The sequence below is a fragment of the Ovis canadensis genome, chromosome 1 (assembly GCF_042477335.2).
Source record: "Ovis canadensis isolate MfBH-ARS-UI-01 breed Bighorn chromosome 1, ARS-UI_OviCan_v2, whole genome shotgun sequence".
Lineage (NCBI taxonomy): Eukaryota > Metazoa > Chordata > Mammalia > Artiodactyla > Bovidae > Ovis > Ovis canadensis.
In genome coordinates, this window is record NC_091245.1 from 132,820,571 (window position 1) to 133,371,979 (window position 551,409).

The following is a 551,409-nucleotide window of genomic DNA, read 5'->3' on the forward strand; positions in this document are numbered from 1 at the left end:
AAAGTGTTACTGTTGATCAATCAGTCATGTCTGACTCTTTGAGACCCCATGGACTATAGCCTACCAGGCTCCTCTGCACGTGGAATTCTTCAGGCAAGAACACTGGAATGGGTTGCCATGCTCTTCTCCAGGGGATCTTCCTAACCCAGGAATCCAACCCAGATCTCCTGCATTGCAGGCGGATTCTTTACCATCTGAGTCATCACGGAAGCCCAACAATATCAAGAACCAGTTTTTCTACTGTTTTATATCTTAACATTTTTATTTTTTAATATTTATTGTTTTATTTGACTGCACTAAATCTGAGTTACAGCGCATGTCATCTTTTAGTTACAGCACATGGGATCTTCAGTTGTGCCATGCAAACTGTTATTTACAGTATGTGGGATCAAGTGCCCTGACCAGGGATTGAACCCAGGCCCCCTGCATTGGGAGCCTGGAGACTTAGCCACTGGACCACCAGGGAAGTCCCCTAACATTTTTTAAAGGCAAAAATTAAGAAAGTTTTCTTGGTATCATGATAGTCTCATCATTTATCATAACTTCGCAGACTGACTAGGTATATAATGTCCAACAAAACTCAAAGATGAGGTCCTTATAAAATCAAGAGAGATAACAGGCCATGTAGAATATATTATTTTGCTGAAAGTCCTTAGGCATCCACTAGGTTCATTTTTCTGAATGCCCACTTTTCTCCTTCAGTGGTTTTGATTAAAATTCTGGAAATAGATGCAACTCTCTGGCAATACAGCAGGCAAAATGGAAAGCAGACCATATTAATCTGTCACTAAGCCTTAAATATTCCTTCTCTTCTCTTGTCTCATACAAAATGAGCCTCATCTACTATGTATTTTCATTCCACTGCCCCTTTCAGGTTATTGATCTTTGTATTATTTCTGCAAGCACATGGAAAGGTTTTATTATGTGTCTGAATTAAATCTATGATGCATACAGGCTGCTTGACTCAGCCAAATGAGTCTTTAATACACTTCAAAGTGAATCTTTAAAAAAATTTTTTTCATTGAGAACCATTTCCCATTACAACTTTTAAAGTTACTTGATAGCCTTATGCAGTTTTACAGCATGTACTAAATATAAATGAAGGGCAAATAAAAATAAATATTACACATCAGGAGTGCTCATAAAACCACTGTGTAATTGTTCTGTCCTCTAACCAAGCTCAAGAAAGTAGCACCCAAAATCCTATTTTTAATGTTCTACACTTTCTATTAAAACCTTATGACTGCTCCTGAGATAAGACCATATGTTTAAGCCAACATTAGGCAATTTCTCTTTTTCTCCCATTAAAACAACAAAACAACACAAAAAATCCAGAAGCTAAGCAAATTTAGCTTCAGCTTCTTAGGATCAACATTTTTAATTAGGAAGGTAAAGCATTTTAATCTTAAAAGCAAATTATTTATTCCTTGGGGATTTATTTTCCCATAATATATAATACTAAATGTTTTGAACACATTATTTAAAATAATAGATGAGTGTCTTGGCCCCAGGGCATAAATACACATATGATACACTAACAGTTTATTCTCTTAATTATTTACAATGGTTGTGTTCTCTAATAACATTTATGATGTGTTAAGAAAATAAATCAAGGATAATTTAAAAGTAGAAGTCACAAAATATAGCTGAATGAAAATTGGAAACTTGAGTAGTTGAGTAATTGGAAACTTAAGCTCAGCTCTAACACTGATCTTGTGTATCTAACATTGTAAATCACTTCTTCTCCAATTACTATTTTTATAATACTATTCCTATAATATTAATTCTTAAATAATATAATTAAAGTGAGTTCATATTTAATTAATAATCAACATATAGGAATATATAACTTATATACCCACCCAAAAGATTGCCTATTCTGTTAGCAGACAATATAACAATAGCATCTGGGGGACTACAGATAGGAAAACTGAAGAACTAGAGTCCAAATCCGTAATGTATATAGACACAAAGTACAAGTTTTAAAGCTCTCTAGGAATAAATCAATACATACAAAAATTAAATTCTGCCCATGAAGGAATGACTATTTCTGCCCCTAATTTCCTCAAGTTCAAATAGAAAGGTAACTGCAGTTAAAGAAGTGGGGTGGATCTAAGGGGCAAAAAGCTTGTAAAGCTCTGCCTGCCCGGCTTACTTCACTTAGACAATCTCCAGGTCCATCCATGTTGCTGCAAATGGCGTTACTTCATTCTTTTTTATTGGTCAACAGTCCGTCATATAAATATACCGCATCTGCTTTATCCGTTCATCTGTGGATGGACATTCTGTTTGCTTCCAACTCTTGGCTACTGTAAATAGTGCTGCAGTGAACACTGAGGTGCCTTATCCTTTCCAACTATGGTTTTCCCCAGATAGACGCCCTGGAGTGGACTCCTAGATCGTATCGTTGTTGTTGTTCAGTCGCCCAGTCGTGTCCGACACTGTGACTCATGAACTGCAGCATGCCAGGCCTCCCTGTCCCTTACCATCTCCCAGAGTTTGCCCAAGTTCACGCTCATTGCATTGGTGATGCCGTCCAGCCATCTCATGCTCTGATGCCCTCTTCTCCTTCTGCCCTCAGTCTTTCCCAGCATGAGGGACTTTTTCAATGAGTTGTCTGTTCGCATCAGATGACCAAAATAGTGGAGCTTCAGCTTCAGCATCAGTCCTTCCAGTGAATATTCAGTGTTGATCTTCCTTAATATTCAGGTTTGATCTCCTTGCTGTCCAAGGGACTTTCAGGAGTCTTCTCCAGCACCACAGCTCAAAGGCATCAATTCTTTGGCATTCTACCTTCTTTATGGTCCAGCTCTCACAACCGTACGTGATCATTGGGAAGACCATAGCCTTGACTATATGGACCTTTACTGGCAGAGTAATGTCTCTGCTGTTCAACACAATGTCTAAGTTTGTCATCGCTTTCCTGCCAAGAAGCAATCATCTTCTGCTTTTATGGCTGCAGTCACCATCCGCAGTGATTTTGGAGTCCAAGAAGAGGAAATCTGTCACTACTTCCACCTTTTCACCTTCTATTTGCCATGCAGTAATGAGGCCAGATGCCATGATCTTAGTTTTTTAAATATTTAATTTAAACCTGGCTCTCTCACTCTCCTCCTTCACCCTCATCAAGAAGTTCTTTAGCTCCTCTTCACTTTCTGCTATTAGAGTGGTATCATCTGCATATCTGAGGTAGTTGATGTTTCTCCTGCCTATCTCAAATCCAGATTGTAACTCATTCAGCCCAGCATTCTTCATGATGTGCTCAGCATAAAGGTTAAACAGCAAGGTGACAGCAGACAGCCCTGTTGTACTCCTTTCTTGATCTTGAACCAATCAGTTGTTCCATACAGGGTTCTAACTGTTGCTTCTTGACCTGTCTACAGGTTTCTCAGGAGACAGGTAAGATGGTCTGGTATCCCCATCTCTCTAGGAGCTTTCCACAGTTTGTCATGATCTACACATTCAAAGGCTTTAGTGTAGTTGAGGAAACATGGGTATTTTTCTGAAATTCCCTTGTTTTTTCTATGGTCCAGCAAATGTTGGCAATTTGATCTCTAGTTCCTCTTCCTTTTCTAAACCCAGTGTGGACATCTGGAAGTTCTTGGTTAGCATAATGCTGAAGCCTAGCAGGCAAGATTTTAAGCATGATCTTACCAGCATGGGAGACGAGTGCAACTGTCCAATGCTTAGCACATTCTTTGGTACTACCCTTCTTGGGACCTGGGATGAGGATTGACTTTTTCCAGCCCTGTCACCACTGCTGGGTCTTCCAGATTTGCCGACATAGTGAATGTAAAATGTTGATGGCATCCTCCTTTAGGGATCTGAATAGTTCTGCTGGAATTTCATTGCATCCACTAGCTTTATTAACAGCTTCTTAAAGCCCACTTGACTTCCCACTCCAGAATATCTGGCTCTGGGTGACTAACCACATCATGGTAGTAATCCAATTCATTAAGATCTTTTTTAATACAGTTTTTCCATGTTATCTTTCATTCCCTTCAGCATTACTAGGTTTCTACCGTTTTTATCCTTTTTTATGTCCACCTTTGGCCGGAATATTCCCTTGATGTTTCCAGTTTTCCTGAGTAGATCTCTAGTCTTTCCCCTTTTGTTGCTTTCTTCTATTATTAAACACTGTTCATTGAAGAAGGCCTTCTTGTCCCTTCTACCTATCCTTTGAAACCTACGTTTAATTGGATGTACCTTTCACTCTCTCCCTTGTTTTTTGCTTTTCTTCATTCTTCCACTATTCACAAAGCCTCCTCAAATAACCATGACCTCCTTCTGGTATGCTGGAAACACTCTGTATTCTCATCTGGGTGGTGGTTACAGTTAAACAATGTGTATGTATGTGTGCGTGTGTGTGTAGAAATTCAAAACACATTAGTATATAAACATAAACATACATATAAAAATTATCACTTGAGACTTGTATGCCTTGTAGGGTGTATGCCATATACTGCAACAAAAAATTGATAAATAAGTATTTTACATCTTGGTAGCAGCAGTAGGTAAAAGTTTTATCCAAGTTCTTTTCAGTGGAGAAGTTAGAGATGAACTTCCTGATGGTTTGCTTCCTTCCTCATTGTCCAGCATGAAGAACCATGACCCCTTTCGGGTCACTTTCATTCTCTTTAACATATTGGTCTCTTCCTATATGATGTATATATTCATTTCCTGAGACTGTCATAAGTAAATTACTACAGATTCAATGGCTTAAAAGAACAGAAATGTATTCTCTCCAAGTTCTGGAGATGAGAAGGGAAGATCGAAATGTCGACAGGACTGTACGTCCCCAGAAAGCTCTAGGGAAGGATCCTTCCTTGCCTCTTCCAGCTTCCAGTGGCCCCAAGTGGCCCCTGAGTTGCAGCCGTATCTCTTCAAGTTCTGCCTCTGTCCTCACATGGCCTTCTCTGAGTCTCAAAGTTTCTGTGTCTTTTCTTCTGATACAAGAACACATGTCACCGGATTTAGGGCACACCCAGATAATCTCATCTAGATCCAGAGTGATCTCATCAGAGACCTTTTATCTTTTCGACAGGATGGCTTAGATGGTAAAGAATCCACCTGCAATGCAGGAGACCCTGGTTCCATCCCTGGGTCAGGAAGACTCACTGGAGAAGGGAAGGGCTACCCACTCCAATATTCTTGCCTGGAAAATCACATGGACAGAGGAGCCTGGTAGGCTATAGTTCATGGGGTCACACATAGTCAGACATGACTGAGCAACTAACACTTTCACTTTTCAGAGACCTTTAACTTAGTTAAATCTGCAGACTTTGTTTTTTTTTTTTTTACAAAATAAGGCCACATTCACAGGTTCTTGGTATTAGGATATGGACATATTTGGGGGGGAGGGGCACCATTCAATCCACTAAAACGTGTATAGACTAAAATGAATGCAATTCTCCACTATAATAAAGTTAATATAAGGTACATTCTTTGGTCAGTTAAGAACAATGAAATGTATATTTGATTTGTGTGTTTTCCAGATGTAAAAGCAGCTTTGTTTACCTGATCTGACCTTCATAATCAGACTCCCTATAATAAAAAAAAGAGATTTGCTGTGGTAATCAGAATATACAGTTGACACTTCAACAAGGCAGGGTCGAAAATTTCCATTTAACTTAAAAATTACAGTCAGCCTTTTGTATTCACAATTGCTCCATATCTGCAGCTTCAACAAAGCACAGATCATGTAGTATTGTAGTATTTACTGTTGGGAAAAAAAGCCAGTGCAAATTTGTGTTCTTCAAGGGCCAACCGTATTTATTTATCACCTATTCATTTATTTAACCAATTGGAACCCTACTAGCAGGAGGCTGCGTTAAAAGTTTTAGTTCAAAATAGAGAATTAGTTTAAGCCCATTTCAAAGAAAGGGAACATGACATTTAACTTCTAACTCACTAAGGAAAGGGTTCAAAATAACTTCAACAGTAACACCTATGTAAAATGATGGCATGTGATAAAGGATAAAATTCTTCAGGTAAAACTTCCCAAATAACAAGTTGAAACTTTCCAAGTAACAAGTTGAAACTTTCCAAGTAACAAGTTGAAACTTTCCAAGTAACAAGTTGAACAAACATAGAAATGTTTGACTAAAAATATAAAATTAGTCCTTAACTTAGGTTAAGAAACTCTGTTTTCTTCTTTTATGGCGGCTAACTTTTGCCCAGCTTAAGAGATAATAATACGCTATTTTCTATAAATCAATACAACTACTTTTCAAGTATCAAACATTATGTCTACAAGTTTAGAAACAGCTGAGTCCTTCACAAACATGCATTTTTTTCTTTTCTCCCACAAATTACCTTATAATAAATATGTATATTTGATCTGTGTGCTTTATATGTACTTTTTATGTGTATGATATATGTTCCTTTTTAAAACAAACCACTATTGTAATTAAGTATCTGAATTTATATTGGTGAATATTGAGCAATTATTTATGTAAAACAAATATTCTACTAACAAAAAGTCCTGTAAGTAATTTATGGGTATTGTATATTTAATACTGTATATTGTATATTTATGGGTAGTGTATATTATAATTCAATTTACAAAAATTTGATTTTTGTACAACTACTATCCCTGAATAAAATGAGACTCATCTCTGCTACTTCTTTAAAATGCAGTGGTTATCACATAAGAAACACTTTCCGCTTTCACCAACCGGGTAAGTGATCATCACAAACCAAATATCCTTCACTCCTCTTTTGTCTTTTCAGTCTTAAAAAGAGAATTTCACTTTGTCAAATAGCTGCACAAAAATGGAGAACTGCCTTTCATTATTGTGCAAAAGACAAGATTCCATGAAAACTGCTAAGAAGCATTTTCTTGCAAAGCATATCATAAAGTATGGACTTAAAAAGACTTTTGTATTACCAATATTATAATTGGGCAGATGTCTGCTGCAAATATCCATGTCTGCATTTAAAAGCCAGGTTTTCCTGAGAGTCAACTGTTGGAAGCACTTTGGATTATAGCACAAAATACTCATTGATTATTTTGCAAATGAACATTCTAGTTCCTCTGACAATTTTATAGGTGTTTTAGAAGATGGCCTGGAAAATGAAAAGCATAGGCAGTGGGACAAGATGTAGCACCACAAGTAAGAACATAAGGCAGAAGAGCAGCGGCTGAGAGCTAGACCTTGGACAGAAGCCAGTAGCTGTATCCTATCAAGCCCGCATCTTCCTCAAGGCATGCTGGGATTCCAAATGGTTTGGCAAATGGGGGGATGCCAAATAATTAAACAACTACACAGATACTATGTATAAAATGACTAATGAGAACCTACTGTATAGCACAGGGAACTCTACTCAACGCTCTGTGGTGACCTAAAGGGGAAAAAAAAAATCCAAGAAAAGAAGGGATACATGTATATGTATAGCTGATTCACTTTGCTATATAGCAGAAACTAACACAGCGTTGTAAAACAATTATACTCCAATAAAATTTTAAAAATAAATAAATAAAAGGGTTAAGAATATGCAAAAAAAAACTATGCATGGTTGAGAGCTGTGTGAAAGAAACTAACAAGAATGAGTTAGGGAATAATAGTAGAGAGTAGATATTTTAAAGGATAATCTGGAAAGATCTCTCTGAGGTGGTCTTTCTTTCAGACTTCATAACTGGACCACAGTCAAGGTAAATTCTGTTTCATGATCAGAATGTCAACATTTCAGCTCTAAGGTACAGCGCAAAAATGACCAGCTTCTTCAGAATAAACCTGTTACATGCCTCGTGTCCCTCTTAAAGCATGACAATCACTTGGACACCAAAAAGTTGATGTAAAAAGAAGATAATGAGTAGATTCCCGTGATTTGCCTTCTAGTTTTATGAAATTCCAAACTCCCTGTAAACAGCTTACAGAAGTAGGCAGCTCATTGGATTCAGTCCGTAGCAAGATAGTACACAGCACTTAATCCTCACCACGGTATTACTGGTACATTCAAGTCTACAAAAGAAATAAATTTCAGCACTCAATTGCCAACTCTAGTCACACTGACTAGAAACAGGGAAAGATGTACTTACCGAATGTGAAAATAACCTGAATGCAAAGCAGGTTAGCTACTTTGGTGTTAATAAATTACTATGTACTTTAACCAGTGGAGTAGCCAAATGTATGTAATATATGTATATATACAGTTCTAAGCATTCAACAAATTTCAGTCTGTTCTATTAATAGTTTAGAAATTTTGCTTTATTAAATAGGCTGTAGAGTTTCTTGAAGAAAGACCATAAAATGTAGAAAAGCAGGGGAGAAAAGAAAGGAAAAAATAGTATCTCTGTGGTAGATCAAAGGTAACAATGGCCTCAGTTTGCCATCCTTCCCTATATCTATAAACTTTGTCCGTAATTCTATAGCAATCTCCCATCCTGTGCTCAGACGTTTGAACTCCTTTTAGGCCAGTAAGATTGTGATGAGTGTGACACAAACAAGCACATGGAAGGTACTTGCACGAGAGCTTGCTTCTGTCACTATCATAAGAAAGGCATGCCCCGGGTAGCCCTCTTGTGCCAGGGAATGAGAAATAACAAGAACCAGAGCTGAGTTGCCCCAGTCATCCTAGCAAAGCTATCCTAGAAGCCTCCCAGACCTGGAAGAGAGCCTAGCTAAGATCAGCAGAGCCCCTACCCAACCTCCAGCTGACTGCAAACATGTGAAAATGAAAAGTGAATGCATTACTTGCTCAATCGTGTCCGACTCCTTGTGACCCCGAGGACTGCAGCCTGCCAGGCTCCTCTGTCCATGGAATTCCCCAAGCAAGAATCCTGGAGTGAAGTGGGTTGCCATTTCCTTCTCCAAGAGATCTTCCCAACCCAGGGGAATACCTGAGATGAACCCAATCCAGTCCTGATTGGTTGAACCTGCAGACTCAGAAGCTAAATAAACACATATTGCTATATCCCACTGAAGATTGCTATTGTTTATTAGAGACAATTATTACAACAATCAATTTCTGATACACACACTTCTGAAACAGAACAGTTTAAAACTACTTAAATTTTACTTCAGCCTTTTGTCCAATTTATGAACTTTCTAAAGGATAAACATAGCTATCTACATTAGCATAGAGCACTATGAGTTCTAGTTTCTTAGATTTAATCATCACACTAAGCTAATAGAGACACTAGGAGAGAAAAATCCAACGGTGATTCTGATAACAAAAGTTCCCTGCAGTAAATCAGAGAGATTTCTGAGTTGCCATACAGGCAACCAGCAAGGAAAAATTCTAGGATGGGGGTGGGGGTAGGGTGGGGAGCAGACTATCTCATCAAGCCAAGAAAGTAACATGTGTTAAATGTAGGGAGTCAAGTTGGAAATAAGAGTTGGGTTGGAGGAAGGCATTCCAAATAGAAAGAACAGCCTGACACTTCTCTGGCTAACTCAGGTAAACAAAAGAACTTATTGGAAAGCTTCTAGGTAGCTCGCAGAATCAGAAGGAAAGCCAACCCTGCAAGCTTAAGTAAGGATAAGTAAGGGTACCCTGAGAGACTTCAGTAGCAATAACAGGTCTCTTCTGGACGTTTTCCTTAGAACAAGTCAGTATCAACCAACTTTAAGCCTAAACTGTGACTCTGTTCAAAGTTAGAGACCTGGCAAAGATTATCCAAATGTGCCAGGGTTATGGACACTCCCTTCACCCACTCCCTACGCAGGGGAAGGAACGCAGACCACTGTGATTGACAGCTCTCCCAGACCCATGACCTGAGCAGGAGGAGAATCTCTAAAGTAAACGGGACATGTTTCAGGGCGGGCAAAAACAATACATGTCTACTAGAAACAAGAAGAGCAAGTGAGCAAGAATTCTAGCTTATGTGAGACAATAAAGGGGGATAAACCACCTACTTTAGATTGGATTCCAGCTGAGAAGGGAAATGGGCCATGTGCACCAAAAAAAAACCTAATGTCTCTAAGAAAGTTTTTCCATCTTTAGCAAGGGCTGCTCTTCTCTTACCCTAAAGGAGTTTAGCAGCTGGGAGTTCGATCTGGTCATGAAAATGTGATTGTTTCCCAGCATGGCCCCCACTGGCCCACAGGATACTGGAAAACGACCCAGTAAAAATAGCTACTCCAAAGCCTGTGCATCAGAGCATGGGCAAGGGGGATCATATGACTGACTCCAGTGGGTGAAATGAATATGACCATAATTCCTAAGGAGGAAGTCTCTAGGCCCCATTATCTTTTTCTGAAGCAGGTAAACTGAAGTGTAATATGAAACAATTAAATTTAAGGATTTCAGTTGGGAGAAATTTTACGAAGTGAACCTGTGCCCTGTAAAACTGTACTACTGAATTTATCCAGAAATGATTCAACAGGGGGAAACCGTCAGCTACAGTCCCCTGCCACATTTGCAGGACTCAACACAATAGTACAAGCTGGACCCCCTCTTCTATTTATCTAACGATTTTTAAATATTTAAAATTAATACACTGTTAAATGAAATAGGTTCTCTACTCTTCTGCCTTGGCAAATATTCCTGCAGAACAACCTGGGAGGCCTGGTTCAAATGTACAATCCTCTGACCTTTGGGGGCACTTCGCTAGAGCATGAAGTGCAAGAAGAGCCAGTCCCCAGCCTTAGGCCTGACCCTGTTCCATTTTCCTTCCTACACCAGCTACATCCCACATCTCAAAGGTCTTCATACACACACATATAGAAATCCCAGCTCAAGAACTGAAGCTCACCCCCAATGCCCCATACCCTGCCATCAGCCTCTCCTTGGCCACACTTGGTGGCAGGGTGTGTGTACCAGAGAGCTTATATCCTCTTGTGAGGACAGACTCTTAGGAAGGGGTCTGCTGAAGTGAGCCCTGTAATGTGATACCAAACCCCCTTCTTTTTGCCTGATCCTACAGGGTCACTGCAGGCAGGTGGATCATTGCTCATTATTAGCCCCATTAAGGACTGCTCAGCTGTCTCACCTAAGGTCACGCGCATTCCAGGGGCATCCCACATTCAATGACTGACTGATGTGAGACTAAACAGGACTGCCCCACCTGGCCCAATTCTAGGTCCCGAGCTCCCAGGCAGTCAGCTAAGACTTTGGCTGGACCTGTGTGCATGTGCGGTCAGTCACTAAGTCCTTCTTACTCTCTGCGACCCCATGGGCTGTAGCCCGCCAGGCTCCTCTGTCCTTGGGATTTTTCCAGGCAAGAATACTGGAGTGGGTAGCCATTCCCGCCTCCAGGGGATCTTCCTCACCCAGGGATTGAACCTGCATCTCTTGGGTCTCCTTCATCGGCAAGCAGATTCTTTACCACTACCTGCCACCTGGGAAGCTCTGCAACACAGCTCAACTTCACTCTCTGCCCAGTCCCGCTTCCTTCCCTGAGCTTCTCCAGGTTTCCATCTCAAGACCACTTCTTTCTAAACAGGCTGCGTGCTAAGCTCCTCAGAAACTGCTTCCTGAGAAGTCCAACCCAAGCGCTGGCAGAGACCCTGGGAGCAGGTTCAACACTATGTGAGCAGGGATTCCCGGACACTGCAATCCAAAGAGACAGAGCACAGGTTCCCTGGGGCACATTCCCTTGGTCCCCTGGACCCAGCGACGATCATCTGAACGATGAGGAACACTTTTCCACTGGCTCCTCCCATTGAGCATCCATCCTCCTTCAGCCCTGCACCTTTGGGTTCCCCAGTGTGAACCAGCTGGGGGACGCGTGCATTGAAGAAGGCTCTGGGGAGGACTGCAGAGAGACAATGCAAGTGTTGCAGCAAAATCCTGGCAGGAAGAGAAGAATCTGAGCTTCCATGCTCTGTCCACCACAGCTGTGGTTAAAATCAGAAGAGACCTGAGTAAGTGCAACGTGGGCCCCGAGGGCCTCTATTTCCCACGAGGACAGGAAAGGAGACAGCAGGGGGCATGCTATTTACAACTGACTCTCACTTAATGAAGATTTCTCCATCTTGACATACAGCTTAAAAGCAATAATAATTCCTAACATGTATATAGCATGCTCATACATATTTATATGTCCCAACTTCCCACAAGGTAACTATTACCATTACTTTTCAAGGCTTAAAGGAAGGAAAGGAAAATGAATATGTCTTACAGAGCACTGATATAAGAAATATACCTTATGTATCACTTATCTCTGACTATCAGAGACAAAGATAAAAATAAAATTAAAACAATCTGAATATGTCTTACAGAGCACTGATATAAGAAATATGCCTTATGTATCACTTATCTCTGACTATCAGAGACAAAGATAAAAATAAAATTAAAACAATCGGAGGCAGTTTTGCCCAGCATTGTTCTTAGCATTATATTCTGAAGAGTACATGAGAATACAATGAGATAGCACCCTTGTGACAGGGAGAAACTGATATACTTCTTCCAGAGGGAAAGTTGAAAATATGTACCAAACATTATTTTTAAATAGCTATTTATTTGGAATACTACTCAGCCATAAAAAAGAATGAAATTTTTCCTCTTGAACGACAAGGATGAACTTGGAGGGCATTATGCTAAGCTCAGACAGTAAAGCATCTGCCTGCAATGCAGGAGATCTGGGTTCAATCCCTGAGTCAGGAAGATTCCCTGGAGAAGGAAATGGCAACCCACTCCAGTATTCTTGCCTGGAAAATCGCATGGACAGAGGAGCCTGGTAGGCTACAGTCCATGGGGTCACAAAGAGTCGGACATGACTGAGCAACTTCACTTTTACCTTCAAAATAAAATATGGTGCATCCATATGTTATCTTCTGGATTTCTGAAAATTCATATTTTTGAAGAACAGTCAAAGACAAATTAAGCGACAAAGCATCATCTAAAACTAAAACATTTGACAAATCTAAAACATTTGACAAATTTGATTTAGGTGTAAACATCTTCACATACACCACATGCAAGTATGGTAGTGTAAATTTACACATGCATTAATATGTCTGAATAGAAGAAGTAGAAAATATATTAATAATGGATAATTCTGAGTAACTACCAGCATAGTTACCTGAGTTGTTGTTTAGTTACTAAGTCATATCCAACTCTTTTGTGACCCCACGGACTTAGCCCGCCAGACTCCTCTGTCCATGGGATTCCCCAGGCAAGAATACTGGAGAGGGTAGCCATTTCCTTCTCCAGGGAATCTTCCTGACCCCAGGGATCAAACTTGTATCTCCTGAACTGGCAGGCATGTTCTTTACCACTGTGGCACCAGGGAAGTTCAGTTACATAAGTAGTAGTAGATAATTCAGGGCACTTTTAGTTTTGCTTTTATACTGTTCAATATGTCTTAAAATTTTAAATATAAATTCAGAAATGTGTTTTTCTTTAAATAAATAAAGGAAGTAATACCATTTTTTCCAAAATGTATAACCTAAGAGGAAAATCAAGATAAAATTACCATAACTTTAAATATCCTAAAAACAGTTTCAGAAGTTTAAACACATATTACTTCTTAATCTCAATAATTCTTTGTTTAAAGAAAGAGGATTGATAAATGTTCTGAAGATGAATAAGATACCAAATAATCCCCATTCCTTTAATCTGTACCCCTGACATTTTTCATTAACTATCTTCACTGTATTTGGGAAGGCTAAGGACTAACCTCTCTCTTCTAAAACTAGAATTTTAAGTGAACCAATGTGAAGGAGGTACAGTGGTCTACTGAGTCCTTTTAGGGGAAGAACTATAGATTATATTGATTGTGAAAACTCTTAACGGCAAATGAAAAGCAAGGCAGCAAACTTTATATCGAATACCAACTCTTGCCCCTGGCTATAATATAGAGTTAACCAAGCTACTTTGCTTCAGCAAGATCACAGGGTATTTTGTCCACAAAATACTTCTAAGGTTCAGGCAGGGTCAGTGATTCAGTTCAAGTTATAGAATAAGAGACAGCCTCAGGTAAAACTGGAAAACCAACAAAGGTTGTCTTCGGCACTGTATGAGCCACATGTTTGTGCAGAAATGTATCCTTCTTTGGAATTCCTCCTTTCACTCTGGCTGCAAAGTTCCTGTCCTTTATCTGAATACATCCTCAGTCTCGCCCCAGTTATCAAGGCTGAGCCATAATAGATGATGCTTCCTTCCTAGAAGTAGCCTGACTATGTGACACTCTTACTACTGTCTGTCCCTTCAGTTCAGTTCAGTTGCTCAGTCATGTCTGACTCTTTGCGACCCCATGAATTGCAGCACACCAGGCTTCCCTGTCCATCACCAACTCTAGGAGTCCACCCAAACCCATGTCCATCGAGTCGGCAATGCCATCCAGCCATCTCATCCTCTGTCGTCCCCTTCTCTTCCTGCCCTCAATCTTTCCCAGAATCAGGGTCTTTTCAAATGAGTCAGCTCTTCCCATCAGGTGGCCAAAGTATTGGAGTTTCAGCTTCAGCATCAGTTCTTCCAATGAACACCTAGGACTGATCTCCTTTAGGATGGACTGGTTGGATCTTCTTGCAGTCCAAGGGACTCTCAAGAGTCTTCCCCAACACCACAATTCAAAATCATCCGTTCTTCAGCACTCAGCTTTCTTTATAGTCCAACTCTCACATCCATACATGACCACTGGAAAAACCATAGCCTTGACTAAATGGACCTTTGTTGGCAAAGTAATGTCTCTGCTTTTTAATATGCTGTCTAGGTTGGTCATAGGGAAACAGTGGAAACAGTGTCAGACTTTATTTTGGGGGGCTCCAAAATCATTGCAGATGGTTACTGCAGCCATGAAATTAAAAGACTTACTCCTTGGAAGAAAAGTTATGACCAACCTAGATAGCATATTCAAAAGCAGAGATATTACTTTGCCAACTAAGGTCCATCTAGTCAAGGCTATGGTTTTTCCAGTAGTCATGTATGGATGTGAGAGTTGGACTGTGAAGAAGGCTGAGCACCAAAGAATTGATGGTTTTGAACTGTGGTGTTGGAGAAGACTCTTGAGAGTCCCTTGGACTGCAAGGAGATCCAACCAGTCCATTCTGAAGGAGATCAACCCTGGGATTTCTTTGGAAGGAATGATGCTAAAGCTGAAGCTCCAGTACTTTGGCCACCTCATGCGAAGAGTTGACTCATTGGAAAAGACTCTGATGCTGGGAGGGATAGGGGGCAGGAGGAGAGGGGGACGACAGAGGATGAGATGGCTGGATGTCATCACAGACTCGATGGACATGAGTTTGAGTGAACTCCAGGTGATGGTGATGGACAGGCAAGCCTGGTGTGCTGCGATTCATGGGGTTGCAAAGAGTGGGACACGACTGAGCGACTGAACTGAACTGAACTGAGAGGTCATGAATGAGACAAAGAATGCCTGTACAGGGTGAACTGGAGACACTCGGATGAGAGAGACACCCTGGCATAGGCAAGTCTTCGGGGTCACCTTCCCAACAGCTCCCCATCCCGGTAGTGCCAAGCCCTGATTGACAGAACAGTGTTAACAAACCTTTTTACAGCATTTTGTTGGAGTTGATGGAAGCAGTAAAAAGGGAAGAGAAGAGAGACAAGAAATGGGGCAAAAGCTTAGAATTTGAGTTGATGAAATTGCCCAAGAAACTCCACAGAAACAGAAGGCTGAATATTCAACTCGATAGATCATCTGATCTAGAGTTGCCCTTTCCATTACCTGTGGCTTCAGTAAAGTTGGTAACACACAAATGCCTGGTGATTAATGGTCCTCATTGGGAACAACTAGATGAGGAAAAGGATAAGAACTCTCAAAAATGATTAAATGAGTCATTTCCTGAATTTCTTCTGAGAAATTCAGGTAACTCTCTGAGACAAAAAGATTAGGAAAAATGTTAGCCACACTTCTCCCTGGGAGCCTTCTGTGCTGTTCAAGTTTCTTGCTCTTCAAATACCAGGGGGTGTGGGGTGCAGGGGTGGGGGGCGTTTAGCCAATTTCATGTGATTCTCAAAGGTCAAGCTGTCTCAAATGACCCGTGAGCTACAGAAGCTAAGCCAGAACACACATGACAGCAGTGCCATCCCAAAGTGTCACATAATCTCAGAACATGGCCAAAATACTGAGTCCTCATTGGATCAGAGACTTCTATGAAAGTTTCTGAACAAAAGCTATCAGATTATGATAGCCTTTCTTTTCTGTCATTTCACTTAGGCTTTCTGGACTAGAAGTTTTTCTAAGACATATTTGAGCAAGTCTCTAAGAAGTGATGAACCCAGAGCAAGCTGATTAGTACTGGTTGTCATGGATACCTGTAGATAATCTGAATGTATAGCTGGTCATTATGTTGCTTCTTGGTGGTCTTAATGAAGCTACAGGAAACAGTTACTTAATCTGTCTGCTAGCTGGCTGATTCAAACAAACAGCATTAGATGGAAGCACACCAATATTTTTAACACTTTCCTAGCTATTAATACTTCCCAGGTGGTGCAAGTAGCAAAGAACCCCCCTGCCAGTGCAGGAGACGAAAGAGATGCAGGTTCAATGCCTGGGTCAGGAAGAGCCCCCGGGGAAGGAAGTGGCAACCCACTCCAGGATTCTTGCCTGGAGAATCCCATGGACAGAAGAGTCTGGCGGGCTACAGTCCATAGGTTCGCAGAGAGTTGGACACAACTAAACACTTACCTTAGGCATTAATAGCTGCCTTTCTTCTCTCTCCCCTCAACCCAAATAAAATGGATCATTTGCCTGAATCTCCTTAACTCACTAATGACTCACTAGCAACCTAAGTCAACAGAGCTTATATACATGTCTCCCCTATTTCTCCAAAATACCTTGTTAGGTCAAGGATATGAATTTTACACTTGACATTGAGTTTGGCATTTAGGAAATGTTTATAATATTTGTTGAATAAACAAAAGGTCCTTTCCCCCTTATAGGGGTTGCCCTTCCCTTGAAATTCTTCTTCCATGACTTTTTTAAACATGTAGCACAATCATATACTTAGGGGGTCTTTGACTCAATTGTAATTTTATTGACTCATTACTTTCTCTAAATCAACCTCTCCCTGATTAATTTCTTAGGCATCACCTTGTTGATCTTTGTTTCACAAGAATCATCACAACCTGTAATTACCTCATTTCTTTCTGTACTCTTTCATCGATACCTCTTTTATAAGTTATCTGAGAAAAGGAGCCTTGGGTGTAGTGTTTACAGCTTTCTCTTCAACATTCAAAACATAGAAGGCATTAAACTGCTATCAAGAGGGTGAGGTGAATACCAGGTCTGGGTTGACAGAGGAGTTCTGCTGTGGTGCTTTCTGCCAAGGACACAAACTAAGAAATGACCAGATACCCAGGCAGTAGTTTCTGAGTGTGATTTTTGTCACTTTTGCACTAGGTTTGCACTTACTTGCTAGGTCTATGAGGTGTGACACTTGATAAACAGTTTGAATCTTACCTATCTGTGCAGCTGTCTGAACACAGAACAGCCTTGCCAATGGAAGCCCATTGGCTGATGTCCAAATTCATAGAGCTCTTTACATCTGCACAAGAATGCTAAAGGTTTTCCTTTAACACACATGTAAATCTTTGCGATCTTTGACATTATTTTGTCCCGAAAATCCAACCTTTATCGTTTCCCTTTTTTTAAGGGGGAGGAGATTTGGCTGCTCAATCAAAATGTTTCCACACCTTAAAATACACTTAATCTTGTTCTAAACTTCCACCAAACAGTGATATTTTTGGAATGAAACATATTTACATATGAGGGTTACTTACCATCTTAAGTATTTGAATAAATTTTCCTCTAAGCTCTTCGTGTATACACAAAGGCTTTCAAGTATCTATTGAAGCACGTAAATTTTTTTTTTTCTTTTTGGAAACTTCGATTTATCTTGTTCTAAATGCTTTGATTTACTAACATGGCAAATCTCCTTTTAATGAGGTAATTAAAATTCTGGGTAAAGTCATCATGGGAGAACTGGCATTCTTCAAATTCTCTTTAGGACAAAGTTATGGTTTTGGAACATATGTTCACATCCCTTAAGAGTTTAATATTTCTTGATGAAGAGAATTTTTTCCATGAAAATAAATATCTTACCTCAACTCTGCATATAGTTGTTGAATACTCCATGTCAGTTTGCTGTCAAAAGCTAATGTGGAAAAATATTTTGTTGTGGCCAAACACTTTATTTTGTGTTACTTTTCATATATAAATGTCACAGAATGGGTCAGTCAGGGAAAGTAAATTTGTGAGTATTTTTAAAATAAGCCTTGATCTGCTAGAAAGTAGAAAGTGAATTATTGTGTGTGGGGGTGGGGGGGTACTGAAAAATCAGGTAGCCCAATATAAAATAAGATTTCCTATAAACCTTTATCAGTAAACATCCCACATTATGTACATATATTTGATATATTTTTGTTACTCAAGTTCAGTATTTTTATCAGAACCAATTTTTAAGTGTCAGCCAGCCTTCTTTCTATGTCTCGTCCTTTCCAATAAAGCAAGGATCCTTCAGCCTGGCATCAGGGTCTTCACAGTCCATTGCTTGGGTTTTTTTTTCACCTCTTTCCTACACTCAATTTTTCAGGCACACGGAGGAGGATTCTTCAACCTCAGATAACAGACATAAAGATTCGGACTTCTGTGCTTTTCTGTATGATGTTTCCTCTTTGTTCTTCCCAGCTATACAGCCTGCATAAACAATTAATTCCTCTGTGCTTCAACTTGATATATCGTTATCGAATTAATTGTTCATAAGTGTGTCTCCTCATCACTCCACCTCCTCAAATCCTCCAGAACCGAAATCATTCCTTATTCATTTTGGTGCTCTTAGTACAGAGTATCATGTGAGCACACTCTGCCCTATGTAAACATGCAACTGTTGTCTCAGCTTTGTCAGTTTTTAAAATCTGCTCACATATTTTTCTGCTTTGCTTTGATTTTTCCAACTATTGCCAGAAAAAGAAGTTATTATATATAATATAAAATATATATAAGAAGTTATATATATACATATACCAACATATTCAAGGAAATAGAGGAAAAACAAAAGAATGGGAAAGACTAGAGATTGCTTCAAGAAAATTGGAGATACCAAGGGAAAATTTCATGCAAGGATGGGCACAGTTAAGGACAGAAACAGCAAGGACCTAACAGAAGCAAAAGAGATTAAGAAGAGATGGCACGAATACACAGAAGACCTATTCAAGATAGGTTTTAATGACCCAGATAACCACAACGGTCACTCACCTACAGCCAGACATCCTGGTGTGAAGTCAAGTGGGCTTTAGGAAGCATTACTAAGAACAAACTCAGTGGAGGTGATGGAATTCCAGCTGAGCTATTCAAATCCTAAAAGATGATGCTGTTACAGTGCTGCACTCAATAAGTCATGAAATCTGCAAAACTCAGCAATGGCCACAGGACAGGAAAAGGTCAGTTTTCATTCTAATCCCAAAGGAGGTCAATGCCAAAGAATGTTCAAACTACTGCACAATTGTGCTCATTTCACATGCTAGCAAGGTAATGCTCAAAATCCTTCAAGTTAGGCTTCAGCAGTACATGAACCGAGAACTTGCAGATGTACAAGCTGGATTTAGAAAAGGCAGAGGAACCAGAGATCAAATTGCCAATATCCATTGAATCAAAGAAAAGGCAAGGGAATTAAAAAAAAACAAACCTACTTCTGCTTTATTGATTACGGTAAAGCCTTTGATTTTAGTCAAAGTGAAAGTCGCTCAGTCGTGTCTGACTCTTTGTGACTCCATGGACTATAGAGTCCATGGAATTCTCCAGGCCAGAATACTGGAGTGGGTAACCTTTCCCTTCTCCAGGGGACCTTCCCAACCAAGGGATTGAATCCAGGTCTCCCACACTGCAGGTGGATTCTTTAATAGCTGAGCCACAAGGGAAGTCCAAAAATACTGGAGTGGGTAGCTTATCTCTACTCCAGGGGATCTTCCCAACCCAGGAATCGAACAGAGGTCTCCTGCATTGAAAGCTGATTCTTTACCAAATGAGCTATCAGGAAAATGCTTTTGAGTGTGTGGATCACAACAACTGGAAAATTCTTAAAGAGATAGGAATACCAGTCCACCTTACCTGTCTCCTGAGGAGCCTGTATGCAGGTCAAGAAGCAACAGTCAGACCCGGACAGGGAATAAAGAACTGGTTCCAAACTGCGAAAGGAGTTCATCAAGGCTGTATATCATCATCCTGTTTATTTAACTTCTATGCAGAGTACATCATGTGACATGCCGGGCTGGATGAAGCACAAGCTGGAATCAAGATTGCTGGGAGAAATATCAATAACCTCAGATATGCAGATGATATCACTCTAATGGCATAAAGTGAAGAGGAACTAAAGAGCCTCTTGATGAAAGTGAAAGAGGGGAGTGAAAAAGTTGGCTTAAAACTCAGCATTCAGAAAACTAAAATCATGACATCCAGTCCCATCACTTCATGGCAAATAGATGGGAAAACAGTGGAACAGTGACAGATTTTATTTTCTTGGGCTCCAGAATCACTGTATATGGTGATTTATAGCCATGAAATTAAGACACTTGCTCCTGGAAGGAAAGCTATGATAAAGCTGCTGCTGCTGCTAGTCACATCAGTCCTGTCCGACTCTGTGCGACCCCAGAGATGGTAGCCCACCAGGCCCCCCCGTCCCTGGGATTCTCCAGGTAAGAACACTGGAGTGGGTTGCCATTTCCTTCTCCAATGCATGAAAGTGAAAAGTGAAAGGGAAGTAGCTCAGTTGCTTCCAACCCTTAGTGACCCCATGGACTGCAGCCCACCAGGCTCCTCCGTCCACAGGATTTTAGACAGTGTATTAAAAAGTAGAGACATTACTTTGCCAACAAAGGTCCATACAGTCAAATCTACGGTTTTTCCAGTATTCATGTAGAGATGTGAGATTTGGACCATAAAGAAAGCTGAGCACTGAAGAACTGATGCTTTCAAATTGTGGTGCTGGTGCTATAGAAGACTCTTGAGAGTCCCTTGGACTGCAAGGACATTAAGCCAGTGAATCCTAAAGGAAATCAACCCCTAAATATTCATTGAAAGGACTGATGCTGAAGCTGAAGCTCCAATATTTTGTCTACCTGATGTGAACAGCTGACTCACTGGAAAAGACCCTGATGCTGGGAAAGATTGAAGGCATGAGGAGAAGGGAGTAACAGAGGATGAGATGGTTGGATGACATCACCAATTCAATGGACATGAGTTTGAGCAAACTCTGGGAGATAGTGAAGGACAGGGAAGTGTGCATGCTGCAGTCCATGCGGTCACAAAGAGTCAAACAGCACTGAGGGACTGAAAAACAGTAATATACATATACATGTGTGTGTATATATGTGTATATATATATATGCCTATAGGATATACATATAGATATGTATATATAAAACATAAAATGCTGTCTGTTAATATTTGGTGATTTAAATAATTATCAAAGGAACTGATAGAACTTGCACTCCTATGTATTTTTTGAAGAATTCTTACTCCTACATATTTCAAAAATATTATATTGACTGTCATGCAATAGTACGGGGTGAGTTGTTCAACTGAATATCCACATCTTCCCTCTTTTCTTTAAAGCAGAGGGAAATTTAGGTGCATTATTCTGAGGACTAGTTGGAAATATCAAGATTGTTTACTCCTTAATAATTCTTACTAATTTAAATAATTCATATCATATGAGTAAGTCACTGAGCCAGGAGTATACTGGGAAATCAAGAGAAGGAGAGCATATTTGCTGAAAGCCCTGATAAAAACTCTAGAAAGAGGGAAATCTATCCCAAGAAATGCTGTCTATTATTAGCAAACTGTGATTCATATGAAAACAAAATCATATATCAGATTAATTGTCTCTCTCAGTCTGCTAACATAAAGTACCCTTCCATCTTTGTCTCTCTGGTACAATAGAAAATTGCCAGAAATTCAACTTCTTTTGTTGAAGTCAGATCTATTAATACATATAGAAGTGATAGTTTATGGCCATAACTTCATCTTTGATTTCACTGGATTATAATACACTGGTGAAAACACTGGGACTCGGGGTTTAGCGGTGTATGGTAAGTGAGGCTCTGTGAAGCTATGCAAACAGACTGTCTCTGCAGCCAGCGCAACAATACGGAAGGTTAATCTAACTGAGACAACCGTTGCTATGCGTTTTCCAGGATTTTAATATTTACTGAGCACATATTAGAACTACTAGAACTCCTACCTGTGTACTTAAGAATGTGTACCAAGATTTATTTTTCTAAATGCCTATTAAAATAGTAAGTTGCCTAAGTCCACCAATTTCTGGACACTTTCCTTCCATAGCATTGTGTCCACCCTTAAAATAAAAACATTCTTCAAAATTCCAACAAAGAATACACTAAAATAATTTAAGGGAGTTACTGGAAGAATAAGTTTGATGGTGGAAAAAATTCTGTTTCAGACATCTTAATAAATCATTTTTAAATGTTACAAAGGGACAGGCTATAATTTTTTGTTTTGTCGGTATCTAGAAAGAGACAGAAATTCTATGAGGAATGGTTGAAGACAATCTACCTTCTCTCATCACAAAGCACACAGAGCATTTTCCCATCCAAAGTTTGAATTACTATTAAGACATTCCACATCACATATGAATTTTCAAATTATTTGAAGATTAAGTAGTTAACTATTTCAATTTTTTCTACTGCAGAATAAGTAAAGTATACTTCTATAATGAGAAATACCTTTTCAATATTCTGTAAGCAGCAAAGTCATTTTTTATTTTCAGAACATTGGAACATGCAATTATTTGATTTGCCTAGCCTCTTTTCAGATCACTTTTACAGAAAATGACATTTGAAGAAGAAGGGGAAAGAAATAGACATCAAAGAATAAAATAACAATTCTGATAATTGGTGTACAGTAGTTCTTCAGCTCAAAACAATGGAATATTGTACAAGGAAAGATCACCTCTACAAAGAGAGCATAATGATATGCAAAACACTGCCAGCTTGGACTGTGCTCATTAAAGTTGTAAGACTGTAAACCTGTGACCTTTCTCAGAGGTGGCATTGAGCACTTGATGGTTGTTTCATGCTATTTGTGTATGCTTCTGTGTTTAAAGAGATCAGAGTGAAGCCGGAAAGTAAACGCAAAGTGTTAGAATCTACTAATGCCTAATGGGATTTTTTTTTTTTCCCATTACGGAACCAACAAAAAATCCTTAACCTTATTTGGGAGTTACTTTGAGCAAAAATTATATACAGATATCTGTATCCACATACACACACACACCTCATATAATCTATTGGCTTTTTTTTTTCTTATTAATGTGATAGTTGTATATTCTAAAAAGTCTCAGGATGAAAATACTATAATACTACTGCCCTCTCCTCTAGAAACCAGATGATACAACAGTTCAGACTATGGGTTCTGAAACCAAAATACTCAAAATCCTGCCTTTACCACTCAAAGTGTATGAACTTCAAAAATGCTCCCCATTTTTCAGTTTTCTTGTTTAAAATGAGGATAAAACCTACTTCACACAGTTGCTGAGAAGTATCACTTCACATATGGAAAAAGTAGAATATAAATATTGCCTGATATTGTCGTAATAAAAGTAACACTTTCATTCCTGCTCTAAAATATTGTTAGACATTAAATGGTAGACAAAATTTTTATTTATAATTATGTAAAAAAAAAAGGCAATAAATGGGTGATTTTCTTTTTCCAGAGACTAATCACAAGCATCATAAGTGATAGGTTTTCTGTGAACAAGTTTTTTTGTGGTTTTTTACTCTTTATTTTCATTTTATTACTATTTTTCTAAATTTATGTTGGCTGTGACAGGTCTTTGCTGCTGCTGCACACGGGCTCTCTCTAGTTGAGCCAGCAGGGGCTGCTCTGCATTGCAGTGTGGGCTTCCTATTGTGGAGCACAGGCTCTAGGACATGGGCTTCGGTAGTTGCAAGCCGTGGGCTCTACAGTGTGGGCTTAGTATTTGTGGCACACGGGGTTAGTTGTTCCCCAGCCAGTGGAATCTTCCTGGACCAGGGATCGAACCCATGTTTCCTGCATTTGCAGGTGGATTCCTATCCACTGTACCAATAGGGAAGTCTTGTGAACAAGGTGTGATTTGTCACTTATTTTCTATGTTCAATGTTTGCTAATTCACTCATTTATTTAGTTATTTGGAGAGGGAAAAAAAAACCCTGAAAATAAAAGTTTAATTTAATTTTCTCCTCATAAATAAGCTCAATATTAATAAATTTCTATTTTTCACATATGAAATTATTTTAAAATATAATTCATCATTTCTAAAATAGTTACATTATAGTTATTTTAGACTTTAAGATAAAATATATATATTTCCTTAATAACTTATTAGATATTAACATTTATATGTTGGGTAATGTCTTTCTGAGAAATAGAAGAGTTATAAGAATGGGTCTGCAACACATAGTTAAATCAAAAATATTGATTTTCTTCAGGAATTTTTTTAGGACCTATATGGTAGTAAGGTGTTGAAATTCCATTTGAGGTAGACAAAACCTATGAAAAGTCAAATATGTGTAACCTATAGAGCAATCACTAAATCAACTATATAAAGAAATGTAGTAAAACATACAATAGACAAACTCAAAAGAAATACTAAAAACATTCAAAGAAAACAAAAGGAGTCAGGGAAAGAAAAACAAAGGAATAAAAAGGAAGAAATAGGATAAATAACAAATGTTAAAATTAAACTCAAATTTATATATAATCATATTCAGTATAAATGAAGTTTATACTTCAATTTAAAACACAAAAGTTGTCAGAATAGATTTAATGAACTATCCATATTCTGTTTATTCAAATGTAATGAATTTTGCAGTTTAAAAAGTAAAAAGGTAAAGATATACCACATAAACATTAATCAAGGTAAAACAGAGGTGGTATACTTAATACAAAAGTAGACTTCAGAGCAAAGAAATTAACCAAGGCTAGAGGGGAAACCACATAATGTTAAAAGAGTCAATTTACCAAAAGGAACAAAATAACCCTAAATCCGTATGCACCTAAGAACAGAGCTTCAAAATACATAAAGAAAAACTGACAAAACTAAAAGAAAAAATAGACAAATATACAGGTATATTGCAAAACTTCAAAACTTCTTTCTAAGCAGAATGCTGGTTGCCAGGGGCTGGGAGTCTGGAGAAATGGGGAAGTACTAATCAAAGGGTATAAACTTCTAGTTATAAGATGACTAAGTTCTAGAGATCCAAGGTATAGCATGGTAACTACAGTTAACAGTACTACATACTTGAAAACTGAGAAAAGAGTAAGTTGCAAATGTTCCTATCACCAAAAGGAAAAAGGAAAAATGTGAGGTGATGGAGATGTCAACTAACTCTATTGTGGTAATCATTTCACAATATATGTCTATCAAATTATCACATTACACACTTTAAACTTACATAATGCTATATGTCAGTTTCATGTAGATGAAGACAAGAGAAACAAAAACTCTCCCTTCAATCAATAGAAATAGCAGAAATCAGAAAGGTTATATAAGAACTGTCCAACACAATCAATTATAATTAAGTGACATTTGTAAAACATTCCATCCAACAACACCAGAGTAGACATTCTTAAAATTGCACCTGGAACAGATACAAAAATAGACTATATCTTGGATGAAAAAACAAACCTGAGAAAATTTAAAGAATTTAAATCATATAAACGAGGGCGGTCCTAAGATGGAAGAAGAATAGGACAGGGAGACCACATTCTCCCTCACAAATTCATCAAAAGAACATTTAAATGCTGAGTAAATGCCACAAAACAACTTCTGAATGCCGGCAGAGGACATCAGGCACCCAGAAAAGCAGCCCATTGTCTTCGAAAAGAGGTAGGAAAAAATACAAGAGACAAAAAAAGAGACAAAAGAGGTAGGGACGGAGCTCCATCCCGGGAAGGGAGTTGTAAAAAGAGAGAAGTTTCCAAACACCAGGAAACACTCTCACTGGCGAGTCTGTGGCAAGCCTTGGAAGCACAGAGGGCAACATAAGAGGGAGGAAAAATAAATAAATAATTAAAACCCACAGATTACGAGCCCAACGGTAACTCCCCCAGCGGAGAAGCAGCGCAGACGCCTACACCCGCCACTAGAAAGCGGGGGCTGGGCAGGGAGGCACAGGCTGCATTGCTTAGAGTAAGGATTGGGCCTGAATGCCCCGAGGGTAATCAAAGCAAACTAACTTGGGCTAGCAAACCAGACTGTGGGATAGCTACCACGCAAAAAGCTCTAACATAAGACACTGCCAGGACTGCACACATAACAAAGGACTGAACAGAATTAGGCTGCAGACCATCCCCCTCCGGTGACAGGCAGCCAGAGCCAGAAGGGGGCAATCGCAGCCCCAGAGAGACATTATCTACCAAACTGCAAGCAGGCTTCTTTGCTAACTAAGACTTCTTGGGGTTCTGGACAGTCATCTTCCGCCTGAGAAGGTGCACCAGTTGTACACCCAGAAAACTGAGCAGCAGGGATGGGAGAGGTGATAAGTCACAGTGACCACGCTCGCCAAACACCTCATCACCTGAGCTGTTCAGACCTGGGAAAGGCACAAAACGCAGGCCCAACTGAGTCTGCACCTCTGAGGACTACCTGAGTGCCTGAACCTGAGTGGCTTAGACCTGGGAGGTGCATGCAGCCCAGGGCCGGCCTGGACGGTTCCCGGAGGAGCAACTTAGAGCCTGAGCAGTGTGGGCAGGGAGGGTGCACATGCCATGAGCGGGGGCAGGCCCAGTGTGGCTGAGACACTGTGAGCACACGCCAGTGTTGTTTGCAGCGTCCCTCCCTCCCCACAGCACGACTGAACAAGTGAGCCTAAAAAAAGTGTCCACCATCGCCCCTCTTGTGTCAGGGCAGAAATCAGACACTGAAGAGACCAGTAAACAGAAGAAGCTAAAACAGAGGACACCACCTTGGAAGTGACAGGTGCAATAGATTAAACCCTGTAGTTAGTACTGACTGCATAGGAAGGGGCCTATAGATCTTGAGAAATATAAGCTGGACTAAGGAACTATCTGAAAATGAACTGATCCCACCCTGCCCACAACACCACCAGAGAAAGTCCTAGATATATTTTTATTATTTTTATGATCATTCTTTTTTTTAAACTTTTTAAAATTTTTAAGTCCTCTATTACTCCTTAATTTTCATTTTTATAACCTACTATTACTTTTCAAAAAAAAAGGCCCTATTTTTTAAAGCAAACTTCACATATATATTTTTTTTTAATGATTTTTGTGACTTTGTTTTTTCTTCTTCTTCTTCTTTTCTTTACTATTGTATTTTTGAAAATCCAAAATCTACTCTAGATTTTTAATCTTTGCTTTTTGGTATTTGTTATCAGTTTTGTACTTTTAAAAACCCAATCTTCAGTACCCATTTTCACTTGGGAGTGAGATTACTGGCTTGACTGCTCTCTCCTCCTTTGGACTCTCCTTTTTCTCCACCAGGTCGCCTCTGTCTCTTCCCTCCCCCTTCTCTTCTCTACCCAACTCTGTGAATCTCTGTGTGTTCCAGACAGTGGAGAACACTTAGGGAACTGATTACTGGCTGGATCTGTCTCCTTTTCATTTCCCTCTTTTATCCTCCTAGACACCTCTGTCTCCTTCCTCCCTCTTCTCCTCTCTGTATAACTCCGTGAACATCACTAAGCGGTCCAGACTGTGGAGTGCACATAAGGAAGTGATTACTGGCTAGCTTGCTCTCTCCTCTTTTGATTCCACCTCATCTCATTCAGGTCACCTCTAACTCCCTCCTCCCTCTTCTCTTCTCCATGTAACTCTGTGAACCTCTCTGGGTGTCCCTCACTGTGGAGAAACTTTTCATCTTTAACCTAGATGTTTTATCAATGGTGCTGCATAGAAGGAGAAGTCTTGAGACTACTGTAAAAATAAGACTGAAAACCAGAATCAGGAGGCCTAAGTCCAAACCCTGAGAACATCAGAGAACTCCTGACTCCAGGGAACATTAATCGATAGGAGTTCATCAAATGCCTCCATACCTACACTGAAACCAAGCACCACCCAAGGGCAAACAAGTTCCAGAGTAAGACATACCATGCAAATTCTCCAGCAACACAGGAACACAGCCCTGAGCTTCAATATACAGGCTGCCCAAAGTTACTCCAAAACCACTGACATCTCATAACTCATTACTGGACAGTTCATTGCACTCCAGAGAGAAGAAATCCAGCTCAACCCACCAGAACACTGACATAAGCTTGCCTAACCAAGAAACCTTGACAAGCCCACCCAAGTGAGGAAACTCCACAATAAAGAGGAACCACAAACTGCCAGAATACAGATAGGCCACACCAAACACAGCAATATAAACAAGATGAAGAGACAGAGGAATACCCAGCAGGTAAAGAAACAGGATAAATGTCCACCAAACCAAACAAAAGAGGAAGAGATAGGGAATCTACCTGATAAAGAATTCCGAATAATGATAGTAAAAATGATCCAAAATCTTGAAATAAAAATGGAACCACACATAAACAGCCTGGAGACAAGGATTGAGAAGACGCAAGAAAGGTTTAACAAGGACCTAGTATAAATAAAAAAGAGTCAATATATAATGAATAATGCAATAAATGAGATAAACACTCTGGAGGCAACAAATAGTAGAATAATGGAGGCAGAATATAGGATTAGTGAAGAAGAAGATAGAATGGTAGAAATAAATGAATCACTGAGGAAAAAAGAAAAATGAATTAAAAGAAATGAGGACAATCTCAGAGACCTCCAGGACAATAAAAAACACTCCAACATTCGAATCATAGGAGTCCCAGAAGAAGAAGACAAAAAGAAAGACCATGAAAAAACACTTGAGGAGATAATAGTTGAAAACTTCCCTAAAATGGGGAAGGAAATAATCATCCAAGCCCAAGAAACCCAGACAGTCCCAAACAGGATAAACCCACGGTGAAACACCCCAAGACACATATTAATTAAATTAACAAAGATCAATCACAAAGAACAAATATTAAAAGCAGCAAGGGAAAAACAGCAACACACAAGGGGATTCCCATACGGATAACAGCTGATCTTTCAATAGAAACTCTTCAGGCCAGCAGGGAATGGCAAGACATACTTAAAGTGATGAAAGAAAATAACCTACAGCCCAGATTACTGTACCCAGCAAGGATCTCATTCAGATATGAAGGAGAAATCAAAAGCTTTACAGACAAGCAAAAGCTGAGAGAATTCAGCACCACCAAACCAGCTCTCCAACAAATATTAAAGGATATTCTTTAGACAGGAAACACAAAAAGGTGTATAAACTCAAACCCAAAACAATATATGGTAATGGGATCATACTTATCAATAATTACCTTAAACGTAAATGGGTTGAATGCCCCAACCAAAAGACAAAGACTGGCTGAATGGATACAAAAGCAAGACCCCTATATATGTTGCCTACAAGAGACCCACCTCAAATCACGGGGCATATACAAACTGAAAGTGAAGGGCTGGAAATAGATATTCCATGCAAATAGAGACCAAAAGAAAGCAGGAGCAGCAATACTCATATCAGATAAAATAGACTTTAAAACAAAGGCTGTGAAAAGAGACAAAGAAGGACACTACATAATGATCAAAGGATCAATCCAAGAAGAAGTTATAACATTATAAATATATATGCACCCAACATAGGAGCACTGCAATATGTAAGACAAATGCTAACAAGCATGAAAGGGGAAATTAACAATAACACAATAATAGTGGGAGACTTTAATACCCCACTCATACCTATGGATAGATCAACTAAACAGAAAATTAACACGGAAACACAAACTTTAAATGATACAAAAGACAGGTTAGACCTAATTGATATCTATAGGACATTTCACCCCAAAACAATGAATTTCACCTTTTTCTCAAGCACACACAGAACCTTCTCCAGGATAGATCACATCCTGGACCATAATCTAGCCTTGGTAAATTCAAAAAAAATTGAAATCATTCCAAGCATCTTTTCTGACCATAATGCAGTAAGATTAGATGTCAATTACAGGAGAAAAACTATTAAAAATTCCAACATATGAAGGCTGAACAACATGCTTCTGAATAACCAACAAATCACAGAAGAAATCAAAATATGCATAGAAATGAATGAAAATGAAAACACAACAACCCAAAACCTGTGGGACACTGTAAAACAGTGCTAAGGGGAAAGTTCATAGCAATACAGGCATACCTCAAGAAACAAGAAAAAAGTCAAATAAATAACCTAACTCTACACCTAAAGCAACTAGAAAAGGAAGAAATGGAGAACCCCAGGGTTAGTAGAAGGAAAGAAATCTTAAAAATTAGGGCAGAAATAAATGCAAAAGAAACAAAAGAGACCATAGCAAAAATCAACAAAGCCAAAAGCTGGTTCTTTGAAAGGATAAATAAAATTGACAAACCATTAGCCAGACTCATCAAGAAACAAAGGGAGAAAAATCAAATCAATAAAATTAGAAATGAAAATGGAGAGATCACACAGACAACACAGAAATACAAAGGATCATAAGAGACTATTATCAGCAATTATATGCCAATAAAATGGACAATGCGGAAGAAATGGACATATTCTTAGAAAAGTACAACTTTCCAAAACTGAACCAGGAAGAAATAGAAAATCTTAACAGACCCATCACAAGCGCAGAAATTGAAACTGTAATCAGAAATCTTCCAGCAAACAAAAGCCCAGGTCCAGATGGCTTCACAGCTGAATTCTACCAAAAATTTCGAGAAGAGCTAACACCTATCCTACTCAAACTCTTCCAGAAAATTGCAGAGGAAGGTAAACTTCCAAACTCATTCTATAAGGCCACCATCACCTTAATACCAAAACCTGACAAAGATGCCACAAAAAAGAAAACTACAGGCCAATATCACTGATGAACATAGATGCAAAAATCCTTAACAAAATTCTAGCAAACAAAATCTAACAACACATTAAAAAGATCATACACCATGACCAAGTGGGCTTTATCCCAGGAATGCAAGGATTCTTCAATATCCGCAAATCAATTAATGTAATACACCACATTAACAAATTGAAAAATAAAAGCCATATGATTATCTCAATAGATGCAGAGAAAGCCTTTGACAAAATTCAACATCCATTTATGATAAAAACTCTCCAGAAAGCAGGAATAGAAGGAACATACCTCAACATAATAAAAGCTATATATGACAAGCCCACAGCAAACATTATCCTCGATGGTGAAGAATTGAAAGCATTTCCCCTAAAGTCAGGAACAAGACAAGGGTGCCCACTTGCACTGCTATTATTCAACATAGTTCTGGAAGTTTTGGCCACAGCAATCAGAGCAGAAAAAGAAATAAAAAGGAATCCAAATTGGAAAACAAGAAGTAAAACTCTCACTGTTTGCAGATGACATGATCCTCTACATAGAAAACCCTAAACACTCCACCAGAAAATTACTAGAGCTAATCAATGAATATAGTAAAGTTGCAGGATATAAAATCAACACAAAGAAATCCCTTGCATTCTTATACACTAATAATGAGAAAATAGAAAAAGAAATTAAGGAAACAATTCCATTCACCATTGCAACAAAAAGAATAAAATACTTAGGAATATATCTACCTAAAGAAACTAAAGACCTATATATAGAAAACTATAAAACACTGGTGAAAGAAATCAAAGAGGACACCAGTAGATGGAGAAATATACCATGCTCATGGATCAGAAAAATCAGCATAGTGAAAATGAGTATACTACCCAAAGCAATCTATAGATTCAATGCAATCCCTATCAAACTACCAATGGTATTTTTCACAGAGCTAGAACAAATAATTTCACAATTTGTATGGAAATATAAAAAACCTCGAATAGCCGAAGCAATCTTGAGAAAGAAGAATGGAACTGGAGGAATCAACCCGCCTGACTTCAGGCTCTACTACAAAGCCACAGTCATCAAGACAGTATGGTACTGGCACAAAGACAGAAATATAGATCAATGGAACAAAATAGAAAGCCCAGAGATAAATCCACACACCTATGGATACCTTATCTTTGACAAAGGAGGGGGGGGTCATGTTTGGGAACGCATGTAAGAATTAAAGATTTTAAAATTAAAAAAATAAATAAATAAAAAATAAAATAAAATTTAAAAAAAAGAATATACAATTGATTAAAGACAATCTCTTTAACAAGTGGTGCTGGGAAAACTGGTCAACCACTTGTAAAAGAATGAAACTAGATCACTTTCTAACACCATTCACAAAAATAAACTAAAAATGGATTAAAGATCTAAATGTAAGACCAGAAACTATAAAACTCCAAGAGGAGAACATAGGGAAAACACTCTCTGATATAAATCACAACAGGATCCTCTTTGACACACCTCCCAGAATACTGGAAATAAAAGCAAAAATAAACAAATGGGATCTAATGAAAATTAAAAGCTTCAGCACAACAAAGGAAACTATAAGCAAGGTGAAAAGACAGCCTTCTGAAAGGGAGAAAATAATAGCAAATAAAGCAACTGACAAACAACTAATCTCAAAAATATACAAGCAACTCCTGCAGCTCAGTTCCAGAAAAATAAACGACCCAATCAAAAAATGGGCCAAAGAACTAAATAGACATTTCTCCAAAGAAGACATACAGATGGCTAACAAACACATGAAAAGATGCTCAACATCACTCATCACCAGAGAAATGCAAATCAAAACCACAACGAGGTACCACTTCATGCCAGTCAGAATGGCTGCGATCCAAAAGTCCACAAGCAATAAATGTTGGAGAGGGTGTGGGGAAAAGGGAACCCTCTTACACTGTTGGTGGGAATGCAAACTAGTACAGCCACTACGGAGAACAGTGTGGAGATTCCTTAAAAAACTGGAAATTGAACTGCCTTATGACCCAGCAATCCCACTCCTGGGCATACACACCGAGGAAACCAGAATAGAAAGAGACACGTGTACCCCAATGTTCATCGCAGCATTGTTTATAATAGCCAGGACATGGAAGCAACCTAGATGTCCATCAGCAGATGAATGGATAAGAAATCTGTGGTACATATACACAATGGAGTATTACTCAGCCATTGAAAAGAATACATTTGAATCAGTTCTAATGAGGTGGATGAAACTGGAGCCGATTATACAGAGTGAAGTAAGCCAGAAAAAAAAAACAACACCAATACAGTATACTAACGCATATATATGGAATTTAGAAAGATGATAACGATAACCCTGTATGCGAGACAGCAAAAGAGACACAGATGTTTAGAACAGTCTTTTGGACTCTGTGGGAGAGGGAAAGGGTGGGATGATTTGAGAGAATGGCATTGAAACATGTATAATATCATATAAGAAACGAATCGCCAGTCTAGGTTCAATGCAGGATACAGGATGCTTGGGGCTGATGCACTGGCATGACCCAGAGGGATGGTATGGGGAAGGAGGTGGAAGGGGGGTTCAGGATTGGGAACACGTGTACACCCATGGCAGATTCATGTTGCTGTATGACAAAACCAATACAATATTGTTAAGTAAAAAAAATAATAATAAAAAGAATTAAAATAAAGAAATAAATCATATAAATGGTGTTCTCTGAAAATAATGAAATTAATCCAGAAATCAATAACAGAAATGTAACAGGGAAAATTCTACACACTTAGAAATTAAGCAACAAACCCCTACATAATCCATAGGTCAGAGGAAATCTCAAGGAAAATTATAAAGCAATTTAAAGTGAATAAAATAAAAATATAATGTATCAAAATGTGGCATACAGCTAAAACAGTGCTCAGAGAGAAATTTCTAGCAATCATTGCTCATGTAGGCAGCTCTAGCTTTGAAAAATTCCAACATATATGAATTTCAGTTACCATGGTTTAACTAAATAATATTAGTCCCTAATGGCACTTCAAATTTTAGTTACTAAAAACTATATTTTTAGTATATGTTTACTGCAAATAATCACATAAAGTGCAAACTGTTTCTAGCTTTTCAGTCCACAAATCACTGTGTAAACAACAGATGAGCATCATGAGTGACCAATTACTTCTTTCAAAGTCTATCAATAATTGGCCACCATAAATCTATTAATTAGTTCATGTACAGACAGCAAATAGTGTAGTTGTGTTGAATCCTTGTTTTCCAGTGATGAACCCATCTGACATTTTCTAAAATGCATAATCAAAAGAGGAAGCTGGCCAGCAAAGAAGAATGTATTGCAAAGAAGTGAGATGAAGTTTGAAGTCAACATACATGGAATCACAGAAGAAATAGCTGGCTGTGGAAATGCTGACAATATAACCATTCAGGAAGCTCTCGAGAAACCAGAGGAACTCAGTGCACATATATCTTTTGCAAATATTCTCTCCCACTCTTTTTCTTCCAGAAAAGTTTCTCTGAGGCAAGGTAACTTCAAACATTTGCTCAATGTGAAAAGTAAATAAACACTATTAAATTATGCCAATTTTCTGTGTGGATATTGTACTACACTTATATAAGGTATCACTCACCATAGGAAGCTGCGTGAAAGGTTCAAGGGATTCTATGTACTATTTTTGCAACTTCTTTTAAGTCTTCCCTGTTGGATCAGTCGATAAAGAAATCTGCCTGCAATGCAGGAGACCCAGGTTAGATTCCTGGGTCAAGAAGATCCCCTGGAGCAGGAAATGGCAACCACTCCAGTATTCTTCCCTGGGAAATTCCATGGACAGAGGACCCTGGCAGGCTATAGTCCATGGGTCGCGAGTGTCAGACAAGACCTAGCGACTAAACCATCACCATCAGCACCACATAAGTCTATAGTCATTTCAAAATAAAAGGTTAAAATAAATAAACTTTGTGACATCCAAATATTTGAAGGCTTTCCAAAGCTAAGGTATGTAAGTATAGAGAACTTACTTCGCCCTTTCATTAATCCTCTCTAAATACCACATCACAACTTAGAAACAGTTTTGGAAGAGAAAAGAAGTCTCTTTTGGAGGTTTGTGGGGAAAGGCTATCCAAGACCAATAAGAGTTCTTGGCCTTGGTGCCATTGAGTTAGTGGATCTCTTAGGAAAACTGTATTTGCAGTAATAGAGACGCCAACACAAACTGGCTTAACTGAAATGCCCTGGCTCACACAGTGCAGAGGACATTTAGGTTTCTGGTGTGGTTTGATGAGAACTCCAGTCTACAGACATACCTCATTTTTATGCACTTCACTTTATCACACTTTGCCGGTGCTGTCTTTTTTTGGAAACTGAAGGTTTGTGGCGACCATGCATGGAGCAAGTCTATTGACACAATTTTTCCAACAGCATTTCCTCACCTTGTATCTCTGCATCACATTTTGGTAATTCTCAAAATATTTCAAGCTTTTTCATTGTTGTATTTGTTACAGTGATCTGTGATCTGTGATCTCTGATCACTATTGCAAAAAAAATTACAACTTATTAAAGGCTTTATGTTTTAACAATAAACTGTTTTCTTAATTAAGGCATGTTCATTGTTTTTTAGATATATTGCTCTTGCTCACTTAGTAGACTATAGTATGAAAGTGAAAGTCACTCAGTCGTGTCCAACTCTTTGGGACCCCATGGACTATACAGTCCATGGAATTCTCCAGGCCAGAATGCTGGAGTGGGTAGCCTATCCCTTCTCCAGGGGATCTTCCCAACCCAGGAATCAAACCAGGGTCTCCTACATTGCAGGTGGTTTCTTTACCAACTGAGCTATCAGGGAAGCCCAAAGTATACTATAGTGTAAATATAATTTCATGGAGAACTAAATAAATTCTGTACAATGCTTTATCCATGTTTCCTTCATTGTGGTCATCTGGAATTGAACTCACAATATCTCCAAGGTATGCTGTAATTCTCTGTCGTTCACTGAGCTTTACCACCCAGGTGTGCCATCTGTATCCTGAGACTGGCTTTCCTCATGGCAGGAAAGTAACAATAGCAGTTCCAGGCCTCACATAAAGATGAGACACCATCCAGAAGGAGAGAGAACTGTTTTCTCAGGCTTTGAATAAATGCCATGGGCTTCACTCTGACTGGAACAACTCATTTGTCATGTGAACCAATATGAACCAATCACTATGAAGAGGGTGATGAAACTTCACTATGGGCTAAGCCAATCAGAGTCCAGTTCTAAAGCTAGTTGTTGTTCAGTTGCTACAGTGTGTCCGACTCTTTTGAGGCCCCATAGACTGTAGCCTGTCAGGCTCCTCTGTCCATGGGATTTCCCCAGCAAGAATACTGGAGTGGATTGCCGTTTCCTTCCCCAGGGGATCTTTGCAACCCAGGGATCAAACCCACATCTCCTGCACTGGAGGCAGATTCTCTATCACATCCCAAAGCAAGAGCTCAGGCCAATTATCTGGACTAGTGATTAGTCTATTGTAAAGGAGGGATGCAATTGATGCTGAAGAAGCAACAATTGTGTCCACTGCAGACAAAGTCACATTTAAACAGAGGCTGTGCCTGCCTAATAATCATTTAGATACCAACAACTGGAAAGGTCTTGTTCTTCATTCTAATAACAGAACTATGTAATCAAGTATGTGGGATGGAAGATATTTACTTATTTGGTCAACCAATCATTTTAAAAAATGGTTAGAGCATTGAATCATTATTTCACTATTTAACAAGACACCTTGATAGATCAAGTATCCAAAGATTGGTTAAAATTTTATATGCGTGTATATTCAGACTGTGTTTATATAGGTCTATTGTTTTTCAAGAATTTTACTGGTAGTTTTAAAAATTAATTAAGACAACAAGTAACATTCATTTTAACAAGAGTAATCAGCAACTAAGTACTAATATCATTACGTTTTCTCTGTGTAATGTAAATTCAACCCCTTGAGAATTTGAGGAGTTTTGGGGAGTAGGCAAATAGTTTCTTTCTTTTGCAAGCTGACATATAACAGATTTATTACTGCTTTCTCCTCCACCCACAAATTTACTTGTAATTTTATCAGATCAACCGGTTGTTTTGGCACCATAAAGCCAAATATATATTCAAGCTGTTCACCCACTAAATGAACTACAATATTATGGAAGCATTTTCATATGCAAATGAAGTGCACCAAACGGAAAACCAACAGCAGTTTCCTCTAAAATTTGAAAATCAACTTTTGAAATTGATCTTCTTTAACCATCTGGTCATAGCACTAAATGACTTAGTAGAAAAACTGTCTCCCATTTTTATTGGCTTGAGAGAGGGTAAATGTTTGTTTTTAATATGTTTTGTTAATCTTGTATTCAAAGGAACCAGAGGAGAGCCACTGATATTAGTATATCTACTATAGAAAGTTCAGATACCCTCTGTGTACATTTTTGATCTACAATTGTTCTTTTCCACCTACTCCCACTTAATGTTTCCCTGTTATTCTCTTCCACTCACATAGTTCTTTTTAAAGAAAAAAAAGTTTTATACATACAAAAAGATCTTTTCAGTTCTTTATTCTTTTGATTTATTTTCTTATCCTGACTGATTCATGGTTATCCCCCTCCTATATTTTAATTATACTGTGTCATCCTCTACCTAATTTTCCTTAGCTAATTTAGAGCAAAGAATCACGCATATCCACTGAGTCTCTTTTATTCTTAAAATACAATATAAATGCTATTTCTTTGATGATTTCCAGATTAATATATTTTTAAATAATTGAATGTTCTTCTTTACAAATTCACAGAAAGAAATTTTGCTTCTCTTTTTTTGCAAGATTTAGTCCTCAGGGACTAAAGTCCTTGAGACTTCCTAGAACAGAAAAAAGATTGCAAACAATTTTATTTATAGAAAAGGAAAGTCTGTTAACTGAGCAACTGTAAGAACTGTTCATATGTAAGATTTTAGAAATTTCAAAACCACATACTATCTTACTCTTGATATGACTATAGTTCTGTTCTGAATTATTAAAAATGCAAAATTAATTTCCTAAATTAATATAACATTCTATAGATGAAAAGATTAGAAATAGGCCCTCAAGAGGACAAATTTTCACAATCAAAGCTATTTCCTCCTTTGCCAGGTGTCCTGAAACAAAAATATATTGATTCCTAATGACCTTTGATACATTGACACGTTTTCTTACTTGTATAAGTGAATCCTTAACTAGGAAGGAAGGGAGGAGATAGGAAGGGAGAGAGGGAAAAAAGAAAAGAAATGAAAAGAGTAAGAAAAGAAAGTCATTTTTTTGTAAGGATACCACTGTCTTATACTCTTGGGGAGACATATGCCAAGTAATTTAGTATGTATATGACCAAAGGAGTTTACATGCTTTTTGCTCTACTAAAATAACTAAGTAACCCAAAGGCAAAAGGTCCCAGAGAAGGCAAAGCTAATGGTCCTTCTGTTATAAATTCACCTTTGCAGCTGGTCACAGTGAGGAAAGGACTCTGGCCACTGGTGTTCTGCACACACACCATCCAACCCCAACTGAACCTCAGGGGGATACCATACTAGCCCACCCCACCCCACCCCAGCACTGCAATGACATCACACTGACTTGTCTTCAGATCCCAACCTCTACTCCTGTTTCTGCTCATAAACTCTTGTGTTGTCTTCCTCCATATGTAGAAAGGAGAAAATTACAGCACCAATCTCAGAACTGGTATGAAAACTAAATGAGAAAATATATTAAAAACATAAAACACATAGATTTTTCTTAAAAATAAATTTCCATTGATCTATATTTCTGTCTCTGTGCCAGTACCATACTATCTTGATGACTGTGGCTTTGTAGTAGAGCCTGAAGTCAGGCAGGCTGATTCCTCCAGTTCCATTCTTCTTTCTCAAGATTGCTTTGGTTATTCGAGGTTTTTTGTATTTCCATACAAATTGTGAAATTATTTGTTCTAGCTCTGCCTTATGACCCAGCAATCCCAGTGCTGGGCATACACATCGAGGAAACCAGAATTGAAAGAGACACGTGTACCCCAATGTTCATCGCAGCACTGTTTATAATAGCCAGGACATGGAAGCAACCTAGATGTCCATCAGCAGATGAATGGATAAGAAAGCTGTGGTACATATACACAATGGAGTATTACTCAGCCATTGAAGAGAATACATTTGAATCAGTTCTAATGAGGTGGATGAAACTGGAGCCGATTATACAGAGTGAAATAAGCCAGAAAGAAAAACACCAATACAGTATACTAGCGCATATATACGGAATTTAGAAAGATGGTAATGATAACCTTGTATGCGAGACAGCAAAACAGACACAGATGTACAGAACAGTCTTTTGGACTCTGTGGGAGAGGGAGAGGGTGGGATGATTTGGGAGAATGGCATTGAAACATGTATAATATCATATATGAAACGAATCGCCAGTCCAGGTTCGATCATGATACTGGATGCTTGGGGCTGGTGCACTGAGACAACCCAGAGGGATGGTACGGGGAGGTTCAGGATGGGGAACACGTTTATACCTGTGGTGGATTCATGTTGATGTATGGCAAAACCAATACAATATTGTAAAGTAATTAACCTCCAATTAAAATTAATAAATTTATATTTTAAAAAACTTAAATTTCCACTCTCTCTTTAAAAGATCTAGAATAAAATTGTTTTTAAGTCTTTTCCTGATCCATAGGGGGAGGGTGGAGGAAATTTTTCACATGTCAACCATTCATGTCATTCAGATACAGCCTCATTATGATCAACATTATTTGTTTTTTCTTCCCACACAGCAAAAGATACACCTCCAGTATAAAAAAAATGGTGCAATAATTTAATAAAGAGAAAGCCGGTTCCCTTGTATTTTTCTTCAAAAAAAAAAAACCCCACAACTAAGCATTATAATAGCAAACTTCTATAAAGTGCTTACCATATACCATAGACATATATTAGTCATTCAATCCTTAAAACCTTTGTACTATTATTACTATATTCATTTTACAGATAAGAACATTGAGTAAGAGAGAACTTAGTTTTCCCAAGGGCACTAAGCAAAAGAACGGTAGAGATGTGCTTTGAACCAAGAAGAAGCTATGCATTTTAACTACCATGCCCTATCTCCCCATGGATGAGAGTCTTAATTGGTCCATCCTCTCATTAATGCCAAGCATTTTGTTCCTCCTGGATGTGAACCAGTTCTTTTCTAGGAGATGTCTGTGATGCCCCTCTTGAGATGGCAAGTTGCAATTTTTTATCCAGAGGAGAAAACAGTACATATACAACACAGCTCTAGCCTCTAACAATTTGACTTTGAGCAGCAGGACAAAGGGCCTTGGAAACAAACATCTTTGATCATTTAAACTGTATGATTGTTAATAAAAAGTCATACAGAATGCATTCATTTTCCTTTTGCACTCACAATTAAGTAGGAGAATTGTTGCAAAATCTGCAGGAACTTGAAGCATCTTACACAAATACTTCTGGAAATGATACAAATCTAACATTTCACTGCCATGTAATTAATCAGTATCACCTGGTGATGAGAGGTAGTATGATGGTTCTTGAGCTGGATCATGGTGGGTTTTAAATGGCAATTTATTCCCTAAATGCTACCTTCATTATCTACATGTGATGACCTAGGTTTTATGTGCTCATGGTGTTTCTTTTGGGCTTCCCAGGAGGCACTAATAGTAAAGAAACTGCCTGCCAGTGCAGGAGACATAAAAGACGCAGGTTCACACCCTGAATCAGGAAGATCCCCTGGAAGAGGGCAACCCACTCCAGTATTCTTGCCTGGAGAATCCTTGTGAACAGAAGAGCCTGGAGGCCTACAGTCTATAGGGTCACAGAGTTGGACATGACTGAGCAACTTAGCACGCACACATGGTGTGTCGCTCAGTAGCTCAAAACCACCCTTTTGTGGTAGATGCTGTAACATGCTCCCTCCAGAACACATATTCCCCTAGCTGGAACAACTAAAATAAGTTCCCTAGAAATGAACACCTTTCATTCTGAGAGTGCGTTTGTAAATCAATTCGTTCTTAAGTCCAACAAAGTTAGCCTAGATACCAAACTAACACAGTCAGCTACATCCTGCCACTTTTATTCCTGTGTCTGGACATCCTGGGCTTGAAATAAAGATACTGTTCTACTTACTGTACCCTACACAGCATTGTACAGTGGAGCACACAAAAGCACAACCACTTTTGTGGGTGCACAAAAGTGCCAAAAGGATGCACGCACGTGCCAGAAATGAGAACTAACTTACATGACTGGACACGTGAATGCACACTAGCATCTCTGAAAGTTGGTAACTTGAAGGTTGCTGTGTAAGGGACTTACTCTAATGATTGATAAGGGTTTCCAGCTGAGCCTGTTTCTGGGAATTACTTGTGCATAGAATCACTTCACCCAAATTTCTTCCCCCTCCTCTGGGTCAGCCCGCACCCAATGATGGTTAATATTGGGATCTAAAGTCCTTACCCCTTTGCCTCTATTCAGAACACTCCGTGGACCATTCCAGCTCCTCCACATCCCATGGGATCAGCTGAGGTCTTTGCTGGACCCACAGTCAAGTTTGGCTTCACTCTCAGCCTATCCAACTTCATCCTCTCAGAGCTATGGATCCCATAAGCACACCCCGATAAATCTCCTGCCACAAACCTCTGCTTCAGAATCTGCTTTCTGGGAACCTGACCTGAAGCAATTGTTTAACAAAATTAGTCTCCATATTGTGTGTGTATGTGTGTTAAGTCACTTTAGTCATGTCTGATTTTTTGTGACGCTATGGACCATAGCCTGCCAGGCTCCTCTGTCCTTGGGATTCTTCAGGAATGAATATTAAAGTGGGTTGCCATGCCCTCTTCCAGGGGATCTTCCTGAGTCAGGGATCAAACCCATGACTTCTAATCTCCTTCATTGGCAGGTGGGTTCTTTACCACTAGCGCCACTTGGGAAGCCCCAGTCTCCATACTGTCTGGTGCAAGTATGTCCTGCTTTCTGCAGACCATACTGGCCTCATCTTCTGCCTTCCCATGATGAACGATATTTGTATTCTGTGATATACTGGCGGTGTCCCTGGCAAGGACGTTTTCTCAGGTCAATATAATTATGAAAATTGCTTCAGTCAAGCACTGTCATTGAAGGACTTTATTATAAACTCAACACACGAGTTGATCCCATAACATCATCTAAGAAATCTTTAAAATTTCATATTGAAAAAGATAGTACAGTCTACAAAATAAACAGCAATAACTTTACTGGACAATTGGCTCAACCTGTGAAATTCAAGTCTCTTAAGAGTGGCCAGCAGTTCAATGGAAGATTATGATTTCAATGATCATGAAGTTTCATAAACCACTGATGTCAGGCAAAATATGGAGCATATTCTTCTAGATTATGTTGCTTTCCCTCCAATTCTTCACAACTATATGTGCATCTCTTCAGAGCTCTCCATTTTGTTTGCTCAAGATTAAGACATCGTCATTCTAATAAATGGAGAGAGATGACATCAAAGCAAGGTATGCTCCATAGCCCAGAGCTTTGTTAATTACCAACCAATATCAAAGCATCTTCTTTATATATTTTGTGGATTTTGTACAGCACTTTTCTCAACATAAATAGACTTTTATAACCAGAAAAAAAAAAAAAACATTCTGCTTGACAAGAGCTTAAAAACAGGCATACACGTGCACACACACACAATAGCAGCTCTCTAACAACAAAACCTTTTGCTTTTACAAAACTATTCTAGCCTTAGAGCACCGTACTGGCAACTATGAGATCTTAAATAGAGCTATACATGTGGGGTCTACGTAAACCTAAACAATTTTCCAAAGAATCTAAAATCTGAATGTAAGACTAGGATTAATAAATTCTTACTGTACTCACCACCCAAGCTTCCTAGAATCTGTAACTTTGCACTTGCTGATTATTTTTTATTGATTTAACATTATACTTAGAGATATCTCTTCCCTGGTGGCTCAGACAGTAAAGAATCTGCCTGCAATGTATGAGACTCAGGTTTGATCCCTGAGTCAGGAAGATCCTCTGGAGGAGGAAATGGCAACCCACTCCAATATTCTTGCCTGGAGAATTTCAGGGGTGATCTCTATATTTCTTTGGAGCTTTATCTCTGGTCTAAAATAAGGAGAGATTTAAACCCAAATTTGTACTCATTTACTCTTGTTTTACTTACAGTGAGCTGTACTTTCCAAAGACAGCTGCAATGATATGTCCCATCTTTCTAGCTTTTCTTACAATATGACCACGACATCTCTCCCATGAAGTTATAGTGCCTTTCTTTGAAATTGATTGTATCCTTGTGACTGCCTTATCCAAGAGTATGACAGAAGTAATACCATGTGAATTTCAAGGCTAGATCACAAAATGCGTGTGCTTCAGCTTTGGTCTCTTGAGGCTCACTCTTATAGTAGTTGCCATGCTGTGCTGTGCTCATGTCTTTGTGGCCCCATGAACTGTAGCCCACCAGGCTCCTCTGTCCATGGAATTTTCCAGGCAAGAATACTGGGGTGGGTTGCCATTTCCTCCTCCAAGGGATCTTTCTGACCCAGGGACTGAATCCATGTCTCATGTCTCCTGCATTGCCAGGCGGATTCTTTACCATTGAGCCACCTGGGAAGTACTATAAGGAAGCCCAAGAAACCTGAGCAGTGGTATAAGGGAAAATCCTCTCTGAAGGCTAAACTTGGGTTGCTGCTGCTACTGCTGCTAAGTTGCTTCAGTTGTGCCCGACTCTGTGCGACCCCATAGACGGCATACCACTGGGCTCCTCTGTCCCTGGGATCCTCCAGGCAAGAACACTGGAGTGGGTTGCCATTTCCTTCTCCAATGCATGAAAGTGAAAAGTGAAAGTGAAGTTGCTTAGTCATGCCTGACTCTTAGCAACCCCATGGACTGCAGCTTACCAGGCTCCTCCGTCCATGGGATTTTCCAGGCAAGAGTAACTGGAGTGGGTTGCCATTGCCTTCTCCAAACTTGGGTTAGGCTCTCCCTTATATACTTTCACAGTACTGTGTATTTTTCCTACAGATCTATAAAAACAATAGTAATCAATTAATTTCTTGAACATTTATTCATTTGTCATCAACTTCTTCCTCTAGAATTTAATTTCAGGAGGACCAAAACTAGTCAGTCTTATCTTTGTCTGCCTTCTGTCTAGAAGGCCTGCCATGTAATGGACCATCAACAAATGTTGACCAAATTCAAAAAGGGACAAAAAGGGCAAGCAGTTGGCAAGACCTCACATCAGATGTTTGTGACCTTAAGGATAAGGTACAGCTCTTTCAAAGGATTTGAAAGCTTACAAAGAGACCATGACTATTGCGCTAAAAATTAAATGCTAATAACGTTTAAATCTGAGCAAAGCTGGGCATATAGGAAATGTTTATATACATGGCATGTTTTCCCAGATCACAGTTATCTGGCTCCACACCCCTCTTTTTTAGCAGAAGTGCCTTCCGTTTTCAATCCTCTCACAAAGCTTGGAGTCCCAATCAGGGTGCTTGAATCATGCCTGTGGAATAGAGCAGCTCATTTGCATGGCATTGCCTTCATAATCAGCTTCCTTCATGGCTCAGTGGGTGAAGAATCCATCTGCAAGGCAAGAGACACAGGAGACGTGGGTTTGACCCCTGGAGTTGGAAATGGCAACCCACCCCCTCCAGTATTCTTGCCCAGAGAATCCCATGAACCGAGGTGCCTGGTGGGCTACAGTCCACTCGGTTGCAAGAGTTGGACATGACTGAGTGAGTAAATGCCTTCATAATTCTCCTTTCTTGTTCAAAACTACTACAGTGATCAAGTCATAGATCTTGGCGCTACTGCATTTTGACCTGGACACTTCTCTGTTTTGGAGGGGAAGTGGGGACTGTCCCAGGTATTGTGGGATGTATAGCAACATTCATGGCCTCTGCCCAGCAGACAGTGGTAGCAAAACCCCCGCAGTCCCCACCAGGTCCCTCCAAGTTGTGTTAACCAAAAAAAAATGTCTCTGGACATTGCTTGATGTCCCTGGAGAGAAAAATTGCCAGGTGTTGAGAATCACCAGTCACAGAGGAAACACAGAAAAGCTGCCAGGCAGCCATCAAGCCTCTGTGTAAGGAGCAGAGCACAGTTCACGTGGGCACCAAGGGTGTCAGGGCCGACACACTGTGACTGGTGGCCTTCCCCTCAGAGCCAGGTCCAGGCAGGTCCGGCCTGATGATCAGCCACCTTGTCTCATTTTGTTCTAAGTTAGGCACACGTGTCTACTGACCCTCAGTAGTCAAGTGCTCTTCACCCTCCTCTAAGGCTGCACTCTTCAATAAAAGCCTCAAAGCAAAGCTTTTGTACATTAAATATCTTCTGGAGGTTTTATACAATTCTTTTATTCATATTCTATTTTTGCCATGATCCCTCTTCATACGGTCTGGGATGAGGCCAATTGGTCCATCTAGAGTACAAGTCAGAGAAGGCAATGGTACCCCACTCCAGTACTCTTGCCTGGAAAATCCCATGGACCAAGGGGCCTGGTGGGCTGCAGTCCATGGAGTCACTAAGAGTCAGACATGACTGAGCGACTTCACTTTCACTTTCATGCATTGAAGAAGGAAATGGCAACCCACTCCAGTGTTCTTGCCTGGAGAATCCCAGGGATGGGGGAGTCTGGTAGGCTGCCGTCTATGGGGTTGCACAGAGTCGGACACGACTGAAGCAACTTAGCAACAGCAGCAGCAGAGTACAAGTGATACCTGATACATGATATACTATGTATCCTCACTACCCAGAAAGGGCTTCTTCAGGGTTTAAGACATACCCAAATACACAGGAATCCAATGATAAGGATGACTCAGATTCAGCCTCAGACCTTTACCATAATCACATATGAAATAAGTAGTACTCATAGCAGGACAGGGCTATAAATGATTATATTGAGTTTCTGTTCACATCTCTCCCCAAATCTTGCTGAAAACATTGATTAAAAACCATTAGCTAACATCTCTCATGGGGATACCAGACAAGTAAGTGTCATGAAATGAGTGTATCTCCACATTCCTTAAAGTGGCCCAGGCTTCTCCAGTGTTTGCGATCCAAAGGACATTTCCTCAAGGTCAGTTCCATGTTTCAACACATTAAAATTGAGGCTGTTTTCCAAGTCCCAGGAAGGAGAGATTCAATAACTTACACACCTTTCTGCTTTCCTGCTGGTCTGTTCATAGAGGAGGCAGCCTGCTTACAAATTATTGAAACAGAAAAGCCAGATAATGCGTTTTGAGAACAGCCTCAGAAACAGTGCCTGGGTCACTCCCTCTGTGTTTTATGGATGCCTATGCCATCTGGCTGTAAGAGTTCTGGTTTCATGGGGGTGATGCAGTTATGGTCCAGTCCCCACACAGCTCACTTTAAAATATAAGGATTCCTGTGCAAAGACAGATACTCCAGGAAATAGGGGGTGGCCACTGTCTGTGATTTTAAAGCTTGTAATTGCAAATAGTGTCACCTAGGATTGAAAAGTTAGAATGTGGACAGTCTGTCTTCCTTCTCCACATTGCTCTGGAGATGAATTTAAGGGTGTCTTCTGAGGCCAACTGAATCACCACCCTTTGCTTCAGTGGCTATGTGAAATGTTTTAAAATTATTTTACATTGTGTAAAAGTTCAGATAAATCTTTACCTTCTCTGCAGTGATCTGACATTGGAAATCATCTTGCAGCAACAGAATATCGAGAGCGAGATTTGAGGTTATTTTCCGCCATGACAAAATAGGTTATATGTGTTGTTCCTATTGCATCCATGAAAAGGAAGGTTCTAGAATCTCAGATAGGTCATAAATATTCAGGTTATTTATGATGAAACAGAACTCATCATTCACATAGATGCCAATGACTCTGACCTACCTACCCTGTATAATAGGGAATCTGTTTGGTGACACATTTGGGATGCAGAGCATGTGCTTCAGAGGATGATGCAGCTGAGCAGAGTAAAGCCTCAAGTAAGGAGAGAGCACCCTGTTCCTTCCCAAAGGAGACAAGTGAATGAGGGGTCACAGGTCACCAGCCAACAGTGTTTAACAGTGACCTGTATCATCAACAGTATTGAGCTCATCAGCTTTGAGTGAGAAAAGAATTCTTTTATCCTGAACAATTATTTCTATCAGCCACTTAAAATCCCAATCCCAAGGAAAATGATTTCAGGCAATTGTGTCCTTTGATTCATAAGAAGAAAAAAATAGAATATGAAAAATAAAACATTTATTGAGGGATGATGAACTTAGCATAATTTTGAGGAAGGACAAACCTGTGAAAACAGTATCAAAATTGCAAAGCCAATCTACAAAGCAGACTCCAAGTCAGCTCAACTAAAGCTGTCATTTGAGGTGAAGCTTAGTAGCTTCTCTGTCTTATCTATTAGACTTTCTAAGGCTTCCCTTCATAGAACTGTTCAACTTCAGCTTCTTCAGCATTACTGGTTGGAGCATAGACTTGGATTACTGAGTGGTATACTTTGGAAATGAACAGAGATCATTCTGTCATTTTTGAGACTGCACCCAAGTACTGCATTTTGGACTCTTTCATTGACTATGAGGGGGTACTCCTTTTCTTCTAAGGGATTCTTGCCCACAGTAGTAGACACAATGGTCATCTGAGTTAAATTCAACCATTTCAGTCCATTTTAGTTCACTGATTCCTAAAATGTCAATGTTCACTCTTACCATCTCCTGTCTGATCACTTGCAATTACCTCGATTCATGGACCTAACATTCCAGGTTCCTATGCAATATTGCTCTTTACAGCATCGGACTTTACTTCCAACACCAGTCACATCCACACCTGGGCATTGTTTTTGTTTTGGCTCCATCTCTTCATTCTTTCTTGAGTTATTTCTCCACTATTCTCCAGTAGCATATTGGGTCCCCACTGACCTGGGGAGTTCATCTTTCAGTGTTCTATCTTTTTGCCTTTCTTATCTTTCATATCTCCAAGTCAGGCTTCAACAGTGTTAGAACAAAGAATTTCCAGATGTTCAAGCTGGTTTTAGAAAAGGCAGAGGAACCAAAGATCAAATTGTCAATATCCGTTGGATCATCGAAAAAGCAAGAGAATTCTAGAAAAACATCTACTTCCACCTTATTGACTATGCCAAAGCCTTTGACTGTGTGGATCACAGCAAACTGTGGAAAATTCTGAAAGAGATGGGAATACCAGACCACCTTATCTGCCTCCTGAGAAATCTGTATGCAGGTCAAGAAGCAACAGTTAGAACTGGACATGGATAACAGACTGGTTTCAAATTGGGAAAGGAATACATCAAGGCTGTATATTGTCACCCTGCTTATTTAACTTATATGCAGAGTACATCATGAGAAATGCTGGACTAGAAGAAACACAAGCTGGAATCAAGATTGCCGGGAGAAATATCGATAACCTCAGATGACACTACCCTTATGGCAGAAAGCAAAGAACTAAAGAGCCTCTTGAAGAAAGTGAAAAAAGAGTGAAAATGTTGGCTTAAAACTCAACGTTCAAAAAACTAAGATCATGGCATCTGGTCCCATCACTTCATGGCAAATAGATGGAGAAACAATGGAAACAGTGTCAGACTTTATTTTTGGGGGCTCCAAAATCACGGCAGAGGATGACTGCAGCCATGAAATTAAGATGCTTGCTCCTTGGAAGAAAAGCTATGACCAACTTAGACAGCTTATTAAAAAGCAAAGACATTACTTTGTCGACAAAGGTCCATCTAGTCAAAGCTATGGTTTTTCCAATAGTCATGTTTGGATGTGAGAACTGGACTAAAAAGAAAGTGGAGTACCAAAGAATTGATACTTTTGAACTGTGGTGTTGGAGAAGACTCCTGAGAGTCCCTTGACTTCAAGGAGATCAAACCAGTCAGTCCTAAAGGAAATCAGTCCTGAATATTCATTGGAAGGACTGATATTGAGACTGAAACTCTAATCTTTCGGCCACCTGATATGAAGAACTGACTCACTGGAAAAGACTCTGATGCTGGAAAATATTGAAGGCAGGAGGAGAAGGGGACGACAGAGCATGAGATGGTTGGATGGCATCACTGACTTGATGGACATGAGTTTGAACAAGCTCCGGGAGTTGGTGATGGACAGAGAAGCCTGGCATGCTGTAGTCCATGGGGTTGCAAAGAGTTGGACATGACTAAGTGACTGAACTGAACTAAACAGCTTCCCTGGTGGCTCAGATGGTAAAGAATCTGTCTTCAATGCAAGAGATGTGGATTTGATCCCTAGGTTGGGAAGATCCCCTGGAGAAGGTAATGGCAACCCACTCCAGTATTCTTGCTTGGACAATCCCATGGACAGAGGAGCCTGGTGGGCTATACTCCATAGAGTTACAAAGAGGAGGACATGACTCAGCGACTACCACACACAGAATCATATGCTTGACAGTGGATAATAGTTGTTTTTCAAAACTCACTAGGATAAGAATTCCCCTTTTTCCACATAGACTCTTTCCTGAGAACCAAAGCAGGTGAACATCATTAGGAATACAAGGGAAAGAAAACATAATACAGAAGTCATGGTATTTGAAATTGCTAACCATGTTTGGGGTAGCATTTGGGTAGATTTCCGAGCTCTTCTGCTTCTATTTATATTGTCAGCTAAACTGCAGGAAAGTCAATGTGGTGGAACAAATGAAGTAAAAATGGCAGAGAAAGGAAATTAAATAAGCATATTCTGAAATACTCTCAGGAACAAGAGCGGTGCCAAGTAATAAGCATAAACAAAACGTTAAGCTAAAGGTAGCTAAAACTGTCAAAACTTTTCCATATTTATTTAAATAAATAAAATATCCAATTTGGCCATTGCTGTGACCACTACTGGAATGTTTTTGCTGGTACATTGGAAATATCTAGCCTGTGAACTGAAAATTGATAAGCAAGAGAAGAAAATGTGTTCAAAGCCTAGCGGCCAGATGTGCCCATTCTAGTTCAGCTCATGCATTCTCAGCAGGATATTATTATCTGGACTCCGATTGGCCTGCAGAGGTTTGGTGCTCTATCCAGATCTTTCTTTGAGGTTGACACACCCAACTCCCAGTTGCCCAGGGCTCACAGCTACATCCCACACTGGCAACTACTTCTGCGTCCAGAACTGCTTTGCCTGAGGTGACACCTCCTGGGGAAAGTGGTCTCACAGCTACCAAGCTGCTATGGGGACTTAAGGCCAAGCTTCCTTTCCTTCTATTTAGGAGAACCTGAAGGACCATCCCAGCTCTAAAATTCCCCTTGGGGGATTTCCTTGGTGGTCCAGTGGTTAAGACTGGACCACTATAGGGGGCACAGGTTTGATCCCCGGTCAAGGAACTAAGATCCCACATGCCATGAGGCACGGCCAACAGTTTTAAATAAATAAACAGACGATAGGTAGATAGATAAGTAAAATTCCCCTTGGCATCAGCTGAAGCCTCACTTGCAACTGTATTGGAGGTCAACTTCTTGGTCTTCTCAATCTTATCATGCTGACTTCCTTACCGGTGTAATTCCCAAGAACATCTCCTACAAACTTTCTACTGCTGTCTGCAGCACCTTATCTCAAAATCTTTCCAAGGAATCTAGTTTAAGCGGGTGGATGGCAGGAGTGGTTCCAGGAAGAAGACCCAAGACTGGGATTTGGGAGTTGCATCACTGCCAGCTCCCTGGCAATGAGGCAGTAGGTAGCAGAAGGTAGGAAACAGTAATTAGTGTGCTAAAGCAGTGCAGTTGTTCAAATTTTCACTGGTGGAACAACAGATGTGATAGCGGTGGATGGCAAATCACCAGCCAATGTCACGTATCTGGGGCGTGAGAGATGGGGGGGAAAAGGCAACTCTAAGGGTGAAAACGGGTGGCTGCAGAGTGCCATTGAGTCATAACTAAGGGTGATTATTCACTTCAAAGCGGAAGTGAATACGCTCATGGTGCACAGGAGCTGGTTAAACATACTACCAAAGGGATTTCCCTGGTGGTCCAGTGGTTACGAAACCGCCTGCCAATGCAGGGAATTTGGGTTTCATCCTAGAATCTGTGTTCCACAACAAGAGAAGCCGCATGCTGCAACAAAGACCCAGTGCAGCCAAAAAAATGTTTTAATAAAAATAAATAAAACATAAAAGCAGGGGAAAATGTATGCTTGCGAATACAAACCCTTAAAAGTATGTTGGATCAAGGGGTAAAGGACAGGGATGGATCCGAAATCTATTTCAGAATCCAGATATAACGCTCTCTTAAGACCTTGGAAAACAATGCTTCTATACTGCTAGGCTAGCTCTTGGAAATTGAGAGAAAGCAGTAGCCCACACTAAGTGAAGCAGACATGCCAGAAGCAATATAACAGTGGGAAGGATAAGGAATCAAAGGACTCAGAAAGGTGAACACAGTAAAGTTGATATACTACATAGAGCTACTATTTTCTGCAAGTAGGCACATAGAACACTCCCTCTGCTGATGCAGTGAGAATGCACTGGTAAGAAAGTTTCCAGCATTACCAAGAACCTTAGTCGCGGCCATATTCTGAAGGCCGGGGCTGGGATTGGCAACATAATTTGCAAGACCCAGTGCAAAATGAAAATGTAGAGTCCCTTGCTTGAAAAGAATTTCGAGCCTGCAACAGCAGAGGGTTAAACAGTGTGGAGGCCCTTCCAAGCATAGCGTTAGGTGCAGTCATACAGGATATGTGTTCACAAAGCCAGTCACGTGAAAGGCTTATGAGAAAGCTTGTTGTTACAGAAGTGGGGTCCCTCTTAACACTGGGATGATGGAACCCTTACATAATAGAGACCAAGAAGCAACACTTAACCCTCAGAAGCAAATGAGCATGATTACAGCAAGAAGCAAGGTTGGAATAGCCCCGGGAAGCCTGACTTTCAGAGAACAATGGAGATGTTCCTAAGGCAAAATAGATAGGCATCAAGTCAGAGCCATTCAGTACTAAATAATCAAGATAATGAGGAAGCTGAAAGCAACCACTTCCATAAAAACTGGCCAATTTCCAGACAGGAGCCTGTTCTCAGACTCAGAACCCATTGACTAAAGGACCAATTTCCTCTGAAGAATATTATGAAGCACAACAGTAAATATATTCAGTAGTAAGTTCCCAAGACCTTCTTCAAAGAGGCTAATGACATTTATTTAAGTAACTGTGCATTGAGGACAAAGGGATGCCCAGATCTTTCAAGAACTGAAAGATTCTAAATTGGATTGATACCCAGAGATCCAAAGCATCACCATGGTCCCCTTGTTGGGACACATAGAAACCAGTAATCAATGGAGTCATAGCCTACATCGGTTTCACAGTTCATTCACTGGATCCATGGGCCCATCCATTGATCATTTCTGCCAGACTCCAAATATACCACATGGGTTCCTTCATACATGGTGTAAGCCATCACAGTGGAGAAGGCCAAGTGAAAGGTCTGAAACTGATCGTTCCTTGACCAAGATGGTAAATCAAAACAAAAGCACATAGAGGTGGCACTGCCACCTTCACAGTTTAAAGAAAGCAGGGACATCGGTCTCCGTGAGTTCTCAGTTTAATCACTGGTCAGATTTCTCAAGCGCCAAATTAATTATGGTGGAAGATAATAAGCTGCCACCTCTCATCTCAAATCACTGTTCTCTTACTTTAAAAAAGACAGACATACCTCTTACTCATTTCAAGACCTACCATGGTATCTTGCCCCCACATTTACTAGCCTCCAAGCAAAAGAACATTTGGAGAACATATTGCTCTCAAGGGTCAGTCCTTAAAACACAAATTAAGAAATACTCATGGCAAAGTTCTTAGCTAAAAAGCTTTCTAAGTATCCAATTATTTAATTATCCTAAAATTAGTATTCTAAAATGAGATGTTTGTAAGCAGGATGCATGTTCAGTCAGTTCAGTTCAGTTGCTCAGTCATGTCCAACTCTTTGCGACCCCACGAACTGCAGCACGCCAGGCCTCCCTGTCTATCACCAACTCCCGGAGGCCACTCAAACCCATGTCCATTGAGTCGGTGATGCATCCAACCATCTCATCCTCTGTCATCCCCTTTTCCTCCTGCCCTCAATCTTTCTCAGCATCAGGGTCTTTTCAAATGAGTCAGTTCTTCGCATCAGGTGGCCAAAGTATTGGAGTTTCAGCTTCAACAGCAGTCGTTCCAATGAACACCCAGGACTGATCTCCTTTAGGATGGACTGATTGGATCTCCTTGCAGTCCAAGGGACTCTCAAGAGTCTTCTCCAAAAGCATCAATTCTTCGGCGCTCAGCTTTCTTTATAGTCCAACTCTCACATCCATACATGACCACTGGAAAAACCATAGCTTGACTGGATGAACCTTTGTTGGCCAAGTAATGTCTCTGCTTCTTAATATGATGTCTGCTAAGCTGCTACTGCTAAGTCACTTCAGTCGTGTCCAACTCTGTGTGACCCCATAGACGGCAGCCCACCAGGCTCCCCCATCCCTGGGATTCTCCAGGCAAGAACACTGGAGTGGGTTGCCATTTCCTTCTCCAAATATGATGTCTAGGTTGGTCACAACTTTCCTTCCAAGGAGTAAGCATCTTTTAATTTCATGGCTGCAATCACCATCTGCAGTGATTTTGGAGCCCAGAAAAATAAAGTCAGCCACTGTTTCTCCATCTATTTGCCGTGAAGTGATGGGACCAGATGCGAGGATCTTCGTTTTCTGAATGTTGAGCTTTAAGCCAACTTTTTCACTCTCCTCTTTCACTTTCATGTTAACAAGTGTATTTGAATGAAAAAATGAGATCAGACGTTTCTGATGAAGACTAAGTCTGATTTGGCTGAATAACTTGACAACGAGAACTGGCTTTGTTAATTAGATGATGTGGCAACATGTACCATAAGCTGGATAAGCTAAATCTAACAGGTCCACAAGTTTGATAAAAATACATTGTAAACCATTATGCAATACATGGTATGTTGGAAACTACATCCTTGATAAGTAATTAAACTGATGACACATGAGCTTAAAAATACGGGAGGTATACACCTTTTAAAAATTCTTTCAGGAAGTACAATAGCAAAACAGTTTGAGGATAGTATTCTAGATCTTACTAACAAAGAACGTTAGATCTGGAAAGGATATGGCTATGGTACAACTTTATTTACAGAGAAGACAACAGAAAAGTTAAACAACCAGCAACCAACTTGTGAAAGAGCTGGGATTAGATCCTGAGTCCCCTGTCCCTCGGAAAGGGAAATGGCAACCCACTCCAATATTCTTCCTGGAGAATCCCATGGACAGAGGAGCCTGGTGGGCTACAGTCCATTGGGTTGCAGAGAGTCGGACAAGACTGGTGACTTAGCACGCATGTACGCTCCTGGTCTGTAAGGAATGATGCCGCTGAATACACCTCTCTTCTAGGACTTTGCCCTCTACCCCACCCCACGGAGCCATCAAGGAGCCTCCTAAGGCAGAAAGCAGACATTAGTTAAATAAATGAACTGTTCTCTTCAGAACAGAAGTGTCAAGGTAGGCAGAATCTGCCTGATGGCTTATCCTTAACAGACTTTAGCTGTGACACCAGTGGGAAAAAGTGGGATACAGTGTTTGGTCTGGAGAATGAGCCTGAGTCACAAGAATAACTTCATGGGCCACGGGTAACTTCACGGTCCCGGGACAGCCATCGAGCTGGAAGATCGATTTCCCCTAGCCTCACACAACGATCACATCTGTCTTCCGAAATGCATTCCCTGAGCTCAGCCAGCTCCTCTTCCTCCATTGCCAGACTTTAGCCTGACACCTGGTCATGTCTCAAGGTGTCTCCCTTTCAGATTTAATTAGCAGGACGCTCTAGGAGAGTGTGTCCCTGAGAACAATTGGTCATGATTTTGCTTCATAGGCAATAAAATTATATCCCCCATTGATCCAGTCAGAACGTCCTACGACATAGTTCATGTTCTCTGCTTTATTTTCCCGGTTTGGGGGTTTTGTTCTGTTTTCCAGACAATTTCTATTTTTCCGTTCAGCTTAACTGAAAATGTTTACCTGCTTTAAGCTCAGAGGAATGAGAGCATATAAATTATCTCTGAAAGCAGGCAAGGGAAGGCTTTTGGGTTTGTAAGACTCCACTGGCTTTCGTTTGCAATGACTAATAGCGCTAACTAGACCAAGATCCGAAAATGATATATTAATAGTGAAGGAATCGTCCATGTTAACTGGGCATACAATTACAGTGGAACATTTAATAAGCAAAGTATAAGGGCCAAGAGTGCTCACAATAAAAATCACCGAGAGAAGTTCAGTGACCATTGATTTTGAGTGGATGGCATTAATCTATGAGCAATCAATACCCTTTTAATTGGAATTCTGTCATCTCTGGGTACATACAGAACAAAGTCTATTAAGGCAAATGCTAAGTCCTCTTTGTTTTAGAGCTTACAGCAGTGAATTAGAGATGAGATTTTGGATTAGGACATTTATAACACTCACTAGCATCATTTAGCTATGAAATAAAATCAAAGCAGCAGCTCTGCTTATACCAGAGACTCCAAATCTAAAGAGGTATTCTTTCTCCTTCTGTATGTACAAATACTGTCACCAGCCATCCCCCATTCTGCTTGCTTACTATCCACTATTTCAGAGGAAAACAAGACCTTGTACTATAGAGATGGATTTTTTTTTTTTTTCCCCTGCTTGGGAGATTAGATAATAGAAAAACCTATGGACCAGAGTGAGAACTCCAGATTTCATTCAGACGCCATTACTTACTATACCACATGTGCAACTTCTCTGAGCTTTCATTGCGTCAGCTATAAAAGATAATAATATTTACCTCCTCCAGTAATAAGGATTAAATATTCAGTTCAGTTCAGTTCAGTCACTCAATCGTGTCGACTCTTCGCGACCCCATGAACCGCAGCATGCCAGGCCTCCCTGTCCATTACCAACTCCTGGAGTTTACCCAAACTCATGTCCATTGAGTTGGTGATACCATCCAACCATCTCATCCTCTGTTGTCCCCTTCTCCTGCCCTCAAGAAGCATCATACAAGGTATGTGAGTATGATGGCCTCTGCGAATGGACTCTTCTGAATGAAGACTTCACTTGGTGCTCTTAAAAGCTCATGCAGTTTTCAAAACAAAAATGTCCCCACGATTCTGGAAGACCGGGTAGCTCCAGGGACATCATGATCATATCCACTTCCCATTTTCTTGCCTTCTCTACACCTTCAAAACTCATATGAATCCCTGTCCATCCCAGTCTAAATCTATGAGTCTGTTTCTGTTCTGTAAATAAGTTCATCTATATTATTTCTTTTCAGATGCACACACTGCTCTACTGAAAATGGATAACCAATAAGGTCTGTATAGCACAGGGAACTTTGCCCAATGTTATGTGGCAGCCTGGATGGGAAGGGAGCTTCCAAAAATATCACAACATGGTTAACTGGCTATACTTTAATACAAAGTAAAAAATTAAAAAAAAAAAAATCATGTGGTTCCTTAGGCCATTCCCAGAAAGCCAAATGCCCTCTGAGCTCGTCTGACCCAAGCTTGCTGAACCATGCCACACCCTCTTCTAATTTCAGGCAAGCTGAAGGACCAGGACTGGAGGGATGTGACCCTGAAAGGGAGGGAAGAAGCTATAGGGCCTGGCTGACTTGATTCTAGGGAATCAGTCCTGAGTGGACATTTTGAACAGAATCCCTCCCTCTCAAGGCTAACGTTCAGTGGAGAACACGGGAGAGGAAAAGCTTCTTAAAGGGATGCTGCTGCGGCTGCTAAGTCACTTCAGTCGTGTGACTCTGTGCGACCCTAGAGACAGCAGCCCACCAGGCTCCCCCATCCCTGGGATTCTCCAGGCAACAACCCTGGAGTGGGTTGCCATTTCCTTCTCCAATGCATGAAAGTAAAAAGTGAAAGTGAAGTCGCTTAGTCGCATCCGACTCTTAGCGACCCCATGGACTGCAGCCCTCCAGGCTCCTCTGTCCATGGGATTTTCCAGGCAAGAGTACTGGAGTGGGGTGCCATTGCCTTCTCCTTCTTAAAGGGATAAGTTGCAGCAAAATTCCAAAAGCCCTGAAATGAGAGAGCAAAGCGCTGGAAGAAGATACTTGGAGCGTGTTACACCCAAATGCATCATCTGTTCTGACAGGCAGATTTCACAGGGAGCCAAACCTTGACGCTTCTCCTCCCCTGCTTTTTAAAAACTGCTTCCCTGACTAAGCGGTGCAGTCACACCACACTGCAGGTGTGCTCATCGCTGGCATCTCCTTCTCTGGGAGGCTAATTCCTTCAGATGGGTGGTGCAGGTGGACACTGAGGGGGTGAACAGAGGATGGGAGCAGCACATTTCCGCTGTCCCCACCATGGGTCCCAGGCATAGCTTCCCCTTATGCCCAGCTCTTATCACAAATACATTCTACATCATGGAAATGCTACTGTGGCGCGGGGTGGGGGGGTGGGGGGGGGTGGGGGAGGAGGGTGTTGGATTCTTTGCCTGGGGCATTTGTTTCTTTTCTTTGAGGTAAGTAGGATAGCAAAGGGCTTCCCTGGTGGCTCAGACTGTCGAGAATCAGCCTACAATGAGGGAAACCTGGGTTTGATCCCTGGTTTGGAAGATCTTCTAGAGTAGCAAATGGTAACCCACTCCAGTATGCTTGCCCTGAGAATACCATGGATAGAGGAGCCTTGTGGGCTACAGTCCATGGGGTTGCAAAGACTCGGACATGACTGAGAGACGAAGCACAGCACAGCACAGGCTAGCAAAATGATGCCAATTCACTATAGGGTGTTGACATATTCTGTAAACATCGTAGAAGAGCTGGCAACATCATGGGCATATTTTGCACAGTGAGAGTTTCATATATTCTAATTCTGATAGTACACGTGTGCTCAGTGCTCAATAGCTCAATCCTGTCCAACTCTTTGAGACCCCATGGACTGTAGCCCGCCAGGCTCCTCTGTTCATGGAATTTTCCAGGCAAGAATACTGGAGTGGGCTGCCATTTTCCTCCTCCAAGGGATCTTCCCCACCCAGGGATCAAACCTGCATTTCCTGCATTGGTAGGAGGATTCTTTACCACTGAGTCACCTGGAGAGCCAGTTGTGATAGTAGAAGGGAATACAGAGGAAGGTTAAAAATAAATAAACAAAAAACACATTAAAAGTGTTGTTGAGGGAAATCCCCTGGCTATCCAGTGATTTGGACTCTGTGATTTGACTGCCAAGGGCCCGGGTTTGATCTCTGGCCAGGTAACTAAGATCCCAAAAGATGCTAGGCGTGGCCAAAAAAAGTTTTGTTAAAATGGCTGTAAAATATATGAAACACAAAAAAACTAAATTAAGCAAATGTTGAACCATATCCTAAATGGTAAAATAATTTGACAAAGAATGGATATGTATGGGCTTCCCAGATGGTGCTAGTGGTAATGAATCCACCTACCAATGCAGGAGACAAAACAGACACCAGTTCGATTCCTGGGTTGGGAAGTTCCCCTGGAGAAGGAAATGGCAACTCACTTCTTGCCTGGAGAATCCCATGGACCAAGGAATCTGGCAGGCTACAGTCCATAGGGTCACAAAGAGTCAGACACAACTGGAGTAACTTAACACACACACACACACACACACACACGGATACAAGTATACGTATAATCGAATCACTTTGCTGTACACCTGAAACTAACATAACATTGTTAATCAACTATATTCCAATACAAAATTAAAATTTAAAAAAAGGGACCCAATCCTGAAAATTTACCATCTTAGCAGATGAGAAGATGAAACGATAAATATTTATGTAAAATGGTTAATTTAGGTCAAAAGGTGTTAAAACGACAGAAAGTTTGCTTTTAGGCATGGAGAACTGAAATACTAAGGCAAGTGCTAATTCCATTTTCCTGTACATTTGCCATCATACTAAAAGTCTGCCTCTCCACTGACCATGTGTTTCTATTTTAAGCTCAAAACCATTTCCACTGTCTTGACTGAGAGGTGATTTGGAGGTCAAATCAGAATGCCCCACAGAAATGTATTATTCTCGAACTTCTTAAACAGATCGCTATTCGTCTCAAATGTCAACTCCTTTCTTAAAAGGACAAGTGCTAGATTGATGTTGTTTTCCCAATAAATTAAAATAAGTTTGTATCTTTTGTTCCAGATTCCAATCCCTCTCTGCATTATGGCTCACACAGTCAGCAGACCTTCGTTTACTCTTCCAGACTCAGATGGTGACATGGGAGACTCCTGAATTTAGGCACGGAGGCACCAAACGTACAGCTACTCACACTGTAGTCCCTTCTGAGAGAGATTCAGGAACTAGCCAAGTGACTGCTATGCATCAGATGACTGAGAATTACACGCAAACAGGCAGGAAGGGCTGAGAGACATTCTTGCTGTAAATTCACCAGGCACAGCAACATACAACTGGGAGGGAACCCCAGACTCTCAGCTTCTCCTGAGGAGAAAAGGGTTTGGACTCCGCATCAAGATCCCAGACTTATAAGCCTCCCCTGGAGGAATGATCCCCAAGTCCCCCACCTCTGATAGCCAGTAGGGTTTTGCTCAATGAAGTTCCACAAGGTTATAGCAAACAAAGAAAAATTATCAACAAGATACAGGAGAACTCACTGCAACACAGAGCGAGCAGACAGGCCCACCTCCCAGTACTTCCCCGAGTAGGGCTGGACTGCATGTCTTATGAGCTGCTGTCTGAGAGTCTGGCTTCTAATTAGGAGGCATCTGAGTGATGACTGTGGTCTTTCCCAGAGCCTGAATGGGCTGGTGGGTACTTCCCCTCTCCCCAGGGCTCTGGCTCACCCCAACAATGAAACCAAGTGCCCAGTATCTCCCTGGAAGAGGCTGGTCCATATACCTAGTGCTCCGACTTTTACGGCAGCCACTTGAGGGGCTGCTCTCCAAGCGTCCCAGCTGCCGAGCAATGGTGCTTGCATGTGCAAGTCCCACAGGACTACCACAAATAAGGAAACAGTTGTTAAACAGGTGTGGAAGTGTGCACACATACACACACACACACACACACACACCCTGCAGCTCTACACATGGACTCAGTGCAAAGGGGGCAGGACAAACTGGCCATCTCCCAGTTCCTCCCTGGAAGGAGACTGACTGCTTCCTTGTTCTGTTACAGCCTGAGGGTCCAGGCTCTAACCAACCTGCACCATCAGAAGAAAGCAAATCACATCCATAATAAGATATCACCTCACACGTGCCCTCCCCTGAGGCTCAGATGGTAAAGAATCTGCCTGCAATGTGGGAAACCTAGGTTCGATCCCTGGCTCAGGAAAATCTCCTGGAGAAGGGAATGGCAACCCACTCCAATATTCTTGCCTGGAGAACTCCATGCACAGGGAAGTCTGGAGGGCTACAGTCCATGGGATCACAAAGATTTGAACACTACTGAGCGACTTTCACTTCACTTCACATGTATTAAGGTTTCTGTTATCAAAACGGTACTGTCTCTTCAGCCGTGTCTGACTCTTTGCAACCCCATGAACTATGACCCACCAGGCTTCTCTGTCCAAGGAATTCTCCAGGCAAGAATACTGGAATGAGTTGCCATTTCCTTCTCCAGGTATCAAAAGGCTAAGAATTAGCAAATGTTGGTGAGGACTTGGAGAAAGGAGAACTTCTGAGTACTGTTGGTGGCAATGTAAACTGGTGCAGTCACTGTGGAAAACCACATGAGGTTTTTCAACAATTAAAAAGAGAACTACCCTATGATTCATCAATCGTACTTCTGGTATACAGGCAGATCTTCTTCCATTGCATGTTTCTTTACGGTACATTTTTCACAAGTTGAAGGTTTGCGATACTCCTGTATCCAGCAAGTCTATCAGTACTGTTTTCCAACAGCATGTGCTCACTTTGCTTGTCTGGTAATTCTTTTCCCATTTCAAACATTTTTATTTAATCCGTTATGGTGATCTGTGATCAGCGATATTTGAGGTTACTGCCACACTTGTTGAAGGCACAGATGATGGATAGCACTTTTCAGTAATAAATTATTTTTTAATTAAGGTATGTACTTTTTTCTAGACGTATTGCTATTGCACACTGAAGCTACAGGGTAGGGTAAACATAACTTTTATACGCACTGGGAAACTAAAACACTTTATGTGACTCTCTTTATTGTGATGTTTACTTTATTACAGTGGTCTCGAACGAAACCCATAATATTTTCAAGATATTCTTATATATACAAAGGAAACAAAATCAACATCTCCAAGAGACATCTGTTTTCCCATGTACATTGCAGCATTATTCACAGTAGCTAAGGCATGAAAACAACCTAAGCATCTTTTGAGAGATGAATAAGGAAAATGTGATATTAATAGACATAGATCCAGACACAACGGAATGCTATTCAGCTTTAAAAAAAGAAGGAAATCCTGCCATTTGTGACAACATGAATGAACCTAGAGAGCACTATGTTAAGCCAGACAGAAAAAGACAGATACTATCTGTTGCCACTTGTTGAACTCACAGAGAGTAGAACCGTGGTTGCCAGGAGCTGCATGTGGGGGAAATAGGGTGAAAGAGTCAAACTTTTAATTATGTGATAAAGTCTGAGTATCTAATATATAACATGGTGACTATAGTTGATAATATTGTATCAGTTCAGTTCAGTTCAGTTCATTTGCTCAGCCGTGTCTGACTCTCTGCAACCCCATGGACTGCAGCACGCCAGGCTTCCCTGTCCATCACCAACTCCCAGAGATTACCCAAACTCATGTCCATTGAGTCGGTGATGCCATCCAACCATCTCATCCTCTGTCCCCCTTCTCCTCCTGCCTTCAATCATTCCCAACATCAGGGTCTTTTCAAATGAGTCAGTTCTTCGCATCAGGTGGCCAAAGTATTGGAGTTTCAGCTTCAACATCAGTCCTTCCAGTGAATATTCAGGACTGATTTCCTTTAGGATGGACTGGCTGGATCTCCTTGCAGTCCAAGGGACTCTTAAGAGTCCTCTCCAACACCACAATTCAAAAGTATCAATTCTTCAGTGTTCAGCTTTCTTTATAGCCCAACTCTCACATCCATACATGACTACTCAAAAAACCATAGCTTTGACTATACGGACCTTTGTTGGCAAAGTAACGTCTCTGCTTTTTAATATGCTGTCTACGTTGGTCATAACTTTTTTCCAAGGAGCAAGCATCTTTTAATTTCATGGCTGCAGTCATCATCTGCAGTGATTTATAATACTGTAATGCTATAATACTGTATAGTATAATTGAAATTAGCTAAGCAAGTAAAACCTAGATACTTAAGTGTTTTTCACACAGACAAAAAAAAAAGGTAAGAATGCAAGGTGCTGGATGTGTTAATTAACTCAACAGTGAGAATCCTTTCACACTGCCTATGTACATATTGGTTCCCAAACTTGGGAGCTTCCCCCTTTCCTTCCCAGTGCACAGAGGGCAAGGAGATACCAAAGAAAGAGAAAGACAGTTGCTGGCAGTTTAATAAGCATGAAAACTTAGATGCAAGACTTGCCCTGGGCAAAGATGAGTAGATCTCCACGCCTGGGTTCAGTCACATACATAATCCACATGGTCTCAACAATACCTTGCTTTCTCAAGGTTGTGTCCTTGAAAATGATTTCTGCCATGTGAAGGTACATTCTACCGTGTGAAGGTACATGCTAAGGACACAGGGAGGAGGTGAGGAGCCTCTAATTGACCTGGTTCAGCTCACAGGTAAACCAGTTGTCAGTCACACCCTCTTAATGAGCTTCTCTAACAGTATATCAGATTATTACATTGTATACTTTAAAGATATTACGGTTTTATTGGTCCATTATATTTCAATGAAACTGGAAAAGAAAACATTTATTTATTGAGCTTTTGGTATTGCGCAAGGCATGGAAAACACGTATGACCATTTTAAAACCTGAAACTTGCCCTCAAGGAAGTTTCTATCTAAATTTAAAAGTTAAGACAATCGATGAGAGCTTCCCTGGTGGCTCAGACAGTAAAGTTAAGACAGTCAATGAACTGTTACAATCCCAGACTGAAAATAATACACAAAAATGTAATCATAAAGTACTATGATGATTCAGAAGGGAGAGAGATTATTTTGCTGGGGCTCTCTGGGGGGATTTCAAGAAAGAAATGACACTTAAATTAGAAATGACATTTAAACTGGATTTTGAAGCAAAGATAAAATTTGCCGATTTAAATCATGGAGGAACAAGAAGCAATCCAGAAGAGGCAAGGTCTTGAATATAGCAGAGAACAATCAAAAATTATGTTAAACACTGGATTTGGAGGATCTCCTGGTGTAGAAGAAAATGGTAACCCACTCCAGTATTCTTGCCTGGAAAACCCCCATGGACAGAGGCGTCTGGTGGGCTACAGTCCATGGGGTCCCAAGAGTCATATATGACTGAGCGACTGAGCACGCACGTCTCTTTGAAAGAAGACAAAGAATATCTGAGACATGATTTCATCAGAAAGAAGTGGTACCACCAGCATGAATAAATGGTACCACTGATAACCGCTGCCAGGCTACAGAGATGGTTGCCTGTGTGGAAAGTGTTTCAAAGCAGGTAGAAGCAGAAATGGCAATTATTTATATATAAATATGCACACAGAGCGATGGTCGAATGGAGGTATGCATCATCATGACAGAGCCACAGTTTGCTTTCTGCAAGAAATGGTGGAGCGCTCCTGCTGGGGGGTTAGTCAAAACATGTCAAGGGCATCACAGAGAAAGGGGTGAAAAATGCTAGCACTCTCCACTGCCTGGTGGGAATGGGGATGGACCCACACTTTGACAGTATTTCAGTAAAATGTCCAGAAAAAATTTCATAAAATGAGGCCATGTTATTTCACTTCTAGGAGCATAACCTAAGTAAATAACCCAAATATTGGGAAATTCTTGTAGGTATTCATTACTGCATTATTAAAATGAGTCCAATAACTATTCTATATCTGGAGAGTATGACAGTGTTTTAGGTAATTAACTAACGAGGGACACAGGTAAGACAGCAACTCCCCACTCCCTCATTTACTGAACTTGTCCCCAGGTTAGAGCTATGAGTAGGCCCTTCGAAGAACTCTGAGATATGAGACAACCAAGGTAGCTATTTAAAGATTCAATCATAATAGCAAAGAAAAACAGTGCATATTATAATTGAGTCCAACAAGAGATGGACATTTATGTAGAATGGTGTACATTTTTACTGAAGAAACCTAAAGAAGCTCTAAATTAATAGAAGGGCAAACTGGTTCTGGAAAGGAAGACTCAATATTAAAAGCATCAGATTTCTCCAAATTTGTATATAAATTTCATACAATTCCCAATCAAAATTCTAAAAGAATGTCTAGTGAAAAAGCCAGTAAAATTTGGAAAAACAGAATAATGAGGAGGGACTTACATAACCATTCTAAATGTAAAAAATAATGTGTCATTGGCCCCAAATTAGATAGAGATCAATATGAAAAGACAAAGTCTGTGATATTTCAATTAGATGAGAAAATAATTCAATAAAAGATATTGAAACAACAGACCAGGCATTTTACAGATTAAAAATTAAGCTCAATAAAACATGAAAAGCATTAAAAATCATGTAAGTATTAGTAAAAAATATAGCAGAACCTGATGTCTTAATCTTAAAGTAGGGAATACTTTCATAAGCAGAAACAATAAAAGCCATAAAGTAAAAAGACTCCACTATACAAAAATACAAATAGTTTGAATAATCTAAAGAGTATAAAGTTCAAAGACGATACTGATTATAGGAAAATATTTTCAACATTTAAATAGATAAGTATTAATAACCAATGAAAAGCCCCTAGAAATCAGTAAGAAGTGAAATAAAGTCTTCTAAAAATAGACAAAGGAATTCACAAAAGAAATATGTGTCTAACGAGTATTTTTTATAGTATACTGAAATTACATTGTAATTTGGAATATGCAACTTTTTAAAATAACGTTAATATATTTTTTAATTTATTGGCAGAAATGAAAAAGTAGAATAATACTGCATTTTGACAAGGGTGTGTGAAGGGAAACAGACTGTCATTAAGAAGACACCTGGAGAGACTTTTTGAAGTATCGTGCTTTGGTACTTATCAAAATTTTACTTGTGCCCTCTATTATAACCTACAAAATCCACTTTTAGGAATATATGAAATAAGATCTTGCAATATCCACATAGAAGACTGTTCATTGCAGCAGTTGAGGGTAAATACATGGTCAAGAACAGCTGAATTCAGTTCAGTTCAGTTGCTCAGTTGTGTCTGACTCTTTGCAAGCCCATGAACTGCAGCACGCCAGACCTCCCTGTCCATCAAAACTCCCGGAGTTTACCAAATTCATGTACATTGAGTAGGTGATACCATCCAACCATCTTATCCTCTGTTGTCCCCTTCTACTGCCCTCAATCTTTCCCAGCATCAGGGTCTTTTCAAATGAGTCAGTTCTTCACATCAGGTGGCCAAAGTATTGGAGTTTCAGCTTCACCATCAATCCTTCCAATGAACACCTAGGACTGATCTCCTTTAGGATGGACTGGTTGGAACTCCTTGCTGTCCAAGGGACTCTCAAGAGTCTTCCCCAACATCACAGTTCAAAAGTATCAATTCTTCAGTGCTCAGCTTTCTTTACAGTCCAACTCTCACATCCATACATGACCACTGGAAAAACCATAGCCTTGACTAGACGGACCTTCGTTGACAAAGTAATGTCTCTGCTTTTGAATGTGCTGTCTAAGTTGGTCATAACTTTCCTTCCAAGGAGTAAGCATCTTTTAATTTCATTGCAGCAGTCACCATCTGCAGTGATTTTGGAGTAGAAAAAAATAAAGTCTGCCACTGTATCCCATCTATTTGCCATGAAGTGATGGGACCAGATGCCATGATCTTAGTTTTCTAAATGTTGAGCTTTAAGCCAACTTTTGCACTCTCTTCTTTCACTTTCATCAAGAGGCTCTTTAGTTCTTCCTCACTTTCTTCCATAAGGGTGGTGTCATCTGCATATCTTAGGTTATTGATATTTCTCCCAGCAATCTTGATTCCAGCTTGTGCTTCATCTAGCCCAGTGTTTCTCATGATGTGCTCTGCATATAAGTTAAATAAGCAGTGTGACAATATACAGCCTTGATGTACTCCTTTCCCTATTTGGAACCAGCGTGTTGTTTCATGTCCAGTTCTAACTGATGTTTCCTGACCTGCATACAGGTTTCTCAAGAGGCAGGTCAGGTGGTCTGGTGTTCCCATCTCCTTCAGAATTTTCCGCAGTTTATTGTGATCCACACAGTCAAAGTACATGAGTAAATAAACAATATTACAGCTATAGTGTGCAATGCTATGAAAGCTATTTTGTGGTAGAAAAATAGATACTGGTGTTAAAAGTTTACCAAGATACATTTTAGTAAAGCAGAACAATTTTATATATAAATATATACAAGAACAAGAAGTAGACATAGAAAAGCATTAAACAGTAGTTACTTTGGCCACCTGATGCGAAGAGCCAACTTATTGGGAAAAACGCTGATGCTGGGAAAGATTGAGGACAGGAGGAGAAGGGGATGACAGAGGATGAGATGGTTGGATGGCATTACTAACTCAATAGGCATGACTTTGAGCAAACTCTAGGAGACAGTGAAGGACAGCAAAGCCTGGAGTGCTGCAGTACATGGGTTCGCAAAGAGTCAGACATGACTTAGAACTAAACAGCAACTTCTTCAAAAGTGTGGAGTAAAGGATTGGCTTGGGCTTCCCTGGTGGCTCAGATGGTAAAGCATCTGCCTGCAGTGTGGGAGACGTGGGCTCGATCCCTGGGTCAGGAAGATCCCCGGAGAAGGAAATGATAACCCACTCCAGTATTCTTGCCTGAGAAATACCAGGGACAGAGAAGCCTGACGGGCTACAGTCCCCAGGGCTGCAAAGAGTTGGACATGACTTAGCAACTACAAACAACAACAAAGGACAGGAACTGTCACTTACTATCTATATTTTTAATGTTTGATTTTTTAAAAGTGACTACATGTGAAGACCAGCAGAAACAGTACACTCAGAAAAGTTTTTACAGCAGTGACAAGCATTTACTTAACCAAGGTAAAGTAAATAATTCAGTCATTTAAAGCAAAAGTATACTGGGTGGTAGTGTGATCATGGTTTCCTGGAGCTTTCCTTCTGTCAGTTCAGTTCAGTCACTCAGTCGTGTCCGACTCTTTGCGACCCCATGGGCTGCAGCACACCAGGCTTCCCTGTCCATCACCAACTCCCGGAGTTTACTCAAACTCATGTCCATCCCATCGATGATGCCCTCCAACCATCTCATCCTCTGTCATCCCCTTCTCCTCTGGCCTTCAATCTTTCCCTTCTGTGGGTAGGCTTATTCAGGTAAATCAGGTAAGGATCTTGACACTTAGACCAGCCTTGTTCCTCTCTTCACCCTCAGGCCTTTCCTTCCCTGCCTTACGCAATGACGCTCCACCTTGGGTATTTCCTACCATCTAGATCCAATCTTCCTATTACTGATGTCAGATGTCTAGCTCTCTCATCTAGGGATTGCTCTCAATACTGCATAAAGACTTTTCAAGTAACAGGACTGGTAAAAGTATGATTGTTTAACATTTATAAACCAAGGAGGAAATTTTACAAAGAATATACATCAAAAGAAGTGCACAAGCTGCTCAGCTTGGTGCTGTGTGATGACTGAGAGGGTTGGGATGGGGGGGTGGGTTGGAAGGAGGCTCAAGAGGGACAGGGTATATGTGTATGTAAAGCTGATTCACTTTTTCTACAACAGAAACTAACACTCCACTGTAAAGCAATTATACTCCAATTTAAAAAAAATTAAGGGAAGAGAGAGGAAAAAAAAAAGAATTGGATGCATTTCATAGCATGATTTCAAAAACAAATACTTAAATTTTTACTGAATAAAAATAATACATATTTCTCACATGAAAACTTCAGGAAACAGATAAAAAACTTTGAGAAATAGTTCTTTACATTCCAAAAGCAATTAAAGAAAGATTGTGATGACCCAGAGGACTGGGACTGGGGGGAGGTGGGAGTGAGGGGTCATACGTATACTTATGACTGATGCATGTCGTTATATGGCATAAAACAACACAACATTGCAAAGCAGTTATCCTCCAATTAGAAGGAAATTAAAGAGAGAAAATATCTGAAAGGGAGGATTTTATGAAGAGGGATATGAAATTAAAGAAGAAATTAAAAGGTGGTAAAGGTGAAGTGAAAGAGTTCACGAAAGATATCAAAGTTAACGATACAAACACCCTAAAAATAAAAATGATACTGAAACGCAAAAACAATATAAGAGATACCATTTTTAAAAAAGAATTGGAACATAGAAGAAAAACTTTCAAAAAATCCAAAACTTTAAATGCCAAAAGACAAAGAAACAGAGGTAATTAGAAAGGAATATATGGAGGTAGACCAGCGTCAACATAAGCTTGACCAGCAAAGCAAGTCAAACAAATGGGATCAGAATAACACTAAAATGTGAGCTAGAACATGATTCTGAATTAAAGAGAGACCTGATACTGAGGGTCAAACGGGCATACTGTGTTACAGGGGAAAGCAATTTGTTCCAGTAATCAACACGCTATATTCTGGTAAGGCTGCTCGCCTTTAAGAATGGTGCAGCAGAAATCAGCACAACATGGTAAAGCAATCATCCTCCAGTCTGAATTTTAAAAAGAAGAAACATAGAAATAAAGAAGCATTCAGTCAGAAGAAGCAGTTCACCTACCAAGGAGGAAAATCAGAGTGGACTCAGATTTCTTCACAGCAATATTTAGTATCCCCAACCATAGCTCAGCTGGTAAAGAATCCACCTGCAATGCAGGAGGCCCTGGTTCGATTCCTGTGATGGGAAGATCTGCTAGAGAAAGGATAAGGCTACCCACTGTAGCATTCTTGGGCTTCTCTGGTGGCTCAGCTGGTTAAGAATCCATCTGCAATGTGAGAGACCTGGGTTCAATTCCTGGGTTGAGAAGATCCCCTGGAGAAGGGAACGGGCTACCCACTCCAGTATTCTGGCCTGGAGAATTCCATGGATTGTATGTCCATGGGGTTTCAAAGAGCCAGGCAGAACTGAGCGACTTTCACTTTGAAAACTGTGAGGGCAAAAGTTTAGATAGCCCTACTTGTGGCATGAAAAAAACTACTTGATGAGACATTCTCACCAAACAAGTGCTGTAATGGAAAGAATTGAGGAAGGAAGAATTCATGGCATAAAATTATTGGTGATTTGCACTGAATTGATTAGATTACAGAAACAAAGCTGTTATAAATATTGAGATGTGTTGTGTTAGTAAGAATATAGCTAAGGAAAATGGGCAATGGTGGGAAAAAGCAATCAAAAAAGTTACAAACATGCTAATTTCTTAAACTTTCATATCAGGAGTTAAAAGATATTATTCATTCCTGATGTTCCAAATTTCCTTCTGATATTTCCCTTCTGTCTGAAAAATTTCCTTTAGTAAATCTTTAGCTATGATGTAAGGTGGGTTTAACATTAGAAAAAATATGAGTCATCATATATTAATAGATTAAAATTGAACAATCACATGATCATCTCAGTAAATGCAGGAAAAAAATATTTTACAAACTTCAACACCCATTTGTGATAGAAATTCTTGTAGCAAACTAAGAATAAAATAGACCCTTCTCAATCTAACAAAAAGACATTTATAAACAAAATCTAAAAGCTATAAATCTACTAAATATTACTGAGAGGAATTAAAGACTACTAGATGAATGGAGAGATATACTGTGTCCAGAAATCAGAAAATGCAAAATTGTTAAAATGAGATATCAGTAACCTCACATTAATCTATAGATTTGATGCAATTCCAAAATCTCAAGTGTTTCCTGTATAAATTATACACAGATTGTAAAATTTACAAAAAATGCAGAAAGCCCAGAGTAACCAAAAGTAAAGAAAAAATAAAAATTGACAGTCTTTTGAAAAAGAAAAACAAAGTTGGAAATATTAAATTCCCACTTAGTATCAAACTTACACTCAGAATAAAGCTACTGTAATCAAATTAGTCTGGTATACAGAACACTGAGTAAAGAAATAGACCTACACATACATAGCTCACTGAGTACCAACGTAAGGGCCAATGTATTTCGGTGTGGAAAGGACATTTTTTTTTTTTTTCACAAATGGCACTAGAAAGTGGATGTTCACATACAAAAACAAAAGAAAGAACTTCAACACTCATCTTCACACCACATCCAAAATTTAACTCAAAAAAGATCATTGACCTAAATGTAAGAGAGAAAGTTTTAAAACATCTAGAAGAAAACATAGGAGAGAAATTTCATTACCTTTAGTTACACTAGATTTCTATAAAAGCATCAACCATAAAAGTGAGAAAATAATAAGTTGGATTTTAAAAATTAAAGAGTTTGCTAAATGCAGGCAACAAAACAGAAACAGACTCACAGAGAAAGCAGACTAGCAGTCACCAGTGGGAAAGATAGGGGGCAGGGGCAAGAAACAGGCAAGGGTTTAAGAGATGCAAACTGCTATGTAACAAATCAATAAGCTACAAGGCTATATTGTACAGCACAGGAAATATAGCCATCACTTTGAAATAACTTTAAATAGAGTATAGCCTGTAAAAACATTGAACCACTATGCTGCATACCTGAAACTAATATTGTATATCAAATATACTTTAATAAAAAATTAAGTTTGTTCTTAAAAACATACTTAAGACAATAAAAAGATGAACTGTAGACTGGGATAAAATATTTGCAAAGCATACAGCTGACAAAGGATTTGCTTCAATAATATACAAAGAACTCAAAACTCAAAAAGACAAACAATCTAAATTTTAAAATGGGAAAGTTTTTTGAAAAGACACTTCATCAAATAAGATAGATAAATAGTAAGTGAACATATACAAAGATGCTCAACATCATTAGTCATTAGGGAAAGGCAAGTTAAATCACACTGCTATACCACAAAACACTCATTAGAATTAAAAACAAAAAACCAAAACACTTAAAACATTCAATGCTGGTGAGAATGTGGACCACCTAGACCACTCATAGTTGCTAATGGTAATACAAAGTGGTACATCCACACACAAAAATACAGTTTGGCAGTTTCCACTAAAAGAAATATACTCTTATCATACAACTTAGAGATCTCACTCCTAAGAAGTTACTCAGAAGAAACAGCATATGTTCAAACAAAGACATGTATTTGAATGTCATACTTACATTTTTCAATGACCCAAAATTTGCAAACAACCCAAATATCCATCAACTAATGAATATAACCAACTAAGATCGGCCATGCACAGGATTGAGAAAGAGCTATCATAAACAAATTGTTTTATAGTCATGAAATGGAATACTTTGACCACCTGATGCGAAGAGTCGACTCATTGGAAAAGATCCTGATGCTGGGAAAGACTGAAGGCAGGAGGAGAAGAGGACAACAGAGGATGAGATGGTTGGATGGCATCACTGATTCAATAAGCATGAGTTTGAGCAAGCTCTGGGAGACGGTGAAGGACAGGGAAGCCTGGCGTGCTGCAGTCCATGGGGTCGCAAAGAATCAGACAGAGCTGAGCAACTGAACAACAGCAATGGAAGACTAAGTGAATAAGTCCAGACACAAAAAACACTGCATGTTGTATGATTCCATTTACACAAAATTCTGGAAAGGGAAAAAGTGCAATGACAAAACCCATTTAGTGGTTGCCAGAGGGCAGGTGTAGGCAGGGGCCATTGCATAGAGAACCAGAGGGAACGTTCTGGAGTGGAACATGTGTTCTAGATCATGACTGTGCTGTATATTATACAACTGTAAAATAAACTATATTTTTGTATAATTACACAAAAATACAACTTATAAATTGTGTTTTTGTGTAACTACATAAAATAAAACTATAAGCATTTTCAAAACTCAGAATTACAAACTTAAAATTGGAAAGTTTTATTATACTCCTATTTACTTCATTAAAGGTAATTATTCTTAAAAGTTGGAAATTAGAAGGTCATATTCTACTATATGATACATTTTATAATGAAAGTCTAATTTCATAGATAGGATGCTTTATATTATTTGTAGATTATTACTGCAAACTTGAAGAACCATAGGAATCCTCCAAAACTAACAGAAATAATGAGAATTCAGTAACATGACTAGCTATGAAACTAAAACACAAATATATTGAGCTCTTATATGCAAATAATTAGTAAAAATCTATAATGAAGGAAACATCACATTTAAGAATTCACTAATATATGTTTTTTAAAAAATATGCAACTCATATATAAAGTTTTCCTGAGGACAAAAGAAAAAAACTGAGTAACAATAAAAAAGTACCTTGTTCTTGGTTCCAAAACTTTGGATTAAAAGTCTTTCTTTTCCCTAAATCAAGTTACAACTTAACTGCAATCTCAATGAATAATCTCATATATGCTTTCTCACTTTGAATGTGATTAATAAGCTACTTAAAATCATTGGAGACAAGATAAATTATTTGATAAATATAATTGGGATAACTTTAAAGCTTTAGGAAAATATGTTTACACATATACTTTGATCCTTAAGTAGCAGTAAATTTTGTTCACATCATCATATGCTAAAAATAAAATCATAAATTTTAGAGGAAAATATGAGTATTTTTTATTAACCTAGGGTTGGGAAGATCTCCTTAAGTTTGTATAAAGTCCAAAATTCAGAAAGATAAAAACTATTCAATTTGGTTATATGAAAAATTTAACTATCTGTGATGCAAAAACTTACCATAACTAAATTCAAATGATAAATGACAAACTGGGTTTAAAAAAAATTGGCAACAAATGACCAAGAGCTAATTTCCAGAAAAGTAAAATTGCTCTTACAAGTTAATAAAGAAGAGACAAGCAACCAATAGAAAATATGGCAAAGAACATAAAGAAGTAATAGTAAAGGAGGAAAAAGTACCAATGGTGTATAAAGTGAGATGATGTTCATCTTACTTCACTTACACGTAAAGAAATTAATATTCAGTAGGGATGAGGCGTCCAAAGAAAAAGAAAAGCAAGAAGGCAAAGTAGTTACCTGAGGAGGCTTTACAAATAGCTGAAAAAAGAAGAGAAGTGAAAAGAAAGGGAGAAAGGGAAAAGCACACCCAACTAAATTCAGAGTTCCAAAGAAAAGGAGAGACATGAAGCCCTTTTTCAATGAACAGTGCATAACACTAGAAGAAAACAACAGAAGGGGACATGCTAGAGATCTCTTCAGGAAAACTGGAAATATCAAGGGAACCTCTTGCCCAAAGATGGGCACAATAAAGGACAAAAACCATAGAGACTTAGCAGACACTGAAGAGCTCAAGAAGAGATGGAAAGGATACATGGAAGAACTAAACAAAAGAGATCTTAATGAACCGGATTGCAACTATGGTGTGGTTAGTCACCCAGAGCCAGACATTCTGGAGTGCGAAGTCAAGTGAGCCTTAGGAAGCACTGCTGTTAATAAAGCTAGTGGCTGCACTGAAATTCCAGCAGAACTATTCAAATCGCTAAAGAATGATGCCATCAAGGTTTTGCATTCAATATGTCAGCAAATCTGGCAGACCCAGCAGTGGCCACAAGACTGGAAAAGGTCAATTCTCATCCCAATTCCCAAGCAGGGTAGTACCAAAGAATGTGCTAACCATCAGAAAATTGCACTCATCTCCCACGCTAGTAAGATCAAGCTTAAAATCTTGCCTACTAGGTTTCAACATTATGCAAACCAAGAACTTCCAGATGTTCAAACAGGGTTTAGAAAAAGAAGAGGAACAGATCAAATCACCAACATTTGCTAGATCAGAGAGAAAGCAAGGGAATTCCAGAAAAACATCTACCTCTGTTTGACAATGCTAAAACCTTTGGCTGTGTGGATCATAAACTGTGGACAGCTCTTAAAGAGATGGGATTACCAGACCATCTTACCTGTCTCCTGATAAGCCTGTAGGCAGGTCAAAAAGCAACAGTTAGAACCCTATATGGAACAATTGATTTGTTCAAGATCGAGAAAGGATATGACCAAGCTGTCTGCTGTCACCCTGCTTGTTTAATCTATATGCTGAGCACATTATGAGAAATGCTGAGCTGGATGAGTTATAAGCTGAAATCAAGATAGGCGGGAGAAACATCAACAACCTCAGATATGCACATGATACCACTGTAATGGCAGAAAGTGAAGAGGAACTAAACAGCCTCTTGATGAGGGTGAAGGAGATTGAAAGAGCCAGCTTAAGACTAAACATAAAAACAAAACCAAAAAACTAAGATCATGGCGTATGGCCCCACTACTTCATGGCAAATAGAAGGAGAAAAGGTGGGAGTAGTCACGGATTTCCTCTTCTTGGACTCCAAAATCACTGTGGCCGCTGATTGCAGACATGAAATCAGAAGATGATTGCTTCCTGGAAGGAAAGCAATGACAAACCTAAACAGTATGTTGAACAGCAGAGACATTACTCTGCCAACAAATATCCATATAGTCAAGCCCTATGGTCTTCCCAGTGGCCACATACATAAAGAAGAGAGCCAGACTATAAAGAAGGCAGAACACCAAAGAATTGATGCCTTCAAACTGTGGTGCTGGAGAAGACTCCCTGAAAGTCCCCTGGACAGCAAGGAGATCAAACCCGGCAATCTTAAGGGAAATCAACCCTGAATATTTGTAGGAAGGACTGATGATGAAGCTGAAGCTCCAGTACTTTGGTCATTGGACGCAAACAGATGAGCATGAAAGGATTGATGCTTTTGAACTGTGGTGTTGGAGAAGACTCTTGAGTGTCCCTTGGACAGCAAGGAGATCAAACCAGTCAATCCTAAATGAAATCAGTCCTGAATACTCACTGGAAGGACTGATGCTGAAGCTGAAGCTCCAATACTTTGGGCACCTAATGCAAAGAACTGACTCACTGGAAAAGACTCTGATGCTGGGAAAGATTGAGGGCAGGAGGAGAAGGGATGAGATGGTTGGATGGCATCACCGACTTGATGGACATGAGTTTAAGCAAGCTCTGGGAGTTGGTGATGGGCAGGGAAGCCCAGGGTGCTGCTGTCCATGGACTCACAAAGAATCAGACAGGACTGAGCATCTGAACTGAAATGAACTGATGTGAACAGATGACTCACTGGAAAAGTCCCTGATGTTGGGAAGGACTGAGGACAGAATAAGAGGGTGTAAGAGGATGAGATGGCTGGGCGGCATCACCAATACAATGGACATGAACTTGGGCAAACTGCAGGAGATGGTGAGGGACAGGGATGCCTGGCGTGCTGCCACCCATGGGGTCACAAAGAGTCAGACAGGACTGGGCTGCTGAAAACAACAGCAGTAAGGGATGAGGTGCCATTTTCACATAGACAGGAAGCCAATATTTTGTTAATATTTGGCCATGTCCATTGCATGCCTCCTGATGAAATAAGAAATAGGACACAAAGCTTTATAATTAGAGGCAGCAGAAGTTGCCATTTATGGGAGTAATTACCCCATTGAGTGTTAGCATGGCCCCTGCCTCACCCAAATGGTAGGAGATGCAGAGAGCCCTGGGCACCTTCAGCCTAAACCAGAGAACTCCAGGTTCACCTACAAGAGGCTTAAAGAAAGCTTTGGGAAAGCTCTGCTGCAGTGGTTCTCAGACTTCAGTGAGCATTAGAATCACATGGAGGGCTTGCTAAAACTCAGATTGCTGGGCCAGCATGGGAATTTAGGATTCAGGAGGCTTAGGGTGGAACCTGAGAACTTGCATTATACCAAGTTCCTAGGAGGTGCTCCTGGGCCAGGGACTGCACTTTGAGAACCTCTGGTCTATTAAATACCCTTTGTCCTGCTTGCTTGCCATTTCAGTGTTAAACTGAAATAAAAGCAACATTAATCAGAGTCCCGTTCTTCCCTGCCAGTCTTCACAGCCAGACCATCTCTTTGTGGTTTGGCTTAGTTTACCAATTGGAAAAGACTTGGATAAAAATATATATATATATATATATACTTTCCCTTAGTATTAGTGAAAAGATAAACATATGCAGCCGTTTTCAATTTGGCAATACTTCTCAAAATTCACATGCATATATCCTGGGCCCAGAAATTCCACATCTAGGTATTTATCCTTCACATATGCTCCAACCAAAACGCACAAAGAGGATATGTACTAAGATGTTTATTGTAGCCTATTGACAATAGCCTAAAAACTGGAAACAACTTCAATGTCAGTCAACTGGGAACTGTTTAAATAAATTAGGGTACATCTCATGGGAATACTTTGCAGCCATTATGATGAATGTGGTAGATTGATCATACTGAAATGGAAGAATGCCCACAATGTTTAATTAAGTGCAAGAGAGAAACCGCAGAATGGTACATGGAATGAGATCTATTTTATGTCAAAATTAAATAGATATATCTTGGGACAGCCCTGGTGGTCCAGGGGCTAAGACTCCGTGATCCAAACACAGAGGGTCTGGGTTCGATCCCTGATCAGGGAACTAGATCCTACATGCCACAACTGAGGGTTCACATGCCACAGCTAAAGACCCTGGGTGCCACAACTGAAAAAAGACCCTGTGTCCCACAGCTAAGAACTAGCACAGCCAAATTAATAATTTTTTTAAAGATATGTAGAAGATATGACATAAGGATACATATAATATGTATAAAGATATGATTAATACATATACACATATATGTGTGCATGCAAAGGTTTCTGAAAAGATTCTTAGAAACTTAGCCCAGGGAGGGCTTCTCTGGTGGTCCAGAGGTTAAGAATCTGCCTTGCAATGCAGGGGACACTGGTTCAATCCCTGGCCTGGAAAAATCCCCCATGTGGAGTAGCAAGTAAGCCCTTGGGTCCCAACCACCGAACCCATGCACCTTAGGGCCCATGCCCTGCGACAAGAGAAGCCACTGCAATGAGAAGCCTGCGCACCTCAGCTAGAGAATAGCCCCTGCTCCAGCCTCCATACTAGAGAAAGGCCTGAGCAGCAAGGAAGACCTGGAGCAGCCAAAAATAAATAAATAATAAGCATTACAAAAAAAAAAAAAGACCTAGCCCAAGGAAAGGGGGCTGGAGCCTTGGGGAGACCAGGTATGACACTGAAAGACAATTACTTTAAAATTTTCCTGTTTGAATTATTTTACAACAAGCACATATATGCTATCCTGTCTCCTTTATTTTTAAACTACTTTTTCAAAGCCAAATCAAGAGCAACAACATAATGCCTTCAGTGCCTCAGCCAGAAACAAGTTTTATCTCTTGATTATCAATGGCTCTTCAGGACCTCTAATTGGGAACAATTTCTTTGCCGAGTTTCTAATCACTGGGCACCACTGAGATTAATCAAACATTGACTCATAAAGAAAATAAAAATAAGATAGGAAATAAGTAAATAAATGAAGAGGGACCCAGAGGGCTTATGTTCCTGCAACACCCTGTCCTTTGTCCCATTTTAATTCTCTCTCCAACATCTTGAGGAAAAATTAGCATCATGCAATGGAACACAGGACTATTTATCTGCAATGGCCCTGTTGACTCAGCGCTTGCTTCAATAGCCGTGAACCAAGTTGGTAGGACAGCAGCCTACTTCACGTGGCCACCATTTCCATGGATTCTGGAAAACGAACAGCAAAGACAGTATATGTGCCAGTATTATGATGATAATGCACACACCAGGTTTTGCTAAAAATACTGGGGACCTGGAATCCACTCATAGCAAGCAAGAGCGTACCTGCAATCAGCATTAGTTAAGAGTAGCAGGAAATTACCAAGTCGTGAAGACAAATTAATGAATTCTGGACCTGACATTCAGGACTTTCAGGCAGCTGGGTCAAGCTGGCATTTCGATATGCAAACCTACTGCTCCAAGGTATAAGGCCAGCTCTCAGGGGAGAGAGAGCAGGGCTAAAGGTACAATCCAATCTTAAACTTCTCTTTAGAGTTGTGAAAGCTTAAGCCATGAGATAAATATTTATATGCTCTGGATTTTTTAAATGAAAAAGAAAAAAAATCCAAAAAGGTGTAATGGAGCAAAATCCTCTCTCACTCCTCAGCCGGAAGGAATAAAATAAGGCTAAACATTTCAAAGAATCATACATTTTCTCATTCTCCCAAAAGCATATGGGGGAGGTCCTGGTACAATCTCTTAGTTACTCCATAAAGATATTATCCATAAAGTTTGTATCCTTTGGTGGAAAATTCTGTAAACCTGAGTCACTGACATCAAAACAGACTCAAAATGTTGCGTGTCAAGCAACATGAATGAACTAAGTTTCTTCCATCCTGGAACCAGCTGTTCTTTTTCCTTGGCAGGCTGAAAACATCATGTGTTATGTGTCATATGTCAGGTGCCGTGAAATGTACATTTCTATTATGTAGCTGTTTGATTTTGGTCACTCAAAACACCCTAAGTGTTTTCCTTAATCACCTTAAGAAAGGCTCATGGGCTTCCCTGGTGGCTCAGCAGTAAAGAATCCACCTGCCAGTGCAGGAGACACGGGTTCAATCCCTGATCCGGGAAGATCCCACACACTGCAGGGCAACCAAGTCTGTGCACCACAGCTACTGAGCCTGTGCTCTAGAGCCCAGGACAGCAGCCACTGAAGCCCACACCCTGGAGCCTGTGCTCTGCAACAAGAGAAGCCACTGCAATGAGAAGCCTCAGCATGGCCACTAGAGAAAAGGCCACGCATCCACAAAGAATCGTGGCGCAGTCAAAATAAATAAATGAAATGGGGAAAAAGAGTGGCTCAAACTTAATTTTTTTACATCTACCCAACAAGTTAATTTCATTATGTTGTTCAGTCCCTATGTCATGTCTGACTCTAATATAATTTGATTATAGCACTCTTATTTGGGATCCAGGCCAGAACTCAGTTGATTGGAATTGGGAAAGCCACAGAAAAGCAGCTGAACTACAAAGGAATCAGAGACTCCACTAATGCAAAAGGCTTTCTAATTAATAATCCCAGATAAATCTTGTGATCCTGGCTTCCTCTAAGGAACTCAAAGTGCTGTACAACAATTATTGAATGAACCACCCAAACACCCTTGCACATCCGCAGGGAGAATGTACTGTAATAGTCACCTAATGGATTGGAAGAACTGGCACTGCAGAAAGGCCATATGATTTACCAAATATTACAAAATGAGTCAGGATGATAACAGAAAATAGTCCTCAATGACTCTGATCTGGTCACTGGCCCGAGCTGAATAAGCACCTTTGTTGTCTGTTTTAACTTTCTCCAGGTAATAGTGACTAGCAAATGATTTAATCTTCTCCCCATTTACTGCTCCTGATTGGTTCTGTTTTGTTCCTCCTTATTTTTACTCTATAAGAATGGAAATGATGCTAGTAATGTTTGAATAGCATCATTATTTCACAAAGTGCTTTTCTAGTCACTGTCTCCTCTAATTAAGCAAACTCCATCTCGGCTTTCTGCATTTCTCTACACCCTGACTCAAGCTGACTTGAAATTGTCAAAAAACACCATACATGAAATGTAACAGGAAGACTGCAATTTCCTTCCAGCTACTGTTTTCCTGATAGACACCCAATATGGATGCACCTGCCATCTTTTGTCCTTTCATTCATCAAATATTCACTGGGCACCACTGTGCATGAGACAAAGCTAAGTACTAAGGATATGAAGATAATTAAGACAGTGTCTTTAAATGAAGGAGCTAATCGTCTAAACATGGAAATAGATTGCCAATATAATATCACAGGTGTCTGAGTGGAGAAATGAATAAAATGTTCTTAGAATATCAATGAGGGAGAAATAAATCCAACTTGAGGGAGTCAGAAAAAGCTACTGTGCTGAATTGCCTTCATTTCCCTTTTACCCCCAGATTCTCTCTCCACCTGCTCTGGATCTCGGGGAGCCAGTCACTGTGGGTGGCACACTCCCTTGCTTGCCCTCCAGCTTTTGGCAGGTGCGGGCAATGGCTAGTTCCACTAGGAAGTCAGAGGACATGCAGAGATATGTAGGTGTTTATTTTCCCAGATCTTTGCCTGATCAATTATAGTTTGACCATGACCATATTATTCTATCAAAAGTCAGCATGCCTGCCCTAAAGTCACAAGTTCACTCTGGGTCATTGTCCCCTTACTTAGTTCCTCGTCCAGTCCTGTCCTTACTAACTCCAGACAGCTTTGCCATATTTGTCTTGTTTTTAAAGTAAAAGTGTTAGTCACTCAGTCATGTCCAACTCTTTGCAACCTCATGGACTCTAGCCTTCTCTTCCAGGCTCCTTTGTCCATGGAATTCTCCAGGCAAGAATACTGGAGTGGGTAGCCATTCCCTTCTCCAGGGGATCTTCCTGACCCAGGGATCACACCCAGGTCACCCACATTGCAGGCAGATTCTTTACTGTCTGAGCCACCAGACAGCCCTTGTGTTATCTTAACTCTTGATCTTAACTCTTTGTAAATAATTTGTGAAGATTTTCAAGGAGAATGGCTGAATGAGTTTTTAGTGGAGATTTATTAAGAAAGGATGACCCTGGAAGCAGGGGGTTCATAATTCGAAGCTGCTGGGATCTTGAATTCGTGATGATAGTTCAGGATGGAAAAGAAACACTTGGCTTTTGAGATATCTTTGCAAGTTGAATTGCTTGGCTCAACTAGATATTGAGGAGGGGGAGGGAATATGAGTGAAGTAGAAGGTAACTTCCAGCTCTTCAAAAATATGTTTCTTAAAAAATTTTAAAGTTATATTGGTGAGTGATATGTTTTTAATTGAAGATAATTTGGCAAAAACAAAAAAAAATGCTGCTGTTTATTAAGTGCCCTGCCCTTGCATTTGGTAGGAAATCAACAGTGACCTTCAAGACGGTTTGCAACGCAAAATCTGCCACCTGAACACAAGTATTCTCAGGTACACTTCTCTCTCCATGGCCACAGATTCAACTGCCAGGGCCTCTCATGGAAGATGTTCAGCCACCCAAAGCCATGTAAAATAGCAGAAAAGATCACACAGCTTTGGGGTCAATCTTATGCACTGAAGTCAATATATTTTAAAATGATCTATCTGAAATTATCCATCATTCAGTCTAAATATAATGGAATGTGGATGAGAACATATCATATTCTAGCATTTATATGAATGATAACAAAGCTGGCGTTATTATGCTAAGTGAAATAAGTCAGACAAAGAAAGACAAATACCATGTGATTGTTACATCTCCAAGATCATACTGCTCACTGTGGGGCAAGCCAATCAATTGAGGGACAAAGTGTTGGGACAAAGAAAGACGACTTTATTCAGAAAGGCAGCAGACCAAGATTGCGGACTTCCGTCCCAAAGAACCTTTCTGTCTGGGTTTCGATGCCAGTTTCTTTTGTAGAGCAGAGAGGGGAAAGTGAGAAGGTAAAGTAAAAGAAGTGATTGCTATTGTTTAGTCACTGAGTCATGTCCACCCTTTTGTGACCCCATGGACTGCAGCATGCCAGGCTCCTTGTACTCCACTATCTCCCAGAGTTTGCTCAAACTCACTTCCATTGAGTTGGTGATGGTACCTAACCATTTCATCCTTTGCTGCCCCCTTCTCTTTTTTCCTTCAATCTTTCTCAACACTGAGGTCTTTTCCAATGAGTTGGCTCTTAGCATCAGGTGGCCAAAGTATTACAGCTTCAGCTTCAGCAACCCTGAATACTCAGGATTGATTTCCTTTACAATTGACTGGTTTACGTTGTTGCAAATATTTCCTGGTTCCAGTCAGACTCTGGAGGGGATGCATTAATTTCTTCCTTCCTGAAGGCATTCATAGGTGGGTCTGGTCAGCATATTTTCTAAGAGCTTAAACAAAGGTATTTTAGCTTAATGCTCAGACATGGGAGGCAAGTTTCCAGGAGATGGGCCATTATATACACTTTAAGCTACAAGCAGCATCTCTTTAGTGATTAACTTATAACAAAAACAATAGAATACAAACATTAAAGTAAAAGAACCAGATCCAATATGGAGTCAGATTGGTTCTTCCCTTTATGTGGTCTAACTTATACGTGGAATCTAAAAAAGACCAGACTCACAGAAACAGAGATCAGATTGGTGGTTGAGGGTTGGGTTTAAGTGAAGGGGTAGTCAAACAGTTCAAACTTCTAAGTTATATGATAAATAAGGTCTGGGACTGTAATGCACACCCTAATGACTCTAGCCAATACTGTACTGACTATCGAAAGTTGCTAAAGAAGTAAATCTTAATAGTTCTTATCACAAAGGAAAAAACTGTACCTGGGTGAGGTGATGGAAGGAAAGCGACTGCGGTGATCATTTCACAATGCAAACATATATCAAATCATAATGTTTGCATATCTGAAACATATACAGTGTTCAGTTCAGTTCAGTCGCTCAGTCGTGTCAACTCTTTGTGACGCAGTACGCCAGGACTCCCTGTCCATCACCAACTCCCGGAGTACACTCAGACTCACGTCCATCGAGTCAGTGATGCCATCCAGCCATCTCATCCTCTGTCATCCCCTTCTCCTCCTGCCCCCAATCCCTCCCGGCATCAGAGTCTTTTCCAATAAGTCAACTCTTCTCATGAGATGGCCAGAGTACTGGAGTTTCAGCTTTAGCATCATTCCTTCCAAAGAAATCTCACGGTTGATCTCCTTCAGAATGGACTGGTTGGATCTCCTTGCAGTCCAAGGGACTCTCAAGAGTCTTCTCCAACACCACAGTTCAAAAGCATCAATTCTTTGGCGCTATCTCAATAAAACTGAGGTGAGGAAGAACTCCTGTTATTGTTGCTTTCTCTCTAGGGCTCTGCTACTCCTGTAGCCGGTCATCAAGAGGAAATGAATGCCAACAGACCCAAGAGCTGGACTTGCGTGATCAGAGTCGCCCTCCCTGTCCCCTCCCCCGCCCTGGAGATATACATTCTGCCCACCATTTCCATTTGTTGTTAATGTTCAGTCCTTAAGTCATGTCCAACTCTTTGCAACCTCATGGACTGCAGCACACCAGCCTTCCCTGTCCTTCACCATCTCCTGGAGTTTGCTCAAACTCATATCCATTGAGCTGGTGATGTCATCTCATCTCTTCCCCTCATGCCCTCAATCTTTCCTAGCATTAGGGTCTTTTCTAATGAGTAGGCTCTTCACATCAGATGGACCATTTCAAGGAGTTAGCCTCGAAAAAGCAATGTGTTACAGAGACCATCTGGACTGAACACCAGACTGAACACCATTCAGTTCAGTTCAGTTCAGTCGCTCAGTCGTGTCCGACTCTTTGCAACCCCATGAATCACAGCACACCAGGCCTCCCTGTCCATCACCATCTCCCAGAGTTCACTCAAACTCACGTCCATCAAGTCGGTGATGCCATCCAGCCATCCCATCCTCTGTCGTCTGTCCTCTGTTATCCCCTTTTCCTCCTGCCTCCAATCCCTCCTAGCATCAGAGTCTTTTCCAATGAGTCAACTCTTCGCATGAGGTGGCCAAAGTACTGGAGTTTCAGCTTTAGCATCATTCTTTCCAAAGAACACCCAGGGCTGATCTCCTTTAGAATGGACTGGTTGGATCTCCTCGCAGTCCAACCATTAAGGCCTCTATATAGACTCTTAAGATTCTGGCAGGTAGTTTCAGAGATCTACTTGTCTTGCTGGCTGTCCTTGACAAGTCTCATACGTAAGTTCCCTTGCTTATTAAAACTGCCACCTGACAATCTCAAGAGGTCAGCCTCTTTTTTCAACTTCTCCTTGCCCTCTGGCTATGGAGACCAATTTCAGATTTCACCCAGGAAGCTCCCAAGGGAGCAAACCCACAGCTGACCACTTAAATTTTCCATTAACCTCAAGAACACAAAGTGCAAACAAAGTCTGCTTTAATTTTATCATCAGACTATTTTTCACATGGCTGAAATTCCTAGAGAAATGCTTGTAAAATATATACTTACAAATATAGACCTAAGGGAGAGTGAAATTTCAGAGGTTATAAAAAAATACATCTTTCTTTCTGGAATATTAATAATTAGGTATTATAATCAAATTACAAATGCATTCCATTTCCATCAAAAATGGAAATTGGACCTTAACAAATATTCATACTCAAATAAAAACAGGGGCTCAAATAACCTTAACATTTCTTTCATTTATGAAATCAGAGAGAAAGGATTTTCTTAGGTCTGCATAAGAAAATCCTTTTCTTCAAATAAAATCGCACTGAGTCCAGGAAGTAACTTTTTTGGAGGTATTCTGGCACAATGCAGCATGTGAAATGCAGGGGAAAAGAATGACAGGTGCAAAAATGTGCATAGAAGGATATTGATCACACTATTCATAATAGCCGAAAAGCACATGCATTAGTGATCAATAATAGAGACCAAGGTGATGGTTCTTTTGTTCAGTCTCATGTTGTTGTTATTTAAGTCACTCGGTCATGTCCCACTCTTTGCAACCCCATGGACTGTAGCCTGCCAGGCTCCTCTGTCCATGGGATTTCCCAGGCATGAATACTAGAGTGAGCTGCCATTCCTTTTCCCAGGGGATCTTCCTGACCCAGGGATTGAACCTGAGTTTCCTGCATTGCAGGCAGATTCTTTACTACTGGGTCATCTGGGAAGCCTTGACACAGCCAACTCTTATACTAGAGGCACTAATACAACACTGGGTATTGCCTATGGTCTACCCTTTTCTCTGGAGTTCTTGATGCTCTTTCTTGTCTGCCGCCCTTGATCACTGCAAAGGCTTTCCTTAACACTGAATTTTGAAAAGAAAGATTAGTATCGCTTCCAGAAGGCACAGGGGCTTCTTATGCAAATTATCTCCCACCACTAGCATCTAATTCTGCATTCCAAGAGAAAGGGCAAACTTGAAAAGTGACACAGCCCTTGAAATGTGACTCAGATTGAAAACATGTGTTTACATCTTCTGTTCTCTAGCAAAACACTGCTAAAGTGATGATTTTTTTTTTTAATTCACCTGAACAGAAAGGAGATGAGGAGAGGAGACTACAGCCATCAAGCCTGGATGCCAAAAAATAGACAGCAAAGTTGTGACTGAGATAGAGAGAAATAGGTCATACATACAGGTTAGCAATTGGAAGGGCATCGGCTTTCTTAACAGAAGCACTGGACCCAAGAAGAAAGTAAAGCAATGCCTTCATTTACCCTGAGGGAAAATGATGTCCAACTGGGAATTCTATATTGAGCCACAGTCTTTACTAGAGTATGAGAGTAAAATAAAGATTTTTTTTCCAGACATGCAAAATTTCCAAAAGCATTTACCTCCTGTTCAGCTTTCCTCAGGAAGCTATCACAAGTAAGTGTTATCGCTCATTAGAGTTTACTAAGAAAGCAAAAACAGAAACTCGGGCTCCATTTCAGAAGCAGCAACATAATTTGCAGGATGAGACCAGAGATCAAATGAAAATACCAGAATCCTTGCTCCAAATTTATTAAGGGTTTCAAGATGAAGACAGCAAGGCAGAAGCCTTCTAAGTGCAATTGCATGGGACACAGACCCCATGAAACCAGCCCTGGGTCCAATCCAGAACAGGGAAGAGAGAATTCCCAGGATGATGATGAAGGGAGAGCCCAAGACAGTAGCTTTGAAGCTAGTCTAGACAATCACCAGTGCACCCTGGAGCCCGAAAATGGGATCCCAGGTAGTGCCAATAGAAAAGAAGCTGCCTGCCAAAGCAGGAGATGCAAGAGATGCAAGTTCAATCCCTGGATTGGGAAGATCCTCTGGAGGAAGAAATGGCAACCCACTCCAGTATTCTTATCTGGGAGACCACATGGACAGAAGAGTTTGGGGGGCTATACAGTCCATGCAGTTGAGACAGCTGGACACTACTGAACATGCATGCACTTTAGCACCTACTCTAGCAAGAAAGGTATCTTCAAGGAAAAGAATAAATTACTCAATGTGTTGTAAAGGATTAAGAGGACATTTCAACTTCTTGGGGGAAGTATATAGAATTAATGATGGACACAGCTTAAGCAACTTTCCAGTGAAATTCGTTACTGGCAAATGTCAATAGTTTATGACAAACTTGCCACAGAGCAAAGGCACTGTGCTCCAGAGCTGTGAAGACAGATAAATAAGAGAATGACCTCCAAGCACTCATAGTCATAAGGATATAAGTGTGAGTCAAAGCCCATCTTGGTAGAACAGTGGGACTTTTCTTGGAATTTGAGATGACGAGGGGCCTTCTGGCAAAATATAAAACAACATATACAAAGGTATGACAGAGCATAAACAATTCGGAACAAACCTGGATGAACTGAACTATTGGCTAATGACGAATGCCAGAATGGAGAAATGTTCTCGACTTTTCCCTCAACCACTTTCACAAATTTCCATTCCAAGATCAATGTGCTAGAAATATTAAATGCAAGCGAATGATTCCTATTTGGGATCCTATTAGGACCAGTAAAACAGCACATTTTGTTTTGTGCATATTGATTCCAGTGTATTGATTTTAATTTATTTGCTATAATTAAACTTACATAATTATCACAAGGAAATTCAGTGAAGACAGGCACAGGCATTTCTGTCCCACCAGTTCTCTATGTTGCTGTAGATTCTCTGTAGAATTTATTGAGATTCTCTGGTAGCTTGAAGGCAGGCATTCAGGGTCAAAGCAGAAGGCTCCCCAATAGCAAGGGAAGAAAGTAAGAAGCACAATTCAGGGCAGAATTATTTTTCCTTTCAAAGTAGCTTTATTACTGTTCTTATGATACATGCTGGGTTTTGTTTTTTTTTTTTTAAGTTCTATCAGTAAAGGAAATCTTAAAGGAGAAATTAAAAAGTAATCCCAAATCCCACCATTTGAGAGGTAAGGCCTATTTACTTTTACCTGTTATCCTGCTAGACATCTCCCTGAGTGCATAAATACAAAGAGAAGAAGACAAATACTAACACAAATGTTACTCTGTGATCCACTTCATTCATTCTATGCTGCTGGTGCTGCTGCTGCTGCTAAGTCGCTTTAGTCGTGTCCGACTCTGTGCGACCCCACAGACGGCAGCCCACCAGGCTCCGCCGTCCTACATCATGGTATTTTTATATGTCAAAATAATTATTTCTTTATCATTGCTTTAATAAATGCATAGTATATAATCTCACGTATACAATAACTTATTTTAAAAATACTTCTCTTGCTGAGTGTACTCCCAATTTATCTTTACTATAAAAATACCTACAGTAACTTAAGTACACATCATGGGTTCATGCTAAGTCGCTTCAGTCATATCCAACTCTGCAACCCTATGGACTATAGCCCGCCAGGCTCATCTGTCCATGGGGACTCTCCAGGCAATCTGGAGTGAGTTGCCATGTCCTCCTACAGGGAATCTTCCAGACCCAGGGATTGAACCCGAGTCTCTAATGTCTTCTGCATTGGCAGGCGGGTTCTTCACCACTAGTGCCACCTAGGAAGCCCAAGTACACATTAGTCATGTCTGACTCTTTGCCACCCCCTGGACTGTAGCCAGCCAGGGTCCTCTGTCCCTGGGATTTTCCACACAAGATACTGGAGTGGGTTGCCATTTCCCTCTCCAGGGGATCTTCCTGATCCAGGGATTGACCCCTGGTCTCCCACATTTCAGGCAGACTCCTTACCATCCGAGCCACCAGGGAAGTCCAAGTACACATCATAGTTCTCTAATGATCTCCTTCAGGTAAATTCCAGTAAGCGGATTTGTTGGCTCAAAAAGAACAAAACTGCCATTTGTCATCCAAAGTTGGTTTTTTTAAAATCAATAAGTATATACAAATGCCAATAAGTATATGAAAAGATATTCAGCATTATTAGCCATCAGGGAAATGCAAGTCAAAAACCACAATGAGATATTACTTCATACTCACTCCCCCAGACAGATAACTACTAGTGGAGAAATTGGAGCCCTCAAACATTACTGGTGGGAATGTAAACTGGTGCAGCCACTTTGGACAACAGTCCGGCAGTTTCTCAAAAAGAGTTATTTGATGACACAGTGATTGTATTCCTAGCTCCAAAAACTTAAAATTGAGGACTGAAACAGACATTTGCACACCAACATTCATTGCAGCATTATTTGCAATAGACAAAAAGTAGTAACAACCCAAGTTTCCATCAACAGATATATGGATAAACAAAAGTGGTATATCCATAGCTGCCAAATCACTTCAGTCATGTCCGACTCTGTGTGACCCCATAGACGGCAGCCCACCAGGCTCCCCTGTCCCTGGGATTCTCTAGGCATGAACACTGGAGTGGGTTGCTATTTCCTTCTCCAATGCATGAAAGTGAAGGGTGAAAGTGAAGTCACTCAGTAACGCCTGACTCTGAGCGACCCCATGGACTGCAGCCTACCAAGCTCCTCCATCCATGGGATTTTCCAGGCAAGAGTACTGGAGTAGGGTGCTGGAGTGGTATATCCATAGAGTTGAGTATTATTCATCCATAAAATGAAAAGAAGTTCTAATAGAGGCTGCACCATGGAAGAACGCTGGAAACATCATGCTAAGTGAAATTAGCCAGACACACAATGACAGCTATGGCATGACCCTAATCATGTGTAATATCTATAATAGACAAATTCATAGAGACAGAAAGGAGATTAGAGGTTATCAGCAAATGAGTGAATTACTGCTTGATAGGTACATTACTATTTGTGGGAAAGAAAAGTTTCAGAAATAGATACTTATGACTATTGCATGGCATTGTGAGTATAATTAATTCCACTGAATTATACATTTAAAATGGTTAAAATGGCAAATATTATGTTATATATGTTTTACCACAATGAAAAAAATGAAAACATGTTTAAGTTTTAAATTTTTAAAAAGGATTCAGTATGATACATTCTGTAATGTGGATAAACCTTGAAAACATTTTGCAAAATGAAATAGGCTGGTCACAAAAGACAACATATTTATTGTATGATTTCAATCTATATAAAATATCTGGAATTCGCAAATCTGCAGAGACACAGAGTAGACTAGTGGTTGTCTAGGGCTGGAGGTTGGAGATAAGGTGGGATGAAAAGAGGAGGGACTACTGATGGGTTCAGGGTTTTTTTTTTTTAATGGGATGGGGGCTGTGAAAGTGTTCTGAAATTAATTGTGGTGAAGGTTGTGACTCTGTGAATATATGAAAAACCACTGAAATATATACTATAAATAGGTGAATTGTATGCTATGTGAAGTATATCTTAAGAAACCTGTTGGATTTTTTAATCGTAGATTTCTCCATGATGGAAGAGTTGAAACATTTTTTCCTTACATATTAGCCATTTTTGTTTATTCTATTGTAAATGGCTCATTCATGTTCTTTGTTCTGGTGGTTTTGTTTTTGCTTTTATTAAAAATTCACTCAGAGTCTACATGGACAAGTGTTTTTTTAAGTACATTATTTTCTGCTGGAAAATACTGCAGGTGGCATGCCTCAAGCCAGAGGAGAAGGCCAGTTCTGAAGCCGCTGACAGTCTAACAGGTTGAATTGATTTTATCTGCAGCAGAGTAAACACAGCATGGAAGGGCAGCACACAGAGAACACTCCTGGAATTCTTCAGCGCCCTACGAGGTGTTTTACAAATATGACCTCACGTCATCCATCACACCCCTTCACGAAGGAAAGAGGTCAAGTTCCCCAAGGTTACACAGCCAGCTGTTGCAACTGGGATTTGAAACGAGTACTCTCTGCCTTCGAAGTTCTAGTCCATCCTAACTGCCCACTGTAGAGTACTGATCATATAAGCATGACCAGCAATAGGAAGTTGAATGACGCCCTTTGTAATTTCTGAGTTCCGGCACTTAACGACTGCAGTAATGCTGAGCAACAGCTGGCAATACGAAACTGAAACTGCCAAAATGTTCATTTCCTTCACTGCTCCCAGGGACGCCATGTGGAGAAACTTACCAACACAAATATAAATCATTCAAGGTCCCTTGAATGTCCCTGTAGGGAATTACTGATATTAGACTCTCTGGGCTTCCCAGGTGGCACAGTGGTAAAGAATCTGCCTGCCAATGCAGGAGACACAAGAGACACAAGTTCAATCCCTGGGTCAGGAAGATTCCCTGGAGAAGGGAAAGGCAACCCCCTCCAGTCTTCTCACCTGGAGAATCCCATGGAGAGAGGAGCCTGGCAGGCTACATACAGTCCATGCGGTCGAAGTCAGACATGACTTTAGTGACTGAGCACACACACATTGGGTCCAAAGGGTTACAGCTGGTCATTTCTGCCCAGCCAAAGCTCTGATTCAAAACGTAGCAGAATAGGTCAAATGTCACACAGACCAAGAAATGCCAAAGTCACATTTCTGAAAAAAGACACACAGCCAACCAAAGGGCTAGTAAATATCTTACTTGGAAAATGAATGTATAGATTCCATGGGATTAGATTATATATCTGTATAATTAGGGATAGTGTCATATGAAGATCAAATTTCTTCATTGAAAGGAATCTTAGAGTTTATCTCTTCATAGGTTTTGTTTAATAGATGCAGAAACTGAGATCCAGAAATTGTAACTGACTATATTACTTAGAACAATCTCTGCAGAGAAGACAGCAGATTTCTGCTGACTCCAAACCCCTAGACTGGCTGCCTTTCCTCCTCACTCGAAAAAAAAACCTCCCAAGTCAGTTTTCGATGGCAAAACCATATCCTGTGAATTTAATATCTTTTAGCTCTCTGTGCTGTGCTGAGAATTGTTCAACTCTAACTCCCTTTAGCTATGAAGACTGGAAGAGAATACAATTTTCAATATTGCTCCTGTTTTCAAGTCACATGTCCTCAGGTTGCCAAAAGTCTCCCGTCTGTGAAACATGAAATGAAATGCCAGGATGCTATTTTTGATTGACATAGACAGCAGGAAGCAGATTTATATCCATTGGCAAAACTGCATGCTGATAGTGAGAGATTGCTGGTGATGACACAAACGGTACCACACTGCCTTGACAAAGAGTCCACTTTTCCTGTTGACTGTGAGAAGAGTGCTTCCTTTGGGCTCCACTTTCTAAAATCAGACATTTATTTTATTTTTAAATTAACTATAAATGTAGTTGTACAATAAGTGTTATTCAGCAAAGAAGAATGAAAAGAACCACAAATGGAAGTCAGGAAAACATTTGCTTTTCATCAACTTCCATCTCATCGACGTTTCCTTCACCTGGAAATTAACTGTCTTCATATAACTTAATTTTTTAAAATACTTCAACAAACAGATAGTGGCTTCGTTGGTGGTTCAGTGGTAAAGAATCTGCCTGCCAGTGCGGGAGATGCAGGTTTGATCCCTGGGTTGGGAAAATCCACTGGAGGGGGAAATGGCAACCTACTTTGGTATTCTTGCCTAGAAAATCCCATGGAAAGAGGAGCCTGGTGGGCTACAGTCCATGGGGTCACAAAAGAGTTGGTCAGACACTACTGATCAACTAAACAACAACAGTGAAAAAAAAAATATTACTGTATATATACATATTGTACTGTATGTGTATACACACACACGCACACACACACACACACACACAGAGCTATATCTTCTTTTTACCCATTCAATTACCAATTGGTCATTTTTCACAACCATGTAGTTTAAACTACAAATACGAATTTACACTTATCTAGCCAAGAAGAATCTGTAGTATGGTCTTTTATCTTAACTCTGCTTTTATAGTCTTTTATGTTCTAAGGGATTAAACTACTTCTAGACGTCAGTGTTTTTATGTTAGTTTTTTCCCAAGTTGATTTTGTTTCACTCTTTCAGTTCATGCCATTGTTTGCTGACATAGTGAAATGTGACTTCCTGCACAATAACCAGCCAACTGGAGAACATATTATCTGGAAACTAGGAATGCAAGCAATAAAGAACATCAGGACCCACTAAAAATAGAAGGTTTTATCCTTTCAGTTTAGTCATCTTTGTTTGGGAAAAAAATTTCTTACTTCAGCTCATCGTGAGTCTGGGTTTGTTTTTTTAAAAAAAACATAGTGGAGGGAACAATTCAATGTGAAAGTTATTTTTTAACTTTTTTTTTTAACCCATCAAATTTCAGTGTACATAGTTAATAACCACTTCAAATTGCTACGCCCGGAGAAACTACTCTTACCTAATTGCCTGCCAAGACTCATAAAGCACCTCTGTGTCACTGGCAATTCATTGTTCCATTGATATCATAACTCACATTGATATTTTCTGGCTCTCATCTTTTACACTCACTGATGCTCACTTCCTTTCATTTTGCACATCCAGTAGTTCCAAAATTAAGGGCTATGCCTTGGTCAGACAAGTTTAGTGGGTTCTTTCTTCTTTTTTTTGAAAAAAAAAAAAATCATTTCTTTCTTTTTATTTGGGGCTGCGCTGCGTCTTCGTGGCTGTGCGCTGGCTTTCTCTGTTGTGCCAAGTGGGGGCTGCTCTCTAGCTGCAGCGTGCAGGCTTCCTAGGGCGTGGCTCCTCCTCTTGCAGAGCACGGGCTCTAGGCACACAGGCTTCAGCAGCTGTGGCTCACGGCCTTTACTGCCCCAAGGGATGTGCAGTCCTGGACCAGGGAGCCAACCCAAGTCCCCTGCCTTGGCAAGCAGATTCTTAACCACTGGACCACCAGGGAAGTCCCTTCTTGGAGGTTCTTTACAAGTTCTCCTAAGTGCATTTTCTCTTGCTGTACACCACACACCAACATACACACACGTATGCATGCGTGTGCACACACACAGACTTTAAATGGTTGAATGTCATCTCCTCTGAGTGGAAATCTTTCATCACATGTAAAGCATTTCATTTTCCTACTGATCTACAGTGCCGTTTAAAGCTACTCCAAAACCTCCCGATGCGACAGACTGGTGATCAAACCACTTTATCGCAAAATGCCAGAATCTTTACAAGATCACAGCTAATGAGTTCGTTTCCAGCGTGTGTCATGCGGCTCAGTTCCCAGAACCAAATCGTATCTGTCAGTTCTTTTCGCAGCAGCACGCATCTTCTCTGCTTGTGCAGAGTCATGTGGTGGCCAGCACTGTGCAATGGGAAACAGCTCCTATCAGGACACCTCCCTCGTTCTCCCCCAGATGACTCTGCGCGACGAGAAGAAAGAATGTTCACACCTGCCAATTCTGCCAAATTTCATCCTCTCATGCCGCACACCAATTAGTTTTACATTCTCTCAAGGAAGATGAGAGTGCGAAAAGCTGTCTTTTGGCAGCAACGTGATTGTCCTCGACTATCACAGAGGAGGGAAGACTTCATCTTCACTAGGGGAACAGAGGGGTTTCCCAGGTGGTTCAGTGGTAAAGAATCTGCCTCCAATGCAGGAGACGCAAGAGATGCAGGTTCGATCCCTGGGCCGGGAAGATCCCCTGGAGGAGGAAATGTGACCTACTCCAGTATTCTTGCTTGGAAACTCCATGGACAGAGGAGCCAGGTGGGCGACAGTCCTGGGGGTCACAAAGAGTTGGATATGAACTAATGACTGAACACACCCTCAGGAGACTGGAGAAAAGTTTGAGACCTGATGGGAAATGCTTTCTGGACAGAGGAGAGTTTCCTCGGATGTGTCAGTCCACTATAAGCTCAGTAGACATGGCAACCCAGCTCAGGTGGATCAAACTCCTTACTCTTCTCAACATCACTTCCTGGGACATGATGGGACCTGAGCAAAGGTAGAAACTTGATCTATGAGGGCTGCAGGACCCAAGTCTGGCCAGGTTAAATGCCACAAAGAAATCAGTTATACAGAAATCAGTCCACTTCAGTTATAGGGCTGCCACCTCAACTGCAGTTTACAATTCTGTTTGAAAAATGTACTTTTGGATCATTTTCTAGAACATGGCTAAGACATTACACTCCGATTGCATCTGCCTTTGCAAAAAATTAATACAATATTCTGTAAAACTGTACAGCTTACAGTGACAAGCTATTGAATTTATAGCCTGCATCAGCCTCACAGATCTTAAAGTAACTCAAAAGAACCATCTGAATGATTAAATAGTAATCTGTTTGGAAAATTGTTTTCTCCATCAAAGATCATCTCCTAATATCTTTAAGCCAACCAGTTCCTCCCTGGGTTTTTAAGCCCTGATGCTACTACTAATGTGGGAAAATGCCACATTTTTTTCTGACAGTGGTATGAACTTTTTAACTAGTTTCATTGCTTCATTGAGGATCATATTCTTGAAAATTTCAAAAGAAATGTTATTGCTGTCAAGTCAGCACTCAGCATTCATGTAAATGATATGACACTGTTATTCATAATAAATGTATTTTTGGTGTTAGTCCCCACTTCTAGCACAGCGCTCCTAAAACTCTTGGAATTTCCTAAAGGTGATTTGTTAAATTAATGAGGTGACTTTTTCAAAGTGTCGAGAATGGGGTCTGTTGGCCAGGGAAACCAAGCTTGGGATTAGAGTGTTGAAACTTACAGGCTCACCGACCCTCAACTTCCAAGGAGGTGAGAGGGGCTGGAGACTGAATTCAGTCATCAGTGGCCAGTGATGTAATCAATCATGCTTAAGTAATGAAGCCTCCATAAAAACCCAAAGGACAGGATTGGGAGGGCTTCTGGGTTGGTGACTACATAAGGATTTGGGGAGAGTGGTCCTCATGAGAGCATGGAAGCTTCTCACCTTTCCCCCTTCTCTCACCCTGTGCATCTCTTCCACTGGCTCTTCTTGAGTTATATCCTTTTAGAATAAACAGGTAACTCAGTAAGTAAAATGTTTCCCTGAGTTGCTGCGCTGCAGTAGTAAATTAGTCAAACTTGAGGAGGTCACTAGAACTAAGGAAGTCACTTTAGCTGATCAGTCAGAAGCACAAGTGATAAACTGGACTTGCAGTTGACATCTGAAGTTGGGGGACGGAGCAGTGTTGTAGGACTGAGCCTTCACGGGTGGGATCTGATGCTGTCCCCACAAAGACAGTGTCAGAATTGAGTTGAATTGCAAGATACCCAGCTGCTGTCAGAGACTTGTTTGGTGGTGTGGGAAATTTGCCCATATACATACATCTTAGAACTGGGTGCAGAATCAGAGAGGTACCTTGAGGGGAGAAGAACCTGAAACCTAAAGTTGTGAGCTTGTCTATGTGGGGATGAGCCATGGAGGATGGATATAAAGGTAGTGGAACAGCTGGAAGGAAAAGAAAAGAGTGGGCATAAAAACAGGTGGGCACAAAGACAATCTGGAGGAAGGACCAATCTTTCTTCCAATTTATATTTAAAAATCAAACACAACAGAAATAAAATCTTAAAAGTCCAGACACAATGCGCCTGCCGATTCCACACTTAGATGTCATAGCAATGTCAAGTTGCTATCAAGTCTCTCATTAGGGCTTCCCTAGGGGCTCAGAAAGTAAAGAATCTGCCTGCAATGCAGGAGACCTGCGTTTGATCCTCGGGTTGGAAAGATTCCCTGGAGAAGAGAATACCACTCCAGTATTCTTCCCTGGAGACTCCCATGGACAGAGGAGCCTGGCGGGCTATAGTCCATGGGGGTCACAAAGAGCCGGACACTACTGAGCCAATTTCACTTTTCTCTCAATGTTTACTCTGAATTACTCAGCTAGGACCTAAGAAGCAATTCGCAGGCTGACTGCCTCACCTCACCAGTGGAACCTGCAGCCATTTCACGCTGGCCTGTTGGAATGATGGGCAGAATTTTCGGGTTTGAGTTTTCAGGCTTTTCGCCAGCTCTGGCCCCCAGAGAGCAGCCCCTTGGCTCTGGGTTGCTGCATCTCAGTTGTGCAAATGCTCTGGCCCTCTGGAGAGGTCTGTGATGCTGTTTCTTAAGTGAGAAAAGCCTTTCCTGATCTTTGCCAACCCCTCTTCCTCCCATCTAGAGAGCCCTGTGGTCCGGAAGCCTGGGATTGTCCTCATACATCCTGGCCCATGGTGCTTCCTAAATACCGTCTGTACTTCCACTGTAACAGCTGGTGCAACTGCTTGGAGCAGCTCAACTTCCTTTTTTGTGCTTTTGGACAGGCTAAAACATCCATTCTATGTGGAATAGGATGATGGAGCCCATGACCTCAATTCCTCCCTCTCTCCTGATGCTTTAGATGGATTCCAGATGGATTTAGATGGGTTTATTCCCAAGCCCAGGTAGATCCGCCTGCTCAGTGTGGATTTTTTGTCTGAGAAATACCCTTACTTATAGCCCATTTGAGGAGCTCAGGTGATCTACAAGCCCAAAACATACCACTGTCCTTTACCCATCCAAATCGATTTTGACTCCTACCTGCAGGATGCTAATCTTACCAGCTGTGAATATGGCACAAAAATTTGACATCCAAAACCCTCCCTGTGCATTCAGGAATGCTATCATGCATAAAGACAGGAGAGTTATTCTCTCATATCCCTTCAGGAAGGAAGATAGATTTATGGACTTTGAGTGGAATTTTTCCTGACTCTTGGTGACTGGCTAGACAGAAAAAGGGAAGATTTATTTTCTCACTGGCTCTCCTGCGTGCAAGCTCGGTCATCTGCAACCCAGCTAATTAGAAAGGTCAGTGGTACCTTCTGAGCAAAGCAGAGAAAGAAACCTGAGCCAAACTGCGAATGTACCTATTACTGATGACTGCCGCACTGAAGCAATGGGAAGATGGAGAATAATGCTCACACTCAGTGAAGGACCTTTGTGAAACATTTTTAAGACAACGCAGTGAAGGCTACTGTGGAAGAGGTCACCGTCAGCATGCTCAGGGCAAAATTAATAACGCAGCAAGGCTGGTACCGTGTTTCATTGTTCCTGCAGAAGGGAACAGCGGCATTATGGATACAGGAAAAGTATAAGAATTAAAAAAAGATGAAATATTCCTCAATAACAGACCATCACTGAGCGCACAGAAGCTACAACGTGCCACCTGACTCCCTCCTGTAGTGCAATGAGGGGCAGCATATTTCTTGAGCATTGGGTATGTTCCAGACACAGTTATTAAGGTAATTTTCTATACTATAGAAGGAACATATTATTGTCCTCTCTTCATAGGTGAGAAAGCAGAGATTCAGAGATGTTAAATAACCTGCCTAAGGTTACACAACCAGCAAGCGGGAAAGCCAGGACCAACATCTGTCTGTGTACCAAGTGCCCACCCTCTATGTACCAAGTGCCACCCCAAAGAAGGCAGGTGAAATGTCTTTCATGTCAGATCGCTCTTGCTACTTCAATGCTACTCTTTTATCAAAATTAAATACTATTAAAATTATAAAAGCAAGGAGATCAAACCAGTCAATCCTAAAAGAAATCAACCCTGAATAGTCATTGCAAGGACTGATGCTGAAGTTGACGCTCCAATACTTTGGCCACCTGATGCGAAGAGCCCACTCATTGGAAAAGACCCTGATTCTGGGAAAGACTGAAGGCGGGAAGAGAAGGGGATGACAGAGGATGAGATGGTTGGATGTTATCACCGACTCAACGGACATGAGTTTGAGCAAACTCTGGGAGATAGTGAAGCACAGGGAAGCCTGGCATGCTGCTGTCCATGAGTCACAAAGAGTTGGATGTGACTTAGTGATTGAACAACAACAATATTAAATGACTATAATTTAATACTATAGTTATAATTAAATATCAGATCAAATTATAATTAATATCATATGACACCCCTTATATATGGAATCTAAAAAGAAATGATACAAATGAACTTACTAACAAAACAGAAACAGACTCACAGACTTAGAGAACAAACTTATGGTTGCCTGTACACACACTGCTACATTTAAAATGGATAACCAACGAGGACCTACTGTATAGAATATGCAGCTCTGCTCAGTGTTATATGGCAACCTAAATGGGAAGAGAGTTTGGGAGAGCACGCATACATGTGTACATATGGCTGAGTCCCTTCACTGTTCACCTGAAACTATTGCAACATTGTTAATCAGCTATGTGTTAGTCACTCAGTCATATCTGATTCTTTGTGACCCCATGGGTTGTAGCGCAACCAGGCTCCTCTGTCCATGGAATTCTCCAGACAAAAATACTAGAGTGGGTTGCCATTTCCTTCCCCAGGGGGTCTTCTCATTGCAACCTGACACTTTACCAACTGAGCTACCAGGGAAGCTTGCCCTGGTGGCTATTGCTATTGCTAAGTCACTTCAGTCGTGTCCAACTCGGTGTGACCCCATTGACGGCAGCCCACCACGCTCCCCTGTCCCTGGGATTCTCCAGGCAAGAACACTGGAGTGGGTTGCCATTTCCTCCTCCAATGCATGAAAGTGAAAAGTGAAAGGGAAGTTGCTCAGTCATGTCTGACTCTTAGTGACCCCATAGACTGCAGCCCACCAGGCTCCTCTGTCCATGGGATTTTCCAGGCAAGAGTACTGGAGTGGGGTACCATTGCCTTCTCCACCTGGTGGCTATACTCCAATACAAAAAGAAGTTAAAAAAAATTTTTTTAAAGCACCAGGACAGTACCTAGCCCATATTTGTTAAATAAAACAATATACAAATATACAAAATGTGAAGTTATGTAAGTGCATGGATACAAATCCATTCATCCTCCTATGTTATCCAAACAGCTCTATGAGATTTTATTCTATGAGACTGCATTCCAATGCAAGAACCAGAAGTATATTCAGAGCCTCAGCACACTGATTTAGCTGAGAAAACTTGATGAAAAAATGAAATTTCTCTAGAACATATCAGGATTTGAAAACAACAAGAAATTATGCCACCCATGGAGACTGGAATGTTTTAGGAAGCCTTTTGCTACTGATGTGACTACTGTTACTGTTTAATCTGTAACAGAAGCTCTATCAAAAATATCCCAGCCCATGTGAGCTGCAGGCTCAAAGTTCTGCCTTCATTCCCAAGTGATGTGGGTGTGACATATCCCCAGGGATATCTGCCCTAAGTACGAATAAGAAGCTTCTAGCATATTTGTGATTATGCAAATTGTTAGATCTCACTTTGTGGAAATTTTGTTCTAGTTGGCCCAAGGTGGAGCCAAGGAATCTGCATTTTAACATACATCAATTTCTGACACAGGTGGTCTAATGCCTACTGATTAAGAACCACTGGACTAGGGGCTTCCTTGTGACTCAGTACTAAAGAATCTGCCTGCCAGCCCAGGAGATACAGGTTTGATCCCTAAATCAGGAAGATCCCACATGCCTGGAGCAGCCGTGCACCACAACTATTGAGCCTGTGCTCTAGAGCCTGGGAACCGCATCTACTGAGCCCCCGTGCTGCAACCACTGAAGCCTGCAGGCCGTAGAGACCCGTGCTCTGCAATAAGAGAAGCCACCGCAATGAGAAGCCCATGCATCTCAACTAGAGAGTAGCCTCTGCTCGCTGAACCTACAGAAAAGCCCGCACAGCAACGAGGACCCAGCAGAGCCAAAAATAAATAAAAAAATTATAAAAGAAAAAATAATCACTGGACTAGAGGATCATCTGCTCCAGTTTGGGATGAGCCCTCGGGCTCATCATGCGTGTACTCACAGAGCGGCCATCACAGGCTTTCCAGCTGGGTCCCCGGTATTTGAAGTTTTCCTGGATTCTCAAATGACTGGAGCATTGCTTAAATGGAGCCAAGTCTTCCTAAGATAAATCCCAAGGACGTGCTTGCATGAGACGGGCCTTTACAACAGGAGTGTTGAAGTTCTGATAAGAATTTGCTTCCTTTTATTTGCTCTGGGCTAGTCTCAAAATGAAGCTGTGAACTGAAAGAACTTGCGCTTTGTCTCCCACTTCCTACGCCTTCTTCACTTGTAGCTTCGAGATCCAAACCACATGTGGGAAACTGAAGCTTGTTGGCTCCTGAGGATCTAGTGAGATACCCAACCGAAGCAGCCTAACCCTCCTTCCCCTGCTCTGAAATTCTCTGTTTTCTCCATCAGAATGTACTTTGTCCATTTCCCATCTGGTCAGGATCCAGACTAGCATCAGCACAGGGATAGAAATGTGATGCTATATAGTGAAATGAACCTACAGACTAGTATTTTATTTGGAAGCTAAACTGGAGCTAAGAGAAGCGGATTTTGTCTTAGTTCTCACACTCTGCAAAACAAATTTAATAAAGTTAGGATGATGGCGCCATTTGATGTGGGCAATGAAAGATATTCCTTCCTCCACTTTTTTGTTAGAGAGAATAAGAATGCACCCAATTTAGCAGAAATCCACCAACCTTTGTTGACAATTCAACAAGGTCGCAAAAAGTCTTACTCAACTAACAGGGTTTGGAATTTAACATGGCAAAACCTAGACCCTCAATATGTTTTAATTTTTTGAGGGAAAATTCAGGATAATTTATTATCAATAATAGAATAAATATATATAATTAATATTATAGATTTTAATATATTATTAATGTTATATATTATTACATATATTATACATATATATACTCAGTCATGTCCAACTCTTGGCAGCCCCATGGACAGTAGACCACCAGGCTCCTCTGTCCATGGGATTTCCCAGGAAAGAATACTGGAGTGGGTGGCCATTTCTTTCTCCAGGGGATCTTCCTGAACCAGGGATCAAACCCAAGCTATGCATATCATTTTGTAACTGACTAACCAGTCCCACCAGAATAGACAGAAGCCTTAAGAACCACTATATATATATATATTATTATATTATATATTATTAATATAAAATAATAATAGAATAAAACATATAACCAAAATCAAAGATAAGGATCATATTTTAAAAAATATTACTTGATTAAGATGAGGTCCCATGGCATTATTCCCACTTGGACCAACAACTGCAGCATTAGACACAATAGCCAAGCAAAATTCTCAGGGAAAAACTGAGAAAACCAGTTTTTCCACAAAAGCTCTAAAAAGGCAGAAGAGAGTTACTATATTTTATACTATCCTTGATGACTTTATAGTATCTGACATGATTAACACTTAAATATATCAACAAATACTAGCAGTAGGATAGATAAAGGGAAAGAGAGGGACATCCAAAAATTTATTGATATTTTTGCACCATTAGAATCATTCAAACTTTGGCTCTGTCCCTGGATTCCTTCATATCTAGAAGCCTTTGGCTTCTTCGTAATAAATCATTTAGGCATTTAGCCATCACACTTCACGGTTATGATTTAACACTTAAGCCTTAATGGATGCTAAAGGGTTAATTTTTTAAGGCGGCATGCTATTTTAACAGGAATTTTTTATTACACAGTTCAGTTCAGTCGCTCAGTCGTGTCCGACTCTTTGCGACCCCATGAATTGCAGCATGCCAGGCCTCCCTGTCCATCACCAACTCCCGGAGTTCACTCAGACTCACGTCCATCGAGTCCGTGATGCCATCCAGCCATCTCATCCTCTGTCGTCCCCTTCTCCTCCTGCCTCCAATCCCTCCCAGCATCAGAGTCTTTTCCAATGAGTCAACTCTTCGCATGAGGTGGCCAAAGTATTGGAGTTTCAGCTTTAGCATCAGTCCTTCCAAAGAAATCCCAGGGCTGATCTCCTTACACAAGGTCTTTCAAATTCCAAGGAATGACTCTTAGAAACAGCATGCACTATAAAATTAGTAAGATAGGAAGAAACATATCAAAAGGGAAGTAAGCAGTCTTGCAACTTTTAAAATAAACAATGCTATGTTGTCACCTACAGTCCCCAGTGCATAGAAAAAAGCCTTTCTTATTATAGGGCTCCCCACGTAGTCCAATTTCAGCAGCAATCTCTAAGGGGAAGAGTAGAAATGTTGTTCATATTGAAAAAAGATCCATCCAGGGGTAAAGCAAAATTCCAGCTCAAATGTGTAGAATTCTTAATAACACCTAACCTTTCTATCACTTGCACCTTTAGGACAATTCATTTTGCTTTGCCTTGGGCTGAGAGCTGCAGGTTTCTGAGGAGACCTTTGGAGGAGGCTTTGGAGAGTGGAAGAAGAAACATAGGGAATCTTCTATAGAAACTCACTTTTAGGATTGAGACAGGCCCTGGGAAGTTGGTGGGTCTGAACTGTGTCTTTTCGATATACACGCATGTATCTGGAGCTCAGCACACACACAGTGGTGGTAATAAATGGTCCCAGCTGCACGGACTTACAGGTGGCCGCTGCACCGTTTTTCGCTGTGACCACAGCAGGGTTCCGCATCTGTCTCAGCTTTTGCTTCTGCATCTGTACAACGGATACGGTAATAATCCATCTCTCTCGGGCTCTGGTGAAGAAGAAATAAATGGGAAACCTGTCAAGTAAAAAGTTGACAAATGCCCCATCACGGCACAGTTCTTCAGGAGCTGTGATACGAAATCAGATGCTCCTCTCTGCTAGGCATTTGTTGTTTGTTTAGTCGCTCAGTCTTGTCCACCTCTTTGCAGCCCCATGGACTGTAGCCCGCCAGGCTCCCCTGTCCATGGGATTTCCCAGACAAGAACACTGTAGTGGGGGGTCATTTCTTTCTCCAGGGGATCTTCCTGAACCAGAGATCAAACCCATGCTATGCATATCATTTTGTAAATAACTAACCAGTCCCACCAGCATAGAGAGACTCTTTAAGAAAGGCCTATTAACAGCCTCATTGTTTGAGCTTCAATGTAATTGACAGAATCATGAAAGATGTTTTAGAGACTTGTGAGACATTTGAGTGGAGGATGGCTAGAGAACCAGAGCCTCTGGCTGTTTGTCTGCAGAAGAACAGATCCTGAGGGGTTAATTCCCCAACCTCAACCCTCTCTCCTGGAGTTCTAAACCACATTGACCTTGTGTGCCCCAGTGACAGACATCCTGCCCTCTCGTCACAGATAAGATCTCAGTTGAAGGCCGTTTTCTCAGGGAAAAGTGAACCACTGACCCTGTGCTGACTAAGTCAGACCCTTCTCATGGCATTTTGTGTCCTCTTTCTAGCACCTGGCATAGTGGATGAAGAACACTGATAAATAGGATTCTTTGATTCATGCCTGCCTCTTCTGGAGTGCAAGCTCATTAGGGTGCAAAGCATGACTGTCGATTTCCTTGTTATAGCAGCTCAGAAGCTAGTTCATGGTCTGGCACACAGTGGGAGCTAAAAAAAATCTGATGCTTTAATGAAGAGTGAGGAGTGAGAACTTGAAGCCAGATTTTCTGATGCCAAAGCAGGGTTCATTTTACTACCAAAGGAATAGCTCTAAGTATTACCAACGGAGCCCTGTAAAATACAGATTCCCAAGTATCTGACTAGGATACTAGGAGTCTGTGTTTTCAGGCTGCAGCCAGTCAGAGACCAGCTGTAGGAATCACTGCACCATACCCACATGGACGTCAGCTCTAACATCAAACAGTGTACTTACAGAGGGTACAGAGCCCTGTTTTTTTCACTTCCTGCTGCTGCTGTTGTTTAGTGGCTAAGTCACGTCTGACTCTTTGCAACCCCATGACTGCAGCACGTCAGGCCTCCCTGTCCATCAGTGTCTCCCAGAGTTGGCTCAAACCCATGTCCATTGAGTTAGTGATGCCATCCAACCATCTCATCCTCTGCCATCCCCTTCTCTTCCTGACCTCATCTTTCCCAATGAGTTGGCTCTTCCCATCAGTGGCCAAAGTATTGGAGCTTCAGCTTCAGCATCAGTCCTTCCAACAAATATTCAGGTTTGATTTCCTTTAGGATCGACTGGTTTGAACTCCTTGCTATACAAAGGACTCTCAAAAGTCTTCTGTAGTACCACAGTTTGAAAGTTTATGTCACCTAAATTGTCTTTAATCAGTTTTTAATTCAAACCAATCACAGTTACAATGGCATACAAATTTAAATAACAATACTTTGCTTTAAAACCAAATTAGATTTTAAAATAACAACAAGGAGGTCAGAAAAAAAGAAAAAGAGACCAGGAGTCTCTTCATTAAAAGACTTAAGGGCTATGTCAGCCTCCTGTAGTGTGTGAGTCTCATATGGATCTTTATTCAAACAAACTGATTATGGAGAAATTAGTAAATTTTGAACACACACTGGACATTTATGATGCTAAGGAATTAAATCTTAGGTGTAGCAATTTTATTAGAATTAGGTTTTTAAAATAATTGATTTTTTAATTGCTTTATAGAATTTTCTTGTTTTCTGTCAAACATCAACAAGAATCAGCCATAGGTCTTTGAAAAAAATCTACCAAAACTATTAAAGACAGACTTCATAGAGATGAACTATTATATCTGGGATTTGCTTCAAAACAATTCATAAAAGGATGGAGAGTGGATATAGGTCAGATGAAACTGGCTGAGGACTGATAATTGCATAATTGTTGGAGAGATGGGTACATGGAGTTCATTGTACTCCTCTCTCGTTTTGAATATGCTTGAAATTTTCCGTTATGAATGTATTTTTTCAGTTTATTACTCAGCATTCATTCCAGCTCTTACCTAATCATTCGTATACATTGTTCTCATTCAATAAATATCGACACAGATGTTCATTATAAAAATAATAATTATAACTAAAACACTAGGACCACAAAGAGTTGGACACAACTGAGTGACTGAACTGAACTGAACTGAATTAACACATAAGGGGTCCATATACAAAGCATTTTCACTCTGAGTATTTTTACAAATCGTGCCCTGCAGTGTCTGTTAACGTTTTCAGGGCACAGTCCACATCAGTCTTCACTGTTTCCATGGTCTCTCAGTCCTGGATCTCTCATTGTTCATTTCCCTCCAGGACCTTTGGCCAGGAAAGGGCATCTCTGGCAGAAGGAAGAAGTCCACGGAGCACTGTTACCTAACGATACCTTCTCCTCAAGCGCAGGCCAGGATGTACTCTGAATGCCGCTAATGGCAGCTCTGAATGAAGCTATAGGTCTCCCTCAGCCCTGGGCATCACCCACTGCCACGGGCACCCACATCTGGATCTAGTTACCCAGAGCACCTTGTTGTTCAGTCATTCAGTCGTGTCCGACTCCCCACAATCTCACGAACTGCAGCACGCCAGGCTTCTCTGTCCTTCACTACCTCCCAGAGCTTGCTCAAACTCATGCCCATTGAGTCGGTGATGCTATCCAACAATTTCATCCTCTGCCATCCCCTTCTCCTCCCGCCTTCAATCTTTCCCAGCATCAGGGTCTTTTCCAATGTGTTGGCTCTTCACATCAGGTGGTCAAAGTACTGGAGCTTCAGTTTCAACATCAGTCCTTAGTGCGTGTATCTTTCCCCTCTACCCAGGGTTTGGATCAATTCTTCACTTGCCATACTTCAGAAGGACCATTCCAAGGACTCAAGTGATTCACAGAAGATGTTTAAGGGAAAATGAAGTTCCCTTCCTACACAAATGGAGCAGGAAAATCCCTTGGCTGGCTAGCCACAATGAGACATTGGCAGGCAGGCTGTTCCTAAACAGGAGGAAACAGAAATCCTATATCCCCAGCAACAAAAGTATATGCCAAAGTCATGAGGTACCTTCATGAACAGAGGCTGGTACATTATTTTGTTGCAGAAGCTTCTTTGACAGCAAGGCCCTAGGCCCGCCCAGACATGGCAGTCTGAATCCCACACCATGGGTCTCCTTGGATGACAAAGTTTAGTTTTAAGTTATACATAACAAGTGCATATGAAAAAATATGCATCACATTGGGTTTGCTGAGGAGGCAAGAGGTGAAAGTGCTTACCTGTTACCCTCCTTCCAGACAAGTTAAGTGAACATTTCAACTTTGGTTGATTTATTCAGCCAGCTGTTAAGGCATTCTTTTTAAACTCTTGTCATTTACTTGTGCAGCTTTGGCTTTTGGTATTCAAAACATTCTAAAAGCCTGCATTCATTTTCCTTTTCACAAGTTCCTAAAGGTGTCTAGGGAATTTCACTAAGCCCAGTGATTTAAAATTCTAAAGGTCAGGAAGTGTATCACTACATATTTCAACAGTAACCCTGGGTGATGCAAAGGATTGATTATGCAAATTGGCAAGTGCATATTATCTGAGATGCTGTTGCAGAATATTGAACTGAATTCCAGGAAGGACAGGTTCTGGTCCCAGCCTGTCCACTCACAACTGATATTAGGTAAATGATGAAATTCCCGTGAGCCTCTGTAGGATAAAGGGTGCAGCTTAGATGATGGTCCCTCAAACTCCCAGATTCAATGAAATGCTTATTAAACTAATAACCCTTCAGTTTACAGGGATTTGGGTTTCTCTGGGATGATAAGAATTTGAAACATAATAATAAGCCCCCAAGAGGCTACCTTAAGCCAAATCTCCAATATGGCATTCCATCTGAAGCCTTCACTGAAAAACAGCCATTTGCACAGGAGACTCCCTGTCTGAGGGTAGGTTCATCTGGGACACCAAACTGTAACGGAAGAACAAATGTGACTCCATATTGCATCTGCTGATTTTACTTTAATCTCTGAATTCTATTGCTTTTGCTTCAGTTAAGAATGTTGCTATAGCCTGAAATATACAGGATAGTCCATTCTCAAGGCTCTGACTTTTAAGGGTGTAATACTTTTCCATTCATATAGAGACTAAAAAGTTGCACAACAGAGAACAGCATTTGCTTTGCTGGAGGTTTGCAGAAACATCATGACTTGACCTACCAGGGCAGCTGCAAAAACAAATGATTTCGACAGCACGAAGTTTCACCAACCAACCAGGCCACTCCCTCACCTGGCCTTTAAAAATGCTTTGCTGTAACTCTTTGGGGAGTTCAGAGGGTTTGGGGAATGAGCTACCTCTTCTCATTGCGTGGCCCTACAATAAGCCTTTCTCTGCTCCGAACTCTTGACATCTCTGCTTCTGTGACCTCACTATGTGTCAGGCACATGGACTCACATTTGGTAACAAAATCACAGATCAGACATTGATCAATGAACTTAAGATAAGAATATATGACTTTGTGTTTCTGAAAATTAGTTTCCTACAAACTAAAATAGTTTGTAAGACTTCAGTTCAGTTCGGTAGCTCAGTCATGTTCAACTCTTTGCAACCCCATGGACTGCAGAACGCCAGGCCTCCCTGTTTATCACCAACTCCCGGAGCTTACTCAAACCCATCTCCACTGAGTCGGTGATGCCATCCAACCATCTCATCCTCTGTCACCCTTCTCCTCCTGCCTTCAATCTTTCCCAGCATCAGGGTCTTTTCCAATGAGTCAGCTCTTCACATCAGGTGGCCAAAGTATTGTAGTTTCAGCTTCAGCATCAGTCCTTCCAATGAACACCCAGGACTGATCTCCTTTAGGATGGACTGGCTGGATCTCCTTGCAGTCCAAGGGACTCTCAAGAGTCTTCTCCAACACCACACTTCAAAAGCATCAATTCTTCAGCACTCAGCTTTCTTTATAGTTCAACTCTCACATCCATACATGACTACTGGAAAAACCATAGCATTGACTAGACAGACCTTTGTTGACGAAGTAATGTCCCTGCTTTTTAATATGCTCTCTAGGTTGGTCATAACTTTCCTTCCAAGGAGTAAGCGTCTTTTAATTTCATGGCTGTAATCACCATCTGCAGTGATTTTGGAGCCCAGAAAAATAAAGTCAGACACTGTTTCCACTGTTTCCCTATCTATTTCCCATGAAGTGATGGGACCAGATGTCATGATCTTCATTTTCTGAATGTTGAGCTTTAAGCCAACTTTTTCACTCTCCTCTTTCACTTTCATCAAGAGGCTCTTTAGTTCTTCTTTACTTTCTCCCATAAGGGTGGTGTCATCTGCATATCTGAAGTTATTGATATTTCTCCCAGCAATCTTGATTCCAGCTTGCGCTTCTTCCAGCCCAGTGTTTCTCATGACGTACCCTGCATATTAGTTAAATAAGCAGGGTGACAATATACAGCCTTGACATACTCCTTTTCCTATTGGAAACAGTCTGTTGTTCCATGTCCAGTTCTAACTGTTGCTTCCTGACCTGCATACAGATTTCTCAAGAGGCAGATCAGGTGGTCTGGTATTTCCATCTCTTTCAAAATTTTCCACAGTTTATTGTGATCCACACAGTCAAAGGCTTTGACGTAGTCAAGAAAGCAGAAATAGATGTTCTTCTGGAACTCTCTTGCTTTTTCCATGATCCAGCAGATGTTGGCAATTTGATTTCTGGTTCCTCTGCCTTTTCTAAAACCAGCTTGAACATCTGGAAGTTCATGGTTCACGTATTGCTGAAGCCTGGCTTGGAGAATTTTGAGCATTACTTTACTAGCATGTGAGATGAGTGCAATTGTGCGGTAGTTTGAGCACTCTTTGGCATTGCCTTTTTTGGGGATTGGAATGAAAACTGACCTTTTCCAGTCCTGTGGCCACTGCTGAGTTTTCCAAATCTGCTGGCATATTGAGTACAGCACTTTCACAGCATCATCTTTCAGGATTTGAAATAGCTCAACTGGAATTCCGTCACCTCCACTAGCTTTGTTCATAATGATGCTTCCTAAGGCACACTTTACTTCACATTCCAGGATATCTGGCTCTAGGTGAGTGATCACACCATTGTGATTATCTGGGTCATGAAGATCTTTTTTGTATGGTTCTTCTGTGTATTCTTGCCACCTCTTCTTAATATCTTCTGCTTCTGTCCGGTCCCTACCATTTCTGTCCTTTGTTGAGCCCATCTTTGCATGAAATATTCCCTTGGTATCTCTAATTTTCTTGAAAAGATCTCTAGTCTTTCCCATTCTATTGTTTTCCTCTATTTCTTTGTATTGAACACTGAGGAAGGCTTTCTTATCTCTTCTTGCTATTCTTTGGAACTCTGCATTCAAATGGGTATAGTTTCCCTTTTCTCCTTTGCTTTTCACTTCTCTTTTTTTTCACAGCTATTTGTAAGGCCTTCTCAGACTGCCATTTTGCCTTTTTTCATTTCTTTTTCTTGGGGATGGTCTTGATCCCTGTCTCCTGAACAATGTCACTAACCTCTGTTAAGACTTCAGCCATTACAGAAATGTATCCATTTAGATACTCAACATTAATCATAAGAATCACAGCATTCTCTCTTCTGATGAGTATCTAGAGAACTTTAATGCTCACTTCCCACTCCAAGCAGCCTGTGGTACTACAACTACCAGATTATCTTGCCTCTGTAATAAATAATTAGATAATGACCTCTCTTATATGGTCTGCTTTCTTTTCCTTATAGCAAACACTTGCCCACATCACCTGGCCCATCAGATTTTCACACAGCAGTGAAGAACAATACTGTGCAATTGACCAGCATCCCATTTCAAGCCACACTGCAGCACCGCTCAGATTTGGGGCTTTCTCTAAGATCACTCTAAAGCCCCCAACTACCCCAAATAGGCACAGCTTGGCAGTGGATCGTGCAAATACGTCTTCAGGAGCAACCCTCAACCAACAGGTGTGCTCAGGTGCTCAGTCCTGTGACTCTTTGTGACCTCCTGGACGACAGCCTACCAGGATCCTCTGTCCATGGGATTTTCCAGGCAAGAATACTGGAGTGGGTTGCCATTCCCTTCTCCAGGAGATCTTCCTAAACCAGGGATCAAATCTGTGTCTCCTGCATTGACAGGCAGATTCTTGACCACTGAGCCATCTGGGAAGCATCCAACCAACAGAAGACATGAATTAATGGAGCCAGCCTCCCTGTCCTTCACTGGAACATCCCTAACGGAATTCTCAAAGGTCTCCAGTAAAACTGATTACCAACTGTCCACAGAAGAAGCCAGCTCAGTAACCTGGCATTTCTCCCACATCGTGTCTTACTTCCCTACCCCTTCACCCCTGCTTCCTGGGATCAACTCCCAGGTAAACCATGTGTGTCCACATACTGTCTCATGCCCTGGTTTCAGGGAGACTCAGATAAAGCCCGTCTTCTTGATGACAACCGGAAATCATGAGTGAGACACTCTAAAGTTCACAGTCCCCTTATCTAGGATGATGACAATCAAAACACTTCTTCTTTTTGTCTAATAACATCAGGTTTGTTTAGGGACATACATGTCTGCCACTCTGCTGGGGTCAATACAGTCTTCCCATGATGAAGAATTTTATCACATATTGGCTGAAAGAGTTACAACAATTGGCCCACAAATAGTAACATCTGACCCCACTTTTTTTTTTTTGAATCTCTAAATCATTGTTCCTCATTTTCACTGCCTTAGAATATATGCTAGCTGACTTGGATCCACTATTCAGTTCATTCTAAGAGTCAACACCTGCACTTACATTAATACTATTAGACGTATTGCTTAGAGTTGATTTGGGGGAAAAGTAGGTATATTGTCCTTGAAATTAAATCTTTCAAAACAAGGCAAAGACTTTTTGGAATGAACATTCTTGAAACTTTTAAAAATTTACAATAGTATTAGTTAAACATTTAAAGAGTAAATATATTTGCATTTACTAAATATGAAACCAAATTTTGATTGGCAAAACTCAAATTCTCCCAATAGTTCTTAACAGTAATTTTATTTATTACTTTGCTTTCATTTGGACTCTTCTTTAATGAACTGTTATACCTTTAAAGAAATGATTTTTTCACAAAATACTTACAATACCTCACATTTGCATGGTCCTTTCAAGTACTGAAATGACTTTAACTTGAATTTTTTTTCAGTTCAGTTCAGTTCAGTTGCTCAGTCGCATCCAACTCTTTGCGACCCCATGACTTGCAGCATAATTGAGGCTCAGAAAAAACTTTATGAGATAATGATAATACCCACTTTCACAAACAAGGAAACTGAGACGGCATTGCTAATAGGTACCAGTGTCAGAATTCAAATCTAGGTCTTCCAGCTCCAGGTCTTTTATCTCATATAAGTATTAACACTTCCATGAAGAATGCCTCAAAACTCATTTCAAGAATTCCACAGAGTGAAGTAGAAGCATATTTCTCAGCAATGTTACTCAAAAAAAAAGAGACAAACATGAAATCTCACCTTCATGGAATGAACAGCAGAAACAAGTAAATACATCAGTCCATCAAGAAGACACACCGGTCACCTCTGAGGTGTTCAGACTCCAGGAAAGAGAGTTTCATTGAGCATGCAATGCTGATAAGTTCAGCAACCTGATAAAAAAGGAGAGCTTTAAAGGACTTATTTTGGTTTATCAAATCAGTGATCCATAAAGTTAAAAATCTCTCTAAAGTGGGACCTGACATGACAGACTGTGACAATTCTGTGTGGGCTGTTCAAATTTATCACTTTAATGGCATTCTGCATTTGCCTGATTGACTGGAGCAAATCCAGAGACATGCTGATGCTCAGGAAACAAGTGACCATTAATCAAGCACATCGTATGGTATTAACACTAGGGCCCCTCTGTAGGTCCACGGATACCCTATGACTTGCTTCTGTGTGACTACGTTGACTTTGTTATGCTTTTATCTTATTAGCTTTTACATTAATATTTTTTGGAAGTGGATTCCCATCCCTCATATAAAATGTATTTGGTGCTCTGTGACTGGGAATAGTTTTAAAAAATCACTGAAATGAATTAACGCCTCCAAAAAATACTACTTAAGAGCATTAACATTGATAGTACAGAAAAGCAAATCTTTTGTGATCACAAAATCCAGGACCGGTTCTCAGTAACAAATGAAAAAGTAATTGTTGAAACAACAACAAAAAAAGGATGATTAAGTGAATCTTGACCAAAGGAAGAGAAGAAGGTCCTAAAGCTTCATCCTTGGTAGAAATTATATTGGTCACTCAACTCCACCAACTTTAAGCTGTTAATCAAGGCTTTCTTATTCCAGGTGTTGAAATTAACTTTGTGAGCAAAGCTTAGTCTTCTTAGTCTTCATCAAGCGCTCTTTTTATAACTAATACCAAAAAAAAAAAAAAAAAGCTTTCCAGGAATACACTTCATCCTTCTTTTTTAATAACATACTGAGTCACTTAAATATTTTATAAGTTTGACATTTAATTTTAAAATCTAATGAGTTGTTTTCCCTTTCTCTTCCTCTCCTTCTTCAACAATTTAATAATAAATCCAGTAAGTAGGACATAGGGTGCAGTAAAGTAAGCAAGTAGGCCAGTAGGGATTGGGGTGTAGAAAGCTGAACGGTCCAGCTCAGGGTGCCAGAAACTGAAGTGAGTAAGAAGGACATATGTGTGGGAAAGCTACCCAGAGTATGGTGTCACAGCCCAGAGTGCAGAAGCACCCGCATGGGAGGGTCAGCTGGCACAGGGTTGCGAGGCCAAGCAGAGTGAGGAGAGCTTCCATGCAGAGTAGGGAATAGCCGGGGCAATGGAAGCCGGGTTACATATGGGGAAGGTGATCAAATAAGTACACACATTCAATATAATTGGAGCTATTCACTGTTAGAGAAGGAAGATACAAACAAAGAAATGGAAAAAATAGAAAGAACTCGATGGTGTTAGATGTATGCTTAGTCACTCAGTTGTGTCCGACTTTTTGCAACCCCATGGACTGTAGCCTGCCAGGCTCCTCTGTCCATGGGGATTCTCCAGGCAAGAATACAACCCAGGAGTGGGTTGCCATGCCCTCATCCAGGGGATCTTCCCAACCCAGGGATAGAAGCCAGGTCTCCCGCATTGCAGGTAGATTCTTTATCTTCTGAGCCACCAGGAAAGCTCAGTGGTGTTGGGCAGACACTGAAAATGTTGGTATGAGCTCATGGATATTAATATATACATCGATTGATTGGTTGAAGTAAAAAGGAATATATATGTGTATACGCGTGCATACTATCATATATTCCCCTAGTTTTACCCTCTGAGATACTGTGAAAGCAGTGACACCTCAATAGCAATAAGCACATTAAACACCTGCTCTTGGCTTCTAAATACTATTCTCACTGAAAAGAAACAAGACTTCTTAGAAAAATGACCAACTCTAAGATAAACCAGGGAATGTATAAGATAGGCCTCAAAGGTTATGTTGTACTACAAAGTAAAGAAATGCTCAAAGAATAACAGAGAAGCATCAAAAAAATGTATAAACAATCAAAATGGCTCCCATAACAATAATTTAAGCATCAAAATAAATAAAGACAGTAGCGGATTTTGGGCTTCCCAAGTGGCACTAGTGGTAAAGAATCCACCTGCCAGTGCAGGAGATATAAGACATGTGGGTTTGATCCCTGGGTTAGGAAGATCCCCTGGAGGAGGGCATGGCAATCTACTCCAGTATTCTTGCCTGAAGAATCTCAAGGACAGAGGAGCCTGGAGGGCTACAGTCCCTGGGTTCACATAGAGTCGGACACGACTGAAGCGCCAGCAGTAGCAGCAGCAGCAGCAGCAGCAGCAGCAGCAGTGGATTTTAGTCCATAAAATAAAATAGTTGACCATAGTTCATAAGGACATACACAAATAAAGGAATAACTTGAAAATCTGAAGATGACTGAGATGCTTGTGTTGTTTTAAAACTGCCACCATAAGACAGTTACTATTCACAAATGAAAAAAGACTAAGTTTACTGTGAAGAAACCTGGTGGGTATTACTTTAACCTAATTATCAAAGTGAGCATCACCTGTAATTGGACAAGTCACAGTCCTATACCACAGACACGATGCAATGGGAAATAGCAGCACCACTTTGTGATATTCCTTCCAAAGATGCATGAACTCTAGTGCAAGGTAATAGGAGACAAATTGCATTCAAATGGATTAGGGAGTCAAAAATGCTTTGTATTACTCTTTCAGCTTCCTATAATTTATTGATTGTTTCAAAAACTTTTAAGTTTAATGAGTCGTTATAATAAATATTTGGTATAAATTTATAAGGGCATAAAATATATGAACTTTAATTCCCATAAAATGAAACAAATGTGTATAACCTACATAACTAGGTTCTCATTTAAATGATGTTCTCATTCTAAACCCTACTCTTGTTGTTGTTGTTGTGACACCCACCAAGTTGTGTTCTATTCTTTTGCGACCCCATAGAGTGTAGCCCACCAGGCTCCTGCGTCCAGGGGATTCTCCAGGCAAGAATACTGGAGCAGGTTGCCATTTCCTTCCCCAGAAAACCTTCCCGACCCAAGGATCAAACCTGTGTCTCCTGCGTTGGCAGGCAGATTCTCTATCACTGAGGCACCGGGAAGCCCAAACCCTACCTTAAAGTTTAGATCAAAACCAACTGATTAAATCAAATTAAAAACAGGTTAGTTTACTATATGACATAAATAATACAGAGAATGGGGAGAAATGGAACAAATTAAATTTGACTCAGCTATTGCCTATCCCTTAAACCACACCTAAGGAGAAGTTGAGGAAATCATTCAATAGAATATAGTTCTATTTAGCTCCATACTCTTGCAAAAACGAGATTTGTCGCACTTGTTTTGCCCTCTTTGGATTTTTCCATACAGACCTGACTGTGTTACCTCAAATCAAAAGGAAGAAGGAAAGAATTTTATGGCTGAAGAAAATACAGCCTCCTTTCTTTGTAAAAGATTTAAACATTTGTATTAAAATTTGATTCATTAAGTTTCTCTGGTAGCATCTGTCTCATTACACTAGTGATTGGTAACTGGTAAAAACTAATGTTGCAGGTTGTCATTCCAGCTTGCCAAGTCTGAGATGGATGATCCAGAATGGTGCTGCCTCTCCCAAATACTGTTATTGTGGCCCATATGTGATTACAGTCCACCATTTTTCCAAACAGTTTCTCTTAAGCACTTACCATTATCTGGCATGTGTCCTCCTGTCATAGGAGGCAGTGGTAAGCAACGAAAAAGTGGACTGGAAGAGTCCAGAGCAGACTCTGCCACAATCTCACCATGCTATCAGATAAATCACTTAATCCTAGTATGTCTCAGTTCCCACTCCTAAAATACTAGAGTACCAAGCAAGACAATTTCTTAGGTTCCTTTGAACTTGCCTTATGTCTTCTTCATTTTCATTCAAGATATTGGCTTATTTAAATTATAAATGACCAACTTTAATTTCTTATTCATTTTCTCACCGTGCCTAGTACAATTTTTTTGTTGTGGTTTTTTGGAGATTCTTGTTTATCATAGGGCTTCAGACATGTTAACAAATTGTCAGCATCTTTGCCTTAAATTTATAGAGAATGTTTACAATAGTGCAGAAATTATACACAATAAGCACACTGTTATTTTGGTGGTGTTTGAATTTGTGATTTCAGTTTTGCACTCACTAGGATAAGGTACTCTTCATTGGGAGTGATAAAAGCCTCTTTTCAGCCATCTCTGTGTTTGTTTTCTGATATGTACACCTGAAGATTAACCCCAGGAATATGAACCATGTGAAAATTTTAAGCTATTTATAGGCTATCAATCAATCAGTAAACATATTATAGTAGAAATATATGTATTGTAGAATCTGTGAATAGAAACTATATAGAATTTCTATAAAACATATCTTTACTACTTCAAGATACTCTTGAATAAAGTAAAACATTAATAAAGGTTTTATTATAAGTTAACAATTTACTTAGAAATTCATTTTCTTAGAAATTAACAATCTAAGTACTGATTTAGAACAAATGACCTTTGAATCAGGTTATAACTATTTGAATTTTTAACCTTTCTCAACATATATAACTTATGCCCATTGTTTCATTATGTGAATTATTTGCAGAATATAACCTTTTAATGATGTGGTAAAATGAAGATTGTTAAATAATACTATTTATTCCTCATAAGTTAACTTTCTCAGAGATTGAATGTCAAAAATGAAGAGCTCTTTGTAACATCAGGTAAAATATTGCTTTTCTTTTTAACTAGGTATCTACTCTTCTATTGAGAATCCACTTGCTTCAAATGGATTTTGAAAATCCAATAACCCATAAATCCCCAGAGATTCTATAAGAATTAAGTTGACATAGGCACAAACACACTAGCAAGATTCTATCAATAAAGATAACTTACAAAGAATCTGTTTACACACTAAATGAAGGCTCCATAGTGTGTGAGTTCTCATACAGTGCGCTTTATGAAAAGAAAGTCATTTATGGAAATTCAAAGTACTTGTGCTCAAAGCCCAAATTTCATTTACTACGTAAAAATTTTTATTCTAAAATTAAGATACACAATTCTTACAATCATTAAGAGAAAAATAACACCCTTCCAGTAACAGATGTAAGAACCATCATAAATGATTTTATTTAAAGTACTAGAAAAATTTATCCCTATTAATTCATCTCTGAAGTGAGTCAAAATATTCATCAAAAGGTAACAAACTATTTAGCACAATAAAACAAAGTCCTGTTCTTTAGAAGGTTACATTCTAACTACATATTCAGAATCCTAACTGCTCTACTCTGCAAAACTATGCACCCTGTAAAGATACTTAATTTACTAAAATAAAATCAAAGTTGTGACAAATCAGGTATAATGAAAAGATATCTACAAAAGCTAGCTGCTGTGATTACTGAAATACAGATGAATTAGGGCTAGAACAGAATAAAGAAAATGAGACACTAAATTCTAAAGCATGACACAAGATGGTCTGATCTCTCACACGTGGGAGTTCTAGGGTCCAAAAATCTTGAACAGTTTACAACTTGGATGCCAGCACTCAGCACAAGACTCTCAGAAATAGAAGTAGCATTTTCATATTCTCTGGGAAAAACAATTAAGATACAGAACATTTAATGAACACTATTCACCATTAAATTACCATAATTGTAGGGTTGGGCTACTTAAGGGGAGTAGGAGAGAGATTAATTTTTTCCTATGACAATATTGGAATGAAAATTAACTGAAGAGCTTCAGGCAGTTGGGAACAGCTCAGACATGGTTAAATATCTGAAAACCCTAGAAAACCACACAAATGCAGACAGTCTTTAAACTCCAGAAATCATTTGCAAAAAGCATGGAAGTCAGACCAGGAAAGATTACAATACAGCAAACTTGGCTTGCGAGCTCATTTCTGCCTTTTCATGTCTGTAACCACAGCAACGAGCACAGAACTCCAGCACAGAAGAGGTGCTCTCTAAATATTGGTTGAATCGATCAATGAATGAGCCTCAATCTCAAATCTATAGTCCTTTTCTTTTGAAAAATCAGAACAGAACTCCTTGTTCAGTGCCTGACTCAGCAATATGACATTTCCCTTTCTGCTCATTTCCCAGTATCTTGCTCTTCTGAACTTACATAAACTCCTCTGGCCATATTGTCCACAGAAGCACAATATGGCAGGGAGATGTGTTTTCCATCCCCTGATCATTTAGAGAAAATTATGAATCATTTAGAGAAATTATTCAACTTCCTTGCCCTTTGGGAAACCAATTTAAAACATTTCTAATCTTTGTCTTTCCCCAACCAACAGTTTTTAGTCAATGCTTAATAAAATGTGTTGAAGATTCTGTTTTTGCATGATTCATAATGATGAATAAATTCATCAATCTTATTATCACACATCTTTCTGTAAATGTCAAACAGGATGTAGCTGACAAGGTCATGGCCATTAAAAATAGGTTCATGGACAAACACATTTGTTCTTGACAGGAGTCATCTATGTCTAACCTTTGACTTTCTATGCTTCTATTACTTGAATATCAACAATTTTCACATTATTCTGTCACTGTATGTCAAAATTTCCAAACACAAAATGCTTATTTTTTATATATTTAAATGGATATCTTTTATTAATAATACTTTGTAAGTATCCTTTTTCTGAAAATGGTTTATATCAGTTTAGTTTAACATTTTTTAAAAGTTATCCTCACCTGGGACTGATAAATATTTTCACATACAGTCTTCATTTGAGTTTCTGGGAGGCTGAGCCCAAGATAAGGATCATTAAGTCACTAATTCTTTGTAGGAGCGTTTCAGAAGAAACTATTAAGGAAGAAAGCGAAGGAAGCTTCACTTGGAAGGAAGTGAAGGATAAGACACAGGGGGAAAGCAAAGAAAAGATATGGTTTCAGCTGAATTCTAGTCTTAGTTTGATCCTGTAGAGAGTTTTGAAACAAGAGTGACACCACAGACACTGTCCTTCCGTTCAGTTCAGTTGCGCAGTCATGTCCGACTATTTGCGACCCCATAAACTGTAACATGCCAGGCTTCCCTATCCATCACCAACTCCCAGAGCTATTCAAACTCATGCCCATTGAGTTGGTGATGCCATCCAACCATCTCATCCTCTGTTGTCTCCTTCTCCTCTGACCTTCAATCTTTCCCAGCATCAGGGTCTTTCCCAAGGAGTCACTGTCATAACCTTGACATTGTCCTACCTTGAGACAAAAGAGTAGGACTTTCGTATTTCCTTATCAGTCGAGTTGACTGCGTGCTGCCCTTGGTTGGGGGTGAGGGGTGTTTTCCTCCAGGCCATTCCGGTGAGGTCACTTTGTTACCAAATCCAAGACTGATTGCTCTGCTCACTGCACAACAGGCCAATAAATCTAAGAGAAGAGGTGTTGAGGCAAGAAACACAACCTCATTTGGAAAGCCAGCAGACTGAGAAGATAGCAGACTAATGTCTCAAAATAACCATCTTAACTGGGTCTGGATGCCAGGTTCTTTTACAGAATGTGGTTGGGGGGTTGTTGAGGAAGTAAAGTAAAAAGGCCGTTAATCTTGCAAATATCTCCTGGAATGGCCAGCCTTGGGGAGAGGATGTGTTACTTTCTTCCCTCCTATAGCCATCCACAGGTAGACAGCCTACTGAACAAAGGCATTTTGGTTTAACATTCAGGCAGAAGAGAAGAGTTCCCCAAGGTAGGCTATTATAAATAAACAGTATGCTTTTACTGAACTAAAGCCATAGGAAGCAAAGGTTAAAGTAAAAGAAACAGATCCAACATGGCATCAGTTCTTCCGTATAACAAATTCTCTAGCAAATAAGGCAGCTGTGCCTCTAGCAGCTAACATACAGTAGCTGGGATGGGTATGCAAGCCTCCCAGAGCGTTTTTTCCTGGTATTTAATTTGACACACTCCCCCGAAAAAAAGAGATTCCTACAGCTTGGTGGTTGTTTTGCTGTCTTAGTAATACAGGCAGGAACCATGTTTTCAATATGTAAACATTTTACTGAATAAAACGGCAGTGATTTGGCAACCCACCACTGACAACTAAAAAAATTACAAAGCAGATAAAAATAGAAAGCATAAGTGGTGCTTATAATAAAACCTTAAATTCCAAATGTAGCCTATCCTAGGAATTCAGATCTGTACAGAGTACAAATTTCAGTACATAATGCAAACTTTTATTTTATAAAAGAAAAAAAAATAAAACGACTCTCAGATTTTTACTACCACAAGTGGTAGTAATTCCAGAAGCTTCTGTAGCACATTTAAGTCAGCAGCAGACTTACCAGCACAGGTAGAAGTTTTCCTTTCACCCGGGTAAATTCTCTCTTCACTAATGGCAATGGGCTCACTTTAGCAGTGACCCTTCCCATAGAGCACTATATGATCTTACCGTACTATACGATCCTGGAGCACTATATGATCTTAGAGTGACAGAGTTTACTTACTGAACTGACACATATTTAGTGTCTTGCAGGTTTCACCATGCCTTCTTCTCTGTTCATTTTGCATGCCATAGATTGCTTGTTCCTCTTTCACAAAATTGACCATTTTAAATTAATTTTTATTGGAATATAGTTGCTTTACAATGTGTTAGCGTCTGCTGTGCAGCAAAATGCACCAGCCATACATATACATATATGCCCTCTTTTTTGGACTTCCTTCCCATTTAGGTCACCACAGTGCATTAGGTAGAGTTTGCTGTATCATACAGCATGTTCTCATTAGTTATCTATTTTAAAAAAATCTACAAAACAATAAATGCTTGAGGGGGTGCAGAGAAAGGGAATCCTCATGCACTGTTGACGGGAATGTAAACTGATATAGCCACCACGCAAAACAATATGGATGTTCATTAAAAAACTAAAAACAGAACTGCCATTTCACCCAGCAGTCCCACTCCTGGGCAAATAACCAAAGAAAACCATAATTCAAAAAGATACATGCACCCCAAATGTTCATAGTTGCACTATTTACAATAGTCAGGACACAGAAGCAACCTAAATGTCCATCAACAGAAGAATGGATAAAGAAGATGCAGGACATGTATATAATGGAATATTACTCAGCCATAAAAAGAACTATTAAAGGAGCAAAACGAGACTATCCCTTGGGTATATCAAGTGGGTGGAAGAACTGGCAAGAGCTCTTCTCCTCTCCTGTGCTTCTGCACATTTATGACTGAGCCTGTGTTTGGGGCCATTTAGGTATGGGTACCAAGGCTACCCCCTGGTGTCCCCTGTTGCTTATCAGTATGGACCAAAGTATGAGGGCCAAGGCTCTGGAGCCTGGCATGTGCCCAACTTAAAGGGTTTCTGTGGCAGTATCAGGCCCTTTCTATTGTATTTGCTTGTTGTGTCACTGCCTTGACCTAGAGGCAGCAAATGAAGGTCAAAGATAACTATGTATAGCTGTCAAAAAGAAAAAGAGGGACCAGTGACCACTGCTAGCATACAAATAAGAATAAAATGTGCACCTGAAACTAATACAACATTATAACTCAACTATACCCCAATAAAATTGTTGAAAAAAATAAAATGTGGTACAGACCCTGATAGAGTCCTGTATATGATCTTGAAGACCTAGACATATCCAAATTTTACAAGGGAACAGAGCAAACACTTGATCTGTGAAGCAATGAGTACAATGAATAGAATGGGATAGGCTCACAATGCACAGTCTGCAGAGACACATCCAAGATTCCAAATCAAGTATCAGGAGAGGATTTGAGGTCAGATAATAGGTGTGCCCTTTTCATGCATCACGGAAGGTGGGGCTTGAGAAGGATAAGTGCAGACTTGAATGCAGGAGTTGGGACTTCTCTTCTGTAGGCAGTCAGCACTGCTGGGGCACCAAGCCAGGTCTGAAATTCATCTGCCTCCTTTACTCAGAGTCCTTCACTTCAATCTGTTTAATCAAAAATCTTATCTATGACTTATCTCCTTCATCTCATACAGTTCTATCTGTCCAAGCCTTGGCTATGTTGGGACATACTAGAATGATCTTTGGGACTTTTTTAAAGCAATCTATGTGTCACTTTAAAAAGGAGATATTCATAAAATGTTTCCCACTCAACATTTGATGACAAATGAGGCAGGCACAGAGAGGTTAATGGCTTGTCTGATGTCACAGAGCTATTTAGTGGGCAGTTGTACATTATTGCATAATCATGTTCTCTTAAGCATTAATTCCCACTGGCAGGCTACATATTAAGTAAGTATATTGTTCCTTTGAAAATTCTTTATCTTAGACGCAGTTTATGATCCAGCAGTATTTAATTACTTTACCATCTTGTTTCTTATTTACGTATCTCCTTACACTGTTCCCTCTTCATGGAAAGTTCCCCATCTCACCCTGGCCTGTCTCTAAATCCATGTTGTACATTTTCACCTTTCAAGAAGACTTTCCCAGGGATGCCAAAATGGGTTAGGAACATCCCAATACCTATTTATATATGGTTTCTCTTCAAAGAACAGTGAGTGTCTTATCTTTATATTGATAAAGTCTGGTATAATGATTAACAGAGTGTAGGTGCTTACTAAATTTGTAGCGAGTGAATGGATGAATACAAATATATGAAAAAGCAGTGTGAACAAGAAGCTTCTATAAAAACTTATAGACAGTGTGTACAAAGGAGCTAAGAAAAGATGATAGTTTACCTGGATCATAAAAAAGAGGCAGGTTAAGAGTTATATTTATTTTCCTGCATAAGGTAGTCTATAATTACGCTTGGTACAGAAAAATGTAATACCCCAACTGTCAGGTTCCAGCTAGATCTTGAAGAGTCTAAAACCTAAAGAACCCACCAAAGTTGTCTGGTGCCTAAAACATTACCTGACTTGCAATAATTTCTCAGTAATTATTAAGTGAATAAAATGCAGAAAATCTACGATTGTCACAGGAAAGTGTTTTAGGGAGATAGGCTAGAATCACAGACTCAATGTTCCCAGTTATGAGTATCAAAAGAGGGTTGAAATCCAGCAGCTCTACTCCTAAGTATACAGTTAAGAGAAATAAAAATATATGCTCAAACACACACAAAATATACATTAACGTTCATAGCAGCAGCATTCATAATGGCCAGAAGACAGGAGACAACCCAAATGTCTGCCAACTAACACAGGGATAAACAAATTGTGATGTGTGTGTGTATATATATATGTGTGTGTGTGTGTGTGTGCGTATGTGTGTGTGTGTGTATGTGTATATATATATATATATATATATATATATATATATATATATATATATATATATATATAAAGGAATATTCAGTTCAGTTCAGTTTAGTTCAGTTCAGTTGCTCAGTCATGTCCGACTCTTTGCGACCCCATGAATTGCAGCACGCCAGGCCTCCCTGTCCATCACCAGTTCCCAGAGTTCACTCAGACTCACGTCCATCGAGTCAGTGATGCCATCCAGCCATCTCATCCTCTGTCGTCCCCTTCTCCTCCTGCCCCCAATCCCTCCTAGCATCATTATTTTGCCATAAAGGACTGACACATGCTACCACATAGATAAACCTTGAAAACACGCTAAATGAAAGAAGCTTGTTACATAAGAGCATATACTGCATGATACCAGTCATATGAAATGTTCAGAACAGGGAAATCCATAGAGACAGAAAATGGATGAGCAGCAGCTTAGGGTGCAATGAGGGAGTGTAGGGTTATGACAGCTAAAGGCAATGGGGTTTCTTTTAGAGATGATGGATTGACTGTGACCATATCTGCACACATCTGTAAATATACTAATTTCCACTGAATTGTACACTTCACTAATGCTTTGGGGTGAACTGTATGCCATACCATGAATTATACCTTAATCCGTTGGTCAGTTCAGTCGCTCAGTCGTGTCTGACTCTTTGCGACCCCACGAACCGCAGCATGCCAGGCCTCCCTGTCCATCACCAACTCCCGAAGTCCACCCAGACCCATGTCCATCGAGTCGGTGATGCCATCCAACCATCTCATCCTCTATCATCCCCTGCTCCTCCTGCCCTCAATCTTTCCCAGCATCAGGGTCTCTTCCAGTGAGTCAGCTCTCCATATCACTGTTTAAAAACAAGAGGGAGAGAGAATGCTGAAAGCATCTCAGACTAAACCCACCCATAACAATCCTTCCAGTATGTTAACAAGATTCATTTCATTTCAGGCATTTGCTGATGATATTCCAGATTCATTTCTACCCAGCTTATTTCCCAGGCCCCAGTCAGAGCTCATTAATACTCAACCTGTTTAAGCCGGCTACTACATTGTGAACTCTTTTCTTTTTTCTTTTTTTACTGTTGTGTATAAACAGCTGAACCACATAAAAGTTCCTGTCTATGCCACATCCATAGTTTCAATTCCAAACTCACATTTATTGCATGCCCATTATGTGCCAAGCACTTAGCATATGTCATCTCTACGCCTCACCGTAACCCCAGGAAGCAGGTCCTATCACTTCATTTTATAGAGAATGATATGGGACAGAGCTTAGCTAATTGCCATGGTGTCACTATGTGGGAACTGAAAGAACGAGGTTTAAGGTACGTGTGTGATTTACCTGATCTGTGCTCTATTTGCCAGTTTGTGTCCTCAAAGTCTAGCATGGCAGACAGAAACACATAAATGTAGCACAAGGGAGGGAATAAAGAAGGAGATAATGGACTGTCTGATAAAGACAACACGATCTGATGTTCCAGTGTGGAACAGCGCTGTAAGACTCCTGTTTAAAAGCCTGCCCTAATGGCTTGCACAATGACAGAGTTCTTCCGGGTCTGGGACCACTCAGGCGGTCTGCTTGAAGAGGGTGCTTTTAAATGCTTGTTCTAGCTGAGCAAGCAATTGCATGTGCCCAGGTCAATTTCTTTTGAAAAAGACTCACGTTTTTGTTCTCAGTTCTCATTGTCAGCCCTATTCCACCAACACTTGGTAGAATTTGGTGCCAAATTTACTCTAAAGCCGTATTTACTTTCTGTGTTACGATATCCGATTGCTTATATCCTATACAGTGAGCATTGGCACAGAAATCAGAGGCATCACTCATGTTTTATTCCCTAATCTTCATCCTTGCTATTTTTACGTAAGGATATTTGAGGACACTTCTTTTTCTGCTGCTTCTCTTTCTACATTACACCTTTTCCCCATTTCCTTGGTGCATCTTTAGATGCATTCCCCACCTCCCCCAATTGGCAATTTTGAAAGCAGACTGGCCAATTTCTCGTCATTTGCTCCTCTATGAAATGCAAGCTCCTTCTTGCTCGCAATATTCTGGAATACTAAGTTCAGGTCCCAATCAATTAAATCCAGCTTTGTTACCACCTATATGGCAAGCGGTTGTTCATTTTTTCATCCTCTTTTCTCCTCTAAAGTCAGGAACTTCAGCTTTCAGAAAATAAGATCACCTCCACACAAGTGAGAGCAAACATGTAGACCTGATTATTAAAAGACTGACATGAGAACAGGTAGAAAAAGACGCAGGAATCTCTGGAAGCCAAAGTTGGCACAGATTCATCAAGAAATGCATGCCAGACTCACTTCTATTGGATAAGCACTGCTGGCCTGGCAGTTTTGGACTTTAACAGAACATACAACTAAGACTCTCGTGAAACTTTTATAGACAAGCTATATTGAGTTAGATAAGAACATAATTAGATACAGTCATGCCTGGTTGGACAATCTTAATAAAAACCTTATAACTGATTGGTATTTAGTAGCCTTGTCTTCACAAACTTACATAAAGCTGCCCAAGGCAAGTATATCAAATTTGAGGATGACTGCAAATATTGTACATGAAGTGAGATTTTAAAGTTATCTCAGTATTAAAAAAAAAAAAACAAACAACCATCTGCATCACCTAAAAGCCAGGAGGAGGTCAATATCTCAGCATGTGGTTTATAGAAGGAATACAGAAAACTGCTTCCATGCATACTTTTCATCCAAATAAAATGCATGGGGCGCCAGAAGTATAAGGTCAGGCTTGAGTGTGTGGGAATGCTAACATCACTAAGGCTTCTCAATCATGTAACCTATTATGGTGTGGAATTCTTTGGAATGCTAATTCCAACTTGGAACAAGCTCAGTGGTTTTCACTGCCTTTATTACTTTATAAATCTGCCTGTGTGAGGAGCTCCAGTGTGAGGAGTGAGGGTCAATAAACTAATCTTGTACTCTCTGATATTCTGCTGTTTGTAAGAGAATCTTAACATGTGTCATGATTTCACAAACAATAAAGAGTTGTAAAATACCAGCTACATGAAAAGCTAGGGTATGAGATGGCATAGAGCTTCATTAGCTTTATCTCAATATTCACAATGCATATTCTATAACGTGGCAGCAGAAATAGGCTATTTTTATTTGTTGCTTATATAATCAGCCATTCTTATATCCGCGGATTCAACCAATGGCATATTTGGAAAAAAAGTTCCAGAAAGTTCCAAAAGTTTCACATCAAAATAACTAACTAAAGGCTTGGCACAGATGAGCGCTATAACCTTTCTGTTCTAAACACTGTAATCCTAGGTCCTTCTTCAACTCATAGGAACCAGAAGAGAGACGAGATGAAAGACAGCCACAGGGTATTATGAGATAGGGAGGCGGTACCCTGGCATGTTCACATGGAAGGAAAATCATGTTAAATCAAATTATTTTCTACCAGAGGTGTCTAGGAATGAGAGAAAAAGTTCCTAAGGGCCAGCCATCCAACATCTTCTCTTTGAGTGGTGTGAAAGGTGAAGGAGCTCCAGGATGAAACTGCTACTTATACCCGGAAATAGGGTCTGAAACAAGACCTGGCTATGCTGTGGTACCTGGAGACCTAGTCATACACGGAATAATTATCACTGAAGACTAATTCCAGAAAGAAGCCAGCCTGTGAGTGAATGCATATCACTGTGCCTGCCTGAGCATCTTTTTTTTTTTTTTTAATATTTACTTATTTATTTGCCTGTAGGTCTTAGTTCAGGTCTTAGTGGCAGCACGCAGAATCCTCATTACAGCCTGTGGGATCTTTCGTTATGGCCCACAGTCTCCGCAGCACGTGGGGCTCAGTAGTTGCAGCTCACGGGCTTAGTTGCTCCTTGGTGGGATCTTAGTTCCCAGACCAGGGGTCGAAAGCTCGTCCCCTGCATTGGAAGGCAGATTTATAACCACTGGAACCAGTCAACCCTAAAGGAAATCAGTCCTAAATGCTCATTGGAAGGATTGATGTCGAAGCTGAAACTCGAGTACTTTGGCCACCTGATGTGAGGAACCAACTCACTGGAAAAGACCCTGATGCTGGAAAAAATTGAAGGCAGGAGGAGAAGGGAATGACAGAGGATGAGATGGGTGGATGGCATCCCCGATGTGATGGACATGAGTTTGAGTAAACTCCGGGAGTTGGCGATGGACAGGGAGGCCTGGCATGCTGCAGTCCATGGGGTCACAAAGAGTTGGACACGAATGAGCAACTGAACTGACTGACTGACACCAGGGAAGTTCCCTGAGCTTCTTCATCTTGATTAAAAAACACCTCTCATGGACATTTTCTAGGTGTTGAATTGAGACTAACAAGACAGCCATAAAGACTTGAGTTACTCCAGCTCCAATTCTAACATCTTGGTCTCCCTTCTGCTACGTATGGCCTGCATATGGCTTTGGGGGCTGTTTAGAGATTTTGGTGGAAAAGTACCAAGCAATGTGGATTGAATCTGATTTTGTTTTAAATTCCCAGTAGCTTCCAAGCGGTTGAGATTGAAATGGTATAACTGATTTTAAGCAAATCTAGGACCTCTTTTGTTATGAAGGCCCAAAATTAGTAGCGAATTTTATATTCTGCAAGATTTAATCCAGGGTAGCTGTTTGGGCTCTAGAATTATCTGAAACCAAGATTGGTGTTTTCACCATTGTTCCTGTTTATTTCCATCTCATTTTACTCTTCCTCTGTGAAAGGAAGCAAGCCTGCCTGGTTCCCCTTTCTATTCCATCAGTATCTCTTACCAGGCTTCACAAACTCACCAGAGCAAGGTGCTTATCTGGATCCTTGGTCCCATGAGGTTTAGATAACACAACCTGTTTTTACAGATAGTTGGAAAACAGAAATGATAACATTCCTTTCCTGACAGGGCTCCCTAAGCCTTTTCCTTATTTTTCTTTTTGGTACAATAATGAAGGTTGACAGGGCCCCTTGACACCACTAGTAGCAAATGAATTTTTCAATAAGGACTAACAGAGAAAAACTGCAGAAGTTCAGATTTATTTTTTTGACCCAAAGAGTCCTCTCTCTCCTTATGCCTTTGCTTTCTATGTATCCATGCATGCTCAGTCATTCAGCTGTGTCCAGCTCTTTTGCAACCCTATGGACTATAGCCTAGCCAGGCTTCTCTGTCCATGGGATTCTCCAGGCAAGAATACTGGCTGCTGCTGCTGCTGCTAAGTCACTTCAGTCATGTCTGACTCTGTGTGACCCCAGAGACGGCAGCCCACCAGGCTTTCCCATCCCTGGGATTCTCCAGGCAAGAACACTGGAGTGGGTTGCAATTTTCTCCTCTAAGGGATCTTCCCTACCTAAGGATCAAACCTGGGTCTCCTGTGTCTCCTGCATTGCAGGCGGATTCTTTACCACTGAGCCACCGGCAAGTCTCCTTTCTATGCATTCTTTATGAAAAATTTCAGCAAAAGCATATTAAAATTAATCCAATAGCTGTCTCCTTCCTGGAACTCTTCAGGTATGAACTTCAGGTCCTGGCCTCTTCTTAAGGGCCCCTATACCAAAACATTAAAGGCAGCACAGGAAACTCAAGCCTTATCCTGAGGCTTACCTTTGTAAACTTAGCAACACTTCCTGCTTTTCACATAAGAAAACTTAAAGGGAGTCAGTCTCAACTGTGAATTGGATTCTGTCCCATTTCTCCCCCAAACTGGGAAGAAGCTGGTCAAATACTTTCATGTTTGGACTATAAATATTCAAAGACTCTAATCTGGTATCTTCCATATAATACACATTTTAACTCCTACTTTAAACTTTCAGAATGCTTTTTATGGCATCTGTTATGCCCTACTTTAAAATGTCTGTCAACCTAATATTTTTACTCTTTTTCCTTTATTCATTTATCTTCAAGGTCATGCGTGGAAACACCTTTCAGTGGAAAGAACCCATCTGCTTTGGCAAAAATATACACTATAAACCTTCATTTGTGCAAGGGTATAAATAAATAAATAAATATTCCGAGAGTCTATTAAATGCCTTCAAAGCAAAGTTCCCTAACACTGCTTGCAGCATGCAACACTGGTACCAGGAGTCGATGTGGTAAACAAAACCAAAACGGGAGGGGGAGATACAGCATTCAGAAGCTACCCTCTTTAAAATTCAAAGTGCACAGCATCATTGTTAAGGGCTGTAAGCATTCTAAAGAAAAAGGCATTTTATTTTATTTAACCGTTTCTTTCTCAAACTTATTTGATTACAGACTCTTTCCCTGTAGGAACAAATAAATGGTAATACACTGCTATACTAGGGTTCCACAGTACACAGTTTGGAAACTGCGCTAGATGATGCCATTTTTACCTTCAAATTCAAAATTCTTCATTTTTCAAAATTTTTATTTATTTATTTATTGCTTGCTGCCCCGAGTCTTCGAGGCTGTGAGCAAGCTTTCTCTGGTTGCGATGAGTAGGCCCTGCTCTTGTGGGCTTCTCAATTGCGGTGGCTTCTCTTTTCACGGAGCACGGGCTGCAGACCCAGAGGGCTTCAATAGCTGAGGCTCGCCGGTTTGGTTGCACCATGATACATGGACCCTTCCCCGACTGAGGAATCGTACCCATGTTCCCAGCATTGACAGGTGGATTCTTAACAACTGTACCACCAAAGAAGTCCCTACTATTTATTTTTCCAAAAAAGATAATTCCAATGCATTCCTGTATTGGAAAATAATCTCGAGATAGAAATACAGCTCACTTTTTTCTCACACTGTATTTACAGGGGTATCTAAGGTTCATCTCACAAATAGGAAATTTCCAAGTGACTAGTTGGTTCTTACACGCAAACACAAAAGCATATCTTCTTTAAAAAAACAAAAAACCGAAAACCTCATCTGAATTGGCAACAGCTCACCAGCTGGGGGTAAATTATCTATCAATCAAAGTCACATCTTCACTGCTCATCTCTCACTTACTTGCCTTTCCTTGTTTTCCTTTATCATACTTAAGGTACTTCCTCTTGTATGTATTCCTGACCCCTAAATAAAAACTAAAAATTGAATTTGTTATTCCCCTCATTAAAAAAATCATAATCAATGATGTGCCGGTAAGACAAAGCAGGTACAAATCTTCCCTCCGCCATCCTTTTTTGGTTGATTTAACCTCTCTCACCTCATTTGTGACATGGAGGGTCACCCAACAGCACAGACAAGTAAGTATTCTGTGAGATCCTGTGTCTAAAGTCCCCAGCTTAGTCAACAGCAATCTCGACGCTTTAGCAGTCATAAAGTGTCCTCCCATGATGTCTTCACAAACTTTTTCCAGTCATACCTGGAATCTCTGGAATTCCTTTCTATTTTTCCCAAGCCCAACTTTGTCATCCTCCAAATTTCCCTACAACTTCTCTACTGACAGACCTTGCTTTAGAAATGTTAGAATATGTCAGATGATTAGAAAACCTGTAGTGAGGAACAGCCCACCTCCAACCCCAGTTCATCTGACCAAGGTTCCTCAGCTCCTGAAATATTAACACATCTCCCCCACCGCTAACTCCCACTTATCAGGTCCAACAAGAACACTCTTGATGTATTCACATAACCCTTCCTTAAAACATTTGCCTCCTTGAACACCTCTTCCTCACGTCTCTGATTAACCCTTTCCAGTGAAACAGGTCTACGATTCTAATTTTCCTCTGATGAGTTCACGTGTACATTCGCAAGTTGTACCTCCTGATGCACATTTTCACTCTTCCTTTTTACAAATGTTTTAATTGAGATAATTGACACATTGCACTGTATTGGTTTTAACTATACAAGAATGATTTGATACATGGATATACTGTGAAATGCTCACCACAATGTGTGCGCGCTCAGTCCCCTTCAGTCACGTCCACCTCTTTGCGAGCCAGGCTCCTCTGTCCACGGGGATTCTCCAGGCAAGAATACTGGAGTGGGATCTTCCCAACTCAGGGACTGAACCTGCGTCTCCTTCATTACAGGCAGATTCTTTACCCACTGACCCACCAGGGAAGCCCAGTCATCACTGTAAGTTTAGTCAATATCCTTTACCACCACTGCTATACATTTTTTCTCTTGTGATGAGAATTTTTTCAGATCTACTCTGATAGCAACTTTCAAATACACACTGCTGCTGCTGCTACTAAGTCGCTTCAGTCGTGTCCGACTCTGTGCGACTCCATAGACAGCAGCCCGGCAGGTTCCCCCGTCCCTGGAGTTCTCCATGCAAGAACGCTGGAGCGGGTTGCCATTTCCTTCTCCAGTTCAAATACACACTACAGTACTGTTAACTATACTGTTAACTGTCACCATTCACCATGGCTTTTATTCCTGCAGATACTTTTCTCACATAAACATAAGCTCTTTAAGGGGAGTGAATGTATCAATTTTTCACTCTGCCCGCAGTGGAAGTGTAAAAACTTTTGACTGAGCCAATTGCCTGGTGAATCCCCTGGAGAGAGGATACTGGCTGGCTACAGTCCATGTCATTGAGAGTCAGACACAACTGAAGCGACTAAGCACACCAGTACTACACACTTTCATTCCTAAGAGTTATATTTATTATGTTTTAATTAGAAGATAATTGCTTTACAGTATTGTGTTGGTTTCTGCTCTACAACAACTCAAATCAGCCAGAATTATGCATATACGTGTGCGTGTAAATATATATCCACTCCTTCTTGAGTCTAGTGTTACATTTACTTTGGAATAAATTACATATGGGACAGAAAATATTAATTGAGGGATACAGCCAAATTAGATTATAGCAAGGTTGGGGTGGTTACTTAGGGGCAAAAGTTGTATACCAAATAACTGTGAAGCTTTTATTTATTTGGTTGTTGGTTTGTGTATTTGTTCTGTCATTCAGGATATAGTTTATTTACAAAATGTGTTCAGGAATACTCAAGGTTTATCTGTCTGGAATCTTCCCAATCATTTTAGGTATAGGTAACATTTGCCTAGCTACCGCCTTCACTAGGATTCTGAAAGCTGAATCCACTCATGGGAGACTCAAGAACTTCTCTCTAAAAAGGAGACCATGGGCGACAATCCCTAGGCATTAGGTCAGTTCAGTTCAGTCACTCAGTTGTGTCCGACTCTGCGACTCCATGGACTGCAGCACACCAGGCTTCCCTGACCATCACCAACTTCCGAAGCTTTGCCATTCTCTTCCACTGGAGAAGGGAATGGCAAACCACTTCAGTATTCTTGCCTTGGGGACCCCATGAACAGTATGAAAAGGCATGATGTGTGGAGATAAAGAGGCCTGGTTGCCTTGGAGCCCAAGAGCCCTCAGGCTCAATGTTCATCTCACTGTTGAGTGTTGGCTGTGGCACCAGGCCATGGAAATCCTGGTGAGAGCTGGGACTTCTGGCAGCAGCTTAGGGGAGAGACTCTTCTTGACTACATGAATGGGATGTGATTGGTCCTCCATCCTGCAGGAGGTGGTCAGCCCCATGCAATCCTCTCAGCACTTCCAGTAAGCAGGCTTTTCAAGTACTGTGCCCTCTGCAGAGAGGATGCCTGCCTTTCATGTACTTGGCACATGCCCTGGGGAGTGGTGGAGGGTTTCCCCTAATTCTTGGCATATTGTCCAATTCTACATTATTGGAATACAAATGAGCAGTCTGATAAAACAGTAACCTTGAGTCTGCTCTCATTTTGGTGTCAAAAAATTAAATCACTCACAAATCTGGAACTTTTATTAGCAACACATTACTTGGGGACCCATCTAACTTACTCTGGGTTAAAAGTCACTGTAACCACTGGCAGCCCCTGGAAAGATTAATGCAAGATCAATTCAAGGATATTATTATCCTGGTCACCCAGGTGACAGCTATTGTGAACTCCTGTTCTCACAAGAAAAGAGAACTGGTTTCTACTGCAAACTATGCATGGTGCTGGGCGATTTCCATTTGTCACAACACCTGATGAATTTTCAGAAACGGAGTTTCTGGTAGGTTCCACAACTATATGCAAAAGTCAGGTTTTCTCCAAGTCTGAGTCCCTTACGATCAATACACGTTGCTGCCCTATTACCCAAGTCCTCTAAAGAAGCAAACCCATGTAACGCTCATATGGTCTCCATTAAATCTTCTTGCTACTGGATCGATTTTTCTCACTTCTTACCTCTGGGGTTGGCATGTATGGCCTATTTTTTTGTCCACTCTTGTTATTCCATAAAATATAGGAATATTCTTTTTTTTTAAATGTTTTTAATTTTAAAATCTTTAATTCTTACAGGCGTTCCCAAACATGAATCCCCCTCCCACCTCCCTCCCCATAACATCTCTCTGGGTCATCCCCATGCACCAGCCCCAAGCATGCTGCATCCTGCGTCAGACATAGACTGGCATTCAATTCTTACATGATAGCATACATGTTAGAATGTCATTCTCCCAAATCATCCCACCCTCTCCCTCTCCCTCTGAGTCCAAAGGTCCGTTATACACATCTGTGTCTCTTTCCCTGTCTTGCATATAGGGTCGTCATTGCCATCTTCCTAAATTCCTTATATATGTGTTAGTATACGGTATTGGTGTTTTTCTTTCTGGCTTACTTCACTCTGTATAATCGGCTCCAGTTTCATCCATCCCATCAGAACTGATTCATATGAATTCTTTTTTACGGCTGAGTAATACTCCATTGTGTATATGTACCACAGCTTTCTTATCCATTCATCTGCTGATGGACAACTGAGTCCTTGTGGCAGTCTTGGAATTACCATAATTCTTCAAAAAAGTCATGTAAACCAGCTGCCTGCAGCTTAGGTCTCTGGCTAAACATTTAATATTAATATTATTGTCGCATAGAATTACTCCTGAAATACACTAAGCTTATTTGTAAACTATCTCTTATCTGAAGCTGAAGGCTGTCTCTGAAGTAGCTTTGTGTAGTAACTGCAGAGGACTAATTTTAAAGTATTGTATTGGTTGAAGATATATGAACTCTTAGATGCACTAGTGAAATTAAGATCCATTAATGAAGCAGTAACCTAAGAAACAGGGCAAATAAAATGTTGCAACCTCTATATACACGAAGATCTGTTAGCTACATGCAGTTAAGGGTTAATTATTCATTTAAAATTTTCTTTATGGCTGCTCATTACCAAGAAAGAAAAAAAAAATCCTATGATGTGAAAAACTGCACCCACGCTTGAGAGAAAGAATTTTGTTATGAAAACCTTGAATGCTATGCATAGTTTAGACTTCTATAGATACTGAAGGCTGTAGTGGAGATGAAGAACTATATAATGCCCTCTGTCTTGCTGCTGCTGCTGCTAAGTCGCTTCAGTCGTGTCCGGCTCTGTGCAACCCCATAGATGGCAGCCCACCAAGCTCCTCTGTCCCTGGGGTTCTCCAGGCAAGAATACTGGAGTGGTTGCCATTTCCTTCTCCAATGCATGCATGCATGCTACGTTGCTTCAGTCGTGTCCAAATCTGAGACCCTATGGACAGTAGCCCACCAGGCTCCTCTGTCCCTGGGATTCTCTAGGCAACAATACTGGAGTGGGTTGCCATTTCCTTCTCCCGCCCTCTGTCTTAGAGAACGTAAAAAGAGATGAGAGAAAAACACAACTCAAGATCGACTTCTGGGCCACAAAGAGGAATCAGCATGAATTTCTAGAAAGGAAGATCAGTTGAGAAGCATGTGAAACTCTCAAATACGTCACAGTATCTGTCATAACAGCTAATACTCAGCCCACCAGCACCTCTACAGAAGGTACCATAATTTACAACATTATTAGAAATCTGGAGTAACCAAGACATCTGAATATTCAACTGAAAGGCAGTCAAAGAAACCACTCTGGTTACCTGGGAAGCATGCTGGTTTCAAAAGGACGTGAATAAAAGGTGGCAAGACTCTACCCTCAAGAATAAATAGCAGAGTAGCTTAAATGTGAGGATAGTTTTAGGGATTCTGACACGGACTGAAGCGTGCTCCCCCTAAATTCATATGCTGCAGCCTAGTTCCCGGGACCTTAGAATCTGACTATATGAGGGATATGGGGTTTCAAAGGGGTGCTTAAGTTAAAATCAGGTCATCAGAGTGGACCCTAATCCAATCTGAGCAGGGTCCGTATAAGATGAGGAGATTAGGACGTGTCGAAAGAGAAGCCAAGGGTGTGCATTCACAGAGGAAAGGCCCAGTGGGGACACAGCAAGCGTGGCCATTAGTAAGCCAACGACAGAGGCCTCAGAGGCCTCCAGCCCTGAGAGCACCCCGACTTGGACTTGTGCCTCCTGGAACCGAGAAAACAAGTTTATGTTGCTTAAGCCATACAGTCTGTGGCATGCTCTAACAAACTAATACAGATTTTAAATGTCAATATAAGCTTAAGCTTTGCTAAAAATGATCAAAGAAGTAATGTAGAAGAACATTTTCTTTACTTGCAGAACCAGATGATCTTGGTTAAGCTGGTTGCTTGGATAAACTAGCTTCTGGGATCATGATGCAATGTCAAGGAACGATGGAAGGAAAGTAGAATTCCTCAGTTTCTTTCTATTGAGCTGAATGATCTTCCAACTGAAAAGGGCAGATGAACCACTGATCACTGGTACTAAATGTCAGAGAACAGTGTCAGGATTATAGAGCCAGTCCTAGCTGTTCTAAATGAGCATCTGTTCTAGAATGAATTGTGTTCCCATCCCCCTGCTCCAAATTCCTACGTTGAAGTCTTAACCTCTAGTAACTCAAAATATGACTACAATTGGAGGCAGGGCCTTTTTAAAAAAATCTTTTGGCCACGCTGTGTGGCATGTGGGATCTTAGCTCCCCAACACAGTGATGGAGCCCTAGTTCTCTACACTGGCAGTTCGGAGTCTTGACCACTGGACCAGCAGGGAAGTTCCAGAGATAGGGTCTTTAAAGAGGCAATTAAGTTAAAATGAGGTCTTCAGGGTGGCCTCTAATCTAATACAACATGTGTCTTTAGAAGAGAGAATTGGCACACAGGCATGCAGAGATGACCAGGTGAAGACAGTGGGAGAAGGTGGCCATCTATAAGTGGAGACAGGCCCCAGAGGAAATCAACCTTATGAGCACCTTTATCATGGACTTCTAGCTTCCAGAACTGTGAGAAAACAAACTGCTGCTGTTTAAGCTGCCCAGACTGTGATACTTTGTTATGGTAACTCTAGCCAACTAATACAGCTTCCACATTCTGGCTCAGACTACAATTGGTTTTGAAGGAAATCATAAAACTCCTAGAAGAAAACATAGGCAAAACACTCTTTGACATAAATTGTAGCCATATATTTTTTTGGCTCTGTCTCCTAAAGCAAAGGAAATAAAAGCAGAAATAAACAAATGGGACCTAATTAAACTTAAAAGCTTTTGCACAACAAAGGAAATCATTGACAAAACAAAAAGCCCACAGAATGGAAGAAAGTATTTGCAAATGATATGACTGATAAGGGTTTAATATTTAAAATGTATAAACGGTTCATACTACTCAATATAAAAAAATCTGATTAAAACATGAGCAGAAGACCTGAATAGACATTTTTCCAAAGAAGACATACAGATGGCTAAAACTCACAAGAAAAGATGCTAGACATCCTCAGTCATTGGAGAAATGCAATTTAAAACCACAATGAGATATTACCTCATACCTTTCAGAACAGCTAAAGCAAGAAAGAACACAAATCTAAAACAACACAAATACCAAGTGTCGGTAAGGATATGGAGAAAAGGGTGCCCGGTACACTGCTGGTGGGAATTTAAACTGGTGCAGCCACTGTGGTAAACAGAAGGAGGTTTCTCAAAAAACTAAAAACAGAAGTACCACATGACCCAGCAATTCCAACACTTGAGTATATACCCCCAAAGGGAAAATACTAATTCAAAAAGACACACACACTCCAATGGTCACAGAAGCACTATAAGCATTATTTACAACAGACAAGATAATGGCAGCCACCTAAGTGTCCACCAACATGTGACTAGATGATGTGGTGCACACACACACACACACTGGAATATTACTCAGCCACAGAAAAGAAGGACATTTTGCCATCTGCAACAACATGAATGAACTTGAAGGGTATTATGCCAAGTGAAATAAGTCAGACAGAGAAAGACAAATACTGTATGATATCACTCATATGCGGAATGGAAAAAATACAACAAACTAGTGAATGTAACAGAAAAGAAACAGATTCGCAGCTAAAGACAAACTAGCAGTTGCCAAGCAGGGACAGGGAAGAAAGGAAGGGCAAGACCGGGGTAGGGGATTGAGAGGTACAAACTACTATGTATAAGCTACGGGGATATATTGTACAACACAAGAAATATGGCCAATATTTTACAATGACTATAAGTGGAGTATAACCTTTACAAACTGTGAATATTACACTGTACACCTGCAACTTATGTTACAAATCAACTATAACCCAATAAGGGCTTCCTTGGTGGTTCAGATGGTAAAGACTCTGCCTGCAATACAGGAGACCTGGATTCAATCCCTGGGTTGGGAAAATCCACTCCAGTAACCCTGCCTGGAGAATTCCATGGACAGAGGATCCTGGCAAGCGATTGTCTATGGAGTTGCAAAGTCAGACATGCCTGAGCAACTAACACACGCACATACCCCAATTAGAAAAAAAAAAAAAAAAGATTGTTTTTGGTGATATCTGCAGGGCATAGATAACACCCTAAACATAACGTGACAGAGATGCAACTCAGGAGCACTATACATAAAACAGATGGGAGGTTTGGTAGCAAATGCGACCAATGTGAGGCCACCCAATCCAATTCAACACTCACCTGCAGACTGAGGTGGGCAACGGACTCCTTCACATGGCAGTGACCGCAGCAGCCTTGGAGCACTGTGAAAAGACACGAGACACACCACACTCAGAGGAGTGTGGAAGGAACCAGAAACAGGTGCCACTGTGCCATGTGCTGTGGAAGGGAGCGGCTGTGTTACTTTCTGAAGACAGGACCCTGGAGTAACATGAAAACTGCTGGTTTTATTGATGTGGAGGTCTGTGGTGTGGAAAAGACTGGCTTGGCTTGGTCACAGAAGTGCAACAGGGACATCTGAGTGGGAGGTTAAAGGAAAAGGATGTGGCTTTAAGACTTTTCGAGTAACCAGAGCAGTTCAAAGACAATGCATTGTCTGAAGAGCTAGTGAATGTCTCCTAAGCTGGGGCCTTTGGGTCTGGCCTGGAACCGTTGTGGAGATCGAAGCCAATGGGTGGGTAGTCCCTTTCCCAGGGTTTACAGTTCTAACTAGAGAAGTTCTGGTATTTACTCCTCAGAGGATCCTGAAGATAACCTCGGGGCAGGAAATGGCATTAAACACAGAACAGAGACACTGGCTGAAAAGCAATACCAACAGGATTTGAGTGGTGACGAAGCAGGAAAAAGAGTGAAGAGTGATCATCTTTCTGACTCAGCAGCTAATCATCTTTCCTTGGGGAAGGTCTTTTGCAGGGATGGGTGAGTGAGGTGCGTCTCAACAGTGGGAAGGGCATATGCCACACCACAGAACTTGTATTTTCAGAGATTATAACCTCACCTCTCTATTTTTGAGTTTTGTGCTCAATAAAAGTCCCTTAACTCTTCAAAAAATGCTTCCTCCCTGCCAGGACTAGCTCCAGGGACATGCAGTCTGTTAGGTCACACCTGGTCCCATGCTCAGGGCACCAAGTGTGGTTAACGTTCTGCTGTTACCATCTTAAAATTCTTACTTTGGGAACAAAGGGTCCCATTGTTTAGTTTTGCGCTGGACCCTGTAAATTGTGTAGCTGGCCCGGCTCCTTCCCCATCTTTAAGTCATACTCCTATTTGCATGCAGATGCCCTCAGTTGCTCCTATAAACCTAGGACAGAGTAGTGGTGGGTCAACATGTCTGAAAGAAACTGGGTTTTTGCTGTGACTGGGGCTTTTTTCCCTCTGCAGTCCCAGCTACTTGTCACTTACTTGTTGTCAGATTTGGGAGGAGGTCTTCAGAGTCCTAATTTATAAATGGGAAGAATAACAGTAAGGGCCTCATGGGCTTCCATGGAAAGGAAATGACATAAAGCTTGTCAACAAATGGACTTCCCTGGGCTCAGTGGTAAACAATTCCGGGTTCAGTCCCTGGTTTGGGAAGATCCCCTGGAGAAGGAAATGGCAATCCAGTATTCTTGCCTGGGAAATCCCACTGCCTGAGGAGCCTGGTGGGTTACACTCCATGGGGGCGCAGAGTGGAAGTGACTGCACAACTCAACAATAAAAGTAAACAAACAATTCGAGGCAACAAATTATTTGTCATTATTTGTGGAGGACCGTCAAAGGTCATTCATGGGAAAAAGTAATCCACGAGTCAGGCTTGGATACCTAGGGGGCTGAAAACAGAAGACTACATCTAAGGCAGCTGGCAGAGAAACACAGAGTCCTCCGGAAGGAAGCAGGCGACCTCTGGCTGAGCAAAGATCCCACGGCTGACTCCCTGGCTTCTTTCCTTTCACTGCAGGCCGGCTGGGGACCCTGCCTTGGTGACAGAGGCCTCTTTAGGTCAAGAGCAGGGGATACGTTTGGGCAGTTGTAGACCATCCTAGGTTCACCGGACACTAACCCGACACTGGGTGGTTTGTGTTTAATCGAGGAGAAAGTGGCTTCCCAGAAGGTTCATTTCTGTGATTTAGGACAGACACAAGCAAGAACAAGGACAGAGTTTGAGCTATTGGGGTCGAACGGGAGTCATCTTTCCAGACCCTTCCCCTCTTAACTTTCACTTCACCCGCATCTCAGATATTACATCCCTGCCTGATTAAAAAACACCACCACCACGACCCATATGGTCTTCCCTTTCTCAAACCAAAAAAAAAAAAAAAAAAAATTTTTTTTTTTAAACAAAATCTTCTCTCAAGGAGAACTAAATAGGTCGTCGCTTCTTCTCCAGGTCCGGCGCCTTTCTCCTTCGGTTCGGTCTAAAGATAGAAATTCCAGGTTCCTCGTGGCTGCTTTTGACTGGAGCGGGGCGGGGGAGGGGGGTGGAGGCTTTTGCTGTCCTAACAAGCAAAGAAATCCTATTTCCTTTAAGCCTGTCTCGTTCTCTTCCAGAAACGCCTCCCAGACCTCTCCAAACAGAGACAGAGAAAAAAAAAAATCCGAAATGCGGATTAAAACGCACCCAGCAGCAGTCCTTTATAATACACCCCCGAGAGGCCTGCGGGGTCCTATGAATCAAGCTCGCGGGTTCCTACCCGCGGAGAGCGCCCTCGACTTTTCTGGAATCCAGACGTTCTAGGACTCCCCTTTCCCTGCCCCTGCACCATCCCTCCCTCTCCCGACCCCAGCTTTCTCCCTCCTACTGCTCCGGGCCCGGGCGGTCGGGGGCCCGGGAAGGCGCGTGCAGGGGAGACAGGGGAGCCGCGGGAGCCGCACCTGTGGGCGCCTCGGGGGGCGCGGGCCCCTCCCGGCCGAGCGGGCGCAGCTCCCCGGCGGCTCCGCTAGAGGTCTCTCTCGGGTGCCGAGCGGGGTGGGCCGGATCAGCTGACTCGCCGGGCTCCGAGCCCCGCCGCCGCGCCGCCGCTCCGTCAGTTTCCTCGGCAGCGGTAGGAGAGCGAGCACCCGGAGCAGCAGAGCGCGGGGCCACCGGAGACGGCGGCGGCGGCGGCGACACAGGCAGAGCACGGGCGCGGCGGATCCTCCTCGCACGGCAGCTCGCTCGGTGCCCCGCGCAGGGTCGCAATGCTGCCCGCCTTGGCACTGGTCCTGCTGGCCGCCTGGACGGCTCGGGCGCTGGAGGTGAGTGCCGCGCCTCGGAATGGGGTGACGGTGGAGGGAGGTGGAGGATGGAGGGGACCGGCTCCCTCTTTCATCCAGAGAAGCGGGGCGGTTGTTGGGGGGAGCGATCGAGGGGCCCCTCTCTCGGCTCTGCGCCCTACGCCCCCGCTCGCGGGCGCCCTGCGCATCTCTTCCTCCGGCCCAGCCCTGCCCCGGGGACCCACGCTCCGGCCGGCGCAGAGGGATCCGGCGAGGTGTCGGGCCCCGGGGTCCGCGCCAGTCTCGGTGGGCGCGAGTCGAGGAGGAGGCTCTCTTAGGCTCAGATCCTGATTCACTCCTTCCTCGGGGCCGGGGCCCGGGGGAGGCAAGAGACATACTGATGGGAGATGGGGCGGTGGGGGCCGAGAGAACACGTGGGGAAAACCGAAAACGCAGGAGTCCCTGTATTCTGTCCCCAGCTCTTAATCGCTGCCCTTTCCTTTCTCTCGGGCTCGGGGGAGGAGGAGTCGGGACGGCTCGGGGAGGCTGGGCACCCCCCACCCCACCCTTTCGCTTCCCTTGGCCTTTTCCGCCCTGTTTCACCTTCCTTTCCCATCCCCACCACCCCTTCCTCGCCAGACCTCTTCCTCCTTCCTCATCGCGGAGGCTCCCGAGGGCGACCCCAAGGAGGGTCGCGCACCACCCTCCGCGGGCAAACTTTGTGCCTCTCGGCGTCTCCCTTTTGTGTTAAGTTGCGAGAGATGGGAGGGGTCGGAGACCCACAACCACCTCGCACCTTCCCCAAGCCTAGACATCCAGGGCGTTCGCGCGCACCCTCGGATTCACCCGCAGAGGGAGAAGGTCCCCGGGAACAAAAGCCGCGACACCCCGCCCTCGCCAGCCCCGGGGCGCGGTGGTCTGTGCGCCACCCGAGCGTCCTGCCTGACTCCCTTCCCCGCGCTGCGAGTCCGTCCCCGAGGGGGCTGGGGCGCTGCCGGGGGACGCGCTGGCGGCGTCTCGGAACCCCTCATCTTCCCCTCCTTACCCCCATCACCTCCGAGCCTGGCTCATTCTTTTCTCGGTTGCAAAGTCCTTGGGGGAAAAATAGGCGGAGAGTGCGGCGTGCGTCTGGAAAGGGCACGGGCGGGTGGCGGGGCTGCACGAGTTCTCCCCTCCTGTGTATCAAAGAAGGCGTTTGTCGGATCGAGGCGCGGCCCCTTCCCTGGCAGCGCTGGGCACTGTGATTTAGCTCCCCGCGGGGGGCGCGGGCTGCTGGGGAGGGTCCTCGGGGTCATTTTTTTTTTTAGGGTGCAGATAAAAGGCTGGAAATTGAGCGAAGATTAAGACGGAGAAGATGGCGCCTCTGCAGTGCAGCAAAGAAAAGCTGTGGAGGCTGCAGCCTGGGAAATCCACCCACCACTAGGTGTATATAACAAGTCTGCCCCATTCATCCAACTCTTCCAACATTCAGCTGACGCCTGTGCCAAATCACCGTTTTCCTTTTTATCTGAAGATGCTTATAAGTTGTTTGCTTGACAGCTGGGGCAAAAAAGGTCGTAATTTTGCATCGTTTGGGTTCCCGTTCGGTATTTTACCATTCGTCACCTCCCTTCCCCGTTTTTACCCCCAACTTTTCCCCATCCTTGTGGTAATTTTCCCCCAAAAACAATTTCGTTTTCCTGTAATTCCACTGAGACTGTATGACTCTCACACCGGGACAGCGTTTTAGTCCCTAATTTACAAGGTCATTGAACTTTTTCCTCTTCTTTTACTTACCAGTGGCTCAAGAATCACCTCGGGGCTCGTTAAGGCAGATTGTTTTAAGAGTTGGAGAATTTGGTTATTCTGTTTTAAAAAATGCATTTAATTAAGGGAGCTAGGCTTTTTCCAGTACTTAAAATTTACTCCTACAATTATTTCAGTTTTCTTATTGTCTTATTACATGTTGAAAGACACAAATTAAGTAATTAAAAGCCTTTATAGTTGAAACTTTTGTCAAAAAGTAGATGTTTACATTTTTTGAGCAGTATATTTTTCTGTGTGAAAAAGGCAAATATGATTCAGATTTCTTTTTCAGCCTGTTTGATTGCAGTTTTTGCTCTTCCATCTGTTTGGACATTTTCACTGGTTACTGTCACCTCCTTCAAAGGGTGGAGGTGAGATGCATGTTAATTCATTTTGCAAAGCTTTAAGGTAGGCAGTTCACTCTGATGAGGTTTGAGGGGATTTCTGGAACTCAGTCACTGTCCGTTGAAAAGATGTTAATTATAACTTGACTGTCTTTTGTAGGGCTTAGAAAATAGGTCTGCTGCAGGTGACTTGAGACAAGAAATGAATAAGGGCAATGATCACAGGGTGCTCGGCCTCTGGGAAAAGCATCATTACCTGAGCTGATGATTTTCCCTGGTACAGTGACAGAGTATGAGTTAAAAAGGCCCTGACATTTATTTAAACTGGCTTCCTCTTAAATTTTATTTTCCAGTATTGTGGGGTTTAACCTAATTCACAAGTATCTGCTTTGATTGTGGTGCTAATTCAGAGAGTATAGATACCTACTCACACTGGTCAGAACAGCCCTAATGGTGGATGCCTGGGCTCACAATCGGGAAGCTCAGATTCGATGGTGAGCTATAAGGAGTCACCATTTCTGGCTGACCAGTGGGAAGCCATGATAACCGGAGGGCACCCAAGCGGCTGTGGCCATTAGTACTGCAGAGAAGTACTCCAGACAGAATAATGATCCCTGGTTCTGACTGGGGAAATAAAGAGAAACATACGACTAAATAGATCACAAGGTTAAATTAGGAATGACTGAAAAGAAAGGATGTGGTCCATTGACTATTGGTTTGAAGGAAAACAGGACAGACTCACATAGAGAACAGACGTGATTGCAAAGGGGTAAGGGGTAAAGGGAAGGCGGGGGTTGGATTGGGAGTTTGGGACTGGCAGATGCAACCTCTTATATGTAGAAGAGATAAATAACAGGTCCTACTGTGTAGCACAGGGAATTATGTTCAATACCTTGTAATAAACCATATGGAAAAGAAAAAAAGAAAAATGTAGAGGTAATCCTCATGAAAAAGGCTTTCTCCCTTTTGCTAGAGGGCCTCTATTTTATGTTTATGGTGTACTAGAGACTTCTGTGCAGATATTTTTATGAAGATGAAGGTGTCAGTCATTCTTGAAATAAGCAGAGCTATTACGTACCTTTCCTGTGGCTGTTAAACTACCATTGAAGAGTATGGTAAAATTCAATAGAAATCTACGGTCTCTTTCTGCACATTTGATCTAGGTGGGGATATGTATTACTTTAAGAGACTTAGAAAGCATCTTCGATTACTATATTTCTCTAATCTCTGCCTGGTTGTATCAGTTACAAATGCAAAGGTAAACCTTACACATGTACTTAATAAATAAAGCTCTAGGATGTAAGGTTTACTCTGACTTGCATACTGTATTCTCCTGCTCCCAGGAAGTTTGCAGAGTAAATAAGACAGGCACATGATTATAAAAGAAAACAGAAAATGTTAAGTACCAAGAGGAAAGTGCTGATTAAGTGGTATACTGAGTAAAAGTATTAACAGTATAAACATCTGTATAGGAATAAAGGAACCATGGGATGAGATAGTCCTCGAGAATTTCCTGATGATTCCTTTCCAGCTAGATTTGTATCTTAGGTTTGGGGAAGGGAGTTTAAGTCTTTGCATTTATAGTATCTGTTTACATACCTCTCTCCCGAACACATACCCCTGAGGATATGGGCAGAGCCAGTGTGGGATTTGATTTTCCTTGTGTCCCTGTTTATTCATTAGGGCCATTTTAAGTAGAGTCTCTTGGGGCCAAGCTCTGGACTATAGCTCTGGAGATAGCCTGGTGAACAAAAACCGTCACTTGCTTCAGGAAGCTTGCAGTCTAGTGGGAAAGACAGAGGATAAACAAATCATCCTACATGTGTGCTCATGAACTGTGACAGATGGTGAGACGGATGGCAAAGGTGTAGGATACACTCTGGAGAGGAGTGCCTGCTCAGACGCTAAATCGTGTCCGACTCTTTGCCACCTCGTGGACTGTAGCACACCAGGCTCCTCTTTCCAGGGGATTTCCCAGGCAAGAGTACTGCAGTGGGTTGCCATCTCCTTCTCCCTGGGATCTTCCTGACCCAGGGATCGAACGCAGGTCTCCTGCCATGGCAGGCAGATTCTTTACCTAGCCTTGAGCCACCAGGGAGGCCCGGGAGAGGAATAGGGAATTCCAAATAAGGATTGAGGGGCCAAGAGCTCTGATGCAGCATCTTCATTAGAACCTTGACGGAAGAAGTGGGTACCCAATGAACAAACTGATTCACTGGGCAGCAGCAAGGAACATGGGGAAAATAAAATGTTTCTTTTGTTTTTTGATTCTTTTCCTGGTTCTTTTCTACCTTCATGTTCCACTTGACTATGAAATGGTTTTCTTTTCATAGTAGGACCTCACATGCTTGTGGAAGTATTCCTCCATACATTCTTCCATATGGATGGGGTGGGAATTGGTACTCACACCATCTTCTGCAAATCCTTGGGGACGCTGTCACCCTGTGGCCTAATGGTTCGTATCCAGATACACCCTCCTCAGTGCTGGAGGAAGACAGGCAGGCAGGCGGAGGCGGCCAAAGAGATGGAATGAATAGAGCCCCCGTCCTCCTGAATGAGTAGCAAGCTTAAGCCAGAAAATGTATATTTCTTCATTCTCCTTGTATTTGTTAGTAAAAGGAAAGCAAATAGTACCTGAACCCTCAAACTGAATTTGGAAATGAAAACCAGGATGAAGGGGAAAATGTTATGTAACTGTTTCTTCAATTTAATGTGGATGCTTTAAGAAACAACCATTTCAGTGAAGACACTGATGTTTTCCTTTGAAAAAAGATCTCATGAATTTTCCTCTTCAGGTTAAAGGTGAATAGATATGCTCACTGTTACCTTTTTAGAAGTAGACATGCACGATAAATTGGATTCGAATGGGCTGCTCTAGGAATAAAGTAATTCATTAGGAAAAGAAAAAAAAAAAACCAGCCTGGATGTGTTTATGAACTAATAGATCTATGAAAAGGGGATGCTGAATAGTTAGAATGGGGTACAGAGGATTCAGTTTCATGTATGTATTCTTAGCTGAGATGGGAAATAAGAGGCTGTTTTACTTAGACTTATTTTGTGTGGCTACATTTGGAAGAAGCATAAAATACAGATTTAGCTTGAGCATTTCTAGGATTAAAGTATTTTATGGAAGAAGATAGTGGTTGAAATGAACAAAATGAGAGGCTTTTAAAAGCCAGCTCTATGGAAAGTACTGTAATCGTTCCTACACTTATAGCCTTGATTTTGATAACCAATAGAATGTCAGGTCAGAAACCTAGTCGTGGAATTTTTCATGTTTCCTAGGAAGGCAGCATTCCACATTGGTCAGGCTATTGACTATGAGCTAACTCATACTTCAGTTTGTTCCTCTGCAAAATGGGGATAATATTTATGGTTGTTGAAGATTGAGTTAATATGTATGTAAAATGCTTGAAACAGTGAAAGCGTTAATATATAAAGAGTTAATATATAACATGATGGCATCTTATAAGCCCATGTTAGTCACAGTTACTGTTTATGATGTTGATATGATGTAAAATCCTATGCATTGTTGAAAGTTAAAATTTATATGATGTTTCACCTACTGACCAATGCACTTACCAACCAGTTAAGACTGTATAGGAACTTGGCAATTTGTTCATGAGAAGAATGAATTAATTTGATTTAAATTTTAAAAAGGACATTGGAGATAAAATTTGTATCACAAATAAAATTAAAACATATACAAATGTATTAAATATTTGTATTTATTTTGTATTTTAGTTGGCTTCTTTGAAAAGCCCTAAAACAATTCATGCTTATAGAAAAACTTGAACAGTACAGAAATATGTAAAAAACATAAGCAGTTGTTACACAAATGAGTAAGACCTACTTTAAATATGTGCACCCTGGCAGCCAGCTACACATGTCTAAAACTGAGCAAGTTGATATTCTGGCTTGATTATTAACTCAGCTATTGGCTGTCAGCTGTGTGCAGAGAGCTTTGAATAACTTGGTTTAATTCTCAGCATAACCTTCCCTAGAAAATGAATAAACCAGTTTGGCCAAGGAAGATATCAGATGCCAGCAAAAGAATTTTGGTCCTACCTAGACTGGAAGCTTTAAATAATTTTCACCAGAGGACAAGGAAACCTAAAAGCAAGACTGCCTGAGAAGGCAACACTTCTGGAAGAAACCAACTTTCAAAATAAAATGAATTATGTTAATAGCTCGCTCTCTCTATCACTTGGTCTTTTCCAACTCTTTGTGACCTCATGGACTGTAGCCCACCAGGCTCCCTGGTCCATGGGATTCTCCTGGCAAGAAGAGTGAAGTGGGTAGACGTTCCCTTCTCCAGGGGATCTTCCCGACCCAGGAGTCAAAGTCTCCTGCAATGCCAGCAGATTCTTTACCTTCTGAACCACCAGGGAAGCCCATACTAATAGCTGCTGCTGCTAAGTCCAACTCTTGGTGACCCCATGGACTGCAGCCTACCAGGCTCCTCTGTCCATGAGATTTTCCAGGCAAGAGTACTGGAGTGGGGTGCCATTGCCTTCTCTGATATTAATAGCTAGATGATAATAAATTCTATAGAGATCTACTATAAAATTTAGTACTGACCTACTGCTTAATTAAAAGCATACTTTTTAAATCAGCACATTCTGCTCATTATAAAAGGTTTGCAATCCCAGTTTCAAAATTAGGCTGAAGATATTTAAGGATACCCCAAATTGGTGATACTGTGGTTAGGGTGTGATCAACGTATTAAAGAATCAATAAGTGAAGTCCAAATGAGTTTATATGGGGTTTTTGGGTTTTTTTTTTTTTGGTCACTACAATTCATGTATTTCATTTATCACTGCCCTGCTGGATCAAAAAAGTGGGTTCAAATAGGACGATGCAGTTACTGTAGCTATGTTTGAAATCAACATGCTTCTCAAGAGTAGATACAGTAAGAAATGAAAGTACCACAACCACATATGCAGGGTCTGTGAGCAGGGAGAGAGAATAAGCAAGATGAACTTTTCAGAAAAGGGAGAACAACAAACCTATTTTATAGATGAGCAAATCTTAGAACTCTTAAGGTCTTCTTAGTGATGAACCCCGGTGTTTGTATCTTCTCATTTCCATGTGGTCTTTCTCTCTCGATTTGTTTTTTCTTCTCTAGTTGAGGTGGCATTTAGTTGAGAAATTTGAGCAAGAAAAAAAAATTTTAGTAATTTATTTTATTGATATGAAATTGTTCTTTGCTTGAGTCTCTTTCATGGAGAATCTAATACTATGTTCCTATGTTTTCACTTTGCTTCCATAGAAATCTACATTGTATCTCCACTAAAGAATGTTTAAGGTATCCTTGGTGATCAGGACTGGTAAATTACTTTTCATCCTTGCTTCCCTGGTGGCTCAGCTGGTGAAGAATCCACCTGCAATGCAGGAGACCCTGATTTGATTCCTGAGTGGGGAAAATCCCCCAGAGGAGGGCATGGCAACCTGCTCCAATATTCTTGGGAAGGATGTTTATAAGAATAAGAAATCTATACTCTATCAAGAAAAGTCATTTGCATGAAGTGAAGAAAATGCGTTGTTACTCTTGGTGATTTGTTAAATTTCAAAGCTTTAAAGATATATTTTGACCCCAGAGTGACATTTTATGGGAGTACAGACAAGAGGTTACCCTCGATATGCATTTGTCTACTTTAGGCCTGACCTCTTACCCCAAAGTGACCATTTGTTGTTTCTCCTGTCTGCGTATGACTGGGTTACAATAAAATTAACAGGACAATGTAGTTTTTGTTTTAGTCAAAAATGAAGAAAATAGTAGTCTTGGTTGAGGTTTGGTTAGTCTAAAAAAGGACTTTTTCTGTTTGTTCTTATCATTGGACAGCTTTTCAAAAGCACAATTATTGTTTTGTTTTGTAATGGAATTAATAGGCACACATGATAAAGATAGATAACTGCCATTGTAAACACATTGATTTTTTTCATCTTTCAAAAAAAATTCTTTTTATCTACTTTGGAGGTTGAGCCTTTAAAACTGATGCAAACTTATTGAAATCTTTGCTTAATTTTTCAGTGACTAACATAAAAACTTATCATAGGAAAAGCTATATTGGAGAGCTAATATTTCTCATGCTGATGCTCTTAATTTCTTGTTTTTGTTTTTTAGGCAAATAGTTTTGTCATTGCAGTGTATTGGTTTGAAGATGTAAGTGATGAGTTTTTAAGAGACTTACACAGAAACTTGCATATATGTAGACTAATCATTCCAGGAATAATTTATTCTGATACATATTAGATGAATGAGCAACTTACAATCAGATTTTATAGAGAAGTTACTAGTGTGTTTCATACATTGAAACTTAGGTTTTTATGAGCACAGCCAGAGTAGGAAAATTCACTCCTTCATTTAACCAGTGTTTTTGAGGTCCCTCCCCTCATGGGAGTTTACAGTATAATGAGGGGTAGACAGAATAAATAGCAATGGAAGAATAAAAAGTAGTAGAAAACTTGGAAAAAATTAAGTTGGGCAAGGATATCATCAGTGAATGCTAGGTGGAAATCTGCCATGAATGTGATATTTTATATGGTATTATCAGGAAAGTTCTCTGACCCAAATGTAAACTTAGATATCTGGAGGAAAGAACTATTTATTCACTTTGGTGTAAAACCATAACCAGGAACAAGGGTGTACTTTGGTGGTTAGATATTAAAAATAAAATAGAGGGGCAGAGAAGTTAACATTAAACTTGATCACAGACTATTTCCTGTAATTTGTTTCATAACTCACTGCAGTGTCTTACATTTAGTATTTACTTAACACTTGACAAATTTTCTAAATGAAGACTCTGGGAATTTTATACTGTAGTGATAATTATGTTTGATTCTTGAAAGCTAGCTTCTCTTATGTTTAAAAAAGTTGTGAATGACACCTAACTACAAGTCTACCAAAAAAAATTAAGCCTTTTAAATAAGATTTACTCTTTCAGTCTTTCTAAAACATTTTATTGTGAAAAGGATATGAAATGCTGTCAGTAACTTCGTTTGCAACTCTTTATTTCAGACATTCAGTTGACCCAGAAACAAAAATGCCTTGTTCTTGAAATATTTCATCAGTCCTCTGATTGATTGGGACATTTTCAGCTGAAGGTGCTTAGAAATGATTTTCTTTGATCAAGATAGTGAAATTTAGAGAGAAGACATTGTGTACTGGAGTGAAATTGAGTGGCCATCAAAATGAAAATTTCATTATAATTTAGCTTTTTGCAGTTTGCTTCTTTTTTTTTTTGCCATTTTACTGCTAATACTTGCCTTTTACATTAATGTGAACTAGTATCAAAATTGGTTCTTTAAGAAAAAAATTGAAATTCTGTTATTTCTACTCTCTTAAGGAATTGTACTTTTCAAGTTCAAGGGCTTGAAGCCAATCCCACTATATGCTACTAACTTGACAGGTGCTGAAAATCTAATTGAGGTCATTATGATTAACTTTGTGTTTTACCAGGGTTTTCTCAGGGTTGTTTTTAATGTTTTGTGTCAAGTGTTAAATCCTCTTACACCACGGAATCCAGAAAATTTCAATCCAATAAAAGTGAACTAAAATTTTAAACCCTGTAGTTGTTTTGTGCAGGGCGGGTTCTTGGCTAATTGATAAGATGATTGAACAAGAAGGCAGCTTGTGTATTTCTGTTGGTGTGAGGAATTGTGAATTGCTCCAGTTTCAAGAGTAGTTTTGTGACAAAACTGTAATTTTGGAATCCCTGCATACTTGTTCAGTGAAGTATGCGAGGAGGGAATTCTCAGAGGGTGACCATGTGATTAGATGGCTCAAACAGTAGAAGCAAAAGCTACCTTAAGGTAGTGCAAGTTCCTGGAACTTGAAAGTGAAAGTGAAGTTGCTCAGTCGTGTCCAACTCTTTGCGACCAGGCTTCTCCATCCATGGGATTCTCCAGACAAGAATACTGGAGTGGGTTGCCATTTCCCTTCTCCAGGGGATCTTCCTGACCCAGGGATCGAACCCAGGTCCCCTGCACTGTGGGCAGATTCTTTAACGTCTGAGCCACCAGGGAAACCCTCCTGGAACTTGGGACTGAGTTATTAGTCAGCAGGGCCATTCCAGACATCCTGGACAAAGATAATGAATAGGGAGGACTTTCTTAAATAAACAATGTAGGAAGCAGACCCACCCAGTTCCCAAGAAATTCCTTTCCTTGTCTGTATTTGCCATTTGAACATTTCACTTCACTTTCATGAGCCTGGACAAAGGTCAAATTTGTATCTTTGTGAATTTTCTGGGTGGTGCTGTAAAAGGATACAGATGGGAAGTATTCAGCTTCTTGAGAGTATTTCTTGTGTGTGTGTGTTCTTAGTTGTATTTATTGACTTCATAAATAGCCAATGAAGAGAAAAATATTTTAGCTTAAGTTTGTTTTTCTTTTCCTGGAGAAGAAAAAGACTCAGGGTTTATTGCCATTGTTAAATTGTTTATGCTTTTTAAGAAAACTTAAAAGGTAACCTCTGTTGCTGATTTGCTTATTCATCTTAGAAATTAACATGTGAAATGCTGACCCCGACCGGTGCGTTGATTCTTGTTAGCAGATGAGAGGAAAGTTTAATGCAGGATGTTTTGTCTCTATTTCAGATTTTCTTAGGGCATTTGTGATTGACTTCTGGGCTTCATTGTTAGCTCAGCTGGTAAAGAATCCGCCTGCAATGCAGGAGACCCCAGTTCGATTCCTGGGTTGGGAAGATCCCCTGGAGAAGGAAAGGGCTACCCACTCCAGTATTCTGGCCTGGACAATTCCATGCACTACAGTCCATGGGGTCCCAAAAGAGTCTGACACGACTGAGCAAACTTTCACTTCACCTTCAGACATTTTGGGGCTTCTGAGTTGGTGCAGTGGTAAAGAATTTACCGGCCAGTGCCATTTTCAGTGACAGCTAAGTGGTGAGGTATTTTGTTCTGTTTTTTTAAGTATGCCTGATATGGGCATGGGCTTAACAGGTGGTGCTAGTGGAAAAGAACCTGCCTGCCAATGCAGGAGACTGCAGAGATGCAGGTTTGATCCCTGTATGGGGAAGATCCCCTGGAGGAGGAAATGGCAACCCACTCCAGTATTCTTGCCTGGAAAATTCCATGGACAGAGGTGCTTGGTGGACTATAGTCTGTGGAATCACAGAGTCAGACACAACTGAATGCGCGCGCGCGCACACACACACACACACACACACAGAGCAGACAATTTAACAGCACTTCAAGGTTTATTTAAATTGCATCCTAATAGTTATACATGGTTCTGTCTTAAGGAAATGTCTTACGGAAATGTCTAAAATATCCTGGTTTCTCAAAAACTACTCTTGGTTTTATTTTCTGCATTATTTCTTTCTGAACCCTTGGTTTTCTTTAAGTAATCGAAATCTTAGTTCAATTTGATCATCCTAAATCTTGGTTTTCCTTTTATTTTGGGAGTGTCTAGCAAAGAAAATATTTTGTCTCATCACTTCAAGAGACTGCCTTCTGAAATACAGTTGACAATTTGTAGTATCTGAAACAGTTGTTGATTAATCATGAGAATCAGAAAGAGGAGCCAGTATGTGTTTGAACATAAATCTCCCATCACCCTTGAAATTATACTTTTTTCCCCCATAAAAAGAGTGAGTGATAATTTATCCCATGAAAGTTTGAAAATTTGTGTGAATTCTATTAGCTGGAATTTGAAAATTAAGAAAGTCTTGTTTTTTAAATTTCTGAATAGTTTTATAATGGTCACATAGTTTATCTAAGTTGAGAGACTTTATTTTAAAACTTTATTATTTATTATTTAAAATTTCCTCAACAGATATATTTTATTCTGAAATCTGTTCTGCTTTCATATATCTACAAATATTGTACTTAATTACTGGCCATGGTTTAAGCCCAGTCTGAAAAGCTTGTGCCTTTATTTGGCTCTGGATTTCAGAGTTAGAGACTGTTGCTTGCTTTTAAACAATTGATAGTTGATTTTGTAGGCAGTTAGATGGATACTTTTGTTTCAGTTCAGTTCAGTTCATTCTCTCAGTCCAATCTCTCAGTCTTGTCCAACTCTTTGCAGCACACCAGGCCTCCCTGTCCATCACCAGCTTCCAGAGTTTACTCAAACTCAAGTCCATCGAGTCGGTGATGCCATCTAATCATCTCATCCTCTGTCGTCCCCTTCTCCTCCCACCTTCAATCTTGCCCAGCATCAGGGTCTTTCCAGTGAGTCAGTTCTTCCCATCAGGTGCCCAAAGTATTGGAGTTTCAGCTTCAACATCAGTCCTTCCAATGAATATTCAGGACTGATTTCCTTTAGGATTGACTTGGATCTGCTTGCAGTCCAAGGGACTCTTAAGAGTCTTCTTCAACACCACAGTTCAAAAGCATCAGTTCTTCGGCACTCAGCTTTCTTTATAGTCTACCTCTCACATCCATACATGACTACAGGGAAAACCATAGCCTTGACTAGACGGACCTTTGTTGGCAAAGTAATGACTGTGATTTTTAATGCTGTCTAGGTTGGTCATAATTTTTCTTCTAAGAAGCAAGTGTCTTTTAATTTCATGGCTGTGTTCATCATCTGCAGTGATTTTGGAGACCACCCCCCCCCCCCTGCAAATAAAGTCTGTCACTGTTTACATTGTTTCCCCATCTATTTGCCATGAAGTGATGAAACCAGATGCCATGATCTTAGTTTTTGGAATGTTGAGTTTTAAGCCAACTTTTTCACTCTCCTCTTTCCCTTTCATCTTTAGTTCTTCTTCACTTTCTGCCATAAGGGTGGTGTCATCTGCATATCTGAGTTTATTGATACTTCTCCCGGCAATCTTGATTCCAGCTTGTGCTTTCTCCATCCTGGCATTTCTCATGATATACTCTGCACAGAAGTTAAATAAGCAGGGTGACAATATACAGCCTTGACATACTCCTTTCCCAATTTGGAACCAGTCTGTTGTTCCATGTCCAGGTCTAACTGTTGCTTTCTGACCTGCATACAGGCTTCTCAAGAGGCAGGTTAGGTGGTCTGGTATTTCCATCTCTTTAAAATCTCTTAGTTGCAAAAGTCCAAGAAAATTTTCTGAGAATATTCATTCTTGACTTACTCGAGTCTTAGAAATATTTTATTGGTTTGGTTCACAGTCTGCTGTATTGCTAAGTAAACAAACTCTCTAGAAATGATCTCTGCTTCTTTGATCATTTAGAATACATTAATTGATACAGATTGCAAAAATCAGTGAAAAAGTTTCTAGTTAGCTATCAGTGAAACATGCTTCACCCATGCAAGTTTATTTTAATTGTTCCTATTAAATTTGAATATGAGTTTTAAAAAGAAGATGGTGATCATCTTTATGAGGGAATCTCAATTATTACTTTAAATTTATATTCAGTTCAAAGGAAATGGAAAACAATTGTGCCTCTGTGAAAACATGTCCATTTAAGATTATGCTTCAGTCCTATAATCCTACAGCTGATAATTAAGATTTAGGCTTAGAGTAAATGAAGTGGTATTGGTTATTTTCAGGCCCAATGTTGATTGCTATTGATTCATTGTTGGTGAGTAGAATAAGAAAACAATAGCAAAACTTTAAAACAGAGGTTTGTAAATATTATCTGGAGATGATATGCCCCAGGTCCTAATAGTGAAGAACCAGGGAATGGCAACTTCCATTCAGATACCTTCCTGATGTCATTTCATCTCAAAATTCCTCTGGCCCTCCCTTACTGCCAGGCCTAACTCCAAAACAAAGCAGTTCAATAAAAGTATAATGGGACCACGGGTGTAATTTAAAATGTTCTAGTGTCCACCTCAAAGACAAAAGAAACTGGCAGAAGTAGTGCGTAACAAAGAAAGTGAAAGTCGCTCAGTCGTGTCCAACTCTTTGCAACCCCATGGACTATGCAGTCCATGGAATTCTCCAGGCCAGAATACTGGAGTGGGTAGCCTTTCCCTTCTCCAGGGGATCTTCCCAACCCAGGGATGGAACCCAGGTCTCCCACGTTGCAGGCAGATTCTTTACCAGGTGAGCCACAAGGGAAGCCCAAATTAGTGTATTGTACCTAATAAATGTAAAATATCTTTTCAATATATGGTCAATATAAAAATTATTCATGAAATATATTACACTCTTTTTTCATTCTATGTCTTCAAAATTTTACCCGTAGAATATAGTTTAAGTCCGACCAGCCATATTTCATGCAGTCAGTAGCCACATTGGCTGATGGCTGCCATATGGGACAGTACAGCTGTAGAAGGGCCAACTCAATTTATGACTGTCTAGGAAAAGAATCAGGTTTTGGAGCAGATAGTATCCATAGGACCTCCTTTCTATTCCCCCTTGTTAGATGAAGAAACTGGGATCTGATGATGCTGAGTTGTCTGATAATTGCTTGAAAATTATGGGTCTGAGCCCTAATCCCTGTCCTGTGGTTTCTAATCTTTCTTCATCATCCTGTTTCTTCCTTCTTCTTTTCTGTGTTGCTGCTGCTAAGTCACTTCAGTCATGTCTGACTCTGTGCGACCCCAGAGACGGCAGCCCACCAGGCTCCCCCGTCCCTGGGATTCTCCAGGCAAGAACACTGGAGTGGGTTGCCATTTCCTTCTCTAATGCATGAAAGTGAAAAGTGAAAGTGAAGTCGCTCAGTCGTGTCCAACTCTTAGCGACCCCATGGACTGCAGCCCACCAGGCTCCTCCATCCATGGGATTTTCCAGGCAAGAGTACTGGAGTGGGGTGCCATTGCTGTGTCCATTTGAATATGTACTCACATTTGGTGGTTGCTGTCAGTTAAATACTGAGCCAGGAGCTTAAAAAAAATCTGGCCCACTTGAGGAAGGCAAGGCTTGATCAAGACAACTGTTTGGGGGCAGGGTAAATAAAATTACCAGGCATACTGAGAACCTCTCAGTGGAATAGTAATGTGAGGTGATACTGGGCCCAGTGCTCAGTTTTGTTTTTTTGGTGTGGGCACTACTAGAGTACAAGTTGAGTGGACCCTTTGGGAACCAGAGCATGTGACTCAGAAGTCATTGAAATATCATCTACCCACTGAAAGGAAAAGAGGTCAGAAAGGCATTATGTATTATGTGCAGTTTGTTGTGTATGTGAGGTCTGTTCCTGGAAACACTGGGTTAAGTTTTCTTTCTTTTTTCTTCCCTTTTTTTTGGAAAGCTGCCCATGTGTGTGCCCATAATTCCTACCCAATTATATTTGAAGTATGATGTTTTTTGACAACTTAAGCCCAGTGGCATATAAAATAGTTGTTTGCCAAGTGCAAGCATTCTGGAATGGTTACCGCACAGCATTGTGGGTTGGTAAAGACAGGGGATTGATGTACTTCTGGGATCATTGCTGTTAAGTATTTGTTTTACGGTATGAAGAAGCTCCATGAGTGAACTTTTAAAGTTGGAAGTAGTTTTAAAATATTTATCAGCCTGGATATAGTAGATGGTGTGAGTACTTTAAAAAGTTTACATTTATTCAGTGATTTAGGCTTAGTGATTTTGGATATAGTGTTAACTTGACAATTTTTCTATTTAAATCTTAAGACTTTCCGACTGTGGCTAGACTTTACCCACAAGGCGTAATTGATCTTTAAGTTAAGCATGTATTTTCTTCATATTGTGTTCAAAAATAATTGCACTTTGCAAAGGCTAATGTGTGGGAGAATGCCTAGAGGATTCAGGGCTTGCAGGAATGAGCTAAATGTATAAGGGTATCTGTATCTCCTTTGGAGGTTGACTATTAAAATAATTTGTCTTTAAGCTTAAAAAGATCCACTTTTTTTTTTAAACACCAGTTTTCCGTATATTTTTTCATAATACATATAACCAAGAGGTACAGAAGTTTAAAGCTTTAAACTGTTTGGGGGAATCATATTTTTTGAAATTATATATAAGTTAGAGTTTTTTGAATTAGAAAAGTATTACGATTTCATTGTAGGTTCATTGTAGGTCTTGTTCAGTCGCTCAGTCATGTCTGACTCTTTGCAACCCCTTGAACTGCAGCAGGCCAGGCTTCCCTGTACTTCACTGTCTCCTGGAGTTTGCTCAAACTCATGTCCATTGAGTCAGCAATGCTGTCTCATATTCTGCTGTCCCCTTCTCCTTTTGACCTCAGTCTTTCCCCGCATCAGGGTCTTTTCCAGTGAGTCACTTCTTTGAATCAGGTGGCCAAACTATTGAAGCTTCAGCATCAGTCAGGGTTGACTTTCCTTTAGGATAGACTGGTTAGATCTCCTTGCAGTCCAAGGGACTCTCAAGAGTCTTTTGCAGCAGCACAGTTCAAAAGCATCAATTCTTCGGCGCTCAGCCTTCACTATGGTCCAACTCTCACATCCATACATGACTGCTGGAAAAGCCATAGCTTTGACTATACAGACCTTTGTTGGCAAAGTGATGTCTCTGCTTTTTAATGCACTGTCTAGGTTTGTTCGTCATGGCTTTTCCTCCAAGGAGCAAGTGTCTTTTAATTTCATGGCTATAGTCACCATCAACAGTGATTTTTGGAGCCCAAGAAAGTAAAATCTGTCACTGTTTCCACTTTTTCCTCCTCTGTTTGTCATGAAGTGATGGGACCGGATGCCGTGATCTGAGTTTTTTTGAATGTTGAGTTTTAAGCAGCTTTTTCACTCTCCTCTTTCACCCTCATCAAAAGACTCTTTAGTTCCTCTTCACTTTCTTCCATCAGAGTAGTATCATCTACATATCTGAGGTTGTTGATATTTTTCCCAGCAATCTTGATTCCAGCTTGTGATTCATCCAGCCTTGCATTTCGAATGATGTACTCCGTATATAAGTTATATAAGCAGAGCAACAATGTACAGCCTTGACGAACTGCTTTCTCAATTTTGAACGAGTCTATTATTTCATGTCTAGTTCTGACTGCTGCTTCTTGACCTGCATACAGGTTTCTCAGGAGGCAGATGAAGTGGTCTGGCATTCTCATCTCTAAGAATTTTCCAACAGTTTGTTGTGATTGGCACAGTCAAAGGCTTTAGGGTAGTAAATAAAGCAGAAGTAGATGTATTTCTGGAATTCCTTTGCTTTCTCTGTGATCTGAGGGATGTTGGCAGTTTGATCTCTGGTGCTTCTGCCTTTTCTAAATCCAGCTTGTACATCTGGAAGTTATTGGTTCATGTACTGTTGAAGCCTAACTTGAAGGATTTTGAGCATTACCCTGCTAGCATGTGAAATTGTCCAGTAGTTTGAACATTCTTTGGTATTGTCCTTCTTTGGGACTGGAATAGAAGACCTTTTCCAGGTTCCATTGTAGGTAACCTAGAGAAAATATAAAAACATGCATAATTCTACCACCTGTAAATGCCTGTTTTATTTCATGTTTTAAAGCATTTTTCAGAGCATGCTGTAGATTGCATTTTATATCCTGCATTTTATTCCTTTATTCCTTAATCTTCTGACATTATAAGTTCTTTGTAAATGTTATGTCTAATGGATATATGAGTCTGTTTAGGGCAACAGGAGCTATGTAATTGTGGACATGTGCTTTCCTTATTTGGCATTTCCAACCCGAGGTTAGGATGAAAGTAGTGATGTAGGGAGGGAGCTTGCGCCAAATACTCGTTAATATTTTAAAGTATTTATTGAATGATCTAAATTGCTGCCCTCGAGTAGTGTTCAACACAGTGGTCCTTCAGCTGTGAATGACTTAAAGGAAAAGAGATGAGCAAGGACTGTAGAGATTAACAAGGATAAAGAAATAAAGGAAACCTGATCTCGTCATTCAAACAAGCAGTCCTCTTATTTAGTAGTTCCATGATCACTTTTGTAGAAAGAAGTTTGTAAGACACTATTAAACCTGACAAGCAAATGTAGTCAGGGCTTGAATGTAGAAGTCAGTAAAATCGTGATTTCAGTTTCTAGAGCCCCTCATTAGGAGCGCTAATTAGGTAACGTGTTTACACACATGTAAATAAAGCTTCCTCCTTTCATCTCCTTGGTGTTCAAGTTGCTTCTGATTTTATGTGGTTAAAAAATAAGTTGGGCAAATAGGAAACATGTTTTCTGTCTGACTCTGCAGACCCAAAAATGAATATAAAAATATCTATAAATGAATAAAAATCATGCTAATTAAAAAAAAAAAAAGTTGGGAAGATTTATTCCATGAAGTTCCCAAAGGTAAGAATCTTTAGCTACAAAAAAGAAGAAGATTTGTCTTTAAATTTAACAATGTGTGTGGTGAGGTGCCACTTCCATAGAACCCTTCTAGGGCTGTGGAACCCATTCAGCCAGACACATATTAATCTTTGATTTTTATCTACTATTCACATCAACAATTACAGCATACTATATTTCATTTCATAGGTTTTTGGAGTAAGGATTATGTTGTTGGCTGAAATTGAATACTGTAAATAGACAATAAATAAATGTTACCCCTGCAAGCCCAAACTTGTTTTTCTTTATTTTATCATGTCTCCACAATTAACTGCTCTTTATTAAAATGATAGATAGTCTCTCAGACCTAACTGTTTCTTTAGGGTTGTCTCTTCTTTTCTGTGAACCTCTTCTTAAACTCCGTCTCCCTCAACTCATGTAAAAATGTTAACCAAATAAAATGTGTATGCTTTTTCTCCATTAATCTGTCTTTTGTCAGTTTAATTTGCACAGACCCAGGAACTAAACCTAACAGGGTAGAGAAAAAACTGTTTTCCACTCCTACAAGTATTCAGCTGGAGGAATAGTATTAATAAATGCAAAGGCTATGAGGTGTCTGAATAAGTCAATGAATTGTTACAAATATCTCATGAATTATGTCTGTATAATTCATCAGTGATGGCTCACATTCTTGAATCATTTATGAAACTAGTGGTCAGTGTCTTCCATATTGAATTTACTCAGTGTTGGAGAAGAATGCATGTTTTAATCAAGAGGGATTTATGGAAGACGGTCTGTATTCTAAACATTTAAGAGTTCTTCGAGTATACAATAATTCATCTTCGCTTCGCTTTAAAAATTTAAGGCGGGGAGAACTACTGTTCTACAGCTATTTCAGGTTTTTTGTTTTTGTTTCTAGCAAGCATTAGACATTTGGCAGTCAATCATGTCACGCTGTTGTGATTTATTAGTTCTGGAATAAACACCTCTATTTCTGGTATAAGTGAAAATAGATGCTTTCTTGGCTTTTGCAATCACAATAAACAATTATCTAGCTCTTTCTATGAGCCGGGCACTGTTGGAAGGGCTTCTTATGTAGTCAGCAGCTGCCCATGAGGGAGCTACTGCTAAGTTATCCCTTTGCATGAAGTATCAGCGGGGAAGAAGCTTGGAAATGGACGAGGTTCAAGCCCTCTGCCTTCCCTGTCTGTAACCACTGTTCTTTAACCACTTACCTCATCTGCCTCTGGCAAAATGGAGTAACAGAATTCAGCTGGTGTTCCTCTTGGACTAGGCAGTTAGTTCCTCGAGGAAGTAGCCAGGGTTACAGTGGCTGCTTGTTTAGAAAGGTCTCATCTGTTCCACCTTCAGTTCCTGGCAGCATCTCCTCCCTCCAGCCTCACCGGCAGGAACTTCTGAGCCCCGCTGTCTCTACATGGTGTCTTCTCCCCTTCTACATCCTCCCCTTCCATCCCAATCCCACCTCTTCCCTTTCAACCCCAAATAAGATTGTCCAGAGTGTAGACATTGGAGTCATTCCGACCTTGGATTTGAGTCACTACTCCTTCAATAGCAGGAAAATGATTTAACTTCCCTAAACCTAAATTTCCACATCTACAGAGTATCTATAAATAAGCTGGTCAGGAGGAAAAGCCAGTTAGGAATCAGGTACGAAGCATGGAGCCTGACCCTATAGGAAGCCCTGAAAGAATAAATGGCTCTGGTTTCCATTTGAAGTCTCCTTGTAACTTCTCCTCTTCTCGAATCTTTCACAAATATCCTTGATGGTCAAGTCAGCCCCCTTTACCCCAAGACGATGCCAAGGCTGGGGAAGCGACCCAGTGGCCCATGGCACTGCCCTGTTTAGCTTCACATTTCAGGGCTATCAGATATCTGGAAGGCTGCATGTAGTATGTCACCATTTCGTTGATAACATTTTTGACATCTGAAATCAGGAATGACCTAGTCTAACTCCTCATAAACTTGGATCACATTGTTCAAGCTAGAAGTGCTTGTGAATGCAGAAGAAAATCAACTAGGAAAGGAGCATCAAGCCTGCATGTCCGGGATATGACTCTCTCCCCTGTCCACTTTCCTGCCCCTCCAGGCCCTGCCCCTTCCTTGGCATGTTCAGCAGTGACCCTGCACAAGTGACAGCCTTGGCTGCTGGGACCAGCTGGAGGCAGCCACAAAATTCCTGGCTGCTCGCTTCCAAAGATCTCTTGTTCAGTCGCTCTGTCGTGTCCGACTGTTTGCAACCCTGCGAACTGAAGCTCACTAGGCTTCCCCGTCCACTATCTCCCAGAGTTTGCTCAAACTCAGGTTCTTTGAGTCGGTGATGGCATCCAACCATCTCATCCTCTGTTGCCCCTTCTCCTCCTGCCCTGAATCTTTGCCAGCACCAGGGTATTTCCAAAGATCTCTCTTAACCCCTCTGAAAATAAAAAAGAGATTGTCACGTATCAAAGGAGACTGGACAGGAGATAATTGGGAGTTCTTTCTGATGGGACCTGTGGCTTCTAGCACCTGCAGAAGCTTCTGGAAATGGTAGTGCTCAGATTTTAGGTAGAATTAACTGAAATCCCTGGGGACCTGCTCACACGTCTCATAGTGTGTATTAGAAATGTCTCCTTTTCTTCACATTTTATCAATGCGTTTCTCATGTCATACAGACATCTGTTTCAGGGGAAAAAAATCACAGTGCACTTTTGGTGGTTTCAGGTGACTCTTAAATTTTATTAATTGACAAAGTATGAATTGAATGAAGTGTGGCCTGTTTTTGTTTTGGGGAGGGTTATTTTAGAATGGGGAGTTAATCTGGATTTAGGAGGAATTGAGTTTTTCAAGACAATTCCAGGAGACTGCAGGGGTATTTGATATTTTGATTCTAGAAGGATATACATCCCCTCTTCTCCATTTCTTCCTTTTGACCTGGCAGGTATATGGCCCTATCAGATGTTAGTCTGTGCGATCCTGTTACATCTACATCCTGTAGCTGCAGCCAAGTGCTTTGAGGCTGACTTCACATAGATCAATTTAACAGTTGGTGTGTGAACGCAGATGCTCTCTGCTACTTATTTCTAATAAGTGGATCAAGCCATATAAAAAATATTTTTTCTCTTTAAGAAGTCACATGTTCCTATGAAGCTGTAGAGCAATCAACTAAAACTGAAATGCTTAAGACAAATATTACTTTATTGTATTTTAAGGTCTTTGACTGATTACGACACACTCCTCTATTGAGTTTCTAGTCGGATGCTCATTCGTTAAAAATAAAGCTGGTATAAATGGTAGTGTTCAAATGTTATACCACCCTGTTTCTGCCGTTTGACCTTTCACAGTAGCTAAATAAATATTTTTTTGCACTAAGAAAAGAATTAACATTTCTGTGCTAGCCAACTGAATTCAGAATCTGAATGCAAAGATGAGACCCCAGGTAGAAACATGAAAACATACTGATGTCAAAGAGAAACTCAAGCTACACTGTGTTAGAGAAGCAGTTTTAGAGGGAGGGATATTTGTAAGTATAATAGATACTTAGAAAATCATCAGGTAAAAATGAACACAAAAATTCAGGAAATATGTCGAGATATAGAAATTAAAACTACATAGCATATGCAAAGACAGATCAAAAGGACAAAATGGAAGTCACATAAACTTGTCTGTAAATTGGAAATGAATTTAAGATAAAGGTGGTTTTCCACATCAGAGGGAGAAAAGATGGATTATTCAATAATGTTGATTATCTGTCCATAGAGATTATTTACAGTTTCTGTAACAAAAGGTAAATTTCTATATTCTGCAAAGTGTTCTTACAAATTAGTGACAATGACTGTACACGATTCAGACAGAACTATAGTTTGATAACATACATGCACATCTATGTTCATAGCAGCACTGTTTTACAATGGCTAATACATGGACTCAACCTACATATCCATCAACAGATAGGTAAAGAGGATGTGGTGTATATATGTATACAATGGGATATTGTTTAGTCGCTAAGTCGTGGCTGACTCTTTTTGTGACCCCATGGCTTGTAACTCATGAGGCTCTTCTGTGCATGGGATTTCCCAGGCAAGAATACTAGAATGGGTTGCCATTTCCTTCTCCAGGGGATCTTCCTGACCCAAGGATAGAACCCACATCTCCTGCATTGTAGGTAGATGTGTGTTTTTTTTTTTTTTTCCCACTGAGCCACCAGGGAAGGCCCACAATGAAGTATTACCCAGCTATAAAATAAAGGAAGTCCTGCTGTCTGCAGCTACATGGATGGACCTAGAGACTATCATGCTAAGTGAAGTTAAGTCAGAAAGACATACCATATGATATCACTTAGGTGTAGAATATAAAATAAGACAGAAATGAACTTTTGTGCAAAACAAAACCAGACTCACAGAAACAGAACAGACCTGTGGTTGTTGAGGGGATGGGGAAAGAAAGGATTGGGAGTTTGAATTAGCAGATGCAAACTATTATATATAGGATGGATAAACAGCAAAGTCGTACTCTATAGCACAGGGAAGTATAATCAGTATCCTGTAATAAACCATAATGGAAAAGAATTATGAAAAGTATTACATATGAACCTCACAAGAGAAAAATGAACAAAACACTTGAAAGAACTTCTGTCAATATTATGAAAAAAATTAAAACATATGCGAAAAAGAATGGTGTGATGAACCCTAGGTATCTGTCACCCAGTCTCAGAAATTACAAATTTACTGCTAACTTTATTATTATCTTGTTTTCTTGTACACATATCCCCTCCTCATCCTCCTCTTCCTCACTGGGTTATTTTGAAATAAGTTCAGTGGTCTAATTTTATTTATACGTATTTCATTATGAACCTCTGAAAGAATTGAAAAGAAATGGACCGCCCCCTCCAAAAACCAAATAAATTTTAATAAGTAATATTATTTAGGAAAGAAAATAGACATAGCCAATAAACCTATAAAGATATGCTCAATCTCATTAGTAGTCAAAGAAATGCAAATTAAAACAGTGAGATAAGTTTTTTTTTTTTTTAACACTCTGATCGACAGAAAACTAAACAGTCTTGCCAGAGTCAGGAACTATATGACAAAACACATTTTCTCCTTCCGTCAGTGCTACAAGAGCAGCCATGCACTGCTGTATGTGCACACCCCTTGATTTAGCAATTCTGGAATTAGAACGATAGGATATTATATAAGTGCCCACAGATGAGAATGTTGGTGGAACATTATTTTATCATTTGCGTACGTTTTGTTCACTGTGTTGCGCCAAACTGGAATACTATGCCATAAATGAAATATAGTATTAAGTGAGAAGAGAAATTTTCAGAAAGCAGGCATAATAAATTGCATTAAGGGAAGTTTTATTTATAAAATAAAATTTAAGTGCATAGAACATATCTGAAATATTCAAGTAAATCTAACTAAACTTGCCTGTTGGTGATGAGATAGTGGAATGGAAGAGAAAGTAGTTCATGTTTATTTATCATTGTTGCCTTCTGTAATATTTGGAGCTTCTTAACTATAGGCAGACACTTTAGAGGGGTCCCAGCATGATCGCATGTTGGATATATAACCCCTTGTTTCTATCATCCGTTCTAGGTCATCAGCCGGTTTCTAACAGTTGTCTCCTGAGACCTCCTTCCAGAGACAAGCCCTCCTTTTCCATTAAAAAATATCTCTAATTTTAGGAAAATATATATTTTGATGTGATTCTTATTTCATAAAACCAGGTGATTTCAGTGAATTTTATCTATTTATTTTTATAGGTAAGTGATTCTTATATACTGAAACTTCCTTTTAAAAGTATTGGAAGCATAAATTATTCAGTTAAGTTCAGTTGCTCAGAGGTGTCTCACTCTGCAACCCCATGGACTGCAGCACGCCAGGCTTCCTTATCCATCACCAACTCCTGGAGTTTAATCAAACTCATGTCCATTGAGTCGGTGATGCCATCCAACCATCTCATTCTCTGTTGTCCCCTTCTACTGCCCTCAATCTTTCCCAGCATCAGAGTCTTTTCAAATGAGTCAGCTCTTCATATCAGGTGGCCAAAGTATTGGAGTTTCAGCTTCAACATCAGTCCTTCCAATGAACACCCAGAACTGATGTCCTTTAGGATGGACTGGTTGGATCTCCTTGCAGTCCAAGGGACTCTCAAGAGTCTTCTCCAACACCACAGTTCAAAAGCATCAATTCTTTGGTGCTCAACTTTCTTCACAGTCCAGCTCTCCCATCCATACATGACTACTGGAAAAACCATAGTCTTGACTAGATGGACCATTGTTGGCAAAGTAATGTCTCTGCTTTTTAATGCTGTCTGCTACTGCTGCTGCTAAGTCACTTCAGTCGTGTCCGACTCTGTGCGACCCCAGAGACGGCAGCCCACCGGGCTCCCCCGTCCCTGGGATTCTCCAGGCAAGAACACTGAAGTGGGTTGCCATTTCTTTCTCCAATGCATGAAAGTGAAAAGTGAAAGTGAAGTTGGTCAGTCGTGTCTGACTCTTAGCGACCCCATGGACTGCAGCCCACCAGGCTCCTCTGTCCATGGGATTTTCCAGGCAAGAGTACTGGAGTGGGGTGCCATTGCCTTCTCCGACTGTATATTGTCACCCTGCTTATTTAACTTATATGCAGAGTACATTATGAGAAACACTGGGCTGGAGGAAGCACAAGCTGGAATCAAGATTGCCAGGAGAAATATCAATCACCTCAGATAAGCAGATGACACCACCCTTATGGCAGAAAGTGAAGAGGAACTAAAAAGCCTCTTGATGAAAGTGAAAGAGGAGAGTGAAAAAGTTGGCTCAAAGCTCAACATTCAGAAAACAAAGATATGGCATCTGGTCCCATCACTTCATGGAAAATAGATGGGGAAACAGTGTCAGACTTTATTTTTCTGGGCTCCAAAATCACTGCAAATGGTGATAGCAGCCATGAAATTAAAAGATGCTTGCTCCTTGGAAGGAAAGTTATGACCAACCTAGACAGCATATTAAAAAGCAGAGACATTATTTTGCCAACAAAGGTCTGTCTAGTCAAGGCTATGGTTTTTCCAGTAGTCATGTATGGATGTGAGAGTTGGACTGCGAAGAAAGCTGAGCACCAAAGAATTGATGCTTCTGAACTGTGGTGTCGGAGAAGAGTCTTGAGAGTCCCTTGGATTGCAAGAGATCCAACCAGTCCCTCATAAAGGAGATCAGCCCTGGGTGTTCATTGGAAGGACTGATGTTGAAGCTGAAGCTCAATACTTTGGCCACCTGATATGAAGAGTTGACTCATTGGAAAAGACCCTGATGCTGGGAGAGATTGGGGGCAGGAGGAGAAGGGGATGACAGAGGATGAGATGGTTGGATGGCATCAACGACTCGATGTACATGGGTTTGGGTGGACTCTGGGAATTGGTGATGGACAGGGAGGCCTGGTGTTCTGTGGTTCATGGGGTCGCAAAGAGTTAGACACAACTGAGCAACTGAACTGAACTGAACTGAGAGACCCTCTTAAAGTAATAACAAATGTTTTAATGATTCTTTGGGTGTGGGGAAGTGTAATAAAATGCACATTGTATAAGATAGAAAATATTTCAGTATTATGCTGAATTAAGATTATAAATTAAGATTGTATTGGGGATAATGTAAACCAAATATGAAACATGGAGAATATTCTTTGCAATTTGCAAAGATGTTTGTAGTATAAAGACTCACAGATTTGATATTGTTTATAACTACATTAGAAAGGCAAGGCAAAAACTCTCTCAAAATAAAATATGAAGAAAATTAGGTTCAGTGAGGCTGCATAATTTGCTGTAAATAGTGGTAGGTAATTGAGTTGAGGTTGGAACCCAGGTTCTTATTACTTAATATGGAAGTGACCTAAGCAGGGTGCCTGTATGGAACTCCTCTGGTGGTAGTTTAGTCGCTAAGTCATGTCCGACTCTTCCGACCCCATAGAGTGCCTCCTGCCAGACTCCTCTGTCCATGGGATTCTCCAGGCAAGAGTACTGGAGTGGGTTGCCATTTCCTTCTCCAGGAACTCCTGTGGTAAAGCCTAAAAGGGCAATAACCAGTAAGTTTTAATTTTCATTATTTTTGAAGGATCTTCATTACTTACCATTTTCTTTGGTATAAATATTAAATATTTAAGCTTTTTTCTCTCTTAAAGTTGAGTTTCTCAGTCATTTTATGGATCAGAACTATTAGAGTTCATTTCCATTCCACATTGGTTATAAAAATTGGAGGTTAGAGCAAGTAGAGTAATAACTGAGTTTTTCTAAAGCTTCTTTGATTCTGAATAAAGACTTTTACATCTCTTGTAAGGTCAGTGATTGAAAAAATTCATCCTCTTTTAATAAAAATCTAGTATTGACTATTTTCACTGTAAGTTTCCTGCTTCTGAAATACAGATAGGATTTATATTCACTAATTTTTGTAAGTGATGCTGAGTGACATTACCTTAATTCGAAAGGGGAAACATCTAATAGGATTGAAATGGTTCTGGAGAATAATAGGTATGAAGCTTGATGAAAATAGCATGTAATATTCCCATCTTAGAAAAGTGTTAGTTTCTGCAGTTAACCAGCAGTGATATTGCTGGCAAAGCTCATCAAGAAGAGACCTCAGGCCAAGAATGTCTGGTGGTGCAACATGAGTTTTCCTAGTTTCTCAACGTTCTCAGCTTGGTTGCCAAGGTTTTTCATCTGTCTTGGATGGGCCACCAGCTTTAACACCCAATGTGTATTTACCAAGCCACTTATACCAAGAAACCTGTTAGAATGAAACTCCAACATATCATCTTTTAACTTTTTGTTTTATATTGGAATATAGTGCTTCCCAGGGGGCACAATGGTAAAGAATCCACCTGTCAGTACAAGAGATTGAGGACACTCTGGCTGGAGTAGGAACTGTTAACCCACTCCAGTATTCTTGTCTGGAAGATCCCATGGACAGAGGAGCCTGGTGGGCTACAGTCCACGGGGTTGCAGAGTCAGACATGACTGAGCAATTGAGCACCAGACACCGTTGTAGCCAATGAACAACGTTGTGATAGTTTTAGATGAACAGCTAAGGGTCTCAGCCATGTATATACATGTATTCATTCTGTCCCAAACTCTCCTCCCATCCAGGCTGCCACATAACATTGAACAGAAGTCCATGTGCTATACAGGAGGAACTTGTTGGTTATTCATTTTAAATATAGCAGTGTGCGCATGTTGATCCCAGACTCCCTAATATCCCCCTATTCTCCCCACTCTTCTCCCGGAAACCGTAAGTTCTTTCTCTAAGTCTGAGTCTGTTTCTGCAGTCATCCTAGTGGTTGTAGAAACTCCTTTCGTGATATCCCATCCTTGGGAACTAACATCTGGATTCTGGGTACCACTTCTTTTCCTTCATTTTGCAGCCTTGTTCTTAGATTACATAGTATGACTCGGCAACTCTTATGTGCTCCTCCAGCCATGTAGAGGGGATCTAACTGGGCAGACACAAGTGGTTGTTTTTGAGGTGTTGCAGGTCAAGGGCCTTACACAAGTCTTTCTAAATTCTTGGATGCTTTTTATTTGTGAATCTCTTTGATGTCATAACCATTTCTTTTGAAAACTTACCTTACACCTCTCTGTTTCTTTATCTGTAAAATGGGAATAATTAGAAAAGTACATAACTTCTAGAGCTGTTGTGAGGATTAAAAAAAATAGTACAGCCTGTAAAACGTAGTATATCCTCAGTATTACTCCTGTGCCAGCCAACCTTGATGATTGGCTTATAACACCTTCTATTTGCCAGACATTTTCACTGGCTCTGCCAGGGTACACAGACATGTCTATGTGACAAGCATGTAATAGGCTTCTTAACCTTCTACCTTCAGCATCAGCTCTTAACCTCCACAGTGAAAGTGAAAGTGAAGTCACTCAGCTGTGTCTGACTCTTTGTGACCCCACGGACTGTAGCCTACCAGACTTCTCCATCCACGGGATTTTCCAGGCAAGAATACTGGAGTGGGTTGCCATTTCCTTCTCCAGGGGATCTTCCCGACCCAGGGATTGAACCCAGGTCTCCCGCATTGTAGGCAGATGCGTTTACCGTCTGAGCCACCAGGGAAGTCTCAATCGTCTATCTGTCTTACAGTTCTGTTTTTCAATAGAAAATTAAAATCAATTCTTTCCTTTGGTTTTGTTGCTTTCTTTCCTCATATAAGGGGCTTCCCTGGTGGCTCAGACAGTAAAGAATCTGCCTGCAATGCAGGAGAGCCTGGTTTGAAAGAAAGGAACTTGAGAACCTTTAGCACAGCCACACCCCCTGTGCATGCCTGCTCAGTGGTGTCCAATCCTTTGTGACCACATGGACTGTAGCCCTCCAGGCTCCTCTGTCCATAGGATTTCCCAGCAAGGATACTGCAGTAGGTTGCCATTTCCCAACTCAGGGATCAGACCTTGCATCTCCCGCATTGGTAGGTGGATTCTTTACCAGTGCCGCTTGGGAAGCCCACCACACCCCATAATCTTTGCAGTATTTGTTGCCATTCTTTCAAGAGGTAATTTGAGTTTAAACTAAGGGAAAGCCTGTGAACTGACACGAGCACGAAAACCTGGTAAGAAAAGGTAGTTTAAGTTGCTGCTTTTTTAAAACCAGAACTTTTAAAGGTGTTCATTCACTTGTCATCTGCCTCATAGTCTTCCTGTATTGATTAACATAAACTATTCTCATTTTGATACAGATTCAGTAGACTTCGAACTTGTTGAAATCGGAATGTCATCTTGGATTGTTGAAACCTTGAATTATTAACAACTGTTTTAGCTTGATTTAAAGGTGGAAGCTGTGCTGCTGTGCTCAGCTGCTAAGATGTATGGGATTCTTTGCGACTGCGTGGTCTGTAGCCCACCAGGCTTCTCTGTCCATGGGATTTCGCAGGCAAGAATACTGGAGCGGATTGCCATTTCCTTCTCCAGGGGTTCTTCCTGACCTAGGGGTTGAATTTGTATCTCGTCCATCTCCTGCATTGGCAGGCATATTCTTTAATCACTGAGCTCTCTGGGAAGCCAGAGGTAGAAATTGTGTATGTGCTGTGTTCTGTGCGTCATCACTCAGTCGTGTCCAACTTTTTGTGACCCTGTGGACTATAACCTACAGGCTCCTCTGTCCATGGGGATTCTCGGCAGGAATACTAGAGAGGGTTGCCATGCCCTCCAGGGGATCTTCCCAACCCAGAGGTTGAACCCAGGTCTCTCGCATTGTAGGCGGATTCTTTACCCTCTGAGCCACCAGCGAAGCCCAGAGTTAGGAATTAGTGGGAATTAAATCACTGGTAAACCCTTAGGTAGAATTCTGGCCAACAATTCTTTAGCATTCTGTTCTTCCTCCCCCACCCCTGACACTGAGCTTTGTGTGAAGAAATTTAGAAAAGGAAATTGATTTAAATACCCCAGCTGTCGCTGTCCATTGTTGACTCTGTACCATCTCTGGTCCCCAGCGCCTGTGATCCACGCCGTGCTGTGCCAAGAGGAAATCGGGCTGGTTAGTTATTTCTGATGCTCGGTTGACTCACCCTGCCAAGGAGGGAAGCTCTGAGGTGGGTCAGCTGCGGTCACTGCAGCAAGGGCTTGTTGACCACAGGGAGCATTCCACAGCTGCTGATGTAATTGAAGGTGTTTGGGGGCCAGCCCTCTCTCAGCTTCTAAGGGACCAATCAGAAGACTTGGCACTCTGTTTATCAGCTGTTTAAGTGAGTTCTGTGAAGGCGGGATTAAGTCCCTGTTTAGGTTTGTATCTGAGAATTCTGTTTTCAGAAATTGCTATCTTCTTGTAAATTGCAATATTTTAGAAAGGTTTTGTGGCAGCCTGGATGGGAGAGTTTAGAGGAGAATGGATACATATTTATGTATGACTGAGTCCCTTTGCTCTCCACTTGAAACTATCACAACACTCTGAAATCAGCTGTATTCCAATATAAAGTAAAAAATGTAAAAAATATGTAATGACCAAAGTAGGAATGGCATTTACCCATTCCTTGGTACCTGTTTGATTTGTTAGTCTGTGAAATGGAATTCTCTAACCAAGGTGATAATTCTTTTTGTAAAACACCCTTGCTCTGCCTGAAAATTCTGGTTAATGCTTCTCATAAATTATATACCGAGTTTTTAAGAAATTGCAGCTGCTTGTAAAGTCTGATAATTTTCAGGAAATGTTCATGGAATATCCCATAGGTCTCAAAGTGTAGTCTGGGGGTGGGCACAGCCACCTGTCTAACAATCCCTCTAGTTCAGGAGTCCCCAGCCTCTGGGATCCAGTGCCTGATGATCTGAGAAGGAGCTGATGTAATAATAATAGAAATAAAGCACACAATGAATGTAGTGTGCTTGAATCATTCCCAAACCACCTCCGCGTCTGGTCCAAGGAAAAACTGTCTTCCATGAAACCTGTCCCTGGTGACAAAAAGGCTAGGGACCGCTGCAGTTGATTTGGACCCAAGCTAAAGTTTGAGAACCAACAACAGTGTAGTTTTACATAGAGCTCCAGTCTGTTGACGATTGAGCTTCTAGAAGAAACAATGCTTTATATCCTTGGCAAGGTAAAGGATGATTTTTTTACATAATCATTTGATAATGAGATACTTTTGAAATGAAAGTATATCCTCATGATAAAACACATTCTTTTCAAGGTTGGATCCAGGCATTGCATCTTTGGCTCTTCTGTCCTTTTATTTCCTATTATTTGGTTTTGGGCATTGACACATCTTTTTCTTCTCATCTCTTACTTATATCATGGTGTTTCTTTTAGCCCCTGTAATTCAAGATACATCTTTTCTACGATATAAAAATATACACACTACATCTAAAATCATGATTCAGAGTAATCCAGTATTTCCCAGTATTAAAGAATCCACCTGCTAGTGCAGGAGACACAAGAGATGCAAGTTCAGTCCCTGGGTCAGGAAGATACCCTGGAGTAAGAAATGGCAACCCACTCCAGTATTCTTGCCTGGAAAATTCCATGGACAGAGGAGCCTGGCAGGCTGCAGTCTATGGGGTCACAGAAAGTCAGACACAACTGAGCGACTGTGTGTACATAATGACGTCACAGTCTTTTCCTCCAGTCTGCGTAAAATTGTAAAGACCTTATTGCTTGCCAAGAAGTCAGCACTAATGCTAAAGAAAGCCTTCCTTTTCCTTCCCATGAACCAAATAAGCAAAGCAAACAAACCTGAGTTTGCTTTTTGACTCTCTGAATTCTGTGTTGTGTTTGTGATTGATAAATATTGAGTAATCAATACTGTATAGCTCAATCCACTGGAAACTATCTGCTGACAGATTACTTGTGAAACTGAGAAGATATTTTATAAATTCTTTTAATCCTTTGCTTTCATGCTATGTTTTGATCCTAGCATATGTATATTTATGTGTACTTTATATATAATTTGTTGTTTTCCAAAAGTATTTAAATTTCAATTTCACCTGGCTTCAGCAATTGGCTATATTTCAGTGATCTGCTCAGCAGCCCCCCCCCCCCCCATACACACACATTTTTGTTTTCTGTGGTGTTTTAAAGCAAGTCCCAAGCATCGTGGTCTTCCCTGGTGGCACAGTGGTAAAGAATTCCCCTGCCAAGGCAGATGTGGGTTCAATCCCTCGGTTGGGAAGATCCCCTGCAGAAGGAAATGGCAACTAACTCCAGTCCATGGGGTCGCAAAGAGTCAGAAACAACTGAGCTAGGAAGCAACAATAACATCGTATCATTTTATTTGTAAATACTTCTGCCCACAGGTTCCTAAAAGTATTTGATATAATTTAAACAGCAGAGACAAGGTAAAAGCCACCAGATGATACTATGTTTTAATATTAATTTATACCATCATTGTAAAATACATTAAAGTCCTTGTAAGTTCAGACCTCTCTAACTTCAGGAGAAGACAAGTTCCCTAGGGAGCCCCTTTGTTTATGGAACAAATAGGTATTTTTGTTTCATCAGTAAAGTCCTAGTGACAGCCATTACTCATATCCACTAAACAAACAGAAATAGCATCCCTCTTCTGTGTTTTTAACTTATCCCCGTGATGGGTGACTAGAATATTTTTACATTATTGCTAAGTATTTTTTTTTAACTTGGGCTTATATTATTTGAATTTTAGGAATATATACTCTTTGCTTTTTTATTTTCTCTAGAGTTTTCAAATGAGCTATTGTAGCTGCTCTAATTTGTCTGGTTTTGATGTCTTCGTTTCTGCTGTCTGCCTCTGCAGGGTTCTCTCATTCCCAGCAGGGAGGGGGTCCTGCTGGGAGAGTTTTCTTGTCATGATGAGGAACCTCTCTCACCCCAACCCATCCCATTAATTTGTTCTGTGGCAGTGAAAATTATTGGAATGTGATTTTTCTATTAAAAAAACATATAATTGACTTATTTCAGGTGAAAAACATAATGATTGAATATATGTGCAAACTGGGAAGTGATCATCACAATAAATTTAGTTAGCATCTATCATCATACATAGTTACAGAATCCTACTTCTAATTATGTTTTTAATCCGTGTGGGCTTCCCTGGTGGCTAAAGGTAAAGAATCTGCCAGCAGTGCAGAAGACTTGGTTTCAATCCCTGGGTTGGGAAGCGCCTTGGAGTGGGGAATGTCTACCCACTCCAGTATTCTTGCCTGGAGAATCCCAGTGGACAGAGAAGCCTGGTGGGACACAGGACTCACAGAGTTGGACACGATTGAGCGACTAATGCAGCACACTTAGTCCGTGTGCAGGGCATGGCTTTTCACTTGGACTTTAAAGAAAAGGCAACATAACCAATTCTTTCAAACAAAAATATAGATTGGGTAGGACCTCAATTTATAAAAGAGGTTTAAAAATTTTTTGCTTTCATTGAAAACTTAAAAACTTTTTTTTAAATTTGGCCTCCTTTCAAATACTGAAAAACCTCTAAGGAACTCTAGGGTTCCTGAGAGCACAGTTTGAAAACCAGTTGTCTAAGGGGGCCAGTGTGTGGCTCCTCTGTGAAAGGGGCTTGCTAATCTTTTACAGATCTAGAAGCAGAAGACAGGTTTGGCTTGGAGTCAGGGCCAAGACACGATCTGAGCTTAGAAACCTGCTTTGTTTTTTGGGAAAACAACCAGCCTGTGTTCTGGATACAGTGTCTGCTTTGTAAGTTACCTAAAGCTTAGACACAGGGAAGTGATCAGCACAGATTTCTACAATAATGTTGCTGAAAAAAAATAGATTATGCAGACAAAGGGTCAATAAGCTATTCTTTAAAACTCCACAGTGTGAAAATCATTTATGAATCGAATTGCTGTAGATGCCAAAGATGAAACGAAGGTCTAGTTCTGTCTTAAATTCAAATTTTAGTTTTTCTAAGGGAATAAAACAGTGCAGTAACTTACTAAGAGCCTAAATAAGCTTGTACCCATTTTAAAAATAACATCATCAAATTATTTATTATTTTAAAGATTTATCATGACTGGTAATTACATATGTATGTAGTAGGGTGTGTGTTTGTGTGTGTGTGTGTCTGTGTGATGTGGTAGGGAGGGATTGTGCAAAGTGAGATGGTGTGGAATGTGGTATATATGTGGGTGTGGTATGTCGAGGGTTGTGTGGGGTGTGTGTGCGTGCAGGGCTGTGTGTGGCAGTGTGTGATGGGGTAGGGAGGTTGTGTTTGAGGTGTGGGTGTGGTACGTGGAGGATGTGAGGGGGGTTTCTATATCTGTGTGAACACATGTCTGTGTGTATGTGTGTAGTGTTATTAAGAGGCAGTGGGGTGTGGTATGGGAGGATGGCAGATGTACATGTGACAGAACTATTTCTAACAGACAGTTCCATGTATGCAAAACACCCCCAGTGTGGTGAAGCTGGGGAGACGGAGGTCTGAGGTAAGGAAGTGAAAGAAAGTGAAAGCGAAGGAGCTCAGTCGTGTCCGACTCTCTGCGACCCGGTGGACTGTAGCCCACCAGGCTCCTCCGTCTATGCGAGTTCCCAGGTAAAAATACTGGAATGGGTTGCCATTTCCTTCTCCAGGGGATCTTCCCAACCCAGGGAATGAACCCGGGTCTCCCACATTGCAGGCAGATGCTTTAACCTAGAGGGAAAGGCAAATACAGCTCTTAGACTTCCAGTAGCTTCCATGTGAGGCTTTCATTTACCCTCTGTTAGGGACTCCCCATGCAGCAAATGAAAATATTTACTGAAGGATGAGTTTGAGATAATAGCCCAAGTGTGTTCACTTCTCTGACTAGTTTGCATTTTTCCTGATATATGAATGTGTGTACTGTGCTCAGTTGTGTCCGACTTTATGACCCCATGGACTGTAGCCCCCCAGGCTCTTCTGTCCATCGGATTCTCCAGGCAAGAATACTGGAGTGGGTTGCCATGCCCTCCTCCAGGGAATCGTCCCAACCCACCCATCAAAACCGCGTCTCTTGCTTCTCCTGCATTGCAGGCAGATTCTTTACTGACGATCCGCCAGGGAAGCCGAGATACATGAATAGGGAAATTTAAAAAAGGAGAATTTATAATAGTTAAAATGAAGTAGGTCTATGTGAAATAATTGGATTGAATTTGCATTAAATTAGCCAAAGAGCTCTTCTGAGTTTTTCTTTTTTTTTTTCATGGTTCTATGATTACTAGTTAGGAAGTTGTATACAGTTAAATGATTTATATTGATACATACTTGAATGTCCTAAGTTGTGAAAATTATGTATGTAGCATGCTGTTTTCAGTCTCTGGAAGCTCTCTGATAGATGGGGAAGGTGTTGAATTCCTGGATGAGAAACTCTGAGGCTACTCTAGAGGTAATCATATTTGCCAGCTTTACCTTCCTGATAAGTTAAGAATTTAAGAAGGTGATTCTAATCCTGGCTTTATCTTCGTCTTACTATCTGATTATGCACAGAGCATAATTATAATAAGGGATAATATCACTTGCTCCCTTTTACTAGCAATAGTGTGAGTGCGAAACTCTATGGGCACTCGTATATACATACAGGTGATGAAAGGTTAAAGTGGTGGACCATTTTGAAGGAGAATCTCAGTTGTGTCTGACTCTGCAACCCTATGGACTGTAGACCCCTAGGCTCCTCTGTCCTTGGGGTTTCCCAGGCAAGAATATTGGAGTGGATGGCCATTTCCTCCTCCAGGGGATCTTCCTGACCCAGGGATCGAAACAGCATCTCCTGCACTGACCAGCAGATTCTTTACCACTGAGCCATCTGAGAAGTCCCTATTGAATGTGGAATGGTAAAAATTTTATTTTTAATCTTCCTGACCCCTTAGATATTTGGAGACATTTAAGTTATAAGAAATAGCAAATATTTTTACTCCAGGAAAATGATCAGCAGTGTTTTGGGGGAGAAATATTTGTATACCTTGTGTTAAAAACACAATACTCTTATTCTGAATTTTATTTATTCACAATAGATTTTTACAAAGTAATCATGGAAAATTATTATCAGTGTTCTTGGGTCAGGGGACAGGAACTGAAAGGAAGAAATGAGGGACTCTGTATTTTCCGCTAGAATCACACTTAGAAAATTGCTATGTAAAGCTTTTATATTTCCTGTTAACTGCTAAGGGTTGAAAACTTCCATAGGAAGAATTTCAAGAATTGGTGAATATTTTTTTTAAATTCTGCTTTTAGAAAATGACCTTCTTGTCCATTTAAAATGTGTTGCTTGATTACCTATTAATTAAATATGTGCTCTTTTAATTGGCTTGCAGCTCTCTTTTCACAGATATTAATAATAGTGATGGTTTCATATTTGTTATTCTCAGTAGTTATCTTTAAGAGTGTATGTTAGAATGATGCTTTTAAGAATACATAAAATATGCACTGGATACTGAAGCAAATATATAAATAATTGTAGACAGGCAAACATTGCTTTTCCTCTAAATGCTGTGCTGCCTTAGCACCTTTGGAAAATTCTGGCAAAGGGATTCCAGCGTCATTGAGGTCAGTGTAAAATATTGAATGTTATTTTATTAGATGTCTGAAATCGAAGTGGTTAATCAAGTTAAAGTTCTAGATCAGAGCCAGGAAGAGAGATTTATTATCTAGTCATCCAAAACAGATCTCTATTTTGATGGAGGAAAGCTTTCTTACTCTTGATTTGATATTGAAAGGGTTTGATATTGAGAGGGGAGGGTTTTCCTTTATTCTAATTTTTAAAAATTATTTATTTATTTATTTCAGAGTCAGATTTTATTTTTTTGGGCTCCAAAATCACTGCAGATGGTGACTGTAGCCATGAAATTAAAAGACGCTTACTCCTTGGAAGAAAAGTTATGACCAACCTAGATAGCATATTCAAAAGCAGAGACATTACTTTGCCGACTAAGGTCTGTCTAGTCAAGGCTATGGTTTTTCCTGTGGTCATGTATGGATGTGAGAGTTGGACTGTGAAGAAGGCTGAGCGCCGAAGAATTGATGCTTTTGAACTGTGGTGTTGGAGAAGACTCTTGAAGGTCCCTTGGACTGCAAGGAGATCCAACCAGTCCATTCTAAAGGAGATCAGCCCTGGGATTTCTTTGGAAGGAATGATGCTAAAGCTGAAACTCCAGTACTTTGGCCACCTCATGCGAAGAATTGACTCATTGGAAAAGACTCTGATGCTGGAGAGATTGGGGGCAGGAGGAGAAGGGGACGACAGAGGATGAGATGGCTGGATGGCATCACGGACTTGATGGACGCGAGTCTGAGTGAACTCCGGGAGTTGGTGATGGACAGGGAGGCCTGGTGGGCTGCGATTCATGGGGTCGCAAAGAGTCGGACACGACTGAGCGACTGAACTGATGCTGGGTCTTCATTGTTATGCGGGCTTTATCTTGAGTTGTGGTGAGCTGGGACTACTCTAGTTGGCAGTGGTTTCTCTTGTTGAGCATGGCCTCTGAGGTGCACAGGATTCAGTAGTTGTGACTTCTGGGCTCTGGAGCGTAGGCTCAATTATCAGGCTAAGTTGCTCTGTGGCATGTGGAATCTTCCTGGACGAGGGATCGAACCTGTGTCTCGTGCATTGGCAGGCGAATTCTTCACCACTGAGCCACCAGGGAAGCCTTATTCTCATTGTTAATCAGTTAACAGCCAAAAAGATGCAGGAACAAGATTGTGCACCTAATCCATAGCCTAGTGATTCATCTCTGTACGCATTGTAATGAACAGTTAAGACATTCAAACATAGTCTGGATCTAGCATCACACAAATATAGGCTAGTCCTAAAATCAAGATGTTGACCACTGTGTTAATAAAAATTGCATATATGATGTTAATAGGTTCCTTCTGATTACTCAGGAATTGTCAGGTTTTTAGTCTTTGACATTGTTTCAGCAGCAATGTATGTATAGTGAACTTTTAGTTTAGGATATATGAGTTAGAAGACTACTTACCATTCAGTGAAAGTGAAGTTGCTCAGTTGGGTCCGACTCTCTGTGACCCCATGGACTGTAGACACCAGGCTTCTCTGTCCATGGGATTTTCCAGGCAAGAATACTGTAGTGGGCTGCCATTTCCTTCTCCAGGAGATCTTCCCAACCCAGGGACTGAACCTGGGTCTCCATCTGAGCCACCAGGGTATTTTTTAGCTTTTTCATATCAGATCAAGTCAGTTCTTCATTCATTTTGACCTTGGGGATTTTTGCACTTAGAATTTAACACAGGCATCAAGGAGAATTCTGTTGTGAGTCAGCACAGAGTATTTTCCTTAGATATGACTTTAAAACTCTAAATACTATGTAACTAACTTAAAAAAAAAAACCCTAAGTTGAAGTAACCAAATATGTGTATGTTCTTTGGGCAAGGTGGCGCTATGTCAGCAGATTCAGGACTTGGAGATAAAATGTACACTAGTGAAGTGACTAGTGAAGTCGCTCAGTCGTGTCCGACTCTTTGCGACCCATGGACTGGAGCCTATCAAGCTCCTCTGTCCATGGGATTTTCCAGGCAATAGTACCGGAGTGGATTGCCATTTCCTTCTCTAGGGGATCTTCCCGACCCAGGAATCGAACCCGGGTCTTCAACATTGTAGACAGACGCTTTACCGTCTGAACCACCGTGGATGCTAAACAAATAGCCAGGTAATAAGGCAGATAATCAGGTACTGCATAGTGGAAATGCAAAGTCCTTGGGTAATTCAGAAGTAGGAGAGGTTTTTTCCTAATGTAGGGGAGAACTAAAATTAATTTCTTAAATAAGAGTGACTTTTACATCTTGGACTGTGAAAGTCTTAATTCATTCCACATGGGTCCCTGTTCCCTTTGTAGATTTTGGTTTGAAAGAGCTTTAGTTTGCCGAATGAGCTAATCAGCACAAGGTACAGATTTAATTATAAGGCTGAGTTCAAATCAGAATTCAGGAACATGACTTACATATTATCAGTTTAATTTCCCCTTAAAGTGAATTATGTCTGAAAGTGAAAGTTACTCATTCAGTTGTGTCCGACTTTTTGTGACCCCATGGACTGTAGCCCACCAAGGCTCCTCTGTCCATGGAATTCTCCAGGCAAGAATCCTGGAGTGGGTTGCCATTTCCTCCTCCAGGGGATCTTCCCAACCCAGGGATCAAACCCAGGTCTCCCACATTGCAGGCAGACTCTTTACTGCCTGAGCCACCGGGGAAGCCACACCTTAGGGCTGGTGAACCTTAAATGCCATTTAAGAGTATGTATACCTTCTTACCACTGTAGGGCTGTTTTATCTTGAGTTGGTTTGTTTTTAATTGTCCCTATGTGCAAGATTAATCCTTTATTTAGGGGCAGAGCTAGATGTATCAGTTGTCATCTAAAGATCAGATTGGCAGCTTGGATTTTTTTTTTTTTGTAGCTGTTTAATCTGATAAGGAGTCTGTTGTAGTATTCCATGTTTTAGAAAATAAGATCCGAGTGGAAAAATAAACTATGACCATCTCTTGTAAGGTAGATACCCATCTGTATAAATTTAAAAATGATAAACTTCATGGTTTATCATTCTGAAGGTTTGAGATTGCAGACTTTCAACCATATTGTGTTATATATAACATTTATATTGTATAGTTATCACTTATGAGGACAGTTAGTTGAATTTCTGAGGTGAATTAGGTATTATTTCAAGTCAGTTGTCAATAAACTAAGATCTATAATTCAGAGGAGTTTGTTATGACTGGGTGTTTTACTGAGTAGCTCATTTTGGCTCTCAAATGTTGTCCATCAATGCTGAAATTTTACGTTATTCATTAGACATTTTCTTACTATTTAAACATGCCTCCTTTACAGTTGATGCTTCTGTAAGAGTTTAATAATCTTTATTTTGACTTAGAGAAAAGAGCCAACAAATATTTTGATCAACTGGCTGAATATGTTTTTCTAGACTCAATTGTTTTTAAAAAAAAGTTCATGGAACCACTGTAAACTGTAAAATTTAGGTTACATTTTGCTAGACAGCCATGAGCATTTTATTTTATGGGCATTTTCACTACTTTATTGATAACATAAATTTATATTGCTGAAAAATGGGTATACTGAAAGGAAAATAACAAAATTTATTCTTAGTAGTGAATTTCCATCAAAAGTTAGTGTTGACTGTTTAGGTTAAAAAAAAATTCCTGCTTTGTTCTTTTCTGTAGTGGTGAGGGAGGTAGGAAGGAGACTTAACTGATAAAAAATACAAATGGCTAAATAGAAATAAAGTCTTTGTTGGGGTGTTGGATTCTTTACCATTTCAGCCACCAGGCAAGTCCTTGTAGACTCACATATTTGTGCTATCCAGAGCTGACACATTTAGAAATAGGAATTTGCCTTTGTTCATCATCATAATCAAGGTTTCCTTATTGGCTCATTGGGTAAAGAATTCACCTGCCAATTTAGAAAAACTAGAAGATGCAGGTTCAATCCCTGGATCAGAAAGAGTCCCTGGAGAAGGGAATGGCAGGCCACTCCAGTATTCTTGCCTGGAAAATCCCATGAACGCAGGAGCCTGGTGGGCTACAGTCCACAGGGTCACAGAGGGTGGGATATGACTGAGCAGCTACACACATAATCACAATCAAACAGTTGAATCATTTCTAAGTATTTTTTATGTTGCAGAATGTCTTCCAGAAATTCTGAATACCCAAAACAACTTTTCTGGAGGATTTTATGAGTTTTATAAATATGAGCTACTTGCTACTCGGAGCCTATGCCTAAAATTAAAAGACAATTGTTAGTCGGTGTGCTCTTCAGCCGGAAGCCGCTATTAGCATGGACCAGCATATTTCCTTATGAAGATAGCCCTTGTTCTTTTCTATAGAGAATTGCTTCTCCCTTGAAAAGCTATGCATTGCTATCCAGAGAAACACTGAGAAATTTGGCAATCTTCAAACAGAAATTTAAGACAAGAAAAGTTTGTAGGTGGTATAAAACTTTGGATTAAATGTAATCTGTGACAACCTAGAAGGGCCTAATTGTACCATTTATGTTTAAAAAATGACAATACAAATGCCTGTATCTTAAACATTAATTACATAATGCTCTTTGTCTAGTTTTGTGAATACAGCCTTTGAATGAATTATATGGATTCAAAATGCAAAAGTAGGAAATCAAGAAACACCTGGAGTAACAGGCAAATTTGGCCTTGGAGTACAGAATGAAGCAGGGCAAAAGCTAATAGAGTTCTGCCAAGAGAACTCACTGATCATAGCAAACACCCTCTTCCAACAACACAAGAGAAGACTCTACACATGGACATCACCAGATGATTGACACCGAAATCAGATTGATTATATTCTTTGCAGCCAAAGATGGAGAAGCTCTGTACAGTCAGCAAAAACAAGACTGTGGCTCAGATCATGAACTCCTTACTGCCAAATTTAGACTGAAATTGAAGTAAGTGGAGAAAACCACTAGATCATTCATGTATGACCTAAATCAAATCCCTTATGATAATACAGTGGAAATGAGAAATAGATTTAAGGGACTAGATCTGATAGACAGAGTGCCTGATGAACTATGGATGGAGGTTTGTGACATTGTACAGGAGACAGGAATCAAAACCATCCCCAAGAAACAGAAATGCAAAAAAGGAAAACGGCTGTCTGAGGAGGCCTTACAAATAGCTGTGAAAAGAAGAGAAGCAAAAAGCAAAGGACAAAAGGAAAAATATACCCATCTGAATGCAGAGTTCCAAAGAATAGCAAGGAGAGATAAGAAAGCCTTCCTTAGCAATCAATGCAAAAAATAGAGGAAAAAAATAGAATGGGAAAGGCTAGAGATCTCTTCAAGAAAGTTAGAGATACCAAGGGAACGTTTCATGCAAAGATGGGCTCAATACAGGACATAAATTGTAGGGACCTAACAGAAGCAGAAGATATTAAGAAGAGGTGGCAAGAATACACAGAAGAACTGTATAAAAAAGATCTTCACGACCCAGATAATCATGACGATGTGATCACTCACCTAGAGCCAGACATCCTGGAATGTAAAGTCAAGTGGGCCTTAGAAAGCATCACTACAAACAAAGCTAGTGGAGGTGATGGAATTCCACTGGAGCTGTTTCAAATCTTGAAAGACAATGCTGTGAAAGTGCTGCACTCAATATGCCAGCAAATTTGGAAAACTCAGCAGTGGCCACAGGACTGGGAAAAGTCAGTTTTCATCCCAATCCCAGAGAAAGGCAATGCCAAAGAATGCTCAAACTACTGCCCAATTGCACTCATCTCACACGCTAGTGAAGTAATGCTCAAAATTCTGCAAGCCAGGCTTCAGCAATACGTGAACCGTGAACTTCCAGATGTTCAAGCTGGTTTTAGAAAAGGCAGAGGAACCAGAGATCAAATTGCCAATGTCCGCTGGATCATGGAAAAGGCAAGAGAGTTTAAGAAAAACATCTATTTCTGCTTTCTTGATTATGCCAAAGCCTTTGACTGTGTGGATCACAAGAAACTGTGGAAAATTCTGAAAGAGATGGGAATACCAGACCCCCTGACCTGCCTCTTGAGAAACCTATATGCAGGTCAGGAAGCAACAGTTAGAGCTGGACATGGAACAGACTGGTTCCAAATTGGGAAAGGAGTACATCAAGGCTGTAATATTGTCACCCTGCTTATTTAACTTCTATGCAGAGTACATCATGAGAAACGCTGGGCTGGAGGAAGCACAAGCGGAATCAAGATTGCCAGGAGAAATACCAATAACCTCAGATATGCAGATGACACCACCCTTATGGCAGAAAGTGAAAGGGAACTAAAAAGCCTCTTGATGAAAGTGAAAGAGGAGAGTGAAAAAGTTGGCTTAAAGCTCAACATTCAGAAAACTAAGATCATGGCATCTGGTCCCATCACTTCATGGCAAATCGACAGGGAAACAGTGGAAACAGTGGCTGACTTTATTTTTCTGGGCTCCAGAATTACTGCAGATGGTGATTGCAGCCATGAAATTAAGACACTTACTCCTTGGAAGGAAAGTTATGACCAACCTAGACAGCACATTAAAAAGCAGAGATATTACTTTGTCATCAAAGGTCTGTCTAGTCAAGGCTATGGTTTTTCCATTGGTCATGTAAGGATGTGAGAGTTGGACTATAAAGAAAGCTGAGCACCAAAGAATTGATGCTTTTGAACTGTGATGCTGGAGAAGACTCTTGAGAGTTCCTTGGACTTAAAGGAGTTCTAACCAGTCCATCCAAAAGGAGATCAGTCCTAGGTGTTCATTGGAAGGGCTGATGTTGAAGCTGAAACTCAATACTTTGGCCACCTAATGCAAAAAGCTGACTCATTTGAAAAGACCCTGATGCTGGGAAAGATTGAGAGCAGGAGGAGAAGGGGACGACAGAGGATGAGATGGTTGGATGGCATCACCAACGAGATGGACCTTGGTTTGGGTGGACTCTGGGAATTGGTGATGGACAGGGAGGCCTGGTGTGCTGTGGTTCATGGGGTTGCAGATTCGGACACAACTGATAAACTGAACTGATGAGTTATATGCGTTTTTGATTGGAAACATAAGTGGTTTAGCTTTTGTGTGATGTTGAAGGCTTTTATCTTCTTTATATTGAAACTGGAGTGGGTTGCCATGCCCTTCTCTAGCGGATCTTCCCAAACCAGGGATCAAACCCAGGTCTGCTACATTGCAGGCAGATTCTTTACTGTCTGAGCCACCAGAGAAGCCCATGAATACTGGAGTGGGTAGCCTATCCCTTCTCCAGGGGATCTTCCCTACCCAGGAATTGAACAGGGCTCTCCTGCATTGCAGGCAGATTTTTTACCAGCTGAACTACCAAGGAAGCCCATAGTCAAAATTAACACAACTTTTTCCTGTTATAGTGGTAGAAACCATTTAAGAAATAGTGAGGTTCTGGGTATGATGTTAATTACCCTTTACTTGTCCAATGCTTTTTTACTCATCATCGTTAATGAGCTCCGCAATATCAGAAAACACATGTTTAAACATCTGTTAAAAAAAAAAAAAGATCTTCCTTATTTAGGAGCTGGGCTGACCTCTCTCTCACTTGTATAAAAATTGGAAAATCAGAAAGAATCTGTATTCTCTATTGTGACATCACTAGTAATTCTCATGCAGTGTATTGTGGAAACAAAAGCATCAAGTCTTTCTCTTCTGGGTTTATGCTTCAGTTCAGAGTTATGATATCCATGTCTGCTGCCTTTTCTTTTTTTAGTCCTTATTCACCCATTGTTTTTACTTAGCGTCATTTTAATGAATTTTAGAAATGTGATTTTGTAATCCCAGGATGTGATTTAAGTACATGCACCTATCATCAACCCTCTCACATTTATTTCACTAAATGAAAATCTAACTTGAAAATTTTACTGGAATATAGCTGCCTTATAGTGCTATGTTAGCTTCTACTATAGAGCAAAGTGAATCAGCCATATGTGTAGATATATACCCTCCTTTTTGTATTTCCTTCCCATGTAGCTGCCACAATGCATTGAGTAGAGTTTCCTATGCTATCCAGTAGGTTCTCACTAGTTTTTTGTTTTATACATAGTATCAGTAGTGTATGTACATAAATCCCAATCTTCCAGCTCATACCACCTTTGTCTCTATTTCTTTTTGGGAAGTAGATTCATCTGTTCCATTTTTCTAGATTCCACATATATGCATTAATATATGGTATTTATGATATAAGTCAAAATCTAACTTAAGAAACCTCAATTCAGTTTACCTGTATAGTTTATTGGACTTTATAAAGTTCTTGATTCTCGTTGTCTTGCATGTTTCTGAATGCTTATGATTGGCTTTTGAAGTATTTGGGGCATGTGCGCACACATCTTTCCTATCGGCCCTTTTCTTGCTTTGCATTCGATATGGCATATCATTATGTTGCTTAGAGCCAAATAGGATGCTTTATAATGAGTTCTGTGGTCACAGGGTAATACTCTCCTCTCTCATTCCCTCCAAGACTTCTTTTCAGTTTTATTTGTCAATATTTTGTCTTACTTAAAATGACTTGCTTAAATTTTGCTTGATCATCCATTGCAAATCTCTTACCGAGTTTTTCAAGCTCTTCCAAATATGTTAAATGTGCCACAGTGGATGGTTTCATGGCCAAATATATGTTTGCAAAACCTTGGTGTAGAAAAAGTTGAACTAGCTTCATTAGTACAGGATTTTCTCAGAGTCTCCAATATCCATCTTGAAGATTCCACTTCTCATATGTGTTTAACAATGAAATTCCCCCTCCAATAGGAAATAACTAAATGTCTTAACACTGAGAAATTAATTGAGGCATATATAAATACTTTGAAAAAGGTGTCTTGAACTCTGCCGGGCCATTTTGAGTGTACACCGTGAGTGAAATATGTGTATATACTAATATGTACGTGTGCATGCTTGTGTGCTCAGTCATGTCTAACTCTTTGCAGCCCTCTGGACTGTAGACCGCCAGGCTCTTCTGTCCATGGAATTTTCCAGGCAAGAGTACTGGAGTGGGTTGCTGTTTCCCACTTCAGGGGATCTTCATAACCCAGGGACCAAACCAAACCCGTATCTCTTGTGTGTCCTGCATTGGCAGGCAAATTCTTTACCCTGAGCCACGTGGGAAGTCCTATATATATATATCTCTGCACACAGATATATTTAATAATTTATTGGTATGAGCTTGCAACAAAAACTGTCTTAACGTTAAATAAACTTCCTATTAAAATGAATTTCATACTGTGGCTAAATAAACAGACTGAAAAATTCTTAGCATCTTGAAAATTGCCACAGCTCTTTCACCCTGATAAGAATTGTTGTAATAGTACACTGGGTAGACTTCATGAAACGTGTATTAGACATTTTAAAAAGAGCTAAAGTAACCATTAACCTGCCTGAATTAAATATCTTAGATGGTTTGAAAATACTGTTGAGACCTGGTGAGTCAGACCTGCCACACTGAGCTTGTAGGTCATAGCTGTGTATGAGGACACACGGGTGTTGTCGTGACTGGTTTGTCTCTTAGAAACAGCTTGGCAGGCAGACATCTTGCAGATAAATGAGGGAAGATTGTCTGTTTCAAGTGGCATAAGGCATTCTTTTCCAGTGTGTCATATCTGGTTATACAGTCAGCATTTTCTTGAGAGCAGAAAATCCCCTCTCAGAATTCTTGAATAAATAGCAGACATCTTGGTGGAGATAACTCTCAGGAGATTTTAAAGACTAGAAATGTATTCATTCAGTCTCTTCAGATATGTCCAGAAGCTTCTCATACTGGAATTCCTGCCTTTTTTTTTTCTTACTAGAAACAAGCTGAGTCATTGTGGTTCACTCTTCAAACAAATTGCTTACCACCCACTTTATGTATATTATTGAATTTAATCCTCATAATACCTGTGAGGTCAGGTGTTAACATATCTACTTTAGAGATAAAGGAAATCAAGAGTTAAAAGTTAACAAGTGCCTCCCAAACAGAAGTTACATGCTAGACACAGCCTGTTTTCCTTTTGATTCCAAGGTTTATAATAGTAACTTCAGGGGTGGGTTCCCTCAGCCCGTCCCTCCTACAGGCACCCTGAACCGGTAAGTCCCCTGAGGTCTCTAAGAGCTCTTTTAGAAAGTGATGGATTAAACCAGGTTCGTAGTTGCAAGTACAGGCCATAAAGAAGTTTCTGGAAACAGGCAGCTTTTAGTCATGACTTGTCATACAGTTATTGATGTATGTAACTTGTTAGTGTATGCTTGTTATTCCAGTAGAGTTAATGGCTTATTTAAAGGAATGCCAGTGGTTTAGCCCTTTCTCTCTTTGCCCAGCTCATTCATTATGAAGTGATTGGATAGTGTTAGAAAGTCTACTCAAGGAGAGATGATCTGGCTGGATTCCTTAGTCTTGAGTGTGGTCTTACTTCCACATGAATTTTGCTCAGATGTAGTTACCACCCGTGTGTGTGTATAGGTTGAATAATTAGCCCTGACTTCTTAATTGAGAGATTACTGTAATAGACAAATAAGGAGCTAATAAAGTTAATTTTTTAGTATTTATACAAAATAATTATGGCTTATTCTTGAGTAGAGTGGCTATTCTGCTTAATGTGAGTTACTTTTGATCTCCCAAGTACCTTACAAAACGTATATGTGTTTATATAGGGCTTCCCTAGTGGGTCAGTTGATAAAGAATCTGCCTGCAAAGCAGGAGACCTGGGTTTGATCCCTGGGTTGGGGAGATCCTCTGGGATCGTAGAGAAGGAATTGGCAACCCACTCCAGTACTCTTACCTGGAGAATTCCATGGACAGAGCAGCTGCGCAGGCTACAGTCTATGGGATCGCAAAGTGCCCGATACGACTGTGAGACTTTCACTTTCATGTGTTTGTATATGGGGGACTGTCCTGTGCCTTGTAGGATGTTTAGAAACATCCCTCCCCTCCACCTACCAATAGTACCACCCGAGTTGTGACAACCAGCTTTCCCAAGATCCTTGAGCGTCCTCCACTGGAATCAATACATGGGGCTCAAAAAGCAAAATGGCTTATGATCCATGTAGGTAACAAGCTTTCTATGATGGAGAACAGCTGAATAATATGGGCCAGCCTGGTGCCAGGGTAAAGCATTTCTTTACTGAAGATTGGCCATGCTTTATAAAAGAAAGCAGATGCTTGTGGATATTTGAGAGTTCGCCCTCATTAGGCCAGAAGAGTTGAGTGTTACGTGCACACCAGCATAATTCCCTCTTTAGAAAAATGCTACGCCTGTAAAACATTTGAACAAATCTGAAAAGGTGCTTCCATTCCAGTTACTAAGATTCTTATTTCTTAGAATTCTATACCGTGTGTGTGTGTATGAGAGAGAGAGAGAATGAGAGAGATCACAGCTGTGTGCCTCTCGGTTTGTTTGAACAAATTTGTTTAAAAAGTCTGGCCCACATAAGCAGCCCATACTTAGTTTTCTTGGTGGAACTTAAATCTTGCCAGCACAATACAATGCCTCTCTCCCTTAACGGCAGGATATAGATTATATTGCAAACTCTTTCTCTGTCTTCGGGCTTATTTTTCTGTAAACATGTCAGAAAGACATCTCCGTGGTTCGAGAGAATGGATTAGCAATGCAAGATTCTGGATATTTCTGTCCCCAGGTTACATAGGCACAGTGTTCCATGATGGAACAGCAACCCTACACAGCTCCATTAAACATCTGTAGTTTTGAAAATTAAAGTTTCCTATCACTCAAGGCAAGGAAATGCAATGGGTGGAGGGACCAGATTGAGTATAAGACCTGTTGGTGTGGTCTGGGGCGCACAGCCGTATGGCGGAATAGGTTGTTTTGTTAATAAATTGGGAAGGGCGTGACCAGTGTGACTGTTGCTTTACTTTTTCCACCCCATGGGGATGAACTGGCATCCTCTAGCCTGAGGCCCGTTGTTGTTAGCTGGGAAGGCATTGCAGACTCATACCCTGCCACCACCCCCATGTGCGCGCTCCTGAAACTGACCAGTCTTCCCAGCTCCCCCGCCTCCACTGCCATGCTCTGTCCTCACTGCTCGTGCCTTGCTTCTGTGTGGTCTTGCCTGTGCCCATCTCCTTTGTCCCTACATCCCAGGGCCCACTCTCCATTATGCATAGTAAGCACAGTGAAAGCTTTGGGAGAAAAGGTTTCAGTGTTCTTTTTGAATCAGAAGGGAAAAAATGGCTATAATAATGAATAGATACTCATGACTCAGCTTGAATGACTCATCTTTATAAAAACACAGTCCCCAAATGAAACTTTTTTGCAAAGATATTTTGTTTAAGTCTTTATTGAATTTGCAAGCCCACACATCCCCTTCATACAAGGATAGGATGCTGTTCTTGCTCTCTTTGAAGTGTGGCATTTGCTGCTCCCTGTGGCTTTGGAGATTGCTTACAAATTCAAGGTCGTTCAGACCCAACACTGTCCTCCTCCCTTTTATGCCTCCTCTCCGCAGCTCATCCTATGTAGATTTTCTGCACCAGTTTCTGGTTCTGCATCCTTTGTGCAAACTCCATTCTCGTCTCTGCATATCTAACCTTAGTCAATGCTTAATCTTGTATTAGCAAGTGGATCCTCCTCGTTTTCATCCCCACCATTGCATGCTCATTGAAGTCAGCGGTGTTCAGCTCACCCCTTCACCCCCAACCTTGAATGTATTTGGTTCCAGGGAAATGTTTTTCTTAATATATGGCCTCAAGCCAGCACGTTCCTGAAACTTAACCCAGGAGTCCAACAACTCTGAAAGCTTGTCTATTTGCAGTGGGAAGGGCAGCTGTGTGATAATCAAAGGCATATGCTATTTGGCCCGACTGGTCAACAAATAGTTTCTCTCTCTTCCCTGTTGTATTTTCAGGTGTATTTTGTTTTTTACATGAGCCTTCACTTGAGGTGTTACATTATACTGAAATCTCTGAGGATCAGTTCTGTGCCGCTGAGGGCTTTTAGCTGCAGAATTTTTTTTTTTTTTTTAAATAGTTGATTGGATGCTGTCTCGAAGGAGTCTGGCTGTCCACACTGTTCATGCAATTCTTGGAGTCTAGTGAGATAATCTGATTTTTAAAATGCTGCCTGAATTGCAAAATCATGCTCCTTTCAGGAATGTGTTCTCAAAGAGTTAGAAAATTAACACTGAACATTGTGGAACCACCTCGCTTTGTGTGCCCTATTTTTTTTTTTTTTCCCCCTAGGAGGAGTCTGAGGATCCTGAACAAGCTGAGTGGTAGTTGGCACGTGGGAGCTGGTAAAGGCAGGAGTGTGGGTTCTGCAGTTTCATTTCTCCACCTGAGGACTTCACTTTCCTGGTGCCACAAGAGAAAACAAAATCTCACAAGCTTGGAAGTGGAATTACTGTTCCAGGCCCTCATTGATAATCACACTTTCTACACTTGAGTTTCTTATTGTCGCTGTCTTTCATGCCAGACATTCCTTAATGCTTTCCATAAAGATTTATTGAATGCCTTTATATGGGGGGAGAGGTGGATAGTTAGAGATCAAGGCGGATCTCCAGTAGACAGTGAAGTTCCTCCTCTTATTTGTATTTACGTTGAAAAAAAAAAAAGGAGTGCTTATCCCACACACTTGAATCATTTAGACATTCTCTTTACCCCAACAGATAGTATTTATTATCTTTATCCCAATAGATAGTATTATGGTACCCCGTAATACTCTCACTGTTGCTTTCAGATTATCTCCATGTAGGTCATATCTGGACCCCTAAACAGCCCTGTGGGTTCTGTCTTCACTTAGAGGTAAAGAAACGAAGGCTTAAGTGTCTGTGTTCACTGAAACTAACATGAAAAGTAGGTAGAAAAGTAAAACACCAATGTGTGTGTTTGTTTTTTTTTGACTCCTGGTTTTCTGTTGTTTCTGCAAAGATTTTGTTTTGTAGCTGAGAAAAGAGAAATCCACTGCTCCCTTTGTTATGAATTATTTTCTCTTCCCATTGAAGTGCCTTGGTGCCTTATTTAAGAAGGATAACCTACCCATGCTTATCAAGCAAGTAGCCTGAAACTTGAGCCTTGAGTATTTTTCAGTTATAACCCTGGAGGAAGAGAAATAATCTTAGTTTACACTAAAAATGATAAGTTAACAGAAAACACTTGGAACAATGAGCAAGAATGCTGTTTGAAAGTTATCTTAGGTTTTTTACATCAGCTTAACATTCTCTCTGATTTCTGTTATGTTTGCAAAGCAGTTTTCTTCTATGCAAGAAAGTCCCAGTAATGAAAGCACAGTGGTGTGAAAGTGATAAGCAGACAGAAAAGGCAGATAGATAAATATTATGCAACTTTGCTGAAAGGACAGAAACCAAAGGATAGAATGTAAATATCCTGTGTGTTTATCCAAAATACTTCATGATTTTTGTTTCCTGAAATCATTCTCTCAGTATTCTGAAAAGAGGAAGATGATATCTAGATATTTGATACTCTTATCTCATATAATGTATTTATTTACATTCTGTCTTATTCCAACAGGGTGGCTTCTTATTCTCTGAACATAAATATGAAAGTGTGTGCATTTGTGTGTATGTATGAAGAGAAGAGACCAGAAGTAAATAGTAAATATCTGAAATCCTCTGTCTCAGTTGGCTTTCACAGAGTAAATTCTTTTATTTCCTCTTCATCCTCTTCCTATTGACCTCATCACCTGTAATGTGACTTGTGTTAAAGATTTTTCAGAAACTTTTTCATGAAAAGTGTTAATTATCCACTTCCACTTAGGATCTTCCTCACACTCTTAATTGAAGGTCACATACTAATGGCAAGGACTGGTTGGTACCATCTTATAAAACAGAAGCCCCTGTTTTTATCGGGCCCGTGCTGAAATATGTAAGTACCTTAATTTTGCATCTATAACAGCATGCCAGCTGTCTCAACTGCTCCGCCCCAGGCTAGTCAGAAATCTGATGGAAATGACTGCCTAGAGGGTTTAGCGGGGCTCTGAGGTTCACATGAGTGCCCTTCATCCCTCTGTGAGCTGCTCTGAGATTTCTTTTTTGAAATGTGTTAAAAACTTTGTTTTTTTAAACTTATTTTTAACTGCAGGATAATTGCTTTACAAATGTTGGTTTCTGCCATACATCAGTAGAAATCAGCCATAGGTATACACATGTACCCTCCCTTTTGAACCTCCTTCCCACCTTCCCTGGGCTTTCCTGGTGGCTCAGAGAATAAAGAGTCTGCCTGCAATGTGGGAGATCTGGGTTCGATCCCTGGGTTGGGAAGATCCCCTGGAGAAGGAAATTGTAATCCACCCCAGTATTCTTGCCTGGAGAATCCCAAAGTACAGAGGAGCCTGTTGGGCTATAGTCTATAGCGTCGCAAAGAGTTGAACACTACTGAGCGACTTCACTTTCTTTCTTTCCCACCTCCCACCCCATCCTGCCCCTCTCGGTTATCACAGAGCCCCGGGTTTGTGTGCCCTGCATCATACAACAAATTCCCACTGATTATCTGTTTCACATATGGCCGTGTATATGTTTTAGTGGTACTCTCAACAGTTTGTCTCATTCTCTCCTTACACTGCTGCTCTGAGATTTTATTATCCTTATCATTGAAGGACAGCATTATATCTTAATGGAAAATGAGCATCTTTGTAAGGATCTTCAACCTTAGGAGTATTTTCATGCTATTTTAGTATTAGAATTTAAAGATACTAAGGGATATGGATAGTCTGAAATGTATTGGGTCCAGATATGGATACTGGCTCCCTCACTGCAGCTGAAGACTTGTTGTTCAGTTGCTCAGTCATGTCCGACTCTTCGCAGCCCTGTGGACTGCAGCATGCCAGGCCTCCCTGTCCTTCACCCTCTCCTGGAGTTTGCTCAGACTCATGTCCATCGAGTCGGTGATGCCATCCAACCATCTCGTCCTTTGTCATCCCTTCTTCTCCTGCCTTCTATCTTTCCCAGCATCAGGGTCTTTTCCAGTGAGTTGTCTCTTTGCATCAGGTGGCCAAAGGATTCGAGCTTCAGCTTTAGCATCAGTCCTTCTAATGAATATTCAGAGTTGATTTCCTTTAGGATTGACTGGTTTGATCTCCTTGCAGTCCAAGGGACTCAAGAGTCTTCTCATCAGTTCTTTGGCGCTCAGCCTTCTTTATGGACCAACTCTTAACATCCATACATGACTACTGATAGCTCTGACTTGAAGGACCTTTGTCGGCAAAGTAATGTCTCTGCTTTTTAACATGCTGTCTAGCTTTCTCATAGCTTTTCTTCCAAGGAGCAAGCATCTTTTAATTTCATGGCTGCAGTCACCATCTGCAGTGATTTTGGAGCCCAAGAAAATGAAGTCTTTCATGGTTTCCCCATCTATTTGCCATGAAGTGATGGGACCAGATGCCATGATCTTTGTTTTCTGAATGTTGAGTTTTAAGCCAGCTTTTTCACTCTCCTCTTTCACTTTCATCAAGAAACTCTTCAGTTCCTCTTCACTTTCTGCCATGAATGTGGTGTCATCTGCATATGTGAGGTTATTGATATTTCTCCCCACAATCTTGATTCCAGTTTGAGCTTTATCCATCCTGGCATTTCGCATGATGTACTTAACTCTGCATATAATTTTAATAAACAGGGTGACAACATACAGCCGAAGACTAGGAATCTCATTAACCACCTCTCCCTGTTTTTGCCCTCATTGTCTCTCCACCTACATTGGTTTCACAGTGACTTGAAACCTGAAACCTAGTAGAGGCTATATAGAATAATAGAGATGAATTTCTGGGCTGACAAAGAGCAGAGAAGTATGCTCTTTTCTCCCTTGTCCAAGTAGTATGGGTAACTCTTGCGAATATATCCACTTCTGTACTATGTACTGTACATGACCTTACTGTGCATGTTCTAATTAAATGATCTGGCTCCGTTTGTAAATCGACTTCTGGAAGCTTGTTTTCCACTTATTTCCCTCCTGTCTCTTGTCCAAACACTATTGTCTTCCCTGCTCCACCCAATAATCCCTGGGGCCTCTGTTTCTTCTATGCTTTACATCGTTGCAGTAAGTGAAAGAAATAAAAAGGAAAAAAAGAACTAACAAACTTTAAAAATTTGTAGTGCTCACTTCAGCAACACATATATTAAAACTTGTACCATAAACCTAAGTTTTGTACCTTAAGCCTAAGTTTTATGCTCTTGAAAATTCATTGTAGTGCTATAGATAAGGTGCTGTTGACAAAAGTCTGGTTTAGAGCTGTGTTAGATTGTGAGGCATATGATATTGAATAAAAGGTAAAAGGCTCTGTGAGTCTGCCAGGTTGATGAGTGAAGTACCACAAATTTGTCAACATCCAGGGTCTCATATTAAGAGGACTCACCTTAGGAATAGTCCTAACAATTTAGCTTGAAAATTCTGTAGGCAATAGAATCAGTTATATCTAGAGTTCATAACTGTTCCACTTACTTGGCTATGTCTGTACACTAAACTCAGGTGACACTGAGACTTTAACTTTGAGACTTGTTTGGTGCCAAGTGGTATGATCTCAATGTGAGGTATCAAATGACAGAAGTGCTTGCCACAGCATTCCAGAACTCCATATGTCCCCATATCTCACCCTGCCCTTTTCTCTGCACACACACCTGCCTCCTACAGCTGGGCCTGGGCTGTGTGTGGCAAGAATTCTCTCTGCTTTTGTTCCACGGCATTCAGCAATCACAAAGTGGTTGGTGGAGTGGAGTGAGTATTTGGTGATGAAATTTGCGTGTCCTTTCCTGGAAGAAGTGTAATTAGAATGTTGTTGTTGTTCAGTTGCTCAGTTGTGTCCAACTCTGTGACCCCACGGACTGCAGCACGCCAGGCTTCCCTGTCCTTCACCATCTCCTGGAGCTTACTCAAACTCATGTCCATCGAGCCAGTGATGCCATCCACCTATCTCATCCTCTGTTGTCCCCTTCTCTTTCTGCCTTCAATCTTTCTCCCCAGCATCAGGGTCTTTTCTAATGAGTTGGTTCTTTGCATCAGGTCACCCAAGTATTGGAGCTGATGTTGTATTCACACAGCCACATATAAAACGTGAGCAGGAGCATCGTCTATTTAATAGCACTACATCATATTTATTAAAGTATTTCCTTTCAAAAACATTGAGTGACACAGACATACAGAACAAATGAGTGATTCCCAATGGGGAGAGGAAAAGGGGGAGAGCAACATAGGGGCTGGGCACGAACTATTATGTATAATATAAGCTACAGGGATATGCGGTACAACATGGGCAATATAGTCAGTATTTTACAATTACTATAAATGGAGTACAACCTTTAAAAATTGTGACTCACTATTTTGTACACCTGTAACATATACAGCAACTAATTTTCAATTAAAAAAAGCCAATTGAGTTAAAATGCATTTATTTTCTTTTTAAGGCCAGTGCATTTAAGCAAATTGTTTATCATCTGTGGACATATAAAGAAAAAGAAAAACCCTATCATCAAAATCTCAGTTGGAACACTAAATTTTGGCTGGGAAAATTTCATAAAATATATAAAATTTACAATCACAGGGTAGATTTGCTTATCCAAGTTTTTCTAAATTTGTTTTAAATTTTTTCAGTAATAGGATTGAGTAATCAGTTTTTCAATTTAAATTTATGTTAATTACAGTGAACTCAATTGAACAGTTCAGTTCCTCCATTGAACCAGCTGGTGCTCCCAGTATGGTTAGCCCTGAGCATCGGGGGTTCAATATCCAAGGAATGCTGACTGTACCATGTCCTTTGATATAAGGGACCTGAACATCTGGGTTTGGTACAGAGGGTGGGCCAGTGGGGAGGACCTGGAACAAATCCCCTGTGGGTACTGAGGAACCTTATAACCATTTTGAGAATTCACTAAGACCCATCAGGTACCAATAGAGCAAATAGTAGAAAAGCAGAGTTTCTAGGGGACCAGTGCCTCAGCAATCTGGTAGGGCTGACATCTAGGTTCCAAGCGAGGAACTTAGCTGTGAGGCTGTCGCACAAAATTTTATTTCAGTATAAGGTCCTATTGCTTAAAAACTTTCGGAAACAACCTCATCGGTGAAGAATCCTCCTGCAGTGCAGGAGATGCAGGTCCGATCCCTGGGTTGGGAAGATCCCCTGTAGGAGGAAATGGCAACCCACTCCAGTATTCTTGCCTGGAAAATCCCATGAACAGAGGAGCCTGGCAGGCTGCAGTCCATGGGGTCTAAAAGAGTTGGACATGGCTGAGCGGCTAATGCACATATACTTTAAAAATTCAGTTCGATTGTCATCCTTCTGAAATAACATTGAGCCCTGGTTCTGTCAGTACTTTATTGCTGTATATAATACTTGCCTGTATTAATTTCTCTTGCTACAATAATGCTGCTAAGCCACAACCCAACCCAAAGTTCAGTGGCTTAAAGTAATAATTTTTATAGCTCACATGCCTATGAGTCACCTGATCTTGGCTGAAAAATGAAAGTGACTCAGTCGTGTCCGACTCTTTGCAACCCCATGGACTATACTATACAGTCCATGTAATTCTCCAGGCCAGAATACTGGTGTGGGTAGCCTTTCCCTTCCCCAGAGGATCTTCCCAACCCAAGGATCAAGCCCAGGTCTCCCGCATTGCAGGCAGATTCTTTACCAGCTGAGCCACCAGGGAAGCCCAAGAATACTGGAATGGGTAGCCTATCCCTTCTCCAGGGGATCTTCCCAACGCAGGAGTCAAACTGGGGTCTCCTGCATTGCAGGCGGATTCTTTACCAACTGAGCTATCAGGGAAGCCCTTGATTAGGAAGATCTTGGCTGAGCTTGGCCAAATTTGATAGAAAATAGTGATACTTACAAAATTGAAATTGAATGAATTATCTCTTTTATCTCTAAAATGTGAGAAGTAATAGAGTTTCAGTTTTCTCTGTAGCATTATGGGCTGAATGCTTATCTGTCCTAGCTGTCAGAACTAATGGAAATCATACTGGAAAACAGTTCATTTGGTACCATCAGATTCCTTTATAGTGAATGCCATTCAAACCAGCATTCCCATGGAGCCCAGTTTCCATGTCCTTTAGCTGTTTAGCAATGTGGCTTAAATGCAGTAACTCTAGAGTGTGCCTTTAGCAAAGCACTGTCTTTTGAGATTTGCTCTAGTTGCTCTCTCTACCTGTAAACTCTGTTTATTACTGCTATTAACACCATGTTACTACATATTATACAGGTGGCTTTATAGTAGGTATAATACAGGAATATGGGACTTCCCTAGCTCAGATGGTAAAGAATCTGCCTTCAATGCAGGAGACCCGGGTTCAATCTCTGGGTCCGGAAGATCCCCTGGAGAGGGAAATGGCAACCGACTCTAGTATTCTTGTCTGGAGAATCCCATGGACAGAGGAGCCTGGTGGGATGCAGTCCATGGTGTCATAAGAGTCAGACATAACTGAGTGACTAAAACACATACACAATACAGGGATATGCATAGATAGGTATGCTCATTGCCTGTGAATGTGCTCATTGTTGAGAAATTAGCAAATAGAGATAAAATAACATGAGCCTTGAAGGATATGCATTCACAATTTGGACTGTTGGGGATTCTGGGCCCCTACTTTGGTGATTCGATTAGCTGTTTCTGATTTAAGGTAAGAACTAATTTAGGAGAAAGTTTTCCCTTTTCATTTCTGGGGCAACTTCTTAAAGAGGAGAACTTCACTGGTGGCTCAGACCGTAAAGAATCTGCCTACAATGAGGGAGATCCAGGTTCAGTCCCTGGGTTGGGATGAACCCCTGGAGAAGGAAATGGCAACCCACTCCAATATTCTTGCCTGGAAAATCCCGGAGCCTGATGAGCTACAGCCCATGGGGTTGCAAAGAATTGGACACGACTGAGCAACTTCACTTCTTAAAGAGGAAGCTACCAAAGGTTACTAAGTGTTGACGTCTAGGAGTTTAATTTAGAAAATGCAGATTAAACGTTTAAACTTTTTTAAAAACTGAATTTGTTGCCCTTTTACTTGGTCTAAAAATATTTTTTAAGAGCCAGTAGCAAAGAACTGTAAGATAGTACTATCATCAGGGAGAAACTTATTTGAAAATAATATTCAAGTACTGAAAATAAAAATGCTTAAGAACTAGTAGCAGGAATGCCAGCTGGTTAACTATGAAAAAAAGTAAGCATGGACTTTGGAGTAAACACCAGTGATTAGACTCTTAGGGAGGTTTTGAGCATTTCTGATTATCTAAGTAGATGTGGAAGTGAATTATCTTGGTTCTTCTGAGAGTCAAATAAGATAATGAAGGGAAAGGTCTAAGCAGATGCTTCCGTTTTTGCCCTTAACTCTGTTTTTATCTTCATGTGCATATGATCAAGGCTGATGAGATATAATAATATTGACAGAGTCAAAGTAATATAAAAATCATGATACAGTATGTTTTTGTGTGTGAAACATGGCAGGAAAACTACAAGACGGAATTAAAGAGATAAACATCAAAGTGATCGACGTTGAAAAGAATTTTAATTGTTACGTCAGAGTGCAATAAACACAATTATATGTGGTATAGTATGTATATGATGTATATGTATATATGCATTCAGTTAAAAGATAGGACATTTTCTCTTAGGACTAAATGGGCATTAATTGGATAGAAAACTATAGCCTACAGAGTTCGGTTGGTTGTCCTACATGAGGCTTTGTTTTTTTTAATTCCAGTTTTTATATCTATTCCAGGCAGTGGGCATCACTCTTCCTGGGCCTGCCTAAAATTTGTGCTGTAAACATGGGTAATTAATTGCATGAGTGTTGAATAACAAACTTTTCTGTTAAGACAACTCTTGATTTTCTGCTGGGCACCGGCAGCGAGAATTTATTTACAGGCCTTTGTTGTAAGTTGGAAGGAATCTGGGGTCAATTTTAGAATATCGATCCTTTAAGCAGAAAAAAACAGTTTGATACTATCAAATTACAAAACTAAGATAATTTAGTAATAAGTTTGATGTCCTTCATTCAGAGAAAGACAGTCCATGGATTGGAGGAGTACAGTGTCTTATAAGCATTGTTGTAAAGACATATGGGGCAAGAGTGAGTTTATAGAGCTTTAGTTTTTTTATCAAATCTTATTGGAGCTTAGTTGTTTGATGGGCTTCCCAGGTGGCGCTACTGGTAAAGAACCTGCTTACCACTGCAGGAGTCACAAGAGACATGAGTTTAATCCCTGGGTCGGGAAGATCCCCTGGAGGAGGGCATGGCAGTCCACTCCAGTATTCTTGCCTGGAGAATCCCATGGACAGAGAAGCGTGGAGGGCCACAGTCCATAGGATTGCAAAGAGCGACCGCCACTAAGGTGACTTCGCACACGTGCCTGCATAGTTGCTTTGTGATTTTGTGTTAGTTTCTACTGTACAGCAGAGTGAATTGGCTATATGTATATTTCCCCTCTGTTTGGATTTCCTTCTCATTTAAGTCACTACAGAGCACTGAGTAGCATTCTCTGTGCTGCACAGTGTTGTTGTTCAAGCACTGAATCATGTCCAACTCTTTGCAGCCTGTGGACTGCAGCACGCCAGGCTTCCATGTCCTTCACTATGTCCTGAGTTTGCTCAAACTCATGTCCACTGAGTCAGTGATGCCATACAACTGTCTCATTCTCCACCTCCCCCTTCTTCTCCTGCGTTCAGCCTTTCCAAGCATCAGAGTTTTTTTCCCAGTGAGTCTGCTCTTCACATCAGTTGGTCAGAGTATTGGAGCCTCAGCTTCAGCATCAGACCTTCCACTGAATATTCAGGGTTCATTTCCAATAGGTTTGATGGGTTTGATCTCCTTGCTGCCCAAGGGATTCTCCAAAGAGCCTTCTCCAGCATCATAATTCGAAACCGATTCTTCGGCACTCGGCGTTCTTTATGATTCAACTCTCACATTTGTACATATGTACGTATGTACCATAGCTTTGACTATATGGATGGACCTTTGTTGGCAAAATACTATACAGTAGGTTCTCATTAGTTATCTATTTTATACATAGTATCAATAGAGCTTTAAAAGAGGCAATATGGTAATGGATTATCTAGAGAGGTCAGGAAGGGAATTTCCTTATAAGGCTCAGTTCAGTTCAGTTCAGTCACTCAGTCATGTCTGACTCTTTGTGAACCCAAGAATCACAGCATGCCAGGCCTCCCTGGCCATCACCAACTCCCAGAGTTCACTCAGACTCGCGTCCATCGAGTCAGTGGTGCCATCCAACCATCTCATCCTCTGTCGTCCCCTTCTCCTCCTGCCCCCAATCCTTCCCAGCATCAGAGTCTTTTTCAATGAGTCAGCCCTTCACATGAGGTGGCCAAAGTACTGGAGTTTCAGCTTCAGCATCATTACTTCCAAAGAAATCCCAGGGCTGATCACCTTTAGAATGGACTGGTTGGATCTCCTTTCAGTCCAAGGGACTCTCAAGAGTCTTCTCCAACACACAGTTCAAAACCATCAATTCTTCAGTGCTCAGCCTTCTTCACAGTCCAGCTCTCACATCCATACATGACCATAGGAAAAACGATGGCCTTGACTAGATGGACCTTTGTTGGCAAAATAATGTCTCTGCTTTTAAATATGCTATCTAGGTTGGTCATAACTTTTCTTCCAAGGAGTAAGCGTCTTTTAATTTCATGGCTGCAGTCACCATCTGCAGTGATTTGGAGCCTCCAAAATAAAAGTCTGACACTGTTTCCACTGTAACAGGTCCTATTTTCAGGGTAAATCAAGCTCAGGCTCAGCTGGAGGACTGTGATTGTGTGTTAGGATTCCTTGACAGGTGTTTCCCTCACGTGCAGGCTGACATAGGTGTAAACTTGTGATGTGGGCCGCACCTCTGGGATGGCCTCCAGGCTGTGTGTCTCCGTTTAAGAATTAGCTTTGTCAATATCAGCAGAGGAACTGTCATTTGAAGCCAGTTCACTGATGTCCCCAGAAGAATGTCAGATTTCAAGGAGTGAAATGTGTGGATTAGATCTCTGAAAGGGATGTCTTCTCTGTGACCAGTCATTTTTAAGCCTGAAACTTGAGCTCTGATCTTCCCAAGTAGCACAGTGGTAAAAGATCCACCTGCCAATGCTGGAGACTCGGGTTCGATCCCTGGGTCGGGAAGATCCCCTGGAGGAGGGCATGGCAACCCACTCCAGTATTCTTGCCTGGAGAATCCCCATGGACAGAGGAGCCTGGCGGGCTGCAGTCCCATGGGGTCATGAAAGAGTCGGACACCGCTGATTACACACGTCATGTTGTCGAGCTCTGAAATAATTGTACAGCAGCTAACGAGTGTAAGGAGCGTAGCCCCTCTCCACACAGGTGAATTGAAGCTGTGTGTGCAGTTTCGGTAATCACATTTCAGCTTTCTGTATGCTTTGATTAGCTACTCTGTTCTTTCTCACTACAAATATACACACCCACACACAGGGGCCAAACCTTGGAAAATTACAATTTTCCGTTTTAATTTGAGAGTCACCCTGGTCACATCAACAAAACCCTTGACGGCATAGGTCCAGCTCCCAGCCCTGCCTGTTCATACTTCTGTGACCTTAAACAAATTCCTTCAGAGCCTTTTCTTTTTGCTTAGAGTTGAGACAGATGATTTTACAGATTCTTTCAGTTCTGTGATCCTGATTTTAATTTCAGTTCGCTGTTGGAGACAAAATGGGCAATTGTAGATGGTCTGCTTCTGCTTAAGTTACCGTTGTTGGGTTTTGGGGTGTTGTTTTGTTTTGTTTTGTTTTTGCATTTAAAGGAAAGCCTTACAAATCTTCTTTTCCTTTGGAGACTGAAAATTTGTTTGTTAAGGATTAAATGAGGTACTTTATTTGGCCTTGAAAGGAGTTCATGCTCAAATCTTCTTGATTGTGATGCTGCAGAATAATTACACTGAAAATGGAAAATTTGAATGTTTTAAAATATTTTTGTGTGTGTGCAGAGGGTATAATTGTATTATGCCCAGGCTAACAGAAAATTGTTTATATGAGGAAACCATGGCTGTGATAGAAGTAGCATCATGTTGTACTTTTTAAAAGATACTCACTATATAAAATCTAATCACTCCAAGGAAATTGTGTACTGATTAAATAGTAGTCAATACTCGACTATAGGAGGCCAGCTATTCAGACCAGTGAGAAGTTCGTTTAAATGCAGAAACCAGATGGTTTTCGTTAGCCACAAACCTTAAAATTACATAAATCCACGGATGCTAAGCTATGGATCTGTGCCTTCTCCTTGCCAAGCTAGACTTCTTGGCCAGTGAAACAGAGAGTTCCTTGTTCCCTCTCTCTCTTTTAGTTGGGACTGTGTGGGGAGGAATGCTGCCAAGCCAGCTCTATAAGGAATTTTGATCTCCTTGATGATAATAAAGAGAAACTTTTTGGAGAAAGGGAACACCCAGTTTGAAAGACAGTGAGAGAACTTGTTTGAGAAGTTGGTTTTGTGCTTGTAAATTGCACCGATTCTAGCTAGGTGTATGTTTCCAGGGTCACCTCTGCAGAGTGGCCCAGATTAGGTATATATATTTTATTTGTTTGTTTTAATTTCCCCTTCAGCTTTTTAAAAGCTGTTCTCTAGCTAACTTTCTTTTGGAAAGTCCATTTTCACTTGGGTAGCTTGTCTGTTTATGATGACCATAAAATATGGAGCTGGCAGCAAATGGTTGTTTTTAAAAGATTGACAGCATTTTTTAGGTGTAGCTTTGGGTCTCTGTAGTTCAGAGCATTCTGTAAATAGCCTGTTGCTTCTGAGGCAGTGTGCATGCGCCCTTGTTTCAGCCGGTTATTCTGTTCCTTGTCACTGAGCACTGTTTTCCCATGGGAAAGCATCTTTGGTCTTATGATGTCAGTGGAAAGTCATTCAAGTTATAAGAATTATCTTCGTCTTCAGTCGCTCTGAAATGCAAAGACTATGAATGGCCATTTATAGCAGGATGCCAATCTTTTATGTGTTGTCTTAGATTTCTGCCAAGTAACATTAAGTTGTTACTTTAGATGGTGTTAAGATGAAAGCAAAATTAAAGTAATAGTTATTCAAGTGGGTATATTTCCCATCCACTCAAGTTTGTATTTTCTATTAAAAAGAGAAATGTTTTGTAAAAGTTAGGGATAATTACCTTTAGGATGACTTTGACAGGGTATTGTCACTAGCTGCAAATAATTTACTCTAGGATGGAAAGATTTCATTTTTAAGAGGGTTCATTTTAACAAGTCCTGAAAAGGACACTGTGTATGATGTATTCAGCCATTTTTTGAGGCTTCATTCGGGGAAAGGGATTTGGGGGAACCTGTTGGGCCCTTGGAAGGCTAGGTATTATCCTCTGTGTGACCCCCTTGCGGTGGTCACAGTCTCCTTCTGTTTGAATGCCAGCGAGTGAGTGGGCTTCTCTCAGAAACCGGGCTTTGTTTCTTAGATGGGTTATTTGACACCAGTAAGGATCCTGGGTTGTTTGTCTTAATTAACTGAACCAGGGATATGTTACTTAAAACCTGAAATTCTTTGCAGGTGGACTTCATTAAGAATAGAAAAGCTTCAGGTTCAGTTTGTTCTCTACTATTCCCTTACTCTGATCTTGTACGCAGCTGGTGCTGGCTTGGAAAAGAATTTTTGTCCAAGAAATAACGTTTTTGTGATTGAAGTATTTATTTATAAAGGGCTTCTTGTAATGTCAAATGTCACAGTTATGCACATACAGCCAGTTTTATAATTTCCAGCATAATAAGTTGTCCTAAGTATTGAGGAATCAAGGTTTGAACTATTAAACAGCTCCATTCTAAGAAAATAGGCATGTTAATGATCGTGACTCACCATACTTTTTTTTTTTTTAAGTTGGTACTAAATCTCATGTGGTGGAAATCTGAAAGGAATTGAAGCATATGTCTTCTTAACTCCCATTGTCAAAAGGAGAAAATCATAGGCAATTAAAGATGTATTCCAGTAAGATGATAGGGCCATAATCAATTCATTTGAGGGGAATGAGAAAGTGATTACCACCATTTGATAGTGGGAATATAGAAACATACAAACAGATGGCAATTAAAATAATTGTAAAGTCAAAAAGACAGAAAAATAATGAAGAATGGGAAAAATAGAAAGGTGGTAAAAAGTCAAGGTAGGAAAACTGGAGAAACATTTGATGTGTTTGTCTGATAGAGTGGCCAGTGTCTCAACTTACCAGTGCATCTGACAGTTTTAGCGCTAAAAGTCTCACATCCTGGAAACCTCTTAGTCCCAAGCAGACTGGTTGGTCATGTTATTATCAGGATAAGCACTTGCCTGATTTACTACCTTGTCCCTAAAGACACAGTGCCTAGCATGTATTGTATACTCAAATTTACTGAATGAAGAAATGTTAGTTGCTTTATTTATGTATTATTGCTGTTGTTATATTTTAGTTGCCACTCAGCAGCAAGGAGGTGAAAGACTTCTTCAAGTAGGTAAAAGAGAAGCAATGGCCTAATCTTTAGGAATGTCTTATTTGTGGCATTGAAGGATTTTGAGTTAGTAAGAGGATAATCAGAAAAATAGAGAGCCAGGCTAGTTCATTGCAACAGAAGCTAAGCGGAAAGACTTGTAAGGAAGAATTCAGGTATGGCAAAGAAACTGAAAAGTAACAGGTATTGGAGAAAAATACTTTCCTTTCTCAGGAAGTTATACGTAACCTTTGAGAAAATTGTTCCAAGGGTGGGAATGTAAACCACAGTATAAGAGTCTAAAGAAGCAGGTAAGAAGGTGGTATCATTGAGCATTTAAATCACCATCTGATAGGATTTGTTGGAAAAAATGAAAAAATAATAATTCTTCTAGAGCAAAGATAGGTAAACTTGGGGCCACTGGCCAGATCTGGTCTACTGCCTGTTTTATGAAGAAAATGTTCCTATGAAGCAGCCACACCCATGTTGTCTGCGGCTGTTTTTGCATTGCAGCAGGGGACTTAAGGGCTGCCTGCCAATGCAGGAGACATAAGAGACACAAGTTCGATCCCTGTGTCAGGAAGATCCCCTGGAGGAGGGCATGGCAACCCACTCCAATATTCTTGCCTGGAGAATCTCATGGACAGAGGAGCCTGGCGGGCTAACATCCATAGTGTTGCAAAGAGTCCAGCATGACTGAAGCAACTCCAGGCACACACAACAGAGTTGAGCAGGTACAAGAGACTGTATGGTTCACAAAACCTAAAATATTTACTGTCTGGCCTTTGACATAGAAAATATGTTGACCCTCCCTGCTCTAGAATATAATAGAATGGGAGGAAATATTTTTTGTCTGTTTACTTTTTATTTCAGTAGAGGAGATCTGAGCATATTTGTGGATGTATTGTGAAGCTGGAGAAACGGAAGAACTTATTGGGTATCTTATTGTTGTGTAATACGTTACCTCAAAACTAATGGTTTAGAATAACAAAAACTTATTATCTCAGTTTCTGTGGATCGAGAATTTGGGAGTGTCTTCTGGGTGGTTCTGGCTCGAGTTTTCCCTTGAGGTTTCAGTCATGTCAGCAGGTGAAGGCTTGATGAGGCCGTCGGGTGTTTCCAAGCTCATTAACGTTGCTGTTAACAGGAGAGCTCGATTCTGCATTACATGGGCCTCTCCACAGGGTTGCTTGAGTGTCCTTCCAACATGGCAGCTGGACACCGCCCCCCAATACCAAGTGATTGTCCCAGACAGCAGCAAAGCAACCCTAAGGCCCTTTACAGCCTTGCCTTGGAAAACATATATCATTTCTGCCCTATTTTATTTGCTGCAACAGAAAAACCCTGAATATTTTATGGATGACAGTGATGAGAGCATTAATCTAGGAAGTAGGGACTATTGAAACTCTTGGAAACTGGCTGCCATGGGGGAGAGAAATTGGTACCTCATGTTCCTTGAGGGGAGGATTTGGAATGAAGGGCCTTCCTGTTGTCAAGGAGATAGAAACTGCGGTGAACTCACTGTGGAGAATCTGAGTACAGAGAAATGTTGAGATAGAGAAGGGGGGAATTTGTTCAACAAAATTATTACCAACCATGGTAAAAGATCATTAGTCTCCCTGTTTGGTTAGGGGTAAGTTCTCAAGATTCTTAGACTGGAAGTCTTTGGGACAAGAATGAGTTTGAGCGGAATAAAGTACCATGGCGAATACAATGGTGATTTCATTATTAGATTTTTAATTCCTTGACAGTGGAATTTAAAAATAAATGTATTAACACATAAATTGTATGTATTTATCTATATTATAAATACATTTTATGTCCTTCATTGCATCTAATATGGGGCCTTGTCTATAGGTATCTGACTACTTGACTTTCTTGCGATGTTATTATCTTACTACTTAATTCAGTAAAACGGACAAAGTGTATATGCTGTTTTTTGAGGATCAAGGCATTGAATTTACTCTTATTCCCTCAGGAAAACTGTGAAACTTAGCGTTTGTGGAGCATTCTGCTCAGACTGTTTCTTTGCAGCTGTTGGAGCATGGGCCTCTCATTTTCCGACTTGGAAATTATAGGTGGTGGGGAAAGCTCCAAACTGGGGAATTGAGGGATCCCAGCTACTCTGCTGACAGTCCAAGACTATGGCTTGCATTGCTATTTGTTACTTTGGGCATCAGAGAAGCAGAATCTTACTAAATGCATTTTACAAAGCAGAACTAGAAATGTAGAAAATGTTACCTGAAACGTGATTTTAGAGATTGTGCCCAGTAGCTTTTGCTTAGGTCTGAGAGGTCTCAGATGAGTTCAATGCAAGATTTTTTTTTTTTTAAAGGGTAAAAATCCTCTTAGGGATTTATGGACAAAATATGTATGATGATGACTAGAATGGACAGATGTTTGATCTATTTTTACATTTCTGTGGGAAGAAGTGTCAGGAAGCTCTTTCTTTAACCAAAATCTCTTGGTGTAATTTTAGTGTTGTTGTTTTTTTCCCTCCTGTGAGCAATTTTTAGGCATGACACAAGTTATTCTAGAATCACCCGGTTCCCAGCTACATGAATGGCTTCTGTTGGAAGTTAACTCTTCTTGGCATGGACCTCACACATTTCCTCGGCAGCTGGATTTAACCAGGGAGGAATTACTTGGCCACCATGTCCTGTCTTTTGATTCTTTGGTTTTGAATAAGACTTTCACTCTTGCCAATTATTTTTCATCTCTTGCTGATTTTTTTTCCCCCCTTTCTGAGCTATCAGAACCTCATAAGTGGGGTAGTATGGATATTTCAGAACTTCCATTTTCCCCTTTTAAAAATATTTATATGGGAAATTCCCTGGTGGTCCAGTGGTTAGGACTCAGTGCTTCACTGCTGTGACCCAGGATCAATCCCTGGTCAGAGAACTAAGATCCCACAAGCTGTGTGGCATGGCCAATGTGTGTGTATATATATATATATATATATATATATATATATATATATATATATGCTGTGCTGTGCTTAGTCGCTCAGTCCTGTCCTACTCTTTGCAACCTCATGGACTATAGCCCACCAGGCTGCTTTGTCCATGGAATCCTCCAGGCAGGAATACTGGAGTAGGTAGCCATTCCCTTCTCTAGGGCATCTTCCCGACCCAGGGATCAAGCCCAGGTCTCCTGCATTGCAGGCAGATTCTTTACCATCTGAGCCATCTGGGAAGCCCAGGACACATAAGCTTAACCCATAGAGATTCATAATTGAGAGTTCCCAAGAATAGAGCTATTTTTTGCATATTTTTTGCCATGTTTCTCTTCATAGCCCTTCCTCCAACCTCCACCCCAGAGCTATGGATTTCTATAACTAACTGAAACTTACTTTTCCAGGTGCCCACTGACGGCAATGCCGGCCTGCTTGCAGAACCCCAGGTGGCCATGTTCTGTGGCAAACTGAACATGCACATGAACGTGCAGAATGGGAAGTGGGAGTCGGATCCATCGGGGACCAAGACCTGCATTGGCACCAAGGAGGGCATCCTGCAGTACTGCCAGGAAGTAAGTCTCCGCGGGTGGCCCGCGGCTCATGTTGGATCCCATGCGTGTTTCTTGTTCACTTAACTTCTTTCATATTTGTATTTTATCACTTGCAGTGAACATCTTGGTTCCTAATGACTCACCGTACCATATTCACTTGCTTTGTCCTACAGTATTACTAAATTTACTAAACTATTAGTAAAACCAACTTAAGTATAATCTTGTATGTAAAATATACTTCAGTTTTTTTAAGAAAGAGAAAACACTCAACTGAGCAAACTTTAAGGTGTCTTGGCACGTCTGTTTATCTTTAGAGTATATCCCACTATGGCTGTGTAGTCGAGGTATTGTGTTTAAAAGTAACTAGAAATTGGGAGATTGGGATAGACACACTATTATAAATAACGAATATGAACCTACTGTACAGTGCAGGGAACTCCACTCAACACTAATGATCTATGGGAAAATAATCTAAAAAAGAACACAGATAACCGATTCATCTTGCTGTACAGCAGAAACAAACATATTATAAATGAACTATACTCCAATAAAAACTTTCTAGAAATAAATAAAAGTGACTAGAATGAACTTTATGTTATCAATTTGATATATTTTAGCTCACTTATTTGTGTAGATTTAATTTTCGTTTTTCTCTCCTTCTTGTTACTATTTGAAAACGTAAAACACTTAGATTACCGAAACACTAAAGTAAGAAGCTGCCCTCTGAAATCTCACTTGCCACCACCCTCTATTAATAAATATTTTCATCATTCTTGATTTATCCTTCTTGCAAAAGGAAGAATGGATACTTTTCCTTTCTTTCTTATAAAAACGATAGCTTACAGTAAGTACTGTTCTGCGCTTTGCTTTTTTAACATAACTTTTAGATCCTGGAAATCACCTCCTTGTCATTTGTAGAGATTTTCAGCCTTCATGTAATTTTTCCAAGTTTTCTTGCCATTATTATATACGGTGTTTGTTTTTTTTAAAATTAATTCCGTTTAAAATAACTGGAGTCAGGAAAGCTTGGAAAATCTGTGGGGTCGCAAAGAGTCGGACACGACTGAAGCGACTTAGCAGCAGCAGCAGCAGCAGCAGCAGCATCAAGGCGTGTTGTCCCACGTTTCTAGATAGTTACATATTCCTATAATATGTGACTCTTTGTGTTTTAAGAACATTTCAAGGAATTAGTCTTATGCCTCCTGACAAAGCAAAATTTCTTACCTTCCATAAACAAGAGATAATCTACCAACATTTTCTTTATTGTAATCTTTTGTGTACAAGAAAATTTTCTTTGGCCTTTTTGGATCCAAAATTGAAACTCTTGGAAACTGTGTGTTAATGTGTGTTAATGAAATATATATATTTATACATATATATACCCACATGTATATTTTTATTGATAGCACTATACGAAAAGACAATCTCTAAATTCTAACTCCTGTGTTTTGAAAAGCAAAATGGCATGGTGTTATCATAGTATATTGCATATCAAGTAATTTTTGTCCTGAAGGAGTATGAACCATGATGTGAAAAGATACTTGTTTGTGTTTAAGTAGAAATCACTAATATTTGTGTTCTTTATATTTTTCTAAAAAAATTTATTATATAAGCACTGATAACAAATTTACTTTGCCCAGCTATGACATTTCTAAAATACACATTTTTGGAAATAATATTCACATTCAATTGAAGACTTCCTGTAGTATGGTTTTAAGGATAAGTTACGAGTTTGGTAAATTAGGACTCTCCATGCATGCTTATAGGTTTTAGATACTGTTTTACTTTTCTGGATACACCTGCACATTACTGAATATTAAATACATTTTTCTGAAGGCTGAAACTCATTTATTTAATGACATTGATTGCATCATCATTTTCTGTTGAATGATTCTTTTGATGTACATATCATAGTTGGCATCTAAGGTTTTCTTCAGTGTCGGTTATAAATAACCAGACGTTTTTACTTGCATGATGACTATAAACATCGCTCTTCATAACCCTGAGAACAACCCTTATTCCCACTCCACTTAGAGATCCCACTAATGCCTGGGTAGCTTGGCTTCCTGTTTTAGTCTGTTGCTTGTTCCAGAGCTAAGCCACAGAATTGTTCTTTCCAGTCCCAGACTTTGCCAGATTGTTGGTGGTCATAGCGTGGTGGGAGTGGGAGGGGAGAGCGAGAGTGAGACCTTGGTTGTTTCTCCTTTGTCTTGAAATTCTGGTCTTACCTGCTTGTCTCAGCTCACCACCCACAGAGATTGTGTACAAGGATGCATACAGGCCAGAGTCTTAGATGGATTAGACAAAAGTTAGGCTCAGTTCAGTTCAGTTCAGTCGCTCAGTCGTGTCCGACTCTTTGCGACCCCATGAATCGCAGCACGCCAGGCCTCCCTGTCCATCACCATCTCCTAGAGTTCACTCAGACTCACGTCCATCGAGTCAGTGATGCCATGCAGCCATCTCATCCTCTGTCATCCCCTTCTCGTCCTGCCCCCAATCCCTCCCAGCATCAGAGTCTTTTCCAATTGGTCAATTCTTCACATGAGGTGGCCAAAGTATTGGAGTTTCAGCTTTAGCATCATTCCTTCCAAAGAAATCCCAGGGCTGATCTCCTTCAGAATGGACTGATTGGATCTCCTTGCAGTCCAAGGGACTCTCAAGATTCTTCTCCAACACCATAGTTCAAAAGCATCAATTCTTCGGTGCTCAGCCTTCTTCACAGTCCAACGCTCACATCCATACATGACCACTCGAAAAACGATAGCCTTGACTAGACGGACCTTAGTTGGCAAAGTAATGTCTCTGCTTTTGAATATGCTATCTAGGTTGGTCATAACTTTTCTTCCAAGGAGTAAGCGTCTTTTAATTTCATGGCTGCAGTCACCATCTGCAGTGATTTTGGAGCCCCCCAAAATAAAGTCAGCCACTGTTTCTACTCTTTCCCCATCTATTTCCCATGAAGTGATGGGACCGGATGCCATGATCTTAGTTTTCTGAATGTTGAGCTTTAAGCTCATTTAAGCTCATTTTTCACTCTCCTCTTTCACTTTCATCAAGAGGCTTTTTAGCTCCTCTTCACATTGTGCCATAAGGGTGGTGTCATCTGCATATCTGAGGTTAGTGATATTTCTCCCGGCAATCTTGATTCCAGCTGTGTTTCTTCCAGTCCAGCATTTCTCATGATGTACTCTGCATAGAAGTTAAATAAGCAGGGTAACAATATACAGCTTTGACATACTCCTTTTCCTATTTGGAACCAGTCTGTTGTTCCCTGTCCAGTTCAAACTGTTGCTTCCTGACCTGCATACAGATTTCTCAAGAGGCAGGTCAGGTGGTCTGGTATTCCCATCTCTTTCAGAATTTTCCACAGTTTATTGTGATCCACACAGTCAAAGGCTTTGGCATAGTCAAGAAAGCAGAAATAGATGTTTTTCTTGGACTCTCTTGCTTTTTCCATGATCCAGAGGATGTTTGCAATTTGATCTCTGGTTCCTCTGCCTTTTCTAAAGCCAGCTTGAACATCAGGGAGTTCACGGTTCACGTATTGCTGAAGCCTGGCGTGGAGAATTTTGAGCATTACTTTACTAGCATGTGAGGTGAGTGCAATTGTGCGGTAGTTTGAGCATTCTTTGGCATTGCTTTTCTTTGGAATTGGAATGAAAACTGACCTTTTCCAGTCCTGTGGCCGCTGCTGAGTTTTCCAAATTTTCTGATATATTGAGTGTAGCACTTTCACAGTATCATCTTTCAGGGTTTGAAACAGCTCAACTGGAATTCCATCACCTCCACTAGCTTTGTTCATAGTGATGCTTTCTAAGGCCCACTTGACTTCACATTCTAAGATGTCTCGCTCTAGATTAGTGATCACATCATCATGATTATCTGGGTCATGAAGATCTTTTTTGTACAGTTCTTCCGTGTATTCTTCCACTTCTTCTTAATATCTTCTGCTTCTGTTAGGTCCAGACCATTTCTGTCCTTTACTGAGCCCATCTTTGCATGAAATGTTCCCTTGGTATCTCTAATTTTCTTGAAGAGATCTCTAGTCTTTCCCATTCTGTTGTTTTCCTCTATTTCTTTGCATTGGTGGCTGAAGAAGGCTTTCTTATCTCTTCTTGCTATTCTTTGGAACTCTGCATTCAGATGCTTATATCTTTCCTTTTCTCCTTTGCTTTTCACTTCTCTTCTTTTCACAGCTATTTGTAAGCCCTCCCCCGACAGCCATTTTGCTTTTTTGCTTTTCTTTTCCATGGGGATGGTCTTGATCCCTGTCTCCTGTACAATGTCATGAACCTCTTTCCATAATTCATCAGGCACTCTATCTATCAGATCTGTGCCCTAAAATCTATTTCTCACTTCCACTGTATAATCATAAGGGATTTGATTTAGGTCATACCTGAATGGTCTAGTGGTTTCCCTACTTTCTTCAATTTGAGTCTGAATTTGGTAATCAGGAGTTCATGATCTGAGCCACAGTCAGCTCCTGGTCTTGTTTTGGCTGACTGTATAGAGCTTCTCCAACTTTGGCTGCAAAGAATATAATCAATCTGATTTCAGTGTTGACCATCTGGTGATGTCCATGTGTAGAGTCTTCTCTTGTGTTGTTGGAAGAGGGTGTTTGCTATGACCAGTGCATTTTCTTGGCAAAACTCTATTAGTCTTTGCCCTGCTTCATTCCGCATTCCAAGGCCAGATTTGCCTGTTACTCCAGTTGTTTCTTGACTTCCTACTTTTGCATTCCAGTCCCCTATAATGAAAAGGATATCTTTTTTGGGTGTTAGTTCTGAAAGGTCTTATAGGTCTTCATAAAACTGTTCAACTTTAACTTCTTCAGCATTACTGGTTGGGGCATAGACTTAGATAACTGTGATCTTAAATGGTTTGCCTTGGAGACGAACAGCGATCATTCTGTCGTTTTTGAGATTGCATCCAAGTACTGCATTTCGGACTCTTTTGTTGACCATGATGGCTACTCCATTTCATCTGAGGGATTCCTGCCCGCAGTAGTAGATATAATGGTCATCTGAGTTAAATTCACCCATTCCAGTCCATTTTAGTTTGCTGATTCCTAGAATGTCGATCTTCACCCTTGCCATCTCTTGTTTGACCACTTCCACTTTGCCTTGATTCATGGACCTGACATTCCAGGCTCCTATGCAATATTGCTCTTTACAGCATCGGATCTTGCTTCTATCACCAGTCACATCCACAGCTGGGTATTGTTTTTGCTTTGGCTCCATCCCTTCATACTTTCTGGAGTTATTTCTCTGCTGATCTCCAGTAGCATATTGGGCACCTACTGACCTGGGGAGTTCCTCTTTCAGTATCCTATCATTTTGCCTTTTCATACTGTTCATGGGGTTCTCAAGGCAAGAATACTGAAGTGGCTTGCCATTCCCTTCTCCAGTGAACCACGTTCTGTGAGACCTCTCCACCATGACCCTCCCATCTTGGGTTGCCCCGCAGGCATGGCTTGGTTTCATTGAGTTAGACAAGGCTGTGGTCCTAGTGTGATTAGATTGACTAGTTTTCTGTGAGTATGGTTTCAGTGTGTCTGCCCTCTGATGCCTTCTTGCAACACCTACCATCTTACTTGGGTTTCTCTTACTTTGGGCGTGGGGTATCTCTTCACGGCTGCTCCAGCAAAGCACAGCCGCTGCTCCTTACCTTGGACGAGGGGTATCTCCTTACTGCCGCGGTTCCTGACCTTCAACGTGGGATAGCTAGTTAGGCTAGAGAAGTAAGAAAGGGTCCAAACATCAGGCTTCGTGAGCCCTTTTAATGAATTTGGTCTCTTCTGTTAACAACAGGCTTCCTTGTGGCTTAGCTGGTAAAGAATCCACCTGCAATGCAGGAGACGTGGGTTCAGTCCCTGGGTTGGGAAGATCCCCTGGAGAAGGGAGAGGCTACCCACTCCAGTATTCTGGCCTGGAGAACTCCATGGACTGTATAATCCATGGGGTCGCAAAGAGTCAGACATAAGTGAGCAACTTTCACTTTTAGAGAAGGAAATGGCAACCACTGTAATATTCTTGTCTGGAGAATTCCGTGAACAGAGGAGCCTGGAGGGCTATAGTCCATGGGGTCACAAGGAGTTGGACATGACTGAGTGACTTTATACTTCTTTCACTTTCACATCTGTGACAACAAAAGTGTCCTTGAAGGTGTTTTTTTTTGTTGTTGTTGTTGTTGTTAAAGAAGGAGACTAACTTTACATTAGCATTTCCAAAAGTCACCCTCTTGCTTGGTCCCTCTGACTGCATTTCCAGTTTCTCCATTTCCTGGCGGCCAACTGGAGCTTACTCTTCCCACTCCCCACCCCATTCTACTAGTAACTCAAAGCTGTCAGGGTCTTAGACCCCACGATCTAGCAGGTGGGAGAGGGGACCAGAAACGAGGAGTCGTCCCAGACCTTCCCCAAGAATTTTACTGGTGCTTGGATGTTAAGACTGCAAGGAGATCCAGCCAGTCCATCCTAAAGGAGATCAGTCCTGGGTGTTCATTGGAAGGACTGATGTTGAAGCTGAAACTCCAATACTTTGGCCACCTGATGGAGAGAGCTGACTCATTTGAAAAGACCCTGATGCTGGGAAAGATTGAGGCCAGGAGGAGAAGGGGACGACAGAGGATGAGATCGTTGGATGGCAATCACCGACTCAACGGACATGGGTTTGGGTGGACTCTGGGAGTTGGTGCTGCGGTTCATGGGCTCACAAAGAGTCGGACACGACTGAGGGACTGAACTGACTGACTGGATGTTAAGAGACAAGTGCTTGTTTGTGACTTTTTAAATATACCTTTCATTAAAAATATCTAAGTGCAAGATGGTTATACAAATACTTTTCTAGAGCCCAATAGTTCTCTCTTCCTTCTTCAGACATATATCTCTGGGTGCCAAGGATAAAATACAATAACAAGTAGAACACAGGACTTGTTCTTAAAAGGGGATCTCAGGGGCGAGAAAGGCTTATAAAATAATTTTAGCAACAGAAAATTGAATGATGATGATGATGTTGGCACATGGTGATAATGTTCATGATGCCGGTGCCATCTAACTTTTATTGAGCATTAACAAGGTACTAAGCTACCTTGCCAAGTGTTTGCCCTCATGATGCCTCTGGGGAAGAATCCTAAGAAAGAACCTTGGTGAGTTGCAACATTAAGGGAATCAAAGTAAATTAGTGGAGGAGAAACAGTAGCTGGAAACTGAGGATCAGAACCAGGAGGTATTGTGTGCTGGAAGTCAAGCTAGGTTAATATCTAAATGAGAGAAATGATGGGGGTGCAAATGGGATGCAGACCAGAATTTCGGTTCAGTTCAGTTGCTCAGTCGTGTGCTACTCTTTGCAACCCCGTGAACTGCAGCACACCAGGCTTCCCTGTCCATCATCACCAACTCCCAAAGCTTGCTCAAACTCATGTCCATTGATTCGGTGATGCCAGCCAAACATCTCATCCTCTGTCGTCCCCTTCTCCTCCTGCCTGCGGTCTTTCCCAGCATCAAACCAGAAGTGGTTGAAGTATAATTTTTGACAAGGCAAGTTATGACTGTGTTGCACAATGAATGCATATCAAGGGTTTTCCTCAATTCATTAATTAATCAGATAACCTCTAAGGTGTTGTCCAGTTTGACTTGGAGAGATTTAAATTCTTTTTCAACAGACTTCATTCACAGGGCTGTGAATAGGAATCATCTGATCTGCAATGCATGAAACAGGAAACATTTGCATTGCTATCAGATTAGTATCTACCCATGCAGAGTAGCCTTATTGTTGCTGTTGTTCAGTTGCCCAGTCCCATGTCCTACTCTTTGCAACAGGGTTGCCTACAGCCAGTCAGTCAGAAGAACATACCCCATGGAATCAGATCTCCTTTCCCCACCACTTCCAGACTCTGGAAGACAGCACTTATATTTCACTGCTGAGACACCCAGTACATAATCTCTTTGGTCCATTTCTGAATCATGGACAATGTTTTATAATAAAACAGCCTCCTCACTTGGCAAATGGGAGAGCAGTTTTGAGGGAATAGCACGGGAAGAAAGTAAAATCGTGGTAGGTTATGGGCAGAGTGACATGTGTGGGTGATGCAGCCATCTGTGGCCTCTTTGAGGAAAGACCAAGAGGCAAAGAACTTGTGAGCAATTCCTGGAAAAGGGAGAGGCTTTGTTATTTGTTGGGCTTTGTCTTTTAAAGGGAAGGAACCTAAGCTGAGGAAATTGTAGGAAGAGCAGGTGTCCATCATATGAAAACTAGGCTGAAGTAGAAATAGAGAGAAATGAGATCCTGTTCATAAGTGATTAGCTGAGTCTTAGAAAAGAAAAATGAGGAACAAGGGTGAATTGAGTCAGTTTATGTTGACAGGTGCTTGAAATCTACTTGTACGTGGAGAATATTTTTTCCTACTGATGGAGAGAATCTTGGGGTGGGGATAATTTACAGAATTTTGAAAGTGGCATCCAGAAACTGGATCCTCAGACACTGGAAACCGAAACTCAGTGCTTCCTGGAATTTCTCTATTGGGATCTCTTGTTATCTGCTTATCCTTTATGTTCACTTCATTTTCTCTGGCATAAGATGGGCTTCCCCTAGGAGGTCAGGGAAAATGGCAGCCAGTAGCTCTAGGAATGTGCCTTCCCAGTTTAGAATTCCAACCTTATCCTGGTAGTTTGCACTCTTAATTCCCAGCAGGGGTTCTCGTTCATGCTTTTGGTCATGCATCTATCTTTGGACCAGTTATCTTAGCCACCAAGGACCCAGTACTGGGACTGGCTTGTCTTGGTCATGAGGGTGTATGGTTTGTTTGGTAAGCCAAGCAGAGCCACCTGGTGTAGGGAGAGGAGCTCTTGCCAAAAAAAGGGGTGATGAGTGGCATGGAGGCAAAATAGAATAATGACCACAGCCCACCCAACACAATGGGCTTAGAAGCACACAGTGCCTTTTCAAAGCTTTGTAGATTGGAGAATGGGCATCTGAGGAAATTCATAGTGCATCATGACTTTAAACAACTTTTGGGAAGGTATGGTGGGGGCGGTGTTGCTGGTGAGATATTCGCTCAGAACCTTTAAACTTGTAACATTCCTTATTGGTATTTTAGAGTCTTCCTACTATTTGCCATGTTGTAGGTAGTCTGAAATTTTTCTTTTATAACTAGAAATAACCTTTCATTTGTAAGGCTGAATATTTTTGTGTGCTGTTGGGGAATGTTTTTTTTTTTTTCTTTTTTTCTTTAAACTGTATGTTTTTATTTTAGATGATTGTTTGATTCCTTGTTAATATAGCCAAGGAAAATACTGTTCATAATTTTTTCAGCTCTCCTCACAGGTTTTGTAAGATATATTATTTTTGTATTCTTAAAGTTTAATATTATGGTCTGTTCTATTGCCATAATTCTCACAGTCGTATGTTCTGCCTTTAATTTGATTCATTGTTTGCAGCCAATCCTTTCACCAAAGGATCTCAATTTCTATATTTTTGATTCCTCTCTTTCTTTGAATGCCGTCATCTTGTTATTTCCAGAAGTTGTTCTTATTAAACAATAACTTAGTTATTGTTTAGAATACCAGGTGGACAGGTATTTTTGTTTAACACCTTTAAGGTATATATATCATGGCATCTACCATTGTGCAGATTCCCCTTTTTTAATATACAAAACTGTCCCCACTTACGGTGCTCTTCATTTACTGATTATTTTCTCTCAATAGTGATGAATCATTTTTTTCTTTATGTTCTCAGTTCCTCTTGTGACCAAAACACAGATGTTTTAGAGACAGCTGGCTGAGTCAGAGAGGCAGCTGTGAGCAGTCTGTGGTCCTAGGACAGAATGAAAGCAACTGAACTCATGGCTGTGACCTCATTTTGACCTTTTGCTAACCAGTTTAACTCACTTGTTAATTTGTTTTTCCAAAGAATGGCCTGGATAGCTGTGCCTCCTGTCTGTTGGTGCTTACCTTAGTGTGATGTGTCAAATATTAGTATTTTGATGGTGAATTATCTAGTCCTTGTCCTTTAGAGTCTCCTGCTTCTCTCGTTTTGTACTCCCTGCTACTGGTTGTTTTGTCATTATTATTATTTTTGTTTTTTATTTTGTTTTTTGGTTGTGCTGGGTCTTCATTGCCACACAAGGTGGCAATTTGTCTAATTCTGGTGCTTGAGCCTTTCATTGCAGTGGTTTCTTCTGTTGCCGAACACAGGTTCTAGGGTGTTGTAGCTTAGTTGCTGGGTGGCATGTGGGATCTTCCCAGACGAGGGATCTAACCCATGTTTCCACGTTGGCAGGCAGATTCTTAATCACTGAATCACCAAGGAAGTCCTGGTTGTTATTATTAATACTGGCATTTTTGCCTCTTGATTCCTTTGGTCCTATCATTGGTTGTGGGCAAGGTTAGGAAGAAAAAAGTAAAAATTGAGGCTTCCCAGGTGGTGCTAGTGGTAAAGAACCCACCTCCCAGTGCAAGAGATGGCAGGTTCAATCCCTGGGTCTGGAAGATCTTCTGGAGAAAGAGATGGCATTCCACTCCAGTATTCTTGCCTGGAAAATCCCATGGACAGAGGAGCCTGGCGGGCGATAGCCCATGTGGTCACAAAGAGTCTGAGACAGCTGAGCCGCTGAGCATGCCCCTTAACTCCTGTCTTAAAGCCCTTATAAAGCTTGACTGGGAAAATAGTTTGAAACTTAGGTTTGTGTAATCAGCATTTTATCTCATTTCATCCACATTCTTGGTACCCATAAATTTCCTCCTGTTCCCTAATGATAATAGTTATGTTTCTGCCTAGTCATTATTTAAATACTGGGCACTTTTGAAATATAAAAATTTTCTTTATATTTTTAAATTAGCACAGTGAGTACCATTCTTTTATTTTTCTCCATCAAATGTGTATTGAGGACTGGTATAGACTAAATATTTGTGTCTTTCCCTAAATTCTTCCCTGGTGGCTCAGTGGGTGAAGAGTCTCCCTGCAATGTGGGAGACCCAGGTTTGATCCCTGGGTGGGGAGGATCCCCTGGAGAAGGAAATGGCAACCCCCTTCAGGATTCTTGCCTGGAGAATTCCATGGATAGAGGATCCTGGTTGGGCTACAGTCCGTGGGATCACAAGGAGTAGGACACGACTGAGTGACTAACACTTTCACTTTTGCCCAAAATTCATATGATGAAGCCTTAAGTTCCACTGGGGTAGTGTTTGGAGGTGGAGACTTTGGTAGATAATCGAGGTTAGATGAGGTCATGGCGGTGGGGCCTTCACGATGAGACTGGCGCCCTTATAAGAAAGGACACCAGAGAACTTGCAGAGTTTGCTTTTTCTGCCTTGCTCACACAAAGAGGGGCGGTGAGCACCCAGAGAAAAGGTGGCAGTCTGCAAGCCAGCAACAGAACTTTCAACAGAACTCCACTCTGCTGGCACCCAAGACTTCCAGCCTCCAGGACTGTGAGAAAATAAATTCCTGTCACTTAAGCCAACCAGTTGATGATAGTTGGTTAAGGTAGCCTGAGCGAAGACTAGGACTTACTTTAACTCCTTTGGGCAAAAGGATTATAGGCCCAAGGTGTCACTGAGAATGACAGTTCCTAAAGATCCTGCTTTACAAAACATTCTAACCAACACTTGTCCCTGACTCAGCATGAGTCCTCATTTGGCAACTGCTTGTGGACGGCCTGTTGTTGGCACAGAGACTGGGACTGAATGAGGCTGGTGCTCTGCACTGCTTCCTGCACTGACAGTGAAGTGAAAGTCGCTCAGTCATATCTGACTCTGCGACCACATGGACTATACAGTCCACGGAATTCTCCAGGCCAGAATGCTGGAGTGGGTAGCCTTTCCCTTCTCCAGGGGATCTTCCCAACCCAGGGATCAAACCCAGGTCTCCCACATTGCAGGCGGATTCTTTACCAGCTGAACCACAAGGGAAGCCCTCTTAAAATGGCAGAGCCACCCCCCTCCCATAAAATGACCCTGAGCTCCTCTCCTGCAGAGACTGTTTTTCCCACTGACAGAATTCCAAAGAAATTTTTAGCAAGAATTGGGGTTGTTGGCCCATCGTCTACATTTGCCCTGAGTTTATTTTTACCCAGTTAAGATGCAGGTGCTGTGATAACGCTCAATACACATGTGAACATGGTCTTCAATATTCAGTTAAACCTACCAAATGATCACTAAATACACTCCCTGAAAACAGGAAGCAAACCCTAGATTATTCTTTATGTGACCCTGTGGTAATACATTCTGTTGAATTTTTTTTTTAGTAGTAGTATTCTTCTTCTTCTTCTTTTTTTTTTTTTTCAATTTTTACTTGTTTCTTTTTGTTTGGCTGTATTGGGTCTTATTTGCAGCACATGGGAGCTTTAATCTTTGTTGTGGTATGAGAAATCCTTGATTGCAGCATGTGGGGTCTAGTTCCCTGGCCAGGGAAAGAACCTGGGCCCCCTGCATTGGGGAGCTCAGAGTCTTAGCCACTGGACCACCAGGGAAGCCCTTGCTCTACCGTTGCCTGTTGATGGACTGTGTTTTCCAGCAGTTACCCTCTCCCCTTCAGTTTTGATTGGACATGAGACTTGTTTTAACCAGCAGAATGGAATGGTAGTGACACTGGTTTACTTCTGGGTGTAAGCCTTAAGAAGGCCTGGAAATTTCTCCTTTTGCACTCTGGGAAGGAAGCCATGGGAAGAAACCCGAGTGGAAGAGAATGGAGGCCCTCATTCAGTTGCCCTTGCTTGCAATACTCCAGCTGATACCATATGAAGAAGAATTACTTGGTCTATTCACATAGTTGTCAGGACTTCTAAATTATTGTGGTGCAGTTCGCCTTTAAGGTGGCTCCCAACAGTGCTCACCTCCCCTCTGGGACTCACATCCGTGCATCGTCTCCTCCCACACTGTGCCGGAGGATACAGAAACGATGCATGTGACGTTTGAAGCTAGATCATAAAAGGCGCGTGGCTTCTACCTTGCATACTTTTGCTGTATTGGAAGCCAGCTGCCATGTTGTGAGGATACTCAAGTAGCTCTGGAGACATGTACGTGTGCTAATACGGACCTGAGTGTTCCTGCCAGCAGCCAACACTCACTCGTCAGGCAACAAGGAAACTACTTGGAAGTGGATCCTGTAGTCTAGTGAAGCCTCCGTTTGACCGGAGCCGTAGCTAACATCTTGACTGCACCCTTTTACAAGTCAGGATCACTCAGCTAAGCTGCTTCCAGATTCCTGACCCACAGAAACTGTGAGATAAGAGATGCTTCCTGTTTGAAGCTACTAAGTTTGGGGATAGTCTGTGTGCAATAATAGATGACCACAACAAACGCTCCCTTGATGACTGTTTTCCTCTGTGGTCCTTTGGTAGAAAAAAAATTCCTTCATTCTATACTAGATGGAGAAAGTGCTGCCATCACAGAAACAATTTGAAAATAACTATAGAAATTATTCATCATGTAACAGCCTACAGTGGCCGCTTGCCTTAATGAACTATTATATTACCTAGCCATTGGTCTCAGGAACCTAGGTGTCTTATAAATATAAGTAGATCCAAACTAGGATAATATTCCCCTTGAAACATATGTTATAAAGGCTAGGAAGAAAAATTAGAATTTTTATATTTTGTTGTCCTCTTTCTTTTGGATGAAATGAGACTTTAACAAATAATGTTTTATTTAAACTAAAGGCTTTTGGTTGAGTGAAGAAAAAATTGAAAATACACTGCAGTTCTTCATCTGAAGTATCATTCCATCCCCAATTTTTACTTTTTATACCAAATTTAATTCAGGCCAGTTGAGCAAATATTTACTGATTGAGGACAGAATTTTGTGTCAGGTGTTGCTGAGTGGCCAGATATCATTCTTGGCTCAGAGAAAGTGAAAGTGTTCATTGCTCAGTCATGTTTGCTTCTTTGTGACCCAATGGACATTAGCCTGCCAGGCTCCTCTGTTCATGGAATTCTCCAGGCAAGAATACTGGAGTGGATTGCTATGCCCTCCTCCAGGGGATCTTCCTGACCCAGGGCATGAACCCAGGTGTCGCATTGCAGGCAGATTCTTTACCATCTGAGCCATCAGGGAAGCCTCTGTTGGATCTTAAGGAGCTTCTAAGTATACAGTGAGATAAACTGAGAAAAGAACTGAGGAAATTGAAGATGTGGATGAGGCTGTGAAGTAGACGATCTTGATTTGTGAGGGTTTGGGATCTAACCCTAGAAGTGAGTAAGGGCTATGTGATTGTTTTCAGCAAGAGTTTTCTGGTCACGATACTAATAGAAAGATTAACCTATATGCAAGGGTGATCTGAATTGAGAAGAGAAGGGGATTCAGGGAACTTCCCTGGTGTCTAGTGGCTAAGAATCCCTCTTGCGGTGCAGGGGATGTGGGTTTGATCGGTGGTCAGGGAACTAAGATCCCACATCCCAGGAAGCAACTAAGGCGGAGAGCTGCAAAAACAACAACAAAAAATCCTGCATAATGCAACTAGGACCCAGCACAGCCTAAATAAATAAATATTTAAAAAGAGAAGGGAATTCAAGTCTCAAGATGCTAGTGTGAAAGGCATGGGAAAGATGATCCTGTCCATCGCTCTTGTATAGATGAACACATATGTGATACCTCAGTTCAGTTCAGTTCAGTCGCTCAGTCATGTCCAACTCTTTGCGACCCCATGGACTGCAGCGTGCCAGGCCTCCCTGCCATCACCAACTCCCGGAGCTTACTCAAACTCATCTCCATTGAGTCAGTGATGCCATCCAACCATCTCATCCTTTGTCGTCCCCTTCTCCCCTCTTCAGTCTTTCCCAGCATCAGGGTCTTTTCAAATGAATCAGTTCTTCGATCAGATATCATTCTTGGCTCAGAGAAAGTGAAAGTGTTCATTGCTCAGTCATGTTTGCTTCTTTGTGACCCAATGGCTTAAGTATTGGAGTTTCAGCTTCAGCATCAGTCCTTCCAATGAATATTCAGGACTGATTTCCTTTAGGTTGGATCTCCCTGCTGTCCAAGGGACTCTCAAGAGTCTTCTCCAACACCACAGTTCAAAAGCATCAATTCTTCGGCGCTCAGCTTTCTTTATAGTCCAACTCTCACATCCAGATGCTGTTATAAGGGAGCTCTTAGGGTCCGGTGCAGTGAAAGGGAAGCATGGGCCTCTCTTTAGAACCTGCATTCAAATGCAAGCCTTCACTCTGACACCTGAGCAGTCCAGGATGCTGCCTAATGGATCTTAGACTATGTCCCCCTTTTATGGTAGGAGCGCACAGGTGTGTATTGTAAAAGTTAAACGTTGTCAGTTAAATGAAAAATAATAAAAGTCTCAGTTCTGTTCTTTCTCTTCTTTTAAGGAAAAAAGTTAAAACATAGGCTCTTTGACCCTCCCTAATATGCAAAACACCTTCTGGGACTCAGGGGTGTAGAGCAGGTGTCAGTGACTCTGCTTGCTTGTGCTGGGAACAGGTCTCTGGAGGGAGTTTGAACAGATTAAATCTTGAGCACTGGCTGAGATTTCCAGCACATATGGCTTTGCTTCTAGTCTCTTCTATTAGATTATGGATATCCTTTCTTTTTCCTAAGTATTTTCTTTTCCACAATTAGCAGTATGTGTTTTCTGTTTCTTTAACCTCCTTGCTCTAAATGAACAGTTGTTTTGTCTATAAATTAACAGAATCATAAGACAAAGCATACCAGTGCCTGGCCCAAACAAAAGCTGATGAGTTGAACAAAGCAATTTCCTTTGCCCAACTGTCTGCTCTAAAATATATAACCCCAGACAAGACTTCTTTGTCAACTTTGCTGTCTTCTCTTCATTTTTTAGTTATGTGAAGTTAAACTTAATTAAACACATGTGATCCTTTTAATCTAATCAACTTTGAGGGCACATGGTAGACATGCTGCTACGGTAGATACTGAAATATTCTTGGCTGTTATTATTTTTGCTGTGTGTGCCGTCCAGTTTTGTAGGCTTAAAATTGACCCACAAATGACAAGTACCTATGAATAGTTGTTCTGGTATTTGAAAGATGCAAGAATTCATATTATGTGAAAATTTTTTGAGTAGAGGTACCCTACCTGTATATGAGTTCAGTTCAGTTCGGTTGCTCAGCCGTATCCAACTCTCTGTGACCCCATGGACTCCTGCACACCAGGCTTCCCTATCCATCACCAACTCCCAGAGCTTGCTCAAACTCATGGATTTTCTAGTAGTCACGTATGGATATGAGAGTGGGCTTCCCTGGTGGCTCAGCTGGTAAAGAATCTGCCCTAAATGTGGGAGACCTGGGTTTGATCCCTGTGTTGGGAAGATCCCCTGGAGAAGGGAACTGCTACCCATTTCAGTATTCTGGCCTGGAGAATTCCATGGGCTGTATAGCCCACGGGGTCGCAAAGAGTCAGATGTGACTGAGCGACTTTCACCTGTACATGAATACAGATACATTTTTTGCATTATTGGTCTGGATAGCTATAGGGAATGCTTGTACAAACCATAGGATTCATAGGTGAAAGAGATGAAATCAGTTTGGATATTTCTTTGCACACCATTAATCATTTTTAATCAGATTAATGTTTCATGTAACCTTTGTCCTTATTATTCTCTAGCTGTTTCCTAAATGCATACTCAGTTATTACACATTTGCAGTGATATTATGGCCTTTTATATTTGACCTCTTATTAATTAAAAGTGTTTTGCCTGTATTGTATTTTTCTTTCTTCATTTCAGCTTTATTGAGATAGACTGGACGCTTTGCACATGTGTATGTGCTCCCTCAGCTCGTCCCCCCGTCTCCTTCCCCGCTGTTCTTTATGTGTGTTCTATCCCTGCCCTGCAGATAGTTCATCAGTACCTTCTTCTAGACTCTCTGTATGCACTAATATATGATACTTGTTTTTCTCTTTTTGACTTTACTCTATATGAGACTGTAGGTTTATCCACATCGCTACAAATGACCCAATTTTGTTCCTTTTATGGGCTTTTTCAAAAGCTTGTTTGTTTATATGCATTTAAAATTTTTACTTTATATTGGAGCATATTTGGTTAACAATAGTTTGGACATTTTAAAAATGAGAAAATGAGCCCTAAGTTAACAGAAAGACAGTGAGGATCTTGGCTACATGTGGACACATCTATTTGTGTTCTCAGTCGTGTCCTGTCCTGTTTATTTTGGTATTCCCCTCCCCCGTTTGTCTTTACATTCAGCGTGTTGGTATAATAGTGACTCATACTTTGAACAGAGTTCTTGCACAATATTTTCCAACTCTGAGTATGAATGTATGCATATGGCAGTATATTTACATACAGTGTCAGAAACAGACTTGGGCCACGTTAATGGGAAATGGGCTGGTGCCCTGAAGCGTTTTCTGGGTCTTGCTCTTAGATGAGGTCGTCATTGTGAAAACACAGCAGTGCACGTCTTTCCCATATTGCAGTGGTGTTTCATCAGCTGTGTCTTGCCTCTCAGCTCCTCATTAAGTTGTAATCAGAGAGCAATTTCAGCTTCCAGTTCTCTTTTCCAATTAAATTAGATATAGCCTCTAATATCTCTCATTACTACAAGAATTTATGTTAAGAAACAGTTTGAGATGGGATTTTTTTTTTTTGTATTCCAGAAAATTGTAGAGGAGAGACTATGTTATTTTAATCCAGAAACAGAAATAGATTGACTTGGACATGCTTTGTTTCGGTTTTGATGCTGAAGTGAAAGTTGTTTAGAACTTAGAGTTAATATGCTCTCTGAGTACTCAGGGCTGTCACCAGTTTGAGGGCGTTTTATTTTTTTAAGTTTATGATATATTTTCTTTTTTTAAAAAATATTTGATCCAAGTATAGTTGATTTACAATGTTGTATTAATTTCTGCTATACAGCTGAGTGATACATGGAATCTAAATTATGACACAATGGAACAGAAACAAACTTGAACACAAACAGAAACAGATTGGGGCTTCAGCTTTGTCATCAGTCCTTCCAGTGAATATTCAGGGTTGATTTCCTTTAGGATTGACTGGTTTGGTCTCCTTGCTGTCCAGGGGACTCTCAAGTCTTCTCTAGCACAATCGAAAGCATCAGTTCTTCAGCTCTCAACCTTCTTTATGGTCCAGCTCTCACACTGCCCATGACTACTAGGAAAACCATAACTTTGATTATACAGACCTTTGTCAGCAAATTTATGTCTCTGGTTTTTAATACACTGTCTAGGTTTGTCATAGCTTTCCTTCCAAGGAACAAGTGTCTTTTAATTTCATGGCTGCAGTCACCATTCAGAGTGACTTTGGAGCCCCCCAAAATAAAATGTGTTACCGTTTCCACTTGTATTTGCCATGAATTGATAGGACCAGATGCCTTGATCTTAGTTTTTTGAATGTTGAGTTCTCCAGGGGATCTCCCCACCCAGGGATGGAACCCAGGTCTCCTGCATTGCTGGCAGATTCTTTACTGTCTGAGTCACTCAGGAAGAACTTTTAAACTTTTGGTTCTTTTTAATTCAAAATTTCAAGCATATGTAAAAGCAGAAAGAATAGTATATTGTATTCCCTCTGTGCTTATCATTCCAATTACTATAAAATCTAATCATTCTTGTTCTTGGAGAAGCCTGGAATCCCAGTTCTCTACCTTACCTCATTCAGATGCCATGCATTATTTCGGGCAAGCTCATCTCTTTTGCAGCTGTAAATCGATGAAGATAAAGTAAAGTAACACATGTTATTTATTGACTTCTGACTTACATGTTTAAGACACCATTTCAACAACACTACGTAATTTGTAGCATGTGTTCTCAGTTGCTTCAGTCGTGTCTGACTCTTTGTGACCCTCTGGACTATAAACCACCATGCTTCTCTGTCCATGACATTCTCCAGGCAGGAATACTGGAGTGGGTTGCCATGCCCTCCTCCAGGGCGTGTTCCAGACTCTGGGACCGAACGCAAATCTCCTGCATCTCCGTCACTGCAAGCAGATTCTTTACCACTTAGCTACCGGGGAAGCTTTTTTCAAAAAGAAATATCCTGGAGAATTTGATTAAAAGTGGATTGTTAAGTGTTGAAAGACCAGAAAGAACAGTAAGCAAATTCCTTTCAGAATTAGTATGAACGCACACAACCCTGACCATTAACTGTGCTAAGCCTTTTATTGGCCACATGTGATTTTGTGGTCTGGAAACATCCTTGGTCCAGACCTGGTACCAAGGTGGTGGTGGTTTAGTCAAGTTGTGTGTAAATACAACTTTTGGCATTCATTAATCCCTTGTCCCAGGTAGCCTGTTGCAAAATGATACTCCGAGGGGTCCCCTGTTTGTCCTTAATATTTCTAATGAAGGAACGCTTTTGTAGGAGTCTAATAGTACATGTCTTAAAGATATATTTTTTATATTTTTGTATATGTAAGTTCTTGGCTTTCTTAAGTATCATCCATATCTTTTCTTGGTTTGCTTATTTGACAACTTAAATATCATCTTGTCTGAGATTAATATTTTTTCAATTCAGATAAAGAGAGAAATGGAGACTCTGGATTTTTAAATTTAGAATGAAAATGTTCTGATGGTGACCAAGTCTTTAAGGTATTTTCCTGGGAAAGCTAATTATGGTGCCAACCATAACCTTCTAATATGGATCTAAGATGGTTTCTACTCTACCTCTCCTGGTTGTTGGTATTTGAAATTTCTTCAACCCCCTTGAATTTTTAAAATTTATGTGCAGATCGATTTGCTGTCAAAGATAAAACATATTTATATGGCCAGAGTAGTCAGCTGCTTGTTACAGATGCCTGGCCCAGTCAGATGGGCCCTCTTAGCCTAGGGAGAGCCTGACTTTTACATTTATTAACAATAATCCTTTGCTTTTTATATAAGATACTGTTATTGGTAGGGCTTCTCTAGTGGCTCAGACAATAAAGAATCTTCCTGCAACATAGGAGACCCAGGTTTCTGGGTTGGAAAGTTCCCCTGGAAAAGAGAATGGCAACCCACTCCAGTATTCTTTTATTTTTTTTAATTTTTATTTTTACTTTATTTTGCTTTACAATACTGTATTGGTTTTGCCATACATTGACATGAATCCGCCACAGGTGTACATGAGTTCCCAATCCTGAACCCCCCCTCCCACCTACCACCCCATATCATCTCTCTGGGTCATCCCCGTGCACCAGCCCCAAGCATCCTGTATCCTGTATCGAACATAGACTGGCGATTCGTTTCTTACCTGATAGTATACATGTTACAATGCCATTCTCCGAAATCATCCCAGCCTCTCCCTCTCCCACAGAGTCTAAAAGTCTGTTCTATACATCTGTGTCTCTTTTGCTGTCTCACATAGAGGGTTATCATTACCATCTTTCTAAATTCCATATATATGCATTAGTATACTGTATTGATGTTTTTCTTTCTGGCTTACTTCACTCTGTATAATAGGCTCCAGTTTCATCCACCTCATTAGAGCTGATTCAAATGTATTCTTTTTAATGGCTGAGTAATACTCCATTGTGTATATGTACCACAGCTTTCTTATCCATTCATCTGGTGATGGACATCTAGGTTGTTTCCATGTCCTGGCTATTATAAACAGTGCTGCGATGAACATTGGGATACACGTGTATCTTTCAATTCTGGTTCACTCCAGTATTCTTGCCTGGAGGATTCCATGGAGAGAGGAGCCTGGTGATCAATAGTCCATGGAGTCACAAAGTTGGACACGACTAAGTGGCCACATCATACTTCAGAGAACAATGTTAGATGACACTGAGGTGCTTATTTTTCTCAAAAGCTTATAATCGAACAATAATATCATACTATTCAGATTATCCTACACATTGATAATATCCAACGGGTGCTTAATGTATGCTGCTGCTGCTGCTGCTGCTGCTAAGTCGCTTCAGTCGTGTCCGACTCTGTGCGACCCCATAGACGGCAGCCTGTAGATTTCCCTATGTCTAATGGATCTGGACTTAGCCAGAAATATTTGTTACCTGTTGATCAAGCACTCACTGTGCTGTTACAGTGTTGACCACCATGGAGGGAACGGAAAATGAATCATACCGTCCCTGCCTTCAAGGAGTGTGTGTATAGTCTAAAGGGGCAGGAAGGTGCCTCATTGCCATAGGTGAGTGGCTGGTGGTCAGATAAAAGTGATGGCATAACGTGCTTCGGGTTCAGAGATTGAAGGGCTCAAGAAGGGGAATATTAGTGAACCAACTTTTGAGCTGGGGCATTTTTCTTGGGTTTTGTTCATTCAGAAGGAAGATGAAGCTACCAGAATAACTTATGTTTAAAAGGAGGGGGGCTTTTTAGACTTCACTGGTGGTACGGTGGATAGGCATCCACCTTCCAGTGCAGGGAACATGGGCTCGATCCCTGACCCAGGAAGATTCCACATGCCTCGGGGTAACTGAGCCTGTGCACCACCGCTAGGGAAGCCCACAGCCCTAGAGCCTTGCCTGCAACAAGAGAAGCCAGTGCAATGGGGAACCTGCGCACAACCGCGCAGGTAGCACCCTCCCCTCCCCGCCCCCACCTCGCATCTAGAGAAAGCCCGCACGCAGCGAGGAAAACCCAGCACAGCCATAAACAAATAAATATTTAAAAGTGGGTGTGCTTAATGAAGGAGACCCATCACTCCTCACTGGAGTTACAGGTAATCAGGTGATCCCTGTCTCATCCGCTCCGTATCTCTGTGACTTGGGTCCACAGCCGTCTCCTCCTAGTATCTCTCTGTCCATCTTATTTTCTTGCTTCTTCCAATTGCCTGCTTCCTGTCCCCTCGTGGTTTTGCCAGGCACCACCTCTGCCTGTGACTTCCCCCGCCTGCCAGCCTTAGCTAACCAGAGCCTGGATGTGTTCGTTCACAACGCTTAAGCAAGGAGAACGCAGTTGACAGAGTGCTTTCCTCTGGCTGTAAGCAGCTTTGGAGCCGGAGCTGCAGCGTTAAAATATGGGCACTTAGGAGAGCTCTTGCCGAGGAAGGGGGTGGGGGCTGGAGGGCTGCAGAGAGGGGCAGGCATGTTGGCAGCCTCCTGACCAATTCAGCCAACGTTCATGAAGGTGGACCACCTCGGGGAGGCTGCGAGCGGGGGTCTCATTGTGTTTCCTGCCTGTGCAAAGTATATTTGCAACGGGGAGGTGGTGCACATATGTACTTAACCCGAATGTCAGGCACACTGCGATAAATACCAGAAAGCATTCCTGAAGTGGGCGAGAAGGGTTCACATCTATTATACTGTGAGTGGAGGAGGTTTTTCCCCGGGGAGGAACCTCGTGGACCTCAGCAGTGTAAGGGTCTTAAGAAGAGTGTGCTTGTTGCACAGTGAGTGTGTTTATTCAGTGACTGCCCTGTGTAATTCAGGAAGGGTTTTTAGGAACTACGGACTGTCTGCTTTTCAAGGAACTGACCCAAGCCTAAATTTGCTTCTGCTTTAAGTATTGATTACTGAAGCTGTCATCATCTGAGTTTTTTCATAATTAAAAAAATAGTGATCAGTGGGATCAAATAGGAGACATTTTGGAAAAGGATGGGGGCCCTATAAAAATCAGGCTTTGCTAATACCTGCTGTTTTAGCAAATTCTCAGCAATGCTTGTTGTGTGAGCATACCGTGCATGCAATGTGCATAGCTTAGGGATCTCAGATATCTTTATTTCCTTTGTTAAGGTGTGAGACGCCACAAAGAAAACAGAATGCTTGTCATGAATTATTTGTCTCCTAACATCAAAATGCTTCTTTGTCTCTGGTCATATACTGGCACTGTTTAATAAAAAATAAGATACAGTCCAACTCTTGCAATCTCATGGACTGTAGCCCACCAGGCAGGCTCCTCTGTCCATGGAATTCGCCAGGCAAGAATACTGGAGTAGGTAGCCATTTCCTTCTCCAGGGGATGTTCCTGATCGGGAAATAGAAACCGGGTCTCCTGCATTGCAGGCAGATTCTTTACCGTATAAGCCACCAAGGAAGATATAGTATTTCAAATTTTTGTCAGAAACCTCAGTAGGGTTGTTATTGTGTTTTTTTTTTTGTTAGGTTTTTCTTTCTGACTTGGAAGTTCCTTGTGCTTGTGGTAATCACTGTGCCTAACTGGGACTAGATGTACTTTAGAAGAAATTACGTGTCTTTAATGTTTGGTGTGCCTCCCCCCTTTTAAATAAACTTCCTGAATTGAGAACAGCAATTTTTTACTCTCTTTGGCAAATTCAAATTAATAGCTCCTTGTCTCAGGATAAAAGTGGCTGCTTGGGTGGAAGTTGCCACTTCCCTTTTCATTGTTAAGCAGTAGGCAAACCAAGCATGGGATTCATGTGGTTTCCTAGTTTCCTCCAACTGTCTGTTAACAATCACCGATGTCCCCATCCTAGAGAAGGAAGGTAAAGTGCAGGAAATAACACATATGCCCTAGATTTTAGGATGGAAACTGGAAGGAAATTCTGTGTTTGGCTGATCACTTTGTAGAGCTCTGGTGGCCTTCAGGGAATAAGCCCCGTCTTCTCTGATCATTTTGTTGCTATTGTTCAGTCGCTCAGTCATATCCAACTCTTTGTGACCCTATGGACTGCAGCTCGCCAGGCTTCCATGTCCTTCACCGTCTCCTGGAGTTTGCTGATGCCATCCAGCCATCTCATCCTCTGTCACCCCCTTTTCCTCCTGCCCTCAATCTTTCCCAGCATCAGGGTCTCTTCTGATGAGTCTGCTCTTCATATCAGGTGAAGTTTTGGAGCTTCGGCTTCAGCATCAAACTTCCCAATGAATATTCAGGGTTGATTTCCTTTAGGATTGACTGTTTTGATCTCCTTGCTGTCCAAAGGACTCTCAAGCATCTTCTTCAGTACCACAGTTGGAAAGCATCAGTTCTTCAGCACTCTTTCATCTTAACTGGTCCATGTGCAGTTCTGTCTGCTAGAAAATTACCTACCAAATAAGTTGCTGCTTTTTGCACCAGTTATTACCTTAGGACACTGAGATGGAAGGCATGTGAACCGCCATACACACACACACACACACACACACACACACACACACATATAGTTTTCTTATCAATATGTACCCTACTGATAGTTTTTTGGTTTAGAATTAAAACGAAGAAAATATGACTTGACTGTGCCTCCTACAGGCATAGTCCTCCTTGGTAGAAAGCGAAAGCTCCTGAGACAAGCCTCAGCAGGGTAGTATTTCTGTGAAGTGGCAGCTGGAACCCCTTTAGAAAAATGCAGTAACTCACACTTCTGCACCTCGTCCCTCAGGGCGAGCTCTCTGGTGTCACAGAGTTTATGACTCATGAGTGCTGTACTTTTGTGATGTAATAAACAAGACAAGGTGGTGGGAGAATTATATTCCTGCCCCAAAAGCCACTTCACCTTTTTTTCTGTTGGACAAAAAAGCCATGGGGATATTAAATTTTAGTGGCATTTTCAAGTTGAACATTGTCTGTGACGGAAATGCATGCGTTGAAGTGTTAAGCTACTTAAGAACAAAATAAAATCAGGCGAAGGAGCTGTTTCCATGTAGCGCTAAGTTGCTGGCAAGGGTTTTGGAAGAACAACTTTCTCAATACGAATCCAGGATCTGATTTACATATCCTTCTCTGTGTGTTTACATAGCTTGTACCGCCCCCATTGAATTTCCCTCAGACTACACTGACCAGCGGCTCTGTTTTTTAGAGCAGTTTTAGATGCTGCTCTAAAAACCAGTTCTCTTGTGACTCAGCTGGTAAAGAATCCACCTACAATGTGGGAGACCTAGGTTCTATCCCTGGGTTAGGAATATCCCTGGGAGAAATGGAAGGCTACCCACTCCAGTATTCTGGCCTGGAGAAATGCATGGACTAAGGGAAATCCTGGTAAGGACAAGCGTGTTGAGCCATTTGGTCCATTAGGATCCTGTGACCCAGGTCCTGCGTTTCATCGTTATTACCATGTGTTTTGTGAGGGAAAATTAGAAGCTGCCTACCTGACTTTGAGTAATATCAGCATACTGCAAAGTTACTATGATCAGGGGAACTGGTGTGTAATTCTTCAAAAGGTCTGATTATCTCTATGAATATATTATATATAGGGAAGACGTGCTCAACTTTTTTTTTTAATGAGATTAAATTACCTATATTTTTTAATTAAAGAGAAAATGTTTGGAAAAGTATCAAAGGAGAGTGCCTGGGAGAAATTTGAAAGTAGAGACTAGGATATATTCAGTCTACTACTATTGCTGACATCACTTAATCTGTGATGGAGGAACAGGGATGGTAAAGTAATTGAAGTAGTTTGTGAAATATTTGGGATCTTAGGGTAAGAGTTCAGCATTTTGAAGATAAACTTTTGTTATAAAGTGTTGCTAAATGAACTAAATTTTGTAGAATCTTAATGAAGTAATCACATAACATTTTATCAATAATAAAATATTCCTGTTCAGTAGAAAATTGTCTGAAATTTTATCTGTGATTGTTAGCTCTATAAAGTCATAGATGATAACCACTCTGTCACTGCACTTTACTAGCACAGGGCTTGACACATCATAGGTACTCAGTAAAATTTTAGTCAGTTGGATAGTACCCATACATTAACGTAGGGGTTTTCATCCAATAAAAACTTACTGAAACTGTACAAAGTACCAGTCACTATTTTAAGTTCTGGGAGGGGAACAGTGAACAAGAAAAATACAAAGTCGATGCCCTTGTTGAGCTTATATTCTAGAAGGAAAGACAGACAATAAATGACGTAGGACATGGGTTTGATCCTGGATCAGGAAAATCCCCTGGAGAAGGGAATGGCAACCCACTCCACTATTCTTGCCTAGAAAACTCCATGGACAGAGGAGCCCGGTGGGCTGAGTAGTCCATAGGGTCACACAGAGTTGGACATGACTGAGTGACCCTTTCACTTTCACACTGATCAGCGCTCTGTTTTTTAGAGCGGATTTAGAGGCTAGCAAAATGGAGAGGGAGGTGCAGAGATTTCCTCTGTACCCCCTGCCCTGACTCATGCGTAGCTTCTCCCCTTCTCTCAACATCCCCCAGCAGAATAGTACATTTTTTGCACCATTTATTTACATATATTTCTTTTTGGCTGCTCTGGGTCTTCGTGCCTGGGCTCGGACTTTTCTCTAGTTGTGTCAAGCTCAGGCTACTCTTTGTTGGGTTTGTGGGCTTCTTGTATCTGTGGCCTCTCTTGTTGCAGAGCCCTGGCTTTAGGCATTCAGACTTCAGTAGTTATGGGCCAGGGGCTTGGGCTTCCAGGATGGCTCAGCGGGTTAAGAATCTGCCTACAGTGCAGGAGACTTGGGAGACGTGAGTCTGATCCTTGGATCAAGAGGAGATCCCCTAGAGGAGGAAATGGCAACCCGCTCCAGTTTTCTTGCCTCAAAAATCCCATGGGCAGAGCAGCCTGGTGAGCTGCTGTCTGTGGGATCACAAAGAGTCAGACACGACTGAGCACAGCACACAATAATGGGCTAAGTTGCCCCAAGGCACGTGGGACCTTAAGTCCCCAACTAGGGATCAAACCCATGTACCCTGCATTGGCAAGTAGATTCTCAACCACTGGGCCACCAGGGAAGTCCCCAGAATAGTACATGTATTACCATCGAGGAACCTCCATGGACACATCAGGATCATCCAAAGTCCATAGTTGGATGGACTAGTTGGGTCCACTCTTGGCGGTGTACATTCTATGAGTTTGGACAAATGTATAATGACATGCACTCACCACTACAGTATCGAGTACCATAGAGAATAACTTCACTGTCCACCAAATCCTTTATGCTCTTCCTGTTCATCCCTCCTTCCCCCTAATTGCTGGTCATCACTGGTCTTGTTACTGTCGCCCTAGTTTTGCCTTTTCCAGAATGTCACATAGTTGGACTCATACATGTATTTTCACACTGGCTTCTTTCACTTAATAGGCAACTAAGATTCCTCTATTGGAGAAGGAAATGGCAACCCACTCCAGTGTTCTTGCCTGGAGCATCCCAGGGATGGGGGAGCCTGGTGGGCTGCCGTCTGTGGGGTTGCATAGAGTCGGACACGACTGAAGCGACTTAGCCGCAGCAGCAGCAGCCAAGATTTCTCTATGTCTTCTCATGGCTTTATAACTTCTTTCTTTTTCCTGCTGGGTAATCCGTTGTCTGGATGGACCACAGTTTTCACTCGTTTTCAGTGGTTTAATTTTTTAATAGATTTGACCTCAGGGTTGGGATAGGATAAGACAAGTGAGGCACTCAGGAATTAAGATAAGTCATATTTTCAGGCACTATTTAAAGGTCAAAAATTAATGCCCCAAACTCCACAGTGAACAAAAGATCAACATTTTAAAGACAGAAAGTTCCCTCTGAACGTCACTGACAATCATTAGCAAAATTCCTTCTATCCATAACCCACACTGTGGACGGTATCTTCGTGCTCTGAAACCTGCTTCTTCCCCAAAGTCACTGCTTCCCTCAAAGCCTTCTCAGGTCATTCTTTCCTCGCAGCCCTCCCAGCATTGACACAGGGATATCTTCCTTCTCCTGCATTTTCACCTCCAAACCATACTTTCCTCCTCCCTAAAAAACATCCCCCACCCAACCTGTGGATGGACTGGTTCCCACCTGTCCTCCATCTGTTGGAGGCATCCAAAGGGCTCTTTCTACCTCAGGGGCATCCCCCTCAATCTTCAAAGATTTTAGGCCCTCACTCTCTGTCATTCACCCAACTGCGTCTTTCATCATTCTTAGATGATTTTGATATCAACCTCGATGCTCCAAGATTCCAGTTTCTCTGTTCCTTGATTTTTATTCCTCCGGTGATTTTGCTTTTATCATTCTTCAGCCATTCTCTCTGAAATTCGTATTAGAATCCTTGCAGATAACAGTGCCTGTACCTCCTCCAGAATCTTAATTTCAACTCTGACTGTCCAACTACTGCTTCTATCCAACCCACTATTTTTTTTTTTTTTTGGTACCTTTAGGACAGAATTCTGTAGCCCACAGCAGGACTCATTGATACTACATCGATTTGGCTGTGATGGGTTTTAGTTGTTGCATTCGAGATCTTTCATCTTAATTGAGGGGACTGACTAGGGATCAAAGCCAGGCCCCCTACTGGAGTCTTAGCTACTGGACCACCAGGGAAGTCCTAATACTACAGTCTTTGAACTGTGTATCCCACTCTGCCTACATCCCCACTTGAGATTCTATTATAACCCATCATTATAACCATTTCCTTGCTTCTATCCTCAGTTCTCTTATATTTTCTCTCTTCATTGTATTTAACTGGCCAAACAGCAACTCTGGTGAAATGCAAGATTTATACAAGGGCAAGACCATTTTTGAAACAAATTTTTATGTTTCTGTTTTTCCTTCAAATCTCTTCTCATTATTATTAATAAGTAGAAGTGATCTGATATTTTCATAAACCCATTTTCGTTCCTCAAGTTTTACATTTCTTCCAAGTGTTCAGTAAACACCGTGATTTATTGAGAACAGTAATCAGTGAAGAGCTGTAGTTAGCTATCAAGGGAAGAGAGTCATCAATGCAGTTCTTTATCTAAAGGACATTCGTGATAACTGTTTGATAAATTATTCTTATGTAAATTACTCTGAACAAAGAGAGGAATTTTTTCAGAGAGATCTTGCTGTGTGTCATATCCTGTGTGTGAAATGTTTGCCTAGTTGACTAAGACAGGGTTGGGTTGAATTTCAGTCATGGTAATATTCTCAGGTGTATTTGCCATAATATTATTTAGAAGGGATATCCCTGGTGGTCCAGTGGCTAAGCCTTTATGCTCCCAGTGCAGGGGTCTGGGGTTTGATCCCTGGTCAGGGAACTAGTTTCCATGTGCTGCAGCTAAGACCTGGTACAGTCAAATAAATAAATAAAAATAGTTTTAAAAATTATTTTGGGCATTACAGACTATCTTCACACCCATTTACTTTGCATTGAGATGACCCCATACTTTTAAGAGCCGCCCCCCCCCCCCCCACCAATGGACTACAGTCCATAGGGTCACATTGAACCAAACTGAGTGACTTAGCACGCTCACACCTCCTCCCTTTCTTTTTTATCTCCCCTAGAAAATATGTTTGAACAGGGAAGTCTGGTAGGCTACAGTCCATGGGGTCGTACGAGTCGGACATGGCTTAGCGGAAACCACAAAACCACTAGAAAATAGGTTAAAGGACTTCTCTGGTGGTCCAGTGGTTAAGACTATGCACTCCTAATGCAGAGGTCCCAGGTTCGAATCCTGGTCAGGGAACTAGATCCCACATGCTGCAGCTAAGACCCAGCACAGCCAAATAAATTAAAAAAAGAAGAGAAAAAAAGTTAAGCTGGAATGGGTGCTTATGAAGTAGGAGTACGTGTAAAATAAAAGTTAGATTGCGTCATGTTTTGAGTGAACGATCATTTTCTTTACCCTGAATTCCCCAAAGTGTTAGTTGCTCTGTCGTGTCCAACTCTCTGTGACCCCATGGATTGCAGCCGACCAGGCTTCTCTATCCATGGAGTTTTCCAGGCAAGAATACTGGAGTGGGTTGCCATTTCCTTCTCCAGGGGGTCTTCCCAATCCAGGGATCGAACCCAGGTCTCCCACATTGCAGGCAGGTTTTTGTTTTGTTTTGTTTTGTTTTTTTAACCATCTAAGCCACCAGGGAAGCCCAAGCTTGACTACCGAATATATAGAGCCAGCCTGGATGTATAGGGCCAGCCTGTATATATATAGGCTGTATGTACATAGATATCGAATGTATATGGCCAGCCTGTACCCCTTGGGGTAGCAGCCGTGGTTCATCAGGTGCCTGTGTGCCAGCCCCACCTCAGGTAACAATGTACCCTCTCTGTGTGCTCTCCCAGGTCTACCCTGAACTACAGATCACCAATGTGGTGGAAGCCAACCAACCAGTGACCATCCAGAACTGGTGCAAGAGGGGCCGGAAGCAGTGCAAGACCCACGCACACATGGTCATTCCCTACCGCTGCCTGGGTGAGCTGGCCAGCCTTGGCGCTGGCGTTGATGGGCCATGGGCTTTGGGCATAAACGGGAAGGATGCTCTAATTATGAGATCAGATATGCAGGCTCTTCCTTCAGCATATTGCCTCTCTGTATTAGACTATATTTTGGACTCTTATTAAAGTATCCTGTGTCCTAACAATAAAGGAGCAGTATTTCCGGGCTTCCAGCCTCAGAATGAATTTACCTAATGTGCTTATTTTAATTAAAAATTGTGGGCCTCTTCTACAACTGCTGAATGAAAATGTCTGGTGGTGGGGCCCATAAATCTTAATTTCACTGATTTCTGTAGGTGATTCTCCTGTACCCAAATTGTCTAGAATTAGTAGAATTCACACCTTATATGTTTCTTGACATAGACTTCATAGAAGAGAGAGCCTAATGTGCATTTTGCTAATTCTCAAAAAGCGCTTTCTACAACAGCCCACTACTCTTCCTGTTTGATGATAATTGGGGAATTAGAGTTGAGCAAATTTTGTTATTCTGCTTACATCAAAACTGGAGGAAGCAGTTTGATCACTCAGATTTAAATGTGTGCTTTCACTTTTTACTGACTTTTACTCTAAACTGTTGTTCTAAAAACTGAATTGCTTTATGTAGTATCGTGTTTTTTCCTCTGGAAACACTGTCATACTCCACATTTAATCTGTCCTGGTTATTAGTTTCTTCCTGCTTGATTTTTTTTTTTTTTAATGTAGCTAGGCAATAGGGAAATCAACAGCCTTTGATCTGATAGCCAGCATCTAGATGTGTTCCAGAAGTATATTCATTGGCAAGGTGATTGTAAATAAGGACAAAGGGATTTATCTGAGAACGATGTAGATAAGTATTGATACACATTCCAATAATGTCTTGTAAAAACTAAAAAGGGTCTTAAAAAAAAAAGTCCCCAACAGCAAACTTAGAAATTCAGAATGACAAAGATTTTGTAATACTTTGGTCAAACATGAATGTTGTAAGAACCTATTGATTACTGTAGATGTCTGCACACACTTTGAGACATTAATAGGAAACTGGGCTAATCTCCAGTGTATGAAGATTTCATCTGATGGCTTTATGATAAAGAAAATATACAAAACCAGATTCTTAAACATTTGGCAGTTAAAGAGTTTCTTTGTTCCTAATTGCAAAAGACGACACTTGTGATGTGTTTAGCCACTTTCCCAGGCCGGGTATAGTATCTGGTGTTAACTGAGCACATCAACAACACCTCTTCTTGACTACTCATGGGACTAGATGATCATTATATACTTCCAGTTGGCCTGTATCCACATTATATACTTCACCTGGCCTATATGAATCTTTTATCATGTTTTCTCATTTTATGAATCCCTGGTATTTTTCTACTGAACCCAAAATTAGACCTTAACATGACAGTGACAAGCGGAACACACGATGCCTCCAACTTTTTTACTGAGCTCAGATTAGAATGAAGGATTGTACGTACTACCTCACCCCTAGGTGACGGCAAATTTTCCATCAGTTTCTCTTTTCCCCCTGATTTTTCAAATTGAACGAAATATTCTTTAAATTGTGTAGTAGTAGTGTTAGTTGCTCAGTTGTGTTCAACTCTGCAGCCCGTTGGACTAGAGCTCGCCAGGCTCCTCAGTCCATGTTAGAGGAGAGAATACTATGCCTGGAGAGAATACTCCAGGCAAGAATACTAGAACAGGTTGCCGCTCCCTGCTCCAGGGAATCTCCGTGATAGAACGCAGAGATCAAACCCAGCTCTCCCACATGGCAGGCAGATTCTTTGCCGGCTGAGCCACCAGGGCAATTCTATAGTGCTTTACAATTTTCAAAAGTTTCACAGTCGTGACGTCATATAATCCCATAACAACCCGTTTTTTTCCCTACCCCATTGCTGTCCCTCCCTTTTCCCTCTTCCCACTGGTAGCCACTAGTTTGTTCTCTTTATCTGTGAGTCTGCTTCACTTTTGTTTTATTCATGGGTTTGTTGTTTCTTTTAGATTCCACATATAAGTGGTATCATACAGTATTTGTCTTTTTCTGTCTGACTTGCTTCACTTAGCATTAATGCCCTCCAGATCTCTTCATGTTGTTGCAAAAGGCAAAATTTCATTCTTTAACTAAAAGTATTACAAAAGGTGATTCATAATATAACCCCAATGAATATGCACAGTGTGTCTTGTTTTCAGGAAAAGGAATAGAAAAACATGTGTGTAATTTATGTATTTTTAAAATTTCGTTCATACTGCATGATCCCAATAGTTTGAATATTATTTGTCCAGTTTTCTTCCCTTCCTTTCTCTTTCGTTCCTTTCTTCTTTCCTTCCCTCTTTGTGCCTGCCTAGATTTAACATCTGTTACACAGAGAGGTTATTAAGCGTTTTGTAGTTGCATAGGGCACCCATTGAAATACTCTGTGAGGCAGGTGATGTTGGATTTTTCAGTCTCACTTCACTGATACAAATATTGAAAGTCAGCAAGACTGAATTTCTTGCAGTAACTCACACATCAGTTTAGCAGTAGAATCAGGACCAAAGCCCAAGGATTTTTGATTCGCAATCTAGATTTCCTTCCAGTATCAGCAGAAAATTGTATTAGAGCCAATAACCACCTGATTTATAAAATCAAATCATAGAGGAAAGACTGAATTGGAGGCAATAACTAACACCTAAAAAAAAATCCCACAGTAGATATGTCTCATAAAGGCCACAGCCATATCTCTAGAAGCTCCATGGTTCTCTTCGTGTGATCAGGTTTCCACTTTATGGTAGGGATAGGCAACCTTCTTGTATACGGGGCTTCTCAGGTGTGGTTTGATGTTCACTTGCTAAGTCACGTCTGACTCCATGAACTGCAGCACGCCAGGCTTCCCTGTCCTTTACCATCTCCTAGAGTTTGCCCAAGCTCTTGTCCATTGAATCAGTGATGCCATCCACTCATTTCATCCTCTGCCACCCCCTTCTCCTCTTGCCCTCAATCTTTTCCAGCATCAGAGTCTTTTCCAATGAGTTGGCTATTCACATCAAGTGGCCAAAGTATTGGTGCTTCAGCATCAGTCTTTCCACTTTCAGGTGGCTCACTGGTAAAGAATCTGCTTGCCAATGCAAGAGACATGGATTCAATCCCTAAGTCAGGGAGATTCCCCTGGAGGAGGAAATGGCAACCCACTCCAGTGTTCTTGCCTAGAAAATCCCATGGACAGAGGAGCCTGGAGGGCTACAGTCTAGGGAGGGGTCACAGAGTTGGATACCACTGAGTGACTGGGCACACAGGAACATTTATGTATTACTTCCTGCTTGAATAAAGAATTACTGTTTAGCATTACCATAAGTACCACCTAAAATTTCTGGCTGTATCCAAATAAATCCTTTACACAAAAGAGATTATTTTACTAAAGTTAATTCTCAGACGGGCACTACTTAGAAAGCAAAAGATTGTCTTTAATATTAAGCATATTAAAATTCAAAACAAAGCTAGAAGAGAGAAAAATGCGTCATATTCAGCGTGTAACCTTCCTGACCTTATCAGGTGCAGGAAAAGTGCTGCATTAGGTTGTTCTTCTCTAAGCCATGTATTTGCCGTGGGCTTCCCTGCTCTACAGTGTCTGGTATCCCTTGTCTTGATGGAGAAAGTGTATCAGGTTGCTGTTGTCACTTGCTTCCCATGAAGTAGATTATTTCTCTTGGGAGTCAGCTGGCTTTCTCATTTCACGCTTTGCTTTTAGTTATGCCTCAGGCACCAGACAGTAAGATTGTCTTAGTCATTTGAACATTTTATTAATTATCTCATATAGGATTCAAGCACATCATTATTATTCAAGGAGAATATTTTCTTTGCAAAACGTTTGACTCCTTTCCATTTGGATTACTGCTTTTCCTGGTGTCATAGATCCATTATTGAAATTGATGTTTTTCTGCATTTGCCACTGTCCAGTAAAGGCTAATAATTCAATTATAAGCAAGAAAAAGATGAGTAGAAACTCTGGAATCAGCTGCTGCTCTGGTTGCCATTTTTATATGAAATACCTCACTGTTTGAGTTGTATATATGTATTGTGACTCTCTCCAAGAGATAATGGGATATGAAATTTTTTAAAGTTAAGCTTATTAGAGGTTCTTCATACAAGTAAGTTATGACCTCAATAATTTACTGTTTGCTTTTATAAACAGTAGCTTAACTCATGAAAAATATATTTTGTTTTTATTGCTTTTATTTTTTTCTATTGGTTTTAGATTGTTTCCAATTATATAAAGACACAGACAGATGCTGACATCCAAGAAAGTTAAAAAGCCACATGGAACTTAAGTTTCACATGGTCACATTTTCACCTGCTTAATTTAAAAAGTAACTTCCCTGGTGGCTCAGTCGGTAAAGAGTCTGCCTGTACTACGGGAGACTCGAGTTCAATACCTGAGTCAGGAAGATCCCCTGGGGAAGGAAATGGTAACCCACTCGAGGAATCTAGTAGGTTACAGTCCAAGGGGTTGCAAGAATCAGACACGACTTAGCAACTAAACTTACCCACCTACCTTATTTTAAAAGAGCAAAAATGCCTTTAGATTTAGTAACGCATCAGCTAGAGTGGATGTAGGATATTTTGAGTTTTTAATTTCTCTATGTATTTGGAATCAGTACTATCATATCAGATCTGATGGTCTGGAAACATGTACTTTTCTGTGCCAACCAGTAAACAGCTGCTTCCTAGTTACATCTGCATGATTTTATCTTGGAAATTGTTGTCTTGCTGTTTTAACATAAATTTAATACACTGGACCATAATGTTTCCAGCTTTTAACCTCACGCTGTGTCTTTCCTCATAGACTTTTCCTGGTGTGACTGAGTTGAAATGATTATGATAGGGAATCAAGAAAGAAATGGACATCCATCAAAGTTCTCTTTGCACTCTGGGATCATCTTTTTTAAGTGGTTTGCTGCTTACCATCACTTTCTACCTACAACGGAGAAAGGAAACTGAATTTCCTTTTTGTGTTTACAACTCAATTCTCATCATGTGATTTCCCAAAACAACATATTTGAGATCTTTTTTGATTTTGTTTACTGTTTTTTCTAGCAAATAACTTTTCAAAGGACTATAGTGGAAAATACAACTTGTATATGACAGTTGTACAAGATTTGGGAGGATTTAGGGCACCATGTTTAGCTTTATACCACATGAATAACTGTAACCAGAAAGAGAATATGTCAGAAAAACTTTCAGAGTGGTACAGACAAGTATTGTTATGTTTCCTAGGACAGGAAGTTGGAGAAGGCAATGGCACCCCACTCCAGTACTCTTGCCTGGAAAATCCCATGGACGGAGGAGGCTGGTAGGCTGCAGTCCATGGGGTAGCCAAGAGTCAGACACGACTGAGCGACTTCACTTTGACTTTTCACTTTCATGCACTGGAGAAGGAAATGGCAACCCACTCCAGTGTTCTTGCCTGGAGAATCCCAGGCACGGGGGAGCCTGGTGGGCTGCCGTCTATGGGGTCACACAGAGTCGGACACGACTGAAGTGACTTAGCGGTAGCAGCAGCAGGACAGGAAAGTGGCTTAAACCCCGTGTAACAAATGGAATTCAGTTAGTTAACTCAGACTATGCCACAAAGCCCTCATTTCCATTATATTTTAATTAGCTAGATACATTTTAAATTTTATATAAATAATATGTAAAATATATTAGACATGGACTTAATGACATCACAAAGTATAGGACATTTTTGATGTATTTCTTCTTTAGGGAAAGAACTGAGAAATGCTTTTTTGTGGACTTAAAAGAATTTTAGTTTTGATCCTGTGAATTAGGGACAGCATATCTCTATAATATCTCCAAATAGTACCCATTTAAATATAACTATATTTCTTAGAAAGGGAAAGGTTAATTATTTCAAGCTTAGTAAAGTGAAATTTGGGGAAATAATTTTTCTGAGGTAGTTTAGCACCTTTTAAAAAAGTAATTTCATATTTATATATCATGAAAGAATTAACCATAAAGCATTGAGGCATAAAGTATGCACAGAAAGAAAAAATCATGAATGTTAGAAATGTCATAAAGATGACAGTCCATGTGAAGCCCGAGTAAAGATGTATTTCAATTTCAATATCAAAGGATATGATGACATGTTCAAATTTTAGTACTCAACAGAGCAAGCTCTCAATGTAGGGTCTAGAAATAAATTGTTATCTTTGTTTATCACCCTAGTCACAAGCAGCTTCATTAAACTTTCCCTCTCTTCTACATCCCTTGATAAATGTCAGCTCTTGCTGGTGGTACAATGTGTCCCTTTTTTTCCCCCCTGTAATTGAGTCTCAGGCTTTAGCTGGGAAACCTGATGGTGAAGGGAAGTCCCAAGGCAACAGCTGTGTGGCAATCTGGAGAGAAGCCAGTCCAGATTGGAGGAGAACGGGGTGGATCCCAGGAGGGAGGGCTCCAGGGAAAAAATAGCACTGATGGACCTGCCTGTACTTAAGAGTGGTTGTAGAATTATGTTACGGAGTTCACGAAAGATGCAGTGCTGATGGGTGCAGAGGAAATGAAGCAAATATAAAAATGGGGCGAGGATTAACTTTATGTAAACAAAAAGCCAACAGTTTAAAAATATTTAAAAAATAGCAAACAGTTGTAAGATAAAAGGAAAGGAGATGCCATTCCCCTGGTCTGAGCAGTATAATGCCATAGAGATAATAAAAATACACTGGAAGGAAGTGGGAATGGAAGAAATGGACTCAACCTTCACATACGGAAGACTGGAAGTGGGAAAAATCAAAGAAAATACTATTGTATACTATTAACTCGGTACTACTTAAGTACAGAGTTCAGCAATAAACTCTGTAGAGACACAGCTGCCTCTTTTTGCTACAGAGAAATTTATCAAGTTGACCTGTGGCAGGAAGAAGTTGAGTTTAGGCTTGCAGGCGTTATTTTCAATCTAGAAATTTTCTTTTAAGATTAGAAATTGTGAGTAAAACTAGGGTTAGGGGTGTCCTTATTTAGCTTACTTTGAGTTGGATAGAGTTAAACTGTGATTTCACAGAGCTGAGCTTATGTACCAACTTTAGAAGATGTTTGTGTCTCCCTGGGTGAAACTTATGACTCTATATAAAATTACCTTTATATACTTTATACCTATTTTACAGAATTTAGGGCAGAATTAGATGTTGTACAGGTTTGTAGTTGTGACTGTTTTTACTCTGGAAACATGCTGGTCTTCTCTGCTGATTTCACGACAAGCGTGTTTGTTCAAGGACCCAAGCACAGCACCATCAAAACTCCACTCCTCTTCCCCAGAAGTTTTCTCCTGAACACAATTGTGTTGAAATTTCTAATTCCAGTTAATGCTTTTCTTTATTACCAGGTGGTAACAACTTTTTCTGTAAGATGAGCGATTGCTGTAAAAATAGGAGGTAAAACTGGAGTGTACAGTGAAAGTTCTGGAAAGAGAATGAGGCATGGTATGGATCCTAAGGCATATGGAGAGAAAATGAAGATATATGAATTAGAAAATGTGTTCTGGGGACCATAATTTGTGTTGGTAGTATTGGTACATACTGTTGGCAAGTTAGAATAGAACTAAGATAGTTGATTATTTAAGTTTGAAATAGTATTTGTTGTTGTTCAGTCACTAAGTCATGTCTGACTTTGCGATCTCATGAACTGCAGCACACCAGGCTTCCTGTCTTTAACTATCTCCTGGAGTTTGCTCAGATTAACGTCTGTTGAGTCAGTGATGCCATCTAACCATCTCATCCTCTGTTGCCCTCTTCTCCTCTTGCCCTCAGTCTTTCTCAGCATCAGGGTCATTTCCAAAGAGTCGGCTCTTGACATCAAGTGGCCAACATATTGAAACTTCAGCTTCAGCATCAGTCCTTCCAATGAATATTCAGGACTGATTTCCTTTAGGATGGCCTTGTTGGATCTCCTTGCAGTCCAAGGGCCCCTCAAGAGTCTTCCCCAACACCACAGTTCTAAAGCATCAATTCTTCTGTGCTCAGCCTTCTTTATGGTCCAAATCTCACATCTGTGCAGGACTACTGGAAAAACCCATAGCTTTGACTATGTGGCTGGACCTTTGTTGGCAAAGTAATGTCTATGCTTTTTAATACACTGTCTAGGTTTGGCATATCTTTTTTTTTTTTTGGCATATCTTTTCTTCCAAGGAGCAAGCGTCTTTTAATTTCGTGTCTGTAGTCACTGTCCCCAGTGATTTTAGAGCCCAAGAAAATAAACCCTGTCACTGTTTCCACTTTTTCTCCATCTATTTGCCATGAAGTGGTGGGTCTGGATGTCATGATCTTCGTTCTCTGAATGTTGGAATAGTATAGAAATCACATTTTTATTCACAAAGACGTTGAATTCATTTGATTGTTTCTTTTATGTGGTGTCTGGAAAAATATCTGAATAGTCAATGTGGTTTTAAGCCTTTAATTATGCCAGTTCTTTAAATAGATGGTACAGTTAGATTAGAGGAAAAACTCCTTATACTCTGGAGTAATATTTCCATAAATTCTAGTAACCTGTTCATTTAGTGCCTCAACATCTTTTAAATTTAAATAGCAAATCCATAAGAAAGTAATAGGTTGGAGAAAGTTTTAAATTAGTGGATTTGAGGGCCTTTTGAGGGAAAAGAATAATCGTAGAGTAATATTGAGAATAAACAATACGTGGTGCTGAAGACTAAGAAGGCTTTCCTGCAGTGCTGGTAACTTTGGAAATAATTGTTTTTAAGCAGAAATGTTAGCTCTCTGAAAGTTGAAATTTTTGTTTCATTCACTGAAACATCTTTCAAGAGTTTTAAGTATGTCGTGGTACATTGAATAAGTGCATATTCAATGAATGGATTGAGGAGTTAGCTGAATATTTTTAAAGGAAAGAAAACTTAAAGAAGGAATAGCCTAATCACTAGGAAGACAAAGGTTATAAAACCATAATTTCACATGCCTAAAGGAATCTACAAGATTACAGAAATAAATATTGATCAATAGAGGAAGAACAGATTTTATTTAACAACCAAGAAGTAACCTAAGAATCTCAGAATAGGTAGAAAATAAGGTTTTGGGGGGGGTTTGTTTGTTTGTTTGTTTATTTGTTTTAACCTGGCTTCAGTTCAGTTCAGTTCAGTTCAGTCGCTTAGTTGTGTCCGACTCTTTGCAACCCCATGAATCGCAGCACGCCAGGCCTCCCTGTCCATCACCAACTCCCGAAGTTCACTCAGACTCACGTCCATCGAGTCCGTGATGCCATCCAGCCATCTCATCCTCGGTCGTTCCCTTCTCCTCCTGCCCCCAATCCCTCCCAGCATCAGAGTCTTTTCCAATGAATCAACTCTTCTCATGAGGTGGCCAAAGTACTAGAGCCTCAGCTTTAGCATCATTCCTTCCAAAGAAATCCCAGGGCTCATCTCCTTCAGAATGGACTGGTTGGATCTCCTTGCAGTCCAAGGGACTCTCAAGAGTCTTCTCCAACACCACAGTTCAAAAGCATCAATTCTTCGGCGCTCAGCCATCTTCACAGTCCAACTCTCACATCCATACATGACCACAGGAAAAACCATAGCCTTGACTAGAGGGACCTTAGTCGGCAAAGTAATGTCTCTGCTTTTTTTTTTTTTTCTTTTGAATATACTATCTAGGTTGGTCATAACTTTTCTTCCAAGGAATAATCGTCTTTTAATTTCATGGCTGCAGTCACCATCTGCAGTGATTTTGGAGCCCCAAAAAATAAAGTCTGACACTGTTTCTACTGTTTCTCCATCTATTTGCCATGAAGTGATGGGACCAGATGCCATGATCTTCGTTTTCTGAATGTTGAGCTTTAAGCCAACTTTTTTGCTCTCCTCTTTCACTTTCATCAAGAGGCTTTTTAGCTCCTCTTCACTTAACCTGGCTTAGAGAACAATAAACTCTGATTTCTGAGGAACAGGGTCTAACCTAGACATACCTAGTTTAAAGATAGTATAAAAATTAATAAAAAGAAAGCCTCTTTTAAGATAGAATCAGATCCCTCCCTCACCTTAACCCTCCATTGTGGTTTTAATTAGTGTTTTCCTGATGATTTATGGAGAAGGCGATGGCACCCCACTCCAATACTCTTGCCTGGAAAATCCCATGGATGGAGGAGCCTGGTAGGCTGCAGTGCATGGGGTCACGAAGAGTTGGACCTGACTGAGTGACTTCACTTTCACTTTTCACTTTCATGCATTGGAGAAGGAAATGGTAACCCACTCCAGTGTTCTTCCCTGGAGAATCCCAGGGACGGGGAAGCCTGGTGGGCTGCTGTCTATGGGGTCACACAGAGTCGGACATGACTGAAGTGACTTAGCAGCAGATGTTTTATAACTTTGAATAGTTTTTATAAGCTTACTCACCCATTTTGGATATCCTCTTTTGTTAAAAGCCTGCGTACGTTTTTCACTTGTTTCTTTAAAAAGTTTGTTGTTTTTCTCCTTAATTTGTAGGATTTACTAGATTGGAATTCTTTTATGGAAACATGCATGGCAAATATTTTTTCCTTTTTGGGGGATTTGCTTTTTGAATCTCTTAAAAGTATCTTTTACTTAAAAAGTCTTTTCAAATCTCAGTAAAATAAAATAAAATGGAGTCAGGGGACTTCTTTGGTGGTTTAGTGCTTGAGACTCGTAATTTCTACTGCAGGAGGTGCAGGTTCGATCCCTGGTCAGGGAACTAAGATCTACCACATTCTGTGCAACTCATCCATAAAATAAAATCATTTTTAATTAAATTAAAAGAAATAAAATGGAGTCAGGCATCCCTGAAGTGAGAGCTCTCATGCATACACCATCTGTCACAGCTTTACATTTCTGAGCAGGAATGTCTGATACTACACCGGGAGGAAGAGAGATTTTCTCCTGGCCCAACAACAAGCGCAGTCAATGTAAGACTCTGCAGTGCCGCAAATGAGAAGCCATCCCCCACCCTGAAAGCTCTATTTTCCATCAATGGTCTTTTGTTAGATCAGCCACTCCTAACTTCCTTCTTTTCCTGTGTAAAGTAACCTTCCTCTCCTTCATTTGTCAGGCTAGCCTGATTTTTGCTATAGCTTAATTATCCCAAATTAGAATTCCTCTGCTATTCCTGAATAAACTCATTTTGCTGGTAAAATTATATTTTAAAGCTATTCTATTTTAAAGGTTGATACCCATGTTATCAGAGGCATCTGAATTCTGAAATAAGACATACCATTAGATTCTTTGGGGAGAGTGTCCTTATCTTTAGCTTTTAATGCTAATAATAAGGGATTATTTTAACAGAAACCCACTTCTAAGTATCATTTATAATGATAATGAAATCTAAAAGCTTATTTCAGATTTTTATGTTGTATCTTAAAAGTTAGGATAATCTGTATGTAAACTAATCATTAATTCCTATCAAATTGAAATGCCTTTTTTAAGTGATGAGGTGAATATGGTACTGAGTAAGTGTTTGATGTATAGATATTAATTACTCCCCTTTTAGAGGTTTAAATATTCTCATAACACTAAAATTTGGACCATCTTATTTCTTTATTAAGGGTGCATGTATTTTCAAAAACATTACCCACCTGGAATTCCCCTAAATCTTCCGCTTCAGTCTTAACTACTTTGACAGAATATGGTCCAACCTTGTTTTGGGTTTGAGGAATTATTTTTCGCTGTCACTGAAGATCTCCTTTATTGTATGATAGCTTCATTAGTTATAGGTTGCTAGATTTCTATGAGTGGATCAAGGGACTCTTTCCTCTGGCTTTACTGAAAGTAGAATTACTTGTTATTCAGGGCTTATGATATTCTGCATTCTCTAAGCATATTTAATACAATAGCCTCAATGTTGAGTCTGCCAAGAAGTTATCCTGTGTTTTGCCATTTAAATAACTTTAGCTGATTTTTCTTTTTCTATTCTTGGTTCTCATTGCAAATTTTCAGTCCAGAGTCTCAATCGAAGCATGGGAGCAGTGCCCAGAGCAGCTTCCCACGTGGCTCCACCTAGCAATGCCAAAGATGTGGGAGATGCGGGTTTGATCCCTGGGTCAGGAAGATCCCTTGGAGAAAGAAATGGGAACCCTCTCCATTATTGTTGCCTGGAGAATCCCATAGACAGAGGAGCTTGGCAGGCTACAGTCCTTGGGGTTGCAAAGAGTCAGACACAGCTGAGCACAGACACACCAGTGCACAAATTCTCTTCAGCAAGTTCTTTCACTTCATTGTATCTGATCTTTGACTTCATTATGACCTTTGGTCAGCAGGCCCTTTATTTCATTTGCTATATCAGCAACTTTTAGCCTTCTCATATCTTCCTGTCCATCAGAGACCCCTGAGTCCTCATGTCAGTAATGTGTCTTTAACATCCACCCTTGCTCTACCCACTGACAGCTGTGCTTCTTGACCTGCCAGTCAGCCACTCCTATTTTATCTTTGCAGCATTCACCTCCCTCCAGTCAGCTGCTGTCAGGCATCTAGCCCTTCACCTCCAGTGAATGAGGTCTTGGCTCACACATGTTTCTGTCCTTCTCAGTGTCTCAGCGGTATCTATCCCTACTGATCACTGACTTCTCCCCACACCGTTATTGTGCTCTTGGCGTTGTCAATCTCTGCTGACTCCCATTCTTCCTCTGGCTCATTTCTTTCTGCAGCCTTCTCAATACTGATGTTTATGAGTCCTCCTGGGTTGTTCATTTTCTCACAGTACCCTTACTAGGAAACCTCATCAGTGCCTTGGTTTCCCAAAGGCCTGGCTTAATGAATCCTGAGTTATTAAATCCAGGACAGGCCTCCAAGTACTTACTGGTCATCAGACTTGCTATGACTCTCAGAATCTTGATAATTAGCTTTGTCCCTTCAGGGTAAGAGCATGCAGTATATTGCTAAGACTGTGCAGAGTATTGGCTTTTAGCTTTTATGGACATTTCCTCTAAGATGTATATGAGATTTCCTTACCGGTAAATGACGGATTTGGGCATCTTAGATTAAACACAGAGCACATAAGCATGGGATATGCATCTTTTATTTTTCCCTGTTGGTTTATTGTATCATTTATTTGGTGGATGAAAATCTATTTGAGGCAAAAGATAAAGATTGTTTTCAGCTTTTCTTAATGGCTCCTGGACTCTTGATTTCATGCAAAGGAATTAATTGAATTTGAATGAGTTCAATGCAGAAACATAGCTGTTTATGCAAAAGTACCCCCACCATCATCAAGGGCTTTTGTTGTTTTGTTTTTCTTGGCTTTTCTACAGGTTAATGACAACTCCTATGTAAGAATAAGATGAATCAAACTTAAGTCTCTGGGAAATATTCATGTAGTTATTTCTCACACCTTTTAAAGAAATGAAGATATGTAGTCAATCAAATTCTCTCTTGAAATTTGACTTTACAAAACGTTTTTCAATATTTTAATTTAAATATAAATATTTTACAAAATATGTTTTTTGTATAGTTGTGATATCAGTGTTGGAATTACCATATTACACTGTGAGGAGATCTTCCATTTGTACTGATATTTTATAACTGGGAAGGAGAAAATTATATCATCTAGAAGCAAAGCATGAAAACCAGTCCTAATGTGGTACTATGTTAATTAACCAACTGCCTGAATGATTCAAAAATGGTGGGATAGTCTTATCAAGTGCTCAGATTCCAAGAAAACCCACATGAGAAGCGGGCAGCAGAGGATGAGCTGGTTAGATAGCATCACTGACTTCATGGACATAAATTTGCGCAAACTCCAGGAGAAGGAAATGGCAACCCACTCCACTATTCTTGGCTAGAAAATTCCGTGGACAGAGGAGCCTGGCAGGCTACAGTCCATGGAGTCACAAGGGTCAAACACAACTGAGCGAGGAAGCCACTACCACCACGGGGAGATAGTGAAGGCCAAGGGGGACTGGCGTGCTGCAGTCCATGGGCTCCCGAAGAATCAGACATGTCTTAGCAACCGAAAAGCACCAACAAATAGTGGATTGTTCATTTGCATATGAGAACTGTTATTGAAATATCTTTTGTACTAACCTGGTGTACAGTTGACTTTCCAGTACATCAGCCCTGTCTTGCCAAAGAGATGACCTTCTGTATATAGATTTTATGTTAGGTATTTTCTAGACTGAGCATGCAGGCAAGGCTTTGTATAAATAGCCAAGTCCTTGGTTAGGAAAATTTTAAAGCTAAGGCTTTGAAATATCCAGACAGTTTGAACATCAATCAAAAATGAAACATCCAGAAATCATGTAATAGCATGAATGGGAAGGATGTCAAGCCAAGAGGGGGAACCGACCTTATGCATCTTTTGACTAGGAGAAAGGCAGATATGCCTACCTGCCTTGTGGAAAGGTGACCTTGAGTAAACACTACATTAAACTGTTAAGTGGGTAGGTAACCTGGAACTTTATGTAATGTAAATCCAATGACCTGTTAGCCTGATTGCATTATTAGAAAGCCTGCTTTGGGCCAGAAAATAGAAAATCACATACTTTTCTAGATGATTCCAATACCCAGCTATTCTTACCAAAAATCGAGTCTTTCATCAGCATTTTCCCAAAACCACAACATTTCCAGGTTAAAACAACTGAGACTTTCAGTATAATTTTCCTTTGATCTACTTTTTAATCATCTTTACAATTTTGAATGAAAGACAGAAGCTGTAGTGTTTGGAATGAGAGATACCCTGGAATTACTGCTCTATTTGAAAGCCTTAATCATATATAATTTCCTCGTTTATAAATGTTAAATCTCAAATGAGAGATTTGCCTTCTTCAAACATGTTTTGTGTGCCTTTTCTGTGCAACAAGGCCTTCCTTTGAAAAGCTTGTTCAGACTTAGTTTTGATTCAAAGCCTGAGCTTTTGCATGCCTGGAATTCTTGCTCTTCAAAATATTTGCTCCCTGGAGAGGTCAGCTGAAGATGGAGTTGTCATGTGACTATGGACCATTGACCCGGAAGATGTTTAGGTAACGGAATGAGCTTTGGCAGAGTTCCACTGCTTTCTAGTTGAGGGGAGCCAGGAAAGGAGGGCAGGGCTGGCTGTGTTCAGATGGGAAGAACTTGCTAAAAAATGTTTGAAACCTGAATGTACCTTCTTTTGATGCTTTGCCTTATTCCTTAGGAACATTTTAAACTGCAGCATTCTTAAGTGGGCTGTAGCGTGTAGTGATGCATATTTAAGTGATCTTGCATCTAAACAAATGCATTCACCCTCTGCTTGGTGAGTAGAATCTGAATGATGCCTGTACTCTGTTAGAAAGGGACAGACGTTTTCATTACAAAATTCAGTCAAGCAGAAAAGTAGCAAAGTGAGCAGAAATTTTCATTTACATCCATGATTGAAGTTGCAGTGATAAAAGAAAATCGCTAGGTTCAAGAATAGCCTTGTTCTCATTCTGTTATATGACACGGAGGATTTGGTCAATACGGAAATAGTTTGATACTTACATTATTGAGGAAGGTGCTGATGGATAATTTTAAATTGTACAAATCTTTTAACTGACCTTAGTTACCCCCACCCAGCGTTTTTGTAGTATCTTTAAACAGACTCCAGTACCCCCTTAGTATCAAGTCCATTATTGATTTGTTAAAATGTGGGCTTTATGTTCCATTACCATAGAGATCCACAGTAATTTCTTTGCCTTTACTTGTGAGCACCAGCAGGTGTGGGGCCTCCCAAGTGACGCAGTGGTAAAGAACCCACCTGCCACGCAGGAGACGCGAGTTTGATCCCTGGGTCAGGAAGATCCCTTGGAGGAGGGCATGGCAACCCACTCCATTATTCTTGCCTGGAGAATCCCATGGACAGAGGAGCCTGGCAGGTTACAGTCCAGGGGGTCACAAAGAGCCAGACATGACTGAGCATCTAAAAAATAACAACAAATCAGCAGATGAAACAGAACTCAGGTAACTAGGGCCAAACCTAGACACCACCATCATAAGAGACTGGATTAGAGAGTGGGATCAGGATTTTCCAATTTCTCTGCTAAATAGTTTATGATGTACCTTTTGGTATATATATATATATATATATATATATATATATATATATAAGCTTTAATGCAGTAATTTGCTGCCCCAAGCCCTCTTCCTTGGAAGTCCAGAAATTTACTTCTTGTTCTCTCAGGAGCAGTGAGCCCTGGCAAACTGATTTACAGTAATGAAGCTAAGCCTTATTTACAAATCTAAGTGGCAGTTCCTAAGTCCACAGTCGAATGGTAGCTGAGGGAGAGATTCTTATTTAGCCAGATCCATCCCCAGTGAAAAGACCATGTCATTTTTGAAGGATGATTCAGAACTGGGTAATTTCTAAAACATATTTTTATTGAAGAACTTGATGAATCATGTATACTTTTTTTTTTTTTTTAATTCTATGAGATATTGTGTCCCTCCCCTAGGTCGTGATTTGAGTACAATGACAGAACTCCAGTCCTTTCTGCTATGCTTGAACAAAGCCCTGGGAATTTAGAGCAGTGTTCTCATGCCAATGAAAGGTTGTGCTAATTCCAAATACCGCATCCTAGATACTTCCTGGCTAGCTCTTTTGTTAAATGCCGTGATATCTTTTTTCTGCGTCATTCTCTCCTTATCTACTTCCTCTTGTCCCAAATAGTTTTGCATCTTTTTATGATATAATTTTTGTTTCTGAAAAGTTTTGAATTAGAACATCCCTGAAATACAGGGCAACATGTATTCCTCTGATTCTTAGGAGACAGGAGACACCCCCACTGTCTCCTAAAACTAGACATTTCAGGTCTAGGGTAGACACAGGAGAATCCAGAAGGTACTTAATATGCTCCCAAGGGGCACAGTGTGGCAGTTGGGTGTCAAGGGGTCTCCCAGATAGAAGAGGTTTGGGCTGGAACAGCCTAGTTGGCATGGAGAACACATGGAGTGGTAGCTGGTTGTAAGCACCGATGATGAATAGTGTCAAGGGTACTAGGACAGACCAGCAGGAAAACGGAATGAAGCCAGTGAAACTCCTCTGCTAACCTTAGTGAGTGATGAAGAACCCAGGGCATGGGGTCATGATGAGCAGATGCATAGGTGGAAAGGAGAGGGGAGAGCTAGAACAATGTTTTTTATACTCAGGAAATGGTTTACTGGAATTCTGAATTTCAGAACATTTTTATGTATGACATGATCTGAGATCAATCTTCAGGAATATGGATAATTGGAGTGGAGTAGAGAGGTACAGCCCTTGGGGCTAGAGACATGAATCAGTGGTAAATATGTGGGGACAAAATAGAAGCAGAGTATAATGGGAAAGGGGACCTGGGTTCTACAACCAACTTGTCAGCGAGCATCACCCTTTGGAGCTCCCTCAATATGCTGAATGTTATGTGATGCACAGTCTTAGAGATCCCCTGAGCCTTCATTAGAAAGTAGTATCGGACTTCCCTGGTGGTCCAGCGGTTAAGAATCTGACTCCCAATGCAGGGGACACAAGTTCAACCCCTGATCCAAGAAGATTCCACATGCTGTTGGGCAGCTAAGCCTGTGTGCCCCAACTACAGAAGGCATCACCCTGCAGAGCTCACTAGCTGCAGCTCCTGAAGCTTGAATGCCCCAGGGTCTGTGCTCTGAAACAGGAGAAGCCATCACCGTGAGAAGCCCGTGCACCTCAACTAGAGAGTAGTCCCTGCTCACTGCGACTAGAGAACCCCACACACAGCAAGGAAGACCCAGGGCAGCCACAGATAAATGAAAAAATGTTTTAAAAGAAGAAAGAAAAGAGTAGAACAGGAGCCGAGGAGGTGTCAGTGGTGGCAAAGAACCCGGATGAAGGTGACGTGGTGAAGAGTAATGGCTACCCTGAGAGGTGCCTTTTCTCCCTGACCCGGCTCTCCCAGATAAACAGAGTAGATGAAGCTGCCCAGGGTGACAGGTGAGTGATAGGGTGAGAGAGGGTGGAGAGTCATCTCCAGACTACAAAGCCAAGAGGTCCTGGGAAAAACCAAAAGAAGGCGTGATCGTCAATGATGAGGTTGAACAAGAAGTGTATGATGAGAACTTCAAAAAGTGTGCAAAGATGAAAAAAACTATGAAAGGCAGGAAGCTGGAAGGCCTGAGCACCTTTTCAAATGTTAAGAAAGTCTCTTAGTTGAGGAAAAACACTGCCTTGAGCATTGTGCTTCCCGAGGATTCGGAAGACTGTTGAGTTGGGAGAGTTGGGAGAGGAAGTTGATGAAACAGGTGAGGTAGAACATCCCCTTGAAGAAGTTGGCCCCCAGGGTCCTCTGACATCTTCCAAAGAAAGGATAAGAAAGGCCTTATCCAGCCTGATCAAGATCGGCAGGGTACCACCTGAGAGCTACAGTGAAGCCGTGGTGAATGTGAGCACATCTCTAGGGTTTACAAGGTGAAAGGACAGGGTGACTGTGAGATCCCTTACAGCAGGCCACAAAGGGAACGTGTCATGGCCAAGCAGGAAAGATTGGAGTCCAAGAGAGCCTCTCAGAAGTCACAGGAAGGTGACCGTGAGAGATCAAAAACCATGGTACCTCACAAAGTACCAGATTCAAGGAAGATGTTCTAATACCCGCAGAACTAGAGGAAACAAATTGCTGAGTTCCAGCTGTAAAGAAGAGCTAGATATTGTATCATCACAACAGCTCAGAATCTGTGCTCTCTCTCTCTCTCTCTCTCGATTTGAACTACTAAAGTTATTTATTATACCAACAAACAAATTATGAAAATGTGATATTCGAAAGCCTTTGGAATCATGGGGCTTCCCTGATGGCTCAGACAGTGAAGAATCTGCCTGCCATGCTGGAGACCCAGATTCGATCCCTGAGTCAGGAAGATCCCCTGGAGAAGCAAATGGCTACTCACTCCATCATTCTTGCCTGGAGAATTCCATGGACAGAGGAGCCTGGCGGGCAACCGTCCATGGGGTTTCAAAGAGTAGGACACAACTGAGCAACTAACAGTTTTTGCTTTCGCCTTTGAAACCATAAGTTGTAAAACAGCAAATGAATTGTATGTGGAAAAAAAATAGTTGAATGGTGGTCTCTTCCCTTATGTTGCTTCCACATAAGTTAGATTTTGGCCCAATAAGGAATTGCTTATTGTTCTTTATACAGTATTGTACAGTTCCAGGAGCTGATGGTCGGTTGGTATTGTATTGGATTCTAATCTAGTACAGTTGCTGAAAGCAATGTTCTCCGTGTGGGTGTCCAGCAAAGGAATAGAACTGGCAACTGAAAGGTCACCATGGAGAGGTGTGGAAGCTGTTGAATGCTTGGACATGACTGATAAATATGAGAAAGCCCAAGCAGAAAGCTGAGGACAGAGTCTTCCTCTGGAATCAGTTGTTCAGAGAGGAGTCGATGAGAGGGACAGAATGACTAGCTTCAGACAGAGAGTGGGAGGACAAGTATTGCCTGAGAAGACATAACTTAAGGAAGCAAATGATACGGCAGAGAACAGACAGCTGATCTGAGGGCCGAGAAAGAGACTCATGCATTTGTTGCTACTGACCTTGAAAAAAGAATTATTGGAGATCGTTGAAGTGAGGCCAGATGGTGATGAGCCAGGAAGAAGGGCAAGTCAGAGGCTTCATAATGATAGTCCATAACTTTGTTGAGAAGGTTATCTGTGAAAATGCCTCTTCCTGTTTTGATTATAGCCTGCCTCACACATAGGTTTCTGAGTAAGGTGTGTGGACAAAACGCACTGTATGTTTTTACTTCTCTGTATAATTTAAGGTTTTGGTGATCACTGGTGGTTCTCTTGTGTCCTCAAGCATCAGCCCAGTTGGTATTTTGTTGTCAATTATGTGGGTTTTTAAAAGCTCCGTGATATAACCCCCATCAATTGCATCTTTAAAACCCATCAGTTACGGAATTTTTTAGAAAGTCAGAAAGAAAGAGACGTGTTAGGAGGAAGCCGCCAGTGAGGATACTTGCATTTTCAAGAGATGAAATAGAGAATTTAACAGGCTATCTCTTCAGTATGCGCCTTTCACATCATCTCTCAAAAATATAGAAGACTGAACGAGGCTAATGATGAGTAGATATGAAAGAAACCTTATTTAAATTTCTGCATTTGAATTAATTGCATGATCATGAGTACAAATTATAATATGAGAAGTGCAAAAAGAGAAATAAGAGAAGAAGCGATGTTTGCTGGTAAATAGAGTTAACCACAGTAATAAATTTAATATCCCTGAGAAGGAAATGGCAACCCACTCCAGTACTCTTGCCTAGAAAATCCCATGGACGGAGGAGCCTGGTGCAGGCTACTGTTCATGGGGTCGCAAAGAGTCGGACACGACTGAGCGACTTCACTTTCACTTCACTTTCAGTGATTAAATATATGATATTGTGATGGCATATAGAACTGTGCATATAGTCTTCCCAGTATATTCAGTCTTGCGTTTATTTCTGCTTAGACCTGTTTCTTTGGAGTTAGTCTCCCCTATAACCTCAGCTTGTCCCCATTCCACTCATCATTCCTTGAAAGGTAGCCTTGATTTCAAAAACTTGACGCTAAGCTAGTGCAGTGGTGACACTAGCCACCTGTGGCTATTGAGTGCTTGAGATATTCTAGTTCAAAGTCGTCGTGTGTGCTATAAGCGGAATATACCCATCATATATCAAAGAGTTAGTCTTGGTAGCAGGGTTGGTGGTGAATGTAGACTGTCTTAGTATTAACTTTTTGCACTGATTACATTGTTGAAATGATAGAAACTGTGCTATACTGGGTTAAAGAAATTGAGAGAACAGAAGTCTGAGCTGAGAGAATGCACAGGAATCCATCTCTGACATGGGGATTGGGGGAGAGGGGACTGAAGACTTGCTTAATGGGTATAAAGTGTCAGTTTTGCAACATGAAAACAGTTGTGGAAACTAGTTTCACAATAATGTTAATCTACTTAATGTAGCTGAACTGTACACTTAAAAAATGGTTACAATGGTAAATTGTATGTTATGTGTATTTTGCCTCCATTAAAAAGAAAAAGCTATTCCAAAAAGGGTTCTATAATACAATAACCTGTGCCTTTAAAAAAAAAAACACCTTAATAAGATTAGTAATAATGGATTCTGTTAAGTAGACCTAAGCTACCTGAAGGAATAGCTGAATCCAGTCACTTGGGAACTTGTTATAAAAACAGAATCAGCCCCACCTGGACTTAATCAGAAACTGCAGTTTAACAAGATCCCCAGGTGATTCAAGGGCATGTTAAAGCTTGAGAAACCCTGCTCCAAATCATCTCTCAAAGTGTGGTCCATGAACTGCCTGAATCTGAATCCCTCTGGGGAAGTGTGTTTTCACGTGCATCCCAAGCACAGGGATCCAGTCCTGGTCTTGGGGCCAGAAGAGGATGGATCTGCAGTCTAATCAGGCATCCCAGGTGACTCTGAACCAGCTTAGAGTTTGGGAACCCTCCTGACCTGGAAAGATTATTTTCATAACTGTATCTTTGATGTTGGGGTAATTATAAATATGAGTAATAAGATCCATTATTACTAAAATCAAGAATATGAGTAATAACTCCATAAAAAAGAGGCGACAGAGCAAAACACATAACTAATCTTCAGTGGTTTGGTGAGAAAGGCATGATTCAGAATCTATGGAATATTGTAATACTTTGCTGAAATAGTGAGCGTTCCATAGTCAAGGTCCAAAGTTGAAGCTGATTCTCTTTTTAACTAGGCAAAGACCCCATGAGGCTTTAGATTTCTAATTTGTAAATGTGAATTGAATTTTATCAGTGACTTTTACATTTCTAAGACAAGGTTAAACTTGGAAAGCAAAGAATTTCCTTTATAGGGACTTCTCTGGGGGTCCCAGTGGTTAAGACTTCACCTTCCAGTGCAGGAGCTGCAAGGTCTATTCCTGGTCAGGGAGCTAAGCTCTCATATGCCTCTTGGTCAAAAAGCCCGAAACATAAAATGAAGTTATATTATAACAAATTCAGTAAAGACTTTAAAAATGGTCAAAAAAAATTTTTTAAGCATTTCCTTTATAATTTATAAATGTGTGATTACTCAGAAACTCTGAAAGTTTTTACAAGAATTTAAATGCCACCCATGCACAAATTATTGAAACAGAAAATTTGCTAGGAAAATCTAAAACTAAGCTTTGTCTCGTTATTTTAGATGTCATAGAAGAGAAGCCCGTGTTAGTAAAGATCTTTTATTTTCATAAAAAATAATATATTCCATAAAATTTCTTTTGCCTTCATTGCACTAAATTAAGATGTTAAGTCAAGATATTAATTAAGATGTTACAGTCAAGATTTTTCATATAATTTGTGTTCTATTAAAAGTAATGTCTAAAGAATTAAAATATTAAGATACAATTTTATTAAAATATATACAATTTGAATTTATTTTTTTATCCTCTTTTAAAATTCGTTAATTTTTTTATCAAAGGACAATTTTGTTACAGAATTTTGTTGTTTCCCGTCAAACCTCCAGCATGAATCAGCCACAGGTATACATATATCCCCTCCCTTTTGAACCTCCCTCCCATCTCCCTCCTGACCCCACCCCTCTAGGTTGATACCGAGCTCCTTTGACTTTCTTGAGCCATACAGCAAATTCCCCTGGCTATCTGTTTTACATATGGTAATGTAAGTTTCCATGTGACTCTTTCCATGCATCTCACCCTCTCCTGCCCTCTCCCATATCCATATGTCTGTTTCTCCACTGCTGCCCTGTAAATACATTCTTCAGTACCATTTTTCTAGATTCCACATATATATGTTAGAATACAATATTTATCTTTATTTTTCTGACTCACTTCACTCTGTATAATAGTGTCTAGGTTCATCCACTTCATCAAAACTGACTCAAATGTGTTCCTTTTTATGGCTGAGTAATATTGCATAGTATATATATATTACAACTTCTTTATTCATCTGTCTATGGACATCTAGGTTGCTTCTATGTTCTAGTTATTGTAAATAGTGCTGTAATGAACAATGCTATACATGTGTTTTTTTCAATTTTGGTTTTCTCAGGGTATATGCCTAGGAGTGGGATTGCTGGGTCATATGGTGGTTTTATTCCTAGTATTTTAAGGAATCTCCATACTGTCTTCCATAGTGGCTGTATCAATTTACATTCCCAGCAACAGTGCAAGAGCATACCTTTTCTCCACACCCTCTCCAGTATATGAAAATGAAGCTTAAAAATGAAAAAGTTAAAATTATCTTGTATTTTCAAAAATATTTTTTCTTTAGCAGAAAGGAAAATGGTAGTTGCCAGGGGCTGGGGAGAGGAAAAAGCAGGAGTGTCATTCAGTGAATATAGAGATTCAGTTTTGCAAGGTGAAAAATTTTTAGAGACTTTTCCTACTATAAGACATATATATATATATATATACCTAGCAGTTTAGCCACTAAGTCATAACTGACACTTTGCAACCCCATGACTGTAGCCCGCCCAAGCTCCCCTGTCCGTGAGATTCTGCAGGCAAGAATACTGGAGTGGGTTGCCATTTCCTTCTCCAAGTAAATGTCTTTTTAACACAAGTTCTTTTCAGTTGACAGTAATTTCACAGTGGTTGAAAGTCAGAATCTTGACATGGAAGTGAATAGGTATGTCTTATCAAAATCTGATGTGGACCTTCAAATTTTTTTTAGGTAGGCATTACTCTAAGTTTTAGATTTAATAAATTTTAATTTTAATGTTAATTAATTAGATTTAGTAAAAGTTATATTCATTTGTATTATTTTATTAGATTTAATAAACTTTAATATTATTTAATGTTAATAAAAATCGAGAGGACATTCCAGGGGATTGCCATATCCCTCCTCACCCAGTCTGCCCTAATTGGGTTGGCCAAAAAGTTCATTCAGTTTTTCATAAAAGCATACAAAAACCTGGACAAACTTTTTGGCCAATCCAGTATTAATATCTAGTGGTACATTTCTTACAGTTAATGAACCAATTCTGATCCATTATTATTAATACAGTCTGTCCTTTTATTCATCCTTCATTTATGTCCTTCAGTTCAGTTCAGTCGCTAATTCGTGTCCGACTCTTTGCGACCCCATGAATTGCAGCACGCCAGGCCTCCCTGTCCATCACCAGCTCCCGGAGTTCACTCAAACTCACGTCCATCAAGTTGGTGATGCCATCCAGCCATGTCATCCTCTATTGTCCCCTTCTTCTCCTGCCCTCAATCTTTCCTAGCATCAGGGTCTTTTCCAATGAGTCAGCGCTTTGCATGAGGTGGCCAAAGTATTGGAGTTTCAGCTTCAGCATCAGTCCTTCCAATGAACACGCAGGACTGATCTCCTTTAGAATGGACTGGTTGGACCTCCTTGCAGTCCAAGGGACTCTCAAGAGTCTTCTCCAACACCACAGTTCAAAAGCATCAATTCTTCGGCGCTCAGCTTTCTTTATAGTGCAACTCTCACATCCGTACATGACTACTGGAAAAAGCTATGACTACTGGAAAAATCATAGCTTTGACTAGATGGAACTTTGTTGGCAAAGTAATGTCTCTGCTTTTTAATATGCTGTTTAGGTTGGTCATAAATTTTTTTTCCAAGGAGCAAGCGTTTTTAAATTTATGTCCTTAGTTTTTACCTAAAATTCTTTCTCTGTTCTAAGATCCCATGCAGCACACCACGTGAAATTTACTTGCCATGTCTAATCAACACTCCTTGACAGTCTCTCATACTTTCCTCACTGTTGACCTTGGCAATTTTGAGGAGTAGTGGTCAGGTGTTTTTTTTAGGATGCTCTAGGTGGAATTTTATGCTTCGCCTGGAGTTATGGGTTTCTGGGAGAAAGACCACAGAAATAGATTGCCTTTGTCATCATATCATATCAAGAGCCCCTGTGATCAACACGATCTGTCACTATTTCTGTTGACGTTGATCATATGGCTGGGATAGTGGTTGTCAGGTTTCTCTGCTATAAACCTACTCTTTCCCCCTCATTGTGTACTGAACTCTTCAGAAGAAAGTCACTAGGCATAGCCCAGAAGTAAGGAATAGAGAATTTTGCTTCACCTCCTGAGGGTATAGATGATTTTTAATTCTACACAGGTTTGCCTTTTACCACCCATTTTATTTATTCAGTTTTAGTAACTCATAGACATTTTATATTTTGTGTTATAATCTAATACTACTTTATTAATTATATATATATATACACACATACACACACGTAATTGCTCAAGTTGTTCTAATTTTGGCCTTTGGGAGCTCATTCATTTGGCTCCTGTGCTTATTTTGAAATACCCTCTTTTATTGTTTTCTCCACAAGATGTTCCAGACTCATATGTTTTAGCCCCTAATCCTGGAATCCTCTATTTTTCCAAGGGACTCTAGTTCCTTTTATTGCAGAATCATATTAAAAATAGAGACCTGGGCACTGGATGTGCTTGTTGCTACTAGAACATCTACTTTTAGGTATCTCTCAGAGTGAGGCATTATATTTGTATAGTGTCCAGCTTGTATGAATATTTCTGTAGCTATCTATCTGTATCTATATTAAGCTAAATATGTATTCATCCTTATGGCTCCAACTCTGATCTGTTACTTCATGGATCTTTCTGGCTCCTCCCCTGGCTTATCTGCAAACTTCACTGACAGGGACAAGCCTGGCCCTACCATCCACCTTCTATTTACACATTTCTTCAATTGTACACTGGCTGAGCAGTACCAGAATTAATTCATGCCTTTGTGAGGTTTTGAAAAAGCTGCACAATAGCTAACAAATGTTTATTTTGTTCCTGTCTTTTTCACCTGTGTCCTCTGCAGTCTTTTCATCATCTTGCATGCTCAGTTACTCAGTCGTGTCTGACTTTTGGTGATTCCATGGACTGTGTAGGATTTTCCAGGCAAGAATACTGGGGTGGGTTCCATTTCCTCCTCCAGGGGATCTTCCTGACCCAGGGATCAAACCTGCCTCTCCTGTGTCTCTTATATTGGCAGGCTGATTGTTTACCATTGTGCCTCCTGGGAAGCTTTCCTGATTATAAGACTATTGTTATTCAGAACCTGGGTCAAACACTGTTTCTCTCTTACACTCAACCTGCCATTTGTGTATGTAAGCCAGACCTGGCTCCATTCATTTGAAAAGTCAGAGATAGAGTTTAGGAGAAACTTGTAGCTTTCACTTCTTTTGCCTTTTGCTTATCTTATCTGAGGCTTTGCCAATTTTCAGGAATCCCATTGCTAGAATTCTCTCTCACCCGTTCCTTTAACTCTTTAGAGACAAGGAAGGGAGGTTACACCTTGGGCAGAAATCCAAAGACCTGAAAGGTTTCTAGCCAACACCAATTTAATCTTTGTGAATTCATAGAAAAACAATTTATTCATTTGAAATGTCTGGCTTGAAGACCATACATGTGGTTCTGGAAACTTTCATTCAGTCTGTTCAGTCCCACTCCTACTCAGAAATTTAGGAGACTCGGTTTTGAGAAATTCTGCTCTTTGCTCTAGCACCCTTCCCCACCTTTTCTCCATATCCTTTTGGTTTTAGTTGTAGTGCTTTTACTCTCTATCGTCTTCCTGGAATCATCTGTCCTTTGTAAAGGAACATAAAGAAGCAAAAATACATTCCTGTCTTCAAATTTCATATTGTGGGAGACTCTGTATTTGCCTGATTAATATTCTGTCCTAATTCCTCCTTTCAAAAAGAATTCCAGATTTTCCTCATTCATGGAGACAATGCGCTTGACCAAAATTATTGTTTGCAAATTCCCTCTCAGTTCAATGTGGCCAAATGACATAGCTCTGGCGGATGGGATGTGGATACTGGGTGGATGTTCCTCCCAGGGAAACAACAAAGCTTTAACAGGGGGAAAAAAAAATAGAAAACCTTTATCCCTTGACCTGTTCCTGCCTGGAACTTGAATATGAACTCTTAATATCCTGTGGCTATTTCGTGATCACAAAGCATGTTGAGAAAAGCCAACTCACAAAGGATGGCAGTGCAGAGCAGAAAGATGTTGTTGAGTCACTCAGTCATCTCCAACTCTTTTGCAGCCCGGTGGACTGTAGCCCGCCAGGCTTCTCTGTCCATGAAATTTTCCAGCCAAGAATACTGGAGTGGGTTGCCATGTCCTTCTCCAGGGGATCTTCCTAACCCAGGGATAGAACCTATGTCTCCTGCATTGGAGGTGGATTCTTCATTGGAGGTGGATTCTTCATCACTGAGCCACCAGGGAATCCCTAGTGCAGAAATATAGGAATAACCTAGTCCCTGAGAGCATCATGGAACATCTGCAGCAGCTTCAGCCTTAATGTGAGACTCGTGGGAGAGAGAATTCTGTCATGACTTTATGCTCTATTTGTCATGCATTCTCTTTTGTGTTTACCATGTGTTCCATTCTGTGCAGTGGAATGCATTTTTAACTGCTTATATGACTTGCTAGCTACTTTCAGTCTGGTTTTATTGTTCCATTGACCACATTGTAGATCACAACATAATTTTATAGTCTAAAAGTGAATCCACTTTTATAAAAGCCAAAGAGAATTGGCCAAGTAACCCAGTTTAACCAGACTTGAAAAAACAGGGAGTTGAGTAACCACACTTGGATTGGAGTCCAGAGGTCGATTTTCAGGCCAGTTGCACTGCCAACTGGCTCTGTGGGCAAGCCACTTGACCTGGGTTCTTTTCCTCTCATCTGCAAAATGAGGTAATTTGAATAAGACAGTCCTCTCAAAGACCACCTAAGAGCCTGCAGAGTCCCAAATGAATTCGGTGCTGTTGTTTACCTTGCCAAGACTTTTTGGCAAAGAAGCCAAGCAGAGATCTTGTTCCTTAGCTGTGAAAATTCCTTTTCAACTGGAGTGTGTGTAATATAAATTGTAAATGTTTAAAACAAGAAACCAGGTTGTGTGATTACCAGTAAATATGCACAGTTGTATATTGAATTTAACTAATGGGATTGTTTTTGTTGTTTAGTCACTGATTCCTGTCTGACTCTTTGCAACTCTATGAACTGTAGCCCACCAGGCTCCTCTGTGCATGGGATTTCCCAGGCAGTAACACTGGAGTGGGCTGCCATTTCCTTCTCCAGGGAATCTTCCCGACCCAAGGATCAAACCATGTCTCCTGCATTAGCAGTTGAATTCTTCACTTCTGAGCAACTAGGGGAAACTACCAGGATTGAATGATGCCAAATTCCTAAAATTCAACATTAGCAGAAAGATGATTTCTCATTAGAATACTTAATTTATTGTGGTCTCTTTCACTTGGATTCTGTTCATTTTTTTTAACCTGAGGATCAAACCAAATAAACAGAAATTTTGTTTTAAAATTAAGAGTACTATGTATTAAACAGATGGGTTTCCATGGTGAGTCAGTGGTAAAGAATCTGCCTGCCAGTGCAGGAGACCCAATTCAATCCCTGGTTCAGGAAATGATCCCTGGAGAAGGAAATGTCTATCCACTCCAGTATTCTTGCCTGGGAAATGCCATGGACAGAGGACCCTTGCAGGCTACAGTCCCTCAGTTCAGTTCAGTTCAGTTGCTCGGTTGTGTCTGACTCTTTGCAACCCCATGAACCACAGCATGCCAGGCCTCCCTGTCCATCACCAACTGCTGGAGTCCACCCAAACCCATGTCCATTATGTCAGTGATGCCATCCAACCATCTCATCCTCTGTCGTCCCCTTCTCCTCCTGCCCTCAATCTTTCCCAGCATCAGGGTCTTTTCAAATTAGCTCTTTGCATCAGGTGGCCAAACTATTGGAGTTTCAGCTTTAACATTAGACCTTCCAGTGAACACCCAGGACTGATCTCCTTTAGGATGGACTGGTTGGATCTCCTTGCAGTCCAGGGGACTCTGAAGAGTCTTCTCCAACACCACAGTTCCAAAGCATCAATTCTTCTGTGCTCAGCTTTCTTTATAGTCCCAACTCTCACATCCATACATGACTACTGGAAAAACCATAGCCTTGACTAGATGGACCTTTGTTGACAAAGTAATGTCTCTGCTTTTTAATATGCTGTCTAGGTTGGTTATAACTTTCCTTCCAAGGAGTAAGCGTCTTTTAATTTCATGGCAGCAATCACCATCTGCATTGATTTTGGAGCCCAGAAAAATAGTCAGCCACTGTTTCCACTGTTTCCCCATCTATCTGCCATGAAGTGATGGGACCGGATGCCATGATCTTAGTTTTCTGAATGTTGAGCTTTAAGCCAACTTTTTCACTCTCTTCTTTCACTTTCATCAAGAGGCTCTTTAGTTCTTCTTCACTTTCTGCCCTAGCGTCACAAAAAGTCAGATATGGCTTAGTGACTGAACAGTAACAAAAAAATGGGTAGCTGTTGTATAAAACAGGGAACTCAGCTTAGTGCTCTGTGATGACCTAGAGGTGTGGGACGGGGTAGGGGGTAGCAGGGAGCAGTAGGAGGAAGACTTATGAGGGAGGGGATATATGTATACATAGAGCTAATGCACATTGTTATGCAGTAGAAAGTAACACAACATTATAAAGTGATTATTCTCCAATTTAAAAACATGTGTAAATAAAGCATAAAAGATAAAAATAAAAGTGTGCATAGTTCTATGTGGAAACTACAGGAATATACTATCAGATTTTTTTTTTAATTGAAAAGCTATTTTTAGAGCAATTTTACATTCTCAGCAAAACTGAGTGGCCACTACAGGCCACTATAAGTTTCCACATATCCCCTGTTGCATCGTAGTTTGTTTGTTTGTTTGTTTTTTTGTATCATAGATTCTTAAGAATAATGTTTTTAGAATTAAAAAGAGAGAAAAGGTAAACCGTATTTAACTAAACCAGATTCCGAGAAAGGATTTGTTATATTTTTACCACTTCTCTTTCATTCCTTATTAAAGAAATTTTAACAGATTTGTGTGGTTAAATTGCTTTAACATTTCCAATGTGTAACATTCTAGTATGTGCCATCAGTTTTGAAAGTAATATAAACAAGATTGTAAAATCCAGGCTTTGATGAATTTTATTTTAATATTAGAGTACAATGAGTTTTCTATTTTGCCAGTAGTCCCGAGGGCCTATTAAATAGCCCATATTAATCCTTTAAAAAAGCAATCTCATTTGAGGGACATATATTTCTTGACTATGTGCAATATTAGAAACCTAAGGGCATCTTCACACAGTGAAATGAAATGCCATTTTCCAAATAAAAAATATAAATCATATATCCTTTTATTAAATTAATCATACATGTCCTTTTGATGAACACTAGATTTTAGTATCTTCCAGTGACTTTGACTTTGCATTAAAATCTACTCCTTAGTAGATTGGCCTCAGGTCAAGTAAAAAAGGGCAGGTTGTCGTTCGGCAACTGTTATCCAGTTTATGCCACAAAAACTATTTCAGTACAAAATTGAGAGTATCCGATATCTTCTCCTGATTGTCTCTTGAATTGATTTAATAGCTTTGGCCCAGCCATTGAATCTTCCCAGTTAACTACTTGTAAAAAAATAAAAAAATATTGCTTAGTATTTCTGATGTTTGTAAATATGGTAGTGTGTGTGTGTGTGTGTGTGTGTGTGTGTGTTAGTTGCTCAGTTCAGTTCAGTTCAGTCACTCAGTTGTTACTGACTCTTTGCTAACCCATGAACTGCAGCACTCCAGGCCTCCCTGTCTGTCACCAACTCCCAGAGTCCACCCAAACCCATGTCCATTGAGTTGGTCAGTCATGTCCAATTCTTTGCAACCCCATGGACTATAACCTGCAAGCCTCCTCTGTCCATGGGATTTTCCAGGCAAGAATACTGGAGTTGGATAGCCATTCCCTTCTCCAGGGGATCTCCCCAACCCAGGGATTGAACCTGGTCTCTTGCATTGCAGGCAAATTCTTTATCACCTGAGCCACCAGGGAAGCCCAGATATGTTTGGTAGTATGGCTTGACAGTTCAGAGCTGGCAAATCAGTCAGGCATCTTCAGGCCACTGTAAATTCTGGCCTCCTGTGGCCTTGAAAATAGGATGCTTCTGGTATAAAGTATTCTTGCTGTGTTTGATTGCCTGCCCTGAGAAACCATGAAGAGTCCACTTCGAGAAAGATGTGTTGGTTTTTGATGAGGTTATTTTTGTTTTCCATTCTCCCAACTCATCTTTTTTTTTTTTTTTTTTTTTGGTCTGTTTTATTTGTTGTTTTGTTTTATAGTATTCTATGTAAAAGCAAAAGAAAAATATGACATCATTTGCATTATTACATCATTTGTTTCCTTATAATTTATATCTTGATGTTTGTCTCTGGGGCTTGGTTATAGCCTTCTCAAGGTGGGTGGCATTACATGTGTTTTTGGGAAAGTGTTAGTCACTCCCTTGTGTCCCACTCTAGAGATCCATCACACAGCTGTTGTGGAGGTGAATTGCAGTGATGCACATGGAAAGCCAGCCATTCCATGGACTCAAAAGTTCCCTTCCTCACCAAGTACCACCCACATGAAGCCCTTGGGGGCACCGTGTCTCATAATTCTTACATTCTCTGTGACCCACAATGCAATGCTGTGGACACCATCAATTGTTTCAGAGATCTGAGGAATGATAAGGCTCTTTCTCCCGTGTGATTTGCTTAGACTTTTACCTAAGTATTATTTATTAAAATAAATACTTAAATTTCATGAGGCATCGTGCATGTTTGAACTAGAGACAGACTAAAATTTAAATGCATGTTTAGAAAGATAGTTTTAAGGAATCCTTTTGTTTAAAGGGTTTGAAAAGTTGCTTTTTCTCCCCCTTCTTAGAACCTTTATCTCGTTATGTATCATTTCATAAAATTTCATGTAACATACTATGAAAGTAAAAAAATGGTTCTTGTCTTTGCTGATGTGTGGACAACTTGTATTCCTTGCTTGTTTGTAGTTGGTTTTAATCTGTTCTTGCATGTCTTGCGTGAAGGATCATGGTACCTTACTAGGTGGTCTCCTTGATTACTCATCATCTTATGACAGTAGTCCATCTTTCACTTGATTAAAGAGTTTATCTGGGAATCAAACAAGCATGTCATTACTGTTTAAAATGTCTTGTGGCCTGTGTTACATCCAAAATGATTTAAAACCTTAGACTCTAAAACTAGAGTCCCCCATATTTCTCCAGTCTTTTATTTATTTCTGGACATTTTTCCCCACCTACCTTACGTTCCAGCTATAGTGGACTTCTGCCTCTTCTACAGATAGGCTTTGTCTTTTTTTCTTTCTTTGCACAGAAGGTTTCCTTCTGCCATGTATCCATTCATCTGTCCATCCATACATCCAGTATGGTCATGTTTGCTAGAACTAGACCATGGATTAGGAGTAGAATGTTAAACCAGATAGATACTGTCTTAACATTGCATTCATTCCTACACGGCCCGTTCCTGTTTGTCCATTTAGACTCATTTCTACTGTTATTTCTACTTTTAGATCATTCCCAGTATCCCCAAGAAGATGTGTTCACTATGTTGATCCATCACTTTATCTCTATTATAGCATTTAATTTCTTCATTCATCAAGACATTTATTGCCTACTGTGTGCAGAATCTATATGAAATTGGGGATACTGTAGTGAACAAAACAAATAAAACTTAAGCCCACAGCTTACACATTATGTTGTAATTATCCAACTTAAAGTACTTATGAGAATGTGAATTCTTATAGGACTTCAGGTAATATCTTTATACCTGAACCAGCAGTACTAAAATAATTTGCATGATATACAATTTAAAAAAAAACTATAGCAAAAGTCTAAGGAACAGTTTTCATGATTTAATTGAATTAAACTCTGTGAAAACTATCTGTATATGGGCTTCCCAGGTGGCACTAGTGGTAAAGAAACCACTTGCCAATGCAGAAGATGTAAGAGATTTGGGTCCATTCCCAGGTGGGGAAGATCCCTTGGAGGAGGGCATGGCAGCCCACTCCAGTATTCTTGCCTGGAGAATCCCATGGACGGAGGAGCCTGGTGGGCTATAGTACATGGGATCACAAATGTATTATGTTTGCTGTTTGTTGTTTTAGTTGCTAAGTCATATCCAACTGTTTGCGACCCCATGAACTGTAGCCCACCAGGCTCTTCTGTCCATGGAATTTCCCAGGCAAGAACACTGGAGTGGGTTGCCATTTCCTTCTCTAGTATTATGTATATAAACATACAATACACATATGTGTATATATAGACTTTATTTAGAAAGTCAAAAAATGCTAACTTTTCTGTGAGTTTCAGATTAATATGTCCAAGAAACATATTTTTATTTGGATTCTTTATTTATTTGGATTCTTCTCAAATGATCACCTTGGCGAAGTCAATCTGTAATTTTTTAACCCTAGTTGCAATTAAGTGGCAGCTTTTTGTGTGATTAATTCACAGAGATTCATGTTCAATAAATTAAAATTTCACTTTAAACACATAGAAAGTATTTAACCATCAAGGTAATGTGACAAGGAACTTGGCTGTTTACGGAAGCAGGACTCAAAATTCTAAAGATACTTCTTCCTGGTTTGACTACTTCATCATTCTAAAAGCAGCGTAACTTCTCTGAAGTTCTTTTAGCCTGTCTTTCCTTGATACCATCACCGGGATAAGATCCCTGGGATGCAGACGGAATGATATGAAGCTGTTTTCTTTGTTTGCAGTTGGTGAGTTTGTGAGCGATGCCCTCCTTGTTCCCGACAAGTGCAAATTCTTACACCAGGAGAGAATGGATGTCTGTGAAACCCACCTTCACTGGCACACCGTGGCCAAAGAGGTACCAGCCCTTTCATCTTCCTCCTTGTCAAGTGACAGTTTCCTAGGGATGATGCGCAGTAACACTGTTAGAGGATGTTTGGAGGCAACAGCTGTCTGTTGATAAATGTGTTTTTTTTTAAATTATTACTATTAAAAATAAAAATCTTCATGAATATTTTAAGAGGATATCTTGAGACAACAGCTGTGTTGATCAATAAGTTATTATTATCATTTTAAAAAGCCATCCATGAGTATTTTATGTTTAGTTAGATTTGTTATGCTATGTCATGTTTTATAAATTAGAAACTATAAGTGTATACTCTCTATAAACCTTGAAACACACCTTTTTAAAAATTTTTGTAATTTGTGTCTTGTTTTCATTTGGCACGTGCCAAGTTTTTATGCTTTAGCCTTTTTCTCTGTTATCCGTTGGGGAATATAATGGTAGAGGAGGAAGTAGCTTGCCCAGTACCGGCATGAATGTTGCAGTTAGATCTGAGTTTTGCCATCAATTTTGTGTTCAGTGTGTCACGCTGATGCCATCATTTCTCCACAAGGAGGAAGTCTGTGGCACCAGTTCTGACTTTTGCTAACCCCCTGCTTTTAACAAAGCCAATAAGACATAAAGCAGTTAGCGTAAAATGTCACTTTTTGATGTTGTTGCCTTTAAAATTGCTTTGTCCCTTTAATATATTATGAAGTTTTTTCTGATAAATTGTATACTTTTTTTTTCTTTGTAATGAAATCAGTCTCCCAGAATTAGGTTCCTTGATTTAGTTCAGTGGTTCTCAAATGAGGTCAGTTTTGCTCCACATCCCTTCCCAAGGACATGAGCCAATGTCTAGAGATATTATTGGTTGTCACAGTTTTTTTTTGTGGCAAGGGGTGATACCACTGGCATTTAGTGGCCAGGGGCCAGAATGTTCTGCTAAGCATTCTTCAGTGAACAGGACAAGTGTCCCTTGCCCTCTAGAATGATCTGGCCCAAAATGTCAATGGTACTGAGGTTGAGAAACCCTGATCTACGTCCATTTAGCCATTGTATCATAGCCTTAAAGCTGTTAGGCAAAAAAACCCCACTTAAGATTCAGCATTAATTTTGCCTTTTATAAAGTAATATGTTATAAGCAACATTGTCTTTATATAAAAATGTTTCAGAGCTAATTGATATTAAGAAAACAACCTAGATGAATTAAAGCGCAGTACCCATCTGATTGGGCTTCCCAGGTGGCTGGCTCAGTGGTAAAGAATCAGTCTGCCAATGCAGGAGATGTGGGTTCGATCCCTGGGTCAGGAAGATCTCCTGGAAGTAGGAAATGGCAACCCTCTCCAGTATTCTTGCCTGGAAAATTCCGTGGACAGAGGAGCCTGGTGGGCTACAGTCCATGGGGTTGTAAAGAGTCAGATATAACTTAGCAGTTCAGCACACACAGACACCCATCTGACTACCTCATTTTTCATTTCTTCTTGAGTTTAAAAAAATTTCTTGCCACTGAGAAACAAGTCTAATTCCTATGAGGTCAAAGTACACTGTAAAATTTCCTTGTTTACTTATTGTGTTGAATTATTAATCTTTCCTCTGTCACCACTGGGTACTTTCAAAGCTTTATGTTAATTTTGATTTGTGGGAATTTAACAAATCCCAGGAAAGCGAAAGGATTTGAAGGAGAAATCTCTAATGACTTTAAGTTCTGATTCATAGCAGAGGATAATTTCTCCTTTTCCCAAGACTGTTACTTTGGAAGTGAGCCAAGAGAGTTGCAGTTTCTAGAACAAGCTAGATCCAAGTGAGAGTAGCTTCTATCCATAAAGGAAGTGGAAGTGAGTTGGGGGGATATATATGTGGAACCATCACTACTTCCTGATACGCTAATGAGGCTGGAAAGAATTGATTTTCTGATAACTGTTCACTGTGGAGGTTTCTTCTACGTCTTAGCTCCCAATTTGTGTCTACTCCTATTGTCTGTATTCGTTTCTATAGTATAACAACAGGTTATTGTTTAGTCTCTAAGTCATTTGCGACCCTATGGACTGTACTCCACCAGGCTCCTCTGTAAGTAGGATTCTCCAGGCAAGAAAACTGAAGTGGGTAACCTGTCCCTTCTCCAGAGGATCTTCCTGACCCAGGGATTGAACCCATGTCTCCTGCATTGCAGACAGATTATATGCTGTTGAGCCACCAGGGAAGCCCCATAACAACCTATCTCTATTAAATAAGTACCAAAGTTAAAATTTAAGGGTACCAAAGTAGCTTGTGCTAAAGAAACTACTGCAAATCCACTCAAAAAGCAAATGATTCTTTCCACTGTAAAACTGGTCTTGATATGCTGGTCCTATATCTTGCTATAATTGGATTTTCTTAAAAGGAAGCACAACTACTCTAGTACTTATTGTTTTCTCCTTACCTTTTTATAGACCTGTAGTGAGAAGAGCACCAACTTGCATGACTATGGCATGTTGCTGCCCTGTGGAATTGACAAGTTCAGAGGGGTGGAATTCGTATGTTGCCCGCTGGCCGAGGAAAGTGACAATGTTGACTCAGCAGATGCAGAGGAGGATGACTCAGACGTCTGGTGGGGTGGAGCAGACACAGACTACGCAGATGGGAGGTAAGGTGGACTTTGTGTTTCGTCTCTCCTAGATGCCAGAACATCTAACATGCAGTTTTGTTTCTTCTATAAATGTATGTCTTTCCATTTCTTATTTGCGTTGATCTCTCCCACTCCCATTGAAGTTTGCTTTTATGGAATAAAGTCTAACCATAAAGTTCTGTTCTGGTTATAGCCTACCATTTAATTTTAGTATAATTAATCAGCCATCACTGAATTAATTGTAACTATTTTATTTTAGCCTCATGAGTTGGGATCAAAATTCCAACAGTGTTATAATAGGTCACTGGTAGTTCTGCAGAGACTTGAGAGCTGGGTGAATGACATGGTCTTCTGTTTCGGTCTGTAGTTTAGAAATTTGGGGAAGGGATTTGGGGATTATTTAATGAGTCATTGGCTAAATCTGAATTTTTGTTAACGATTTTGTTTCTGTTTGTGTGGGCTTTTGTTTTTGTGGGTTTTTTTGCCTTTGTCATCTTGTCCTTTATAAATGAGGTCAGAGGCAATCATAAATGTTTGCTAAAATTCTTTAACTGACTTTAGTTTCTGTGATTATTAATAAATATATTTTTACCTCATTTTCTTTGGAATCTAAATCCCATAATTTGTAGATTCTTATTTTTAATTGAAGGCATAATTTGTATTCAGATCATAAAATTATAAAATCTGAATCTTTGAGTTAGAAAGCCCATCTGGTTCATTCACATCCCCGAAGGTGATGATGTTGTAACACTTCACTTTTTCCTTCAGTATTTTCTCAGCTGTTCCCAAATGTTAAAAATTTCCAAGTAGAATATTAAATATGACTTGTAGGGCTTATAGTAATTAAGGTAAAGTTTTCTGACTTTTATGTAATTAAGCACAGGGTTTTTAATAATATATTTTAGAATTTTTAACGTTTTTCTTTTATTGAAGGATAATTGCTTCACAGAATTTTGTTGTTTTAAAATAGTTTTACAAAAATACATATCTATTTTATAGCTATATAAGAATCTATGTACACAGAGGATCCCTGATAGTCATTTTTATCAGTTAATAATGCAGGCTTCTTTTTGGTATCTTACCCATTGTTACCATAACTCTCTTCTTGTTAGTTAAGGTTTCTTGTGTTCCCTCTTTCACATGATTTAGAAAAATTGAGTTCAGTGTAGCAGAACAAGCAAATTCTAAACCACAAGAGAAATAAATAAAGGAAAAGTGAGCTGTATGCTTACATTATTTCCTTGTGTTTCTAAGAGATGTAAGTTAAATAGTATGAACTCCTTCTCCCAGGGCAGGAAGCATCAGTGAGAACAGGGTTTGTCAGTGGAAAGCTTCTGAGCATTGCATTCTAGGCCATGGTTGGCCCCCTCCCCTGTGTTCCCTGTGCCAGGTATAGAAATGTCCATTGGTTTGGATTTCATTGCTACTTTGTCTAAAAGTTGGAGTTGCTTAGTTCTTATTGATGGCTTTTTCATATTCTTCCTCAGTCATATATGGGTTTGAAGGTTTAAGGGTGAATTCGTAAAAAAGTTGTTGTGAGGGCTCTTACTACCCGATGTCAGAGCAGTCAGTATTGAAAAGGAAATTTGGGGGTGTTCAGCCATTTTCTTTTCTCCTGGTTTGTTGGGTGCGTGATCGATCACATCTCATTGCTGAATTGACTCTGTACTTAGTAAACAACCCAGATGATGGTGAATAAACCAAGACAGCTCCATGGCTGCTCTTAAAATCATATGGAGCCGGCTGTGTACTTGTAACCCTGTATCAAGGTTGTTGACCCGCCATTCGTGATCATTCATACACAAGGGACTTTTTGTAATTAAAAGTGGGTATTCGTGCTTTTCCTGAGAGTGACAGACTTTTGCCAGGCTCTCTTCCACATTTAACACATTTTTTTTAAATGTCTTATAGAACGTATTATTTACTGAGAATAGATTTTGAGGTATGTTGATCTTTTCTTCCTACCCTCCTTCTGACGTACTGAACTAATTGAAAGCATTACTAACATCATTATCTTAGGAAAACCTCTTCAGTGGCCCGTTCTTTTCCTACATCCCATCTCACTAGTCCTGGAAAGAGATCCACAGGGCTTGCCCTTCTGGCCTTGAGTCTCATTTATTTATTATGAGTCTCTCATTATTTATTATTTACCTATGTCAAAGTAGGTAACTATACCTACTTCGATACCCATCTCTCTGGTTATGATACTACTGTGTGTCTTCTTTGTTACAGTCACGAAACTATAGAACACTAGTATACTGTTTTTTTAACACTGCTTTTTTTTTTCTTTTAATTCATTGCATTATCTATTACTGGAGCAACTATAGAGTGTATTAAATTAGATTTGACACTAGTACCACAGTCATAACTGAAGGACTTAGACAAAAGTAGGTCATACGGTCATCTTACCCATTTCGGTTTTCCGTAATAACACCATCCCAGTGGACATTCAGTTGAAATGTGAGCTTGATCTCCCCTGATCCCCTGCATGAATATGCCATTCTGCCATCTGCAACAGTTATACCTTGAACCCTGTCATCACTAAGAAATGCTGTGCCCACAGGGTTTCCAGGCTTGACATTAGTCTCTAAATATGATCTTCTGATCTTAGACCTAAAATACTAATCTGGTTCTAGGGATTTCACCCTTCCTTTATAACAATCACCTCCCCAATTCAGGCTTTTAGTTCATTATCATCTTTTTTTTTTTTTTTATTCTTTCTGGCCAGGATGGACCCAGGGGGTAAGGATTTTTACATATTCCTTTGAATATCCTAGATTTATTGATACCCTTAACATTTTGTAAAGATATTTTCATCAGTCCTCCCTATGTGGGGAAAATTAACTTCTCCCTTTAACTGCTTCTGAGCTTTCTCAGGTTGATGTGTAATCCCACCAGTTAATTCCATTTCTTATTCATGCTGTAACATCAGCTGGGATGTTAATGTTATTGGATACCCCTAATCATCACTATTTGATGACCTAACATCATTAAAAGGTTACAAATAATAAATGCTCGAGAAGGCATGATAAAAAGCAAATCCTCCTTTTGTTGGTGGGAATGTAAATTGGTGCAGCCACTAGGGAAAACAGTATGGAAGTTCCTTTAAAAACTGAAAATAACAACCATGCCCACATGGTAACACACACTAGAGACTGACCTTGTAAAAGTAAGGAGTGTGAGAAAGTACTCATTAATCCCTTAAAGTTCATGAAAGGAGACATACTGGAAAGAAACCCTATGAGTGTAAACAATGTGGTTGATGATTTGTTTCTCAAAAAGTTTTACAAAATCATGAAAGAAATATCACTGGACTCTATACTTGGTATTGACCTATATGGGATAAGAATCTGAAAAGGAGTGAATATATGTCCATGTATAACTGACTGGTCCTTCCCAGGTGGCACTAGTGGAAAAGAACCCACCTTCCAATGCAGGAGACGTAAGAGACATGGCTTCAATCACTGGGTCAGGAAGATCCCTTGGAGAAGGGCATGGCAACCCACTCCAGTATTCTTGCCTGGACAATCCCATGGATAGAGGAGGCTGGTGGGTTTGGTCCATAGGGTTGCACAAGGGTTGGACACAACTGAAGCGATTTAGCATGCACTATATATGATCCAGCAATCCTATTCCTAGGCACATATCTGGAGAAAGCTCTAATTCAGAAAGATGCATGAACCCCAGCAGTGCCCACTGCAGCACTATTTACGATAGCCAAGACATGGACGCCACCTAAGTGTCTATTGACAGATGAATGGATAAAGAAGATGGTGTGTGTGTGTGTGTGTGTGTGTGTGTGTGTGTGTGTGTGTATAGATATGTGCTGTGGTAAGTCGCTAGGTCATGTCTGATTCTTTGCAACCCTATGGACACCTGGCTCCTCTGTCCGTGGGATTCTCTAGGCAAGAATACTGGAGTGTGTTGCCATGCCCTCCTACACACACACACACACACACACACACACACACACACACACACAATGGAATATTGTGTGCTTAGTTACTCAGTCATGTTATACTCTTTGCAACCTCATGAACTGTAGCCCACCAGGCTCCTCTGTCCGTGGGATTCTCCAGGCAAGAATACTGGAGTGGGTTGCCATGCCCATCTCCAGGGGATCTTTCTAACCCAGGGATCAAACTCAGATCTCCTGCACTGCAGGTGGATTCACTACCATCTGAGCCACCAGGAAAGCCCCTAATGGAATATTACTCATTTATTAAGAAAGAATGAAATAATGCCATTTGGAGCAACATAGATGGACCCAGAGATTATCATAATAAGTGAAATTAAAGACAGGATATCACTCATATGTGGAATCTAAAATATGTTACAAATAAACTTATTTACAAAAGAAAAACAGACATAGAAAACAAACCAATGACTATCAAAGGTAAAGAGGGGAGAGAGAGAAGGAATTTGAGATTAGCTGATACAAACAACTCTATATAAAATAGGCAAACAACAAGGTCCTACTGTATAGCACAGGGAATGATATTCAATATTTTGTGATAGTCAGTATATCATTATAGGATATTCAATACCTATAACAAAAAAGGATACAAAAAAGAATATATATATATAATTGCATTACTTTGCTGTACACTAGAAAATAATGAAACATTGTAAATCAACTACATTTCACTTTTCAAAATAAATTTTTTTAAAAAAAGAAAAAAAAAGACAAATTGAAACTGCAAAAAGAAAAAAGGAATTTGTTAGAACCTAATAGAATTAAGATATCAGGTCACTTGCCTCACTTCATTTTTGAACGTGTTTTTCTGTGAGCCCTGCAGGCACGTATGCCTTCATTCTCTTCTGGCAAAGCTAGTGGGCAAAACGAGAGAGATATTACATCACTGACCCCCACACAAGCTGGGGGCCTGCCAGCTGGTGGCTGCCTGCTTCTATAACAAGTCACAATAAGAATTTCACACATCCTGCTTGACAAGTCCTTAGGAGACACTATATGACAGTTCTTGAAAAGGGAAAAAGAAAAAAGAACTCTGCTCCTCCAGAATAAAATTTGATCCACAGCTTAATGCACTTTGTTGATTGGTAGGTAGTGAGATTTGTTTTGGAAGATGAATGTTATCCTGTTGCTAATGAGGCATTTAGGGAAACATTCTTTATGGGATAAGCTCTGTTTTATGACCTCATTTGAAAAAGAGGTAAGTCTTTTCAAAGACTGAGTAGAAACAAATCAGTTACTGTTCCCAAAATTCATTTGTAAGTAAGTCAGTGTTTATTTCTCTGGTGTTGTAATTAGAGGTTCCCAGGTGAGCTAGTGGTAAAAAAGTCGCCTGCCAGTGTAGGAGACGCAAGAGACTGGGATTCAGTCCCGGGGTCGGCAAGATCACCTGGAAGAGGGCATGGCATCTCACTCCAGTATTCTTGCCTGGAGAATCCCATGGACAGAGGAGCCTGGTAGCTACAGTCCATAGGGTTACAAAGAGTGGAACACAACTGAAGTGATTTAGCACATAATGACTGAGTTCTCAGGTGACCTCAGAATACCTAGTTATGTGATCAGTAATGCAGCTTACTTATGTTAATAGTGTATAGACTCCAGCCTCCTTGGGTAAGAATTTTGCCATGGGAAAATTCCCTTGAAAAACTCACATGTAAGACCAGTCACATATCCAGTCTAACCTTGAGAGTGAGTACCTGGAGATTCTCCCATCTGGAACAGCACACTCTGACTAGAAACCACATACTTCACAGGGGTTGAAGAGTTTTGTAGAGCAAAAAACTTAAAGGAAGACCCTCTAGTTCTTTGATAATGGCCTTTGCCTCTCAGGACTATTTCCTTACATTTTTCTCAAAACAGAATCAAAAGTCATAGCTTCATATGTTGAGAGTTGCAGGCATTAGTGAGAACATGCTGACAGGTAACCTCATATATCTTAGATATTAGATGATAATATCTAATTAGATGATAATCAGATGATTTTTTTTTCCTTTTGATTGAAAAAAGACCCATTATGATAGAGCTAGATGAGTGATTGCATGTGGGTGCAACTCACCATGTCCTTCCTTGAGGCTGTAATTGGTGGCTCAGGATGGTTTCCTCGGTTATGTCGGGAGGGGCAGGGGGTGGTGAACATGCCTGTGTGTGCGCATGAAACACACAGTACCTTACGGAATTCACTGAATCAGTTCTGGTGATCACCTCGCCCTGCACTGCACTGGAAAAGCCAGGCCCGCGTCAGTGACTCTCTGGGCGCAGCGGGCTCTTTATACTAATTTAATTTTTGTTTTTACATTATTTTACAAATGATTCACAAAAATTAAAAGGATAATGAGCAATAACTTCATTTAGAAATTTTAGTAAGAATTAACATAGTGAATATCTTAGTTTGAGTTAAAACTGCAATATAGTTAAGCTAGATTTTTATTTCATCTCTTCCTGGTTTTGAAGGTAAGGATTTCTGAAATGAGCACTACCTTTTGAAAAAAAGTAGCAGCTAATCAGCTGCCAGGCATGAACCCAAACTATAACCGTCTTATGAATACTGATTCCAGGATCCAAATACGTCTCTGCCCGGTTCTGACCTCGTACTTCCTAGTCGTTTTGTTGCACCTGCATTTTCACTTGGTAATTGACTAAGGTCCGTCTAGTCAAGGCTCTGGTTTTTCCTGTAGTCATGTATGGATGTGAGACTTGAACTGTGAAGAAGGCTGAGCGCCGAAAAATTGATGCTTTTGAACTGTGGTGTTGGAGAAGACTCTTGAGAGTCCCTTGGACTGCAAGGAGATCCAACCAGTCCATTCTGAAGGAGATCAACCCTGGGTGTTCTTTGGAAGGAATGATGCTAAAGCTGAAACTCCAGTACTTTGGCCACCTCATGTGAAGAGTTGACTCATTGAAAAAGACTCTGATGCTGGGAGGGATTGGGGGCAGGAGGAGAAGGGGACGACCCAGGATGAGATGGCTGGATGGCATCACGGACTCAATGGACGTGAGCCTGAGCGAACTCCGTGAGATGGTGAGGAACAGGGAGGCCTGGTGTGCTGCAATTCATGGGGTCGCAAAGAGTTGGTCACGACTGAGTGACTGAACTGAACTGAATTGTTCAAAAATCAATACTTTTCAATTTAAGAGTTCATAATTTTGTTGAGGAACAAACAGTGCTATCTTCTATTTTATAAATTAGAAAATATTTTCAAGTTTGGATTTATAAACACTCATGAACATCATTAATCCAGTCCTTATTTTATACATTTTATGTTGGTTCTTCTCATTGCTTCTAAGATACTCATGCATTTGGTATTTGTCTACTTCTGAACTGGTTCTGTTGTATAAACATCATAAAAATTTGTTGCACACACATAAAGAAGGAAAGAATACTACCACATGTTTTTAACAATTTTAGCAATAGTTTCTGTTTTTGTTGCAAAATGCTGAATGATGTCATCCTTCCTGTAGAATGACTAACTGAATGAGAATACCATATTTTCTTTTTATTCTTAGAAATGCATTGCTCACTTTGCAGTTTGGGGGCTTGAGAAAATTCATCTAGACCATCATTAGCAGAAGAGTCATGGTCTGAGGTTTTGCTTATGCAATCAATTTCAGTTATCTTCTGATTTGTTTAATAACTGTAACATGTCTCCTTTCAATTTTCTCTTATTTGCCACTGTGGAAAATGAGAATTTTTTATTTTCACTTGCATGCAGTGAAAGTCCCTAGACTTCTTTCATTGTCTCTTGAAAGATGATGCAATATTTTGGGAACAAAGTAATAAAACTCTGATAATTACCCTATTGCATCATCTTTCTAGGCAGTTCCCTTATTTTTTTATTTTCTTATTATTTGGTCTTCTTAGCACAGTTGAAGTAATTAATGAGTAATGATGAAATAATTCCTGGGATGAGATAAAAATAGAAAGATTGTGGAAAAAAGCTTAGATATCAAAAAACTCCAGTTGATTGATATGGTAATCACAACATAGAATGAGTTTCATTCCATTTAAAAAATATTTTAAGAAAGTATGAAAATCAGAAATATGGACCCTTAGATGTGGATAGAACTGCTCAAAATGAAACTTAAAATGTAAAAATTATGTTCAGGTAGGGATAATATCCTACCCTGTTTATTCAAGAGATTGCATTGATTATGAGGCCTATGTGATTTTATTAAATACTTGACCTAATTTTCTACAAGCCAGGTACTCAGTAAATATTTGAGTTAAATTGAATTGGCATTCATGTTAAACACACACAAAGACATAACTGATAACTCAAGGTTAAGCTAACAGGCCTTTAAAACAAAAACTACCAACGAATATCATTCCAGATATGCAAGAATTAAGTGAAATTGCATCAGAAATCTCTAAAGCCAGAAATACTGGGGAAAAAAATACTGAGGCAATAGGAATATTTATAAACAGCACCTTTATTGTAGTGCACTCATCTCAAACGCTAGTAAAGTAATGCTCAAAATTCTCCAAGCCAGGCTTCAGCAATATGTGAACCATGAACTTCCAGATGTTCAACCTGGTTTCAAAAAAGGCAGAGGAACCAGAGGTCAAATTGCCAACATCCGCTGGATCATTGAAAAAGCAAGAGAGTTCCAGAAAAACATCTATTTCTGTTTTATTGACTATGCCAAAGCCTTTGACTGTGTGGATGACAATAAACTGTGGAAAATTCTGAAGGAGATGGGAATACTAGACCACCTGACCTGCCTTTTGAGAAACCTATATGCAGGTCAAGAAGCAACAGTTAGAACTGGACATGGAACAACAGACTGGTTCCAAATAGGAAAAGGAGTACATCAAGGCTATATATTGTCACCCTGCTTATTTAACGTCTATGCAGAGTAGTACATCGTGAGAAACGCTGGGCTGGAGGAAGCACAAGCTGGAATCAAGATTGCCAGGAGAAATATCAATAACCTCAGATATGCAGATGACACCACCCTTATGGCAGAAAGTGAAGAGGAACTAAAAAGCCTCTTGATGAAAGTGAAAGAGGAGAGTGAAAAAGTTGGCTTAAAGCTCAACATTCAGAAAACGAAGATCATGGCATCTGGTCCCATCACTTTATGGGAAATAGATGGGGAAACAGTGGAAACAGTGTCAGACTTTATTTTTGGGGGCTCCAAAATCACTGCAGATGGTGACTGCAGCCATGAAATTAAAAGACACTTGCTCCTTTTAAGGAAAGTTATGACCAACCTAGATAGCATATTGAAAAGCAGAGACATTACTTTGCCAACGAAGTTCTGTCTTGTCAAGGCTATGGTTTTTCCAGTGGTCGTGTATCGATGTGAGAGCTGGACTGTGAAGAAAGCTGAGCGCTGAAGAATTGATGCTTTTGAACTGTGGTGTTGGAGAAGACTCTTGAGAGTCCCTTGAACTGCAAGGAGATCCAACCAGTCCATTCTAAAGGAGATCAGTCCTGGGTGTTCATTGGAAGGACTGATGCTGAAGCTGAAACTCTAATACTTTGGCTATCTCATGCGAAGAGTTGACTCATTGGAAAAGACTCTGATGCTGGGACGGATTGGGGGCAGGAGGAGAAGGGGATGACAGAGGATGAGATGGCTGGATGGCATCACCAACTTGATGGACATGAGTTTGGGTAAACTCCGGGAGTTGGTGATGGACAGGGAGGCCTGGCGTGCTGCGATTCATGGGGTGGCAAAGAGTCGGACACAACTGAGTGACTGAGGTGAACTGAACTGATTGTAGTTACTAATTGAATATCTTTCAATTGCTTCAATAAGTAAAATAAAATAGAATAAAATGAAATTAAATTGGAGTTGTAAATGAAATTATGATCTTTATTTGAACTTTCAGATAAAAATCCATTTGAGAGACTTTCTTATCTGAACCAGGAAGCATTTTTTGTTCCTTAGTGTCAAATTGGAGCTCTTTATTAGAAATAACAGTAGGTATTAATAAAAATTTTAAAATAACAATAGATAAGAATTTTAGGAAATACAAGTATAGTCACGAGACAGTTTCAGCTCCATTAGCTATTGGCAAGCATTGGGTGATTTTAAAAATAAACAAACGTGCTATGGGACTTCTGTCTAAAGAACCTGCCTGCCAAGGCAAGAGATGCAGGTTCCATCCCTGGGTCAGGAAGATCCTCTGGAGAAGGAAATGGCAGCCCATTCCAGTATTTTTGCCTGTGAAATCTCATGGACAAAGGAGCCTGGTGAACTGCAGTCCAAGAAGTTGCAAAAGAGTCGGACACGATTTAGCGACTAAACAGCAAAGCACTGCTATATTTAAAATGATAGCCGCCGAGGACCTACGGTGTAGCACACGGAGCTCTGCTTATGTGGCAGCCCGGGTGGGGGGGAGTTTGGGGGAGAATGGATACGTGCATGTGTATAGCTGAGTCCCTTCACGGTTCGCCTGAAACTGTCACAACATTGTTAATCAGTTATACCCCAGTGAAAAATAAAAAGTTTTAAAAATGAGTAAACAAACATTAGTTTGGAGCAATGATTCTCAACTGGGGACGATTTTATTCCCAAGAGACCTTTGGAAATGTCTGCAGACATTTTCAGTTGTCTCCGTTGTGGGGGAGAGACTCAGGCTCCTCGAGTATGATGGGTAGAGACCAGGGTTAGTGCTAAGCATCCCGTTATACACAGGATAGCCCCACAAGAAAGAAAAATCAGTAGAGCTGTGGTTGAGAAACTGGTGTCGAGTTTTCTTCAGTACTGGAAAACTAAGGAAATTATTCTTAAAACGAAAAAAAACAATAACAAACCAACAACTTCCATTCCAAGCTTTTGTCTTACCCTGATCTCCTGTGGACAGAAAAGCAAACACCCCAGGAGTCTGCCTTTTGAACACAGCTTTTGTGCAGATGGAAATGTTTGAGATCAAAATAAACCTTCCAAACCTACGTGCATTTAGAACTGAAAGAGTATTCCCAAACAATGGATGATTAAGGCTTCTTATTTGCACCTAGTTACTTCATTAAATCTAATCATTATGTCATTTGTCTTTTTCCTTTTATTAATGTCACTACTGTTCATTGTGACTATACTAAATATTAACGTATTTTCTGCAGAAAAAAAGATCATGTTCAAAATATTGGAGCATTTAGAGACCTGGCAGACGAGCTCCACAAAAGTTATTTTTCCTGTACATCTAATTAGAAAATATTTAAAATATGGTGATTTTTCAGAAGGATTTGGGCCAAAAAGAAGCACCTGTAATTAGAGTTTATTGTAAGTTCTATGTTTCTGTTTGTTCTTCTTTTTGTTTTTATTTAGTTATCTTTAAAATATAAAAATTTCATTTTTAAGTAACATCTAGATATTTTCAATTACATTTTGTAATTTTCATATGTATCTCTTCTATTATGTATATACCTTCAAGATTTGTTCACTTGTGTCATCATTGTCAGATTTTTTTTTGCTTCTTTTTTTATATTATAGAAGTCAAGCTTTTGAATTCCTTAATAAATCTAGATTTGCCTCCCAAATTAGGTAATAATTGCTTTAAAATAGTTTTCCAAAAATAGGACAACAAAAGATATGAATGTTTTGACAGTACTTAACATTTATTTAAATGTTTATGCCCACTTACAGTGAGATTTGGACAGCAGGTTAGTGTATTTCATCATTGCATACTCACCAATATTCGATTTTTATCATTATTAAGCACATGACGCCTTCCTTATATCGTCAGGTTTTCAGACCATGAATGTGATGAGAGCATGGACTAACTTTTGTTGCTGCCTTATATTCTTGTCTGTACACAAGTAGTAATAATCAAGAGATACTACATAATTTTGCTATGTGCAAACCACTGTTCTGAATGCCTTGCATATATTAACCTGTCTAATGTTCACAGCTTTTTAATATTTGTTAGTTGTTTGTAGACTGATTTAATGAATGTTATTCGGGCTTTCCCTATTCTGGGAACAGATTTGTGTTCATTTATCTCTTCTTGAGAATTAACATTTTCTTTTCTTCTGCCAAGTAAATATTACAGGTATTTCAAGTGTAAAATCCAACAGTACCCTTCTGTTGATTTTCATTCCATTAGTTCTACAGTAATGAAATATCATTAATAATCTGTACTTTTCTCCTTCAGCTAAATTTCTTCATTCTACCTTAAGAGTACATATAAATTATAACTTTAATAATAATTAACTTATTCACTTTTTATCAAAAAAGTTTCAGAAAAATAAATACTTTTGATTAATTTGTATGTGAGAGAGATTGAACATTTTTGATGATTACTGATAGTATAGTGTATGCTGATTCCATGCGGTTTAATCCGCCCTAGTTGTGAACCTTTGGTCAGGGAAGTTGGGGGCGGAGATATAGTCTAAAGCTTTGTGCGCTTAGTGCCTCAGTCCTGTCTGACTCTTTGTGACCCCATGGACTGTAGCCCACCAGGCTCCTCTGTCCATGGAGGTTCTACAGGCAAGGATACTCTAAAGCTTTAGATTAGTTTAATACAGTGGGAAATGTGAAGAACTATGTATATATTGGGACATATGCCTAGAAAAAAGGCGAGCTGTTTCTCTACAAGTTCTTGCTTTTCATTTATTTGTTTGCGGGGACAGGAGGATGTGATTAATGAAAGGATAAAGAACTTATAGACCCAACTTCTACCTTACTAGAGGTCTCTTCAATCTAATTCTCTTTAAAAGGAAAGAAGGGCATCTTATTCTTCAGTTCAGTTCAGTTCAGTCGCTCAGTCGTGTCCAACCCTTTGCAACCCCATGAATCGCAGCACGCCAGGCCTCCCTGTCCATCACCAACTCCCGGAATTCACTCCGACTCGGGTCCATCGAGTCCATGATGCCATCCAGCCATCTCATCCTCTGTCGTCCCCTTCTCCTCCTACCCCCAGTCCCTCCCAGCATCACAGTCTTTTCCAATGAGTCAACTCTTCGCATGAGGTGGCCAAAGTACTGGAGTTTCAGCTTTAGCATCATTCCCTCCAAAGAAATCCCAGGGCTGATCTCCTTCAGAATGGACTTGGTTGGATCTCCTTGCAGTCCAAGGGACTTTCAAGAGTCTTCTCCAACACCACAGTGCAAAAGCATCAATTCTTCGGCACTCAGCTTTCTTCACAGTCCAACTCTCACATCCATACATGACCACTGGAAAAACCATAGCCTTGACTAGACGGACCTTAGTCGGTAAAGTAATGTGTCTGCTTTTCAATATGCCATCTAGGTTGGTCATAACTTTCCTTCCAAGGAGTAAGCATCTTTTTATTTCATGGCTGCAGTCACCATCTGCAGTGATTTTGGAGCCCAAAAAAATAAAGTCTGACACTGTTTCCACTCTTTCCCCATCTATTTCCCATGAAGTGATGGGACCAGATGCCATGATCTTCATTTTCTGAATGTTGAGCTTTAAGCCAACTTTTTCACTCTCCTCTTTCACTTTCATCAAGAGGCTTTTTAGTTCTTCTTCACTTTCTGCCGTAAGGGTGGTATCATCTGCATATCTGAGGTTATCAATATTTCTCCCAGCAATTTTGATTCCATCTGGTGCTTCTTCCAACCCAGCGTTTCTCATGATGTACTCTGTATAGAAGTTAAATAAGCAGGGTGACAAAGTACAGCCTTGACGTACTCCTTTTCCTATTTGGAACCAGTCTGTTGTTCATGTCCAGCTCTAACTGTTGCTTCCTGACCTGCATATAGGTTTCTCAAGAGGCAGGTCAGGTGGTCTGGTATTCCCATCTCTTTCAGAATTTTCCATAGTTTACTATGAGCCACACAGTCAAAGGCTTTGGGATAGTCAATAAAACAGAAATAGGTGCTTTTCTGGAACTCTCTTGCTTTTTCCATGATCCAGCAGATGTTGGCAATTTGATCTCTGGTTCCTCTGCCTTTTCTAAAACCAGCTTGAACATCTGGAAGTTCATGGTTCACATATTGCTGAAGCCTGGCTTGGAGAATTTTGAGCATTACTTTACTAGTGTATGAGATGAGTGCAATTGTGCGGTAGTTTGAGCATTCTTTGGCATTGCCTTTCTTTGGGATTGGAATGAAAACTGACCTTTTCCATCTGTGTAAATTGTTCCACAGAGATATGTCTTTTTTTGGTAAAGAATGGGATTGTTATGAACAGAGAGAAATATACATAGAAATTACATGTCCCTTTGGTCAATATCTTGGCCGTTTTAATGGTGTTATTGATTTGATCAAATTATTTGAATCAAATAAGATAGGGATGGATCTGATAATACAACCTTTGAGCCCATCATGTTAACCTGACTATTTATGAAGGGGAAATGATAGTCCAGTAGCCCCAACTCAAGGTAACATGTCAAAGTATAAAAAATAATGATGATAAGCTTCCTTTGAATTGAGGACAGTTGTGTCCATGGGTTCATTTGAGCTGTTGATGGAGTTGTAGTGTAAATAATAGATACATGGTTTCATGGTGTCTTGCTCTAGCTTTCCTGCAAGGACATGTGCCCCAATGAATACCTTGACTTAGCCACAACTACTGGGAACATTTTGTTGTACCCTCTACATGGGCACCATTAAAAGAGATTTTTTTTTTAATCCATTTATCAGGCCCAGTAGGGAGTTGGGACTGACCTTTGTTTCAGAAGCAGAGGGTTGCTAATGACACTGGGGCATCCCAGTTCTAGTTATTTCACAGAAAATTAAGCAAAGACCAACACGACTGATGCTCAACATAAGGAATAAAATCTGGATCCTGGTGACTGTTGCAGTCAGCTTAAGAAGTTCTTACTGAGGCTTGATTTGTGGGTGGCACAGTGCTAGGTATAGTTGAAAGTCAAATTAACTGTGGTCTGTGTGCTCCAAGAAATTTTCTCAGAAAATAAGCACCAGATGGTAGTGTGGAGGGTTCATTGCACAAACACATTATTTGTGGTTTGTGAAAACTTGTCATTGAATCATGGAGGAAGTTATGCCCATGTTGTCTTCCAGTTAGTCTGGGAAGTTGTCATAGCCTTATATGATCTCAGGCTGTTGTGAGATTGTGTGTCTATTAGTGAATCAATACTTTTTCAGTCTTTAAACTTGGTTCTGAGAGAGAGACACTTCATTTGACTTTATATCTTGTCTGGATGTCTAGAGTTAAAATCTACTGAATATATAATAATCTTTCAGCTGCTTTTCTATCCTGCATTTTCCGAACGTGGTAGTAGCTACTCAGAGAGGGGAAAAAAAGCAAAAACTTCAGAGGAGGATCACAGCGTGAATCATGCAACTGATATGTTACCACCATAAATCTCTGTCAGTGGATGAGTCAAAAGACTAAATTTGATAAATCAAATCTTTGTGGCTTTGAGAGCTAAGTGTCAGGGTGCTGGGTTGGCAGTATCTAGTACTGTGAGGCTGTAACTGTATCACTGAGCCTTGAACTGAAATATGGGAACTAATTTGAAAATGATAAACAGGAGACTAGCATTTTCTCTTGAGGGAATTGGCTGCCAGCTCTGAGGTCTTATTAAAAATGCTGAATTTCTGGATTGAATGAGCTTGAATAGCATGTATGTCAAAAAGAAAAACAAAACACTTTAATAGCCTTAACCAGATTAAGAGATATGTGGCCAAACCAGTGGGGTTTGTTTAGGTTTCTAAGCAAGTGATGGTTGGAAGAGAAAATGCCTTTGAAGTTCAGGGTTGGATTGCTGCCATCCCAAGCTACATCTGGCAGTGATCCTTGTGCTCACTGAGATCTGATGGTGCAAGCTGCCCAGTAACCAGATATGGCTGAAATGAGAGGTACTGGGGGATGGTTCATGTGTAAAAGTTGTTTGGATGGTTGGATCATTCAGTGCTGAGAATTTTACACTGCTGAGACACGGAAGGCTTCTTTGTACTCCCATTGTCTTTTATATTTATATTTAATTTTTTTTAATTTTTAATACAAATTTTAAAGGTTACTTTCCATCTACAGTTCAATTCAGTCATACAGTTGTGTCCGGCTCTTTGCAGCCCCATGGACTGCAGCATGCCAGGCCTCCCTGTCTATCCCCAACTCCTGGAGTTTACTCAGACTTATGTCCATTGACTCGGTGATGCCATCCAAACATCTCATCCTCTGTCGTCCCCTTCTCCTCCTGCCTTCAATCGTTCCCAACATCAGGGTCTTTTCCAGTGAGTCAGTTCTTCACATCATTGGCCAAAGTATTGGAGTTTCAGCTTCAGCCTCAGTCCTTGCAATGAATACAGTTATTACAAAATATTGGATATATTTTCTGTATTATGCAATGCATCCGCGTGCCTGTCTTACCCCAGTAGTTGGCCTCTCACTCTCCCAACCCAGTATTGACCCTCCCCCTTTCCTTTTCTCTAGTAACCACGAGTTGTTCCCTCTATCTATGAGTCTCCTTCCTTTTTCCTGCTATATTTTTTAGATTCTGAAATCATATAGTATTTGTCTTTATCTTTATGTTTGGACTTCTTTTTACTTAGTGTGTGTGTGTGTGCTTACTTGCTCAGTAGTGTCTGACTCTTTGTGGCCCCATGGACTGTAGCCCACCAGGCTCCTCTGTCCATGGGATTCTCTAGGCAAGAATACTGGAATGCGTTGCCATGCCCTCCTCCAGGGGATCTTCCTAACCCAGGGATCAAACACAAGTCTCCCATGTTGCAGGTGGATTCTTTACCATCTAAGCCACCGGGGATGATGCTTTCCATATCCAAAGTCCGTCCATATTGCTGCAGATGAAAAAATTTTTGTTCTTTTTTATGACTGAGTAGTTTTCCATAATGTGTGTGTGTATACATACATATATGCTCATATATCTCTGTATATAAATATGTGTGTATATTTTATGACTGAGTAGTGTTCCTATGTGTGTGTGTATATATATACACACATATATCTCTATATATAAAAAATCTCTATATATAAAAATATATATACATACATATATATATCCATATAAATACATACACACATATGTGTGTGTTTTATGAATGAGTAGTGTTCCATAGTTTTTTTACATGTATCTATGTTTTATATATATGTATATATATATGTAAATATATAGAGACATATCACATCTTTTTTATCTATTCATCTGTTGATGGACATGTAGGTTAATGCTGCTTTGGACACTGAGGAGCATATATCTTTTCAAATTGGTAATCAAAAGGCTATGGTACTGGCACAAAAACAGACGCATAGATCAATGGAAAATGATAGATAACTCAGAAAAGAAGCCCACAACCTATGCTTAATTAATCTACAACTAAGGAGGCAAGAATATACAATGGAAAAAAGACAATCTCTTCAATAAGTGGTGCTGGGAAAACTGGACAGCTACATGTCAAAGAATGAAATTAGAACATTCTCTGATACTGTGTACAAAAATAAACTCAAAATGTGTTTAAGACCTAAACGTGAGACTAGATAAAAACTCATAGAGGAAAACATAGGTAGAACACTCTTTGTAATAAATCACAGCATTATTTTTTTGGATCCATCTGCCTATAGCAAAAAAAAGAAAAAAGAAACAAATGGGACCTAATTAAACTTAACTGCTTTTGCACAGTAAAGGAAACCATTGAAAAACAGAAAAACAACCTGCTGAATGGGAGAAAATGGTTTCAAATGATATGACTGACAAGGAATTAATATCCAACATATACAAACAGCTCATACAATTCAACATCAAAAAAGCAGGCAACATGATTGAACAATGGGCAGAAGAATTAAAAACACAGTTTTCAAAAGAGGAAATACAGATGGCCAACAGACATGAAACGATGTTCAACGTTATTGATTATCAGGGAAATGCAAATAAAAACTACAATGAGATATTATCTCATACCTGTTAGAATAGTTCTCATCAAAAAGAGCACAAATAGCAAACGTTGGCAAAGATGTGCAGAAAAGGGCAACCTTGTTTACTATTAAAGGGAATGTACATTTGTGCAGCCACTGTGGAAAACAATATAGAGGTTTCTCAAAAATAAAACTAAAAATGGAACTACCATATGACCCAATAATTCCACTCCTGAGTTTATATCCCTCCAATGTCTTTTAATTAAACCGTCCAAACTGCCTGGATTACAAAATAGTTAAAAAGGAAGGAAATATAGATCCTTAAACAGGTTTCTGGCAGTAGTAGCCCCCAAACACTAATTCCTTGTTGAAACCAACATCTGGATTTGGTTGTCGTCAATGTAGAACCCCTAGTTTAGATGGAATTCACCATTCTTCACATCTCAGTTCAGTTCAGTCGCTAAGTCGTGTCCGACTCTTTGCGACCCCATGAATCACAGCACGCCAGGCCTCCCTGTCCATCACCAACTCCCGGAGTTCACTCGAACTCACGTCCATTGAGTCGGTGATGCCATCCAGCCATCTCATCCTCTGTCGTCCCCTTCTCCTCCTGCCCTCAATCCCTCCCAGCATCAGTCTTTTCCAATGAGTCAACTCTTCGCATGAGGTGGCCAAAGTACTGGAGCTTCAGCTTTAGCATCATTCCTTCCAAAGAACACCCAGGACTGATCTCCTTTAGAATGGACTGGTTGGATCTCCTTGCAGTCCAAGGGACTCTCAAGAGTCTTCTCCAACACCACAATTCAAAAGCATTAATTCTTCAGCACTCAGCTTTCTTCACAGTCCAACTCTCACATCCATACATGACCACAGGAAAAACCGTAGCCTTGACTAAAAAGGACCTTTGTTGGCAAAGTAATGTCGCTGCTTTTTAATATGCTATCTAGGTTGGTCATAACTTTCCTTCCAAGCAGTAAGCGTCTTTTAATTTCATGGCTGCAGTTACCATCTGCAATGATTTTGGAGCCCAGAAAAATAAAGTCTGACATGTATTTCCATTCTTTCCCCATCTATTTGCCATGAAGTGATGGGACCAGATGCCATGATCTTCATTTTCTGAATGTTGAGCTTTAAGCCAACTTTTTCACTCTCCTCTTTAACTTTCATCAAGAGGCTTTTTAGTTCCTCTTCACTTTCTACCATAAGGGTGGTGTCATCTGCATATCTGAGGTTATTGATATTTCTTCTAGCAATCTTGATTCCAGCTTGTGCTTCTTCCAGCCCAGCATTTCTCATGATGTACTCTGCATATAAGTTAAATAAGCAGGGTGACAAAGTACAGCCTGGACGTACTCCTTTTCCTATTTGGAACCAGTCTGTTGTTCCATGCCCAGCTCTAACTGTTGCTTCCTAACCTGCATATAGGTTTCTCAAGAGGCAGGTCAGGTGGTCTGGTATTCCCATTTCTTTCAGAATTTTCCATAGTTTATTGTGATCCACACAGTCAAAGGCTTTGGCATAGTCAATAAAACAGAAATAGATGTTTTTCTGGAACTCTCTTGCTTTTTTGATGATCCAGCGGATGCTGACAATTTGATCTCTGGTTCCTCTGCCTTTTCTAAAACCAGCTTGAACATCTGGAAGTTCATGGTTCACGTACTGCTGAAGCCTGGCTTGGGGAATTTTGAGCATTACTTTACTAGAGTGTGTGATGAGTGCAATTGTGCAGTAGTTTGAGCATTCTTTGGCATTGCCTTTCTTTGGGATTGGAATGAAAACTGACCTTCTCAGTAGCCCTTAAAACTATGTATTTATTATTTTGTTTTTTCCTTTTGACCTCAAAATCCACATAACAGCATATTATACTCAAAAAGATTTCCTTAACTTGAGCCATGTGGCACCTCAAATCCCTTGTAACAATCAGTTGCATGCTGGAACTTTATTTTGAACTTGGTTATACGTAAATTGGCTTCTAGGAGCCCGAAAACAGGAGTACATGAGGTTTCCCACTCTCAGTCTAAACTAGTACCAAGACCCTATCACAAAGAACTTAGCAAAACTTCCCTGACCCTTGAAAGAAAGTCAATCATCTGGAAAATAATCTCCAGATACAGTAGCTAACTATATTCATGATTCTGTATTATAATGATACAACCAATCATGAATCAGAAATATTCACACAAAGAAATTTTTTTCAAGAAGTTCCAAATAAGCAAAACTTGAATTTACTGTGCACCAACCAGCAACTATTTACATAGCACTTACTTTGTACTTAAAGCTATTTACATGGTATTAGGTTGAAAATAATCTGATGATGACAAAGTGTAATGGAGGATGTATGTGAGTTATAGGAATACAGTAGAACCTTGAACGGAGAAGGCAATGGCACCCCACTCCAGTACTCTTGCCTGGAAACTCCCATGGACGGAGGAGCCTGGTAGGCTGCAGTCCATGGGGTCGCTAAGAGTTGGACACGATTGAGTGACCTCACTTTCACTTTTCACTTTCCTGCATTGGAGAAGGAAATGGCAACCCACTGCAGTGTTCTTGCTGGAGAATCCTGGGAACCGGGAAGCCTGGTGGGCTGCCGTCTGATGGGTCGCATAGAGTTGGACACGCCTGAAGCAACTTAGCAACAGCAGCAGCAGCAGAACCTTGAACAGCTTAGGGGCTAGGAGCACAGACCCTGAGCACAGTGAAAAATCCCAATATAACTTTATAGTCAGTTCCAATAAAGTATTTCCACATAAAATATCATCGAATTAAAAAAATAAAGACATTCAGGCCATCAATCTGGTTGTACTATCTTTACACATTCGAAGATACAGCAGATGGACATTCATTGCCTTAATTTATGTCCTGTTTTATCCAACACATTGTGCCATATAAATACTTATAAGGAGAACTGAATGCTGAGCACGTAATGGGCTATAAATTCTTGTGTTTTGACTAAATTGTTTTAGTAAAGTATAATGTGTAATTCGGGAAATGATTTGCCAATGGATATCCCCAAATATACCGTGGTATTAGAAGTTACTTGAAAATATATCTATAGGAGAGCATGGGCTTCCTTGGTGGCTCAGACAGTAAAGAATCCACCTACAATGCAGGAGACCTGGGTTCGGCCCCTGGGTTGGGAAGATCCCCTGGAGGAGGGCATGGCAACCCACTCCAGTATTCTTGCCTGGAGAATTCCATAGACAGAGGGACCTGGCGGGCTGCAGTCCATGGGTTGCAAAGAGTCGAACATGACTGAGCAACTATGCACAGCACAGCACACCATTTTATTGAGTGCAATAGTAATTCAAATTTTATAAATGAGTTGCTATTGTAAGTATCTCCTTATAGCAAATAATGAAGTCTTCTTTTGCATTTGAGACCACTGTTAACTGTTAGTTGAACTTCATTTTCCAATGTATTCTGCTTAGCAATAGGTTGCCAGGCCAGTGTGAAGAACTCTTAACGTGGTTGTAGAAGTTGCAGTGGAGAGTTACTATCTCGTTATGACAGCTGTTCCAATACCAGTAGTCATGAGATTAATGTTGGTGGAAACTAAAAATGGTAACACATACTAGCTACAAGCCTGGAAAAGACTATCATCATGAAAGAATCACAAAGAGTCGGACACGACTGAGCAACTTCACTTTCACTTTCTTTTGTGAAAGAAAGGGCAATATTTCATTTATGGTCATGTAATGATGATAGAACGTATTTGCACTAAAAAAAAACTGTGTGGAGACAGAAATCTAATGTAATAGGTGTACCCAAGTAGTTTAGGAAAGAAACAACTTGTTAGTGAATAAGATGATCTTTGCTTCAGAAGTATCTTTGAAAGGTAACCCATGTGGAATGTAGAAAAAAAATGCTCTAAATGATCTTATTTGCAAAGCAGAAATAGAGACACAGATGTAGAGAACAAATGTACAGATATCAAGGGGGAAAAGGGGTTAGAATGAATTGAGATTGACATATATATACTATTGATGGTATATATAAAACAGATAACTAATGAGAACCTGCTGTACAGCACAGGGGACTCTACTTAATGCTCTGTGGTGACCTAAATGGGAAGGAAATCCAGAAAAGAGAGGATATATGTAAAAATATTGCTGATTCACTTTGCTGTGCAGCAGGAACTAACGCAACATTGTAAAGCAACTATACTCCAATAAAAATTAATTAAAAAGTAAAAATAAAGTGTGCTTTGGACTTAATGAAATTTTCTTGAGCCCGTTTCTTAACATCTAACATGGGAAAAATTAGAATAACCTGTGCTTGCTTTCAGAACTGAGTTAAAGAATCGATATAGATGTATGTTGAAGCGTAAAATGTACAGTTGACTTGTTTATAATGCACAGCTTGGCATTCTGAGGACAGGCCAGTGTGAGGCTGATGTTTCCTTAATCAACTCACTCTCACACTGTCAAAGAGAAAAGCTCTCCTTAGGGCGCAATGACTAATATCCTACCTCTGGTTTGCTAATCATGGCTATTATGACATGTCCCTTTTTAATGAGGTCTTTAGAAAGTATTGTAGGCTTTGTAATTATTATAATCAAAAATAAGAGATAATGACTTAAGCACTTTCTGTACTAGATGAGACTGAGAACCTTATTAAAATAAACTTGGATCGTAAACAACTGTAACGATGATTTATGACTTTAAATATGTAGGAGTGCTTTTAATTGAGGGAAGGAAAAGAATAGTAGAAAATATGATTTCCTAGGATTGGAAAATGACTGTAAAAATTAATGTGGATCAATAGAGCTCTTCTGGACATTTAAAAAGATTTGATAGATGTTCAAATAGCAGGAAAGCATTTTGCTTTCAACTTCTGTGTATGTAAAGACCTTCCATTTTATGTTTAAAGTGTTTCAGAAGAATTATGATATCTTCAGCTTGACTGATAAATTGGGGAAAATGTATATCAAAGTTTGAATCCTTTACATCCTGGAACACTAGTTCACTGGTTTTTTTAAAGTGTTTGTACCTCCTTTGAGTGTTAGTCGGTTAGCCTCAAGTAGTTTTCGGGAGAATTTTATAGTTAAAATTGTCAGAAAATTGGAGCCAAGAAGTCACACGCATGTTGAAGTGGTAATGAAGCACTTTGATTTTATGAAAATGTTTATAGTCACAGGCCAGCAACATTGCGTTTGAAGGATTTTAATGATGGTAGAACTGGTCAGAGAGGAGCAGAATGCCAAGACCACACTTTAATAGCAACTCTATATACCTAACCCACTGAGCATCCAACCTCAAATACAGCTCGTTATCGCTACTGAAACACACTTGGCAGTGCTTAGGCACAGGCCATTCCTAACAAGACAGGCTTTCCCACTTCCTTCCATTTGAAAATGTTCTTTTCCAATCTGCACGTTGGGAAATTTTATTAACTTTGTATATCCCGTCTCTGTCATGATTACTAGATCTAGAACATCTGTGAGCTTCAGCCCTGACTCCTAATTAGAAAAACAGGGTTTTTTTTTTTCTGTCATTGGCATTAGTTGAAGAAGTAGTAGTTTTCCTCATAACCTCTTCCTCTCCCTAATCAAGGTGCCAGTACAAACAGGCCCGCGTGGCCTCTAAGTAGAAGAATCTAAATATTCACAGGATATGGGACTTCTCTGCTGGTCCAGTGGCTAAAACTCAACACTCCCAATACAGGGAGCCCGGGTTCCTTCCCTGGTCAGGGGACTAGATCCCACATGCCACAGCTTTAAAAAGATAAATGAATAAAGATTCTCTGACTCAGCTCCTTGCCACTTCTCCAGCCTCACCCTCTGCCCCTCTCCCTGCTGCTGACTTCACGTCCCAGGAGTCAGCATAGCGAGTTTTCCCCACCCCAAGACTGATGAATCTCTCTATAAAGGTTTTCCCCCAGTTGTTTGGATTTCTGTTCAGCTTCTCAAAATGAATTCCCCTGATTATTCTTTTCAAGATATCCTGCTCCCAATATACTCAGTCTTACCTACCTCTGTATTTAGCCGTGACGCTAATCACACCATTGCTATTTTACTTGCTTATTGTCTGTCTGTCCCCCAATGGAATGTAAGCTTCCTAAGGGCAAGGACCTCCTTAGCCTTTTCTCTTTGCGAGCCTTAGAATCTAGCCGAATGCCTGGTCCACTGTATGTACCTGATAACATTCTGACTGACCTTTTATTATGCTATTGTTTGAAAAATAGTAAAATGCCCTGGTTAATCCATACTAGAGAGTATCCTCTCAAGGAATTTTTCACATCAATCTTGGAATTGGGAAGCAGATTGAATTATGCTTGTAGGGCATGAGGAATGTCAGGGAGGAATGGCATAATTAGACCTCAGAAGGCCAGATTCTGTTACTAGTTACATGTGGTATTGGAATAGAACATATTAGCAATGCAGAAAGTAAGTGGCCATCTGCTCTGTTATCTGTGATCTTTTAAGAAGGGTAGCTCTTCAATTTTAAAAAGCAACAACAGGGAGACAAATAGTTTTTCGAGGCAGAAGCCCAGTGTATCTCCCTTTGCCTGGAAAAGCAATAAAGCTGTAATCCTTTTCTGCTTCACTGCCCCCACCAAAAAACAAACAAACAAAAATGTATAGCACCATTGTACTTACTGGAAATGGAACAACAGTGCTTTCCAAATTTATGTATTTGTGTCCTAAATTTCTAGTCCTTCATTTGCAGCTGTCTACTGGAGGCTTCTGCAATAGATTTAAGAATCTAGCATCCAAATTCCATCGTGGTCAAAGCTGAACCCATGCATTTCTGTTTCTGGCCATCCATTCTCCCTGCCGTATCCTCCATTGCTGTTAGTAACTGTTCTCCACCCACTCTCTCCCTCTGGAGACATCAGCTTCATCTTCCCACTAACCCCCTCCATCCAAATAGCTACCAGTTCTGTCGTGTTATTTTCTCAAAGCTCTCACTTCCCAAGTCCTCCTCAGCTAGGCTCCTTGAGAGCCTTCTCCCCTGCCCACCCGTCACCCCAGACTTGCCTGTCCTTCATACTTCTGCCAGCTCATACCTGTTGAAATGCAACCAGTCTTGCCACTCTTCTGCTTAAAGTTTTTCTACATGGCTCACTAGTCGAATAAGGGCAAACTCCTCAGTCTGTGATACAAGGTCCTCCCTAAGAAATCCAAAGCCTGCATTCTGCCCACCTAGTGACGGTACCACCTGAGGTTGGCTGTAGACAGATGCACAGACAGACCTTGGAGACAGGATGGATGGCTTCCAGTCCACCGCGGTAAGGCAAGCATCATGGCAAGGGGAGCCACACAATTTTCTTGTTCCCTGTGTATATAAGTTGTTTGTACTATACTGTAGTCTCAAGTGTGCAGTAGCACTGTCCACAAAAAGTGTGCATACCTTAATTTAAAAAATGCTTTATTGCTCAAAATGTTACCATCTGAGTCTTCAGCCAGTTGTTAACTTTTTGCAGTAGTAATATCAGAGATCACTGACCGTACATCACCATGACAAATGTAATAATAACAAAAAGATTGGGATTATTGTGAGAACGACTGGACTGTGACACAAATGCTGTTGGCAAACGACGCTGATAGGCTTGCTGCCACAACCTTCAGTTTGTGAAAAATGCAGTATTTATGAAGAGCGATAAAACGAGGTCTGCCTGTATCTGTTTCTTCCTTGGAATGGAGGCCCCTTCCTGAGAATCTAGGGCAAGACGAGGGCTTAAAGCAGTTTCTGCCTGTGCTGGAGGAAGGAACAGCGTTACATGTCATTGCTTCCCAAGTAGAACTACTTATTTTTTCACAGGAGAGATGAGGGGGGAACCACAGAATTAGAGAGCTTCTCTCCTTTCCAAAGAGCAGGTACTTCAAAGGTGTTCTCAAAAGAAATGTGAGGCTGGGTCTTGCTTTGTGGCTTTTCTGAAGGGCTCTGTGGCCATTTCATGCACGAAACATCTATAGCTTTTTATTAGTGCCTGTGTGTGTAGACACATGGAAAAGGATGCTAGGCACGTAGCCTTTGCTGAAAGGGCACCTGTTCAGGGCATAGTCCCTTATTAGTACTTTTATTCTTCTTTATTGAGATACAGTACATTTACAATGTTATGTTAGTTTTAGGTGTACAACAAAGTGATTCAGTTATCACTTCAGATTCTTTCCCGTTACAGGTTATTACAAGATATTGTATATAGTTCCCCGTGCTATACACATGACCTTGTTGTCTATCTTTTCTGTATAGTAGTGTGTATCTGGTAATCCTGAACTCCTAATGTATCTCTTCCCCACCTCCCAGCATCCCTCCAATCCCTGGGTCTGGCAGATCCGCTAGAGAAGGAAATGGCAACCCACTCCAGTAGTCTTGCCTGGGAAATCTCATGGACAGAGGAGCCTGGCGGGCTATAGCCCATGGGGTCTCAAAGAGTCAGACACATCTTAGTGACTAAGCAGCAAAAACAATCAGGAGGATGGGGAATTTTGTCTGTTTTATTCCCAGCAATAACTGCAGGGTCTGGAACAAACTTACTGGAACCTAGAACCCACTCAAATATGTTAAATGACTAAGGATCATATATTGTCAACTTTCTATCCTAAATACACATAATCAAATCTTTGGATATGAGGAATTTGCTCATTCAAAGTTTTCTGGCATAATGTCTAGTTAACCAAGATTTTGTTTCGTGTATCAAGATTTTTAAATGACTCTGAAACTTTTTAATCACCTTAGGTGCTTCTCTTTAGTCCTGGTTGGTTCATGAAGCTGTCAGGAAAAGAATCTGCTTTTGATTATATATGGCTTTTCTTGCCTCCGAGATAGTCACTTAAAAAAGCAATTTTGTGTCTTACAATAATTATATTCCAACCTTAATATTTCTTAAGTCTTGCTAGAATATCATTTTCTCCCTTTCCACATATTTTTATGATTAAAGTTAAGACAACAAGTATACTAAATACTTTAGGCTATGTCAAAAATCGAGAACATTTTTCATCAGAACCCTAATGACATTATCTCACCCACAAAATTAACAATATTTTAAAAATATCATCGGATAGATTTTTTCTAAACCTGAGAATTGGTCTTCTCTGCTTGTTTTTCCACACCAGATCCCAGGCAGGACCAGACCTAGCATCTTCCATCCTTAACTCTTAGGATTCAGAACAGCCCTTTTAATATCATGACACCAAGTTAACAAAGAAACTGTACCAGTTTTCTTAGAAACTCCCCGTCCTCTGACTTGTCTTATGTCCTTGAGGTTCTATTTAGATTGTTTCTGTGTTCCTGGAATATTTTTCTTATTATGAGTATGTATTGAGACAATGAAGAAAAGATAAATTGTTTTTCAGATGTTCTAAATGAGTGCTGCTAGTTACATCAGACCTTGCGTTAATGCTTCTCTTATCTCTTTGCTGTTCTTGTGTTTTAGACACTCACTAGATTAAACAGGGCAGCCTTTAAAAGTTGGTATGAGGCAAAGTTGCTTTTATGCTAAGCTATCATTATTATAATTTTCCTTCAATTTTCTTTCATTCCTAGCATCCTGCAGTGAATACCGTTTGTTTTCTGAATTGCAAGAACTTTAGTAACTAACACACCCACAAATTTAACACTGGATTCTATTCATATAAGTAGACCACAGGGTGATAGAATTCTGAAAATACAGTCTGTCACAGAGGATGTTTGAACTTTGTTGTTGTTCAATTGCTCAGTCATGTCCGACCCTTTGTGACCTTGTGGACTGTAGCACACCAGGCTTCCCTTTCCTTTACTATCTCCCAGAGTGCTCAAACTTGTGTCCATTGAGTCACTGATGCTAGCTAACCAACTCCTCCTCTGCTGCTGCATTCTCTTGCCCTCAATCTTTCCCAGCACCAGGGTGTTTTCCAGTAAAGCAGCTCTTCACATCAGGTGGCCCAAGTATTGAAGCTTCAGCATCAGTCCTTCCAATGAATATTCAGGGTTGATTTCCTTTAGGATTGATTGGTTTGATCTCCTTGCTGTCCCAGAGACTCTCAAGAGTCTTCTCCAGCACCACAATTCAAAAGCATCAATTCTTCAGTGCTCAGCCTTCTTCATGGTCCAGCTCTCACATCCATACATGACTATTGGAAACACCTTAGCTTTTGACTAGACGGACCTTGGTCGGCAAAGTGATGTCTCTGCTTTTTAATATGCTGCCTAGGTTTGTCATAGCTTTTTTCCCAAGGAGCAAGCATCTTTTAATTTTGTGTTAGTAGTCACTGTCTGCAATGATTTTGTAGCCCAAGAAAATAAAATCTGTAACTGTTTCCACTTTTTCCCCATCTATTTGCCATGAAGCGATGGGACCAGATGCCATGATCTTTGTTTTTTGAATGTTGTGTTTTAAGCCGGCTTTTCCACTCTCCTCTTTCACTTTCATCAAGAGGCTCTTTAGTTCCCCTTTGCTTTCTGCCATTAAAGTGGTATCATCTGCATATCTGAGGTTGTTGATATTTCTCTTGGCAATCTTGATTTCAACTTGTGAGTCATCCAGCCCAGCGTTTCACATGATGTACTCTGCATATAAATTAAATAAGCAGGGTGACAATATACAGCCTTGACGTGCTCCTTCCCCAGTTTTGAACCAGTCCGTTTTTCCATCTGAAGTTGTAACTGTTGTTTCTTGTCCTGCATACAGGCTTCTCAGGAGACAGGTAAAGTGGTTTCCTGAACTTTAAAGATTAAGTAATTTTGTATTTTTTTCTCTTAAGATCTTTCCTAGGACTGCCTAACATCTGACTCTTGTTTTCAGATAAAGAAAATCAAACTGTGCTTACAGTTGTCAGAGATTACATTGATTTCGAGTGTTTTGAAGGAATATTTCTGTGGGGTTTAGTCACGCATCATTCATTCATTCACACACCTGGACCGGGTGTTGTGCCACACACTGTGCACGTGGTCTTGCCTTTATTTCTCTCTTACATGGGACTTGCTGTAGGTCAGGTGCTCTTCTAAGTACTTTGCAAATTTTAGCCCATATGTTTTCCATCATACCCCTGTGAAGCTTCCTGTTACAAGTTTGCCATTTACAGATAAGGAGATGGAGGCCCCAAGAGGTTCAGTAATTTGCTCATGGTCACAGACCTGAGATTCAGAAGCAGGCAGTTGGGTCCCATACTTCATACTTTTATGCATTCTGCCATACTGAAGAGCCCAGCCTCCTTGGACCCTGCATGCTGCCCTCTCTGAAGGAGGCTAGAGGCAGAGATCACTGTGGTTTCTGCTGTATTAATAGAATTTTGGAACTTGGACTTCCTAAAGCCCATGAGGACTCTCACTTTATTTCCTCGTGTCTCTTGTGTCCCCAGATCAGGACACAGCCTCCCATCCCCTCCTCACTCCCAACCCACCATCCATGCCAGGGGGCGGCAGTATTTCTGTGAAGAGCCAAATAATATTTGAGGCTCTGCAGGCCATATACGGTCTCTGTCACATATTTTTCTTTGAGTTTGTTTTTTTTCCCCATTCACCTTCAGTTCAGTCGCTCAGTCGTGTCTGACTGTTTGTGACCCCATGAATTGCAGCACGCCAGGCCTCCCTGTCCATCACCAACTCCCAGAGTTCACCCAAACTCATGTGCATTGAGTCGGTGATGCCATCCAGCCGTCTCATCCTCTGTCGTCCCCTTCTCCTCCTGCCCCCAATCGCTCCCAGCATCAGAGTCTTTTCCAGTGAGTCAACTCTTCACATGAGGTGGCCAAAGTATTGGAGTTTCAGCTTTAGCATCATTCCTTCCAAAGAACACCCAGGACTGATCTGCTTTAGGATGGACTGGTTGGATCTCCTTGCAGTCCAAGGGACTCTCAAGAGTCTTCTCCAACACCACAGTTCAAAAGCATCAATTCTTCGGCACTCAGCTTTCCACCCCCACCTCTACAAGTTCACTGGCTCTTTGTTGTGGCTTTCATTTTTTTTCCCCCTTGGTTGTGCTAATGCTCACCCCTATGCCAGGGTCTTTGTACACGCACTTACTCCTGTCTTAACCATACACCCACCTTGACTCTTTCAGCGTTCCAAGTCTCATGCCCACGACCTTTTCTCCATGACTATGCCCTGTCCATCCTATTCGAGAAGCTATCCCCCACCACACACACATCTTTTGTAGTCACTGGTTAACACATTTGCCTTTCCTTTCTACTGCATTTTTTGCATAGTTATTTATCTGCCCATATTCTGCCTTCCCTACTAAAACATGTTCCAAGAAAGCGGTGGCTCTGTCTCGTTCACTCCTCCACCCCCTGTGCCTGAAACAGCACCTGGCACTTGGTAAAAAGAAACACTGATGTGTGGCTTTGAGATGCACATAGTGGGATGATTGGATGAATGGGTGAATTAACGCATTACCCCCCCACACTTTTTTTTTGCTCAGTATCAATTTGTGCACATCCCTCTCAACTCAAATACTCAACTGTTCACTGACTACAGAAAAAAAAATATATGGATATGTGGTCTCTGCAGCTGAGCATCTATCACTTAAAATTCAGAGCCCATGTGAAATTCTGGTGTAGCCAGGCTGATGGACTTGTTATTCCTGGTTGTTCATTATCAGGCTATTCCTACCTCATACTCACACCCACTTTTCATGTCCTACCAGCCCTGACACCTCTCGCTCACAAGAATTACTTTCCTGTGGACTTTCTAATGCATTCAGCACATGGCACATCTACTAAGCAGTAAGGAGTGTGGATTCTCTCGCCGGCATAGGGATTCATTACATGTGTAAGTGTTCATGCATCCTAGTTTAGATTAAGGTTATGACCTGTCTAACTCACCCTTAAGGCCTGAGTCATGAATTTTGGGTGTCTTATTTGGTCTTTATCTTCCTAAACCAGGAACCTATGACCGGGGGTCCAGAGGAAGCTAGTGAACAATCTGTAAGGAATGCCTTTAGCTGCAAGTAACAGAAATCCAGTCATTGGTGTTGGGAGTGCTGGGCTAGCATGGTGATACACAGAGCCCTCCTTTTTGTATCTTTCCCCCTCACCATCTTAATTAGCTTCTACATCCTAATGTTCCTCACCTACTGGTTGACAGATGGCTGTTGCCCCACCAGTTAAAGTAGAAGAGCAGGGGATAAAGGAACAAAAGAGCTCTGACCATGAGTAGGAATCTTATCATCTGGAAAGTAAAAACTTTCCTGAAATCCCCACCTAGAAGTTCAAGTATGTGTCCCCTGGCATCAGATTATTCAGCAATATCTTGGTCGCCTTCCTTTCCCTGTCCACAAGGCCATGGAGAATTTGGTCCCTTACTTTCTCTGGTCAAAAAATGGATAGAGGAAGGTGTTAAGAATGGCTTTAGCATAGCGTACAAAGAGTTCCTGCTACAGGGCATTTTTCAGGAGAGGTTAGTCAGATTCTCAGAGATCCTTTCATTGACAAGTTAATAATACCCACTACCTAAGGAATGGGGCTTCCTTCATAGCTCAGTTGGTAAAGAATCTGCCTGCAATGCAAGAGACCTGAGTTTGATTCCTGGGTTGGGAAGATACTGTGGAGAAGGAAATGGCAATCCACTCCAATATTCTTGCCTGGAGAATCCCAGGGACAGAGGAATCCATGGGATTGCAAGAGTTGGACACGACTTAGCAACTAAACCACCACCACCACCTAAGAAATGCCATCAAAGCAACTATACTGAAACTCAATACACTGCTCAAGAGAAATCTGTGGGGGTCAGTTTTAGATGTTACCTATAGGTAACAGAGTCTAACAGTGTATTAAAAGTAAGTAATTTTTTTTTAGTAATCATCAGCATATGATGGATTGAATACTATGAGCATCAAATTCACTTAACAAAATATCTAAACTGATGAATTAATTTAGAGAATTAGTAACTTAACTAATTCAATGAGGCCAAATTTATATGTATTATAATCTTCTATGTTTTAATGTGTTCAGCTCCTTATAATTTTTGCTCATAGGGGGTTGGGAGCTTGAAATGGAGGTATACTTTTTCCGATTTGTAGGCCCTGAAAATAACAGTTTGATTATCCTAGACCAGTTGTGAGAGTATGTAAGAAGAGTAGCCATGTCCTCTCCTTTTTAATCCTTTTTGCTGAACTGATGGGTCAGATGGTAAAAAATCCACCTGCAATGTGGGAGACTTGGGTTCGATCCCTGGGTTGGGAAGATCCCCTGGAGAAGGGAAAGGCTGCCCACTCCAATATTCTTGCCTAGAGAATCCCTATGGACCAAGGAGCCTGGTGGGCTACAGTCCATGGGGTTGCAAAGAGTCTGATATGATTGAGAGACTGAGCACACAGCACACATTGTACATAGGGGCTTCCCAGTGGCTCAGTGATGAAGAATCCGCCTGCCAGTGCCGGAGACGTGGGTTTGATCAGTGGTTCGGGAAGATCCCCTGGAGTAACAATGACAACCCCCTCCAGTATTCCTGCCTGGAGAATCCCATGGACAGAGGAGCCTGGCGGGCTACAGTCTATGGGGCTGCAAAGACTCAGACACGACTGAAGCAACTAAACAGGCACACCGTGTACACAGAGAGAAGCGCAGCTAACACAGTATTACAGCTCGATGGATTTTCAAAACAGGACACACCCAGAGCAAAGCACAGCCTTGCCGACTCCCAGAAGCCCCCCTTCTGCTTGCTCCTGGTCATAAACTTCCCCTCGCCAAAGTGTAACAGCTCCTCGAGTTCTAACATGGGTGAGGAGTAACTGTTTTCATGGTTTATATAAATAGAATCATTTACATGAAGTGTGCCTTCCATCTGATGTTTGGCTTCTAATGGTGCCTTTTAGATGGGGGAGAGAGTGGCTTTTTCTTACTTAGCTGTCCCCTCTCTTGTAACATTTACTCAGAACCGTGAATAATAAGTTTCCTACTTTCTCACATTTTCTGGCAACTTCTAATTTTCCTAATTTAGCAGCCATAATTTCAGGGACTGCTTCCCTTGGGGACAAATGTATCCAGCCATCATACCTTCCAGGCTAAACTGGCAGCACTAAGACCTGGGCTGGAATGAGTGGGAAAGGACTGTCTGTTTACCTTTTTGAAAACTTTGCTTTTTCTCTCTATCCCCTTACCCTGGGAGACTCTTTTCTTCCCCTTTCTCGATGAACACAGAAGTGTCTGAGTGTCTTCCTGTTGAGACTGTGGGTCCTTACATTCTGGGAGCTGCCAGCGGCTCTGTTTTCACTCTTCCCTCATCTCTGCTGTAGTTCGGGTCTCCTCATTGTCAATTCACAAAAACCCTGGGAATCAACTTTCTCTCTGCCCTTTCCTCTCCTTTGTCCTACAGAGTGCAGGGAGAGAAAAGTTATCAGTCTTAACAGAGAAGATGAAAGAATAAATACAGCTTTTTTAGAGAATGCAAATGGTGAACTGTTTTGCATGACTTAAACAAAAATCGACTGAAACTAGTAAGTGAATCAGAATCTTTTCTTGTCTTGAGGGCGTCTTAGGGAGCCAGCTGTGATGAGTGGAATCTATCAAGGTCAGACTTAGAAATCTGAACACCACCTTTGTGATGTAGTGTATCCTTCACCCACCTAAAGTCTTACTTGCTGATACACAAAATTGTATCCTCGGTGATTGATTTCCTCATAATAATGTCCCTGTGGCCCTTCAACCTGTTTATTAAATTCAGATGCTCCTAAGATGATGAGCGTTTTCAGATCATTCCCTCATGCCTTAAAATTGTTTTCATTATTGGAATTTAAAGGCTGGAAAAGCTGTCTACTCTAAATTGACAGAGGCTAAAATGTGTGAGTGAATGAATATTCCACCGTGTGCTCAAAGTACTATTTTACTGTGAGTTTACTTGTTGATAAGACATTGCTCTATGATGCTCAGCCTCACATTTCCAGAAACTAGACCTTCTTGCCTTTTTTTTTTTTTTTTTGGTAACTCTGGCTCACCTTGGGGACTTCCCTGGTGGTCCAGTGGCTAAGACTCTGAGCTCCTAATGCAGGGGTCCTGGGTTCACTCCTTGGTCAGGGAGTTAGATCCCACATGCCCCATGAAAGTGAAAATGAAAGTGTTAGTCACTCAGTTGTGTCTGACTCTTTGTGATCCCCATAGACTGTAGCCCACCAGGCTCCTCCATCCATGGGATTCTCCAGGCAAGAATACTGAAGTGGGTTGCCATTTCCTTCTCCAGGAGATCTTCCCAACCCAGGGATCAAACCCGGGTCTTATGTGTTGCAGGGGGATTCTTTACCATCAGAGCCTCCTGGGAAGCCCCAACACAGAGCCAAATAAAAAAATAAATGTAAAGCTGACTCACCTTGGTCACATCACAGAACAGAGTTGTCTAGCAGTTGAAGAGAAGGTGGAAATTTTTATTTATTTATTTTTCCCTTTCTGCGTTTCCAGCTATTTATGAAAACTGCAAACAGAAGTTATAATCTTGGCATGTTGGGGCTTTTAGGAGAAGATGCCACATCATTAAAACATAGCTGTGTGCTACTGTTTTAATGGTGTCCAAAGAGATAATTGAATTCATAGACGTCTAAATTTAATTCCAGAAATCAAAGCTATGGTAATAGGAACTGGACGTGAGTTCTTTCAGGCCAAGTAATTTAATTCCTCAGCCAGCTGAACTGTTCTGTGTCTCTGTTCCTTGTTATTACACCATGAAATTGCTCGGGCAGATGCAGTGATGGATGGTAGGCATGTATTTCACTCTTTTTCATGGCTGGACACATACCAGAATGCAGATCGCTTTAAACACAGCTGTCTTTATACACATGCTTTCTGTTTGGAGTTTTAAGTGCAGCATTCAAGTCATAACGGAGGTGGTTGGGGGACTTTGGGGATGCCCTGTTTTCATCATCCCTCCCAGAAGCCCACTGTTGTCTTTACCCTGGATTACATACCTGGACCCTGGCATTCCACCCGCACTTCACACGTTTGTAGTTTAAGAAGACTCATTGGATTTGATTTTTCTCCCTTGTTTTCCATAAATTTCCCACTTAATTTGGAGAACTAAGGAGTATTGGTGTACATGTTTCCGTGTTACTCTCTCCATCCATCCCACCCTCTCCTTCCGCCCTCTCGCCCGTGTCCATAAGTCTGTTCTCTGTGCCTTCATATACATTACCATATGTCAAACAGAGAGCCAGTGGGAATTTGCTGTATGACTCAGTGAACTCAAACCAGGGCTCTATGACAACCAGGAGGAGTGGGATGGGGTGGGAGGGAGGATAAGAGGAAGGGGACATCCTTATACCTATGGCTGATTCATGCTGATGTATGGCAGAAACCAACACAGTATTGTAAAGCTATACCCTTCATTTAAAAACAAATAACTTTTAAAAATACAAATAAAGAGTGTTGGTGACTGCGATCTCATTGAATACAGAAGAGAGCTCAAACACAAGAAACTGGCCCAAGGCATGCATTAAGTCATCTTTATTCACTAGCAGTACACCAAGATTTTGTAGAAAAATGAGGAGGCAGTATATTGGCTAAAATTGAGGCATCTAGTTCAGTTCAGTCGCTCAGTCGTGTCTGACACTTTGCAACCCCATGAGCCGCAGCACGCCAGGCCTCCCTGTCTATCACCAACTCCCGTAGTCCACCGAAACTCATGTCATTGAGTTGGTGATGCCATCCAACCATCTCCGCCTCTGTCTTCCTCTTCTCCTCCGGCTCTCAACCTTTCCCAGCATCAGGGTCTTTTCAAATGAGTCAGCTCTTCCCATCAGGTGGCCAAAATATTGGAGTTTCAGCTTCAACATCAGACTTTCCCATGAACAACCAGGACTGATCTCCTTTAGGATGGACTGGTTGGATCTCCTTGCAGTCCAAAGGACTCTCAAGAGTCTTCTCCAACACCACAGTTCAAAAGCATCAATTCTTCAGCGCTCAGCTTTCTTTATAGTCCCAACTCTCACATCCATACATGACCACAGGAAAAACCATAGCCTTGACTAAAAAGGACCTTTGTTGGCAAAGTAACATCTCTGCTTTTGAATATGCTATCTAGGTTGGTCATAACTTTCCTTCCAAGGAGTAAACGTCTTCTGATTTCATGGCTGCAGTCACCATCTGCAGTGATTTTGGAGCCAAAAAAAATAAAGTCTGACACTGTTTCCACTTTTTCACCATCTATTGGCCATAAAGTGATGGGACCAGATGCCATGATCTCAGTTTTCAGAATATTGTGCTTTAGGCCAACTTTTGCACTCTCCTCTTTCACTTTCATCAAGAGGCTCTTTAGTTCTTCTTCACTTTCTGCCATAAGGGTGGTGTCATCTGCATATGTGAGGTTATTGATATTTCTCCCAGCAGTCTTGATTCCAGCTTGTGCTTCCTCCAGCCCAGCATTTCTCATGATGTACTATGCATAGAAGTTAAATAAGCAGAGTGACAGTATACAGCCTTGATGTATTCCTTTTCCTATTTGGAACCAGTCTATTGTTCCATGTCCAGTTCTAACTGTTGCTTCCTGACCTGCATACAGGTTTCTCAAGAGGCAGGTCAGGTGGTCTGGTATGCCCATCTCTTTCAGAATTTTCCACAGTTTATTGTGGTCCACACAGTCAAAGGCTTTGGCATAGTCAATAAAACAGAAATAGATGTTTTTCTGGAACTCTCTTGCTTTTTCCATGATCCAGCAGATGTTGGCAATTTGATCTCTGGTTCCTCTGCCTTTTCTAAAACCAGCTTGAACATCTGGAAGTTTACAGTTCACGTATTGCTGAAGCCTGGCTTGGAGAATTTTGAGCATTACTTTACTAGCATGTGAGATGAGTGCAATTGTGCGGTAGTTTGAGTATTCTTTGGCATCGCCTTTCTTTGGGATTTGAATGAAAACTGACCTTTTCCAGTCCTGTGGCCACTGCTGAGTTCTCCAAATTTGCTGGAATATTGAGTGCAGCACTTTCACAGCATCATCTTTCAGGATTTGAAATAGCTCAACTGGAATCCCATCACCTCTGCTAGCTTTGTTCCTAGTGATGCTTCCTAAGGCCCACTTGACTTCACATTTCAGGATGTCTGGCTCTAGGTGAGTGATCACACCATTGTGATTATCCGGGTCGTGAAGGTCTTTTTTGTACAGTTCTTCTGTGTATTCTTGCCTCCTCTTCCAATATCTTCTGCTTCTGTTAGGTCCATAGCATTTCTGTCGTTTATCTAGCCTATCTTTGCATGAGATGTTCCCTTGGTATCTCTGATTTTCTTGAAGAGATCGCTAATCTTTTCCATTCTATTGTTTTCTTCTATTTCGCTGAAGAAGGCTTTCTTGTCTCTCCTTGTTATTCTTTGGAACTCTGCATTCAAATGGGTATATCTTTCCTTTTCTCCTTTGCTTTTTGCCTCTCTCCTTTTCACAGCTACTTGTAAGCCCTCCCCAGCCAGCCATTTTGCTTTTTTGCATTTCTTTTTGTTCGGGATGGTCTTGATTCCCGTCTCCTGTACAATATCACAAATCTCCGTCCATAGTTCATCAGGCACTCTACCAGATCTAGTCCCTTAAATCTATTTCTCACTTCCACTGTATAGTTATAAGGGATTTGATTTAGGTCATACCTGAATGGTCTAGTGGTTTTCTCCACTTTATTCAATTTCAGTCTGAATTTGACAATAAGGAGTTCATGATTTGAGCCACAGTCAGCTCCCAGTCTTGTTTTTGCTGACTGTATAGAGCTTCTCCATTCTGGCTGCAAAGAATATAATCAGTCTGATTTTAGAGTCGACTATCTGGTGATGTCCACGTGTAGAGTCTTCTCTTGTGTTGTTGGAAGAGGGTGTTTGCTATGACCAGTGCGTTCTCTTGACAGAACTCTGTTAGCCTTTCCCATGCTTCATTCTGTACTCCAAAGCCAAATTTGCCTGATACTCCAGGTGTTTCTTGACTTCCTACTTTTGCATTCCAGTCCCCTATAATGAAAAGGACATCTTTTTGGGGTGTTAGTTCTAGAAGGTCTTGTAGGTCTTCATAGAACTGTTCAGCTTCAGCTTATTCAGTGTTACTGGTCGGGGCATAGACTTGGATTACTGTGATATTGAATGGTTTGTCTTGGAAACAAACAGAGATAATTCCGTCGTTTTTGAGATTGCATCCAGGTACTGCATTTCGGACTCTTTTGTTGATCATGATGGCTACTCCATTTCTTCTAAGGGATTCCTGCCCACAGTAGTAGATAGAATGGTCATTTGAGTTAAATTCACCCATTCCAGTCCATCTTAGTTTGCCGATTCCTAGAATGTCAATGTTCGCTCTTGCCATCTCCTGTTTGACCACTTCCAATTTGCCAAATTACCCTTTGCAACCCCATGAACTGTAGCCTTCCAGGCTCCTCTGTCCTTGGGATTTTCCAGCCAAGAATGCTGGAATGGATTGCTCTTTCCTTCTCCAGGGGATCTTCCCAACCCAGGAATCAGATGCAAATTTCCTGCGTTGCAGGCAGACTCCTGGTCGCCTGAGCCATGAGGGTAGTCAAGGGTCTTTTCCAGTGAGTCAGCTCTTTGGTGAGGTGGTCAAATTATTGGAGCTTCAGCATCAGTCCTTCTAGTGGATATTCAGGGTTGCTTTCCTTTAGGAATGACTGGTTTGACCTTGCTGTCCAGTGGACTCTCAAATCTTCTCCAGCACCGCAATTCAAAAGCATCTATTTTTCAGTGCCCATCCTTCCTTATGGTCCAACTCTCACATTCCGTACATGACTACTGGAAAAACCAATTTCTTCTTCCCCTTTCATTTCCAGTGTAAACATTCCATAGTAATTTTGAGCCAATTTCCACATCCACTTATTGAATATCTACCATGCAGGCGTTTTGTGATATTTTCACATGTTTAACAAAGAGTAATGCCAAGTATTACAGTAAACTTTGTTTTGGTATCCCCCACCCAAAGTTTTTAATCGACTTTATTGTTAAGAGCAATTTTATGTTTAGAAAACAATTTGTGCAGGAAATACAGAGCCCTCCCTCATGAATTATTAACATTTTGCTTTGGTATTGTACACTTGAACCAATATTGCTGTATCATTAATAAAATCCATAGTTTACTTTAGAGCTCACGTTTTGCGTTGTACAGTTCTATGGGTTTTCACAAATGCATGCTTGTATGTTGGACTATTATATATCGTCTCTGATACCGTGTATTACAGAGTAGTCTCACTACTCTCTCACTATCCCCTCTGTTCTGCCTGTTCATGCCTTCCTTCCTCACCCCAGACTCCTACCAACCACTGATCTTTTTGTGGTCTCCATTCAGTTCAGTTCTGTCACTCAGCCGTGTCCGACTCTTTGTGACCCCATGAACTGCAACACTCCAGGCCTCCCTGTCCATCACCAACTCCCAGAGTTCACCCAAACGCATGTGCATTGAGTCGGTGATGCCATCCAACCATTTTATCCTCTGTCGTCCCCTTCTTCTCCCCCCTTCAATCTTTCTCAGCATCAGGGTCTTTTCAAACAAGTCAGTTCTTCGCATCAGGTGGCCAAAGTATTGGGGTTTCAGCATCAGTCCTTCCAATGAACACCCAGGACTGATCTCCTTTAGGATGGACTGGTTGGATCTCCTTGCAGTCCAAGGGACTCTCAAGAGTCTTCTCCAACACCAGTTCAAGAGCATCAATTCTTCAGCACTCAGCTTTGTCTATAGTCCAACTCTCATATCCATATATCACTACTGGAAAAATCATAGCTCCATAACCACGGTCTCCATAACTTTACCTTTTCCAGAATGTCATATAGTTGGAATCACGGTATCCTCTTTTTGCAACAGTGTAAACTAAGATCTGTGTTCGGGGATTAAAAAGTTGCAGATCTACTGAGCTGGGATTCACAGTGTGACCTGCTGGCTTCAGACCTCCCATGTGTTTTAATTCAATGCCATATTCCCTCTCAAATATCCCAAAGTCCTTGTCATCAGTTTTCGTTTTGCTTGCCTGAAATGTGTTTAATGACTGTGGCTATCATTTCTCCTCCTGCTCCAGTGAAGACAAGGCCATAGAATTGGCGGAGGAGGAAGAAGTGGTGGATGTTGAGGAAGAAGAAGCTGATGATGAGCAGGACGATGAGGATGGCGAGGAACTAGAGGAAGAGGCTGAGGAACCCTATGAAGAGGCCACGGAGAGGACCACCAGCATCGCCACCACCACCACCACCACCACGGAGTCTGTGGAAGAGGTGGTCCGAGGTAAACCCACTGCTTGCCTGGATTTTCTTTCTCAGGGAAAAGGAAGGCATCACACCAGGGTTTGAAATTTCTATCCGGCCTACCACCACTGCCTCCCAGGTGATGGGAGGTAACGTTACCTCGTGCTTGTGGAACTCTTTTTGGTTGAATAAGCATCCAACGATTCATTTCCAAAAAATGTGAAATCCTGATGTCACAGACTGTTCTGTGCCTTGTAGATGCTACTTGGCACATTGTTCTGCAGAACTCCACCTAACTAGGGGCCATGTCATTTGACAAGAACCAAGTTAGGTGGCCTCCTTGGCGTTCTTCTGACAGTGGGTGTTGATTATACTCCCTTTTCCGTGGCCCCTTTCATCACCGAGACTATGAGCTCCTTAATGCCAAAGGCTGGATTTTACCTAGTGTGATGCAGGGTGCTTGCCTTATCGAAAGTTTTCAATATATGTTGGCTGAGTGAGTAGTTGTGATTAGATTTAATTTAATTTTAAAGCCAAAGATGTCCACTTGGAGAGCAAGACATTATCTTTTGCTGTGAAATTTAACTTGGATGACTTGTGTTGTCTATCAGATAGTTTACTGGGGGAAGTGACAGTGCATTCTTAGGCAGGTAGATCTTAGACTGTGTTTTTCTGGTTAATTAATGCTTCTATTGGAAATGCTTTATACGGAACGAATTAGAAGACCCCCTTTTTGTCTCCCTGAAATAAAAGCAAGGTTCACTTTACAGTAAACAATGAAAAGTAGTGAATTGTTGAGTTGCCTTTCTTAAAGGGCATATGTTTGTTTTGCAAATAGTAAAAGATGGTCCTAAGATTCGATTGAATGAGTACAGACAAAAGTATTGTTTTAATGCATTGCAGGTACTTTTAAAGTCTGTCCACAAATGCTACAACATTATGGTCACTTTTATTAAAGTAAAATGCTTTCTGCTCCATTGTTAAATTGGAGCTTAAAAGAGGCTACTCGTTTTGCTTCACATAGGTTCCTAATGATCACTGTAGTATGTCATCTTCCCTTCACTGCATTTTTTATAACTTCACTGAAGTATAATTTACATATAAAATTCATTCATCTTAAGTGCAGAGGTGTATAATTCAGTGGCATTAAGAAATGTACCAGATTGTGCAAACATCACAAAATCCAACCTTAGAACATTTTCATCCCTGCAGTCCTCACACCCCTTCACCGTGAATCCTTGTTCTTACCGCCAGCCCTCAGCAACCATTCACCTTCTTTATGTCTCTAGAGATTGGCCTTTTCTAGACTTTTAATATAAGTGGGGTCATACATGGTCTTTTGTGGCTGGCTTCTTTCACTTAACATAGTAGTTTTGAAGTTCTGCATTTCTTTAACTTGTAGCTCTTAAAAGTGAGATTATTCTGAATTGAACACTCAGAGTTATCTTAAAATCTATTACAATGTCACGTATTCTCTTAAAATATACATAGAATACCAAATAGATCGCTTAACTTTGTAATTCCCTATGTAATGACAACTTCTTCAGTTTAGCACATAAGTAGATGTTCGTTTACATAAATGCGCATTTTGTTTGAGGCACTGTTTTTCAGTGACATTTTCCATGTACCTCTTAGGACCATCTGTGCAGATCTAGCTACATGAACTTGTTAGCTTCTGTTTTCCTAGCAGGGAAAGATGGATTTTTCAGGGCCTCTTTTTCTTTTGCTCCTGATAATTGTTTGATAACACATTCTTTTCAGGTTTACACTGATCAACCTGTGAGTATACATTTAAGATAAATAGGACTGTTCATAGATACTAATCACTGATTCAGTTACAAGGGAATTTTAATCAGCTTTATTGAAGCATACCTATTAGACTTTTAAATTAACTGGAGGCCCTACAGCCTTCTACTAGTTAAAATGGCTACAGAAATATAAGATATATTTTAGTGTCTTTATTTCTATAATCTATGTTTCAGGGTTGTAAATTGCTTTAGTTTCAAAGGTATACTATATTTTACTTGACTTTAGAAGATATACCATGAAAAAAAGAAAAAACAGACTCAAAGAATCCAATAAAAAATAAAGAGAGACAATTCACAGGACAAAAGATATGGCTCTTAAACAATGTACTACAATTTAGCAATGCATTTCAGAAGTAAAAAGTGTGAATCCCAATCTAGCAATTCAAAAATGGCAAATATACCCATTTATGGAGCACTATTTGAAACAACAAAGATTGTAAACAACCTAAAAGTTTTTAATACCATTTTGGCTAAAGAATTATTATATGCCATACTTTAAATATTTTACAATTATTAAACAGAATAAAGCAATTTATATGTGAACAAAAAAAGGATGTGTGACTACAAATTACAGCAGCTAGTATTCTGCTGTGGGACTCAAGTTCTTGTGCTCTCCACCAGGATAGCTGCTTGCATAATAATTATTGTCCACTTAATCAACATTCATTTTTTGAATACCTCTTTTGAATAAGCCATTTTACTGAGCTCAGTGGATCAGTTATACGATGAGAACACACAGGAGAGCTGACCCTCATGGATGTGAAAGTCTAGTAGGAAACATAAGTCAAAAAAATACACAGTCTGTGTTGTGAAAAGTATGAGCCCACAGCCTACTTCACAGTACAGAAGACTGATCAGGGATGGATCTATGAAAAAGATGGCATTTGAAGGCAGGCTAGAAGGGATGGCGGTGCAACTACCAATAGATTGTCTTGCACCCTACTTTAGGGTCATTGAGTGAAAGTCAGTCTGTCGTGTCCAACTCTTTGCGACCCCGTAGACTATACAGTCCATGGAATTCTCCAGGCCACAACACTGGCGTGTGTAGCCTTTCCCTTCTCCAGGGGATCTTCCCAACCCAGGGATCGAACCCAGGTCTCCTGCATTGCAGGCGAATTCTTTGCCAAACCGATATGGTGCCTTGAGAAGGTACATGGCATGCTTGGGAGATAAGGCCAGTCCAATTAAAGTAGAGTGGGTAAATCTTCCATAAGAGGGTTACAGGAAGGTAAGTTGGGACTTAAATGTGAAGACCTTTAATGCCAGGCTGGCAAATGTTGGTATTGACTGAGTGTAATCAGTTCAGGACCTATTATGTGGTGAGGATTTTTCCAGTAAAAACAAGAGATTTTTGTTTTTATACTACTGCTATTGATGGGATGGGTAAGCAGTAAGTGACATAATTTATGCAGTATATGAGAGAATGCCACAAAAACTTACGCCAAATTCCAGACCCAGACAGAATTCTCTTGAGATAAGATGGTCTTATTACATTCTGAATAATTCCAGTTCTTTTTGCTTCAGTTTTTCTCTAAATGTAGCATTATTAGATATTAAATAGAGGGCATATACATTCTTGCATTTTTTTATAGAAAGACAACTACAATTAAAAAAGAACTTTAGAAAGAAAATCTCCAGGCTAAAGATTATAAAATAAAAGAAACTAACCTTAAAAGATAAGTTAATAATGCTGATGTCAAGAACAGCATTAATAGTGGCCTTCTTGAAACAAATACCTGACCATTTAGAAGTACTGATTATTAACACTAGAACTAGAAGAGCCTTTAATGGGAATCTATCCTTCCATTCAAGACTCCTGAAATAGACAAAAGCTGAAAGTGGAAGTGAAGTCTCTCAGTCGCGTCCGACTCTTTGCGACCCCATGGACTGTAGCCTACTAGGCTCCTCTGTCCATGGGGTTTTCCAGGCAAGAGTACTGGAGTGGGTTGCCATTTCCTTCTCCAAGGGATCTTCCTAACCCAGGGATAAAACCCCCTGCATTGCAGGCAGACGCTTTACCGTCTGAGCCACCAGGGAAGACAAAAGCTGTGATTTAGGCAAGTCTTTCTGGGAAAGAGGAGAAACATGTTAATGGTATATATTGCATCCATGTCAGAGTTTTCTGTGTTCCCAACTAATTCTGGTAAAGAAGTAGAAGATTTTGATGGTAATATTAAAACGACCAGTTTCCTGCCATTCTCTCCACCCCGTTGGTATAGGAAGTGAGTCACGGCTCTTTCCTGATGAACAGTGTCAATGCCGTAGCTGACTGCTAACTTTGTAAAACTCTAATAACATATAGCTGGCTCCTCCACTGATAATAAAGGTTGGAAATGACTTGCAAAGAAAAGAGATTGAAAAGAGGCTTACCATCTCGTTTCCAATGTTAATGTTTCAGTGCCCGAGAGAAAATATGATTTACGGCCATACTCAATAATGAACATTCTTCATTACCAACACATTGCTACTAGTATGAGTCTTTAATGTGCTTCATAAAAAAGCTCAGTAGTTTTGTAACCCATTACAATTTGAAAGAAATAGGCAGAGGGAAGAAAAATATAGGACATTTCAACATAGTCATAAAATTTTCAGCCATATTGTATTAGAATCATTGATATCAAAGCAGAAGATGCCAGTTCTGATTCTGATTCTGTTAACTGATTCCAAAGGAGAAAGGGATTGTTGAGAAGTGAGCACACCTATCTGACTTTAGGATCTATTGTTTTGATCTAGTGGAATAAGCCAATACCAATTTGCATACAGCAGTAGTGCACCAGGAAATCCCTAGTATATGTAGACACCTGCTCCTAATTTTCTGTGTTTTGAGAAGTGATTGCATATCATAAAGCTACGACATCAGCGTACACCGTGACTCAACCATGAATCCTCAAGTGTGTGTGCTGTGTGCTCAGTCAAGTCCGAGTCTTTTTGATCCCATGGACTGTAGCCCTCCAGGCTTCTCTGTCGGTGTAATTTTCCAGGCAAGAAGACTGGAGTGGGTTGCTACTTTGTATTGTAGGGGATCTCTCTGACCCAGGGATTGAACCCATGTCTGCTGCATTGGCAGGCTGATTCTTTACCACTGGGAAGCCCAAACTCTGATTAGATGTGGGTGTTGTAATGAGTGGCATAGTCTATGATTTAGCTAGCCGGTTTTGTTCATCCAGAGTAACTCTGGTTTTTTCTGTATGTTCACCGATTCAGCAAGTACACGTGTATCACGCCTCTGCTGATGGCTCGGCACTTTGCTGCTGTAGCAGGTGTGATGAGGAGCTGGCTGTTACTGTGTCGTGGCCGATCCCGCTGGAATTTCTTGTTTGCAGGATCACCACTCCCTGTGCCTTTAGGGCAGGGATTCTGTCTTTTAGCCCTTGTAATGTGCTGAGTGGTAGAATTTTTATTTCCCATTTAAAGCCAAGGCAAATAAAGCCGAGAGAAATTTTTTTAAACCTTGTCCATAATCACAAAGCTGATAAATGGTGAAGCCAGGATTTAGGCTTAGATGGACCAGAGTATTTTTTACCACCCAATGTTTTGTTTTGTTTTTTTTCTTTTTCCTTTTGTTTATAAATACGCACTAGTTCAATTTAACCTGTGTTCCCTTGTAAATGTGTGTTGCTTTGTTCTAGGCAGGGGTTCATCTTGGTATTGTTTCACTTTGAGCATTTCCTAACTTTTAGAATGCTTATATAATAATAGTGTCATTTTATTTTATTTTTACATTAAACTATGGCCACAGGCTAAATATGGACTGTCACCAATTTTCTAAACAAAGGTTTTATTAGGATACAGCCAATCCCATTTATTTACATGTTATCTGGGGCTTCTTTCATGTTACAGAGGCAGAGTTGAGTAGTTGCAAAAGATGCCATGTGGCCTAAAAGCTGAAAACATTTACTATCCAGGCCTTTATAGGAAACTTCCGATACTGATCGTTAGAAACATACTAGGAAGTTTTTATATTTCAGATATCACCATTCCAAGTTAATTTCATTAAGGTGGTTTCATTATGGGTAGAGATAAACTAGTGAAGTGTTTAAAGAGAAAATTTTTTAATAATTTTATGATCTTGGGCCAGTTACCAAGATGAGTCTGTTTTTTCATGTATGTTTTATAGATGCTGTTATGATGTTGCATGTTTTCACATGATTACTCTAGATGATCCATGCTAAGCATTTACCATATAATGCCTGGCATATTCTAAATTTTCAGTATGTTTTACAAGGAAAGGCTGCTTACAGTCAAAGCCTGGCTTTACAACCTACAGAGTGTGTAAATTTGTATCAGTGAAATAATCTCTATACCTCATTGCTTCCCTCTTGAAAAATGAGATTTCATAATACCCACCTAGTTTTAACCATTTTGTGAGGATTAAATGAAGTAATTCACAGGAAACACTTAGCACTGTTCCTGGTAGACAGTAAGTGCTCAACTAACCTAAGCCACCATAGTTGGAGGACAGAGGAGCCTGGCAGGCTACAGTCCATGGGGTCACAAAGGGTCAGACATGACTTAGTAACTGAACAATAACAACTGTAGTTGCCCTGGTTCTGTGTGTCATCTCGATCCCCAGAGAACTAACTCTTATTCCTAATTAGGAATGCCAAAGGTAACCCAACAGACTATCTTTCTGCATTATAAAATGCATCAATGAGATGTATCCATTTCTATTGTATAATAGAGCTGTTATTTATGGGCATATATTAAGGAGAAAACAGCTTAAACTTGGTTTCTTGATTAAATTACCTTTTGTGACTATATTATATATTGAAATATCTGCAGTTCAATTTATGTCTGGCTGAAAATTGAATCAAGATAGTTTTAAATGCCATTACATTTCAAGGTGGAGTTTCATTTCTTGAGGGTATTTTAAACCTCTTGGAAGTTCATCTATTAAATGGACAGAGATACTGACAGAGGAGACAATTTAAGCATACCATACGATGATGAAGTTTGAAAGTGTAATCTAAATGTGGCTTCCCTTGGGCTGAGTGACTTGACCTCCACAGAATTAAATTACTGTTCTTCTCCCTCTGGTTACTGTTTATCTCTGAGAAGCATCGTGTGATTTGCTGCCGTACATTCCACCAACATAGACTAGGCACTCCTAGGAACTGGGCATTACACCAGTTCTTGAGAACACAGGGATATGAAGGTGGCTCACTCAGGTTGCTTCCAACTAGAACTATATACTCACTATTCAGGAGAAACCAGCCTCTCTAACCTGACTGGGGAGAAACTTTGGCAGCCCAGGGGAAGGAAAGTGCCCAGCCTAGAGACAGAAGCTTCACCTACAGCATTGCCAAGAAGTTGTTATCTGAGTGATTTTTTTATAGAACAAATCTGAGAAATACCATACATAAAGCAGAACGGCTTGTATTATTATCTTGAAAGAAAGTGAAGTCGCTCAGTCATGTCCGACTCTTTGAGACCCCTTGGACTGTAGCCTACCAGGCTCCTCTGTCCATGGGATTTTCCAGGTAAGAGTACTGGAGTGGGTTGCCATTTCCTTCTCCAGGAGATCTTCCAACCCATGGATTGAACCCAGGTCTCCCGCATTGTAGGCAGACGCTTTACCATCTTAATATCTTAGGTTGACCTAATTTTCACATCTCCCATGTTACCTGTCTATCATGAATGTGCCACTTGCAAGGTATCCCATCATTCACTAGTAGGATTCTTTTTTATTGTTTGTATTTAACTTTTCATAAAGTTTGGAGAAGACTGTGAGCTTGACTTGCTGCAGACATGGAAATATACTCACATACTTTCGTTGAGGTTCTCATAGCAGCACACTAGCCCAAAATGAAAATAAAACTCCCTTATGGGTTTAAAAGCAGGGCTCCCTTTTGAGGAAGACTTTACCCTTCTCTGTTAGGACCACAGACAAGTAAGCTCCACTCCTGTTCCTGGACCAGCACGTAGCATCCTTTTCATGACTTTGAGAAAACTAGTATCCACACAGGGCAGAGATGTGACAGGTGGCAGCCTATTATTTTGTGCCCCATGGCACTGCAGCCACTGATTTTCAGGTTGTTTGATGTATGCTTTGGTGAAGGCAGAGTGAAGCATGGCATTAACAAGCTTCTTTCCATGCTATTTCATGGTCCCAATTTAGAAAACTCACTCAGATAATTTACTTAAAATGTGAGAAACAGAACCATATCAAAGACTGCATGTGATGTGTTTACATATATAATTTTTTAGTAACAAATTTATTGAAATATAGGTTGCATAATGTGGAATGTAGAAGTCAGTCGTTTAATATATCTTCATTGCCACACAGAAAGTTCTGTTTTTTGAACTTGATTTTGCTTGAAATTTTACATGGCTAATAGTGCTTAGTTTTACCTTCTACACTTTTATTTGTGTCAAGATTCTGTAATACAATGTTAGAAAAGGAAATAATCAGCTGAAGGTATTTTAACACAATTAAGTCTAAATTTCTTAAAAGTAGAAACAAAACTTCCAGCCCAATTCAATTAAAGGCCAGAATCTAGGTTTTTTAAAAATGCTAGTCTTTCTTACGTTTTTTTTCCCCAAATCAGTTGCTGTTCAAAAAATACACAAATGTTGACAATTGTATATGTTTTCACACACAGCATATGCAATTAAAAAAAAATCAAACATAGTGAAAGAATCCAGCAAATGAGAGAACAGAGCATTTAAACATACATGTCATTTTCAGCTAAATCCACATGTTCCATTAACTAGAGGCTCTAATTCTTTGGGCAGGTGACAATTGTGTGTTTTAATGGAAATCTTTAGTTCCCTTGTAGAAAAAGACTTTCTGGAGTTTTTAAGCAGGATGGATTTCAGTCTAAACAACTGTTTCTTTGTCCCCCTAAAAATTTATCACCTCTTCTGACATTTGACCTTTTGTGATTCTATTAGTGGAAGAGTAAGAAGTCAAGAAGAGGCAAAGCTGAACAAATACCATATAAAAACGATGTTCAGTTTGAATAATGCCATTTGCAGGAACATGGAAGGACCTAGACAGTATCAAACTAAGTGAAGTAAACCAAACAAGATATCAAACTAAGTGAAGTAAACCAGACAAGGATAAATTTCATATGATATCACCTATATGTGGAATCTAAATTAAAAAGATATGAATGAACTTATATACAATATAGACTTTGCCGCACCAAAGGCAAAAGGTGTATACAGGGAGGAAGGATAAATTAGGAGTTTGGGATTAACACATACACACTACTATATATAAAATAGATAACCAATAAGGACCATCAACTACACTTCACTTAAAAACACTGTTCAGGAAAACCCCTTGGCCTTTAAGATAGCAGCGCAAATTTTAAAAACTAGGAGACTCTTGAAACAATAAAAGGAGGTAAAAATAGTGCACTTTATTAAAAAGTGTACTATATTGAGTTAATAATAGTAAGACAGTGCTGGTGTTAACTGTGAGGATGGGTTTATCTCTTTCCCTTAAATTCGCTTATGCTTTTGTTGGATATAATTTCTGAGAACAGAATATAGACAGGAATTTCACACTACTTGCACGTGAAATTAAGTTCCTGATATGTCGTGTTATTAATAGAAGCAAAGGAAGACCTTGCTGGCTAATTCTCATGAGGATCTCTCTTCTGGAATTTACTAGCATTTGTTACCCAGGATTTCTGAGGTGTTGCTGACTGCTGCACGGTAGCTTTGGTCAAATGATTGGGCAAAATCCCTAAAATGCAGCATGAATCCTGGTGTTTGCTTGGGCTATGGCAGGGTTTCTCGATCTCAGCATTATTAATGTTTTAAGCTGGACAGTTCTTTGTTGTGGAGATTGTCTTGTTCGTTGTAGGATGTTTAGCAAGATCCCTGGCTTCTCCTATGGCTCCCCCGAGGTGTGATGACCAGCAGTGCATCTCTAGCCCTTGATACATGTCCCTTGGGAGATGATAAGAAGCTCAGCCTTTCTGGTTGCAAATCACTGAGCTTTGATATTGAGATCGACAGTGAGCTCTGGCTTTAAACATGCTGCTGCTGCTGCTGCTAAGTCACTTCAGTCATGTCCGACTCTGTGCGACCCCATAAACGGCAGCCCACCAGGCTCCCCCATCCCTGGGATTCTCCAGGCAAGAACACCGAAGTGGGTTGCCATTTCCTTCTCCAATGCATGAAAGGGAAGTCGCTCAGTCGTGTCTGACTCCTAGCAACCCAATGGACTGCAGCCCACCAGGCTCCTCTGTCCATGGGATTTGCCAGGCAAGAGTACTGGAATTGGGGTGTCATTGCCTTCTCCAGCTCTAAACATATGAGCAGAGGAAAACCCCTGCGATACTGTGTCTCATGTTAATGTAAGTCATGACACCTGACTCTGTGCTTTGCACATTGTAGGTAGCATGAACATTTGTTTTAATTTGAGAAGAAAAAGTAAAATAAACAAAATGTATGCTAAAAAAAAAGTTAAGTTCTCATTTAGTAAAATAAAAACAGATACTTGAGAAGATGTGTCATGTATTGTCTCATAGTTTAGAGACAAATCAACATACAGTTATTATTTTTTAAATATTACACATACAGATGTGCCATGCAGGCAATGAGAGATAAAGAAAAACTGCCTTCCTGGTTTTGTTTTTTATTCTTCCTAAAGAAACTCACTCTTGCCTGGTACCCTGTTATAAAATAGCAAATGGAGGTTAGCATCAATTGAGCAAGCAGGGATACTGCTGTTTTCAGCTGGAAGCCACCCAGCCACTCTTCCCTGCCGGGTACCATGATAGGAACAAGTTAACATGGCAAGATGGACACACTTGGTCTCCCCCAGAAAAGGACCATCCTCCCAACCCTTGACTCTCACATCTAGAAACATCCTTTTCTTACAGTAACAGAAATGGCATATAATTCTTTCTTACAGGGAAGGGACGCAGTGGAAGCAGATTCCAAGCTCAGTGATCTTCAGTCTTATGTCAGCTTTCTTCATTATTTTTCCCCAATAAAAATAAAAACTTTTTGATATTCTAATGTTCTGGCAAATTATAAGAACAAAATCACTTAAATTTGGGTTTCTGAGAAGTTTAAGTTTTCATAGACTTGAATATGAATAAGAATACTGTATTGGTATTCAATTTAAGGCAGAAGTATTGAAGCTGCTTTAATTTTGCACGAGATAGAACTTCAGAGGAAAAGAAATACGTAACAATAATTTCTTAAGATTTTATATATGTACACATTTGAATATTTTAACTATCAAAGTATGTTTACCCCTCATTTCCCAAATATATCTACACTTCTTTTAATAAGTGAAAACCTATGCAACTTTTTACTGATCCTTTCCCTCTGATCCTTTTGAAAAGTGGTTGAATCGTGTGTGTATATATATATATATATGTTTGTGTGTGTATATATATATAACATACTTTAAGTTATATATATATATATACTTTTTAAATGTCAAAAAATATAATTTTTGACATTTAAAAAGTATATATATATATATAACTTAAATAACTATTAAAGTATGTTATATATAAGTATATATATACTTTTGACATTTTTTTCATATATAAATATAAAGTTCTGACTTTTTTTAGTTCTACCAGTTTATTGCTACCAACCCATCTCCCTCCACCCTCATGCATGCATGCTCAGTCATGTAACCCTGCCAGGCTCCTCTGCCCATGAACTTTTCCAGGCAAGAATACTGAAGTGGGTTGCCATTTCCTTCTCCCACATTTGGCATTTTAACTGCACATAAAGGTTACATTTGGTCATGGTGCTTCTCCAATGTTAATGTGACCTGAAGTGCTTCTTAAGCTTAGATTCAGAGACAGTAGGTCTGGGATGGATCCTGAATCCCAAGTGATGCTGATCCTACTGGTTCATTGGCTGCCTCCACTTTGAGGAACAGTCTCCAGTAGCATGATAGTCCCCCATGCTGTGCAGATTCAGATTGAGACAAAGAATAAGAAACCAAAAAAGAAAACCAACCTTATCTATAATAGTGAAACCATCCTTGTCTATAATGGTGAAACCATCCTTATCTGTAATAGTGAAACCATCCTTATCTATAATGGTGAAACCAACCTTATCTATAATGGTGAAACCAACCTTATCTGTAATAGTGAAACCATCCTTATCTGTAATAGTGAAACCAACCTTATCTGTAATAGTGAAACCAACCTTATCTATAATAGTGAAACCATCCTTATCTGTAATAGTGAAACCAACCTTATCTATAAGGGTGAAACCATCCTTATCTATAAGGGTGAAACCATCCTTATCTGTAATAGTGAAACCATCCTTATCTGTAATAGTGAAACCATCCTTATCTGTAATAGTGAAACCAACCTTATCTATAATGGTGAAACCATCCTTACTATGGTGTCATCGTTCTTACTACATTACCAAATGTCACCAAGTACGAAAGGATCCTGTTATGTCTACTTACTGAGCAAAGTTGTAAAATTCCAACTCTCACGAGCAAGCAAATTAGCAAATCCTTACAATTTCTGGACCTACATAATTGCTCCTAGTTTCGTCTGTGCCCATTTTCTCTCATGATGCGATATAACCAACTCCTGCTAGCCTGTACAAGCTGATTATTAAAATATTGAGGAATTTTGTGAGCCACAGCCATTGGTGGCTTGCAGTACCAATGGTGGGAGTATTCACACCCCAGAAATTGACAAACACTATAAAACAGAGTGTTTAAATTCTGTTTTTCTGGACACACAATCAGATTTCCCAGCATACCTGCCTCTCAGTCAAAGAAGAAAAATAATTTCCTCTTATTTCCAGCAAAGGACATGGGCTCTTGTCTGATCAGAGTTTAGAGCTTCTTGTAATTCTGTGCTGTTCTTCAGAGGAACCATGCAGCTTAATGACAAATAAGTTTATTTCCATAATAAACGGGAAACAAAGGACAAATAGCAGTGTCCTTTTGTGAATGCTCAACAGCAAGAGTATGGTTAGCCTAACACTTCACAAATATTTTTCCAAGTGGCATTTTTATAACTAATCTTTCATCATGGAGGAATGTGAGAATCGGATTGGATATAATTGGAATGACACATGTACTGGGTAGCCTTAGAAAATAAACACAGTTCAGTAGAAGGCAAGCCAACTACAGATATCTTCTAGAGACTTTATGACAAATTGGCTCCCGTCATATCGTACTGAGTCAGTGATTTTATTACCATGCGCAGCTGTTCCCATCATTTGTTTATATATTTCAACCCATATTTGGGGCTTAAGTGAGATTTGTCATAAGTATTTAGTTCAGATTTGCTTGCCTAATTTTACATGCCTCTATTTAGTAAAATATGATTAGTAGGTAATAAATATCTGATGACTATTGCTTGATTAGAGGAATTTTCTGTTGGACATGGTTTTTTATTACTATTTGCAAGCACGTTATAAATTCTCTTTCCCATCGAAAGTACATGTTGTGCAAAAAATACACTCTTAAAAAATAACTTGTTTTCTAATATATTGACTTGTAAAATTTTCATCTATAAAAGTCAAACACAAATTTGCCTTATTCTTCAACAGACTGTAAGATGGATTCTAATAACTTAGCTTCATGCTGTTTCACCCTATTGTAATATTAAAATTGTAGGAATAATTTAATCAGACTGAAAAGTAAAGTTGTTATAAAACAGCATTGAGCTCAGCCATTTTCATTATTAATGGATTGAATGCTTAGGCAGATAATTCAACATTTATTTGAAATATTAAAGATAGCATATTTAGTAGATTTCTATACTTCTGTCATTGTTTCATTTTATTTTACTGTTAACATGAAGCAGGTGATTTGTTACAAAACAAAACTATTTTGTCTTCATATATTTGCCCTTCCTACTCCAGTTTAAAACTGCAAGATATGTCATTTTTAACGTAAACAAACCTTAATTGTGTCCATATTCTTGCATCATATGGAGGAATTATGCTACTTTGGGTTTTTTCTTTTTTTATACAATGTCAGAATATTTAATTCCCAGATTTCTATAAGTAACTCTGTAGTTTGATTGGTTTGATTGTTCAAGTGCTTTCTCAAAATTTGTAAATTTAAATTTTATGCATTCCATGTAATGCACATTTTTATGGCACATACATTTCTAGAGTCTGAGAAATTCAGTTATTAAAATCATAATAAAAAAGCTTTACATTTTTATATTATTCTTTATTTGCTGTTTTATTTAAAGCAAATTACTTGCTAATCTGATAACTCTGCTTTTTAAGAAGGCATTATGATAATTGTACTCTTGAAAATTTTTCTTTCCATTCTAGCTGCCACTTTCACAGCTGTCTTCATGTTAAAATTTTTTTAAGTGTAAAATTAGCTTTCTAAGTTTGGTTGTCCACAAAAAATTTTGCTCCAATTTGACATCTATTCAGAGTTAATTATTTGTGGTTAAGCATTTTGAACAGTGAATTGCATAATCATTTTATATAATGTAGGAAGCTCTAGCTTTGCTCTAGCTTTTCTCTATATTATATTTGTATAGTATTGATGGGATTTGGTGTTGAAACCAGCACAGATATCAGCAAGGATCTACCTTACAGAAAAATATAAAATGATATAAAATATCAAATATAAAATGTACGTATAGTGCTTGTTCTTTAAGCACATAAACTCATATAGCTGTGTACACTAGCATTTCAGTTTATTAAATGGTATTTGTCTAGAGGGGTGAATAGAGCTTTTATGAAAAGAGATGAGCCTTCCCTGCCAGCAGAATTCAGGCTAGGTGAATACTAGGTGAATACTATTTATGGCCTTAAAAGTTTAAGAATTAAATATGAATAAACAGACATTCTAGTTTCTTAAATATTTGTCTTGCCTGTGTTTCTACCTAACTTGAAACATGCTCTTTGAAAATTATCCTTGCTTCAATTCTGGGCAAATTCTCTCCTTTATTATTATAGGCAACATTTACTTTGAACAGAAGCAAAGGTAACTTGAAATTCAGAAATAAATTTAGCAAATAATTTTAAGATGTGTATTTTTTTCATTTCTTAGCTTAGATTTTGAGAAGAAAATGAGGATGAGAAAAGGAAGCTGTGGTTTTCATTTTCAGATGAATTCTGTTTGAGGTGACTGTTATATAAGCTCTGATTTTACATGCTCTATATTTAGTGGAGAATTTTATAATTTTCCACTGGCTGATTATAGTCATTAACATGAAACACATTTTTCACTGAATTTTTTCAGTGTTTCCCATAGATTAGGAAGCTTTATATTCAGAAAAATAATAACGTAAAACATAAGCATTTAAAATGTCTCTTGAAAAATACAATAAAATAAAATGTCTCAAGATTTCTTTTTCTCTGAATCTAGTCATGCAGTACAGTAAAAAGAAATGAGTGAGACATGAAAAGTGATCCATTCCATTCCATTCCATTTCAATCAGCTCTGCTGCTCTAGGAAGGTGATGTTCTAGTCATTGCCAGAAAGAAAGGAGAAGGAGGGAAAAGCCTCCTTAATCCCATGCCTTACAACTGAGAGAGAGAGAGAATTAACATCCAGGAGTGGAGCCAGCTGATGGCTGTGGCTTGCAGGGATCCCACACGTGGACTACATGTGGCTTCTAGCTCTGCAGCCCAGACACTCCTTTGTCAGTAACTCAGAGGTGATCAGACCCCACCTACACCAAAACTAACTTAACCCTTTGTAGAATGATAGTTAGAATGACTATCATTAGATAGTTATTATGATAGTTAGAATGATAGTTCCATAATTGCAGGGGAGAAACCAAATTGGCAAGTGGATGGAATACTTGTGTCAACAGGTTGGCAGCTTTTTATCATACAGCAGAGAGCTAACTAAAACACCTCGTGGCTTGGCAAGCATGGACTGTGAAAGGAACTGTACCAAATGAAATGACCTGAATGATAGGTGACCCTGAACTTGATACTCCTGGAGTCAGATATTTCCATCCTAAAGCCATCCAGAGAGAGCCAGAATCACCTGAGATATCTGTTGCCCAGGGCCTGCAGGCTTGCCCTTGCCTCTGGGCTCTGACCCTTGCCTCTGGGCTCGGTGTTCACTCCCCCTGCCTACTCTGTTGACATCATCAGCATAGCATCAGCTTCCCGTCTTGCTGTCACCCCTTTACCTTGATTCGAAGGAGCATTGAGTGGTGTGTATAGAGAAGTAAAGCAGGAGTTCCTTTTAGGTCAACATTGTAGATCTTTGAGTAATTGATGAGATCAGTTTGTTGAATAATGTGAAAGTGAAAGTTGCTCAGTCATATCTGACTCTTTGTGACTCCATGGACTATAGAGTCCATGGAATTCTCCAGGCCAGAATCCTGGAGTGGGTAGCCTTTCCCTCCTCCAGGGGATCTTCCCAACCCAGGAATTGAACCCAGGTCTCCCACATTGCAGGCAAATTCTCTCCAAGCTGAGCCACAAGGGAAGCCCAAAAATACTGGAGTGGGTAGCGTATCACTTCTCAGCAGATCTTCCTGACCCAGGAATCGAACCAGGCTCTCCAGCATTACAGGCAGATTCTTTACCGACTAAGCTATCCGGGATATTAATAAGAATCTCTGCACTATGCATGAAAATGTGAACGTGTTAGTTGCTCGGTCGTGTCTGACTCTTGCTCCTCTGTCTATGGAATTCTGCGGGCAAGAATACTGGAACGGGTTCCCATTCCTTTCTCCAGGGCATCTTCCCGACCCAGGGCTTGAACCTGGGTCTCCTGCATTGCTGGCAGATTCTTTACTGTTGTGTATGGCTTTTATCTTTTAGAAGAAGGGTGCTTCCCCCTGGCATGTTAGTAAAACTAAGAAAAGACATCTGAGTGTGCTAAGGTGTCAGCAAGCTCTCCTTAAGCCTAGCTAGGTGGGGCACAAACCGGGTTGGAAAATTGTTTTTATCTGTAACAAGAAAGGAGGTTGAGTTCAAATTCTAATTGCAGTAGCTTTACAAATAGAATCGGACAGATTGCTATACTTTCAGTCAACCAGGGATTATGAACCTAATTCGGGGGAGGGTGACAAGGCATGTTAGCAGGTAAGCTGTATAATGTAAAAAAACAGTGTCGGGTTTGTATTAACAAATTGTGGTTTGCCTATATTTTATTATATGGAAACATTTTTCCTAAGGTACAAATTCATATTTAATTAGACTTAACATAATCAACTCTAAGTCACATTCTCAGGTTTTATATATGTTTTCAAATACAGTCAGAGAACAGGCTGGCTTTCTGTCTCTCTAAAAACTAGACCACATACAAAATATGTGTAATTTGAATTACAAGAGTCAAGGCAGTCAGTTATTCAAGAAAAACAATCAGGTGTTTGCACGAGGTTAACCTTTTTGCCATCATTACCAGATAGAACAATCGTTTCACCTTTAAACTTGAAGTTATTTTCAATGAGAGGTTTATTTTTTATCATGGAGAATTATTTTGACGTGCAGACAATCTTTAGGCACTGACTGTTCATCCAAAGGCAGCCTAAAGCTCTGTTCACCTCTAGCTGGAGTCTTTTTAATAGTACAGAGGAGCTACACTGATTAGACCCGAGGAGCCTGACATGCTTTGTTGCCAAAGTATTCTTAAGTCCTGGTGAAAGTGAAGTCGCTCAGTCGTGTCCGACTCTTTGCGGACCCCATGGACTGTAGCCTGCACCAGGCTTTGCCGTCCCTGGCATTTTCCAGGCAAGAATACTGTGGAGTGGATTTGCCAGTCCGGAAAAGTCCTGGTAGGTCGTTACTCAGTTCCTCGGGAAATGTTGGGCAGATGCCCCGGGTTGCTGTCGGGAGGACTAACGCGTAAGCAACGTAAACGCGTGCGCGTGAACGGCGAGCCATACCTTTTCTTGCTAAATGTGGTTCCCCACGTCTCCTCTGATTAGAGGTGTGCTCTGAACAAGCCGAGACGGGGCCATGCCGAGCAATGATCTCCCGCTGGTACTTTGATGTGACCGAAGGGAAGTGCGCCCCCTTCTTTTACGGCGGATGTGGCGGCAACCGAAACAACTTTGACACGGAGGAGTACTGCATGGCCGTGTGTGGCAGCGTCAGTAAGTGGACCTCCCTCCAGCCTGGCCGCCTTTTTCATCTTTTCTCGCCACTGACTCTGCTCTCTGTAACCGACTGGTTTTCCTGGTTCTCGCGAAGGGAGCGTGGGGGTGGGGTGTGTTGCTCCCACTAACCACGTTTCTGTCGAGTTCTCTAATCCCCGGGCACATTCCATCCTGGGCACACATCTCCGTCTTTCTCGAATCAAAGCATGGCCGTGGATGTGTATCTCGCACTAGCTGTGGTGCCTCCCGTCTTGCCATCTCTAGGGACTCTGGAGGGCTTCTCTACTGAGCCAAGCTGGAGTTGCCCTTTTGTCTTCTCCGCTCTTTCTGCCAGTGTATCCCTGCGTGTTCGTCCGTGTACCTCTGTGTTCGGCTCTCTGCATGTGCACTCCACGTGCAAATGAGGGCTTCCACCGGGCAGCCTGGCTGATGGTGCTGCCCCCGCCCCATCGCCCGCCTTGCATTGGCAAGCTGTGTTGCCTGGGCTGAGCTTCATCTCATAACACATGATGTTTATGGAGGGAACCGGATTGGGTAGAGGGCATGCACGTTGGATGCCAGAGGGTAGAGATGACCCAGTGGTCCCTAAGCTCACCCAGGGATGTTTGCAACATGGAGTTTTCATGTCTTCTCTTGGAAATAGACGGAAGAAAACTCCTGACTTAGCATTAGAAATGTTCCATGACATAAGACTCAGGAAATATAATTTGCCAAGTCTCTTTCTCTTCCACTTTTAAGTTTTTCATAACTCAGGGGGATAAATAAATGAAGTCATGATGACTTATATGGAAGTTGATACTGTTTCCACAGAGGTAGTTTTCTGGAGGTAACACACCAAACATGTGGGACCTTTGTTCTTCTTAACAGCCTTCCACATTAAATCCCCTATCTACCTACCTACCTACCTACCTACCCATCCATCTGACTACTTATCTATTGACCTATCTTATCTGTTTATCTGTCTATCTATGTATCTTATTTCTCTATCCACCTATGCAGCTACCTAGCTATGTATCTATCTCTGTATCTATCTGTGTATCTATCTATCTATTCCATGAGGAGGCAGTGTGATCTGCTCAAGGAATAGTTACTCAACTTGATAAAGTAAAAGTGAAACTCAGTAAGTGTGCATTTCTCTTTTGAGAGACTCCTGCCTTTTTTGCATGATTCTGGAGAGGGTGACAGCCATTTCCTGCATACGATTACCAGGGATTATATAAATTGTTTCCCAGTGTGATCATAGTATTATGCTAAGCAACAAAGGGCCTGCACCATCAAGACCTTCTCTTGTGAAGCCCGGTATAAGTGGAATCTGCTGGAAGAGTTCCTGTTGGTCTCTTATGTGAGAGATGCTGCCCTGGCTACTGGCTGTGAGAGCAGGTGCAGGAACTGGTGGCGCTGAGGGCTTCTTCTCTGGCTCTGAAGGGAAGACTGTGGCTTCCAGCTCAGAAGACTCCTTTCTTCAGTTTCAAACAAAAAAGTTAATTAGGTCAGGTAACTTGGAGGACGGTGGTAGATTCTGTTGCCTGGAGCCTCTTGTACAGAGGACTTCTGTTATAGTGATTCTAACTGGTGTCCCTGCTGGGGGGAGGCTTCCTGGCAGATGTCCAACTTTTTTCCCCCTTTCCCTGGGGTGTATTTACATTTTGAAATATGAATGTATATGCATGGGTATGTATATAAATATATACATATAATAAGAAAGAACTATTAAAAATTATTAATAGTTGTGAGTTTGCTTCAAGAATTAAAAGGTATCAGGAATTCCCTGACAGTCCAGTGGTTAAGACTCTGAGCTTCCGTTGCAGGGGGCACGTGTTTGATCCCTGGTTAGGGAAGTAAGATCCCATGTACTTCAGGGTGTCACCAAAAAAATTAGAAATTATGCACCCCCCCCAAAAAAAGAAAAAAAACATTACTATTACCTTCAAACTATTACCTTCAAAGCACAGCATCTCCATTTGACTATTTTGAGTTAACTCAAACTGGGAGCCAGAGCCATGGGCATCACAGACCAGATGGAATCTCTGGATGGCACATCCTTTGCCAAGAAGTTTGCAAAAGAGATGCTCCCAACGAAGGTATAATGGACAAGCAGTCAGTACTTAGTTTCAAAGGAGATGGGTTATAGAGTAATAATGTCAAGAAAGCAAACAAGAGAGGCTGAAGGTCAGTTAGAAGAGTGGACAGATATAAGTGGACAGTAAAGGCCTCAACAAGTAGCCAGAGCTGAGGGCCAGGGCTGCCCTTAGAATGGTGAAATGAATGGAGTACCAAAGGGCGGGTGGAAACTGCTGATGCTGACACTAAGCAGCTAGATGGGAGCAAGAAATGCTTCCACAGGGCACTGGGATGTACTATCAGAGACAGAATATCCACAATCCATGATTGTTTGTGGAAATATATCTAATGTTGTATATTTACTTTGGTTCCGTGTTGTTTAGTGCTATGGCTCAAACTCGGGATATTTGTTTCACTTTTTGTTTTTAAGTCGATGTTTCTGTTTCTGTTTTTTCCTTTGGTCAGCCGAGTCATGTCACTGAGTCTCATCCATCATTCCCATGTTTCTATTTTTGTTTTTAGTTATATTCTCTTATTTTCTCCATAGTGTCCCACAGTTTACTCAAGACCACCCAGGAACCTCTTCCCCAAGATCCTGTTAAACGTATGTTGTCATTCACTCGACGGAAGGGAGGAGGGAGGAGTATATTGCATGGCTGGACTGTAGCCCCAGCATCCTCACATTTGCATGGTTTTGTGTTTCTTAAACACCTGTCTTTGAACAGAAATGTTTATTTCCATTGCCTTGCTTGTAATTCCGTCTGATTTTGCCAGGTAACTTGCAGTGTCGGGCTAAGAGCTTTGACCTAGCTATTTCTAATCCGTTTCCTCTTTATTTCATATGGTTTTATAAAATATTGTTTATACAGCCTTGTTTTGTGTTTTATTTGGCATTACTATTTTACTTCCTAAAGCTCACAAGATGCTGTGATTTAGCAAGAGCCCGTGTGTATAAGTGACTCATTTAAGCATTTAATGTGCATGCATTGTACTAACTATGTGAACTAATGCGTATGCAGAGGCTTCAAGTATGTGTGTTTACAGACAGCTGTTAGGCTTTAGGAAGTGAACGGTCACTTCTAGAATTCAAGACTTCTCCTTCCCCTCCCTGAATGCACCACTAGTGGGAAAGACGTGCCCAACTTCTGATTCCATCATTAACATGCAGCAAAAGCACTTTATAAAGAAATGCTATATCAACCTGCCTTATAATATCTGTGCATTGTGATGATTTCAATTGGCTTATCTGTTTAGCTTTGTTTAAAACATGTGGTGTCAAATACATAATCACTCATTTAAAATTTGGATTATATCCCAAAACAGATTCATCCAACATTAGGTTAGGGATGATAGAAAACATTGATGCTTATGGTTGTTGGAGGGAGAGACACAGCTGGAGTTGTAGCTTAGATACAGTGAAAGTTAGCATTTGTCTTTATCATCCTGAAAAAAAACCTAGTCTCACAATTGATGAAGCTAATGATCTTGTCTTTAAAAAGATAAATTTTAGTTGAAAGTACGGCAAATGGCTAGACATAGAAGGATGAGGAAAAACTATAGATTTTATATTGTGAGATTGAGAGTACATTGAGCTGTAAGGAGTGTTGCATTTTATGAGGCATTTTTCATAGATCATCTCTTTTCTTGGGAATTTTATGTCCATTTTCCTCATTTCCTTCGTGCATGCAAGAAAAAACATGAAGCTTTAAGAGCTTTGGTGACTTGTCCCCAGCCATCATAGCATCACAGGTGGCAGGACCAGCTTTAAACCTAAATGATACTGTGGCTATGACCTGTGCTCCAAATGGCCAACAGTTTCTGATACTGTTTGCTAGGTTAGCAAATAGAAGCTCATTTTAAGAGTACAGAAAATTGTGGGAAATGGATGACAAATATTAAAATCATTTTTTCCTAAATGCCATGAATACAGCCTGTATCAATAAACTAAATCTTTCCCACCCTTTTACAAAAACAGTCATTATTTTTACTTTAAGTTTCATTTTATATCACTTTAAGCATATAAAAAACTATCTTTTTCAATTTTTATTCATTACTAGGAATGAGCATCATCGTTCAATAAATTTCTTTTCATGGAGTACTTGTTTTCTCAAGTCTTTGCAACAGACATTGACAATCTGTTGTAATTTTCTTTTTCCCAGTCATTTTTTCCTTCTACTTGTACTGTGTTTGGGATCCTAACACCTTTCCATTCTAAGAGGGTGAAGTGATTTGGGCAGCTATATTTTCTTGTCTACCTACAGAGGCTGTTCAATCACTGAAAGTGAAGGGTTTTGCAGTGCTAGTGCAAACAGCCAGGAGAAAGCATATAATTTCTAGTTATTTATAGCCTGCACAGCTCCGCTCTCTTATTTATAGCAAAGCTGTACATTTGAATTGAAAAACTCATGGTCATCTGGAGGTCAAATGCAGTTAGCAGGCTGGAGTTAGAGAAAATGAACCAAACTGCGAAAGGTGAACAAGCCCTTTTGATTCAACAGCTGAAGCTTGCTCGTGGCTGCTTCACCAACCTAGGGCTAATTGGAGGACATCTCGATTCACAAAGGTGGGTAATCTAGGTTTCTCAGTCCGAGTTGCTGCTAGTCAAATAATAAGTGTGAAACGAGCTAGAAAAAGCTCTTCAGTTAAACTGATAAGGTGATTGCTTGCGTGGAGAAAAAATGTGATGGTCTTCATTATGAATACAGTAATTTTCTTATCAAGACTTCCTATTATTATAATTAGGCATTTCTAGATTTTAAATCTTTGTCATAAAACCATTTTTGAACACTGAAATTTTAAGAGACACTTCATTATTTTTTTGGTTTTGTTATCATAGATGAGAATCTGAACCCTAGGTAGAGGTACTTCCCTGCTGGTCCAATGGTTAAACAGCCACCTTGCAATGCAGAGCGCATGGGTTTGATGCCTGGTCTGGGAACTAAGATTCCACATGCAGTGGGGCAATTAATCCTGCATGCCAAAACTAGAAAGAGCCTGCACACCATAGTGAAGACCCAATGAAGCCCAAAAATAAAGAAAAAAATGCAATATGTTTTTAAAAATAATAAACTGCAAGTAAGAGGGTAGAGACCTGAGGCTAAGAACTTTCATTTTACTCATGAATTTATGGGTTTGAATCCTTTACAAAAATCCCCTTTCCATTGGGATTAAAAATCTTATGAAACCTGGGTTTTGTGGGTTAGGACGATGCCAAGGTTTCACATTCAGTTGGCCCAGTGCAGTGTTTATGAACAATAAAATTTCTGCATAAATATTTATTGATAAATTCATGTTTCAAACATGAGAGTATGATCTTTTTTTCCCTAGTGTTCTTCCCATTAGACTGCATCTCAAAAGCAAGCAGATGCTTTTAATCTCAAAGAGTACCATGCCAATTTCTAGTCAGCCAGCTGCACCAAAGGGTCTGGCCAAAGGGAAGGACCGATGACTCATCTTTGGCCCCTTCCCCTGCAGTGGGGCTGAGGCACAAATGACATCTAACTCAAGGTCTTTCAACCTTAACACGGCTGACATCTGGGGTCATTTAATTCATTGTGGGTGCCGTCCTGCACTTAGAGGATGTTTAGCAGCATCCCTGGCCTCTACCCATGATGACAGTGACACCAGCCCAGCTGTGATAACTAATAATGTCTCTAGAGCTCGCCACAGTGCCTTGTGGAGTACAAATGGCACCCCACTTAGAACCCCTGATGCTAGACTAGTAGTTTGCCCACATCTGGTTTCAGACATAACCAGGCTGGTAGAACAGGTAAACCTTCCATAAACTTGAGGGCATTGCTGAAGTGTCAGAAGCCTCCAGTTCTCAAAGATGGTTTATGAAATTCAGTTAGTCAGTCCACTATCCCAGCTCTCTGTATTTGCAAGGTAAGGGAGAAGTTGGGCTTCCCAGGTGGCTCAATGTTAAAGAATCTGCCTACAATGCAGGAGACACAGGAGGTGTGCATTCGATCCCTGGGGGTGGGGAAGATCCCCTGGAGGAGGGCATGGCAACCCACTCCAGTATTCTTGCCTGGAGAATCCCTTGGATGGAGGAGCCTGGTGGGCTATAGTCTATAGGGTCACAAAGAATCAGACACAGCTGAAGTGATGGAACGCACATTCACACAAGGGAAAGGTTACAGTTGCTCTTCTGAGCTTTCTGCTTCAGTGTAAGCACTGCCAGAGAAGCAGAGAATAAAGCAGCAAAGCCCTGGGTTGCAGGTGTGCCTGCTTTGCCTCTTCTGTTTCATCCGGGGTTCATAGAAGCCCAACTTATGGTAGAGAAGGGCCATCTGTAGAGAGGCCGTGGGGCCTTGCTACACAGATGACTTGACATCTAAGATGCACTTTGGGATCGTGCTCATGGCCATAGGGTCTGTGCAAAGGTTTAGGTCTAACCTCATGCTGGTTTGGGGTGGGGAGGCAGGGGGTAAAGATTGATTTCTAGGCACATCAGAATGATCCAGAGAGCACAAAATAGACTAGTACACCTCCAGAGAATATAAAAGGAATTGGAACGTATCAGATAAGGCCAAACCACTGTCCCCAAACTCTGAGGTTATTGCCGTAGCAGTGCAATATTTGCAAGCAGTGAATAACCCACTGTGTGGCCTTTGAATAGAAGGTGCTGTCCCAGCTTTGCAGTGCCCTGTCATAACGCCAAGGCTATCTCTTCTTTGGCCAGACTCGAAACATTGTTCTTCACCATTCTTGTTCTTCTGACTGTGAAAGAGCAAATATTAGTTCCTGTTAGCACATTCTCTCATACTAATGGAACTCTGATGTTTCTTATGAAACTGCCAAGCATTATTAAAAACAATTAAAAGCATTAAAAGACACAATGGTGCATTAAATTACGTGTCACATCAGTGCCAGTAAATTCTGTTCCATTGACAAGTATGAGAAGCCACGTCTTTCGGATCCAGAAATTGTCAGGATAAAAGCAATGCTTTTTTCCACCAGACTATCACAGTGAAAAACGCTGATTGAAAACAATTGATTTGCTCAGCAAACTAGCATTAAAAAAAAAAAAATCTCGTTTACTGAGAACAGTAAAAAATGCTCTTATATGTGTGCTCTCTTCCTTAGCTCTTTCCAAAGAAGAAGAAGTGGATAGCTCAGTAAGAGTCAGCAACGGAGAAAAGGGATAGTTAAAGAATCTGACACTGACATGTACATACTGCTGTATTTCAAATGAATAATCAACAAGGACCTACTATATAGCACGAGGAACTCTGCTCAGTGTTATGTGACAGCCCGGGTGGGAGGGGAGTTGGGGGGAGAAATGGATACATGGATATATTTGACGGAGTCCATTTGCTGTCCACCTGAACTATCATAACATTGTTAATTGGCTATATCCCAATATAAAATACTTCCCTATAGCTCAAACGGTAAAGAATCTGCCTGCGAGGCAGGAAACCAGGGTTCGATCCCTGGGTTGGGAAGTTCCTCTGGAGAATGGAATGGTAATCCACTCCAGAATTCTTGCCTGGAGAATTCCATGGACAGAGAAGCCTGGCAGGCTACAGTCTGTGGAGTCGCAAAGAGCAACTAACACACACAGTCCAATATAAAATAAAAAGTTTAATAAATAAATTAAAATTATGTACATTATGTTCCATCACAATCATCATACAAAATAACCTCTAAGTTATGTGAATATAGTATATAGTATGTTATGTATATTTTACCATAATAAAAGTATGAAATTCAGGAAAAAGAAAGTCAGCAAATATTTTCTATAAGAGGCCAGCAAGTCAATATTTTAGGTTGTGCAGGAAAATGGTCTCTGTTTTAAGTACTCAACTTGGCAGTAATAGTGTGAGAGCATTCTCATACAATAGGTAAATGAATAGATACAGCTGTGTTACAATAAAACTTTATTTAGCAAAAGAGACCAGCAGGCCAACCCCTGATTTAATAAGCCCGTTGAGCCTGGGACATGTTGCTACTAACTTTAATTTCGAGGGACACCAGCAAATTTAACCCAGTACTTGCCTTCAATAAGTTGACAGTTTTATCAATATAATGAGACTCAAGGATGTGCCAGAATTAAATAAAACAAAATGCACAAGTGAAGGGAAAGATTGCTGTGCGAGACTGACGTAGACTGAAACTAGTTTTATCCTGAAGACCTTCATAGAGGCTAAGAATTCTATCGGCTTTCGTGGCTATGTGCGTCGCTCAGCTGTGTCCAACCCTTGGCGGCCCCATGGACTGTAGCCCACCCACCAGGCTTCTCTGTCCATGGGATTTTCCAGGCAGGAATGCTGGAGCGGGTTGCCATTTCCTCCTCCAGTGGATCTTCCTGACCCAGGGATCGACAGTCTCTATGAAAGTGGACAATACTGAATATCTTGACTTTTTGAACTCATCTCCTGAGTGTCAAGTGACTGTGCCAGGTCATCCCTTTATGGTCCACCATGAGTGAAATGGAGCCTCGGTTGACAAAAATACAGTAACTGAAGCTTATGACATCCTGAATGCCAGTGAATGTTACTGTGACTTCACACATGGTTTTCAGATTCAGACTGAACTTGCTCTTAAGTTTTGGTGCATTGTGCTAAACAGGATGTAGATATTAATAAAAATCATACCAGCATTCATCTCATTTCACATATTTGACAAAATTCCCTCAGCAGTGCTTGTCCATAAAACATAAAAAAGAAATGAAGCTTGACTAGAGTAAACATAGCCCAGATAACATTTTTATTACCTTCTGTCCACACAGTGCATTGATAATCTGCCAACTATGACTGCACTGACTATAAAACAAGCGTGATACAAGGGCATATCCATGGAAGTGCCTTTGTTCTTTTTTTTTTTCTTGTAGAGTCCAGTATCACATGTAAGGATCACAAACTTTATTTGCTCATTATAAATGTCTCATCTAACTAGGACTTGATAAATATTCGAGCTTAGAAGGAATTAGGGATTTTCGTTATTTTGCAGTTGGAGGAATAGACTTTTTTTCTTTTTTTTTAAGTTGGGATGGCAGTCTATACACTCTGCCATGTTGCAAGATGAAATTTTTTCATCAAATCTTCCTTTACAGGTTTTTATCCCCTATATATCAATTACCCGTATTGCCACCCATCATATAAATCACAGTCAGTTCATGTGACTGCATTGCTGGCTCCATATAAAATAGGATTTTCAGTGATAGGGCAGTGACTGGGTAGATCTTAATTTACTTTTATCTTGGGTTGTCAATGCTATAGAGATAAATTGCCTTTTTGCTGATGAAAGGACACCCACCAAATTTTCTCGCTAGAATGAGTCAGACACGACTGAGCGACTGAACTGAGCTGAACATTTATATATTGACTAAATGCCATTCGTGGGTGTCTGCTTAGAGAGGTAGTCATAGTTGTTACTGTTTGAAGATGGTTTCTCTTTTTGTATCCTGAGCCTTAGAATTATGTGTCACCCCTAGAGATTGAGGAAATGAACGAATATCAGAATGATCAGGGCACTTTTTCACTATCAGGGCAATGTCTCTGATACCCAGTTCTTGCTGTCTTTACTATGACTATGACAGGGAGTATTATGCAGTGATTACAAAATCAGAACTAAAATGAGCATTTGGTACATTTGCAGCTAAATTTGATTGTGTCCCTGACACAGGGGTTCTCCAACTGTGCTAAGAAAGGGATCTCTGCCACATCCCATCTTGGCTACCTGATGGGGAGAGCCGACCGATCGCGAAATACCCTGATGCAGGGAAAGACTGAGGGCAAGAGGAGAAGGGGACGACAGAGGATGAGATGGTTGGATGGCATTGCTGACTCAATGGACATGAGTTTGAGCAAACTCCCGGAGATAGTCAATGACAGGGAAGCCTGGCATGCTGCAGTCCATGGGGTCGCAAAGTCGGACAGGACTTAGCAACTGAACAACAGCCACCACATCCAAAGACAATAGGCATCTTTATTTGAAGTAACTTCCCTTTAACTTATTAAATTTTCTAGGAGGAAACAAAGGGATGAAAATGTTTCATTGGCACCATGTCACCAGTGATGGTAGTGGATTGTGGTGGCAGGAACATTGAGTGCAGCACCAGAGTTTATAATAAATTGAATAAATTGAAAGCAAATCCACTTACCTCCCCCACCATCCTCACCCCCTCAAGAAATAGAGCTGTGGCTGATACTAACAGAGATTACAGTGTGAAGTGGAAATGTGACAGGCATGGATGCATCATTATCAAAACTGAAATGAACCTTCACCAACATGTGAAAACAATACTAATCTTTAGTATTAGGTTACCTGTGGTCTGTGGTTTAGGAAACAGCATTCAGGGGTGAGAAAAAGAAGCCAGCCTATGCCCTTTCTCATGGCTCTGTATGTGGGCATTGGGGGTACCTTCCATGAAAACCCCTCACCACCTCCCTGCTAACTTTCCAAGCCATCCTCATCTTCATCTTTTATTAATACTCTTGAAAGGTCACCATCTGCTTTGTCCCTTAGCAGACAAAACAGTCCTTTTATTATTTATTTATTTTTGGATGTGGACCTTTTATTAAGATCCCTATTAATTTTTTTTTTCACAATATTGTTTCTGTTTTACGTTTTGTTTTTTCTGGCCCCCAAGGCATGTGGGATCTTACCTCCCCAACTGGGGATGGAACCCACACTCGCAGCATTGCAAGGTGACGTCTTAACCACTGAACTACCAGCGAAGTCCCTGAGACGATCCTCTTAGAACACGTCACATCAGTCTTCTCTCCAGAAAACCCACCTGGGCTTCTCACAGTCCTTACCGGGGCTTCAAGGCCCTTCATAGTCTGTCGCTTTTTCCTTTCCCCGTCTCACTTGCTTCCTCGCTTCTGGTCACATAGACCTTGCTCCTCTTGGGATTTGCCAGGCACACTCACCTCCAAAGGCCTTTGCACTGGTTTCTTCATCTGCCTGTCCCTCCAGCGGATAAACTCGGAAATAAGACTAGTTCAGCTCTTTGTGTGAACCTCACTTTGTCAATTAGAGGGAGCCTGGCCACCTACTTACTGCTGCAGTCTCCCCCCACCTTCCTGGCACTCCTAGTTTTCCTTAACCCTGCTCTTGTTTCTTTTCTTCACAATACAGATCACATTGTAACAATGTGATTTACTGTTGTCTTGGTGTGTGTACAGTGCTGTTTGCCTCTCTCACTAGAATGTAACTCCCCCAGGAAAACGGTTTTGTTTCACTCACTGGTTTCTGCCATGGGTTTTAGGGGCTGTAATATTTGTTGATTTGTTGAATTGAGGAATAAAGAAATGAACAGGTACACAAGCGAGACAGCGGAGTCTACATCCCAGCCGCTATGCAGCTTCTCAGATACCTCTAACCTCCCAGGGTTGCACAAAAGAAAAACAATATGAACCTTCTTGAAAGCATTACTTACCCAGAACGCCACTGAATTCTTGGAAGCAGGATGTTTCAGACTGCGGCAGTCACATCCTATGAATCGAAACTGCATTTCTGTTGCGTGTTTTTATTTGGTATTACTTTAGACACCCATTCTTAGTATTAAAAGGAATATAATTATATTCTATGAAGCTGTGATGAGAATAGACTAAGAAAAGCAATATGAAGGTCCCTTAAAAGTTAAATGCCTATGCACATGATTGAGTGGGCTGCTAATGATTTGGCAGCTGGAGGTCAAAAGTTAGAGCTGAAGATGGTTAAGTCTGATTTTCTGCAGAAGGGCGAATAGACCGAGTGGGCATGCTTGCAGAAGGCGTGAAGGAGCGTGAACAAAGACCACAGGCTAAAAGATTGTTCAGATTCAAGCGCAAGGAGCTCTCTCTCCTGACCTCTGTTCATCATAGCCCTACTGCTGCTGCTGAACGCTGGTTGGAGGTCATCCACCAGATAGTATTCAGAGCAGGAAACTTTGTTAGAAAACAGGCTAGCGGTTATCATAACAAAGCATATCTTTTGCCAATATAGGTTGTCCATTAACAAACCAAACCCTTTCCAGTTCCCCAGACATGTCGATGGATTAGCCCCTTACTGCTTAAATATTAACTTTATAGCCTCTTCATGGTTTACCCAATCTTGAATTCAGACTTACTTGTGTGTGTCTGGGGATGTGAGTGAGTAAGTTGTTGATGGTCTTTCCTTTCTACACAATAAACGTGAAACAGGCTGTTTTTTTCCTCCCCACCCATTAAATGAGAACACAGTGAAGTCCCTGACACAATAGACCCTAGTGAATGGAGGATATTATTATTTGGCCAACCTGGAAATCTGAGCCTGTATCACAGTTTTTAAGGAATCTCAGAGGTCTCTGAACAGGATAACTGCTCTGTGTTTTTTGTTTTTTTAAAAAATGCAACAAAAATAAACTCTCCAGTTAGTTTCTATTTTCTAAAATGGTTTAAGTGACCAGTGATATACAGCTTCCTGTTCCCCTGTGGCCTGGAACATTCCTGACATTCCTTGATGTTCCTTCCCCCAAAGGAAGCACCTTGAAAGGGTAGGGGCGTTAGGGCACAGGCTTTCCTGCCCCTGCCTGCCATGCTTGTTAACCATGTCTCTGGCCTACCATGGACTTGATCACAAAATAACAGCCAGTCCTGGTGTGACCAAGTCTGTAGGATGTAGAAAAATTAAGTACACAGATGCTGAGCTCTCTGAACAAACTTGAAACATTTTCCCCTTTCTCCTCACCAGCTGCAGGGCAGTCATAACAGTATACTATATTCATTTTAAAATATGAAGATATATCATTCTTCTCTCCTTGACTAGACAGTGATTTGATTTCTGATTGGTGTGAGTACAGGAAATTTTCAGTGACTTAACACCAATTGAGATAGAGGGCAAATGTGAATGACTAAGAAGTTTGAATTAAAAATTAAAAGAAGGAATTCTCTGGTGGTCCCCTGGTTAGGACTCTGAGCTTCCACTTCAGGGATCACAGGTTCAGTTCCTGATTGGGGAACTAAGATCCCACATGCCACAGCATGGCCAAAAAAGTAAAAAGAAAAGGAAAGAAAGACAGCTTCTCTTAAAGTCCTCAACCAAAGGAAGCATCAGGGTCCAGCAACAAGGATTTGCTGAGAAAGATTCCTCAATTAAATGAAATACATTTGTAATAAAAGATTTGTATTTCTTTCCTTTTTCCCAAAATTTGTTTTAATAATTTAAATATTTTTCATCCTGTTAATATAACTTGCTTGCTGATTTCTTTATTCTTTAATTCTTAATATTACAAAGCTACATTTCAACTTAGGCTAATAAGATTACAGTGGACTCAGATTGTAGTGTTTCTCTCTTTCCATAAAACAGTAGATCTGCAAATTATAAGAGTTGGAGAAAACCATAAGTTACTTCCTACTTGTAACTTCTACAATTTCAGTTTTCCAAACAGGGTGCCATGCTATGGTTTACAGCAACTTACAACTGTTGGCTATCTTGATCTGTGAATATGACCCTAAACCTTTATACATTTTCATTTATCCAAAATGTGAAATACAGTTAGCCTAATTATAGCATTCTGCCAGATTTTACTATGCCAAAAGAACTTTAACTTGTTCTCATTTACTGTCAGCAAAGATGAGAAAATGATTAAAACCTTGGGAAAAATGCTAAATGCTACTTCCATGTCAAGTGGGGACATGACATGCATATCGATATATGCATATTGATTTACTTAAGTTGATGCGGAAAAACGTGTACCTTTGTTTTTTAACAAAAAAAGACTTAATTGAAAATTATTTCTCAGTCTTAAAGATTAGGATACATTTTTAGTAATTTCAGCCTTTTATGCAAGTCATACTGAAGATTTTTTAGAAAAGTACATATTTTTTTTCCTCTCCACTGTACTTCATGGTCCTATGTGTAATTCATTTTCAGTAGATGTGGAATAAAAGTAGCTGGTTCTTCCTGTGGTTAGGATAAGTGCTAAGATTTGAATTAGGATAAAACAGTGAGCAAAGGAGAAGGGCAGGGTGCTAATGTGAATGAAGCGCCCTGTGTACCACCCTTTCTGTGGAGTGACAGACACATGGGGCAGCATCTCATTTTCCCAGCACTCCTAATACATTGGCATGTTGTCACCACTGGATAGATGAATAAACTGGAACATAGAGTGCTGAAGTTACTTGCCCTGGGTCACAGCTCATCTAAGAAAGACTGAATCAAGCTGTGATCGAAACCATGGTGTGCCCGATTACACAGTTGGTGCTCTTTTCCTCCTTTCTTCCTTTTTGCGGCTGAATACATGCTCCCTTGTCTATTACAGAAGATGGGGGCCGATGTCTTTCAATACGTATACCCTCTGCCAGTTTCAGACCAGTCGACTCAAAAATCCCCTGGTATTTTGGGGAAAAAAATTCCAGTAATATGCCCTGCCTCCTTCCTTCCACTTCAGAAAAACATCTAGATTGACAACCAAACTGCTTTTATTTTTTTAGAAAAGAATTGTTACACAGTGATTGAAGTAGAAGGGAAGAAATAAGAATGAATAGTTCTCTCTTTAAGATTAGATTCATTAATTACATAACAAGAAAGCTTTCTTGTTTTAGAGCCTTTAGATGGGAACATTCCAGATGTTTTTTTCCCCCTTGTTTTTCAGTCATGGACTTCTGTCTGACTCTTTGAAACCCCATGAACTGCAGCACTCCAGGCTTGCCTGTCCTCCACTATCTCCCCACGTTTGCACAAACTCATGTCCATTGAGTCGGTGATGCCAACCAACCATCTCATCTTCTGCCCCCACTTCTCCTTTTGCCTTCAATCTTCCAAACATGCGTAAAAGACACTTACCTTACTGTTTAGCTTCAAAATGAGCTAGCAGTTAATTCTTCTCATTTTAGTTCTTTTTGGAATATTAGATCTCAAATATAATAAATAGTCAAGTAATCAGGTAAGGTTAGCAAAGAAGAATACTTAGATTGATGATGGTTGACTAATCTTTTGAATAAAACACTTAAATTGATTTGGCTTGAGAATATAGTGAAAACACCTAAATTCATTTTTCGCGTTGAACATGCTTTCTTCTTTAAATCAAAATCTTTTCTTTTCATGTTGGGTTTTTTAATAAGCTCATAAGTGCTCTGAATTCTCACTAGTCATTACTGATCTTTTGTAAAACTGCTGGTATAGGCATTATAATTTACTCGGCTCATGAGTTTCAGACATTTTTGCTTTATAGTACATACACTCTTCAATTTTATGGGTATTTATTTTTCCACATAATATAGCAGAATGTGTTGCAATTCAGGAATATCCCTCAGCAGTGTTAGTGGAATTCAAAATAGAAATCAGTTTCCTTTTGACAACTGGTATAATGAATTGGTTGACTATTGCCAAATTGTGAAGACAGAAAGCTCCTTTTGTGATTTCAAAAATGAATGTATTGACACTTACGAACTTTTCAGTAATGTTTCAGATGCTTTCTGACCAGATATCTAAAATCCAGTGTAGGATTTTCTTCATTCTGAGCTGCAGTTATTCTGCAGTATGCTGATTTTGAGATTTCCTTGCCCTTTTCAGAAATCTTAAGGTGTGATACTGATACCACTGTTTACTTTCAGGATTACAAACATTACTGTCCCAAGACATAGGGAGCTGATGCACCATATCTGTGTTAAACACCAACTGTTTTTGCTCTATGCATGCTTGTTTTGCAGGGAATTTTAAAGTTATTGTAATCACAAAAAAGGACCATTTTCAAGATTTTCCTTCACCCTATTCTTAAAAGGGGTGAAAGACACCTGTACTGTGCTGCAAGACGTCTCACGTTCTCTTAAACGGCATTAACATCTTGTTTGTGCTTCTTTACTAAACTCTTTGTTCTGGAATAATCAGAAAATAAGGTTTTCTTTTGAAATGACTGGATGTTCTGTCGCTCTCCTTAAACCTTCTTTCCTTCTGTGTTATAGTTCCTACAACAGCAGCCAGTACCCCTGACGCCGTTGACAAGTATCTTGAGACGCCTGGAGATGAGAATGAGCACGCCCATTTCCAGAAAGCCAAGGAGAGGCTGGAGGCCAAGCACCGCGAGAGGATGTCCCAGGTACGTGTGGCTCTCTATCCTTTAGCCCTGCCATACTGGGAAATCTGGATTTGCCTCTGCCTCTGTCTCCCCAGGGGCCCTGTGACTAATGAATGCCCAGGGGTCAGTGGTGGTTGTTGTATAGTCGCTGAATCGTGTCCAGCTCCTTGCAACCCCATGGATTGTAGCCCACCAGCCTCCTCCTTCTTGCCTTCCCAGGCAAGAATACTGGGTTGCCATTTCCTTCTCCAAGTGAACTTCCTGACCCAGAGATCAAACCCTTGTCTCATGCATTGACAGGTAGATTCTTTACTACTGAGCCGCCAGGGAAGCCCCCTGGGGTAAGGGCCTTTAATTTGATCCAGATCTTAAAGACATAATATTTTAAGTGTTTGCTATAAGGGCACCAATTTGGGGGTTTTTGCATTCTCCTTGAACTTGCCACCTAGGAAAGATCTTGGGATAGCACTATAGTAAAATTTTGTTGGCACAAATTAAGTTGTGCGTACACCTTTCTTGATGGTTTTGTCATTCTGTCTTTAGGGTGGTCCTGTAACCATGACGGCATAAATTTAAATTCCTTAAAATGTTCTTTAGCAAAGATGAATATTTTTGTATGAAATAAACTTTGAGCCTAACATTTCTTACAGAGTTAATTCATAAGACTATAGGGGCTTAAAACCAAAGTAAATCATAATAATCTAGTCCCATTAGTCATCTAGTCATATAAATGATAGATAATGCAATAAAGGTTCAAGTGTTTGGCTTCTCAGAGAGGCATTTGGAATCCAAGCGTTTCTTGCTCCTAGTACAATGCTTTTTTTCGCTACACTGGGCTGCAAACCCTGGTTTTTTAAATCATACATGTGTGCTCAGTTCAGTTCAGTTCAGTCATTCAGTTGTGTCCGACTCTTTGCAACCCCATGGACTGCAGCACACCAGGCTTCCCTGTCCATCACCAACTCCTGGAGCTTGCTTGAACTCATATCCATTGAGTCGGTGATGCCATCCAACCATCTCATCCTCTGTCATCCCCTTCTCCTCCTGCCTTCGATCTTTCCCAGTATCAGAGTCATTTTTAATGAGTCAGTTCTTCCCATCAGCTGGCCAAAGTGTTGGAGCTTCAGCTTCAGCATCATTCCTTCCAAAGAAATCCTAGGGTTGATTTCCTTTAGAATGGACTTGTTGGATCTCCTTGCAGTCCAAGGGACTCTCAAGAGTCTTCTCCAACACCACAGTTCAAAAGCATGAATTCTTCAGTGCTCAGCTTTCTTTGTAGTACAACTCTCACATCCATACATGACTATTGGAAAAACCATAGTTTGACTTTGTTGGCAAAGTAATGTCTTTGCTTTTTAATATGCTGTCTAGGTTGGTCATAGATTTCTTCCAAGGAGCAAGCATCTTTTAATTTCATGGCTGCAGTCACCATCTGCAGTGATTTTGGTGGTGGTTTAGTCACTAAGTCGTGTCTGACTCTTGCGACCCCATGGAATGTAACCTGCCAGGCTCCTCTGTCCTTGGGATTCTCCAGGGAAGAATACTGGAGTGGGTTGTCATTTCCTCCTCTAGAATTTGTATGTAGTAATACCAACTACAGTTTAAGGTATGCTTGCTACCAGGTGCTGGATATTGCATTGAAAGTAAAAGTGTTGGTTGTAATCCATGGACTGCAGCCCTCGGGGCTCCTCTGTCCATGGAATTCTCCAGGGGATCTTCTCAACCCAGAGATCGAACCCAGGTGTTCTGCATTACAGACAGATTCTTAACTTTCTGAGCAATTAGAGGAAGATAATACTGAGGATTTTAGCCCTTTCTAGATTCTTCAGTCATTAAACAAATACGTGTCCATCACTTACTTCCAATCACCTTTCCAACTTGTAGTCTATATGAAGAAATAACAGGAAAAGTTATATTTAAGAAACATACATGAGTGAATGAAGAAAGATCTCAGGTTAAAGTCAACCACACTTTTTTGGTGTTAATATTCTATGTAAATACCAGAAGATGTGACTGATTTTTGTCAAGTTTAGCACATATACTTCAAAGTTCCCATGATAAACACTGAACATGATTCATGAACCTGGCATAAATTTTGTAAAATCATAATCTGTCTTTAGTAGAGGACATTGATCATAGCTTTTTATTTTCTGGTGATTTGACATGTGAGGCCTTCCTAATCCCAGGGAGATTGTCACAGGGCTGGCCAGTTCCTAGGGTTAGCAGATGACTGGCCTGCAAAGGCTCCTTTCATATACACAGCCACCAATCCAAAGCCCGTACCCCTCAGCTACCCTCTTTACAGTCTCTTACATTTCAGTCCACTATCACCTGCCCTTCCCACCCCAAGGTTTAAGTATCAGACAATGTGGGAGAGCCCCTCTACCCCAGGGCCCATCCAAAATATTCACACTAGCCAATTTTATACCCGTTAAGCCTGCTTACCCTGCCTTGCACATTTCTTCCCACAAAAGCCATAGTGAAAGTTCCTACCACAGTTTTCCTTCACTCCCTTTGCCTCCTGACCACCCTGGTGCTTTCCTGTGTCACCCTTTACCCCCCTGCCCCTCTGCCACATGGCATGACTTGTCACCTCCTCTTGGGAACTGTGACTTAAAGTTTTTTCAGTGGTAGCGGTCTTCTGATATGTTGCCTTCACCTACCTAAATAAAAATAAAACCTGTATTTAACCATAGAACTTCTAATGTATCTGGAAAGACTTTTTTTTTTTTTAATGAGTCACCAGAGTATTTGGAACTACTTAGGAATAATAACATTAAAGGAAAAACACCATAATTACAATACTTGGGCTCTAGAGTGTAATGTGCAGATATAGTTGTTGCCTATGATGAAGACTTAAAAGCAAATTGAACTAGAAAGGTAGCTAGGGATTTCCATGGTGCTTTAATGGTTAAGACTCTGAACTTCCACTGTGGAGGGCACAGGTTTGATCCTGGTCGAGGAACTAAGATCCCACATGCTGTGCAGCTCAGCCAAAAAATAAATAAATAAAAGTAAAAAAAAAAATAAAGTAGAAAGCTAGCTAGAGTGGAATAGTGAGGTTTCACCTGAAGCCAGTTCTTCTGAAAAATAGGATTTTTCTTTAGGAAAGATATAAACGATATAGAATCACAATTAAGAAGGTTGAGTATCACCCACCACACTGGTTGCCATAGAAAAGACATCTTTGAAACTTCAGTCCGGTCTCATTGCTTGTTTGTGAAGCTTTTAGGACCTTCTTATTGCCCTCAGAATCCACTTATGAGACAATGGGGCCCCCGAAAAGAATGCTAACAAAATCAACACTGAATGCTCAGCTTGGCATTTCCAGTGCCTGCCCAGGCACCCCAACCCCCTGCACCCCAACTCCAGCCTTCCTTACTTCCTCTCCTGCCTCAACTGCCAACATCCCCGTATGGGCAGCCTTAACCCACTCGGCTCAACACATGCTCAGCTCATCGTGGACTTCTCTATGGTCTCAGCGTGGAGCTCTGGAAAGGAACCAACTCTTCTTCACATGGATGCTTCTCAGTCATTGCCACACTCATGTAGTCCTCAGAGTGGGACAAAGTCATTCCTCTCTGCATTTAATTAAATATTTTGCTCACCAGTTTTATTCCTCCAGCTGGATTATAATTGTTCAGTCCCTATACATGTGTATACGGTGCCTTCCTAACCTTACACTTCTATCGTGAACCCACCTAGTCACTATTTTTTTAAAGAAAAGACAGATTCTGAATTCTTCCTAGCGTTTATTGGTCATTTTGATTCTATGAATTAAACTGACATCAAATACTCTTTTTCAGATACTATAGATCTCCCCAGACGAGTAACTTCATTTTAGTTTAGCACACCTGTTTAAGCCATGACTTAGTTCATATATGTTTTGATGGACTTTCATTGTCTTCTAGTCATTACCCATATCTGAGATAATTTACAGAATGTTATCCTGGAGCAGAGAATGTTGTCTGTTACATTCCAGTGATCATGGGAGTGTGAGATGCTTGAGATCAACATTTATCATCATAATTTATGGTACTGAATTCTGGGCGCTGTTTGACTTTGAACTTGCCTGCCTCCTAAATCTCTCTGTATTAGTTGTCATTTTCTCTGCATGAAGCAGCCAAGTCTTTGAAGATCCATAAATCCAAATGATACTGATACTTTTGTGCATGCAGTGGAAAATTGCTTTATAAGATTATAGGGGGCCACTGTGAAGTCTAGATCTGGAGAATTTTTAATTTAAAAATATCATGTTTTAAAATGATTTTTATTATAGTTTTTGTTATTTGTTTTCTTAGAAATACAGAGAATTTGAAGAGTTTGGGTATTTGGAGTGTTTTTTTGTTGGGGCGCATGATAACTCTGAACTTACAGACTTTTGTTGTTCTCTGTTGTGAACGGAGAAGGGAATGGCAAGCACTCCAGTGTTTTTGCCTGGAGAATCCCATGGACAGAGGAGCCTGCTGGGCTGCAGACCGTGGGGTCACAAAGAGTCGGACACAACTGAGTGACTAACACATACATGTTATGAATAGTATCTAGCAAATACAAGAATCCAAATAATCATTTATTATGTATTATTTAATGGTTTTAATATATCCTTCAAATAAAGTTCTTCAAAATGGAAGTTGACCTTTCTCGACATTTGTTATTTTTAAGATAAGCATCAGTATCTTAGGAACAGCCTTTTCTCCAGTCACCAAATATAAATAAACGTAGCTCACCTGTTGGATTTGCCATTGTATCATGGCTGATTGGGCTGCAGGGGACAATAACATGGTCTTCAGAGCCACAGAGATCTCGGTTTACATCTGTCCTTCTCCTTTATTTTCCTCCCTAACTTTGAGTAGGTAACTTAACCTGGTTCATAAAAATGAGGATGTCCATGCCTAATCTCACAGGATGGTGTGAGGAATCAATTAAACAAAAGAGATTTCGTAAAGCTCTCAGTCCTGGACCTGGTATTTAGCAGGTCAAGAGTGATCTGATGCATTATCAGTGAACCTCAGTGGAAAGCATTTGTTCAGAAGGAGATATTGTGCCCACTGTGTGTTTATCTTTCAGTAAGTAGGCCTAGTGTGATGGTGCAGGTGCGTTGTTTTATTCACAAAGGTATAGTTATTCTTCAGTTGCTCTGAGAATCAAAAATTTGTTTCATTTCTATAGGAATGCTTATTTTCAATTTATTAGCTAAGTTCAGTTCCGTTCAGTCGCGTCAAACTCTTTGCAACCCCATGAATCGCAGCACGCCAGGCCTCCCTGTCCATCACCAACTCCCGGAGTTCACTCAAACTCATGTCCATCAAGTCAGTGAAGCCACCCAGCCATCTCACCCTCTGTCATCCCCTTCTCCTCCTGCCTTCAATCCCTCCCAGCATCAGAGTCTTGTCCAATAGTCAACTCTTCGCATGAGGTGGACAAAATATTGGAGTTTCAGCTTTAGCATTAGTCCTTCCAATGAACACCCAGGACTGATTTCCTTTAGAATGGACAGGTTAGATCTCCTTGCAATCCAAGGGACTCTCAAGAGTCTTCTCCAACACCACAGTTCAAAAGCATCAATTCTTCGGCACTCAGCTTTCTTCACAGTCCAACTCACATCCATACATGACTACTGGAAAAACCATAGCCTTGACTAGATGGACCTTTGTTGGCAAAGGAATGTCTCTGCTTTTGAATATGCTATCTAGGTTGGTCATAACTTTCCTTCTAAGGAGTAAACGTCTTTTAATTTCATGGCTGCAATCACCATCTGCAGTGATGTTGGAGCCCCAAAAAATAAAGTCAGACACTGTTTCCCCATCTATTGGCCATAAAGTGATGGGACCAGATGCCATGATCTTAGTGTTCTGAATGTTGAGCATTAGGCCAACTTTTTCACTCTCCTCTTTCACTTTCATCAAGAGGCTTTTTTTAGCTAAGTAAGTCTCCTCAGTTATTCCATGGATTCCCTTGCTCAAAGCTGAAAGTTCTGAATATTGAAAGGGAGATGGTAAAAATTCAGTGTAATACAGGAAATCAGTTCTTCACATCCCAATAAACCATTTGACTTCTCTCTCAAACTAATTTTGAGATTCCTTACCTGAGGAACTCATGGTAGAATACAGCCACCATGAACATTCTCGAGGCAGGAAATTGAAGTATTTTTATTGCAAGGCTTATCTCATCTATAAAGCAGAAGTAGCCTTCAGTTGCCTCATCTCATAAGTGCCCCTCATTAACTTCTCGGAGCCACCAAAGTATCTGGGGAAATGTGTTTCATTCCTTCAGTATTCTGTTCTTGTTCATAGCAGCCTGGCATTTCTCAATTTTTCTCTGAACGTGCTAGATTATTTTTTATATGCTCTTCACTTGTAATAGGGGCTTCCATGGTGGCTCAGAGAGTAAAGAATCTGCCTGCAATGCAGGAGACCTTTGTTTTGTCCCTGTGTTGGGAAGATCCCCTGGAGAAGGGAACAGCTACCCACTCCAGTGTTCTGGCCTGGAGAGTTCCATGGACTGTCTAGTCCATGGGGTTGCCAAGAGTCAGACACAACCGAGCGACTTTCACTTGCACTTGTAATAGAAAATTCATTCCATCCTTTTTTCCTCATAATTTCGTGAAAGCAACATGAAGCCTGTCCTGTAGTTTCTACAATGAAGCAAACCTAATAAACAATAAACTGTCTAATTTAAAACTTGACTTGATGATGTGATATCCTCATAGAACTTCTCTATCCATAGTTATTTATGCCAAGCTTTTTTGTTGTTGTTGTTATCTTGGAGGATGTCAGGAAAAAAAGGCAATTCCTTAGGAATAAGTACCTGTAAATAACAGGCTCTTATAGTACAGACATCACTGTCTCTGCTTTGTGTATCCACCAAGTCTGCAAGTACACAGCTGTCAACAGACCATTATTTTGCTTACTAGATCTTTCTTTTCTTTACCTTACCTTGCTCAAGTATGAGCTACACTTTAAAAACTCTACTTGATAGTGAGTGGTACTCTTGAAAAGGAAAAGGAAGCTGTAGGTGGTAAGAATCAAGTATCATTTTCTTTCAACAGCATCCATAGCTGCAGACTTTTCCTCAGCATTCAAATCAGTGGGTGAACTTCTCTTAGAGAAATCCCAAGTAAACATTATGGATGAGAGGAGGAAGTCTTATTTTCCTACAAAACAGATTAGCCTGGTTACTGTATTAGTGTTACTTACAAGAATGCTTTCTGCTACATTCAGAACATTGTAATGTGTGCTGTCCTGGAACGTGTGGAGGAATCTAGAGCATGCATCCTCTGCTGTTTATGAGATGACTTGGCGAGCAGAAGGTTCTAATCATCCTCAGTTCTTTGGTGGGAGGGATCTTAGGATTTGTGACAATAGAAGTCTTTTCCTGCCTCCATCATGTACTTCATTTTGGCACTGTGTTCACTGCTTGTGTACACGTGCATAGAATGTTATTTATGGTTTTGTTCCCCTTTGTACTGTTTGAAAAATATAGAACTGAGATTTTATAACTTACCTTCACAAAAGACTAAAACCAGTGTGCTGAATATAATGTTGGAAAACCTTGTTCAGAAAATCTACATGTTTTATGGATCGTTGGCATTTGTGTACGTCAAATAAAATGACTTTTGGCTATTTCTCAGGAAAAGAAAAAAACCAACTTTGTTTCAAAGAGCTGTGTGCTTAGTTGCTCAGTCACATCCGACTCTTTGCCACCCCATGGGCTGTCACACGCCAGTGTCCTCTGTCCATGGGGATTCTCTGGGCAGGAATACCAGAGTGGGTAACCATGCCCTCCTCCAGGGGATCTTCCCAACCCAGGGATAAAACCCAGGTCTCCCGCATTGCAGTCCGATTCTTTACCATTTCAGCCACCAGGGAAGCCTTCAAAGGGCCATATCCTTGCAATAAATGTGTACATTTATGTTTACGATACTGCTGTGACAGATTATTTACATCTTAGTGGGAGGTTAGATATTATTGAGCTAGGAATGGAATGTGATCATTTTTTGCATATATAAAATGTCAAGTGTGTGAACTTTCCTGGAAGTCCAGTGGTTAAGACTTCACCTTCTGATGCAGAAGATATAGGTTTGATCCCTGCGAGCTAAGATCCCGCGTGCTTCCTGGCCAAAACATAAAGCAGGAGCAATATTGTAACAAATTCAATAAAGACTTTAAAAATGTTTCACATAAAAAAAACTGTAAAAACAAATTTTTAATAAAATGTCAAATGTAGAAAGAACAGTGATGGTAGCTCATGAAATGCGTATTTGAAAGAAAAATTAATGGTTTTCAATGATTTATTCCTTCTGTAGGTCATGAGAGAGTGGGAAGAGGCAGAACGTCAAGCAAAGAACTTGCCTAAAGCTGATAAGAAGGCAGTGATCCAGGTAAACCCATCTCGTATCCACCACGGAGCAGCACACGCCCACAACCCTGGTTGATGGAGTGGCTGCACCCTTTCCAGCGTCTGCTGGAACCTCGTGTGCATGATTGCTCATTATTTCCCTTAAATTCAACTATTACTAATCAATATCTAGTAATTCAGTTGCTTAAAACCTGCCTAATATTTGCTCCCAAACAGCTTGTTATAATTCATTTCTGTAAAAGTCGTATTGTTACCTAAAGCCTAATTTTGATTAATAATATAGCTTTTAGATTGCCCTAGTCTTCTACTACTTCTTCCTCGTGGCCAATTTACATGATAAATTGAATTTCTGACAAGAACCCCTCTTAGAATTACCTTCAGTAACACATGAGATTATCATGGTCATTTTCTTAAAGTTTTGAGTAAGAGAGGAGTTTTCTAAATAGGCATGTAATTTAGAGTTTCAAGAATACATATATTTATCCTGCATTATGGTTAGTCAAATCGATTTTTAGGGACCATATAAAATAATGAATTTACATTGAGAAATTAGATCTGGGGATGGAAAGCAGGGAAGTGAGGAGAACCCATAAAACGTGCTGAATTAGTCAAAATGTTGAAATGACTGAACTCTTTGAAGAGAAGGAAGTATGATATCTCTTTTAAAAGATTTTAACTTAGTGTAGTAGCAGAACCATCTGAAGGGCTTGTTAAAACTCAGCGTTTTGTTGATGCTGCTGCCATTTAGTCACTAAGTTGTGTCTGACTCTTTTGGGACCGCGTGGACTGTAGCCCGCCAGGCTCTTCTGTCCATGAGATTTCCCAGACAAGAATCCTGGAGTAGGTTACCATTTCCTTCTCCAGGGGATCTGCCCAACTCAGGGACTGAACCCACATCTTCTGCATTGGCAAGCGGATTCTTTTTACTACTGAGCCTGTTGAATGCATGATCGCTCAGTCATGTCCGACTCTTTGAGGTACCAAGGACTGTAGCCCACCAGGCTCCTCTGTCCATGGAATTCTTCCAGCAAGAAGACTGAAGTCGGTAGCCATTCCCTTCTCCAGGGCTTCCTCCCAATCCAGGGATCGAACCTAGATCTCCAGCTTTGCAGGCAGATTCTTTACCGTCTGAACCATCAGGGAAGGTTGGTTTACCAGGAAGGATGGTAGCTTTACCAGGAACCATCAGGGAAGGTTGGTTTACCAGGAAGGATGATAGCTTTACCAGGAACTATCAGGGAAGGTTGGTTTACCAGGAAGGATGGTAGCTTTACCAGAAACCATCAGGGAACCATCAGGAAAGCTCACAGGGAGCCTATTCTTTAGCTATAACTAGATGTAACATTCACAATGCTAATTAACTTTCTGATGTTAATTAATTTAAATAAATAATTTAAAATAATGGAAATAAAATACTGTGTATAATTCAAGGATTAAAAAAAAAGCCTTGAATTGCTGCTCCGTCCCATTTGTCCAGTTCCTGATTGTCACACGCCTGTGTTTGTGATCGCAGCACTTCCAGGAGAAGGTGGAGTCTCTGGAGCAGGAAGCAGCCAACGAGAGGCAGCAGCTGGTGGAGACGCACATGGCCAGGGTGGAAGCCATGCTCAACGACCGCCGCCGCCTGGCCCTGGAGAATTACATCACCGCCCTGCAGGCTGTGCCCCCTCGGGTAGGCATCCCTTCACCTCTCGGGGCACAGCAGACAGTAGGCATGGGGACAGTGGGGACAGAAGGCCATTAGAAAGACATCAGGAGAAATGCCGAAAGCACCCTTAATCACAAGTTCAACCTCAGCCTATTTTATCTTGAAGGTTAAAGTGTCCCAGGGCCATCTCTGCACAATAGACACACCTTTCCATGGAGGGGTCGCACAGGCTTCCCAGGGACTCACAGTGCAAGACCTGATTTGAGTTGTTTAGTTGTGTCCGATCCTTCTCGACCCCATGGACTATAATCCGCCAGGCTCCTCTGCCCATGGGATTCGTCAGGCAAGAATACTAGAGTGGGTGGTCATGGTCTCCTCCAAGAGATCTTTCCAACCCCAGGATCAAACCTACATCCCTTATATCTCCTGCATGGGCAGGAGGGTCCTTTACCACCTGGGAAGCCTTGGATGATGGTCATTCGTGGAACTGCTGAAGTCAGGGAACCACAGTAGCTGGAAGGAATTTAGATGTAACCTGGTCACGTGACGTAACTGAGGTCAACAAAATCCAAGATTTGGCTGGGTCATAAGGAGTTTTTATGGAATAAGAGGAACTCACATTTCCTGCTGGTAGCAGCAGCCACATTCTCTAGGGGTAAGAGCCTTATTTGGTCATGACGTCCACAGCAAAGGAACTTATTTGTGTTCAGGGATAAATACCAAAGGCCGTGCATGCCTAGTTCTCCTCAAGGAGGCTTCAAGGAGAGCTTACACTGGATGTAAGGAACATTCTGAGCTTGAGTCTGTGTATATTATGTCTTTGTTCTGTCCATTACCGAGTTAGGGATTTTGAAATACCCAACTGTGATCGTGGATTGATCTCTTTCTGATGTGATGGCCTCAGGTTTTGCTGTACGTATTTTGAGGCTCTGGACTTTTCATTTGTTTGTTTATTTGGCTGCACCAAGTATTCGTTGTGGCACGAGGCATCCTGGATCTTCGTTGAGGCTTGCAAGATCTTTAGTTGTAGCATACAAACTCTTAGTGGCAGCATGTGGGATCCAGCTCCCTAACCAGGGATCAAATCCAGCCCCCTACATTGGGAGTGTGGAGTCTTAGCCACTGCACCACCATGGAAGTCCCCAGAAGCTCTGTTTTTAGGTGCATAAATATTCAGTGTTGTTCCATTCTCCCTACCACCCTCTACCATAGTCATTGTGAAATGACGTCCTTTTATCCATAGTCACATGTTTTGCTCTGAAATTACTGTGTCTGATATTAAGCTACTCTAGTTTTCTTTTGATTAATGTATCATATTATATCATTTTTCCATCCTTGTGCTTTTGTTTAGCCTATTTGTTTATATTTGAAGGGCATTTCTTGTGGGCAGCACGTACTTGGGACTTCCCCTTTAACTAAGAAGACCATTTAAATGAAGTTACTATTATGACTATGCCTAAATCTATCTTTGTGCTGTTTGTTTGTAGTCCCATCTTGTTCCTTATTCCTTTTTCTTTTTTGGCTACCTTTTGGATTAATTTAATATATTTAATGATTCTGTGTTGTGTCCTTTGGTGGCTTTTAACTATAACTCTTTATTATTTTAGTCTTTGCTCAGGTATGTCTGAAAATATCTTTAGTTTACCTTTGTCTAAAAAGATACGTTTACTAGAATAGAATTCCGGGTTGAAGTTTTTCTTCAGCTGCCTTAATGATGATGCTCCATTGTCTTCTTAGTTGCATTGTTTGCAACAAAAATACTGATATCATCCTTTTCTTTACTTCTCTTTAAATAATGCATCTTTTTTTAAATCTGGCTGCTTTTAGCATATTTTCCTTTATCACTAGCTTAGAGCAACTTGATTATGATGTAACCTAGTATATTTCAATTTTCCCTTAATCCCATTTGGCTGTTTTTCATATCATACACTATAGTTTTCACATGTAGAATGTGAGTCTGGATTTTTGTTTGTTTGTTTCACGTCTTCCATATCTTTATTTAATTTTTGAACCTTTGGAATTTTTTTTATCAGTTGTCAGATATTGTGACGTTCACCTTGAGAGTACTGGGTATTTTTGGATACCTGTAACTATTCCTAATCTTCTGTTGTCCCCTTCTTCTCCTGCCTTAAATCTTTCCCAGCGTCAGGATCTTTTCAAATGAGTTGGCTTGTCATATCAGGTGGCCAAAGTATTAGAGCTTCAGCTTCAGCATCAGTCCTTCCAGTGAATATTCAGGGTTGATTTCCTTTAGGATTGACTGATTTGATGAGAGATTGTTAGATGGTGTCACCAACTCAGTGGACATGAGTTTGAGCAAACTCCAGGAGACAGTGCATGCTGCAGTCCATGGGACTCAAAGAATTGGACTCAACTTAGTGATTGAACAGCAACAACAATGACTGTTTCTGAGCTTTGTTCTATAGTGCAGGTAAATGCAGTTATCAATGAAAGCTGAGTTTTTCTATCTGGATGATGGGAATAAATACTATTTGTGACCCTGTGTGAACACTGGACACTTGCCTCAAATCCTTCTGGATGATTGTTTTTCCTGTGGCCTCAATTTCCTTCACGTGTGTGAAACTAATACCCATCACTGGTCAGCTGCATTCTCATAGGGCATCCTCTCCAGATCCTCTCTCCAAACAACTCCTTCCTCTCCAGTTTTCCGTCCTTTGATTGTCAGGCACCTCCCTGTCTCCAGACTCCAAATCCAAGTCTTCAGCTCTCTGGAATCTACCAGGCTCTAACTGGGTTCCCAAACCTGGAACCGTAGCCTGGGAACTCAAGGCAGTAAACACAGGCAGTCGTAGAGCTCACAGCGTTAGTTTCCCATTTCTTGCCGGTCTCTGTCCTCCACCTGATAGCTGGCATCTTACGGGAATATAGTTCTAGATATCTTCTCCACGGGAGCAGAGTAAAGCTGGTTCCCTCTACAAAATCTTGGCTGAAAGTAGAAGTCTGTGTCTACATTATGTAACCAAACCAAAAAGTCACCCACTTGCATGTATTCTCCTCATTTTTTTTTTCTATACTAAGATTTAGTGCAGAAAACTCGGAGGAACCGTGAAAGAGCTCCTGATACTCTTCCAGATCATGAAATAGTATTGACCTTGTTCTACCAATGACATCACTGAGATTGAGTGGCTGGTCCAGGGTGACACCACTGGTAAGGGACAGGGTGGATCTGTGAATCACAGTTGACCCCTGCAGTGCCTTCCAACCAGACCAGGCTTCCTCTCAGAACAATAAGCTTTTGATGAAGAATATTCACATTAGCATTTTCATTTTCTATTCAGAAAAAAAAATCTATGTCCAAGCACTGCTCAGTAAAATTCTGTTCAGTATGTTTAGAGAATGAGTTCCTTAATTATACTCCCTTTTTTTTTTAATAGGACTTGATTTTGAGATCGGGGTCATCAACATCATTTGCCAGCGATAGGCAGGGTGGGGGCCGTTGAGAGCAGAACCTTCATAGCTGACATTTAGTGATGGCAGCTAAAGGTCCAATTACTGAAGTAAGATCTTTCCTAGATGGTCATTGACAGAGCTGAAAATAAAATGAGGACTGAATGGAATCTTTAACAAACACACATTTCAGATCTTTCAGTTCAGCCTCATCAGCCATCACAGGAAAGACTGTTACAAGAGGAATGTTTGCCAAAGCTGCTTGTGTTATCAAAGGGGATAAATTCAGATTGGTCATAATTATGTGCCCTGAGTCTGTTGATCACGTCACGTAGAATTAGACATGTTTATTTGAAATGAAAATTAAAAATTGGATTAACAAGAATTGTTTTACACTCAGAAAAATCAGGTTGTCATTGATTGAACCAAGTATTCATAGTCAAGTCTTACCTAGAAATGCATAAAATTCTCCCATGTAATAAAACTGGGACTGTACAGAACAAAGATCAAGAATAGTTATTATTGTTGCTGTTCAGTTGCTAAGTTGAGTCCAACTCTTTGCAATCCCGTTACTGACCATTTCTGTTAAGTTATTGACATTGTCTGTTTTATTTGAATTTTAACATATAGCTTGACACACACTTAGCTCTGCAGTTTAGAAAATGGGAGAAAATTCTAAATCCCTTCTTAGGAGGTTTATATATTACTGTTGAAAGACATACCAAGAGCCTACCAATAACTATCTGAAAAAGGTCATGACTAGTATTGGAGTCATAAATGTTTCTGAAGTCTCCCTCATATTTAACTCAATGGCCGGAAAGTATGAAATATTTAATAATTGTTAGTTGAATATAAGAAAATGCATTAGCCAGGTTTTTACTATAGATTCTGTACCTGATATCACCTTCTGAATAATTATCCTCTTAACCCTGACCATAAAGTGATGGTCAGATAGATGGAGAAATAGTGGCTGACTTTATTCTGGGGGGCTCTAAAATGCAGGTGGTGATTGCACCCACGAAATTAAAACACACTTACTCCTTGGAAGGAAAGTTATGACCAACCTAGACAGCATATTAAAAAGCAGAGACATTACTTTGTCAACAAAGGTCCGTCTAGTCAAGGCTATGGTTTTTCCAGTGGTCATGTATGAATGTGAGAGCTGGACTATAAAGAAAGCTGAGTGCCAAAGAATTAATGCTTTTGAACTGTGGTGGTAGAGAAGACTCATGAGAGTCCCTTGGACTGCAAGGAGATCCAACCAGTCCTTCCTAAAGGAGATCAGTCCTGGGTGTTCATTGGAGGGACTGATGCTGAAACTAAAACTCCAGTCCTTTGGCCACCTGATGTGAGGAGCTGACTCACTGGAAAAGACCCTGATGCTGGGAAAGATTGAGGGCAGGAGGAGAACGGGACGACAGAGGATGAGATGGTTGGATAGCATCACCGACTCAATGGGCATGGGTTTGGGTAGACTCTGGCAGTTGGTGATGGACAGGGAGGCCTGGCATGCTGTGGTTCATAGGGTCACAAAGAGTTGGACACAACTGAGCGACTGAACTCAACTAACCCTGACCATATTGTACCAAATGGTCTCAGACTTTGTAAGTGGGGAATGCGAAATAGCATGCATTGTTTATACGCAGTCCCTTTGAAGCTTAGGTTTAATCCATATTTCTATTTTTTTTTTAACCCAAGCTTGGGAGTATGACGTGATGATGTATTTGTGTAACTAGAATTCCTTACTCTACCATGAATTTCATTTGTGAGTCCCAGAGTCTGTGTGTTGCTTTATGTTCCAGATTTCCTTTTTTGATTAATTACATGCCTACTGACTAATATATTGAGTGCCCAACCTACAAGTGCACTGTTTGAATCAGAGGAGGGCATAGCAACACACTCCAGTATTTTTGCCTGGAGAATCCCATGGCCAGAGGAGCGCCCCAGGCTACAGTCCATACATAGGGTTGCAAAGAGTCAGACACGACTGAAGCGACTTGGCACGTATATATACTTAAAATATTACAATTGCTAAAACAGTCTATTCTTGTCCTTTCATCCTCCTCCCCCTTCCACTCCCATCCCCTGGAATGAAAAACTTAGACCACAGTTGCGTCCTTTTGTATGCTCAGTCACTCAGTCGTGTCTGACTCTTTGTAACCCCATGGACTGTAGCCCGCCAGGCTCCTCTGTCCATGGGATTCTCCAGGCAAGAATACTGGAGTAGTTGCCACTTCCTACTCCAGGGGATCTTCCTGACCCAGGGATGGAACCCATGTGTCTTATATCTCCTGCATTGACAGGAAGATTCTTTACCACTAGTGCCAGCTGGGAAGCCCCACTAGGATAAACTCTTAATCTGCAGAAGGCTAGTGACTCTTCTAATGACAAGCTCTTCAAGATTTTCACTTCTCTGTATATTTCCTTGGAAGAAAAAAGGAGGTATACTTTTTTCCCCAGAAAAATTAAATTCCTCTCCAAAGTTGCATCAGTTCAGTTCAGTCACTCAGTCATGTCCACTTCTTTGCAACCCCATTGACTGCAACACACCAGGCATCCCTGTCCATCATCAACTCCTGGAGCTTGCTCAAACTCATGTCCATCAAGTCGCAATGCCATCCAACCATCTCATCCTCTGTCATCCCCTTCTCCTCCTGCCTTCAGTCTTTCCCAGCATCAGGGTCTTTTCCAGTGAGTCAACTCCTCACATCAGGTAGCCAAAGGACTGGAGTTTTAGCTTCAGCATCAGTCCTTCCAATGAATATTCAAGAATGATTTCCTTTAAGATGGACTGGTTTGATCTCCTTGCTATCCAAGTGACTCTCAAGAGTCTTCTCCAACACCACCATTCAAAAGCATCACTTCTTTGGCGCTCAGCTTTCTTTACAGTGCAACTCTCACATCCATACGTGACAACTGGAAAAACCATAGCTTTGACTAGATGGACCTTTGTTGGCAAAGCAATTTTGTTTCTGCTTTTTAATATGCTCTCATTGGAAAAGATCCTGATGCTGGGAGGGACTAGGGGCAGGAGGAGAAGAGGACAACAGAGGATGAGATGGCTGGATGGCATCACTGACTTGATGGACATGAATCTGAGTGAACTCCGGGAGTTGGTGATGGACAGGGAGGCCTGGCATGCTGGGATTCATAGGGTTGCAGAGAGTCGGACATGACTGAGCAACTGAACTGAACTGAACTGAGGTCCAGAGAGCAAGCATCTTAATTTCATGGTGGCAATCACCATCTGCAGTGATTTTGGAGCGCAAGAAGATAAAGTCTGTCACTGTTTCCATTGTTTCCCCATCTATTTGCCATGAAGTGATGGGAGTGGATGCCTTGATCTTCTTTTTTTGAATGTTGAGATTTAAGCCAACTTTTTCACTCTCCTCTTTCACTTTTATCAAGAGGCTCTTTAGTTCCTCTTCGCTTTCTCTCATAAGGGCAGTGTTATCTGCATATCTGAGGTTATTGATATTTCTCCCAGCAATCTTGATTCCAGCTTGTGTTTCATCCAGCCCAACGTTTCACATGATATATTCTGCCTTCCCTTTTCCAGGGGATCTTCCCAACCCAGGTATCGAACCCAGGTCTCCCGCATTGCAGGCATATTCTTTACCAGCTGAACCACAATGGAAGCCCAGGAATACTGGAGTGGGTAGCCTGTCCCTTCTCTAGTGGATCTTCCCCATCCAGGAATTGAACTAGGGTCTCTTGTATTGCAGGTGGATTCTTTACCAACTGAGCTATCAGGGAAGCCCCAGTGTACTCTGCATATGAGTTAAATAAACAGGTTGACAATATACAGCCTTGCATACTCCTTTCCCAATTTGGAACCAGTCCATTGTTCTATGTCTGGTTCTAACTGTTGTTCCTTGCCCGCATACAGATTTCTCAGGAGCTAGGTCAGGTGGTCTGGTATTCCCATCTCTTTAAGAATTTTTTACAGTTTGTTATGATCCACACAGTCAAAAGCTTTGGCATAGTCAATAAAGTTGCATCACACGTGGTTAACCTTCCATCACCCTTGGAGGCCTTTAAGCTACTGAACATATGTACTACTTTAAACTAAATTATCACCAAATATAGGACTTTGGCTTCTTACTTTCACAGAGCTCAAATTTAAGCAACTCATGGCCTCATGAACTATTGATTTAAATACTGTCTGAGCCTTCCCTCCTGTAATTGGCAGGGTCTACTTCATAGATGGAGAAAAGATTATTATATTGCCTGACTGTTCAAAATCCTCTGTAATCTGAAGAGAAACTAGACTTATGTGGGATCCTGTACAGATAAACTAAAGCCTGCATGCATGCTAAGATGCTTCAGTTATGTCTGACTCCTTGCGAACCCATGGACTTTAGCTCGCCAGGCTCCTCTGTCCTGGAATTCTCCAGGCAAGAATACTGGAGTGGAATGCCATGCCCTCCTCCAGGGGGTCTTCCGCATCTGTTACATCTCCATCATTGGCAGGTTTTTTACCACTATGCCACCTGGGAAGCCCAAAAGGCTGCATAGTAATTTCTGTTTAAAATAATATTCTGTTCTGATATTCCTGTGTGTGTTGTAGGTTTAGATCTGGAAAAATTTAGGAGCTCCTATTATGGACTGAAGTGTTGTTTTGAAGATGAGAGATAAAAACCAAAGCTTTCTTTGTAATTCGACAATTTTGGGTGTCTTTACAGATAGTCTAAATCTTCTGTTAGAAAATATCCATTCGTATGTATCTGTCTGTCTATCTGTGTGTCTGTGTGCCAGAAGTGTTTTTTTTTCCTTCTGTGTCTCATGAAATATCTTATCCGTACCAAATTTGAATACTAAATACTGCATTGCAGCCACTTTATCCATACTAAACTTAATTTCATGCTTGTATCTGATGCTTCATACTCAGACTCTTGACATTTAATTGAGAGAGAAAAAAAAATTGGCAGTTTCTTTAGCACCTGTTCCCTTTTCTTCCTCATTTCTTTTCCTTTTTTTTTTTTCTTTTGACTGAAGTATAGTTGACTTACATTATATTAATTTCAGGTATAAAAATAATAATGTGTTCTTTATTTTTTATAGATTGTATATCATACAAAGTTATTTTAATATCTCTGACTGTATCACCATGTTGTGCATTACATCTCTGAGACTGTTCCTTTTGTAACTGGAAGTTTCTACCTAGTAATCTCCTTCACCAACTTCACCCATTCTTTCTCTCCTCCTGCTGGGCACCATTAGTTTGTTCTCTGTATCTGTGAGTCTGTTTCTGTTTTGCTGTATTTGTTGATTTCTTTTGTTTTGTTGAATTCCCCATATAAGTGAAAACCACAGCATTTGTCTTTGATTTATTTCACTAAGTATAAAATGCCCCCTCCCCCGCCCAGGTCCATCCTTGTTGTCACAAATGATAAAATTTCAGTCTTTTTTATGGCTGATATTCCTGTGTGTGTGTGTGTGTGTGTGTGTGTGTGTGTGTGTGTGTGTGTGTGTATACACCACATGTTCTTTCTCTAGTATCTGGCACTTAGGTTTCTTCTATATCCTGGCTATTGTAAATAAGACTCCTGCGAACACTGTAGTGCATGTATTTTTCCAAATTAGCGTCCTCATTTCCTTTGTATAGAGCTTCCCTTGTGACTCAGTTGGTGACGAATTTGCCTGTAATGAAGGAGATGCAGATTCAATCCCTGGGTCAGGGAGACCCCCTGGAGGAGGGCATGGCAATCCACTTCAGTATTCTTGCCTGGAGAATTCTAGGACAGAGGAGCCTGGTGGGCTACAGTCCATGGGATCACAAAGAGCCGGACACGCCTGAGCAACTAACGCTTTCACTATTACTTCCTTTGTATAAATATTGAAGGGTCAATCACTGGATCATATGGTAAATCCATTTTTTATTTTTTTGAGTAATCTGCACACTGTTTTCCATAATGGCTGTACCAATTCACACTCCCACTAACAGTATACTAGATCAGTTCAGCCAAATGTTAAATTTTGTTGAGATTCCTGAAATGTCTTCATACAATTCTTTAGTGAAATGGTTTTTTCCCTACATTGAGATTTTGCTCAATGCTATTGTGTAAACTTTAAAATTCGGGTAATATGTGTTCAATAAAAAAGTAGCAATTGTTGAAGGAAAAAAGGCAAGCAATTTTTTTAAAAAAAGGACAGTAATCAGTTGGTGTGTCATGCTGGGCAAACTAGTGACAATATGAGGAAGTGCCAACTAAGTCAGTCAATATAATGGATAAAGTGAAAAATCATTTGCTGAGATCTTAATACATGAAGGCATTGAGGGAGATGAGTTTGACATTCTACCTTCAAGTTTTCAGTATTATCAGAATTTTGTAAAGCTGATCAGAATGTACTTAAAAGACTGCTAGCTTGAAAATCATCTTTGGGAAATGTAGCTACCCTGTACTTTATATATTTTCATTCATTCATCATTCATTTCTTTTTAGTTGAGATTTGTAAAAATTGGTAAGTAAAGGGAACTTGTTAACTTGAGAGCTTTTAAGGACAGACTTCCTATCAGATGGTTGGTAGAAAGACAAATGGGAGAGTTTGCGTTTATTAGACAAAGTCCTATAAACTGCTGTGTGGTTTGCATGCTAGTCTGGAAAAGCCTCTCACTATTACCTCCTTAACTTGCTTTGAATCTTTACCAAGCTGAATAAAGAGATCTGACTAAAGACCAGTGGGAAGTGTGTGATGAGAGACAGTAGTGTTTTCTGTTTTTAATTGAATTTGAATTAAGTTATATAGAAAGGTAAGAAGTGTATAAGCAAGGCATCAGCTTGAACGCTGTCCTGTGCCTGAGTCCATGTTCATCACCCAGATTCCCTCCATGGCACAGCCCCACTTAGTCATGGCTTCTAAGTCAAAACAGCTCTTCATCCAGTGCTGTCAAACAGACAGTACTGGGATATGTCATATTTTGCTCTAGCAAAGGTTGCATGTGCTGTGCCATGCTAAGTCTCTTCAGTCATGTCCGACTCTGTCACCCCATGGACTGTGGCCCACCAGGCTCCTCTGTCCATGGGCTTCTCCAGGCAAGAATACTGGAGTGGGTTACTGTGCCCTCTTCCAGGGGATCTTCCCAACCCAGGGATTACACCCATGTCTCTTATGTCTCCTACACTGGCTGGCAGGTTCTTTACCATATCTATTTTTGTTCATTCTTAAAAACCCATTCAGTTCAGTTCAGTCGCTCAGTCGTGTCTGACTCTTTGCAACCCCATAGACTGCAGCACGCCAGGTCCTTCACCAACTCGCAGAGCTTACTCAAACTCATGTCCATTGAGTCAGTGATGCCATCCAACCATCTCATCCTCTGTTGTCCCCTTCTCCTCCTGCCGCCAATCCCTCCCAGCATCAGAGTCTTTTCCAGTGAGTCAACTCTTCGCATCAGGTGGCCAAAGTATTGGAGTTTCAGCTTCAACATCAGTCCTTCCAATGAATATTCAGGACTGATTTCCTTTAGGATGGACTGGTTAGATCTCCTTGCAGTCCAAGGGACTCTTAAGAGTCTTCTCCAACACCACAGTTCAAAAGCATCAATTCTCTGGGCTCAGCTTTCTTTGTAGTCCAACTCTTACATCCATACATGACCACTGGAAAAAACATAGCTTTGACTAGACGGACCTTTGTTGGCAGAGTAATGTCTCTGCTTTTTAATGTGCTGTCTAGGTTGGTCATAACTTTCCTTCCAAGGAATGTCTTTTAATTTCATGGCTGCAGTAACCATCTGCAGTGATTTGGGAGCCCAAAAAAATAAAGTCTGACACTGTTTCCCCATCTATTTCCCATGAAGTGATGGGACCGGATGCCATGATCTTCGTTTTCTGAATGTTGAGCTTTAAGCCAACTTTTTTACTCTCCTCTTTCACTTTCATCAAGAGGCTCTTTAGTTCTTCTTCACTTTCTGCCATAAGGGTGGTGTCATCTGCATATCTGAGGTTAGTGATATTTCTCCTGGCAATCTTGATTCCAGCTTGTGCTTCATCCAGCCCAGCGTTTCTCATGATGTTTTATTTTAAAACCCATTATGAAGACATAAATATTTCAGTTTTTTTTAAAGAAATTCATAGTACGTTATTTAATAATCCAGCAGCTACTTAATGTCTGGTCTTACAGTTATCTGCTCTACAGAACCGATAGCAATAAGAGATCCTTCCCTAGAAACATGCACGTGTGCACGCAAAATTACACATGGGTTTCAGGAAGTTCACTCGTTTTAGGAAGCTCCTCCGTGGATCAGTTTAAAGGTCCTCGGTTATATTCGGATTTCTGTAAGTGCAGGGGAGCAAAATTTACCACCCCAGAATGTGTCTCTTTGGCACGAGGATTAACTTAGGCTGATTATTTTTGAGACTCAAAAGACTCAGGAAGAATCTTTGAGCTTCCTTGTGCCTAAGTGCCTAAAAGAATGTAGACAGAGGACCTGTTTGAGGGAGGGAGTTGTCACCATACATAACGAAAGTATGAACTGTGTGCGTAGACACAGAGGAAAGTCTGTTAAAATTCTTCTGTGTCCCATTGTGTCTGCATGGCCCTGCAAACATTTGTTTACCAAGCATTTGGTTTCTTTCCCACCCCCTCCGTGTTAATTGCCTTCCTCCCCTTTGAAGTCCCAAACCTCCAACATCCTCTTGTCTTTAGCTGAGAGTAGTGTTTAAGGCGCAGAAGATGTTGGCACCCCACTCCAGTTCTCTTACCTGGAAAATCCCATGGACGGAGGCGCCTCGTAGGCTGCAGTCCATGGGGCTGGGAAGAGTCGGACACGACTGAGCGACTTCACTTTCATGCATTGGAGAAGGAAATGGCAACCCACTCCATTGCTCTTGCCTGGAGAATCCCAGGGACGAGAGAGCCTGGTGGGCTGTCGTCTACGGGGTCACACAGAGTCAGACACGACTGAAGCGACTTAGCAGCAGCAGCAGCATTTAAGGTGGGGCTTTCTGTCATTTTGGTGTATTACTCAGTTTTCCTGGGTCTCTCCCATGTATACATGTTTTTCAACTTCTGTTTGCTTTTCCTCTTCTTAATCTGTCTCATGTCAATTTAATTGTTAGATCAGCCAGAATAACCTAGAAGCCTAGAAGAAAATTTCTTCCTCCCCAACATAAGCTTTATCTTGAGTTTCCTTATACTGTTTCTAGCAAGTCAGAGCCCTGTGGTTAGATTGAGGGTGGTTAGGTGGTATGAGAAGAGGGTGAAATTGAAAGAAATATACATATGCCTATCTTTGAACATGGTGTGGCCACTTAGAGGAATTGTGAAGTAAAAATGCCAAAATCTAAGTGTGAATATACAAGATTGAAGCATACTGTTGGAACTCTGTCTTAAGAAGTCAAGAGTGTGTCACAGTTGGCACTTGTCAGATGATCAGACCACTTGACAAAGCTTCCCAAGGGTCTGCGGTATTTTAAAGCATCTTTTGTTTATGATTTCTTCCTCAACTCTGTGGGCTTTGCCGTCTGGCTTGCATTAATAATCCTGTTCATCGTTAAGTGCTTCAATATGTCTCACTGCGTAACTAAATAAGAATTGAAGACCTACAAGTCCAAACAATTTCTGGCCCCTCTTTGCTCGCCGGTCGGCAGATCCAAGCTGTGTATCCAGTGCATCTAAGCTGATCCAAAACCAGGTCCTAAATTTCAGTTCTGTATATTGTCTTCACTAGTGTATAGCTGGGGTCTGTGTAACTAAAGGAAGAGCTATTTACCCTCAGTACTCTGACACCAAATATGTGGTAGGTTTTCCCCCACATGAAAGAATTCTGATATCACAACCCCTAGTTCATGTAGATCCCCATGGGTTAAGGCTTCAAAGCCAGTCACAGATCCCAGATTTTCACCTTGTATTTCTGATGGACTAGCTGTAAATCAGTTGAGGGGACCCTCCTCACATTTGATAATTCACTGGAACAACTCACAGAGCTTTATTTACTCCTAGCAGTTTATTAAAAAGGATAGGGCTCGGGAACAGCCATCTGGAAGAGACTATAGAGCAAGGTATGTGGGTAAGGGGTATGGAGTCTGCACGCCCTCTCCAGGCATGGTACCCTCCTCACACCCCAACGTGTTCTCCAACCTGGAAGCTCTCTGCATTCCATTGTTAAGGGGTTTTTGGTGGGGAAGAGTCCAGTAGATAACCATGAATGATTAAATCATTGACCACTGGTGGTTAAACTCAATCTGCAGCCCCTCTTCCCCTCCCTGGAGGTCAGATAATGTGGCTGAAAGCTACAACCCTTTTAATCACAGGGTTGGTTCCTCCAGCATCCAGTTCCCATCCTCCAAGAGTCACCTTGTTAGCACGTGAAACACCCTCCAAGAGTCTAATAAGCTCTCCTGTCTGGAATCAAAGACTAAGACCAAATATTAAAACAAAAGATGCTCTGGTCACCAGATTTTACAAAGGCGTTAGGAGCTCTATGTCAGGAACTGGGGGCAGAGACCAAACATGTATTTCTTCTTATGTCACAGTAACTAAAATAAGTTATTTGTGAGAACTAGCAAAATATCCCAGAAAAAAAAAATTAGGAAACTTACCAGATTTGACAAACAGTCCAAACGCCCCTCATTTGTGAATGACAGGATTAAAACCACCTTTATTTTCTATATTTTAGAGTAGAGTATAAATACCTGTCTTTAATTTCCAAGTTTGCCTTCTTATTTATAGCTTGGAACAAGTGGCTTAATTAGGAAGACCTCTTCCGTTTGCAGATTGGGGTTAATTATTCTACTCTTTTTGCGATTAACATTGTTCTAGCTTTTTGTTCGCTATAATTGGAAGAACAAAGGGATTAATCTAAAGTTGAGATGAGACCGTGAAGTAGAAAGATACTTGGATCCCCAAGAAGAGAAAGATTGTTAGGATAGAATATATAGAGGCTTTGGTACCTTGTCCCTGCTCGGAAGTCATCTGCCTTCGTGTGGAGGAGGGAAGGGATGGGAGATGGCTTTGCCTGAGTACTGCTGTGCTCTGTTATGACATGGGAAGCCAAATAGTAATCTGGATATACTGGGAGGGAGTGTACCTAATGCCTCCATATTACCAAAGCTGGAGGAAACACGGAATGGAGCCTGTCATGAGAATTTATCCCATTTCTCCTGTTGCTTGTACAAGACTTCTATGTTCAACCTGACATAGAATTGTCATTTACCTTCTTATACCATGTTAAACTGCAAAAAGCATTTGTGTGCTCTTCTAAAGAAAGGAATAGGCATGAATTTTGCAGCAGACTTCAAAATTTAGTTCAGCTGAAAGCACAGCAGGTAAAGAATCTGCCTGCAATGCAGGAGACACAGGTTCCTGATTCAGGAGGATCCCCCTGGAGGAGGGCATGGCAACCCTCCCCAGTATTCTTTTCTGGAGAATCCCATGGACAGAGGAGCCTGGCCGGCTACAGTCCATGGGGTCGAAAACAGTCAGGCACGACTGAGCACAGGGCAAAGACAGACAGACCTAGCTTTAAAGATGAACACAGCTGTGATCCAAAGGTTCTAGTGGAAGCTCCCCAAGTGTTTTTTTGTTCTTCCGGGTTTTCTTGCAATAGTGAGAATGCATGTGAAATGCTGAGGGAGGTCTACTACGGCAAAATAAACTCAACCGAGACCATCTCAAGCTGAAAGAGGTTTAACTCTCGTAAAGCTGTTTTTTAAATCTGCAGACAGAGATTTTATACATTTTACATCAATGTGCTCAAGATAGCCCAAAGTCCAAGATGTAGAACTGTGGAAATAATGGCCCTGAACCTCCTTGTGAAAACAGGAGAGAACTGCTTTTTCTTGATAGGTGATTAACTTCCCCAGTCACAGTCTTGAAAACCACTAGGGTGCAATTTAATGCTCCAGGAAAGGATTTTCTGAATAAGTCCCTTGTGACCTGGAAAGGTTAGGGAGCTTCCCCATAAAGTGACTCATTTACTTCCTTCTTTTTGGCAGGATTATGCTTGGGGCTTTTAAAGGCTCTTGACAGATCATTCCCTCCCATCAGGAGATGGTTTCAGGCACAAGTGTCTGTTATGATAAGAGGCCAGAGCTCTACTTCAGACATAATGCTACGAAGAGGCACAGTGGGGCTGAATGGTCATGTTTCAATGTACCTCCCATATGAATTGTGGAATCAAAAGCTACCCACTCAGACGTGATTGGCATTAAGGGTGTATGATTGGTTCAGAATCAATGGATACCAAATTTATAAAATTGCATAAAAGAACCAAGTTTATAAGTCAATACATGTGAGAAGTAGATATATTAATTTTTTAAATTACCTATTATAGGAAAGGGCTTCCCTGCTGACTTAGTGGTAAAGAATCCACCTGCCAAGGCAGAATATGCATGTTCATTCCCTGTGTCAGGAAGATCCCCTGGAGAAAGAAATGACAAACCACTCCAGTATTCTTGCCTGGGAAATCCCTTGGACAGAGGAGCCTGGCAGGCTGCAGTCCATGGGGTCACAAAAATGTCAGACACGACTAAGCGATTAAATAACGATTATAGGGGGAAAGGCTGTGAAATTTCTTACAAAATTCCATACATCAGGCTGACATCAAAACCCACACCACAGGAAGACAACCAGTAACATCTTTTGAAATCAAGGAAATGAATCTTGTTGACACTAGTTTGAATATGCTATAGTCTATGAAATATTTTCTGAGAAGAGTTCTGCTGAAACAGCTCCCTGAAGGACCCAACCCCAACATACAGGAAAGATAGATTGATATGTACCATGAAAATTTGGAATGCATCTCTTCTTGGTTGAGAGATACTGTGTAGGATATATTTTGCTGCTGAAACTACTTATGCAGTTATATTTAGCTCTCGGTTATTCATTAATTTAATTAGCATTTTTTGACAACCAAATTGTGCCAGGAACAAGAGCTAGCGATATGTTACTCTGTTGTTCCAAGAGAGGGAGATGGTTAATGTTCCAAAATGTAAATCTTCTATTTTCAGATTAAGTATAATCCATTTTAGTAAGGCCTACTCTTAATCCTTCAGTCGTGTCCAACTGTTTGGAACCCCATAGACTATAGCCTTCCATGGACAGAGGAGCATGGCAGGCTACAGTCCATAGGGTTGCAAACAGTCAGATGCGACTGAGCATACGCGCACACACTCTTAATGTTTGAAGAAATTTCTTTTTGAAATGATTTGCTGTTAATTCAGTGTGATTGTGAAGTGAATGTGATGCATATTGAAAAGGGCCGCATCTGATGCAAATAGATACTTTGTAATTATGGGCTAAACACTCTTGCAGAGACAATAGTGACAATAAAAAAGGATTGGATATAATTAGTCCCCCGGGGCAGATCTTTTCCTTTTATTATCTCTGTTCTTTGCTATAAATTTTAATAAAAAGATTAGCCATTCAATGGCAATATAACCGGATTGCAATATTAATACATAGAACATCTGTATTGTAAACTGAGAGAAATTTGCCGGAAAAAAAAGTTATTATAGAAGATGTAAAGAGAATGAATGAAATTATATGCATAGAGGTTAAAAACATGCTTCTTAATCTCAGCTTACTGTCAATATCCTTATGATGAGCCACTGAATCCTTAAGCTAGTTTTTCTAAACATTTGAATAATCCTGTCTTAAATACAAGGATTATGACAATAGAAATAGTTACTTTAATAGAATATATTTCTATACAGATATCAGACATTTTTCCTATCATTTCTGTGTGAATGTTTCTGCACTTTTAATTAAAATTTTAAATTATTCACCTTTGTCCCAAGGTGATGAAATAAAAATCCCTAAACAATGGAAGGTTCCTGTTATACTACTACTCTGCCTAAAAGTTGTAAAGACTGTTACTCCTGTTTTTAAATGAAACATGCATGAATCATATATCAGAAGCAGAAATCTTTTTCTTTTCTTTTTTTTAACTAAAGCAAATGAAAATATAAAGGTACAGGGGAATGTTATTTTTTTTTCTTACCTAAAATAGCATTTGTTTTTGAAGTGTCAACATAACTGCCATTTTATTTAGGATGCTTCATCTGCCTACTCCAACGTAATGACTAATCTGATTTTTATATTTTTCATTTCTTAACGTGGTCTTTAGAAATATGTTTCCAAACAGAATCTTGTAATTCATTTAATGAGGGATCTCAGAGTGTCTTTCTGAAAATCATCCTGAATTCTCCTGTCCTGAGGTGTGGGCAGTGGGAGGGAAAGGCTGGTGTTTGTACGGACGCCACACGATGTGTATCTGAGCTCGCATAAACAGTGGTGAGGTCACGGCGTGCTCTGGGCTCTAGAGTACAAAGCTTTGTTCTGTACTCCAGGAGCTTTGTTCCCGGGCACAGAGAGGCCTGGACTGTCATGAGAGCCCAGCGTGCTACTGTTTCATTGTCAAGCTCTAGGGATTTGGCGTTGGGGGGAAGTTAGGAATATATTTCTGAATGTAATTCTGAAGCATATAAAGAAATGTCGGTATCAAAGAGATAAGCAATTTTAAACGTGTGAACACATTCACCATTTAATTATCCATTTTAGTAGAAGATAAGGATGGATTTAGAATTAGAATCTGTGAGTGTCACAAAAGCCTAACTTCTCATTAATGCCTTTAATCTTGTTCCAGTAATACTAAACAGATTGACAGAGGACCTTTCTATCTTGCTGTTTCTCCTCCCTGCATGGAGGCATTAGCTAAAGCACAGCAGAATGCCAAAAACCAAGGATGGCATTTCTGAGATTGAATAAATCTGGATGATTTTCAACACAATTAAAAGGGCAGATATTAGTGTGTCCCAAAAGAATATTATCTGCGCTTATAAGAACTGGAAATCTCTTCATTTCTAACTATTCAGCAACCTCTTTTGGTTTTCAGCTCTATAGGTTATTTTGTAGAATGGTCCTTTGCATGGTCCATTTTAGAGTTCCCTTGAAAGGCAGGATCATGTAGTGATCAGGAGATTGGACCGTAGAGCCAGAGTTGGTCTACCTGTTCTTGGCTCTATTCCTGACTAGTTCTGGGACTAAATGTAACCAGCGTCATAGCCCATTACCTCCCTTGTGCCTTGTTAGTTTCATCAATGAAATGGGTTGACCAGCTGTACCTCTGTCATATGGTTGATAGGGAGATTGTAAATTACTGTGCATGAAGTCCTTGAAGCACTGTCTTATTCATATAAGCAGTCAATAAATGTTGAACTGCCATTGCTTAGACAAGAGAAATAAGGGGAGGCAAGACTGTAGAAAAAATGTTTACGCTACTGTGGACGCAGCGTTATGCTGAGTAACTAACACACAACATTTTTTTTTTTTTGACTGTTCAACAAGGTCCCACTTTTATAGAATAACTTTATAAAAATAGTATGTAAATATATTTGCAGTGTTGATACAGTGTTGTCTCCTGATGATGGAATAATGGGTGGTTTTAAGTTTCTTCATGCTCTTTTACATACCCCGATTATTTTCAGAGAGGTATATAATTTTATTTATTTTTAATTTTGAGATATTAAAAACATATACACTATAAAGAATAGTATGAAAATATGTTTTTAAAATATAGATTATGTATCCATGACCCAAATATAAATTATTGTCATATTGGTACATTTGCATCAGTTCTTCTTTTCACCATTAAAATGATTCTTTAATATAATTTTTATATTATATCAGAGTATTGTTGACTGGGGACTTCCCAGGTGGCTCAGTGGTAAAGAATCCCCCTGCCACGACTGAAGCAACTTAGCAGCAACAGCAGCAGCAGCAGCCAGTGCAAGGCACACAGGTTCAGTCCCTGAGTCGGGAAGATCCCCTGGAGAAGGGAATGGCAACCCACTCTAGTATTCTTGCCCGGGATAGTCCATGGATGGAGGAGCCTGCCGCGCTACAGTCCAGGGAGTCACAAAAGAATTGGACACAACTGAGTGACTAAAGCAACAACAATTTTTGATTTACAGTGTTGTGTTAGTTTCAGTAACAAACAACATTTTCATCCCCATGCATGCCTATGAAAGATCGTTATCTCAGTGGCACAGATGAGGAAACTGAGGCTTATGTAGTTTGAGACTCGTGTTTATTTTAAATTGATGTTAATGTTAATAACCACAGGTGGGAGTCTGTGCTGTTTGTGGGGACAGGGGAAAAAGTGGGGGGTTGGGGGAGAGACTCAAATGTCAGTTATTAGAATTTAGCTTCAAGCATCAAGGCCAGTTTGGAGCCGTTACATCCTGGTGCCCATGCTTGGGGGTGACAGTCCAGAGGGCCGCATGCCTTGTAGAAACATTTCTAGGTGACTGACTACCAAAAAAGAAAGCAGAAAAGAGAGTTACGATGAAAAACAATCCTTATGGTCACTTGAAGCATTTTTTTCTTATGTGAGCTCTTCAAGAAAAAAGGTTCTATTTTCTTCAAAACAACAAAGCCTTTTCAAGAATTAAAGAATGAAACTGAGCAACTGAGAAACCATATTCAGCCAAGTAGTTGCACAAGTAAGAGGCTGGGAGGTCTTGGATGACTGCAGTTATGTGCAATCCTGTCTGTCTCCAACCTTGGAAGTATGATTGCAGTAGAACCAAAGGAGTTTCTTGGGCCTTGGTGCTGAATCAAGGAGCAAGTGTGAAGGGCGTGCAATATCCCGTTTGCTCAATCCTGCATATAAAATATCCATCACATTCAACAGTATTCAGCTTTTGATTTCTGACCCAAAAGTTACCTTTTCCAAATGAGTTTGTATAAACCTGGGCTTCCGTGATGGCTCAGATGGTAAAGAATCCACCTGTAATACAGGAAACCTAGGTTCGATCCCTGGGTCGGGAAGATCCCCTGGAGAAGGGTATGGCTACTCACTCCAGTATTCTTGCCTGCAGAATTCCATGGACAGAGGAGCCTGGTGGGCTAAGGTCCCTGGAGTCACAAAGAGTCAGACACGACCGAGCAACTTTGACTTTGTATAAACCTATCGCCTTTCACATGTATATTATCAGTGGAGTTTGTCAACTGTTATTTCTTTTACTGCTTCTCTCCTTTTAAAAAGATTTAAAAGATCATTTTCTAATTTGTAGGGTAAACCAGATTTCACAGTAGCAAAGAGAATTATAATGATGGGCTGCCAAACACTATATTTCAAGCTGTGATGTCTGTCTTTTTTGGAGATTATGGAGAAGCGCTTTGCTTCCAGGATAAAAGGAAGAAAGAAGGCAGATGAGCCCAGGTTTACTTTCTTTTTGTTGTGTTTGTTTATTTGTTTTCTTAAGTATAGGAGTGTCGCCTGTGGAAGGCGTGAAAGTGACTCAGTCGTGTCTGACTCTTTGTGACCCCATGGACTATACAGTCCATGGACTTCTCCAGGCCAGAATACTGGAGTGGGTAGCCTTTTAGCCTTTCCCTTCTCCAGGGGATCTTCCCAACCCAGGGATCAAACCCAGGCCTCCTGCATTGCAGGGAGATTCTTTACCAGCTGAGCCACAGGGGAAGCCCAAGAATCCTGGAGTGGGTAGTCTATCCCTTCTCCAGCAGATTTTCCCAACTCAGGAATCGAATCAGCATCTCCTGCCTTGCAGGCAGATTCTTTACCAGCTGAGCTATCAAGGAAGGCCTGGAAGCCAATTCAGAGCAGCCTCTCTGAGTCAAGCACTCTGTATCATGTGTGATTCTTAACACAGAAAGACCAAATCTGGCCCTTGAGAGGCTCACAGTTGAACAGGGCAGTCAGAAACACATAACACTCCTCTGTTCTTGGAATTCCCCAGGTAAGAATCCTGGAGTGGGTAGCCATTTCCTTCTCCAGGGGATCTTCCCGACCTAGGGATTGAACCAGGTCTCCTGTGTTGCAGGCAGATTCTTTACTGTCTGAGCCATCAGGGAAGCCCATATTATTTAATAGGTTGTATTAAATGCAATAATGAGGGTTTGCAAAGCATTTCCTGGGAGCACAGGGAAAAGGTACCTACCACTATTACCTGGGATGTCAGGGAAGTGGCCCCAAAGTTAAGCAACCAGAGAGAGGGAAGCACATTCCGTAAAGTATTGGGAAACACACACACACCATCTCTGCGAATAAATTCTGTACCTTCCAACTGATTTTCAAGGCACCGTAGATTAATAATAACTAGATAGATCCAAATGGCCAAAATTATATTTCTGACGTGGACTTCCACAGGTAATTTTTCTTTGTTTTAATGAAGAGGATGCATGTATCTTTGGAAATTGTTTTTGAAACTCACATAGTATAATGTGACATATAAAGTAGACCTTGTCCTTTTTAAAAAAAAAAAAAAAGATGAATGCTTTCAAGTAAGACTGGAATAAAAATGGAATGGAACCAACTAGAAAAAAAAAAAGAAGCACTTCAGAGAAACTTAATTGTTGCTAAAAGAATTAGAATCTGATCTCATGGAAAGATTTTAATTAAACTCCAGAGTAAAATAAAACATTGGCCTTTCTCCTAGGAAAATATGATGTCTCTTAGAATTTATCAGCTATTCCTTGGCGTGCGATTTAGTGGTGATTGTCTGTTATTTTTCTCATTTTGCTTATTACATGTTACTGATGGTAGGATTATTTGTGCAACAGTAACTGCTGAGACAACCACTCAGTTCAGTTCAGTTGCTCAGTCGTGTCTGACTCTTTGCTACCTCATGGACTGCAGCACATCAGGCCTCCCTGTCCATCACCAACTCTCAAAGTTTACTCAAACTCATGTCCATTGAGTCAGTGATGCGATCCAGCCATCTCATCCTGTCATCCCCTTCTCCTCCTGCCCTCAATTTTTCCCAGCATCAGAGTATTTTCAAATGAGTCAGTTCTTTGCATCAGGTGGCCAAAGTACTAGTTTCAGCTTCAGCATCAGTCCTTCCAATGAATATTCAGGACTGATTTCCTCTACGATGGACTAGTTGGATCTCCTTGCAGTCCAAGGGACTCTCAAGAGTCTTCTCCAACACCACAAATCAAAGCATCAATTCTTCAGCTATCAGCTTTTTTTATAGTCCAACTCTCACATCCGTTTCCAGTAGTCATGTATGGATGTGAAACTTGGATATGAGACAGTCATTAAGACTGTCCAAATAGAAATGTAGGCTCAAGTGCCCCTATATATTTGGGTGGGAAAATGGGAAGGACCTCAGTTAAATCAGACAGATCCAGAATCAACTCTCTGGGCTTCTCTGGTGGCTCAGGGGTTAAGAATCCACCTGCCGATGAAAGGGACACTGGTTTGATCCCTGATCCCGAAGAGCCCACATGCCTCCAAGCAGCTAAGCCCTAGGGCCACAGTTAATGAGCCTGTGCTGTCGAGCTCCGGAGTCACAACTGCTGCTGAAACCCACGCGCCCAAAAGCTTGGGCTTGACCACAAGAGAAGCCACAGCTATAAGAAGCTTGCTCACTGCACCTAGAGAATAGCCTGAGCACCAACAAAGACCTAGCATAGCCAAAAATGTTTTTTTAAATCAACTCTCCTTCAATAACAGAAGGCGCTGTTTTAAAAGGAATTGTTAACAAGGATAACCATCATCAAGTTTTTTAAAAATCCACTCTTCTTCAGTAACAGAAGGCACTATTTTAAAAGGAATTGTTAACAAGGACAGCCATTATCCTATGTGTCAAATGCTAAGTGCTCTTATAGAAATGAAAAGTGGCCAATTGAATAAGGAATTACCTAGGAAGAAGGAAGTGGAGAAGTCTTTGAAAAGAATTACCAAAAAAAGAGGGGGGAAAAAATGACTCACAGTGCTTTCACATCAGGGTATGAATTAGTGGACCCTCTGACCCCAAAGTGTTTAGAAAAAGCAATATTTTGGACAAATCTGAACATTTCTTTTTTTTTTCTTTTTCATTTTTTCTCCCTACAGCCTCGTCATGTGTTCAACATGCTAAAGAAGTATGTCCGTGCCGAACAGAAAGACAGACAGCACACCCTAAAGCATTTTGAACATGTTCGCATGGTGGATCCAAAGAAAGCTGCTCAAATCCGATCCCAGGTAAGCACAGAGTCTGGTAGTCATGCCACTTAGACAATTCAGTGTCCTTGCTCTTTGAATTGAATCTTTAGCTATTCCCAGAGTAGCCATGGGGGTTGGACCTCTATAGCAAGAGTCCTTTAATACCTGGGAGATTCTAAAGGATTGTCCTAGGATAGCACATGATCTGGCACTTTCTGAGTTATAAAAATTTTGGTTTCACAGACAACTAGTCAATCTGATCATACGGACCACAGCCTTGTCTAACTCAGTGAAACTAAGCCATTCCGTGTGGGGCCACCCAAGATGGGTGGGTCATAGTGGAGAGGTCTGACAGAATGTGGTCCACTGGAGAAGGGAATGGCAAACCACTTCAGTATTCTTGCCTTGAAAACCCCATGAACAGTATGAAAAGGCAAAATGATAGGATACTGAAAGAGGAACTCCCCAGTAGATGCCCAATATGCTACTGGAGATCAGTGGAGAAATAACTCCAGAAAGAATGAAGGGATGGAGCCAAAGCAAAAACAATACCCAGTTGTGGATGTGACTGGTGATAGAAGCAAGATCCAATGCTGTAAAGAGCAATACTGCATAGGAACCTGCAATGTTAGGTCCATGAATCAAGGCAAATTGGAAGCAGTCAAACAGGAGATGGCAAGAGTGAACGCCAACATTCTAGGAATCAGCGAACTAAAATGGACTGGAATGGGTGAATTTAACTCAGATGACCATTATATCTACTACTGCGGGCAGGGATCCCTTAGAAGAAATGGAGTAGCCATTATGGTCAACAAAAGTCTGAAATGCAGTACTTGGATGCAATCTCAAAAACGACAGAATGATCTCTATTCGTTTCCAAGGCAAACCATTCAATATCACAGTTATCCAAGTCTATGCCCCAATCAGTAATGCTGAAGAAGCTAAAGCTGAACAGTTCTATGAAGACCTGCAAGACCTTCTAGGACTAACACCCCAAAAAGATGTCCTTTTCATTATATGGGAGTGGAACGCAAGAGTAGGAAGTCAAGAAACACCTGGAGTAACAGGCAAATTTGGCCTTGGAATGTGGAATGAAGCAGGGCAAAGACTAATAGAGTTTTGCCAAGAAAATGCACTGGTCATAGCAAACACCCTCTTCCAACAACACAAGAGAAGACTCTACACATGGACATCACCAGATGGCCAACACTGAAATCAGATTGATTATATTCTTTGCAGCCAAAGATGGAAAAGCTCTATACAGTCAGCAAAAACAAGACCAGGAGCTGACTGTGGCTGAGATCATGAACTCCTTACTTATATTGAAGAAAGTAGGGAAAACCACTAGACCATTCAGGTATGACCTAAATCAAATCCCTTATGATTATACAGTGGAAATGAGAAATAGATTTAAGGGACTAGATCTGATAGAGTGCCTAATGAACTATGAACAGAGGTTAGTGACATTGTACAGGAGACAGGGATCAAGACCATCCCCATGGAAAAGAAATGCAAAAAAGCAAAATGGCTGTCTGGGGAGGCCTTACCAATAGCTGTGAAAAGAAGAAAAGTGAAAAGCAAAGAGAAAAGGAAAGATATAAGCATCTGAATACAGAGTTCCAAAAAATAGCAAGGAGAGATAAGAAAGCCTTCCTCAGTGATCAGTGCAAAAAAATAAAGGAAAACAACAGAATGGGCAAGACTAGAGATCTCTTCAAGAAAATTAGAGGTACCAAGGGAACATTTCATGCAAAGATGGGCTCGATAAAGGATAGAAATGGTATGGACCTAACAAAAGCAGAAGATATAAAGAAGAGGTGGCAAGAATACACAGAAGAATTAAGAAGAGGTGGCAAGAATACACAGAAGAACTGTACAAAAAAGGTCTTCATGACCCAGATAATCACAATGGTGTGATCACTCACTTGGAGCCAGACATCCTGGAATGTGAAGTCAAGTGGGCCTTACAAAGCATCACTACGAACAAAGCTCATGGAGGTGATGGAATTCCAGTTGAGCTATTTCAAATCCTGAAAGATGATGCTGTGAAAGTGCTACACTCAATATGCCAGCAAATTTGGAAAACTCAGCAGTGGCCACAGGACTGGAAAAGGTCAGTTTTCGTTCCAATCCAAGAAAGGCAATGCCAAAGAATGCTCAAACTACGGCACAGTTGCACTCATCTCACACACTAGTAAAGTAATGCTCAAAATTCTCCAAGCCAGACTACAGCAGTATATGAACCGTGAACTTCCAGATGTTCAAGCTGGATTTAGAAAAGGCAGAGGAACCAGAGATCAAATTGCCAACCTCCGCTGGATCATGTTGGGCAAGAGTTCCAGAAAAACATCCATTTCTGCTTTATTGACTGTGCCAAAGCCTTTGACTGTGTGGATCACAATAAACTGTGGAAAATTCTGATAGAAATGGGAACACCAGACCACCTGACCTGCCTCTTGAGAAACCTGTATGCAGATCAGGAAGCAACAGTTAGAACTGGACATGGCACAACAGACTGGTTCCAAAAAGGAAAAGCAGTACGTCAAGGCTGTATATTGTCACCCTGCTTATTTAACTTCTATGCAGAGTACATCATGAAAAACACTGGGCTGAAAGAAGCACAAGATGGAATCAAGATTGGTGGGAGAAATTTCAGTAACCTCAGATATGCAGATCATTCCACCCTTATGGCAGAAGTGAAGAGGAACTAAAATGCCTTTTGATGAAAGTGAAAGAGGAGAGTGAAAACGTTGGCTTAAAGCTCAACATTCAGAAAAGGAAGATCATGGCATCCGGTACCATCACTTCATGGGAAATAGATGGGGAAACAGTGAAAACAATGGCAGACTTTATTTGGTGGGGTGGCTCCAAAATCACTGTGGATGGTAATTGCAGCCATGAAATTAAAAGACGCTCACTCCTTGGAAGGAAAGTTATGACCAACCTAGATAGCATATTCAAAAGCAGAGACATTCCTTTCCCAACAAAGGTCCATCTAGTCAAGGCTATGGTTTTTCCAGTAGTCTTGTATGGATGTGAGAGTTGTACTGTGAAGAAAAGGGGACAACAGAGGATGAGATGGCTGAATGGCATCACCGACTCGATAGACATTAGTTTGGGTGAACTCCAGGAGTTGGTGATGGACAGGGAGGCCTGGCGTGCTGCAGTTCGTGGGGTCACAAAGAGTCAGACACAACTGAGCAACTGAACTGTACTGAGTTATAAAAATAACAGAGTATAAAAATCTTGAGTGTCTACTGTTACTGATGATTAAGGAACCATTTCAAACTCTAATGACTAAAACAACAAAAACGTAAGTTGTATAAGCCAAAACCGCTAAAATATGGTCCAGCTAATTAGAGAAGATCATCACAAGCTCCATTTCTATAATGGAGCTTGGAAATAATATGAGACTAAATGTAGCTTGGTAGCGCTAAGTTTCATACTCTGCCATTTGCAAAACTTGACAACCGGAATCTATCTGTGGAAATATAAATTTTTAAATTTCCTTAAAGAGAAGAGTTTTTCAAGTATCTATCATGAAATATCCATGTGATCCCCTCTGTTGGAAAATTTGAAAGACATATATTTAGGTCATCAGAGGTTATTTAGGAATCTCCATATTAGGAATCATAGTTGGGCAGAAATGGTCTTTTCAACTGGCTTTATATTTGATGATTATAAACATTTAATATAATGAGAATTTTAAAACAACTCCAAAGATGGAGAACTAAAAATAAGAGAACAAGAAAAATAAAGGTGCCCTTTCCAGTTCAGAGTTCCAGCAGCACTTTGTTAGTTTTATTTGGGAAGTTTGTATCTGTCTGTGGTGCCTGGTAAGGAAAAGCACTGCCCCTTCCTCCGGAGGTGGTTTACCTGGCACCGTCTGCCTCCTTTGCTGCAGGTTATGACGCACCTTCGAGTAATTTATGAACGCATGAACCAGTCCCTGTCCCTGCTCTACAATGTTCCTGCCGTGGCCGAGGAAATTCAGGATGAAGTTGGTGAGTGAGCTCTTGTTCTGATGCTGCACGTATAAACATATTTTCCTCGTGCAGGAGAAAATCAGGGAACTGAGTTAGTCTGCCTCAGAAATCACCAGTGCTTTAACAGGTTGAAGGAAAAAAGAGCAAATTCCCTTTGATGATGAAACCCTTGGGGAATATAAATAGCTCTCATTTCAGCAGTTGCTTCAGATCTTAACTTCCTGCTTACAACAGTGGGGAAATGTAACTTGCCTTTTGGTCCATTTGTGTGATAATGAGCCACTTGTTGCTGGATTGTACTTGTCCACAGTTGTCTGATTTCGTCTTGTAAGTTTCACCTTATGGTGCTTTGGTACTTTACAATTTAAGAGAAACAACCATTTCTTCATCTCTTAATTCTTTATTATCATACTTTTTGGGTGGCATGATAGTTTTTCAGATGAAGGGACCCAAATCACAGTTTTAGGAACCTGCCTATGCCACGCAAACTCTAGGGAACCCAGAAAGACCATAAAACTGTGACTTTTGACTTTGAGGTGATTGTTGTCTGCAGTAATACATCTTTCTTTGTTGCCCGCTCCACCTCACTCCCCTACATAGTCACAATTGTTCTCTGAATCAGATTGTTGTTTAAACTTAATCAACTGTGTGCCTACTATCATTCATTAAACTTTTATTTAAATAATCACACACTCATAAGAAGTTGGAAAAGTAATACAGAGAAGTCCAGGGTCGACTTCCTCATAGTAACATCTTATATAATGCGATATATTTGCAAAACCAGGAAACTGATCTTGTGTGCCCACTGTCTCCTGTGACCCTAATGATATCTTTAATATTTTGTATGAGTAAGTTTTCCCTTTTCTATTTTTCTTGGAAAGGGAGTAATGTATCACATAATGTAATTCTCCACAAACCCCCAAAATGCCTGTATTTAACTTTATCTCACAAAAGTACTTGGATGCAGTTGCACCCGTGCATGTTTCAGCATAAAACAGATGTGTAAATCTGGGTGCCTTGGGGCATGAACTGTTTGTAAATAAGCAATATGTGTGTGGTGTATCTCTCTCCATAATGAGTCCTGCCCTTTGTTAATTGGGTTGGAAATAGATGCTTAATTAGGTTTGAAATGGATGCAGGTTGTCTGAAATCAGGCCACCCAGGATATGCTGTAGATGGTGTACAGGTTGCAGGAATTCCTGCTTTGAAATGCCCAAAGCCCAGCTCGATTTTTCCATCTCATGCCAGTGCTGTTCTACACTTCTTTTTTTCTAACTTGGCAATGCCTCGCAAGTGTAGTTTGTATTTCAGTCAGGTATTTGGCACTTAATCAAGTGGTAATGGTCTGTTCAGTATTGTGCGTTAACGTACGGAATCTTTGCTTTAAGAACTGAATATTCTGTTAGATACTTTTGTAAGGTAGACATTTGTAAGGAAGCTTTAAAATACTGTTTATTAAATAACTATAAGAAAGTCCTCTAGTAAGTTGTAGTAGGGACAAGATCCAAGAAATCATCACATTCTTAGCGAAGTGAAGCTCGCATCTTCTAGGTGAATGTATTTTTGCCTTCTAGCCATCTTAACAAGCTTATTTTCATAAGTGACTTAGAGCTGTTGCCAGTACTACGACGATGGAAGAATAAGCCATTGCACGGGACTAGAGTATTTCACTCTCACCCAGTAATTGGTTGACTCTTTCTAATTAAATTATCAGATGCTTTTATTGCGCAAACTACTGAAAGCAGTGACCACTAATGAGACACAGTTCCCCAGAACAGATGGCAATTCAGCTGTCTTGAGTGTTGCAGAATGCCCAAGAATCAGGCCACACACTAAACTTCACATCTCAGTGACAGGGAAAATATTCAGAGGGCTAGAATCAAGGAATTACTTTTCTTTAAAATTAAAAAAGCTATTAAGTTGGATTAAGAGCATATCATTTAAAAAATAGTTACGCTAAGTGAAAGAAGCTAGTCACAAATGATCACATATTGTATAATTCCATATATATAAAATATGCAGAATTGGGAAATTTATAGAGAGAAATCATATTGGTGTCTGGCAAGGGCTTGGAAGGTGGGGGTAATGAGAGTACATTAATGAATATGTTGTTGTTGAGTTGCTAAGTTGTGCCTGACTCTTTTTGACCCTATGAACTGCAGCCCGTCAAGCTTCCCAAACTCACTATCTCCCTGAGTTTACTCAAACTTATGTCCATCAAGTCAGTGATGCCATCCAACCATCTCATCCTCTGTCGTCCCCTTCTCCTCCTGCCCTCAGTCTTTCCCAGCATCAGGTTCTTCTCCAGTGAGTCAGGTCTTCGCATCAGGTGACCACAGCATTGGAGCTTCAGCTTCACCATCAGTCCTTCCAATGAATATTCAGAGTTGATTTCCTTAGGATTGACTGGTTTGATCTCCTTGCTGTCCAAGGGACTCTCAAGAGTCAGATAATGAAATCTTTCTAAAATTAGACAGTAATAATGACTGTACAACTCTGTGAATACACTAATACCCATAAATATTATACATTTAAAAGAGTAAATTTTTTGGTATGTGAATTATATCTCAATTAAGCTGTTACTTAATAAAGATTAGTCACCCCTTGCTGCTAAGTCGCTTCAGTCGTGTCCGACTCTGTGCGACCCCATAGACGGCAGCCCACCAGGCTCCCCCGTCCCTGGGATTCTCCAGGCAAGAACACTGGAGTGGGTTGCCATTTCCTTCTCCAATGCATGAAAGTGAAAAGTGAAAGTGAAGTCATGTCCGACTCTTAGCGACCCCACGGACTGCAGCCCACCAGGCTTCTTCGCCCGTGGGGTTTTCCAGGCAAGAGTACTGGAGTGGGGTGCCATTGCCTTCTCCGAGTCACCCCTTAACTTAGCACAAAAAAAGTTTTGTCATTCTAAGTACACTGAACACTGAATCCTGAAAGATAATCATTTTCAAAATCTGTCTCGCCTCCATTTTTAAATGGCTGTTTACTATGGGAACAGAAGCTTGCATTAATGAATTCCATTAAATAGGTCTGTGTACCATTTGAGGTTCTAGCACCAAAGCCAAAGAAGAGAGTTCCTCTATGAGCTCAGCTGTCTCATAGAAGCATTCTTCATTTGAAGGAACATTGTGAAATAACTTCCTTCTAAAGTAGGAGTATGGGTAAAACAGGGCTTCCCAGGTGGGAGAGAGGTAAAGAATCCCCCTGCCAATGTAGGGGACTGAAGAGACACAGATTGAATCCCTGGGTGAGGAAGATCCCCTGAAGGACAAAATGGCAACCCACTCCAGTATTCTTGCCTGGGAAATTCCACGGACAGAGGAGCGAGGCGGGCTACAGTCTGTGGGTTCACGAAGACGCAAATTTAGTGACTCAACAACAACAACAAATGAATGAAAAAAAGACGGCCCATGGGCGCTAATTGTTTAAGCTGAGCTCGAGTTCTTTGTAGTAGTCTCTTTTGTATATGCTTGAAATTTTCCACAACAGAAGTTGTTGATTTGTCGCTCACTTTCTAAATAGAATCTTCACAATTTTCTCCCAGTTCATATCTTGTACATTTCATTGTTTCTGCTTAAAAGCTTCGTCGTTTAGTCTGATGTACATGCACGTGCATTTTCTCCATAATCAAATTTTAGATTTGGAGTCAGTTCAGTGTAAATAAGGATACTAAAATTCCCAGCTACTGGTCAAAGGAGAAGATCCAAAAGAACCTACAAATGCATGCTTTTTGTGTAAAAGTTTGTGCTTATAAACACAGGCAGTTAGGATATGTTTAATACCGTAAAACAGCTGGAGAGAAATACAGTAGTATTGTCACATGAGGGTTAATAGTTGCTCTGGAGATGAAGGGTTTTCAACAGCCCTAAGAAACTGCCAGTATCTTTAGTGATGTAGGTTTACCTGCTCCAGGTGATTTATGTTCCCATGAGGATAGAATTCTCTAGCACGGATGAGATTGAGGAAGAAGCTAGCCACCCCAAAGAGAAAAGGGCAGAAGTGAGAACTGGCATCAGATTTGTGGCATCAATAAGTCAATAAAGTGAGACTGACTAGAGTCTAGAATTCACCATGCCAGTGAGTTCCAGCGCTGCTCATTTTCAGCCACTGCACTTTCCTGAGAACCGCATTTGTTTATGCTATTCTGCTGTTAACTCCTGTAAATCCTATATTCATAAACCTAACAACAGCCTGTCTGCTGAGTCCCAGTGACATATTCCAGACTCAAAACAGGCAGACCTCGTTTTATTGTGCTTCGCAGATACTGTGTTCTTTACAGTGTGAAGGTTTGTGGCAACCTGGTCTCAAGTGAATCTATCAACACCATTTTCCAACTGCATTTTCTCCCTCCATGTCTCTGTGTCACATTTTGGTCATTATTGTGATATTTCATTCTTTCTCATTATTATTATATTTGTGATGGTGATCTATGATCAGTGATCTTTGATGTTGTTCAGTTGCTAGGTCGTGTCCAACTCTGCATTCTTATGGACTGTAGCCAGCCGGAATCCTCTGCCCATGGCATTCTCCAAGGCAAGAGTACTGGAGCGAGCTGCCATTTCCTCCTCCAGGGGATCTTTCTGACCCAGGGATCAAACCCATGTCTCCAACAATGGCAGGCAAATTCATTACTGCTTGGAGTTTGCTCAGAGCATGTCTGTTGAGTCAGTGATGCTATCCAACCATGTCATCCTCGGCCGCCCTCTCCTCCTTTTGCCTTCGATCTTTCCCAGCATCACAGCTTTTTCCCAGTGAGTCAGCTCTTTGCATCAGGTGGCCAAAGTATTAGAGTTTCATTTTTAGCATCAGTGCCTCCAGTGAATAATTAGGGTTGATTTACTCTATGAAATCATATTCTGTGATGGTGATTCTATGATCAGTCATCCTTGATGTTACTATTGCAAAAATATTGTGACTTGCTAAAGGCTCGGATGACAGCATTCTGTAGCAATAAAGTATTTTTCAATTAAGGTATGTTCATTGTTTCTTTGATATAATGCTATTTGCACTTCATAGACTGCAGGATAAGTGTCATCATAACTTTTATTTGCACTGGAAAACCAGAAAATTAACAGGACTCACTTTGTTGTGCTAATTGCTTCACTGCAGTTTTCTGGAACAAGCCTGCAGTATCTCTGAGGTATGCCTATATTTCACCCATTTCTCAAACTCCAAACTGTGTGTTTAAAGAAATCATTGGGTCCCTCTTGAAATTCACTCATTTTACCGTCTCAGTTATGGGTTCTCCCAGTTGTCCTAAACCATATCCATGGTGCGTTCCTTTCCTCCACCCATGATTGCTCGTCAATCTGAAATCTATGTATTCTACCCCCTGTATTCATGAGGACTGCCTTCTCTGTAAACCCATGTTGTTAGCTCAGATCCTCATCCTCACATGAGTTTCACTGATCATCCTGCCTCTTGTCTTTCCATGGCTCCCTCCTACCCAGACTCTTCCTCTTCAGAGCCGAGTTCCTGCCAAAATGAAAAGACAGCCTGCACATGGTTCTTCTTGCTTGAAAAGCAGCATCCTTCCATGCTCAGCTGAAATGTCCACACTCCCCATAAACTCTTGACTGATTTGCATAGGAAGCCAGGTGGAAGAGCTGGTGTTTGAGTGACAGCTGTATGGCAAACTGATGACTGTGTCTTACCGATGATGCTGCTGGCCCGAGTTCTTTATGAAAGTCCACCCTTGCTGAGGTTCAGGGTCATCACATGTAGATGTGGCAAGTGGTTTAGAGTGTGACTGACCTTCATTCATTAGTATTGCTGTGTCAGATGGTAAAGAACCTGCCTGCAATGCAGGAGACCCAGGTTCCATCCCTGAATCAGGAAGATACCCTGGAGGAGGAGGGGATGGCAACCCACTCCAGTGTTCTTGCCTAGAGAATTCCATGGGCAGAGGAGTCTGGCGGGCTGTAGTCCCTGAGGTCGCATGACTAACACTTTCACTTTCCACATGAAGCAGAGCTTTCTTGTAATTCACACAGAAGTACCACATGTGCCAGTGATGGTGCTGGTGAATTCAGTGTCTGCACCCCCAACTTACGATTGAAGAAACTGAACCTCAAGAGAGAGGTCACTGACTTGCCCTTAACCAATGGTTAAAGTGAGGAAAGTGGCACGGGAGCCAGGGTCTGCATGAGTCAGAGATTTATTCAGTCTCTGCTACCCACTTTTCTACTCTGAATCAGTAGAGTTCTCTTCTAGATCCTCAGTGTCTCTTCTAGAATTCTCTTCTAGATCCTCAGTGTCTAGAGCGCCAGATATCCACCTCGAGTAGCATACTCTGTTTTGTGTTTAATTGCGGACGTGCTCACCAGCCCCCCTCACCCTGTGAGCTCTTTCTGGACCTATCTTGGGCATGCTCGCATCCTTGGGATCCCGCATAGGACCTGGTACTCTGCGGGTGCTGGTCTTCAGAGCTCGCACGTGGGTGCTCAGTTTCTCAGTCGTGTCCAGCCCTTGTGAGCCCATGGACTGTAGCCCACCAAGCTCCTCTGTCCATGGGATTTCCCCAGCAAGAATACTGGAGCGGGTAGCCATCTCCTCCTCCAGAAGATCTTCCGATTCCAGAGATCAAACTGGCATCACCTGTGCCTCCTGCATTGCCGGCAGATTCTTTACTGCTGAGCTGCCGGACAAACCCATAGCTTCAGTCGGTTCAGTTCAGTCGCTCAGTCGTGTCCGACTCTTTGCGACCACATGAATCGCAGCACGCCAGGCCTCCCTGTCCATTACCAACTCCCAGAGTTCACTCAGACTCGTGTCCATCGAGTCAGTGATGCCATCCAACCATCTCATCCTCAGTCGTCCCCTTCTCCTCCTGCCCCCAATCCCTCCCAACATCAGAGTCTTTTCCAATGAGTCAGCTGTTTGCATGAGGTGGCCAAAGTACTGGAGTTTCAGCTTTAGCAAAAAAGAAATTCCTTCCAAAGAAATCCCAGGGTTAAAAAAAAAGAAAGAAATCCCAGGGTTGATCTCCTTCAGAAGGGATTGGCCAAAGTACTGGAGTTTCAGCTTTAGCAAAAAAGAAATTCCTTCCAAAGAAATCCCAGGGTTGATCTCCTTCAGAAGGGACTGGTTGGATCTCCTTGCAGTCCAAGGGTCTCTCAAGAGTCTTCTCCAACACCACAGTTCAAAAGCATCAGTTCTTCAGCACTCAGCCTTCTTCACAGTCCAACTCTCACATCCATACATGACCACAGGAAAAACCATAGCCTTGACTAGACGGACCTTAGTCAGCAAAGTAATGTCTCTGCTTTTGAATATGCTATCTAGGTTGGTCATAACTTTTCTTCCAAGGAGTAAGCGTCGTTTAATTTCATGGCTGCAGTCACCATCTGCAGTGATTTTGGAGCCCCCAAAAATAAAGTCTGACACTGTTTCCACTGTTTCCCCATCTATTTCCCATGAAGTGATGGGACCGGATGCCATGATCTTCGTTTTCTGAATGTTGAGCTTTAAGCCAACTTTTTCACTCTCCTCTTTCACTTTCATCAAGAGGCTTTTTAGCTCCTCTTCACTTTCTGCCATAAGGGTGGTGTCATCTGCATATCTGAGGTTACTGATATTTCTCCCGGCAATCTTGATTCCAGCTTGTGTTTCTTCCAGTCCAGCGTTTCTCATGATGTACTTTGCATATAAGTTAAATAAGTAGGGTGACAAAGTACAGCCGTGACATACTCCTTTTCCTATTTGGAACCAGTCTGTTAGGCTGAAGCAAATCCCCAGGCTATAAAGTAGATGCTCCTTAGCTTGCATGGGTCGGGTGGCCTCCTCTGTAACCCTGAAGACCCACCCTGAACGCCTTCCTTAGCACCTAGCATAGCTAGTGTTGCGTAGAACAGACCTCTTTCCTCAGCCACAGCATTCTCTAAAGCTGTAATTGATCAAGCCAGCAAAGTGGGTGCAGCTGGCACAGCTATCAAAATAAAGAATCAAGCAGAATTCTCAGCACTGGAATGAATAACATTTTACAGTATTATCCTCTGTCATTTCCATGAGCTTCTGCTATTTGGTTTTCTGCCCAATTCATATATTTTGACACTTGATCTATTAAATATGTTGTCTGGTTTGACTGTCCCATCAACAAGGGTCTGAATCTGTTTATTTGCTTTGCTTCACCAATAAAAATGCATTATCAGGACTACTTTATTATTAGTCTTATAAAAGCTTGCCATTTATTACTTTATAATAATTTTTCAGTTCAGTTTGAGTTATTATTATGTGCAAGTTCCCAGTCATGTCATTTATTATTTAATGTTTTCCTTTTTTAAAGTAAGATATTTGCATACAAATTATGAAGTTTTCTGTGAAGAAAGGCTTAAGGCATTGTTTGTAGCAAGGGAGGGGGCGGGGAACCCTAATTCATTTAAAATAACTGTTTAGGACTTTATTTTTTTATTCAGCAAATGATAGAATCATTAATGTAAGGAAAATATGCCTCTTTTCAATGTCCATGTTTTAATCATCTTTCAACTCTTCACAAAGGCAGAATTCCTTCATCTCTACTATCGTTCAGCTCAGTTTTTACTTTGTCAATTTGCTGTGTCAGAATGATTGGGTTTTTCTACCCTTGGTAATCTTCCTTGAATCTATGCCAAAAAGAATTCTATTCTTCTGTAAGCACTGAGGTTACTTATCAAAGTATTTCATTTTTGTAGCTTCCTCAAGGCTAAAATCATTGCAGCTCTCAAGAGATGGGTGTTTCACAGAATGTTGTAATGACCAATTTATGAGAAAGTCAGGAAGAGAGAAAGTGGAAGGAAGGCCCAACTGTTTTATACCCTGTTTTGTTTTGTTTTCTTTTCTTTTAGCATTCAAAATTAGTAAAAGCATGAATTGTTATAAACCAGATGTTGGAAGTTCTATCTCTAACTGAACAAATTCATGGTGAATGGGGTAGGATTGAACTATGTGGAAGGAAATCAAGAAACTCAGTTAATGAAGAAATGCTTTATAATTTTTTACTACAATTTGACTGTGGCCCCTTGATAAACTCTTCAGCTCTTTGGGGAAAATACAGCCTGTTCATTTCAAGGACAGTGTCTCCATTCTCTGCTCCTAATAAACCTGTTGATTTGGGGATTTAATGAATCCAAAGTAAGCTAGGTTTAAATTAGAATATTTATAGCACTTGCCAGACCAACAAAAAAGGAACGTTCATTACTACTGAGAATTGTAAGTATTCTTGTATATAATTGTTAGTCAAGGAAGGCCATCAGGGAGAAAAAAAATCATAAAAGTAAATAAAATGACAAAGGCAGAAACGACTTAGCAACTGAACAAAAAATAAAGTGAAACAACTAGTAACTTACTCTGCCCTTATTCTTTGTTGTTGATAAGTGACTTTTATGTATATGTGGATGTTTTATTTTAGAGATGATTAACTATTTGGATATTCTGTTGTTGCTGTTGTTCAGTCGCTATTCGTATCTGACTCTTCACAACCCCATGGGCTGTAGCACGCCAGGCTCCTCTGACTTCCACAATCTCCCTGAGTTTGCTCAAACTCATGTCCATTGAGTCAGTGGCGCTACCCAACCATCTCATCCTCTGCCGCCCTCTTCTCCTTTTGCCTTCAATCTTTCCCAGCATCAGGGTCTTTTCTGGTGAGTTGGCTCTTTCCATCAGGTGGCCAAAGTATTGGATATAAGGACATTTATCTGTCTCATAAATTGCCAAAGACACGTTCTTTCCTTAGTTTTACAGTAGTCTCAGAGTGCCTTACTCATATTTTCTCCAGTATTACTACCTGAATTACAGTTTTGACTGGTGTTTATTTGCCAACCTGTAACTGTGTATCTTTGGCCCCCTCAGAGCAAAACAGTTACTCTTCCAAAATAGAACCACTCATTTTATGAGAAAAGGAAAATGTGTTGTCAAGTGACCTACATAGAAGCATATTAATCTTCAAGATGAGAATATATACTATGACAGTAGCACCCCAGTTTTCTGATGCTTTGACCGCCATATTGAAACGTCTCCAAACAGCAAAATATAGGCGTGTCAGTGCTGATGGGTTCATACCTCAGATCGAGCTAGTTTGAAAACTGTCTTAGGAGGTTATAGCCCTTAAGCATTTGACACGCATAGTGACTAGTTTGGCACTTTGTAGACAATTAGCTCTCTATATATCTTTTTTAAATATGATATGTAAGCTGTCTTTTTCTTAGCAGTTTAATTATTGAATCTATAAATACAGTGTGTGTGTAAGTTGACATGTATAACTTGACGTATGGAAATTATTCAGGGAAACAGCATCTGTTTCCCTCGGTAATTTTTATAATATTCCCTGCTGACAAACAAATATATTCTTTTCTATATTTGTGATACATAATTTTAAAAGAAAACTCAATCCTCTAGCATTATTTTTAAAAAAAAATACACTTTCTAGGAAGAATGAATGTCAAAAAGTTTAATTTAAAACAAATGTAATGTCTCCCATCTGGCAGACAGATTATAGACATTAATATGTATAATTTAGTGTGATATACTGATCTTGTTTCTTGCGATCCAGGTGGACCCTATCAGTCACTAGATGACTTATATATAAAATTCATTGTTTATTTCATGCCATTGCAGTGGTTCTCTGGATTATGTTTTCAGTCTAAATAACTAAGTGGTGTCTATTAAAATCTTTTGCTTTATTAATTGGGCTTTTTGCCTTCTTATTATTGAGTTGTAAAAGTTCTTTATCTGGAGACTAACCTCTCATTAAATATATAATTTGAAACTATTTTCTCCCATTTTGTAGGTTTTTTTTCACTCTTCTGATATCCTTTGAACACACAAAATTATAAACTTTTGATGAAGTCCTGTTTATCAATTTGTTGTTTCTGTTGCTTATGCTTTAGTATTATGTCTAAGAACCATTGCCCGATCCAAGGTCAAATATAAATCTGTGTTTCTTTCCAAGAGTTTTATAGTTTACCCCTTATAATTAGATCTTTGATTCATTTTGAGTTTATATGTGGTGTGAGGCAAGGATCCAACTTCATTCTTTTGCATGTGGATATCCAGTGTCCCAGCACCATTTGTTGAAAAAACTGTTCTTTCTGTTTTAAATGGTCTTGGAACCCTTGTGAAAAATCAGTTGACCAACGATGTATGAGTTTATTTCTTGACTCTCAGTTCTGTTCCTTTGCTCTACGTGTACATTCTTATTATTGTTATAATAGTGGGCATTTATCATGGACCACATTATTTTGATTACTGTAGCTCTGTAATAAGTTTTGAAGTCATGCATTGTAAGTTGTCCTTTGTTCTTTTTCAAGATTGCTTTGACTGTTTGGGGTCCCTTGCTTTTCCATATGAATTTCAGAGTCTTTTCTCCTTATTTCTACAAAAAAAAAAGATAGTCAAAATTTCAGTGGGGATTACCTTGAATCTGTAGGTCAATTCAGGCAGTGTTCTTATTATAAATTTTTTTTCCATTGGAATAGAATTGATTTACAACGTGTTCATTTCAGGTGTACAGCAGCATGGTTCAGTTATACTTATATTCATTCTATTTCAGATTCTCAATGTTCTGTAATAACCTACATGAGCAAAGAATCTGATTTATTTTCATTTCCTTCTGTTTTAAGGCCCTGTTGTAATTTTTTAAATGAAGTTTTAAAACACTGTCACTACTTAAAGAGATATCCACTATGAAACGATTCCTCTGTGTTCCCATGCAGGAGGGTTAAGCTTTATAAGCAGCAGGAAAATTGATTTAGCACACTGATACCCTTTATTCCAAACCTGCCTGAGACGCAAGGAAATTTCTATGTGAACTTTTCCTTAAATCATGATGACTGTGACACACGGACACGTTGGTGTGTTTTGTCTGTTTCCATGCCATTCTCTGATGTGTCTGTGTGTGTGTGTGTGTGTGTGTGTGTGTGTGTGTGTGTGTGCCTCAGCCAAGTGGGAGGCATTGCCTCCCACCCCAAGCTCTGCGGCTGCTTGTGATGATCTCTGGTGCAATTCCAGGGTATTCCCTGAACCCACCAGCTCTTATGCATGACCCTGTAATTTGAATCAAAATTCAAGAAGGATTCTTAACTAAAATGATTGGGAGGTGAAGTCAGACCACAGTAGAGGCTCCTAGACTGTTTCTGGCAGGGAACCTTGCAGCAGATGTATCTGATTTTGGGGGGTAGGGGGATAGATTCTGGGGAATAACCAGTAATGTTACACTGGAGAACAAGGGCTGGCTATCTTGTCTTTCACAACCAGCTGCCTTCAAAGTTCATATTTTGAAAGAGAAGAAAAGTGGTAGTGATATTTGCTGCTGTGAATATAAAGATGCATTCAAATTGAGATTAATTTTGAAATCTGTTTCCACAGAGTCTACCTGGAAAAAAGATGAATGTGTTTACATGTGAGAAAGAGTTTGGAAGGAATGTTAATTTGCCTCTTGCTCATAACTCAGAAACAAATCTTGCAATGTACTCCCTGAATAAGCTCCGTTGCTGTGCTGTGCTCAGTCGTGTCCGACTCTTAGAAAATCCCAGGCAAGAATACTGGAGTGGGTTGCCATTTCCTCCTCCAAGGGATCTCCGTGACCCAGAGATAGAACCTGGGTCTCCTTTGTCTCCTGCATTGCAAGCAGATTCTTTTACCACTGAGCCACCAGGGAAGCCCAAGCTCTGTTACTCTTTGTTAACTCTTCTCCTGCCATCTATGCTATGGCCTGCTTTATAAAGTCAGTAATGAAGAGTAAAGTATAATGTCTCATCAAAAGCAGGAGATCGGGGATTTCCCTGATGGTTTAGTGGCTAAAACTTCACCTTCCAATGCAAGGTATGTGGGTTCAGTCCCTGGTCAGGGAGCTAAAATCCCACATGCCTCTCTTGTGGCAAAAACCAAAACATAAAGCAGAAACTATATTGTAACAAATTCAACAAAGACTTTAAAAACAGTCCACTTCAAAAAGAAACCTTAATTTAAAACACACACACACACACACACACACACACACACACACACACACACACAGAAGAAACCTTAAAAAAAAAGGAGATCTATTAACCCATTCCAGTTTATGAGGCATAAGTCCAAAGCAATGCTGACATCATATGAATCAAAATGCTATTCAAAGAGTCTTTTGGACTTGGGGTGAGAAAGTAGTCAAAAGACCAAAGTCAGGATGTTGCTTAATTTCAACTATTATTGCAGATCCATTGATCTAAGACAGTAGATTGAAAATGGCCTATTTAATGTTTTAAAATTTTTTATAAATATATTTATAACTACATGTACTCATAATGAGTTAAATCTCATTATTTCTGTGGAACAGCAAATAGTAACCATTTATCTTGGCTTTCGCATGTCTCTGTATCTTTGTTTTTAGTCTGGGTGGTATTGAGACAAGTCTGCCCGTACCCTTCGAGCAAATAGAGGAATTGTGTGTTCAGCTCCCTTTTAAATGTGAAACTTGATAAAGCTGCTCCTAAGGTCAACAGAGACATTGTCTCTGAGACGTTGTCATCTGAGAGAAGGAAGAAGGGCCAGCTGCAAGTTTCATGCCTCTTGGAAGCAAGAGGCTGAACCAGCCAGCCTGCCTTGGCAAAAAATTCTTTCCTTCTCTTTCAGAGGCTGGCAGACTGAAGGGAAAGCTGGGGATGTAACTAGTTGCTTCTGAAGCTTTGCCAAGTTATAAAGAATTTCCTGAGGCATGAAGAGTAGAGATCTAGGAGTGCCACAGGGAACATTTCATATTAATATGATTATAGTTATTAGCATTTTTTTATTTAGGAGATTGTTTTTATTTAGAAGGAAATCAAATTTCACATTCTAGGTTTGGGGCAAAGGTGGGAGACATTCAGAGAGAAATTGCTGTTCGAAGTTCTAAATGAGTGACTCTTTTGGAAAAACCTGCCTTCGTTTCGTTGATGAAGACTGAGGCTTGAAATAATTAAAATGGGTTTGCTCTCAAATATGCGCTTCCCAGGTGGCACTAGTGGTAAAGAATCTGCCTGCCAGTGCAGGAGGCATGAAAGACCCAGGTTCAGTCCCTGCGTCGGGAAGATCGCCACAGAAGGGCATGGCAACCCACTCCGGTATTCTTCCCCGGAAAATTCCACGGACAGATGAGCCTGGTGGGCAGGCTACAGTCCATGGGGTCACAGAGAGTTGGACAGAACTGAAGCGACTTAGCATGCATGCACGCACACTCAAATGACAGTCAGCATGTGTGATAGCAAGGAAAGTTGCCGAAATAGCCTTTTTGATGTGACTTACATTATAAGAAAAGCATCGTGATGGGGCTCAGCTTGGAAACATAAGCATTCATACTGTGACCTTTATTACATTAAAACTTTTTCTTTACCTCGTGACTATGACCTGATAGCTTATAATTCTTGCTGTTTATGTTTCCCATGATACCAAAAAGCAGTTTCCTAAAATTTTTATATATGACACATTGGTAATAGTTACAACTATTACATTATTAGAGTTTTCTAATCAAACCGCTTTAGTCAAATAAAAAGAAAACTAACTTTATCATTGCCACCGAGCTATCACTAGATAATGCCTTAATTCTTGGTCACCACTCTTAGTGATTTCAAGGAAGTATTAGAGGGCTTCAGAAGTATAACGTGATGCTTACTTCGGCAGCAAATATACTAAAATTGGAACAATACAGAAAATTAACATGGCTCCTGCTTAAGTATGACATGCAAATTTGTAAAAGCTTCCATGTTTTCAGTCCATCATATATGAGGCATCTAGAATAATAAATTTACAGAGATGACATAAAATGGTGGTTGTCAAGGCCTGAGGGGAGGAGGGAATAGGGGATTAATCTGTAATGAGTACAGAGTTTCAGTTTGGGAAGATAAAAATGTTCTAGAGATGGAGGGTGGTGATGATTGTGAATATACTTAATGCCACTGAAACCGCTTTTAACCACTTAAAATGGTTAAAATAGTAAGATTTGTGTTATATTTATTTTTCACAATAATAGTAGCTCTATGCACATTTATATCATTTGCCATTGTGAGTAGCAGAGGCATCTAAAAATTAATGCAAGGATGTTGGATCTTCAATAAGCATTCATTACGCTCTCCCCATATTCCAGATTATATGCACATCACCAGACATTTTGCACGTATAGGGCACAATCTTTCATACCTGAATAATTTAGAATCTGCCTGGGGAGACTTTGGATAAACCGAGTTGAAGGAGCGGCTTCTCTCATTAAGCTGAGGGATGTTGATCGCATGTCTCTTGGCATTAGGTAGCATCATCTGGCATTCCTTACTTCTTTCATCACTTATTGAAGATAATTAGAGGAGAAAGGAACCTAGTCTTCAACCAGTTCAGCTCCATCATTTCACTGGCTCAAAGAAATTATAATCTGCCCAAGGGCGTGTATCTGGTTAATAAGACTAGAGACAGAATCTATTCTGGTGTCTCTGTATCCAGTAGTATTGTTCTACCTCCTTGCTGAGGCCAAGTTAAACCAAACTGGATTTTGGAAGCTGTTTGTTCAGCTTTAGCACCTGTTCTTTGAAAATATAATGGGTTTAAGAAATGGCCCTCTTCTAGCATATGTTACTCAGTAATAAATGCTTCCCAAGCTCAAAGACTCAACACCCTTGGATACTTAAGTCAATGTGAATATGTTCATAAAGAATATTAGTGTCAGCCGCATTGCGCATTTTGTAGGATTTTTTTGTACATTTGTATTCTGCATTGGCTTAGAAATCATATGCGAACGCATGAAAACTGACAACAAATGTGCCTTCTTCTATATAATTGCCATTCGGTTACTCTGTGCAGAACAAGCACACATTTCTCTGGAAACACAAGGTAATAATACTCAGCTAGGTCTTAACCATTTGTGAGGGATCTGACTTAGTGTTTAGCTCTGGGAATGTCAGTGGCTGGAGCCCTTCACGTCCTATACATCATTAAGTCATCTCCCAAGCCAGGGGAGAGAATTCATTTTCATGACTGCAAAGACACAGGTTATTTATTGCCACTCAAATATATATAGAAAAGAGAACAGAAGAGGAAAGAAAAAGAATTTGAAAGATTTTGCAGATTTTTTTCCTAAGTTTATATTATTACTCTGGTATCTTTTTATGACTGGCTTTCCTTTATTTCTCTTTCTTTTCTGTTTTTTGAGACTCATTTGATCCTCACAATAAACTTGGACAAGTGAAGTAAATAGTTAACCCCTTTATTCATCTTCATGAGCCTCCAGGAAGGCTGACCTTTTGTACCCAGCCCTGGATATGTTTAAATATGCTGTTCCATCTGCCCAATCTTGGCCTTTTGAGATCTTTCTGAGCTTCCAAAACCCCAGCCCTCTTGTTACCTCTCCCTTAAAACTTTAATTAGCACAAAGCATCTGTCCACTGGTCATATTGTTTATATGTGTGTCCACTGTTGCTTTGATGCGTGTGTGTGTGCATGCTCAATTGCTCAGTTGTGTCTGACTCTTTGAGACCCCATGGACTGTAGCCTGCCAGGCTCCACTGTCCATGGAATTCTCCAGGTAAGAACACTGGAGTGGGTAGCCATTCCCTTCTCCATGGGATCTTCCTGACCCAGGCATCAAACCCAGGTCTCCTACATTGGCAGGCAGTTCTTTACACTACACTACCTGAAAAGCCCACTTTGATGTGTACATGTCAACTAATTGCCATGTGCTAATTATAAGCTCTTTGAAGGGTGTGAATCAGATTTCTCTGCATTCATTTCTCTTGAAACAAATCACTGGGTACGAGGAGGTATTACAAATACTTGTCTTCAGTTGGAAAAATTGTGGCTCTTGGAAACCACAGCATCCCTTGGAAACTTACTCGAAATTCACATTCTCTGGTCCCACCCCTGACCTCCCGATTCAGCAATGCTGGGCTGAGGAACTAGCAATGTGGCTTTTAACAAGCTGTCTAGGTGACTCTGATACATGCATAATTTTAAGAATTATCGATTTAGAATGTATTCAACTTATGAAAAATTAAGAAATAGGTGAGGATCTATTCTAGCCCACCTATAAGCCATTTAGATTTACCCATACTGTTATGTCCTAAATCCACATGATGAAAACTATATGTCATAAAAAGTGTTTATGGCATAAACCTAATTGAAAAAATATATTTGATTAATTCAACAACAGCTCCACTTCCCAGAAAAAGATACATAGTTGCTAAGACCTTCTCATAATCAGATACTAAAAGTCAAAACATAACTTTTTAAATTATCAAATTGATAATTTTTGAAATCTGCCATACCCTGTCATAGCCAGCTAAGTGAAAAGGAACTTCCTAAGCTTTTGATCAGTGGATGAATGTAACCTTCTTTTGGAACCAGTTGCCTCTCCTTAATTAAAATGTACTGCTAAGTCACTTCAGTCATGTTCGACTCCGTGCGACCCCCATCCCTGGGATTCTCCAGGCAAGAACACTGGAGTGGGTTGCCATTTCCTTCTCCAATGAGTGAAAGTGAAAAGTGAAAGTGAAGTCGCTCAGTCGTGTCTGACTCCTGGCGACCCCATGGACTGCAGCCTACCAGGCTCCTCTGTCCATGGGAATTTCCAGGAGAGAGTACTGGAGTGGGGTGCCATTGCATTCTCCAATTAAAATGTACAGTCTTCTCTAATTTGCCACTATTGTTGTTGCTCAGTCACTAAGTCGTGTCTTACTCATTGCCTTCCCTGTCCTTCACCGTCTCCCGGAGGAGTTTGCGCATGCTCGCCATATTCCTTCCTCCAGCCACACTGGCCCGCCTGTGGAAAGGGGAGGGACATTTCCACCATCGCTTGAAACCCCTCAGCACTAGTTTTATAAATAAGCATCACTGTCTTTAAAACAGTGGCTCTAGTGGTAAAGAACCCACCTGCCAATGCAGGAGACTTAAGAGGTGTGGGTTCAATCCCTGAGTCGGGAACATACCCTGGAGGAAAGTCAAAAGTCTTAGTTGCTCAGTCATGTCCTACTCTTTGCAACCCCACAGACTGTAGCCCACCAGGCTCCTCTGTCCATGGAATTCTCCAGGTAAGAATACTGGAGTGGGTTGCCATTTACTTCTTCAGGGGATCTTCCCGACCCAGGGGTTGAGCCCGGGTCTCCTGCATTGCAGGCAGATTCTTAACTGTCTGAGCCACTGAGGAAGACCCACCCTGGAGGAGGGCGTGGCATCCCACTCCAGTATTCTTGCCTGGAGAATCCCCATGGACAGAGGCACCTGGACGGCTACAGTCCACAAGGTCACAAAGAGGCAGATACGACTGAAGCCACTTAACACAGCACACACACAGCCATTAAAGCAACTACGAAGGACAAATGACATGCAGTAGGTTCCCCTTCTCAAGAGTCCTCTTCACTTTATATTTCTCTCATTTTGGAGTTCAGTGTCCCTAAAATTGTAGGGAAATTGCCATACATGATGTCGGCTGGAAAATGTTTCAAGAAACTTAGGTGGAAATGGTTTAAGTTCCGAGTCTAAATGAGCAGTGAACTATTAGGCCGTCTCTGTTTTTGCTTCCAAAATTTAATAGTCTCCTATAAGCCTAGAGCTCTCCATTTCTTTGTTATTCTGTAAAAAAGAAAGGAGATACTTCCTAATGCACTGTTGCTGGCCTCATCCTGTTTTTCTTAAGGTGGTTGTTATCTGTCCAAACAAGTTCTTAGCAATTTTTTTTTTTAATACTGCGAATGAATTCTTGAAGCAGACCAACCACATTTAAGTGTTTTGAGAATAATAGTAATAATTATAGGAGTTACCCCCTCAGTTCCCTGGTGGCTCAGGTGGTAAAGAATCTGCCCACAGTGCAGGTCTCCTGGGTGAGGAAGATTCCCTAGAGGAGGGCATGGCAACCCACTCCAGTCTTACCTGGAGAATTTCGTAGACAGAGGAGCCTGGCAGGCTACAGTCCATGGGGGTCACAAAAAGTCAGACACAACTGAGCGGCTAACACTTATTGCTGAGAATCAATCTGAACATTTTCCAAACTGTTGTTGGCAATTGCAGTTATCATGAGGAAAACAGAAAAAGAAAAAGAAAAAAAAAAAGCTGTTTCAGGAAAAGTGGGAATAGATGGGGTCTGGGAAGAGTTCCTTTTTAATCCAGTATTCAGGCCCTGCCAGGAGATATTCCAAGTTTATAGGCTATTTATGGGCTAAGTGTCTACTTTATTTTTCTTGCTTTCCTTTTGTCCGAAAACCAGTTTCTCACCACTTCAGTGCTTTCTTTCCTTCTTGATGGAGAAGTTCTCTTATACCCGAGGTTCCTCCTTTTAGGTATGAGAAGAGAAATTAAGTTGCTTCAGTCGTGTCCAACTCTTTGCAACCCTATGGACTGTAGCCCCCCAGGCTCCTCTGTCCATGGGATTCTCCAGGCAAGAATACTGGAGTGGGTTGCCATGCCCTCCTCCAGGGGATCTTCCCAACCCAGGAATCAAAGCCCTGAGTCTTCTCTTGTGTCTCCTGCACTGGCAGGCAGATTCTTTACTACTAGCGCCACCTAGGAAGCCCCTTACCGCCCCAGGTGATTCTTAAATATTCAAAAGTTTAAAAATGCATGCTTATATGAAACAGCAAAAATACAAGGAATTCTTAAAGGTTTAAATTATATTTACGTTGGTCTTGAACACAGAAGAATGGCGATCGTTGTCATGGAAAATTAATATGTCCTGGTAAATTTACCATGTGGGTTTCTAGTGGTGCTTATTTCCAAAGCAGTGATTGTATAAAATATTAAAGTGAAGCATTATTAACCTTGAAGTTCAAATTCATTGAGAATTTGTTTAGGTGTGACAGGATTGATGGCTGTTTTCTTTCTCCATGTTAAGACTTCTTATTAGCTGTGAAAAGGGATTGGGATAAATGGCTTATTAACTTTGATTAACTATATCTGAAAGACATGAACAAGCGTAGGGCAGGCTCCAGTCAGAAAATGCTGTCGCTTTCAATATTTCCCCCATTTCCTCTTTTATTTGCTCTTTCAGACACTGTGAATTTACTATTCTACCTACCAGAATCTTTTCTTCCCTCTTTAGATTTTTCACTTTCTATTATTGATACTGACGTTTTACTCAAAGAAGTTACTCATTTAGGCTCTTTTCAAATCTAAAGTGATACTATTTTAATAAGAGATGAAAGGGAAATTTGACATAATACACCTGGAGTTGTCAGCATTTTAAGTGACAAATAATAAAGTTTAATCTTGGAGGATTGTCAGAGAACCTAACACTAGCCCAGGAAGTGTGTCTTCTTAGAGAATTGGCAAAAAAATAACCAAGACAAGGAACACTGGGTACCAACTCCAGATGTGAGACCCAAGAGCATCTCGCTCTGTCAATCAACAGTGTATGTAATTTTTTGGATCACGAAAGTAGTAGTAAAAGTTAGTCGTCACTCAGTCGTGTCTGACTCTTGGCAACCCATGGACTGTAGCCCACCAGGCTCCTCTGTCCATGGGATTCTCCAGTCAAGAATACTGGAGTGGATTGTCCCATCCCAGGGATCAAACTCCGGTCTCCTGCATTGCAGGCAGATTCTTGACCATCTAAGCCACCAGGGAATGCAAATTATATTTTTTGCCTCTTAAAGAATCTCCTGAAAAAAAAAAAAAAGAATCTCCAATGGAGACTTGGCACAGAAATCATACACCATCTGTTTTTTTCTCCCAAAGTGAATAGATGGCATAACTGCAAATGTCTTAGACACAGAGGATATGGTCATTTGGGTTTTTCCCTTCACCTAGAGTGAAGTCTGTGGGGTCACACAGAGTCGGACACAACTGAAGTGACTTAGCAGCAGAGTGAAGGCAGGTAGTCAAGGAGAATACTTGAGAACTTCCTTGGCAAATGGCCAGAAAAAGTAAAGAAAATGAAAAGTCTCTAAGGTCACATATTCTCTCCAACCTTGGACTGCCTCACATTTGCCAGAGATCACATCCTTGTCATTTTTATGAGAGAGGCAGGACCTGAAATTCAGTGCGCATTCTTGGTGACCCACTGGCAATTTACCCTCCTTTTCTCATCTTTCAGCTATCACCTTTCTTAAAAAAAAAAAAAAAACAGAAGGAAGAAAGCAATAAAATCCCTTAGAGAAAGCTGTTCCGACCTTTGATCTTCCTTTGATCTGGATATGACTAGGTGGGTGTCTGTCCCACTCAGGCTGCCATGATAAAATACTGTAGACTGGGTAGCTTAAACAACAGAGTTTTTTCGCACAGTTCTGGAGGCTAGCAGTCCAAGATCAAAGCCTTGGCAAGTTTGATTTCCCCTGAGGCCTCGCTTCTTAGCTTGCAGATGGCTGCCTCCTCACTGTACGTGAGTGAGAGAGAGGTCTCTGGTTTCTCTTTCTCTCCCAGGCCTGTTCCCTGTCCCTGTTCCCTATGACCCCATTTTACCCTAATTCCCTCCTTAGAGCTCCTTTCTCCACATAGAGTCACATTAAGCATGAGGGCTTTAACATATGAATTTGGGGGAAATGCAATCTAGTCCATAACGGTTAACTACATGGTGCTTTGGGATAGATCCAGTGTACCCCATGCTCACTATGCCCCATCAATCATTTCTTTAGTGCATGTGGGTTCTTACATCCTCAAAAAATCAAAGGAAGCCATGAAAGAGTTCCTCTTTCCTACCCTAAGTCATTGCAACCAGTTTTCTCATCAGCAGTCTTCCACTCTCTCTGTGAACTTCAAATATAAAACTACTTGGGTGTATCAAAAGCCTACCCTTGACCTAGAAGGATTTGATGGAATTTTTAATATTTGGTTATTTGGCTGCATCAGGTCCTGGTTGTGGCACTCGGGGTCCTTTTTTGTGGCTCGAGGGCTTCTCTCTAGCTGTGGCCTGCAGCTTTAGTTGCTTTGTGGCATGTGGGATCTTAGTCCCAGACCAGGGATAAGAACCCATTGGACCGCCAAGGAAGTCCCTGATTTGATGGATTTTTAAATGTTGTTTCTTTTACAAATTTCTGCACGTGTGCCCAGTCGCTCAGTCGTGTCGGACTCTTTTGTGACCCCATGGACTATAGCTTGCAAGGCTCCTCTGTCCATAGGATTCTCCAGGCAAGAATACTGGAGTGGGTTGCCATTTCCTTCTCCAGGGGATCTTCCTGATCCAGGGATCAAACTCGTGTCTCCTGCAGCTCCTGCATTGCAGGTGGATTCTTTACCACTGAGCCACTGGGAAAGCCCCAGTATTCACTTACTGAGATAGTGTTACAGTTTCCTAGGACTGCCAAAACAAATGACCATAAACCAAATGGCCTAAAAACAACAGAAATGTATTCTTTCACTGTTCCGGAAGCTAAGAGTCTGAAATGAAAGGGTTTACGGGGGCTTCCCTGGTGGCTCAGAGAATCCACCTGGCAATGCAGAAGACTCAGGTTCGATCCCCGATCCAAGAGGATCCCACATGCCGCGGAGCAACCAAGCCCATGTGCCGCAACTACCAAGCCTGCGCTCCGGAGCCTGGGAGCCGCAAGTCCTGAGCCCACGTGCCGCAACCACTGAAGCCTGGGTACTCTGGAGCCCATGGTCCACAACAGGAGAAGCCAGCGCAGCAAGAAGTCTGCACACCACAGCTGGAGAATAGCCCCCACTCGCCACAGCTAGAAAAAAAAGCCCTTGCAGCAATGAAAACCCAGCAGAGTCAAAAAATAATTAAATTCAAAAAAAATTTTTTAAGTGTCTCTGGAGCCATGTTCCCTCTGAAGGCCCTAGAGGAGTATCTGTTTTGTTCCTTTTCCCTGTTCTTACTGTTAGCAACCATCGCCAACAGACCTTCAGCTTGCAGATACACCACTCCAGCCTCTGCCAGTCCTCACACAGCATGTCCCCTTTGTCACTGTGTCTTCTCCATACGACCAAGAGCCCACCTGACTCCCATGGGGTCCTCTCCATGCCCTATTGGATTGAGAGCCTTACTCCAGTATAATTGGATCTTTACTTGATTATGTCTGTGAAGATCCCGTTTCCAGAAAAGACTATATTCATAGGCACTGGATGTTAAACAATGTCACTATTATTTCGGGGGCAGGACATAATTCAACCCATTCCAGGCAGTTGCTTTTGTTGGTTTGTTTGAGGTGCATACTGTAAGGCATGCAGGATCTTTGTTCCCTGACCAGGGATTGAACCCAGGCCCGCTTGCAGTAGAAGCGTGGAGTCTTAACGACTTGACCGCCAGGGAAGTAAGTCTCAGGCAGTTTTATCTTTAATTTCCTTTGACTTCCACAATTCCGAAACATTGTCCGAGTTTCTTTCTAAAACATGATCAAATTTAAGTCAAAGGACTGCATGCATGTTTTTTGATGACCTCTTTTTTTTTATTTATGACCTCTTCATTAAAAAATAATAATTTCCATATTTAATTGGTTCAAATTGTGAAAGATTTTAAAAATGCTTTGCATTTGCTTGAGGCTGATTAATGAGTAAATTTGTAAATTATGACTGTTTTAATTAGCCAGGGTTAATTAATGTTTACCATACTTAGAAGATGAAAAGACATGTATAAATACATGCACTGTAATGTGAGTCATTTTTTAATTTGTTGTTGAAACTTAAAGTTTATTCAAATAAAGACTGCTTACATCACAAATGCACACACAATAAGCTGTTGGAGACCTATGGTAATTAGTGTCGAGGGCTTTAAATTTTGAGGTTAATTTCATTTTATTGAAGATGATCATGTTTTAATACTGCATATTCAGAGAAAGCTAGTTATATTTTTAGTTTGATTGTGTAAAAGGGAGAGAGAATAGAAATCTGAGACCAAACTGGTAACTCTTTATACAGTATATCATAATTTAAGATGAAGTCTGTTTTTTGTTTTTTATTTCTGAGTTTTTTATTTCAGAGCAGGGTGGAGGAAAGAAAAAGGTTACCTGTGCTGAGATGAAACTATCACATTTAAGCAGCTTTTTTGAAGAAAAAACATTCTAGAATTCTATGTAAGTTTTCAGCAGGAAAAGCATCAGGGGCTTGGATGAGATCTGATGCCAAAATTGGAAAGTGTGGAGATTAGAAACATTTTGGAAGGAAAGACTAGGGCAAGATCTTCCTTAGTAGGCAGCAGGCAGCATTATCATGGAAGCAGTTGTCTCACGCATAGGATGGTGAGGACATGGTTATCTGGGGTAATTTTCCAGCATGTTCAATGGAACACAGCTCTAGCTTACAGGTGACAAAGGAGAGCTAGCCTCAGGGGTTACACCCCCATTTTACCCTTCATCATTGTCCAAAGGGAGAGCATATTCAAAGGTAAATTAGCAAAAGGGTTAGAGCTCCACTTTATTTTTATCTCCTACACAATTTTCTCATTCATTCTTTGCATAAGGTTGTTTTTGTTTTTTTTTTTTTAATCATCTCATAGGTGCTCATCCTGAAATGATTTGACTTAAGAGCGGGGTGAGGGGAAAGACCTACAACTCTTTATTTGGATGCAAAAGACTTTGCTCCTTAGTTCTTAACAGTAACCACCATCTGATGTTATTTTTAACCATGGCAAAGTTCTCTAAAGAATTTTCGCTAAGTATGTGATGCCACTTCACTACAGATGAGGCTGTTCATTATCTAGCAGAATTCAATACATGATAAATCCCTTTGGGGGAATCTGATGTGAACTTTTTTCCCAAAATACCTGGGGAAATGGGAAACCTCCCATTTTCTTTCCCGTGCTTCCCTGTGGGCTGTGGCAGCACTTACATGCTTTCTCCAGACCACAGTTCCAGGGGCTCCAACCCCCTGCACCGTGATATGGAATATCACAGACTCCACACACCTAAATAGAACCTGTCTTTCTGCCCCCAATCTGTGCTCTTCTCTTGAACACAACTCAAGTCAAGAATGCAAATATTAGCCAGCCGCCTGACAGCACCTCTTTCCTTTCCCGGTCACAATCCCCCCCTCCACACCTCCCACCACCTGCTAAGTAACACTTCTTGTTCTTTGTATCACGTCCGTTGGGGTCTTTCTGGTTTTATCACTTGTGTACATTCTTGCCCACTATCTTCCCCATTTTTGAATGTCGACATGTTTTTCTAGGATTTTATAATCCCCAGGTTTCCCCTCTGTCCTTTTCTTTATAATTTACCTAAAAACAACTGCAGGCCACTCTCTCAACGCATGGAATCCCCTTAGTCTGTATTTTGCTAACGGCATATTCTTCCTGCAAGCTAGCATATTCCTTTGCCCTGTGTATATCCCACAAATTCCAAGTCCTTGGCTCCTGTCTAAGCTGCTTCCGTTTTCATCTCCCTTGTGTTTCAGGAACCAGAAGAGTCCCCACAGGCAGAGGCATCCTATCCTCTGTACCTTGGGCCATGGACTTGTGTCCACTAGAACTGTAGTCGCTCTTCCTTAGCAAACCTGTAATATCACCATCCCAGCCCCAAAGTCCCAGTTTGTTTCTTTCTTGCTCTGTCCACACGCCTTACCATAGCATTTGTATAGGAATTACTTTTCTGCCCATCTTTTCTCTGGTGCCTTGAGCTTTGAGTAATAAGAAACTGCCTTAATTATTTCCTACACTGGCCTGGAAGATGGTAGGATTGCTGAACAGCTGAATGCATGAATAGATAAATTAATGAGCTCATTAATTAATAATAAAATGATTTTAATTTTCTTGGCTCCAGATTAATTTTTGTAAAGTGAGTCCTTTCAGCTGCTCTTCATCTGCTCTATTAATACTTCCCTGAAGACAGTCACTTTCCACCCATCTCCAAGCTTCAGATGCCAAGCACTTTCCATCACCAGGCTTGGTTCCCATGCATTGTAAGAGGATCCCAAAGTCCTCTAATGCAGGAGATAAAGGAGCATTGCTGTCCTAAAAATGTTCCCTGCAGAACGAGTTTTCTGTTAAAACACAGATAGGCAGGTGTGCAGAAGAGCATAGAGGCTTGGTGTGGTTTTTTTAATCTGTATAAATAAACCTTTCAAAATAGCTACTATGTCCACAAACATGATACCTTGTCTACAGGAATAGGAGCATCCTCCACTATGATTTGTACTGGTCTTATCCACACTTGCCCGTGCTTCTTATCCTAATCAGCATAAATCATAGGCTCTTTAGAAGTGAAGTCACCTATGGAGGAATGTTGAAAATGTTACTTTCTACCATGAGCTAGCCAGCCTTGCTAACCAATCCTTCACATCCTTCAAAATACAGGCATACCTAAGGGATATCGTGGGCTCAGTTCCAAACCACCAGAATAAAGTGAATATTTCCATCAAGTGAGTCGTGTGAATTTTGGGGTTTCTGGAGTGCACGTTACTTTATGCTTGCTATAGTCTATTGTATGCAATAGCACTATGTCTAAAAATGCAACATACTTACTCTGCCTAGAAAATACCTTCTTGCTTAAAATTGTGACCATCATCTGAGCCTTATCAAGTTATAATCTTTTTGCAATGCTATTGTCAAAGATCACAGATCACCATCCAAATATAATACTTGGATTATATCTAAGAATATCCAAGAAATTTTCAAAAACTTTGAAATATTGTGACAATTGCTGAAATGTGATCCAGAGACAAAAAGTGACCAAATACTATTGGGAAAATGGAACTGAAAGACTTGCTCATTGACACAGGGTTGCCACAAACCTTCAATCTGTTTAAAAAAAAAAAAAAAATCAGTATCTGTGAAGTGCAATAAACCAAGGTGTGCCTGTTTAGAGTTCAGTCAATTAAGCGTCTATCAGATATGAATCAAGTAGCATGCACTGTCTTTACTGCATAGCAGAGAATGACTGCTGGCTGTTGAGAAGGGCGCTGCTGCCCTTTCCTTTGGATTCCTTTCATCCCCATAGGATGCCTCTTACCCAGGGAAGAAAGATTCCTCTCACAAGTTTGGGAGAGGGTGCAGATCAGACCGGGCTTCCCTGGTGGCACAGACAGTAAAGAATCTGCCTTCAATGAGGAAGACCCAGGTTCAACCCCCGAGTGGGGAAGATCCCCTGGAGAGGGAAATGGCAACCCATTCCAGTATTCTTGCCTGGAGAATCCCATGGACAAAGGAGCCTGGTGGGCTACAGTCCATGGGGTCACAAAAAGCCAGACACAACTAAAGCCACTTAGCATGCAGGCACGCAGACGAGACAGGACCACAGGTACGGTGCGTAAGTTGGATAGGACACAGCAGTAGGGGCTTCATTCAGACCCCCTCCTTTGTCATGTGCAGCTGGGGGTACAAGGTGGAGCTGAAATCCAATCTACACGCAGCGTGACAAGCCTTGTGCCCTTGTGACTCAGTCCCCAAAGAAAGCATCCCGTGGGCTGGTAAGGGCCTGGCCTTTCTCAGGAGTAAAGGTGATGTTTTCTTCTCCAGCTGCTTGCTCTTAGTTGGTTCAGAACCGAGGTGGAGAAAATGGGACGTGATGGGTGGGTGGCCTGAACACCCCAGCACCCGCAGTGAAGGCTTCAGGGAAATATGTCCTCAGACTGTATGCAGCTGCCAGAATGACTGTGCATTTATAAAAAATGTATTCACGGGCAGTTAAACTGTCACTTGAGTACTTTGTAAAAATAATCTTCCTCCCCCTTTCTTGTGCTCACTAAAAGCTAAGCAATTTTTTTTTAAGGAAATGTGATACTGATCCAGATAGAGCAAACTTCAGGTTTTATTTCATGTTTCCAATTTACTGTATAGCTGAGGACTTCGGAGTAAAAATAAACAATAAAGTGGACCCACTGCAGAACAACCTTCCAGAGAACTGAGAAATACATACTGTGGAATGGAACTGGAGAGAAATTGGTTTCTTGTGATTTTATCTCTTTACGTCTTCAAATCTGATAACTCCAATTCTAGGTGCCTTCTTCCCTATTCCTGAAAAATTCAGTCTCCTTGACCACAGTCATAAAAATTAAATAATGAAGCGATGATGGAATGAGATGAAATAGCTGATTCCCTAAAGAGTAAAAAACTATTTTTAAAATTGCTCTTGATGGGATGGCAAGTGAATTATTGTTTCTTTTATTTTCTCTATTTCTTGCACTGAATTTGACTCTAGCTAATTACTACTAAACTACATTTTTATGTAAAGAAGAATCACAGTGAAGTTCTACCTTATGCTGGAGGAGGTTTGAAGAGAAAAATTCTATATAATTGTGAGGACTTCCCTGGCAATCCAATGTTTAAGACTCCACACTCCTCATTTAGGGGCCCAGGTTCGATCCCTGGTCAGGGAACTAGATCTCACATGCTGCAACTAAAGACCCAGTGCAGCCAAATAAATAAATAAAATTTTGAAAGAAAGAAATTCCATATAATCATCATTACTTTGAAACTCCTTGAGCTTAGCCATAAAAGCATACCTCTCTCAACTAGCCCAGGACAGCCAGTTTTTCCCCTAGCATGTGAAGAGATAGCTATTTGCTGTGTTGAAGACCACAAGAAATAATTATCTTTTGTGTAAGGGATACAGGCATAAAAATCACATTTATTTTTATCTTAGTTTGTAGAAGACGTATAGCCTGGATCTGCTTACATTAATGAACATACATGTATTTTCACTATATATATATATATATATATATAATATATATACATATATACATTTTTTTTAAGAATTTATTTTTGGCTGCATTGGGTCTCATTGCTATGCACGAACTTTCCCTGGTTGTGGTGAGAGGGGGCTTCTCTCTACTTGCAGTGCATGGGCTTCTCATTGTGGTGGCCTTGCTTGTTGCAGACCACGGGCTTTAGGGCACTTGGGCTTCAGCAGTCATGGGACACAGGCCCAGTTGCCCCTCAGCGTGTGAGATCTTCAGGACCAGGGATCAAAACGGTGTCCCCAGCATTGCAAGGCAGATCGCTAACCACTGGACCATCACTGTATATATATATATATATATATATATATATATATATATATATATATATATATCACTGGACCATCAATGTATATTCCTTCACCTTATAGATTAACCAGAAGAAAGCATCCACATATATGCAGGCTAAAGCTGGCACTAGAGTTTTAGTGCCATAGTACTGAAGGTTTATATATATTTATTTATTTGGTTGTAGTACTTGGGATCTTCAGTCTTCATTGCAGCATGCCAGGTCTTTAGTTGTGGCATGTGAACACTTAGTTGCAGCATGTGGGATTAGTTCCCTGGCCAGGGATCAAACCCAGGCCTCCTGCATTTTAAGTCCTAGCCACTGGACCACCAGGGAAGTCCCTGAACTTTATATAATAATGTACTTCCAGACTTAAAGAATAGTTCTGAAAACATTGCATAAAAATTTCTTTTTTTAAAACTAACTTGCAATAAAGATGGGAAAGGAGAGCTTCCCTAGTGGCTCAGTGGTAAAGAATCTGCCTGTCAGTGCAGGAGATGCAGGTTCAATCCCTGGTCCGGGAAGATCCCACACGCTGTGGAGCAACTAAATCCGTGCACCACAACTAATGACCCTGTGCTCTAGAGTCTGTGTTCTGCAACAAGAGAAGCCACCACAATAAGTGCATGCAACAAGGAAGACCCAGCACAGCCAAAAATAAATTTAAAAATTCTTAAAGCTGGGAAAAAATAAAAAGCTAGTAATTTGTACCTTTAAAAAAAAAAGTAAGTAATTAACTTGCAGATATCTTGGCCCTTTACACCTAAATTTTTCACAACAGGTTATTTCCTCAAAGCAAGGACATTTCTTTATATATGCGAGTCACAGCCTCAACACAGCATACTGCGAGATTCTTCCTGTGATAGGTAAACTTGGTTTTTAGGCTACATTTTAGAATATTTTTTCCCCGAAGGATTGCTTAGGCTCCCAACTACCCAGCCAGGCGGGACCAAGACTCCTAATGTAGTCGGAAATACAATCAGGACGTTGGCACAAGTTCCACAAGTAAACATAAAAAGGAACTCTTCACTCTGTGTTTAGAAACCGGGGAACCTGATTGACATCAGAAATCTCTTGATTTCTGATGGCCGTGGGTAAATTCTAAGTTCTTTGATCTATGTTGTTCAAAAGTCAAAAGGAAATTTCTCTTGACAGGGGACTTCTGTATCCTCCATCTTAAGCGAAACAAATGATACTTCAGGAAAATACCACTTGCAATAAGGAATGTTCTCACATATGACGTGCAGCTATGTCTGTATCTCCCTGAGGATACTTTGTTGCCATAAGTGGACAAAGCATGCTCCATGTAAAATCCGCGTCCAAGAAACCACTAAAGAAAAATAAACCCTGATTCAGACAGTGGAGTCTGAATTTTGAGACCGTGAGAGATTTTTTGGGATTAATAGTGTAGCTAAAAATAAGAGGACTGACCCAGTTTGCTGGGAGGTCAAAATGAAAACTAGATTTGTGGAACAGTATCGCTTTGTGATAATATACCTCATTTTTTCCTCTTGTTGGAACATATGGCACCACTGACTTTAAATAGCTCAAGATCTAAAGCGGTCTAAATTATCTTAAATCTGACTCAGAATCAGTGAAACCTGATGATTGTTCATGTAGCACTCATATTTAGGCCGGTCTATCAGAGAAGAGGAAATCTAAAAATGTGGGAGGTGGAGGAGAGGAGAAACTGCTGTTGAGGGTAGACCATCACGGCAGAAGTGACAGGTAAGGTCTCACCTAGAGAAGGGAGCAGGCCTCCCCGGTGGCTCAGTGGTAAAGAATCTGCCTGCCGTGCAGGAGACGCAGGAGAGGAGGGTTCGATCCCTGGATGGGGAAGCTCCCCTGGAGGAGGGCACGGCAACCCACTCCAGTATTCTTGCCTGGAAAGTCCCCATGGACAGAGGAGCCTGGCGGGCTACAGTCCATGGGGTCATGAAGAGTCGGACACAACTGAGCGACTAAACACCACCACAGGGGGAGCTAAGATCCTTGCAGCAACAAAGCCCACGTGACGCAACTAGAGACCCAGCGCAGCCAAAAAGGTAAATACAAATAATGTTTTTAAAAGATAACAAAAAAAGATGTTATAGCCTGACACAGTTGCACACGCGCCGCACGGTGATCTTAACCTCCCAGCCTTGGCAAGCAATCACCTGAACACCACCAGGGTTCTCCCCCAAATCAGCATTTTAGACACATTGTGCTCCATTGAACTACAGGGCAGTCCATGCTTAGAGGTAATTTCGGTCTTAGGGGAGAACGCAGAAAGGAAGGATGTCCTTTGGTTTTTAGGTACATTCTTTTTCTCAGCGTCTGAATAACAATAACCTGTTTCCTGAACACTTTCCTGCTCTGGCTCCTATGTAATTTCCTGCCTGACAAACAGTCTGGCAAAAAAAAAAAAAAGTCGGGGGGAGAAATTCATAGTCTTTCCTGCAGATTTCTGGTTCAGGAAAATTTTATCGTGATGGTAGCTTGAAGACCATAGGGTGGGTTGGGTTTATGAACTGCCTTGCAGGTGTGTTGGCAGCCAGGTTTCTTCTGCGACATGGTTTCTGGGCCATACTCATCTTTGACACCTTGTTTTGTTTTGAGGCCTGTCTTCTGTGAAGGGGATGCTGAGGCCATTGTGCAGTGATGCCTTTGTATGGATATACCTCATAGCAGTGGTCAGACTGTAATGTGCTTAGGACTGGCCTGGGATTAGATGTACCGTGCTGAGTGAAATAAGTCAGATAAAGACAAACTATATGATGTTACTTATGTGCGGAATTTAGAAAATGCAACAAACTAGTGAGTATAACCAAAAAAAAAGAAAAAGCAGACTTCAAAATAAGGAGAACAAACTAGTGGTTACCATGGGGAGAGGGAAGAAGGAAGGGGCAACATAGGAGTAGGGGAGTAAAAGGTACATACTATTAGGTATAAAATAAGCTACAAGAATACACTATTCATCACAGGGAATATGGCCAATATTTTATAGTAGCTGTAAATGGAGTATACCCTTTAAAAATCAGGAATCACTATATTGTACATTATATGCTAAAGCTGAAACTCCAATACTTTAGCCACCTCATGCGAAGAGTTGACTCATTGGAAAAGACTCTGATGCTGGGAGGGATTGGGGGCAGGAGGAGAAGGGGATGACAGAGGATGAGATGGCTGGATGGCATCACCGACTTGATGCACATGAGTTTGGATAAACTCCGGGAGCTGGTGATGGACAGGGAGGCCTGGTGTGCTACAATTCATGGGGTTGCAAAGAGTCAGACACGACTGAGTGACTGAACTAAACACTATGGTGGAAAAAAGTGAAGGCAAAAGAAGGGGGCAGCAGAGGATGAGATGGTTAGATAGCATCAGTGACTCAATGGACATGAATTTGAGCAAACTCCAGGAGATAGCAAAGGACCAGGGAGCCTGGCATGCTGCGGTCCATGCGATCACAAAGTGTCAGACATGACTTAGCGGCTGAACAACAACATATTATACATCTGTAACTTATATAATATTGAAGATGGACTATACTTCACAGTTTTTTAAAAAAATTGCCTGGGGACCATGTTAAATGTGTAGATTCTGTTTCCCTAGCTCAGGCTGGAACCTGAGATTATGATTTCAACAAGCTCTTGGGGGATGCCCACATAGCAAGATAAGGGGATTCAAAGTGAAGAAACTACGAAGACCATCCATCCAACTCCCCCTAATTTTATAGATAAGGAACGCAAAGCTTAGGGAGTTTCAGAGACCATGGTCACGTTGAAAGTAAAAGTGAAGTCGCTTAGTCGTGTCCAACTCTTTGTGACCCCATGGGCTGTAGCCTACCAGGCTCCTCTGTCCATGGGATTTTCCAGGTAAAAATGCCGGAGTGGGTTGCCACTGCCTTTTCCAGGGGATCTTTCCCAACCCAGAGATCGAACCCAAGTCTCTCTCATTTCAGGCAGGTGCTTTACTGTCTAAGCCACCAGGGAAGCCCGGTCACGTTAAGTACAATATAGTGAACAGCATGGTAGTTATATGCTAAACCATGAATCAGACGTGCATGGACTGTGATTGGAAAATTAAATCTGATCTCATAGTCTTGGTGTGGGCAAAATGCCTAGCACAGATGACAGCAGATTTATAGTAGAGCTTCTCAATAGGGAAAAAATTACATCCTTTTTATAAATATGCCGCTGCATCTGTGGCAGTTGCAAAGGGTGGGGTTGAGGGTAAATGCATTGTTCAGAGGTGTAGTCCTCAGTGCTTTCAGATATATAAGTAATTATTTATTAAAATGTAAGAAATAATCAGGTGAGACTCTCCTGTTAGACAAGGTTGAAAAGAAATTTCCATTTGGAGGAGAGGCTGTAGATAAATGTGTCTATTTCCACCAGAACCAGAAAATAGGAGGGAAATGCTAACAACGATGCAGGTTCAATTCTATATGAAAGAAAACCCAGCAAGCCTAGGTGTGTTCACCAGTCTCCAAATCTGACCTTTACTAGCCGTGTTTCACAGGGGAAAAGACAAGAGTTGGACCTCCTCTGTATAACGGAGGTTTCCTCCCTGCCCCAAATGTGTTCAAAGGATGGAAAAGGTAGTTCAGTAATTACACCTGAAGCTTGTAGAAGAACTGACTTAATGTTTATAAAGTTCATTTTCATGAAACCTTAAATGTGGCAGTAAAACTTTTAGGAGGAGTTAGGCAAGTGGGTTAATCATTAAAAGGAGAGCATTAGATGAATTACCTAGGATTCATCTCTTTCCTTTTCAGAAGTCCTTTTGTTGTAGCCACATGTTCCAGGAAACACTCACTCAGAAGGACAATGCAGATATTGGAGTGCAGTTGAGTATACCTGCGGGCCCAAGGCAGAGTCTCCTCTTAGCCAAGGACCCCGACCAGTTTTTGTGAAAACCTTATGTACCCTAAATGTATAAGGGTCCCTAAAACTAATCTGAATAAAGGAAAAAGAAAGATACAATCAAAGTTAACCGTGATCATATGCCTTAAGCCTAGGTAGTTAACAGTGGACGATTATCAATAGGCCTGTGGTCATACCCGAATAAGCATAATAGAATGTATGATTCTGTTTGGTTGCACAGATAATTAGGGTATTAATTAGGGTATTTTTTAAGGCAACGGAGATCCCTGGGGCTCTTCTTTCCAGGGGCCTGGTTTTCTAGTTGGTATGTCATCTCCATAGATACTGGGCATGTAGCTCAAAGTCCACAGTCCGGCCCAAGATGGAGTCCTGCTTTCAAGACAGAGCTTGTTCTGTTTCCTCCTTCACTTTTATGAGGCCACATCTCTCCAAATAAATTCTCATGGAAGTCTACTGCTTCTCCCAGAACAAAATATGTTAGTCATTTGAAGATGAAATCAGCCAGGGATCTCTTTTGATGTTGCTTTTTAAACAAATACATATTTGAAATATTTTTAATGACAGCTATGTGGTGAGATGTTTTGTTTTTCTTATTTGCTAGAAGTATGCCTGATATGGGCTTCCCAGGTGGCACTGGTGGTAAAGAACCCACTTGCCAATTCAGAAGACATAAGAGATGGGGACTGGATCCCTGAGTCAGGAAGATCCCCTGGAGGAGGGCATGACAGCCCACTCCAATATCCATGCCTGGAGAATCCCATGGACAGAACAGCCTGGCGGGCTACAGTCCATAGGGTCACAAAGACTAGCACAGAACTGAAGTGGCTTAACACGCACGCACACACATGCCTGATACATATCCTCAAAGCATTTTTGACAGGGCAGCATACAGTGGGTTTGATTGCGTGTTGAATATTTGAAATTAAACTTCTTTTTGTTGTTTAAACTGTAGGTTAAATATTACCATCACTGAATTTAGTTAAATATTTCCATTTTTAACTACAAGACTCATAAGCTCGATCGGGTATTACAGAAGATATTTGACTACAGAGGTAACTGCTGTAATTTTGGGCAGTAACAATTAGCTTTTACAAAAATAAAGTCTTGAGGGAAATGTGCCTAGTCTTTTAGTTTAATTTAGCAGTTGGCAAATGTAGATGCTTAAAAGCTTTGAAATCCCAATATATGCCATCAAAGTGCTGTAATAAAATAATAAATTAATTCAGATAAAAAGATTATCCATCAGGGCCACCAACATAGTAGAAGTGTGGTTTCTGTGTGATCAGTCTGACCATAAAATTCAAAGATAAAGTTTCACTCAGACTGAACAATAAGATAATTGCATTTAGTTCTGGATGTTTTTTTATCATAGGAGGAATTGTTTGGTACGAATTGTGTTAACAGTTGGTAAAAACCTGAGCCCTTAATAATGTCAAGAAGTAGGTGGCTGTCTTAGACATTTTATGATCACAGAATTGAATCCTACTCCCACTAACGGTAATCCATCATTTCCACCCTCTTTTCCTCTTATAAACACCACGCTGAGTTCATTGTTCCAAGTGAGATGACCAGAGGGGGCTGTTTCTAAATCTCCTGTGTCACATTGAAATAGAAAAGTGGATTTCTACTTTGGTACCAAAAATGTCTTTCACGTCTAAGTGCTTTTCACTCTACTGAAAATGTAATGTTTCTTGAATATTTCATTCTTTCATTTTCTGAAAATGAATATAATAAACCAGGAAAATTAACCACCATGGGGCTCTCTACATTTTAGCGGCCATTTGGAGGAAATTTCCTGCCAACGGTATTAGAGATAAAAGAGAAATGAGGGAACACCATGATTTGCTGCAATCTGAAATGCTGTGCGTGTTTTATGAAGCACAGATGTAAGATTTACCACCGTGACAGCGCCCTTGTTGTTATTGTCACTCAGTCATGTCCAACCTCCTTGTGACCCTGTGGACAGTAGCCCGCAGGGCTCCTCTGTCCATGAGATTCTCCAGGCAAGAATACTGGAATGAGTTACCATGCCCTCCTCCAGGGGATCTCCCAACCCAGGGATCAAACCTAATGCTCCTGCATTGGCAGGTGGGTTCTTTACACTCTGATAGTATGTTTTGAAAGGAGAAGCAGCAGAGGAGAAAGACAGGATGTTTGGGTTGATAGCCCGTGAGGAATGTTGCCAGGCAGGGCTGTGTACCCCATAGAAGAGAAGGCTGGCACAGAGCTTCATGTCTGCAAGGCCACAACCAGCAGGGCTAGGGGCTTGTTGCTTTGCTGCCTCAGAACACATATTGTGCAGCCCCTGGGAGCATTTGAGGAAGACAGATTGTTTTCAAGGCAAAACAATGAGAACTGTTCAGGAGTGGAGCAAGCAGGCAGCCTGTTACTTACGCTTTTCTTGTTCTTACACATGTTCATGGAAAAACCAGAAACTCACTAGATATGTCCTTCAGCTTAAAAGAAACTATACCTGGCTTACTGAGGCCAGTGCACTGCAAACACCCCACCGAAGCATCCTCTCCATTCCTCTGCGATCCGTCGACTAGGAGAATCTACCTGTGTCTGGAGGGAAGGACTATTCCAGGTTTCTCACTGGGGGAAGTGGTGCACCAGGTCAGAGCATCCACCTTGGTCTAAGCCATCCTCCCAGGGCACAAATCTTACCTTGGGCATTGTTAGCTATGATTCTGTATAAGTGGCTTATCTACCATGTGCCTCAGTTTTCCTGTCTATAGGATGGAGGTGATAACAGTACCCACATCGTAAATAAAATTGTGCCTTGCAGTCGTGCCTAGCAGACAGGAAGTGGTAGCCGCTGCCGCTGCTTCTGTTGTAACTGTTGCTGTTACCCAAGATGTGGCTTTTGTTTGGTTTAGATGAGCTGCTGCAGAAAGAGCAAAACTACTCGGACGATGTCTTGGCCAACATAATCAGTGAGCCGAGGATCAGCTACGGCAATGATGCTCTCATGCCGTCTTTGACCGAAACCAAAACCACCGTGGAGCTTCTTCCCGTGAATGGCGAGTTCAGCCTGGACGACCTCCAGCCCTGGCATCCTTTCGGGGTTGACTCTGTGCCCGCCAACACGGAAAATGAAGGTAAGAAGCCCAAGAGGGAACAACCGTCTGCTACGTATGTAATCTCTCTCACATTCCTAAAGGGTGAATTTCTATATGAATTGTTTTAAATGCTTTCTCACTGAGAGGTGTTTTGTTGGTTCTGGAATGAAAGCACAGCACCCAGTTAGTGTCCTTGAGACAGTGGCCACAAATGCCCACCTTCAAAGAAAACAGGTGATAGAATTACGGAAATCGCAGTTCATTCAGTGAACAGAGAAATTTCGATGGGGCCTGTATAAATGGAGGTTTGAAAGGGACCCAAAAGGTCCTTGTCAGTTATTTATTTTAGTGCATTAAATTTCAGATTGCATCAAATGTGAAAGGCAAAGATAGAGAAACACTCAGATCATGAAATATAATTTTGCTTAAGAGTTAACACAGTTTGAGGTTTAGAAAGTTAAATACAAAGCATTTGTCAAAATTAAGAAGCACATTAATCTAAATGTTACTTCCTTTGATAATTCAAAGAAGCAAGATTTTTCCCTGTCAATAAACTGGTACAATGGATTATATATATACTCTTTCACAGGGATTTCTTAGCAAAACTTTTCAAATAGTATCTATTGGGCAGAGAGAATTTTTTAGTTCTTATTCCATTACATGTTTCAGAAGTGTGAAATTTCAAACAGGGGAACACCTTGATTTTGAGATACTAATAGTTTGTTTTTCAAGAACACAGGATTTTATCTGTGATTCTTCTTTGTTAAAGTAACGACTTTTGATGGCAATATTTGTAATATGAATATTTGTAGTATGGATACCTCAAAATACAGTCAGTCGCTCCTCCAACTAAATATAAATCCAGTTTTAGACCTTAAGTGCACTGGAGAAACTTTTTTTAAGAACCATTGCAAAAAATCTTTAATATAGACTGCTCTCATAAGAGGGGTAATCACCACAAATTTGTTTTATTCATTTGGAAAAAGGTACCTTTTGATAATATCAGATACAAACAGCAGTGTTATTTATAATGTAAAAGTAGTTAAGACTACCATTTATAAAAACAATTCTAACATGGAAAAAATATAAGGAGATTTAGTATCAAAGAGCTGGGTGACTTATGAAATTGTATTATTACTAGAATGCTACTTGTGTCATTTTTTTAAAGATAAATACATTTTGGTCATTTAAAATCCTCATCACTCAATCTCAAATGAGAATTGTTTGCAAAAAATGTCCAATCTCATTTTGTAAATAGAACACACGGAAGACTTCCTCTTTTCTTTTAAGATAACGGGTTAATTGACAGAAAAATAGGTAACATGTATGAGGTTTCACAAACTTTAGTAGCAAATTATAGTCCTTTATGCCTTTTTTATACCAGTGTTAAATGTGTAGTTTGTCATTTATGTCCAGGTTTTAGCTTTTTTCAGAAAAACTTAAATACATAGATTATTTTTATTAAAAATTACCCCTGCCACTGAGAACTTATTTATCTCCAGTGTGCTTCTAAAATTATAAAGAAATTGCCTATCAATTGCTTATAATTTAAGACCTTTCACATATCTTTAAGTATATATTTTCCATAAATGAAATGTTCCCATTTAATATTTTCAGTTATATATTGATTTTGGAAAAGTAGGACAAAACGTACTTTAGAGTTTACCTAAATCATTTTTATGAACACACACACAAGTAATAGAGACTATAAATTGTAATTTATTTATGGGTAAAGTTTATGGGAAGAGATTTAGAAAGCTAACAACAGAAGCTGAATTAGCAGCAAAGTGAAATTAATTCACAGATATTAGCGTTGATGTTTGTTGTAATATTCGGTATATCCTTTAAAAATGTGAATCATGCAAAGCTTAATGAAGATAAAGATACTGTAGCCCTGTTTATGTTAACTCTTCAAATTTAGTGAAGACAAAGAAGTGCAGTGCATAGTTCCACACAGCACAGTAGAGAACAGCAAAAAGTTACAATAATCCCTGAAGGTGTTGCCTTCTCTGAATTTCAAAATTTCCCTTTCTCTATCAAGTATTAAGAGCTTAAGTGCTTCATATGTGAATATCGGCCTACATGTTTCCTTGGTTGTCTTTAATGAAGGAAACTGAACTTTGCATTTATTATATTAATAGCATAAATAATACCAACAGTTAAATAAATCTGCCTTCATATGCCCTAAGTATTTTATCTTGACCCTGCTGCTAAGTCGCTTCAGTGTGTCCGACTCTGTGCGACCCCATAGACAGCAGTCCGCCAGGCTCCCCCGTCCCTGGGATTCTCCAGGCAAGAACACAGGAGTGGGTTGCCATTTCCTTCTCCAATGCATGAAAGTGAAAAGTGAAAATGAAGTTGCTCAGTCATGTCCAACTCTTCACGACCCCATGGACTGCAGTCCACCAGGCTCCTCCATCCATGGGATTTTCCAGGCAGGAGTACTGGAGTGGGGTGCCTTTGCCTTCTCCGATCTTGACCCTATATGTATTCATATATGTATACATGATCACGGTTAAAAATTACATACATTCTATTTAAACATGCTTCTTATGTTAAACTTTGTAAATAGTAACCAAACTGATTTTGTTTAGAAAAAAAAGCAGGGGGTGGGGAGGAGAAATAGTGACTGTTCCTGTTATGTAGAAATAGCGAAAAGAATCATTTCATTTCAGTAGAGCGGCTTTCTGAAATCAAGCCCCTGGTGCCACGGTCAGCATTCTCATTGTCATCCTATTCTTCTGCCCCTTAACACTTCTCCCAAATCAAGCAAGAAACAATTAAGTGTTGTTCCAAGTTAGAAAGCATACTGTGATTTTTTTTTTTCCCCCTCCTTCTCTTGCAAATTAATCCAAAGAAGGAACACTGGACTTACTATCCTGGCTTTCCCCCAGAGTGATCTATTTGGATCACTGATCCAAAAGGTCAGGGTCAAGTACAAAATGGTTTGGCAATATCGCAGAACAGCAATGGACTAAATACATACCTCAGGACACTTGAGTGTTGCCAAGATTGATACCCAGTTGGACAAAGTCTGTGATTGAGTGCCTCTGGAGATCTGACTGGGAAATAGATTGCCTCAATTCAGTTCAGTTCAGTCGCTCATTCGTGTCTTTGTGACCCCATGAATTGCAGCATGCCAGGCCTCCCTGTCCATCACCAACTCCCGGAGTTCACTCAGGCTCACGCCCATTGAGTCAGTGGTGCCATCCAGCCATCGCATCCTCTGTCATCCCCTCCTCCTCCTCCCTCCAATCCCTCCCAGCATCAGAGTCTTTCCCAATGAGTCAACTCTTCGCATGAGGTGGCCAAAGTACTGGAGTTTCAGCTTTAGCATCATTCCTTCCAAAGAACACCCAGGACTGATCTCCTTCAGAATGGACTGGTTGGATCTCCTTGCAGTCCAAGGGACTCCCAAGAGTCTTCTCCAACACCACAGTTCAAAAGCATCAATTCTTCAGTGCTCAGCTTTCTTCACAGTCCAACTCTCACATCCATACATGACTACTGGGAAAACCATAGCCTTGACTAGACGGACCTTTGTTGGCTTCATTAAAAGAGCTAATGTTCTTATTAAATAAGGAAGTTATTGAATAACAGCCAACTCTTGCAGAAGAATATTAGAGGCAATAATAGTTAAGATCTCAGAGTTTGAGTTCTGTTTTTCACCATCATCAGACCAACCCTCCTTTTCTAAATGTTAAAAAGTCTTCTTAATGAATCTTAAAATGAGCTGACAGTGTTTAGGGGGTTAGTCAATATAATGGACGTCAAAGTAAATGTTTCAATAAGTGTTCAGGCTTGACTACCAGTGGAAAACATAGCAGTCTGCCCCCTTATGGATGTAACAAATATAGACGCAGACTGATACGGAGGTCCTGAATTGAAGTTTTTCTTCATATTATCCATTGGTGGGCTCTGGGAAGATCCAGGTTACAGTAAGAACTGTGCAAAAATGATTTGTATTTACACGTAAAGCTGAGTTAGGTTCTGGGCTCACATAATCATCAATACATAAATGTCCAGGGCTTCCCTGGTAGCTCAAATGGTCAAGAATCTGCCCTCAGTGTGGGAGACCCTGGTTTGACCCCTGGGTCAGAAAGATTCCCTGGAGAAGGGAATGGCAACTCACTGCAGTATTCTTATATTCTTGTCTGGAGAAATCCACGGACAGAGGAGCGGGTGGGCTACAGTCCATGGGGTCACAAGGAGTCGCACACGACTGAGCAACTCACGTGAACAACCACAAAAAGTGCAGCAGGAATTTAGGAAGCTGTGTCGGATGCAGGACAATGTTTATTTGTATGAGTTTGCCCTGTGCATTCCGTCTAGCATCCCAGGTCCCCAGCTATTAAATGCCATTAGTATCCTCCCGCCTATCACAGTGGCAATCCAAAAGACCTCCACATTCCCCACCATCCCACACTCCAGAATGCTGTGCATCAGAGTTTAAATTCCAGCTATGTGATCTGGGCCAAGTCACAAAGTGTCTCTGACTATTTCCTAGTTTATAAAATGAAGTTGATAATAATTGCTAACTCAAAGGGTGTAAGCATTAAATAAGATGGTATGAAAAGCTCTTAGTAAAGTGCTTGAAATGTAGGAAACGTTCAGTGGTAGCTTTGTTTTTAAAAAAGTAGAACTGGGACCTTATTAGAGAAGTTTTACAGCTTGTCTCGGAGAGTCACCCTATCACCTAAACAGTATCCATTAAGTCCCCTACATACGAATGGGAGTTTCATTCTGAGCACATATTCGTAAATCCAGTTCGTTCGTAAGTTCATCAGAGTTAGCCTAGGTACCCAACTAACACAACTGGCTATATAGTACTGTACTGTAATAGATGTATAATGCATTTCACACAAATAATACATAAAAGGGGCTTCCCTGGTGGCTCAGATGGTAAAGAATCTGCCTGCAATGCAGGAGGACAAGTTCGATCCCTGGGTCAGGAAGACACCCTGAAGAAGAGAATAGCAATCCCACTCCAGTATCCTTGCCTGGGAGATCTGATGGCCGGAGGAGCCTGGTGGGCAACAGTCCATGGAGTCACAAAGAGTCGGGCATGATTGAGTGACACATAGTACGTAAAAAGTAAACATCACTGAATTAAGTAAAACAGACAAACAAAAAAAGAAAACACGTTTCATCTTACAGCACAGTACCTTGAAAAGTACAGTAGGACCAGCTGCTTTTACACTTGCTTCTGGACATCCTGGGCTTGAAATAAAGATACTGTCCTACTGAACTCTGTCCTGTACTGCACAGTAAATTACAGAAAAGCACAGCCACCTGTAGAGGATCCGCCTGCACAGTGTACCCCAGACATGTGAGCTAACTGGCATGACTCAGTATGCCACCACACATTCACTTCTTTGAAAGTTTGCCACTCAAAGGTTCATATTTAGAAGACTTACTGTATGTAAGTCTTAAAATTAGTGAATGTAACAGACCATATAATAGTCCTAAAACCTCACTTTTTCTCCCCATCTTCCTCTTCTCGCTCTCCCCAGAGCCTCGTACCTAGCTAATCTTACCGACATGTGCTCCTATACAGGGCTAGTGAAAATATCTAAAATTCTCAAAGGATTTCCTTTCATTATTCCTGCAATCCTTATCATCATCAGAGCTTCAAAGGCCTACCAGAATTTGTTGTTTTTCTCAAGAACAATCAGTCAGATCCACACAGAGGGTCAATCACCCAGGCATTCTTTTAATTTATATTGAAAAAATAAGTGTGTCACAGAACAGTTTTCCAATATTTTAAGCTCTTTGACCAGCTGCAATTTGCCTTTGGGGATTTTTATTCTCTGGTTTTTCTGAGCCACAAAACTGAAATGGCTAAACCGAAGTGAGGCTGTTGTTCCTAAAACGGTTGTTCTCACGGATCATGAAATCATCTGGCTGGAAGCTTTTGTGTTGATAGCATTTGTGTCTGTTCTGTATTTGCATGACTCCCTGAACAGGCCAGGCTGAAGATCCAGAAAATGCAGTGGCTACTGGAAAGTCTTTGTGGCCAGGAGTCAGCTTGTCTGCACAGAGTGCTCTAGTATTCCTCCAGAGGCACAAGAGGTCTTGTAAGACCGGATGTGTGTGATTGCATCGAGAAATAGCCCCCTGGTCCATTTTCACTTAGCTATAATGCAGCAGTAAACAAAGCACTTTTAAAATGGGGAATATGGGATTAAATCATGTCCTTCATCAAACCTGGAAGCCAGGCCTTTTCAGGCCCCTCTTAATCAACGTGTAAAACTGGTTTCCTGTTGCCCTTGTATCACCTTGGGACTGGTGGGGAGGAGAGTTTATGCTGGGCAACTTTTAGCTTAGAATTGGTTTATTATTAATGCAGTGAACACCAGAACCAACAAACTCAGAAGTCCTTGAGTTGCTACCCTTCTGTTTCTCTCTTTTTGTAAGGGACTACTTGATGCAAAGCTGCTGCAGGCAGTGAAATAACACATTTCTGCTAAAGTTTTCATGTTTCTTATGTGTAATTTACTACACAGCCAAAGTAACATGTTTTGAACACTACTGAAGTTACTTTATATTGAAGTTAATTTCTGGCTCAAATTGTCTATTTGAAAAATTAGAAATATTTATTTTGGATTGGGAATAATACACTCCTTTGTCTTGTCAGTGGTTTTTTTTATTTTTTTCCTTTCAGTGATGTAATTATCTTTTTAAAAATGCATAGGTGTCTGATCACTGAACACAAGAATACCGTATTTTTTGAATATTTATTCATATTAAATCAGCCTCACATTGTTAAACTAAGGTTTACGTCACTAAAACTATTGTTGTTTATCTTCCCAAAAAACAGAAAAAGTATTTATTACTGTTTTCAAATAATACATGCACCTTCAAACAAAAAGGCAGAGAAATTTATAGGAGTGATCTCTCACCCACAATAAACTAATGATAGTTTTTTTGTGGTAGTATCTTTCAGGCTTGTTTCTATGCACAGTTGATGTGTTTCCATATTCCTTTGAGTAATTCAGGAATAGGGCTTCATCATTTGTAAAGGTCTTTGGCATACATGTATGTGTTCAGCCCTGGGAAAACCTAGATCCTGGTGACAGAACTGAGGTTCAGGAAGGATGACATTTGCCCAGGAACACTGAAAGTACAAGTGGTGGCATTAAAATGGACCCCAAGACTGACTACCAGGTCTTCAACCAAGATTTAAACCACAAACTCAGCTGCTTTCCCCTGAGTCACAGTTGCTAATGATTTAACCACTGATGAAGGTTTTGCTCTATGATTTTGGTATCTTTTTCTTCATCTGAAGCACCATCTGGGGCTCTTGTCATCAGGAAGTCCTCAAAAAGTACAATAATCCTTCCGTGAACACCATTTTATAAGGAGTAAGAAAGTCTCTTATACAATGGAAAAAGGATGAAATACAGAGAAACAGTATTGCTCACATGTATTTGTGAGTTGCAGAAAGAAGTGGGTCTTCATTTGATAGTGAACAGAGTATTAGTCATCCTCACAATAGGTGTCATAGATTAATTCATAAGTAGGATATTTAATAAATGCAATGTTATAGTATTGGAGAGTTTCTGAAATGGATTTTTAAGAATTTTTGTTTCCTCGTCACAATGAGAAGATAAGAGTTACTATTTCTATTAATATTTTACTTATTATAAAACAGCCTCAGATGTGGTCATTTGCCCTTGGTCACTTACACTGTAAATATCAGGTTTGGCTGTCTCCACCGCCCTTTCCCTTCTCACGCTGCCAGGGTGCATGATAAAGGACCAGATCACCTTTTCCTTTGGATGTATCCAAATGTCTTGGTATTCTCAGCAACGTTTTCTTCTCCTGTTTTGAAGACTTGGCTTGCTGCCATTTTCTTCTCCCTCACTGTTCCTGCCAGTTTGTGGCATTCAAAATTGACTTGGCATATAATCCCATCTTTGAATGCCTGGGCTGTTTGCATCCCTAAGCTGTATGGTCCTGTTGAAATTGCTGATCCAAATGCCATCCCGTCCAGGACACCTTCTCTTCCCACGGACACCACTGCTCACTTTTTCTTATCTTCTTACCTTTCTATTTCCAGGGCCATACCCAAGAGGCTTTATCCCTCCTTACTGGCTTTACCGACCTTTCCAGGTGGCTCAGTGGTAAAGAATCCACCTGCCAGTGCAGGAGACGTGGGTTCTATCCCTGGGTCAGGAAGGAGGAAAATGAAATGGCAACCCACTCTAGTATTCTTGCCTGGAATACCCCATGGACAGAGGAGCCTGGGGGGGTTACGGTCCATGGGGTCACAAAACCATCAGACATGACTTAGCGGCTAAAGAACGACAAACGACCTGGCTTCGCTGTCCCCTTGTCCATTGTTAATCCTAAAAGCTTTGTTTCTCTCCCTTGCCCATTTCTTGAAAGACCAGGGTAAGTTGAAGTTAATATTTTCTGAGAACTAGAAGCACTTTGGAAATACCAGCTAATGGTAAATAATAGTGGACACTATTGTGCTGCTGTCGATGTTTTCTTTGGGTCAAACCCCAAATTGTGAAAGTCGACAAACACAAAAGGAAATACTCTCACTTCATATATTTCAACTGTATGTCATCTGTTAAATAGAAACCAGTCTTTAAAAATACAGAGAGGAAAAAAAAGAAAACACAGAGAGGGAGATAAACTCTGGCTTACCTCTGCCTCCCTCAAACTGGGAACAGATTTGATTTCCTAAATGGCAGATTATGTGGTGAAGCTTTGTTCTCCTGATAAATTCCTATTTGCATTTGCCCTGAGGATTTAACTGAGTCCTTTTGTAGTTAATTAACTGTGAAATAAGATAAGGTTGGACAGTTGTAAAAGGAATTATCTTTAAGATTTTCCACTGGACTGGGTATCATGTATTTTATTTCTAATCAAAAGCCAAGAAACTATCTCTAAACTCACTGGGAGGAAAACCCACTCTCACCAGCCCCTCTCCTTTGATGTTGCCGCGTATCCTGGTGAGTGCTTTTATTGGAAAACTTAAGGAGCAGGATTGGCACGTCAATAGCGATAAGCCTTTTGAAGTGGTACCCCTCCCATCCTTGATGCTCGAGATTAACTGTTCTTTTCTAGCTGCTCCTTTTTTTATATATGCTTTTTTCCCTGCACTGTGTTCAGGAGCCACAACTTAACCATCTCGATTTGTCGTTTGCTTTCTGTGTGTCTTGCTTCCTGTACCCAGTCGAGCCTGTTGACGCCCGCCCTGCTGCCGACCGAGGACTCACCACTCGACCAGGTATAACCCGGGTACCCTCCTTCCCACCGCGTCCCGTGCTTAGGCAGACGAAGCCCTTTTCTCCGGGGTCAGTCCCTCCGCATTGCAAGGTTGGAGAAGCAGGATGTGAAAGGACCATGGAAAACACACTTTAAAACTCTCCCTTGTTTTCCCTTACACTTCATTTCCCAAGTTCCCAATTAGGTGATTTTTTTTTTTTTAATTCTTTCTGAGCGTTCCTTTTGAAACAATGAGAAGGAGCCCTTCCAAAGCTTGGGATTTTTTTTTTTCCTTTTTTAAGTGGAGAGGGTTCTAGAGACCCTATCTTTCCTCGAAAAATGGAAACCTACACAGAGGTAGACTCCAGCTGGTGGCGACCTGGTTACTTCTAGGAGCATCTCGTTTCTTCCTTTCTTGTTTGGTATCCGGATGCTCCTTTTCTAACTGAACTGGGCTCAAACTTCAGTTCTTGTTAGACGTGTCTTCCTAAAAATAGCAGAATTAGAATATCTTTAGAGCCCAGAAATATTTTCATTTTATCTTTTGTGGGTTGTATATAGTTATTCTTGATGAGTGTCTAAAACACAGCAGAAGTCCCATGCCTAATTTTCCATACAAGTCCTTTATTTTTTATGCTACTTTAAGTTCCCATTAACACTAGTATGGACACTTCTCTTTTTTTTTGTAATTTCCTGAATGTTAAGAAGAAACGCGTTTTCACCTTTGTTCTGTATTGAGCCTAGGTCTCAAATTTACTTTTACACACAACAAAAGCATATACATGCCTGGTTTTGACCCCATGCACAACCTCACCCAACTGAAAGCACCATTGCTTTCCTTGGATCAGAGAGAGGAGAGAAGTTAACTAAATTGGCAAATCTCTCTATATATTTTGGGAAGATTTTACTCCCAAGAGTGCAACCCTGCCCATATTTACCCTCTGTATCCTCATAACGTCCCCTGCAGTAATCTCGGAACAAGGTGTTAACCTCACAGGGACATGTTAATGCTAAGAGGTTGTTGACCTCTGATCCCCTGTTCAGATGCAGCCAGAATCAGGGCCCTGCCCCTCTTTCCTCCAGCTCAGGTTCAGGTTGCATCTGCCTCCAACCACCGTCACTGAGAAGTTCAGAGTCTGCCTGTGGCTTCTTCGTGCCTCTGCAGTGTAATTAACAGGGCATCAGGGATGGTGGAGTGACTGATCTTGACAGCCGATCTTGATTCTATGATCCCTTTCTGTAGGGCTTTTCAGAGACATAAATTACAGTAAGTCAGGCACAGCTTCAGCTCGCCTAACATCTTCCTTATTGCCCGTGTCACACAAGTGAATTTCAAGAAATAGGCAATTGACACATCCCCAGCCTGCTCAGCCCACTGATAGGACTCAAGGCTGAGGGTTGGTTCCGTTCTAACTGCATCTGAGACCGGCTCGGGTTGGTCCTTTGCCTTGGGCCATTTTCTCATGGCACTTCCTACTTTATTTTTAAAGAAAGAGATGCTTCTCAGCCACAAGCATACAGTGTGAATTAGAAGCACTCACTCAATACGTTTATTAAGTTGCTATATTGGGCACACAGGGCCATTATGTTCCTACTGAAATACCCAGGAAGAGGTAACACCACCAAAGTCTTTTTTTTTTTTTTAACATGAAATGGACTTTTCCATACATTCTTAAATGAAAGCAATTTGTTTTAAGAGTTAGAGGATATATAGAGATGGGAAGAAGCCTTTTCTAAAGTCCCCATTGTGACATTGGCAATAGCTCCTTTTATTTTATGAAGACCCCTTAGCTGCTTTGGAGGGTTGAAAGAATTGAAGTGATAAGGTCCTTGCTCTTAGGAACTTGAAGTAGCATAGAAGAACCATACTCTGCATATTTAGAAAGATGAGATGGAATTAGAAAGACAGGGAAATTCAAAGCAACAGAAAGTGTAAACCACCTTGTGATGTTTGGAATGTGAGCAGGTGGGCCATTAACCGAGGGGTGCATTGCTGGAGATGAACTTCAGGATGAGTTTTGAAAGGTTTGGATCACATCCATCTGCAAAGAGGAGAAGAGTTCTGTATGGATGAGAGAATGACCGGGGCCAGTCTTTCTTTCTTACACTGTTGTAAAACTTGAGTTCTGCCAGGAGAGGGCCATAGATGGGAAAGAGTTCTCAGAGAGAAAGTAAGGGAGACTCTAACTCAGGTATGTTTCTGAATAACTTTATTTGCTGCGTGTGTATTAAGATACACATATGCCCTGTATATTTTGCACTTGTAATGAGTCTTTTGGACACGTGAATCAATTTTCCCCCCACATTTTCTATTGAATAGCATTAGTTTTGGTTCTTCATCATCACACTTTCTGAGCCCACATGCTTGAATCTGCTGTGCCAAATTATATTGTTTTTTTTCCTGAACTTAGAAGACCCTTCCAAGATTGTCCCATCATGTCATTCAACCGATGGCATTGTTTTTTACACAATCACTGTTGTCACTTGGAAACAAGTAGAGAAAGGGCTTTTGTATAATCACAGCTGAGGAAAAGAACTTCTCCTTGACTTTCATATCTGAAATACCAGGACACAGTAACTTCTAGAATGTAATGTCGCAGAGGGAAACCATAATATCAGTAGTGATTTCTGGGGACAGTGACTTTATAGCTACTCCGCTAGGCTTACTTCCTGAAAGAAAAAGACTCTGAAGGACGAGTTACACCATTTGACCAGAATAAAGAAGATAAATAGAGACATACCTCACTTTGTTGCACTTTACAGTTATTGCATTTTTTTTACAAACTGAAGGTTTGTGGCAACCCTGAGATAAGCAAGCTCCATTTTTCCAGTAGCATTTGCTCGACTCGTGTCTCTAGGTCACTGTTTGGTACCTCTCAGGTTATTTCGAACTTCTTTATTACCATTATATCATGGTGATCTGTGATAATCATCTTTGATGTTACTATTGCAAGAAGATTACAACTCGATGAAGGCTTAGATGATGGGTAGCCTTTTTTGGCAATAAAGTATTTTTAATTAAGGTACACACATTGTTTTTTAGAAATAGACTACAATGCAATGCACGCATAACCTTTATATGTACTGGGAAACCAAAAAATGTGTATGACTCACTTTATTGCAATATTTACTTTATTGCGATGGTCTGAAACTAAACCCCCAATGTCTCAGAGGTATGTTTCCACTGTAATTTAACCACCCTTCTCCAGTCCTAATAAAGAAAACCAGATCCTTTGAGAAAGCTTCTTTAGATGAACAGCAGGCTGTTCCTGACTCACCATGACTTAGAGAACAAGAGTCCCAGCAGGGCTTAGAGTAGAATCAGAGCAACTCACGGATTGCAGAGGGTAAACCTGCAAGCAAAGGTCCACGCGATTTATGTACATCTTCTTAAATCATCACATCTCACAAGACACAGTTTCAGCTTTTATTATCAACGATATTTCCCTGGTGAAAGCTTATTAGTTTTTCCCCTTTAAATGAGATTTGCTTAATGAAAGGCTCTTCGGTGACTGACTATACATGCTGTACAAAAAATGAACTCTTTTTTTCTGCTGAAAGTCCTGCAAGCTGTTGTGCCATAATTAATTATATGTTGTTCCGACTTACTGCATGAATTTGGAAATTTTTTGACCATTGAAAATACTCTTGGTATCCTTTCAGGAAGAGTGTGGGTTTTTAAAATTTTGAATGAAGAGCTAGCTCATTCTTTACCTTTTTATAATGTGGTTATTCTGTCTCACAAGTCTTGAAGGAAATGACTTTAGTTCAAAAAGACCTCAGATTTAAAAGGGTTTGTAGAAAGAGAAAAATGTACAACTAATGAGGGATAAACAAGCATTAGTGTCACAGCCGAATAAAAACTTGTATCAGGAAGATTAGAGATCAGAGTAAGATGAAATTTATTAGAAAGTACCGATCATTTTAAGGCAGGAACATAAATGAGAATGGAGAGCCTTAGAGTTCTTGCGACAGGGTTAGGGGTCAGGGACGGTCAGTGTGCTGAGCGGACCAGTTAAAAGATGAGAGAAGGAGAAATTGTCCCGCTTTGATGGTGCTTCTGTCTTTCATGTGTATTCTGAAGAGAATGGTCTTTTGTTAAAAGGAAATCAAAGCCCTAGAAAGATGAAGATGAGAGAAGAAGGCACTAGTCCTTTGTAATGGGCTTCCCAGGTGGCGCAGTGGTAAAGAACCCACCTGCCAGTGCGGGAAACACAGGAGACGTGGGTTTGATCCCTGGGTCAGGAAGATTCCCTTGGAGAAGGAAATAGCAACCCACTCCAGTATTCCTGCCTGAAAAAAATCCCGTGGACAGAGGAGCCTGGCAGGCTGCAGTCCATGGGATCACAAAGAGGCACACCTGAGCACACAGTCTTTTGTGATAGCTATCTATTACTATATAATAAATAACCCCATAACTTAGCAACTTAAAAATAAACATTTCGCTTCTTGTAATGAATTTCAAGGATCTCAGGCATGGCTTAGCTGGATGCTTAAGGCTCAGGGTCTCTCAGGAGATTGCAGTCGAGACATCGTCAGAGCTGCATGCATCTGAGGGCTTGAGGTTCGGCTGGGCTGGTCAGGTGTTTTCCATGATGGTTCACTCACGTGGCAGTTGGCAGGAGACCTCGGTGCCTGCCTGTGTGAGTCTTTTTAATAGGACTGCTTGAGTGTCCTCACAACATGGCAGCCAGCTTTCCTCAGACCAAGTGATCTGAGAGATTACAAAGGAAGCTGTCCTTTCAGTCCAGCCTCAAGTCATCCAGCACCACTTTACTACATTCTGTTCATCAGAAGCAGGTCTCTATATCAGGTCTACACACAAGGGAATTAAGTCCCACCTCTTGATGCTAAGAGTATTTATAATTAGTGGCTATATTTTTAAACTGCCACACTTCTCTACCCAAGTGTAAGTCCCTAGGACCCAGGTAAATCACAGGCTAGGAGAACTTGAGGGCAAGATCATAGAACCGCTCTCACTGATCTTTGTGGATTAGCAAGACCTGGGAAGACAGGAATAAGAAAAACATAGTTCTCATGAGAAGACAGCATCACAGGCTGCTCCGGATGGAGACTGACATTGATCTAGGGTCCATCTTTGAATAGGTTGTTAAGTGGAAGCTCTTTGAGCAATTGGCCAAGGAATCAGTGATATGCCACGACCAGCATGAGCTCCCTGGATCCTGTCAAATTGTCCCCTTTTCTCTTTTGTATAGAGTGTGCTGTTAGACTGGCCCGTCATATGCTGTGGACATTGCTTTTCGCTTTTAACAAGATGTGTGACAGGGTTCACAGCACCTTGTAGACAAGATTGTGAGAGAGATAGGCCAAAAGCAAGAAATTAGGTCCCATGGGAGCTGAAGGAACTTGGAGCCCAAGTAGGAGAAAAATCAGCAGGAACGTGACGTCCCTTCTTGAGCTTCTGATCTGTTCAAGGCTATTGTGCAGAAGGGAGGTTCAGGCTTGTTCTGTGTTGAAAAAAGAGTGGAAGTTACAAGGAAACTGATTTTGGCTTAGTGTAAGAAACACCATTCTAGTAGACAAAGCTGTCTGAAAATGCAGGCAAACTGATCTATTCCTCTCTTTTCAAGTAGAGCTGAGAGTTTACCCCTGGGTGGGAAGAGCAGGAAACAGGTGATTTTAGAAGCCATTCTCATCCTAAAATTCAGACTTTTGATATTTAAATGCTACAACATGTAAATCATATTTATACTGTACTCTTTCACTTTGGGTTTTAAAAATTAGTTTGTGTTTTGTTTTTAAACTTCAAATTATCATCAGAAAAATTAAATTCATGATAACAATTAGTGTAAGGATCATATAGTAATTTATAAAGAAGCATTAGTACAGTAGAAATTCTCTTAGTCCCACAGAAACATTTTTCAAAAATTACATACTGCAGTTCTTTATTCAGCAGATGAACCAGTTACGTTTTGTATTAATATTTGCAACTAAATCACTTTACTAAATAAATGATACAGAGCTTCACTGCACAGATGCATGAGCATAATTTATTTGTAATAGGAACAAAGTCCCAAAGTAGCAGTTTTGTTCTACCAAGTAATTAATGCTCATTTTTAAAGCCTTTTATTACTTTTCCTGAAGGAAAGAGACACATTATAGGCTAAACTATAAGCCCCTAAACCAAGCCAGCATATTCTAGGAACAAATCCTTGCCACCCTCCCAACTAGCATTTAACTTCTATTTTTCCCCGTTAAGAAAAAAAATTATAGCATGTGCTTAAAGGCAATAGAAGCCTTAAGTTCAAATTTCTTTAATCTTTAATTTCTTTTTGTTGAAAAAAGGTAGTGGTTACGGATTTAAATATAGGGTGTCATTTTTCTTGAAGAAAGTCGTTAATCTATTTTTGTCTAACTTTAGGCTTAGGGGAAGTTTCTGGTAGGCTTTGTGTTGTAATGATATTGTTTATAGATAAAACAAATGGACTGGCCTGTGTGTTTTGATTATGGTACAATGCTTATGGTGTGATACAGGTTCGGGATTAACAAACATCAAGACGGAAGAGATCTCTGAAGTGAAGATGGATGCAGAATTCCGACATGATTCCGGATATGAAGTTCATCATCAAAAATTGGTAGGTGGCAGCCTGGATGGGGAGGGGAATTTGGGGGAGAATGGATCCATGTATGTGTATGGCTGAGTCCCTTCGCTGTTTACCTGAAACTATCACAACATTGTTAATTGGCGATATCCCAATACAAAATAAAAAGTTAAAAAATAAATAAAAATTGGTAGGTGAAAAAATAAATGATACAGATGAACTTACAAAGCAGAAACAGACTCACAGACTTAGAGACTGAACTTGTGGGATGACATGTGCATACAGCTATCTTTAAGATGGATAACCAACATGGTCCTACTGCAGAGCCCAGGAGACTCTGCTCTGTGTTACGTGGCAGCCTGGATGGGAGGGGAGTTTGGGCCTTCGCTGTTTACCTGAAACTATCACAACATTGTTAATTGGCTATATCCCAATACAAAAGAAAAACTTAAAAAAATAATTAAAAATTGGTAGGTGGCATAATCTACCTCTTCCGGCCACTGTGTCTTGCCTAGTGACTCGCATTCCTCCTGGGCCAGAAATCCAGTTAAGGAAAAGATTAAAACAAAAATAACATGCTTGCCTATAGGCTCATCATGAAAATAGGAAGAAAAGAAAAAGAGGCCCTTTAAGATGGTAGTTCTTAGTGTATGAAATGCTTATATAGCACCACCGACTCAATGGACATGAATTTGAGCAAATGCCAGGAGATAGTGGAGAACAGAGGAGCCTGGTGTGCTACAGTCAACGGGGTCACAGAGAGTTGGACACGACTTAGTGACTGAACAGCCACAAAAATAGGTCTAGAAAGCCGTTAAACTCACAAAGGACTTTAAATGGAATTAATTTCTAGTCTAGCAACCATTTTAATTTACTTCCTGTCTGTTTTCTAGGACAGCAGCCTTTTGGTATGTTTGTGTGAAGGATCAAAATCTCAAATAAACAGGTGCAAATACTACTTAGGTTCACAAAACAGCATTCCTGGCGGTTTGCTTAATTTCATGTTTGGAACTCTCTCCCTGGGTTTCTTCGCCTCTCCCTTGCCCATCCTTCGGTCCCCTCCCCGCCCTTTAAATTGTTCCTGAGGGGTAGGACGTTTGGGACCTCTGGAGGTGGGTAGAAGGGGTGGATGAGCGCTGTCCCCAGCAGTGCTGTTCAGCAGAAGACTTGGGCAGGAAAGACAGTGGCTTCCTTTTCAGATACACTCACCCTTCCCCGCCCCCCAAATGTTAGAATTGGAGTAAATTTAAAAAAACACCCATCATTTCCTTTAAGGTAATTACATAAAGCCCTTTACCAAAAGCCTCAGGTAAATCCGTCCTTCATGATGTTAGGGTTCCTCCCATCTTAAGAGTAAGTCCAGTGAGTAGCTTGAATTAATAATGGAAACAATTTGACTGCACATTCAGTAGTGTATAAAGGTGGTAGTAAAATTCTGAAAGCAGTAATAATCCTTGAAAAGGACACTCTTAGGCACTTTATTTTTGTTTCTCTGTGTATAAGTGTATGTGTCTTTTTTCCTTTCAAGGGAAACTGTCTTTCCAATATTTGTGAATAAAATTTATAAATCCAAGTATTAAACTCCGACAGAAGCACCTGTAAAGTATGATGCATGCCTCTTTTCACTGTAAACGACCGGGGCAATCCAAAACTGACTTGCAACTCAGATTTGCATCTTAACTCCCATAATCTTTTTGGTTAAAGCACATTGAACTCTTTGAAGCATGGTTTTCCTTGGCAGGTTAATCCAGTGTCAGTTATTATAGAATCAGGGTCACTCTTGATGTGGGTGAGGCTGAGGAGGTTAATAAAAAAAAACCTGGGAATTCTGCTCAAGAGTTGGATGCTGGTGGGGCAGAGAGCTGAAGACGAATGTGTGGCTTTGCGTTTTCTGGTGCCTGTGTCATGAAAACCCATCTCCGCAATTTCACGAACTCCTGTAATGAGACAGTGACTAATGCTGGCAGCAGCAATTATGAGAATCAGCTCCCTCTACTGAACTAGTTGATAAGATAATGTACTATAATTAGTGCGATGAATATTACAAAATTACAGTATTTTCTTAAAGACACAGGAAGATGTCCAGACTTACACACATTTCTGATTACCTCATACTTGTATCATTAGCTAATTAATGATTTGTTCTTTACAAATATGTTGAGGGAGTATATTTGTTTAGAAAGGAGCATAATTATGAACAGTTTCTAGTTTTGTTGCAGATAAACCATGAATAAAACTCTTCAAAATTTGCTTTATTTGCTGCATTTCATGTTGCCTTTTCAGATTGCTAGGATGTCAGTTCTAGTTTTGACTGTCATTTTACTATCTTGAGATTATATCGAAAGAATTATTTAGGGAGCTATTTGTATTAATTTATACAGCAAACGTGGTATATATTCTGTAGTCATTAAACCAGATGATCTGGCATAGGAGCATCTCCTTACATAAAAGATGATAAAAGTTGCTGTGTGCTTTTATAATTCCGTTCAAGTAAAGATGAAAAATAATGACTCGCTTTTACAAACAGTATGAAGGAATGTAGTATAATAAATTTATCACTGAATAAATTTCTTCTTCACAGTATTCTCTAAATTCTTTTCATGTTTAACTCAAATAAACATCAAGACTAAAACATTTTTAGTTGGGTTGCCAGAAACATCATAGTAAGAAAGCACATGTCAGTGTGTGGCTATTAAAATTCTTATCTTGTTGCCGACTGCTCCTTCTCTTTGAAATAAGTGCCTTATAAGCATATGATGCTTCTCAAGGTTAATTAGTGTCTTGCAGCATTATTGTGGCTTAAAGTAGGTAACAAGATGCCTTTTTTCTTTGGTTTAATGCCTTTGTCTTAGAATGCATGTTCCTGTGTATTGAAAATGTCCTTCCAAGAAAACAACGGCATCTGTGGTTTGGAGAAGTACCTAAGGCATAGCTGTCATGCGTCAGGTCTCCCAGTTTAAACCTGCTGTGACTGGGAAGATACTGACCTCCTTTCATAATCATGAACCGTGCCTTTCCAGTTTCTGATAGATCTAAGAGCTGCCCTCCCCCGCTTAACAGAATGTCCACTATCAGAAGGTTTCAGATCCTTGCAGGCTGCTGTCTGCCTTCCTAAAGACATATTGGGGGGAGGGGGAGGAGGGAGTGGCCACTCCAGGACTGAGGAAGGCACGTGGTACATTATTCTACAAACTGACTATGTCATTTTTAGTCAGGATTATTCGGCTTTTTTTCAAGCGCACACCAAATAATGTGAGTGACCAACAATTCAAACTTACGGCGTAAAATGTAGACTGGATATACTGAAACTTTTCACATTCCTCATCCATACATCTCCCGTAGTTACAGTCCTTTTTCTTGATTTGCTTTCAAGGTGTTCTTTGCAGAAGATGTGGGTTCCAACAAAGGTGCCATCATTGGGCTCATGGTGGGCGGTGTTGTCATAGCAACAGTGATCGTCATCACCTTGGTGATGCTGAAGAAGAAACAGTACACATCCATCCATCATGGAGTGGTGGAGGTAAGTGAACCTGGCTGCCTGTTTGCAGCTGGGATAGAGGAACTCTTGCTTGGTGTTAGAATCATCCAAGTATTTCTTCTTTGGAAAAACAACCCCATTCCTGCTCAAGTTACAGCTGTTTTCTTGCTTCTGGTTTTTATTCATTCTGACTTATAAGTACTGTGGTCAAGGCAATGGGGATATATGCTATCTCAGCTTCTTATTTTGTATTGAAATATCAAAATAATACTAAGGATAATGCCTGGCTTAAAGACATTGTGACTGCCGTGAAACACTTCTTTTTTTTAAGTTACAAATAAAAAGAAGTAGAAGGCTGCGTTTTGTCGAAAAAAATTTTTTGACGCAGTTATTCCTGGATTTTTTTTTTCTTCTGACTATGCTGGGGTCTTCCTTGCACTAGCAAGCTCAGCAGTTGCAGTGTGTGGGCTCTCTAGGTGTGGCATGTGGGATCTTAGTTCCCCAACCAGGGACTAAGCCTGTGTCCCCTGCACTAGAAGGGGGATTCTTAACTACTGGACCACCAGGCATGTCCCATTCCTGGACTTTTAAGTAAATCATGTTACTTCTAACTCAAGCCAGGTGATAGTAAATAATTTTCAGTAACCAATCTTACCTTTAGAGTTTCATAGAAAATCACATCGTACCCAAGGGCTGAACAACATATACAAAGTTAGTCAAGGTCATTAGCCTGCACTTGCACCTGAAATGTCTTAGTTTCAAGGTGTTAGTGCAGTGGCCCTGGAGATAGAGAGAAGACCCACAAAATGACAATTCCATTTCCTCGAGACTCTTCCAGCAGCCCAACCTGTGGGAAGCAGGAGTATGTACAACACAGAGGTGGTAAGTTACACCAGCAAAATAGATTAAGCTGCAAGATTCAAATATGACTCTTTAAACCCATGACGTAAAATAAAATGTACGAATACGTTCCTTATATGCATTTAAAATGCAGGTTGAGAAGAGGAGAACCTCATGGTTTATGTAGTTTTTAGGAAACTATTAAAGAAAGTGAATTAATACATCTTCAGAAGTTAAGAATTGCTGGAGCCAAAAAAAGGTCTCAAGGATCAATTAATTGATCTCATTTTATACATAAGAAAACAGACCCAGACAAAAGAAGTGTTCTTTCAATGTCAAAGTCAGTAGACCCAAGGTCAGAGTAGAGCTTCCTGGGTGGCACAAGGATAAAGAATCCACCTGCCCATGCAGGAGACACGGGAGACATGAGTTCAATCCCTGGGTCATCGGGAAGATCCCCTGGAGCAGGAAATGGCAACTCACCCCAGTATTCAGCCTGGAAAATCCCGTGGACAGAGGAGCCTGGTGGACTCCAGTCCATGAGTTCGCAAAGAGTAAGACACATCTGAGCAACTAAACAGCAAACATATGGGTATCATGTACTGGGAATTAGGACTTTAGCATGGGAATCTGGGGAGGATACAGTCCGTATCAGAGCCCTGATGCTAGGCAATGAAACAAGGCATCTCGGAGCTGACTGCCATGATCGTGCTGAGACTTACTTACAAGGTACCAGTTTCCAAGGACACGTTTCCCAGATCCCACCCCAGACCTTGGGAAACAGAATTTCTGAATAGGAGGCTAGAAATCTCAGTGTAGAAAATTTTCACAGGTGAATCAAACACATGGTCAGTTTTGAGAATCACTGATGTATATTTAGTGTTAGCGCTCCTGCCTTTTATATGAAAAGTGAAAGTGTTAGTTGCTCAGTCATGTCTGGCTCTTTGCCACCCCATGGGCAGCCCACCAGGCTCCTCTGCCCATGGAATTCTCCAGGCAAGAATACTGGAGTCGGTTGCCATGCCCTTCTCCAGGGGATCTTCCTGACCCAGCAATCAAACACAAGTCTCCCAAATTGCAGGCTGATTCTTTACCATCTGAGCCACCAGGGAAGCCTTTTATATAGTTATCTAAGCAAACCTTGGGCTTCCCAGGTGGCGCTAGTGGTAAAGAACCTGTCTGCCAGTGCAGGAAACATAAGAGATGTGGGTTCAATCCCTGGGTGAGAAAGATCCCCTGGAGAAGGGCATGGCAACTCACTCCAGTATTCTTGTCTGAAGAATCCCAAGAACAGAGGAGCCTGGTAGGCTACAGTTCATGGAGTCAAAAAGAGCCAGATGCAACTTAGCATGTACACACATAGCTTCCTGGGTTAAAAAACATTTTTTTTTATTAGTTAGCAGAAAAAGGTCTCCTCGGTTTTGGACTATTAGAGCAGTTGGCACTTTAACACAGTTCTGAAAAAATGAATTAATTTTTAAGCCAGAAAGCATCCCTGTGGGAAGAGAAGTCCTTCAGCCCTTCTCTTGTCATTCATTTTGTTAGCTTAAGAGCAACTGGGAACCTCTGGACTGACTGCCCCACCTCCTTTGATGTTTCTTTTCCTTATTTCTGCTCACCTCCTTCTTTTTGAAAGGAAGGATGTTGTGAAGAGCCCAGAAACCATCTCTTTCTCCCTGGAGAGGTCTTCCTTTCTCTCCAGTCCATAGATAACCCAAACCTTCGTCAAGCTCCGGGTTGAATATTAGAAGAGATCTTCATCTAAGGCACTGGATACCATCCCAGCCCTCAGGAAGGTGATAGTCTAGCCAAATTCAGACACACAGAACTGTAACCCAGCCTGAGCACCCGGGCTGGCTCACCTGGCGGGGTAATGCAGCATGAAAGGGGGTTTCAACACCATTGCTCTCAGAGTATATGCTGAATCAAGTGATTCCCCCCACCCACATTTCTCTGCCTGTCTGAGTGGGCTTCTTCCCCTTAAGGACAGAGAAATAAGTTTATTGCCAGCTGGTTCAGTTCAGTTCAGTCGCTCAGTCATGTCCGACTCTTTGCGACCCCATGAGCCACAGCACGCCAGGCCTCCCTGTCCATCACCAACTCCTGGAGCTTACCCAAACTCATGTCCATTGAGCTGGTGATGCCATCCGACCATCTCATCCTCTGTCGTCCCCTTCTCCTGCCCTCAATCTTTCCCAGCCTCAGGGTCTTTTCAAATGAATCAGTTCTTCGCATCAGGTGGCCAAAGTATTGGAGTTTCAGCTTCAACATCAGTCCCTCCAATGAACACCCAGGACTGATCTCCTTTAGGATGGACTGGTTAGATCTCCTTGCAGTCCAAGGGACTCTCAAAAGTCTTCTCCAACACCACAGTTCAAAAGCATCAATTCTTTGGTGCTCAGCTTTCTTTACAGTCCAACTCTCACATCCATACATGACTACTGGGAAAATCATAGCCTTGACTAGACAGCTGGTTAACCTGCTTCATTAATGAGTAACCTTATTTCACTAAGAACAAAAATGAGTAAATGGGTATCCCCAGACGGGTGGTCCTACGTCTGTCAAGACAAAATTCAGCCATGGAGGAGAAACCCCAACAGAAGCTCTGGTCTGCAGGGACTCGCTGCTTCTTAGGGGAAGGGTTGCTGCAGCAGATCACAGAGATGAGGAAGTGAAGCACGCCTAGAGCTTTTATTCATAGAAACGTTACCAGTTGGAGGTGAGCAGTCGCCAGTTTTTGTTTTGCAAAACTAAGCAGTAATTATTGATTTAATGACTTGCTTCATCATGAAGCCAGGAATCCCGCCTGTAAGTCGTTAGCCGTGGTTTCTCACGGAGACGCCAGTGCTTCGCTGGTGCCTCCAGGAGTGACCAGACAGCTCTCTGTTACTCTGTTCCCCAGACTGCACACACCATCTCTGGTGGTTAACGATCCCAGCACCCACTGAATTACCCACCATTGTCCTGCCAGTGAGGTTCTGCATATCCCACTGACCCCAGGTTCTATTAGCGGCAGATGGGCCTTTTCTACACTCATGTCAGTTGACACTGAACATGTTCAAATATATCTTGGCGCTCTCTCTTCTACACCTTCTGGACAGAGACTTCACCTTTAACAGGAAAGAAGTGGCATAAAGCCTCTTGATTGAAGAAATTTAAAATTTTTTTTCACAAATCTGATAATTGGAACACCAGAGGTCTCCTATCCCCTGCCCCTAGTCATCTCTGATCTGAGTAAAAGGGTTCCTTATTTAGCTTTTTATGGAGATACAGCGGATGACTCTTTTGAAGGAGTGTGCTGTCAGATTTGTGACGTTATAAAACTATGTCGCTGCGGGTCCTTTCTTCCTGGCAGAAAGTCAAGTTTTAGTGGAGGCATCTAGCAACCACTAACAGCAGGGGTGTAGAGCAGTCTGGCAGTTTGGAAAGGTTAAATGGGAAGCAACAGAAGAAAAAGTGAAGGGATGGGACTTCCTGGAAGTCCAGTGGCTGAGACTCCACACTCCCAATGCAGGGGCCCCTGGTTCAATGCCTGGGCAGGGAACTAGATCTCACATGCTGCAACTAAGACTGGGGAAGCCAAATAAATATTAAAGAAAGAAAGAAAAATCGAAGGTAGACTCAAAATCTGCAGGAGATTGGAAGCAAACGGCAGGAGTAGAAACTAGAAGGTCAAAGGAAAGCATCAGCATGGGAGGGGAGTTCCGGGATGTGCCTGAAAAATTACTTGATGTAGGCAATAAATATAACTAAGCTACTTGGGGAAATAAGGAAATGTGATTATGAAAATAACCATCTATACAGTAGAAAACCAACATAGCAAGGTTACTAAAAGCGATAAATGATTAACTTGGAAACTTCATTGCTGTTCTCTGAGTGTGTGCCTTCCTTCCCAGGTTCCTGATTTTCTCACACTCTCTGGTTATTTTACGTGTTGAGTTTATCCTATCCTCTATTATTTGTCCACCTGCGGTGCAAGCATGCTTAGTGGTGTCTGACTCTTTGCAACCCCATGGACTGTAGTCCGCCAGGCTCCTCTGTCCATGGGATTTCCCAGGCAAAGAATACTGGAGTGGGCTGCCATTTCCTTCTCCAAGGGATCCTCCCGAACCTGCAACTCCTGCTGTGGCAGGGGGATTCTTTACCACTTAAGCCCCCTGGGAAGCCTTTGTCCACCTAGATGACCTGAAATGGTAAATCTTTACAGGCTGATTCTCTTGTTGGGCCTGACTCAGTGCCATGCATAAAGGGTCACCCATCAACACGCATCCTGCTGGTTGCCCTACCGAATAAAATTAAAACAGGATGTTCACTGGCCCTCCTCCGAGCTTAAAGCACCTACATGAGAGCCAAGACTCACCCCACCCCCCACCACCAAGCACAGGGAGTCTGGAAATTAAGGAGAGATCCAAATAGATTTTATGTCTACAGTCTAATAGCTAAGCTGTAAATTCCTCTGCATATAGTGAAGGAATAAGTGGCTTCAAAGAGTCAAGTTCAGGGAGAGACGGATAGGAAGAGGGCATTAGCGAAACAGTAGTCAAAAGTTCTACTCAAGATGGTGTTAGGACCAGATGGATTGAGCTCTTTGGGCTCAGCTCTCTACAGTGTACATGAAAATGAACATGGACACAGTAGAAAAACCAACATTTCAAGGTTACTAGAAGAGATAAAAGGGTCAGTAGCAGTGGCCCATGCAAGCCAAGCTGGGGTTCAGCGTAGAGAGTGTCCCAGGGTCTCTGAAGAAGCTGAAAACTTCAGATCAGTCATTGCTCCCAGAAAGTCCAAAGAAGGGGTGCTCGGAGGTGCTGTGCAGGTGGGATTTCATCTCAGCCAGTGACACCTGGTTCCTGCCTGGGGTGGGGGTGGGGAAAGAGGCAGGAGGGAGAATTCAGTCCCCTGCTCCATTGCTCTGTAATTCCTTCCCACTGGCTCCATCTTCCCCCAGCTCCACTTGAAGGGAAGTGATATTGAGGCCCCAGGGTCATGGAGGGCTGGCCCTCACGTGGTGAGTGGCCAGCAGCAGGGCTATGGCTGAGCCGTGAGTGACAGATGACTGAGCCCTGCAGGGCAGGAAGACTCCCCCTGACTTCCTTCAGTGGTGGGTTTATCCATGGACCAGAGCACTCAGCATTCCACCTTTAGCTTTCGAGGAGCTGGGATGAAAAGATGCCATCTGCACTCCGTGGATGCCACGTTGTACCCTGAGACCTGAGGGCCAAGCCGCCCCACTGCAGGACTGGGGAAACATGAGCCACCCTCCCAGCGGCAGAGGGTCACAGGAATTAGCAAGTAGAAAGGAGGCTGGGTCCTGGGTGTTCTTTGGAAGGACTGATGCTAAAGCTGAAACTCCAGTACTTTGGTCACCTCATGTGAAGAGTTGACTCATTGGAAAAGACTCTGATGCTGGGAGGGATTGGGGGCAGGAGGAGACGGGGACGACAGAGGAGGAGATGGCCGGATGGCATCACCGACTGTATGGACGTGAGTTTGAGTGAACTCCAGGAGTTGGTGATGGACAGGGAGGCCTGGTGTGCTGCAATTCATGGGGTCTCAAAGAGTCAGACACGACTGAGTGACTGAACTGAACTGAACTGAACTGAAGGAGGCTGGGAAAAGACAGGAAAGTTAGCTGCCTGACTCACATACCATCCTCTGAGCCTCTCATTTCTGGCTGTGCTCTGTTAAATAAGAGTTTGGCTTTGGCCTTTGAAGAGGAGATCAGCTGTTTAATTGTTGCCCTGCCCCTGATGAGTGCAGCCAGTGTGAGGGCTGGGGTAGGTTCGGGTAAACTCGTATTAATGCAAGTTTAATACTGCAGCAGTCAAGCAGCATTATGTTTCCTTCCGCACTCAGACACGTAGCAGTGCCTGATCTCTGAGGCAAGATGCTTTTTAATCTCCACATTCTTTGAAATCTCGGTTAAGAGGTGGCACAGAGCAAAAAGATGCCCACGTTCTAACGTCTCAGGACTGCAGACAGGCTATTTCTCTGCAAGCAGATTCGGAGAGTGAGGGAAATCTCTTGTTACTGGTGCTGAGCTTTAATGACGGCGTTGTAATTTACAAGTTCCTGGTTAATGACACAACTGCCGATTAAAGCCCAGTGACCTCATTTGTTGAAAACAGAGCAGATTAAAGGAAGAGAAAGGGCTGGGGAAACATCTCTGATTATTCCCCCAGGGACAGCAATGTGGAGGATGCGTTGGCGGGGTGTCCTCCCAGTGGAATTTTATGTCTTTCCAGCTGCGTTGAGATTAGCCAAGGCAGTCAATTCCAGCTCCCGCACAGACTGAAAAGCCCATGAGGCGGAGTCATAAAGTAACCTTGGGGAAACCAGCTTATTCCAGTTTTATTGAGATACTGATACATAACACTGTATCAGTTTTAAGTTTGCAATTTGATGATTTGATATATGCACATATCCTGGGGTTGAAAGTGAAAGTGAGTCGCTCAGTCGTGTCCAACTCTGCGATCCCATGAACGGTAAGCCTGCCACGATCCTCTTGGTCCATGGAATTCTCCAGGCAAGAATACTAGAGTTTAGTGAACAACTTTCATTTCACATAATTACAGGTTTTTTTCTTGTTATAAGAACTTTGAAGATCTATTCTTTTAAACAACTTTCAAATATATGACACAAACTGTAGCACCACATTTTTCCTCCTGAGACCGATAAGGACAAACGCCAGAGAGCAGGTCTGTTGGTGCTAGGACATCATGTCGAGGGATGGAAGATGATTTCTATACCATGACTGGAGAATACCAGCTAGTGAATAATGTGGACTAAGAGAGTGCTGCAGTCACTGTGCAAACAGTAAGGAGGTTCCCCAAGAAACTGAACACAGAACTGTCCTACAGCCCAGCAACTCCACTTGGGAATATGCATCCAAAGGAAATGAAATCACTATCTTGAAACGACATCTGTACTCCTGTGTTCAGCACAGCATTATTTACAATAACCGAGGCATGGGAACAAACTCAGTGCCAATTAGTGCATGAATGGATAAAGAAAATGTGATACACGTGATGGAATATGATTTAGCCATTAAAAGGAAGGAAATTCTGCCATTTGTAACAACACGGATGAGCTTTGAGGGTATTATGCTAAGCAAAATAAGCCAGACAGAGAAAAAGAAAAATAGTGTGAGACTTCACTTATATGAGAAATCTAAAAAAAAACCTGAACTCAGGAGAACAGGTTGTTGCAAGGCCAAGCAAGTGGTATGGGCGGCTACTTCTCAGAAGACCTGACCTCCCTGGTGGCTTTTCAGGGAAGGGTTTTTAAAGACACTGTGAGAGAGGTCATGGGATGCCTGGTCAGCTTGTGGACATCCTTCTGTTGGCCGGTGGTGAGGTAGCCAGGTGGTATTTGGAGAATCAAGGTCACCAGTCGTCTGGTTCCAGCTAATTTAAGGTCTCCATGTGTGTGGCCAACAGGCAGTTGACTTCTTCTTGCCTGTGCTGGTTTCAGTATCTGAGGGGAAAGTTATTTTTGTTTTAAAACAGTAATAACACAATTGTAAGTTTTCATGTATTCAGCAAAGAGATAAGTACTTCCTGTCTTCTGTGGACTGTTTGAGGTACAGCAGATATGCTAGAAACCTGAACATCTTCAGTTCAGTTCAGTCGCTCAGTCGTGTCCGACTCTTTGCAACTCCATGAATCGCAGCACGCCAGGCCTCCCTGTCCATCACCATCTCCCGGAGTTCACTCAGGCTCACGCCCATTGAGTCAGTGGTGCCATCCAGCCATCGCATCCTCTGTCGTCCCCTTCTCCCGCCCCAATTCCCTCCCAGCATCAGAGTCTTTTCCAATGAGTCAACTCTTCACATGAGGTGGCCAAAGTACTGGAGTTTCAGCTTTAGCATCATTCCTTCCAAAGAAATCCCAGGGCTGATCTCTTTCAGAATGGACTGGTTGGATCTCCTTGCAGTCCAAGGGACTCTCAAGAGTCTTCTCCAACACCACAGTTCAAAAGCATCAATTCTTCGGCTCTCAGCTTTCTTCCCAGTCCAACTCTCACAGCCATACATGACTACTGGAAAAACCATAGCCTTGACTAGATGGACCTTAGTCAGCAAAGTAATATCTCTGCTTTAGAATATGCTATCTAGGTTGGTCATAACTTTTCTTCTAAGGAGTAAGTGTCTTTTAATTTCATGGCTGCAGTCACCATCTGCAGTGATTTTGGAGCCCCCCAAAACATAAAGTCTGACACTGTTTCCACTGTTTCCCCATCTCTTTCCCGTGAAGTGATGGGACCAGATGCCATGATCTTCGTTTTCTGAATGTTGAGCTTTAAGCCAACTTTTTCACTCTCCACTTTCACTTTCATCAAGAGGCTTTTTAGTTCCTCTTCACATTCTGCCATAAGGGTGGTGTCATCTGCGTATCAGAGGTTATTGATATTTCTCCTGGCAATCTTGATTCCAGCTTGTGCTTCTTCCAGCCCAGCGTTTCTCATGATGTACTCTGCATAAAAGTTAAATAAGCAGGGTGACAATATACAGCCTTGACGTACTCCTTTTCCTATTTGGAACCAGTCTGTTGTTCCATGTCCAGTTCTAACTGTTGCTTCCTGACCTGCATAGAGGTTTCTCAAGAGGCAGGTCAGGTGGTCTGGTGTTCCCATCTCTTGAAGAATTTTCCACAGTTTATTGTGATCCACACAGTCAAAGGCTTTGACTTAATCAGTAAAGCAGAAATAGATGTTTTTCTGAAACTCTCTTGCTTTTTCGCTGAATACCTTGCCCCGCGTGAAACGTACATCTGGCTTGGCCTGAAGAGAGTAAGTGGAGCTGGCCCTGACAGAGACCCTGGGAGGACAAAACCAAGTTTACAACTCAGAGGACCCACCATATCAACAGAGGGCATCTGTTTAAATCTTTAGCCAGACGTACTTTTAGAATTTTAGTGCTCAGTTAAAAATAATAATCTGGAACAGTATGTTCTTTATCTTTTTTTTTCTTTTTTTCTGAAACCCACTTAGGTTTAATCAAGCAGAAATTGATCATTTAGGCACTGCCAGGAATGTGTAACACTTAGTACCAAGACGAAAATATAACTGATCCTACCTTCAAGATACCTACAGCCTCCTGGGGCGGGGAGAGAAAATGAACATCCCCTCCCAGAATTTCAATATAAAAGTAAAGGCAGAATGGAGTTAACAGTATGTTGGGGGGGCTCAGACGGAGTGGAGGTACAGAAGTTTCCCTTTTGCTCTTATCAGTGGAAGGTGCAGGTTTTCTGGGAAGGAGACTGCTACGCCGGAAAACCTCACAGTTCCCTGTCAAGAGTGACTGTCTCACTCTCTCCCATTCCTCAGCCTTGCAGAGCTACCCCAGCCTGTTTTTTCCCTCATGCTCCTCCATGGATTTTAAATTGACACCACAGTGGTGGTTTTCTGTTAGTCAATCCTAGAGCGAGATCTCCAGGTAGCACCCTCCCAAGGGGTTTGCACCGTGTATTCTATGTAAATTGCATCCCTTTCCGGTCTCCTGGAGCTGGCAGCTTGGACTTCACTGTGCTTCATCGGGAAATGTTGTTCCTCATCTGTATTCACGTTGAAGTGTCCAGAATTCTGCCGTTAGCGCACCCACTTTATTAGGAAGGAACCCATTAAAGGGAACAGACCCCGGAGAAAATATATTTGGATTTTACCCCCTCACCTTAACTGATCAGGAAAGCCCCCTCCAAGAGCCATCTCTGCTTCTGTGTGCCTCTTTAGCGTATTAAATTTGGCAAAACAGGGATAAACTAAAACAAGGGTGCGGAGATACTCAGCAGTTCAGATTTTGAATGTCAGTGAAAAGTGAAGTCGCTCAGTCGTGTCCAACTCTTTGGGACCCCGTGGGCTGTAGCCTACCAGGCTCTTCCATCCATAGGATTTTCTAGGTAAGAATACTGGAGTGGGTTGCCATTTCTTTCTCCAGGTGATCTTCCTGACCCAGGAATTGAATTCCGGGTCTCCTGCATTGGAGGCAAACGCTTTAACCGCTGAGCCACAAGCATACCTGCCTTGGTAGCTCAGACGGTAAAGTGTCTGCCTACAATGTGGGAGACCTGGGTTTAATCCCTGGGTCAGGAAGGTCTGGAGAAGGAAATGGCAACCCACTCCAGTATTCTTGCCTGGAAAATCCCATGGACGAAGAAGGAGCCTGGTTGGCTACAGTCCATGGAGTTGCAGAGTCAGACACAGCTGCTTAGCTAAATCTCTCTAATACTCGAACTTTTTTTTTCCTAGCTTGACACCACACTTTTAAAACAGTCTTTCATGGAAGCCTTTTGTCCTTTTTCAAGCCAACAGGGGAAGAGAATATTTATTGCCTTAAGCGTATCCAGTTACTACTAAGGGAGGGAAGCAACCAATGAGCACCGCATAAGGCAAGCCAGCCGGTCAAGGGTTTGAGCGCCACCTAGTGGCCAGATGGAGTGTCTGCGTAACTGGTGGGCTCAGGCATTGTTGAGTCGGTCAGTGGTGTCTGACTCTTTGCGACCCCATGGACCGCACCACGCCAGGCTTCCCTATCCCTCACTATCTCCTCGAGTTTGCTCAGACTCATGTCCGTTGAGTCAGTGATGCCATCCAACCATCTCATCCTCTGTCGCCGCCTTCTCCTCTAGTAGTGTTAGTCGCTCAGTCCAACTCTTTGCAATCCCACAGACTGTAGCCCACCAGGCTCCTCTGTCCCTGGGATTCTCCAGGCAAGAATACTGGAGTCGGTTGCCATGCCCTCCTCCAGAGGATCTTCCCGACTCAGAGATCGACCCGGGTCTCTTGCATCGAAGGTGGATTCTTTACCATTTGAGCTCCAGGGAAGACCTCCTTCTCTACTCTCCGTCAGAGTAGAAAAGAAAGGACAATTTGTGGGTGTTCTGCAATCTTGGCTTTTAAAAAAAAAGAGTGCGGTGCACCTTATCTTTCTCTGGCTTCTCCGTGTGCGCAATTAAAAGATTGTACAAAAAAAAAAAGAAAAACTCATTTGTCCTCGTTCTTGCTCTGCAGATTGACGCTGCTGTCACCCCAGAGGAGCGCCACCTCTCTAAAATGCAGCAGAACGGCTACGAAAACCCAACTTATAAGTTCTTTGAGCAGATGCAGAACTAGACCACCGCCACAGCAGCCTCTGAAATCGGACAGCAAAACCATTGCTTCACTACCCATCGGTGTTCATTTAGAGAATAACGTGGAGAAAAGCAAACCCTTCTGTTTTATTATTTACTCATTATCGCCTTTCGACAGCTGTGCTGTAACACGAGTAGATGCCTGAACTTGAATTAATATACAAATCAGTAATGTATTCTCTCTCTTCACATTTCGGTCATTTCGGTCTCTACACTACATTATTAATGGGTTTTGTGTACTGTAAACAATTTAGCTATATCCAACTAGTGCATGAATAGATCCTCTCCTGATTATTTATCACGTAGCCCCTTAGCCAGTTGTATATTATCCTTGTGGTTTGTGACCCAACTAAGTCCTACTTTGAAACATGCTTTAAGAATCGATGGGGGAATGCTTTCTGTGAACGTGTGGGTTTAGCTGCTTCTCTTGCCTAAGTATTCTTTTCCTGATCACTATGCATTTTAAAGTTCAACGTTTTTATGTAATCCAAATGAGTTAGAGGAGTTTTTTTTTTCCACAGTTGCATTTTACTGTACAGATTGCTGCTTCTGCTATATGTGTGATATAGGAATTATGAGGATAGACATTTATTTCTTCGTGCCTGTTTTATGTGCACACATTAGGCATTGAGAATTGAAGCTTTTTTCGTCCATGTATCTTCAGATCTTTGATAAAGCAAAGAATCCCTGTTCATTGTAAGCACTTTCACGGGTTGGGGAGGGTGGGGGTGGGAGCGCTCTGCTGGTCTCAGTTTACCAAGAATTCTCCCAAAAAACTTTTCTGCAGGATGATTGTACAGGATCATTGCGTATGACCATGATAGCTTTCTACACTGTATTACATAAATAAATTAAATAAAATGACTCTCGGCAAGAGTTTTCTTTGAAGGATGACTATGGACGTTAAATATTCAAAGTAACTTTGGATGGGGAAAAAGAGGTAGATTCAGGTTCTTTCACCCAGTCTAAAACCCTTTATTTATGATACCAAAAAGAGGTGAGAGTGGAAGGGACAAAATCAGGGAATGGGGAAGGCAAGCCTGGGCAAACCCTTCAAGATTTGTCTTCAATTTGTATAAAATGGTGTTTTCATGTAAATAAATACGTTCTTGGAGGAGCGGCATTGTGCTGTCGTGAATGCTTCCATGGTAACCACCTTCTGCTCCTGAGTCACCGGAAGACTGATGAGAGCTTTCTGATACAGGGTATCCACACCTCTTGTGTCTTAACAGTAAGTCCAAGCTGAAAACTAGGGCCAACAGGCATCTCCCAGCTTCAGTAAAATGCTTTATAGACCCAACTCAGTCTTCACTTGGTCCAAACTACTTTGCTGCCATATCTTGGTCCTCAGCTTTGTCCCCGTCTTAGTCCATTCATGCTACTATAATAAAATATTACAAGCTACTGGGTGGCTTATAAACAGAAATTTGGGGATCGGTGGGATGTGGGAGGGAGGTTCATGAGGGAGGGGACATTTGTATACCTGTGGCTGATTCGTGTTGATGTATGGCAGAAACTAACAAAACATTGCAAAGCAATTCATCCTTTTTATTAAAAATTTATTTAAAAATAAATTTTTAAAAAGAGCTTAAAAAAATCAAATTTACTTCTCACAGTTCTGGAGGATAGATGTCTGAGATCAAGGTGCTGGCATGGTCAGATGAGAGCCCTCTTCAAGGTCGCAGAGTTCTTGCGTCCTCACGTGGTGGAAGGGGCTAGGACCTCTCTGGAGCCTCTCTTAGGAGGGCACTAATCCCATTCATGAATTCTCCACCCTCATGACCTAATCACCTTCCAGTGCCATCACAGTGAGCATCAGGACTTCAACGTGAAGTTTGGGAGAACACAAACATACAGATTGTAACAGTTTCTAATAAAATATGAAGAGAAAAGTTCTAGGAAAATACAAGCTAAGACCAGCTGATCATTAGCGACTAAGCAGTATTCTCAGCCATCACACATCACATATTTTGCAGGGTGTTAAGTCCTTGTTTCAAACATTGTAAGATGTTTGGGAGCATTCCTGGTCTCCATCCACTTCATGCCACCGTGTTGAGAAGCCCTCCTGCTGCAGCTAGAGAAAGCCTGAGCAAAAGCAGCCAAGACTCAGTGCAACCAAAGTTAAGTTAATTTTTTTGAATAGTCTATATTTTTTTTAATGTCTCCAGATATCATGAGATGTCCCTTACGAAGGACAAAACCATCCCACTTGAGAACCTCTGCTGCATGTCTATTTTAAAACAATGTCACATACACTGTACATGATTTTTAATTGGAAAAGTCTGCGTGTGTGCTAAGTCACTTCAGTCCAACTCTGTGGGACCCCATGGACTGTAACCCGCCAGGCTCCTCTCTCCGTGGAATTCCCCAGGCAAGAAGACTGGAGTGTGTTACATTTCCTTCTCCAGGGGATCTTACCACCCAGGGACAGAACCTGAGTCTCATGTCTCCTGCATTAGCAGGCAGATTCTTCATCACTAGCACCAGTTGGGAGGACCCTGGTGGTGTTGCTGTGCTGTACTTGTGAACAGGGGAGCATGAGAACCAACCAGCACCTTGTAACCTTAGATGGCAGCCTTTTAAACGCTAAGCACAGAGAATTAATCAAAAGTGTTTTATCAGGCCACTATGCAGTATGAGCGACTCAATTAAAACTCATCTGACCATGTCTTATTTTCAGGAGAACAAAACTCATCTCCCTCTTGCAGTTTAGGGCAACTAGACCTGACTGCTATGTGAAGATGCTTAACGTGACAGTTTACATGTATAACCAACAGTTCCATTTCGCCTGACCCAGAGAGGTAGCGAACACGGGGAGATCAGTGCTAAGTCACTTCAGTCATGTTCACTCTTTGCGACTTGTGGACTGTAGCCCACCAAGCTCCTCTGTCCATGGAGTTACCCACATAAGAATACTGGAGTAGGTTGCCGTGTCCTCCTCTAGGGAATCTTCCCAAACCAGGGTTCGAACCCTTGTCTCTTACATCTCTGCATTGGCAGGCGGGTTCTTTACTACTAGAACCACACGGGAAGCCCAAGTCCTAATGTAACAGTAATGAAGCACAGTAATGAAATGAAACCAAACCTTTCCAAACATATGATGCTACTCCCAAGCCATCCTTTAATGCTCATAGTTGCACGCTTTAAGATTGATCATTTCAAAGCTAATGAAAAAATATATATATATACACATATATGTACACACAATTTTGTATCTGGAGAAGGAAATGGACATATATATAATTGTGGAGAAAAAGAATAAAGCTTTATAATCTTATTCTTCAAGTTAAGGTATAATGAAAGAATTCTCTGATGGTCCAGAGATTAATCAATAGGTAATTTAACTAAAGTGCTACAAAATAGAATTATAGTGGTAGTTGTCCAGGCCAAAGTTCAATGAGATTTTCAGGAAGTTTGGCCTGGCCAGTCTGATGGATAAAAAGTAGCATCTCAACACAGTTTTCATTCACATTTATTTATTATGGGTGAAGTTGGAAATTATTTTGTTTGTTCGATGGCCACTTTATATCTCTGAATTGTTTGTTTATGTGTTTCGTTTTAGACTTAAAATCTACTTGGCTATCACAATGGCAACTCCTGCTGTTTCACTGTGACTATTTGCCCGGTAGATCTTTGCCCAGGCCTTTATTTTTAGTTTTTTCAATTGCATTTTAAGTGAGTGTCTTGTATACAGCACAGAGTTGAGTTTTTACTACGTGAGCCAAATTGAAAATCTTTTAATAGACAAGTTAGGCCCATTCAGTTTTATCATATGACTGCTGTGTTTGCTCTCAATTCTTTCATATCTCCTATAATTACTGAGTGTATTATATTTACTATCTCTATGAGGGAAGGACTCAATGTGGGAAGGGGGTGGTTTAGAAAGCTTTTTATTTTTGTTCTAGGGATTACTGTTGTATTCATATTTTTTCCAGTGTTCTTAAGCCCTTTTCTCTTAACCTTTTGCTTCCTGTCTTTTGTAAGCAACATCCTTTCCCTCCCGCCTGACTATGCAACAATCGGTGTGGTCTTACTCTCCTTTCCCCCTTTTCTTTCTCCCATTTTTTGGTAGTTGTCGTATTTGATCCATTTTATCAGTCCATAGGTATTGACATGTTTTTCTCCAGCCCATGATCCCCGACCACCCATCATTCTAGTCTTAGCCCCGCAGTTGAATATGTGGGATCTCTGCCAGTCTTGTGTTCCCAGACATCTTTAAGGTGGATGCAGCTGACCCTTCAGTAAGTTCCCCATCGAGAGCACCTGTGAACAATGTTCTGGCATCCCAGCAATTCAAAACTGATTTTCCATGACCTTGAAACCTGAAGTGCAGCTTCTTCATCCTTAAGTTTCTTTTCTTTCTTTTCTTTTTTTGGTCATAACCTCGCAGCATGTGGGATCTTAGTTCCCCAGCCAGGGATGGAACCCCGTGCCCCTCTGCAGTGGCAGCTCAGAGTCTGCCTGGACCTCCAGGGAAGTTATTCTTGTCTCTTGAGAATGCTGCAGCACTCTGTCCTTATTTTGTAAGTTATTTTGGAGAAACCTGAGGCCAAATTAAGACCGTGCATTTTGCATGAGCACTCCCCGCCCCCCTACCGCAGTGATTACAGAAGCCAGGGAATGTCATAGGAATCACTGCTTTGGATGTTGGTGGGCCCCAAGGCTCTGCCTTCAGGATTCTCTTCTATACACAGCCACCTAGAAAATATTTGGTGTGCAAAGCAGTAGCTTTAACCTAGGCCCTTTCCCTGCATTCCAGGCCCAGATTCCTATTTTTATTTTAATAACATGCACTGTGATTATAAATGCAATGCCTGTTAATTATAGAAAATACAGAATACAAGAACAAAAAAGATTCACTCATAATCCCTCCATCCAGAGGAAAGTACCCTTAACACCTTTGCGTATATGCTTTTAGTAATTTGAAATCACATACATTTACCCCACTTGCCATTGTTTTGGTCATAGCTTGTAGCCCGTATCCTGCTTTTTCCTTGCCTTGATACGCACATATTCTCATTTCATTTTTAAAAACCCTTAAAATAACCATTATAATGACTGCATGGGACATTAAATTCATCTTCTTCTGGAAATTTGTTACAGTTATAAATAAACTTTGAACCAATATTTTCAATCACAGGCCAATGTTTTACTTACTTTGGGTTTTTTTTTTTAAGTAAAAGCCAGATTAGCATCTGATTCAAGAGTGCAGACCCGACCCAGGCTCTGTCTTGGTTTCCTCATTTGTAAAATAAGATAATAAAAGTACTCCATAGAGAGGTCATGAAGATTCAACTCGTTAACAAATGTGGAGTGTTTAGAACATTGTTGATATACTGTAAATGGATATGAGTATTAGCTACAAAGGAGTGTCCAACAAGTAGAAGGGTATTTCTTTTTTATTGAAGTTTAATTGATTTACAATGTTGTGTTAATTTCTGCTGTACAGCAACGCGACTCAGTTATACACACATATACGTTCTTTTCATTATGGTTCACGCCAGGAAATTGAAGATCCTGTCTCTCAGGTCAAGGGGAAGTGATAAGACTCCATCTCTTGATGAGAAGTATATCAAAGAACTTGTGGACATGTTTCAAAACCACTATATTAGAAAAAAAAATTCTATTGGGCTAAGTAGAGGTGACAGCCATTCCCTTTTCTTGATCTGCCTAGTGTAATTAACTAGCAACAAAAGATTGGGGCAGAAAAGAGTGAGGCTTAATTCCCTTGGGTACGGCGATTTCTTTACATTTTCCATCCTGGACCTGTCCCCTGAACTCCAGATTCCCTGTTGCCTGCTGATCTCTTCATCTGAACATTTAATAGACATCTCGCTCTCTTTGCAATCAATGTCAAATTCCAGTTGTCTTGCTCCTTCTTTAGTGTTTCCCTTCTCAATAAATGACACCACCATTCTTCCAGTTGCTTTGACCAACAGTCACGAGCCACTGTTGAACCATTCACCTTCTTCCCTTGTCTCATTTAGGTCTTTGATCCAATGTCATTGTTCTGGTGATGTGCCTGACCACGTCAGTTAAACGCTACGCTCCCTCGGGACTTCCTTGGTGATCCAATGACTAAGCTCGGGACTTCCTTGGTGATCCAATGACTAAGCTAAGACTCCACACTCCCAATGCAGAGGGCACAGGTTCCATCCCTGGTCAAGGAACTAGATCCCACATGCCACAACTAAAGATCCCCTGTGCCACAATGAAGATGGAAGATCCCGTGTGCTACAACTAAGACTCAGCACAGCCAAACAAATAAGTTTAAAAAAATAACTACACTCCCTCCCTGCCCTTTGAATTTTCTATACCCCTTCCTGCCACCATTTTTCTTCTTGACACCACCTTACTCATGTTTTACTCTCTTATTTGCTAATTGTCCTTCTCTCATACAGGGCTTCCCAGGTGGCTCAGCAGGTAAAAAATCCACCTGCTATGCAGGAGATGCAGGCAGAAATGGGTTCAATCCCTGGGTGGGGAAGATTCCCTGGAGAAGAGCATGGCGAACCACTCTTGTATTCTTGCCCGGAAAATCCCAAGGACAGAGGAGGCTGGTGGGTTACAGTCCATAGGGTCACAAAGAGTCAGACACGACTGAAGTAAGTGATTGAGCACACACTTCTTTCATTTCAGTAGAAACTCCCCCAAAGGAGGGATTTTTTTTTTTTTTTGGTCTGTCCTGTTCTCTGATGAATCCTTAGTGCCTAACACAGCGTCTCACATGTGAGGGCTGTTCAATTTATTTAAATAAATGCATGAATTTATTTATTACATAAATGCATGAATCTGACTTGTCACACTTTGGCAACTAGCACAGAGAAAGTAATGAAGAGGAGGAGAAGAGGGAGGAAGGAGAAAAACTTACTCAATATTACATAAAAACTAGAGAGAAACAACAGAGCTGTATGTCTTGTTTTGCTTTCTCAAGATCCACTCATAGACTGAATAGATTTAAATATAGTTAATTTGTTGTTCAGTTGCTCAGTCATGTCCAACTCTTTGTGACCCCATGGACTGCAGCATGCCAGGCTTCCCTGTTCTTCACTATCTCCCAGAGTTTGCTCAAACTCATGTCCATTGAGTCATTGATGCCATCCAACCATCTCATCCTCTGTCATCCCCTTCTCCACCTTCAATCTTTCCCAGCATCAGGGTCTTTTCCAATGAATCAGTTCTTCGCATCAGGTGGCCAAAGGATTGAAACTTCCACTTCAGCATCAGTCCTTCCAACAAATATTCAGTGTTGCTTTCCTTTAGGATTGACTGGTTTGATCTCCTTGCAGTCCAAGAGAATCTCAAGAGTCTTCTCCAACACCACAGTTCAAAAGCATCAATTGTTCGGCACTCAGCCTTCTTTATGTTCCGACTCTCACATCCATACATGACTACTGGAAAAACCATAGCTTTGACTAGAGGGACCTTTATGGACAAAGTAATGTCTCTGCTTTTTAATATGCTGTCTAGGTTGGTCATAACTTTCCTTCCAAGGAGCAAGCGTCTTTTAATTTCATGCAGTCACCATCTGCAGTGATTTTGGAGCCCAAGGTGGTAAAGTCTGTCACTGTTTGCATTGTTTCCCCATCTATTTGCCATGAATTGATGGGACCAGATGCTATGATCTTAGTTTTTTGAATGTTGAGTTTTAAGCCAGCTTTTTCTTCCTTAAGCCAGCCTCTTCTTTCACCTTCATCAAGTGGCTCTTTAGTTCCTCTTCACTTCCTGCACAGTACATTGGCTGGGTCTAAATAGCATGTCTGTATCTGTGTCTCTTTCCTATGGTAGTTTCCTCCATGCAGACGTGGGGGAAATGGCCTGAGAGTGCCTGGCAGAGAAAATCGACTTCTCATCAGCTTGTGTGTCAAAAAATAAGCTCCTAAATTGCCTCTGATGTTTTTATTCATTTTTCCAAAGCAGAGGGCTTTATCTCCAGCCAGCAACCCTTTAACATCAAGTGATAGAGCTCCAACAATAAGAAAAGGAAAGCAATCATTTGATGAAAATTACACCTATTATTGAAGAATTTTACTTCAGTGTAGAAAATATGATAAAAGCTTTGGTGAATTGCACCATGAAATATAGACACTTAATAGGAGAGAGGAAAATGACAAACTCAGAGAAATAGAAATACCTCAGAAGGACACAACCCAAGGCATAGACAGTATAGAATCTTTAATAGCTTTAGGAATTGAGAAAACTAAACGGTCTACAAGGAAATAGCCCTAAAAAACGATAAGTTCCTGGAGACCATACCTTGTCAATCTCAGTGGAGATTTATAGTCACATGTCTGGTCACTCTTGGCTCATTTCAAGCTTGGGTCATCAAAGGTCTGCATGTATGGAAGGAGAATCTTCTTCAAGCCAAAAGATAATCCTAAAAAGCACTGGACTCCCAGCAGAGACATCAGCACCATCTTCTGTGAGCATCTCTTGCCAGAAGCCAATGTGTCTGTAGGCTCTGACCCGTAGATTCTTCTATGAGTCTCTAAAAATTGACATCTTTACCTCCAATACGATGTCTGTCTTTAAAAAATGAATGAAGTCATTCTCAGGTGCCCAAGGGATATGTCTCACTCTAGTTACCAAAGCTTTGCCCAAATGTAAGATCAAAAGTGTTAAAAAAAAGGTGGAGGGACATTAGAGATAATTTACACAGGGGAAGGAGACCCATTCCAGGAAGCGGACCCAGGAGGGCACTCCGAATATAAATTGTCCTAGGAGACACGCGTGATGACAAACCAAGAGATGACTGGAAAGGAGCACCCAGGCAAAGAGCAGCAAGCTAAGGAAAACCCGAAGAACTGCTCAGCCATGTGGCTCACAGTCTCAGGTTTTATGGTAATGGAGCTCGTTTCTGGGTAGTCTGTAGCCAATCATCCTGCTTGCACCATATTTGGTACTCAGGGTCCTTCCTGGTGGTGCAAGCATCCCTCAGTAGGATCAGGGAACTTGCCCAATGCATTGAGGGGAATCTCACCAGGAGAGATGGCTCCCAGGAGAGAAGGAGCTGAAAAGTATCACTTGGTTTTTCCCCAGGTACCATGGAAGATGTGCATTACTCTATACAATGGTAAATGTTGGACAGCAAAGGCCAACTTTATCTTAAGTCACAGTGGCATTAAATATATTATGTAGTTTTTAAATTATGTCAGAAGAAGACCAACTTCTAGGTGCTAATCAGTTAAAAAGTCACCCCTCAATTGGCCACACATGGGGATTGAGGAGGCTTCCCTAGTAGCTCAGATAGTGAAGACTCTGCCTGCAATGTAGGAGACCCAGGTTCAATTCCTGGGTCAGGAAGATCCCCTGGAGGAGGAAATGGCAGCCCACTCCAGTATTCTTGCCTGGAGAATCCCATGCACAGAGGAGCCTGGCGGGCTACAGTCCATGGGGTCGCGAAGAGTCAGACACGACTGAGCAACTGACACTTTCACACTCTTCATGGGAGCTGAAATATTATCCTACATTATCTCCACACTATGAAGTTCCCCACCCCAACCCCAATATGATTTTTTTGGGCCAAGAGAAAGAGGTTTTGTTCTCAGGTTTCACTGTGACGCACAGCAAAACATATGATTGTTGAAGGGGTTGAAGAGGTCAGCTTGAGACTGAAAATGATACTTTATGACAAAGAACTTTTTTTAATTATCTGGTTCTAACCACTTGATGTCTAAAAGGGGAAAACTCAAGAAGTAGGTAAGGAAAGAAAATACATATCATGGTGGGATTTTCCCTTACTTTTTTGAACGAAGAACTTTGTGTCTCACATCAACTGGAAAAAAAAATGCACAACATGGAGAGTTGTGAGTTGTTTTATTTGGGCAAAATGAGGACTATAGACCAGGAGACAGCCTTTCAGATAGCTGACGACTTACCTGAGAAACTGAGGCAGGGAGACTGGGGGGAGGGATGAGTGTCAGTATGCATGTGATTTTGGCAAAGACGCAGTGCATGCAATCGAGCATGTATTTTTTCCAGAAGGTTTCTACTAGTCTCATGAAGATGACTGCTAGTCACCAGGAGCAGATGACGACATGAAGGATTTTAGTACTTTCTAAATATGAGGACGTGCAAGAATTTGGCTCATAAAGTCTTCTCCATCTAACTATCTAAAGACTGGTTCTGCCACTTTTTCCCAGAACACAGAGTGCCTCTTCCCTGCTCTCCACCCTGAACTCTTTTGGTGATGCCATCCAGCCATCGCATCCTCTGTGGCCCCTTCTCCTCCTCAGTCTTTCGCAGCATCAGGGTCTAACACATCTGGTGTGGATCTGTTCCTGGCAGCCTGTTCTTCCCTAGGAGAAACAGAATTCTCTCATTTACTCAAGAAAGAGCTAAATTTTTCCTTTAGACTGTAGACAAAATTATAACATCAGAAAACTTTGAGGAAAAGCAAAAAAAAAAAAAAAAGGTAAGAGAACACAGATGTTTTATTAAAAAAAAAAGCATAATAGCCATATATAAAAGAACCCAAAATTAAAGTCCAAAACAGTTCAGTCCATTATGACACAAACTGCTCTGACACCAGCAGTCTCATTATATCTACATTTTACTAAACTAATTTCAATGCTATCACTGTGTCATCTGACCATTCATTTTTTATTGCTTATGCTAATGGGTTTTGTGGGTGGCGGATTAGTTGCATTTTAATGCCCAGCAGCAAAAGATGAAAATATTCCAGTGACAATAATGGATGAAAAAGTACCCTGCTGCTTACAGCTTCAGACATAGAACTACATGATTTTTTTGTTTTAATGTATGTTGCCTCTGCTGGTTTAATCATTTTGACAATAATAGACCTCAATTCCACAAAGACTTTCCCCAAAGAATCCAATGTCTCCTGAATAATATTTTTCTCTCTACCATCCCCTAAATCTTTTCTAAAGTTTCCTAAGAATTACAGATAAGTCGGGCAAATGTATATGGTTCACTGCACATAAATCTATTTAACTTTCACATATGAGCGGATTCATTTAAAGGAAAGAAAATAAGATAACACTAGCAGAAACAATGCTTGATTAAAGGTGGCAAAAGTTTGAGGGAAGGAGAATGAAAACTCTGGGCGTACAGACCAACCAAGGCTGGAGAATATTTACTCTGGCTGCCCAAAAGGGTAAGTCTCCCCACGTTAGTGTGATAAAATACTAGATTTTACCCACAACCCGTATAATGTTTCCGGTAGTGGAAAGAAAGGGAAACTTAGCAGGCTCATGGCCTGGGTGGATCTTGTGTTTTTTCTCTGCCTGTGCAGACAGAAGGCAATGCAAACGTTGTAGACCTTCCAAAAGTTAATGAAGTAATTATCTGTTTTCAACTACCAGCATGGAGCCCTTTCAGGTTAAAATCTGCTGGGCCAGCGGCTCAGACTGGTCCTGCCATATACAACCCAGCGATGTCTAATCATTTCACTGGAGTGAGACTCCAGTGGGTATTTAAACAACCCAGACAACAGACCGCAAAACTTTCTGTCCTTTTTTTTTCTGGAGTGAGGAGAGGGGAGTATGGTAAGGTGAGTAGAAAGAGCTTAGAGATGCCATAAGTGATTCTTGTAAATAAATCTTTCCCAACTGAATAGCACACTGATCCTTGAACTTTTCACCTTCGGCCTTTTCCTTCATTTCTTCAATCAAGAAAACCAAGGCACTTTGTGCCAACAAACCTCCGTAAGCAAGAAATATCAACATGAACCTTCTAATGGATTTTTCTTGTATTCCCCAATGAAGAACATCCCAGGAGGGATTTGTCTATTGTGGAGAACATGAAACCACTCCTGTGTTTGCGTAGATGGCACTGACCCCAAACCAACAGCTAGCTCCCTGTAAGATGTCACACACATTGTGTATGTAATCACACGCACACACACACACACACACACACACACACACACACACACACACGGCAGAACAAAGGGAGGTAAGCTGACAAGAACCCATGAGCTAGAAATGGAATTCCTTCAAATAAATCTTCTTGGACTCATTTTATCAGGAAAATTATTTATGCTTCTCTTTGCCTTCAGATTGAAAGAGTCACTGTAGCTAAGCATTATGAAAATTACTAAAAGAAACCAGAGCCTAGAGTTTGGAACCATCTTGAAATAAATGTCCAAACTGAACATATTCTCTCCACTATATATGTATGTTATCACGTATAATGTAATATATACATTTATATGTATACATAACATACATATATATACTCTCCATTGTGTATACATATAGATTTGTATTATAAAGGAATGGTAATAACTAAAAAGGAGCTAAACCTCTTATTAAGCAGAGCATATGCATGGGCCTGAGCTTCTCAGGTGGTGCTAGTGGTAAAGAACCCGCCTGCCAACACAGGAGACATAAGAGATGTGGGTTTGATCCCTGGGTTGGGAAGATCCCCCAGAGAAGGGAAGGGCTACCCACTACAGTTGGAGAAGGCAATGGCACCCCACTCCAGTACTCTTGCCTGGAAAATCCCATGGACGGAGGAACCTGGTGGGCTGCAGTCCATGGGGTCGCTAAGAGTCGGACACAACTGAGCGACTTCACTTTCACTTCTCACTTTCCTGCACTGGAGAAGGAAATGGCAACCCACTCCAGTGTTCTTGCCTGGAGAATCTCAGGGACAGGGGAGCCTGGTGGGCTACCGTCTATGGGGTCGCACAGAGTCAGACACGACTGAAGTGACTTAACAGCAGTAGCAGTACCCACTACAGTATTCATGCTTGGGAAATTCCATGGACAGAGCAGCCTGGCAGCCTCAGTCCATGAGGTTGGAAAGAGTTGGACATGACTGAAGTGATTTAACACACACACATGCATGGGCATGTGATGGAAATTTAGGTGATTAATATAAGCCCTGATGAGAAGATGCTGAGAGCTCTTAAAACAGAAATAACAAGCCAAGATTCTGAGCTCCGGGCTAAAACAATGGCATTTGGCATCACAGAGCCCAAGGCTAAGGAAAAAGTAGAATCCAGCTGAAAGCACACAGGGTTAGAGAATGAGTCCCCCATGCACACCTGTTAGGACCCGATCGTCTCCAGAATTTGGTTTCATCTTTTCCGAGGAAGCAAAGTGAAAATCTAATGTGATAAGGAAGAAAAGAATAATTCACAGAGTGAGGTAAGTCAGAAAGAGAAAAACAAATACTGTATATTAACATTTATACGTGGAATCTAGAAAACTGGTAAAGATGAAACTATTTGCAGGGCAGGAATGGAAATGACGTAGAGAAAAGACGTGCGGACGTGGTGGGGGGAAGGGTGAGCTGGGAGATCGGCCTTGATATTTGCATACCGCCATGGGTAAAGCCGATAGCCCGTGGGAACCTGCTGTCTAGCGCAGGGAACTCGGCTCCTTGCTCTGTGACGACCTAGAGGGATGGGATGACGGAGGGCAGTGGGAGGAAGAGCCAAGAGGGAGGGGATATATGTAAACATAGAGCTGATTCACTTTGTTGTATAGCAGAAACTAACATAAAATTGTAAAGCAACCATACCCAAAAAAACTATTTTAAAGAAACAAGTTTTGGCATAAATTAAAACAGAAAACAATAGTACCATCAGCTAAGATACGTTGTTTTAAATTTGAAACAGCAGGATATTCCTGATTTTTATAATTGTGCTATGAATACATGGGGGGGGGGGGGGCTTCCCCAGTGGCTCAGCAGTAAGAAATCTGCTTGCAATGCAGGCGATGCGTGTTCGATCCCGGGCTCAGGAAGATCCCTGGAGGAGGACATGGCTACCCACTCCAGTATTCTTGCTGGGAGAATCCCATGGACAGACGAGCCTGGGAGGCTGCGGTCCATGGGGTCACAAAGAGTTGGACACGACTGAAGTGACTGAGCAGGGGATTACATGTAAGATGTTAACTTTTGGGGACAATGGATGAAGGGTATATGGAGTATGCTTTTCTATTTGGGGATCTTTCTATAAATCCAAAATTATTTCAAGGTAAAAGATTTAAAAACAGTATTATATGGTAGAGGATTTTTAAAAGAAGTTAGCACAGATCATTCAAACTCCAGAGTCTTTATGAGCTTGTCTCTCTTTTGGATGATAATCACAATGATCCTTGTGACCACTGTTTACACACAGTTAAATACTCTCATGGGGACTCAATAGCTATTGCTGGTGAAAACCTCAACGTGTCCCAACTTGAATCAGCTTAGACTGAAAACACCCAAAACATGAAGTTAGGAATAAGCAATCGATGAAGAACAATGAGACTTAACCATATAACCCAGACACTGAGAACAAAAAGCTAGTTTCACTGTTGGCACGTGTTTTATGTATTAGCAGCTTGTAAGGGGAAATAAATTTGGCAAAAAGGGAAGGAAATAGACATCTTTCATCCCCTATACTTTTGACAACTAAAAAAAAATCAATGGCCATCTTGATTCTACAAGAATGAAGTCACCCGCCACTGGAGTCAAGTCACTGGCCTTCAACACACCCTAAAGGAAGCTCAAGAGTGAGGCAGTCTGCGCTCTTGGAAAACTGGGAGGACAGGCCTTCAGAGAGTTAGATATTTTCAAGAGAAAAAATTATGAGAACCTCAATTCTTACATCTTCCCATACTTAGAAAAACACTAGAACTGCTAACTAAGATGTCTGCTCCTCATGACAAGCAGCTGTCTTCGATCAAGATGTGTGTTTGGTTGCAACGTACCCTCTTCACTGAAATTGTATACAATGACCTTCTCCCCTTACTGCTTTGGAACAGTTTTTCGACACTGAGAAGCTGTCTCTTGGGCCGTAGTCCCCAGTAAGATAGTGAATAAACTTGGCTCAAAGTTTTTACATCATGCCTTTTTTTTAAAGTCCACACTTGTAATATGCTTCTGACTAGTTTGCTCTTTTTTATTTTTTTTGAATCTATAATTAATAGACTTATTAGAACAAGAAGTGGACAGATACAACTGGCTTCCATTTGCTCATTCCAGATAATTTCAAAGAACCTCTGAGCCATCTTCTGGAACACTAGCATTTATGTCTGATTTATAATGTCAGAAATCCACTGGCCTTTGTTTTCTTTGAGTCATCTTGCTGAATCAGTGGGTATATCCCATTGTTGTCCATGCCTTGCATATTTCATGCATGCTCCGTTGTGTGCAAGTCTTTGTGACCCCATGAACTGTAGCCCACCAGGCTCCTCTGTCCTTGGGATTTCCCAGGCAAGAATCCTAGGATTGCCTAGGGTTGCCATTTCCTCCTCCAGGGGATCTTCCAGACCCATGGATTGAACCGGTGTCTCCCGTGTTTCCTGCAGTGGCAGGCAGATTCTTTACCACTGAGCCACCTGGGAAACCTCACTCTGGCATATTAAACTGGGTTTGGTTCTATTCTAATACACAAAAGCATGCTTTTTAGTAGAAAGCAATTACTAATTGCACTGAAAAAACACTGACTTCAGCCAAAAGAAGAAAAAACATCATTTAGTTATTTAGTTTTCAGGAGTGCCACGTTTAGAAGGTTTATCTTTGGGTTACTAAATATGTCATTTTCAGCATAAGAAATGGGGGCAGGCAACATTCAGATGAAAACATAATTAAGAAACATACTTGGTTGCTGAGTTGTTTTGTCATGAAATTAGGCACTCAGATTTCCATACTCAGGAAAAATAAATTTATTTATTTTACCACTAAATCAAATTTATTCACCACTAAAAAGTCATTTACATTTTAAAGGGATGTAAAGAAAGATTGGTGATCCAGAAAGACTATGTAACTTAATCCTGAGTCAGGATCCTTTGATTAGAAAACAAGTCAACCCAGGTGCGTAGGGGAAGTGGAAAGGGTGAAGATCATCAAAGACCAGGCTATTGGATTTTTAACTACTCCGCATCCCTTTTTACTGCACCAATTGCAAGCAAGTATCTTGTCATAATCAACAAAAATTGACATTGAAAAAAGCTAACCATCTCAATCTCCATTTCTCAGTGGGGTCATTGACATAAAAGCTACTGCTACTTTGGTCAAGTTTTGAACAGAATAAAGCTTTAAGAAGTTTTGACTAAGTGTGTCTTTGAGACCTAGTATAAACAGTGGTGGTCACAAAATTTTTTAAAAACTTAGAAGAAAAGAAAGACCTGCCTCTTGAGAGGCAGACCTGTATACAGGTCAGGAAGCAATAGTTAGAACTGGACATGGAACAACAGACTGGTTCCAAATAGGAAAAGGAGTACGTCAAGGCTGTATATTGTCACCCTGCTTATTTAACTTCTATGCAGAGTACACCATGAGAAACGCTGGACTGGAGGAAGCACAAGCTGGAATCAAGATTTCTGGGTGAAATATCAATAACCTTAGATATGCAGATGACACCACCCTTACGGCAGAAAGTGAAGAACTAAAGAGCCTCTTGATGAAAGTGAAAGAGGAGAGTGAAAAAGTTGGCTTAAAGCTCAGCATTCAGAAAACTAAGATCATGGCATCCCGTCCCATCACTTCATGGGAAATAGATGGGGAAACAGTGGAAACAGTGGCTGACTTTATTTTTCTGGGCTCCAAAATCACTGCAGATGGTGATTGCTGCCATGAAATTAAAAGATACTTGGTCCTTGGAAGGAAACTTATGACCAACCTAGACAGCATATTAAAAAGCGGAGACATTACTTTGTCAACAGAGGTCTGTCTAGTCAAGGCTATGGTTTTTCCAGTAGTCATGTATGGATGTGAGAGTTGGACTATAAAGAAAGCTGAGCATCAAAGAACTGATGCTTTTGAACTGTGGTGTTGGAGAAGACTCTTGAGAGTCCCTTGGACTGCAAGGAGATCCAACAGTCCATCCTAAAGGAGAGAAGTCCTGGGTGTTCATTGGAAGGAATGATTTTGAAGCTGAAACTCCAATACTTTGGCCACCTGATGCAAAGGGCTGACTCATTTGAAAAGACCCTGATGCTGGGAAAGATTGAGGGCAGGAGGAGAAGGGGATGATGAGATAGTTGGATGACATCACCGACTCAATGGACATGGGTTTGGGTGGACTCTGGGAGTTGGTGATGGACAGGGAGGCCTGGCGTGCTGCTGTTCATGGGGTCACAAAGAGTCGGACACGAGTGACTGAACTGAAAGGAGGAAAGGAAGATATTTCCTGATGCGTGTGTGCTCATTCATCTGTCTTTGTGACCTTACCGATTGTAACCTGCCAGGCTCCTCTGTTCGTAAAAGTCTGCAGGAAGAATACTGGCGTGGCTGGCCATGCTCTCCTCCAGGGGATCTTCCCAACTCAGGGATCAATCCTGCATCTCTTGTCTCCTGCATTGACAGGTGGATTCTTTACCACTAGAGCCACCTGGGAACCCCTCCTGATGTATATATTTACTGTTAATTATAACTTTTTCCCACTTGAGTAAGGAAAGAAAGGGACCAGTCCAACAAAGCCTGGAATTTTATTACTTTTATAAAAATTGTGACCTTAATTTATGATCCTTACAACCCAAACCGAGTCCTTTCATGTTATATTTTTAAAACTCCCTAACAGTCAATCTCTGACATTCCTCATTAGACTTATCAACTCTTGTTTCTGGAGTCCAGTTTATTTGGCTTGGAGGGATCAGCCAACTCTTTGGAGATTCCCAATAGGCCCACTGCCAAATTCTTCTGTTTGATCTAATTGTGATGAGTTAATGGCTTCACAAAAATTTATTTTGATCCAAATCTTCCCAGGCACACAGACTTTTTAAAGAAATAATATTTTCATACTTAGAGAAGAATAACAACCAAGCTTTTAAAATATTTGATTTCCTTCCTTCTCATCCTAGCTAAAAGCTTTCTTCATTCTCCATAGAGGTTTTAAAGGATATAAACAGGTATAAATCACTTGCCTGACTAACCTGAACCTTCACACACTTGGTGGACTAGAGGTGATGGGCATTTCTGATTTATATTCTACATTTCCCTTGAAGTGGTTAGTGAGTAATGAGCCGGCAAAAGAGAGGCAGAAAGCCCAAGTGCAATCCCTGCTGGGTGACCTTGATTATTGCTGTTCAGTCATGTCCGACTCTTTGTGACCCCATGGATGGCAGCATGTCAGGCTTCCCTGTCCTTCACCATCTCCTGGAGTTTGTTCAAACTCATGTCCATCGAGTCAGAGATGCCATCCAACCATCTCATGTCTGTTGTTGCCTTCTCCTCCTATCTTCAGTCTTTCCCAGCATCAGGGTCTGTTCCAATGAGTCAGTTCTTCCCATCAAGTGGCCAAAGTATCAGAGCTTCAGTTTCAGCATCAGTCCTTCCAATGAATATTCAGGGTTGATTTCATTTAGGATTGACTGGCTTGATCTCCTTGCTGTCCAAGGGATTCTCAAGAGTCTTTTCCAATACCACAGTTCAAAAGCATCAATTCTCAGCCTTCTTTATGGTCCAACCCTCACATCCATACATGACTATTGGAAAAATAATAGCTTTGACTATACAGAGCTTTGTTGGCAAAGTAGCATCTCTTCTTTTTAATACACTGTCTAGGTTTGCCATAATTTTACTTCCAAGGACCAAGAATCTTTTGATTTCACGGCTGCAGGCACCATCTGCAGTGATTTTGGAGTTCAAGAAAATAAAATCTGTCACTGTTTCCATTAAGACCTTGATTAAGCCCTCCCTTTTGGTTGAAGGTTACATTCCCAGGACTTTTCTGAGGAAGAAGCCAAGAGCTGACAGGGGCAGAAGTACAGGCAGGAAGTTGATGATCAAAAAGAGTTGCCCGCTCATAAGTGAAAAAGCCAGTTTAAAACTCAATATTGTAAAAACTAGGATCGTGACACCCAGTCCTATCACTTCATGGCAAATGGAAGGGGCAAAGGTGGAAGGAGTGGCAGATTTCCTCCTCTTGGGCTCTCAAATCACTGCGGATGGTGAGCGCAGCCATGAAATTAGATGATTACTTCTTGGCAGAAAAGCTATGGCAAACCTAGACAGTGTGTTAAAGAGCAATGAAAGACATCACTTTGTCGACAAAGGTCTGTATAGTCAAAAGTATGGTTTTTCTAGTAGTCATGTACGGATGGCAGAGATGGAGCATTAAGAAGGTTGAGCACCAAAGGACTGATGCTTTCAAAATGTGGTGCTGGAGAAGACTCTCGAGAGTCCCTTGGACAGCAAGATCAAATCAGTCAATCCTAAAGGAAATCAACCCTGAATATTCATTGGAAGGTTTGATGCTGAAGCTGAAGCTCCAGTACTTTGGCTACCTGTTGCAAAAGCTGGCTCATTGGAAAAGACCCTGATGCTGGAAAGATTGAAGGCAGGAGGAGAATGGGATGATAGAGAATGAGATGGTTGGATGGCATCACCAGTTCAATAGACATGAACTTGGGCAGGCTCTGGGAGATGGTGAGGGACAGGGAAGCCTGGTGTAGCACACCAGGCCCCAGTTGGGCATGACTTGGCGACTGAAGAACAACAACAAAGCTAGGGCCAAGCAAAACTACAGGGACTCAAATGTATTTGCTCTTTTCCAATATCAGATGTGATAAGTGAAAGACTTAAAAAAAGGTTCTGTAGTCAAGGCCTATATAAATTCAATTTATGCTACATTGTGAATATGGGAGAAAGTTAAAAACCCAGCTAGTATAACATTATTTTTCAAAATAAAGTTATTCATATTGATAAAAACAAGGAAAATATGAATTATTATAGATGTACCTGTTAAAAAGATGGTCTTCCTCAAGATCATTGCTGACATTTTGGGCCAGATGATTCTATACTTGAGGGGGTGTCCCTGGCATTATAACATGTTTGGCAGTGTTCCTGTCCTCTTCCCACTAAATGCTAATGGCCCCCCTTCCCCCCTGGAGAGTATCAAAATGTCTCCATACACTGGAAAACGTGCCCTGAGGGTAAAATATCTCCTGGTTGAAAACCACTGTTGCTTTTGTTTTTTAAGACAAGGAACCACTTAAAAGCGCTTTCAGTTTTTCCATGAAACTCCCAGGTCCAAATTTTTGACGCTTTGACTTAGCTTTGCATTTGAGGGCTTGTCACTTTAAGACAGACTTCCAAACATCTGAGAATATGTTTATTAATAACTATACGAGGCTTGAATGTTTGGAGAGGGAGGGGAGAGATTATTTCCTATTTGTGCTGCATACCAGCTCCTGGCAGGGTACTAACATCATAGTATGCTCTGGTAAGGACTTGGATGGATGATGGATGGATGGATGGATGGATGAAAAGTGAAATGAAAAGAAATCAGTGTAGGGAGCTATGGATTTGTTTTCTTTAGCTGTCTCTTTACCTATTACTATACCAAGGTACTGCAAAGAGCATCCTAATGATGGAAGGGTTAAACTATGTGACTCTAAAAGAAAACCTCAGTGAGCTTCTGGAGTGGTGTCCGCTATGCATGCTCAGTCATGTCCAACTCTTTGAGACCCCATGGACTGTAGCCCACCAGGCTCCTCTGTCCCTGGGATTTTTCAGGCAAGCATACTGGAATGAATTGCCATTTTCTCCTCCAGGGAAGCTTCCCAATCCAGGGATCAAACCTTTGTCTCCTGTATCTCCTACATTATAGGCAGATTCTTTACCTACTATTTTATTATTATTATTATTGAAGTATAGTTGATTTACAATGTTGTGTTGCTTTCAGGTGTACAGCAAAGTGATTCAGGTGAACATACACAAATATCTATTCTTTTTCAGATTCTTTCCCATATAGGTTAGTATAGAATATTGAATAGTGGTCCCTGTGCTGTCCATGCGTGCTGAATTGCTTCAGTTGTGTCTGACTCTTTGTGACCCCTTGGACTGTAGCCTGCCCGGCTCCTCTGTCCATGTGATTCAACCGGCAAGAATACTGGAGTGGGCTGCCTTTCCCTTATTCAGGGGATCTTCCTGACTCAGGGATCCAGCCCGCGTCTCTTATGTCTCCTGCATTGGCAGGCAGGTAGGTTCTTTACCACTGGCACCACCTGGTAAGCCCTTGTTGAATATCTATTTTAGCAACCCACTCCAATTTTCTTGCCTGGAGAATCCCATGGACTAAGGAGCCTGGCAGGCTGCAGTCCATGGGATCGCAAAGAGTTGGATACGACTGAGCAGCTAACACTGCACACTATATAGCAGTGTGTGTGTGTTAATCCCGGTGGAGTGGTACGTTAAAGGGCCAGGAACATACTGTGATACTTTGGTCTCTCACCCATTCTGCAATAGATAATGCCGTCAGGTTGAGAATTAAACCAGCCATGGCCCTCACCAGGAGACTTAAGGCACAGCAGTAGGAACATAAACACACCAAGGTGCGAGAGTCTGTCCCACCACCTACATCTGCCCTGTACCTTCCCCCCACTGTCTGGGGACAAAGGACTTCACGTGGGTCAGCGGTCAGTGTTCTGAGGAAGCAGGCTTCTCAGGGCAAGCTCTCAGTTCAGACTACACTTGAGGTTCCAGGCCTGCCTGAGGTCTGTAAGCGCACATTCCTTCTCCGCAGCAGTAATTTAATCCGCCATCTCTATTGTGGTTGGCCAAGTTTGTCTAAATTACCCCTTCTGTGACTCTGAAACTTGACCTTGTGGATGTGTTTTTGGAAAATTCTTTTTGTCGTCTGAAATCAGCCGGTCTCCAATTTGAAGATCTCATCTTTAGCCTATATAAATAAGCTGGTTTCTGACACGATACTCGCCCCCACCCAGCCCCCTCCTAGGGGGCTCTGATTTTTCTAAAAGAACAAAACTGGGCCCTGCAGAAGACTGGAGATGGGGAGTTCTTAACATTTTGATTTTGTGGGAGATATTTTTGTTGCTATAGAAGTAAGCAGGATATCCCCCGGCGCCCTTCAATAATAAGTCTGACCATCACCCCATCTCCCCTGTGAGGAAAATGACTTGTTCATAAAGCCACTCATGGCAGGACTTTTTGGCTCCCACTGATAAATGTCGTATAGGGATCTTCTGCTTCCTAGAAATCACTCTCTTCCTAACCCCAGGGAGAGATTATTCTTGACTTTTAAATGGCACCCTATGTTCAGCAGGCTAAGCAAAGAAGAGGAGTTAATCACTCCTTTTAAGGATCAAATTGAGCACCGAGACAGAGATGGCAAAAAAGGAAGAAAGCTTTTAGAGCATTGGGAATGTTAAAAAAAATCAAACATCTGATAGTTGTCAGGGAGAAAGAAAAATTTTCCTCTACCCTTCTAGGTTTTTCTGGCTGGTTTAAGAATTAGATGAACATGATACAGCATGCTGTTGTGGTGGTTTAGTTGCTAAGTCATCCAACTCTTTGAGACCTCATGGACTGCAGTGCACCTGGCTTCCCTGTCCTTCATCATCTCCTGAAGTTTGCTCGAACTCATGTCCATTGAGTTGGCGATGCTATCCAGATTAACAGGAGAAAATCAAGCAAAACGTTATTAACAGGTATATGTAAGGTTTTCCTAGTGGCTTTGTGGAAAAGAATCTGCCGGCAGTGCTGGAGACATGGGTCCCAGCCCTGGGTGGGGAAGATGCCCTGGAGGAGGAAATGGCAACCCACCTCCAGTATTCATACCTAGGAAATCCCATGGACAGAGGGGCCTGGTGGGCTACAGGGCATAGGGTCGCAAAGAGTCGGACATGACTTAGTGACTAAGCACAAACACACACACATGAGACCCAGGAAAACCAAGCATCTGGTCAAAATGACTGCAGCTCTCACCTGAAATACCATCATCAGCTAAAGACAAATGAAAATGCTGGGGTCATGGTTTGGGACTTCAAAGAAAAGGAAGGCAATTCACATGGAGATAGAAAATCAAGTGTTTGGTGAACAGATGTTTGCTGAGCCAGGCAGGCTAATGGTACACAGAGAGAATTCTAACAAATTTGCTAGGTTCCTGTCTGCATACCTAGTTCATATCATAGCTATGGTGAACAGGTTTTCTATCCACATTCTGTAGGCAGTTAGGAGGAAGGTCAAAGATTCTTCCTGAGTCTGTCGGGACTGAAAAATAATGAGGCTCTGGGAATTTCCTCACATTCCAGTGGTTAGGACTCAGTGATTTACTGCCATGGGCCAGGGTTTGATCCCTGGTTGGAGAACAAAGATCCTGCAAGCCATGCAGCCCCCCCTAAAAATAAAAAAAAAAAAAACAGAGAAAAAAATAATCAGCCTAAATCAAATTTCATGCCAAGGAGACACATTTTGGGGTGGCAAATTTTGCTCCCCCACATTATGTTGCCTTCCACACCTCCATGCAGCAGCCCATCATCTCATGACCCAGCTCCGTCTCCCATTCTTTCCATGCATAGCACCCCAAAGCTCAGAGACGAGTAAGACCAAAAGATCAGTCCTTGATCCTCAAAGATTTAAAATCCAGATGTGCAGTGGCAGAGAAATAAAAAGTATGCAGAAATAGCAACAAGACAGGGAAGAATATAATGGCATAAATGCCCAAACGGCTCAAACATCCCGTGGAACGAGAAGACATATTCATTTTGTAGCGGCTGAAGAATGATTTTGTGGCACGTGAACAATCTTAAAGGATGGATTGCACGTGGGCAGGAAGAGATGAATGCATATGGAGGAGTGGGAAGGCTGTATTTCATGTGATGCAGAAAATGAGCAAAGTACAAATGTGGGAGAGTGCTCAGAAGGGAGGAAGAGAACAGGAAGAATTCAATCCTCACTTGGAGGTTGCATCATTTCCGGGTCCATTCAGGAGAGAAAAATCAGATTAGCTGTTTTAACAGAGAGAAGGGAACATACAGATGAGTTAGCTAGGGCTTCCCTGCAGGCTCAGTGGTAAAGAATCCACCTGCTAATGCAGGAGACATGGGTTCAGTCCCTGGCCCGGGAGGATCCCACATGCTGTGGAGCAACAATGCCCATGTGCTACTACTAAGGCTGTGCTCTGCAACCAAGAGTGCCCTGCTCCCTGCAGCTAGAGAAAAGCTCAAGCAGCAGTGAAGACCCAGGGCAGCCAAAAAAAAAAAAAAAAGATACTTAGAAATATTTTTTAAAAGCATAGTTAGCTAATACAAAATTCTAAATAAGTAGGTGAAAAAGCAGTATTAGCCATATGAAGCATATTGAATCCTGAGGCAAAAGGAAAGGAAAACGCGTGCACCCCAATACACATGATTTCATCTATTTTTTAAGTGGTGAATTTTTCCAGAACACTAAATTAGCTGAAAAATAATGAAAAATTGAACAGTTTGTGTATTGAAATTCACAATATTGTTTTTAATTTAAATGCTTTATTTATACCCAAACCCAATTTATAATAATTTTATATCATTTTAAGCTAATTCAAAATTATTCAAGATTATCGCCTGGGCAGGAGAAATGGTCAAATATGATAATTCTCTCAATAAGAATTTGAAATGAGCAAAAAATCATATATTTTGAAAATAGAGTTTATGCGTTTGTGTCTATTAAAGCCAGTGGAACACATTTTTCTCTTTAGCCTCAGGCTCTAAAATACCTCAGCATGGTACTGAAATTTTGGTATTTTGTTCACCATGATTTTGTGCATTTAATTTTGAGTTTTGAAAAATATTGCATTCATATGTAGGTTGCCTGGATTCCTGAGAATTTTGATGTCCCCTTTAATTCTATGCCTGAGGCAACTGACTCACTGACCTCACCCTAATCTTGGCCCTATGAAAAGGTAGAATAGAATTCTAACTGCCATATGATCCTGCAATTCCACTCCTGGGTATGTATCCAGACAAAACTATAATTCAAAAAGATACATGTGCCCCTGTGTTTATAAAAGTACTGTTTACAAGAGCTAAGACATGGAAACAACGTAAAAGTCCATCAACAGATGAATGGATAAAGCTGTGGTACAATGGAATACTCCTCAGCCATAAAAAGAATGAAGCAATGCCATCTGCAGCAACATGGATAGAATTAGAGATTATCATACACTGTGTGATATCACTCATGTGGGAGATCTAAAATACAACACAAACGAACTTACTTATCAAACAGAAAGAGACTCACAGACATAGAGAACAGACCTATGGTTGCCAAGGAGGAGGGGAAGTGGGGGAGGGAGGATTAGAAGTTTGGGATTAGCAGAAGCAAACTATTGCATATAAAATAGATAAACAACAAGGTCCTACCGGATAGCACAGGGAACTCTATTCAAAATCCTATAATACACCACAATGGAAAGAACGTGTCAATATATACATATAACTGAGTCATTTTGCTGTAAAGCAGAAATTAAACAACATTGTAAATTACCTGTACTGCGATTAAAAAGAGAGAGAACTCTAAGAAACCACAGCTAGGTGAGCAAGTGTTGCTGGTTCCTAGGAGCAGACAGCCTGAAGGACGCACCCAGGAAAAAGGAAGTATCAGTCCCTTCTTCTTTTTCCAGTCCTGCGGTCTCTCTCTCCCACCCACTAGAAGAGTCTAACAGGGTGCCCACCGGCAAAGCAGAATCCTGGTCTGGCATCACAAAGCCAACTATAGAAGAGTGAGTTTGGGGCTGAAATGAATAGCCAAATACCTGGCACATGGACGATTTCCCCTGAGTTGAATCTTGAAAGATAAGTAAGATAATCATTTTTTGAGCACCGTACTAGGCTCTTTACAATATCACACAGTTAATACATGAAAGTGTTCTGAACCCCAAACTAGTTCAATCTCACCCCAAAGCTTCTGCTCTCAATCACGATACCATAAGCGAAGGAGAGGACATGTCAGGCGAAGGAAAACAAAATCAGTTCAGTTCAGTTCAGTCATGTCCGACTCTTTGCAACCCCATGAACCGCAGCACGCCAGGACTCCCTGTCCAACACCAGCTCCTGGAGCTTGCTCAAACTCATGTCCATTGAGTCGGTGATGACATCCAACCATCTCATCCTCCGTCGTCCCCTTCTCCTCCCGCCTTCAATCTTTCCCAGCATCAGAGTCTTTTCAAATGAGTCAGCTCTTCGCATCAGGTGGCCAAAGTATTGCAGCTTCAGCTTCAGCATCAGTCCTTCCAATGAATATTCAGGACTGATTTCCTTTAGGCTGTACTGCTTGGATCTCCTTGCAATCCAAGGGACCCTCAAGAGTCTTCTCCAACACCACAGAATAGAGCGAGGTAAAAGGGTTGACAAATAGCATGGTGTGTGATGGCAACAAGTGGTCTAGTTACAGAACATCTCATTTGTGCTGGACAACTTGCCAAGTGTTTTCTTTTATTTTTTACTTGTAGGTGCTCTTCTTCATCCCATTTTACAGATGGGAAACCAACTCATAGAACATTAGTTAAATTTTCCCAGGGACATTCAGCTCATAGGTGAAACAACCAGAATACAAACCTCAACTTCACAGTCTTTGCCCTTACTCATTAGCCAGACTGCCTCCCGCAGAACGTAAAATGAACATGAGGCCGGAGGCATGATAGAGTCAGGTCATGGTGGCCATCCTAAGGTATAGGACTTAATTCTCCGTAGGAATGGGGACTCCCGAAGCATTTTAAACAGCATCAATTTTGTGTTTTGTATGGGTCACAATGGTCTGAGCCCAGTTTGGAGGATAAATTTTAAAAGGTCAAAGATTTACACAATCTGAAGGGAAACCAGAATATAAGATGTATTTTAAATATACACACAGGAATTAGAGAAACCAATTATAAAGCTATTGCAGTAATTCAGTGAGTAGAGCTCTAATGGAGTTGAGAATAGGGACCATATTTAAGAGACTAGAGATATTTATAACACTAGTGATTAGACATGGATAATGATAAACAGCACTGGAGAAGACTCTTGAGAGTCCCTGGGACTGCAAGAAGATCAAACCAGTCAATCCTAAAGGAAATCAGTCCTGAATATTCATTGGAAGGACTGATGCTGAAGCTGAAGCTCCAATACTTTGGCCTCCTGATGGGAAGAACTGACTCATGGAAAAGACCCTGATGCTGGGAAAGATTGAAGGCGGGAGGAGAAGGGGACCACAGAGGATGAGATAGTTGGATGGCATCACTGACTCAATGGACATGAGTCTGAGCAAGCTCCAGGAGCTGGTGATGGACAGGGAAGCCTGGCGCGCTGCAGTCCATGGGGTCGCAAAGAGTCGGACACAACTGAGCAACTGAACTGAACTGAACCAAGTGATAAACAGAGAAGAGTAATGGACTACCATGGTTTGGGGTTCTGGCCAGTAGGTTAGCATGTCATCCACTGATAGAAATATCAGTCTAGTGCAGTAGACTAGTTTCTTTCAACATTTGTTTTCTGGAGCTTTGAGAGTATATAGAAATATCCCTGGTCAGGAAACTAGATCCTACATTCTGCAACTAAGACTTGGTGCGTCCAAAATAAATAAATAAACTTTTTTTTTTTTTTAGAAATTAATGTAGCTCAACAAGTAGAATGTGTAGTAATAGATAAAGTGAGGCAACAAGCTAGATCAAACTCCCTGGAAAATAGAGGCGCCCCCACAGACCCCAACCACTGACCTTACAGTGCTTTGGGAAATGAGACAGGGGGCTAAGAACAGACCAAAAAACACATGCTACTTTTGTCACTGTGTCAGCTCCAAGGCAAGTCATGGGTCCAGATAGGACTTCCCTGGTGGCTCAGAGGTTAAAGTGTCTGCCTGGAATGCAGGAGACCAGGGTTCAACCCCTGGGTTGGGAAGATCCCCTGGAGAAGGAAATGGCAACCCACTCCAGTACTCTTGCCTGGAGAATTCCATGGAGGGAGGAGCCTGGTAGGCTACAGTCCATGGGGTCACAAAGAGTCGGAAATGACTGAGCGACTTCACTTTCATGTACTTTTGTCTAGGAGAAAGAACAAAAGAACTTAGGGGGCGATTCATTTGCTTGTTGGGGCTGACATTTGCAGTTCTGTCTGCAGCAGAAGAATAGACCAGAAATTGGAGACCAGTGATTCATATCCTGGCTGCAAAGATACTGCACTAAGGCAGAGGGATTAGAATGGGTTTTAATGAGAGATAATAATCCAATCTTGTATTCACATTTGACTGTCTGAAAGGATTTTTACATGTATCATCTTATATGCTTTCAATCAGCCAGAGATCAACATAATAAGAGAATACAAGAGGCTCACAGGGAGCTGAGAAAGGAAGTTCCTGTCTCTCTCCTCTGCTTAGAAAACCACAAACTTGTGCTAGGAGTGATGTTGCCAGGCAACCACCAACTTCTGTAAGCTTTGAGACTAGATGTTCTTGCTCTCCAGTAGGATGAAATATCAGATTGAAGGCACAGGAGAGACGTGATGTTGGGGCTTGTTGATGCTTGTTGCTTGTCGATGGTGGTGAACTTGCTGGTGTCCTGAGGGTCCTTGGTCACTGGGTCAGCTCCAAGGCAAGTCATGGGTCCAGACAGGTCTTACACATATCAAATTTTAGAGGGCTTTTTTTAAGCTTATCTATACAGCTGAAAAAAATTAGCTCGCCTTTCAGAAATTATCAACCAATCAAAACATAATTACAGCATGGCCTCTGGAGAAACTTGTGTGGTAATGTTGAAGTGATACAAGATGAAAGAGTTCAGCTTCTTTTCATATTGCTCAAGATATTTTATTACAGTAGAGAAGAACAGAGAGAGAGAGAAAACAAAAGGTCAAGGCCTCCTGGACCATGGATTATTTAAGAAAATAAGAAAAGTGAATATTAAAGCAACTCAAATCTCCATCCACAAATATTAGATTTAGCCCAGTTACATGATCATTTTCCAGTAATATTCAGTATCATGTATGTAAGCAAGGAAAAGGGGAATGGTTGTCTAGGGCTATAGATTTACAAAACTGGCTGTACTGGATAGAAGAAGGAATAAGTGTAGATCAAAGAAATGATTATAATGATGAATTCAAACATGTAAGCTGGTTAAGGAGGAAAGTGAAATCAGAAGTGAGCAGAGACTTCTGTATCCCACCCCATCACCTTTCCCTTCACAGCTCTAAGACTCTCCTCTTTATCCATGTTGGAAAATGTTTAGAGACTTTTGGTTTGAAAAGTTACCTGATTTATTATTCTTCCTGTAATACACATTCTCATTTGGTTCTGACTTGTGGTAGCTTGTTTTCATAGCCAAATTGCATTTTTAAGTCCATTAAGGGTTACTCCAACACAGAGCTAGGCAAACCCTGAAGCATTCATCTCTTTCCTGGCCCTTTACAGTCTGAAATAGAGATCATCAATGCACTGCATTCACAGGAGATATAAAATGACTCTTGATGAAACATGCATAATAGGTTGGGGAACAAATATCACAGACGCAGAGGCCACTTTTCACATTATGTCTGCCTCAACTGAGAACAGATTCTAGCAGTAACCAGTCCAGTGTTCTCCAAAACAATTCAAGGGGCAAGTAAATAATTTCTGATCCATGCATACAGGAATGTTCAGCTGGTTGATTTATATTACAGTGCCATTATGATTAATCTCATCAGAGGGAGACTAGATGGAAATGAAGAAAAGAGATACTGAAAAATAATTCTCTAGGAGAAACAAGTCTCATGAGCAAATTCATTTAGGGCAGCTTGCATTGCCTGCGGGAGAAGGAAATGGTAACCCACTCCAGTGTTCTTGCCTGGAGAATCCCAGGGACGGGGAGCCTGGTGGGCTGTCATCTCTGGGGTTGCACAGAGTCGGACACGACTGAAGCAACTTAGCATCAGCAGCAGCAATATATATTGGAGAGGGAAGTGGCAACCCACTCCAGTGTTCTTGCCTGGAGAATCCCAGGGATGGGGAGCCTGGTGGGCTGTCGTCTCTGGGGTCACACAGAGTTGGACACGACTGAAGCGACTTAGCAGCAGCAGCAGCAGCAGCAGCATTGTCTGTGATCACCAATATCTAAGTAAAGTTGTACATCACAGCAAGAATTTTGAAATAATGAGCCTATTTCTTAAAAGCACCTGATAATCAGGTTCGGCAAATAGATGCAAACAAAGGCTTATTTAGTAATACCATATGACCCCACCATCACAAGCCACAGAGAGCCAGGAGCTTCGGTTGCCCAACTACAGCATCTAAACAGCAGGTGATGAAACACGTGTTGAGAAATAAAACAAATAAACAGAAACAAATCAGTAAAGTTGCAAGATATAAAATCAAAACAAAGATCTGTTGTATTTCTATATTCAAATAGCAAACTATCAGAAAGAGAAAGAAAATAATCTTATTTACAATTGCATCAAAAAGAGTAAAATACTTAGGAATAAAATTAATCAAGGGAGTGAAAGATATATATACTGAAAACTACATATATTGATAAAATTAATTGAATAAGACATAAGTAAATAGAAAGATACTCTGTGCTCATGACCTGGAAGAATCAATATTCTTAAATTGTCCATTAAAATATCCATGTTCATTGTAGCATTATTCATAGTAGCCAAGATATGGAAATAACCTAAATATCCATTGATGAATGAATGAATTTTAAAAGTGCATATATATATATATATATCTAATTTCAGCCCAAGAACTCGATGCTGTTAATTAAATAAAGCTAGTGTTAGAAGCACAAGCAGAGGACAGTCTCTGAATGTGAGGCATACTGAAGGAACCAGTGATCTCCACACCCTGGTCACATCGGAGTTACTTATGTGAATCAGGCTAAAATTGGACTGTCACCTTCCCACATAAAATGCAGCAGAATACAGGCAGTGTGGACGCAAGAGAGAAACCAGGACTTGTACCTCAACCATGGATGTCAGGCCACCTGTTATACTGAAAAACAAAAGTAGGACATGAAAATGGATGAAAATAAAACCAAAAAAAATCACACTGAAGCTTGCTTATATAATTGAAAAACAGTAGACCTCTTTTGGGGGTGCAAATTTAGTGTCACCCTCAGATTTCAGGCTAGGAACATGCTCAAATATAATAGAGCAATGGGAAATCACACTTTCTCCATAGCAACGACCTGAAAACTCAGCTCTATTCTCATTACCAGAGAGCATTTGACAGATAAATCTTGAGAAGTGGTTTTCCCTCAGAGCTTTATCAAGTTTCAGAAAGCAAACGTGGAGGAGAAATTGAAGAAGAACCAAGGTGTGGGAGGTGCTAAATGGGAGATAAGCAGGGATAGATCCATAAAAATTATTTCAAAAAATCAGAAATATGTAGAAAGGTTGATTAACCAAGTGCTGACTCACCCACAACCCACATCACCAAAGCAGAGAAGCTGAAAAGCAAATTACTCACTCTTGTCAAGGAGGCAGCAGCCTGACCTTCCCAAAGGGACAGTGACGACAGCCTAAGCTGTCCCCTAAAAAGGCCCCACATTGACTTCTACAGATGGGCCCTTGCCAAGGAGATGTGTGCTATACTCAGTCGCTTCAGTCACGTCTGACTGTTGGCGATCCCATGGACTGTGTAGCCCACCAAACTCCTCTATCTATGGAATTATCCAGGCAAGAATACTGGAATGGGTTGCCATTTTCTACTACAGGGGGTCTTCCCAACCCAGGAATTGAACCCTGCCTCTCTTGCATCTCCTTCACTGGCAGGCAGATTCTTTACCGCTGTGCCACCTGGAAAGTCCCCATACCACACTTGGTCTTGGCCAAAAGGCCAAGAAAGAGGAGGGAACCATAAAGCTTCCTGGGGCTTTGTGCAGAGATGCATTAACTTTCAAGAAGCATCTTTAGCACAAGCAAGGACACCAAAATGCCCCAAGGGCTGTTTCTGAGGCCAGTCTGAGGAATTCCATCAAAGCTGGGGTTAAAATTCATTCATTCATTCAATGCATTTAAGAAACATTTATTGAACAAATAGGCACTGAGATAGATATTACAGGTACAAAGATAAATGATATGGTCTAGATATTCAAGGACTCCTTTTGGGAAGGTATTGGTTGGTACTTTGATGGGGTGTTGAACAGAGAATAGGCAGTAGGGCCCTGCAGTCAGAGAGACCTGGGTTCACATTCTAGGTCTGCCACTTTCCACCTGGAGGCACACTTGCCTCAGTGTGGAGAGGGATCATTCTTCCTTTGCAGGGTGGTTTTCAGGACTTTAGTGCTGGTGTATTGAAGATTCTCAGCACTGACTTGAAAACATTGTGATTGCTTTTTTTTTTAAGTGAGGTTTTATTCAAATTTACTATGGGCTTCCCTGATAGCTCAGTTGGTAAAGAATCTGCCTGCAATGCAGGAGACCCTGGTTCAATTCCTGGGTCCAGAAGATCCCCTGGAGAAGGGGTAGGCTACCCACTCCAGTATTCTTTGGGTTCCCTTGTGGCTCAGCTGGGAAAGACTCTGCCTGCAATGTGAGATGGGTTCGATCCCTGTGTTGGGAAGATCCCCTGGAGAAGGGAAAGGCTACCCACTCCAGTATTTTGGCCTGGAGAATTCCGTGACTGTATAGTCCATAGGGTGGCAAAGAGACTGACACGACTGAACGACTTTCACTTTGTACTTTGTACAGTGTGTTGAGGACACAGAAAAGAGTCATGTAAGTTGTTTCTCTCTCTACGCTTGGAGATTCTGTTCTTAGTCTGTAGTTAGCAGCTGCCAAGATACACAGAGAACAAAGGATTAAACTACCTCCGTGGATATGAACCATCACTAGTGAAAGCGGCACAGCATGAAACAACACGCTCCCCAGGGTAATGCCAGAAAAACCAGCCACCGCTCACCATCCCAGTTCCTTCTAACAAGTCTCCGAGGTGTGTTAATGTGTCTTTTGCCACACTGTCCAATTGTATCCCAGACCCAGGGCTTAAGGAGCCTCCAATTGAATTCTGCTTCAATTAAGGCGGTTCATTTCCTTTGTCACATGAAAGTGTGAAAGAAACTTCCCAGAGGGAAAGTCTCAAAAATACCCTCATTGCAAATCACTCCAGTAGAAGGTAAGAGAGGGTCTCAATAAGCCACCGTAATGAACAGCTGCCTCTGGACATCCTGTCAAAAGTGTCATCCTCCGATGACACTTAGCCCTGTTCCCTCTCAGTTCATTATTCTGAGTCTCCGAAGGTGACAGGATTGAATTTCAAGGGCTCCCTGAAGGAGTAACGTGGGCAGGGAATAAGTAATGAGATCCCAAAGCATTGGCTCTGTCAGGAGGTGCCAGCCCCGCTAGGAAGAGAGAGAAGGAAGCCCTGGACTGAGGGGCGAAGCAGCAGATCTCCGGGCCAGTCTCCACTTTGCCTTCTGCCTCAATTGCGCCCCTTACAAAATGGAGCCACTTCCAATCACCTTCTCTCCCCCTGGAGGATACTGGGTCTGCTGGTTGGTTGGTTCCAACAAACCCACTTTTTTGGGGGATTGTACTGGGTCTTCATTGCTGCTCTAGTTAAGGCGTGTGGGGGTTACTTTCTAGGTGTGGTTCATGGGCTTGTCACTGAGGTGGCTTCTCTTGTTGTGGAGCAAGAGCGCTAGGTCATATGGGCTTCAGTAGTTGCCCTGCGGCTGGCTCTAGGGCTTAGTTGCTCCACCGCCTAGGGAATCTTCCTGGACCAGAAATCGAACCTGCATCCTCCGCACTGGCAGGCAGATTCTTATCCACTCTGCCACCAGTGAAATCCCCAATAAGATGTGCGTGTGTGTTCAGTCACTCAGTTGAGTCTAATTCTTTGTGACCTCATGGGCTGTAGCCCTCCAGGCTCCTCCATCCATGGGATTTTCCAGGCAAGAATACTGGAGTGAGTCGCCATTTCCTCCCCAGGGGATATTCCTGACCCAGGGATCCTACCAGCGTCTCCAGTATTGCACGCAGATTATTCTTTATCACTGAGCCACCACAGAAGCCTCCCCCACCCCACCCCCCGCCAACACACACACACCCAACAAGCTACTTAAAATAAAAAGAATAAATTGTTGGTAGCAAATCTGGGCTTCACTAGAGAATTAAATGTAGACATGGAAGTGAGGATCTTGTATGCTTTCTGTCCATCTCTCTGGGAGCCTGCCTCTCTCTCCCCTTCCTCCCTCTCCAGGCCTCCTTTCTTTCCAGCCCAATCTCCCCAGGACCCGCCCCCCCCCCCAACCTTGGAATAATGATCATGACTAGCATAATGATCATGAAGTTTCAGCAGCAGGATCTCACTTGTAGGGCCTCTTCCAAACAGACACTCTATTTCATTCCAGACTTTGGGTTGATTGCTTTTCCTGCTTTGGCCGCCTGATGGGAGGAGCTAAGTCATTTGAAAAGACCCTGATGCTGGGTAAGATTGAGGGTGGGAGGAGAAGGGGATGACAGAGGATGAGATGGTTGGATGGCATCACCAACTCAATGGACATGGGCTTGGGTGGACTCTGGGAGTTGGTGACGGACAGGGAGGCCTGGTGTGCTGCGGTTCATGGGGTCACAAAGAGTCGGACACGACTGAGTGACTGAACTGAACTGAACTGAACTGAAGAGGACCCTATGTTTTGTGTGCTCCTGAAGCTGGAATCTATTCCTTCCCATGAAGCAGGTGCTGCTGTAGCTGACACCTTCCATGCCTCACGTACCTCCATGTACATTTCATTTATGTCACACAATCCCCAATTTAATCACCCCCACACCTGGAGCCTCAAAGAAGCTGGCTTGACAGAGGTTTTGGATCTTTAAATGAGTATTTTTAGAGCAGTTTTAGGTTTACAGAGGAATTGAACAGAAAGTACAGAAAGTTCCTGTATCCCCTCCCATGCAGGTGCCCCTGTTACTAACATCTTGCATTGCTGGGATGTATTTGTTACAACTGATGAACCCATACTTATACGTTGTTATTATTAACCAAAACCCATAGAATGGGAGTCAGTCACTCTTCCTGTTGGATAGACAAAGGTTTTGAATTCCAGTTCTAAGTTCCTGATGAGCAAACACAATGGGTTTCGTGGAGTAGGTGTTCACCCACCAGGGGGTGAGACCATGGGGCTGGCTGCCCACTCAGCAGGTCTGAGAATGGTTTCTATGAGGTGGGACTGTGGCCATGGCAATGTATGTGATAGGCAGGGCAGGTGCTGGGTGGGACTTTCCACAGAGGATCCACTACAGAAAAAGAAGCTAAATTATATATAAGAAAATGACTGGATCTTTATAAAAAATTTATTAATACATATACAGAGGATGTTATCACTGCACTGTATACTCTCACAGTGTGTTTCAAAGAACTGTTTTTACATTTCTGTCCTAATGGGTCAGCAATTTCTAAAAATTACTCAGATTTCCACCTGAAACATTCCCCTTCTGAATGGTTGTAGTTTCGCTAGTTAAAAAATCAAAGATTGATCAGCTAAAGGAAAAACAATTCTATGCTCAGATTTAAAGGAGAATGGTGTATTTGTGGTAAGTCTCTTCAGTCGTGTTTGACTCTGTGTGACCCCATGGACTGTATAGCCCGCCAGACTCATTTGTCCATGGGAGTCTCCAGGCAAGAATACTGGAGACGGTTGCCATGCCCTTCTTCAGAGGATCTTGCCGACCCAGGGTTCAAACCCATGTCTCTTATGTCTCCTCCATTGGCAGGCGGGTTCTTTACCACTAGCACCACCAGGATGGTGGAGATAGATAATAAGGCAAAAACTGGGCATAGCTGGAGATTTGAGTTGTCTCTCACTCCACCCAGCACCACAATGGCTCAGTAAAATGTGTTTACCAAGCAGAAGCCTTCTGGACAAAACATCCTTTTTTTAAATTTATTTTTTAATTGGAGGATAAAATTGCTTTACAATATTGTGTTGGTTTTTGCCACACAACAAAGTGAATAAATCATAACTGATTCAATCATAACATGCATAACCATATATATATATATATATATGTATGTATGTATGTATGTATATCCCTCCCTCTTGAACCTCCTTCCATCCCACTCCATCCCACCCCTCTAGATCTCACAGAGCACTGGACTGGGCTCCCGGTGTTATACAGCAGCTTCCCACTAGCTATCTGTTTTACATGTGGCAGTATATATATTCGGAGAAGGCAATGGCACCCCACTCCAGTACTCTTGCCTGGGAAATCCCATGGATGGAGGAGTATATATATCAATGTTACATTCTCAATTTATCCCAGCCTCTCCTTCCCCAACTGTGTCCACACATGACTGATCCTTGGTGTATATTTGCTCCCTATGGAGACATTACTTTGTCAACAAAGGTCCGTCTAGTCAAGGCTATGGTTGTTCCAGTGGTCATGCATGGATGTGAGAGTTGGACTGTGAAGAAGGCTGAGCACCGAAGAATTGATGCTTTTGAACTGTGGTGTTGGAGAAGACTCTTGAGAGTCCCTTGGACTGCAAGGAGATCCAACCAGTCCATTCTGAAGGAGATCAACCCTGGGTGTTCTTTGGAAGGAATAATGCTAAAGCTGAAACTCCAGTACTTTGGTCACCTCATGTGAAGAGTTGACTCATTGGAAAAGACTCTGATGCTGGGAAGGATTGGAGGCAGGAGGAGAAGGGGGTGACAGAGGACAGACAACAGAGGATGAGATGGCCGGATAGCATCACCGACTCTATGGACTGAGTTTGAGTGAACTTCGGGAGATGGTGATGGACAGGGAGGCCTGGTGTGCTGTGATTCATGGGGTCGCAGAGTCGGACACAAGCAACTGAACTGAACTGAATTGAACTGAACTGATGGTGAACTGAAGAATGGTTTTCCAAAGATGTCCGTGTCCTAATCCCCAGAATTTATAGCTATGTTAGGTTAAGTCTCCAAGGGAAATTTAAGACTAGATGAAATTAAGGCTGCTAATCAGCTGCCCATAGAATAATGCTGTCCTTGATTATCTGGGTATGCAATCACAAGAGTCATTAAAAGTGGAAGAAGGGGCAGAAAAAGTCAGAGTGATGACATGAGAAAAACCTGACCAGCCTTTGCAAACTTTGAAGATGGATGTGGGACATGAGCCAAGGAATATGAGACAGTCTCCAGAAGCTGGGAAAGGCAAGAAAACACACTCCTCTAGAGCCCCCCAGAAAGAATCCAGCCATAGCGACACTCTGATCTAGACCCAATGAGACCAGATCAGACTTCTCACCTCAAGAACTGTAAGATAATTATTTTTTTAATCCACCTAATTTGTGATCTTTTTATAGCAGCAAAAGGAAACTAACACACTCCTCAACATTCTGCTGTTCCTCAGTTCAGTTCAGTTCAGTGGCTCAGTCGTGTCTGACTCTGCTACCCCATGGACTGCAGCAGGCCAGGCCTCCCTGTCCATTGCCAACTCCCAGAATTTACTCAAACTCATCCATTGAGTCGGTGATGCCATCTAACCATCTCATCCTCTGTCATCGCCTTCTTCTCCAGCCTTCAATCTTTCCCAGCATCAGGGTCTTTTCAAATGAGTCAGCTCTTCACATCAGCTGGCCAAAGTATTGGAGTATCAACTTTAGCATCAGTCCTTCCAAAGAACACCCAGGGCTGATCTCCTTTAGGATGGACTGGTTGGATCTCCTTGCAGTCCAAGGGACTTTCAAGAGTTCAAAAGCATCAATTCTTCTGCACTCAGCTTTCTTTATAGTCCAACTCTCACATCGGTACATGACCACTGGAAAAACCATAGCTTTGACTAGACGGCCCTTTGTTGGCAAAGTAATGTCTCTGCTTTTTAATATGCTGTCTAGGTTGGTCATAACTTTTCTTCCAAGGAGCAAGTGTCTTTTAATTTCATGGCTGCAGCCATGCAGTCTGCTGTTCCTACCACTGGTTTATTCTTGGGAATTGAGGCAATCAGGTCCCTGAGGGAAGAAATGCTTCAGGGCCTGGATCCTACGTCAGCTCTACAGTCTCTAGTACATTGCTCTGTTCACACCAAACCTTAAGGAAATAGTGACCAAGTCCTGGCTTCCCACGTGGCACTAGTGGTAAAGAACTTGCCTGCCAAAGCAGGAAACACTTAAGAGATGCAGGTTCAATCCCTCCATTGGGAAGATCCCCTGGAGGAGAGCCCTGCAATCCACTCCAGTATTCTTGCCTGGAAAATCCCATGTACAGAGGGGCCTGGTAGGCTACAGTCCATAGGGCTGCACAGAGTCAGACATCACTGAAGCAGCTTAGCACACAAGTGATAGCTTACAGTGAATGATGTCGGATTCATGATCTCCGAAGAAGATTTAGTTTTGGGACCAGGGACCAAGCTTGATCACTCAAGAGCTTTTGTGTAGCAAAGTTTTGTTAAAGTATACAAAGTGAAAGGGCAAGTTGCTCAGTCGTGTGTGACTCTTTGTGACCCCATGGACTTCACAGTCCATGGAATTCTCCAGGCCAGAATACAGGAGTGGGTTGCCTTTCCCTTCTCCAGGGGATTTTCCCAACCCAAGGATCGAACCCAGGTCTCCCACATTGCAGGCGGATTCTTTCCCAGCTGAGTCACAAGGGAAGCCCAAGAATACTGGAGTGGGTGGCCTATTTCTTCTCCAGTGGATCTTCCCCACCCAGGAATCGGGGTCTCCTGCATTGCAGGCAGATTCTTTACCAACTGAGCTATTGGAGAATCCCTAAAGTATAAAAGGGGACAGACAAAACTTCTCACATAGACATCAGAAGGGGGACAGAGAGTGTCCCCCTCGCTAGTCTTATCAAGGCCTTATATACTTTTACCAGACCCACTGGCACAACATGCATCTTAAATTAACAAGATTAGAACTAACAATAGAAAGGTCTTACCAGATCTGCTCCCACAGTTTTAAGAAAACAAGATGAGTCAGAAGGTTCTTGTTAAGGAGAAACATATCCTCGAGCAAGATACACTGTTATATTGACTAACACAAGGCAATGTTGAAAAAAATGTTTGTCTTTTTTTCCTTCTTGAGTGCCTTGGACCCTTCTCCCCTCCTTCGGAGCCCCACACCCTTTCTCCTCCTCGGGGACCCTGAACTTCTTATCAACCCTTCTAGGAACTTACTCTCACAAGCACACCTAAGTTCCAGAAAAATGTAAAAGAGGATTCCCTTGGTGGTCCAGTGATTAAGAGTCCATGCTTCCAATGCAGAGAGAGCGGGTTTGGTCTCTGATCAGACTAAGAGGAACTAAGAACCTGTATTCCATATGGTGTAGTCAAGGGAAAAAAAAATGCAGACCAAGTTGAAAGGGGAATGTGAGAAGTACTATTTCATTACTCACCAATTTTTTTTTTCCTGCTTCCCAAAATGTTTTAATTGGAATCTCTAAATACTGATAGAAAGGAAGAAGACTGATATTGAAAAGTCTCCTTTCAAGGGACTGCTCATACATTCTGGCGATGTGTTTGAATTTAGGAGACTATTATCTGTGACAGCTGGTATGGTGAAAATTATTAGTCCCAGCCAGCTCCAAACATGCAGGTTCCCAGTGACAGAAATTTTCTGTCTGCTGTGACATCTTTGAACTCGAAGATACACAATATTGCAGAGAGTATTAAAAATTATAAAATATGAAATGCAGCCACAGGAAACGAATGTAATGCATAACTCTGAAAACCAAAGCATTCTTGTTGCTGTTGTTCAGTCACTAAGTTGTGTCTGACTCTTTGCAACCGCATGGACTGTAACCTGCCAGGCTCCTCTGTCCGTGGAATTTTCCAGGCAAGAATACTGGAGTGGGTTGCCAATTTCTCCTCCAGGGGATCTTCCTCACCCAGGGATCGAACCCTTACAACTTTTCTAACGCTTCAATTTATGTTTTATTAAGAGAGATTAATTTGCAGCAGACAGAATTAGCAGCCTTGATCCTAAAGTTTCCTTTGGGGTGATCCACCTTTCCTCACCCCAGGGAACCTCTCAGTGACTGTTTCTTCTTTAACCTCCCATTCTTCCATCATGTCATTTCAGCTGTTCCCTCTCCATCTTCCCTGAGTTCCAGGAAGCTGACATCCACTCCTTCAGGAAGTCCACGTAGCAGCTGCCATCCTAGGTCACGCTGTCCATCTCCAAGGAGGACATCGTTTTAGTTGGTCTGTTATTTCTCTCTAGCCTAGACTGGGTCAAGGCTTTTTAACTTTATAAACAAATGGCCCACTAAGTAGTTCTTCTAAACAAAAGCATATGATTTTCCATGAGGTGAATTCTGCTATCCTTACAGAATAAAAATGTGGCTCGTCAGTTGAGGTTTCTCTTTAATAATAATATTTTTCTTTCCACTGAAACATAGGATGTATTTCTTCATTTATTTTTGCTGTGTAAGCCCACAGATAGTTGCCTTAACATAGGATGTTGGTTTTAACAAAATGCTATCGAAGCACATTGGAAAGTGGTTCTGCCCATCCAACAGGGAGTGGGGAGAGGAAGGGTGGTACAAAGTGCTTTAAAGAGGGGGAGAGCACTGGGTTAGATAGATCTAATTACATGGTATGCCTTGGGATGATGCCGAAAAGGGCAACTCAAAATGAAATTTTCCTCTACTTCAGCATCAGATAAAAGGAAATGGCAATTTCTGATTATATCCAAGATTTCTTCATTTCTCTTAATAGTTTAGGCCCACTTTCTCAAAGTGTATGTAGTCTAGAGACACTGTATTAGAATAGACTGTATCTGTTAAAAATGTGGGTTCCTGCCCAAAGCCTCCCTGTCCAAATGAATCAGAGACTTCAGGAGTGGGACTCAAGGATGTGCATTTTTAAAACTGGCAATGCGGAGAATTCTCTGGTGGTCCAGTGCTTGTTTCTCTGAGCCTCCAAAGCAGGGGGCATGGGTTTGACCCCTGGTCAGGGAACTGAGATCCTGTATGCTGCCAACTCAGCCAACTTAAATAAAAATAAAGACAGCAATGCAGCTTTGACAGCCAGCTAAGCTTAAGAACCATATCCAGAGTAAAGCAGTTTCAATATATGGATTAAGCCAAAGAGCATTCCAGGAAACATTGTGTTCTTTGCAGTCATCATTCCTCAGAACAAAAAAAAAAAAAAAAAAATAGGGGTAAAGATAAAGAGTAACTTTACAATGGAGAAACCTAACAAATACTTCTCAGCCAGATCTCCCCTGCCCATGGAATTCTCCAGGCAAGAATGCTGGAGTAGATAGCCATTCCCTGCTCCAGGGGATCTTTCTGATCCAGGGGTTGATTCTTTACCATCTGGGGCAACTGGGAAGCCCAGATTCAACATTAACATGATAAACTGTGTCAATAGTAGGCACTTGTTGGTGAGATATGGTGAAAACGGCACTTTACCTCTGCGGTCTTCCCCTCCAAGCCCACAACCCCTGTCTAATTAGGAGGGAAACAGCAGACAAACTTCAGCTGAGGGTTAGTCTACCAAATCCTAACCAGTACTCCTCAAAACTGTTAAGGTCATCAAAAACAAGACAAGTTTGAGACCTGTCACAGTCCCAAAGAGCCTCAGGAGACATGATGATTGAATGTGATGTGGTTTCCTAGAAGGGATCCTAGAACAGAAATAAGACATTTGGGGAAAATGAAAGAAATCTAAAGAGAATGTGGGCTTTAGGTAACAATTATATACTAATAGTGGTTCACTAATTGTGACAAATGTACTATATTAATGTAAAATATTAATAACAGAGGAAGCTGGGCTTATGATATACAAAAACTCTATACCACTTTCACAGCTTTTCTGCAAATCCAAACCCCTCTAAAATTAAAACTTCATTAAAAAATTTTTTTAAATAGGAGAAAAGACAGAGAAGATTGATCTATGCTATTATTCTCTGCATGTCTTCTAAAGTCTACATAGCCTATCAATCAAAACTCTATTCTGGACTCTTAGACTCCCCTGGCAGTCTAGGGGTTAGGATCTGGGCTTTCACTGCCGTGTGCCAGTTTGATCCCTGGCTGCAGAACTAAGATTTCATAAGCCACACAGTGTGGCCAAAAAGCAAGCAAACGAAAACAAACTCTATTCCACATGGGTTAATATTACTAAGATGAGAAAGTTGTTCAAGCAATTGACATCACAGCATATATAACTGATAGTTTTAATTCTATGTTGTTTACATACAGGGCTCCCCTGCTGTACAATTCCAGAGGATTTTCTTCACACAAAGTGGGAGTGAAAGAACATCATTTTTGTAGAATGATAGGGGAGAAAAGAATTTCCTTTACCCTCCTAAGTCCAATAGCCAGGTCTGTGAAATAAATTGACAATTGTAGATTAACGGGAGTAAAGGTTTCCAAATTTATTAACTTAGAGTTACATATACAGAGACATCACAGGAAAAAAAAAACAACTCCAAAAAAGAGTGATATATGAGAGGTTATATATTATCTTAATAAGGAAGGGGTGATGTAGACCACTTAAAAGAAAGTAAATGATTTTTAGGAAAGACAAATGGACCCTTAGAAGATTAGATGGGAGATATGATAGTAAGTGACAAAGTTTGTCTGAGCATAGCTCTCACTTCTAATCTCTCCTACCATCTTCCCTGGTTGAAGAAACTCCCAGAAAAGGGCTTTAGGATGATGGCATTCCTTTTGGGCTTCCCAGGTGGCACTAGTGGTAAAGAACCTGACTACCAGTGCAGGAGATATAAGAGACTCAGTTTCGATCCCTGTTTGGGGAAGATCCCCTAGAGGAGGGTGTGGCAACCCGCTGCAGTATTCTTGCCTGAAGAATCCCATGGACAGAGAAGCCTGACAGGCTACAGTCCGTAGAGTTACAGAGAGTCGGACATGACTGAAGTGACTTAGTCCATGCACACATTCCTTTGGAAGGATATGTCTTTAAGCAGATAAGGGGAGTTCAGAGAAAGCCACTCACTGCATTTGCTGTTTGGCAAGTGCCTACAGCTCAAAATAATCAATTCACCAAAGTGGCATATTTTGGGGCTGCAGGTCCAGAATTTCAGAGTACAATGTATCTCTGTAATTGTTCTAACTTCTGTCTTATTTACATACAACAGGTGAAAATTATTAACTCTTTAAAGCTTATAGCGGGTAAAATGTATAAGAGGGATGTTAAGTTAAGGGGCCACAGGTCCTCCATGTTTATTTCTCAAGTGAGTCTACCAAGAATAAAATAAAATCCATTCCTCAATGAATCTGCTCCTCCCACCACTAAGTTCTATGTATGAATGAAGACTCTAATCACCTTCTCAACTGACAGAACTGCTTCTCTCCATCAGTAGTTATAGTTTGTGTTCTTTTCTACTCATTCCTGTTTAGATAACTCAGTCTCCTCCAACTAAGAACCCACCTCTCCCCACTCAGGTCAAAATGTGAAGAGAAGAGAGAAAAGGGAGAAAAGCCCTAAGAGTGTTTTCCCAACCCCTTGTCCATCGCCCACCTGGTATACTAGAGCAAGCGTTCATTGGCTTGCTTGCAAGTATCTGCTGTTAAACTTACAAAGCAACTTTGTAAATTGACTGTTAAAGTATTAAGAGCTTTAAATCATCATGATTGGAGCATTTCATACTCAGAAATTGGCAAACGTTTCCAATCAGGTCTTTTATCCCCCTCTATTACCCACCATGCCTTATTTCATATATGCATCTGAGACCTGCTCTTCTCGGTTCTTGTAAAGATTCCTCTGACAGGTGGAAGATGGGTTTTTATCTTGGTCTTTTGCTTCCCAGTTTTTATCCTTAAACATCTAGCTCAGTTGTCTTGGTCAAAGTGTTTCGGTTTCAAGAAACTGAGTCCCAGTCATGGTAGCTCAGAAAAAGAGAAGAGTTGGGGCAATAACTGAAAAGACAGAAGAATCTCAGATAAACCAAGGCAGAAAGTACACAGTCTGATGTTTGTCTCCATGAACCCAACAGGGCCCCACCACTGGGAGGCACCCGATTGGGTGGTTTACGGTCCAGTCAGCCACAGGCTGGGGAATCTCTCAGTAAATTCAGATTTAGCTGTGCTCACAGGCCCAATGTTCATAGAGGCTAACAGTGAAAGATGGCCAGCACATCTTTCTTTAAGGGTTATTGAAACTGTGCCACTCAGATTGGGACATGAAGCCACAGTCTTTTAATTGAGATCACACACCTAGTCTCGGGACTTAATGAAATTCAGATTCTTGATGTCTCCTCACAGAATTCAGTGAATGACAAAGTGATAAGTAAGAAAGGAATTTATTTAAAGAGAAATGCATGCTACAGAGAGAGTGTGGGCCCTCTCAGAAGCTGAGAGGGGCCCCAGGGTATGGAGTTGTCAGTTTTTATAATGGTGGGTAATTTCATAGGCTAATAGTAGGAGGAGTAATCCAGCTACTTTGGGGGAATAGGTGGGGATTTCCAAAAGTTGAGCCACTGTCCACTCTTTGACCTCTTATGGTTGGCTTTGGCATTGTGATGGCAACTGTGAGAATGTCATTTAACATGCTGATGGACTTCCCAGGTGGCGCTAGTGGCAAAGAAACTTCCTGCCAAAGCAGAAGGCTTAAGAGACACTAGTTTGATACCTGAGTCGGGAAGATACCCTAGAGAAGGGCACCGCCACTCACTCCAGTATTCTTATCTGGAGAATCCCATGGACAAAGGAGCCTCGTGGGCTGCAGTTCATGGGGTCACAGAGAGTTGGACATGACTGAAGTGACTTAGCATGTACACACATGTTTATAATGAGATCCACTGATGCTCAAGGTCTAGTGGAAGTCAACTCATGCGCCATCTTGGACCCAGTTGGTTCTAATCAGTTTTTGTTGTGTCCTATGGCTATGTCATTCTTTTAAAAGTTGTGCCTTGCCCTCTTCCTTCTTGTTTCATTATGGCTTATTTATTGTCTTTCCCTTGGAGAAGGAAATGGCAATCCACTCCAGTATTCTTGCCTGGAGAATTCCATAGGCAGAGGAGCCTGGCGGGCTGCAGTCCATGGCGTCTCAGAGTCAGACATGACTGAGCGACTTTCACTCACTCACAGGATATGACTAGAAATTGTTACCCTATTTTTATTTAACTATTTGCATTGAAATTCACAAAATGCATCCAAAAAACTGAGTTCTTACTTGAGTTGACATTAGAACTTGAGTTCTACCTAAGAGGAAGGAGAGAAACTATCAAAGTTATAGAATCCTCCTTAATAGATTAGGGATGGTTAGAAACTGGAGCAATTTCAACAATGATATAGCCCCTCATATGTGACAAGCAACATGGTTAGATAGTTATGATAAAGAATTTATCAAGGATCAGTCTTTTTAGGAACTCATCTTTTAATAAGAAGCTCATGATCTAACTGGAAATAAAGGATATTAACAGCAGAGCTTGTAACATGTTATAGCTCAAGCTTTGGGGGTTTTAAAACAGCCAGACTGAGTTCAGACTGAGGTCAGCCTGCAAATAGTCTGTGTCCTCCTGGGCTCCTTGTTGCCCCCTGATTTATCATTCTCACTCTCTCTGTGGTCCAGAGGCGCCACCTCCTGCTTAGGTAGCAATTGGAAGCATCATTACTTTCAAAGACAGCAAGTGGAGGGTGGAGAGAGGTGTGGTCCCTAATTTCACTGTTAAAAAGATGCATTTCTGGGTCCCTATATGGAGAATCTAAAAACATCCCAATGAGTAATCATTACGAATGATGGCTGGATTTTCTAGTACTCTTCATATCTCATTCCACTTCTGAGTAAGACTAATAGGATTCCTTAAGCTAGTTGTGAAACCTGAAACCTAGCATTGTTATTCTGGAAAAATACACTGCAATTTAAACCATTGGATCACAGCAGGGCTTTTGAAACAAAGTGCATCCATTCCAGCGAGCAGAACTAAGACTGTTGATTTAAGAGAGAGCTCAACTCCGCTGACCTCTCCTTCCTCACCTTGCAAGTATGCCTGCTATTTAGGAGAAAGAGGAAGTTAACTCTGCGATGGGAATCATAAGTTATGGCAGCAAATTAATTGAATTCTTGACTGAAGACTTCTCGAATGCAAAATGCTTCCTATACACGTAGTATATATTCCTGTTTTCATTTTCATTCTGCTGTAAGGGAAATTTTGAAGAGCATGGCTGTGAAAATTAGGGATTTCTAGTCAAACTTTTCAATGTCTAACACTCCAAAAATAATGTTCTAAGGAATTTTCATTGATGAAAACAGCTAATGTGGAAATAAACTTCCACTATCTAAGCTGTAGTGTTTGTAATATATTATGGCTTTCTCTCTAAGACCCTTAGAGTTCTTCTTGTGTTCAGGTTATGAACATAAGCAACCAGCTGCTCCAAAATAACAGAGTTCAGGAAAACGAGAAATTAGCAGGGCAAGAAGGCACCGTGAAAGCCTTGTCAGTCACTCTATTTATATATATTTTTTGCTATTAAGTCACTCACAAGCATTTATTGCACCCTACTGTTTGTCAGACACTGTAGTTTGTTACTCGGGATGTATCGGTGTGCAAAAAAGAGATGTGTTCCCTGCCAACAGTCCTAAAGAAGTAATAGCTAGGGAATTCCTTGGGGCTTCTGTGGTGGCTCAGATAGTAAAGCGTCTGCCCACAATGCGGGAGACCCAGGTTTGATCCTTGGGTTAGGAAGATCCCTTGGAGAAGGAAATGGCAACCCACTCCAGTACTCTTGCCTGAAAAATTCCATGGACAGAGGAGCCTGGTGGGCTACAGTCCAAGGGGCTTCAAAGAGTCGGACATGACTGAGCAGACTTCACTTTCTTTCTTTCCCTGGTGGTCCAATGGTTAGGACTCCACCCTTTCACCTAGGAGGCCCCAAGTTCAATCCCTGGTGGGGGAATTAAGATCCCACAAGCTGTGAGGTGCAGCCCAAGAAACAAACCTAACAGTTACATAATGCTTATAGTTTCAGGGTTGTACTAAGCATTTTCTTATATAAACCTCATTTAATCAAACTTCTAAAGTAGGTGAAGGGGACGACAGAGGACAAGATGGCTTGATGGCATCACAGATTCAATGGACGTGAGTCTGAGTGAACTCCCAGAGTTGGTGATGGACAGGGAGGCCTGGCGTGCTGCAATTCATGGGGTCGCAAAGAGTCGGACACAACTGAGCGACTGAACTGAACTGAACTGAAAGTAGGTACTGTTATGATCTCCAATTTAGAGATGAGGAAATTGAGGCGCTAGAGTTTTAAATGGTAATCACATAATCTCACTAGTGAATATATCATTTCAAACCAATCTAAGGTCTCTGATGCAAAGTTATACCACGGACTTATTTCAAGCAGTGGATCCTGGGACCACAGATCATTTCTTGAACAGTTCTGAGGTGAAGGGCAGACCCAAAAGATGTATTATTAGGCAAGGGGCTTTACTCCTTGAAAAAAGAGCAGTCAGTTCAAGATAGAGGTATTGTCTCTCTAGAATATCTCTCTAGATTTAGAATGTTGAAGCTCCATTCTGTGTCTTTTTCTGCCATTGCCTGGTGATGAAATATTGCTAAATCTTGCTCTTCCTGTTTTGGGGAAAGCATCTCCTGCAAGATTGGTGTCTGAATAAAGTTTCAGTCATTTTCAGATGTTATTGTAAAAAAAAAGTTCTCTGTAGGAAAATGAATTTCATTATCATCAGAGATGCAAACTAATACACTGAGTTCTATCCTGGAGCAACGGTGGATGGGTGTGTCTACACCTGGGAACCCAGTGGCATGCATTAGTTTAACCTTTTAACTGTATCAAGAGCTTTGGGCTAAGGGGAAACAGTTTTTTTCCTCACTGGAGTGCTTCAGTACCTTTGTCTCATCAGCACTGAGTTCACATCAACCAGGCTTACTGGACCAGCTCAGATGCTATTAGTTTCAACAGCAGATTCTACCTCTCCAAAGAAATGTACATAGCCTTAGGTAACAACTAGCATTGCTTTCCTTTGTTTTTATGATTTCAAAAGCCATTTCCTTCTCCAAGAAGTCTTCCCAACTCAGGGATCGAACATGGTTCTCCTGCACTGCAGGCAGATTCTTTACCATCTGAGCCACCAGAGAAGCCTGCTCAAAACAGAAAAAATGGCTAATTAAATTTAGGACACAATCATTTGGAAATTTATGCATTCACTAAAATGATAATAAGAAACTACATAGAAATGTTATCATTAAAATAATAGTATAAGGACTACATAGAAATACAATTTGTGACTTGAATTTATTGGGAAATAATAGACTTTAAACCTGCAAGAATTATGTTTATAACTAAATGAAAACCTAAGCGCCAATGACTAGAAAGTCGCAGAAAATAAAAAGAGGTCAAGATTGTATCAGAGTGAAGAAATTATGACACTTCCTTTATCTTTCTAATTTTCTGTAATGGGTTTTGTCTTTTTAAATTGAAAGGAAGAAAATGAAATGTTTTATGTGCTATTTCAAGATGTCAGAGGCCTTGGTTTACTGCTAACTGCTCTTGTCAAAGTTCAGAAATGGGAGTCATACCATGGCTAGAGGTATAAATCCACAGAGTTACTATGCCCTCCTCCATCAAGATAGAAATCCTCAAAAAAGAAAGCAAAATCTATATGCATAACTCCAGGGCACAGAAAAAAAATCCCATCATGACTTTACTCAAGACATTCACAACTATTTCTCGGTCAGGAATGGAATAATGCATACTGGTCTCCAACCTTAAATACATGTATGCTCTCTTGTTAAAAAGAAGATCTTGGAAATTCCCTGGTGGTCCAGTGGTTACGACTCCTTGCTCCCATGACAGGGGGCCTGAGTAAGATCCCTGGTCAGGAAAATAAGATCCTGCAAGCCTTGTAGTGCATCCAAGAGAAGATAAAAGATCTTATTTACATGTCTCTGTCCTCCCAGGCAGATCCTCTATGCCAAGCCTGTGATTCAGGGCTATCTATACTAGAGTGTGGATTCAAGCTCTAACCCACTGACATGTTCCCCTCTAATACCTCACCTGCCTGGAATGACTCAGAAGGAGCCAGCAATTCTGAGTCTATGTCACACCTATATTTATTCGCTTGATAGAGATAGTTAATGCTATTACAGTAGTTCTCAAAGTGTGGTCCCCGCCCAACCAACAACACCAGCATCACCTGGAATCTTCTTCAGTTTAGTTCAGTCGCTCAGTCGTGTCTGACTCTTTGTAACCCCATGAACCACAGCATGCCAGGCCTCCCTGTCCATCACCAACTCCTGGAGTTTACCCAAACCCATGCCCATTGAGTCAGTGGTGCCATCCAAACATCTCATCCTCTGTCATCCCCGTCTCCTCCCGCCTTCAATCTTTCCCAGCATCAGGGTCTTTTCAAATGAGTCAGTTCTTCCCATCAGCTGGCCGAAATATTGGACTTTCAGCTTCAACATCAGTCCTTTCAATGAATATTAAGGACTGAATTCCTTTAGGATGGACTGGTTGGATCTGCTTGCCGTCCAAGAGACTCTCAAGAGTCTTCTGCAACATCACAGTTCAAAAGCATCTTCTTAGAAACACACATTTTCCAGGCCCTACCCCAGATCCCAACCCACTCCAGTATTCTTGCCTGAAAAATCCCCTGGACAGAGGAGTCTGGTGGGGCTATAGTCCACTGGGTCTTAAAGAGTCCAACATGATGGAAGTGACTAAACACAGATCAGTTCAGTTCAGTTCAGTTCAGTCGCTCAGTTGTGTCCGACTATTTGCGACCCCATGAATCGCAGCACGCCAGGCCTCCCTGTCCATCACCATCTCCCGGAGTTCACTCAGACTCATGTCCATCGAGTCCATGATGCCATTCAGCCATCTCATGCTTGGTCGTCCCCTTCTCCTCCTGCCCCCAATCCCTCCCAGCATCAGAGTCTTTTCCCATGAGTCAACTCTTCTCATGAGGTGGCCAAAGTACTGGAGTTTCAGCTTTAGCATCATTCCCTCCAAAGAAATCCCAGGGCTGATCTCCTTCAGAATGGACTAGTTGGATCTCCTTGCAGGCTAAGGGACCCTCAAGAGTCTTCTCCAACACCACAGTTCAAAAGCATCAATTCTTTGGGGCTCAGCCTTCTTCACAGTCCAACTCTCACATCCATACATGACCACAGGAAAAACCATAGCCTTAACTAGACAGACCTTAGTCGGCAAAGTAATGTCTCTGCTTTTGAATATACTATCTAGGTTGCTCATAACTTTTCTTCCAAGGAGTAAGCATCTTTTAATTTCATGGCTGCAGTCACCATCTGCAGTGATTTTGGAGCCAAAAAAAATAAAGTCTGACACTGTTTCTACTGTCTCCGCATCTATTTCCCGTGAAGTGATGGGACCGGATGCCATGATCTTCGTTTTCTGAATGTTGAGCTTTAAGCCAACTTTTTGCTCTCCTCTTTCATTTTCATCAAGAGGCTTTTTAGCTCCTCTTCACTTTCTGCCATAAGGGTGGTATCATCTGCATATCTGAGGTTACTGATATTTCTCCCGGCAATCTTGATTCCAGCTTGTGTTTCTTCCAGTCCACTGTTTCTCATGATGTACTCTGCATAGAAGTTAAATAAGCAGGGTGACAATATACAGCCTTGACGTACTCCCTTTCCTATTTGGAACCAGTCAGTTGTTCCATGTCCAGTTCTAACTGTTGCTTCCTGACCTGCATACAAATTTCTCAAGAGACAGGTTAGGTGGTCTGGTATTCCCATCTCTTTCAGAATTTTCCACAGTTTATTGTGATCCACACAGTCAAAGGCTTTGGCATAGTCAAGAAAGCAGAAATAGATGTTTTTCTGGAACTCTCTTGCTTTTTCCATGATCCAGCAGATGTTGGCAATTTGATCTCTAGTTCCTCTGCCTTTTCCTAAAACCAGCTTGACATCAGGGAGTTCGCGGTTCACGTATTGCTGAAGCCTGGCTTGGAGAATTTTGAGCATTACTTTACTGGCATGTGAGATGAGTGCAATTGTGTGGTAGTTTGAGCATTCTTTTGCATTGCCTTTCTTTGGAATTGGAATGAAAACTGACCTTTTCCAGTCCTGTGGCCACTGCTGAGTTTTCCAAATTTGGTGGCATATTGAGTGCAGCACTTTCACAGCATCATCTTTCAGGATTTGAAACAGCTCCACTGGAATTGCATCATCTCCACTAGCTTTGTGTGTAGTGATGCTTTCTAAGGCCCACTTGGCTTCACATTCCAAGATGTCTGGCTCTAGATGAGTGATCACATCATCATGATTATCTGGGTCATGAAGATCTTTTTTGTACAGTTCTTCTGTGTATTCTTGCCACCTCTTCTTAATATCTTCTGCTTCTGTTAGGTCCAGACCATTTCTGTCCTTTATCAAGCCCATCTTTACATGAAATGTTCCCTTGGTATCTCTAAATTTCTTGACGAGATCTCTAGTCTTTCCCATTCTGTTGTTTTCCTCTATTTCTTTGCATTGGTGGCTGAAGAAGGCTTTCTTATCTCTTCTTGCTATTCTTTGGAACTCTGCATTCAGATGCTTATATCTTTCCTTTTCTCCTTTGCTTTTTTTTTTTTTTTAAATTTTAAAATCTTTAATTCTTACATGCATTCCCAAACATGAACCCCCCTCCCACCTCCCTCCCCATAACATCTCTCTGGGTCATCCCCATGCACCAGCCCCAAGCATGCTGTATCCTGCGTCAGACATAGACGGGCGATTCAATTCTTACATGATAGTATACATGTTAGAATGCCATTCTCCCAAATTGTCCCACCCTCTCCCTCTCCTCTGAGTCCAAAAGTCTGTTATACACATCTGTGTCTTTTTTCCTGTCTTGCACACAGGGTCGTCATTGCCATCTTCCTAAATTCCATATATATGTGTTAGTATACTGTATTGGTGTTTTTCTTTCTGGCTTACTTCACTCTGTATAATTGGCTCCAGTTTCATCCATCTCATCAGAACTGACTCAAATGAATTCTTTTTAACGGCTGAGTAATACTCCATTGTGTATATGTACCACGGCTTTCTTATCCATTCATCTGCTGATGGACATCTAGGTTGTTTCCATGTCCTGGCTATTATAAACAGTGCTGCGATGAACATTGGGGGTACATGTGTCTCTTTCAATTCTGGTTTCCTTGGTGTGTATGCCCAGCAGTGGGATTGCTGGGTCATAAGGTAGTTCTATTTGCAATTTTTTAAGGAATCTCCACACTGTTCTCCATAGTGGCTGTACTAGTTTGCATTCCCACCAACAGTGTAGGAGGGTTCCCTTTTCTCCACACCCTCTCCAGCATTTATTCCTTGCAGATTTTTGGATCGCAGCCATTCTGACTGGTGTGAAATGGTACCTCATTGTGGTTTTGATTTGCATTTCTCTAATAATGAGTGATGTTGAGCATCTTTTCATGTGTTTGTTAGCCATCCGTATGTCTTCTTTGGAGAAATGTCTATGTAGTTCTTTGGCCCATTTTTTGATTGGGTCGTTTATTTTTCTGGAATTGAGCTGCAAGAGTTGCTTGTATATTTTTGAGGTTAGTTGTTTGTCAGTTGCTTCATTTGCTATTATTTTCTCCCATTCAGAAGGCTGTCTTTTCTCCTTGCTTATATTTTCCTTTGTTGTGCAGAAGCTTTTAATTTTAATTAGATCCCATTTGTTTATCTTTGCTTTTATTTCCAGTATTCTGGGAGGTGGGTCATAGAGGATCCTGCTGTGATTTATGTCTGAGAGTGTTTTGCCTATGTTCTCCTCTAGGAGTTTTATAGTTTCTGGCCTTACATTTAGATCTTTAATCCATTTCGAGTTTATTTTTGTGTGTGGTGTTAGAAAGTGATCTAGTTTCATTCTTTTACAAGCGGTTGACCAGTTTTCCCAGCACCACTTGTTAAAGAGATTGTCTTTACCCCATTGTATATTCTTGCCTCCTTTGTCAAAGATAAGGAGTCCATATGTGTGTGGATTTATCTCTGGGCTTTCTATTTTGTTCCATTGATCTATATGTCTGTCTTTGTGCCAGTACCATACTGTTTTGATGACTGTGGCTTTGTAGTAGAGCCTGAAGTCAGGCAAGTTGATTCCTCCAGTTCTATTCTTCTTTCTCAAGATTGCTTTGGCAATCCACGGTTTTTTGTATTTCCATACAAATCTTGAAATTATTTGTTCTAGTTCTGTGAAAAATACGGCTGGTAGCTTGGTAGGGATTGCATTGGATTTGTAAATTGCTTTGGGTAGTATACTCATTTTCACTATATTGATTCTTCCGATCCATGAACATGGTATATTTCTTCATCTATTAGTGTCCTCTTTGATTTCTTTCATCAGTGTTTTATAGTTTTCTATATATAGGTCTTTAGTTTCTTTAGGTAGATATATTCCTAAGTATTTTATTCTTTTCGTTGCAATGGTGAATGGAATTGTTTCCTTAATTTCTTTTTCTACTTTCTCATTATTCGTGTATAGGAATGCAAGGGATTTCTGTGTGTTGATTTTATATCCTGCAACTTTATTATATTCATTGATGAGCTCTAGTAATTTTCTGGTGGAGTCTTTAGGGTTTTCCATGTAGAGGATCATGTCATCTGCAAACAGTGAGAGTTTTACTTCTTCTTTTCCAATTTGGATTCCTTTTATTTCTTTTTCTGCTCTGATTGCTGTGGCCAAAACTTCCAGAACTATGTTGAATAGTAGTAGTGAAAGTGGGCACCCTTGTCTTGTTCCTGACTTTAGGGGAAATGCTTTCAATTTTTCACCATTGAGGATAATGTTTGCTGTGGGTTTGTCATATATAGCTTTTATTATGTTGAGGTATGTTCCTTCTATTCCTGCTTTCTGGAGAGTTTTTATCATAAATGGATGTTGAATTTTGTCAAAGGCCTTCTCTGCATCTATTGAGATAATCATATGGTTTTTATTTTTCAATTTGTTAATGTGGTGAATTACATTGATTGATTTGCGGATATTGAAGAATCCTTGCATCCCTGGGATAAAGCCCACTTGGTCATGGTGTATGATCTTTTTAATGTGTTGATGGATTCTGATTATTAGAATTTTGTTGAGGATTTTTGCATCTATGTTCATCAGTGATACTGGCCTGTAGTTTTCTTTTTTTGTGACATCTTTGTCAGGTTTTGGTATTAGGGTGATGATGGCCTCATAGAATGAGTTTGGAAGTTTATCTTCCTCTGCAATTTTCTGGAAGAGTTTGTCTCCTTTGCTTTTTGCCTCTCTTCTTTTCACAACTATTTGTAAGGCCTCTCCAGACAGCCATTTTGCTTTTTTGCATTTCTTTTCCATGGGGATGGTCTTGATCCCTGTCTCCTGTACAATGTCACAAACCTCATTCCATAGTTCATCAGGCACTCTACCTATCAGATCTAGGTGCTTAAATCTATTTCTCACTTCCACTGTATAATCACAAGGGATTTGATTTAGATCATACCTGAATGTTCTAGAGGTTTTCCAACCTTGTCTAACTCAATGAAACCAATGCCTGTAGGGCAACCCAAGATGGGCGGGTCGTGGTGGCGAGGTCTGACAGAATGTGGTCCACTGGAGAAGGGAATGGCAAGCCACTTCAGTATTCTTGCCTTGAGAACCCCATGAACAGTATGAAAAGGCAAAATGATAGGATACCAAAAGAGGAACTCCCCAGGTCTTTAGGTGCCCAATATGCTACTGGAGATCAGTGGAGAAATAACTCCAGAAAGAATGAAGGGATGGAGCCAATGCAAAAACAATACCCAGCTGTGGATGTGACTGGTGATAGAAGCAAGGTCCGATACTGTAAAGAGCAATATTGCATAGGAACCTGGAATGTCAGGTCCATGAATCAAGGCAAATTGGAAGTGGTCAAACAAGAGATGGCAAGGGTGAACGTTGACATTCTAGGAATCAGCAAACTAAAATGGACTGGAATGGGTGAATTTAACTCAGATGACCATTATATCTACTACTGCGGGCAGGAATCCCTCAGAAGAAATGGAGTAGCCATCATGGTCAACAAAAGAGTCCGAAATGCAGTACTTGGATGCAGTCTCAAAAACGACACAATGATCTCTGTTTGTCTCCAAGGCAAACCATTATCACAGTAATCCAAGTCTCTGCCCCAACGAGTAACACTGAAGAAACTGAAGTTGAACGGTTTTATGAAGACCTACAAGACCTTTTAGAACTAACACTGAAAAAAGATGTCCTTTTCATTATAGGGGACTGGAATGCAAAAGTAGGAAGTCAAGAAACACCTGGAGTAACAGGCAAATTTGGCCTTGGAATGCGGAATGAAGCAGGGCAAAGACTAATAGAGTTTTGCCAAGAAAATGCACTGGTCATAGCAAACACCCTCTTCTAACAACACAAGAGAAGACTCTACACATGGACATCACCAGACAGTCAACACTGAAATCAGATTGATTATATTCTTTGCAGCCAAAGATGGAGAAGCTCTATACAATCAACAAAAACAAGACCAGGAGCTGACTGTGGCTCAGATCATGAACTCCTTATTACCAAATTCAGACTCAAACACAGGTCAGCAACCCAGATGTACTGAATCAGAACAGCTGGGTGAAGCCCAGTAATCTGTTCAAACAAAACCTCCAGGTGATTCTGACATTCATGGTCATGACTGAGAACCACTTTCCTGTTTCATAAGCCTAATCATAATGTATTTCTACTAGGCAGCAGCAACACAGCAGCAACAATACATTACTCAATTTTCAAATTTGCCACTGTAATCACAGATTGCCTTAACATCTTATTTTTATAATAATTAAAGAGGTATAGAAGAATTCCCAAAAACAATAGAGATGTTTTTATGCCATCCATCTAGCTTACCTTGGTGCTAACATCTCACAGAATGATAGGACATAAATCAAAACAGGGGAATTAACTTTGGTACATGACTCTTAAGTACATCTTCTTCTTGGATTTCGCCAGTTTCTCCACCAGTGGTCCTTTGCTGTTCCAGGGTCCAATCCTGGATTCCATGTTGCATTTAATTGACGTGTCTGCTTGGCTTCTTTGTATCTCTTCCCTGGTCTTTCCTTTCTTTTCATAACCTTGACATTTTTTGACAGAGTGCCCCTGAATTTGAGTCTGTCTGGTATTTTTGATAAGATTGGAAGTTATGCATTTTGGGGAAGTAAAACACAGTGGTGATGTACCTTCTCAATGCATTATATCAGCTGGTATAGTATGTTGATAATATATCTTATTGGAGGTGATCCACTTGGTTAAGGTAGCATCAGCAAGGTCTCTCTGCCATAAAATTACTATTTTTCCCTTCATCATTAATCAGTATTTGGAGAAGGGCATTTCAAGACCTGGTAGCTCAGTGAGTAAAGAATCTGCCTCCAGTGCAGGAGATCTGGGGTTCAATTCCTGGGTTGGGAAGATCCCCTGGAGAAGGAGATGGCAACTCAGTCCAGTATTCTTGCCTGGAAAATCCCATGGACAGAGAAGTCTTGTGGGCCACAGTCCATGGGGTTGCAAGAATTAGACATGACTTAGCGACTAAACCATCACCACTTCAAGACCACACAAACATCCAGTTTCTCTTTAAGCTTCCATATGCTGACTTTAGCATTCATTGGACAATTACATATTAAATATATATATATCCCTAATCCCCCTCACCATAGTTTAGGTAGCTCTGGCTGAGATTGGCTGTGAAGGGCACACAGACCTGGTCTGTGACATCAACATTTGAGGTACAGTTTCTTGGGACAGAGAGAGACGACCCGAGGAAACAGAGGGCCACAAGACACAGCCTCCATGCCAGTCCCACGGCTATGTCTGATTCCCTACAGAACATTCTTGAAGGGAACGATTTTCAGCAGATATTTTCAGAGAAGTGCACTAGAAGCTGAGCTGCACTGGGGGTTGGATGATAAAATGGAGCCCTGAAGTGAGAAGAGAGGCACATTCATTTCTGCATGGAACACAAAAGAAAGGGTGACACCAGACAAGAAACCACAAGGATCTTTCTAGCAGGAGAATCGTGTTCTTTCTAAGGGCAGGGGTGAACAACAGTCCTTGGGAAGGTCACCTTCAGTGATGTTGCCAGAGCCAAAGAAAGGAGCAGTCTTTTCCAGAGGAGGGGGACAATTTCAGCTTCCCTGGTGGCTCAGACAGTAAAGATTCTGCCTGCGATGCAGGAAACCCAGGTTCGATCCCTGGGTTGGGAAGATCTCCTAAAAAATGGTATGGCTACCCACTCCATGATTCTTGCCTGGAGAATTCCATTGACAGAGGAACCTGGCGGGCTATAGCCCATAGGGTAGCAAAGAGTCAGACACAACTGAGCAATTAACACTTTCACTTCTCAGTGAGAAGCCGAGGGGGCGAAGAATCCTAAAAATTGGTGTGAATAATGTGACATTATTCCATTTGTACCCAAAGATTATGGTGGTAGCAGAGAGGAAGGGTCTGGGTATATGACTATGTAATCATATGTTCAGTTCATCACATGACTAACCCAAACTCTATTTTGAGAAAAGGCAATTATATTATCAGCTTCCCAGGTGGCACAGTGGTAAAGAATCCTCCTGCCAAAGCAGAGATGTCAGAGACTGGAGTTCCATCCCTCGGCTGGGAAGATTCCCTGGAGTAGGAAATGGCAACCTGCTCCACTATTCTTGCTTGGAATATCCAATGGACCCAGGAGCTTTCTGGGCTATAGTCCATGGAGTCGCAAAGAGTCAGACATGACTGAGCACACAAATGATATTATCATGGGCCAGATTGATCTTCTCAGTTATAGAGAATTACCAAAACACAGTCTAGAGTTTGGGTGAATTTTACCTTATTGTTGACTTGGAGATATACTATAAGTTCTGTTCCCATCCCCTCCACATCCCAAGGAGCTTTTCAAAATGAATTTTTTGGTTTTTATTTCTCTCTTCTCACCACTGGCAGCTATTATATTGATACCCACTTTCTAGTTCTTCAGTCTAGATCAGTTCTATAGCACCAGCTAAAGTTTATTGGTTCTTAACCTTTCCTAACAGAGAAGGCAATGGCACCCCACTCCAGTACTCTTGCCTGGGAAATCTCATGGGCAGAGGAGCCTGGTAGGCTGCAGTCCATGGGGTCGCAAAGAGTTGGACACCACTGAGTGACTTCCCCTTCTCTTTTCCCTTTCATGAACTGGAGAAGGAAATGGTAACCCACTCCAGTGTTCTGGCCTGGAGAATCCCAGGGACGGGGGAGCCTGGTGGGCTGCCGTCTATGGGGTCACAGAGTCAGACACAACTGAAGTGACTTAGCAGCAACCTTTCCTAATGCTTTTCTCTTCAAATGACTCTAGAATGATCTCAGGAGTTGAGACCACATCATCCAACAAGGCCATGAGGGAATATCCAGTAATCAATTAGATATTTTAGGATCTAGTAGCAATTGATCTTATAAGATAAAGACATTAGAAAAAAGGTGCAAAACATTTAAATACATTAAGAACCATAGAAATACAAAATTAAGTAAAGTACTCTCTTGGGTCTGTGTTGCAGTCTTTTATTAGTAGATGGAAGAAAAAAACAGTGATTAGGCAAACTCAGGTGTGATGGTTCACTTCTTGTGTCAGCTTGCCTGCATCAGGGATGCCCAGAAAATTGGCTAAGCATTGTTTCTGGGTATGTCTTAGAGGGTGTTTCCAGGTTACTGAAACATTTGAATCAGTAAAATATATTGCCCTGCTCCTTGTGGGTGGGCATTTTCCAAACCATTAGGACCTGAATAGACAAAAGATGGTAGAAAGGAGCATTCACTCCTTTTTGGCCTATGTGCTTGAGCTCAGACATGGATCTTCTCTGTCTTAGACTGACTTGCACCATTGGTACTACTGGTACCCAGGCCATGGGATGTGAATTGAATTATAGCACCAATTTTTCTGGTTCTCCAATTTGCATATACAAATCATGAGACCTACCCTCTGTAATTGTATGAGCCAGTTCTTCATAATATACATATATATGTATACACAATATATTATAGATATAGATGTACCCTTCAAGTCTATTAGTAGAGTTACAAGAATTTAAGTATCTTGAAACACTTATTTGTCTGATAATTGAAGTGTTTTAAAAGATAACCAAACATGTAAGTTTAAACTGCTAACAGGAGTTTAAGCTTGTAAATGAAACCAAAGATCAAACCCCCTGTATCAATTTTTCTGGCTTCTGTAACAAATGACCACAAATCACATGGCTTAAAAGAACAGAAATTTATTGTTTCCCATGTCTGGAGTCTAGAGGCCCAAGATATAGGTATCAGCAGGATCACATTCCTTCCGAAGTTTCTAGGAAAAATCCTTCCTGCCTCTTTTAGCTTCTGGTGGCTCCAGCTTTTCCCCTGGCTTGTGGCAGTATACCTCCATCCTCTGCCTCTGTCTTTGTGTGAACGTCTTCTCTGTGTTATTCTCTGTCTCTAATAAGGACACTCTCATATCTAGGACCTGCCCTAATTCAGTATGAGCTTCCCAGGTGGCACAGTGGTAAAGGGTTCATTTGCCAATGCAGGAGATGCAGAAGATGTGGGTTTGATCCCTAGGTGAGGAAGATCCCCTGGAGGAGGAAATGGCAACCCCCTCCAGTACTCTTGCCTGGAGAATCCCATGGACAGAGGAGCCTGGTGGGTACGGTCCATGGGGTTGCCAACAGTCAGACACGACTGAGCACACACATATTATGACCTCATCTTGATCCTTACCTAAATTTCAACCACAAACATCCTGTTGCCCCAAAACTGTCACACTCTGAGATTCCTAGTGGACATGAATTTGGAGGGGACAGTTTTATCCAGCACACCCTTTAAGAGTGATTATTAAAATTTGCTAGACTGATAAGTAGAATAGTAAGATTTGTAATCTGCAGATCATTAAGAACAAGGACTTTGAAAATATTTCTTTAACAAACTGACTGTTAATTTGAAAACCAATTTCACCCTTGAGTAATCTATCCTGTACTCAGTTCTCTCCCAAGGTCACCCAGCAACTCGCAGTCACACAAAAGAATTCTTTTATTAAAAAGGCTCTGGCAAGGTGGCTTTCCTCATTCTCATTCTGCTCTAATATTTCTCTTTGAAGACAGCAGCATTTCTGCCTGTCATTCACTTAAACTGACTAAGAAGTCCAGGGCCAACTGAACATCTGTCATGATAATGCAGTTTAAGCATAGGAAAGTGAAAGTGAAAGTCGCTCAGCCGTGTCCGACTCTTTACCTCCCTTTGGAGCCTTGGAATTCTCCAGGCCAGAATACTGGAGTGGGTAGCCTTTCCCTTCTCCTGGGATCTTCCCAACCCAGGGATTGAACCCAGGTCTCCCGCATCACGGGCAGATTCTTTACCAGCTGAGACACAAGGGAAGCCCAAGAATACTAGAGTGGGTAGCCTATTCCTTCTCCAGCAGATCTTCCCAACCCAGGAATCAAACCAGAGTCTCCTGCATTGCAGGTGTATTCTTTACCAACTGAAGTTTTTAGAGTCTTCAAGAAAAATAGCAAAAACGGACAAATTATGTTTTTGCTGTGGTCTACTTTCCTTAAAAAAATATTTTTTCCCATGAAGCATGTGGGAACTAAGTTCCCCAACCAGGGATCAAACCTGAGCCCCCTGCATTGGAAGGAGGAAATAGTATTCTTGCCCAGAAAATTCCACAGGCAGAGGAGCCTGGTGGGCTACAGTCCATAGAGTCGCAAAGAGTCAGAGTGACTTTCACTTTTAGAGTCTTCAGAAAGTAGAATCATACAACCAAAGTGATTTTCAGATTAGAAACATTTTAGCAAACTCCAGCAAATCTTCCAAAAGTCAACTGGTCGTGAGCAGAAATGAACTCCTTACAGATTTTTTGGATAATGGCTTTTACTCCGCCACCAGCTGTGGAGGGCTCAAGGCAGGGACTGCAGGTCTAAGGCCTGCCCACTGAGAACATTCGGGACTTTAATTACTTCCTAGGGACAACCTACAGCAAGAGTCTAGAAGAAATGGTGGTGATATGTCTGTCTCCAGGGGCTGGTCTGCGACAGGGCCAGGTAGGTAATGAGGAAGCTTCTATCAGAGAGATTAGACATCACACAGAAGCTCCCATCAACTCAGCTTTACAAATGGTAAGAGAAGCAGAGGCCCCAGTGGCAACCGTTCCTGGAGGTTGATTTCCCCAAGGAAATCTACAGAAAGCAGTATTTGATCTTAAGAAGTAGACTTCTCTTTTAACATTCACCACATATGCTTTTTAAATGTACATCCTTTTCAGACAGTTATGGCACTTCTCTAGTGATATCCTCATCTGTAAGGAGATTGAATAACAAATTCTTTGATTTACAGGTTTAGTTCCAAACTCTCACTTTAGAAACACTACTGTTATTTGCTAAACAGTCCACAAACCAAATAATGAGCACTCTTGAGACTGGTACCCTCCTCCAAAGAGCTGAAATCACTTTATATTAGTTGCCAAAATAGAGTTCAGATGGGAGGTGGGGAGAAAAATAAAATATATGAAGTATAAATTTTGAACAGTTTTAGTTCATCAAGAGCTTAAAATCAAAGAGAAAATATTGATGGGCCGTTACAATTTCACAAAGATTGAACAGGCATTTCCTAAAAGAAAAGAGCCAGATATCCTGAATGCGAAGTCAAATGGGCCTTAGGAAGCATCACTATGAACAAAGCTAGTGGAGGTGATGGAATTCCAGTTGAACTATTTCAAATCCTAAAAGATGATGCTGTGAAAGTGCTGCACTCAATATGCCAACAAATTTGGAAAACTCGGCAGTGGCCACAGGACTGGAAAAGGTCAGTTTTCATTCCAGTACCAAAGACAGGTCATGCCAAAGAATGTTCCAACTACCACACAATTGCACTCATCTCACATGCTAGCAAAGTAATGCTCAAAATTCTCCAAGCCAGGCTTCAACAGTGCGTGAATCAAGAACTTCCAGATGTTCAAGCTGGATTTAGAAAAGGCAGAGGAACCAGAAATCAAATTGCCAACATCCATTAGATCATAGAAAAAGCAAGAGAGTTCCAGAAAAACATCTACTTCTGCTTTATTGACTACACCAAAGCCTTTGACTGCATGGATCACAACAAACTGTGGAAAATTCTGAAAGAGATGGGAATACCAGACCACTGTACCTGCCTCCTGAGAAATCTGTATGCAGGTCAGGAAGCAACAGTTAGAACTGGACATGGAACAATAGACTGGTTCCAAATTGGGAAAGAAGTATGTCAAGGCTGTATATTGTCACCCTGCTTATTTCGCTTATATGCAGAGTACGTCATAAGAAATATCAGGCTGGATGAAGCACAAGCTGGAATCAAGATTGCTGGGAGAAATATCAATAACCTCAGATTCACAGATGACACCAACCTTATGGCAGAAGGCAATGAAGAACTAAAGAGCCTCTTGATGAAAGTGAAAAAGGAGAGTGAAAAATTTGTCTTAAAACTCAACATTCAGAAAACTAAGATCATGACATTCAGTCCCATCACTTCATGGCAAATAGATGGGGAAAAAATGGAAACAGTGAGAGACTTTATTTTCTTGGGCTCCAAAATCACTGCACATGGTGACTGCAATCATGAAATTAAAAGACGCTTGCTCCTTGGAAGAAAAGTTTTGACCAACCTAGACAGCATATTAAAAAGCAGAGGCATTACTTTGCTGACAAAGGTCCATATAGACAAAGGTCCATATAGTCAAAGCTATGGTTTTTCCAGTAGTCATGTATGGATGTGAGAGTTGGACCATAAAGAAAGCTGAGCACCAAAGAACTGATGCTTTTGAACTGTGGTGTTGGAGAAGACTCTTGAGAGTCCCTTGGACTGCAAGGAGACCAAACCAGTCAATCCTAAAGGAAATCAGTCCTGAATATTCATTGGAAGGACTGATGCTGAAGCTCCAATCCTTTGGCCACCTGATGCAAAGAACTGACTCATTGGAAAAGACCCAGATGATGGGAAAGATTGAAGGCAGGAGAAGAAGGGGATGACCAACGATGAGCTGGTTGGATGGTATCACCGACTCAATGGACGTGAGTTTGAGCAAGCTCCTGGAGTTGGTGATGGACAGGGAATACTGGGGTGCTACAGTCTATGGGGTCGCAGAGTTGGACACAACTGAGCAACTGAACTGAAATGAGAAGAATATGATGAAAAACATGTGATATATATATATTCAACATTATTAATTGTCAAAGACAGCCACAACAGAAATCACTTTCATCTATCACCAGTCACAGATTTAAGGTATGAATGTAGTACTTATTGAACACTATTATATAGATTTGCATCTGCCAATCACTTAATTATTGCAATAGTTAAATAGTAGTAGTACTATTATTATCCTCATTTTACTGCTGAAGAAACTGAGACACAGAAATCTAAGTAATTTAAGCAAAGTCATGCAGCAAGGGACTGACTTAGCCAGACTCCACGCCCAATAGTTGGCTCTCTGCCCATGTTCTTACCACCAAGCTTTACTGTCTCTCTGAATACTCACAATGGTCTGAATGTTTGTGTCCTTTTAAATTAATATGTTGAAATCCTAACCCCCAATATGATGACATGAGGGGATGGGATATTTGGGAGCCTTCACAAATGAGATTAATGTTCTTATAAAAGGGATCCTAGACACACAGTACTCTTGCTTGGGAAATACTATGGGCAGAGGAGCCTGGTAGGCTGCAGTCCATGGGGTTGCTAGGAGTCGGACACGACTGAGCGACTTCACTTTCACTTTTCACTTTCATGCGTTGGAGAAGGAAATGGCAACCCACTCCAGTGTTCTTGCCTGGAGAATCCCAGGGACGGGGGAGCCTGGTGGGCTACCGTCTATGGGGTCGCACAGAGTCAGACATGACTGAAGTGACTTAGCAGCAGCAGCAGACACACAGATGGCCAAGAGGTATCTGAAAAGATGCTCAACATCACTAGTTATCAGAGAAACACAGATCAAAACTACAATGAGATATCACCCTGCACTGGTCAAAACAGCCACTGTCAAAAAAAATCTACAAACGGTAAGGCTGGAGAGGGTGTGGGTACAGGGAGTCCTCTTGTGTGCTGCTGGGAATGTAAACTGATAGAGCCACTATGGAGAACAGTATGGAGGTTCCTTAAAAAAGCTAAAACTAGATCCACCACATGGGCATATACTCTGACAAAATCATAATTCCAAAAGACACATGCACCCCAATGTTCTTTGCTATGCTGTTTACAACAGTCAGGACTTGGATGCAACCTAAATGTCCATCAACAGAGGAACGGATAAAGAAGATTTGGTACATATATACAATGGAATATTACTCAGCCATAAAAGGATAAAATATTAGATCATTTGTAGAGATGTGGATGGATCCAGATAAAATATCACATAGTAACATGTATATATGGAATCGAGAAAAGTGGTATGGATGAATCTATCTGCAGGGCAGGAATAGAGATGCAGATGTAGATAACCAAGCGGTGCACCAGTGCGTGGGTGGGATGAGCTGGGAGACTGGGACTGATGCATGTCCACCACCATGTGTAAAACAGACAGCTGGTGGGAACCCGCTGCACGGCACAGGGAGCTCGGCTCGGTGCGCTGAGCTGACCTGGGTGGGGTGGCGGTGAGAAGGAGGCCCACGAGGGAGGGGTTACGTTATATATGTACCTGATTCACTTCGTTATACATCAGAAATTAACACAACATTGTAAAGCAACTACACCCCAATTTTTAAAAAAAGAGGGGGACCTCAGAAAGTTCTCCTGCCTTCCTTCTTGACATATGAGGACACAGTGAGGTCAGGCAGTCTGCAATCTGAAAAATGGTTCTTACCAGAATCTGATCATGTTAGCATCCTGACCTTGGATTTCCAGCCTCTAGGTCTGGAGACAAAAGTTTCTGTTGTTTATAAGCTACCCAGTCTATGATGATCTATTATAGCAGCCTGAACAGACTAATACAGTACTGCTGGGAATAGTGAGACACCCTCTTACATATTGCTGTGGACAGGCAAACTGGTATAATTGTGATAAAAGGTACAATTGATAAAGGAAGCAGTGGCTTTGTGTAAAAGTTCTGAAATATATACAGAATAAGATTTTTTTTTAAGGGATGAAAGCCTTGATGACAATGAGCAGCATAACTGCGGAATGGATCCCACTGGCAACTACAACACCAGGCGTGCACACAGAGAAAGGGGTCTCCACCCAGGTCTAGGTTCCTGGCAAAGATGTAACCACAAGAGCACAAAAAAAGTGAAGAATTGAGGGACTCCCCTGGGGGGTCCAGTGATTAAGATTCCATGCTCCCAATACGGGGGCCATGGGTTCAATCCTTAGTCAGAAAACTAAGATCTTGAGTGCTACACAGCACAGCAAAATAACATTTTTTTTTAAAAAGTAGAGGATTGAAGACATGTGACTGAGGGAGTCACGCTGGCCTCAAGATGGCCTCATCTTCTCAGTATCAATGGAAGCAAAGTCACTGGCAGGAAGTTTTGAGAACTGGGAGAGAGAGGATGCCTGACACAATCAACATGTGACTGCGGTAGAGAATTGGAAGAGATGAATTGAAGTTTTTCTGATTCAGAAAGATGAACTTTAAGCATCACAATGGGAATTTTCAATAGATTTGGGTTTGGTGAAGTGCTATGTCAGCTTCTGCATCACTCTGGACTCAGAAATGGAAGACAGAGGCAGGAATCCAAGGTTTGGAGCAGATGAGGAGTCAAGGGAAAAGGATACGAGGATTGCTGGGACCATGGGCTCTGTGCTGGGCCGTTTCACTGTGATTAGGGTAATCAAATCGTGCCCAGGAAAGCAGTACACAAACCCTGAAGTTTCACATTTGTGAATCATTTCCAAGGGGGGAGCTTTAAGCACCTCGCTGAAAAAGTCATGGAACAAATCAATATTCTTACAGAAGGCCAAGCATTTAGGAGAAAAAGGAAGAAATTTTCTTGCTGTCTCTTAGTTCCTTTATCAGAATCTGGGAAACTGACTTTCACTTACTTGATGGAGAAAGAGCATTGCTTGCTTCCTCCAATGCTAATTGCAAATATGGCCACCAACACAATGAAGATACAGGACATTTCACAGAGAACAGATGTGATTGCCAATGAAGCGGGGAAAGAGGTGGGTTGGGAATCTGGGATTAGCAGATGCTTTATTATATGTAGAACGGACAAGCAACAAGGTCCTACTCTATAGAACAGGGAATTATATTCTATACCCTGTAATAAACCATAATGGAAATGAATATGGAAAATAGTGTATATATGTATATATGTATATATGTATATATATGTATATATGTATATATGTATAACTGAATCACTTTGCTGAACAGTTCAGTTCAGTCACTCAATCATGTCCGACTCTTTGAGACCCCATGAACCGCAGCACGCCAGGCCTCCCTGTCCATCACCAACTCCCAGAGTCCACCCAAACCCATGTCCATTGAGTCGGTGATGCCATCGAGCCATCTTATCCTCTGTTGTCCCCTTCTCCGCCTGCCCTCAATCTTTCCCAGCATCAGGGTCTTTTCAAATGAGTCAGCTCTTTGCATCAGGTGGCCAAAGTATTGGAGTTGCTGAACAGCAGAAATTAACATAACATTGTAAATCAACTATACTTCAATAAAACAAATTTTAAAAAAAGATATTGAACATTTCCATCACCGTAAGCAGTTTCCTCATGCCCCTTTGCAATCAATTTCCTGTCCCTTCCCTTATCTGCTTCCCACTATTAAAGACAAGTTTGTCTGTTGTAGAAATTCATACAAATGATTTACATAGTAAGTACTCTCTAGTTTTGTCGTCTTTGGCTCAGTTTAATGTTTTAAAAAATTTTAAGTTCTTTGTTATGTGCATAAAGAATTCAGTTCTTTTTATTGCTAATAAGTATTTCATTGTGAATTTCACAATTTGTTAATCCACTTACTTGTTGATGGATCAGTTCAGTTCAGCTCCGTTGCTCAGTCGTGTCGACTCTTTGCAACCCCATGGACTGCAGCACACCAGGCATCCCTCTTCATCACCAACTCCCAGAGCCTACTCAGACTCATGTCCATCAGATCAGTGATGCCATCCAATCATCTCAACCTCTGTCATCCCCTTCTTCTCCTACCATCAATCTTTCCCAGCATCAGGGTCTTCTCAAATGAGACAGTTCTTCACATCAGGTGGCCAAAGTATTGGAGTAGCAGCTTCAGCATCAGTCCTTCCAATGAATATTCAGGACTGATTTCCTTTAGGATGGACTGGTTGGATCGCCTTGCAGTCCAAGGGACTCTCAAGAGTCTTCTCCAACACCACAAATCAAAAGCATCAATTCTTCAGCTATCAGCTATTTCTTTTATAGTCCAACTCTCACATCCATACATGACTACTGGAAAAACCATAGCTTTGACTAGATGGACATTTGTTGGCAAAGTAATGTCTACTTTTTAATAAGCTGTCTAGGTTGGTCATAGCTTTTCTTCCAAGGAGCAAACATCTTTTAATATCATGGCTGCAGTCATCATCTGCAGCAATTTTGGAGCCCAAGAAAATAAGGTCTCTCACTGTTTCCATTGTTTCCCCATCTATTTGCCATGAAGTGATGGGACTGGATGTCAGGATCTTAGTTTTCTGAATGTTGAGTTTTAAGACAAATTTTTCACTCTCCTTTTTCACTTTCATCAAGAGGCTCTTTAGTTCTTCATTGCCTTCTGCCGTAAAGTTGGTGTCATCTGTGAATCTGAGGTTATTGATATTTCTCCCAGCAATCTTGATTCCAGCTTATGCTTCATCCAGTCCAGCATTTTTCATGATGTACTCTGCATATAAGTTAAATAAGCAGGGTGACAAAATACAGCCTTGACATACTTCTTTCCCAATTTGGAACCAGTCTGTTGTTCCATGTCCAGTTCTAATTGTTGTTTCTTGAACTGCATACAGATTTCTCAGGGGGCAGGTAAGGTATCTGGTATTTCCATCTTTTCAAGAATTTTCCACAGTTTGTTGTGATCCACACAGTCAAAGACTTTAGCATAATCAATAAAGCAACAGGAGATGTTTTTCTGGAACTCTATTGCTTTTCCTATGGGCCAATAGATGTTGGCAATTTGATCTCTGGTTCCTCTGCCTTTTCTAAATCCAGCTTGAACATCTGAAGGTTCATGCTTCATGTACTGTTGAAGCCTGGCTTGGAGAATTTGAGCATTACTTTGCTAGCATGTGACATGGATGCAATTGTGTGGCAGTTTGAACATTGGCATTATCTTTCTTTGGGATTGGAACAAAAGCTGACCTTTTCCAGTCCTGTGGCCACTGCTGATTTTTCCAAGTTTGTTGGCATATTGAGTGCAGCACTTTCACAGCATCATCTTTTAGACTTTGAGATAGCTCAACTGGAATTCCATCACCTCCACTAGCTTTGTTCATAGTGAAGCTTCCTATGGCCCACTTGACTTTGCATTCCAGGATGTCTGGCTCTAGGTGAGTGATGATATCATCGTGGTTATCTGGGTCATGAAGATCTATTTTGTATAGTTCTTCTGTGTATTCTTGCCACTTCTTAATATTCTTTTCCTTCTGTTAGGTCCATACCATTTCTGTTTTTTATTGTGCCCGTATTTGCATAAAATGTTCCCTTGGTATCTCTAATTTTCTTGAAGAGATCTCTAGCCTTTCCTATTCTATTGTTTTCCTCTATTTCTTTGCATTGATCGCTGAGAAAGGCTTTCTTATCTCTCCTTGCTATTCTTTGGAACTCTGCATTCAGATAGGTATTTGTTTTCTTTTCTCCTTTGTCTTTAGCTTCTCTTCCCTTCTCAGCTATTTGTAAGGCCTCCTCAGACAACCATTTTGCCTTTTTGCATTTCTTTTTCTTGGGGATGGTCTTGATCCCTGCCTCCTGTACAATGTCACGAGCCTCCGTCCATAACTCTCCAGGCACTCTGTCTATCAGATCTAATCCCTTGAATTGATTTGACACTTCCACTGTATAGTCGTAAGGGAATTGAATTAGGTCATACCTGAATGGTCTAGTGGTTTTCCCCTACTTTCTTCCATTTAAGTCTGTATTTGGCAATAAAAAGTTCATGATCTGAGCCACAGTCAGCTCCTGGTCTTGTTTTTGTTGACTGTATAGAGCTCTCCATCTTTGGCTGCAAAGATACCTTGGCCTTTTTCAGTTTGGGGCTATCAGTGAAGCTGCTATATATGTCATTTTAAGGACATGTTTTCATTTCTCTTGGGTAAAACGTGGCAGTGGAATTGGCAGGTCTTATGTAAAGCACATGTCTCCCTTAATATAAATGTGCCGAATTGTTTTCAATGTCCTTGTGCCATGCTCATCCTCATGCTCAGCTACTCAGTCATGTCTGACTCTTTGCAACTGCATGGATTGTAGTCCACCAGGCCCCTCTGTCCTTGGAATTTTCCAAGCAAGAATACTGGAGTGGGTTGCCATGCCCTCCTTCAGGGGGTCTTCCTGACCCAGGGATCAAACCTGTGTCTTTTGTGTCTCCTGCATTGGCATTCTTTAACTCTGAGCCATCAAGGAAGCCCCCATACTACACTTGATCTTAGTCAACAGGCTGAGAAATGATTTTAAAGCAATTGTTGTGTCCTAGTAAATCTTTTTCTCCACTTCTAGATTGTTTTAGAAGTTCTGTTTCCTTTTCAAAGTTTTCTAGTTTTAACTTTCATATTCAGATTAATAAATTATCCAGAGTTAATCGTCATGTGTGGTAAGAGGTGAGGATCAGTTTTATTCACACAGATACCCAATTGTTTCTGAACAACTTGTCAAAAAGACTGTCCTTTCATCAAATATTATTTTAGCACCTTTGGCAAAAATTAACTGACCGCATAAGTGAGTGGTCTACTTTTGTACTCTCTATTTTATTCCATTGATCCTTACTTCAACACTACAGTGTCATGAATATTTTATTTCATGTCAGGAAATCAGGCAGTGTAAATCTTTCATTTTTGTTCAAAATGGTCTTGGCTATTCTAGGTATTTTGTAATGAGGCTTCAGATAAATTCACATTTCACAAACTGTAGAATCAGTTCATCAATTTCTACCAAAAAAATGTCTAAGGAGTTCTGATTAAGGATATATAGAATCTATAGATAAATTTGGAAAGAATTGTTATCTTAACAATGCTAAACCTTCCCATCCAATGGCATGGTGTATTTGTCCCTTAACTTATGTCTTCCTCCAGCAGTATTTTGTAGTTTTCAGTACACAGATCTTGCACAAAGTTTTTTCAACTTATCTTTCAGGGTATAATGCTCTGTATGCTGTTATAAATGAAATTCTTCATTTTAACTTCATTCTCCTATTATTTCCCTCTAGTTTTTAGCACTATAATAGATTTTTTTGCTCATTGACTTCTTTCCTGCAAATGTGCAAAATTTGCATACGTATTAGTCAGGAGCGGTAAGTCAACAAAAAGAAAATTAGAAAACAACTAGAAAGATTGGAAACAAATGTGTATTTTTAATCCATTAATTATTTTTAAATCTTTCTTTCTGAAAAAGTCTTATAGTCTGTAAACTATGACATAGAGTAAACTGCAATTTGAAGTCCATTTTTTTTTTAAAGGTGATCCTAGAAGGGTAATGACTCTACTGGAGTAGGATTTATAGAATCCAGGGTTTGAAAGAACCTTAAGTGACCTAGTCCAACTTCTACATTTTCTCAACCAAAGTCTTATACTACCTGGGATCAAACCCCTTCACATGTAGGAAATTCCTTTTGCTCCACCCACTTCATCTTTGGTTGGCACATTAAGAATGTTTTAAATTTGAGTTCAAAGATGTCTCTCTGATGATTCTATTGACTTCTTTGAAAATGTATGATACGACATAAGGGTTGGCATTCAACTGGCACATGCATGCTTGTACAATGTACCAGTTGTTAAAATATTCAAGTATGTTATTAAGTAGCCACACTACTCTGAGTCCACACTACTGCCAGTGGGCATTTCTGGGCCACTTCATAATGTGGGGACTAAATGACCCAGCAGAGGGCCCCGGGGCTCTACTCTGGAAATATGACCTGTATCCCTTCTGAGAGTTCAGTGCCTCTGCTGTACTTGGCATTTTTTAACATCATCCTTGCTTGTAGCTCTACCACATAGAAGCTTGTTACTTTGTTTCTAAAAAGCTCAAAAGTCTGTTTAGTCAAAGAATGATGCATCACCTTGGAGTTTTGAGGTATTTTGCAGAATTGCAGGCACCACCTAAAATCTACTTAATCATAATCTGCATTTTAATGAGACCTCCAGATGATTCACATGCAGACTTCATTTGATTTGTGCCATCTTAGATCTTGCTTCTAGGTTGGGGCTTGTAACCTAGTAGAAATTCAAGGCAATGGCACTAATGAGGGCTTAAAGTAGTGGATACTTAACAGCCAGTACTTGACTATTTTAACAATTAGTACTTTGTATGTATCAGCCGAATGATAACCCTTTGGTTGTTTGATAAATTTTAGGAGAAGTGAATAGAATCTTCAGAGAGACAGCTTTGAATTGGTAGATTAACAGTGTAGAGAAGGAGAGGGGAGTTCATCAAAGCATCTAAATCCTTGAGAAGGCAAAATGTTCTAAGTGCACTAAGAGGAACTGGTCTTTAAAAGAAGGAAGAAATAGGTAGGAAGAAGCCGACGCAGAAGCAGGAGTTTTTAAGGCTGGGTAACAAGATGGTAAGACGAATTTTGAGAAGGTAAGGTAAGATGGATTTTGTCATTTCAGTGAAACTTGAGGGAGCTGGTCAGCTGAAATGGGTGAGCAGGAGAATATGGAGGTGTAATCAAAAAATAGAGGCTGATGAATTAGTCATTTCAGTGGGTAGACAGCCTTATTAGAACAATGTTGGTAGATTCCTGGACAGCTTGAGTGTGTTTGAATGTTGTACACATGAACTTAAAGAGAAATCAGTCAGCCCATTTGGATGTACAAGTGCTAGTTGGAAGATGGTAGATGGTAGATTGCAGCCAGTGCTGGGATTCTGTTAGCCAGATAAGTCAGAAAGTTGAAAAAATAAGGGCGTGCTAAATCACTTCACTCATACTCAACTCTTTGTGATCCCGTGAATCTGCCAGGCTCCTCTGTCCATGGGATTCTCCAGGCAAGAACACTGGAGTGGGTTGCCCTTCTTTAGGGGATCTTCCTGACCCAGGGATCGGATCCAGGTCTCCATTGCAGGCAGATTCTTTACCATCTGAGCCACAGTGCAAGGCCACTGCAAGAATTTTCCTTACATCACTCAAGATAGATGAGGGGGCAAGTAAAGGGCTGGGAGATATATGAGAAAGTTGCTGTCAGGTCAGTGAAATGAAGATCTTAATGAGACAGAGAAGGCTGGAATTTACTAGAATAAGTGGGCTTGAAAATACAGGAAGTAGAAGTGTGAGAGTGAGAGGCTTGAATTGAAGATTGGGAAGGTTGTAATATACCAGAAAACTGGGTTCATTTCTTGGTGAGCGTCAAGCCAAAGATCAGGAGAAGGACTTATAACTGCAGTACACTGGGGAGCTTTCCCACAGCAGTTTCCCCAGAAGCAAGACTGGTGAAATTTTAAGCCAAGGGCTCATGTATATTAATGAACGCACTTGGTCAGTATATGCATATTCATGAAGGGGTTTGAACAGGAGAATTTAATATAGAATCATGGCAAAAGTCAACAGAGTTTAAATTTTAGTTGACTGAAGTCACAAAAGTCAGAAAAAGTCAACATCATCATGGTGGTTGAGGACTTCAGGCTAATCCTTACCACTGAAACAGAATTGGGAGTCTATGCAATTGATTTATTATCTTTGCTGTTGTTAATTCTCTTGCTTGATAGCAGTTTGTTGCTGCCTTCTTTTGTTTCCTTAAGATCGTTAATTACTGAGACTTGTAAGAGGACAAACACTGTACCTAGGCTTAGATCACAAAATGGCTTAGGACGAAAATGGTTTCTCTTATGTCAACAAAGCCATGCCTGATTCTCTTTCTCGAGGGACTCCATGCCCTATCTGCTTACAGTAATTTGTGTTGAAAGGCTTAAGTATGACATTAAGAGGTTCAAGTGGAGAAGAAGTCAAGGAACTGAGAGACCACGGTGCTGGCTGGGACACTTACAGAGAACTTTATTTAATGTTTTATCATGGAAAACTTTCAGCATATACAAAGGCAGAAAGAAGGGTATAATAAACCTCCATGTATACATCACCCACCTTCAACAATTATCAGCTCATGTCCAACCTGCTTTTACCAGTGGAAGAAAACCCAAACACCACATTTTGATATCTGTGAATATACCAGAATGCACCTGTAAAAAATAAGGAGTCATTAAAAAAAAAACACACACATATCCATGTTACATCATCACATTTAAAACAACTAACAATAACTACATAATACCTTTGTGACGCTATGGACTGTAACCTGCCAGCTCCTCAATCCATGGGATTCTCCAGGCAAGAATAGTGGAGTGGGTTGCCACACCTGCCTCCAGGGGATCTTCCTGAGTCAGGGATTGAACCTGAGTCTCTTAGTCTTCTGCATTGGCAGGCAAGTTCTTTACCACTAGCACCCCATATCATAATATCATCAAATACCCAATCTGTCACAGTGATGGTTGAAATTGCTGATCACCATGTCAGGAATTGATGTGGAGATACAGGTTGATGGAGGGACCAATTCCCAAAGCAGGAAGAGGAAGGACACAGAATTCACCAGGGACAGCAATAAAGAAGGGTGAGATTTTCAAGTCAGGTAACCTAAATCATGGGAAACTCTGGGCTGGATGAAGCACAAGCTGGAATCAACATTGCCAGGAGAAATATCACTAACCTCAGATATGCAGATGACACCACCCTTATGGCAGAAAGTGAAGAGGAACTAAAAAGCCTCTTGATGAAAGTGAAAGAGGAGAGCGAAAAAGTTGGCTTAAAGCTCAACATTCAGAAAACAAAGATCATGGCATCTGGTCCCATCACTTCATGGGAAATAGATGGAGAAACAGTGGAAACAGTGTCAGACTTTATTTTCTGGGGCTCCAAAATCACTGCAGATGGTGACTGCAGCCATGAAATTAAAAGATGCTTACTCCTTGGAAGGAAAGTTATGACCAACCTAGACAGCATATTCAAAAGCAGAGACATTACTTTGCCAACAAAGGTCCATCTAGTCAAGGCTATGGTTTTTCCAGTGGTCATGTATGGATGTGAAAGCTGGATTATACAGAGGGCTAAGCACCGAAGAATTGATGCTTTTGAACTGTGGTGTTGGAGAAGACTCTTGAGAGTTCCTTGGAATGCAAGGAGATCCAACCAGTCCATCCTAAAGGAAATTTGAATATTCATTGAAAGGACTGATGCTAAAGCTGAAGCTCCAATACTTTGGCCACCTGATGTGAAGAGCTGACTCATAGGACCCTGGAGCTGGGAAAGATTGAAGGCAGGAGGAGAAGGGGACGACAGAGGATGAGATGGTTGGATGGCATCACTGACTCAATGGAGATGAGTTTGGGTAAACTCCAGGAGTTGGTGATGGACAGGGAAGCCTGGCGTGCTCCAGTCCATGGGGTCGCTATGTCTCTGGGGTCAGATATGACTGAGCAACTGAACTGAAACTGAACCTGAACCTCAAAAGTGCAGGTGCTTCTTTTGCTTCCAAGAAAGGTGGAAAAATGGCTTGAAAATGGCAGTGAGAAGCAAAGAGGACAGTTTTGAGTCTCATAATAATCTCACCCTGAGAAACAAGGAGTATGAGCAAAAATAGTCTCCAGTCAAGAGATATAAAGGGAGAAGAGATTTCACATGGAGAGCCAGGCTTCTGGTGAATTCGGGAAGTGAAAGAAACATTTATCAAAGAGATGGAATGTATGAGGATCTGCTGATTGTAGACCTGGAGGGCTTAGTGAATAATACGAAGGTGGGTGAGGGTGAGGGTACAGAGGATCAAGTCAGATTTACGGGGAGATGTTCTGGACACTGTGGGTCATGATTCAGGTGATGATACATCCCATTTTTTTCAAGACTGTCTCCACTTATATCTGTCATCCTGACATGCAGTTTACTATATGCCCAGGTTCAGATCATAAATTGTGTGATCTCCCTAGTCATAAAGGTTGACTGAAGTTTGTTCTCCAGACAGTGGTTGAGTGAGCCTTTGCGCCCAGAATGGTGGGTTGGTTCTGGGGGCCAGCCTGTTCTAGCTCTGTGTAACCCTGGGGTGAAGACCACCCTGCAGTTCTGGGAGCTGGTACTGGGATGGTCTTTTCTCCATTGGTGAGTCCATTTGGTGTGAAGAATGCTAAACTTTTGATCCAGAAATTCTGAAGTTGAGAGTCTATCCCTCAGGTGCGAATCAATACTGCAAAGACTGACATGAAGTGAAGTTAAAGTCACTCAGTTGTTGTGTCTGACTCTTTGAGATCCCATGGACTATACAGTCCATTGAGTTCTCCAGGACAGAACACTGGAGTGGGTAGCCTTTCCCTTCTCAAGGGGATCTTCCTGACCCAGGAATCGAACCGGGTCTCCTGCATGGCAGGCATATTCTTTACTAACTGAGCTATGAGGGAAGCCCCAAAGATTACTTACCAACAAGCTCTTGTTTCAGTATTATTTACAAGAGGTTGGACTCCCCAGCATAAACAGAATAATTAACCATCTTTAAATGAATAGCTCTAATTCTCTGCTGGGGAATAAACTACACAGAATTCTCTATTCGTGAAATGTCTGAGTCCCAAATAACTACCTACAATTCTCGGCACCTACCATCCTGACCTTTCATTTGAAACTCACACATGATGCCACCAGGGTAGGCACTGATATCAGTGCATTTTGAATGTGTATCTTTTTTTTTGGGGGGGGGGGTTCTTTTCTATTTCTCTTGAGCTAATTTTAATGCATATCATTTGGGGGATAATTACAAATATATAATTTTTCAAATTTATTGATATTAAATTGCTCAAAATATTTTACTTATGATTTCTACATTCCTTATATTTTTATTTGTGCTCTTTCTTTTACTTGATCCAGCTCTAGTTTTTTTATTCTATTACTTCTTGTTTTATATCTCATTCGTTTCTACTCCCATCTTTATTTCTATTCTTATACTTACCTTATTTATTTATTTAGCTCTTTTGATAACTTTTTTTCAATCTTTCTTTTTTAATGAATATATTTAAGTATCTAAATTTACTTCTAAAAGTAGATATTTGAATTCCACAAGTTTTGATAAGTTATTCAATTCTAAATATTTTTTAATCTTCTTTTCGAAAGTCTTATGGAAGAAATGCTTAGGACTGCAGCTTTTTAATGCAGCTTTTAGGGTTTGGTATTTTAAAAAGTGATTTTATAAGAGCGCATGGTTTATATCATATTAACTCTTTAACATTTGCTGAAATTTTTTAGTGATCCAGTGAGTGGTTAATTTTTGAAATGTCTTGTGTAATTTTTGTTAGAGGCAGAGTTCTAGGTATCTATGAGATAAAGCTAGTTTATTTTGTAAATCTTCTGATCCTTACAATTTTGATCTAATTTATTGCCTTCTGATAGAGATTTATGGAAGTCTACCACTAAGACTATGGTTTTGGCCCATGTCTCCAGGTAATTCTATGAGACTGTCCATCATTTAAGTCTGGGTATTGTTATAGGTATGCTTAGTTGCTTCAGTAGTGTCCAACTCTTTGCAATCCCATGGACTGTAACCCTCCAGGCTCCTTTGTCCATGGGATTCTCTAGGCAAGAATACTGGAGTGGGGTGCCATTTCCTCCTCCAGGGGATGTTCCTGACCCAGGGATCAAACTTGCGTCTCCTGCATTGCGGGCAAATTCTTTACTGGAGAAGCCTTGTAGTTAAGGTCATAAATACTATATTTGCTCAATGGATTGCTTTTTCAACTATTAGAGAGTGGTCCTTTTTAATCCCTGTTATTTTCTGTCTTATATTTGATTTTGTATGGCAATAATATTGCTCAAGAGGCAGGTCAGGCGGTTTGGTATTTGAGTACCAGACCACCTGACCTGCCTCTTGAGAAACTTGTATGCAAGTCAGGAAGCAATAGTTAGAAATGGACATGGAACAACTGACTGGTTCCAAATAGGAAAAGAAGTACATCAAGGCTGTATATTGTCACCCTGCTTATGTAACTTATATGCAGAGTACATCATGAGAAACGCTGGGCTGGAAGAAGCACAAGCTGGAATCAGGATTGCCGGGAGAAATGCCAATAACCTCAGATATGTAGATGACACCAACCTTATGGCAGAAAGTAAAGAAGAACTAAAGAGCCTCTTGATGAAAGTGAAAGAGGAGAGTGAAAAATTTGGCTTAAAGCTCAACATTCAGAAAACGAAGATCATGGCATTCGGTCTCATCACCTCATGGCAAATAGATGGGGAAACAGTGTCAGACTTTATTTTCTGGGGCTCCACATCACTGCAGATGGTGATTGCAGCCATGAAATTAAAAGATGCTTACTCCTTGGAAGGAAAGTTATAACCAACCTAGATAGCATATTAAAAAGCAGAGACATTACTTTGCCAACAAAGGTCCATCTAGTCAAGGCTATGGTTTTTCCAGTGGTCATGTATGGATGTGAGAGTTGGACTATAAAGAGGGCTGAGCGCCGAAAAATTGATGCTTTTGAACTGTGGTGTTGGAGAAGACTCTTGAGAGTCCCTTGGACTGCAAGGAGATCCAACCAGTCCATCCTAAAGGAGATCAGTCCTGAGTACTCATTGGAAGGACTGATGCTAAAGCTGAAACTGCAATACTTTGGCCACCTGATGTGAAGAGCTGACTGTTTTGAAAAGACTCTGATGCTGGGAAAGATTGAAGGCAGGAGGAGAAGGGGATGACAGAGGATGAGATGGTTGGATGGCATCACTGACTCAACGGACCTGAGTTTGGGTAAACTCCAGGAGCTGGTGATGGACAGGGAGGCCTGGCATGCTGCAGTCCTCCTTGCAGTTGCAAGGAGTCGGACACAACTGAGCGACTGAACTGCACTGAATATTGCTCTATTCATTCTATTATAAGGCATTAATGTTGCTACATTTCTTTCTTTGAAATTTTAATGAAGCATAGTTGATTCACACTGTTGTAAATGTGTTAATCTCTGCTGTACAGCAAAGCAATTCAGTTACATTATATATATGTGTGTGTGTGTGTGTGTACTCTCCTTTAAGATGGATTGAGACTCTTTTGGACTGCAAGGAGATTCAACCAGTCCATCCTGATTAGTCTTGCATATTCATTGGAAGGACTGATGCTGAAGCTGAAACTCCAATACTTTGGCCGCATATTTGGAAATCACTGGCTCATAGGAAAAGACCCTGATGCTGGAAAAGACTGAAGGCAGGAGGAGAAGGGGATGACAGAGGATGAGATGGTTGGATGGCATCACTGACTCGATGGAAGTGAGTTTGAGCAAGTGCTGGGAATTGGTGATGGGCAGGGAAGCCTGGCATGCTGAGTCCATGGGGTCACAAAGAGTTGGACACGACTAAGCAACTGAACTGAACTGATACTTTTTCATATTCTTTTCCATTATGGTTTATCACAAAATATTTAATGTAGTTCCTTGTGTTATACAGTAGGACTTTGTTGTTTATCCATCCTATATATAATAGTTTGCATCTGCTAACCCCAAACTCCCAGTCTGTCCTTTCCCTACCATTCTCCCCCTTGGTAACCATAAGTCTGTTCTCTATGTCTGTGAATCTGTTTCATAGAAAAGTTTATTTGGTTGATATTTGAAATATATATCTTTTCTCCATCCCTTTCTCTTTGAAATCTTTATATATTCACATAAATCTCTACAACAACAAAAGATACAAGGAGGTCCCTTGCACTCTACTCAGCCTGCCTCAGGGTCCACATCTTGCAGAACTATAAAACTCTGTTTTAAATTTCTAAAATGCATATACATAAAAATATAAATAAATTTCTAAAATACAAAAATACAAATTCTTGTCTTTTGCAAGCAAAAGACAACTAAATTTTGTTTCTTCTTTCAATCTGCTAATTTCAGCCATTTTTAAAAGGTAAATTTAATCTGCTTTTATTTAGTTATTTATATAGCTGCAATTGTTTCTAATTTCATATTTTCTTTCTTTACTTCTTTTCTCTGCTCACTACCCTTTTTATTTGCTTCTTTATTTCCTCTTTCCTGCTCTTTCATTTTCTTGCTTATAATTCATTTTTATACTCAGTAATACTGTCACCAAAACATTATATGTTTCCATACTCACATTTTTTTCTTGTGTTCCAATGCCTTTTCTCTAAGTTCAGTGTTCTTCATGATGAAGGACACTTCTGAACAGCTTTTTTGTTTTTGGTTTTTTAGTTGGGAAGATATGAGTGGTAAATTCTTAATCTTAGTAAATCCATCATTCTCTGAATATAAAAGTCTAGGCTGATTATTTACCTTTAGGACATTTAAGATACAATTCTCCTGTCTCTATGCATCTATCTTTGCTGATAGTAATAATAATAAATCATGAATAGGTAATAATCCATCTTTCTGCCTGGTCATTTTTAAATTTTGTTAGAGAGTTTGACTGTAGTATATCCTGTTTGGATCTATTTTTATCCATCATCTTTGGTACTTAGAATACCATTTGCATTAAAAAACTTAGTTTTATTTTCAATTCTCAGAAAGCCTTAGCTAATTTCTTTAAATATAATTTCTCCACCATCCCTTCATTTTCCTTCTCTGTACTTTCCAATAGGAATATGGGAGCACTTTTCAATTGAACTACCATTTCTGAGTGAAGATTTCCACTAGCTAATTTTCATCTTCCATTATGTTCAATAGCTTATCCCATTTCTTAAAGTATATTTATGACTACATTTTTCATTTTTAATCTTTGTCATTAGTTATATTTCATATTCATCTATTCTTGATTTACTTGTACCTATTTTGTTTCATAATATTTTCTCTCTCTTTTACTTTTTCATTTTGAGGAAAATGTTTCCCTTTATTTCCTCTTTAAGTATCTTAAAACACTTATTTTAAAGTCTTTTCAGACTGTTCTATTATTTTTCATTTATTCTAACCGCATTTACCTCATGATTTTGGCAGTTGTCTTTCTTGGCATTGTATTTCTAGATGCTTCCTGAACATTTGGTTTGCCGGCTCTTCAGATGTTGGTTTTGTTCCTGTTTTCACTCCTTTGTGGACTCGCCTCACACTGTCCAGTGGTTTGACGGTTGCTGAGCCCGAGAGCAGAACCAGTTTATCTCAAAGAGGCCATTGGAGAGAAGGCGGTTCAGTCACTGAGCGGGATGGCTTGTTTCAAGCAGTTCCCTTTCATGAGGGTGTCTTCTCTCTCTAGGTCTGTGAGGGTGCAGAAACCCTACAGTCAAGCAACAATCAAGAAGCAGAAATTCTGAATTATATTTTAGAGGCCAGGGATCCACATCAGCCTTTAGCAATGAACTAAATCTGGCCTCTGTCTTTTGTGGATCAATTTACCTGCTGCTGCTGCTGCTACTAAGTCTCTCCAGTTGTGTCTGACTCTGTGTGACCCCATAGATGGCAGGCTACCAGGCTCCCCTATCCCTGGGATTCTCCTGGAGTGGGTTGCTATTTCCTTCTCCAATGCATGAAAGTGAAAAGTGAAAGTGAAGTCGCTCAGTCATATCCGACCCTCAGCGACCCCATGGACTGCAACCTTCCAGGCTCCTCCATCCATGGAATTTTCCAGGCAAGATCAGAGCGAAACTGCCCATTCTCTCTGCTGGCTTCCAGAGCCACACTCCTGGGTCATCAGCTTGCTCTCTTCTTGCTGCTTCACAGTCTGCATCAATTTATTTTTCTTCTTTTTAGAGTATAATATAATAACCTAGATCTGATAGATAGAGTGCCTGATGAACTATGGAATGAGGTTCATAACATTGTACAGGAGACAGGGATCAAGATCATCCCCATGGAAAAGAAATGCAGAAAAGCAAAATGGCTGTCTGGGGAGGCCTACAAATAGCTGTGAAAAGAAAAGAAGTGAAAAGCAAAGGAGAAAAGGAAAGATATAAGCATCTGAATGCAGAGTTCCAAAGAATAGCAAGAAGAGATAAGAAAGCCTTCTTCAGCGATCAATGCAAAGAAATAGAGGAAAAGAACAGAATGGGAAAGACTAGAGATCTCTTCAGGAAAATTAGAGATACCAAGGGAACATTTCATGCAAAGCTGGGCTTGATAAAGGACAGAAATGGTCTGGACCTAACAGAAGCAGAAGATATTAAGAAGAGGCAAGAATACACAGAACTGTACAAAAAAGATCTTCATGACCCAAATAATCACAATGGTGTGATCACTCATCTAGAGCCAGATATCCTGGAATGTGAAGTCAAGTGGACCTTAAAAAGCATCACTACAAACAAAGCTACTGGAGGTGATGGAATTCCTATTGAGCTATTTTAAATCCTGAAAGATGATGCTGTGAAAGTGCTGCACTCAATATGCCAGCAAATTTGGAAAACTCAGCAGTGGCCACAGGACTGGAAAAGGTCAGTTTTCATTCCAATCCCAAAGAAAGGCAATGCCAAAGAATGCTCAAACTATCGCACAATTGCACTCATCTCACATGCTAATAAAGTAATACTCAAAATTCTCCAAGCCAGGCTTCAGCAATATGTGAACCGTGAACTTCCTGATGTTCAAGCTGGTTTTAGAAAAGGCAGAGGAACCAGAGATCAAATTGCCAACATCCACTGGATCATGGAAAAAGCAAGAGAGTTCCAGAAAAACATCTATTTCTGCTTTATTGACTATGCCAAAGCCTTTGACTGTGTGGATCACAATAAACTGTGGAAAATTCTGAAAGAGATGGGAATGCCAGACCACCTGACCTGTCTCTTGAGAAATTTGATTGCAGGTCAGGAAGCAACAGTTAGAACTGGACATGGAACAACAGACTGGTTCCAAATAGGAAAAGGAGTACTTCAAGGCTGTATATTGTCACCCTGCTTATTTAACTTCTATGCAGAATACATCATGAGAAACGCTGGGCTGGAAGAAGCACAAGCTGGAATCAACATCGCTGGGAGAAATATCAATAACCTCAGATATGCAGATGACACCACCCTTATGGCAGAAAGTGAAGAGGAGCTAAAAATCCTCTTGATGAAAGTGAAAGAGGAGAGTGAAAAAGTTGGGTTAAAGCTCAACATTCAGAAAACGAAGATCATGGCATCCGGTCCCATCACTTCATGGGAAATAGATGGGGAAACAGTGGAAACAGTGTCAGACTTTATTTTTTGGGATTCCAAAATCACTGCAGATGGTGACTGTAGCCATGAAATTAAAAGATGCTTACTCCTTGGAAGAAAAGTTATGACCAACCTAGATAGCATATTTAAAAGCAGAGACATTACTCTGCTGACTAAGGTCTGTCTAGCCAAGGCTATTGTTTTTCCTGTGGTCACGTATGGATGTGAGAGTTGGACTGTGAAGAAGGCTGAGCGCCGAAGTATTGATGCTTTTGAACTGTGGTGTTGGAGAAGACTCTTGAGAATCCCTTAGACTGCAAGGAGATCCAACCAGTCCACTCTGAAGGAGTTCAGCCCTGGGATTTCTTTGGAAGTAATGATGCTAAAGCTGAAGCTCCAGTGCTTTGGCTACCTCATGTGAAGAGTTGACTCACTGGAAAAGACTCTGATGCTGGGGGGATTGGGGGCAGGAGGAGAAGGGGACAATCGAGGATGAGATGGCTGGATGGCATCACTGACTCAATGAACGTGAATCTGAGTGAACTCCGGGAGTTTGTGATGGACAGGGAGGCCTGGGGTGCTGCAGTTCATGGGACTGCAAAGAGTCGGACACGATTGAGCAACTGAACTGAACTGAACTGATAATAACTATGTCTTTTTACTTTTCCATTTTGTCTTCATCTATTACTGCTGTATGTTTTGAATAAAAGGAAGGTCCTATTGTGTAAATAAGGCCCCCTTGAACGGAGATTCTGTATTAATGCCAGGTCAAGAGAGTAAAAAGAAAAATACAGTTTTAATGGTTGGAATATTTTATTTAGCTTTTTGAAAGTGTTGCAAAGCATAGTAACTATGCTTTGATAAATAAGTGTCTGTAACAATGCTGTTCAGGGCTATTAGATGGATTTTAAAAGACTCTATATGTAAATAGCCCACTAAGCATTTTATTAAGTGTCTTGAGGTTTTTTTTTTTCTTTTATGAAAACTGGGACTTTTTCCAGCTTTATGTCCAGGCTCATAGTCTTTTCACTTTCTTGAGAATTGTAACAACCAATAAGGAAAATTAAAACCTCAAAGGGCAAATATTTTGCCAAACCACTAATGGCAGGTACAGAAAGCAGCAGAAAAATAAAATATTTGAAGTAAGAGAGCAACTTATCTTTCCTAGCTCCCTTCCCGGCTGGAAGGATGATCTTATTCCTTGGGGGTTGCTAGAATTGAGAGGAATCTAATTTCCATATAGCAATTGGTTATAGGGAGGGAAAAAATTTATGCCACAGGGAATAAATTTTTTCTGAAAAACATATTTTTAGTTTTAGCTTCATGCTGTTTCTAATTCCCTCTGGGTATGATGCCTCTGACATTTCTCCAACAAAATTCATGCCGAAGTGGAAGCTTTTCTTACAGTATGCATTTCTTACATGAAATGTAATGAAATGTTAATGTTCTAAATTTTAAAACATTAATACAATAGAAATATAAGCCCCTCATATTGAAAGCCAAAATACAGCAGCACTTCAGGAAGGAAGTTGTGAGAGAGAAAGCATCAACTTTGGAGTTAGATGGATCTAGCTGGACCCTGTCACTGCAATTCTGCAAGAGGATGAGATGGTTGGATGGCATCACCAACTCGATGGACATATGTTTGAGCAAGCTCTGGAAGTTGGTGATGGACAGTGAAGTCTGGCATGCTGCAGTCCATGGGGTTGCAAAGAGTTGGACACGACTGAGCATTGAACTAAACGAATATAATAGAAATAGCTTCTACGTAACTTAAAGTCTTGAGGACTTCTGGACTGAGTTCACCATATTGATTCCTAGCTTGTTAATGTATCTGTGATGGTAATGGTGTGTGTTTAGCCTTAACTACATTAGACAAGTTCCTAATTAAATAACAAGAGACATGGAGTGAAGAATAAAATCACTGTGTGACTACTGGTAGCAATTATCAAAAGGTTGGAACCATCTTAAACTTGCATTTTCCTGTAGCTTCTTTATGGTGCCAATCAGAAAGAACTTGGGTACTTTTAAAATAAGGAGATCTGTGCATGTTGTGTGCATGCATGTGAGTCTAAATATATACACAGACACGTACATACACAACACAGATGTTGGCTGATAGAGCCTTATAAATGAACATCTTATGCTCCATTCTCTTAGGAAAACTTTCACAGGTGTTTTTTTTTTTTTAACATCCATGTTTTTAGCTATTGAATTGCTATTTGTGCAAAGAATGCTATAAATTGCTGCTGTTGCTACTCAGATGCTCGGCTGTGTCTGACTCTTTGAGAGCCCATGGACTGTAGCCCACCAAGCTCCTCCGTCCATGGGATTCTCCAGGCAAGAATACCCGAGTTGCATTGCTATTTCCTACTCCAATAAACTCGCTAGCTTAGCATAAAGAGAAACATAAGCCCCCTCATATTGAAAGCCAAAATACAGCAACAGTTTGGGAAGGAAGTGGTTGTGAGAGAGAAAGCATTGACTTTCCATAGATCTAGACTGGACTCTGTCTCTGCCACTGACTAACAGAGTAAACTTGACTTTGAACTTCTTTCCACACATTTTCTTGCCTGTAAAGTGAAGATGATCTCTTGTGCGATGTTAGCACTCTTTGACCAATGACACATCCAGAAACTAGGAAAAGGATATTATTAGAAAAAGAAAATGAAAGGTGCATGAATATGAAAATAATATTTCAAAGCAAGTGGCATTCAATGCAAATGAGATATCTGAAGATGTATGGGCTGTTACCTTCCTAAGAAATCAATCCTATCTGATGTAGCTTAGCTTCAGCTAGTGGATTGTTGTTGTTGTGTGGTTGCTAAGTTGTGTCCAACTATTTTGCGACCCCATGAACTGTAGACCATCAGGCTCCTCTGTCCCTAGGATTTCCCAGGCAAGAATATTAAAGTGGGTTGCCATTTCCTTCTCCAAGGGATCTTCCTAACCCAGATATCAAACCCTTGAATCCTGCATTGCCTGAGTCTCCTGCACTGTAGGTGGATTCTTTACCATTAAGCTACCAGGAAAGCCAACTGGTGGATACTGGTCATGAAATTTTGTTTCCTGAACTCCTCTGTTGTTTTCCACTTCTCAAGACACCCTGATATAATCTACTAAAATTAATCAGTGATCTGTCCCCTACCATAGCACTGGGGGGCATTTGTGGTACCTTCCAGAATTACCTCTCAAAACTATCAAACTCTCAACATATAACCAGTATCCCAGGACAGAACATGGTATAAACCCTGACCTGCTGAGAGTTAAGCTCTGTCCCTGGTCTTAAAACTTGCTTTTGTCCCTCACATTTATGCCCAATCCATTCCCCATTCAAAGTCAGAGTAACAGTTAAAATAATGATGATAACCGTCATCATAAGAGCCTACGAAGCAGGTACTATTGTCATCAATTTTACTATACAAACAAAGAAATCAAGCTCTGGTCAGTCTGCCTCCAAATATGATAAGAGAATGAAATGAGCTTTCTGTCTTGTTTGGCGGCATGTTAATTCACTTTAGTCGTGTCCAATTCTTTGCCACCCCATGGACCATACTCACAAGGCTCCTCTGTCCATGGGTTTCTCTAGGCACAGATCCTGGAGTGGGTTGCCATGCCCTAGTCCAGGGGATCTTCCTGACCTAGGGATGGAATCCACATTTCTTTATGTCTCCTGCATTGGCAGGTAGGTCTTTTACCGCTAGTGCCACCTGGGAAGCCCTTCTATCTTGTTTAAGTTCCTGCTAATTGGGGCGTTCCTGCTCGTAAAGCCAAAACTAGCAGATATAACAATATTTTAAAGCTGACTTTATGTGGTTCATGTCCCCTGGAGAAGGAAATGGCAACCCAATCCAGTGTTCTTGCCTGTAAAATCCCATGGACAGAGGAGCATGGCTGGCTACAATCCATGGGGTCACAAAGGGTCAGACACAACTGAGAAACTGAGCACTCATGTTCCTCTTATCTTTCTTTCATAATTATTTATGGGGAAAAAAACCCCAAAGCCAGCTCTTGTTAACTTAAGCAGTTTTTGCAAGTCTATGGTCATGCTGAACTTTCACTTTCTGAATTCTATTTCCAGAGATAACTTTTCCATCTTCTCTCTAGGTCCTTGCTTTTGTATTTTTTTTTTTTTTTACATCTGATCTTTTAAATGCTAGAGATTTATTTATATCCTGCTGCATTTGGAGATGGATGGGAGGTGACTGCTTAGAGACTGTAGACAATTTTACACTCAAGCAATCTGAAATATATGCCTTGCCTGAGAACACTGGCCCGGTCATTCCAAATAGTATATATGGACATTAATGTTTTCTTACAGCTCTCTAAAAAAGCAGGTTCTGCCAGCTTGTTTGGTAATGAAACCACCTTCTCAAGGTGGCTAGATATTTAATTTTTTTAAAGAAATATAACTTTTATAACAGTTTTGGGTTTAAAAAAAAATTACAAAGATAGCAAAAAGTATTCAGAGATACACATACCCCCCCACATAGTTTCCTCTATTATTAATATATTACATTTATCACAACTATTGAATAAATAATGATACAATTTTATTAACTAGAGTTCAGTTTTTCATTAATATCATTCAAATAGCTTTCTTTATTTTGCCTATTGATTTCCTATTTTCAATTTCAATGATTCTCCTTCAAAATTTTGTTTTATTTTTTCTGCTTGCTTTAGTTTTAAATTGCTCTTCTTTCTCTTGTTTCCTAAGGTGGGAGCTTATATCACAGATTTTTAATCTTTCTTCTTTTCTTTTTTAAAATTTTTAAAATATTTTTTATTTTTATTTTATTTTATTTTATTTTTTTACTTTACAATACTGTATTGGTTTTGCCATACATCAACATGAATCTGCCACGGGTGTACGTAAGTTCCCACTCCTGAACCAATGCTATAAATTTCCCTCTGAGCACTGCTTTCACTGCATCTGAAGAATTTGGATCTATTTCATGGTTTCAAGGTCTATATTGGTATATATATGCTCCACATAACATTGAGAAGAATGTATATTCTGTTATTTCAGATGAAGAATTCTGTGTCAATTATATCCAATTGATTAATGGAGCTGTTCAGGTTAACTATATTCTTTTGTTTCTTCTTTTTTTTTTTTTTTTTTTGGCTGTACTACGTCTTCCCTGCTGTGTTCTCTAGATGTGGCAAATGGGGACTACTCCTTAGTTGCTGTGTGTGTGCTTCTCATTGTGGTGGCTTCCCTGATTGCAGAGCATGGGCTCTAGGGCTCACGGTCTCAGTAGCTGCAGTGCAAGGGCTTAGCTGCCCCGTGGAATCTTCCTGGACCACAGATCAAACCTGTGTCCCACGCATTTACAGGCAGATTCTTTTTTTTTCTTTTTTAATTTTTTACTTTACAATATTGTATTGGTTTTGCCATACATCAACATGAATCTGCCACGGGTGTACATGTGCTCCCAATCCTGAACCCCCCTCCTCCCTCCCTCCCCATACCATCCCTCTGGGTCATGCCAGTGCATCAGCCCCAAGCATCCTGTATCCTGCATCAAACCTAGACTGGCGATTCACTTCTTATATGATATTATACATGTTTCAATGCCATTCTCCCAAATCATCCCACCCTCTCCCTCTCCCTCTCCCTCTCCCACAGAGTCAAAAAGACTGTTCTGTACATCTGTGTCTCTTTTGCTGTCTCGCATACAGGGTTATCGTTACCATCTTTCTAAATTCCATATATATTAATTAGTATACTGTATTGGTGCTTTTCTTTCTGGCTTACTTCACTCTGTATAATCAGCTCCAGTTTCATCCACCTCATTAGAACTGATTCAAATGTATTCTTTTTAATGGCTGAGTAATACTCCATTGTGTTTATGTACCACAGCTTTCTTATCCATTCATCTGCTGATGGACATCTAGGTTGCTTCCATGTCCTGGCTATTATAAACAGTGCTGTGATGAACATTGGGGTACACTCTTTCAATTCCAGTTTCCTCGGTGTGTATGCCCAGCAGTGGGATTCCTGGGTCATAAGGCAGTTCTATTTCCAGTTTTTTAAGGAATCTCCACACTGTTCTCCATGGTGGCTGTACTAGTTTGTATTCCCACCAACGGTGTAAGAAGGTTCCCTTTTCTCCACACCCTCTCCAGCATTTATTGCTTGTAGACTTTTGGATCACAGTCATTCTGACTGGTGTGCAATGGTACCTCATTGTGGTTTTGATTTGCATTTCTCTGATAATGAGTGATGTTGAGCACCTTTTCATGTGTTTGTTAGCCATCCGTATGTCTTCTTTGGAGAAATGTCTATTTAGTTCTTTGGCCCATTTTTTGATTGGGTCGTTTATTTTTCTGGAATTGAGCTGCAGGAGTTGCTTGTATATTATTGAAATTAGTTGTTTGTCAGTTGCTTCATTTGCTATTATTTTCTCCCATTCCAAAGGCTGTCTTTTCACCTTGCTTATAGTTTCCTTTGTTGTGCAGAAGCTTTTAATTTTAATTAGATCCCATTTGTTTATCTTTGCTTTTATTTCCAGTATTCTGGGAGGTGGGTCATAGAGGATCCTGCTGTGATTTATGTCTGAGAGTGTTTTGCCTATGTTCTCCTCTAGGAGTTTTATAGTTTCTGGTCTTACATTTAGATCTTTAATCCATTTTGAGTTTATTTTTGTGTGTGGTGTTAGAAAGTGATCTAGTTTCATTCTTTTACAAGTGGTTGACCAGTTTTCCCAGCACCACTTGTTAAAGAGATTGTCTTTAATCCATTGTGTATTCTTGCCTCCTTTGTTGAAGATAAGGTGTCCATAGGTCTGTGGATTTATCTCTGGGCTTTTTATTTTGTTCCATTGATTTATATTTCTGTCTTTGTGCTGGTACCATACTGTCTTGATGACTGTGGCTTTGTAGTAGAGCCTGAAGTCAAGCAGGTTGATTCCTCCAGTTCCATTCTTCTTTCTCAAGATTGCTTTGGCTATTCGAGGTTTTTTGTATTTCCACACAAATTGTGAAATTATTTGTTCTAGCTCTGTGAAAAATACCGCTGGTAGCTTGATAGGGATTGCATTAAATCTATAGATTGCTTTGGGTAGTATACTCATTTTCACTATATTGATTCTTCTGATCCATGAACATGGTATATTTCTCCATCTATTGGTGTCCTCTTTGATTTCTTTCACCAGTGTTTCATAGTTTTCTATATATAGGTCTTTAGTTTCTTTAGGTAGATATATTCCTAATTATTTTATTCTTTTAGTTGCAATGGTGAATGGAATTGTTTCCTTAATTTCTTTTTCTATTTTCTCACTTTAGTGTATAGGAATGCAAGGGATTTCTCTGTGTTGCTTTTATATCTTGCAACTTTATTGCAACTTATATTCAACTTATATTGCAACTTATATCCATTGATTAGCTCTAGTAATTTTCTGACATTAAAAAGATCATACACCATGACCAAGTGGGCTTTATCCCAGGGATGCAAGGATTCTTCAATATCCGCAAATCAATCAATGTAATACACCACATTGACGAACTGAAAAATAAAAGCCATATGATTAACAAAATTCAACATCCATTTATGATAAAAACTCTCCAGAAAGCAGGAATAGAAGGAACATACCTCAACATAATAAAAGCTATATATGACAAACCCACAGCAAGCATTACCCTCAATGGTGAAAAATTGAAAGCATTTCCCCTAAAGTCAGGAACAAGACAAGGGTGCCCACTTTCACTACTACTATTCAACATAGTTCTGGAAGTTTTGGCCACAGCAATCAGAGCAGAAAAAGAAATAAAAGGAATCCAAATTGGAAAAGAAGAAGTAAAACTCTCACTATTTGCAGATGACATGATCCTCCACATACAGGCAGATTCTTAACCACTGGACCGCCATGGAAGCTGAAGTATTCTTGTACATATCCTAACTGGTTTTCTGCCTGCTTGAAACATCAGTTACTTAGAGAGCAGTGTTGAAGTCTCTGTCTTTAATTGTGAATTTGGGTATTTCTCCTTGCCAGTCCATTCATTTTTGCTACATGTTGAGATAAACTCTTGTCCACTAAAGAGTCTCTTTTATTACGGAGAATGCTCTGGGCATGTTTCCTAGCAGTTATTCTTTCTCTCTGCCAAGGCTAGGGAAGGGATCTTTCTTGGCTGTTTATCATGAGAACCTGATGAGATTCTTGGAAAAAACCTTTGAAAGTATGGGAATTCCCCCTTAGACTAGACCCCAGGAGTTTTAACTCTCAAGCTCCTCCACATGAAGCCTCAAGCAGTTCAAGATTACTAGTTAAGTGTGTTCCCACCAGTTTATAGCTCCACTAACTCCTATTTGAGTGGAATTGAGCAGATATTGGTTCTCTGAATTCACTTGTCTTGCCAGATTTCAGATGGTGGTTGATCTTGCAATTTCAGCTCTCTGATGGGTCCAAGAAAAATTATAGATTTTCAATATTTTTGGCTTTTTTCTTATTGTGAGGACAGGAGTGGTAACTGACAACTACTTTACATTTTGAAGCTGGAATCAGAAGTCTTCCAGATATTTAATTGTAATTCTTGTATTTTCCTAAACTCAAGAAAATGCTGTGAATGTGATATAACATTTCCATTGTAATGATTTATTACATATGTGGGTCGAAATATTTTCAACTTGCCCTAGTATCATGTCCAAAAATAAGCATAAACACATCATATCAGAATGCACAGTTTCAGGCCAAGAATTTCATGCTACCAGTGATTTGTGCACATGACTGTCACATTTATATTTGCCATAGCGACCCCAAGGCTATAGTTTTTCCCTTTCTCTCTCTTCTTTCTTCTACACTCAATGTTAAGTACCATTTACTGAGAAAGTTTTTAACATATATGCTGACAGCTCTTATAGTCATGAAATATTTTATGTGTTTTGTTAAATTTTTTCCAACTGTGATATAAAACATTATTGTTGTATCCTTTGTTTCATTTTCTGTGAACTCAGAAACTTAAAACTCCCACACTTAAAACTCTGTGAAACAGACCCTGGAATTTTAGAGTTGAAGGAATCAGAACTGATACTAAGGTGCAAAATTTACCAAGGCACCACAAAACCCAGTGATTGGGGTAAATAATATTTTAATGCAATATTTTTTAAGTGTATGCAGAAAAAATCTGTGATGAACAAAATATGGGTTTTAAATTACATCAGGAGCAATATATTATCTTGTCTAAACATTGCAAATCCTTCATACATGGGCCAAACATGAAACCAAGATTTCACTTGCTCACAGCACAAGCGCATATGAGACAGGTTACAGTCTTCAGACTCAGGAGTTACAGGAAATAATTTCAATGCAATAGATGAGCAGTTTTCCTTTTGCTACCAAAGGATACTGCTGGTCTCAGAGCTCCCCAGACAAGAGTCATCCTGACTGGGCACCTTGGCCTAACCTGCATGAGAATAGAGGGTACATTACCCTCCACCAAGAGGACCCTTGAGTTTTCCTCTTGACTTCACTGTCCTCTCCTACCACCAGAAGATCTATAGAATCTGTAGACAATAGAACCAGGATCCACCCACATCCTCTCAAGCCAATCTAAGGACTGAATCATCAATCCTAATTTCCTTTGTTAGAATGCATTTCTTCCCAGGATAATTGATGGTAGGCATATCTCCTTTGTTCAACAAAAGCCTTGCCCACTGGGCTTTGGATTTGTCACAGTGCCTCCGTAAGAAACTACATCAGAACACATCAGTACAATACCAGAATATCTCTACAAACATGGATGATTCTGCTGTTATAATAGCCCCACTAGCAGGAGATCAATAGCACGGTCCAGGCTGAATTCCATCTGACCAGTCTAGTTCCCTCTTCCTGTGCAATGAAGATCAGGCTTCATATGGGTTCCACCAGTATTAAGTCTCAGTTCCTGATCCCTTATGAACAGCTTCTCAAATAACAGAAACAACAATAAAAACAGCAGCATCAATAACAACAACACTCACACAGATCTTCATATAAAAACAGTGGTCGATCAAAGGCACGTGTGCATGCAGAAGCTGTGTCCAACTCTTTGTGACCCCATGGACTGTAGCCCACCAGGCTCCTCTGTCTATGGAAGTTTCTAGGCAAGAATACTGGAGTGGGTTGCCATTTCCTCCTCCAGGGGATATTCCAGATCCAGAGATTGAACCTGCCCCTCTTGCGTCTTTTGCATTGGCAGGCAGATTCTTTACCGCTGAGCCACCTGGGAAGCCCCATTAAGATGGACTCTAATGCAATATGACTGGTGCACTTATAGAGGAGACTGGGACAGACACACAGAGTGAAGACCATGTGGAGACACATGGAGATGAAGGCCAGAGAAGCCTCTGAAGGAAGCAACCTAGATTTGGGACTGTCGGTGTCTAGAGCTGTGAGAAAACAAATTTATGTTGGTTAAGCCACCCAGTCTGTTGTATCTTGCTGCAGCAGTCGTAGGAAAATAAAATACTCTTCCTTGTATTGTTTGTGTAATTTTACCCTTTCATGAAATCCCCAAATCTTCAAAATCTCATTACAATTTATTATGGGTCGGTTTTGTCTTACAAAGGAATGAGAAATGCTTCTTCTGTATCTCAGAGCACAGAACAGAAAGGTAATTAATTATTTGCTGAAACCTTGGGATACTGCAAAAATTCCCAGAAAGATCACTGAAAAAATTCTAGGTGAAGAAAATGCTTCAACACACACCCACCAGACAAACTGGCAAGTGTGTTGCTGTTAATACTAAACCCAAATTTGAAAAACGAGATTTATTTTGACAGAATTTTGCTTCATAAAGATCATTTTCCTTTATACATTTTATTCTGTGACTAGGAATCAACATTTCCTCTCCCTCGTTTTTCTATGCTCTGTTTTACTCTGGTCATTAATAGTGTCCCGCTCCAAGTGGTTTCTCTCTCTGCCTCCTCTGTGGGATGAAGATACTTCTCAGATGCTTTCTAGAATCAGCTGTGTCTTCCTAGCTGCCTAGCCAAGGAATCCCATTCAAGGTCCATTTGTAACCAAGTCCTGGTCAAGGCCATGGGGACCAAGGTCTTCTCTGTGCCTTTAAAACCCATTTCATGGTTTCATTAGGGGAAACACTGACAAACTTCTCCCCCTGGCCAGACAAGATAGTAGCCATTTGCATGAGTTATTTAACAATAGGAGGTTCTGGTAAGGAATACAGAACTAACAAGCTATCGCCAATCAGAGGAATTTGGGAAAGGTCAAAAGGAGACAGGAGACTTTACTCCAAATGTCCTGTTAACCTCCCAGAATCCTCCTCGGTGGAATCCATCTTGGCTGAGCGATGCATGCACCACCAAGAAGGACCTTGAGTCAAAATGACAGCCAGAGACAAACCGGAAACTTACCTCATTACCATAAAACCCAAGACTGTGGGCCTCGTGGCAGAGCAATTCTCCTGAGTTCTCTTACCCTCCTGTTCTCCACCCAGGCGCCCCAGCCCAGTAACATCTCTTGCTTTGTCAGTATGGGTGTTTCCTTGGACAATTCATTTCCTAGTGTTAGACAAGAGTCCCCTCTTGGGCCCTGGAAGGGGTCCCTCTTCCTGCAAGAGTTTCAGTGACTGCTTATGAGAGCACTGGGAGAGTGATTTCCCCCATTTCTTCATCTCAGGACTGATACCTTCCCCATAAGAACCCAGCCTGATGCCCCTCTCTGGGCAAAATGACCCTTAACAATGGAGTACTTCAGAATTTTAAACTGTTGATGGCCAAGAAGACTGCACAGTTCTGATTTTCTCCGGCTGAATTCCAAATAAATGTCTTCCATGTTCATCATTATTAGCAGTTCACAGATTTAAAACAGAAATAGCAACTCTGAGTTGTTGTGCTTAGTTACAGCTTGAACCCTGACCACATCACGCAGTCTTGTCTTGAATTTCCTTCGATTTTTCAAAAAACCCTTTTCTTCACCTGGGACATCCAGTATCTTGATGTGGAAAACTGAGTTTTAGACAGATTTGGTTTCCTCCTTTTAGGCAGAAGAAAAACAGAAACAAAATTTAAAAGCCAAGACTAGTCGTTCTTTGAAACAAGGTAGAACGCAGCCTATTATTATCTTAATTAGAATAATCACTTTTCACATCAAGTTGTAACAACAGGAAATGGTCCAAAATGAGATTCTCCTTGAAAAGCATGGTCCTGTGGAGGCAGGTTTCATAACAAAAAACATTTGTGTAACCTCAGCTCAAGCTCTTCCCACTTGTGCATATCACAATATGTTCGGCAGGGAGTGTAATGAATACATCTGTTTGCATCCCTCCACAGCTGAGTAATATCTGAAAACAGATCTGTATTTTCCCATTTCAGAAAAACACCCAGTAAGTGGTTGTGGACAAAGTGGTTTAGTTACGTAAGTTCCTTTACCTTGCTGTTTCAACTGACACCACATAGAAGAGGCCCTACGCAGCTGCTGAAACTCAAGGACTTATTGTTTACTTTGGAGCCTAAAGTGCCCAAGCAGATATTTCAATTTCAACTTCTGTTTATTTTCAGACACTCTGAGCCGTTCCACTCCTTCTAATAAACACTGCCGTTGCATTGGACTTACTCTGTACTGCCTTCCAAGAGGGAGAGAGACAGTCCACCTGCCCATTGCTGGAAATTTAGCCTCGAGGGGTCCATGTAGAGAGCCTAGAAGCCAGAGGAAAGGCTGTTATAGGCTCTCTCACACACCATGGCAGTTTAAATCACGGGGAAGATTTACTTGCGGTGTCTTCACAAAAAGCAGCAGTTTCCACAGCTTCCAAACTCAATTCAGATTTGTTTGCTTACTTTTTCACCGACTCTTCTAAAATCAGATCAATGCATTCACCTAGCCACTGATTCCAAGAACTGAGTTCTAATGTTTTGCCTTGTTCCCCATCCCCATTTTAGCAGCATCCCCCAGCATACAGGCTTCCTCTTGATTCAGCCATATTATTAGAATGTATTCTCTCTCTCTGCTGTTTTATGCCAGATGTTTGCGATACCTTTGCCATAGTGACATCAACTGGAAAAAGTTGGAACTGGAATTTCTGAGCATCACAGAAATTAAGCATTTGCTTTTACATTTTTCAAAATGTAGATTTCTAAGTAAATTCATCATACAAATTAACATCCAATTAATACTTAATACTTTTGGATAAGCTTTATTGAAATAGTCATTCATTTATTAGGCAATAAAGCTTTTGAAACCAGATTACATGTAAGGCATCAACAATGCAACACAGCTACAAATATGCATTATTCTTGGTTGCTCTACCTCCTGGACAGAGGAGGAAAACTAGAAAAAATCCACTTAGGCTACAAGTGGACAAAACCCATAAAATGCAGGGTGTATCAGATGCCATTAAAAGAATACTGGAAGAGCTTAGAGGAAGAAAATCAGTATCTTAGTTGAAATTTGAAGATTAAGAATTTTTAAAATAATGCCAATTATTAAAATAAGCAATGCTATATTATTTTTAACTCCTACCAGGAATCTGAATCTTTGTTCTGGGACTAAGCTTGTTTTTTAAGCTTCATTGCTGCTGCTGCTAAGTTGCTTCAGTCGTGTCCGACTCTGTGTGACCCCGTAGACGGCAGCCCGCCAGGCTCCCCTGTCCCTGGGATTCTCCAGACAAGAACACTGGAGTGGGTTGCCATTTCCTTCTCCAATGCGTTAAAGTGGAAAGTGAAAAGTGAAAGTAAAGCTTTGCTAGGTGGAACCAAAGCAGCCTTCAGTCGACAGTCTTTTGAGTACTCAATACCATGAACCAGAATACAAGGTTTTCTTCTTTGGCAGGTAGAAACAACTATTCCAGGCCCTGGGGGAGCTCCAAGCATTGGTCCCCAGGTTTCTGTCTGGTGGTTCTTTCCTCAGCCTTGGGTAATGTCCTCACTTATTTGTACAGATCAGCTGAAGACTCCCAGGGAAGCCCTTACCCCCTCTTTCAAGCTCCGTCTCTGTGCAGCCCTCTTCCCTCTGGGACCACACTCTGCAAACCCTGCCTGTCTTGACCTCCCAGTGGGGTCTCCCAGAGTTCCTCTGCCTCATGCTGCTCCTTGGACTCTCGCTCCAGGGCTTAAGCTGGGGCAATCACAGGGCTTACCTCCAGTATTTCCCCTTCTTAGGATCCCTGTCCTATGCTGCTTGATGTCCAAGGTCTGGAAAATGTTGTCTCGTTTTTTCTTTTTATGGTTTTATACTTGTTTAAGGAAGTCCCGTGTCTTAGCCCATTCAGGCTGCCATAACAATACCACAGACTGGGGAAGGCAGGCTTATAAACAACAGAAATTTACAAGATTAGGGTGCTAGTGTGGCCAAGTGAGAACCCTCCTTTGAGCTGCAGACACAGAGAGAGAGAGAGAGAGAGATCTATATATCTTTGAAAAAGTGAAACAGTGTCAGTCATTCAGTTGTGTCCAGCTCTGCCACTCCATGGACTATAACCTGCCAGACTCCTCCGTCCATTGGGATTCCAGGCAGGAATACTGGAGTGGGTTGCCATTCCCTTCTCCAGGGATTGAACCCAAGTCTCCCGCATTACAGCAGCAAAGGCCCAGTGCAACCAAAAATAAATAAATAAATGATTTTTTTCTTAAAAGATGCTTGCCACTGAGTAAGCTGAGAGTTGAAACAGCAATAAAAAAGATAGAAGCAAATAAGAGAAATTTAGATGATAGATAAAAATCATAAAAATTAAAAAAATTATGTTGAAAAAAGGTCTGTTAAGGAACAGCATTCACATTTCTTATAAATTAACTGTGGTGTAAATGCCACATGTATATAAATATGTGCAATTTATATATGTAGCTACAGAAGTATATACTTCTCAAACTGAAATTTTGAATACTATGTCGTAACCTGTTTTCCCCTTAATAAAAGATTGTTTATATGGTTTAATATGCAAAATCATTTTTAATAGGTTGAATTTTTATGGGTTTCCATGGTAAACTCAAATGATACCTTCTTATGAGAAATTTGGGTTATTCTTAAATTTTTACGATTATAAAAACCCACTGCGACAAATGTTTGAAATTAAACAACATATTTTGAAATAACCCAAGGGTGCAAAAGAGGAAATCATAAGAGAACTTAAAATATATTTGCATGGAATTATCATGAAAACGGTATTGTCATCAGGGCTTCCCTGACAGCTCAGTTGGTAAAGAATTCACCTGCAATGTAGGAGACTGTGGTTTGATTCCTGGGTCAGGAAGATCCCCTGGAGAAGGGAAAGGCTACCCACTCCAGGATTCTGGCCTGGAAAATTCCATGGACTGTACAGTCCATGGGGTCACAAAGAGTCAGGCACAACTAAGTGACTTTCACTTTCATCTTGAAAATGGAACATTCTAAAATTTCTGTGATGCAGCTAAAACTGTGTTTAGAAGAAATGCACAGTTTAAAATATTTATAATAAAAAATTTTAAATGTATAAAATCAGAGACATAAGCTTTCATCTTAAACCAGAAAATTATGATTGCATTAAACCTGAATAAGAAGGAAAACAATAAAGGGCATAAGTCAATAAAGCAGAAAACAAATAGAAAAAAATTACAAGACAAAAATTGATTATTTGAAAAGATTAATAAATTCATAGATTTCTAGCAAGATCAACCAAGAAAGAAGAGAAAAATCCACTATCAATATCAAGAATGAAAGCAAGTGATTACTATAGATTCTTTAGACATTCAAAGGATAATAGCAACTTTATGTCAGCAATTATGACAGTTTAGATGAAATGGACAAATTTCTTGAGGAAAAAAATCAACTTATTCAAACTGACTGAAATGATATTAAAAAAATCTTAATATTCTCATATCTATTTAGGAAAGTTGAACTTGTTACTTAAAAAAAAAGTCTTTTCACAAAGAAAACTCTAAACCTAGATAGTTTCAGTGGTGAATTCTACCAAATATTTAAGGAACAAATAGTATCAATATTACCCAGAAATTTTATGGGGTTAGATAAGCCCAATATCAAAGACTGACAAGAATAGAACAGTACAGACCAATATCCTTATGAACACATGGGGGAAGAAAAATGTCTCAATAAAATACACGTAAACCAAATATAGCAATATATTAACACGATAATACATTAGGACCAAGCAGGGCTAATTCCAGTAAAGCAAAGGGAGTTAGACATTTTAAAGTTAATCAGTGTAATTCACCATATTAAAAGAGGCTCTTCAGAAATCCTCATGAGTACTTTCGGCCTGATGGTAAGTTAGCAGTAGTGGAGATGGAAGAGAAGGGATGACTTTATGATAGATATTGTCATCCTAAGTTGCTTCAGTCATGTCCGACTCTTTGCAAGCCTATGGCCTGTAGTCTATCAGGCTCCTCTGTCCATAAGATTCTCCAAGCAAGAACACTGGAGTGGACTGCCATTCCCTTCTCCATTATGATAGACATTAGTGATAGAATATTTAATGATAGATTGGATGTAAGAACAAGGAAAATGAAGGAATTAAGGAAAAATTTAAGTCCTGCTTTTGAGCAATTGGGTGGATGGGGAGCTACTTACTGAGAAGATAAAACTAGCAAGAAGAAAAGAGGGTTGAAAAATTAAAAGTACCATCTTCCCCATATTTAGATTGAACTGTCCAATTATACACCCTTGTAAGCAGCTGTCGATATTTTTCTTGGGTTCTGGGCAAAGTCAAGTTTGAATATTAAGATTTGTGATCATTTGCATAGATGGTTTGGAAAGTTATAGTCATCAATGTGAGGTTGGAGGAAGAAAAGGGGCCCAGGACTGAGCCCAGAAAGTAGGTGCCATTGAAGTGGGAACATCAGATGTGCGTCATTTCAAGGAAGGTATGTTCAAACAGGAGGGAATACTTGATTCTGGGCAATAAAGGATGATAAGGTTTTTTGCTTTTGTTTATCTTTTGGCCATGTCCCGTGGCACATGGGATCTTTAGCTCCCCAGCCAGAGATTGAACCTACGTCCCCTGCATTGGGAACATGGAGTCTTAACCACTGGACTGCCCGGGAGGTCCCAAGGAAGACACGATTTTTGACATGCAGAGAAGTGGGAGGAAAAGGAAGCATAAAGAGAAGAAGCATTTCGATCAGAGGGAGTAGAGTGAAATATCATCCCTATTCATGCTCCACTGCAATGAGACACCAAGCTGGTATTCTCTCATCAAGTTTTGTGAAGTTGAGAAAATAAAGAGGAAATCAGTATCTTGTCTCTGAAGCAGAGATGTCCAAAGCACAACGCCCTCAGATTTTGAGGACCTTATTTAGTAAGTTGAGACTATCACTGACTTTCAGAGAGCATACTCCCAGCTTCCAAGATGTGTCTAATTTCCTCTTAACAGGTCCCACAGGCTGATACACAAATCCAGTGGTTTCTCAGTGGAGAAAGAACTCTTGGAGTCATCCTGTTTCAAAGATATTGCCAATGACTTGAAAATCAAATAGCCACAGGAAATTCTGGTATCTTCACAGATTGAGGTGAAACTGTAGACAACAATCTCACTTTAATTTATTTTGGCAAAGATCTTTGGTATTATTTCCTAACAGGGATGAACTAAGTGAATTTTCTTCACCAGAGATAAATATGAGGGAGACTTTTTCCCCTCAGCATGAAGGTTTATCCAATACATATCATGGGATGTTTCAGCCCTAAATCCACCCAGGTGAATGAGTTCGTCTCTGCAAGCTTTCTGATTGACCTCCTCCTTGTTTGCTAAACTCTTCCAAAGTTTACTGCTCTTCAAGAGTTCATTGCTTTGATTCAGTACTGAGAATCTGACAAGAACTTGTCATGAGAATTCTGCTTGCAGCTGCTTTTATTCAGCTTATAGAACAAGAAAGGTTAGCATGAATTTTGAATTCTTGAATAATATCTTAACTAGAAAGTAACCCTGCCATTTCTGGAACTCTACTCCCAAAATCTCCACTTAAAAAATAAAATGCCACAGATCATCTAATGCCTTTTACTTTTTCAGACCTAACCTATTGATATCAGTTGATGTATTTTCATACTGAGATTTGGAATCAATCAATACAGCAACTTAAAATTTCCATTTAGGAGAAAATACTTGAATGAAAAATAGTTTATAAAATGTTAGTTCTGAGATTGACTTTTAAAAGGCATATAAAAATTAAATATATTATGGAAAAGAATTAAGGATTGAAATGGTGAAGGACTGTTTTTCCTTCTGTCTCCCATTTACCCAAATAGAAGCATGCACTTTACTATCATGTCATATTTCTTTAAAAAAAAGATTTCCACACACAGTTTGTTGTTTTTACCTCAGAAAGAAAAAATATTTTGATAAAAATGTACTTTTAGAATCAACAAATGGATATAATTACCCCATCAAGCTGATAAAAATATGTGATCAATATGATATTTCTGATACTTTAATCAATTTCTTTATTTCTATGCAATATTGATGTTGCCAATAATGTGTTTGAGCAGATCCAAATTTCAATTATATCCTAAATAACTGTAGGGAAAAAAAAAGCAGTTCTCAAGTACAATACTTATTCTTTATTTATAAAATATGTAATACAAGATGCCGCTCACC

General features: G+C 40.8%; 1 protein-coding gene, 1 long non-coding RNA gene and 2 other non-coding genes across 9 annotated transcripts; 3 read left to right on the top strand and 1 right to left on the bottom strand.

Moving 5' to 3' along the window:
- Window positions 1-100,583: 100,583 nt before the first annotated feature.
- Window positions 100,584-110,575, bottom strand: LOC138418420 (uncharacterized). Its single transcript, XR_011248552.1, has 3 exons — window positions 110,428-110,575; window positions 101,686-101,798; window positions 100,584-101,153 (listed from the first exon to the last, which is right to left on the bottom strand). It is a non-coding gene; the product is annotated as an uncharacterized lncRNA (long non-coding RNA).
- A 28,099-nt stretch (window positions 110,576-138,674) lies between these two features.
- Window positions 138,675-452,317, top strand: APP (amyloid beta precursor protein). 6 transcript variants are annotated; one of them, XM_069549724.1, is made up of 18 exons: window positions 138,675-139,373; window positions 206,109-206,276; window positions 236,014-236,143; window positions 269,638-269,750; window positions 272,147-272,340; window positions 311,933-312,135; window positions 329,728-329,895; window positions 332,507-332,563; window positions 345,834-345,967; window positions 354,252-354,326; window positions 355,818-355,976; window positions 379,168-379,296; window positions 383,162-383,261; window positions 419,789-420,010; window positions 429,162-429,215; window positions 435,689-435,789; window positions 439,130-439,276; window positions 451,082-452,317. In XM_069549724.1, exons 1-18 carry the CDS (start codon window positions 139,317-139,319, stop codon window positions 451,181-451,183), a joined length of 2,313 nt encoding a protein of 770 aa, XP_069405825.1. In that variant the 5' UTR covers window positions 138,675-139,316; the 3' UTR covers window positions 451,184-452,317. The 6 variants fall into 6 exon arrangements, with proteins under 6 accessions (XP_069405825.1, XP_069405836.1, XP_069405847.1 ...); XM_069549735.1 differs by lacking the exon at window positions 429,162-429,215; XM_069549746.1 differs by lacking the exon at window positions 332,507-332,563.
- Window positions 235,345-235,417, top strand: TRNAR-CCU (transfer RNA arginine (anticodon CCU)). The gene has a single exon. It is a non-coding gene; the product is annotated as a tRNA-Arg (tRNA).
- Window positions 397,835-397,939, top strand: LOC138431565 (U6 spliceosomal RNA). Its single transcript, XR_011253731.1, has one exon. It is a non-coding gene; the product is annotated as a U6 spliceosomal RNA (small nuclear RNA).
- Window positions 452,318-551,409: the final 99,092 nt, after the last annotated feature.

Coding starts and splice junctions, on each gene's coding strand:
- APP (XM_069549724.1), top strand. CDS start 139,317: ATGCTGCCCGCCTTGGCACTGGTCCTGCTGGCCGCCTGGACGGCTCGG. Junction 236,144..269,637: donor CATTCCCTACCGCTGCCTGG/GTGAGCTGGCCA, acceptor CTTTGTTTGCAG/TTGGTGAGTTTGTGAGCGAT. Junction 272,341..311,932: donor ACAGACTACGCAGATGGGAG/GTAAGGTGGACT, acceptor CTCCTGCTCCAG/TGAAGACAAGGCCATAGAAT.